A 576,716-nucleotide genomic window follows, 5' to 3' on the forward strand; every position below is an offset into this window, starting at 1 on the left:
TCCCAGTCGGACCCACTGGGGAAGGGGCATTTCATTGCCTGGAGGAAGACAGCAACAAAACCAATGTTTGCTTGATTAATCCAGTGCTATCGCCCTTGGCCATGGGTCACTCTCAACTTCTCATCTTTTCCAAGGCTTGGCTCCAAACCGAGAAAACAAGGTGCCACTATTCCTCAGAAGTTAAATGGGATAATGCATGCAAGGCACATGGTCAAGGGAGCAGCGGCCCAGGTAAGGGCTCAGTTCAAATTAGCTATGAATATTGAAAAGGTTGAAGGGAAGAGGCAAATGCCACCAAATTCAGATGTCCTCCTTATTCTCTAAATAAGTTTACAACAAAAGAATTAGCTGTAGCTTTTATTTGAAAGTCCTGACTGATTAAAAAAAAAATCTGTCCTTGCTGCCAAACGCCAGGACTTCTGGGAGTGAGGGCCTTATCTCTTCTTCCCCAAGGCCACTGGAAAGTTCTGGAAACCCCTGGTTGGGGCTTGTGATGGTAAAAATGCTCTGTGAAGCACACTGCAAACAGTTTGGGGAGAAGGCTTTCTGAAGGCTTTAGAAGCTCAGAATGAATAAGGCTTTGGGTGGCTATACAAGCTCTTTGAGTGGTTTAGATGTGACTCCAGAGCTGTGTGCGTGTGGTTTGATCATGGTTTTTATTGTAAGAACTCTAATGGAATTTGAAGACTAAAATATAGCTCTTCTATTCCCTCAGCTCTATGAAATGCATTCCATTTCATAAGCTGCCTTTTTGACCCTATTTGCACACAGGTGTGCAAGCACATACATATTCATACCTATGCACACAAACAATTTTACTTTTAGTTGACCTATAAAATATATCCTGGCTTAGAATATTAACATTCGAATATAACTTCTATGTTATATATTCTTTATAATTGTCATTTTAATAAACACAAGCTATTCCTTCAAAACAGTATATATAGTTTGTTTAACAGTTACTCTCACTTTTGATACTTTAGGGCATTTTCAATTTTTTCTGTTATATGCAAACCTGTAATAAATAGATATGTACATATAACCCCCACCCCCTTTTTTCCCAACTATTGCCTTAGGACAAATTTCTAGGAGTGAGGCTCTTGGGAGGTAATGATGTATAGAAACTTAGCTCTGGAGCTGGGCAGACATGAGCTTAAATTCCAGTTCTACTGTTCACTAGGAAAGTCATTCTGGCTGTGTTATTTACCCTCTGCCTCTTCATCTGACAGGACACATCAGTCAGAGATTGCTGCCTAACAAACAAGCACAAAATATCCATGGTGTGAAACAATAAGCATTTATTAGGGTTCACATATATAGATTGGCTGGGGTTCAGCCAGTCTCCATTGGACTCTCACTGTGGGCCTGTGGATTGGCTGGGATGGCTCTGCATCCTTGTCTTTCATCCTCTTCTGGGTAATGGCAGGTGAACCAGAAAGTGAGCCCAAATGCACACGCATTTTCCAAGTCTCTGGTCACATTACATCTGCTAACTTCCCTTGGTCAAAGCAGATCAAACAAAAATGAAGGGAGCAAGGAAATATACTCTGCCTCTATAGTTGGAAGAACTTCACAGTTACAGGTCAAAGTGAATGGATACAGTAGAGGAGTGGGGAGTCAGGGGACACTAAGGCACTGTACTGGAGTGGGTGATAATTGTACCTACCTCCGTGAGTTGCTAGGAGGACAAAAAGATAAAGTTTTCAGTGTTCAACAGATGTTATCTTCAGACTCCAGCACCTACAATCTGATTTATTGGACTTACCACACTCAGCTAAGATGGAGGTGAAGAAGGACAACCACCACACCATGGAGCCTAGAGTGATTACAACTGAAAATGGGAGGATTGCATCCAGCATCCAGGTGGAATCTGAGCCTCCTCTTGACATAAAGGTGCAATGGACACAACCAATCCAGTGTCCACATAGAAGAGGTGGCATTGGATTGGGAAAAGTGGACATAATGGACAAAGGGTATGGGGAAAGGCAGGAAGAGATGAGAGGTGGAGGCGTCTTCGGGACATGGAGCTGCCCTGGATGGTGCTTCAGAGGTAATCACCGGACATTGTAAATCCTCACAGGGCCTACATGATGGAATAGAGGAGAGTATGGGCCATGATGTGAACCAATGTATATGAGGTGCAGAGGTGCCCAAAGATGTACTTACCAAATCCAATGGATGTGTCATGATGATGGGAACGAGTGTTGTTGGGGGGGGGGAGAGGGGGGGTGGGGGGGTGGGGTTGAATGGGACCTCACATATATATTTTTAATGTAATATTATTACAAAGTCAATAAAAAAATTAAAAAATTAAAAAAAAAAAAAAACAGATGTTATCTTAAAAAATGAGGGTTCATTTCTGTTTATTTCTCCATTTCATTCCTAAGCTCCTAGCAGTTCTTGGCACATAATAAATATTCAATAACTCTTTTGCTGCATGACATTGCCTATTATTAATTATATAATGTCTTTGTCTTCTAATGCTATCATCTCTGTCATTTCTGGGTCTGTTTCTATTGACTGAATTTTCTTGTGGTTATGGGTCATATTTTCCTGCATGGTAACTTTTGGTTGGATGCAAGATGTTGTCAATTTTATGCTATTGACTGCTGGATTTTAATGTACTCCTTTAAATAGCATTGGATTTTGTTTTGGCATGTAACTAAATTACTGGGAATAAGATTGATCCATTTGAAGCTTGTTTATGTTTTTCCAGAGCAGCCTTTTAATCTAGGTTTAATTTAGGCCACTTACTAAGGCAAAGCATATCTGAGGATTTTATCCATTTCCCCATGTATTAAAAGGCTTTGCCATTCTGGCTGATGGGACCACAAACTGTCCCCAGCCCTTTTTGAGCCCTGGGAAAGGAATCCCTCCTTTCTGGGGTTCTTTCCCAAGTCTTAGGTAGTTTCCTCTCAAGCAATGCAGATCAGTACAGTCATACCTCACTTCATTGCACTTTAGCTTTATTGTGCTTTGTAGATATTGTGTCTTTACAAATTGAAGGTTTGTGGCAACCCTGCATTGAGCAAATCCATAGGTGCTCACTTTGTGTCTCTGTGACACATGCTAATTGCTTTTTTAGACACCATCCTATTGTGTCTACCATAGACTTAGTAGATTACAGTATAGTATAGACATAATTTGTATATGTACTGGAAAACCAACAAAATTGCAATGACTTGCTGTGTTCCCACAGTCTGGAGCTGAACCAGCAATATCTCTGGGGAATGCCTGTACTCAGCCAAAGACTCAAGGGGATCTCTCCTGTGTAGCTTCCTCCTGCCTCCCTGCAAATTCTGGTTGTCTTGTCCTCCACTTTGTCTCCTCACCTCAGGGAGATGTCCCAACTCTATTTGGAATCCTCCTTCCCATGCTGCCATCTGGAAAATGCTTCTAGACAGGAAGCTGGGGGCAGTTGTCGGGCTCACTTCAGCTGTTTCCTTCTCTTACTTATCACACTCCTGTGAAGCCTGTTGTCCAATCCCTGATGGTTTTAGACATATTCGCCTGATTTTCTAGGTGTGTAAGGCAGGAGAGTAAACCTGGTCCTGGTTACTCCATATTGACTGGAACTGGGTATAACTTTTGCTGTCGATTTGTGCCCGGGTGTTTTTAATCTTGCAGGAGAACGGTGCTCTGACCCCCAGAGGCCCTTGATACACACTCTGACACTCTAAGCGAGAGTTTCCAAGGTTGACATTACTGACATTTTGAGTAAGAAACTTCTGCTGAGAGGGCTGTGCTGTGCGTTTCGGACTGTTTTGCAATGTCTTTGAACTCTACGCCCAGATGCCAATGGCACTTGCTGCCCCCTATCCCCACAAGTTTTAGCAACCAGAAATGTCTCCATACAAATGTCCCCTGGGGACAAACTCACCCCCAGTGGAGAACATTGGTCTAGGCTGGTTAGTGGTGGCAAAGCCCTCCTCACACCTTTTCAAACTTTCAATTCGCTAGAATCCCTTACAGGACTGCATTCTTCCAAGCAAGGGTTCATCTTTCCGGGAAATGTCTTACCGGCCAGCATACTCAGTGATTTTACTGTGACATGAAATACCTTTTGTTCTGATGGTGTTGGCTGAGGATAAAGAAGGAAGGCTGCATTGGAAGAGTGAGGACTGTTACTTACACATCAATTGAAGCTGAAGGGAAGAAGATTGAAAAGGTTCATTTTCTCAGCAGACTGCTAGGAGCCTCATAATGGAAGCATCAACAAGTGTCATGGAAATGCCATTTTCAGTGCTTTTTACATGTTGTATAAAACAGCATTTATCTAGTACTGGCTCCTTCAATTTGCATCTGGAAATTATGCTGTTAATGCTAAGAAAACCAGATGGGACTGAGTATTCCAGGGACTGACCCTCTCTTAGCATGAATCAAGAGATGTAGTCATTGCTATTAACATGAAGACAAACAAGAATATTGCCACCAGTTGACAAAGCTTGAGTAAAGTCAAAAGGCAATTGGCTAGGGAAGCGGATTTGGCCCAACAGATAGGGTGTCCACCTACCACATGGGAGGTCCACGGCTCAAACCCAGGGCCTCCTGACCCGTGTGATGAGCTGGCCCATGCGCAGTGCTGATGCGTGCAAGGAATGCCCTGCCATGCAGGGGTGTCCCCCACGTAGGGGAGCCGCACGCACAAGGAGTGCACCCCGTAAGGAGAGCCGCCCAGCGCGACAGAAAGTGCAGCCTGCCCAGGAATGGAGCTGCACACACGGAGAGTTGACACAGCAAGATGATGCAACAAAAAGAGACACAGATTCCTGGAGCCACTGACAAGAATACAAGCGGACACGAGAAGAACACACAGTGAGTGAACACAGAGAGCAGACAGCTGGGGATGGGGCGGCGAAGGGGAGAGAAATAAAAAAAAAGGCAATTGGCTATTAAATAGTAACTGAAACCTTTCTTTTAAAAAGATGTTGCCTCGTGTATCTTCATGCCTTTAATCTATTGCATAGTTCACTTTTTTCTTTGCATTTTGTAAGTTGCATAACTAATCTATTTTCATTAAAGAGAAAATAGAAAATCCAAATGAACAAGAAGGAAATTACCATACTACAATCCTCTACTCTTATCATCTTGGGGTAAATCCTTACAGAATGTCCTTCTGTGTCCATCTCTTGACAAATAGCAGTAGAAATATCCCCATCTATCTTTTTAAAACAAATTGAGATCCTGCTTATATAATTCTTGTAAATTGTTCTTAATATACGACACTATATCATAAACATCTTTCTACAGTACTAGATATAGAAATTAATAATCATTTGAAATGGGTGAATAGTATTCCATTAATTGAATGGGCCATACTTTAGTCAATCTCCTATTACTAAACCCTTATGAATTTTCTGAATTTTATCTTTATAGGCAAGATGGTGACCGATATGTATTTATATTCATCCCCATAAGTGGTTCTAATTATTTCCTTAGGGCACTGAAGTCTGATTTCTCTGTTTATTCCCAGAGGAAGTTCCAATTATAAGGCATAATTCTTTTAACATAGGTTCTGAGTTAGGGATACACTATCTCACTTAGTGAGGGCCAGAAAGGGTCAGGGACAGGAGCTCAGGGGAATCTCACTCTGCTTTGAGGTGCCAATAATGATGTACCAGTTTTTTAAAATCCTGTATTCCAAATGGAGTCCTCAACTTTGTCCCCAGGTTGTCGGTTTGTCATAAAGGTAACACACAATTTTAAAGATAAATGGAAAACAGAAAGGAGAAGCCGCCCGTTGTGTTTGTTTTCTACTGCTGTGTGATCCCACAAGTGCAGCCACTTTCAACAAGACGTGCTTATCCTCTCTCAGTGTCTGCAAGTCAGGAGGCCAGGCACAGCTTAGCTGGCCCTCTGCTCTGTGTCTTACAAGGCTGCCATCAGGGTGTCGGCCACCCTGGAGCTCTCATCTGGAGCCCAGGGTCCTCCTCCAGCTTCATGCAGGTTGTTGTCAGAATCCAGTTCCTTGCAGCCGTAGGGCTGAGCCCCCCTTGCTTCCCAGCTGCCGGCCAGGGGCCTTTCTCAGCAACTAGAGGCCGGTCACCGCCCCTTGCCACGTGACCTGGAGGTGCGTTTCCTTCCAGGCTAGCAGGAGCTCTCTGACTTCTTCCATCTCTCAACTCTAGGCCCTCTTCTAAGAGAGCACCTGATTAGGTCGGGCCCACCCAAGATACTCTTCCATTTGAATAACTCAGTGCTTGGGATCTTAATAACATCTTCAAAAATTCCTTCTGACTTATAACATTGATAGCACAAAACATAACATATCTGTTTCTACTTCCCAGGGCTGCTGTAATAAAATAGCACCAGTGTGGTAGCTGACAACAGCAGGAATTTATTCTCCCACAGTCCGGGAGGGCAGATGTCTGAAACCAAGGAGTCGGCAGGGCCGGCCCCTTCTGGAGGTGCGAGGGAGACTGTCCCACGCCTCTTTCCCAGCTTCCGGTGGTGGCCAGCAGTCCTCGGGGTTCCTCGGCTTGTCGCACTTCACTCCAATCCCTGCCTCCATCTTTACGTGAACTTCTTCCCTCTAACTATGTCTCACTCTGTGTCTGCCCTCTTCTTAAAAGGACATTTCCTTTTAATACCCTTTTAAGGTTATTTCTAAATAGGGCCACATTCTGAGGTTTCCGGTGGACATGAATCTTGGAGGGGGGTCGTCGTTTAACCCACTCTGGTACCCTATTTGTGTCTAGTAACAGCTCATCCTCTTTAGAGTCCTCCCCAGTCTCCAGGGCAGGGAATTACGTGGGGCGTACACACTGGGGTGTGAATCACGGGGGTCATCTTAGAATCCTGCCAACCACCCCCATTTTTCTAATCCCTGTATGAAAACCACCTGGATATTTTCTTTACCTTATAGATATTTGTCTCACCTGTGTTTAGGTATTTCTTTAAAAAAAATGTGATTGCAGCATTAAATCACTGTTGTGTCCCTATTTCCTCGACACAATGTGCCAGCATGTTGAAAAATTTTGATAAGCTCATTTGAAAATTTTGGTAGATATTCTGAAGGAGATTTTTGTCATAGTTTCTAATTTATTTATTCCTGTTGACTGGATTGTAGGAGTTTTTCCTTTGATTTCTTTTTTTATTGATTCCTCATCACAGGTGTCAGGGAACATAGGGATGGTGGATCTCTATTCTTTTTTCTGTTCTGTTTAAAAAGGAGAGTAGAATACTAGAATAGATGAAGGATGGCTTCACAGAGATAGACTTTCTTTCCCTGATGAAATATTTATGATGGCACGTTGCTTAGCAATGACCACCAGACCTGCCTGCATATGCAAGAATGAAACTCAAGGGGGCATTTACCTTGGAGATGCAGCAAAGAGAAAAGCCAGCCTAAGCAATGCGGCTTCTGCTTTCTTGATGAAGTTCCTCCTAGTCTCAGGCAAAGAAAATGTTGGCTGGTGAAATGGTCACATTGGGTGGAAGAATTTAACAGCTGGGTGAGAGGAGAGCTGGAGGAAGACTTAAAAGAGATGAAAACAGACAGATTGTCAAGAAGCACTTAGCTGTCATGTTGCAATTAAAAAAAAAATCACTGCCCACTGATGTATATTCTGACAACACTGTCCCTGCTCATTTCCTCTTGCCCAGTCCTGCCTGTTAAACTGCTAAGGCTCATAAAGCTAAACCAGAGCTCTTGGGTTGGGGGTCCCATCTCAGCTTCCAGGTATTAGACCATTCCACAAAGAGTAGGGACTTGATATCTTGATATCTATTGTGCTAGAAAATAATTAATTGAAGGGAGGAGTTCAAAGGGTATATGCCTCCTCAGAAGTAATTTTTCTCTCCCAAGGTGTTATCATCAGACCACAGTACACTGTGACTGGGGAGCAGATGTAGCTTAAGGCGTTGAGCACTTGCTTCCTATGTACGAGGTCCCAGGTTTGATCCCTGGTACCTCCTAAAAACAAACAAACAAACAAGCAAAAATGCAAAAACTCCAGCTCTCACTGGGGAGCAGATGTAGCTCAGTGGTTGAGCACCTGCTTCCCATGTATTCAGTCCTGGGTTCAATCCCCCATACCTCCAAAATAGAAAAAATGCCAGAACTGTAAGAAAACTTTGAAATCATTGTGACAGCACCCCAATTTTCTTCTTTCTCTTTTTTTCCTTCTACCCATTTCTAATTACATATGATATTTTTCCCTCCCTCCACAAATGCCAAATTTGGAACCCACATTGCCTAAGAAAGTGATTCAATTCCTCCATTTTTACTAATCATGCACCTAGTCATCAAAATCCAAGCTTCTGATGTACTTGAAATACTAAAATAACCACAATAAGAAAATGTAATTCCAGGCAAAAGCAAAGAACTGATGACTTCCCCCTGACATGGGCAGCCTCAACACAGGTGAGTGTGCAACTTCTACTCGACACTTTGCCGTATGGAAAGCAGCTCAGTGACCTCTGAATTTCCTCTGTGGCTGCCAAGGATCAGAGGATTCCAGTCATTGATCTGCTCTAACTCCCTCACTTTGCCAATGAGGAAAGTGAGTCCCTGAAAGTAAAGAAAATCACCCTCGGAGGGTTCATGAGTAACCAGGTGGGAGGCTGGGTCAACAACCGTGGGCCAGCGATCAGAGGATGTTCTCTACCAGGTCTGCATAAGGGAGTCGTCAAAAAGACACCCAGCCTCCACGCAGAGGTCCCATTTCATTGGTCTGGGTGGGGTCTGGGCGGGGTATGGGCATCTGGTTCTAATGTGCAGCTGCAGGTGGAGAGCTCATGAGGTGAAAGCATCGAGAGCGACTGAAAAGGGATCTTCTGTTGAAGAACTCATTCTCTGCCATCTCCTCCCCATCCACTTTGCCTTGCTAATAGAGAAAGGACTTCAGTTCAGAAATGGAGAAATCAACCTGGTCTCTCAGAGCAAGGAAAAAAATCCTAGTGGCTTGTGAAAGCCACGCTGAAGACTTTTGCAGAAACCACGAAAAGAGTATGTAGTTGTGGGCAGAAGAACACCTGTGCCCAAGAGAGGTGAGGCAAGGACGCTATCAAGTTGTCTGACTTTGGACAAGTTGCTCAGACCCCCAGCGGATAGAAAATGGATGGCATTGCTACATGCTAAGCCTTAAATGCAGATGTGTACAAGGATTAATAGGTAATGTACAAAAGTGAAAGTGGATCCGTTGAAAGATAATAGGGAGTGCGGGAAACTGCGGCAACCTAGAGACTATGTGCATTTCCTAAAGGGGGGTAGCTTATTGCTGTCACACAAGAATAGGAGCCCACAGCTGGAAGATGCCCTACTTTTTTGAGATAAACCAGGAATCCAGATTCTTATACGAAATCTTGTGAGTTTTGAATTTTGGCCACAAATTCCCATGTCTTCACAACTCATCAGTGGATGATGTTTGGCCTGAAGGGCATCCGTTTGTGATTTCTGACCCACGTTATTTCTAAGATCTCTTCCAGCTCTAACTTGCTAGGAATCCTGGCCTGGGCTGAGTCTGTGAGGGAGCGGAACCGACCCTAAAAAGCACATCTGGTGGTTCCTGCTCTTTCACAGTTGAGAAGTTCATTCTGCGCTGGTCCTCGCCAGCTCCGCCTTCCCTGACACACCCGCGAGCCAGGGGCCAGGGTAGGCCGATGTACTGATCTTGAGTCTCTGCAGCTCCCAGTCTAAATAGCCAATGACAGCCCGAGCCAAGGCTCTGGAGCGGCTCGGCCGCGGTTTTACTCCGTGAGCCGTGACAGACGCTCCAGGGGGCCAGGGAGCCACCTGCAGTCGATGCCAGGTCGGCTCCCCAGAGGCAAGGTCAAAGGACAATCTCAATAGGTTAAACTGCTTGTCACCAAGCCCGAGGACCAAACGAGAATCCCCTCTGCCCTCTCCCATCTGGATTAGCCTCAAAATACCTCCAGCAGCAGTGGCCTCCAAATGACGGGCTTGACAAGGGCAGTCATCAAAGCCGGTTTCCTGCTGCTCAGCCCAGAGCTGCCCTTCCTTGGTCAAAACTTAGTTTTCTTGAAATCTGTCACCTTCTCCAGGTCAGCAGAGAGCTGATTTTAGAGTGAGTGCTCAGCCTTCCACCAACTTGAGGTCTAGGCCTTACTAGAGAGAGACCACCCGAAGGTTGGCCCCCAGTCAGCCCGCGGAGAGGATTCTGCTTTCCAGCTGTTGGGGCGGCCGGCAGGTGCCCTCCCACCCAGCCGCGGCAGCCACGGCCCACAGCGCTGCCAGGGGAGCTCGTGCGTAGAAGGATCATCCTGTAGGAGGCCTGTATCGTGTGATATTAACTGGGAAATTATACAAAATGAATTCAACAGTTTTATCTATTTATCCACCTGTCAAATCTATCTAGTAAGGAAAAGATATTTTGTAACGTCTATTAAAATTAGCCGTCTCTGGGTGGAAGCGGGATTATGGATGTCAGACTCTTCAGGCTTTTCTTTAACAGCCGGTACTGCTTGAACGCACTTTCAAGAAGCTGTTTTTTTAAAAAATAGTGTATATTAAGTGGGATTTTTAATTTTCTGGAAGTTTGGGGTGAAATGTTAGAATTTAAATCGCTTTAAATGCTGTTTTACTCTTAGCAGGGCAATACAGTTAGTAACTTGACAGTGATGGCTAGCATGTTCTTTAAACATGGTTGAGAGATAAATTGTTTTAAATCACAGCTACTGGTTCTGTAAATGACTGCATAAACCTTTAAAAATACTTATACCCATTTGATCTAGTAGTTTCACTTTTGCGAAAAATGATCTTAAAGAAATAATGCGAAAAAGCAAATACAACAAAAAAAAGAAAAAAGAAGAGAAATAATGTGGAATATAGAAACCATTTCTGCATGAAGATGTTCATCACAGCATTACTTGTAAAATGAAAAATTGGAAATAACCTAATTCTTTAACAATGCCATTTTAAGGTATATCTGATTAAAGTAAAAATATGAAACAACGAAAAAAGACAGCCATCAAACATTTAATAAAGTAAAAAAAGCTTAGGTTTTAATGTTAAATGAAAAAAAGGCAGCACACAAAATTGCATATACAGTCTAATCACACAATGGGGATTATAAATAGTATTTATTACGTACAGTTGTGATGAGAACGAAATGAAATAATGTATTTGAACCCTTAGCAAAGTACTGGATACAATGTAGCGTTCAATAAATGTTAGCTCTTAGTTTACTATCCACATGTAAATGTGCCTAATGAAAAGACTAAAGAAAGGGTTATTCAGTGATTTTTTTGGGGTGGAATTACAGTTGATTTATGGCAGGAGTTCTTTCTACTTTTCTGTATTTTCCAAATACTTCTTAATGAGCAAACATTCCTGTAATTATGTAAACTAAAATAAAGGTCATCTTACATTTAGATTCCCCATCAAACTGGCAAAGTAACAAAGAAGAGCTATTGCTATGCTCACGTGATCCAGCTGTTGGGTTGGAGTTATAGCATCTCCCTTAATGTGGTGGTGATATGTACAAGAATGCTAATGCTTAGCAAAGCAACTAAAAGGTGAAACACATGCAGACAGACATAGAATTCTCCTACGGGGGCCAAGGGAGGAAAAATCTGAAACCCCAAATAAGGATGGATTGGGGAGGTAGACCTCCACGGGCTTCCCTAGTCCTCTAGAAGTGGCTGGGCGCAGACGGGGGCATCCGCTCAGACAATCATAAGCTTCTCCACCCATTCCAGAGGACCTGGGGGATTCCTACGTGAGTCAGTCAATCAGCAAAAACCCAGTGAGTTCGGTTCGGTGTCCTGTACCATCTGCTCTAATCCAACAACTAGCAAATGGCCTGAGACAGAGCTGAGTGGGGAAAAGCGGTGGTGATCGTGGGCAGGGCCCTAACGCGCTTACTTGCGAAGATGGATTTTCCAGAAGAAACATCAATTTAGTATCGGGGGAGGAAGAGGTTTGTCTTCCTGCTGTGCCTTTTCAATCCCCCTCCCCCTTCCATTTACTACAGTGTTTCATTCCCGAGTCCCTGGGTGTATAAACCACTGACCTGTCTGGCAGTCTTGGTAAAAGGTAATTCTCAGTTTCATCATTTTGACAGGCATGTTCCATTAAATGATCTACTCCCACTGGGTGACAGAAGCCATCAAGGTGGAGTCCACTTAAAAACAGTCCGTGGTGCAGGCTTTGGACCAAGGAAACTCTTCATGCTGGAAGCTGTCTGCTATGCCCTGGCCCACGGCGGGGTCTTGCTTTACTCCGTTTTCTGCACCTGAGCTGGACATGGGCACTGGGGTGGGGACAGGTGGCCCCTCTGTTCCCTCGGCTCCTCTTGTGCCCTCTTGGAAGCTCCTGCTCTCTGGGGGAGATTGAGGGAGGATTTTTTTTGCTTTGGGGCAGCTGGATGCTTGTGCTTCTCTGTCCCCCACCCCCCACCAGCAGAACCCCTGGTGGGGTCATTTGAACCGGGGTAGAGTCAATTTCTCACTTTCCCATCTGTATTTCCACTTGGATTCAGGGCTGAGGAGCTAATTTCCTGCCTTGTCGAATGCAGAACCCAGAGGCAGTTTAACCTTTGATGGCTGAGTTAAACTGTCAAACAGGCTGCATAATCATTAGGATTTAAATTAAGGATTAAACACTCCGAGAGGCTCCCAGTGTGAGTACAGTGGCTTTCTAAGCTGTCAGGGTTGTGAAGGGTGTGAGCTCAGGCTCACACGGATTCTGTCCCTGAACTCATAATACAAAATCCTTGCTCCTCTTCTCATGAAATTTAGGTGCTTCTCCAGTAACCATGTGCCAATTAGCTCAAAGCAGGCTTGGAATATATTTGAAAAACCAAATCCCTGCTCCGAATGCATCCAAGGTTGGTCTGCTGTTAATAACTCTAAGTATTATACTACAGTCCTGGTTTCAACTTTGCTACGAAATTACTGTGAGATATCGTGCCGGTTACTCAGCTTTCCTGGACCTTGTAAGAGGACCTTGGAGGGGTGGTCCAGTTCAAACATTGATAATTATATTTTAGGCAGGGACTTCTTGTGTCTGTTCATGTGAAATAATCTTAACCTTCAAAGTCCCCATATGTCCAACTGTTATATAATAGATACAGATAAAATGTCAGAAGATCACATCTTTTTGATCCTTTGCCACATGGGCAAAACACTGGGGGAATTCGAATATATGCCACAATCTCTGCTCTTTGGCAACTGGATTCTGCAGGACATTAGTTCCATAATATTGACTAAATCTTTGGAGAAAAGATGTTTGGGGTTCAATAAATTTATTTAACACTGTCCTTTTAAAAATCTATAATGTACACGATTTATATCAGTTCTCAGAGAAGTCTTATTTAACTTGGTTAAACCAGCATTTCAATCAGCATCTTCCAAACTATTCAACCATGTTGATCGTCTTTGTCTGCTCAGCTCAGTGCATCCCCTTCCCCCATCACCATCCACTAAACTCCCTCCCTCTCCCACAGTAGAGGGTCTTTAGCTGCCATTTTGGATAATATGACTTAACTCCCAGCAACAGGTGATTAGACTGGACATGGGTAACTCATACAAACTGGGACAATCAGAAAGTAATTGCTCAGCAGTGCCTACTTTTACCCTCAATGTGGACTGAGAAAAAAAAGAATGCCATTCTGAAGAGAAAGCTGATGAGTAAAGAGGAATAGAGGTGAGAGACATCTGCAGGGCCTATCTGATTCCAGTTCATTCCTTCAGCCCAGTGGCCCATTGGTTTTCTGGAAGCCACTGTGAGTGAGTCTGTAACTTAGAATGGAAAAAAAAATCACTTTTTTTGGGTGGTATACTTAATATCATGTCTTTGAATCTGCAGAATAGAGAATGGACTACAACAGTTTCTCTGAAAATGCTTTGGAAGCTGGGGAAATGCTAAGCCAGGGAGTGCTCTAGTAAGACCAGCATTTTGGAAGAATTTCAGAATCCAGCTTGCTGGATTTTTGGTTAAGTAAGTTGGTTTGGGTGCCAGTAAGTCATCTCTCAGCACAAACAAGACAGCAGCTGCTTTGACTTGTAAATTGTTATGCTTTTAAAGGACAAAAGGGGCTCAAAGAATTAAGGACATAGGCCACCCATGCCTTATTTCATTCATCATTTCACAAAAACTTGGGGGAGGAGGGAAATATGCTCTTTAAAGCCAAAGAAGTCAAAGTGCAGAAGAGTTGGGTAACTTGCCTCAAGGTCAGATAGACAGTGTCTAAAGGAGGTAGACTTGAAATGGTGCCACCAGACGCTGAAGCCTACTCTCTTACCCAGGAGGGTCCCTAAGCCCCATTGTGCTAAAGGCTGAACACACAGGGGTAAATAAAAGGCCCTCTATCTTTAGGGAGTTTAAATTCATTCTCTTGGGAGATAGGCATGCATGCAAACTTTCAAATGAAGCAAGAGCAGAAAGTGTTAGTGGAACACTCTAGGATCTGATCTTCTCGGTTCTTGGCTAATGTCATATAAAAGAATTTAAGGACATGCCATAGGGTAGCAAGGGAGTGAAGAGTTTATTAAGAAAGAGGAAAAATATTCATGGTCCTAGATATGGACTACGGGCGTGCTGTAGGATGACTCATGCGTTGGGGCCCCAGGTTAGGCCTTTGAAAGACTTTTACTCCTCCCCCAGCTGGAGCCTCAGCTGTTTGCTCTTCTAATTTTTTGCCCTGCCTGTTAGCTCTCAGGGGGCCAATGGTGAGGCCGTTTGTTTGAAGGTTTCAAGGGCTTCCCCTTCACTCTGGAAAGAGTTCCAGATGGGATCACAGGGCCAGGGTCTCCCGGGATCTTTCCACCAGCCTTCCCCTCAGGAGGTTTCTGGGCAGAGTTTCTGGCCGTCATGTGGTCTACCACCCAGTTGTCTGCCGGCCATATTGTCTGTCAGCCATGTTGTCTGTTGGCCATGTTCTCTGCTGGTCTTCAGCTGTGACCCAAGTCTTCCCTTTCCCTATATGAACCTGTCTCAAAAGGAAAGGTACAAAGTGGCCAAGGAGAAAACAAGAGATTATTTTCAAGTGCAAAGAGTCTGAGGTTGGCTGAAGTGGTAAATTTTAGTCACTGCCTGGAGATGAGTGGGGCTGATTTTAAAAAGTAAAAAGAAACAGGTGAACTTAATGTTAATAATATATTTTATTTAATTCAATATATCCAAAATTGCATTTCAACATGTAATCAATATAAAAATATTACTAGCAAGATACTTTACATTCTTGGTTTCATAGTAAATCTTTGAAATCTAGTATATATTTTGTACGTACAGTGCTTCTCAGTTCAGACTGGCCAAATTTCAACTGCTCCATAGCCATATGTAACTAGTGACTGCCATATTGCATACTAAACAATATAGTGGTAGATTATCTAGGTTTAAAACTTTAGGTCGATAGAGTCAGCCTAAACATGGGACAAGTTTAAAACTGTTGTGGTAACTTAGAGTTATGTACCCCAGGAAATCTTAATCCATTCCTGTGGGTGTGAACCTATTGTAAACAGGACCTTTTGATGAAGTTACTTCAGTTAAGGTGTGACCTAACTGAATCAGGATGGGCTAATCTTATGACTGGGTCCTTTTAGGGAAAGTCACAGTATGAGGAGCCACAGGGTTGAGCCCAGCCAGAAGGTGGAGGTCAACAGAATTCGGAAGAGAAAGAAGAAGATGCCACCATGTGTGTTGCAATATGAAGGAAAAGCCAAGAAGCTAGGATGGCCAGAAGCCTGTCCCAGAATGCCACAGCCTTCAGGGAGAAAGCATTGCTGATGCCTTGATTTTGCACTTCTCCCAGCTTCAAAACCATGAGCCAGGGAAGCAGAGCTGTCTCAAGCAGTTGTGCCCCCACCTACCACACAGGAGGTCCCAGTTTCCATTCCTGGTGCCTCCTGGAGAGGATGAGCATGGCAAGCTGATACAGCAAGATGATGCAGCTGGGAGATGCAACAAGGAGACACAATGAGAGACATAGCAAGCGGGGAATGGATGTGCCTCAGGTATGGTATGCCTTTCTCCCACATGGGGGAGGTCCTGGATTCAGTTCCCAGTGCCTCCTAAAAGAGGAAGATGAGCAGACACAGAGAGCACACAACAAACAGATACAGAGAACAAATGGCAAGCACAAACAACAGGGGGTTGGGTGGGGAATAAATAAATAAAATAAATCTTAAAACAAAATGAAACTGTGAGCCAATAAATTCTCATTGTTTAAAACCTTTGTATAGTATTTGTTTTAGCAGCTAGGAACCTATTATAATCCTTTTTAAAATAATGCGTCTCCCCCATTATTTAATGTCTACTTCAAGAACTGGTATCAGATACATGTTTGGTCTTCTCATTCTATTCGCTATGTCTTTTAGCTGCTCTTTTAAAATTTCCATCTCTTTATTTTTCTCTACAGTACTTAGAGGATTTCTTTAGTGCTTACTTCTGGTTTATTCTCTCAACAGCTGTATCTTATCTGCTTACTAAATATGCATTGGGTTTTCAATTTCAGCGACTAAGTTTTTCATTTCTAAAAATTCTGATTTTTCTCTTTAAAATATGGCTATTTTTAAAAATTCTTACTTATTCTTTCATTATAGTTTCCATTGCTTCATCTGTCTCCTTAATTCTTTTATAGTCTTTTAAAAATTGTTCTATTAACTCTTTCTCTATTCATTGCATTTATAAACTCACCCATATTGTATTTCATTTCCTCACTGGATTTATGACTTTTTTTTTTGGTTTAAATATGCTTTATTTCTTTTTTGTCAATCTTGATTTAACATTTTTTGATATAGCAATTTGAATTCCTGATTCCAAATTCAGGTTAATTTGAAATAAGGCTTTCATGTCAGGCAGCTGTAGCTGAAGATTCCTCACAAAGATACTTCAACACATATGGAGAAAGTGATCTTTGAATGCTCTGTATTAATAAAGCATAGTACTTATTTTTCAATCCCCTTTACCAATCATGCAATTTTTTTTATTGACTTTGTAATAATATTACATTAAAAATATATATATATGAGGTCCCATTCAACCCCACCACCCCCACCCCACCTCTCCCCCCGCAGCAACACTCATTCCCATCATTTATGACTTTTTAATTGTGACTTCACTTCCAGTAGACGTTGTTTCATACAGGTGACATGCAGAAGCATTCCTGTAGTAAGATTTTGTCTTTGTTTTGTAAGGGTTCTAGGAGTTTTCACTGGGTTCAGGGCTAGTTAAGTATTACTTTTTTAGTCTGGGGAGTCTTCATCAAGTGGGTATTATAATTTTGGACCATACGTCCATAGTTGCTGAGTTTCCATTTCTTATTCTAAGAGTTTGCTTTTTTTTCATCCTTAACCCCAGGAGAACAAATTTCCTTGCTTTTTTCCCAAGCCCATGGGCAAGACTTTGGGGTCTCCATTTGGAGGATGGCGTAGTTCTTCATGGTTCCAGGCTTTATGCAGGGGATTCTAGCTAGCTCCCTAATACTAGAGTTTATATTTGGGCTCATTACCCATGGGAGGCATAGTCAATGAACTCCCACTTTCTGCAGTGACTTGGCCTTCACTTCCTTTTTTGTTTCTGGAAACTCAAGTTTTCCTTTTCCAAGTTCAGCTTTGATAACCCTTTCCCACAATTTCTGATTGTCATGGAAAAGTGGGGAGGGTTTTGTGTGTTAACTCAATCTACCATATTCCTAGACTTCCCTACCCTGCTTTTGTAATTAAAAAAAAAAAAGGTAAGAAAAGCCTTTCTTCCACTGTCTCCAGATATTTCATGTTCCCTGTGGTAGTTTAAACAGTCTTTTCAGTTTAAGCATTTTTGAGAGAAAACATTATTATAGCCATGTTATAATGTCACATTGTATAGAAATATTATACAGAAATATTATAATCTTTACACATTATAAAGAAAGCCATTTGTATGCATTCCTTGTTGGAGTATAAGAGAAAAGGAGGCTACATTTGGTAGATTTAGAATTAGACAAGGTTCAAATCATAGCTAGATGCTATATGATCATTTTTTTTTTTAAAGGTTTATTTATTTATTTAATGTCCCCCCCTCCCCTGGTTGTCTGTTCTTGGTGTCTTGTTTCTTTGTCCACTTCTGTTGTCGTCAGTGGTACAGGAAGTATGGGCGGCGCCATTCCTGGGCAGGCTGCACTTTCTTTTCACGCTGGGCGGCTTTCCTCACGGGCGCACTCCTTGCGCGTGGGGCTCCCCCACGCGGGGGACACCCTTGCGTGGCACGGCACTCCTTGCGCACATCAGCACTGTGCATGGCCAGCTCCACACGGGTCAAGGAGGCCCGGGGTTTGAACCACGGACCTCCCATGTGGTAGACGGACGCCCTAACCACTGGGCCAAAGTCCGTTTCCCTGCTATATGATCATGATCTTTGCAATATGAGAACAGGCACTTCCCCATTTTAATCCCCACTTAGTTCTCTCTACTTGCCACAAAGTAAGCCAACGGTAATACCTTTTGAATGGATGAATGAGCAAATAACTTCAATTCGCTGAGCCTTTAGTATCCTTACTGTAAAGTGAGAGGAACACTGCCAACATTATTAGGTTGTGCAGCTTAGAGGTTGTTGGGGTCAAGTGCCAGGCACACAGTAGGTGCTAAAAATACAGTGTGTAGCTCTAGAAAAGGGAAGAGCATGGTTTGATTCAGAGAGTAACCAACGTGGGTCATGAGCAATGCCAATATTGGGCTTTCTATGCACTCTTATATGCTTTGTGATGTTCCAAATCATTTAGATATTTTTACTCACCTCTTCCCGTCTTCCACTTTATTTACATCTTTTGGCCAAGAAAACTGTCAAACTGGAATGTAGTTCTCGTGGCTCTGGGCATGGAGCTCTTATCTCCCTGTCCTTCATGTCATGCCCTTTCACATATTCCCTCCCTCACAAATTCATGGTTGTTTTTCTTGTCACCCTTTCATATCATAAACCAGCACCTAGCCCACTGTCTGCTATCATCCTTAGCTTTCTCTCAACATGTTTTTTTTTTTTTTTTGGTTAATTTTCAACCAGCATTCTTGTTTTGCTTTGTTTCTTAAAAAATTAATTCTTTTTTTAAAAATTTTTAAAGAAGTTTTGGAGTACGTAAATGTTACATAAAAAATATAAGGGATTTCCATATGCCCCAATCCTTCTCCCTCCCACACTTTCCTACATTAACAACAGCCTTCATTAATGTGGTACATTTGCTGCAATTGATGAACACATATTGAAGCATTGCTACTAACCATGGACTATAGTTTTACAGTATAGTTTACATTCTGTCCTGCACAAATTTGTAGGTTATGACAAAATATATACTTGTCTGTGTCTGTCATTGCAATGTCATGCAATTCCAATGTCCCCAAAATGCCCCGATATTATATCTATTATTCCCTCTTCTTCCCCTCAGAACCTCTGGTGGCCACTGCCACCAGATAAAAGCTCTTCCATTGCTAGAATAATAAGTTATAATAGAATAATAATAATTCTACTCTTGCCCATTGTTCATTCTGCAAAGTTGACTATTTGGGGATGGTGATGCCCACTGTGCTTCTAATTGAGAGGGGGCTTAGATCCCATGGGGCAGATGGATAGAACTATCTTGCTTGTGGTTGCAGACAATCTCTGTTCCTTGGGATGGATGTTGTCCATCATCATCTCCTTGTTAGCTGTCCTAGGTGAGTCCAGTGAGCAGGAGAGTTGTGTTGCAACTCTGCTAAAATTCAGGGTTCAACTGGCACATGGATGGGCCAAAGATTTAAGTCTCTGGCACATATATTTATCAAGTATAGGGCTAATTATAGGTTCAGATAAAAGGGGCAGGAGAGCCATGCATACGGCAACTATAAATGAGTCTAACTCTGTTACATTGGGGAGCATAAATTCCAAAGTAAGGCCCACTGACAGGGTGCTGGATTCTTGAGTGGTCTGCCCTGCTTGTAGTGTCTGGATGTCTCTAGAGCCCTCAGGAGCCCCACTATTTGAGGCACTGTTTACTGTGGCAGTCAAAGAGCTGTTGAGATGTGCATAAGCATAACTTCTGGAATAACCTCCCAACTCATTTTGAAATCACTTAAACATAAAAACTCATTTGTATTTAATATTTTCCCATTTTGGTCAAGGTCTTTTTCCAGATACATTCCTATTTGGTGTTTGGTAATAATCCTTTGGTGCCAGGGAGGCCTGTCCCCAGGAGTCATGTCCCATGCCGGCAGGGGAAAGTGGTGCATTTACATGTTGAGTTTGGCTCAGAGAGAGGCCACATTTGAGCAAAAAAGAGACTTTCAGGAGGTAACACTTAGGCAATATATAATACTAGGTTAAGTTTCAATTTGAAAAGAAAAGGTTCATAAGTACAATCATCAATATCAAGAGCCTGGTGTAATAGTATGTCTTCCTTCACTAGGCACTGTGCTTGTACTGAGGGGATTCTTGCTGTCCTATTAGAGAATGTAGCAGAACTATCCAGAATAGGAATTCAATATTCTTTTTGTTATTGTGTGGCTCTCCACCCACTAAGACAATGCCCCCCAGTACACTTGAACTCTTTCATATGCCTTAGAGGCATGCCCCAGGTGAACCCCTTCCCATGTATTCCCTATCTCCCATACCCTGCACCAGTGATCCTCCCCTGCCACAATTGTGACTCTTCTGTGAGCCAAAACCTCTCCAAAAATGAAGTCAACCAAATAAAATTAATAAGAAAAGGAAATAATAGTAATAGCTTTAAAAATTACAAATAAAATACAGAAAAATTTTTAAATTTGAAATAAAATTTTATTTTAGACACTCTGTCTTTCATTACTGTAAGATCTGTTGTCTTGTATGTACAGTGACATTTTCTTCCATATATTCCCCCAGTGTCTTATTTTCTTTTTTCATTTTATCTTCAGAAAAGCTTTAGGATACAGAAAAGTCACATAGAGAATATAGGGGATTCTCATGTGCCCAATACCCTCCCCCTTACCCCCTCTCCCCTATGAATAACATTTTACATATGGATGGTACCTTTGTTACAATTTATGTAGAAATGTTGAAGCATTGCTACTAACCATGGTCAATGGTTTACATTATGGTTTACACTTTGCACCATATGATTTTATAGGTATTGGCGAAATTTAAAATGGCCTGTATCCATTATTGCAAGATCATGCAAAACAATTCTAATGCCCTAAAAATGTCCTGTGCTCCATCTGTTCTATTCTTCCCTTTCCCTCCCCTCAGAACCTATGGTAACCACTAAGTTTCAATTTTTGAAGAATAACATTCATATTTACTTGTAATAATATTGAGGGCTTGGCATATCCATCTGTTTTCTTTTATTAGGCATGGCCTATGCTCTTGAGGGCTTCTTGTCCCTCTAATTGAGAGCATAGGAGAACTCCCCAGAATGGGAGTTTAATATTTTCTTATTTATTGCTTGGGTCTCCACCCACTGATGTAACACACTATGATAAGATGAACACTTCATATTCCATAGAAGCCTGCCCTAGGTGCACCTTGTCCCGTGTACACCCACATCCGACATCCTATACCAGTAACCCTCCCCTGCCATATTTGCCAAAAGAACATTCCAAACATTGTAGTTTTAACCACAGACCTGCAAATCCCCAGAGTTCACCTGCTTCTTCCCCTAACCTCAATTCCCTTTCTGTCTCTTGTAACCCTATCTTCCAGACTCTAGCTGAGTCTGCTCAATTTGCTTAATTCATATCAGCGAGGTCATGTAATATTTGTCCTTCAGTGCCTGGCTTACTTCACTCAACATAAGGTCTTCAAGATTCATCTATGTTGTCACCTGTGTTAACCTTCTTACAGCTGAGTAATATTCCATTCTATGTATATACTACAGTTTGCTTATCCATTCATCTGTTGATGGACATTTGGGTCTCAACATCTTTTGAATGAATTACAAAGGTCAATTTGGCCTCACATCTAACCCTCCCTCTCTCACTTGTTCCTGTAACTTAATTGTCTCTGCAACTTGAGGCTACTGATGAAACAATTTTTATCCTCTAGTGCCTCCCCAATGGCTGGATACCTACGTCATCTGCCTTAGTTTTCTATAATTTTAGATCTACAGGTGATTTAGAAAACCTTGGTGAGAAGAGTTTATTTGGTTGAGCCTTTCTAATCTCTGGGCTAATTTTTTTTTCTTTACTTATTTATTTTAATGTTACATTAAAAAAATATGAGGTCCCCATATACCCCCCACCCCCCTCACCCCACTCCCCCCATAACAACAACCTCCTCCATCATCGTGAGACAGTCATTGCACTTGGTGAATACTTCCCTGAGCACTGCTGCACCACCTGGTCAATAGTCCACATTATAGTTTACACTCTCCCCCAGCCCACCCAGTGGGCCATGGGAGGACATACAATGTCCAGTAACTGTCCCTATAGTACCACCCAGGACAACCCCAAGTCCTGAAAATGCCCACACATTACATCTCTTCTTCCCACTCCCAACCCTCAGCAGCTACCATGGCCACTTTCTCCACATCAATGCTGCATTTTCTTCGATTACTAATCACAATAGTTCATGAATAGAATATCAGTAAGTCCACTCTAACCCATACTCTATTCCTCTATCCTGTGGACCCTGGAATAGTTATGTCCACTCCACATCTATATCAAGAGGGGGCTTAGATTCCACATGGATGATGAATGCAATTCTTCTGCTTTCAGTTGTAGGCACTCTTGACTCCCTGGTGTGGCAGTTGACCTTCTTCACCTCCCTGATATCTGGCTGGGGCAAGTCCAATAAAATGTTGAGGCTCAGGGCTTGGCTATCACATGGACAGTTCAGAGATTCAGGTCCCCTGAGTATACACTAAACCCCAGCACCAACTACAGGTCTGGTAAAAGTAACAGGAGAGGCTTGTGAACAAAGATCACATCTGAGTCGAACTTCATCACACTCAGGAACACAAACTCCAAAGTGGGGCTGACTGACATGGCACTGAACTCCATCTGCCATGACCATAGAACCTGTGGGTCTCTGCCACCCTTAGAAGAACCAATACCTGGGGTTGTATCTACTGTAGCTGTCTCTGGGACTCTGCTGAGTTGTGTGTAAGGGTGATCCCTCTGATGACCTCCCAACTCTTTTTTGGAGACTCATAGCCATATAAACTCATTTGTCCTTTCCATTTCCCCCTTTTATTCAAGGTCAAACAGCATTTTTACCTCCTGATATGGGCTAATTTTTAACTTGTGAACAATCCAACTACTCTTTATTGGTTGTCCACCATGTGTCCCTGACTCCACCAGGTTCTGTGGCACATACAACAATGTAGAAGTTGCTGTTTTTGGTCTTGAGAAGGGTACAGTTTTGTTGGGGAAGAAACAATAGGTGGCATTATAGGACAGTATCAAATAATGTGTAATCATGTGGGAAACTGTGTGACTCAGAATATGTGTGACATAGGAATTCAGAGAGGAGCGAAATCATTCTGGGGTAGGGTAATCTGTAGAGCTCCCTGAGGTAAAAAATTCTTCAACTTGGCCTTGAAAAAGAGGGAAGAGAAAAGGGAGGGGGGAATTACTCATGTAGGGCATAAGTACCTCAAGGATGGTCCCTGTAGGACAGGGATGAACCCCAATGTTCCACGGCAGAGTTTATTTGCTTTCTGAACCTGCTTAAGCCTGGCCTTATCTAAATCATTTCCACTTAACAATGAATGCTGGGTCCAACTTCATGATTTGGTGAATCAGTAAACATCCAGTTCATGACAGGCAGTTTGTCTCCCACATACAATCAGCACACTTTCATTGCTGTAATGGCTCAGCATGCTGTTCTGTGAGACATCAAGATGGTCAAGTTCCCTCCAGATTATATTATGACAGAGAAGCAGGACAGATAGCATGGCCTTGAGATATAATATGTAAGGGAAAGCCACTTCTGATTACTTTTACCAATAGAAATTAGGGAAGTGGCATTTGTAGCTCGATAACTGCATACCAGGGCCAGTGGTTGTGCTACTATTCAGTGAAAGTATTACATCTGAAACCAAAGCTGCATTTGGCATCACCACCTGATTGAGTTTACAATAATGCACAATTATGCTCCAGACCCATCTGGGTTTTGATTTGGCCAAATAAGCTACTAAATGGGGCTGTGGTAGCAATCACCACCCCTGTAGCTTTCAAGGGACCCTCTACATTCTGGGTCTGGATAAATAAGCCATGAATGAGTCCTGCTAAACCCAGTGAAATGTGGATTCAGTTCAAGGCTTCATCCATAATTCCCTACTCTGACTGGTCAACCATGGTGGCAATTCAGACTCCAGAGACTGACATTAGTTTAGAGGCTGAAGCACATAACTCCTGGAAGTTTTTGGAAGTTCTAGGTATTTTTTTCTCTAGTGCAGATTCACTCTGTAAATAGGTGCAGGTCCATCTGGGGAAAGTCTGGAAGGTGCACAGCAATACCTGTGACTACATCTTGGGGTCTGTGGTGGATTGCATTGTGGGCCCCGGTTTGGACATGTTCTTGCTTTTGGTCTGCATTCTGGTAGGCATGGACCTATTGCAAATAAGATCTCTCAAAATGTCACTTCCGTTAAGGTGCATCCCAACTGAGTCAGGTTGGGCTTTAATCTGGATTACTGGAGTCCTTTATAGGTAGAGTGAAAGTCAGAGAGAGAGAAACCATGGGGAGCAGCCAGAAGCTGGAAGTCAAGGGAAACCAGAAGAGAAAGGAGACGACGCTGCCATTTGTATTGCCACGTGATGGATATAGCCAATCATCACCAGCAGCCACCCCAGAATGCAACAGTCTTTAGGGAGAAAGCGTTGCCCTGTTGATGCCAGACTTTAGACTTCTTCTAGCCTCAAAACCATGTGCCAATACATTTCTTTTGTTCAAGCCAACTCATTATATGGCATTTACTTTAACAGTGGGAAACTAAAACAGGGTCCTTCCTCAAAAGGACCCAGCCTCCCCAGGTCTGTGAACCAGCTTATGTCTGGGAAGTGGAAAGAGGCCATGACATACCATTATAGTGACTTATATTAGGAATCTTCCCACCAAAATGAGAATGTTCTCTTCTCCATGAGCTAAGCACACCTGAATAAGCTGCCTATCTCTTTCATTTGTAGGCACTCCGTAATTCAATTAGACATTCGACAGAGCCTGCAGGTCAAAACACTACAATGTTCACAAAGCTCTGTTGCTAATTTTAAAAATTGTATTCACACTGTCCTTGTTAAGCAGGGATCCTCCAGCCCCTACCACGTCAGCATCCTAAAAGCAGAGCCCATCCTGAGTGTCTGTTTCCCGGAACTACTCCTGGTGCCCATCACTATGTCAGCCCCAGCCTGGCAGGAACAGATCAAACACCCAGAAGGGTGAGTGGAGAGTTTAAGGAAGGAGCTATTGAATCTGATGAGGAATGGTGAAGCACTCCACAACCAGTAAGAGTGGAAAGATGCTGCCTGTACATCCCCCACTCCCTCAGAGCTTGATGGGGAAGGGGAATAAGTAGTTTCTAGAATCCATGGGACCTGAAACTGGGAAGGGCTATCCAGCCAAAGTGTGGCCTTCAGTGGAGAAATGTAGGTACCGAGAAGTAGTAGCTGGTAGGGAGGAGACCAGAGGAATACATATACTGAGCTTCTCCCTCCCATGCCCCTTTGGAAATCCTAAATGTTCTGCCTATTGGATTAATTCAATCAATAGTCAGATGGTGATGGAGTTGTGTCAGCTCATGTGGCACGTTGAAAAGGTGGAGAGGGACTTAGAGGTCCACATGGAGAACATCCAGTACAAGCGCAGATAATGCAGTTGGTAAAAATACAGCACGCATTCAGGAGGAAACTATTAACTGTGCATAAAAGGAAAATTTCCCCAAATTGAGTAAGTTTATCTACCAGAAAGCAATAACAAAATTCATACTTATTGGTGAACGATTAGAAGAATTCTCACTTAAAAATATCACTTTTATAAACTCGTAAAAACTGCCAAAGGCTGTTTATGGGTCAAATTGTCTTCTAATGATTCATTCTAAAGAAATAATCAAATCCACAACCTTGATAGTACATTTATGTTCACTGCAAGGTTGCTTACAAATAACAAAATACTGGAATGGTCCATCAAAATTTAGAGGTTGATTAAATAAAGCATGGCTTAGCCATACATTAGAGTGTCATGCAAAGAAAAAAAATTTCATTTCGTTGTTTCTCAACTTCAGGTTTGATTTACCTTTCCTGTATATCCAACTAAAGATCAGGCACTATCAGACATTTTTTCAATGTTCCATTTATTCTTTGTTATTCTGTTTGGTTTAACATCAAGCGTTTGTTTTTCAATGAAAAAAAAAACATTTATGAAAGGCATACTTTTCAGAAGACATCATATTCTGGCATACAAGATGGGTGGTAAGACGATTAAGAGAGAATCTCTCTCTGCAAAGTACTCATGGCTGAAGAGGACAAATAAGACACATGGATTATAAGGCTCAATGTGAAACTGCTCTAAGGGAATGACAAGGAAAAGGACTCCAGGGGCACAAAGGAGGAAGAGCTGGACAACAAGAAAGGCTTCATGGAGGAGGAGGCACTTGGTGCCCATCTTGATATTAGGTAAGATTTCATCAAAGGACATAGGCAAGGGACACCCACTGGAAAGAGAAGTGGGAAAGCAGAGTGTATTGGAGAACAATGAGTGGAACCGCTTGCAGTGTTGTTCCTCAGAATAATTATGGATTAATAGAACTTTATTGACTAGTCTGAGGAGATAACCATCATTGCTTCCATGAAAAAAGTACTCTGACTTCTCATACAATGCCCTTTTAAATAAAAACCTCCTCTGAGACCAAGACATAAATAATACATCAGAAATGTAGGGGATTCCCATACACCCACCCCTACCCCTTCCCACACTTTTCCCGATTAACTTCTTTCATTAGTGTGGTATGTTTGTTACCATTGTTGAACTCTTACTGAAACATTGCTACTAACTACGGTCTATAGTTTACATTATACTTTACACTTTACATCACACATCTTTAGAGGTTTTGACAAAATGTATAATGGCCTGTATCCATCACTGCAATGCCATTCAGAACAATTCCATTGTCTCCAAAATGCCCCATATTACACCTGTTCTTCCCTTTCCCTCCCCTCAGAACCTCTGGTGACCACTGCCCTTATATCAATAATACAAGCTCTTCCATTGCTAGAATAATAATAAGTCTACCTTAACCCACAGTTGCAGTCCCCCCATGTGTTTGTTCATTCCTCAATCTTGAGGATGTTGGGATAGCGATGCCCACCCCATGCTCCCTGATTGAGAAGGAGCTTAGATCCCATGGGACAGATGAATGGAACTGTCTTGCTTGCAGATGCAGACTCTCTCCACTTCCTGGGGTAGGTGTTGTCCACCATCATCCTTTTTTTAGTTGTCTGATGAACTTGAGAGTAGGTGTCACAACTCTGCTGAGATTCAGGCCTTAACCGGCATATGAGCAGACCAAAGATTTAAGTCTCTGGGACATATATTTAACAAGAATAGTGCTAATTATAGGTTCAAATAAAAGGGGCAGAAGGACCATGTGTAAGGAAATTATAATGTGTCTAACCGATACACTGGAGAGATAGGTTGTCATATATTCCAAAGTAAGTCCCACTAACAGGGGGCCGAATTCCTGAGATTGTCAGCCTTGCCTACAGTGTCCAGATGTCTCTAGAGCCCTCAGGAGGCACTGTTTACTGTAGCAGTCAGTGAGATCCTCCTGAAGGTCTTATCGACTCCATATCATCTTTTAGTCTTTTGTGAGCACAATTTAAATCTGCCAGTTATAGGAACATTGAATTTATTCAACACTCTACTTGCTGTTAGATTTCATCAACTAATTTTTAAAGGGAGACGCATCCTTATTTCTGATTTTGGAGATTTCGTCAAGGAATGTGTTTTCTCCTGGTATAATCCCTTGGGGGCAACTGGTTCTATATCAGTAATATGTCATTTTATTTGGGTTTATTACATTTATCTATCAAGGCATTGGGTTGGAAACATATTTCATAATTTTAATTGTCTTTCGGCACCCTGGGGGGGAGGGCCTTGGTTTTCCTGTATGGAATAGAGAGGTAAAGTGGGCAACTACAGTGACCACCCACCAGGAATGTGCCGGGGGGGGGGGGGTACAGCGCCCCGGAGTGGTCCAAATGGATGGGAACCACAGCTGCTGGCCGCAGGCTAGTTAGGACTGAAGTGCAGAAAGAATTCGACGGTGGAAACATGCTGGAATGAAAGTCTTTGGGAAACACAATGTGTGGACCACGGCTTGTTTATGGGGGGCACACACTGGATGCTTTGCCCCCTTCTCGGTGGAAGGCTGCTTTGGGGGCTCTGAGATCAAGAAAGGAAGCAGGAGCTACTTTTCTGCAGCTGTTGACTGAATGCACCAAGCAGAGGCCAGAGGCCACTGCGACTCGTAATAAACCAGCCCAAGGCCTTCTCCGCTGCCAGTCTTTTTCTGTTTTTGGGTCATGATCTTGGCTGTATTCTTTGACCACATAGCCGGGCATGGTTCTGTTCTGGGGAGGGCAATGGCAGTTTTCTGGAACATGAGGGAAGAGAGGGTCAGGGGTGGGAAGAACGCAATTGCTCCTTAAGTGCCCTCCGTGGAGGTCTGCCCAGCACTCCTTCATCATGGCGCTCTAGAGTGTAGGCTGGTGCTCAGCCAGTGGGCATGAGTGCTCATTTTCAACCGTGTTGCTGTTTTGGCCACATCTTTTCTTTGGCTGAGTCCAGTCCTGGCCCAGTGCTTTTGGGAGACTCAGACCAGGGCAGGATGGAGTTGCTGAAGGAGGCATGGAGGCTGGCCCTCACTCCAGACCTGCCACGGCCCATGCTGTGGAACTTTCCAACCTGTTTTCCTACTGGGCATTTGGGGTGTCCAACCTGAATGATGTCTCTTTCCTATGTTTTCCTTTCTTTCTGCCTCGGCTCATCCCATTCCCTTTGCCTCAAAAGTGCTCCAAATCTTACTTCTCCTTCAATGACACACTCCTCCATGAGGCTGTCAAAGAAACATTTGCACCAGACAATGTTAAACAGGCAAGGATGCCTTTACTCAAGGGCTACTATAGTAGGGGAGAGAGAAACGAAATCAAGTCTGACCTCAAACCTGTCAAAACAAAGGGCAGCAGGGTTTCTAAGGGCCAGGGTGGGCTAGGGGAAAGCACTGGAGGATGTCAAGGGCTTTGACCACTGGGATGGGTGAGGTTGCAATTAAACCCTTTTGCTCAGAATGTCTTCCTTTGCTGTGATGAGGCCACCTGGGCCTTGCAAAGTCCAGGGGAGATAAGGAACTCTCTAGTAAAACACCTGTCCAGTTCTTGGGTAGTATAGGGTGAGATGAGAGGAAGGTCAGGGACCTGGAGTCAGAAGAAGCCTGTCTAAAGTTTGGTCAAGCTAAGGGGAAGTGAAGGCATTTCTTAGTGAAAGCCCTCCCAAGCTTCTCCAGCAGCAGGAAGGTGCCTCTTCAGGTCGCTCCATCGCTTGGCTCCCTGCGTGCTTGAATTTCTAGTACCCACCATGACCCTTCTGTGCCCCTCTCTCATCACAGGACTGACAGTGTCCCAAAGGCAAGGTGCTCCTCTGGTTTACCACCCTTAGCACAATGCCCAGCAAAAACATAGGTCCTCAAATGTGTGTTCAGGTTATGATGTTCTGCTTTTCCCTCTAAAATATTCCACGCCTGTTACTCTTTTTATAGCCCCGCCTACAGATTTGTAGCTAATGTTCACAGCTGACATGAATTTGATCAGGTTTTGGTGAACTTCAGCACTCAGAGAGCCAAACAGGGAGGAGAGGCAGGGTGCATGCATTTATTGAACACCTACTTAGAGCCAGGCCTTGATATTATCTCGTTGTCACAATCCCTCTTCAAGAGAGGTTCAAACAGACCTCCCACCTTCATACCTTTAGATTCCATGCTACCTGTACTTTCATATGTTGACATCCTTAGCTGCCTTTCATATGTCCAATTTTATACATTATCTGACAGATATTGGTACCCATGATGCGCGGTCACTGTCCCCCGGCAAAGGTCTTTGAGCAAAGACCAGGTAGATCTAGGAGCCTGGTGGTTGCCTCCTTTTCCCAGAGCTCCACTTCAGCTCCCAAGTGTCCTCCCCAGGACAAGAACCCTCCACCACAAGAGACAGCTCCAGACACTCCTTAGTCACCAGATGCTCTAAAGAAAGGGATCCAAAAGAATAGAGCAGATGCCAAAGAAGAAGCCAAAGAAAGGAACATAAAGAGTCAAGCCAAAGGGATGTGCCAAACAGGCTGAAATTTTCCAAGCTTGTGCATTTGCAGGAAAAGCACCACATCCATTAGGTTATCCTGTTTTGGTCCTAGGCCTTAACTCCAATCCGCTCCCGTCCTCTTCTCCCAGGGATTAGTAGGTGTGTGTGTTTGGGGGTTGGGGGGAGGCAGCTTTGAAGTGTACCACCTACATGCCTTTTAGGAGCCTTTTAGGATCTCCCAACCTCTCTGATTACTTCTCATCTCTTGACGCTTTGCTCTTGATCTCTGCTGAGATGCTGTACTACTTAAAATCCCATAAATGTATCATGCCCTCTTCCTTCTAGGTCTTTGACCCTGTCACTCTTCTTCCTAGAAAGTTCTTTCCCTCCCCACTCCCTTTCGCTTCCCCTTTACCGGAGAGGTGAAGTTCTACCCGTGCTTCACCTTTCAGCTTAGACATCATCTCAAGCAAGTCCTTTGTCCACCAAGCCCCCTGTGCTTCCCTAACTCCTTATGCTGACCACACTGAGGCACTTGTCCTACTTCGGTTAGCTGCTTTTTTGTCTGTGAATCTAGATCTTGAGCTCCTTGATGGCAGTGACTATCCTACTTCCCCACTTTATTCCTAGCCCCTGGCATGCTAATTACACACAGAAGGCACTCACGAAATATTTGTTGGATGAACGAACGAATGAATGAACAAACTTCGGGGTCTTCATGAAAACTTACCGCAAACGGGTTGTTGTGTGGCAACATGCACCGTTAGAGAGGTTATTTGGGGACTGGCACGAATTAGTTTTAAGGCTGCTCTAGGGCACACTTCTCCTAGGTCCCCTGGCAAACTTCCTAGGACCTCAGGACGCAGGGTGAAAGAAACTTTCATTTTTGGGTCAGGCCCCATGAAGAGCCACCAGATGCAATTGTGGTTGGTAAAGGCATGCGATCCTCATTTGGCACAATTGGTTAAAAACCCAGCAATGTTTTTGGCTCTCTGCATGCATGCTGAGCCCCAGGGACGTGGTCACTCGTGGGCCCATGAAGTGGGGATGTGACACAGCTGATGGGCACAGGCCATGTTAGCTGTTGGCCATGGGAGGGAGGCTGCCCCAGTGCCAGGACAGGGGTCTCATTCACAAGGATTGTGACCACTCCTAATGGTCTGAGGAGGGAGGAAGACTCCTTCCCTGCGCTGGACAAATGAGAAAAACAAAGAGCCCTGTCCCTGCTGCCCTCATGTGGGGGCGCAGGCTCTCACATCAGGGTGACCGAGAGAGGCTCAATGCCGTGGGGTGAAGGCCTCAAAGGGACTAACAAGCCATAGAGCGAGCTGTTGGCCATATTTTGATTTAAATAAATATTAATCCCCCCAATTTCAAGTGCTTCTCTGAGAAATCTCCTGTACATATGAACTGCAGATCTACTTAATCACAAAGGCATGCAATTCCCCACTGTATTTTGCATTTGTTTCATTCTAAAACCGGACCGAATACATTTGGCAAATAGAAACCCTAAGTTCCCAAATTACAAATTACAAAGCAATCAATATTAATGTTTTACTTTTATTTTTTAATGTGGAGATACTTTAGCATAACTGTAATTACAGAATGATAATTTCACATCTTCATTTTTACTCTTAATGTAAAATAATATATAATCAGCATTAACATATTCTTAAAAACCATAATTTTAAAAAATGGTTCATTTTGTTCACTACAAATTTAATGCATGCTCATTAGACAAAAATTTGGGGAAAAAGAGCAAAATTTGAAGGAGTACTAGCATGCAAACACAACAAATACCTACATTTTGCAATGATTTCTTTTAGGTGTTTCTTGGGCACAGTGGTTTTTAAAATACAGTTATAATCAAGCTTTACATCAATTTTGTATCCTATTTTTGTGTTTTTTTCCCCCCACTTAACCTAGAGAATGCTTGTTTTCATAATGCCATAATTATCACTTGGTCTTCACAAACAATTTTAAATGGCTTTCTATTGACTTAATTTTGGGTATTGCATCCTTGATAATCTGTCACTTTAGTAAGTAAAACTACAATGAATAAGCTCCCTTATTTCCTTATTTTCTTAGGTCAGATGCAATACATTGTATAAGTATGTTTTTTGATGATGATAACTATGATTATCATTTACTTTTGTTGGAGCCACCAATTCAGAAGAAGTAGTTTTTTTTTTTAAACTCTGTTGTATTAATTAATTAATTATTTAATTTAAAAAATTTTAAAGAAGTTTTAGATTACATAAATGTTACATAAAAAAATATGAGGGATCCCATATGCCCCACTCTCTCCCTCTCCCATACTTTCCCACATCAACAACATCCCTCATCAGTGTGGTACATTTGTTACAATTGATGAACACATATTGAAGCATTGCTACTAACCATGGATTACAGTTTACATTATAGTTTACTTTCTGTCCTGCACCATTTTGTAAGTTATGACAAAATATACAATGGCCTGTATTTGTGTTGCAGGACAACTCCAATGTCCTGAAAATGTCCCCATGTTATACCTATTCTTCCCTCTCCCACCCCTTAGAACCTCTGGTGCCCACTGCCTTAATATCAATGATAAGAGTTCTTTCTTTGCTAAAATAATAATAAGTCTTCTTATAAGTCTTTGGGATGGTGATGCCCACTCTGCTTCTAATTGAGAGGGCTTAGATCCCATGGGGCAGTTGTATGGGACTCTCTTGTTTGCAGTTGCAGACACTCTCTGTTCCTTGGGATGGACATTGTCCATCACCATCTCCTTGTTAGTTGTTCTGGGTGAGTCCCAGGAGCAGAAGAGTAGATGTTGCAACTCTGCTAAGGTTCAGGAAGTAGCTCTTTCTTCAGGGCCTGGAGTAGCTACTGTTTGAAGTTCCACAAACCTTTACTGAACATCTACTGGGTTCAGGTTATCTCTCATCTAGGAAGTTTGCATTGAAGTGCTGGGGCAAGTGGGAAAGCACCTGAGCTAAGCCATGTACAGTCTGTGCTCAGTGGTGACAGTTGCCTCTCAGCAAAGGACAGCGTCTGGCTCCAAGTTCCACAAAGGGCAATGATGGGGACTCTTGGTACTGCACATCCTGCACCATGGAAATCTGGTGTTCAAAAATTCACCACCTTGAAAGTAATGAAGGCACAATGCATTTTCAAAACTTTAAAAATATTTTAGGAACGTGATGAGAGATACGTAACAAAATAGTGAGCCCTGTGGAAATATTTACCTTGCTAAATCTGTGATTGTGCCCAGCCTTCAACATGCTCATCCATTTACTCATTTACTCAGTTAAGCTTCCTTTTTTTTGTTGTTGTTGATCTTTTAGTTTTTTTTAATTGTGGTAAAATTCACATAACAGCCACCATTTTAATCTTTTTAAAGGGTCCAATTCAGTGGCATTTAGGACTATATGTACATGGTTAAGCATTGCCTCTTCCTTGCTTCTTAATCTCCCTTTTGCTATTTGACTCTGTTTATCTTTAAAAGTCAATAACCTCTTTGTATAAGGAGGGAAGGTCAGGAGGTCAGGAGAGTTGATTTTTCTGGAACTGCAGTCTAGGAAGGAAGCAGTGGTTTGATAGGGGACATCTTTTACTGTCAAGCAAATTTGAACAAAAAGAGAAAACATCCTGAAATTCACCCATAGTCCCAATGCCCTAAGAACTATCTCTATGGTACATTTCCTTCTAGATATTTAAATACTAAATTATTTAAAACTAAATTTATTATCCTGCTTTTTCTTATCACATTATGATCTTCATTTCTTGTCTCCTGGCTCCAGTCTGTAGATTGGTACTTCTCCAAGTGTGATTCTTGACCAGCAATCCCACTATCACCTGGGAACTTGTTAGAAATGCACAATGTGCCTCCACCCCAGACCTGTTGAATCAGAAACTCTGGGGGTGGGGCCTGGTCATCTGTATTTTAAGAAGTCCTCCAGGTGATTCAGATGCACCAAGTTTGAGAAAACCACTTGGGTCGGCTCTTGTGCTAAACACCACCAAAGTGCTGGCCACTCTTTAAACCCTTGCTACTCAAAGTGTGGTCCTTAGACCAGCAGCAGCTGCAGCACCTGGGAGCTTGTTAGAAAGGCAGAACCCTAGACCTGTGGAATCAGAATCTACATTCTAAGAGCACTACTGATTACCTGGGTCCTGTTAAAATGCACCTTGTAAACAGGGAGGTTTGGAGAGAGGCTTGCGATTTTGCATTTCTAAAGAACTGTCAGGTGATACAGATACTGTTGGTTTGTGGGCCACGCTTTGATTACCAAGGTTCTACTGGGCATTTTTCTTAAACTTAAAAAAAAAAAAAACAACAAAAATCACAATGAACATTTTTAATATACCAGATGCTGTACATAAGTATCTTGTAAGTTATGCACTAATATTGTTTTATAGCTGAGAAAAAGGGGGCCCAGAGAAGTAAAACAACTTGCCCAACGTTGCACAGCTAGTTTTTGCAGGAGTCAAGTATACAGATAGTTGACTCTTTATCACTACACATCCTGATTTCTACTACATGGTTTTTGCATGTTGAATGAATCTAAAACACACTTAAAAGTAATAATAATAACAAAGTAAATCCAAATCCAATCTACTGGGGCAATCATCTTCTGTTCTCTTATTTAACATACTTAGCATTTGGATCTTTAGCTCTATTTTATGAGCTTTGCTAATATTTTATCATACAATTACCCCTTTGTTCTTAAATATGCGAATCTAAAACTATTAGCTGCCTTATGAGGTGTGACTTCATCTTAAAAGTGAATTTTTTCCAGAAGATTTCATTTCCAGCCTTGCCGGAGAGTGCCAATTCCACGTGCTACATCCCTCGAGGAGTAATAAACATACCTGAATCTGTTAATGTCTTAGGCATCTTTTGATCAGAATCAGCTGCTCTATTTCTCCTTCCTGGAAGTAAATCATGGTAAATCATATATCATTTTCTAAAGGGGAGGAGGAAAAGGCAAAGGAGTGCATTCCAGCCGCTTCTTAGCATCTCATTTCTGAGTTAGCGCAGTCAAGTAGCTTAATATGCGTGTATTTGGAGCCTCCTCTCTGCCCATCCTGGACCTGGCTTTGTGCAGGGTCCAAAGACATCTATTCGGATCCTGTTGGGAGGTGAGCTTCAGGCGCAGCTGAAGTCTTCAAAGACTGCTTCTCGCTGCTTTCTGTCCAGCTTTCCGGCGGCCACTCATTTTCTGAAAGGAATAGGTTTCATTCTGTATCTGTTACTGATATGTCAGTCAGCTGCCTGCGGAGTCTGCAGCTATTACCAGGGGAGTGGAAAGGAGAAAAGCCCCATTGCACTTTCAAATTACATTTCATGTTAAATGATCTCATTACTTCCAAAGTAAGATGAAATACAATATAATTTTAGCATATGTCTTGGCAGCCTCTTCCTTTTCAATAGGGTCTCCTGGCGCTTGGGGGGATGATGGATAATTGGAGAGGAAGAGAGACCCAGCCTGCTCCTGCCACGGAGAGCTCAGTCAATATTCAGTGATAAACATAAATAGATCACCTCACCGCCCCTGAGGCAGGCTGGTGCATTTATCCAGACCGATAAATGAGGGGTTTCACAATGCAGGCAATTTGAAGATCACACCCAGGGATGCGTAAGCGGATTCGGCTGGCACAGGCAGCATCAGTAACCGTGAACTTGTCCGGGGGAGAGGCTTTATGTTCCTTCCTCAGAACTCACTGCCCACGAAGGCAGATCCGGCCACTAATGGACATCACCCCATTTACACATCTCGTAGCCCCGCAAATCCTTGTGGTCTGTACTTTATAAATAGGGTTCTCGGGTGGGATGGGAAAATATACACCAGATATAAGATATGGGTTATCGTTACTAGTAATATTTTAGTGATGCTCTTGCACAGTTTGTAACTAACGTTTCACAGCAATGCGAGGCGTTGGTCGTGGGGTGATGTAAGGGAGCCCCGTATGATCATATGCATGTCTGTTTTGTAAGTTCACAACTTTCACTATACACTTGTTGTTTATGTGTGTTCATGTATGAATGATATGCTTTAATAAATTTTTAAAAAATAGGGTTTCTGTGACTTCTGGAAACAGACCTATTGTTATTGCTGTGAAAGTACTGTGCATTTCTTGAGAATCAGTAATGACCTGTCCCCTAACGTTATACCGCCTAATTACCATCCAGTTCGACTTACAGGCTGTTAAGCAAGGCAGAAAGTTACTATTTGCCCTTGTACTTTAATCTGAACACTGCTCTTTTGCTTATTCACACTGATTCCCACTAAATAAGGAAACCACACTTTTTTTAAGAGAAGCTGGAAAACAGTCCAGTTTCTTTACTGTAACTTTTTGCATATGTTCTTCAAGTCCAACTGGATTATGAGCCATGGGAGCAGGACTGATGTCTCAGGGTCTGTTGTCCCTTTTGTTTCTTTGTTTCGCACCCCATCCCCGGCCCGTGCACAACCCACGCAGGCGCAGTGCTTTGCACACAGTAAGTACTCAAGGGTAATTACGTCAAACTTCATGGAGAGATCTGGTCATGTCCTTATTGACTCAGAAACCCTAGTGGTGTCTCATGTTCTAAAAAAGACAGACCTAACTCCTTCACATGCCAACCCATCCCTTCTGTGATGTGACCTCATTCCAACTTTTGTCACCCACCTCTTTCCCTTATCCACGAGTCAAACCAAAAGACTCCATGTTCCAAAAGACTTGGGGTCTTTGCTTATACTTTCCTTCTGCCTGGAATGTTCCATCTCTCATCTACCAAACTCTCCCCTCCTTTTAAAGCCCAGTTCTGATGCTGCCTGAATCCTGAAGCCTTCCCTTAACCCCCATCAGAGTCCCCATCCCGCTTACTGGTGGGACTCTCCGTTCTCCAGTTACTAACCTAGAAGCTCACAGCTTCTCCTTGGTCCCTCCCCCAGGCCGTATTCGGGCTGTGCTGCATTAGCTGCTCTCCTTGCCACCACCCTAACCCTCTGTGAGGAAAGGAAGATCAAATCTGTGAAAGAAAGAAGAGGAACTACTTTCTCCAGCGGTGAAGGGGGTGGGGGCAGGGATTTGATGTGTTCTGAGCCCATTGTGCTGAAGCGTGGGGCAACAGAGAGAAGAAACCTGGGGCAGGAGGCAGTGGGGTCTCGCCTGAAGGGCAGGGAGTACTAATGCAGGTTCTCAGATGTCACAGGGCGCTCAAGGATACGGAACCTAGAATTTATCTTTGTTTTCAGTTTTTTTAATAGAGAGTTTGATATGCAAAAAATATCTTGTAAATTATGAAGCATAATCGTTAAATAGACACTCAGGACCCTACCTTTCAACTTGAGATTTAGAACATTACAAAAATGATTCAAACTCTCTATGTGGGCCTCTCTAGAGCCATAGTCCTACCTGCACAATGTCCACAACTACCCCACAGCCCTGCCAACTAGAGTAACCAGCATCTGAAATGTTTATCATTCCATTGCTTTCATTAAAGTTTTACATAAATATGTGTCTTTGAAGAATAGCTTACCTTGTTTTTTTGTTTTTTGTTTTTGTAAAAATGGTATCGCATGTGTAGAAAGGGCACATCTGAATCCAACTCCATCACACTCAGGAACACAAACTCCAAAGTAGGGCCCACTGACATGGCACTGAACTCCACAGCCATCTGCCATGACCACAGAACCTGTGGGTCTCTAGCCCTCAGAACAACCAGTACCTGGGCTTGTATCTACTTTGGCTGTCTCTGGATCCATCATCTATGTGGAATCTAAGCCCCCTCTCGATATAGAGGTGGAGTGGACATCACCATCCCAGAGTCCACAGGATGGAGGAATAGAGTATGGATTAGAGTGGACTTACTGATATTCTACTATGAAACTACTGTGATTAGTAACGGAAGAAATTGTAACATTGATGTGGAGAAAGTGGCCACGGTAGCTGCTGAGGGCAGGGAGAGGGAAGAAGAGGTATGATGTGGGGGAATTTTCAGGACTTGGAGTTGTCCTGGGTGGTACTGCAGGGACAGATGCTGGACGTTATATGTCCTGCCATGGCCCACTGGGTGGACTGGGGGGGAGTGTAAACTACAATGTAAACTATAATCCATGCAGTGTAGCAGTGCTCCAAAATGTATTCACCAAATGCAATGAATGTCCCACAATGATGAAAGAGGTTGTTGATGTGGGAGTGGGAGGAGTGGGGTGAGGGGGGTGGAGGGGTATTTGGGGACCTTATATTTTTTTAATGTAACATTTTAAAAAAAGTAAAGAGAAAAAAAATGGTATCGCACTGTTTGTACCTGTGACTTCCTCTTTCACTCAAGGTATACTTCAAAGAGCCATTTGTGTTGGTGAGTGCAGCTATGATTCATTTATTTGAATCACTGTCACAGTATAGCACTTCCTTCTGTGACCATAGCACAGTTTTCTGCCCACTCCCTTTTTGCTGGGCACTTGGGTTCTTTCCACTTAGCTATTAGGAACAATGCTGCTACTAATATTCTTGGACATATCTACCTGGCCAAGGGTCATTACTGTACCTGGATTTGATTTTGGTATATGGTACGAGGTAAGGGTGAATTTGATATTTTCCCCAGAGAGATGGTAAATCTTAACACTACTTATTAACATGCAATGCATGCCCTGTCAAATCTCCACATTTGTATAGGTCTGTTTCTGGATTTTTAATTTGTCTGTTGTCCATCCCACCACTAAAACCAGACTATTTTAATTACTATTAACTTATAATAGGTCTTGTAATTAGTAGGCAAGATATCTACTTGGTTCTTCTTCTTCAAGATTGTTTTGGTTACTCCTGGTCAAAATTTGGCATATGAGAGGACATCCACTTCTAGGAATGAAAGAACACCTGGGCCTAGATTTAGTCTCCCACCTTAACACCAGGAAATGGGACATAGTGAATGGTAGAATGATTTTCAGATATTGGGTAACAGACAGCATGGTTCAGTGAGCCTGAAAACAAGGAAAAAAACAAGAAGTGAGCCACAGCTACCGGCTGCAAGAGAGAATCTAGACACAAGGATTTCCCCCCACCCAGCTCAGCAGGCTTGCTCAGTTCAGAGTTCAGAAAGGATGAGGTAGCTGGATTTTTCATGGGGCAAAATGCTGGAAAGGAGACAACTGAAAAGAGAGAGAGCTCCAAAGATCTGCTGAGGGATCCCCTTGAGTCTTCAGTGGATTATTGATCTGTCCATACAAGTGAGGAGATGCCTGAGGTTGGGGAAAGAAGCACCAGAAAGGAGTAGGCAGAAAAATTTCCATCGCTCACAGAGCCAAGAAGAGCTTTTATTTCCATCAGCCAGAGTGGAAAAACTTCCTAATACACAAGGCATAAGGTAGAGTCCTAAAATGGATATTGTCGCAATTGGAGAGTCAAATTAGTCACAGACGAAAGACTGTTCTGGACTTGCCATTAAAATAAAAAAATCTTGTCAGAATATCATTGCATTTTTGATGAAGATTTTGCTTCAATTCCCATTTATTATGATGAAATATTTGCCTGTATTTATACCATTTAATTTTGCATTTTCCTTTTGCCAGGGCTTTTCTATTTCCTTTTCTGTGTCCTTTGCCTTATTTTTAATCTCATTAAATTCTTTGCTCATTCCATTTTTTACCTTGTATATTTACCCTTCTCCTTAGAAGAACCTTGGACCATTTTAACACCCACCATCCCCTTCCAGTTTAGGTTGTTATTTTTGTCCAGGTTTTTAGCTTCATTGTGTTAGTACTTCAACTCCATAAATTAGAAATTCTTATTCTTCTTTTATCCAGTCAATGTTTGTTTAGATTTATCCACATTAATAATTTTCTTTTTTCTCCATTCCTTTTTGTATCTTCTTGAAGATAATTCTTAAGAAGTTCCTTTAATGAAGGATTTTAGCCGACAAACTCATTCCTCATCTTTCAGATGTTTTCAACATCCTTATTTCATCCTCATTCTTCATATCTTCAACCTTTTAGGATGAAATTGTTCAAAATACAAGAGTTGCAAGAATAGAACAAAGAAAAAACTGTGTGCATGTGTGTATGCACATAATTTTTGCTGAAATGTTTCACTCTTAAATATTTCTGCATGCATCTTCTAAAAATAAGGACATCATCCTACATAACCATAACACAAATATCACACTGAAAAAAAATTAGCAATACTTCCATAATATCATCTAATATCTGGTCCATTTTCAAAATTTCCCAATTGCTCCCAAGATACCTTAATAGTGTTTTATTTTTTATTTTTGCTAAATTGATTACCTTATCATCAGGTTCACACATTGTATTTGGTTGTTAAATTTCTTTGATCTCTTTTACTTTAAAACTGTCCTCTCACTTTTTTATGATTTGACATTTTTCAATCAAGTAGGCTTTTTTAACAAATCAATTTTCTTGTACATATTAATAAAGCATAAATCCATCCAAAGTGTACAATCAAGAATATTTGCTATAACCACATAGTTGTGCATTCATTGCTTCATTTTTAGAACATTTTCATTATTCCACTAATAATAATGCTAAAAAACAAAAACCAACCAACTAAACGAACAAAACTCATCGCCTCTCTATCCTCTATGCTTCCCCTGCCATACATAGCTGCTTTTCTATTTCCATCTCTCTAGTTTATTTGTATTTATATTTTGTAAAAACAGCCTTATATATGCAATATCACCCACATTTGTATTTAGTAATATACATATCCTTAGGCTTTCCCTTTCAACCATTGCCATACCCACATAATAGCTCTGCTAGTCACAAACACCACAATGTGCTCTCACCATTTCCATTCATTTCCAAAGATTTGCAAACAACCTGTTAACCAATTCTGCACAGATCAGCTTGCCATTCTCTACCTTCATTCTATTTTCTGGTGACCTATATTCTAATTATTAATCCCATGAGTTTTTTTAATATAGTATGTTTAGTTCACAATAGCACAATTATACAGTATTTGTCCTTTTGCGTCTGGCTCGCTTCACTCAACATAATGTCCTCCAGTTTCATCCATGTTATCATATGCTTCATGACTTCATTTCTTTTTACTGCTGCATAATATTCCATCATGTGTATACACCACAATGTGTTTATCCGTTTGTCAGTTGATGGACACCTGGGTTGTTTCTAACTTTTGATAATCATGAATAATGCCACTGTGAACATTGGTGTGCAGGTGCCTATTCCTATCAGTACTCTCAGTTCTTCTGGGTATATACCTAGTAATGGTATTGCCAAGTCACATGGCAAGTCTATAGTCAACTTCCTTAGGAACTGTTAAACTGTCCTCCACAGTGGCTGTACCATTCTCCATTCCCACAGTGAACAAGCTTTCCTATCTCTCCACATCCCCTCCAACATTTACCTTTTTCTGACTTTTTAATGGTGGCCAGGCTGATAGGTGTGAAATGATATCTCACCATGGTTTTGATTTGCATTTCCCTAATTGCTGGTGATGTTGAGCATTTTTTTCATGTGTTTCTTCACCATTTGTATTTCTTCTTTGGACAATAGTCTTTTCAAGTCTTTTGCCCATTTATTAATCAGGTAGTTTGTCTTTTCATTGCTGAGTTGTATGATCTTTTTATATACTATGGATATTAAACCTTTATTGGATGTACGATTGCCAAATATTTTCTCCCATTGAGTCAGCTGCCTTTTCACACTTTTGATAAAGTCCTTTGAGGTACAAAAGTGTTGGATTTTGAGGAAGTCTCCCATTTATCTATTTTTTTCTTTTGTTGCTCATGATTTGTGTGTAAGGTTTAAGAAACCACTGCCTGCCACAAGATCTTGAAGGTGTTTCCCTGCATTTTCTTCTAGTAATTTTATGGTCCTTGCTCCATTTTGAGTTAATTGTTGTATAAAGTGTGAGATATAGGTCCTCGTTCTTTCTTTTGGAAATGGCTATCCAGTTCTCCTAGCACCATTTGTTGAATATATTATTCTGGCTCAGCTGGGTGGGCCTAAAAGCCTTGTCAAAATCACTTGACTGTAGATGTGAAGATCTATTTCTGAGTTCTCAATTCAGTTCCATTGGTCAATCTGTCTTTATGCCAGTACCATGCTGTTTTTTTTTGTTTGTTGTTGTTGTTTTTTACCTCTGTAGCTCAGTAATATGTTTTAAAGTCAGGAAGTGAGAGTCCTCTAACTTTGTTCTTTGTTATTAAGACATTTTTGGCTATTTGGGGCCCCTTACATTTCCAAATACATTTTATTATTAGCTGTTCCATTTCTGCAAAAAAGGCTGTTGGGATTTTTATTGAGATTGCATTGAATCTGCAAATCAGTTTTGGTAGAATTGACATTTTAACAATATTAAGTCTTCTTAGTTTCTTTTAGCAATAGTTTATAGTTTTCTGAATACAGGTCCTTTATTTGAGTAGTTTTTAAAAATACTTCCCATTTCTAGATTTATCTAATGGCTTTCTCACCGTGTTATTTAAATTGTTCCTCTACTCTGTGTATTTCCTGTAAATGAAACATTAGCTCTAAAGATCTGATTAGATTCCAGTAAAATATTTGGGCAGAAAAATTTTGCAGGCAATATATTCATATTGCATCACAGTAGGAGGTATAGGAAGTCAAGTTGTCGCACTGTTAGAGATGCTAAATATAATAATTTGGCAAAGGTTCTGCCTCATTCTTAAAAGATTTGTTTTGCACTTTCACAATTTTGGAAAATTATAATTTATTCCCTGCACTTTGAAAATACAATTCCAATGTTTTTATGCTTTCGTTGTAGCTGTTCAGACAGCTGATAAGTCCACTTCCTTTCCATTGTAAAGATTCTGTTTTTAAGAATGTCTAGCTCATTTTAAGAATGTCTCTTTTTCTTCAGTGTTCATCAATTTAATTATGTTGTATCTAGGTATGGAGTTTTTCTATTAATTTTGTTTGCCTTGGGTTTCCTGAATCAATTTATCTTTGTTCTACTCTGGAAAATCTAAACCATATCCCATCAAATATATTCATTCCTCGATTTTTTCTCTTAGCTTCCTCTGAAATATAATTGGATGTTTGTTAGACCCTTTAACTCAATAATCTCATATTTTCCAAATCAAACTTTTTAATATGAATCAGTGTGATTTTTTCATTTCTTTCAGTTCACAAATTCTCTCTTCTGACTTCATTATGCTCTTTAATGTCTCCACAGGATTTAAAAAATCTCAATTATTATTTTTTTCATCTACAGAAATTGTACTTTTTTCAAATTTGCTTGTTAATTTTTAATAAACTTACTATTTAGTCTTCTCTTAATTCTGTCTTTCAATTCCTTAGGAATATTTAACTTATTTATTTGTATTGGTATATCTGATAATTCTGATATTTAAAGTCTTTATAGATCTGCTTCTGTCATTTTAGGGTTTTTTTCCTACTTTCTTTTACTTAGGATGATTTCTTTTCTTATGTAATTTTGTTTGAAGGCTTCTACTTTGGGGACTCTTCCTATAAATTTTCTAAGACCTGGGACGAGGGTGCATTTCTCCAGAAAGTATTTATTTGTTTCTCCCAGGTACCTAGAGGCAGTATAGACCCAGGTTCATATTAAGTAGAATTTTTCTGGAGAGGTTTTGGGTCACAAATGGATTGCATAGCTATAAAAACCCAGGCTTAGCAAGTCAGTTATCCTCCTGAGCATGGCAATGACCATGCAAAACAGTGTTTGTTTATATATGTGCATGTGTATCTATCTATCTACCCACCTACCTATCTATCCACACTAATATATGTACACACTTGGCTGTGTACTATGCTCTTATGGAGCACATAATTAGAATTCTTTTGTGAATATATTGCTTTTAGTGTAATGCTACTCTGGAATTGCTGGAATTGAGCCTTTGTGTAGCATCACTAACCATGTGAATTATAGCCTGGTGTATACTCTCTTGTGTTCTACTTGTCTTACTTTCCAACTAGGAAGAAAGCTCCCAAAGACTCGGAATGTATTTTTTTCCTTTTTCCCCTTCCTTCCTTCCTCCCTCCCTCCCTCCCTCCCTCCCTCCCTCCCTCCCTCCCTCCCTCCCTTCCTTCCTTCCTTCCTTCCTTCCTTCCTTCCTTCCTTCCTTCCCGCATCTTATTCATGGCTACATTACCAGTGGTATGCTGATGAACTGCTCTTCAAACATAAAAAGCCCAGACACGTAATGTTCGCCAATTCTGCAGGGTGAACACTTGAGTCATGTTGAATTCCGTACAACCAATAGTCTAACATCTGGCTCAAAAAATCCCTGATATTTTAAGAATTGGTTATTGCTCTTGCCACAAATCACAACATGGCATGTAACAGAGAAGATTCTCAACAGATATTGTTTGAAACAACTTTTCGGAACCTTGTGCAATGCTGAAAATAGTCAGCAATTCCTCCCATTTTTCAGATTTTTTGAAGTGGCAACTCAAGTAAAATTGTCTTTCTGTGCCTTCTGGCCTTCTGATAGCTTTCCAAATTCAAGCAATGAGATGACTAAATGCCTTGTTCTTTAACGTTTTCTTTCAATTTCCTATAAGGCTACAAAATGAAATGATTCGAATAGGTATGATAACTTCTCCATGATGTTAAAAGCCAAGTTTGCCATGTGAAAGTTTTGTTATATTTAGTGCAGCTATAGGTAACAAGGCAATGAAGAGTTGGCTGCAATGCAAAAAGCAAAATTTCTGTTTTGCAAAAACGGAAGAAAAGAAAAATCCCAGATTAGAGTGAGTTTTTCCCAGGAATGTGATGACTGGTTTGTTGTTGCTGTTTTTAATATAATCAGCACAATATTCTATAAGTGATTTAATTGGCCAAGATACATTGACTATCAGACAAGGTATCCAATAAATTCTTAAAAGCATGCAAGTTTAAAAGAGGCAGAACTGCTTCCTGATTTAGTAATCAGAACAGGTTTCATGAAAGAGATAACATTTAAGTTGGGCCTCCAAGGATGGGCAGGATTTAGCCGTGCCAACTTGGGAACAGTTTCAGGAATAGAGGAAATATCTATAAAAACCATTCCCTGAGTTAACAGTCCTCCCTGGAGGACTGTTAGTGCTATAACAATTTATAGATTTATGTACATGAAAGATATCTTAACTGTTGAAGAATGGTTGACTTCCCCTGGAAGAGGGGGGAAAGAATTAAACTGCTAAAGTCTAAACTTCTCTCCTTTTTCCAGCTTTAAGCGATTAAGAATTCTGCAAAGAAATTCCACCATGGAATTTTCATAGCTCAGTCAATTTTAAGGGAAAATAACTAAAATAATTTCCCCTTGAAGTTAAAGGCTTTTAAACTTCAAAAGGTTTGGGGATGTGGCTGGATAAGATTGATTCAAAAGTTTGCTTAGAACCTCACTGAATTTATTTCATGTTTTGCTGGGGGAGGACACAGTTGAAAGTTGAGCACAAACTTGAGGGATTCTAGGCTTTTCATGTTGTCTAAGTTTCCATATTAAAAATGTTGAAAATTCGTTGTAAACAGATGATGATTTATTGCCCCCATTGTCTAAAAACCAGGAACTGTGGAACTCAAATTTTCCCTGATCACCTGCCTCCAGGCAATCACCAATCTTATTCAGTATACCTTGGTCTTATTTCTCAACTCTTTTCACTTTCCTCTAAACCCTTTACTACTGAGTTGAGGCCACCACAATTTACACCTTCAAGCAGAAACCTACGGGTACCCCTTCTTTGCTTCTAGTTTTGTTTCCCCTCCTTATCGGTTATGATTGATTTCTGCTGGCTATAATAGAAAACACAAACCATAGCCACTTAAACAAATAAAGGCATATTTTTCTCTCAAATAAAGATGGCTTGAAGCTAAACACACTTCCACGGCTGGTACTGTAGCTCCATAGACAGTAGGCCTCAGTCTCCCTCTATGTTTCTGCTTCGCCATGTCAGCGTATGGTTTCCATCCTCAGGGTTACCTCTTGCTAGCAGAATGGACACTGTTTATCCAGCCATCCCACCCACATTCTTGGTAGCAACAAGGAGGAAAACAAGGGCTAAAGAATATCCCTATCAGATCATCTGTCCCCTCAGAAGCTCTACCCAACAGCTTCCATGGACAGCTCCTGGGGCACCCCTGTTTGCAAGGGAAGCTAGCAAATGTACTTTTAAAATTGGAAATATTGCTGTTCCTAACAGGTTCTGTTAATAACGAAGAAGAAGAAAATGGATACTGAGAAGGTTACTGGTAGTGTCTGCCATATGCTGCCGTCTTTTCTTCAGACTGAATTCTTACTAAAATGCAAATTGGCCACACCAGCCATCTACACAAGAGCCTTCTACTGCTCTCTATTATTCTCTCCCTTTCCACATAGGCCCTGCATGATCTGCCTCCTCTGCTTTATCTCTTGTCCGTGCCCCACCTCACACTCTATGCTCCACACATGGACCAAACATGTCCCCCAGCCCCCCACACCCCTCCCCCCAAACTCCAGGGACTTGGCACAAGTTACTTCCTCCTCACCCTCTGAGTCTTCATGCCTGCTTACTTTCTGTTGTCTTTCAGATGCAGGTTACACTTTGTTGGAAGTCCACTGTGACCGCTCAAAGATGTGTCGGGTGCTCCATCTCTGTGCTCAAAAAGCACCCTTTCCTTACTCCACCCCTGCGTTTAGCCCATTGATCTGTATGCAGCCCTGGCTTGTCTCTCCCCAAATCGACTGTACACTCACATTCTCTGTGCATCCCCCACATGTAGCATAGTGATCGGCACGTCAGAGAGCTTAATGCATTTTGGAGGAATAAACAAATGAATGAATTGATTCGCATGGGTTGGTGAAGAAATCATTTGTCTTGAGGACTCCAGCAGTGGTTGCAGGCCCAGGAGTGGGAAGGGGAGCGTGGTGGAAGATGGCAGAAGGACAAAGGAGTCAAGGGTACAGTGAAGTCACTCATCAGAGAGGATTGCTTTTGGCTCCCAATTTCATGGTTTTATAAATGAAATTGATAGAAAACTATGAAGTGATGAGGAGGTCTGGATGATTTAAGTCGGTAATTATTTAACATCCAGGATAATTTAAGTAGAGTTTGAGATGAGTGGTGATTCATGAAAGCTGTCCAAGAGTCAAGGTCTCTTGATCTGAAAATACGTGTAATAAATAAATGATAATTTTACTAATGATGTTAGGCAAACCATTGAAGTTTCTTTAGGAGCATCTCAAAAGCAGCACCATTTTTTCCTATTATTTCTGCTCAATTATGCTCTTATAGAATCGGGCCTTTGCTCAGGTCTAAGGAGTTGGTGGAAGGTGAGTTTCTGCTTCCACCCCAAGATCCCCGGGCCTGTGTCTGGACCAAGGCCAGGGAAAGAAGAACATATAGCGCTCCATGTAGATGGTGCAGGCATCACACTCTGCAGAGCGTTGGGTTTATAAGGGGAAGCCTTGGAGGATCCTTGCCCAGAGCCATTGAATATTTAAATTTTAGGGATTTCTCCTGAAGGCTCTGCCATGAGACAGTGAAAGCAAAGAAATACGGGAATTTTTTTTTTTTTTAGGTCCCTGGGTCAGGGATGGAAACTTGGACCCCGTATGTGGGAAACCAGCGCTCATCCACTGAGCCACATCACCTTCCCTGAGTTGGTTTTTCGTTTGCTTGTTTATTTTTTGTATTTTGTTTTTTAGGGGACGCTGGGGACGAACCCAGGACCTCCCATGTGGGATGCAGGCACTCAGCCCCTGAACATCTTCCGGTGTGCAGGTGTTTACCAGCAGCCCTTAGCCTTCCTTGTTCTGTAGCTGCATCGCGCCAGTCTGTGTCCAACTTCATCTGGCCGCCCCCCTCTGTGTGCCTCTTCTCCTCTTACGAGGACCCAGTCATCTTGGGTTTGGGGCTCACTCTACTCCAGTATGATCTTGTCTTAGCTTATAACATCTATAAAGATCTCATTTTGGGGGGTAAGGGGCACAAGTCAACCAGTATAAGTACCCACTGAAAGTTTTAATGAATGAGTTGTAATCTCTTTCCTGCTCAAGAGTCCCCCCAAACAAGAAAGTTTGAGAATTCTGTGTTGTCTAACAATCAATGATTAGACCCAAAAGTGTTTGATTTGTATTTTGTTTTTAGCTAGCTTATGAGAAAGCTATGATTGAAATTGTAATTTTATTATAAAGCTCAAAAGCTTAACCTTAATTTCTTGTTCTTTTGTATCATTTCTGTGTCTAAGAGGTTAAATTGGGAGTTTCATACATGGCTTAATTGTACTTCTCCATTCCTAGTGGAAAGCCATTTTATTATGGGTGGCAGTTTCATGGCTAACGGCAAGCAAGAATGACAAGATAAAAGCAAACTAATGAACATATTCTCTAATTTATTTAGAAATATATCTATTTAATTGCCAAATACATACACTAGTAAAGAGAGGGGCTTGTACATTTAATACAATGTAAAAAATTAAAAAAAAAAATAAACCTGTTAAATTAGACTTCAACAATATGAAATTCCTGATCTTTCAGCCAGAGCTAATCAGAACTTTATATTCTCTATGAAAATTTTAAATATGCTTTTCCAAAAGGTCTTACACATTTATTAAAGCAGTTGTAGTTGGATCTCCCCTTGAAACCCTCTGTAGTTGTTGATAGATGTTGTAATTATACTTAAGCAAGCATAAAGCTCTATTTCTTGAAACATGATCTATAAGTCTGATGAAAAGCCTTTATAATTACTTTGAATTAGTAGGGGTTTCTGTTGCCTTAGAAAGCCTGATAGGATTTTCAAAAGTAACAGATTTATCATCCTGAATTTTCTTTGGCTTAGGCTAAATACTAAAATTATTTGACCTTCCTGGAAAATGCTGGGTGACCTAGGAAGGGGACTCTGATAACCTCTTCACGGGTAATTGTGATATTCGTGTTTTTTAATTGTTCTTGGGCCTTGTGTATGTACTAAGAGTAATACCACGTGGCAACGGTATGCACAGGAAGATCTATCATTTTAACTGGCAATCCCATGTAATTAAGGAAATATAATTTGGGTCTTCTTTTATGAGATCCTGAAATCCTATTAAGAGCCCTTCAGCAGTGCAGAGGAACCCTGCTTGATGTGACTGAAGTAGCCTGTGTTCAAAGCAGCTTTGTTCCCAGCGTCCCCTGGCTCAAGACATCCCGTCGCGTCAACCTGAACGCAGTTCCCTGCTCCTTAAACCCAGGGCCGTGAGTCACCGCTGAAAAAGGCCCTACATGCAGGACATGCACCATTAGCCGAGGTGAAAAAGCTATTAGTGGTGGAGCAAAGATTGGAACCCAGGATTCTGAATTCTAGGATGGTTCACTTTTCCTCAATTTGCCAACAGTTCTTTTCTCCACAGCAATATTTGGAGTCAGACAGGCTTGGCTTTGAATGGGGTAAATTGCTCAATCACGCTAAGCCCCTGCTTCACTACGGGGGTCAATTGTACTCCCCGGAGGACATTGGGCAATGCCTGGGGACATGACGAGCACCTCGTGGGTAGAGGCCAGGGATGCTGCTAAACACCCCAACGCACAGAACAGCCCCACAAGAAAAAAGTATCCAGCCCCAAATATCAACAGTGCACAAGTTGAGGAGTGGATGTAGCTCAGTAGCAGAACACCTGCTTCCCATGTACAAGGTCCTGGGTTCAATCCCTGATACCTCCTAAAAAAATAAACACGCAAAAAGCCTAAACATCACAGAGGCTGAGAAGCCCCGCTCTAAGCCTGGCACTGTGGAACTAAGAATGCCTCCTGAATAGGTTGTCAAGAGGATTAAATGCAGTGATGCTGAGGGCAGGGAGAGGGAAGAAGAGATGTGATGAGGGGGCATTTTTGGGACTTTGAGTTGTCCTAAATGATAGTGCAGGGTCAGATGCTGGACATTATATATCCTGCCATAATCCACTGAATGTACTGCAGGAGAGTGTGAACTACAGAGCAAACTATTATCCACGTGGTGCAGCAGTGCTCCTGAATGTGTTCACTGAGTGCGATGAGTGTGCCACAATGATGGGGGAGGTTGTTGGTGTGGGAGGAGTGGGGTGAAGGGATGGGGGGGGTATACGGGAACCTCTTATGTTTTTTATAATGTAACCTTTTTTGTGATGTATGTATCTAAAATATATATATATACACACACTACGGAAAAAATAATAAAAAATAGATAAATAAATGTAATGATGAATAAACAACTACTAGATGCCAGAGATGATACTTAGTTGGGGGGAGGGGTGTCAAGGACCAGATTGCCCGCTACCATTCAAAACTCTTTTGTAGGAGGACTGTGGGAAGATGGTGGAGTGCGAAGCTCCAGGGATCCGTCCCTCCACCATAGCAACTATTGAACTGGCAGGAACTGTCTGAATCAATTACTTTGAAACTCTGGAGTCTAGTGGAGCACTGTGCAGCATCCAGGGAGGAGGGGGAGGAAGAAGCTGGTAAATTGTAGTAAATCACTCTGCAGTGGCTACCATCCCCCCTACCCCAGCCCTTGTGGCAGGCAGCAGTGGGAACTAGAGCTCAGGTTCCTGGTGCAGATCCTAAAAACCTGGTCATCCGAACACCAGAGGTTAGTAGTGTGATCACAGGCCCCTACCTTTGACCAGCTACTTCACATGGATGAGGGCCCACTCTGAAGGCACCCATTGTTCCATGCCACCTTGGGCAAAGGTGGCCTAGGAATCTTAAAGCTAGTAACCTTCCTCAAAACTATAGAAAACAGTTGAAGGGCTGCATTAACCAGGCAGTGCTGAATTTAAAAAAACACAGCTTTAGGGAAGCGGATGTGGCTCAAGCAATTGGGCTCCCATCCACCGTAGAGGAGGTCCAGGGATCGACGGCCAGAGCCTCCTGGTAAAGGCAAGCTGGCCCATGTGGCCCATGTGGAGTGCTGGCCAGCACAGAATGCTGCCCCACGCAGGACTGCTGCCCCATGCAGGAGTGCTGCCCTGCATGGAGAGCTGGTCCACGTGGAGAGCTGGTCCACGCAGAGAGCTGGCGCAGCAAGATGACACAACAAAAAGAGACACAGTGGAGAGATAATAAGAGATGCAGCAGACCAGAGAGCTGAGGTGGCACAAGAGAACGATCGCCTCTCCCACTCCAGAAGGTCCCAGGATTGATTCCCGGAGCCGCCTAATGAGAAGACAAGCAGAAACAGAAGAACACACAGTGAGTGGACACAGAGCAGACAATGGAGGAAGGGAGGAGAAATAAATAAATCTTTAAAACAAACAAACACACACACAAAAAAACAAAAAACACACACAGCTTTAAAAGCCAAAGAAGCAGCTCCGGATGCCCTTGCTGGTCCCTCCCCTCCCCTCTCCACAGCACAGGGTGCAGCCAGCTTGCGTTCCTAATGTGGGTCCCTGGCCCTGCTCCAGAGGGAGCAGAGTGGCCCCTGTGTGCATACTGGGGTGCATGGATATGAGTGCCAATCTATCAGGTGGGAGTCTGAGAGACTGAGCTGAGAACTTGTCTCTGTTTTGTCCTGAGGGCAGAGAAGCTGCTGGCAGACAGCTGGGACCATATGAGAAATGATTAAGTTGACACGGCCTGGGGCAAAGGGCTACCTGCATTATGTCACTGGAAAGAGCACCCAGGAGGAGGAGGAGGTCTGTTCCAAACACTTAAACCCCAGTAAATGGTAAACAGGGAATTTCTAGCTTCTAGCCAACACAAGCCCAAGAAAAGAAGCAGCCCCCCTGGTTCTAGTTCCACTCAGGCTTGGATAAGAGACAGGGCCCTGCAATTACCACTTGCCTCCAGCTGGTCTTATTGATAGGAGGGTTAAGCTCTGAAGGAGATCACCAGCTAAAAGAGAACCAATTTGTAAAGACAGTGAAAGGTGCTTTTTGCTCTGGTTTGTTTGTTTTGATTAGCTCCTGCTTTCAAGAAAATCTCTGTCATATCACTAGCTGGATACAAATTTAAGGAAAAAAAATATCTCAGTTACTGAATTCCAAAGTTAACACTCTGAAATATTAAAATGTACAGTGTGCAACAGAAGGTTACAAGACAAAGAAACAGCAAATGATGGCATATCCAAACAAACAAGATAAAAATCCAGAAACCATTAATGAAAAGGATCAGATTTTGAACTTACCAAACAGAGACTATAAAAAATGATCCTCCATATGCTCAAGGAGATAAAGGAAAATACAGAGAAAGAACTAAAGGATATGAGGAAACAATGAATATGGGAATTTCTCCAAAGAAATACTGGAGTTGAAGAACACAATAACTGAAATATAAAACTTCCTTAAATGGTTTCAGCAGCAGATTGGAGGGGGCAGAAGAAAGAACTAGTAATCTCAAAAACAAGGTAACTGAAATGATTGAGGCTGAAAGTAGAAAGAAACAAGAATGAAAAAGAACAAACAGAGACAAAGAGACCAGTGGCATACCACCAAGCATACTGATATACACATTACAGTAGTCCCAGAAGGAAAAGAAAGTGAGAAAGGGACAGAAAGAATATTCAAAGAAATAGTGGCAGGAAATTTCCCAAATTTAACAAAAGTCATGAATATGCACATTCTTGAAGCCCAACAAACCCCAGAAAGGATAAACTCAAAGGGAACCATTCCCAGACACATAGTAATCAAATTGTCCAATGACAAGGACAAGGAGACTACACTGAAAGTTGCAAGAGAAAGGTAATAAGTTAGGTACAATGGAATCACAATAAAATTATACACCAATTTCTCATCAGAAATCATGAAGGCAAGAAGGCAACAGTACAAAATACTTAAATATTTAAAGAAAACAATTCCCAACCAAGAATATTATATCCAGCAAGACTTCTTTTTCAAAAAAGAAAGAGATTAAGAGAGACTAAGACATTGCCAGGTAAACAAAAGCTGAGGGACTTCTTTACTACTAGACCAGTCCTACAAGCAACACTAAAGGGAGTTCCTCACACTGAAAGGAAAGGATGCAATACAGTGGATCAAAGCAGAATAAAGCACTATAGACCTCTGATAAAGATAACAATATAGGTAATTATGAATGCCAATATTATTGCTTTGAATTTTTTGTTATGTAACTTTGATTCTTACTTCTTACAGATATTAAAATACAAATGCATAAAAAGTAATGATACGCCAGTGGTTTTAGACATGCTATGTACAAAGATATCATTTGTATCAAAAAAGGTGGTGGGGGGAGGGATAGAGGAACGGTATATTGGTATGCAATTGAAAATAGGTTGGTATCAATTAAATATGATTGTTATAGATTTAGGGTGTTAAATTTTATTCCCATGGTAAGCAAAAGAAAATACATGAAAATTATATTCAGAAAGGGATGAGAAGGGACTAAAAAAGGTACATTACAAAAAAGAAACACAAATAAATACTGAAATAGGCATTAGTGAGAAAATAGGGGGTCAAACATGGGATAAAACTTATACAGACAAAATAGCAAAATGGCAGAAGAAAGTACTGCATTATCCATAGTTACTTTAAGTGTAAAGGGATGAATCTCTCCAGTCAAAAGGCAGAGATTGACGGAGTGGATAAAAAGCATGACCCAACTATATTCTATTTACAAGAGATTCACCTTAAATTCAAAGACTTAAGTAGTTTGAAATTTAAAGGATGAAAAATATATACTATGTAAGTAGTAACCAAAAGAGAGCTTGGATAGCTATACTAATATCAGATAAAATAGACTTCAAGTGTAAAACTCTTATGAGGGACAAAGAATATCACTACTGCTAAAGGGGTCAATTCAGCAATAAGACCTAGCAATTATATTATAAATATATATGCACCTAACAGCAGATCCCCTAGAATATATGAAGCAAATATTGACAGATTGGAAGGGAGAAATAGTTGGTTCTACATTAATAGTAGGAGATTTTAATATACCACTTTTAATAACGGATGGGGCACTTAGACATAAAGTCAGTAAGGAAATAGAAGACATGAATGGTTCTCTAAACCAGCTAGACCAAACAGACATATATAGAACACTTCATCCAACAGCAGGAGAATACACATTCTTCTCTAGTGCACATGGGTCATTCACCAGGATAAACTATAGGTTAGGCCACAAAACAAATCTATACAAATCCAAAAATATTGAAATCATACATTGTATCTTTTCTGACCACAATTAAATGAAATCAAAAACAAAGAAGAAATGGAAAATTCATAAATATGTGGAAATTAAATAATGTAGCTTATATAACCAATGAGTCAAGGAAGATATCAATTATGCTCCCCAGTGTGACAGAGTTGGACTCAGTCGTGGTTTCCCTACACATGGCTCTTCTGACCCTTCTATTTAAACCTATAATTAATACTAGAGTTGATAGATGTACATCCAAGAGACTTAAATCCTTGGGCTATGTACCATCTGGGCCCTGAATCTCAACAGAGTTGAAACACCTCCTCTCCAGTTCATTGGACTCACCAAGTACAACTAACAAGTAGATAATGATTGACAATGACCATCCCAAGAAATTGAGAGAGTCTACAACTGCAAATGAGAGAGTCCCATCCATCTGCTCTATGAGATTAAAGCCTCCTCTCAATTAGAGGTGGAGTGGGTATCATCATCCCAGAATCCTCAGGATTGGGAAATGAACTATTGATCAAAGTAGACTTACTGTTATTCTACTATAGACTTATTGTGATTTGAGCAATGGAAGAACTTATATCATTAATGTGGAGGCAGTGGCAACTGGAGGTTCTAAGGGCAGGGAGAGGGAAAAACAGGTGTATATGGGGGCATTTTTTGGGACTTGGGAATTGTCCTGAATGACATTGCAATGACAGATACATGGCATTATATATCTTGCCATAAGCTACAAAATTGTGTAGGAGAGAGTGTAAACTACAATGTAGACTATAATCCATGCTTAGTGGCAATGCTCCAAAATGTGTTCATCAATTGTAATGAATATACCACACTAATGAAGGATGTTGTTAATATGGGAAAATGTGGGAGGTGTAGGGAGAAGGGCATATGGGAATCCCTGATTATTTTTTATGCAACATTTATATAATATAAGTATCTTTTTAAAAAATAAAAAAATATATTTTTAAAAAAGAAGAAATCAAAAGAAAAACTAGGAAATATCTTGAGGCAAATGAAAATGAAAGCACAACAAACCAAAACTCATGAAATGCAGCAAATGCAGTGTTGAGAGGGAAATTTGTAACTCTAAATTCTTTCTTTAAAAAGGAAGAAAGATTTGAAATCAGAGACCTAATGTCAAAACTGGAGGATTTAGAAAAAGAAGAAGAATCTAAACCCAAAGCAAGCAGAAAGAAGGTAATAACAAAGCAGATATACATAAAATAGAGAACAAAGAAAACAATAGAGAGAATCAACAAAATCAAAAGTTGGTCCTTTGAAATGATCAATAAAATTGACAAACCTTAACATTGAAAGAAAAAAAGAGAGAGGGGAAAAATAACTAAAATCAGAAATTAAGAAGGGACATTAATACTAACCCCAAAGAAATAAAACAGACTGTAATAAGGAAACCTTTTCTGATTTACAGATGACATGATCCTGTGTCTATAAAATCCTGAAAAATCCATAACAAAGTTACTGCAGCTAATAAACTAATTCAGCAAAGTGGCAGGGTACAAGATCAACCTTCAAAAATTAGTAGTGTTTCTAGCACTAGTATTAGACAGTCTGAAAAGGAAATTCTAAAAATTCCATTTATACTAGCAAATAAAAGAGTCAAATATCTAGGAATAAGAATATAGAAGAACCCAAGTGTCCATCCATCGATGAAAGGATAAATATTGTATGATCAGCCTTAAAAAGGAATGAAGTTCTGAGTCATGCCATAGCATGGATAAACCTTGAAGACATCATTTTGAGTGAGATAAGCCAGACACAAAAGGACAAATATTATATGATCTCACTGATATGAAATAAGCAAATTCATAGAGTCAGAAACTAGAATAGAAGTAAAGAATGGAGAGTTAATGCTTACATTGTGCAGATTTTCTATTTGGATTGATGAAAAAGTTTTAGTAATAGATGGTGATGATGGTAGCACAGTATTGTGATTGTGATTACCAAAACTGAATTACAGGGAAGCGGACTTGGCTCAATGGATAAAGTGCCCACCTACCACATGGGAGGTCCAGGGTTCAAACCCAGGGCCTCCTTGACTTGTGTGGGGCTGGCCCAGGCGCAGTGCTGATGCGTGCAAGGAGTGCCACGCGGGGGTGCCCCCGCATAGGGGAGCCCCACGCGCAAGGAGTGCACTCTGTAAGGAGAGCCGCCCAGTGTGAAAAGAAAAAGTGCAGCCTGCCCTGGAATGGTGCCACACACAGGGAGAGCTGACACAGCAAGATGATGCAACAAAAAAAGACAGATTCCTGCTGCCACTGACAAGAATAGAAGCAGATCCAGAAGAACACACAGCAAATGGACACAGAGAACAGACAACTGGGATGGTGAGGGGAGAGAAAAATTTTTTTTTAAGTTTAAAAAAAAAAAGCAAAAACTGAATTACATATTTCAATGTGGCCAAAAGGAGAAATTCTGGGTTGAATATATGCTAACAGAATAAATTAAAAAACATAGGTCTGTACAACACAATGAACCCTAATATATTAATAGATGATGGACTAAAATTAATTATACAATTATAAAAATGTTTTTGAAAGAAATGTAACAAATATACCAAACTAATGTAAGGTGTCAATAATGGGAGGTAAATGTAAACTCTGTATTTTATAAATGATTTTTCAGTAAACCTACAACTTCCCTAAAAGATAGAAAAACAAACAGACTAGCAAACAAAGAAAACCCTCCTTTTTCCATTGCTTGGCTTCAGCCCTGGCCTTTTTCTCCAGGTCTGAATCCATCCTGCTGTGCTATATGCTTTTTCTCATACACTGCATTTCCCCATGCCCTAGGATCTTTGCTTTTTAAGTATTTAATTTGGTAGCTAGAAGAGATTTTCCAATTATCGTTTTCAGCAGGCGTGTGTGGATGGATGCCTTCAGTGTCTACTTGTTTTTGGAAGGTTTCTCTGCTACCCTTATGTGTGCACAATAGCCCCAAACCCTGGAAACTTTTATGGCCTTCTCTTCGAATATTTAGAGTTAAGAAAGTGAAGCCTGATACAAACCTAATTCTTTTCGTTTGTAGCTTATATGGACTTTCCACTTGGACTGTTACTTTCTGCCTGAAATGTAAAACAATAATAATAGTTCACCAGAGTATTTTTACCTTCTTTTCTTTATCATTAATATTTTGGGGACTTGTTGGGAACTGAAAGCTTAAGATGTCATTTGGTAAAGGGAACCTTGAAAGATAATGACTTTATTGAGATATCATTTATATACCATAAAATTCACCTATTTAAAATGTACAATCCAATGCTTTTTAGTATATTTACAGAGTTGTGCAATCCTCCCCACAATCAATTTTAGAATATTTTCATTGTCCCCATGAAAATCAGACATCCATTTCCCCCCCAGCCCCTCCAGCCTCAAGTAATTACTAATCTACTTTCTTTCCTTGTTCTGGACCTTTCATATAAATGGAGCCATATAATATGTGGTCTTTTGTGAGTGGCTTCTTTCACTTAGATCATTCCATTGTGATGTTTTCAAGGTTCATCCATGTTGTAGCATGTACCAATATTTAATTTTCTTTTTATTTTCTAGTAAGAGTACATTGCCTAGATATAACACATTTGTTTATCTATTTACCAGTTGATGGACATTTGGGATGCTTCCATTCTTTGGCTGCTATGAATATATTTTCGTGTGGACATGTTTTCATTTCTCTTGGGTATATATACCTAGGACTAGAATTGCTGGATCGTATGGTAACTCTAGATTTGGCCTTCTGAGGCACTGCCAGACTGCATCATTTTACATTCCCACCAGTAGGTATGAGGGTTCCAGTTTCACCACATCTTTACCGACACTTTTTATTATTGCTATCCCAGTGGGTAAGAAAATGGCAAGAGAATTTTTAAAATTAGGTATTTTATTGTAGTTTCTCTTCCATTTGCTCTGTTCTTTCTTCCTGGATTGCAAAATCTCTTCTTTGTTCACTACCCATCTTTATTTGTTCTTTACCTCTAAATCCTGCCATTATTTCTCAACCTGAAACATTAAGTCATTTACTTGATTTTTGCAACATCTACTTAATTTCTTATTTTTTATTATATTCCTTACATCTCTTCTGTCCCCACCCAAACCCCTTAACCCTTCTTATTTTTCATTGGTAAGTAATCTATTAGGCTGAACCATAAAAACTACTGGTTTATACGTCAAAATGATCAAATATCAGCAATTGCATATCATTCAACTCAATGTCTTCATAACATATTGTTCTCTTTCCATGAATGCATTGTCTTTTTTAAAATTTTTTGAAAAAAAAATGATCTATTGATTTGCAAAAGTTTACTTCTGTTTTCTGAAGGAGGTTTTCTGTAGTGTAGTTTGCTTCAAATTGTGAGTTTATTGGGGTCTGGTGATTTTTCTTTTTCTTTCCTCATTCTTTAAGTGGTAGCTCTTTCTCTATTCAGTGTTACAATTTGTGATGGGTTTTCCCCAAGATTCTATGGGCTCATGTTCAAAGTTTTTAATCCTTGGCAAAGAAACAGGGAAGATTTTCTTTTTTGCTAGTTTTTGTTTGGTTTGGGTTTAGCCGTACCAGGGGTCATGCAATGAGGGATGAAACTGATAGGTGGCGCTCACAGCTTGGCTGAGGGCTTTCTTCTCCCAGAATCCAGCAGGTTTTTCTCCGGGCTGAGCTTGGCCACAGCCTTGGGAATTTATGGGAGCTTAAGTTTGGCCAGAGCTGTACTTTCAAAGGGAATTGTGAAGGAATCCTGTAGAAAAGGTCATGTGCTTAGGGGTCGCGGCTCCCTCCTTCCCACTTGTGTTTACTGTGGCTTCTTCCTGGTAGGGCATATAGTCCATCAAAATCCTCTGGGAAGAGGCTCTGGTCTTTTACAGTCATTGGAAGAGAGGATCTACGAGACAAGTAGAATCTCTTCTGCTAATATTGCTCCTCCATCCACTGCGTACCTTTGGAGACATTATTGTGCTAATAGGTCTTTCTAAATAGGGACTAGAGGGGAAGGTGAGCAAGGAGGCAGAGGACAGCTACCTCCCTCCTTCCAAGTGCCTTCGCGTGGCACCAAGCTGCGGTCTTTCTGGCCATCCTCAGCCATCCTTTACTAGGTGCCCTGTGCAGAGGGAGTAGCCGCAGCGCTGTGCGGGGCTCTGGTGAAGTTCTCAAAGTCCTCCCAACCATGTCCCAGTTTGTCTTTCTCATCCAGCCTTGCTGGTAGGATTAGGAGCATTTCTGTCCGGTCAGAGCTTTCATAGGCAGTAAGAGAAGTGAGGAATGTGGTGGGAGAATGTACGATTTGCTGACGCTCCATCTTTTCTTTTTTACCTGTCCACGCCACGCAAATCTTGGGAGCAGATGGCTCTGACACAGCTCATCAAGGCCTCCGTCTGGCCTCTGCCAACTGTCATTGCCCTCAGCACCGAAGCTGTGGACTTCTTTGTCCTTTTCTTTCTGGGGCCTCTGGGGGAGACACTTCCTCCCCACCCCCAACTTTAACTGTGGAATCATGTGCTGGGCTTCATAAATTAGCAGCTCTTTTTATGAGATCTCTTCAACTTCATATTGCCCAGGAGTTCCTCAAAGTTTCTTGTTCTTTAATATTTTTCCCTTCTTATTTATTAATGCTGCTATGGGTGTTTTTCTTACTCTAATATTTCCTTGGTCATTTTAATGAGTTCCTAGGAAGGAGGTAAGATAAACCCATGAGATCAAATCTCTGTCTTGAAACCAGAAGTCTATCCAAGTTTACAAATCAGTGGGGAAATCTCCTTTCCATTTTATCCTTATACACTCCTTCTCTTTCATGCCAATATACTTCCCACCTCCCATCCCACCCCGCTAACACTCTGGACCTTTCTTCCCAAATCATGACACATTTTTCTCTCCTTTACAGCCTGTACTCTGTGCCTCTTTAAAAATACCTCCATTTCTGAGCTCTTTGGTAGTTAAATGCCAGCCATGTGTCTCCTTAAAACCTTTCATTTTCCTTTTATTCCACTCACCGACCCTGTAAATGACATTTGATGCACAAGAGCTTGAATCATTACTTTAAAATGTTTTGGGGGGGGGGTGGGGAGGTGTGGGATAGGAAACTCAGTGCTCTGACTCATGTCTTTTTTTAAAAAAAAGGCACCCCATATGGCCATCTCTCAGCTGCTAGCCTGGCCCTGCTGGGTTTTGATTGCTCAGGAAAGCAGAGGCCCGTTGGTTAATGAGGCTATCTGCACAGCGTAAGAGAGTGGACCAAAAGTGCCTGCAACCCCATAAAGGAAGGCTCCTAGGAGTGCTTTTTCTTGCTCCTATAAAAATAATCTTAATTCTTCCTCTGAAATTTTACAAACAAAACTTCTCTTTCAGTTTAGGCAGAATCCTTGGAGGAATCCAGCCACAAGCCACATACCTGCTGAAGTGAGTTGGGTTGCATCTTGGAGAGAGGGCTGACTGAACACAGTAAGGAAGCTGGAGCCAGATATAGCTGTGTGAATGCCCATCTTACAGATGCACAAGAGGTTACAACAACATGACCAGATAATCCTATTCTGTGATAGGGCCCATGTGGGTTACTTCAGCTTGCATGTTATGTCAGGACATAGCTGCATTTGCAACTTGAAGTATTCTAAGTGGACCCCCCTCCCCGCCAATGGAACAGGGCCATCCAACCCCCTCTGTCCATACACAGAATGCACTAACCAATTAGGGTCCTTGAACCCCTCTCCCACCCTTCGAGATCCAGAGGTCCCTTAAGGCTTATGGGGTTTTGGGGTGTTGCTCTGAAGAGGGCTGACAAGACAACTAAACTGTGGTGAAGAAGCATAGTGACCCACACACTGGTGACCCCATGGTGTGCGTGATTGAGAAGAACTTAGGAGCAAGAAAGCCTAGAGCACACAGCATTCTCTAGTCCAACATTATTCTTTAGAGAGGCATCTTTGGGCAGCATAGCTGGATGAATAATTCAACTGAAGGAACATCTCCCCCATACCTCTTTATCTGTTTATAGACTGGATTAAAATGAGTTAGGGATATACCTAGTTTTCTATGAGACATAGGGACTTCCTGGCCCAGAAAATAATCCCGAGGAGACTTAGGGGCTCAGTTATGGAGTTTGAATAACACTGTGGCTGATAGGACTTGCTGTCCTTTCATAAGCAGGTTCAAACTAGCTGAACCAACTCATTCCCAAGCCCTTGGACAGGGTCATCCCACCCCATGGTCGTCAGAAACCAAAGATTTGTTTCTGTCGGCTGCCTGATCTTTATGTACTCATTAAATGCAAGCTTCTTTGTGGGGAAAATAATGAGTAAGACTTCAAATGGTGCCTTCAAAGATTGTTGACAACACCAGAGGAGTTTCTATATGATTTGAGAGAGGTCTTAAAACACACTGTAAAGCACATCACAAGGGTCTAAAGAGCTTTTCTGAGCCAGTTAACCAGAAAGAAAACTAAATCAAGAGAAGAAAAAGCACCAAGGTTCAGACTAAGAACTTGAAGCCACTCAGACTGCTCCTCCTGAGATGGTGCTTGGATTGCTAAACCTAGCCCAAGGTTGACAGCAGGAGATGTTTCCTGTTGCACATACTTCTTCCAGGGCTGTATGGTTATCCACATGACAGAGAAAGTGAGTTAAGGCTGTTCTTTTACAGATGTAAAGTTCTGGTTGACTCTGGGCAATGTACTTTACGGTAGACATTAAGTTGCAGATTATGCTCCTGGCTTATAATTGTTGATCAAAGGCAGGGCTGCTCATGCAAAGTGGGGAAAGTCTGTTTTCCTGACATCACTAAAGTGGCCCCAGTATTGGTCCCAGAGAATGTGATGACGTGTATCTTGGAGGGTTCTGAACACTATGAAAGGTTATAAGGCTATTCTCAGACTTGAAGGAAATGTTATATCTCAGAGAAAGCAGTGAACAGTTCACATAGAAAAACAAATCCTGAGATAGACATTAAGGGAGCCACACACTGTTTTATTTAAGGTAATGTTCCATATCTGCTTTGAAATGACAATTTCCACTGGAAGAACATGATGTGTAAAAAGTACTTGTGTATTTTTAGGGCATCAAGGTGGGGCAAAGAAGTCCTGGTTATAGTGCTGAGGTAGAGAAGAGCACCGAGTCCCCTGCAGATGTTTGCCAAGGCTTCTGAGACGCAAAATGGCAGAATGAGAGCATCACTCCATGCTTGAGAAGATAGAGAGCTGAACATGATGATAATGGCTAACAGGAAGAGCAATGAAGAGGACAGAGCAGAGGGACCTTGGATTCTGTCAGCCATGAGTGATTTCCTCAGAATTCTCTGGGAATAGGATGCCAATAAGGTCACTTTCAACTCAGTCAGGTTGGGAATGACAAATTTAACAGAGATAAGCTTGCACTGTGAGGCAGCTATCGAAGACTCTTCAAGGCTCTCTGTCTATATGAGCAATGCATCATTTGTCTTTTCCCTATTGCCTCTGTACACACCTTTGATTTTCACATGGGTCTTCCATTCTCCTTGTATATCTTTCATTATTTGCAGTTTGGCACCCATTCAATTTATAGTTCTATACCTTTTGGATGGCCCCCAATGATCCTCATCTCCTGGTATTCACACACTTGCATCGCACCCTCCTATATTGAGTCAATGCCACTTTAAGAGTAGAATTCAGAAGAAGTGGCCAGGTTGACTCAAGGCTAGGTCATAAAGTCATTATGACTTCTACCTTGCTCTGTTTTAAAATGCTTGCTCTGGGTGAAGCCAGCCATTCTGATGAAAGGACAGTAAAGTATCATTTAATATCAACTTGCTGACCATATGAATGAGACCTTGAAAGTGGATTCTCTAGCCTAGTCAAACCTTCAGATGAGTATAACCCTGACCAATATCTGACTGCAATCTTATGAGAGACCTTGAGCCATGACATATAGTCAAGCTGCTCCTGAATTCCTGCCAGGAATAGTGAAAGATAATTTTATTGTTTTAAGTCACAAAGTTTTCAAGTGATTTGTTATACAGAAATAGATAACTAAAGAAGAAAGAAGACAAGAGCATAGAAAGAAGGGCCAAAGTTTATGGTGAGTCATTTCAAGGAAGTAGAACTGAGCCTTAATCATGACAACATGTACTCAGCTAGATTTGAGAATTGCTAAGGACCAGTAACTCCTGTGTACCTCCCATTTTCCACCCTTAGTGGAAAAGTGGTTATTCTGTCACACCAATAAAGGCTGGATGATTTGGGGCAAAAAAAAAAAAAAAACTTGTCAATTTATTTTATAGGTCTTCAGATCATGAAGGTTGTACTTGAGGAGATATACTCCAGGAACCACACCTAGACCCGATGTAGATGGATGATGAACCTGATCATGATGCTATACTAAATGAAACTTGTGGAGGGTCTTCAGAGGGTTTGAGTGTATTTTGAATGTGGGAAGTGTACTGAAAATAATGTCCTCTCCCAGGTAGAAAATAATGTCTACCTGAAACCTCAGAATGTAACCTTACTTGGAAATGTCTTTGTAATGTACTTATTGAAGTTAAGCTGAGACCATAGTGGATTCAAGGTGGTCCTAATCAAATGAATGGTGTCCTTATAAGAAAAGTAACCAGAAACACAAGGACACAAAGACCCACAGGGGAAACACCACGTAAAGATGGAGGCAGTATAGGAGTGATGTGTCACCAAGCCAACGAACGCCATGGATGGCCAGCAAACCCTCGAAGCTAGGAGTAGGTAAATAAGGATTCTTCCCCAGAGGCTTCAGAGGGATCTTGGCCCTAAAAACACCTTGATTTCAGACTTTTAGCCTCCAGGCTATGGGAGAATAAATTTCTGTTGTTTTAAGCCACAGAGTTTGTGGTGCTTTGTTATGGGAGCCCTAGGAAACCTAATGCAGTAGGATTTCAATTTGTGATCAATAATTTGTGACAGAGGGCAAACAGTAGTGGTTTTAAAACATATACATAAAGTCCTTGACACTTGTCTCACAAAAAGTTGAGTCACATTCCCTGCCCTTTGAATATGTCAGCCTTTAGTATGTACTTCTAAGGAACACAAAACAGTGGATATGATGTTGTGTTACTTACAGTGTTAGGTTAGAAAAAATGAGAGTTTACACCTGGCTCTTATTCTGTACTTTTGGCCTGGGAACCTGATCATCATATTGTGAGGAAGTCCAAGCCACATGGACAAGCCACTGAGATTCTAACCAACAGGCAGAAACAACTGACAGACATATGGGAGATGGTTTTTTTTTTTTTTTTTAAGATTTATTTATTTATTTCTCCCCCTACTACCCATTGTCTGCTCTCTGTGTCCATTCACTGTGTGTTCTGTGTCTGCTTGTCTTCTCTTTAGCTGGTACCAGGAACTGATCCTAGGACCTTCCAGAGAGGGAGAGAGGTGTTCAATCTCTTGTGCCACCTCAGCTCCCTGGTCTGCTGCATCTCTTATTGTCTCTCCTCTGTGTCTCTTTTTGTTGTGTCATCTTACTGTGCCAGCTCTCCACTTGAGTCAGCTTGCTGCATGGGCCAGCACTCTGCATGGACCAGCTCTCTGCTTGGGCCAGCTTGCCATGCAGGTCAGCTTGCTTCCACCAGGAGGCCCTGGGAATCAAACCCTGTACCTCTCATATGGTAGACAGGAGCCCAATTGCTTGAGCCATGTCTGCTTCCTAAGAGATGGTTTTTTCAGATGAACTCCTGCATCCAGGTTTTGAGCCTTCCTAGCTGATGCCATGTGGAGCAGAGACTGAGCTATCTCTACCAAGCCTTGCTGAAATGTCAGATTTGTGAGCAAAATAAATGTTTTAAGCCAGTGGATTTAGGGATCCTTTGTTACGCAGCCACAATAACTATTACAGGGTCCTCTCTCCTTTTTTTTTGGTGCCCTCATTTTTTCCACCTTAAGTAGAAATCTGAGACATATTCTAGGGATTCTTTTTCATTGTTTTCTCCTTAGAGACAGGGTTATACCAGTTGCCCCCAGCCAAAGAAGCAAATGCAAGATCATTGCCCATTTGTTAAGGGCAAGCCCATATTAAATCATCTTGCATTATTTGTGTCAAGGGAATATAGTCTAGTATTCTCCCTGATGCTCCAAGTTCTCATATAACCCAGCTAACACAGCAACAACCACACAGTGGCAAGAACCTCAGTGAGGTAATTCAGTTTATATTTACAATCTCAAGGCTATCTCTCAATGGGGGTATGTATTCCCAAACCCACCAATATTTTTGATCAATAATTGGACAGCAATAGCTTTTGCTAGAATTTTTAATAAACCCAGACAATTAATTATTTAGCCAGAAATCATGTTATTTTTCCTACTGTGTGCCATGCATCTTCAATCAATAAAACTAGTGCCACCCCCTTTTTATGCAAAAGAACATTCCCAGCCTCTGAAAACCCCAGTGGATGCTGATGATAGCACTCCTGGAGGAACCTAGCTTTAATTCTTTGTGCTATGGTACCTCCTCATAGTGCTGGTCCCCTCAGGGCTCTATACATTGTGGTATGTGAAAACTGGTTTCATACTATCTGCAATAGTAGCCATTCTTCTTTTCCTTCTGGAAGATATTCCCCTATTTCCAAGGTGACCAAGTGACTGCCCTGTTGGCTACACTGGATGGGGTGGAAGGGGAAACTTGCCCTTCCCACCTCCAGTGCAAGTTATTGACTCGAGTAGCTCTCATTCTTGGTTCAATGAGAGGGTCCTTCCTGTTTTTCACTCCTTCATCTCCTTAAGGCTCAAAAATACCTCCAAATGCAGAGAAATTTATGAACCATGTTATCTCTCTTTGTAGCCCTCTCACAGCACTTTCACCCTTCTCTTGTGACCTTCAGGCACCATCCAGCTAATTAATCATGCAATTTCTGTCAGGTGATCCACCACTGCTCCCAGCAGGGATATCTCCCAGTCCTGACAAGTTAACTTTTTTCTCTGCTTGTAAAAGCCATAATAGGTCATTAATAGCTTGTGCCAAACACTGTGTAGGTTACACAGTGGTCTTCACCACAATACATACATTTTGTAAACAATGGTCATATTTATTAAGAACAACTTTATGAGCAGAGAAGAAGAACACAGAGTAATAGGTATGTTTGAGCCAGTACAAGTGCTGATAAGAGAATCCCCAGTAGAGAAAACCTGCTGCTTTGCTTATCAGCTGGCTATATAATTAAGGGGTTTTTGGTTAGGAGACTAGAGTTCAGCTATGGAGTATCCAGTACTACTGACAGCAGCTGGAGGCCTTGCTAGGGAGAGGAGAGATGGGAGGTTGCATGGATATTGGGGAACCAAAGGTTACTCTCTCCTTAGAGGCAGGTGATGGGACTCTCAAATCACTGACACCATTCATTTCAGAACTGAATGAGACAGGCATCACTCAAAGCCCAAGCCTGGTGAGAATTCTAATTACAAGGTGCAGGCTACCCAGGCAAATTAGCCCACGACATCCCTCAGGATCTTTCAAGTGATTCCTAAGAACTCACTTTTCTCTCTCAACTCACCAAGATGGGACTCTGTCCTAAACTCCACTCTGTCTCAGTTTGGGTGACTCCTATTGACCTATCTTCAAGTTCATTGATTCTTTCCTCAACTGTTCTGAGGCTACGAAAAGACATGCTTAATTTCTTACTGTGTTTTTCATTTCTAGCATGTCCATTTGATTCTTATAAGTTTCTGCCTCTCTGCTGAAATTATCCATCTGCTCATGCATGCTCTCTTTTCCACCAGATCATTTGAGATGTAAGTTATGGGTTATTTTTATTTTTTTAAGATTTATTTATTTATTTAATCCCCTCCCCCCCCCCCGGTTGTCTGTTCTCTGTGTCTATTTGCTGCGTCTTGTTTCTTTGTCCGCTTCTGTTGTCGTCAGTGGCACGGGAAGTGTGGGCAGTGCCATTCCTGGGCAGGCTGCACTTTCTTTCGCTCAGGGCAGCTCTCCTTATGGGCGCACTCCTTGCACGTGGGGCTCCCCTACGCAGGGACACCCCTGCGTGACAGGGCACTCCTTGCACGCATCAGCACTGTGCATGGGCCAGCTCCACACGGGTCAAGGAGGCCCGGGGTTTGAACTGCAGACCTCCCGTGTGGTAGACGGACGCCCTAACCACTGGGCCAAGTCCATTTCCCATGGGTTATTTTAATTCCCTGTCTGATATTTCCAATATCTGTGTCATGTATGAATCTACCCTTGACTGGTTTGTCTCTTGATAATGTGTTTTTTCTTACTTTTTTATATGCCTTATAATTTTTTCTTGAAGGTCAGTTATCTTGTGCAGGAATGTAGAGACTGAGGTAAATAGTTCTTATGCCTGTAAATGAGCATACCTCTCCTCTTGCTAGGCTTTAGCAGTTGAGGGTTGAGCCAATCTAGTTTGGAGTTAAGCTAGATCTGGGATTTGTTGCTATGGTGACCCTTAGTGCACCACAGGCTTCACATTCCTCCAGTATTAACTTACATTTATGGTGGGAGCTGGTTTGAACGAGCATTTTCTTTGATGTCTGCTCCACCCTCTGCTGTAAGTCTTCCCTTTGCACTGAGGCTCAGGGAGGGTCTCTCTCCACTCTCTTGCCTCCCTCCTAGTGGTAAACCACTAGAGTCTAGTAGTTTAGTAACTAGACACTTGCTAACCTGGTTGTGGACATGGTTGTAGGACAGGGGATCATATTCTGTGGTTCTGATTAAGCCAGAGTTTTAGAGTGGCATTGTATCCTGGGTCTTGAGGGTGAAGCCTTCTCAGGGATCCTGTCCTGCCCCCACCTGTAGGTCTGGGTCCTGCACATATTCCCCACAGTTATAAGTTTTGTTCTATTCCTGTCCCTCAGTAGCATGGGTTTTCATCAGGAATCCAAGGGCAACAGAGTTTCCAGCCCCTCCCATAGTCCCTTAAGCACTGTTAAGAAGGGCCTGAACGTTGTTACATATGCTTTCCCCCAGTGGCTGATGTTCCTACAAAGAATGCTTTTTCAGAACTCTTGTCCTTCCCCAGTCTTTTTTTGTGAGCACCCAATGAGATCTGTGGCAATAGGCTGCGAATGGGTATAAAATCCCAATATGTTTTTGTCTCACAGGGGCTCACGCTCTCTCTTTAGCCTGCATTCAGTTTTTGGCAATTGGTTTAAAATATTGATTGAGTTCTGGCAATGTCTATCCTACATAAGAAGTGTGCATGCTGTGTCTCCTTAAAGGCACCTGTTTCATTTAGAATTTTTGCCCAGAAACTTCAGCTTTCTGATGGGCTCAAGATGAATTGTGAATTTGACAACCATCTGGCATTTTGTTGCTCTTATTGTTGTAAGGGTTAGAATAATTCTCTTTCTAAGCTTTCTACATTCTAAGAGGAAACCAGAAGTCCCTTCTATTCCTCTTATTTTATTTTTTAAAGATTTATTTTTTATTTATTTCTCTCCCCTTCCTCCCCCCCCGCCCCAGTTGTCTGTTCTCTGTGTTCATTCACTGTGTGTCCTTCTGTGTCTGCTTGTATTCTTGTCAGCAGCATGGGAATCTGTGTCTCTTTGTTGCGTCATCTTGCTGCATCAGCTCTCTGTGCGTGCGGCGCCACCCTGGGCAGGCTGCACTTTTTTCACGCTGGGCGGCTCTCTTTATGCAGTGCACTCCTTGCGCATAGGGCTCTCCTATGCGGGGGACACCCCTGCATGGCACAGCAATCCTTGCGCATATCAGCACTGCATGTGGACCAGCTCATCACATGGGTCAGGAGACCCAGGGTTTGAACCCTGGACCTCCCATGTGGTAGGTGGATACTCAAACCAGCTTCCCTCTATTCCTTTTAAATGAACCAACACAAGCTCTACACCCCTCCCCAGTGAAAAAACAAAACAATTCCTCAAGAGTCACTTCATAACTTAAGCCTTTAGTAGTATATTCTGCCTCATATTGGAAATTTCAGAGATATAATATTCTTTTTCAAGGTCAAAACATTTTCAACTCTAGTTTTTACTCTCAATAGGCAATTGATTTGGTTATTCACCATTATCTCCTCAAGGTGAATTTGCCTGGAAGTACCCAATGTTAACATTATTTTTCCCTTGTCTTATTCTTTTTCCAGGTAATTGTTTATTCTTTTTATTTTTAGGTTTTTTTTGGTCCCAGTTAATTGCTTTAAAAAAAACCAACAAACACCTCTCCTAAATCTTGCATTTCCTTAATCTACCATTTTACATGACATTTAATGTCATTTTGTGACTTTCCTTTATAGGAATCTGATTAGTAAAATTTGGGTAATTTGGCAATACTAAAGCATAATATTTGAGGCACCAAGAAATCTAAAATTAGGACTTAATTGTACCAAGAGAAAGAGATAGCCTTCCTCTCCTGTCCATTTTGTTGTGCTCCTTATGGGATGTGAGTTTTATGGTAATGGGAATATTTAGAAGATATTGGAGAAAATATTTTAAAATTGTGTATCTTATAACAACTTGTGAAATTTTCCTTCTGAGTCAAGTTTGAATGGAACACAACCTATTCTTGTGACATTGATGGACATTTTGTGGTCAATAGAAATCTAAGATTCTGTGAGCTGAAATTATTGTGGCCACTAAGAGATCTAGGCTACATATGGAGTGTGGATTCTTTTATCACATAACCCTGAGGAAAATTACATTTCTGGTGTTTTCCCTTTCAACACAATTACATCATGAAACAGTGTATGTCTTCTGCTGAAGCAGACGTATAACCCAAGTCTCATAGTACCCTGTAAAGGAAAACATTATTTAAAAATAAATAAATATTTTTTCTGATGATAAAGGTAGTATAAATTATTTTTAAAAATTTAAAAATTCTAGAAGAGTTAAGGAAGAAAATGTCTAAATAATATTTTAAAAATATAACAACAAAACCTTGTTTGGCTATCTTAATGACTATGTCTTTTTAGTCACACACATACACACACATATCCACATATAAATAATCCCAATCTTCCTAAATCATATATATCTACACATATTCACATATATACATACACATACACACAGTTATATATACATTATCAGGGTAATACAATATATAGTTTTCCTCCTTTTTAAAAAAATTATCATTGCTCAGAAGTATTTTGCCAAGTCACCAAAAATTCTTCACAAGTATTTTTTAATGGCTAAATAGTATTCTGTTTTATGGTTGTGCCGTATTTGGATATAAACATGATGTGTATTCAGGTTGTTTCCAGTGTTCTGGTATTAAAAATAATGCCATGATGATCTTCTTTATAATAAATCTTTGTCTTCATTTTTTATTACTACTGTAGGATCTATTCATAGAAGTAAAATTACTGTGTTCAGAGAGAATGAATTTTTTTATAGCTAGTGACAGATATTTACAAATTATGTTCTGGAAGGCTTTAACAAATTACATTGCCACCAGTAGTTTATGAGAATTCCTGTCTTACTGAACCTTCACAAATATTGAGTACTGTTATTTTTAAAATCCTTGTCAGTGTTGGAGTGTGAAGAATAGTATCTCCCTGATATTTTACTTCTCTTCACTTAATACTGGGTCTAAACTTTGTCCCACATGTCTATGTGGTATTTGCATTCTGTTTTCTGCTTATTCATGCCATTTGTCCATTTTTCTTTTATACTGTTATGGTGTTGTCACTGAAGTCTAAGAATTCATAATGAGTAAGGAGTGATTTGGCTATTTATTTTTCTTCCTCTCTTCTTTCTACTTTTTCATAATTTTTGGTTTTACCTAGTGACTGTACCATTTTACATTTCCACTGGTAAGGTACGGGAACTCCAGTTTTTCAGTATCCTTGCCAGTCCTCAGTCTTATCAGATTTTTTGATTCTAGACATTCTAAAAGTTATATGGTGGTATCTCATGTAGTTTAATAAGCATTTCCCTGGTGATAATGATGTTGAGTAATTTTTCAGGTGTTTATTTTCTATCTGTATATCTTTGGTTGAGTGCCTGGTCAAATCTTCTGTCCTTTGTTTATCGGGTTGTTATTTGCTTACTACTGAGCTTTTAGTGTTTTGTTATATATTCTGAATAAAGGTCCTTCTGTAGATATGTGACACTTGCAAAGCTTTTCTCCTCATTTGTGGCTTGCCTTTTCATTCTCTCAAAATTGTGTTTTGCAAAGTAGTATAATAGTTTTTAATTTTGGAGAAGTGTGATTTATTGTGTGTTTCTCTCATGGACTATGCCTTTGGGGTTGTATCTAAGAACTCTATCCAATTGCTCCAAAACATTTGTTGAAAGCATTATCCTTTCTCCATTGGATTGTTTTTGTACCTTTGTCAAAAATCAATAGACTATATTTGTGTGTGCCTATTTCGATACTTTTCATTTCAGTTCTTTGATCTATTTATCTAGCCTTTCACCAATATTACACTGTCTTGATTACTATAGTTTTATAGTAGTCTTAAGATCTATAGGTGTGCGCTCTCCAGCTTTGTTCCTTTTAAAAACTGCTTTATCTCTTCTAGCTTCTTTGTTATCCATTTAATGATAGAATCAGCTTTAAATATCTACAAAACTACTGGGATTTTGATAGCAACTGTGTTGAATCTGTAGCTGAATTTGGGGACAATTGACATCTTCAATAACATCATGTCTTCTAATCCATGAACATGATGTATTTCTCTAATTATTTAGATCTTTAATTTCTTACATCGGCATTAGGTAGCTTTCCACATATTTTATTGGATTTTATTAGATTTAAACTTAAGTATTTCATGGATTGTGGTGCTATCATATATAATACTTTATTTATATTTTTATTTCCAAGTGTTCATTGCTAATATATAAAAATATGGTTGATTTTTTCTTGTTAATCATGTATCCTACAAACCCACTTGCTAGTTCTAGGAGGTTGTTTGTAGATTCCTTACTTTTCTACATAGACAAACATGTCTGTGAATAGAAACAATTGTATTTCTTCCTCACCAATGTATATTCCTTTCATATTTTTTTCTTGCTTTATTTCCCTAACTAGAAGTTCTAGTTAAATGTTTAATAGGGGTGCACGAGAGTGGCATCCTTGCTCTGTTCTTATTCTTGGGGGGAAACATAAGTCTTTCACCATATTTGCTATTTATACTTTGTAGATGAACTTTATCAGGTAAAGGAAATTCCCCTCTATTTCTTATTTGCTCAGAGTTTTAATCATAAATAGATTTTAAGTTTTGTGAAATCTCTTCACTGAATCTATTGATCTGGCCGTGTGGTTTTTATTCTTTGGCTTGTTAATATGGTGAATTACACTGACTGATTTCCAAAGGTACAATCAATCTTGCATTCCCAGAATAAACTACACTTGGTTATGAGGAATTCGCCTTTTGTTTATTGCTAGATTTGATTTGCTAATATTTTATTGAGGAGCCTTATATCTTCAAGGGAGATCTGTCTGAAGTTATTTTTCTTTCATGACTGTATCTCTTTGTTGTTTTTGCTTGTTTCTTTTGTTGTTGTTGTTGTTCAAAGGGAAACTATACACACACCAAACATTTCAAAGTTCACTTTACTACTCCAAGTAAAATGTGGAAACCTTACAAACATATAAACCTCTACATGTTAGTTTCCATATTAAAAAAATATATTAAGATGGTATTTTAATTTACCTAGATATTAACCATTTCATGGTATCATTTCATTTTAGCCTGAAAATCTTCCTTTAGCATTTGTTTAGAGCATCTCTAAGAGTTTTCTTAGTTTTCCTTCATTGATAATGTCTTCAATTTGTCTTTATTCTCAAAGGATATTTTTGCTGGATAGAGAATTCTGAAATGTCACTTCTTTTCTTCCAGCACTTTAAAGTTGTGGTGTTGATGGCTGTAGGATGACGAATACCTGAAAGTAACTTGTTTCTCTCCCTGCTGTTAGGAATCAAAGGAAACAATCATATGTAAATGAGAAGGTAATGAGATGCAACACTCTCTTGATGCCAAATTCTCTTTCTTGTAGTTAAGAATATCCTGTTGAAGCAACGAAGTATGAAAAACAGCTTTAACCAGTTGGTCGGACCTGCCCAGAAGAAGCCCCTTGCTGTCCTCACTTCAATTTGCTTAATTAACATAGTAAAATTCCCACCCAGGGGTAGAGTTATCCGCCCCTATTTTGATCATGCAATGTATGTGCAAGCGTGATTTCCTGAACATACGAATCATATAATTATATAACTAGCTACGTACATTCATCCATATGCATAAAAACTAATGCATAATCAAAGAAAACATTGAGTAGTAACTTAGGTATTTAAGCAAAAGTAAACCTGCAATGTGGATGTTTGGGTCTGAGTCATGTTAGATGGACCTTGGCTCCTGTCTGCAGACATAATAAATGTAAATGCCTAACTCTTGTGTTAGAGTTTTTTCTCTGGTTATCCCCAAAGGCCCAGCTTTGAGGCCTAACAGTTCCACTATCTTTTGGCCTCAATAGTATCTGATGAAAAATCAATAGTTTGAATGTTTTTTTCCCCTATCTGTAATGGATCATTTCTCTGGCTGTCTTCAAAACTTCTTTATATTTTTGTCATTAGTTTTATTATTAGCTGAAATGGAACAATTCTTCCCAAAACCATAACTACCATAACTCACCAAAATTGAATAGATAAATTAAATTGCTTTATAACTATTAAAGAAATTTAATTCATAACTTAAAAACTCCAGTCAAAGAAATCTCCAGGCCCAGAATGCTTTCACTGAACAATTCTATCAAATGTTTAAACTATTAACTCCAATTCTACACAGTCTCTTCCAGAAAATAGAAGATGAAGGAATGTCTCTCAATTTTTCAAATGAAGCTATCATTTACCTGATACCAAAACAAAGACATTACTAAAAAACAAACACTGCAGACAATACCCTAACAAATACATATGCAAAAATCCTTAGCAGTATGTTAGCAACAGAATTCAGCAATATGTGAAGAAATTATATAGCTCATAGTACATAATTTACACCAATGAATTATATATTCGAATGTAATTGAAAGAGGGAAATTTTAGGTTGTACATATTGTTGCTAGAATGAAAAAAACACATAGGACTGTAGAAACAAAAGTGAACACTAATGTAAACTGTGGACTATAGTTAATCATGCAATTATAATAATATTCTTCATCAAGTTTAATAAAGATACCACACTAATGCAAAGTGTTAATAATAGGGAAAATTGTGTGTGTGAGGGGGAGTGTATGGGAATTCTGTTTTCTGCATGATTTTTCTGTAAATGTACAACTTCTCTAATAAATAATACATTTAAAAATTATGTGCCATGACTAAGTGGGGTTTATTCCAGGAATGAAAGTTGATTTAATATCCAGAGTTTAATCAGTGAGATCTACCTTTTTACAGGCTAAAGAAGAAAACTAACATGATAAATCAATCATGATAAATAACACTCAGAAAACTAAAAATTGAGGGGGAAAGTCCTTAATTTGATAAACAGTCCCTACAAAAAACCTACAGCAACACTATGCGTAATGGTGAAAGACTAAATGCTTTCCTTAGGTTGGAAACAAAGCAAGAATATCCATTCTCATCACTCTTATTCAATATAGTACTGGAAATTCTGGCCAGTGCAATAAGACAAGAAAATAAAATAAAAAGCATGTGGATCAGAAAGGAAGAAATAAAATTTTCTATATTTGCAGATACATTATTGTCTACATAGAAAATCCCAAGGAATCAATAAATGAAACATTTAGAACTAATATATTAGCAAGCTCAGAGTATATATTACTAGATAAACATACAAAAATCAGTTGTGTTTCTATATATTAGTAATGAATATATTGACTGAAATTAAAAATAGAACATTATCTACAATTCCTCAAAAAATGAATGACTTTGGTGAAAATCTAACAAAACACAGGTCCTGTTTGCATTTCTGATGAAAGAAATCAAAGATCTAAATAAATACAGAAATATACCATGTTTGTGGAATGGAAATTGGAAGACTCGACCTAGAAAAGTTGTCAATTCTCCCATATTGTTATACAGGTTTAACCACTTTCCTATCAAAATCCCAGCAAGATGTATTGTATAGACTGAACTATTCCATAAAATTTGTATGGAAAGGCAAAGAAGCAAGAGTATCTAAAACAATTTTGGAAAAGGAAAAATAAGGTGGGAGGAAGCAGTCTATCTGATTTCAAGACTTATTATATAGGTACAACAATCAGGAGTGTGTGATATTGGCAGATAGATAGACACACATCACACACACACACACAAAAGAACATTCATCTAAGTCTCACACTATACAAAAATTAACACAAAATGGTTCATGGACATAAATGTAAAATGTAAAACTATAAAACTTTTAGAAAAAGTATGGGAGAATATCTTCATGATCTGGGGCAAGGCAGAAAGTTCTCAGATTTGACACCAAAGTATGATCTATATATGGAAAAATTGATAAATTGGACTTCATTAAAATTACAAACTTTGCTCTGTGAACAATCCTATTAAGAGAATAAAAAGACAAGGTAAAGACTGGGAAAATATTTGCAAATCATATATCTGACAAAGGATTCGTATCTATACTATGTAAGAACTCTTAAAATGCCACAGGAATAAATCAATCTAGTTAGAAAATGGGGAAAAATATGAATAGACATTTCTTCAAAGAGAATACACAGATGGCAATTAAGCACATGAAAAGATGTTCAAAATCATTAGCCATTAGGGAAATGCAAGTTAAAACCATAAGCTGTCACTATAAACCAATCAGAAAGGCTAACTTTAATAACAGTGAAAACACCAAATGCTGGTGAGCATGCAGAGAAACTATCATTTATCTATTGTTGCTGATGATATAAAATTGTACAATACTCCGGAAAAAATTTTGGCAGTTTCTTAAATACCTAAATATGCAACTACCATATGACTCAGTAATTGCACACCTGGGTATTTATCCCAGACAAGAGAAAACTTGTATTCTCACAAAAAGCCTGTATATGACTTTTGGGGGGGGCAGTTTTATTTGTAATAGCCAAATATTGGGAGGAACTCAGAAGTCCTTCAGTGATTGAATGGTTAAACAACCTGTGGCTCATCCATACCATGGGGTATTACTCAGCAATAAAAATGAACAAGCTATTGATACATGATGTATGCAGGGTCCTAGATGATTCTCTGGAGAGTCACCTGAGTGAGGAAAACAAAAACAAAAACAAACCCAAAAGGTTGCATAGTATATAATTCCATTTAAATGATGTCCTTGACATTGGAAAATTACAGAAATGAAGAACAGATGAATGTTTTCCAGGGAGTAAGGAAGGGCTGGAGGCAGGGGGGAAGTAGGTGTGGTTATAAAAGGACAATAGATGGGACCCTTGTGCTCAGTATCCTGGTTGTGATATTGTACTTTAGTTCTGCAAGACGTTACCATTGGGGAAAGTTATAAAGGATGCATGGGATCTTTGTATTACAACTGCTTGTGAACTTACAATTATTTCAAGATATAAAGCTTAATTTAGATATAAATGAAGGCATGAAAATATGTAATATCCTTTGAAAAGATTTCCATAAAATATGTTTAACATGAAAAGGAAACATAACACTATGTGGGAAACAGCTGGTTATGATCATTTACTTCTCAAGGTCTTTCGGGAATCTAGGCTTTTTTGTTTTTCTTTGTTTTAGTGATGCTCGGAATAAAAGTAGTTTGCAGCAGTCACAGCTCTGCATGGGTTAGGGACACTGTTGCTATTAGAAACTAATTGGCATTAAAGACAATATGGCGACTCTGTCTAGCAGAGGGTGTGAAATCCCTATCTGAATCTGCCTGAGCAGGTTGGGATTTGCCTATACTCACAGGAGAGTCTGCACGGAATGATCCTGAAAGTGATTTCCTCTGGTACAATGATAAAAAATATTCTTTCATGAATTGTAACTAATGTACCACATTAATGCAAGGTGTTAATAATAGGGTGGTGTATGGAACTCCTTATTTTAGTCATGATTTTTCTGTAAACCTACAACTTCTTTAATTAAAAAATAAACCCATTGCAAAAAGAATTTTTTTTTAGCCCTAGGCAACTCACCCACGCCATCCTGCTCCTAGCCCTGCCTACAGAACCTATATGACCTGAACAAATCAGTTTCTTCGCTGTAAATTGACTGAGTGATACAAGATTACCTCTAGTTCTAGTTTTCGGATTAATAGTAGTTACTAGGGTTTGGGCTTCTGTTTTAGCATTTGGCAATTTTACCAATCAGTTTATTCCTCACCACAGTCTGTCAGGGAGCATATTATTATCACTCTTATTCTACAAATAAGACAATGGAATATCAGTGAAGGAAATTTCCTAAGAGCACACAGCTGGAAGGTGAAGAAGCTGAAAAAGAGGGTGCACAGTCACCCCAGTTCGCCCAGGATTCAAGGATTTCTCGGGATGTGGGACTTTCAGTAAAATAGGAAAATCTTGGAAAAAATGGGATCGGTTGGTCACTCTTGCTGCCAATCCTAAATTCGTTTGGTTCCAGAGCCTGTACTGTCCCGGCTACACCACTCCCACTCCTCGGTTCCCGCAGGGAACTGTAACTGTTAAAGAAAGTGAGACAAACCATGGTTTTTTCAAAGGGAAGGGGAAATAAAGTTGCCACCTGGGGGAACAGGAGATCGGGGTAGGCAAGGAAACCTTTATTTGTATTCTGTGGCGTTTAGTTTGAGAACGAATTGGTGACTAGAAAGAAGGGCAGACAAGCAATTAAACTTGAAATGTATTAACGTGAGAAAATAAGAGAGAGGAGAACGGAATTTATATATATATATTTTACATTCCTTATAAAAGTTTTAATAAATAAGGGATGCCCTTCGGGGGGAAAAATGCTAATAAATCTGGGAGGATGGCTTGCAGGAGGATTTGAGATCAACAGATGCGGAACATTAATAGAAAGATCGGCAGAGTTAATGGCCCCGCACGCAGGAGACCTTGCCTGCTTGGAACTGCAGTTTGCACAGATTAACCTCCCTTCCCTGCACAGCCCCGCCTTCGGAGCCAGTGTTCCTTTGCGGCAGCAGCGTGATGGATTCCTCGGGCAGCAGAGGAGCGCGCCAGGCAAAACACAGCCCCGGCGACAGCTTGGGGGCTGCCAGCCCCGGTGACCGCCCGAGCAGAGCTGGGAAGCAGATGTTGCGTTACCATGGCGACGGGGGGGGGGCTCCCAATGAAGAAGGGCCTCCGTTTCCCAGGCCTGGGACCCCAGGGAGGCTTTGACCCTGCCTTTCTCTCTGGCTTTGGAAGGTAGGGGCCAAGGAGGAAGTAAAGGAGGGGGATATCAGTTTTCTTTTCTCACTGGCCTGGTACTCTCGGTAAAGAAGAAAGAAACGATTTTTTAAAAAATAGCCTTCCCCAGGAAGCAGCCCGCCAGCTGCGAAGCAACCGGGTGCTTTGCTCCCAGGAGACTCGAGGAGCCGCCTCCCAGTTGCGCGGGTGGCTCCGCCCACGGCCTCGTCCCGCGGCTCTGCTCGGGGACCCGCTGGCGAGGCCCGCCGCCCCGCAGCTCGAGCGCGCCGGCGAGGGTCCACGGCCGCTCCCCTGCCGCCGCCTCCGGCTCCCGGCTTCCGCCCTGGGGCCCCGGCAGCGCCCCCCTTCCCGGCCGTCGCGGCAGGGGCCCGAGGGGCCCTTTACCAAACGAGGCTGTGCGCTCCGTCGCCGAGGGACGCTGCCAGGAGTGATGGGAGACAGTCACACCCAGCCTCCCGGCTGTTCTCCAGTTCCGCACCTCACCGCCTCCCCGTGCTTCGAATTAATCGTTTCTAGAAAAGCTTTACTGGTCTTGGGATTGGCACAATGATAATTTGTCCTGGTTTTGTTTTTTTTTTTTTTTTTTTTTTTTTTTTTAACATTAAAAGCCTTAATTTTAAAAATGTAAACCAAGTAGTTCTCCACTTTACCCTTGTTTTGGCACTTCTTTTTCTTTTCTTTTTTTTAAAGGAATGGAATGAAGTTTTGTTTTTTTTTTTGAAGATTTGTTTTTTATTTATTTCTCTCCCCTTCCCTCCCCACCCATGCCCCCAGTTGTCTGCTCTCTGGGTCTATTCGGTGCCTGTTCTTCTGTGTCGGCTGGTATTCTTGTCAGCGGCACTGGGGATCTATGTTTCTTTTTGTTGCGTCATCTTGTTGTGTCAGCTCTCCGTGTGGGCGGCACGACTCCTGGGCAGGCTGCACTTTTTTTGCATGGGGCTGCTCTCCTTACGAGGAGCACTCCTTGCACGTGAGGCTCCCCTACGCAGGGGACACCCCTGCGTGGCCCAGCACTCCTTGCGCACATCAGCATTGTGCGTGGGCCAGCTTATCACACGGGTCAGGAGGCCCTGAGTTTGAACCTTTGCACCTCCAATGTGGTAGGCTGATGCCCTATCCATTGGGCCAAATCCGCTTCCCTCTTTGTTTTTCAATACATTGAAACCTCCGACAGGCCTGGGAATCTGCATGCTGAGGCAGAGAGAGCAAAGGCTCTGCCAGCAGACAGGGAGTGTGAGCCCTGAGCCTCAGCCTCTTCTGTGGCAGAGGTTTCCAAAAGCCTCTGGATTGTACGAAGAAAATATTAAGACTTCTATGTATTGTTCATCTCGCTCTTCAAAAATGAGTTTCTGAATTTGTTGTACATACTATTATGTTAATGAAATTTTATGTTAATGAAATGGTGTGTGCAGGTTTTTAAAATTAGTAATTTTATGGGGGTTGTGTCCCGCAGGCTTTAAAACAGCTTTATTGGGATATACTTTACTACCTGACAATTCACCCATTTAAAGAGTACAATTCAGTGGCTTTTAGTATGTTCACGTAGTTGTGCATCCACCACCAAAATCAACTTTAGAACATTATCATAACTCCCAAAAGACACTCTGTATCTCTTGGCTGTCACTGCCAGTCCACTTCCCCACTCCCCACCAACCCATTGCCCTCAGTCCTAGGCAACCACTAATCCAGTTTCCACCTTGTGACAGTGTGAAGTTCTTTCGGGAATCCTAAAAAGAGAAAGATTGTGTTTTTGAGCTAATCCATTCCTGTGGGTGTGCGACTCTTGACTTGGTCAGTGAGGCGTGACTCAGGCTGAGCTCTCTAACTGGAGCTGGTATAAATGGAGAGACAGACACGCAGGGAAAGGAAGCCACCATATTGATCCTGCCGTGGGAGAGAGAGGACTGCATTAAAAGAGAGACGCCCCAAGGGCTGACAGAGGTCCCCGAGTCTGGAAGCAGCAGAGGACAGAGGCACAGAAAGAACCCCCAAAGGGCCGGGCCCACGGAGTGGCTCAGGGCTCAGGAGGCCAGCCCGGCCACATGCCTGATGGCTCACAGCTGAACTCGGGGAGAAGGCAGAGCAGCCAAGACTGAGAGGACGCCGGGTAAGAGGCAGGCCCTAGGCTGGCGGCCCACAGCTGAGCTCCGGGAGACCGATGCTTCTGGAGGGGAAGGCAGGGACCTTGGCAGAGGCGGGCGGTCATCCTCACCACATGACAGGATCCCGGAATCACCGGTAGCTGACTTTGGTGAGAAAGCAACCCTGATGGTGCCTTGATAGGGACATTTCACGGCCTCAGAACTGTTAGCTTTTACCCTAATAAATTCACCACTGTAAAGGCCAATTCATTTCTGTTACTTTGCATTGGCAGCCCTGTGGCAAACTAAGACACACCTCTATAGATTTGCCTATTCTGGATATTTCATATCATTGGAATCCATGCAGAATGTCGCCTCTTGTGACTGCTTCCTTCCCCTAGCATAATGATTTTAAGGTTCATTCGTAGTGTAGCATGGATCACTACTTCATTCCTTTTTATAGCCAAATAATATTCCATTGCATGGGTATTCCACAGTTTATTTTTCCATGCAGCATTACTCTAAGGGGTGAGCAACCAAACACTGTAGAGCGTCATCTCTGTGATAGAGGTACTATGCAATGAGAATGATATTCAAAATATTCAACAACAGCAAGGCACTGAGCTGACAGAGTAGATGTTGTTAGCCCTGGAAGTGGATGGTGGAAGCCGTACTCCATGCCCCAGGTATACCCTTTTATTGGCTGGGTCCCAGGAAGTAGGGGGCAGGCACTCAGGGGGTTCAGGGCAGAGACTATTTACCAACTGTCATGGAATTATCTCACTATTTTATTTTATTATTAAAGATCCATTTGATTTATTTCTCCCTCCCAGGCCCCTCCACCCCCCACCTCCGTTGCCTGTACTTGCTGTGTCTGTTCATCTTCCCTGTTTCTTTAGGAGGCACCGGGAGCCGAGTCCGGGACCTCTGATGTGGGAGGGAGGTACCCAACTGCTTGAGCCACCTTGCGCCTTGCTTTGTTGTGTCTCTCATTATGTCTTTCCTCCCTTTGTCTCTTGTTGCATCATCTTGCTGCGTCATCAGCTTGCTATGCCTGCCCATTGTGTCTGCCCATCGTGTCAGCTCTCTGTCTTCTTTAGGAGGCACCAGGATTTGAACAGCAACCTTCCATGTGGTAGGCAGGAACCCAGTCACCTGAGCCACATCTCACTATTTTAACAACTAGTACGACATGCATAGGTGTCATGCAAACTGGATGTTTTGCACCCAACACCTTCCTGGCAGGTCTGCCATAAGGGTTAATGAGGTCTGGGGCATGAAAGGGCCTGGTAGTTCATGTTCAGTAACACACGGTACTTTGTCACAAGCAGGAAGCAGAACTGTCAGCCTGAAATCAGTGCTCCTCAATCCCTTCTATCTAGGACTGCTCCCCACAGCCAAGCAAGTGGCTCCCCTACAAGCCTGTTCTACTCTGCAGCTAAAGGAAGTCATAAGGTCTAGAGCTTGTGCAAGTGCACCCCACTGAGAATCCAAAGGGAACCTCTTACATGGTCCCCAAAGTCCCTTCCCTGGAAAAGAAGTTGCAAATCTGGCTGGAGTTAGAAGGACTATCCATGATGTGAGATCCCTGGGATATCTTCCCCTTTCAACTTACAGCTCACCTCGCCTGCCCCATCTCAATCTGTATCCCAGGAATATTCCCTGATTCAGTCTATGGTTTTTTATCATATCAACAATTTGGCTCTAGAATCACAAATTTGAGAGGACACTGAGGGCAGGTAGGGAAAGTTACTTGCCCAAGATCACAATAGTGGAAAAGCAGAAATGAGAACAGAGATCCCTGATTCAAAGGTTAGGGCTTCTTCCAAAACACTGGCTCTGCAAGAATGACCATGTCAAACAACTTTGGCTGAAATGCCCATTTAGTTCAGTAGAACAAATGGTGGGTTTAATTAAGCTCCTCCATTCCAAAGCAGCACCCTACACTTGTGCTGCACTTACCAGTATAAAATCAAAAAGTACTTCTTGTGGTCAGTCCCTTTCAGAACTCACTGTAAGCATGTGTAGAAGAAGAAGCTTTAATTATAGAGAACCTTGGCCACTGAGAAATATGGATTGGATCCACGTAAGATAAAGAGTTAGAAGATAATCCTATGAGAATGGACTAAAAGGATTTAGCCTGAAGAAGAGAAAGATGAAGGGGCAGACTAATGACCTTTTTGGGTGTGTAAGATAGATTTATTGCAAGGGAAGAGTGGGAAACTGCCCATTGCCTCAAGATGGTGGACCAAGAGAAACCAGAGGGTCCAGCCTGAACAAAAGTGAAGGTGTGACCATTGCAAATGATGTTTCCTGAACCTAGAGGTGGTATTGGTAAATTAGGACATACCTTCCCAGGAAGGTCTGTCACAATCCCGTTAGGTAGTTTGAATGTACCTACCTGTTTGACAATGTTCTCCTGAAGTGAAACCACAGAAATCTCTGCTGAGTAGTAGGCAGGAAGTCACGGATCAACTGAGCCACAGACAGCGTCCTCTGCTCTGCTCCCTCATCTCTGCACCATGAACTTGAATTGTGGCAGGGTATCTACAAGCCAACCCGAGTCCTTCTGAAACTGCTTAAAGAATTCAGGGTCAGCAGAGGCTTGGAGCTGAGGGTAACAGAAAGCCCTGGCTCATAAAGACTCAACTAAGAAGGAAAGGTATTATCTCCCATCACCGGAAGTAAAGGGGAAGGTCAGATTCCATACATGGGATCATGAACTGCTCATCAACATTCTCACGGCCCTGGGCTCTTCTCTCCATGCTGCTCTCCTCAGCCTTGTCCTAAGGTCCTGAAGACTCCCTCCTTGCATGATCTTAAGATGGCAGCCAGGAGCAGTGGGGGTGACACGCTTTCTTATTCATGGGAGATAGAGGAAACGGACATCTGCTTCCCCAGTCATGGAAAAAGTCCCTTCTTTTTCACCTGATTGGGCTAAAATAGGTCACATGATCACTTCTAGGCCAAAATCAACCACCAGGGAAATGCCATGAGCCAGCTGACTCTTAGCTCTGAGGCCACAGTGCTTTTGGGATGGAAATGCTCCCACACTTGGATCAACCCATCACACCCAGCCAGCCCTGCCTATGTGATGAACGAGGTAGAGGTTGCTAGAGGATGTAGGCATTTCCAAATCCAACTTCTGTCCTCTTTCTACCAACATTTCTGTCACTCAAGTAACACCTTCACATTCTTTTTCTTGCAACATCAGCACACCATCTGTGGCATTCCTTAATTACTATTTTTCTTTAAATAAGCTCACTTTTTTTTTTTCCTTTCCCTAGGACTAGACTTCCACTTATTTAGCCCCTTCTCTTATAAGGGAATATCCCTGATCTCTGATGTCCCATCACCAACAGCCAAAGAGGAGGAACAAAATAGGTCAACTAAGCATCCAATCCCATTATGTGAACATCAAAAATAATGACAACAGCATTAATAATAAAGGTTTGAGTTAAAAAAAATTTTTTATTTTTAGTTGGTACTGGAAATTGAACCTGGGGCCTTATACATGGGAAACAGGCTCTCAAATCACTGTATTACACCCACTCCCCATAAGGTTTGAGTTTTAAACTATATCTTTTGCTGAGGTCTGGGTTAAAGGAATTAACAGGCCCAAGGTCACAAAGTTGTTGACAGGATGTCCCTGCTTGCCTAGGATATACTGAAGCATCAGACTACTCTTTGCATTTGCCGGTTGGGATATGATGAGCTCACTTCTTCTTAATAAATTTGTTTAGAAATGAAACATTATCACCATTGAAAGTAGAAAACCTGTATCTCTTGCCAACATTATAAGGCTGTCATAAAAATAAAGACATGCCCATTAATTTGATCTAGACACTGTTGCCTGCAAAGATGCTGATCCTAAGGCAGGTGTTTTTTACTTAAAAAGGAGGATCATCAAGTACATGAGAAGTGTTAAAGCCACATCAACACCAAAGAGACTTTCTCTTAAACAGATGAATTGAAAGAATTTCGAAAATGGAATAGCTTTCCTACTGTATGACTCAATATTATTTAATGACATATCTGTGTGCTACAGGTTCAATAGCCAATATGACCAGCCAAGAACCACAGTAAATAACCAATGTTATTTGACTATTCTGTCTGGGTGATACTGGACCTAACCACATCTTGTGTACCATTAGTGATCCATGTCCTACACTGAGAAATGATCTAATATAGAATGCTGCCTTCCTTCAATTTTTGTAACTCCTCTTTAGTAGTAAGGCTGTGAAAACAATTGTGAGGGTGTTGACATTGCTTACTAGACATGTGCTCATTTATCAGGGATCAAAAAATATACTGTTTTGTATTTATGGAGCACTTACTATGAATCTAGAGAGTGTAAATCAGAATTTGTACCCTCAAGGTACTTGTAATGTACATGAAGAAGGAAACATACAGAGGAAAGGTTAACTAGCAAAAGAATGCAATAGGATTTTTAATGCCAAACTAAAAATGAATGCTGAGTTGGTCTTGGTTATACATATGTTTCATTTTTGAAAAATTCCTTGAGTCGTACACTTATGATATGGGCACTTTCCACTTGTCTGCTATACTTCAATAAAAACTTCTCCCCTCCCTCCCTCTTAAGCGAGTACTGTAAGAATTCAGAAGAGCAGCAGATTACTGGTTAGGGAAAGGTCTATGGAACAGGTGGGAACACACTTAGTCTTGAGGGTTTACCAGATCTACTTAGTGAAAAGGTGGAGTGAGAGCCATCCAGGAGGTGCTTGAGCTGAGGTGAGGAGGCAGGGGAGAGAGAGGGAGGGTAAGGGTGCAGACAGCAGACCACTTTGGGTAAGGAGGGATGTGGAATGGCCTGCTGAGGAACGAGACCCAGGAACTTGGCTCTTGCTCACTTTGCTGGTTTGGGAACTGGGAGCTTTAGAAGGTAAATCAGGCAGAGGTGGACAAAGGAGAAAGGGGGAGGAAGGGTCTGAGGCCTCCTGGGTAGTTGGAGGGAGGGTCTGCTCCCCTCCGCCTTTCTGTGGACAACCCTGAGCCCTGGTGGGCCTGGGTGTTGCCTCCCTGAGAGCCACGCTCACATTTCTCTGTAGCCTAGAAGCTGTGCACTGGGTGACTGTGCTCAGGAGAGGCAGGCTCAGTGCAGGGCAGGCCTTCACTCAGACAATTGGATTCCCTTGGGTTTAGAGGTAGCCATGCGGCTCACGCTTGGCCATTGAGCTATCAGGGAAGGTGTGCTGAATGAGCGGGGAGATGGAACCTTTATAAATGAGGAAAAGAAAGCTGCAGACACAAGAAAACAAGTGCAGAGACAGAGAGGCATCCGGAAGCTGGGATCAGTGGAGCCGAGAGTGAAAAGCCAGAGATGGAGCAGCCCACAGTGGAAAGCAATGAGGCCCAGAGGCGAGGGGAGAGACAGCCACCACCATGTAACTTATTACCCACAGCTGAGCTTGGGGAGAACATGCCTGGAGGAGAAGGCAGAGACTGGCAGAGCCACCATTGTTCCTTGCCATGAGGCAGGTTAAGATCGTCAGCAGGCAATCTTTGAGAAAGAGCTTGGCTTGATGTCTTGATTTGGACATTTTTCCCAGCTCCAGAATTGTAAGCCTTTAACTTAATAAATTCCCATTGTAAAAGCCAAAAAAAAATAGAAAGTGAGGAGAGAGTGTCCACCCTGCTAGATAAACAGCCGCCCAAGTACGGAAGCTTTGCCTCCTTTTAGTCCTTCCTGTGAAGGTGGTTTGGTTAAAGAGATGGTGCTCGGAGCTGCTGCATGACCACATTTGGGCCATGAGGAGAGGCATTGCCCTGCTGAAGATGGCAGAAAGGAAGGATGAAAGCGAGCCAAATTCTGGATATAAGAGTTGAGCCGCTGGGTCTGCAAACACCCTGCATGTGACTTCTTGATAGGAGAGATGATGTGGAGCCCCGATTGCTTGAACTACTTCTAGGTGATTTGCAGTTAACAGCATCTTAAGACTTGCCCTTCTCCCATATGCTTCCAAACCTAACTGTCACCGAGGAGCAAATGGAATCGTAGGCATTTCCTTAGATTCTGGAAGGTTTCCGAATGCAAATGGAATGCTCAAGGACCCCAGGAAGGGTTGTTTGCAGGCCTGGGATTCCCTCTGCCCTCTGGCTCTGTTTTTGTTTTCCTCCCAATATTTAGAGGGAGGAGAATGAGGAGTTCTTTTCAACGTAAAACATAATTGGCATTTTAAATAATTGCCAACAATAATAATTGGCATTTTAAAGCTAATATGAATTGCCTGCTACTCTACCAGGTGCTGTGCTTAATCTTTACTTTCAGTGTAATGTTAAATCTTCAAAATGGCATTGTGAGAGGGGAGCTATTAATATTTCCATGTTACAGATGAGAATGTCAAAGTTCAGAGAATATAAGTAACCTGCGCCAGGTTTTGTGGCAAGTAAATTCCTAATGACAAAAAGCATATTGTGAGGTCAATAGTGTTTTTAAGCAAATTTTAACTTTCTTAACCACAACTTCAACACACAGAAAATAATCTCATGGATGTGTGATGTTTTTCTTCTTTATAATATACACAATTGCCTGGGTTTCTTTCCTTCAAGCTGTGGTTCTCCTGGGAGCCAGAGCCTCTAAGTTAGGCATGAGCAGCTTAGGGGAGTTTGAGAAGCTAGATTCTCATCCTGTTCATCTGCATAAGCTGGAAGCCCAGAGAGGTTGTTTGAATTGCCCATGGTCACACAGCAAGGCTAGGGAGCTATATGTGAGGACTGGGGTATCCTAACTCTAGATAGAATACCAACAAGATGATGTCTATATCTTTTGTATTTTAATTGATTTTGGATACTCCAAGCCACTAGGCTAAATTTCCTCTTAAAAACAATTTTTTTTTTTTCCATATGAAGAGAGGAATGGAATAATGAACTTCTCTTAAGCACTTGTTATGTGCCAGGCACTGAGCTAAGTACTGGAAATGCATTATTTTATTTAAACCTCACAACAATCCTGTTTGCTAGCTTATAGATTGAAGAGAGCTTGGGGTTTTAAGTCAGACTTGGGATCAAGTCCCAGCTCCATCGGTTGTTAGCAGTGTGCCTTTGAGCTAGTTGATTAGCCTCTCTGAACCTTAACATCTTCATCTGTAGAGCGGTCGTAAGGATAATTGATATAAATCCTACAGGAGCAGAGTATGGGGGTTGCATACTCCCTTCTTTCTCTCATTTCTATGGTTTCCTTCAAGTTCTGCTAACTGGGAAAAAAAATTTTTAATGAGCATCTCTTCTGTAAGATGTTGTAGTAGACATACTTGAGAAGAATGAGAAAAGAAATGCTTGTGTCTGCCACTCAAAGTCCCACGCCTTGCCACATTGCCAGGGACCCTTCTCTGTGATCTTTGCTTAGGATAGAGGCAGAAACTATCTCTTTGGCCAAAATTTCAACAACAGTTAGAATGAAGAAGGGGAAACGCGAACGGGGCTGAACGAGCAGCGCTGCCCTCTGTCCTGAGGGTTGGAGGCAGCCCTGCGTGTCTGGGACTCTCCGGTCCCTGGTTGGTGACCAGAGGGTTAAGGAACGGGGACCTGGGCCACCGCCGGTTCCCTTGACCAGCAGCGGATTTTATTTTATTTACTTATTTTTTTAAAGATTTATTTTTTATTTCTTTCTCTCCCCCCCTCCCAGTTGTCTGCTCTCTGTGTCCATTCGCTGTGTGTTCTTTGTCCACTTCCATCCTTATCAGCAGCACCGGGAATCTGTGTCTCTTTTTGTTGCATCATCTTGCTGTGTCAGCTCTCCGTGTGGGCGGCGCCATTCCTGGGCAGGCTGAACTTTATTTCGCGCTGGGCGGCTCTCCTTACAGGGCGCACTCCTTGCGCGTGGGGCTTCCCTACGCGGGGGACACCCCTGCGTGGCACGGCACTCCTTGCATGCATCAGCACTGCACACTGGCCAGCTCCACACGGGTCAAGGAGGCCTGGGGTTTGAACCTTGGACCTCCCATGTGGTAGGCGGACACCCTATCCATTGGGCCAAGTCTGCTCTTGCCAGCAGCAGATTTTAGACGACAGTGAGGACAGAGCCAGGAGCCTCACACCATCTGCTCCTCACCTGGAGGCCAACTGAGTCAAGGAGAGAGAGGTTGTCTTGCTTTCTAAAAATAGCTGTGAAGACCAGCAGAGCTGGGGTCTTCAATCGGGTTGAAGTCTCCACCTGTGGCTCAGGGAGGCAGGGACTTCGGGGGTTACAGCCAGGCCCTGGAGGCAGAAGTAAAATGGAAGGATTGGGGCCCCACTTTGGCCAGCCTCCTGCTGAGCCCCGGCCTGAGGTGTCCTCCCTGTGTCATGGGAGATGCAGTCGTCCAGAAGAGGCTTCCCCCGGGCCGGCCCATTTGCTCGCTTCTAGCAGATTCCACCGGCCGGTGTCTGAGCCCTGCTCGGCGCCTGTGTCCTGGTGGTGGCTGAGAGCATGGCACTCGGTGCTGGTTGCAGGGGGCGGACGCCATGCCGGGGACCCAGCGCCTGCCTGTCCTCCCCTGAATGACTGGTCGCTATTCCAGGCTCTGCGCTGAGCTCCTCCCCTGTAACATCAGCGGGGACACTGTTGCCCTTTCATCCTGCCGTTCCGAGGCTCATCAAGCGTTGCCCCCAGGCACACTCATGGGTCACGACGCAGCCCAGGGCTCCGATCCCCAGGACGGTCCCTTCTTCAAATGTCTCCACGTTCCCCTCCGTCTGTCACTGCCTCCCGCCTTGACGCCCTCTGTCATCAATTAGTTGGAGAACCTAAGCTTCGGGGTGTCTTCTGGATTTGGGGAGGTTTCAACTCCTTTGTGGCTGCATCTCATTAAGCAACTGCCCTGAAAATCCATTCCAGCTGGTATTTCCCACGCCCCTAGCCCTGGCCTCAATCCCGGGGGCCCCGCACATGGTAGAAACAGCACAGACTGGGAGCAAGGCGGGCAGCACAAGATTCTGAGGTGAGGCCCCCCATCCAACCCTCATCTTCCTCACCAGTCAAATGAAATGCAGATCTCATTTCACAGGTCCAGGTCTGAAAGATATGGAACTAGTTTTCCCTAAGAATTCAATTTATATTTTGAGTCCCTATTTTGCATGGTGGCAGAAAAATACTCCAATAATTTGGTAATTAGGGATTTCTTGCCCATTCCCCAGGTTTGCATTTATGTTTGGGGGGGGACTCATCCAGAAACAACAGCAGGCCAGGGGCCCAGTCATTTGGTCACCAGCTGAGCATCCTCTGTAGGCCACTGTGGTTTATCCACACAGTGACCAGGAATAGTCTCCTGTCTGGAGGGCCCCTCCTTCTAGTGCTCTCTCTCCTCCTTCTCAGCCATTTTTGGGAGCACAGATTTCATTCTCTGACATGATCTAAGACTTTGTCTCCTGTTAGTGGTATTTTGAGAAATGTTTAACAGCTAGCACTAGGGCAGGAGTAGAGAAAAGGAAGTCCTTATTTGTAGCATTTGCCAATCTCCAGTATATATTTATACTCCTACCATGGCTGCTTTTAAGCTACTCCTGATTTAACAATCCTCATAAAATTCCTGAAAATGTAACCAGCTCTAGAAAGCTCTAGAAAGCTGGCTCCAGCATACCAGTTTCCCGGCAGATGCCAGGCTGCCCCGCAGCTCCACCTACCCGGTAGGACAAAGGTGTCCTTGCTCTCACATCCCAGACGTGTATCTGGGATTCTTCCACCTGCTCAGGCTTGGCCCACGGAGCAGGGCAGTGGGCTCCATCCTCAGGCCCCCCACCTCACCCCCCAGCTCCTACCCTGTCTCATTGCTTCTCTGACTCCTGACTGCTGCCTGGAGAACACTTTTAGTTGGCAGGATGGTTTTGAGTTGGAGACTGGTGACTTCTATTACTCAGCCCAACTCTCCAGCTTGAATGATTCCCATTGCCAAAGGGCTACGGCTTGGGAACTGGCTCTTTCCCCCGCTCTCTGGGGTCATGTTCCTCTCTTAAAACAGTTAATACAAAAAGACCTACCTGACGGAAAGGAGACAAGAGCCAAGGGAGAAAAGTAAACACCAAAGAAAAGATTCATTAATATTTCAGAAGCATTATATTTTCACAGAGATACCTTCCCAGGCTGTTGGGAGGAATGAAAGAGGAAAGATCTGTGAAGAGCTTAAGGTAGGGTATGGCACTGACAAGTCACTTCTTGACATCGGTCATCCTTCCCTTTTCCCTGTAGAGGAGGTTGGTTAACAATAGCCACTGGCTTGCATTGTTCTGAATCAAGCCTGGCTTCTGTGAGGCATCATCAACCCCGGTCTCCTTCCTCCCCCTTCCCCTACCCCCCCTTGAGAATGTGGCACAATCGTGGAATCAGAATGCGCTCAACTTAGTCAAGAAAGACGCACCCAACTTTGCAAAGATTTGCGGATCTTGCACACAGCAAATTTTAGTTAAAATAGTTAAGGAGTAAATAACAACATCTTGAAGGTATGAAAAACCTTTCCATTGTTGGAGACCTCAGTGTAGCGATCACCGAATCCCCAGGGTGAAAGGCCAATTGAAGTTGGTGTTATCCTACCTGCCCATTTTCAAGGACTTGCCATCATTTTGCATCCTGTTCTAGTTAGCTATGTTTTATTTTATTTCAGCCTCCCTGTTTGATGACCATCTCTTGAGGACAGGCTTAGCTTGTTTGCAGTCAGAAAATGGTTGTGGAATTTTTTTCTTGATGTGCTGGTTCCTTTATGGTTTTCTCTCTGTAAGAGACTACACACACAGGGAAGAGCTGGAAAATGTACATGTCCTCAATATTGTACTGTTGACTCTTGGCTCTAGACCTCTCTGGATTTATCATTTCTACTGGTTCTAAATGACCTCTGTAACTGGACAGTGAAAGGTCCTTCTCTGGGATGATACTGTATGGGAATGATACAACGTTCTGGATTCTCGCCAAGTCTTCTGCCATGCAGGTGCCATTCAACTACCATAGGGCATGGCAACCTGTAGAAACAGAAATGGCCCCTGCAAGCCAGTGGGGACTTATCTTCCCCTGGCACAGGAAAGAAGGGAAATTTCACTGTTTGTTTTCTCCCTTGAAGCACGTACACTCAACAAGGCTCCTTTTGATCTGGGGAAGATGGTAGTAAGGAGGAAAACTGAACAGAGGGAATTAGAGATGACTGGTTGGCAATGAACTCTGCCACATCAACATTCACATTGGATTGTGTGAGTGCCAGAGGACTGCAACCCTGGGTTGGTCCTTGAGCAAAATGAAACACCTAGGCTCCAGCCTGCAAATCAGATCAAATGCAAGGCTAGATTCTTGGCATTGGAAAATAACAAAAGGGACTTTCAATCAATACCTTTTTTTTTTCTTTCTTTCTTTCAAGAAAGGGTGAGCAGGTATTTTTTTAGTTGTGAGATACATGAAGGCTGAAATGGGAGAAGGAGGCTCATTTGTTTCTCTGCAGATTCCCTCTGATCTTTGCCATAACTGTGGTGACACAAAAATATTTTGTAGTATTAACAGTTATGTTTTGATTTCTAGCTATTCTTTTTTTTTCTTTAAGTCCTTTAGTCTTTTCCCATTCAGATTAGACTGTGAATCATCTATTGCTTCAGTAAGGGGCTTGCAAAACAGAAAATCAGAGAAAAGAGTTGAAAAGCTGTGCATTTGATTATCAAAATCTAAGTCCTTGAAGGATGGTAATTGGTCAGAAAGTCTACTCCCTCCTCCCACCCCTGCCATTTTGGATAAAAATCCAATGAGATAGGAGAAGGAAAGGAGAGAATCTGAGGGCAAGATATAGGGTAAATTCCAAGTGTTCTCAGAAGGTGCCCAAGTCCTACCCATCCTCCCAGGGGGGCGGGTCATGTAATGATGGAACTCCAAGGTAGGTTAGGGCATCACCTGTGTCTTACTGCTTCACTGGAGCCTGGGGAGTTGTCAGGCATTGTAGACTCTATCTGAAGCTAACATGGCACGGACAGGAATAGGTTAGAAATATCTGCTTGGCATAGCTTTAGCCAGAAAGATCCCAAGGCAGCCTTATGAGTTTCCTAGAGCCCACAGCAGTGGGAAAGACCAGATGAAATCCCTCTGACCAAGAAGAGAGCATGGAAATGACTGAGAAGGTGACAGGTCTGGAGATCCCCAGTGGTAGAGACATGGGGCATGCTGCAGTGACCTTATTCTTCTTTCTACTTCTTGCAGCAAATGTTTTTCCTACTAGAATAGAAAGGAGTTGCTGCAGTTTCTTGAGGAATCCAGACTAGTATTTGCCCAAGGGATGGTTTCTACTCTTTGACTTGGAGCCTTTGTAATAGGAGATTGTACTTTCTAGTCTCTTCATCCTCCAGTGGGGTGTAGCTTGCTGTCCCAGGTTTGCACTGTCCAGTATAGTACCACAAGACAGATGTAACTATTTAAATGGAAATTTAAGTCTATTAACATAAAATTGAATTAAAAAATCAGTTCCTCAGTTTTACTAACAACATTTCGAGTACTCAACCTCTCCTTGGGGCTCGTGGCTACCATATTGAATAGTATAGAGCACTTCCACCTCCATCATCACAGGGAGTTCTGTTGGACAGTACTGTGGTCTTTGCAGCTACGCCTGCTGGGACAATGACCACTTCCTCCTACTCTGACATACACATGCACACATGCGTGGGGGTTGGCTGAGTGCGGGGAATTCTGTCTCCAGTCTCTAAGCAGACATTTCCCTGGATGTGGCCACATTTGATTAGTGCTGCTTTGCTGACACTTCCTAGTCTCCATGCTGCTCTTACCACCACCACTTCTCATGCATTGGCACTGAGTATAAGGAAGTATCATGAAGTCTCAGGGAGGCCCGAGCCTCCTCCTCCAACACACTCTCAGATGTTGAAATCTCTGTGAAACCTGAATCACTTCATGAAATGGGCATCCAGGGATTAACAGAACCTTCTATGCCCAGCAGAATCCACAGAGGGTAAGCAACACAATGACGTGTCCGGCGATGGTAACAGACTCCCAGGGGTTGGTCGGCCCAGACATACTGGATCAGAAGGTTTGCCATGAAAAGTTGGAAGAGCTTTATGGGTCCTCAATACCCACCTTTCCCATCAGCACCATCAACTGATGTTATCTCCCAACTAAGATTAGGAAAGGAGAAGCCAGTGTCCTCTAGTGGAGATAGGAGCCAGAGAGATTTGGGCTTGCACCCCAGCTCCACCCATTCTTAGCAGGGACTTTGGAGGGGTGTGGGAGGGCTATACCCCTTGATGCATCTGTTTCCACTTCTGAAAAATGGATGCAATTCCATCCACCTTATAAAATTGTGGGGATAAATGCAAAACACCTAGAAAAGTGGCTGCCATATAATAGAGCCTCAATAAATAACAGCTGTTATTTTTATTTCTCAGCTGGCCTCTGGATACTCTGCATTTTTAGAGTAGAACAGCAGGAGTGAGAAAAAACAGTACCATAGGGTTGCTTGGCCTTGCCATCTGGTGTAATGAAAATTCATCCTGCTTAATTTGTAAAAACTACCTCATACCTCAGGCTGATCCTGGTTGGCTCTCGTGGATGCTGGGGCTTCTTTTCAGGTGGGGCTGTGATTTCCTGTGCCTGTTTGGGGTTGAATTCAGGATCAATTCTTGCAGTCTGTCTTGAGGGCCTTTGGGAGAAGGAAGCCCAAATCTCTTCTCAAAGAGTTGAAAATACAGTCAGGTTAGCGTACATTAGCCTAGATCTGCCTAACATGCAGTAAAGAGACTTCAACCCCACTGTGCTGGCCAATGACCAGAAGGACTGCTGGAGGAGAAGGGTGTGCAGTTTCCTACCTTTAAGGGTTCAAGGTAGGATGACCTTTATTCTGTAAATGGGCCAAGGTAGAGTCATTAGAGAACAAACTTTTAACCTCTCTCTTCCAAAAGAAGAGTGGCCCATTCTGCAAAGTTTGCACTGGACAGATTCAGAGGAATGTACAAATAACACAAATTTTACTCAGAGAGTCCTAGGAGAATGTAGACCTTAGAAAGCAGTAGCGAGGTTACTGGATCACGAGGCAGGATGGCCCACAGTGTCCCAACCTAAGTTCAGATTGTCCCTGGACTACAGGGAGTTTGGGAAAGAGTCCTGGATTGTTGCTGGAGTAGATGATGTTGGCCTTGCAGCCAGAAAACATTTATGTGCCACTCTGCTGAGTGAATACATTCTAGAGCTCAGAGAAGGTTAGATAACCCTGAAGGTCCCTCAGACCCTGCCTGCCACTGTGCCCCTAACATGAGACGGACAAGTCAGAGTTAACTCCTGGGAGGATGGACTGAGAAGTGATACTATGTCCACCATTAGGGCTATGGAATCCTGTGTGGCTCCCTGGACCACAGTTAGAAGCCACAGAATCTATCTACTTGAGAATCGAAACTTGATAGCCTCCAGAAGTGTTGGGTTCTGGTCCTGTCCCCCTTCCACCTGTACCCAATACAGCAGTTTGATATGGTTATGAATTCCAAAAATAGTTATTGGATTGTGTTTGTAATCTAGTCTGTACTGGGCATGATTATGTTGTGATTAAGGCTTTGATTGGGCCACATCATTAGGGCATTGAGTCCCCCACCCACAGATAAAAGGCATGGCAAAGGACAGAGTTGAGGGGTTTTGATGTTGGAGTCTGAGGCTGAAGCCTTTAGGTGGAGCCCCGGGAAGTAAGCACACAGAGGAAACAGAAGCCAGCACCAGGAAGAGAGAAACCCTGAGCCCAGGAAAAAGCAAGCCCTGAGAAGAGAGGAACCCTGAACCCAGAGAGAAGCAAGACCCTGGAAGGGAGGAATCCAGGAAGCCTGAACCCTGGCAGACGTCGGCAGCCATCTTGCTCCAAAATGTGAAAATAGACTCTGGTAAAGGAAGCAACTTATGATTTATGGCCTGGTATCTGTAAGCTCCTACCCCAAATAAATACCCTCTATAAATACCAACCAATTTCTGGTATTTTGCATCAGCACTCCTTTGTGACTAATACACCTTACATTAGGAATTGATTTCTGATTTAGCTCAAAGGTGGAGAGGGTAAAGCACTCAAATCTTGGAAGGAGGTACACCAGGCTCTTAATCGTGGCTCTGCCACTTACTAGGTGAGTATCCTAGTAGGGCAGTAAGTTAAGCCACTTAACCCCTGGAGCCCTCTGCGTTGTTGGAGTCAAGAAAGATGACAATTAATTGTAAAAATTTGAGGGAAATCTAAACTAATATGTAGGCTTAAAACTTATTCCAGATATTGCTGATTTGGGTTAGGCTAAAGGAAGACGGAGACTAAGAAGGCACTTTTAGCTCTGGCCTTCTCCCATGTAATCGTAGAAGAGATTTATCTGATCAGCCATGGAGTATGTCCATGGTTAGAATGGTTCTGGACTTTAAACTCTCCCCCTGGCATGTTATCTACCTTTTTAGGCTACTGGACAGAAAATTCATTTTATGCATTGAAGTGTTCAATGCGTTTTTATATGTATCAATTGTTATCATAAGCACTGTTGGAGTTAGAGATTTAAACAAGTTACAGATCTGGACTGTAAGGAATCTAAACTCAATAAGGGAAATATAAAGACATAAACATGATTAATACAAAGAATATAATAAGTGCTGAGAGAGTAAAGGATTGTAAGATATAGTGGGAAACGACCACCCCTAGTGAATGGGCAGTGGTGCGTGTGTATGTAATCAATGGAACCTTGACTTACTCACCATTGAGCTTACTAGATCATTTAAGAGCTTCCCAGTCCGACTTCTGCCCATGGGATGCCTGGAGAGGGGATGCATCTAGGATTGAAAGATGCTTCAATATGATCATCCTGGGGATAAGTGGGATGGGTAAGATATCATGCGGGAACTATTATGTGAACAAGTTATCGATCCATTGGTTAAAAAACCATGCTTCCTGGGAAGCAGATTTGGCTCAACTGATAGGGCCTCTGCCTACCACATGGGAGGTCCATGGTTCAAACCCAGGGCCTCCTGACCCATGTGGTGACCTGACCCACATGCAGTGCTGATGCACACAAGGAGTGCCATGCCATGCAGGGGTGTCCCCTGCATAGGGGAGCCCCACGCACAAGGATTGTACCCCTCCAGGAGAGCCGCCGCATGCAAAAAAAACACAGCCTGCCCAGAAGTGGCGCTGCACACATGGAGAGCTGACATAGCAAGATGACACAACAAAAAGGTACACAGGTTCCCAGTGCTGCTGACAAGAATGCAAGCGGACAAAGAAGAACACACAGTGAATGGACACAGAGAGCAGACAATGGGGGGAGGCAGGGAAGGGGAGAACAATAAATAAAAAATAAATCTTTAAAAATAACAACAACAACAAAAAAAACCGTGCTTCCTGAATGAATACTAGAATACTAGAGAGCATTGTGGTTTGTTATAACATTTGGGCTGGATGTTGAAGGATGGGTGAGGTTTAGACCAAGGCAGGCAGTGGCGTTATAACAGGGATATCAGGTAGAAGGAAATGAACCTGTGTTCCTAGTCCTGCTCTCTATGTAGGCCATGATGGGGAAAGAATTGGAGTGTCTCCAGGAACTGAATCCCTGCTCACCAAGGATCCCTGATGTCTCAAATCCTGTCATGACATGGTAACCCCTTCTCTCTGTCCCCATTCCTTTATTTAGAGCAGATACTGAGAAATGTAATTTCTGGGTTATAATGTATGAATATTAAAAATTCATTGCCAAATTGTCTTCTGGAATGACTGCACCAATTTATCCTCTGCAGCAGGGTATGAGTCCTGCAGTTGCCCTGTGCCCTAGCGGACATGAGATATTGTCAAACTGGAATTTTTGCCAATCTCATAGGTGAAAAACAGTCCCTAATTAAAAAAATAAAAATTGTATTTCCTTAATTACTCCTGAGTTTGAATATTTATCAGGCATTTAGTTTTCCTCTTTGCAAACTGCCCAATTGTGTTATTTGCTCAATTTTCTATTGATTTATAGGGATGATGATGTGAATGGCAGTCCCTAGATTTGTGTGATGCATCAGCTCTGATTGTCCTCCTTTTTTTCATTGATCTATAGGGATCATTTACAAATTCTGACAGTAATTCTTTGTCATTTATAGATATTTCAAATATTCCCTTCTATTGATTTTATATATGTTGTTTCAGATTGTACCGCTATTTTTACTTTGAACACATTTGTCCATTGTTTAATTGTGGGTTTTTGTATTTTGAATTTTTTTAGAAAACCAAAGACCATTAATGTAATTTCCTATTTCCCCCAAATCTTTATAGTTTTAGAAAAACTTTTAGCCATGTAAACCATGTAGAATTTATATTTTTCGATGGTGAGAGGTAATGAACCAAATTTGTTTCCAAATTGTCTATCAAAACTACCAGGTGAGAAGTTCGATGTCTTCTGAAGAAGTTGAAATATATGCAAAACATACTTCAAGAAGTTTAATACAGTCTAAGACCCCATATGTATGAGTTTCTGCCTATTCTGGCTGTTCTAAGCCTTTGATCTATTTGTACAGTCTGGTATGAGTGCCACATTTTTAAGTACTAGAGCTTTATTAACATGCTTGATTTTTGAAAAGGCTGTTCCTCACTCATTGCTGTTTTTTATCTTTCAGAATTAACATGGCTATTCTTGAGCATTAATTTCCACATAAATTTCATGATTAGCTTGAGAATTTCCATGGAAACCTTGTTGGGATTTTCTTGGGGAGTGCATTGAAATTACAGCTTTTCGGGGGGGAGATGTGGAATTTTTTCAGTATTTTGTCCTTTGATCTAGAAATATAGCACTGCTTTCCATTTTTCAAGTTATCACTTTTGCTCTTGATAGTTTCATAGCTTTTGTTATATAATGTACATTCCTTTTAGGTTTATTCCTAGGCTTCTTTTTTGTTTAATTTTTATTCTAGTAACATATTATTACCTAAAATTTCACCTTTTAACCACATTTATAGTATAAGTCAGTGCTGTTAATTACATTCACAATGTTGTACACCATCACCAAAATCCATTTCCAAAACTTTGCAATCAGCCTAAATAGAAATTCTATATAATTTAAATGTTAATTCTCCATTCTCTACCCCCAACCCAGCCCCTTGGTAACTTATATTCTAGATTTTAACTCTGTGCATTTGCTTATTCTAATTATTTCTTGTCAGTGAGATCATAAAATATTTGCCCTTTTGTATCTGGCTTATTTCACTCAATACAATGCCTTCAAGGTTCATCCATCCAGAATTTCATTCCTTTCTAATGTGAAATAATATTCCATTGTATGTATGTACCATATTTCATTTATTCATTCATTGGTTGGTGAGCCTTTGGGTTCCTCCCATCTTTTGCCAATTGTGAATAATACTATTATGAACGTCCATGTGCAAATATCTGTTTGAGTCCCTGCTTTCAACTCTTTTGGGTTTATACCTAGTAGAGGGATTGCTATATCATATGGTAATTCTATACTTAGCTTTCTGAGGAATTGCTAAACTGTCTTTCACAGTGGTGACACCATTTTACATTCCTACCAGCAATGAATGAGTTTTCCTATTTCTCTGCATTCTCTCCAACACTTGTAATTTTCTGTTTAAAATATATTTTTAAAATAGCAGCCTTATTAGTGGGTCCTAGGCATTTTTATAGGTTATGTATGGATCATAAATGAGGTAGTATCATCATCGTTGCTCTTGTTGTGATTTATATTATTTACGTAAGAAAAATGAAATCCTTTATAAGTGAACCAAAATGAGTTTGATCTTTTCTGAGGCTGTGACTTTGCGTTTAGGCATTTGAGAAATTCAAAAGCTAAACAGGTAGGAAATTCATATTCATCAGAACTCAAGCAACAAGATGATGTCTTTACAGTTAGGATGTACCAGGTATAAGATGTGTAGATTTGTACAAAGTAAGAGGTGACCATGAATCTGAGCCAATACAGACAGAGAAGTGGTGAGCATTGACTCCCCACATTACTAATTTATACACACAGTTACCAATGGTCTGATGACCGCGATGAGCCACCCTTTTACCCGAGTCTCCAGGCAAGATGACTTTATATTAAAAAAAAAAAAAAAAAAGACAATGCAAGAATCTTTCCAATACCAAAAGTTTCAGGTAAATATTTAGAAAGATCATTAACTGGTCTTCCGATGAGTTAAAGGTACTCCAATTAGGTTGTCTTTATTGGGTTTGGTAATTAATGAATGTGGTTTGGTCTGATGGTAAATTTAAGTGTCTGTGCAGTGGATATTAAATGTACCCATGGCATTTTGAGAAAATATCTTTTTCGTGTGTGAAATTGTGGAAGTGATTAAAATGCTCTCAGGTCAAGAATAAATGGCTTGTGGCCCACTCTGGCAGCCATCTTGGGACTCAGTAACCACATGGTTTTATTTTCTTCTGTGACAGGGGTGAAGCAAGTGCTATTGGGAAAGGTACCTTTCCTCTTCTGGATTTTTCCATTGGTAAAATGAAAGGTTTATGCCTTTCTTATCTCTACCTCACAGAAGTATTTCAAGCACATAAGAAGTATACCAATGTAGACTGCTGCTGAAACTCATAAATGAAGAGCTGCATAAAAATTCTTGTAAATAACAGATACCAATTAACTTGAGGCTTTTGGAATGATAAATAGTAGACAAAGATTTGGGGAATGAAAACTTAGACCTGTGTTCACAACTATAAAAACAATTAGAGTATTGAACACCACCGAAAGGAATGTGAAAATGCTTTATTGCTCAGAAGCCATAAATTTGGACTCCCACTAATCATTACTACTCTGTTGTGGAATTCATGAGAAATAAGAAAAGCATTTGTAAATTTAATTGTTAAAGATTTTTTTTAGCCAAATAGCCATATGACTGTGATATACTTGTGGCATTTAAGGGCAGAAAATTATTTAGATTTGTGAAGAGTGATCAGTTTATATTACAGTCTTTGCTCATTTTTAAAAATATAATTCTCAAACCAGCAAATATATCTGATTAAAATATTTGCTGAATTGTTTTCCCACTAAATACTATCTCTTTTATATGTCTATCTTTATACAAAGATCAAGAGGATTTGTGTGTGTGTGGTTTAAAAACCCATTGTAGTTTTAGCTTCTCAGAGAAAGGAATTAATACATAATTTGAATTCAGAGAATGAGCTTTTAAAAAATATGACCCACCTTGGAGAATCATTTCTGAAATACCTCTGGGGAATAAATTTCTTTTATTAATCCAATCAGCCATCAGCTGTCATTCTTTCAATTTAATAATGCTTATCTGCCAATGGGTGACTCTGCTTCTTATGCAGGTTATTTTAGTGGGTGCAAATGGCGATGGCAAATAATTGCCCTCAGGGAGATAATTGCTGTTATAATTATTTACCCATGCAAGTTAGCTCTATTGGAAATTTAACCCTCTGTCCAATGACCTGGAAATATGAGAGAACAGGTCTGTGCCCAAGAGGAGGAGGAGCCCTGATAATCTTGGGCATTTTCTAGATGCCACATAGAGTGCTGAGGTTGGAATCCTCCCAAACTCCCTATGAAATGGGCATGATGTCTTCATCTTATTGATGAAGAACACATGGTCATATAGGCAACAAGTATCAGAACCCAGGTTCAAATCCAGGCCCATAGACTGATATGAAATGATTTGTGCTCTCCAGGAGTTAAATGAGAGTTAAATGGGACAGTATTTGTAAAGACCTTAGCCCAGTTCTTGGTATATCATCATTGTTATCCTAGTGTCTGTGTATCAGTATTTTACTTTCCTAACCACTTCCTTCCCTCCTTTTGGAAACCCAGTCCGATGGACAGGACAAGGCATCATACCTGGAGCCTACTCGAGAGATTTTTCCTTTGAGACCTTTGTATGTCTCTCCTCCTTGGGAATGCTTTATCTGGCTACTCCAATTTGTAGGGCTTTCCTGCCTCTCTCTTTCTCTCATGTCTTTATCACTTAATGAGAGCAGTTGGATAAGTCTTGTATCATAAAGGTTGTATTATTATTATTACTATATGGAGGCTTTTATTCCATCTAGATTGTCATTTTATTGAGTACAGTGTTCCTGGGATCTCTCCACAGGGCTCCTGCCGTTCAGGGCTCCATAACAGACCGAGGATCAATATTCTTTGATTAAGTGTGAGACCTATAAATAATGAACTCCCCGCAGGCTAGAAGGTCTCTGTAGGTTATCATAAGGTGGTTCATTTGGAAACGTTGAGACTTCCCTCATAGACTCATAGAGTCCTCTATCTTTATCGCCACCTGCTGGCCAGCTTCCTCTTTTGATGATAATGGCAAAATGGGGTGGTGTGATATGCTGGGGGAATCTTTTGAGTTTTTCCCGTTCCCATAAAACTGGCACTACCAACTCCCTGCTCTGATCTCCACATTTCCTCCCATACATAAAGGGCTGGAGAAGAGTGTGGGAGGTCACCATTTGGGGGGCAGGAGGAGTGATGTTCATGAAGAGGAGCCCTGACTGATTTCTGTCCCCAAAATTGAGGGAAGTGGGTCCCCAAAGCAATTCTTGTAAAGGTCGGGGGTAGGTTAAGAAGGGGAGACTGGCAAACAGCACACTGGTTAGATGTCTGCCGAACCCAGGGGTTTGCCCACGGGCCCTGCTGTTATTAGAGTGGGATGGGCAGAGGGGAGTGAAGGACCATGCAGAGGTGGGGCTGTGGTATGGCCTTGAGGGAGGGAAGGGCAGCCCTCGGGAGTGACCTGTTACAAAGAGGTGGAGGTAATGATCCTGCTCACACCTCAAGCCCAGAGCTCAGGGGAGGGGGCTGTGGATTTTCCAGGGATTTGTCCAGCACCAGGGAACAGATGCTTACTGGGGGTGGGGTGGGGATGTGGGAGGACGCCCATGGCTGGCAACTGATGGTCTATGGGCAGTTGGAGCTGCCTCTTGAGTCCCAAGACCCAGGGGATCCCCTTGGGTTTGCATCCTTCAGCTGGACTCGTTGGGACTTACCTCCCTCCACACCAGTACTTTGCACAGGGGGTTAGATTAGCAGTGACGACCCACGATGAAAGCAAGCTTAGCCATAAATGGTCTTTCTTCAGTATCAATACCTCCAGCAGGAGCCAAGCTCTGGCAGTGAAAGGGGTGGGAGTGAGCAGATCATGCTTTCCCCCCCATCTGGGCCTCTAGAGTCATGGGTCTGGCCTGCCCTGGGAGGTGGTCATGATGGTGGGGATATTTGAATGGAATCTGAACCTAAAGTTCTCAAATGATCAAGATTATCTTAATAAGTGAGGCAACACTGTTTTAATAAGTAAAAATGATGCAAAAATTAAGGAAATGACTGAGAAGTCATTAAGGGAGTAGCTACCCAGCAGGAAAGAGGGTTTCCAAAGAGCACAGTGGTAGCAAATATTGAAAACCAGAAGCTGTTTTATATTTATACCTCTAAAGATGATACTTGTCAATGAAACTCATTACTTTTTGAGCTCCACCAGGGACTGATGCTAGGCTATACATGTAATGAATTCTCACAACATTTCTGCAAAGCAGGCAGTAATCTTCCCACTTTACATCCCTACAAAGACCGAGGTTCAAAGAGGTGACTTGACTTGCTAACCTGGCAGGGCTAGGAAGCAGCTGAGCTGCGATGCAAACCCAGCTGCCTGCCCTTTGCACGAAGAAATCCTGTCTCTCCTATCGATTCCAGTGAGGAAAGAACCTACTATGTGTCAAACACTCTGCAGAGTGCTTTGTGTACTAACTCACTAAAAGTCACAGGCCTGCTTTAAACCTGAGTGAAGTTAACCATCTTGCCCAGGATTCATCTTTCACAGGCACCGCAGAAAGCTATGAAACAGAGGGTGGATGCAAATCAGAAACAGGCGTTCACTAAGCCGCTTTCCACCTCAGCACGGGTTCTGAGTTCTGTACCTCTCCTCTCCAGTAGCTGTCTGGGTGTGTGTTTTTTGCATTTGTTTTGTTTTTTTTGTCTTTTATTTTTACTTTTTTGGAGTATTGGGGATTGAACCCAGGACCTTGTACATGGGAAGCAGGCACTCAGCCACTGAGCTACTTCTGCTCCCTTGTCTGGTGTTTTTGTCAGCACTGATCTGCTGACATTATCTAAGGAAATGACTGATGATGACATAATCCTTCGAGGCTCATGTTCTCAGGCACAATTGTGGTTTAAATAAAATCTTATTTTCAGTGCCCTGCTCAAGACATATATCTTGTTTTCTTGCACTGTGTCATAATGCCTAATGATTTGCATCCAACTTGAAGAGCTAGGCAACGACTACTTTAGAAACAACTGAGGGACTGCCAATTTCTTTGGGTTGTTTTCTTTTTTACCTTAGTCCAAGCACTAATTTTACTATGGAATTATAATTGTCTCAGTACAGATTCTTTCCCCCAAAAGAACTGAAGGAGTAGGAATGGGGGCAATTTAAGCATCCGGGTTAAGAAGGAGCCAGCTGCTAAGCTGGGGCGTGTGAAGCGTGGGGACAGAATGCTTCCCAGTTGCACAAGCTGATTGTGAAGAAGCTTTTCCATACTATGCGGTGCAGGGGAAGCCTCATAGAAGAGGTTTCCTTTTCAAGGGAGATCAGTGGCTTCTACCATCTCAAGTTAGAGTCCCTGAGGCAGTTTTCCATATTGTGGGTCAGATGAATGCATGCACTTGTCACCCTGCCTTTGTTTCCTGAATTAATTGTCGTCTTTATTTCACCCCTTAATTTGCTTATTAGGAACAGAAGTAGAATTGCCTGTTGAAACACTCTATAAGATCTGAAATAGTTCTCCTTGAGGGATCAGATAGGTACATGTTCATACATTTCATAGCTGGGAACACAAGAACTCAGAAAGAGTAAGATGATATTTAAAGAGCTTTCTGGAAAGCAAGCCAGTCTCTGCCCTATGCATTAACTACAGACATTTTTCTGCAGAGTTAGGGAAGCAGTTCTATAGCTGCTGTTCCTTAAGTAACAAAGATTTAAAAGAAGAGGAAGAAGAGGAAGAGGCTGAGGAGGAGGAAAAGAAGAAGGAGGAGAAAGAGCAGCAGCAGCTCTTCATGAAGTGGATGTGCTAGTGGTTCTGCATCCTTGTTCAAGACCACAGAAATAGGCTGCTTTTGGGGTTGAGTCAAACACTCGGGAGTATGATCCTTTCACAAAGCCTGAGAAAGGGGTCAAGTTAGATTTCTGGATCTGGATCAAGATGGACCAAATGTATATTTGGCTCAAGGTCCTGGAAACTCATAGTAGTTGATAAGACATTGGGAAGAGTTGGCATTTGTGGTTTAATCTAAGCCTTCTATTCTCGCTGGGTTGGCTGAACAACCTGTCTGAACAGAACTCTCATGGACCCACTTAAATAAATGTTGAAGGATGAATCTCTTGACTCCGCATAAGAAACAATATGTCTTTGTGGGGATAAGATAAAATGGCAAGTGAGTGACATTTGCATAAATTGACTACCTTTATGAAGAAAAACATAATAAGGAACTGGGCTATAGATAAGAAACAAATATGAAATTTTGGACTGAAAGTGCTGGTGTCTTCAACAATAGCTCTCTCCTGCTTTCTTCTGCCTCCAACTGAATTTCCAGTGCAAACAAAGCCCAGGTCCCAAGAGGAATCACTAACCACTTTTTCAGCCACTTCAGCATCTTTCCACATTAGGCAGAGAATGTTGAAATTGCATTTTCTTGGGATTTTTATGCCAGAGAGAATAAATCATGTTGCTTTTGCGAAAAACAAACAATCACATAAATAACAGGACCAAGTTAGGAAAGAGTCCCCAAGGCACTGACAGGTCGAGTATGCAGGCCTTAGAGAAGGTAACTCACCCAAGCATACTCTTTCCTACTTCATCAGACTCCAGGGAGAAAAGACAACTCAGGCCTGGGATGGGTGTAGAGTTGCCAAGTGATACTGGCTTAACAAACTTTGATTTCAGGTAAGCAGAACTTCAGAGAAACATGGGCTGTAGGCAGCAAGACCCAAGCTGGAGGAGGTTTGAAGAAAGCAGCTCTGTTTCCAGAAGACAACATTGTCCTAGGTCTTACCCAAAAGAAAAGTAAGTGCAGGAGTCTGGCAAGCATCTGTCTGGAGCTCTAGCCCGGTCAGTGGAGTAACGCAGTGGGCACTCTAAGATGCATGCCAGTGGCAGGTATCAGCCTGGATAACCAGTCTGTATGAGCTAAGAGTCAAGCCAGTGAACTAAGCATGTGGAGGAGAAGCTGGGTAATTGGGAAAAGGCCTGGTAAAAGGCGGTTAGGCTACCCAAGTTCCATGCACAGAGTGAAGCTTCTAGATGGATCTGTGGACCAAGAGAAGGCAAATGCTGTTGTGGCTGCTGAATTGGACAACAGGCTGATGGGTGTGAGGCTGATGGGTGTGAGGCTGTGTGCTCCTCATTCGTTCACTCATTGAGGACCCACCAAATGTCATGCACTGTGCTAGACAGTGTGGATGTCATGATGAACAAGAAATAATTCCCAGCTCTCCCAGGCCTTATAGACAGCAGGAAAATCAGAAAGGAAAACATTACAGGACCATTAAATGTGTCAATAAGAGCTGTATCCAGCCAAAGGTTGAGGTAGCAATGAACAATTAGTATTTAGTAAGTGTCCATTTTGTGCTAGACATTGTTTTTGGCTCCTTCACGCACAGACTCATTTAGATCTTATCACAGTTGTATAAAGTAAGTGTTAAGATTCCCATTTTACAGATGATGAGACTGGGGCTCAGGGAAGTCAGATCTCTTACTCAACCAGGAGTAAATGTGGGAGTGAGAATTTGAACCCTCTTGGCTCCAACGCCCGCACTCTTTTGAACATCTCAGAGCCTATACATATAGAACACACACAACCAGAAACACTCTCCTTATGAAGAGTGAAGACGCAAAAAAGATAACAGAGATTATAGCATGAGACAGAGGAAGAATTAAAATAGTGCTTTTAATATAATTTTTTCAGCAAACGTACAGTATGTACTTTACATCACATATTTCTAAACTGCTCATCTGGAAAATATAAGCTGCAAAAATACAGAATCCCATACTCAGAATCTATTGAGTATGTGCTTTTATCTCCATTCAGTGGAATAGGGTGATGTTTCATCCCCTCCTATCAAAATCGAGCCTTGGCTGATTTTGGGAGAGCTGTTGGGGCCCTCGGTCAGTGGAGCATTTCAGAGAGAGAGTATTCTAAAGCATGTCAGCAAGCCAACCCCAAAGGAGGGATGGGCAGAGGGGAATTGCTCATCATCAGGTCAACATTACTCTTTAGCAACCCAGCAAAAATGCCATTTCTGAGGGCTGTTTGGATGATCCCTGACCACAAGTCACCTGCTTGGTCCGCATCACAGGCCTGTGCTGGGGGCCTCAGAGGACCACACACTGGCCAGAAAATACACACAGAAGACTCTCGGATTCTTGGGCAGGGCAGGGCACACTAAGTCGGGCCAGCGAGGTCTGTGGGTGGTGGTGGGTTGTTCTCTGCAGGAGGAGGAAGAGGGCCAGGCTCTCAGCTTCTCACAAAGGAGTCTTCTGAAGGCGAATGTGACTCAGGGCAGGCTTTCTCAGTCTCAATGTCTTGATACTCTGTGCCTAAAGGGGGAGGAGGGAAGAAGAGCCAAGAGGAAAAAGAGATCGATCTTTTTCAGCTTTTCCTATTTTTTTTTTTAAGGCTTATCTAATAGCATCATGGATTGCCAGTGGAATGGGCAAGAGCAGGAGCTCATGCCCATAAAGTGCCAGTTTTCCATGTAACCCCAAGGGACCAGATTCCAAGCCCCAAATATGTCTTTCAAGGTGAAACTTTCCGAGAAGCATATTTATCTATGTGTCCATACCAGCACCCATGTGGATGTTTCTTCCATGGGGTGAATAAGATGTGTCCCAGCCATGAACTTATCCTTAGCCTACATAAATCCCCAGAGACAGACCTTGTTACTGGGAGATCTCTGTTGCAAGTGGTGGCTCAATGCCATCGAAAACCCCAGCATCCTCAACTCATGTTTTCTCTCCCAGCATCTGGATCCATTTGTTTTCCATTCAGCCACAAGATACACACCGCATGTTGAGACTGAAACAACCTCCTCCTGGAGCCAGGCTTTTAAGCCTGTGCCACACTTCCCAAATAGATGTTGGGGATTCATTAAAAACCCAAGTCTGTTCCTGCGTTATTCACAAGTGCAGCAGGTCCCACTGACCCTGGCAGGCAACTTTCCTGTGTAATGAGCAGCCCAGTGGGGCCATAAAGTTCCACTTTGTGTATTTTTCCTCTTTAGACTTTGTTTGGTGGTGCAAAAGGTGAGAGAGTTCGGAACGTCGCTCCTTTCCTCAGTATTTAGCAGCTGAGCTCTGGCCTGCGCAGGAAGAAGTCCCCATGTCCGGGGCAACGTGGAGCATCTTCGCTCGGCTTTTGTAAGGTTTGTGTTCTCCTCGCCTTCGGTTTCTGCCGGAAGCCTCGGGGGCAGGGACAAGCCGAGGTTGGTTCTTGCTGAGCAGAATGAAAATGATAGAAGATGAATGACTGGAAAACTTCTGTTTATCTGGCGGTGGTTGAGGCAGGAAGGAGGAGTGTTTTTAAAGGTCTCCGATGCTTAATTATTAAAGTGGAAGTAGTTGTTCTCATTTTAAATTCCTGTGCCTGCAGGCAACATTTTGCAGAAGCTCTTACCTTCAGCTCTTGGCTCATTTCTCGGTGAAACTAGAGACTCCTCTGTGGGGGGTCTTCCTGCTGGTGGATGCCCTCCTGGCTTTGGTGGGGGGGCTTCCCAGGTCGCCGGCCTGTGTCCTCACGCTGGTGGCAGTGCAGCGAAGTGGGAAGGGCACTGGGTTCCTGGGGCGGGAACCAGACAGAGCTGGCATCGGTTCCTAGTGACTTTTCTAATTACCTTGGTGTCCCAGGGAAGCTTGGATTTGCTGAGCCTTAGTTTTCTGTTCTGTAAAGTGGAAACAATGATAACCCCCCAGGGCTGATGTGAGAAGATGGCTGGGAGCATTCCCGGGATCACCTGTTTAGGGCACCTGTTATCCAGCAGGCCCGCAATTGGCATGAGCTCCCTGCCCCTTCCTTCCTGTAGAGGCTGGACCAGAGCACAATTTGTGTGTTCTGTTGGGTCCTCTCTTCTAACGAAAGTTCCTACAGAGCATACTTCCAATTCATCTTCGAGCCTTAGATGATCTAATCAAACACGGTTGACAAATATATCTTCTAGGAGGTCAGTGTGAATTTAAGAAAAACATTCTTCAGGGAGATTTAATTGGATGGCAAAATGGCAACCTACAGAATGCTAAGTCTCTAAACCTCCAGGAAATGGTACTATGGAGCTTCTTACATTTATTTATAGCATATAGCATTACCTTATGGAAAAATATTCAAAATTTATGATAACCACCAACTATTGATCGTTGGCCGGCATCATTGTTCCAAAAACAAATGTCAGGATCTGTTCCTAAAAGCCTAGAATCCAAGAATAGAGTTAAGATTTATATCCAACCAATAACCAGCATGGCAGTGCATTCGATGCCTCTGGCCCAGAGCTGGGCTCCTTCTGAGGTTGATGCTGCAGATGGCAGGGGCACTGGGGACAAAAGCCCTCTGGGGTCTCCCGTGAGCTAGCAGCTGACAATGAAAAGCCCCTCTGGCTTCTCGGCACTTTGAAAGTGCATTTCAGAATAGATTCGAGTGGGTAAATCTCCCATTACCTCTCGCCTCTCCACTTCTGGTAGAACCTTTTATGTAAGGGGTGGCTGGGCTGATGGTTCAGAGGCTTAGACCAGAAGATAATGGAGGACAGATGACCCCAGACTCCAGCTGCCTTGGTGTCCTGGTTGTCATAGGGGGCATGTGAGAGTGTCCAGGGCCCCAGAATCATCTGGGCCAGTCTTCCTGATGAGGCAGTCCCTACAGATGCGGGAGAAGGGTCCTTCACATCTTGCCCAGTAGGAAGGGAGAGCTTATAATGGCGAAGGATGCTGACTGTGGACTCATAGACCCAGGTTTGAATCCCAGCTCTGCCACTCTCTAGCTTTGGGACCTTGAGCCAATTGTTAGCCCCATTTTACAGAGAAAAAAAGATGAGGATGGGAAGGCGTCTATAACATTTCCTGCCCCACAGGGTTACCGCTGATTGTAAATAAACAAATACATATAATACGCAGCAGCTGGCTCATAGTAAGCGCTTTAGCATCGTCAGCTATTATTAGAGCTGGCACATCTATCAGCTTTTTCATGACAAATGCTTTGTGAGGACGGGACAGAAGGAAGGGAGGTGAAATACCAGTCCATGTCTGGCTTCATTCTTCTTTCTCTAGGCCCTACATATCCCCCTCTCACATTCATTTGCATCATTTAGGATAAAAAGGATGACTGGTAGCACTCCCGAGGGCCAGAACTGGAAGGATGCGTGGGGATCCTGTGGTTCAAGTTTCCCATGTTACTGAAGAGAAAAATAATGTTGCCTTCCATTACAAACCCTGACAACAAAGGGCTACTTACCTCATTCCTGGAAAATCAGGTCTCAGAATTAGATTCTCCCAAACAGGCACGTCAGGACTGACGGACTCATAGCCAAAGCCCTCTGTCCAACATGGCTCTGCCTGGGCTACGGCAGAGGTCTTTGGGCACCACAATTGGCCCTGCCTGTGTTCTGCCACCAGCAGCCCCTGAGCACTGCTTCAGGCCCCAGCCTGTGTCCCAGAACAGGGAGCAGCACACTGTGGCCCTTGGGCCAAATCCACCCCCTGCCTGGCCGAGTCAATGAAGCTTTACTGGCACACAGCCATTCCCATGCATTTCCACGTCGTCTAGGGCTGCTTTCCTGCTACAATGGCAGACTTGAGTAATTGCAACACAGACCATATGGCCCAGAAAGGCTAAGGTATTTATCTAGCCCTGTTGGAAAAGGTCTGCTGACCGAGGTTTAGGGGTCCTGTCTAGGAGAACTCTTCTCCCTTGGCTGCTCTGGCCTCTCCTGGCAGACACCTGGGCCCCTTCGATCTGGGCTCCTAGACCCCCTGCTCTCTGAAGCCTTCCCAATCCTTGCCACCCACCCAGGCAGAACTTAGCACCACGTGAAGTAGCGCTTGTCGCCCCCACAACACAGACCTTGGCTCCTGTTGTGTTCTGGTCTGCCCGTTTTGTTAACCTGTCAGCTCTTTGAGGGCAGGGACCGTGGTTCCTTCACCCTTGCATGAGGTGCCTGGCACAAAGCCACGTTTTAAAATAAAGGAATGAATGAATGAATACGTGCTTAGAAAATATCAAACTCACACAAGTCCCCAAGTTAAAACCGTGCCGAGAAGTATGAGTCTGTCCCCAGGTCCACTGCCTCCATGGATCTCTGAGCTTGGCTTTTCTGAATTTCCCACTTTAGGTGTCTTAACTCACATCCTCCCTGCTGTGAATGACCAAGCCCTTTGGGTTGCTGAGGTCACTTACAAATGTGAGTAGGGAGAGGCAGGGATGGGTGGCCGCGGGCAGTCAGTGTGGAATGTGTCACTGGAGGCAACCGGCCCCCATAAGAGGCTCCCCTGCATACACCACCAATCAGAGTCCTCTATCTTTCCAATTGACTCCTGAGCAATGGTAACACCCTGGGGTAGGGGTGGGGGGCCCACATCCTGTCATTTAGGGCCAGGTGCTCTAAGAGCTCAGGTCTCCACAGCTGTTCAGAGTCAAGGCATTTGGACGGAGCTGGGAGAGGTGGACCTTCTGAGCGAGGATGGCAGGGCAGAAAGAGGATGGCAGGGACTATATGTGGATCCCCAATTAATTATCTGGGGTGAATATAATTTCACCAGTCCCCTCTCTTGGAAAACCTGGGACCTCTTGGGTATTTGAACTGGATTCTCACCTAAAGGGAAACAGTTCCACAGAGCACGGCTGAGGGAAGGCCAACAAGGAGGCAAGGGCTCAAGCTCAGGGTGGGAGTCTAGTCCCTGCAGCATGTGTGATACTTTATTCTGGCTTCGGGCCAGACACCTGGTTCTCTCAGCCTTTGCAATAGCCAGGCTAGAATGTCACCAGACAACACATATTCTCCTTCTGTGGGACTGGAAAAACGCTTGCCTGGTTTTCTTCCCTCAACTAAATCAAACCAAATAGACAAATGGCAACAAAATACGGTGTAACTCCACCAAACTGGAACAGAAGCTCATCCTGCCCTTCTGACCTGCCTGTACGACCAGCTGCACTGGTTTCTACAGGTGGCCCTTTATCGTTTAATGCTGCTGAGGAGTTGGGTGGGTGGAGAAGAAACCATACTTTCCAGGACCTGAAGTAGCAGACAGCAAGAAAACCAGTGGGAAGGCCTGTGTGGAGGCAACTAATTTTCCTCAGAGGGTTTCCCTGAGGAAATATATATATATATATATATATCTCCCCTCTACTTTGTTCCTCAATGCATGGTCTCAACCAGTCAACCAGAAGGTATGGAAGAGCTCCATTAGCAACCGCTGCTGAGGATGGAGGATGCCATTTGGCTCTGATTTTGAGGAAAAGGACAAAGATGGTCTGTGTGTGTGAGAGTGTGCCTTTGTATCTCTCTTTCTGTGTTGTTGTTTTTAATCTTTTCTGAGAGAATTCCTCAGGAGCTGTGTGGCTACCATCCCAGGGACCCGCTGTTGGCCCTTGAATGGAATGTGGCTGTGGGCTACCTCAGGCTGTGGGCTGGGAAAGGTTGCCATGTCTGAGTGGAAGCTTTTGGTGACTACTGGAGACAGGGACGTGGACTTGGGATTTGTATATTCAGGCATCATTTCAACCAAACTGTCAAAATCATCATTAGGGTTAGCTATTCCATTGTAAGGTGATGAAGAATATATATATTTTTTCTTTTTTCTTTTTTTTTTTCATGGAGAAGCACACTACTTTCTTTTCAGAAGACACTAGAAACTCTTTCAAACCATTCCCTTAGTTTTTGGCTTCCCCTTATTATTTCGCCTGTTAAGTGCTACCAGCACACTCCTTAGGGGGACTGTGAGAGGAGGCTTCTCTTGCTCCTTCATTAGTTCGAGGAAAGCTCACATGCTGCAGCCTTCTGGAGTTTGTCCCAAGGGTGCCCCGGAGGCTCACGGCCTTCCTTCGGTAGGGAGCAAAGCTGCCGTCTTCCCTCCCAGCCTACAGCCACAGCTGGGGGAAGATGGCAAACCCTCTGAACCCTGGAGAGAGACGCTTTTACAAAGTGTGCTTATTTCTTAGGGAGAATATATAATATTGATAAAAACCTCTTGGTTTATACATGAGTAAAAAAAAATCTGTCAAAAGTTGCAACAAAAAGAATTTTTCATCCATTTCTGGGCATGTTTAACTAAGATGGTGGAGGAGTTTGCAGCACAAGAGAGAGAACTCTAGTATTCACTTTCTAGGTTTATTGTGTCCCTTACAATTGTGTAAGTCCAGGGGAGATCTTACTAGGGAATCTTATTCTAAAATACCACTCAAAACCAAATGAATCATCAAGGGGTTGGATCTAGCATTATGTGTACAATGGTTCTTTGCAGCACAAAAGGAAAATTAAAACTAGACTGTCTGTAGGATGAGACAGAGGTTCAAACTGGAAAATGTGACACAACACACTTGAGAGCCATCTTTCAATGGCAGACTTGAAATTTATATCCAATTGCCAATAAAACTTCACCTGGAGTTGTTTTCTTTTGTCATTCTAACATCTTATTCTTGTTCATCCTTTAATCTTAGCAACCATAAATCCAAAATGCAAAGGGTTTTACAAGCAGAATTTTTTAAAAAAGCAAATAGCCCTATGAAATACTAGGTTATACGGCCTCACTGCAGGTGCACTGAATTTGGAGAGGTATGTCGTAATAAATGAGGGCAGTGACCTATTAGCAGCACAGTTTCAAAACAAAACTAAACCAAAACCTGTACAGAATGTTCATCAAAGCCTTTGAAGTGAGAGCGCATACATATTTTATGAATTGGAGAGCCAACCCTCACCTCCATTCACTAGTTAATGTACTCATGAGTGCCCTCATTTTCAGAAACAAAGACAGACTAAAACTAAACAGATAAAAGGACCGTTCTGGATGTATCATGTCCCAGGCAGCTGATCATGGTGCCACCACACCATGACACCAGCTTTTTTTTGGGTCATCCTTGCTCAATGCTTTCTCTAGTTTTGGGCTATCACTCAAATCTCATTAAAAATGTGACACACCCTTACTCCCCCCCCCTTTTTTCTCGATTCTTTTATTGCTGGTCGGTGAACTGCAAATGCATGTGTGAAGTGAAGAAAAACCAACCCGTGAGGTCTTTTTCACACCGTGAGTGTGGCATGGATGACGTTCACTGAAGAAGCGTGAAGGGCAAGTCAACTGGACCGTGTATGTCTATGTGTTTTGTGTGTGTGTGTGCACGTAAGCCCTGACTCTTTATGGAAATAGCCTGATAAGGCTGAGTTTGCTGGCTGCAAGATGTTTCCCCAGGTAATTCTTATCCCAAACACTGAGAGGTTCATTCTCTAGCTGTTTAAGATTCAGCCACTTTCAAAACACAAAGGCCTCAGCTCAAAATGGACCCTGAAAACATTATTGATGTTTTCAAGCACTGGACATGCAGGAGCTTCCAGGAGCCTGTGGGTCAACAAATTCATTATCACTGATGCCACTGCCTGCTCCACAGCTTTTGGTAGGAAAACCTGTCTTTCTCGTCTTGCTTTGCACCTGTGCCTGGATGCCCGTTTCACCCCCCCCCCCACCCCTAAACCCTACATCTGTCCCTCCACAGGCAAAAAAAGAATGCCTCTTGGAAAGTGGAGCATAAAAGGCTTTCCCATGACAGTGATCACTGATTCATGGGGAATCAAGTGAGAAGGCAAATTTGCAATTCCTCACGTTCTCCTCTATTGTTTCGAATGCGATTCTTTTAAAAGGCTGGCTGCATATATATGCTCTCTTTTGGGAGCATTTTTTGCCCCCTTCTTCTCAGTACACATATATATCCTTACTGTTTTTGTAGAATATCTGAATGAAAATAAAATGATAAAAAACTACAATAGATGAATTGCATCCCTTGAATCACATTATATTTTTTGGTGCATTAAAAAAGGAGAAAAGCAACCAGCATCATAAATTCGGCCTAGAGAACTGTGTTAGTGACTGAAGGGTTAACACAGGCTTGAGATGGAGTTAAAAATAGTATTAGAGGATTATACATACAACAGTTGGAAATCCATATGCATTGTTTTTGTAAAAAAAACCAGCAAAATGTTTGGCAAATGTAAGCAAATGACTTGGACTAAGATGGGGCTCAACGGCTCTGAGCGGAGTCAGTCATAGCCTGCCGAGGCCCACTGCTTCCTGAGGTCATTCTGTGGGGCTGGGGGGCGGCAGGACCCCGCCACCTGGGGGGGCACCGCTGCCGAGGGAAGGTTCGGCGCTGGCCTCCCCCCCCCGCTCCCGGCTTCCCCCAGGCCCTCAGTCTTGAACATGGAAATGGAGCTGGTGAGAGGTGCCAGTTCCAGAGTCCAGCCCTGATCCCCCGTGAGCATCGCCCAGAGATCGCGGGGGGGGGGGGGGGCCCTGAACCATAGGCAGACGGGGCGGGGGGGACCCCTATTGCGAAAGTGAGAGAGGGGAATGGGGCTTCCACTCCTCCAACGGGCGCAACGTCCCACCCCATCCCCACGGAGGGAGAAGGTGGCTGGGGGCTGTCACTAGTGCTCCTCCTGGCAATGTTGTCAACGTGTGTTTGCTTTAGTAGACTTTTTGTTTCTTTCTTTTTTTTTTTTAATGTTGCCTTCTGTTTTGTATGTGTATGTATATCCAGAAACGTCCGTCCTCCAAGCTGGCCACCACTGTTCCCTGAATTTTGGCAGTGCCTCTTGCTTGCAGCTGTTGGCGTCCTGAAACCCGAGCGGCGCCTTCCGAGAGCAGACTCTGACCCCAGCAGAACTCGCGTCCTCCGGGACCCCCGCCGCGGGCCAAACGCGGGCTCCCACGCGCTCCTTATTTTGAATCCTGTCTGGCTCTGACTTTGAGAAAAAGGATAGAGGGGTGTGGACGTGCGTATGTGTCTCTGTGTGTGTTGAAAAATTTTTTTAAACCTTTTTTTTATTTTATTTTTGTAAGAAAAACGACTCTTGGATTACTAAGAGTCCAGCCCTCTTTAGTCACTATAAAACGGACTCCATGTTCTCACACCACTCATGATCTTCGAGGTTATAGATAAATTTTGTCCTATGTGTCTGGTGTGCGGGCACAGGGTCCCTCCCCAGATTGTCTAGGGTCAGAGTAGAGGCAAAGAACTCACTGGTGCTCAGCCCGCCCTCGTGGTTTTTGATGTAGCGTTTATAGTTTTTCCGCAGGCACTGCCACGTGGTGGTGTAGAGGAGGAAGGCGAAGGACTTGAGCGCGATGGCGATGCTGACGTACAGGTAGCGGTAGACCACGTTGTCGTAGAGCGCGCAGGCGCCTTGCTCCCCACAGAACGTGCTCCAGAACAGGCAGGTGGAGTCGATGCCGGCCCCGAAGATGAGGGGCGGGGGGATGAAACCTGTGAGAAGGGAAAGAACAGTGAGTCTGCTGGCTCTGGGGGCTGGTTCCAGGGGGGCACGGGCGCCCCTGTGCGCTTGGGGGTGGGTGCGTCTCGTGTGACAGCCCTGCCGCGCTGCCGGGTGATTCCCGGCAGGTGTACGGCAGGCACAGAGGTTCAAACCGGGTGGGTGTGAGTCCCAGCTCGGCCCTTCCCTCCCGCACAGTGCTCTACAGGGGGGCGAGAGCAGCACGGTCCTTGTGAGTTTCCTCTGAGGACTGAGTAGTTCAGTCAGTACAGGAGGAAGCATTTAGAACAGCGCCTGGCACACGATAACCACAAATTAACGGCAGCCATCATGGGGATAACGACTGTCATCCTCTCAGAGCTGAAGGGGAGGGGGGCATTCCTGGGGTCACTCAAAGAAGTGCCGCCTCGGAGAGGAAACTGGCACAGAGGTTTCCTACTCGCCCGAGGACTTTTGGGGCTGTGCGTGCTCTTGAGCCCAGGGAACCGGAACTCAGAAGGGACCAGAATTTGAACATGCAAATGTTATTTTAAGAATGCAATGTATTTCGTCCAAGGATGGAAACTACTTGCATGCTGATGACTCCCCTCCCCTGGACCTTAGCACTGCAAGTGGATGCATCTCACTGCGAGCTGGAACCTGCTTTAAAAACTTCACACAAGAGTGTTTAAGGCAGCTACCGCCAGGCACCAAAACGACCAAGGAGAGAAAAACCATCTGCCACACTGTGTTCGGTTCTGTGTTTACTTCCCTGCTGTTATCCTCTAGCTAACTGCCTCTCAATCCTGGCTGCACCTTGGAATCATCTGAGGGGGCTCAGACCAGACCAATTACATCAGAATGTCTAGGCCCCGGTCACCAGCACTGTAAACATGGGAAACTAAAACATCCCCAGGTCTTTCTGGACTGTGGGGAAAAAACAACATTGGTTTGCCCTGTGCTATGGGAGAAGCAATGGAGGCAAAGGAATTGTTCCAGAAAAAAAATGGGTCCCTGAGGCCAGAGCATGCTGACCCCCCCAGTGAGAGACCTCGGGAGCCCCAGGGGACCCTTCTCCATGCTCACTGCGGGCCTCTCTCCCCCCGGAGTGCCCCCTCCTGGCCAGCCCTGGGGCCTGAGTTTCATTTTCATTAGGAAAGCCTCTCTGAAAACTTGAGAGGATAAAGACCCCCAGCCCAGAGAAATGCACCTCCCCTCCCCATCACATGCACGGTTCTGGGGATTCAAACACCCCCAAGGCCCCTCCACGCTCGCCGGAATAGGTCGGCCTGCGCAATAGATGAGTATGAGCTTCGCGGAGCCTCAGAGGGCAGCCTGGGGAAGGAAAGGCTAAGGAAGGAAGCAGGTCTGCCCTCGGTTTTACTGGAAGGCCCGGGTTGGAGCGGGAGGGTGACTGCGTCATCCTCTCAGAGCTAATGAGGCTGGCAGTGCTCCCAGCTCCCCCAGGCCCAGGGCCCGCAGTGCTTCTCCTCAGCCCCCTCCTGCTGTCGCCTGTTACCCCAAAGCGAAACCCCTGAGAAGGAATTCTATTTGAAACCCCATTAAGCCTCCCGAGTTTGAATAAACCCCAAGCTCAAGAATCCCGCATGACCTGTGCCCTGCTCTCGTTTCCCTGGTCGGGTGGGTCCTGCCAGGTGGAGCAGCATATCCCCAGCCCCCTCTGCAGTCCAGACGGCTGCCCAGGGGCTCGAGACCTGCCCAGCAGCTGCTGTGTGTTCTCCCTGCTCAACAAACGCCTTTCTTCATTTAACTCGGACAGAACCAAGGGGAGGAAATGCCACGGCAACAAGCCATACTCCACATCGTTTAGGCAAAGAAATGGAGATCTGGAACCACTTGAAATGATGGATAGATTTGGAGATGAACGGGGCTATTTCAATTCAGTCACCTTTTTACTTTTCAGGGTTTTATTATGCTCTGATTAGCTCTCAAATGTTCCTCTTTTCCCTCCCTCTTGCCTCTTGTGAAATGTCATGTGGTCATTTCACTCTACCAGGCAATGGGGTGTGAAGAATAGAAATAACACCTCCAGTCAAAGCTTTGGCATCAGAAGAACCGAAGGGATAGGTGTCCCTTGCCTCACAATGCATAGTTACCTGAGGAGTTGTATGCAAATCCAAGTTTGGCAAACTACTTCGTATTTAAAATACATCAAAGGAGATGTGAAATATGAAGGAACCACTGACTGACACTCGATTAAACCAAAGTAACCCCCTAACACGCCAATGTGTGATGCCTTCATGTACCTGTTTTTGAGTTGTCAATTTTTACCATATTGGGCAGTCTTTAAAGTAGAGCATATCTCTATGAGCTAAAGATGTCCATTTTATCCTGCCTATTGCCATGCTCTGCTACCAGATGGCAATGCCCTGGTAAGAGTTAGAAAAAGCCTTCAAACAGTGATAAGTTAGATAGCTAAGTGTCTTGGAAATTTAAAAAATATCCTGGAGAACATCTATGGTAGAGAACAAAGAATCTTTAATGTAAGGAGCCGAAAGCTCTGGGGCAAGAGGTCACTTATCTCAGGAAGCCTTACCTTTGAAGATAAAGTTTCTTCATCTTTAACATGGAGCTAATACCCTCTGTGCCATCAGGGCTGAGGTGAGAATGGACACCAATGCAGTGTGAAAGCATTAGGCAAGCCTCTGGTCCCTCCATGTGGCTGAACTTTTGCTTCCTTATTCATGTTATACAGGGGATTTGGGGTGATGTTTCAGAATAAACTCTGGGTTGAGTATCTTCAGTATAACCCTTTATGAGACTCCTTTGGTTTTCTGAATAGAAAAAAACCTTGACCTGTTCTGCTCAATCCATCCTTTCCTTTTTATTGACTTAAGAAATCTTTCCCAAAGGGGAGCTCTAACTTTTAGGTCCTAAATTCCAGCTGTGCAAAGAATACAAGTGATGAAGAACTGGCTGAATTGTCTTCATTACAGGCCTTTGAGTTCATGTGATTGGTTACAGAGGAGAGTTCAACTCTAAGACTAATTTTCAAGCATGGCCACTCATCTTTATACTTTTAGCCCGCAGGTGGACCAAATTTATTTGGACAGCCCTTCAAGATGCTGGAAACCCAGAGACTAATGGGAGATCTCTACAGGATGAAAACTAAACCAATAACTGCCATTTATTAACCACCCAGCACAGTGTAGGCTGCTAGTTATACATTTTGAATCCCTTCCATAATCTCATAATGCCCCAATTTTACATAGAAAAAGCTGAGGCTGAGTGATGTTAAGTATTTGTTTCCAGGTATGTTATTTCAAAACCCAAACCCAATCATCACCTTCCTTCTAATTCAGAGTTTGTTGATTTGAAGAGAAGATTTTGGAGTTCTTATCAGGGATTTCCAGGGCTACAGAAATAATCTTATTTGCTCTTCAGTGAAGTGCCTGGTAACTCTCACTTGTGGGAGCCTGGTGGCCTGGTTTTGAAACATGCTGAGGGGGAGAGGGACAAGGATTCTGATCCTTGCGAAGTGCCAGAATCTTCCCTTCTTCTCAGGGGAGGTTAATATATGGGGAAAGCTGGATGACTGTTATTTTGTAAAGGAACATCTCCGTATTTGCCAGAGCATCTCAGGCAGTGCTGACAGACATTTGTCAGCAGGAAGAGAAACAGAGCAGCTGCCTTTTCTCAGAGAAGGAATGTGCATCTGGAAGTGGCTTGGTGGCAGGGAAGAAATACGAGTTTTGGAACCAGAGATAGCTGATCACTGGGGACTGAATCATGCCCCCCACAGAGACACGTTCAAGCCCCAACCCCTGGTCTTGTGGGTGTGAACCCATTTATAAAAAGGGCCTTTGAATCTATTTCTGGTTAACATGTGGTCAAACTGAATAATGTGGACCCTCGTCCAATATGGCTGAAGTCCTTATAAGCAAAGGAAACTGGACTCTGTAGAAGCCAGGGAAGGAGACAGATATTCCCATGTGCTGGAGGCAGAGATTAAGCCAGCACCAGAATGCTACAAACTTCTGGAGAAAGCATGGCTTGGCAATACTTTGAGATTGGGTTTCCAGCCTGCCAAACTGAGAGACAATAAATTCCAGTTGTTTAAGCCAACTCATTGTGTGGTATTTGTCATAGCAGCCCTGGCAAACTAAGGCACTGATTTTTGGATTCCAATTCTGCCCCTTGGGAACTGTGTAAGCCTAGGCAAGTCACTCAACTTCATGGAATCCCAGTTTCATTGTTTATAAAATGGGCATGATAATACTTTCTTGCAGATTTTTTTTGTAAGGATGAAATGAGATACTGTCTGTGACGGTCCTCCCATAGTGGGCTCTCAGCAAATCTGGCTCTCTTCCCTCTCCTTGGCTTTTGTCTTAAACCCCTTTGACTAAATGAAAATCTGTCCTCTTTTAAATCACTACCTCTAGAGAAAAAGTTGCAGAAAACCCTTCAAGCAAAGATCCAGTGAACAACCCCAATGGGCAAAAAACCTGTGTGTCACAAGGAAAGCCAGTTTTGGAAGATAATCAGGAGCTTCTGGAAGGGAGGCCACGTGGGTGAGGTGTACTTTAGTGTCTCTTTCTGCCCTGAGCATCTTCACTTCCGTTATGCCCTGAGTTCCCTAAGAAATAAGGAGGAGGGGCTGATGGCGGTGCAGTCTTGCTGAAACCTGTGTGTTTTGGAAGAACGCCTTCTCACTGAAGCTTCTGCAAGCAGTTCTCTGCCTTTTGCCTCTTTTTGCCCTCTGCTCCCTGGTTGGGACCTCAAGGGTGAAATGGGCATTGACTAGGGTTCCACATCAGGGCACTGCTGGAATCCCCCCGAGTTGGGAGCATATTTGGAGCCTCACTGCTGTTACATGCTATTAGTGAGAATATTAAAAAGATGAAATCTTACTTCCTATTCCACTCAGGCTGCCTCAACTGCAGCTATATATATGTCAACGTAGAAATTGCAGCACCGTTTAAGCAAACTCTTTTCTGGAAATCTATTAACAGAGATGAAACCTCAGGGCCTTATATTTTGGCGATTTAATTCACTCCCCTGTGGAAAAGTCTGGACCTATTTATGTTCTTTGGCTTAAACTTAAAGGTGAACTGAAAGTTTTTTGTAAGAAAAAGAAATTCACATTCTTTTATAGGATGAAATGGAAGCTGAAAGGTACTCGGTTATTTACATTTAAAAAGATGCCTGTTCCTCTCCAGCTTGCCTGCCAAGACTTGAAGTCACCATGGAATCTCTAGTCAACTTGCTGGCATTACTGTTACGTCCAGCCCAAGGTAGAGAGGGGGATGCTGAAAAGAATATTCTCCTGAAAGGATTAGTGGGTCTTTCTGCTTTGGCAATGCCAAGAAAGATACTGGACTGCTGACATCTGTAAACATCTTCTATGGACATTTGACATTCCCTTTTTTCAAGTCCAAGAAAAAATCTGGAGGAAATACTCTGTTCTTCTCTCATTTCTGGGCACCTTGAAAGTAACTGAGGCTCAAGGAGGTTAAGTAACCTGCCAAAGTCCTCCTGGTCAGTAACGGCAGAACCAAATTCGAACCCAGCTCTGTCTGACTGCAGAGGCGCTCATGGCAAATGTTTGCCATCAGGGAATTTAGCACAGATGGGGAAATAGAATCTGGGTGTTGTGGGATGAATTGTATCTCCCACAATATGTTCAAGCCCTAACCACCAAGACCTGCAGATGTGCCCTGATTTTGGAAATAGGGTCTTTGCAGACGTAATTAGTTACATTGTGTTCACACTGGACCCAGGGGGCCCTAATTCGATCCAGCCATTGGCGTCCTTGTAAGAAGAGAAAACACAGACACACAGGCACAGAGGGAAGGTGGCCACGTGGAGGCAGAGGCAGAGGTGGAGAGGGGCAGTCTCAAGCCATGGCCGGGCAAGGACACTAGGAAGAGGCAAGGGGGGGCTGTCTCCGGAGACGTCAGGATGCATGGCCCTGCCGACACCTTGATTTTGGACTTCTGGACTGAAGAACCATGAGCGAATAAACTTGTTGTTTTCAGTCACCGAATTTGCAGTACTTTATTACAGAGGCTTTGGGAGACTAACCCTGGGGGCGCAGGGACATCAGAAAGTCAGACACAGAGCCAGAAGAGCCTGGGGCTCCGCTGGTGCTTAAAACACATTTGCGGAATAAACAAATAGCTGCATTCCTGGGTGGAAGAGGTCTTCTGTGCAATGCAGTGTCCTGTTCTCTCCCCTCACAGCTGTGTCGCAGCCTCTGCCCTGGGGGCCAGGGCACCCTGCGCTGCCGTCCTCTAAGGTGCTTGCTCCATGTGGTTGTTTTTCCTCCTTGCCTATGAACATCTTCAGATTCAAGACTGCTCACAGCAGGAGCTCAATAAAGGTTCTCCGTGATGCCTTTTTCGTAAAGTCACAAGTCTCCCCGACGGACCGGAGGCCACGTGGGCTTAGGAATGACCCCTGTGTAGGGTGGTATACCCTGAGGGTGACAACCGCAGGGCTTTTGGCCTAGTAGGTGGTTCTAGAAAACAAAGAGCAGGCATTTGTGGCAGACAGTTTGTGGTGGGGAGACTAGCACAATATCCAAGACACCTTATTAATTTTTTCTCTCTTTCTAGTAAATGCTTCTCTGTAGGCCCAGGCCCATGGCTCTAAGCCTCAGCTTTGTCTTGAGTTTCAGCTGCTGCTCTTTTCCTTCCATCTAATTGGTTAGGGGGTTCAGGAGCTGGTACCTCCCCAGTATTGCTCCCATTTGTCCTTAACTTTCAATCATGCTGCTCTACCTGGGTGCAGGTTCTTCTTGCCACAACCCTTTTGGTGAGTAGCCCTGCACCTGGATAAACTAACTTGCATATTGCTCCCAGGCTAATCTTCCTAAATGAGAGTTCTGAACCTATGTTCACTCTCCTACCAAAGACCATCATTTGCTCCACATTGACAACTTAGCCAAGTAAAATCCTTCCCCCTGAAAGCTCAAGGTCTGCTATAAATACTTTCTAACCTTGTATGTTCGCCATGCTTGCTTCATTCTCCTACTGGAGGCCCTTGAAGGCAGGGTTCTGGCTCCTATTTAGTTTCTTATCCTTTGCAGCACCGAGAACAGTGCCCTGGACATAGCAGGGCCTCAGGTAATATCTGTTTCAATGAATTTCATTTGGTGTGACATCCAATGGGTTGCAACAGACCCCAGAAGGCCTGAGATTTTAGATCAGACCCGCAGGCACCTATGGAGAAAAGTGGCGACTGTGACTTTTGCAAAAGGATGCAAAATGATGGACTTGAGTGCACCAGGAACTCTGCTAACCCTTATCCAGCTCAGTGTCCAATTTCCCATCCCCTACTTCTGCCACTGTCTTGGGTGACTTCAACTTCTCCACCAAAATCCCATTCATCACGCTGACCTTCCAACAACTTGTTCTTCTCAATGACATGTTTTTCATGCCCGTTCCACTCTGGCCAATCATATTCTGGGCTTGGTCATCTCTCAGAACCATGCCACCTCTGTAATCCCAAATTCAGCAGCACCAGTCTGACCACAACTCTCCTTTTCTATTTTCCATTAGCTAATATGACTTACAGCCCCTTTATCTTTTTGTCCTCTCTAGTTTCTTCTACCTTGTCTTCCTTCCTTAGCCAGTCCAGGCACCATAGTCAATCAATCATTTTAGGTGCCTGCTGGCCATCCTCCTCAATTTCTGTCGCCCATCCTCTTCCATCACATCTGCCCACAGACCCCAGCACTCGACTGATACCAGCAGCCACACTGCTGCTTCTACTCCGGGGCTGCTGAGGGCTGCTGGGAAAGCTGTCTGCACCCTCTGGCTGATGCCACTGGTCCCCACCCGGTCCTTTCTACCAACTCCTTTCCACTGGCATTGAAAGTACGTTCACTGGTAGGTCCTGCCGACTTTCCTTACACCCCTCACAGCCAAGCATCTGGAGAGAGTGGTTTCCTATCTTGCCCCCACTCTGACCCACTGAGGGTAGCCATCATGCCACAGACCACCCCCCTCATGCATGTGCTCTCTAATATGACTTCCACTGCCCACGTGTGTCTATTTACATTAAAATTAGTGGGCATTAAATGCATTTGCAGAAGCCATATTTCAAGAGCTCAACAGCCACATCTGGTGCAGATACAGAACATTTCCATCATCCCAGAAAGTTCTGTTGGATGGTGTTGACCTATGCCACCAAACTGCTCTGCCACCTTGTCTTCCTGGCTCTGTAACCAACACCCTATTGACCACATGAGCCAAGTCTTTCTGAGGAGTTGTCATCATAGACCCTTCACTCAGATGCTCCAGTCCTTGTACGTCCAATCAGGGACGGATCCTTGGAAATTCTTCCCCCTTCACCCCTCTCCAGCCCGGAAGCCACAATCTCAGCACAGTCCTCCTCCATCACACCAGTGGCCTCTGACTATGTCCTGGCATTCTCTTTCTCCACCTGGAGATGCAGGCTTCTTCTAAAATGCATGGTGGCTCTTGTCACCTCCTGTATAAGATCCTTCAATGACGTCCATTTGCCTTAGATGTGAAGACCAGACTCTTCCATGGGCAGGCAGCCCTTCTCCATCACATTTCTGACACCGCCATCCTGGGCCCAGTCTCTCGCCAGCCCTGCTTGCAGCCTGCACTCCAGCCACATGGCACTTCCTTCAGGTTCCCAAACATGTGGCGTCCTTTCTTCACCCCCTATCCATCCCTCCATCTGAAACACTCTCTCCTTCCCTCTCATCGGGTGAACTCTTACTCATTCTTTAGGCCTTGGTGTGGATGTCATGTCGTTTCCCAAATCCACGCCCTTGTTCCCCATCCCAAGGTCAGGGCCACCCACACGTCTCCACTGCCCGTGTGCCAACCCCGTCACGGATCTCGCCACAGTCACCTGAGAGGTCCCAGACCTGGGACCTAGCACAAGGTGGAACAAAACAAAGTCATGGACCTGACTTCTGGGATGGTCCCTTATTAGCAACAATAGTGCTTATTATCACTGGGTGCTGCAGGAAATTGAATCAGGCCAAATCCAACAACTCCTTGATAAGCTGCTTTTAATTAAAAGATGGAACTGTGTAGTATTCCTCTAGATTGGGGGGTTTTTAAACTGTGATTTGTAACCTGTAATGGATGATAAAATCAATATAGTGGGTCATGGTAAGCTTTTTTTTTTTTTAAAAAAAGCATAAAACAACAGAACTGAATAGAACAGAACAGAACGAATTAGAATAGAACAGAACAGAAAAGGAAAGGAAATATCAGAGTGCACACCATTTATAAATCAAATTTTTGTTTCAGTTATATTACGCATATGCATTTTGTACTGGGCCATAACGTAAAGCTTCTCATTGTGGATTACAGTCACAGAAGTTTGGAAAACACTGTTCTGACAGTGACAGATTGATGGTTCCTGGGACAGACAGACAAATAGTAAAACCATTTTCGAGCAGCGTAAGATGACCTTAATGGTATTCCAATATGCATGCCTTATAATTTTCGGGTTTCCCTTTAATTGCTCTATAATTTTTTATTAACTTTTCAGAAATATCTTATGTTTGCAAAACTGCTTTGAAGGGGAAATGGTTTTCATCAGCCAGGTTGTGTCCTCAGTGTCTGTCTAAAGGTACACAGACCTCCTTAGCATCTCCGCAGGGGCTGGGGCTCTCCCGCCCTCCCCCCTCAGCCTGAGAGGACCCTTAGGACAGGGCTAAGTTCACTTACCTGAGTATGCTCCATGGAACTCTGAGCACAGCAGGTGCACGATCAATGCTAATTTGGTGAAGTGATGTGGGACGATTTCTCCATTTTCAGAGAAAGGCTTTCGAGCTCCTTAGCTGATAATTACACTTTCGTCTATCTACCCACCCACCCAACAGCCTGGAGTGAGAGTGGGGGCATGGTGACACAAGTAGAGCCTACCCTTCCAATGCTGAAACAAAACCAGCATAACTGCAACTGTGCGGTGAGGAGACTCCCGCGAGCTATTGCAGCCTCCCAGGAAGGTGTAAATGCTTTACTTTGAATTCGTGTTTTAGTGCTGGACTTGCTTAAGATGGGGCATCATCACAGCCCTAGAGTATTTGTTTCACATGCAGTAGAAATAGGACGGAGATGCCATTTAAATTTTCTTAAGTGTATACTGACATACATGGACTGATAGAGGTTAACAAGGATTCTGAGGCCTTGTCCCAGGCACAGCAGGAACAACCGCAGCAATCAAATGGAAATTATTTGTTATAGGCGCAGAAGGGCAGTGACGAGGCGTTCATGCCCCTATTGCCATTCTCCAAATAGGAGCTCTTATTAATGGATCCATGGGGGAAATTTTTTCTTTTTTCCTATATCAATTATATGAGTTAGTCTGGTCATTAAAGTAATACATATGTATTTATCTAAAAATTTAAAACAACTTTTAAAAATATCATTTACAACCTCATTATTCAAAGATAACCACTGTTAATTGATATCTAGTTTTCCTTTTCCATGTTTATGTATTTTAAAAAAACACTTGAGTAAACGTTCAATTATAGACCTCTTTTGTCCCCACCACATTATCACATGACTTTTCCAAATCTATAAATATATATCTATTTTAAATAGAAGTTTACAGAACATAAATTCCACAGGGATTATATGCCATGATTTATTTTACGAAGGCCCTGTGGCAGGACATTTGGGTTGTGGCCAAGTTTTCACTTTTATAAACACTTCTGTAGCTAAGTCTTTGTGCTCTTGGGAGTGATTATATACTTGTAAGGAGGAATTTTATTTTTACTCTGACATACAGGCCATGGTTATTCCCTTTCCACATTAATTTACCATTTAAAGTCCATTAAAGCAAACCACTGCCCTATTATTTAAAGGAAAATCTCACCTTGATCTTGGCCTTGACAGAGGACTGTTAATAACGCAACAATGTGGTCTTGAGGGAAAAGGATGAGGGGCAGCCGGGAGCTGGGTGACCTGGGTGGCCATTCCAGCTTGGATCCAGCCATCCCACATAGCCCTGCTCTCTGCCTCTGTTCCCCATTTTAAAATTGAGAGGGTGTACTCTCTTCCTTCTATGCATCCCGAACCTTTGGAACATGGACCTTCTAGTATGAAGGTCACATTCGCCTCAAACTGGAAACCCAATGTAAATAAATTAAATCCGTTTGGAAAATTTTAAAGGATGCAAAGTTTTCATTTGAAAGGCAATGCAAGAACTTCTCTCTATCTCCCAGCTGGCAGTCCAATAAATGAAGCATTTCACAAGCTGCTCATGGGTTGCTTAATGAGTATGCCAAATTACACCATCGTTTTTTTTTTCCCTTTGGTGCCATCATTTTTCCTCTTTATGCCATTGAGAATTCAGGGTGGCATGAAGGGAGAGTTGATATAAAGTGAAACTCTGCAATATGTAGAGAGTGCCTGTGTTTAGGAATAAGCCCTGAGCAAAATTTTCACTTAAAATCTCTCTTGTTTACTAATAACTAAACTTCATAGGAAAAAGGGACAAACCCAAGAAATGGGAGAATTTTACCAATGTTTATCACCTATTAAGAAGCATCTAATTTATTACTGAGGGAATAAAGACATAATACGTACCCAACAGACGAAGGAGGAGAAAAAGAACTCCTAGGGCGTAAGACTTGAGTTCAGGGCTGACTGTCCTATGTGAAAAAAGGTAAAGAGGGAAAAATGATTCTTATCATTCTACTCTAATTAATAGACCCCAGAGTCATGTCACTCATTGCTGCCTATCAGAGCCCTTCTTTACAAAATTACACATATACATATATATATATTGTTTTCTTGCCTAAAATAACTGCAACTACAGAGACAAGATCAAGAATTTAACTGTTTTACCAATGGTGGCGAATCTTGTCATTCAAAGGACAAAATGCAAATTTCATCCACAAAGTCTTCCTTTAAAAACTTCTTTTGTTGGGGGAAGGAAGCATCTTCTGTTTGTGGGGCATTTGTGTCAGGGAAACCTCAACTGGGGAAACCATTTGTGGGAAACAGGATAGAACCATTAACACTGTCATCCTCAGGTCATATAAGGACATCAACCAGACTGGCATGAGTGAACCTTGGATGGACCATGTGTGAAACCATTCATTCATATTAAGTTTCAGTACATTCTCAATTGGCAAGGTACCCTTGTAGCATCACGGTTCTTTGTTTAGAAGTGAATTCTATCTCTGTGGCCTTGGTTTTACCAGAACAGCCCCTCAGAATGATCTTCTCGCACTTTTAATGGCACTCTCAGAGCTTCCAAGAGAGGGGCTTGGAAAGGATGATGATTCCAGATAAATCAGTCCACATAAGCGAGCTCCTCTGTCATGCTTCTTGCTCTGGTCATTAGGATTTACTCAATGCTTGTCTTCTTTCTTTGAGGCCAGGGACCAGCCAAATCTTCTTCATCATCCTAACTTCAAAGCCCTCACATGGTCAGGTGTGTATGCTGAATGAATGCTTGAATGAAAAGGCCATGCCTCCCACACAGGACCCGGGGCAGCCCTATCTCTTGGGGGTGGAGGAGCGTGAAGGCAGGGAGAGCTGAATGACTTGGTGCACAAGCACTTCAGGACCTCCTGAGCTCAGGGGCCGTGAATCGTCCTTTTGTCCAATCCCATCAGAATCCCAGAAGAGAAGAAGCAGTAGGCACACAGCTGTGCCCCTCAGAACGACTTGGTTTGGCTTAGAGACAGTTCCAGGGATGCTGAGGCTTTAGAATCACCTAGGGGCCTTAGAGTGTGGCTGAAAGACAAGGAAGAGCCACACAGTGCAGAGAGGGCCTGGGCAATTAATGTTAGGAAAAACGTTACCAACAGGATTCTAGCACACAGATATATTTAACCTGCCTTGGGGACTTGGTGGCTAGAATAATATTTGTAAATGTAAATGACCCCAGCAGTCACCCAACCAGCCATTCAATGGCATCTATCCTATGACTATTACCTGGTTTGAGCTCCCAGGGGGCCTGTTTTTGGCTGCTGGGTATGGTTGGTCAAAAGCCACGTCAGACCAAAAGGACATGGATGCAATTTTGACAATCTTGCCCTTATTTCTGAGATTTCCAGGCAAAATTAAAACTGTATTATCCTTGGGGAAATAGGCATTTCTTCCCAATTATAAAGCCTATGGCGTAAGCAAGCAAGCCCAGGGCAGCAGATCGAGACGCTCCCTGAGTGATGTGGAAACTACCCCGCAGCTGATAAAACCAGATGGAGTACAGTATCAACGATGAGATCGGCGTTGCTGAGGAGAAATACCATCAGTGCTCTTCAGGATGTGCGTGTCACAAAATCCAAGCTCCTCCAAGTCATTATCGCTCCCCGGTCCTAGTTTTTTACACATTCATTTGAAGGTATTGACTTGAAACACACACAAATAAAGGCAAATTCTCTTTCTCGGGAAAACACCCTGGTATAATGAGCTAGAATATTTACCACCTGAAATTTGATTTCCTTTCAGCTATCACGTCACAAGAAACAAAGCGTGCAAGGTGCTAAGATCTGTTCTCATCCTCTCTTGGGAAACCAGTCCGCACAGAAGGAATACGCCCTCTTGGATCTAGTGATGAAGAAATGGAGCGCCTAGGTCTGAATGTTATTGAAAGCTCCAGGCCAGATCAATGGGGGAGGGGACCTCGGCTGCACAGCTTAACAGGGAAGGGACAGTGAGTAAACTGCTTCCTCTCTCTCCAAGCCTCGGGTTCTCCGTGGAAAAGGGCCTGCCAGTATAACGTAAATACGGTAAGTTAAACACTAGAGCCCAGGGCTGACACCTGCTAGGGCCTCTGGGACTGTCGGTGCCTGTCCTCCTGCTCTGGGCATCTGCAAACTGTTGTCAGCAGGGTGTCCCGTCTAGCCGAGGACAGGTTGGGGCCAGGGCTGGCACTCGCTGGCTGCGGCACAGACTGCCCTTGTGGCTGCCTGGAGCACGAGAGCTGGAAGGTGACTGAATGCTCTCCTGCCTCACCCCTCTCAGCACGCAGTGCACGGCCCATGAGCAGGGGCCATCGGCCCGCTTTGGTGGGGCGTGGTGCCAGGAGTTGGATGCCGCCCAGCCTCAGTCATTTGGGCCATCTGTTGCTTATTCATTTAAAGAGAATCAAATATTTCCTGAAAATCACTAAGAGCTGTTTGTCTCGCGGAGACTTGGAAGTGATTAAGATTTCAGCAGATTCTCTGTGTTTGGTCTGCCAGTCACGGCTGCTGATTTTCTGGAGGCTGGGGTTTTGCAAGGGAGTTACGGAGAGAGCAGAAAAAGGGGACTCGTCACTGCTAATGGCAGCGAGGGCCATTTTTCCTGCTTCTAGGTGCCTGCTGTGTGTGAATATCACAATATAACTTCATGGGAATTTCTAATAAGAAAAATAAACTCCCCATAAAGTACCACCTTGAACACATACCTGATTTCGATTGATTTTGTCCATATACAAATTACAGATCATCCTACATATACAGTTTTCAATTCAGTAGATCATTTCATAAACACTTATCATAGTCTTAAGAATTTCCATTATTGCATCATGCTGTGGTTCCATAATTTAACTCACTATTCCGATTCAGGTTTTTCTGCTGTTATAGTTAATGCTGTAATAAAAATCTGTCTGCACTGAACTTTTTTTTTTCCTTGTAGAGAAGTATTTTCTTAATACAAATGAAAAGGGGTGGGATTCTTGCATAAAAGGATCTAACATGTTTATGGCTCTTGATTCACATGGCCATGTTGTTTTTTGGAAATATGTAATTTTGCCAATTTTCCCATGGCCTTACAAGCACTGGGAGTTTTTGTTTTCTTTCTTAACTTACTTTTCAAATTTAGTGAGTTTAAAATAGCCACGTGCTACTGTAGCCTTCATGCATCTGCACATTAACAAGGCCTTGTAATGACCTTCTGGGTAACGCAAGGACTTCTTACAAATCCTATTCTGTGGTAATTCATAAGAAAGATCCGGAAATGTGGTAAGCAGGGCTGGGGGAAGAGAGTAGCTGGATGGAGCAGCTGATGGTGACAATTTACACAGGATACTTCCAAGCATTTTCTTCCTAGTGTTATTTTCAGCCTTTGGGGCTGGAGTGGTTTATTTAGAGCACTGCATCCTGGCAAGCTGGCTCTCCCCTTGCAGGGTGATGATACTTCCTCTTGTTCAGATGGATGCCCGGGTAGGGATCAGTTCATTTCTAGGTTCCTCTCACCAATTTAGACAACTGTGCAGGTAGTAAAAGTTACTCAGAATATTACTAAAATAATTCACCTTCGAGGGACCTCTCCTGCCCCCAGGATGGGTGTCAAGAAGGTTTGAGACTAGGGAGTCACGGTGGCATTCTCCGGCGTCTCTGTCCAAGGGCCACCCCTGCTGGCGTTCCACCCAGCTCAATACCCCCACATCTCTACGACGTTGGTGCACACGGGTCTCGCCCGTGCCCACTCCCCTCCAGGAGCCAGGCAGGGCCAAGAGCCTCGCCCCACTTATAGGGTCAGAAACGAGGTCAAAGGGTAAGTGATGTGCCCAAGATCACGTGGCTCAGCAGCAGCAGGGAAGGGGCTGCACGTGCAGACTTTCAATGGTAGTCCAGGGCCGTTTTCATTTTCCTTCAATAAGGCCACTCTCAGCCAAGATCCATGCAGGCCCACCGTCCCTTCAGAAGCACCTGCAGCGCTCCCTCCTGGGAGGAAATGCAAGTGTTGTCTTTCTCCAGGGGCTCTGTCATTCCTATCCGCCTCAGGAGGAGGCTGCGTTCCCTGCTGCGGCCCTACCTTGCCCCGGAAGCTCTGGTCTCTAGGAGAAGCGCAGCCGCGCACTGGGAGGAAGTGGGAGAGGCCACGCCGGCTCCAGGGGGGCTTGGCCGGGCAGTTACCTGATGAGGATGATGACGGAGGGCGTCTGTGCCATAGCACCGATCATGCTGCAGGCACACATCACGCAGAGGAAGGTGAGGAAGGCCTCTTGGCAGCCAGGGCTGGGGCATTTCCCGGGAACCACGGTGGCGTTCTCAGGGGGCACGCTAGTGAGGCACGCACAGCCGGTGAGGTTCTGGAAGGGAAGCGTCCAGCTCTTGTAACTGGTCTATCTCAGTCTCCCAATCAAAAGCCACCCCTCAGCTGAAGCTGTCACAGGCTAATTATGCATTCTGTGGCATTCCATTAATTAGGCCTGAACAGACGAGCTAGCTTTTAAGGAGGCGGCAAACCACATGCAAATAAAGGAACATTTACGGGGAGGAGCGCCCATTTCCCTCTCTCCGGTGTATTTCCTCTCCATTCTCCAGGGTCCCCCGATCTGCAGCACTGTAGTCAAATGTGTCCCCCTGCCCCTCCGCCCCCCGATAACAATTAAGGAGGAAACCGCGCTTCCACGATATGATAAAACATTGCCAAATTAACACCGTAATTACTTGCCAGTTTGCTCTGTCTTTTATGCAGTTCTAATTACACTGAAGTGTACTAAAAGGAGAAGATCAGGTAGCCTGCGTACAGTGGCGGGTTCACTGCCCACCGGGGTGCTGGGAACAAAGGGTGGGAGCTGTGTGCCTGAAGTCACTGCCCTTTGTGGAGCCGGGAAGAGCAGGGAGCCAAAGGGCAGGCGGTGGCATGGCTGAGAAAGCCCAAGGCTCAGGGGAGCCAGGCAGCTTGGGGGAGTGGTGGGAGCGGGGGCCCAGAGAGCCCAGCTTATTAATACATGATCAGAGAGCAGGAAGAAGCGCGCACATTCCATTTGATATTCCGTCCAAGACTCCAGCCAGCCGCCTGTGTCCAGGCATCGTCCTGCATGCACGCTGGGGGAACTTCTGGCGGCAGAAGGAGCAAGGACGGGGAGAGGCCAAGCCACGCTCAAGCCAATTAAGGTGTGATGATCATAGGGCAGAGGCCTTGAATGAATACGAAAGGAACACAATCATAAATGATTCATTGCTTTTCTTTCCAGAGCTGCTCGGCTGCGCAGCAGGCACTGAGGTAAATCCTCCTGAGGGTTAAGCAAATCTCCTCTGGCCTTTGCCACGCTCTTTCTCTGACTCTCTCCCCTCCCCGAGTTCCTCTTTTCCCCCTCCTCCCTCTCCCTTCTTGCCACTCCCCTCAGAAGGTATGGATGGGGGTTCCTTATCTCATAAAGCCACACAGGACAGCTCAGGGGTGTCTGGAAGCCTTCCTGTTTCCCCTATCACCCCTCAGCAGTCACACTGTACGCGAGTGACTGGCAGGGGGGAATGGGGGAACACCCAGCCCATGCGCCCCTCACCAAACTGGGAGCCAGGGGGCTGGGCCCCTTTCCTATACATCCCCCCACGGGCCTCTGGGGAATTGGCCCACAGCACATAGGGGTCCTCTGCTCTAATTCCTTAAAGAGACTGAGGCCCCGCACCCCAGGACTCCCCCTTCCACGGACCTCTGCCGGGTGACGTCAAAACCCAGAACAGATGAGCAGCCCCGCTGCCCGCAAGGCCTCCCCCAGCCGGACCAGCCCCAAGCTCCCTTCGTGGCCGCCCCTGAGCCCTGCGCCTCCCCGTACCAGCCCACCTTCCTGCATCCGCCTGAACTTTATCGAGCATCTTCTCCCAGCACAGCCAGGATGTAGTGGATGAAACGCAGCAAGACTTTAAGGGCATACGCGAATGACTCACTCTCTGCTTTTAGAAGGATGTAACTGAAGATGCCGCCCCTCCCTTTACCCAGGAGAGGAAACGCGCCCCCATACCCCAACTTCACAGCCAAACGTTTCTAGCTAACACTCACCACCCCCGTTTCCTCATCTCCGGTTTCTTCCTTTACTCACCCCAACTGGGCTTCTGCCCCCACGGGCATGACCGGGGTCTGGCTAAGCTCTCCAGTGGCCTCCAGAAGCTCCCACTTTCTCCCCCCACCTCTCCCTCACTGGCTTCCGGGGCGCCGCTCTCCTGGTTCCCTCCCCCCTCTGGTGGCTCCTTTTCCACCCTGGTGGTGGCACCTGCTCCCCTCTCCCTCCTGAAAATGCCGGCTCCGCAGGGCTCTGGACTGGACTATCCCCTCTCCTCACCCTGTCCCCTCTCCTGTGGACGGACAGACATGGGATGGACACACACAGAGATGGAGGGACATGGAGTGCCCGGGAGGCCCCAGTTTCTCCTGGCGCTGCCCACTTTGCTTCCTGCTTCTTTCCTGTGGGTCCTGCAGACCCACAGCGGCCCCACGGCCGCCTCTAGTGCCTCGCCAGCAGCCAGCTGAGTCTGCGCCCGTGGACTTCAGCAGCCAAGGGTGAGCAGCTTGTTGGGGTTTCCCCCAGGCTAACTTGTCTCTGTACCAGTGCTTCAGGGGGCTTCTCCTTGAATCCACATGACTCCCACCCCCAATCGTTAATTCCTAGATTAAAGCCTTTATGTATTCATGGGGGCTGGATTCCTGGTTGAACCCTGATAGCCCAGCCTCCTTTCCTGCCTTAGAAATAGCACCCTACTGTTTAACAAGCCAGAACCAGGCAGTAATTCTGAACACCCTCCACACCCTGCCGTTAAATCCATCTTCCTCATGGACAATGAGGCTAATGAGGACAGGAAATACAGCAGTTTTGTTCTATAATTTATCCCCAGCCCTAGAGGACAGGGCTTGGCTCATAGCAGATTCAATAACTACTTGTTAAGTGAATAAACACCCAAGACCTGTTCATCTTACCATACCCAAAGTATCTTTCAAACCTTCCTCTACTTCCCAACACTTCCTCTCTCTCTCTTAATCACTGCAGGAGACTGCGAGAGGAGAGGGATTTCTGATTGGGGTCCTTGAACCATATGGACTCAGAGGGCAGTGGGGTATAAATGGGGGCAGGTCCCCAAGGGGTCCCGGCATCTGAGTCCTGACTCATGGAACCTCAGGAACACTCACAGATGTGATGTGGATATTGGGACTGAAGTGAGGAGGGGCTGGAACCTTCTGATGAGCCGCATGACTGGTGAGCTTTGCTTGGATCAACAAAGATCTGCAGTTGGTACTTCCGTCCACTCTTAGACTTCTGCCCCATAGCTAGGCTAAGACTGGACTGCATTATCTTTACCACAACAGGAACTGCCTGGCCTCTCCCTGCTCAGTGGAAAACCGCTTCTGAAATGGACCTGGCCTGGATTAGCTCTATAACCCCTAAGGAAACAGGACTAAAGGAGCAGTCTCTACCTTGGACTATGGGTGACGCAGTGATTGTACAGCCCTGTCTGGGTGTGTCAGAAGCCAGCATCCTGGGATTGGAGGGAGCAGGGAGTGGGGTCACACCACCCTGGGGTTTGCAGCCAAGGCAAAGGGGAGGACGGGGGACAGAACCAAGCAATGGAGGGGGATGGGGCACCACTGGACCAGGGACAGCCCGGGGGACTGGGCAGTAAGGAGGTGTTTGTAGAGTTAATGCTGTAAGGGGCAAAGCCAGATGCAGGGGTCCAAATGAAGATGTTGACTTCTCTGTGCCCAAGAGGAAAAGTTGGGAGTGGAAGGGTCCCTCACAAAGGTCCTAGGCAAATCTCTCCATATTTATTCAGATGTAATTGATTTAAAAAGAACCATGAAAGAGTGTGGGGAGAAGACAAGCCAGAGTGATCCCAGCAAGGACTCGAATGAGTTTCCTTTTCCATCGACATGCTGTGCGGGAACCGCTGGGTCGTCTCACGGCACGGGGGGTGGGGGGCAGGCTGGGGCATCCTTGTGGCGCTTCCAGCAGGGACTCCAAGGGAAAATGCTGGGGTGGTAGTGCTATGGCAAGGGAGGGGAAGCACTCTGTTTTGGGGGGCGTATATGGTACAAGAGCACAGAGCAGAGCCCTACCTGGATGCTGTGCTGCAGGAGCTGTGGTGACTCTGGGTGCACAGGGTGATTAGGTTTTAAGGAGGAGTCCACCATCCAGATGTCTGAGTGTGGTGGGATGACCCTTAGATGTCATATCATCTTTCCTAGGGTGCATTAATTAGAAGAGATGACTTCCAGTCACTGGGCATCTAAGTGAGGGTCCCTAGACCTGCAAAATGCCCAAGGAGTAGTAAATTCTGAAGGACAGAGATTACCTGGGGGTGAAAGAGCTGTCGACTTTAAGGAGATGAGAGGGGCTGGGATCCTACTTCTTACCCCCTCTGTATACAATGGTCCTGTCCGAAAGAGTGGATGGACCTTGGAAACTGCCTACAGACTCTAATGAAAAGGTATGCCCCACATTGCTTTCTTTGGTGGTCCCCAGTGTGGTGGAAACTATTAAGAAAATGCACCAGGCTCCAGGAGATTAGTTTAAGACATCTAACCTGGCAAATGTCCTCTTTTCGATCCCCCTTTCAAAGGCGGTCTTCCCAGTTTGCCTGTCCTTGGGAAGGAATGCAGTCTCCACAGCCTCCAGAGGAGCCAAATTCTCTGCCTGGTATAGCAATTTGGAGTGGCAGGATCTAGCTTTACTGAAAATAAATGAACTGTGATACCTTATGTTGAGATCCAATGACCCTTATGCTCACAGAGGAGCCGCCTGAAGAGCTTTGGAACCAGAGTGAACTGGCCTGCAAATTCTACGAGAACTTATCCTACAGATACGATTAACCCTGGCATAAAATATTTGACAATAGGAGTCACAACCTTATTTGTAAGAGCTAAAGTTGTGAAGCAATCCAAATGACCATCAACGGGCAGTTTAAATAGATTCCAGCAGATCCACCCAATGGAATATTATGTAGCTGTAGAAAAGGTAGGAGGGCGTAATAATATGGAAAGAACTTCAAGATAAATGATTAACAAAAAACATATGTAAAGCAAAACAACAAGGTAAGAACAGGGTCTTACATAAACAGTAAAAAAATTCCAGAAGGATACACAAGAAGCTGATAATAGTGATTTGGCAAAGTGGGCAGGCTGAGAATAGAGGTGGAAGGGAGAGTTTCCACTCCCTATGCCATCTATTTTAAAAAAACCTTCCACACATTAAAAAATAAAGAAGAAATCAATGAAAAAAGACGGGCACAGTCATTGAAAATTGTTCCACATTCATTCATTTAAACTGAGAAATGTTTCTATTCACATACAGTGATGGGGATAAATAATTACAATAAAGCTGGAGACCATAAAAAGAGAAAAATTACTCTGTGGAAGCTTGGATTAGTTTTCTATTGATGGAGGAAATCATAAGCATGTTATTTTGACAGTTCCTATTATAAGAGGAAATGCTCTTTAATAGTGTTTCCAGAATGCTGGCAAATAAAGTTGCTTTTGTTTGGGTCTTTTCTTTACATTCAATAGTGATGGATCAATTCCTATTAATTGCACAAACAAAACAAATTTCTAGGATGGAAGATTACTTTTCTAAGGGGATGGGTATGGGTGATGTTGTTATTTTTATTGAAGAGCCTCTTGTGAAAACTTGAAAATTAGAGAGCCGTTTCCCTGATTTTATTTTATTATTTTATTTTTCCCTGTAAAGCATTCTGTTACTAAGGGAAAAAATCACAATTTCTATCAAATGCCAGGCCTTGGGTCTATAGTTCAGAACGGAGTTTCCTGACACTGTTCTGCTTTGCCCGTGAAATCTTCCATCTTTTGTAGCTGACATCCTAAAAACGGGGAAGGCAGAGGACTGGTGACACCACTACAATTAGCTGGGACATTTCCCTTTGAATGACAACATCCTGCTCTGTGTCCCAGCCATTTACAGCTTCGTTCATGACTCACTGAAGTTCCTCCGACATCCTCCTGTCGTTTATGACTGTCTTTTTGTGGCTTAGACTCCCTTCACCTGTCTAGTCCAATCCAAGCTCGTATTTCCAGGCACAGACCTCAGATCTTAGCACAAAGAGCCCTGTTGGCAACCCATGTGCCTCAAGGCAAAGGCGACATTGAAAACTGCGAGAAGAAACACTGTCTCTTCTTTCCTTGCAGGGTCACTGACTGAAGGATAACGGCCAGGGAGAAAATTCCTGAAATGAAAGCGAGACCTGGTCCGCCTTTCACCCCCGTAACCTGTAACGGGCGATCCAGAGAGTTGTCATTAGCTCCTGCTGGAGGGGAGGACGGAGGCTGCAGGCTGTGGAATGGCCGGGCTGACCATCCGCTCCAGCCAGTTCAGGGAGGGAAAGGCGGGCAGAAAGCTGAAGGACGTGCCCGCAACTCATGCAGAACGAACACAACGCCCCCCAAGCCTCGCTTTCTCCCCACCCCAAACCAAGTCCCTGACCAGACAGAACGTCCTGGGATGTTCAAGCCTCCACACCCACGGCTGGGACACCCTTCCATGCCTGTCCACCAGGCAAGCACCCACTCATCTTTCACGACGTCCACCCCCCTGCCAGTGCCTCCCACTCCAGGGGACAATGTCCATTCCCTCCTTCGAGCCCACCCACCTTGGACCAATTTCCACCCCTTTGCAAGTTCACTGATTCAAACTTTGCAAGTTCACTAATTCATCTCCAGATCTGCTTCCTTCTACCAGAATGGAACCACCTAACCTTTAATGTTGGAAATATATTTTTAAGAAAAAAAGATTTTACTTGTTGGGAAAGTGGTACATGTTCATGTTAGATAATTTAGAAATAAACAGAAAATCCCAAAGAAGTACATGACAATTAAATTTTCAGTCCCCAAACAGAGGCAACCTTCGATGAAGAGCTGGGTATACATCCTTGCAATCTTTTTTTCATGCAAAGATACACACATATTTTGATTTTTCTTTATTAAAGGGGGTCAGAATCTATATTCTTTATAATTTTCTCTTTTCACTTAACACTATGTTGGAAACAGTTACGAGCAGGTTAGGTACTGCTCTTTGACATTCCCTTGTGCGTAACTCCATTGACAGGTTACAGCTCACTTCATAGTAAACACGGCTCCTTATCGTATCCATCTCTATATTTGCAATGCCTAGTGAATCTCCAGTGTCCAAGCGGACAATGCCTCAGTGGGACTTGATTTCAGAATATTCACAAGTCCCTTCTGACCAGGGACACTATAGACTTTTAAATCAGTTCTGGCAAACAGGGCTTCACGTTCCTTCCAAATGGGAGGGCTTGCAAACTCAAAGCTTTTGGGGGCCAGACAGGAAACACAAATAAGAAAAATGGACCAGGTGTAAGGGGTGGTCAGGGGGGGAACCCTGGCTGGCTGGAGACCAGATGTCCCGTCTCAAGTGGCGGCCACTTCTCAGCCCCTGCCCACTGCTGCCCAACAGGGTGCTGGTTCCGTATTAGCCGACCTTTCAAAGAGGCCGGAAAACCAGATTTGTTTATGAAACAGCCAGGCTGGTAAGCCTTGGTTCAGGCCACGGTGAGTGTATCTTCAGGGCAGATATGCTACAAAAGCAGTGGTGTGTTCCTTCCACTGCAGTATAACACGGCACCACTAATGCTCCGGCTCAGTTTCTTTTGGGCCACAAGAAGTGAACAAAGCAATGGTGTGAAGGACAAGGAGACTGAGGATGAAAAATCAGTTTCAGCTCACGCACTGACCTGTTTCTAGAAAGATAAAAATTGTAAGAACATGCCTCATCCCTTCTACTGGAGCTATGGTTCTGCCCCGGGGGATGTACAGCAGTGTCTGGAGATACCTTTCGTTGTCACAACTGGTGAGTGGGGGGCTCCTGGTAACTAGTGAGTAGATGGACGCTGCTAACCACTCCCCTACAACGATGACTTAGAGGCCGCCGCTCAGTGGTGCTGGGCTGGAGAAACTGTTTTGTAACCGTGCTTCTCAACTGGGCTTACAAGTCAAAAACACTTGGCAGGCTTTAAAAAACACTGATGCCTGGGGCACTTTCCAGAATAAGGAGCTCAGAATCTTGGAGGATGGGGCTCAAGCATGATATTTTAAAAGCTCCCAAGCGACTCTAATGTGCAGCCGGGATTGAGGACCGTAGTCATAAGTGCTGAGTGCCCTGCATGCATCGTGGGCCCAAAGTTGGTGCTTCGTTCAAACAGCGCTCAATATGTATCTGTTGCCTGGATGGGGCCATAGATTAGTCACCTATCATTAGTTCCCTACAAACTGCTGTGCTAGACTTGGGTTGACTTTCGACATTCCACTGGTGGCTGATAGCAGCTTTTTTTTTTCTTTCAGTCAATTAGTAGTCAGTACATCAAGGATACAACTTCCAGCAGTGAGGTGGCTGTACACTAACACACTTCCTGATGAAATGATTACTTCTGAAAGTGAAAGGTACAGAAACAACCTGGACAATATAGTCATGCCAAAGGAGGCTTACAAAATTAACTTGCAATCTTTTTGTCACCCCTCCAGGTCATATGCAATGAGAAGATCTAGAAATCACATATTAAATGCAGTCCTGGAAACTTCCATTGCTGTCCCTCAAGGAGACAGGAAATAAGAAAATAAAATAAAACCCAAAGCAGTGCAGGAAGGAGAGTCTAAAATCAGGAGATTGGGAATGCTAGCCAGGTTTCCCTATAGACAGAATTTGATTGGTGATGGATTTATAGCTAATCAAGTTATTAGGAATTTTTCACAAGTCCTGATGGGTGCTATAAAGTGGTGAGAGATGAGCAAGGATAGGGTATTTCTTATCGGAATCTGTGCCATCCAACCGACCTACCTGCCAATTGCTATACAAGAGAAAGGAATTATCACCTGTGGCTACTAGAGCTCTTGGAAGTCAGGACAGGGGCTACTGCTAGGCACTGAGATAGCAGAGTCTTTATTCAGAACCACAAGGAACACAACGGTCAGCAGCAGGGCTCCCCTGCAGGACTCTGGAGTCTAGTGAGAGGTACGCAAGCGTAAATGAGTCATCAGCACCCAGGGTACGAGCCGTGCTGGGTGAGAGTGGTGCTGAGGGAAGTCAGGAGGGCTGATAATGCAGTCCCGCAGGAAGTGACCAGTTGGAGAAAGCTTCCTGGAGTAGTGACCCTGAAGCTGAGCTCCAAGGGGTAAGGAGGTGTTGGGCACGTGAAGGGGTTAGATGCAAAGACTACTCCAGATAAAAGCAATTGCACGTGCAAAGGCCCAGAGGCAAGCGAGAACCTGGTGTGTCCGGGGAACTGCAGAAGTTCAGCGTAGCAAGTAGTTCTTCAAGAGGTGGGAGGAGAGGTGAGACGGAGGCTGGAGGGGCAGGCGAGGTCAGAGCGTGCAGGCTTAAAGTCCCCACCATGGAGAGGATGTGTGAAGAGGTTCTTTCAGGTAGATGAAAGGAGAGGAGCTAAGTAGGAGTGTCATCCCAAAGAGGGGAGTCGCAGAGGGCAGATGAAAGGCACTAGCTTTGCCGTCCTTCAAACGCCAGCTCTACCACATTCTCCTGCACCACTCTGGGCAAATCACTAACCTCACCTGAAATCAGGGAATAAAACCAGCCCCCCTCGCAAGGCTGAGGCGAGGATTAAAGACCGCGTAGACACCGTAGAATCAACGGAACCAGGGCGAACAGCGGGGCTCACGTTGGGAAAAGTAGAGAGCACCAGGAGAGAGACTACCTTTGGTACAGGGAAGGAGGCAGGAGGGACAAGGACACAGTTAGCTGGTGGAAAGGTCTCCTTGTGCGCTAGAGGACCCAAAGGAAAGAGGGGAGAGGCAAGGGGTGGAGGGAGGGAAGGATGTACCAGGACTGCAGCCCACCACGTGGTGCTGCGGCAGATGCTGCGGCAGAGGTTTAAAAGACGCACATGGCGTCCTGCTATGCCTTGGAGGATGCATGCTTTTGGCCCTGGACCGAGCTGCCGTGGCCATGAGCGACCCGCTCCCTGGCCCACCCAGGCTCCAGACAACGTGGGCCGCTCTTGCGGGTTTATGATCACGTTGGTTTCTGAGGCTTGACCCTCTCAAGGGCCTCTTTGAGGATATGCGCACCGCTCTGTGTTCCAGAACCTCCCCTGCCCCCACCTGTTGGGACTGCGGCATCCAGACACCTGTCTCTATGGAGAAGTAAATGCTACTTCCCCACCACGCTCCAGCCCTGGAGGTTTCTCGCTCTCTGCCTTGTAATTGCAGGGGATAACCACCTCCTTCTCCTGCCTGCACCCCAGTAGGCAACATGAGTCCTCAAGGAACGAGAAGAAAAGGCAGGTGTCTGGGGAATAAACAATGCATTCTGAGGTAAACTGAAGAGCTTGCAATCTGATGATTGCATTCCACAGCTTTGCTGTTTCAGCAGCTGAAGCAACCGGGAGCCTGGTTAGAATCTTATTCAGTAAGACTCTTGTACACAGAAAATCAGGGGAAATGCAATGTTTAAGACTATTTTTTTGGTCAATGCATTCTCTGAAACAGAGACTCACTTGGTCTCAGGACACCGACCTACACCGAGTCGATTTAATTCTAACAGAACGACAACCCAGACTGATTTATAATACCACTTTTTGGATATTAAAATGTTAATGAAATTGTTGTCATGAAAAATAATAGCTTGTGTTTTTATTTTGACCATTCTTGGAGCCCCAGCCCTTTTTAAAAATCCATTTCCACTCACTTGAAGAAATTGCTTTATAATCCAATTTAAAAAATCAGTTTCTCCCCACCATACTCCCCCATGGTGATTTATTTTCTTTATAGAAAAATGTTAATTAATAACAGGGTAGGAATCTAAATGTTAAAAGCAAGGGAAAATGAAATCTTTGAAAATGAAAATAAATGACCCATTTTTCTTCTTTTCAGAGAAACCGCTATTCCCAAAAGCTATAGGATGTGGGAAAGGAAGGAAACTAATAAGTCCAAGTCTAAGATCCTTGAAAGCAGCCACTCTATTTATCTATGAAGAAGACACTGCCTTCTCCGTATCTTCCTTACCATCCCTGTGCAGCTTGGACATTTATGGCCACTTCCCAGGACCAGCCCTTGGCTGAGCATAGAGATTTCAAAAGATATGATCCCTGGTCCCTGTTCTCAGAGATGAGAGCAAGATGACAGACACTTTGAGAAGATCACTGCAGGGAAATGGGAGAAGTGCCTCCAGGAGAGAGAGATGCTAGAGGGCTGCAGAGGCAAGGGCTCCAAATAGAAGGAAAGGCGGGGAAGGCTGCACAGGGGCGGTGTCATTTCAGTTGGGTTCTGATGGGGGAGTAGGAGTTGCCCAGCTGGTAGGGAGAAGTATAACAAGACACATGTTGTATGGGGGAAAGTTGAATCCCACTAGCTGTCAGGAGGGAGAGCTGATGAGGAAGGCTGAGGACACACGGTGAAGGCACATATAGACCAAGCTAAGGGCAATGTCGAAAGGGTCATTTGCTGTGTCTCAGAAATCATTCTGGCTGCAGTGTAGAGACTGACCAGAAGGGGGCCACCCTGAGCCAAGAGGCCAGCTAGATGACTACTGCAATAGTCCAAGCAAGAGATGGGGAGGGCTGGAGCCAGGGTCTTGGTGGTGTGGATGGAGAAGGGCAGCTGTGATGGGCACCTGGAAAGGGGTGGGGGGAGTGTGGACATGACTTGGTGGCCTGGCACTCAGTGCCAGCTTTTCATGTAGGGGACACTGCAAGGCTGCAGACTGACAGTCAATTCTAAAATCCGCACTAAAAAGGGGGATGGGAGGATGGGAAAAGGTGGGAGGCATCTAGTTGGGAAGTAAAGGTAAAGGAAACTGAGCAGGGGAGAGGCTGAATCAGTGTCAGATAATTGCAGGCTTAGAAAAGATCTTCCCTGCTAAACAGTTTTCCAGGCTTTGTTTACATACCCCTGGTGACGGGGAACTCACTATCTCCGAGACAACCCATTCCACTGATATCCTTGGACTAAAATATTTTTCTCTGCTTCCATACATAGAGCTTCCTTTGAACTTTTACTTTCAATTGCTCTGGGAAGTTCCTTAGAAATTCACTTGATCTAGCAAGACAGCCAAAAAGGCCAGTCAGCCCTCCTGGGCCTCGCTGACAGAAGATTCTCCCTTAGAACCGAGGCTGAGAAAAAGTCGCAGGGCAGAACAACATGTGGAACATGTGTAGTGGCCCACTCTGACCGTGGCCGTGAGTCCCCGGCACCCAGGGGGAGTGCGCCCCGCCCGCCCCGTCCCAAGGTCATCTTACCGTGCTGTTGCAGCCAGCAAAGCAGGCAGACAGGTAGGTGACCCCGTCGGCCCCACACACTGGAGTGAAAGAATCCGTTTGGCATTCACAGTTTTTATTGCAGGGTGAGTAGGGGTCCAGGGCTGAGCTGGGCGCTGAGCTGCAAAAGAAAGGAAGAGTGGAAGAGGTCGTGAGAGTCAGCTCCCGACAGGACAGCCCATGGCCCTCTTTAGTGAGGAGTCACGTGGCGTCCTTGCTCGTGGAATTCTTACCTGGCGCCCCGTCCTTCTCCTCTTCCAGTCTTAATCCCCCCTGTCCTTCGAGGACCATCCCAGGACCACCCCTGAGCGCTGGGCGGGTTGTGTCCTGCACAAGGGGGCCAGGCTGAGCAAGCAGGAGCCGCGTCCAGCCCCACTCCTCTCATCAAGCACAGGGCCGCTTTTGACCTTTTGCACCGTCTGGCAGGTGGCAGCTGTGGCTCAGTGCATGCCCGCCCCCTCTGGGAGGCCCTGCCGCTGCACCCTCAGCTCACCCCCTCCCCACCGACCCCCTGGGACCAACAACTGTGCTTCGCACAGCTGAACACTTCTCCTGCTTCCGGCTGGTCCTTGTGTCTGGGTTTTACCCATCCCAGCAGACGGCAAGCCCCAATGGTGCTGAACAGATTGCTACAACTAGCCTGGCCTCAGCAACCACTGACTGCTTGGCTCATTTTCCCAAGAAAAATAACAATGTTTGAAAGTTTTCCTTTGCATCCTTCCAGGCACTGCTCCCTAGAGCAAGGAAATTGCAAAAGAGAAAAAGGGTGGAGCTTGTTTCTTTGAAAAGTCTAAGGGAAGAAATGGTTTTTTTTCACCCTATTATTTTCAGTGAAGCCTCCTAAGGCTCAGAGCACTTCCTAAGAGCAGCCGCTGATGCTGACGACACCTGGTGATGCATGCATCAAGGTGCTGCACCTGCTATTTCATTTACCCTTAGTATAATTGCAGCAGGGAGGTAAGTTATTGTCCCCCATGGTTGCAGATAAGGAAACTGAGGCACAGATAGGTCCCATAGCTTGTCCATGAGAGCTTAACTTGTAAACAGCAGAGGAAGGACTGGAACTCAGGCAGTTTGACTGTAGTTCCTGCAATTTCATTATCTTTTTCCTGAAGAATAATTTCATTATGGCAGGACCCTGTACTTTTAACCACTATAGTTATGGCTTGAGACCTGAGCAGTCCAGAGCAAAGACGGGTGATCTTTATCTCCAAGTCCTGCTCTTTATGGAATGTGTCATGTAGAAGACACCGTATCTGGAGAGGAAGGAACTGAGGATTGGCGGAGGCCAATTTGGAGAGGTGGTACAAGGGGGAGGAGGGGCAGATGGTACCTGGATCGCGCTAGAGGTAAACGGTGTCTCTGGCCTCACGTCTACCCTTCCACCTGCTTGTCCTTGCTGGTGGCTGCAGAGGAGCCACAAATCTGCTTGTGTCCTGCAGGGGCATGCACTGCTGCCTGGGGGCCCCGCATCTGCGCGCAGGTGAGGTCAGGCTGTGCGAACGAACTGGTACCTGTAGACCAGCCTCACCGCAGCCCTGAGCCCCATTCCCAAGGCAGCCTCATTAGAAAGGGGACAGCTGTGGCTGCCGGAGCCTCAGGACTCTACACCCTCCTCTAGAAGCCCTTGGGACTGGATGCCAAGGCTAGGAAATGAGAGAGGCGGCCCCCGGGGCCTCACTTCCCTCCCGCCTTTCCTCCGTGTGCTCCCCACCCCGCCTTCCCACGATCCTGGACACCCGCCAGGCCCAGCCCCTGCGGCCCCCATGCATTGAACGACATTTTTGATAGTTTAAGTGGTGGCTGAAATCTATTCTTTTGAGTGGAACGTTCAAATAAACTTTACTTGTATTTTCTCCATCCACGTCCTTCATCAATCACACGTCCAGAACAATGATTTGAAAGTCCTGGGGTGGTGAGTGAGTCGTCCCCTCCCCCGCGCTCCCCCGGCCACTCGGTGGGGACAGGCTGCCCTTTCATGCTTCGGCTGGGGTAATGAAGGCAGAGGCGTCACGGTCGGCTCCGCTCTTTGGGGAACCCACCGCGGGGGCAGCGGCCGGCGCTCCCGGGGCGGGCGGTGGTGCGATGGACCTTTCCGGTGCTTACTTGTTTCCATAGGGAACAGTAACGCCAGCCACGGGGCCTGTGTCGCAGCCCAGGAAGAGGAAGGAGACGTAGCAAGCTGTGGACACCAGGTTGACGAGCATGGCCATCCGGATGGCCCCCAGCGCGGACAGGCTGAGCTTTTTCACCAGGAGGCCGCCCAGGAAGATGCCCAGGCAGGCGCAGGGGATGGCGGTCATCCCTGGAATGAGAGCAGATGGGCAGAACCGTCACCGAGGAAGGAAGGGGCCGTCAGCACGGAGGCGGGGGCACGGCCTGAGGCTGCGCCCGGCAAGACGCAGTTCCCTGGACACGACCACGGTGACCCCCAGAGTTGTGACTAAAGGCCTCATCTCTGCCCTCAAAGGGCTCACAGCAGCTAGGGGAGCCCAGCTGCCAGCAGGCTAAGCGCACCCACCAGCTGTGCAGCAGGTGCCAGTCATGGAAAACCTGGCAGCCTGATGTGGGAGAACCAAGCGCCAAAGCCAGGCGTGCATTTTAGGGAAGCGCATTTCATTGAGCAACGATGCACTTTATGGCATTTTTGAGGTGATGAGGGAGGGGGCTTCAAGACTGTTTGGGGGTTTGTTCCTCCTCTTCCAATTAGGCAAGGAGGGCTTCACGGAAGGGTCTGGAGGCTGATGAACCCAAAGGTCCCAGAACTCACCAGCCCACGGGGACAGAGCTTGAAGCAGGAAAAGTAGCAGCAATCACATCATGGGTTTTTAGTGCTTGGCAACTAACTGGCATAAAATGTTTTCCCCTCTCTGCAGACACAGCAATCTGCAAGGCAGCAGGCCCATAAACCTGCTAGAGCTGCTTCCCAAAGATGTGTGGCATTTCAGGAGGACCAAAGCATGCTGGGGTTCCAATCTCCTGCTCGGTTTTGCTCTCTTCTGAACCATGCCATGTAAAGCCCAGCTTTGAGTTCCCACGTCTCATTTATCTACTGTGTAGATTATGCACGGCCAATTTTCCAGTCTGGGCTACCTCCTCCTTGCCAATCAACACGCTCTAGGGTCAGTCAACTTTATCAACCAGCCGGTAAGTGCAAAGGGAATGCAAATTAATTTTAATATGAGGGTAAGAAAAGTATAATCAGGGAGGCTGAGCTCTGCAAAAAAATAGCCCAAGTTAGTTTTAAAACAAACGTATAATAGCCATGTATGAGCTGCAGCTCTCGGACTTGCTGGTCTCGTGCCCCGGGCCCACCCCAGCCATGCCTTGGGAACAGGCCAAACCATTTGGGGCCCTGGGCCTGGGCACTGGCTGTCCCCTCTTCTTGGGACACTCTCTTCACTTGGTTGGCCCCCACCTCCCCGCTCAGTGGTTTTCCCAGACTGCCCCATCAAAAGTGGTCCATGCATCCCCCCGCCGGGAGTCCCCACCATCTATCTCTCTTCTGACTCTATTACCAGCCTCACTGACTTTGGTTTTCTTGTTTCTTGTACTTTCTTCCTCAGGAAGATGCATCTTCCCTGAGGACAAGAACTTTTTCCTTCCTGTTCAGTCCAGGAGGAATTCCCCAGGGCCCAGCATGGTGTCTGGCACAGAGTGAGTACTCAAGTATTATTGTCTGAATGAATGAAATGGTGAGCAGATTGAATCTGTGTGAATGAACGTTGGGGTGACAACATGTCCAGAGAAGACCTTCGTTTCGTTTAATTTCCTTCCCTGACGGAGGTGCCTCTGACAAGGACACACTTTTGGCAGCTCTTGGCCAAGCCATCACCAGCCTCTCCTCTTCCTCCCTGATGTGTGTGCCTTCTTAACCCTCTAGGAAGCTACTGGAACTTCCTGGAACGCCATCCTCATTACGTTAACCTATGCAGATTGAAGCTGCTTTATCTCCACTCACAAATCAGCACCACGGCCCTTTCCTCGTCTATGTTGCTATTTTGTGAACTCTGCCAGATTTGCTGCTGATTTCCTGGATTGCCCGGAGCCCTTCAAGGGTGCCTCAGGACAGGTGGGAGGACTCCATCTCCCTGGCCATGAGGGCTACAGAAGACATGAGCCTCACCTTATGCTCTGATGCCTTTTTGTCCCAAGCTTCCCATGGGGCCAGCCCCCTGTTGCAGCCAAGCCCTCTGAGTCCACGCTCATTGGAGTGATGTCATAGGCAGGGCCTTGGACGGGGCACATGCGCTGCTGTCCTCAGTAGGCGAGGGCCCCCTGTGCGTGCCAAGCACTCTCACAGATGAGATCACTGCGAAACAAACAGGCTCAAGCAGGCCAGCTTGTTTTCCTGACCTCCTGCTCTAAATGCAATCGATTTGTCAATAGGAAACATGGCTCTGAAGTACAGCTCCAAAGTTGAAGCAACTGTGCAAATGCAGTCAACATTTAAGGAATGGTAGTAAAACAATCAAGAGGTGAGCGATAAACTCTGGTGCTGGAAGACCATCACACTGGAGAAATTCTCAGAAGTTATAACTTTAGTTGAAAAAGGAAACTGTTATTCTGGCCTCTCTCCCCTTAATTCACTTTTGCTCTTTTAATTCATATAAATATGTACTCTCTTGTGTCTGGCACCTTCCTCTCAACATGGTGAGATTCATCCACACTGGGGAATGAATCAAAATTCTTTCTTTTTCATGCTGTGTAACAAACCATTGTATGAATGATCTAGCATTTATTTACCCACTCTCATGTTGATGGACAGGTGAGCGGTTTCCAGTTTGGGGCTATTGTGCATGAGTCTGCTATGAACATTCTTATGCCGTTGGGGGACATGACCACTCCTTTTGGTTGGGTTGACACTCAGGAGTGGGACTTACAGGTCACACGGTAGGCACATGCTGACTTTTAATAGGTACTGCCAAAGAGTTTCCCAATGAGGTTGTAAGATTTGACTTCCCAGCAGTACAGGAGAGTTCCAGTTACTCCACATCCTTACCAGCCCTTGCCACTATCAGTCTGCTGGGTGTGCAGTAGTCTATTTCACTGTATTTTTCTTTAACTTTCTATTTTTAAATACTTTAAAACTTACAGGGCAGTTACAAAAATAATACAAATCCCTTTCAGAGAACTCCACTATACCCCTTTATTCCCTACTCTGCCCTTACCCAAATTCACCAATTTTAATGTTTTTCTACATTTGCTCTATCATTCTACCTATTAATCTATTTATTAATCCATTTTCTGAACAACTAAGTGTAAGTTGTCTATATCATGCTCCTTGAACACTTAATACTGCCATGTACTTTTACTAAGAACAAGGATATTCCCTATGTAATCACCTTCAGACCTGTTAAATTCAAGAAATTTAACATTGGTATAAAGCTTACAGTATATATACTGATTTTTTCACATGTCCCATTAATGTCCTTTTGAGCCTTTTCTCATGCCTTGTTGGAGTTCATCCAGGATCATATACTACTTAATTGTAGTTAACTGTCTCTTCTGTTCATCTCTCTCTCTCTCTCTTTTTTTTTTAATTGTGGGCACGTACATAAAACATAAACTTTAACATCTCAATCACTCTGAAGTATACCATTCAGTGGAACTAATCACGTGTACGATACTGTGGTACCCTCACCACCTTCTATTACTAAAATTTTCTACTTTCCCAAATGATAACACTGTACTTATTATGCACTAACTCCCCCTTTTTGAGTCCCCCTTTCCCCCATCCTGGCAACCTGTACTCTAATTTCTGTCATTATAAGCTTACATATTCCTTGATATTTCCTTTGTAGTATGGTTACCATGGGGCTTACATTTAACAACCTAAATATATAACAAGCTCATTGGCTTTGATATCTACTTAATGTCAGTAGTATATACAAGCTATATTCCTACACACTTTCACCTCCTACCTTTATGTAGTCCTTGTCACGGATTATGTGTTTCTACATCATGAGCCCAAAGCCACTGACTTAACATTACAGTTTATGTATTACCTTTTATATTTTTAGAAGAAATAAAGAATGATGTTACAAACCAAAAATACAGTAGTATGGGCATTTACATTTATCCATTTAACACTCCTTACTAGAAATCTTCATTTCCTCATGTGATTTTGACCTATTGTCTATTGGTCTTTCCTTTCAGCCTGCAGAACCCTGTTTAGTATCTCTTGTAAGGCCAGGATACTGATGACAAACCCTGCCAGATTTTGTTTATTTGGGAATGTCATCAACTCTCCCTCATTTTTTGAGGGACAGTTTCACTGGATATAGAATTCTTGGTTGGCAATTTTTGAATTTTTGCTTTCAGCACTTTAAATATGTCATCCTATTTCCTTCTTGTTTCCATGGTTTCTGATGAGAAATCAGTACTGAATCTTACTGTAGTTCCTTTGTTCATGAGACATTGTTTTTGTCTTGTGGCTTTCAGAATTCTCTCTTTATCTTCAGCATTCTACTGTTTAATTATAATATGCCACAGTGTGGGCCTATTTGGGTCTATCCTGTTTGGAGTTTGTTGTGGATCTTGGATGTTTATATTCATGTCTTTTTTTATATTTGGGAAGTTTCCTCCTTCTGCAACTTCTACAATGCATATATTGATAGACTTGATGGTGTCTTACAGGTTCCACAGGCTCTGTTTACTTTTCTTCATTCTTTTCTTCTTTCTCCTCAGATTGGCTGCTTTTAATGAACTTATCTTCAAGTTAACTGATTCTCTCTTCTGCCATTCCAATCTGCTCTTGAATCTCTCTAGGCCATTTTTAATTTGTTACTGTCATCTTCAGGTCTGTTTGGTTCCTTTTCATCATTTCCATCTCTCAGTATTCTTTTTGTGTTCACCTATCATTCTCCTGATTTCCTTTAGTCCTTTGTCCTTGTTTTCCTTAGCTTTTTGAGCATATTTATGACCAATTTAAAAAAAATTCTTTGTCTCTTATATCCCAGGTCTGGTCATTCTCATTGATGGTTTCTAATGCTTTCCTTCTTCTTTGTGTGGGACATTGTTTTCTGTTTCTTTGTATTTTGCTGAAACCTAGGTATCTTGATATTTTAATGTGTTATTGCTAGAATTTATATTTTGAGGCATCTGTTCCTTAAGCTTTTATCTAGGTAGTGATAGGACAGAGCTCTCCTTGAATGTCAAGAATTAACAACAACAACAACAACAAAAAGGAAAAAAAATAAAACACCTTTCCCAGTCTTGCAGACTAACCTGTGCAAGCGCTTCTTCAAGGCTTAACCCTACACTGAGGTTAGAGAATATCTTGAGACCAAAGTGTAGGGGCTTCCCTGATCCTTTCTGCACAGGTCTATTGTCTTGGGCATGTGCATGGCCCTAGGAATTCCCATTTACACTGGTTCCAACATCCCCTCTTCCCTATGAACAGCTTCCTCGTGGTCCTGGGCACTGTACTCTATGGCCTGCAGTCAGAAACCTCTTGCCCCAGGCAGCCGTGACTTGACTGCTGTCCCATGGCATTCTGTAGGAGAGCTCTGTGAGTTGACTTCTACACACAGGGCAGATTCTGGAATGGAGAAGCTGCAACTAGGGTCCTGGTTCAGTTCCTTGGCCAATACCATAGAGAATGGGCCAGACGGCCATGCTCCTGTCATGTGCATTGGAGTTACCCTGCTCCCTCCAGAACTGGGGACCTGCAATGGGAGCACAGGCCTGCTTTGGGCTGAACTGGTGAGAAGATGGGGGAGAGCCAAGCATGGCATCATGAGATCCTACTGCTTTTAAGATGCCTTTTTCTTGATTCAGTGTTCTCCCTGTTACTGCAATCCTTTCATTGTTTTTTGGAGCTTTGAGAAAGATGTTCCTGCCAGTTCAGGCTGGTTCAAAGCTTCTGTGGGGTGACTCACCGCCGATGCCATCTTGATTGGGAAAGGACCCTCACTGTGGTTTTCAGGACTCATGGGGTTAACCCCTTTTCATTTGTTCATTGGCCATTTTGTGAGGCAACAGGAGGATTTAAATGGGAAAATAAGAAAATATCACCGTATCATCCATTCTGCTCAGCAGATGCTCTGACCTCTACTTAACAGAGACGATAAAATCTACATGCCTGGAGCTCCCTCAAGCTCCCAGCTGTACTGTGACAGTCTCAGGATCCATACTCATGTCTCTCTCCTTCTCTTCATTCTCAGGAGAACAGATGAGCTCTTTAATCAACAGCTGTCCAACCATATACCCTCTCTCTTCTGTAAATCACCTCTGCTAGCTCTTTTCCTTTTGCTTAGAAACCTGCTCAAGTCTTTCCTGTCCTAGCAACACCATAATTCTACCCCTGTACTTCGACTCTAGTGCACATCAATGGCTCCTCTACTTTCTTCCACAGTTGAGCTCCAGGAAAGCTTCCCATGGTCACTGACTATTCCTTTCCCCTCATCAACTGCTGCCCACAATGCAGTTTGGCCTCTGCCTCTGTCACTTCACTGACACAGACCTTTAGAGGTCGAAAGGTCTCCTTGTTGTCAAAGCTAACAGAGACCCATAGCCATCTTCTTGCTTGACTGCTCACATCACTGTCTTCTTTCTTGGAATCACCTTTTCTCCCAAGACCCTCACATGCTGGATTTCTTACCCATGCTGCTCTCAGACTTATTTGCAGACTCTTTGTCCTCTGTTTCCTCAGAGATGGTTGCTGAGCTCTCATTTTCTAATTCTACACCTTATCCTTTTGTAAATACCACTTTCACATCCTCAATCATCTTCCCAATACTGATGGAAATCAAATCTGTATTACTAACCCTGATCTCTGTCTTGAGCCTCAACTGAATGCAAGACACTGCGACTTAGCTGTTCCACAGGCATCTTCCTCCCTCCTCCCTTAAATGGCTCCCTTGTGTTTGCTCTTCTTGTCTGCTCGTTGCTTTTGCTCATTGTCTGCTTGTTGTCCGTTTTTTGTTTTTTCTTTAGGAGGTACCAGAAACTGAACTGGGACCTCCTGTGTGGGAGGTGGGTGCTCAACTACTTGAGCCACATCTGCTCCCTCCTTGTTTTTTGTTTTTTTTTTTGCTCATTGTTTCTGCTTGTTGTCTGCTTGTTTTCTTTAGGAGGCACCGGGGAACTGAACCTGGGACCTCCCATGTGGGAGGTTGGTGCTCAACTTCTTGAGTCACAATCGCTACCTCCACAGGTGTCTTACACTTAGCAAATTCAAAGTTGAACTCATAATCTTCTCCACAGGTTGAATTCTTTGTCATTTTCAGGTTTCTCAAAACCAAGTCATTGTCAACTCCTCCCTCTCCTGCTCTGAGACCATTTTCCTCACACCCCACATAAATAATGTTACTTCTAATGAGGGTAAACTGGTTTTCTTTAGCATACTGGCTTCAAACAACTGCACGTAGATGTGTGTAGCCTACTACTGAGGACTGAAAGACTATTCCTGAGCTCAGGGAGGAGTACCAGGACAAGTTAGTTATACCTGCCATGGGCCCAGGTAAAGGATGATGGGGGTAGGGGAGGCACATGGTTTCTGAGTTTGATATTTGCTGACTGTAGGCTTATTCTTATGAACCTAAAAAAAAATTTCTGCTCATCTTTCAAAATCTGTTCCCCTCTCCCTTCATTTTATCTTTCCCAATCGTCTAGTTCTCTCTAATCTATAAGTTTCCTAACCTCTTGCTATGCTTCCTTTGTGCTTTTTATATTTTAGCTCTTTATTAACAACCATGTACTTTTGGTAATTGCTTCAGGTGGGCAATTCTTAGAGGCACGCGATAGCCTCCCTCTGCCTGCTCAGGGGACTGAGGAGTGGACTCACCGAGCAGCTGGTTGGCAGAGGAGGTGGTGAGGTTAAACTGCTGCTCCAGGTACTTCCCCAGGAAGGCAGCAAAGCCAGCCACCACGGCAATCTCCATGCAGGCGGCCAGGATGATACAGGTGAACACAGGGTTTGAGAGCAGATGCTTGGTGACCTTCGGGATCACTGAGGAGAGAGAAGGCTGAAGGTCAAGGTCACACACACTGTACTCCCATCAGAATGACTCTTCCCCATCTCAGGAAACAGCACCAAGAGCCACTAGGTTGCTCAGGCCAAAGCCTATATCCTATGATTAAGCACTAATTTCTGAAAACTCTGGCTTCAAGATATATTCTGCATCCTTCTTAGCACCTCCGTGCCTACCTCCCTGGTGAATGCTTCCAGCACCTCTCCCTTAGGGACTTCCAGAGCAACTCAACTGGTGTCCCCATATTCACTCTTGACCCAATGTAATCGTTCCCTGACAAGTAGCCTATGGAATCAGCTCAAACCACTTTCTGGCCCCAAACCTACGGAGGGTCTACTGTTAGGACCCTGGCCTGCAGCCTGCCCCTCGGCCACCTGACCACTTCTGACCACACCCCATGCCCTCCAGTCCAACCCCCAGGCTTCTGGCTATTTCCTGAGTGCACCAAGGTCATTCTCACTTCAGCGTCTTTGTGTGTGGGGCGCCTACCTTGACTGCAAGGCTCTGCCCCCACAGCTATGCCAGTGCTTTCCCCTCCTCAGTGAGGCACTGACCACTCAATCAAACCTGAAAGAAACCCCTCACCCAGCCTGGGTGCTCAGGGCTTATGCAAGAGCTGACAGTGGGCAAAAGCCCTGCTGTGGCTTATGTACCACTTTAAATTCCCACAGGAATGGAAAACAAGTCTTTTTGAGGTCAGGTGTTTCAGTTTTATTTTATTTTGTTGTACTCTATTTTTCAAGTATGTAGTTTCATAAACCACTAACACTTCCTCTTACTTTGACACTTTTAAAAATGGAAGAGTAATGTTGTTGTTGCTTTTTCCAAATCCTTTTAAAACAATCACACTGTTTGGATATTTCCAGTGGTCAGGATCCCTGGCATCGCATCTTCATACAGACATGTGTAGTGCCTGAACCTGCCGGTAGGCACAGGGCTCTGGGGGCACAAGACAACCTCATCGCTTCAACAATTCTGCAATTGCGCTTACCAAAATAGTGAGTTGAAATACAAGTGACACATAAAACCTGTGTTTTCATGGTTGTGATGCTTCAGATGAGGCTAGGTTAAAACAAGTATGTAGATTTAAAGTTATCTAAAGAAAGGTCTTGTGTAAATAATGATACAGGTGGCAGGCAGATGAGGCAAAAATTATAAGGGTGGTTTGCCAGTGACTAAATATTTGACATATAGTGGTGTACTTGTTTCTGTGTAAGGAAAAAAGATAAAACACAGGGTCTCAGATGAAGCAGTTATTATAACAAGTTTAGGAAAAACTCATCAGTGCCCTTGGTCAAACAAAATAAACAGGTGGGAAGGGAGTACAATACCACGTTCCAAGGTGATGAATTAGCCAGCTAATTACACAAGCTCAGTCTCATCTCCCAGGAGACAAGACCTCTAAATGGCCTAACTAATTAGGATGAGATAATAATAGAGAATACATAAGTTCTTAATAACACTAACAGACAAGTTCAATAAATCAAAATGGCAGAAAAATGGGTTAGAAACTGGCAGATACACAAAACTTAAAATTTATCATTTCTGGGAAAGATATCAGTTTCAAAAGTGAAAATCTATTTTTAAAAAGTTAGCAACTTAAGAGTCCTTTGGCATAATAAAAAGAATTTAGTTATGAAAATGGACCAAGCCAGATAACTGCTGGCTTCAAATTACCATGGGCAGATTATTAAGATCCTATGTTCCAACCAACAGGCAACCAGACAACAACCAGACCTGGAACTGTGGCTGCTCTGCAATGGTTTCTTGTAAAGTTACTGAAACCTTAGGAAGGCAATTCTTGGAATAAGTAAATGTACAAATAAAACAAAAATAAAAACTTTAAAAAAGATAGCAATAAGAATAAATAAAGAAGAAACACCTTTAAATACCCTGTACCGATGGCTATATTTGTGTTGTGTTTATTTTTATTTGCTTGTATGTATGTTTATTTTTTACACAAGCATTTATAAGAATCTGATTTTTTTAGAGGTGTCATTTCAATGATGTGTTTAGAAGTGTTTGCATCTAAAAATTGATGTTTCAGTGCTGGGAAATCTTCGATTAAAGCCACATTACTTTTTAAGTACTGTACAAATATTTAGTGGAATGTTGACATGTGATGTTTAAAATGTTGATTGTTTAACAAATATATGCTGAATAAACTGGGCATGAGCAGAGGACAATGAGCAGTATTTGTCTTTGTGTACAAAACCCCTTGGATATTAAGTCTCCATCATCATAAATCACTGTGAATGAGGACAGGCCAGTTTGCTATAGTGTGTGGCACATTGTGGTGGTGTTATGTGCTTGTGACAAGTGACTGGTCAGTCACATCACACAACACCAAGACAAAGTGGCATAGAGACAGAATGGTACTGGTCACACTGGGTGACCTCAGTACCATCGTTGCTACCTTGTTGCCGTGGATGAATTTGGAAGTCCCTGGCTGTTTTTACATGTTTTGTCAGGTAATAACACTGTTACTCAATCACTGTGCTCTTTTGGAATTAAGACACTAAACTCCGGAATCATTGCCAATGAGGAAGAGGAGGTTGGAGACATTCCATGGAAAAGGATCCTCCACCTTACTTTTATTGTAGGCTTCATTTCCTTTTGTTAGGGGGTAGACTCTTTAAATTCTGGGTCTCTAGAAGAAAGCAGCACAGCTATACCTGCACGTGAATAAAACTACTGCTGAGCTGACGCCACTGGCATCCATCAATGAGTCCAATCAGGGTTTCAGTTTGATTTGCATTATCTGTGTGCATCCCCGAATCTTGTCCTTGATCAGAGCCTTCGTGATTTGTTCGGGAACGTGGAAGGCCCTTGTTCAACAAAGGCAACTCCAGCTAATGGAACCTTTTTATACTTCAGCAAGGATTTTAATTATTCCAGAGATAATTCTACTTCAGTGGGAAGGAATCCTTGTCGAGACAGGAGTCTGCCTGCTCTGTCTTAATGTCTAATGACAAATTTCTCCTTGAATTAGATGTGAAAATCATTAAGTGTGAGAATTAGCAGACTGCAGGCCTGGGGAAGCCTCAGTGGGTCTTATTTGCACAAACCATATTCGTTTTCCCTCTGCCACACCTATTTGCCTCCGGAGATGACCGCTTCTTCTTGGGTCCAACTATATTTCTTGAAGATTTTTCCTCCCATTCCCAGGTTTATTATGTGAACTTAAGAGTGCTCAGAAAAGAAGATTATTTTTCAAAGCTTTGGACTCTCCTGCAAAACCCCTATGAGAAAGGGGCATTAATTAGCTTGATCCTAGGGCTACCCCACTGTTTCAAGCTTTTACACTCAAACGGATTGTTAAAGACCATAAAATGTGACTTTCCAAGGAGGGAGCTAATGAGGTGGGCCAGTCAAACAGAAACTGATGGACCAAAGCCACAGCAGGCCACTGAGCACTTGCCTGCGCCCTTAGCCATTTACCTCCCACCTACAGATTTAGCTGCAGAAGCTGGTGGGGTGAGTTGGGAGATGGGAGGGAGGGGGCAAGGTTCTGCTTTCTCGCTGGTGGGGAAACCCTTCCGATCTCATCAGGAGTATGATGCAGTCACCGCAGGTTAGCACAAGACTGGGCATGGTGGGAGGAGAGTGGTTTCTATGGGAAATGAGGTTTTCCACAGCTGGTCTTCAGAAGCCACTCCATGGGGTGGAGATGCCTTGGGAATTTGTGGGTCCTTCAGGAAAGAGAAGGGCTAGCCTGGATAAGTGCTGAGTTCTATCATCGACAGAGCGCTTCCCGTGTGCCCCAAATATTCCAATCACGTACGTGCAAACACACGCAATCCCCACAGCAACACTGGGACCCTGGGACTATTAAAATTCCTGGGTTACAGATGAGGGAAGCGAGGCAGAGAACAGCCGCTGGTCCCTACTGCTTCAGCGCATGCACAAACCCAGCGTGCTATTCCGACCTGGACTCGGAGGGGGGCTGCTCTGGGTTTTGAGGTTATAAGCACGCAGGCCACTTCCTGGTAATCAAAGGGGCAGTTTCATTCTTGCTCGGAAATAAAAAAAAACTTCCCTATCAAGTTGGGGGAAAACGATAAATCAGGGGCTCAGTGCCTATTCCTCGAAAGAGCAGAGCTAGGAAAGGGGAACGGGGAGGGAGAAGGAAAAGAAAGCCAGGCATGGAGAGCCTAAAGATCTTTGTGAATGAGGTTGTAGCCAACCACAGCTAAGCACCTGGTCTAAGAAGGCAGGTAAGCTGGGTTTGAATTCTGCTCTCATGCTGTAGCAGGCCTGTGATCTGAGCCCACTGCCCCATCCCATAATTGCTGGAAAGATGAATGAGAATCATGTATAGAAAGCATTTGGCCCAGGGTCTCTGGCACACAGTTAGAGCTCAATAAGTCTAATACTAATTATTATGCATTGGGTACCCCAGGAAGAGTGCCCTCGGGCTCCTCATTCTTTCTACAGTGTTCTTTTTTTTTTAAAAAAAATTTTTTTTAAAGATGCTAGATCACATAAATATTATGTAAAAAGTATAGGGGTTTCCCATCTGCCGCACTCCCTAGAGCTGGGAGGACACAGGCCTGCTGTGAGAATGCTTACCTGTGAGCAGATACGGGGAGGAGCCAGGTGGGCAGGAGCGGGTGGGGGTGACCTCAGCGGTGGGGGGGGTGGGCTGAGCTCTCAGTGCCCCGGATGGAGCCATGGGCTTCCCAAGAAGCCCCGCCTCTCCCAGAGGCCACATCCTCAGGACTAATATCCTTCCTGGAAACTGGGGGTGCCCCAGGCAGTGATCACCCTGGGGATCAGCACAGGCTCCTCTAAACTCTCAGAATATCTCTGCCTTTAAACTCTATTGTATTAATACATGGCATTGATTTTCTTTTCTTTTAATAACATTGCTGCCAATAGATCCATTAATTCTCCCAAGAAGGGGAAACAGACCTACTCTATACAACTGCTCAGTAATAACGGGCTATTGCTTCTCAGTTCACTTTCTTAACCATCACAACAGTGGGGAGTCCCATCATCTCCGTTTTGTACATGAAGAAACCAAGGTTTCTTTGAGGGATGGTAATACCCACCCCTGTCCCCAGGAATGAAAAGCTGACAAGCGGAGGGTGGACTCCAACTCAGGTCTGCCAGAACTCATGAGACCATGTTCTTCAACTTCAGGTTTCTGGGTAGGGACCTGAATCTACAGCAAAGTGTTTGCCTGCAAGATGAGTTGCCATGAAGCCCTTCTCAACGCAGTGGTCCCTGAAAGAGGGACTCGCCAAAAGGAGCGAACAGGGAGGCAGAGGGAAGCCAGGATGAGACCACCATTGGCCTTCAAATTGTGCCTTGAAACAAAAGAAGGATGATGTATGCCATCTATTTGAGAATGTTTAGGAAGATGATTAATAAAAGAAAGACACATTAAAAGTTGGCAAACCTGGGTATCTGAAGAGAGGGTCTACTGGAGCTTTTTGTATTATTTTTATATTATTTTTGCAACTTTCTTGTAGGTCTGAAGTTAATTCAAGGTAATACATTTCAAAAATGAAAGAGGAAGGAAGAATAGAATGAAGTGGGGAAAAACCATAATAGAGACACAAGAATGAATATAAAGTGGAGTAAATCCCAGGAAAAATGAAGTTCCATGGCATGGTATGAATGGTCACCAGATACCAGGTCGGTTCCCAACTTGCCCAGCATGGCTGCCTTACCACACCCACGATCCACAGTGGGTGCCCTTGCCTGGGTCCTCATGACTCTACCACCAGTGGAGCTACCTGGAAGCAAGGATGGAGCAGCACATCCTAGATGGCAGCACTGTGCCACATATGAGCAGACACCACAAGTGGAAGATGGATCAAAGAATCCCATAAATACACACATGAAGGCATGAGCCACAGTCTTGAAAGGCACCTCTCACTGAGTCTCCTTAGAAACACTAACTGTGCAAAGAAGGACAAACTAAGGTCAAACCACTGAGGATGGTCCCTTGGTCATGGGCCGGGCTGGAAGCGGGGACAGTTAGCTTATAAGGTCAGGGGAGAGGATTCCTGGCTGGTGGGACCAGGAATTCAGAATGTGCTGCTCTTCCTCATTCCCATCTCCAATTCCAAAGGCACCTGGGTAGGTGTGGCCTCAGGGACCCGGAAGGCTTCTGGGAAGCCAGTGGCTGCCAGGCCAGGGCCTGCCTGGTGGCCTCCAGCTTCGGCTTCAGTCCTGCTCTGGCCTCATGTGCTATGATGAGCCAGGGAAGCTTCCTGGCACCCCTCATTGCTAGGTTTGAGAGAAATGTTAAGAGGTTTCCTTCCACCTGTCTTGGGTGAGGTGGCAGTCAGAGCACAACACTTCCCTTCCCTGTACAGAGGTGAAGGCCGTGGTCTGAGTGAACCAACAAGAAACCACCGGCACAGGAAACCCAGCTGGTGCAGATCCACCAGGACAGCCCACAGTGGATCGATTTCATTGATTTTTTTCCTTCAGACAACTCTTTATAACCCCACTCAGAAGGCCAAGAGAGGAAAGGGTGGTGTGGCCGCCCCTTACCAGTTTAAACAAGAACCAAGTATCCCTCAGAGGCGCACTTAGCTTCCTGAAAACCGCAGCTACAAACTGGGGCATTCCAGTCATTCCCTTTCCCAGGGTGTGAAGTCGGAACCACAGGGTCTCCACAGGCTGCAGAGCCCCTCACCCAGCCCCAAATATGATGTCTTTCCAAGCCAAGGCAGCAGGCAGAAACAACCATAGGAATAAACAGTCTTCTGTAAGCAAATAGCTTACTTTTACATAATTGCACTCCAGCCTCTAAGAAACTTCTCTGGGAGAATGAGTCCCGTCTTCTAGGTGGCACGGGTGAATGGATTTAGCATTTGTGAAAACTCTAACAGTATAAGAACTCACTCCTGGAAAGTCTAGAGAGAAAAATAGCAACTTTCAGAAGAGAAATGGTGTGGTAAAAGAGCCAAAGGCTTCTTGATTCTCAAGTTCCTGAAGTGCTGGGTTTACAGCAGGCCTTCTCAGAGGCTTTAATATGCTAATGATAACCTCTGGGAACCTCCAAGACGGTTTTGGAGTCCCAAGTTTATTTGGTGAGTGGGTCTCTTCAAGTAGCTTATGTACAACTCCGGAGGAACAGCTCTGATGTAGTGGCCCTTGGTGGTGAACCCTCAAAGGCTTCCCCACTGCCTTTCAACTGGGTACCCACATTAGAATCATCTGGGGAGCTCTAAAGACATCCAGATGCCTGGACCCATCCAAGACTCGGAATCAGAATTTTTGGGGGAAGGGTTGAGCCTGGAGGAGGTTAAAGAAACTCCACTGCTGATGCTGATTCAAAGTCCTGGTCAAGAAACAACAATGGCTCTTAAGATAAAGTCCAGCTACTTCAAAAGGTCCTCAATCATTCATTCATTATTTTACCAAAGACTTACTGAGCAGCCTCAGGTACCATGAACTCTGCTTTGCTTGGGGCCTGAGCTGACCCCAGCCTACCTTCTCATGACCTTTTCTAAATAATGTTACACCCCCAAGAAGGGGTCTATTTCCCGGCCATGCCTTGGACCTCCCTGTCCCCATGCCTTTGCTGATGACAGCATCTCGGCCTGGAAGCCCATCTCCTCCCTTGCTCCATGGGGACCCTGCTTATCCCTCCAGATGGTGCTGAAATGCTACTTCCTTCAAACATCTATATTCAAATCCTCCCTCACTGGAACTATGCACACCCCTTGATACCTTCTGTGATCCTTGCTACTTTTCATCTTTGTATTCTAGAATCATTTCCCAAGCGGCATAGCATTATGTGAAAAAAGAGTTTTGTAGTCATGTAAATCTGAGATATATGGAGTAAAACAAAGCCAGTTTTCTGTAGAGCTGGCCCTTCTCAGAGCCTTTAATAGGCCAATAGAACTTACACATCTCCAAGAGCGCTTCTCAAATGTTTTAGGCCATGGAACCACTCCCCTTTTTGTCGTGGAGGTTGACTGTTTTTCCCTGAGCCTCTCAGAAGACTCAGGCTCTGAGGACCCTCCACTGGGAAATGTGGATCCTACTTATTTCTTTCCTCCTTCATTCTACAACACTCGTGGGATATCCATGTTGTACCAGGAATCTCGCTAGGTGCCTTCGCCTGTGTTTATCTCAGTTGCTTTGCTGAAATAACCTGAGAAGAGGAGCCATGGCTTACTCATGCCCCTAAACCTCCTCCACTGGGCCCCCAGCAGGCCTCATCAGTGTAGACAAGAATATAACGGAGCTACAGACCAGTCCGGTTCCTGGGAAACCAAAGAAACACCTCTCCTGATATGGTGGCATGTCACCCCTTATGGTGGTTTGGAGCTGCATAGTCCCCAGAAAAACATGCTCTTAAACCTAATCATTGATGTGGGTGTGGACCCATTGTATGTAGGACCTCTTGATGAGGCTACTTCAGCTAAGGTGTGTTCCATCTCAATCAGGATGCATCGTAAACCTGTTACTGGAGTCCTTTATAAGTGGAAAGAAATTCAGACAGATAGAAAGTCACGGGAAGCAAAAGCTGAAGGTCAACGGAACCTGGAAAAGCCCCAGGGGGGTGGCCAGACAAGGGTGGATGAATTGTCATGGACAGAGGAGCCCAGGACCAAGGATCACCGGCAGCCTGCCCCAGGATGCCAGTCTTTGGAGAGGAAGCATTGCTCAATGACAACTTGCTGTGGACTTTCTCTTAGCCCTGAAACCATAAGCCATTTTAAGCCAGCCCTTTGCATGGTATTTTTTGAGCAGCCAAGGTAACAAAAACACCCTGGTACAGGATTCCAACCATTGGAGGAGAGCAGATGATTTTCTTTGCCATAGAATCAAGAAAGAAGATTCTCACAGGAAATCTACACAAGGGGCGAGCACATACTGAAGACATACTGCATCCCTGAAAAACCCTCAGCCACAGAGCCTGCAGGAGGATCCTCAGCCCAGCAGTTTCCTCACAATTACATTACGCCGGAAGGCGCAGGCCCCTAAATTAAAAGGGCAGCAGAAACCAACTGCTAACTGGTAGAGGATGGAAGAGGCCAGAAAGAGTCATATAAGCCAGAGACACGAGCTGGATCCTGCAGTGGGGCAGGCCCACAGCCCCTGTGGGACGGTGAGGGACACACAGTGGGCGATGAGCAAATAAAGCCACCGAGCTCCAAGTTGCCAGCGCCCACCTGCTTCGGCAACCAGGTGGATGGACCCTCTGCGCTTCAGAGATGCCTAACCCCTCCCTGGCACAGGTGGGCCACCTGTGGGCTGGCTGGGGTGTCAGCACCTGTGGAGTTCCTGGCAAGCCTGTGTCTGTGGATGGGTTGAGCGCAGGCCAAAATGATGGGGAGTGGGACTGGGGGTGAGTGTGGGTGGGCTCCAAGGAAAGCAGCAGACTGCGCTGGGTTTGGCAGGTGGTCATCTAGCGATCCGTATAGTCCTCAATTTATAGATATGGACTGAGCACGGGCTATGAACCAGGGGCCAGGAGCACAAATGGATTCAGGCTTTGCCCTTGAGGAGCTTATGGCATAATGGAATAATTAAGCACAGGGAGGTAAAATGATGACCCTGATCGTGGCTATCAAGGACAGAGAGCGACATACCTTGGAGGTGGTGCAGATGGGGTCAGGGAAAGCCTGCCTGATGGGATGCAAATGCCAGTGGGCGGGACAGGACATGCCAAATCCTGGGAGGAAGGGAGCCGGGGGGAATTGACGGACTTAGAGGAAGCTGGTTTGGCTGGGCCGGGAGGGCAAAGGAGCGAGAGGCTGAGGCTGGACATAACTGGGCTCGAGGTCACAGGACGCCTTTGGCTCCATCCCTTTATGCAGGAGATGCCAGGTGATCTGATGGGTTCTGAAAAGATCACAGTGTGGATAATGGCCTGGAGGGGTCAGGCAAGAAAGGGGGTGGTGTGTGGCGAGCCCAAGAGCAGCTGGAGAGATGTTGAGGTAGTGAAACCAACAGAACCTGGTGGCGGGGGCGGGGGTGGCTGGTTGATGGCATGGAGGAGTGCGAACAGGGAACCAGGGTGGGAAGGTAAGGATACAGGCAGATTTCAACTCCTCGGGGAGGGCAGCCCTCTGGAGCCAGCAGCTTTGCATTTCCTCTTTTGGGGTAGGGGGACGTGGAGCAGATAGAGCCCGCGTGGTTCACACTCAAGGAAGGGCTTTTATTACATTCATCCCAGACCCATTTTTCTCCTGCCTTAGTCCTTTCATTACCATCTGGGGAATCCTTGCAGGAAACAGTGGACAGAGCACGTGACCTGGAGTTGGGAGAGCTGGTTCCAGTCCTGCCTGTGGCATTCACAGCCGGGAGGGCCCTAACCCATGGTTTAACCTCCCCGAGCTTCAATGTCCTTGTCATGGCACCACATCGGCCAACTGTGCAGGCCCAGCAAGAGGTCCACGCGAGTGCTCGGGAGTCACGGATCACCCTCCAAATTTTGACAGAGGTTTTTGAGACTCTGTACCTGAAGCCCTGCCCCCACTCCACCAGCTGGGCCCCACCTGCCCGTCTCCCAGGGAGGCTGCCTTTTTTGGGACAGGCAGGCACCACTTGGCAGTCAGTGCGAAGGGCTTAGAGATGAGATGCTCACCTTTTGATGGCTCTGCTCTCCTGTCAATGATCAAAGGCCACACTCCCCCTTCATATTTCAACCTTGGGACAGTTGCTCTCATCCCAGCCAGGAAATTCAGAGCACGCTGACACCTGAGGGCTATAAGTGCCTGGAAGGCCCACTGTCTTAGGGTATATCTGTGCCAATGCAGAGGGCCACTGGAGTTTTAGTACATTGCTGGAAAGTCAGTGCACGCCTGCAGATGCCACTGCTTCCCTAAGAATCTGTATTGCCAGAAGAGGCAGCCCATTGTCATAGGTAAGCATAAAGACACTGGGGCTTCTGACTGGGCTCAAATGCCTTTCCATTGCTAAGCCTCGATTTCCTCATCCGTTAAATGGCACCAAGGCTGCAGAGGTGCGGGTGGATTAAATAGGCTAGTGCACAGAAAGCAGACATTAAGTGCTGTTGTGTGTGCGTGTGCACATGCTGGTGAAGTTAGCTGGCAAGAAGGTGCTCATTTGCTCATTCATTTATTTGACCAGTGTCACTGATACTGTGCCAGGCATTGTGCTATGCATTGGGAACGAAAAGATGGAGAGGGTCCTCCTGGAGAAAACACCATCTTTTTGGCAGATCAGACAAATAACCAGTCCACCACAATAGTGGAGGGACAAGGGCTTTGCAGGGGCCATGTGGATGATAGAGGAATTCACTCCCCTAGCACTGGGCGTTACGTGGGGTGTGTAGAGGGGCTGCTGGGAGGGCCTCCTGGAGGAGGTGAGGACTGAGTCCAGGCCAGAAGGAGATCAGAAGGAAGGGTGTTCTAGGCAGCAGCAGCAGCAAAGCGAGTGCCAGATGTACCCCAGGGACAGTAGAGCACATGAGGGGAAGGAAGACAGATGTACGGCTGCAGGGGTGGCCAGGAGCGTGCCCGGGAAGGACTTCCAGGACAAGGGACACCAGAGACACTTTCCCAACGAAACACAACAGTATGGACGTGAGACTTCATACACTTGCCGCTACTAACACCCCTCCCTCCCCGCTGGTCTAGCCTTTCAGAAACAATTCTACAAACTCTGAGCAGCTACTAGATTCAGGACGCCACCCGAGAGCAGGCACTGCCCTCACACAGCTGACCGCACAGAAATGGGGATGAGAGGACGTGAAGCCAGGGAGGGGAGGAGGAACGGGTGTGTGCGGTATGTTCAGAAGGACGGGTTGACAAGCTAGGGTGACTGACTAGCAAGAGCTTTAGAGCAGGACTTAAAGGAAAAGCTATTGGGAGGCACAGTTGAGATGCAGAACTGTGCATTGGCTTGGCAGGCTCCCACCTGGGGGACACTGGAATTTAACAAGCCTACGGGTTTGCTTCCCTGCTGTCTGCTTTGCAAAACAGTATGGGGCTATCACCCTAAGAGGAGAACTCCAGGCTTTGCTGACATGAAGGTGTAAGAAGTGACAGCTTCTCCACACAATTCCAGATGAGATTCTCTCATCCTCTCTAGGTTGCAAACCCAACTGATGGTCCTTGTGCCAATCAGACCTTCCAATCCCATTTTTTGGAGGAGTGCCCTGAAAAGTGATCCACAGCCCTAACTTCCCCTAACACTGAAGCTCAGCTTCCTTACCTAGAAATGGGAATAAATAATGAAACCAACCTTCTGCAGCTGCTGTATGGGGAGACCAGATGCCGTGGTTAAAGCTGAGGGGACTTAGGGAACACGACCAAGGTTCCATGTGTAGGAAGTGCTCCAGCTGGGATGTGAACACGGTGGGTCTGCTGCAAAGCAAGCAGCACCATGGCTCCCCTGGAGCAAATCCTCTGTGGGGAAGGATGCCTGGGCAGATGGAAGGGCTGAGCTTAGTGCAAGGTCAGCTCTGCTTGGGTCTTTGCAGAGCATGGCATGAGACACAGACTGATGGCCCAAGAAGAAATGCATGTGCAAGCCCAAATGAAAAGGATGAGAGATTGCAACGGATAGAGCTGTGTGTTGGTTCCTATGATATCTCCAGACCTGCTCAGCTTATTTGTACCTATAAATGTGTGACACACTGCATGGAGACCACCAGGACTTTCAAGGTGGCAAATGCGATAAAGAGTACGAGGACACCAAGTAGCACTGCACGGAGCTTTCTGTGTAAATGTCTGTGTTCTCACGTGGCAACAGAGAGGATGTAAATCTCTCCCCATACTTGCTTGCGTACTGTTTCTTGGCAGACTAGCCACTTCATTGTGTTCTGGCTCCTGGGGATTTTTCTAGGAACACTGCCTTCCTTTCCCGCCAGAGCATCCTTTCTGTCTGTTAATGTTCCTACTGCCTCTGGGAATTGCTCATTCTCAATTAAAAGCCGTTCTTTTTCAGAAGTGAAGCTCGTGTGCCTACTGGTTATGTCTATGGTCTAGCGTATCCCAGGCCCCCTCCACAACTGCATACTTGACATCTCAACCACTGCCCATGCAACACTTATCGCATTATTAATTCGATGTTGCATGTGGCATGCCTCCCCCTCCTGGAACATAAACTGCCTTAGTCACTGCTGTCTTCCCCGAGCCTGGTGGGATCTTAGGAAATACCGATCAAATTGGCCAAATGAGTTAATGAGTGGCTGAATCATAATCTGAGCACTGCGACACCACGGCATCCCCCAGGACTCAGCTCAGCTCCCTCTCTGAGGAGGCTTTTGCCGACCACGCCCCCTCGCCCCCGCCCGTGTCCCACAAGCTCTTCTGCACTGGTCTGTTTTCCTTTCATAACCTCTGTGCCTCCTCTTACTGCATATCCCATCTCAGGGGCTTGCCTTCTTTGGCTGGCTGGCCTATGCCTACATGGGATGGTGCTCTTTGATGGCAGAATTGTAGCTGTTTCATCTCTGCATCTCCGGAGATGAAAGGCGTGAGATGGATGGGGCAGCTCTTGCAGTCAGAGCCACAGGAAGATAGGGTCATCCATCCTGGGGGGACGAAACACCCACAGGCTGCCACCACCCAGGGCAGAGTGAGACCCATCCCCACACCATCCCATGGTCTTTGTGCGGGGCTGGCGGCTGGGTCACTCTCCAGGACAGGCTGTGCGACTGGGGGAGCAGCAGGACCAACGTCCAGCCACTGGGGGCTCCTGGAAGTGAGCCTGGATGGGAGGGAGACAGTGGGGAAAAGGAGATGGTGGTCTTCTGTTATTACAAACAGACTCCTGTGGATCCAAATCAAGGCCACCTCAGAGAACACAAACTGCCGGTCCTTCTCATCTGCCAATGCATTCTGGAATTTTGAGAGATGAATTTGGAGATTTTCTATGGACAATTTCAAATTATGACTTTAGCAGAAACCATAGCAGGTGATGGGGTTGGACATGACATGAAGTCATTAAATTAGTCTCTCTGGGGAAATAGCACCAATTGTTTCGATTACTCATACACGGTAACTGACAGTCTTCTTCATGGCTTTCATTCTCCTGACACCACTGTCAGGAAGTGTATTACAATTCCACAGTGGTGGAGATGGTGCCTGCAGGCAGCGAAGGAGAGAACAGGACCCGGCCACGACTGAAGCTCTCTCTATGATTCTCAAGCCCTTTCCGTGGAAGATGCACCTCAGTGTGCAGAAACTTGGGAGAGAGACATTGGCCGTGATCAAATTTCTAAACAGAGCACTAGCCTGGATTTGCACTGGCTGATGGCGGCTCGGCCAAGCCTGCAGGTTCCTGCAAAAAAAGTGACTGTTCACCTTTTGCTCATCTCTTAAAATCCAGCAGGTTCTTCAGAGAACCTGAGGAAAGAGTCCTGGGAATTAGGCAGGGAGGGGGCCTGCACATGCCTACTGTGGAAAGGTTGTAATAGCAACCTAGTGGCTTTCGAGGCCACGCGGATATTTTTCCTGCCCTAAATGGAAAGGACCTGGCTGGGGAGGTACCTGGCATTCTCATTCTGCCACTGCTTGTGTGTCACCTTCTGGTCAGAAAAGCTGCATTTTTTTCTTCTTTTGAAAGTGATAGTGAGAGCTCTGCTGCATTCTGAAGTGTGACTTTATTATTGGGACTGGGCTAAAATCTTTTTTTTCTGAGGACCACATCTTTTACCTTTAATGGAGAGGAACAGAGGGACAGAGTCAATCGAAAGAAATGCACTTTGGAGGTGGCTTTTGAGGCATGCCTGTGTCAGGTAAAGGGCGCCAACTTCAAAAGCCCTTTGCTGCTTCAGTTTCAATGCTTTAAAAGTCGCCAGAAAGAGGTTGTTTTTGTTTAAAAAAAAACACAAAAAACTCTTTCAGAACTCTTTTTAGAGTCCCCTGTAGTGTCTAACCCCCTCCTTTCCTCTTTTGTTCTTTCTTCTACAGGTACTTAATATTTCTTGCCTGCCAGGTCCTTTGCTAGCCACGGGGGGGTGGGGGGGGCTCTGCTGGGGGAGATGAGTTTGCTGCCCCTTCAGGAAGCAGTAGTTACCTTCCTTTTGTTTCTATTAATCAACTCGGGTCATTCACTTCTCCGGAATAAGTCAAGCACAGAAGTGGGGGGAGACACAGAAGTGGCTAAACCAATTACTATTCACCCTTTGCCTCATGACCCACCCCCCCCACCCCCACCCCCCGACACCCCAGCTTGCAGCCCCCACAAGGCGAGGCGGCCCTTACCTCGCAGCTGCTGGAAGCAGGAGGCGCTGCTGTCCGGCTCCAGCGGGTGCCGCAGGACCCCGTTGCTGGGCTGGGGCCGCTCGTACTCTCTTTCGGGGAGCATGGCCTGCTCGCTCTCCAGGGCGGGGTCTGAGTGCGGGGGCAGGGACTGTGGAAACCCGAACATCAAGAGGGAAGAGAAGAAGAGTAAGGCACCGCAGAGCAGAAAGCCACCCCACCAGGCTCCGATCCAGCGGGGGTCGTCAGGAGTGATGTCCAGGTTACCTGCCAAGGGAAAGAGCACAGTTTAGGGGGCAGGGCGGGGCTGAGCGGGGGGCCCTACTCGGGTGACTGATCCCGAGCACACTGACGGCGACGGTGCTTACCTTTTAGCGGTGCCGGGAAGACCGAGCGAGCCCACCAGACAGGAAGTGCTCGGGATAATGCTGGGCCGGTGACCGAGCACGTCAGTCCACGTTGGCTTGTTATCTAGGGCTAGGAGCCTCTGATTCCAAGCTGCTAGTGGACACACCAATTCGAACCTTGTGGCCTGCGGTATGGGGCCAGGCCTCTGTCGGGAAGCTGTGCGTAAAGGCAATAGGCACGTGGCTTGGCTGCCTTGCGCTGTGCTTACTTTGATTTGCCAGCTGATGTTGTGAGGTCATGAACTGCAGCTCTATCCCTTGATAGTGTTTTTTTTTTCTTTCTTTCCAACGGCCTTGCACAGCAGCATCCTCAGATGAGCTGCTTAGGGATGTCCTTTTGTTGAACACCCATGTCCTAGGAGCATGGAAGGAGATTCCTGGAGACATGGGCAATGGTGCATCAGCTAGGACTAACAGGGCTGAGGGCCTGGACCAGACAGACGGACAGGCCTGGGAAGAGCGTGCATTTATGAAATGCTCTCCCTGAAGACTCTTACTTAATCTTCAACTGACATTCGTGAAAACGCCAGTCATCATTACTGAGTGTTTACTCTGCAACAGGCCTTCATCAAAGCACTTCCTTAGCCTATCGTCCTGGTAAATCATCCCCTTAACCCTATAGGGGGGTGCACGAATCCTTATTGCATAGATGGGGAAACTGAGGCTTAGAAAGATTTAGAAACCTTGCTCAAGTATTCAGAGTTGAAGATTGCAACCTGAGCCTCCAGCCGCCCAAGTCCATGCTCTTGACCTCTCTGTTCTTCTACGTCTGATTGCCTGGACTTTGTTTTGGGCTACCTAGAAGGCCCGGGATGAATGCCTGATTCCTGTGCTCTGTGTAAAGGGTCTAAGACACCAACTCCACTGGTGGCTGACAACTCCGCTTTGGAACATTGGCGGTCTCTGTCGTAGGGACTTTGACATGAACCCCACAGCAATAAGCAGGCATTGCAATGGACCAGGTGCTTTCCCGTGGCTGCACCTCAGCTCTGCCACTTACTTGCATGTCCTAAGGGGCAAGTTACTGGACTTTGTTTTACCATTTGCAAAATAAAGATGATCTCCAGCTAGAGAGTAGAGACAATGAGCAAGAATCACCTGGCACCTAGCAGGCTCTTTGTATGTGGTATCTCTTGTTATTTACACGTTCATGCATGTATATATTTATGTTAATGGGAATTTCAATTTATGGATTTCTTAAAAGGGTATGGCCTGGGAAACGCATGCTGATCTTGAAAACATCTTTATGCAAATGAGGAAGGAGAAAAGGAAGTAAAATTGCCTCAGGTAGCTAAGCAGGGATGTTTCCACCTGTCACTCACTGGGTAGATTCTTCACCTGCTGCCAAGCAATCAATGAAAACAAAAGACGGTAAAAGGAAGCTACAGAATTCTCCTCCATTGTCTACCAGCTCCATGAAGGAGGAACTGAAAAGCTGGCAGCTGTGAGCGAGTAAAGAGAGAGAAATCTTGGCAGTTATTTGGGGACCAAAATTAGTAATGCGCAGAAGTCATATTTTAGTTAGGAAGTTACCGACACTGCTGTGTGTGTGAGAAAACATCCCTGGGAGAGGGGCTGCCGCGGGGGAGGTGGGTCTGCGTGAATGTGTCATCTTGCTCCCTGCAGGTACCTGTATGCGTGTGGAAAGCCAATATTTGCTTGCGATTTCTACAGCAGGGTAGAACACGCCAAAGTGCGTCGCCATTGCGGGTGAGGATGGGGAGAAGGGGGCTGCACCACGGCCTGCAGAGGGCAGGGCTCTGTAGATCCAGGACATCATAGCTGATGGCTTTGGGAAATATTGCTCTTTTAGTCTCCACTTCAATTTTCCAGAGCACCGGAGAGGGAGAGAAAGAACACGCTGAGGAAAAACCCCTGCTTTGAGCAGCTTTGGAGTGTGCTGCCCTCAGGGTTACAGGGGCTTAGTGAGTGGGGGGCTGGTGGTACCCTAGAAGGCTACATGCCAGTGACTCTATTCTGGGAAACTTCTAGTATTAGTGGTATTGAGGGGGATTTCTCTTTGTGGACCAGCAGAGAATGATGTGTGGACATTACCAGCATCTGCTTTCACATCTCCTCTTCTGGGGACAAGGAGGTCACACCTCCCTCATTCTGTGAAGTTAGGAGTGGCTGTGTGCCTAGTTTACCAGTGAAATGTGAGCAGAGTTAACTTGTCACTCTGCATGGAAGTACTTGGGAGCCGGTGGCTGACTCCCTGTGTTCTCTTTCCCTGCCTTGGGGACCTTGGGAGCATGTGAAATCTTTGTAAGGTGGCACGAATTTCAGCCACTGAGATTTGGGGGTTGTTTGTTATGGCAGCATAACCATGCTCATCCTGGCTAGTACAAAAGGCTTAGGAAATAAAAGTTCATGCTCTTTTAGAACAGAGGCTCTGGGAAGTGGATTTGGGTCAACAGACAGAGCATTTGCCTACCACATGGGAGGTCCAGGGTTCAAACCCAGGGCCTCCTGACCCATGTGGTGAGCTAGCCCACATGCAATGTTGATGTGTGCAAGGAGTGCAGTGCCACGCAGGGGTATCCCCTGCGTAGGGGAGCCCCATGTGCAAGGAGTGTGCAAGCCGCCCAGCGTGAAGAAAGTGCAGCCTGCCTAGGAGTGGGGCTGCACACACAGAGAGCTGGTGCAGCAAGATGACTCAACAAAAAGACACAGATTCCCGGTGCTGCTGACAAGAATACAAGCGGATGCAGGAGAACACACAGTGAATGGACAAAGAGAGCAGACAACAGGGGGGGGGGTGGGGTGGGGTGGAGAAATGAATGAAAAATAAATCTTAAAAAAAAAAGAACAGAGGCTCTGGGAAGATTTGGGATAGCATATTGTCCTAGGTACCGCTTGGGAGCAAGGCTTGAGATCTTCTTTGCATCTCTTTCTACCTGGTTCCAGTAAGTGTCTTCCACTTAAAAAAATGACTTCATTTTCAGCCTTGTGGGGAAAGCTGCTGTTAGTAAGATGCTCAGAACAAAACGTAAAAGCACCAGTCAGCCTTACTTATTCAGATGCATTGAAGTGCCAATGAAACTAGAACCATGGATGAAGGAAGTTGTGGAAAAGAATGGGGATGGGACAGTATCCCAGGCTGAGGGGACAGCCAGAGGAAAAGAACGATGTATCCAGGGGACTGGAGAGGACAGGCTAACCTCTCTCCAGCTGCTTGTCTATCCCTTCGCTGCTACAGACACCGAGGAAAGATGCTGCTTCATTCTCAGGGGAGTTAGGTGAAGGAGAAGGAGAAGAATGGGAGCGGAAGTGGCACAAGGAGAGCTATCCACTGGGTGCCCCGCACTGGCAATGCCTGCTGTTGTGAGGGCAGGCTCATCTGGGCATCTACAGGCTGAGAAGGTTCTCCTCCTTTACAATTTCTGTTTTTTTCCTAATCCCTCCACGCTTGGAATTTGACTTTTGGACTATTCAGTGGTTTTGCTGGGTAAGATGAGTATGCTCTTGGCAGCTATTTGCTCCCTCTGTTGAAGGTCAGATAAACATATGGGGCTCACTGAGATTTCCATCCATTTCCGAGGACTACTATCATGTGAGGGGGTCAAAAGAAAAATCCCTGCGAATAGTGTTACACCAGTTGCAAACTAACCAACCAACCAACCCATGAGGATGCCTGAGCCTGTGAGAGGGGCAGATCCAAGCATATCGGGGACATTTCCTTCTTAATCCTGGGCCATACTTTTGGGTAAGAGATGGCACAGTTCTCTGGGTATTTGCCTAAGCAGTTTTGTGAGACTTTTGCTATGGGACTCAAGAATTCCAAGAGTATCATTAAGTTGCAAACGTAATTAGAAACTGGAGACAAAGAGGGGCTGGGAGGGGGTGCTTTGGGAGGGCAGCGTGGAATATGCAAGATTCCAGCTGCTGGGCTAATTAGTCTAGCAGAAAGGATGCTGGCCCTGGTAAGAGCCCTCATGGTGGCAGAGCAGGAGGTTCTCAGCTTGTTGACCTTTTCTGTGAAGCAGAGATGGCCATATTTTGTTCCAGCTGCACACGTCATGCATCCAATTGCAGGGCCAGCTGGTTCATGCCTTAGGATGAGTCTGCAGGGAGATGGTGGTGAGGTCAGGACATCCCAGTGAGGCCTCTGTGTATGCAAGGAGGCAGCCTTCTGGCTAAGTTCCTGGAGATGATTCAGGGAAGCAGGCTGCTCAGTTTCGAGTAGGGCTCTGGAGTCGTACCTCTGTCCATTCTTTACTAGCTGTGGAGAGCCTCTAACATTTATTGTGTGCTTACTTTATACCAGGCACTATGTTAAGTGCATTTCATGGTAATTCATGTCCTCCAAACACAGACCTATGAGGAGTAAGGCACCCACGGTCACAATGTGGTACAGCCAAGACCGAAACCAAGGTCTGCCTCCTGTGCTGGAACTCTTAACCACTGCTTCTCCTGTAAGATGGGAATGCTCATAGGAGCCACCTTCCAATGGGAATGTTCTGAGGTTCAAATGAGGTAATCTTTGTAGAGCCTCAATAAGTGGTCAGTCCATGGTTGCAGCGGTCATCCCTATTTGTCTTCTAACAAATCAACGTGATAAAGTTGGCTGGTTCAATGCTTGGGGGCATACTCTGCTGCCAAGTCCTTCTTTTTCCAGGCCCTGCTCTTGACTGGGTCTTGGTTTAACAAGGATAATCTAAAAAAGAAATTCTGTAGGCACCATCATCCCTTTCCCTGACTGTCAGGGGAAGCATCTAGATCTCCTTAAGAAGATGGGCAAAGAGAGCTGCAGGGGATCAGACATTGATGAAAGGCCACAGTTGCACAGTTGACAGCTCCGCTGGTCAAGCCCTCCAGGCAAACTTCCCATGGGGTCTCCCCTCCCACAATGTGCCCATCCTAGAACCAAACACCACTTTGAACCCAAGCTATATCTACTCATAGACTTTGACCAGGTTTCCTCACTGGACTTTCCCCCTGAATCCTGTTCTCTCAGCTGCTGCCAGACTACCTGCAGCTACACTCTCTTCCATCTGCCCAGCAACATGGGCTGCCCATGGACCTCCTTTGTCCACCTCCCCATTGGCTTTTCCCAGTCCCCCCCGCCCCCGCATCTCTCAGTAGAGATTTCACAAACATGTCATTAGAGCCTGACACCTGTATGTTTGTGCATGAGGTCACGCTCCCATAGATCAGACAATCCTAAAGGAGTGCTCTGTTTTAGGTTAAGTGAGAAAAAAGTAGGTGAGGGTCATTAAAGCATTTAGAATCTCCTCCTCAAAATAGTCAAAATACACTCATAAACTAAAGGACAGGTTTCAATCACAAAATTAAGAAAAAAAATTAATTTTTCTGGAAACTGAAGAGTTCTGTGGCTGACTCCCTAATAGAATAAATTACATTCTTCTGCCCTCTACTGGCAGATAGCATGAACCTCACAGTGCCTTCAGCAACAATGCATCCCTCCATTCCTCAGAAAAGGCTGGGAAGTCCACCTGCAACCTGTTAAGGGGGAAGTCTGCCATGAGTAAGGTGCCCAGACTAGAATGGAGAAGCACCATCTGCCTCACATACTTGGATGCGTCAAATTGCCAGTGAGCCTAGAACCTTGGGTGAAGTCACTTCACATGGCGTCTTGAAGGCTGAAGACAGTGTTGGGAAGAATGGGGTGGAGGTGGCATTCCAAGCTGAGGAAAGAGCCATCAATGGCACGACATTTTTGGGGACCAGCTAAGTCCCCTCCAGCCACTTGCTTACCTGCTGGTCATTTCAGACCCTGAGAAAGTCACTATTTCACTCTCAGGAGAGAGTTTGAGGAGGGGGACTCAGGAGGTAGAAATACCCCTGCCCTGCTTGGTCAGGAGATTTGGGTTTAGTATATATATATATATATATATATATATATATATATATATATATATATATATATATATATAAGGCCCTTGTATCAGTCCTTTTCCTCTCTGGGCCTTAGTTTCCTCACCTGTAAAATGAGAAAGTTGGAAAAGAGTAGTGTCTGAAGTCCTTTCCAGTGCAGATAATCTGTAAATCTACAGGCCTTGATTTGATAGGGCCACTCTCTGATATGCTGAGAGGCAAAATCTCCTGCCCGGTCACCTTGGCGCCCTTTCAAAGAGGCTTTCCCCACAGCATGGGAAGCAAGCCCCCTCCCCTAACGGCCTTTTGCTCTTCTTGTGTTGTGCTGCTTTGGTGATGCAGTGGAAGCTGACTTTCCCATCCATAATAAGAGCGATGGAAGCTGACTCTGACTATGTGTCATTTTGCTTACCAGCCCACCCCGCATCCCACTCTCTATGAGTAGGGTGCAGAATGCCGGCCAACTGCCGGAAAAAAAAAAACAGCATCCAATCACCCCGGAACAGAGCCAGCACTTTAAAAGAATAAATAAATAAGGCTGTGTTTGACTTTTTTTCCTGCTTGGAAATTTGTAACATCATTAGCTACAAGTAAATATATCAGTGGATTAATGGAGTGCATCACAAAGGGACTTGATTGGATTTAAAACCACATTCTTTCTTTGGGTTGAATTAGTAGATTTAGCGCTGTCAAGAGATGATGGATTGAGAACCTGGGAAATGAGAGTTCTTATTGATCCTGAGAATAGATCGGCATGGGAAGGAGAGGCTGGAACGGCTTCCCACACTGTGTTCAGAGAATGGAAACATGGCTCGTCCACTTGCTGAGCTATTTAGAAATATACGGTAGACACAGACGTCTGACTGATACAGAAATACATGGTAGGCAGCACTGAAGATGGCCTCCGAGGATCCCTGCCCCTGCCTCTCAGGTCCTTGTGCAATCCCTTCGGCTTGAGTGTGTACGAAAACCAGTGACTCACTTCTTGCAACAAAATAGAGCAGAAGTATTGGGAGATCATTTCCGAGACTGGATTATAAAAAGACCGTGGCTTCTGTACCAGGTGCTCTCTCACCCTCTCTTGGGTGGCGTGCTCCAAGGGAGGCCGGTTGCCATGACGGGAGGCAGTTCTGTGGGGAGGACCATGGAATTGAGCTTGGAAGTAGATCTTCCACGGCTGCCAAGAGCCATATGTGTGACCTGGAAGTGGGTTCTACCCAAGATGATCCTTGCGATGACTGTAGGCCTGGCCAAAGCCTGGCTAAGCTGTATTCCAGAACCACAGAAAAAAACTGTGAGACAATAAATGTTTGCTGTTTTGGGGGTAATTTGTTATACAGCAACAGAAAACTAACACACCAAGTGACTTGCTTTGGTCACTGGAACATGAGTGGAAACAATGTGTGTCATTTCCGAGCAGAAGCTTCAAGAGCCAGTGTGCATCCTGCTACAATACAGTTTCCTGCTTTGGGAACTGTGCGAGCTGGAATCAGGATAAAACTTCCGTGAGCCTTCATTCCTGAATGACTACAATGAACAAAGTCCCCCATCCCCAATGCCACCTGCTCACGCCAGACATGTAGAAGCACCAAGAAATAAACTTCTGTTGTATATAGTCACTTAGATTTGGGGAATGTTTGTTACCACAGCCTAACCTAGACTCTTTTCACTAGCACATTGTTCAATCACAGAATCGAGACTGAGGAGCCCCAGAACAATTTGAGAAATACATGTGCTCTTCCTAAGAACATGAGAAGGTTTGCTTCAAATGGGTTTGAGATGTAGTACACCTCGTCATAAAGGCCATCACACATCTACGATAGAAAGGACTTTCAGATACTCTGTCTCATTTATCCCAGTCCAGACCATATGCTCCAATTTTGTTAAGAAAATAGGGTTCTCCTATACATTAATGGACCAATGAACTATTTTTCCACATCTCATGCTCACTCTCATTTATTTGTATAATACCCTGAGAGATGGATATAATTATCATTGTCCTTACTTTGCAGATGAGTAAAATAAAGATTTGAGAGGTAAAACCAAATCTAGAAGTTGATTCTGGTTTACCTGGACTTAGATCCAGGTCCTTTGAACCAAGACAAATGCTCTCTCCATCTAATGACACATGTCCACCAGCTGCAGAGGTGAACGCATTAAGATATCACTTAACAGGAAGATTTTAGAACCCAAAGGCTGAAGACTCTTTTATAAATGAGGGGAGGGGGACATTTGTGGGTGGCAGTTAGAAATTCGGATATATTCTTACTTGTGTCAATGAAGACTGCATCCACGTAGATTTTGGTACAGAAAGAGCCCAGGATAAATCCACAGGCTGGTCCAAATACCAGCATCGTGAACAGGATTCCTAAAAGAAGATGAAACAAAGATTAGACAAAAAGCAAGAACCATTCAATGAACAAAATCATCAAAGGTCAAGGAAATGATTTTACATTGATCGGGTGAGAGGTCTGATCATACAAATGGCTTTAGAGAAGTTAGTCTAAAAGTCCTACAGGGGGAAAGCTAGTATTTCTAATTTTTGGAAGCTCTACCAAAGCACTGTATGTTATGCAGGAATTCTACAGCTGCCTTGAAATACTTGTGTGCCATAAGCATACTTACTTTTAGAGACCTCCAATCCTATATCATATCAAACAAATCAAAATACATCCATCAAGTATTTTTTGTTATAAACATTTTAAAGAGATTTTAAAAATCATTTTACTTTTACTTTTATTTGGCTTTATATAATTCCTTTAATTTATGGTTGGCTAAGATTTCTCAGTACTTCTTGTACAAACTGAGGAATTCTGATGAAGTGAGAAAATCTAAGCCAGAAATTACTTTCAAATGTAATGAAATGTTTATGAGCACTAAATTTAGCAAATAACAAAGCTGACATAATGGTATGCTTTGAGAGCACTTAATTACACATTTATCAATTTCAATTTTGCAAACTTCCCCTCTGTTTTGGAGCCACTATTCGTTGTTACTGTTATTGCAACAGTTGCCCGGGTCTCAAGCACTTCCATGGCCTTGAGAGGATGGCAGGCCCTGGGAGCTGCTGAACACAGTCCCTGGAATTTTGTACAACCTTCTGAATCACGCTGGGAAAAGTACAGGGTGCGAAGTAAAACCTACAGACTATATCCATGTAGCTGAATTTCAAGGTGGTAGACATTTTCTAAGCATGGACACTGTCCAAGGCTCCAGGGATAAAAAAAATAAGAGCAAAACGTGGCCCTGCCCTCAAGAAGCTTGCCAAGTTATGGGGACAAACAACACGGGGTTATGTCAACTCGAGGAGAGAGCCAGAAGGAAGGGGGCTAACAGGCACAGGTGCATGAAGAACAGGTAGAGGTGGATTCAATCGCTGCGAATCTGAGATCTGCAAAGGCAACCCTTCCCACCTGGCCTGGTCACAGGGGCAGACTAGTTCAGCCTGAATTTCCTCGGCGAGGCCATCATGGAACCCAATATTCACCCATCCAATCGATATTTAACAAGTGCCTTCCACGTGCCAAGCACTAGTCTCAGGCACAAAGAATCAGCCATGAACTAAAGAGTCAAAAACCCAGTCCTCATAGAACTCATTGACTTGGAATGAAAAAAAAGAAAGAAAAAAAGAAAGTCTTAAGAAAGTATAGACAAAAAGGAAGGCAGGTCTTCCCATTTTACGGACAGGAACTCAGAGTCTCGAAGCAATCCTCTGAAAACTCCTTCCACCAAGCGTTATTTGATAAAGGAAGGAATGGAAAGAGGACATCTTACATCACAGATATGGGGCTGAATCCACTCCACGTGAAATCCTACTCCGTGATCAGAAGAAATCTATAAGTTCAAGTATCTCAAAATAGCCATTCTCAGAGACCCCCGAACTCAGTCATTCCTGTTTATAGGAGGGGTACATTTAAAAAAAAAATGATAATACATCACTTTGGAGGAGGGTGACATAAATATTATAATCACATTAGCTTCTCTATTTGTCACAACCTAGGTTCAGATAACTAAACAGAGAAAGTTGGGGAAGTTGGGGAGGTGGTATAACTGGAAAACTCCAGAACATGGGCTAGAATTAGAAGGGGCATCCCCGGCAGGGTGGGTTCAGAGCCTGGGGCAGAAGCAGCCTTGGCCTCCATTCCCTTTGTGGAGCAAAGAGAAGCAGGAAGGGACACTGAGCAAGAGGCAGGGGCGGTGGGATGCGGGAGTCCAAGGCGAGAGCAGCACTGAGGGCAGAGGAAACAGACTCCTGTCTCAGGGCAGGATTGTGAAAGCAGCCCTGCCCTCCTGCTCAGGCTGAGGTGAGCTGAGCGTAGGAGCAGCTGACCCTCTAGAGATGGCCCAGCAGGCAAACTGACTGCTCCATTCTTCCCAGATGGGACACAACTTCCTCGCCAAGGGCGCTGCAGCTTCCCTCCAGCCTCGCTGCAGATCCTCCCAGCATTCACTCGGACCCTCCCCAACTGCCCCGAGCCACCACAAGGCATTCGCCAGCAACGTCACGATCACCGATCCATCCCCACAGACTGCATAAAGAAAATTACTTAATAAGTCAGAGGAACAGGCTTGCAGCATCCTTGGGGGGAAAAGACACAACCAATGAGCTAAAGACGCTGTGCAGAGATTGTAACCCCACATTTGGGGACAATGGCGTCGAGCGAGGACCGGCCAGACTATAGCTGGGGACCCCCAAGCCCTGGGCCTCCTGCCCCAGGGCATGCTGGGACACAGGAAAAGGGAGGTCAACGCAAAGAAACCAGATAGCACTCAATGCCCCAAGTCACTGAAGCACGGGGGACACATGTATTTTGTGTGTAAAGGGCATTTTCCCCCTCCTCAGTCAAAAATCTGTGGAGCTGTTTTCTAAGTGGCTCCTCCTCAGAGAGAGGTCAGGGTTAGCTTCCAGCAGCAAACTGTCCTCAAATATCTTCCCAGGGACAACCCAGGGGCCTCGTGTGTCAGGACGAGTACTTTTTACTTCAGATGAGGACGCCAGCTGAACAGCATCCTAGGGTGCGCCCCTGAGGTGTGTGAGGCAGCTGTAACCTCCTAGAAAGGAACTTCTGAATGTGCTTCCTTGGCGCTCGATTCGGTTCTAACTTGTTTAGCAAATGCATCTTGAAGGTTCTGCCTACAAGGCAGAGAAATGCATTATCAGGATCCCTGTGGGGGGAAGCAAGCCCCTCTGGATCCCCCGAGAATGTTCCTCAGCGGCGCAGTGCTGCCCCCTGCTGTCTGCTGCTGGATGTGTGCGCGCCGGAGGCGGAAGAGCGCCAGGGACGGAAGAGCGCCAGGGACGCAGGCAGAGGCTGCGAAACGTGACGGGAGCGTTGGTGCTTTTGGCGTATGCCCCTCTGTGCCCCCAGCCCCTTACACACAGAGCCCCGCCCCTTCTCAGTAACCCTGACGGGGCAGCTTCCGGAGCCCACCTCACGGCGGAAGAGACGGGCTCTCAGAGAGGGCCAGCATCTCGTCCCCGACCAGACGAGCACCGCGAGGGGACAGCCCAGCCCGGACTCCTCCGAAGCCCTCCGGCGAAAACCACGCCCGAGGCAACCCCAGGCAGCGGGGCAGCACGCGGACGGCCTGGGTTCAAGTCCCGGGTCCATCACTTCCAGGCTCTGGGAAGCCCGGGGAAGGTATTTAACCCCCGTGCACCCGTTTCTTCACCCGTGGGAATAACAGTCGATCTAACTCACAGGGTCACGGTGAGGGTTTCGCGAGTTTGTGTTTGTAAAGCTCTCAGAAGAGCGCCGGGCGCCTAGAAAGAGCTCGCTTCACACGCACTCCCCCATGTCTTCATTTCCTCGGGCTACGAGGGGAGGCCGGCTGGAGGGCGGCTGCCCAGCCTCCCCAGGGCCCGCAGTTCGGCCGCGCAGAGACCCCCTCCCGCCCGCTCGACCCCCGCCCCGCTGCCTGCTTGGGACGCCGGGAAGCTCGGTAACCGGGCAGATGGCACGGGGGCATCTGAGACCCCGGGCTCGGCTAACCGGCATCCTGGCCTGTCCCTGGGCGTGAGGTGATAGGTCAGGGTCACCTGCGGTTTCGAAATTATGTGCCAGGGTGTCTGGGGCACAACCGCAGTGAATCCAGGGGGCCCTGCGGAGTCTTTTACGTTTTGGAGGGAAACACTGGGTGCCTGCCATCTACTGGGCACCGTGGAGCGACTTGCCCCAGGTAGCTGACAATTTCAACACTGGCTTGCACGCCATTCCTTTCAATCAGATCCTATCTTTGTGAGGCTGGGTTCTTGGCGGTTGCTGTGATAATAAGCAAGGGCGTGTGAAATCGATGTGGAAAAGGAAACGAGGGTGGCAGTACCCAACGGGATTCCAAGGTCTGCGGATCTGTGCAGGCCCCACAGGGACACATGCCATTAGGCAGTGATTGTGCTTATTTAAAATACAGTAAAAATACTTTCTCTTTCAACTTACCTGCTTTTTTCCCCCCCAAACAGCTACTGAGTTGTTAGGACATAAACACTTATTAGGTAGTTTGGTCCCAACTGACTGATATACAGAATTGTTAGGTTATTTCTTTTGGATTCAGGGCTCTGAGAAACTAAAGGCCTAATAAACCAAGAAAGTGTGGGAACCTCTGATGTAAATTTGCCTGAGAAGCTGATTACATTGGCTTATACTCAGAGGCTGAAGAGTTTCTGGTCATGCAGGCTAAGCTAGGTATGGCTATGGCAAATACGTCAAGGAAATGGCACATGGCAAGAGCCTGCCTTCCCCCACACTATCATCTTCCAAAATATAGCATCAGTCCCCTTGGGCTGCTGGAGGAGAAAGAGGAAGTGGATGAGGATGTTTCCCTCTCAAGGTTCGCTGTCTTACTGGAGAGACTTTTAACTACTTGCTCAGTTAGTCATTCAACAAACAAGTGTTCAGTACCTCCTATGGGCAAGGCTCTGTGCTGGGAGCTGTGATATGGCAGTGAACAAAACAGACAAAATTCCTGCCCTACTGGAGCTTGATTTCTGGAATAAGAATGGTGATAAACAATGATTCTGTCATATAACGTCAAGTGTCCAGAGGTGAGAGCATGATGGGGGCTAGAGAAAGACCCCACACTGTCCTGAGTTCTACCAAACACACTCCCAGCAAGGGGAGAGGTGCCGTGCAGCTGGGGCTGGTGGGCTTGGAGGTCAAGGGTCCCATTATTGTGGGAGGGAGAACATCAGAGCCCAAAATGTCCACATCCTAATACTTGAGCATGATATACCATGTGACAAGGGGGAATTAAGGTTGCAGGTGGAATAAAGGTGGCTGATCATTTGACTTGAAGAGAAGAGATTGGACTGGATTATCCCAGTGGGCCCAGTGTAATAACTAGGGTCTTTAAATGTGGAAGAAGGAGGCAGAAGAGACAGAGGAAGAGGAGACGTGATCGTGGAACTAGGAAGAAGGCATCGTGGGAAAGATTCATTTGTCCATTGCTGGCTTGGATGGGAGAAGGGGGCCAGTAGCCAAGGAATGCCAGGAGCCTCTAGAAACAAGAAAACAGATTCTCTCTGAGAGCCTCCAGAAAGGAGTGCAGCCCTGCTGGCACCCTCCTTTTAGTCTGGTGACCCCGTTCCTGACTTAGGACCTCCAGAACTCTAAGTTAAGAAATTGGGGTGTTTTAAGCCACTACCTTTGTGATCATTTGCTACATAGCAAAGAGGAACCAACGTGGTTGTTAAGCAAACTCGAAGCGCTGTGTTCAGCTGCAGGGCTTCCTAGAGTTTGTAAGTGCTGCTGTGCATGTGAATCTCCTAAAAACAGGATGCTGCATAAGGCTTTTGTGTTCATTATCCAACAGAACAGGCATTCACTGGGCACAGTCTGAGAGGCGCTAGAGTAGACTGGAAGCTCTCCTGAGGCAGAGAAGGGGCCTTATTCTTTATTTTCCTAGTTTGGCCCAGGGCTGTTAAAAGGATGTGTAAAGGAGAAAGGATCAACTTGCCATGGCAATAGCCTGCCCAACCTCACCAGCCAGTGAGGGGCAGAACTGGGACTGCTCTGGACCTGCTCTTTGCCTGCACAGGGCTCCTCCTGAGCCTCCCCGCAGCTCCCTCTCAGTCCTCTCTCAGGTCCTCGTCCCTGCAGCTGAGGACCTTCCTGCTCAGCGCGCCCCCTTCTCGATGCCATGCATCGACTGGCCCTACTGAGCTTACAGAGAGGGTCGGTCCGGACGCATAAAACCAGGAGAATTTGGAAAATCCAACCAGCAACTTCTATATGGAATTCATTGGTCCAGGAAAAATTATTCCACTTGGTTAATATTACTAATATGTGATGGCTAATTAAAAATGTTAGTGTTTCTTGTTTGTGGAATGGGATAAGTTCCACTAAATTGTAGAAATGCAAAGGGCCAAGAACAGACAAAACACTTCCAAAAATGAAGTTTTTTGTTTTCTCACTCTACTGCTATCAGCACTTTAAAAAATGCTGTAATAATGAAGGCAGCTTTGGGCAGAAGAAAAACAAACATACCAGTGAAGCAGAATAGAAAGCCTAGAAACAGCCCACATATACGTGGGCACCTGGTTTATGATAAAGGGTATATTATAAAGCACTGAGGAAAAGGATGAGCTCTTCCCACAAATGGTGCTGAAGCAACCTGAAATTATAGGGAAAAAGAAAAACACATGCACAAAAACAAAAACCCCCAAAACCCAAAAAAAACAAAAACAATTCCAGGCAGATTGATGCCATAAATTTAAAAGCAAAACAATAAAGTTTCTAGAAGATAATAGTGGAAAGTATCTTCATGATGTTGGGGAAAAGGAAAGATTTCGAGACTGGCCATAAAAAGCACTAACCAACTAACCATTAAAAGAAAAGATTGGTACATTGGTCTCCAATAAAATAAGAACTTCTATTCATCAGAAGACCCCATTTAAAAAGTGTAAATATAAGAAAAGGTGTGTGTAACGTGTCTTCTAATAACACACAAGAACCAGAGGGCTCACATCGAGACTATATAAAAGCTACTATAAATAAATGAGGAAAAGACAAACCAGTTGGCAAAGGGACAGAGCCTTTAACAGGCACTTCACAACAAAAGGAAATCCAAATGACTGGTAAAACGTGAAAAAATGCTCTATCTCATTAGAATTCAGGAAAATGTAAATTAAAAGCCCAATGAAACACCATTACAGTTTTAGCTGATGAAAGAGTTTGACAACACCAAGGTAGACCTAATTCCCAGGATTAAACAAGAAAATGAAATAACTGTCAAGGAAATAAAATACAAGTCAAGGAAATGAAGTATCTGTTTATTACTCTTGTACGCTGCTGGTGGGAATGCAAATTGGACGACCACTTTGGAAAACGTCTGGCAGAGCCTGAAAAGCTGAAGGTGAACTAAGCTTTTGACCCAGCATTCTAAGGCCTAGGTGAAAATACCACAGAAAGCGTGCTGATAACGCTCGGTGAGTACGGTCAGGAATGCCGGAACCAGGTTGTTCGCAAGACGCCACGCTGGAAATGTCCCAAGTGCCCATCAGGAGGAGGACAGGTACACAGAGCATGCAATCTCCAAATTCTGAAATGACTGCATCGCAAGGAAAACAAGTCGTCTACCGATCAGCCCGACGACATGGATGAAGATACCGAGGCGACCACGTGAACACAGACCAGCCCAGAATACAGGCTGGTCTGATTCCACTTGTACAGAATGCCAAAGAGCCAACTCCTCCTGGATTTGGTGATCTGTAGGCACGGAGTCCAACTACAAAGACAAGCAAGGAAATGAAGCTAATGAACGTCAGGATCATGGCTATAACTGGAAGAGGTTGGGAGCTATGGTCAAGAAGGAGTCCCCGGGGTGGGGGTGGGAAGGGGCAGGAAGGGTCTCACATACTGGTTTTGTACTCCAGCTGCTTACAGGCCACGGGTGCATTTATTTCACAATTTAAGGTGCATATCTGTTCCATGCACAACGTGATTGCTTTATTTCCAAATGCATACATGTGCATGTGTGGTATAGGTTCGCAGACATACAGGCTATTTATTGAGTACTTATATGTGATGCCGGGGGCTGGGTACATACAGTGACTTATACACATTACTATGATTCCTTCCAATGACACGAGTTAGGGGCCATTATCCCAGCTTTCCCGGACACTGGGTCCCCAGCTACCAAAGCACAACTAAGCAAAGTTAAACCAAACCAAACCAACCCCAAACCTTGCTGCTCAAAGGCAGCCCCCTGCTTCTCCCACCTAACACCTGGACGACGAAGCAGTCGACACGGATGAACAGCTGCCAGAAGCAGCACGGAGGCCCCTCCCCTGTCTTCGGGAGGCAGGTGGGGTGGAGGTGAGTAGTTGGGCTCAGATAGTCTGGATCCAAATTCAGCACTTACCTTGTCCAAGTCACCCACCCTCTCTCTTGGTTTCTGTATCTGAAAAGTGGGGGTGACGATAAGGCATATTTCATAGCACTGTTGTGAGGAGTTCATGAGAGGAAACGTATGAGGCTGAGTGTGAGCCTTGGTGCAGATGAAGCACCTGGCGAGCGTTCGTTTCCATGAGGCTGCAGGAGCACCAGCATGGAACAGGCACTGCGCGTGCCAGTGTTTCTCCAGAGCCTCCCGTAGCCGTGCTCCCGTGCTCGCTGCTCTCTGCTGCCTGCTCTTTATTGCTCCCCAATAGACAAGCCAAAGGAGGCCCAGTGGGCACCGTCTGAAGGAGAAAATGACCCTTCCCTCTGAGCGTTTCCATGTGAGCAGCCTGCCAGATGGGCAGAGGGGCTGAGCCAGAGGAGCTCAGGCACCTGCCACCTGGTGGCACCGACTCTGTAGTGTCGCTGAGTGCGAATGCAAACCGGCCATCCCAGAGCCCAGGGGCTCCTACCAGGGCCTCTACTCATTGGCAGTGTAGACAGATCTCTTGGTCTTTCTGACCCTCAGTCTCCCCATGAGAGGAAGGACAGGGAAAACCCTGCCTCGAGGTGGGGTCAGGACACTGCAGGAAGGGCAGTTGGGGGCTGTGTGAACGGCCAAGCCGCCCGTCGACAGGTGCATCTGTGACTAGGGAGCAAATGCTCTGTCTCCAGTGCCCTCCACTATCAGCTGAGACAACAACCCTGCCTCTTGGGGGCTCTGAGGAGCAGAGGAGTGAGTGTACGTCAGTTCCTCCCACAGATGGCCTCAAGAAATTTGAGCTGCTCATCCTCCTCATACTGGGATTTTCTTCTTTCTGCTTTATGACTTTTACTTCTTCTGATTATTTAGGTAATAGATGATTATTTTAGAGGATGTGGAAAATAAAGGATTGTAAAGGAAATTAAAATCTTTCCCATATTCCCCTTTAGGCATCCACTCATCAGAAATTCTGGTATTCCTTCCCATGCATTTTTTACACGGAGGGGACCATCAAGGTTAATTTCAAAACCAAAGTACTTGTCCTCATTTTAAAAGAAACATGTGCTCATTGCAGAATGATCTGAGGATGAATGGAGTATGGAGAGGCAGTGTGGCACTGCAACTAAGAACACAGATCCTGGAGCTGAAGGCCAGGCTTTGCAGCCCGTTCTGCATCTACTAATAGCTGTGTGACCTTGGGAAAGTTACTTACCTTTTCTGGGCCTCCCTGTTTGCACATGGGTGTGTGGATAATAATAGCACCTACACCTCACAGGCTTTTTAAATGATGTTTAAATGAGTATGTGAAAGGCTTCCAACAGTGCCTGGAATACAGTGAGTGCTCAATAAATTTTGTCCATTCTTATTACAAAGAAGACAGCACAAGTCTCCATCTCTCACCTCTCAGAGAGAAACACTGATATACATTTAGATATTCCCTTCCAGTCTGTTTCTAGGTACACAGTTTATTTTTTTGGAGTATTTTTTTTTTCAACACCCAGCCCAGCTCTCCTAATGACAGAAAGCCTGGGAACAAACGATAAGGTTTTCTAAAGAACAGACTTATCTATTGCATTACAATTTGCCATGCTGGTGGCACTGAATTTCAGAGACCAGGCATTTCTCACTGCCCTTAGAAGAGTGGGGAGGTAGCAGCTGAGTATTTCAGGAGACCCCTGCCCAGCACCCAGGCCCCTTCTCCCGATCCCCTAACTTGGGAAGGGCACCTGCAGACACGCTGATGTCACTCCAGGGCCCTGGCTTCTTAGCAGGGAGTGAGAGCACCGAGTGGACAGGGGAGGGGCAGAGCCGAGGCTTCTGAACTTGACAAAATGAACGATCACTTTAGGAAAAGTCTGCAGTTTTCTTTGGTGGAATCTTGACATTTCCTCGGTACAACTTGGAGGAAACGGTCTTTCCTGCAGTATCTCACCAGGCTGTTACACATGAGTGGGTGCTCTGACCTCTTCTGAAGAGAGTAGCACAATTGATCTTTCGTTTTTGTCTGATTATAAAGCTGATGCATTCAGAAGGGGGGCGCGAGTCCCTGTCACCTCATATACTAAGGCAATCAGTCATTTTCATCAAATCTTTTCTCCATCCCTTCTGAAACCCTCAAGATCAACAGTAATTCTCATGACCACCTGATAAGGTTATACATTATGATACACTCTTTGTAGCTGAGGACACAGAGGCTCAGAGAAGCTATTCAACTGCCTCAAGGCCACACAGTTTACAGGTGGGAGAGGTGGAACTCAGGTCTCTAGGACCCAGGTCCCTGGAAAAAGAACAGACAAGACGTCACCGTACAGTGTGAAGGCCATGGCTTTAGAATGAGCCAGATCTAGGGTGGAGTTCTGTTCCTCTTCTTAATTTGTGGATGACTCATTCCCCAACTCTGAGACTGGAAAAGGGGAGAATTAGATCTAATGCCGGCAAAGCCTCTGGTGCCAAGTAGGCTTTCTAGAATTATCTGGTGTCTTAGGGCTGATGAGCTCAGGAAAGAAGCTTGCAGGGCTGGCCTTCTAGGCACGTGCCTCTGTTCTTTAGCCAGGCCTGGGGTGATTTTTAAGCCTGGAGGGTTCCCTCCAGGGGGGAGAGTGAGGGGGACGCTCAGGTTGCCTGTGGCACTTCGCCAGTAGAGGGCAGTGTCGGCCTAGACGAGAGCGCCTGGCCGGGCCCCCTCTGCTTCCTAACTGAGGAAGAATCCTCGTCAAGGCACTGCTTTTCTCATCTCTACCCCTTGTGCCCTCAATGTACACAAATGCATTCTTCTGTCCTGAAACCGTCAGGCTGGAAGTTTTCCTCTAAGAAGGAGCATTCTGCATCATGTGTGCATGAATAAAACATCATCCACAAACAGCAGGAAGCCTGCAAAACATGCAGTACTTATTTACCCGGTGCCCACTGCCAAAGCCTGACAGCATCAAGCAACTGACCTTGCTTATGTCAGAGGCTCGTGCCGGGGGAAGCATTCACTGAGCACAGAGGACGTGCCAGCTTAGGATTTGAGGATTAGAATGCTCCCCCATTGCGAAGCTTAAAAACAAATCCAAATAACAAAACTAATGCTGCTAAGGCCATGGGGTGTAGGTGAGCTGGAGCTTATGCACTGTTCCCACAGTATCAGACCAGCTGCTTCTCTGGTCAGCTGGACTGCTGGTTCTCAAACTAGGCTGCACGTTGCCATCACCTGGGCGCTAACACCTAGGTCAGCCCCACAATCCTGATGTAGTTGGTCTGGGGCACAGCATGGGCTGGAGGGTTTTCCAAACTCCTGGTGATTCTGAGTGCAGCCAAGGTTGAGGAAGGCTAGAGAGAGCCTCTACCCTGGCTGACCTTGGCCGAGCTCTCTTTCCAGTTAGAAAGCAATATCAGGTTCCCTGCATTGACAGAGGAAACAGTTCTTAGTACCCAAAATACACGGGAGCGTGGGAATGGGGAAGGACGTGGCTGCTAGTTCATGTCAGCCCTGTCCGGTGAAGGGGCAGCTGGTCACTGAGCATGGCCAGACCGGGGTCCCAGGCTGCCAGAGTGGCCCCGTGTGCCGCCGAGAAGGTGCACGCAGTCGATGACGGGTGCCTGGTGTTCTCGGCGTGGCCCCTGCCCATCTGAGATTCAACCCAGATCCCCCCTCTCCTCCAGGTGCCGAGCACCACCAGAGTTCTACTTCCTGGTCAAAGTCTGTCTGAAATGCCACCTCCTAAAGGGGACTGGCCTCGATTCTACCATGTGGACTTCAGCCTTCCCTTCCTCTTCTCCCATTGCACCTGGCCTGAGACTAGTTTTACAGTCACTTATGGTCTTGCATGCTTGCACAAATAAAGTTCCATGTTTTAGGTAGGCCATAGTAATTGTGAGCTCAGGAAAGGTAGAGGGGCTTGCATTAAAAAAAAAGAATCCTCTTTTGGCCTTTGCCTGGAAGCCAGCAGGGCCCCAGCATTTGTCTGCTGGACTGATTCTCACTGGACCCAGGGAGTGCAGGAAGTCCCAGCTTTGGGGAGAGCTGTGCAGCTGATGACCGTCATCCCAAGGGGCTTGACTTCCCAAGGGCGCTCGGGGAGAAGCTGCACATTGGCCAAAACGGCAGCTGTTGCTGGTCTTCATTTCTCAACCCAGAAACCAGAAGACTCTCTTCCTCGCCTCTGGCCCTGGCAGGGCTTTACCTGGGTGAGGGCACATGCTTATCAGGCTGGCTGTCTGTGGGATGTCTGGATGGGATGCAGCTCTGTTGTTGGCAGAGGCAGACCCTGGCTCCATGGGCCAGCAGCCCTGCAGCACTCACATGTCAGGGATTAAGCCGCCATCTCCTTTCCTGTAGCTTTTTTCGAACATATCCAATATCAAAGGCACAGGGTTGGAACTGACTGTCTTCAAGGCAAGTGAGCGCATCCTCCACCTTCACGTACAGTCTCGGGTGAAATCTCCCAGGAGTGGAGACTGCACTGGCTGATAAATGGGAGCACACTGCTGACAGCAAGAGGGCCAGGAAGACTTGAGCCCTACACGCAGGAAACTCACCCAATTGAACAGGCTGGACCTTCCTGAGGCACCCGCATCTTGTTTGCAAGCCAAGCAGGCTCCTCCCAGAACTTCTCTCTGGCTATCCTCTGATATCACAGGGTGGCAGGTATTCTATGGCTTCCTGCTGCCCTACCAGCCTCCAGGAGGGGGCAGTGGAGAGCCCAGAGTGAGGGAGTCCAGCCTCCAGCAGAAGGCCATGCCCCAGTCACTCGGCCTCTCAGCCTTAGCAGTGCCGTCTATAAACAGGCAGTGACCTGTCCTGTCTACCCCCCACAATGGAGTGAGGACCACAAGTGAAAATACATGGAAGCTGGAGAGTGCTGCCCAAATGGCATGCACAATCAGATGCAGGAGCAAGCCCATAAACCTTTATGAAGCCAGCCCAGGACTCATGGATGCCAGGATGCAATCAACGTCCAGCGCAGCCTTTGTCGGTGTCACTCCCTGGTTAGGACCGGCAAGATGTAAACTAGCAGTTAGCTCTGTCATCGTGGGATTTTTGTCTTACTACTTCTGAACCCTTCACTGTGCCCAGGACATGCAGGTTTGCAATAATAGTTTGTTGAACTGAATTTTAAGCTCTTAGTGTGGCCAGCAAGTTCTGCTATGAGCTGGTCTGGCTAGCCTTTCCAGCTTAGCTCTTGCTCCAACTCTCCGTGCACCAACCATTCCCAACCGTTACCCAGCACCACCCAGGCTGGCCAGGCCCTGGGGTTCCTGCTATGTGGTTCTTCTGCCTGTTACTGACCCAACCACCCTCTTCCTCTCCCTTCAGCCTGCAGGTTGAATTCCAAGTAATTCTTTAGATGAAATCATTTTATTTTCCCCAAGAACTGTCACCTGTGTGTTCGATCAACCTCTTCTTTCTTGTAGAAAAGGATATTTAGTGACATCTTAATCCAGTAATTTTTCAGTCCTATTTCTTTCTTTTAAAAAGTTTGTTGAATGTTGTATACAAGAGAAGTGGTTTGTGAATAGGGTGTAAACCTGAGTGTGGTAGAATTGCAGAAAATCAGATGAGGGAAATATCCCATTCATAGAATAGTGCTGGAGATGAGTTTCAAAGCAGGTTTATTATTACTGAGATGATAACGGTGATGGTGCTGTGGTGGTGCTCATGGTACTGGTGGTGGAGGTGGTGGTGGAGGTGGTGGTGGAGGTGGTGGTGGAGGTGGCGGTGGCGGAGGTGGAGGTGGTGGTGGCGGAGGTGGAGGTGGAGGTGGCGGTGGCGGTGGTGGAGGTGGACGTGGCGGTGGCGGTGATGGTGGTGGCGGTGGTGGTGGCGGTGGTGGTGGTGGCGGTGGTGGTGATGGTGGTGGAGATGGTGATGGTGGTGGAGGTGGTGGTGGTGGTAGAGTTGGTGGAGGTGGTGGTGGAGGTGGAGGTGGAGGTGGTGGTGGTGGTGGCGGTGGTGGTGATGGTGGTGGAGGTGGTGATGGTGGTGGAGGTGGTGGTGGTGGTAGAGTTGGTGGAGGTGGTGGTGGAGGTGGAGGTGGAGGTGGTGGTGGTGGAGGTGGCGGTGGCGGTGGTGGAGGTGGAGGTGGCGGTGGCGGTGGTGGTGGTGGAGGTGGAGGTGGTGGTGGAGGTGGAGGTGGCGGTGATGGTGGTGGCGGTGGTGGTGGCGGTGGTGGAGGTGGTGGTGATGGTGGTGGAGGTGGTGGTGGCGGTGGTGGTGATGGTGGTGGAGGTGGTGATGGTGGTGGAGGTGGTGGTGGTGGTAGAGTTGGTGGAGGTGGTGGTGGAGGTGGAGGTGGAGGTGGTGGTGGTGGAGGTGGCGGTGGCGGTGGTGGAGGTGGAGGTGGCGGTGGCGGTGGTGGTGGTGGAGGTGGAGGTGGTGGTGGAGGTGGAGGTGGCGGTGATGGTGGTGGCGGTGGTGGTGGCGGTGGTGGAGGTGGTGGTGATGGTGGTGGAGGTGGTGGTGGCGGTGGTGGTGATGGTGGTGGAGGTGGTGGTGGTGGTAGAGTTGGTGGAGGTGGTGGTGGTGACAGTGGCAGTGGTAGTGATGGTGGAAAGGGTGATGAAGGTAGTGGTGATGGTGGTGGCATTATTTCATTTAATCCTCACTGCAATCCTACAAGCAGATATTCTCACTCCCATTTTATATGAAAGGAAACTGAGGAAAAAAAGAGATTAAGTAACTTGTCCAACGGTGTATGTGTGTATGTATGTGTGTGTATAGAGTAAGTGGGAAGTTAAATAAGAGTAAAGAAACAGGGTTGAAGAAGAGAGGAAAGTGGGGAAGTGGGCAGGCTGGAAGCTCACCTGGGCAAAGGCAGAGAGTGGGAGAAGGCCCAGGGGAACCTGACAGGTGCAAGCACAAGGCTCTTGCAAATGAAGGAAGCGTCTGAGGCGTGGCGTTGCAGAGATGAGTGGGTTGTGGCCGTAGATGGTCATGTTCCGAGGCCACGCCATGTGTGGTGTGCCTGCTGTGGGGAGGGGGACAGCTCCTGGGCAGCAACACGTCCTCATGAAGCTGTGAGCTAGAAAGACAAACCTAGAGGCAGGGTGTGGGGACAGTGGGCAGGAAACGAGCAGGCAGCAGGGAGGCCAGTTAAGATCCAGGACGGGTATTGGGTGGGGATGAGGGTTTGGATTACTGGCCTCCAGCTGAAGTCGCTGTTGCCGTCTGGCGAGACCGCAAGTGAGTAGATGCAAGCCCGGTTCCTTTCCAAGGGGTGCTGTATCCTGGGACCCATCCATGGGAAGTGGGTCACTGCCCAGCGGGCTTGCAGGACCTTGGTGTACCGGCCTGCCGTGGCTCTGGGCTGGCCTCTTCTCTCCGGAGAAGCTGCTCGTGAAGAGCTCCCATCTGTATGATTTTCACGGGCACAGCCCGAATCTTCCAAGAGCTCTAGAAGCCTTACTGAGTTTTCTTAGTAACTTTAGAGGCTCAGACAACTGCAGTGAAGGGCGCAGGCCTCGGGGAGTCACCAGGACCCAGGGTCGGGGCAAGCCCGCTCCAGGGTGCTTTGGGGACAGCCCCAGCCCCAGGGGGCGGAGTCCCCACCGGTCAGTGCTTAGTTCTTGGTAAGTATTTCCCGCTCTCACTGCCAAGTGCTCAGGTGTTGGCCTGAGGGGACACGGTCATCTTGTCTCAGCTGCCCACGTGCTCAAAGCCCGCGTCTACCTTCATCCAGCCGCATTTACCCCATCCCTGACAGCAACAACAAAACCGAGGCTTCAGAGTGCCCGCCATGTGCCAGGTGCCTTAGACGTGTCTACCTCAAGCCTCACAACGCCGAGACCTACGTGCTCCTCACCCAGTTTGCAGATGAAGAGACTGAGGCACAGAGAAGTTACGTAACCTGCTGTGGACACTCGGCTGGACACGAGCCCAGGCCGGAGGGCCTCTGACCCTGCACACTTCCTCCCGCTGACACTCAGCAGCAGAGGGGCTGAGTCCATGGAAATCCTTCTAGCAAGTTCTAGGGAACTGCTCCTGCAGCGGGTAGAGAAGGCCCTGGTCGGAGCCTTTGCCTGCCTAGCGCAGGGTAGCCGGGCAGCCTGAGGGCTCCTCCGACCGCGCGGGAGGACTCAGGGCCTCGCTTACCCATCCTGAACCCCACTGTGTGCCCAGGGTCGGGAGACGACCCTGAGGCGGAGGCTTGGGTATTTCACCTCTTGTCACCAGAGGGAGCCAGACGCCTTCTCATGCCAAGGACGCTGGGGAGCAGGAGGGAGCAAAGGGCCTCCCTTCACCAGGGCGGCAGGGAGGCTGCTTCCCGCTTGCTGAGGGCAGCTGCCTGGCCTGTGGAAGGAGGTGGTGGGCAAACAACTTTGGCAGCTCTGCAGTCATTAGAGAAGGGCAGAGGCCCTCGTTCGTTCTGTGCCTGTCAAGAAAACGGAGTCTCCAAAATGCCTGAGGAGGGAGGCAGGCCCTAACGGGTCGCTACCGCCGCAGTGCCTCCAGCTCCACAGGAGCCGCGAGTCTCACTCCTCCGACCTGCCAGAGTCTGTGCTCGACCAAATGAATCCAGACTGCTCCTCTGGCTTGAAACTGTCAGGCGCTCCCTGTGCTCTGCAGCCTGACGTCCACACCTCTGCCTCGCCTGCCACCAGGACGTGAGCTGTGGACTCTCCGCCTCATGCTGGGTGGGCGGCCGCTGGGAGCAGGCTGGGGACCCGCGGACGGGCAGGCCCCTGGCCCCGAGCACCCCGAGGGCACGCTGCAGGAGGGGCCAGCCCAGCTCCCGGCGCTGACAGTGCAGGTCGGCAGCGAGCACGGTGGCCAGGGGCCAGGGAGGGCCGGGCGGGGCCTTCTCCCCACATGCCTTTCCAGCCTCCTCTCAGCAGGGCCCTGCACTGGAGGTTTTGTTTGAAGAGCTGTGGCAAGCAGTGGTGGTGCCAGTGAAATGCCAGCCTCACCCTGAGGTATCACAAAGCACGCAGCGGCTTGCTGAGGTGACAGTTGGATGATTGTGGAGCCTGACAAAATTCGAGGACGGATTATTATTAAACGCCGGGTTTACGCGCTTGGGGAAGGAAGCCGTGGCTGTCAGAAGTGGACAGAGTTCACTGGGAACAAGTCGCACCAGGCCGGCTTCATTTCCTCTGTGGTTTCCTGATAGGGTCGGGAGGCTGATGAGATTGGGGGAAAGTCATAAACACATTGCACGGTGAGGACACAAGCTCACGATGCTGGGGAAGGAGAGGCACAGGGCTGGACCCAGAGCTGGCCAGGCAGCTGCACACCAGCGGCAGGTCACGCATGGAGCCTTGTCAAACAAGATGGGGAGCCTGGGGGGTGAGCCACTCAGGCAGTAGACGCACGGGCACTTCATACCAATTAGAGAGAAGGTTGACACACTGAGGTTTTAGATTAAGAAATCAATGAATTACACAGGCTGAAACAAGGGGCCCAAACACTCAGGATGAAACCTGACGAGGCTTGACGGACAGGAGACTAGGAGAGCCTGGGGAGGTGTGCAGGGTGGATTCGGCTGGCTGGAGGGAGTCCCCATCTGTGAAGGAGCTGGCCGGAATGCCAGTGCAAGCCCGGCAGCATTGAAGAGGATGGGGTACAGGGGGCGGCTCCCAGATCCTGGCCACATTTTGAAAGGGCCATGCCATCTTGGATCATCTCCTGGGAGGGCACCTGGGAAAGCGAAGGACCTCGAAGCCATGCCTTGAAATGATGAAAGGAACTGGCAAAGTTTAGCCTCAAAAAGAGAAATTAGTGGGGCATGATCACTAGCTTTGAATAACTGAAGCTCTGACATGGGGAAGAAGATGGCAGCCATTTTGGAGTCTCTCCAGAAGCCAGATTCCAGATGAGAGTTATAACAAAGCAGATGACAAGGTGAGCAGGGCACAGGTGCTGTCCCCTGGGGTAATGAGTGTCTCACCACTGTGGTTGTTCAAGGGGAGACCAAGAGGCCAAGCGCCAGGGTGGGAGGATAAGGCATTCCTGCTGGGTGGTAGGAATCAGGCAAGATGGCGCCCAACTCTAAGATGCTAAGATTTTAATGGGAACAAAACTGCCAGGAATTTCTTAAGCCTCTCCACCAACTCTGGCAGTCAGGAGACTGGGAATCCTCACTGCCTTCTCCACGACCATGGGTGTGATGTACCTTCCCACTCAGGCAGAAGTGCCTAGACTCAACCCACTGATTTGCAGGATGTGGGGGTGCTCACCAGAAAGCCACACCACCCCCCCCGACCCCGACTGTGCCTGTTGCTGTTTCCTCCAGGTTTTCAGGCTGAATCAGCACCACCCATTTCATCTCCCAAGGGCTCGGTCCTGGCAGTTCATCCATGTGGAAGGACACAGATTTTCCCTAGAGACATTTTTTTTAAAGATTTATTTTTATTTATTCCCCTCCCCTCGTTGTTGTGCTTACTGTCTCCTCTCTGTGTCCATTTGCTGTGCACTTGCTGTGTCTGCTCGTTCTCTTTAGGAGGCACTGGCCACCGAACCTGGGACCTCCCATGTAGGAGAGAGGCTCTCAATCGCTTAAGCTGCCTCTGCTCCCTGCTTTGTTGTGTCTCTTACTGTCTTTCCTCTTTGTGTCTCATTGTTGCATCATCTTGTTGTGAGAGAGGGAATTTCTACTCACAGGCTAGACAATGGAGAAGAGGAGTTGCTGAGGAATGTCTACTTTTAAAAAGGCACAGGAGAGACAGGCAGGTGGATAGCCAATTTTCTGAGTGCACTCTATGCTCCCCTGGGTGGGTCAGTAGGGTGTGGATGTCAAGGCGGACCTGAGAACAAGATTAGAGAAACCACCCAGGTAATTAGGCCCAATTACAGTTTACAAGGAGAACAAGTGTCTCAGTTCTGGTACTTGACAGCCTGGCTCAGGAAAGGACAGTTTCTCCAAAGTAAGTGGTTCTCAGCCTGGGGCATTTAGTTAAGACTGGAGACCTTTTTTGGTTATCACACCCGGGAGGGGCAGTGCTATTGGCACCTAGTAGGTGGAGGCCAGGGACACTGCTAAGCACCCTCAGTGCCCGGACAGCACCCCAGCCCCTCATCAAAGAAATACTCTGCATAAAACGTCAGTAACATCAAGGCTGAGAAACTGCTCAAAGCAACCACGCTGCATTTGATCTCAAAGCCCTGCTGGCCTGCATTCACCTTGTAATGCAAACAGAGAGAGGCGCGTGCAGGGGGTCCAGAGATTACTAGCATCTATCTAACACTTAGGATAGATCTTTTTCTCTTTTCTACTGGAGAAGGAAAAAAATGCCTGATCCCTACAACTCTAGCAGTTCTTGATAATCTTTGGTCATCAGCCCTGCCGTGAAGTTAGAAGCCTCCCCAGAATACCCACAGTCCCCCCTTTCCAAGGGGTGGCTGAGGTGGGGAAAGAGTAAACTAATGATCCTGAGCCCCAGTTATGGCCGGAGGACTGTGGGTCTCATGGAGACCTCACACCAACCCTGCAGCACGGCCTTGATGCTCTCGTTTTTCACAGATGATGAAGTTGAGATGCCCAAGTCCCCGGGCCAGTGAGGAGCACAGCCTGTTTCCGAGCCTTTGACTTGCAAGGCTCCCAGGCATTCTCCATGGAAGCCACAGTTCTCAAACTGGGCTTTTTAGGGCTGGGGGCTGCCTGGCAAAGCGTGGGGAGAAGGAGCTAAGCTGAACATGTGGAGGCTGAGGTCCTGAATCTGATACGACCATGGTCCCTCCTCCTCCTTTCTACTGGGTGGATCTCGGTGTAGGCTGTTTGTAGTGGGTTGAGTACTGGCTTTCCAAAAGATATGTCCATGTGGTAGAACCTGTGAACATGGGTTGGTCTTATTTGGGAAAAGGGACTTGGCAGATGTAATTAAAGATCTCAAGATGAGATCCTCCTGGATTACCAGGTTAGAGGGAGATGAAGAGAAGGCCATAGGAAGATGGAAGCAGGGACTGGAGGGATGCAGGCACAGCTGAAGCTAGAGGAGACAAAGAAGGATTCTGAGGTCCACTGCAGGGATTGTGGCACTGTCAACACCTTTTCGGACTTCTGACCTTCAGAACAGTGCGAGAAGGAAGTTCTGTTGTTCTAAGCCACCAAGTTTGTGGCTATCTATTATGGTGGTCCCAGGAAATGAATACAGGATTATTTAAAGCAAGGGTCCCAGGGTTAAAAATTTGAAGATCACTACTCTCTACTGGGCCATCTCTGCATCTCTATGGACTTGGGTCCACAGTAGGGCCTTAGAAAGCAATCGAATGAAGGTGGAGTGAACAATTGTTCAAGGTTAGGCTGGACCAAATCTCCTTCTAAACCTACGATTCAAAATTCAGGGACGGTGGGAAAAAAACGGGGTGGCAATGCCTGGTTGATTTGGAATTCCTCTTGCTTTTCAAAAGTTCTCCATTTTGTGCCATCCCAAATCCTTTGCAATCTATCAACTCAAAGAAAAGCTCCTGGATTCCATGATGAAAAAAGGAAAGTGCCAATACTGCCTCTGTTGTCCAGGTTTCGCACACAGGGTGCTTCGCAGGGGAAACTGATCATTGCCTCTAACTGCACCCATCAGGGGCAGCTGAAGGACAATGGGCTCCTGCTTAGACTTCCCTAGACGCGAGAGCACGTTGACCAGTAGAAGAGCTCATCACATGCAGGTCCCCCCAGTCATGACTGAGACGTAACCTGTGTGATCTGCCTACCAGGCAAGAAATTCCATGCAAAGACACAAATGGGCTGTCATAATAACCTCTTCTAGTCATGACCAGTGTGACAGTTAGGCTATTGTGTCAACTCGGCCAGGTAATTGTGCCCAGTTGTTTGGTCAAGCAAGCACTGGGCTAACTCTAATACAAGGGCATTTATGGACTTTAATCACCATTGACTTTACTGCAGTGGTAAATCATAGATAGCTGGTTATAAGTACATCAATCAGAGAGAGTGCCATCAGCAATGAGTGATGCTTAACCCAATCAGTTGAATGCCTTAAAAGGGAAAGTTGTTCCAGTCTTGGCAGAGAATTTCCCAGCTCATCTTTGGATAGCCAGCATCTCCCAGAACTTGTCAAAACCTTCATTGGACTTTCATTGCAGCCCCTGGTTGCAGGCTGCCTGTGGAACCTGGACTTGTGCATCCCCATGGCTGCGTGAGAGACTCTTATAGAACTGCATACTATTGACTGATACTGCTTGTTGACTCTGTTTCCCTAGAGAACCCTAACTGATACAACCAGTAAATCAGTCTCCAGCACTGGCTCAGTCACTCGTTTCACAGGTGGGGACATCGAGAGATGAAGTGACATGTCCTCAAATCTCACAGCTGAAGAATTGGAGCCAGAGAGAGGCCACAGCCCATCCAAGGAACTGCCCTTTGGTCATGGTGACAGTCACAGAAAACATGCTTCCAACACTGTCAGGCTAGGTATCATCCATCAGGACAGGGCTTGGTTCTGCCAATAATTTATAAAATCTAACGCTAGGGGAAGATTATTCCGAGATGGGGGACACTTAGCTTCGAGTGCCTCCATCCCTGACGTGTCTTTTTAAAAGGCGAGAAAAGGAGTGATGATAGCTCCTACTTCATCTGTTCCTAAGTCCAAATTGCTTGGCCCAGCACACAGAGCCCGCCACACAGTCTTGTCGGCCTTCCACCTGCCCTTGGACATGACCACCAAACGGGAGGACCCGGCATTCTCCAAACTGCGTCCCCTCCATGCTGCCCTCATCCTTAGACTCCCAGGGAGGACAGAGGCTTGGGGGTTCAACGGCTCCTCTGCCCCACCCCCCAAGTCCAGCTCAGGTCAGCTCTCCCATGACGGCTCATCTCTCACGCCGCCAACGCCTGCAGCCACTCCCCATCACAAGCTCCCTGCGCTTGTCATCTGCGCTTATAAATTCCCAGGACCTTTCGTCCTGGTGTTCTTTTTTCCCTGTTAGTACTCACTGACTTTCTGTGCTTTCTCTATCCCAAACATATTGTGGATCTGGATAACTGACTTGATATATATATTTTTAATTATGGAAACTTTCTAAGATATAAGTAGAGACTACAAAAGAATAATGAAGGCACAGGTATCCATCATCAGCCACTCCCATTATCAACCTACAGTCAATTTTTCCTTTATACCCCTCCACCTGCTTTTCCCAAATACCCTGACATTAGAACGTGTCTTGAAAAGATAATGACAAAACCACAATCCTTTCATCAAACCTCCAATGTTTAACTATAATTGTGAAAGGAATTTAACTTTCAAAACCTTTTTCTATGCCTGACCTCCTTTCGCTTTCTGTATAATAGTGTACACTGCCATTGGTAACTATTTTACAGACAAAGAATCTGGTGCCCAGAGAGACCGAGTGACTTCCTAAGGCCACTGATGCTCAGATTCAGACTTTCTGAATCAGGTGCTGGGCTCACTTTCCCCTCTGCCTCTGCAAGGACACCTGGCACTGAGCAGCCAGTCGTGAATGAGCCCGATGCCTGAGTAACACAAGAGAGTGTTCATCAAACTCTGACCTTTCTGAATTCTAATTTGGGTAGCCTCCCAGTTGGGCTCCTTTAAAGAATTTTTTTTTTTACTTTGTTTTCTTATTATAAAAGTTATTGCAGTAAGGCGTCTCAACGATCTCACGTATTATTTTTAGTCTTTTGCGTGGAGAGGCAAGAAAGGAATTGGGAAAGCGGATGTATGTCAACCGCGTGAGCTCTTAGCCACCACCTCTCCCGGGTAGGCTTTCCCCAGTGAGTCACGCGGTGATTCATTTATGATTCTGCCTCACAGAGCGCGTTGCAGGCTGGGAGCCCTGGACGAGAGAAGTGAATGCAAAGGAATACTCACTGCTAAATGCCAGCCTCCCTCCTGCAGGCCTGGGTCCCCATTCTGGGCTCCTGCACTGCTGGCCCTGATGACCTGCTGGTGCAGGTGGATTCTGACATAACTAGAACCAAAAGTCAGAAGAGGACTGGATCACACGAGGCAGGGCTGTGTCAACCCGAGGGACCCCCCCATGTGCAGCCACGCAAAGGCTGCTTTCTCTCTCTCGACATCTCCCACCAACATGAGTCCTTGCACACACAGCACTGAAGGAAGGAGTGCATTACTGAGTAGAAGGCCCTGGCACTGAGACTATTTCATTTTAATTCTCATAACTCCTACAACATGGAACTGGAATTACTTATTTACTAGCTAGGCTGGTCTGTTTAGACCAAGATTACTCAACTTTGACACTCCAGATGGGGCAGATGATTCCTTGTTGTGGGGGACTGTTCTGTGCACTGTAGGATATTTGGCAGCATCTGTGGCCTCTGTCTATTAGATGACAGTAGCATACCCGTTCCCCCCAGGTTGTGACAACTGTGTCTTCAGTCCTTGCTAAATGTCTCCTGGGCACTCCCCCAGCGGGCAACCGCTGATGGAGGGCATGGACTTATTGAGGGCAGGGGTCTTTCCCTTATGCCCCTCTATGTCCCAGAACAGTGCCTGGCACAGATGGATCTCTTAAGATTCACCCTGAGAAACAGGTGTGTGACCGGCCATATTACAGATGGGGTCACTGGTGCCCACGTGGTTTGGATTTGGGGCCACGCAGCCAGTGAGCGGCGGGTTGGGTGACTCCACAGCCTGCGCTCCCTTCAGGCCCTGCCGTGGTGGTGGGAGATAAGAGGGAGCTTGAAAGAAGAGCTTCATCTGGGATCCTTCTGCTTTCCAGCGCTGGCCACCAAACGAAGGCGCTGTTAACACAATTAGGACAGAACATTCCTAGAACCAACAGCTGTTCCTTAGTGAGGAGCCGTGTTCGGTGGCTCGTTTTAACGCGGAGCCTCCGTGCTAGCTGGAATCCAAGCGACAGGAGCTGTGCAGCCCTCCCACGCTCGAGAAGAGCAGGGTTCGTGTCTTTTTCATCTCTCTAGGAGCTTCAGCCTGCATACACAATGATTTGAGCCTGGCTCGCGGTATCTGGAGACCTGAGAAAGCTCCATGTCCCAGTGCGGCTGGGCTGTGAAGGCATTTAGTGACAGCCCTGAAGTGCTGTCTTAATCAGGCTTGGATTCTGCTTTCCTTTTTGAAGAAAAAAGTAGCGCAGAGTAAACCATCTGATTCATCTCTGAATGTGGGAGTGAGGCAGGAGAGGGGTGGGACGGGCCCATGGAGCTGGTGATCCAGAACCTGATTTGCTGAAGAGGAAAGTCTACTTCCTCACTCTGTCACTGAGGACCGACTGCTCAGTTTTCCTTTCAGTGCGTGCCTTTAAAAACTGTGAGAAACGTGAAAGCTTCCTGCGTCCGTGTGCCCACCACCGTCGCGCCTGCACCATCTGACTTCACCCGGCAGAGTCTTTGGCGCGTAGCCTGGGCCCAAGGTCATTGTTTCCAAGTGCTCTGTTGCACTGGTGCTGCTGGTTCTAGAAGGCCAGTCCCAAAAGGCGTGGCACGGCCCCTTGCAGTGAGGCAATGCCTAATGAGTCTCACTCATCAGCTGATGACATGACACCAGGCTAATACCTTAGCCATGTAACATCTGTACTCCTCCAGATTGCAAGGGTGTCAGCAGTCTACCGCATTTGTGTTAGGAGAGAAAAGAGTGACCTGGGAGAAAATGTTCCCAGTGTCGTATCTCAAAGCGCTCTCCCTCTTCTCTCTCCCAGGGACCTAGGGCAGTGGGCTCTGGTGGGCAGAGGAGAGGGGGCCTCAAAGGAAGCCGGGGCGGGGGGAGTCGGAGGTGAGGGACCCAGGGCTGAGAAGGCAGATAGAGGCTAGGTGCAAGGTCTGCAAATGGGTTGTGGGAAGACAGAGAGGTTTCCAGGTGGAGGAGTCATGACCCAGGATTAGAGAGAAATCTGGCTAAGATGCACCCCCCACGCCCTGGGAAGTAGTGAGGAAAATGCAGGTCACTCTACTGGGGGTGGGGGAGTGGGTGGCTACCCCAGGGCAGGGCGACTCCCCTGGCCACAATTCCTCCTACACTGCCTACAATGTATCAAGCATTTAAAGAAAAAAAAAAAGGTTTGTGGAAATGGATTCAGTAGGTGCTGAACTCCATTTTCATCTGATCACATTGGGTAAATCTGCTTGCAGAGGAAACCATGCTCCCAGGCTGCTGGCTGTCACACTGTCGGGAGCAGAGGTAGAGACCCAAGCAGGTTCTGAAGCCCCTCGAACACACAGGTTTCTGCGCCCCCAAGCTTCCATGGACGGGCAGGGCCCTCTCTATGGCTGCATCTAGAACTCTCAACGAGCAGCTATTTAAACTGCAGTTAGGAGGGCTGGAGCAAGTACCAACCCCAGGAGACACTGAAGAGAAGCCAAGTAAGAAGCAAGTAAGAGCTTTACCACTAGGGGGCTCATGGGCTGATTTTGAAATGATGGGGTGGAAGAGCTGGTGGAGAGGAGCTACCAAAGGGCAGGTGCAGTGGGGAAGGCCCTGGAAAGGACCTCCACCCCGTGCCCAAGGGGCTCAGTCTGCCTCCCACCATGGTTAGGGAGCATACAGGGAACGCTGACGGGGAGGGAAAAGCTCTCGTTTTTCTCCACAAATACCTCACAGGTGTTCTCCTAAAATGGGGTCTCCCTCCCTTTCCATGCCAAGCACAAAGCAAATAGTATTTGCTTGACTCTCAGGGTAAGATGCAAGGCTGCTCTGCCTGCAGTGACCAGCCAGGGGTCAACCCCCAGACCAACTTCTGGTAGTACCTGGAACCCCCATCTTGGGTGGGAAGCTCTGTCCTGGGGATTTATATCCAAATTTGTCGTTTTCCCCTTCTTGCACTGAAACCCTTTCCTCAAATGAAAGCTCACACCAATGGCCAATGGGTAAAATAGATGAACATAAAGATACTCGGACTGAGGGGTGTGGTACAGGCTGAGCCTGCCTGACCCTGCCTGCCTGCCCCCCACTCTCCCCAGGGCCCCTGCCCTTAGCTCCAGATGCACCCTGGTGAACCCTGGGGCTCCACAGAAAGTAATTTCAAAATCCTGGCTCCAGTCTAGTCCAACCCCTCTATTCAGTCAACAGAGAGGCAGGGCCTGAGCATCCCAGTCGAGTCATGGCCCTCCTCCTGCAAAGCTGCAGCAACCAGCCTTATTCTCCTCCATGGTACAGGGGGCTCTGCGGCCCCGACCCCTGCCTGCAGAGTGGGGATGGGCCTGGGTGGCCGGCTACAGTGGGATACACCACTGGGCATTACTGGCAAATGCACATACCCCTGGGTGCTGGCAGAGGGACTGGTTCTCATTCAGCCTATTTCAGCTCCCGCTTGCTCACTGGCTTGCTCTCTCCCTCAATGTTTAGGTACAAGGTGAAAAGAAGCGCACCAGAACTGCATGCAAATTCTCTGCAGGCCCCTCCACAGGCCTGTCTTTCAAGCTTTCTCACATTCATTCAGATGTTTGAGGTTAACCGAGGGATGGGAATTTTATCCGTGGAGAAGTTCAGCTATTGAGTGATGGTATCTGTTCTGGGTGGAATGCGACCTCATTTGGAAACAGAGACTTGGCAGGGGCAAGGAGTGAAGAGGAGATCATACCGGATTAGGGGGGCCCTAAATCTAGGGGCTGGTGTCCTTCTAAGAAGAGGGACATTTAGACACAGAGGCACAGAAGCAGAAGGCCCCGGGCAGATGGAGGCAGAGCCTGGAGTCAGGCTACCCCATGCCAAGGAGCTTCTGGCACCACCAGAAGCCAGGAGAAGGGCAAGGAACAGTCTCCCCCAGCCCCCAGGAGGACGCAATCCTGCGACACCTTGATGTGGGCTCCTCACCTCCTGAAGTGTGCAAGAAGACATTTCTGCTGTTTACGCCACCCATGTTATGGTAAGTTAAGACCAAGGCAATATCTAAAGGACTGGGCTGTAAGGTTCCCCTGAAAACATGGCCATGGCAAGTCCTCGCCATGGCTAACCATGAAGAGGTGGGCGGCGATGCTGCTGCTGCTCACCACAGCCCACCTTGACCGACACTGGTGGAGCCCTCTAGAGCGTTATCTCGTTGAATCCTCAAGGCAGGCACTGCTTTATGTCCACTTTACAGATAAGGAAACTGAGGTTTGGAGATGCCAAGTCACATGCCTGGAGCCACTTAAATAAATAGAGGAGCGTGGGTTTGAATCCACCAGTAAGAACCCACCAATTCCATTTCTCCCAAGGAACCAGATAGGTCTACACAGTTGTTTTAGTTTTCCATCTCCTGGAGCTGCTTTTTTCTCAGTAATTGTAATTGCAACTGTTCATATTTATTTACCCTTTATATGCAGTTGTCATTACCCAGGAGTAGTTATTTTATCCAATTTTGAGATGAGGGTGCAGAGGCTTAGAGGGGTAACTGGTAGAGCTGGGATTCGATCCTGACTTCGCCATTTCTTTCCACTGGCTCGCTGGCCCCTGAAGAGCCCGAGGGTACTGCGAGGGTGCTCGGCCTCTGGTACCAGCTCCTGTCTGGAAGTTGGACTGGGACCGGCCCTTTCCTTCCACCATCCTTCAAGAAGGGTCCATGAGGTCAACCTCCAGAGGCTGCTCATCTGCTCCCAGAAACGCTGCCACGGCGGACCAGCTGCCGTCAGGGCTCGGGGCTGGGCTCCACGGCCCGGCTCCTGCGGGCAGAACCAGGGCTGGCTCGTCCTTGCCCCTCCTGGGGTGGGTTTTCACCTCCCTGACCGTCACCCTAAGGCAGCTCAGTGATTTCAGCCTAAGAAGCGTTGCCGGGAAAAGCAGCGTTGCCGGGAAAAGCAGCCTCTGAGCGGCTGGCTTCCTTAGCAACCTTCGCTGACAGGCCGAGAACAAAACTGCCTTCTGACGCAGAGCTTCCCTGATTTGAACTTTCCAGTCACAGGCCTAACAGGACCAGCACGAAACATTTTATCTGCTTTTAAATAGAAATAATGGGGGTGTTAGAAATGTTCTTAATATGAGACTGAGGCGCGGGTCGCACAACTACATCGCACACATAAAACGAGTTGAGTTTTATGGCATATAAATTATACCTCCATAAAATTGCTTTAAAAAAAGAAAATAAATAAATAAGAAGGTTTTAGAAAAGAGCTATAAAGGGACTTGAGCACCTGGATCCTCTGTTATTACTGCAAAGAAGCAGAAGCCATACAGGAAAGGCAGCCAATGGGATTCTTTAACCCCCTCCTCTTTCCTCCTCGTAGAAAAACTGCAATTGAGGCTTCGGTTTGTCCAACTGACTCTTGGGATCAGCAAGGGGGACAGGGCAGTGGGGAGGAGGGGGGATTAAGGACCCTAAAGCAGAGTTGTGTGTAAGGCACCTCCATCTTAGCACGCATCCATGGGAGTCATTTCTGGAATCCCCAAGCAGGGCTCGGGGAATGGAGGGCCCACGAGGCAACAGCCACTTGGAGAGGTTATGAAAGCGAATTGCCTTGGGTCGAATAAACCCGCTACACGTCCCTAAGCCTCAGCCATCCTCTCTGTAAAATGGGGTAGTTCTAGTACTTATTTCATAGAGTTGTCCTAAGGGTCAAACAAGATAATCATTGAAAAAGCGAAAACCCAGAACAATGCCTGGCTCCATGATTTTTTAAAAAAATTACACTGCCTAAAGGGAATGTTTGCTTGCAGAGCCCCCAACCTTGCGCTGGCTGAGCTCCTATGATTTCAGTGTCTTCACCACAATCCTTCCCAATGGCTGGCGCTATTCCCCTTTTATAGGCAGGGGAAGAGAGGCTCCCTGCAGTTAAGACACCTGCCGGGTTGCCTGGCTAGTAGGGGACAGAGCTGGGACTTGAACCCAGGTCTGGCTGACTTGGAAGCAGCTGTCATTCCGCTGTGTCTTTAGGCCGAGGACTCCACTCGCGTTTCTGGGGTGGGTTGAACAGGTTCTTGCTCCACATGAGGGGATCCCATCCTCGTCTGTCGCCTTAACACAGCCCCCATCTCTTCTGAGGTCCACACCCTCGGAGCAGGCGCTGGTGAAGCCTCACAGCACAGCAGGCTCGCAGCTGGGCGCACTTCCAGCTAGCCTGGAGCTCGCACTTACAAGCAGAACCTGAGCTAGTCCTGAGGCCTAGCTCTAGCTGCCTGTCTTCATTACCCATTTTGGGTGATCCCTAAGCTCATCTTCTGACCCGTGTTTTCTGCTTACCCACCCGAAGAAATGCAGAGGTTTGGGAGGGATGGCCCAGGACTGAGCTGTGACTTCTGACTTGGTTGGAGGCACTTCCAACCTCCAGCGCTTTCCGATGTATGCACTTAGCGCAGCTTCCCATCCCCTCCATCCTACAGGACTCTGGATTTCTTATTCATATGAATACTAGTACTACTGAGTTTAGGGCTACCACTCATTGATATATACATTCAATCGAGCAGCATCTCACTTATACCCAGAGATTATTATCCCCATTTTGCAAAGGAGGAGGCTGAGATCCAGAGAGGTTAAGTGGCCTTCCTGACATCACACAGCTAGGTGTGGGGAAGGTGGCATCACCGCAGATACCCTCTCTGTACCTCTCAAGGGGGAACAGAGAACCCTGGCCACGCTGTCCTTGGCCACTGCCTATGGGGCTAGCCTTTTCCCGATTCAGCTCTTGTTGTGGAAGGCAGCAGAGCCCCCAACAACCCTAGAGAAAGGGGTCTGCGTGAGGCAGGCAGGCCCTGCTTTAGGAGCCCTCCCAGCACTGCTGCCCTGGTGGGAGGGAAGCTGGATGGAAGCTTCTGGCACTCTGGCTTGACTTCCAGGGCAAGCCTTAGTGAGGGCCCCAACCGCAACCCCGAAGGCCAGGCCTGGGGCCGTAGGCAGGCCAGGCAGGAACTGGCGAGGAAGGCCTGGCCTGTCAAGCCCACCTCTGGGCTAGGACCCTGGACCCCACCACTCCTAACTGACTCCCCTCCCAGCGAGCCGTGGCTAAACATCCACAGAAACTCATCCCTCAGGCCCGGGGTTCATAACCAGGAGTCTGTGAGCTTGAACTGAAGTTCATCTCGTGAGGACATGTTGGTGTGGGTGTGATGTGTTTATTAAATAACATACAGTAGAGAGTGGACTTCGTAAGGGGTCTCTGGTTTTCACCTGACTGGCAGAGGGGTCCATGGAACAAAAAAGGCTCAGAAGCCCTGCTATGGCCAACTGGCCCACAGGGCCGAGCCTTTCCCTTTCCAAGTCCTTGACCACGCTGCCAGCACAGCTGCCTTCTCCAGGGCACACGTTTGAGCACACGTCCCAGTAACTCATCAGGGCTTCCTCACTGCCTTCCAGATGAAATGCAAACTTCCCTGCCTGGTTCGCAAGGCACCCCAGCCCTCCGCGCGCCCTCCTTTCCCACTGCCACACTCTGGACGGTTTAGGCCATGCCATTCCTCTGGGTGGGTGGTCACTGCTTCGTCCACCTCTTGACTGGAGACAGTCAGGACCCACTGTCACGTACTGAGCACTCCCAGTCTGCTCGGCCGCATGCCAAGTACATCATCTTCTGTAATCTTCCCAACAACCCTCCCAGGGAGGGACCGGATTCCATGCCCATTTTCGAGAGGCCACCCAGGCTCTGAAGATTGGACTGATTCTCCCAGGTGGCGGGGCTGTAATGTTCCCGGGTCTGCCTGCCCCTTGAGGGGCAGCAAAATTCCATCTGAACTCATGTGTCACCTCCCCATAAAGCCTCTAACCGCCTGCACTGAGTTCTCAGAATTTTATTCCTTTGAGCGTAATAAATGCTTGACCCAAGTTTGCTGCACTGAATTAACATAAGGCATCTGTCTTCAATTAGAATATGCAAATTCCCCTGGAAAGGGAAACCCTACTTAGACCTCGGCACTTCTGTGCAGATGTGTAGACGTGCTCCCCGGCTGCTTGCGTCCTTGCGTGTGGAAGTTGATGGCGGTCGTGGAGGGGACTGAGGGCCGGACCCCTGGAGAAGGACACAGAGGCAGCTGTGGGAAGGCCTGGCCTCCACTGGGCCACGGAAGGAAGGAGAATTCCAGGGCAACCGGATGCAACAGCCTGCGGTGCCTCCGCTCCCCCACGGAGAACGGTTTTCTGAGTCTTGTTTTTCATAATGGTACGATGGCAATACCATTAACCAAACCATGACAAGACTTGGAAAAAGGGCTTTTGCTAAATGATGGCAGTTTGTCCTCTGATATTTGGTTGTCCCTCTGCTTCTGCTGAAACTGGAATCAAGGAGCTCACAGTCTGATGGGACAGACTGGCAAAGACGCCGATCCTTCTAGAACATGGAGTGCTCTGGTGCAGTGGGAGGCGAGCTCTCAACTCGCGGCCATGCTCCAGTGTTGTCAAAGCAATATAGAAACTGAGGCTCTGTGAATATGCAATTTGTCGCGATCCTACAGCTTGGAAGCAGGGAAACTGGGATCAGAACTGAGATCTCCTGATGCTGGGTCCAGCGCTTGTCTACCCACCACGCTGTGCCACATGACACAGGCGCTCTGTGGCTGACCCCTGAGCCAGGTTTGACATAATGCTCTGGCATATGCCAGGGGTCACTGGGTACAGGGGGATCGGGCTCCTACTTCCTTCTTGAGAGGGCTGGATGTTAAAGAAATTCCACCTCAGCCCTGGGGCTGACCCAAGTCACCTTCAGGACAATTTTCTATCCAAAAAAAGCATTCTTATACAGGAGGGGTGGAGACTGATTCTGGAATCCCTCTGATATGCAGGTCTGCGGCTGGGTGCAGTCATGGGCTAATAGAAGCTAGCAGCGTCTTCCTTTGGCTGCATCCAAGGAGGCTGTTACTTCTAGTTAACTGCAGCAGGTGTGCAGCTCTCTGGCTGTGCAAGGGACTTGGAACAGCTCCCCAGAGGCAACAGAGGGACTCACATCCAATAGCTTCCTGCTCCCCTATAATCTTTTAGGAACTACCATTTATCAAGCACTTAATAAATGCTAAGTGCTTTTTATCTTTTCTAAGATAAGAAGCAAAAACTGTCATCCTGAGTTCATCTTTATCCACATTTTATAGGTGAAGAAGCTGAGCATCAGGGAGGTTAAGGCACTTACCCAGGGACACACAGGAACAAGTGGTAGAGGCAGGTTTGAACCCAGGGAAGTCTGGCTCCAAAACCTAGGGAATTCTTAACCATAACACCACTCAAGATACAGGAAACTAGATTGTATGTGGCTTTCCATCTCCTTTTCTAGGGCTGGGACCCCAGTAAGTGAATATCTATGAATGCGTGATCAAATGAGCTCACGTTTGTGAACTCCATGATACACGTCTCCTTTGGGGAATGTCAAGGGGTCAGGATCGCCTTCTCTTACCCAGAATTCGCACAGCCCTGGAAGCCTGGGGGCCCCGAATGCCTTCAGTCACCCTCTTAGTAAATGCTCTCCCAATAAGCAGGTGGAACGCGAGGGGCTGTCCCCGCCCCGAGAGCCCTGCCCCGCTGCTGCTCAGTTCCCATGGGTTTTTCTCTGTTCTTCACCTCTGGCCGCTCACAGTTAGAGGCAGAAGGGCTGCCCTTTTCCCGAAGAGCAAGGTGGAGAAAAGGCGCACTTGCTACCTGAAGCGAGCAAATCACAGGAAAAGGTCAGGCAGGCAGGGATCCCTTTTTCTGCAGTCCTTGATAGAAAGTGAACGAAGAGGCTCGAGCCACCTCACAAAGAACATGCGAGGAGAAGGCACCTCTGGGCAGGCTTTGAAGAGACGGAAGTGTAGGAGTGGCGGCGGTATTTAAGGTGAAGGGGCTTCTCGAGGCCACCAGGGTCCACAGGATTGGGCTTCGGGGAGCCACCCTGTCACCTTGACTTCAGGAAAGATGGTTGACCTCCCCAGAAACTTCCATGGTTTCCACGGGCCAGTGGTGCATCCCCAGGGGCTCCTGCGGTTGAACAGAGGAAGTGCAGGATTTGCTGAACTTGGCCTCACTCTCTCCTCTGATCGCAGGGAGACCGAACTACAGTCATCCCAACCCCACCGGTCCAGGGCCTCTAAGCCTTCTTCACGGGTGAGGACAAGGACCTTGGCTCAGGATCCCGTGCAGGGCTCTGCAAGCCACCCACCTCGTACCCGTTCCAGGCATGCAGAGCTTAGTTTTGGCTGGACCGGAAGCCAGAAAACCTGGATTCTGACCCAAACCTGCCTCTCTGTCCCCTTACCTGCGCCTAACTTCTGGTAACTGAGTAGTTTTCCAAATTCAAATGCCCCCCTCCCTACTCCACAAAAACAAATTGTATTATTAAAAATATTCAAAATCCCATGAACCCCATAGCGTTCTGGAGAGAACCAAGGCCACAGACTACTGTGATGATCAGAGTTGACGAAGGCTGCTTTTTAGTGGTAAGAACATGAAATTCTACTTCTTTTATTTTTCACAGAGACGTTTTCACTGAAAACATCAACAGGTGTCTCCAAAATCCCCCCAGGGAAGTCTGCCTTTTCAAGCCCTCCCTCTGATCCCAGTTCAAAGGCGGTGATCTCAGAGACCCCTCCCCCACCAAAACCAGCCCCTCCCACCAGACTAGGAGAGTCTCACCCTAATTAGGCAGGTTTTGAGGGGCTAGGACTTCACTCACTCACCCACACATTACTTTAGAATTCTTGACTCCCTAAAAACTTTTTGGAACCGAGGATGTAAATTGTGCCTGTGTGTGCTTGAGAGAAAGAGAGCAGAAGGGAGAGAAAGAGGGGCAAGGGAGGGAGGAAGGAAGGGAGGGAGGGAAAGTGTCTGCCTTCCTTGCTTTCCTAGAGTTGGGTAGGACCCAGGGTTCTCTCCTGAGCGAACTTCCCTAATCATCTGGGTTTTCCCCTCCTGGTATTTTGACGGGGGCCTCCGGGAGCAGTGTGGGATAGGGTGCAGACACAGCAGAGGGTGGGAATTCCGGGCTGGCAGGTGTGTGTGCTGGACAAGTCTATCATAGCCTCTTTGCGGGGTGGGTGGTCCCCGACTGCTGCAGGCTTGCTGACACAGGGGCTCAGGCCTGCCCCGCCTTGCCGCCACCAAGTCCCCAGGGCCTTGGGACGCCAGAGGGGAGGAGGGCTGTGCAGGCAGGTGCAAGCACGCATGCAGGGGCAAGGCAGTGGGGGTGGCTGAAGGGCGACGAGGGTGCAGGGGGCACCCCGGCAGGCCCCTAGTCCTCCTGCCCCTTCTCACCTGCCTGCTGCCCGACTCACTCTCAGCTTCCCCGCAGCCAGCAGGACGCCCTCCAGCACTCTGCTTTCTCAGATCCTCCCAGCTGCTCTGTGGGCTCTTGGGGTAGGGATTTCCAGCTGATTATCCTCGAGGGGCAGCGACTCACGACCAGGTCCAATTGACCGCAATGTGAGTGGAAGGCTGGCCTGGGAAAGCGCTGCTCTCTTCCCCTTGGACTTGGGAGATGGAGCCCAGCCACGCTCTCCCTCTCATGCCGTCTACAGTAATTTCTGGCCGCCCTCAGTCAGGGTTAGCGGTTCTGATAATTCTGCTGGGGCAGAACGCGGGGCACGAGCCAGTCAACCTGCCAGCACTCCCAGGCCTGGCGAGGACGGGAGGTGCCCAGAAGACCAAGGCTCGCTTACTGGGTTCCCACCCTATACCAGACCCCACCCAAGGGCAGCAGAGAGGGGACGCGTTTTACCTTCGTTCACCAGCATCACTGCACTGACCGCGCACTGGGCCCGTGGTCGGGCAGTGGGGAGAACAAAATGTAGGCGCCTGGTGCCTGCCGGAGCTTATAAGGAAGCAGTTAAATGTGCACTCAGAGGCTCCTCTCGGCACAGACCCTGCCCTGCCTTGGAGCTGCCGAGCAGACCCCGGGGCTTGACATGAGCCTAGGGCCTGCTGTGCTACCAGGAGCCCGCCGGGGCCTTCCTCCTCCAATCGAGGCTCTGGTTTCCAGATCCAGGGAACCGGGCCACGAAGCTGACCTGCTGGCCGGGGGCCCGCAGGGATGAAGCTCCTTATGCACCATCTGCTCAGGGGCACATCGCCAGCCACTGCCCACAGGCTGGACAGCAAGGGAAGTGACAGGCTTCCCAGAAGCCAGCACGCTGGGAAGGCCCTGGGGAGAGGCGGCGGGCACGGGCGGGGGACGCGGGGTGGGGAGGGTTCCGCCCGGAGGAGGCACTCATGCTGCCAGGGTGAGCGATGGGTTCTCCAGCCTGGAAGGGGCTCTGGGAAGTCCCCGAGTCCAGCCCCCGGCCCCAGAGCGGAGGGCAGGCTAAACCTGCCCCGCTGCAGGGCACACATCTGCTTCCTGGGAAGGGGCAGATAAGGCTGCCCTTGTTGAAAGCTCATTCCAGGGCCTGGGCTTCAGCCTTTCCCTTCCGGTGGGACCCAGCCCTAAGACACGGTCGGCATCTTGCAGGCGAGGCTGGGGCAGGAGGGCGCCGATGTCACTTAACGCGAGACTCCTTGCTGCTTCCCGACCTGGTGATAAACCTGGCCGCGAGTGGGATGACGGGTGTCCTCACAGGAAGTATGTCCAAGACCTAACCTCCAGCACCTGCAAATATGACAGTCTGGGAATCTCTCATTTTGGACTTGCGGCCTCCAGAACTGAGAGAGTAAGTGTCGGTTGCTCCAAGCCACCGGATCCATGGCCACTGCTATGGCAGCCTGAGAAGCCGAAGACCACGGAAGCCCCTCGGCAGCCAGGAGCCTCCTCGTGGGACTCTTGGGGGTGTGGCTTGGAACAACCGTCTCCCAAAGAGCAACTGTCCCTACGTGGATGGCACACGAGTCGTGTCTGTCTGTTCTCCACTTCCAAGGGCTGCCTGGTGGGTCACCCAATAGGGGAGGGGGGCAGCCACACCCCAAGGGCCATCCAGCATCCTGCCTTCAAAGTCGTCTGAAGGTCAGTCCCAAGAGGAGCGAGGTGAAGTGCTGGTCTTGTTGCAACCTTCTGCCTGATTTTAATGCATAGAGTAAAAGGAGGGAAGTCATGGAATGAATTATGCTTATTCTTCCTGTGTGGCTTAGAGCACACAGACCTGTTACCCTAAACAGGAGAAGCACTGAACTTAGAATCGCAGGACTTGGTCTCAGTTTCCTACCCTGTGGAATATGAACCCTCTTGCCCCAGACTCCTGGGGATGCAGGGATGTCACATGGATCAGGCATGTGCGTGCATGTGTGTGGACATGTGCCCACTAGGGAAGTCAGGATCCAGCTGTGTGGCCTTGAGCAAGCCACACCCCTTCCCTGGGCCTTAGTTTCCCCACCTGTAGCAGTTTGGCATTACTCATGAATTCCAAAAATAGATATTGGATTATGTTTGTAAACCAGTCTGTCCCTCTGGGCATATTAAACTATCTTGGACTCAGAGGTTTCACTTTTACTTGATTAAATAATGATTAAGGCTTTGATGGGGCCACATTAGCAGGAGAAATCTACCCGGCAGGGCAGACGCGTTAGTTGCAGTTTTGATGCTGGGGTTTTGAACTGTAGCCTGGGAAGTAAACACACAAGAGAACACAGAGGAATAGTGACGGCTCCAGAGATATTGCGGAGGCCCCGGGAAGAGAGATGAGCTGTTCGCCTGATGGTCTACAGCTGACCTTGTATAGAGAGGCAAACCTGAGCCCAGAGAGAATTGAGCCCTGGGGGGAGAGAGACAAAGCCTAGCCAGCCTGATGGCCTACAGCTGATACTGCAAGAAGCTGGGACCACAGAGCCTTAAGAGGAAGAGGGAGGCTGAACCCTCGCAGAGGTCGGCAGTCATCTTGCTCCAACACGTGGCAACAGACTTCGGTGAGGGAAGTAACTTACACTTTATGGCCTGATAACTGTAAGCTCCTACCCCAAATAAATAGCCCTTATAAAAGCCAACAGATTTCTGGTATTTTGCATCGGCACCCCTTTGGCTAATACACCATCTGTAAACTGGGGACAGTGCTGTGTATCTTTCACAGGGACAATAAACGCAAGAGGTAACAAATGCCAGGAGCCTTGAATCCTTCATTTCACGTGAGCCGTTACTACCGATCGCCATCAGAGCTGGGTCCAAAATCAAGTCCTATTTTCCCGCTGTCACCTAGAGCAAGGGACTTCCCTCTTCTGCAACTCAGGGTCCTCACCTGAAAGAAAGGCTCAGGATGATGCTGAAGATTCAGCAATTTCTGACAGTTAGTGATTTTTGGTGGAAGATGGCCTGGGAGGCCTGCAGGATAATTTGCACCAAGAAGAAAAAGACAATTTGGATATTGCTCACCTGCCTTCCTTGTTGCTCTCTGAAGATCAAAGAGCCAGAGAGGCTCAAAAGCTTGAGCCGGGGTGGGCTCCCCACCCCCTCAGAAGTGGGCTGTAGGGAGACCCTCCTCTCCGGGACCCCTTCTCACAGACTGACTGGTTTTGAAGTCCATGGGCTGGCTCCATACGGACAGGCCCGTCGATCCTCGAGACTCCACCAGGGCTCAGATCAAACCCCCACTGTGTTTTGTGATTTCCCCTAAGCCCTGCATGTGATGTTTGGTGCTTGCCAACATTCTTGGTGCTAAACGTTTTTTTTCAGGAAAAAAGCAAGCCGCTCCAATGTAACAAGAAAACAAATACTCTAAACTCCTGCCTGAGAGCTAGCTTTGCCTGGGGTCCCTTGGCTCAGTGAAACGTGTGCGTGGGATCCACCCGGGCCCTCCGCAGCCTTGCTCGGCTGCGCTTTCCTCTCTGCAGTTGGGAGGCAGCGCCCATAGCTTCCAGGACAGGCAGCCCAGAACCGGCCCACGGGCCCGCCGGCTTCTCGAGGCAGGATGGGCAGAGCAGCTAGCCAGCCTAACAGATAAGAAGAGCTACTGCCAGGCTGGTGTCGCCTCCTGGAAGGGGAATGACAGGGAGACTCTGAGCCGTGGGGGAAGTGTCTTTTAGCCAGAGGGAGATGTGATGTTTTGTCCATCTGCTATGCCAGAATCAACTGGGTGACAAATTAAGGAACGCTGAAAAGCCAATACCTCCAGACGCAGAAGTGGTACGGGCTCGTTCCTTTCTCCAAGCAGCTCTGAGTGCTGGCGTCTACCCTGAGGATCATGAAACCAGGGGCTCCTCTAAACACAAGCCATGCTGCTGCCAGCAGAGCTTTCTAAGGCAGAGCACAGCCAGGCGAGCACCTACTCTGATCAGTGGGGAGAAGGGTCAGGTATACACATTCTCACAGGTCTTCCAAGCACTAGGAGCAAAGGGGGACAAATACACCGACTATCAGGAGAGTGATTTCAAGCAGTTTGAAAAGGAGATTTTAGGAAATATGGTTCTGGAGAAAAGGAGGCCCTAAGAAATAAATAGCCTCACCAACAGCATACAGGATAAAAGTGAGATGATCTAGGGCTTGAGTGGGGAGCCTTAGATCAACTTAGAATTTCTAATGACAAAAACATAGGAGGAATGAGCAGCTTTGAAGGATATCTATTGAAGAGTGGCAGAAACTTGTAAGCAAAGATAGATATTGCTATGGCCCAAAAGGGGCTAAAATTCTGTTAAGTCAAGACCTCAGAAAGGCATTTTTGGAGCAAGAAGTAGCAACAAGGGTTGGGTCTTGCGTTTAGATGGTCAAGTGAGAAACTGGAAACACTTAAGTACAATTTTGATTTTTTTTCCTTTTAGGATAAAGCTCTTCAATCCCCGAAAGTTGAACAAATGTGATTATGATGGAACCAGAACCCAGAAATAAAGAAAAGAAACAAAAGAAAAAATGACTTCTGAACATGTTTTCAAATGACTTCAAGTGCCTGCGCTGGCCCCAGGCACCGGATGCAGACAAAACTGCAGGATCGCACTGAGGCCGTGGGAAAAGTATGGATAAACAAAGTAAGCACCTCAAGACTGGCACTGGGCAAGGGCCCAGTGTTTAAAGATAGTTTTGAAGATTCTGGACATAACAAGGGCAAAATTATGGTATGAATTTAAACAATGGTTTGTAGACTCTTGGGGTGGGGGGGGGGAGGCAATAAATATCAGTGAGAATGGGTTTCCTGAAAATGAATTACATCCAACCAACCTCACTTCCTATTTTCATAAGGTCCCTAGACTGGATAAATCAGGAGAAAGCTTACAGTGACTCTTAAACGACGGTGTTGGCTCTGATCCCTTTTGCCTTGATTCAAGGCAGAACCTCTGGCTAAGGGAGAGCCCAGGCGGACTCCCACTGACTGCGGGTGCAGCACGCTGGGGGGCTGCATCTGGCACGGGTCTTGATGGACAGCATGCAGTGGGCTGCAGGACGCGAGCCTGCAGGGGACTGCAGAAAACACGATGCGAATGGGCAGGGCAAGGGAGTTCTGCATTTAGAGACAAAAAGTAAATTACACAAGTACAGCCTAGCAAGCTTTGACTTAAGAGGAGTTTGAATGAAAATAAGGCCTGGGATCTTTTTGCTTGACTGAAAAAGCTCAGGGTGGTGACACAGATTTAACTTTTTTCCTCTAAAGGTTACTTGTAGACGTTATACAAAGAAAAAAGCTTTCCTTAGAGTAATATTTAATCTTCAGAACAACTCCACAGGATAGGCGCAAAAATATCCCTCTTTTAATACAAGAAGGGCATGGAGCATCTTGTAGTGCCAGAAGTCAGGAAGGGCACATAAAAAGAAACACCCCACATGGATGGGGTGTCAAAGGGACACGGACACCGAAGGAAAGCACCCCCGGTGGCCAAGGCTGGAACAATTTGAGCAACAAGTTTCACTGCATTATAATTCAAAGCATAAGATAAATATCCATGAGTCTATACTAATATAAATAAATGATTAAACGAATGTGGAGAACACAGACAAAGCTCTAATGCAGAAGAATTCCAAATAATTTACGTAGATACTCCACCCTCAAGGAGGTAGACTAACGCTCCACCCCTTAAGTGTGAGCACAATGACTTCCTTCCAAAGAGCACAGTGTGGAAAGAGGGGGAAAGGGTAACTTGACAGTGGAGAAGTGTGACAAACACGACTTAGCCAGGAGATCAAGGTCAATATCATCCCGACAAGTCAAGGTGGGAGTATGTGCACTTCGCATGGCATGATCCATCCGCATGGCAGATCACCTCTGTCGTCTTCCTCCCCAAACCCATAACCCCGGTCTAATCGTGAGAAAAACCCCAAATTCGAGTTGAGGGACATATTATAAAATATCTGACGGTGCTGGTCACCAAAACAAGTCAAGTCTGAGACACAGTCACAGCTGAGAGGAGCCTAAGGAGACATGACGTCTCAGTGTGTGTCCTAGATGAGATCCTGTTCTTAGAGCAGAAAAAAGGACAGGGGCACCCAGGACCCCTAACAGCCGACTCGAGGGAAGGTTGGAGTTTGCGATGACGTATCAGTACCGGTTCATTCATTGTAAGAACCGAACCCACCCTGCTGATCTCAGATGGAAATGAGAGGGGAAGCTGGCAGCAGGGATTTGCAAACTCCCTGTGACACCTTCACAACTCTTCCAAGTCTATTCTAAAATAAAACGTTCATGAAAGGGGAGGAAAATGAGGTGCTGAGAGGCTGCACTAGGAGCCACAACCCCGTTATCCCCCCATCCTCGGTACCAGTCAGGCCACACCTGAAGCGTTGGCCTTCACCTTGGAAGCTCACCTTGAAGGGGAGGCTGGCCAAGCGGAGGGGCTGGGAACCATGGGATGTGAGGATATTGCAAAGGAAGGGAGTTGAATGGGGCCATCCCCTCCTCCCCTCCCTGACCCCACCCTGACACACACAACCGATTGGACCAGGACCAGACGACACCCAAGCTGAGCCCATCGCATGGCTTCTTCTGGGAATCTGGACTTGAGACACAGAGGCTGAGGCATTTTAAGGAGGCTGGGGGCACGGGTTGGTGCGGAAGCTATCGGGGAGCAGAAGACTGGGGGGGAGCTGTTTTGTGGAGAGGCACAGGCATGAGGGCAACCCTGGTGCACGGAGAGATGAGAACGCAAACGTGGCTTCTGACTTTTCAATTCCGTTTCTGTGTGGTCCAGTCGAACCTCATTTCCTGCTCTGAGTTACCTATAAAATATCCCGCTTAACATGCTTAAAATAAACCCTGCCTGTGAGTTTTTTCTCCTGCAAACACACCTCCCTAAAATAATGGGCTTTGATGTCAGGCCGGCCTGGATTCCAAGATCAGTCCTAGCACTTACCACGTAACCCAGTCCCCGGCCTCGGTTTCCTCACTGATAAAACAGGATGAATGGCATTCGTTTCGTGGGGTTATGGTGAGGTGTGCATGAGTCAGTGTAGCTGCAAGGACCCAATCAATGTCTGCTGCATGAAAATCCTGCTCAATATGTGTGTGGGAGGAGTGGGGGGGGGGGCGCAGTATTTTGCCCCCAAGGGGAGATTTGGCAAAGTCTGAAGACATTTTGGTTGTTACAACTGGGGGCAGGTTATGCTCCTGGCATCCACTGGGTAGAGGCTGGGGATGTTAGCATGCCACAGTGAACGCTACACTTCCTTTCCCACCCCAGCCCTCTCTTCCTTGAGGGGATCAAAGTGGAGGGGGATAAACCTGCAGGATGGTTTTAGATTTCTAGGTGAAAGGAGAAACTGTGATTACGATCAGAGTTGCTCTTGCCATGAGTGCCCGTGACACTTCACAAGGACGGCAGAGGAAGGGAAATGACCCAGGGGTGCCAGAGCCAGGGGGCTTCTGAGACTTCCCCAGGAGGGGACAGAGAAGGACAGCAGCCCAACTGCAGAGTCCAATGGGGGGTACAAACTCAACTCCGTCGGAACTGGCTGCCAGGCCCTGGGGTCCGATGCAGGGCAGGGTGGCAGCAGAAGCCCCAGGCAAAACGGGGACATTTGGGTGTCTGAGGGTGCTGGGTAACGGGGTGCTGGGGAAGTTTATGGCAGTTCAAACAGATCCCAGATACCATCTAGGGAAACAGTCCCCATGGAAAGGGACCTTCACAGGCCAGCAAGGCCCAGGCAAATGGCAGGGCTCTTCGAAAGCCCTGCAGCTCCGTGAGCATGTAAGTGTGTGAAGTCACCCCCAGCTCCAAGCAGCAAGGCTAATTCCAGATGGAGGCATCTGGGTCCTTGCCAGGTGTGGAGGGAACCAGCTGAGGCAGGGGCTGGATCTGCAAGTGCAGCTGGTGGCACAAGGGCCAGACGCTAGGCAGGAAGGCAAGGGGCTCCTGCCAACACGTGGGCCAGGGTTCTTTTTTGTTCCATGGACCCCTCTGCCAGTCAGGTGAAAACCAGGACCCCTTACTAAGTCCACCCTATACTGTGTATTATTTAATAAGTATATCACACCCACACTAACATGTCCCCACAAGAATAATGGTTTTTTTAAAATTTCAATTCAAGCTCACGTAACTCTTGCTAAGAGCTCCTGATCCTGGGCTAAAAGGACTTTTTTTTCCTTGATATGAGAGTTTAATAGAATGATCAGTGTAACCAACATTAATAAATACAACTGCAGTATTATGCATATATCTCTGCAATGTATCAGATTTTTAATGAAATCTGTCATATTCAGAAATATTAAACAATATCTTTAAGCATATGTGGAAATAAAGTAACTGTGGACTTTGGGAAGGTGGTAAAAATTATCAGAAAATAATTTTAAGCTACCTCAGGATAAAAGCTCATAAAATTTGGTAAACCTATGGTTCTGAAAACTGACTTTTAATGCACAGAAAAGCTATATGGAAGCAATCATTAAAAACTACACATAAAACAGAGACGTTTGCCTTCAAGCAATTTGGTGAGTCACAGGTAAATATGAAAGTATTGCATTTGCCAGGTGCCAAAGGCTTTGCTTTATGCATATCTGCAATATTATGTATATATAAATCCATTGACATGTTATTTTTCCTATGTAAACCCAGGTGCACTTGATTCATTGCCCTCATTAGAGGAGAAGTTGGCAAATCAACACTATAATGAAACTGTTCAGGTGACAAGACTATATTCAGAAATTCGTTCTCTGAAAAGTTCCAAAATGTTTTACAAATACATGATTTTCTGACTGATGTTCACCTCCACAAACCAGAGATATTGAGACATTTAATACCATATACCTCTTTGAAATGGCAAGCTGACTCTTTAGCAACTCTGTATAACTCAAAAACTTTAAATAATCATGTATCATTTGCCTGAAAGGATTTTGAATTTGAAATAATGTAAAGAAGTATTGAGCTGAATAAGGCCGGTTCCACTACTTTAAACAGAAAGGCTAAAATCACGAGAGCGAATGGCATGACCTGCGCTTACCAGCCTTCAGATGGCCTAAGGCAACCAGCTCCCTCAGCCTCATCTGGGGGCTTGCTGGTCCTGTCACAGGCCCCACCCCTTCCGAATGAGACACTCCGGCGTGGGGCGCAGTTCATGGCATTGGTGATTCTAAAGACTGAGCAATGATCATCTAAAGGAAAGAAAGAGACCCCGGTGACAGGAAATTAAAAACAGAGATTTTAATATTTGGGGAATGCAATGGGATGCTGGGGTCATATTCTTCCCGTGGCTCTGCCCTTCCTGGAGTAGAGCAAGGCACCTGCCGCTGGGGCGTGCAGGCCTCAGCATGCCTATCCCCACGTGTGGTGGAAGCGCTACAGAACTCGGTGCGTTGGATAAGGCAGCCTGAACTGCTTTTCCATATAGCCATGGATTCTGCTACATTAGCCTTAGGAAAGATAATTCTCTGTAACAGAGGAAATAATTTGTAAGAAATCGGTTTTGCTATGTCAACCCTAGGCTAGCCACATAATTCTCTGACCTTGCAGGTGGCCTCTCAAACCTCTGAGCCTCTTCATTTATAAAATGAAAAAGTCCCTTCCAGCTCTAAATTAGGTCGAAGATTAGCCCTAGAAGTGTGCATGAGTCATTTAAGAGGACCTTATAATCCAGTTGAGGAAATGATAGTTTAAAAAAACCACAAAACCCAGCAACCATCCATTTCCTCTTTAAGCACGGCCTGCAGATGCACATCACAATGTACTGCAACCACCATCACAGAGGACAGAGCAATGAACAAAGATGGTGCTGAGCGAGGAGGCTGGCACCCAGCGGTGGCTCAGTAAATGTAATTTGAATCTGCATTACACGAAAGGGCTAAATCAGACGATATGAAAAACTAGAGTGAGAGAACAAGGATATTTGTTATTCATAATCCTAAAAACCTGGAAGTCACAAAATGACCTATAAGAGGAGACAGGTTAAATAAATCAATTGCCAAGTCCATACGATAGGCTGTTATTCAGCTATTAAAAATGCTTTTCAAAGACAAGGCATGGAATGGGGAAATTCTCATAATATAGTAGGGTTAAGAGATTAAAGAAAGGAAATGTATAGTGAGCACGATACCAATTATGTAAAAATAACAGACACCTGTATACATGTATGTATATTTAATCCTTGAAAGATACATGCATATTGTCACCGTAATTTCTGGGTGGTGGAATTACATGTGACTTGTATCTCTTCTGTTTACCTTTCTGTACTTCAAAAGATTCTTTACTATGAGGGTGTGTTATGGTGAGATGGCACGTTTTATACGTATATTTTAGAAACAAGACACAGGATTTGGGCCAACGCTCAGGGGATGGCTAGGAAAAGGAGAGATGGAAAGAAAGCAGGAAGGGTGTTGAGACCAGGAGAGAGGGAGCCCGAGTATGGAGGCAGCTGGAACTCAGAGTGGGCGTGGGGAGGGCAGGGCGCGGGAGACCATCTGGACACCTGCTTGTCTGAAGCTGAAGAGCATGCTGGTAGGCAGGGGAAAGACGTCTCAACGGCAGACAGGGTGGCAGTTTAGGAAGATGCTGGAGCACTGGGGGGCCAGACTCGATGGCAATGGACCCTTGAAAAGCCACTGCAGGCTCTCGAGGAGGGAGCGATGCAGTGAAAAGCTGTGTTGTGGCAGCTGCACCAGCCCTCGAGCGCTGGGCCGTCTGAAGACTCAGGGAAAGTAACAGGATCCAGAAGACGAAGGTCTGGGGTTAGGGACGCCCCCGGCGGTGAGGAGCCAGCAGGCCCGGCTGTCTGATTGGGATGAAGGGAAGGGCTGGGTGGGGCCATTCTGGCATCCCTTTGGCTGGCCTGAGAGGACAAACACGTGGCAGGCCCATCCACAGAAACGGACAATGGGAGGTCTTCTCCAGTGGCTGAGCTGATGGAACATGCCAGGGACCGCAGCTCATCTGAACGGTGAGGGAGGAGTTGAGAGAGAAATGAGTTCCTTGAGAGAGGAAGGAATGGGGGTCCATGCAATTGGCCTAGGGAGGTGCTCCTAGTTAGGGGACTGGAGGAGTGTGAAGCGGTGGTCTGCCAAGGGGGAAGGGAGCTGGGCCATATCTTCCTAGGAAGGCCAGGGAGGAGAGGCTCCCAGTGGGGAGCAGTGGTGCTCAAAAAGACATCCACTAGGAGCTGGACTCTAGATCCAGGGGCTGGGAATGTGTATGCTGGGCCAGGAAGCTGCTGGGTTCCAAGAGGAGGAGAGAACCTGAGCTAAAGCTAGAAGGAGCCCCTGGGATGGGAATTCCTTTTAAGACAAAGGAGTGAGACGGAATAGCAGCTAGAAGCAAGCAGGAGTGGGCTTGAAGGCACAAAGTGAGCGGGCTCTCCCAAGGGATGGCAAAGACTACAGGTGAGAAAGAGGAGAAGGGAGGTGGAAAGGGATGCTCAAGTTTCTCTGAGCTTCTCTGGACTGATCTCTAGAGTGAGGGCTATAATTTCTACCTTTCAAGGTTCTGAGAAAGGACTAAATGAATTAATGCACGTAAAATGCTTGGCACAGTAAACATCCAATAGTTGGAAATGTGTTATCATGATGTGGAAATAATTAAAGAAAATGATGCACTGGAGTGAAAACTGTGAACGAGAAACCAGCTGGGAACTGCCCCTAGGGAAATAACACAAATGAAACCCAATTCCTCTATGCATGGATCCTATATACTATCTGGCATTCAAATTTGGGCAACTTTGAACAAAAAGCTACCAAGGGTCATATTTATGGGAACACGCAGTTCCCCATTTTGGGGTTGATCAGGGTGCCAAATAATGGGTCTCCCACAGTGGGCCCCATCGTGGTCAGGCAGGGGCCGGCGGCTCTGACCATTGGGGGCCTGCTGTCTTTGCTTTTGCAGGTGGAACAAGAGCCCTTTGTCAAAGCTAAAGGGAGGCATTTAAACCATCTTGTTAGCGTGGATTTGGTCAACAAACGACTCTCAACTTGGGCAGCGCCAAATGGAAAGTGGTAAGGAGCTCTGCGGAGGGAGTGGAAAGAGAAAGCCTAGTGGGGCAAACCTGGAAAGAAGCAAGGAAATGTTCTGATTGGCTGATGTTAAGTTTCCATTTTACATGGGGTGGGGGGGTCATACAAGGGTGGGGAGCACTTGATTAACAAGGTATGTTTTCCATTCTGACAGGCTACCTCTGCTGGACTGGAACTGGTGAATCACCAGGTGTTACTCATTGGCAATTCTTTAGGGTGCTTTCCACTTTCTAGGAAAACCCCTGCAATCAACCATTTTTGTTTTCTGGAAAGCCCTTTCTCAGAAAGGGGTCCCACCTGACAACACCCAGTGCAGGAGGCTATTTTATTTTGCTTCATACCCTGCAGCTGTGAGATGCTCAGTTCTCACTGGGTCCGTCTGAAAAGCAAAGTCTGATCTTCAAGAAATTGGCTTCCCACTCTCCCCCAAATGTATCAAAAGCCTCTTTTTGAGTTCAGATTCAAAACCAAACAACACTGACATGTAATGAATGCATGAAGGGCACTGGAGTATTTATACGAAGCCAGCTACTTGGCTGCTGTTTGTTTCCTGGCCTGGGCTGGGAAGACAAGAGAGCATCTATAATCCCATGGTGACACTCTCCCTCTTATTTACACTCTGCCTTCGTTTTGTAGCTGAAACAGGTCCTGGCACTTCCTCCCAGCCACTTGTCCTAAGGCCTCGCCAGGTTTAGGAGACTGGACCTGGCCCAAGAAACAAGGTCAAGTCAACTGATGCATCCCTAACACACAACCCAAACAACTCTCATCTGATCGAGCAACCAGGGCCATGAGATGGGTCACAAGGAAAGATCAAACTAACCCAGAGCAGATGAGCTTATCCCAGTCACCTTGTTTCTAGAATCTCCCTCACCTTGTAATCACTGTGGCCTCCTGAGCCATCTTCCTAAACTATACATCTGAAAACCTGCTGATGACTTCCCGTGGCCTAAAAGAGAATGCCTGAGCCCCATAAAATGACATCAGCTTCTCACTTCTCCTTGACCTGTCCTATGCTTGGTTTCTAAATGAGCCTTGCTCTTTCACATTTCTCTAGGTTTGCCTCTCTGCAACATCATCCCCTCTGCATGGATTGTCTGCCCTCCTCCTTTGTACCTCTGGTCAACTCCTAGTCACCCTTCACTGCTCAGCTGCAGGCACGCCCTGTCCATGAACACTTCTCTGTCCCCCACACACCGACACCCCTTGGGAAGTCAATGGCTGTGTTCTGCTGTGAGCTCCTCCGAAGCTGGAGGTGACTCCTGAATCTCCCCAGCCCTGTCCAGTGAGTGTCCCCAGGAAAGTGACCTTAGAAGCTAAGGCTGCCTGGGAGCCTCGCGCCTACATGACCCGGCCCCAGAGTCCAAGCACTCAAGGCATCATTTTGCGGGTGCCATACTAGAACAGTCAAAGCTAACCCCTTAAGCCACCTTCCACTTTTCCCTGCAATCATCAACATCTTTTCACTTTTAAAATTGATTTTAGGTTTACTAGGCAAGACGATCTCAGAAGGTTTTGCACAGCCTCTGCCGGGCACGTTTTTGACACTGTGCAAATGTTAAATGGCAACAATAAAAAGAGAAGTAAAGAGTGCTTTAAGGAAAGATGCCAGTAACCTGGTTTAGACGGGAAACTGGGTACTCCTGTAACTGTCTGGTGGTGAGCAAGGACCAGGCAAGGCTTGGGAAAAGCCACTGAAGAGACCCATGGAGACACGTGCAGCTGTCTGAGAGCTCAGCCCTCTTAGCTACTCCTACCCACTCCCTCCAGAAGAGGCATTTGGCTCACCACTGAGCCTCATGGCCATTAAGTGAAATAAATGCCCCTGCTCCTTCCTGCCAACCCTCCGATTAAATGACTAGAATGTCTTCAGCATCACTTAGTGAGGAATCTATAGTGCACAGATTTGCTCAAAAATTCAAATTAAATATTTAAATGTCATTTCACTTACCTTCTGTGTTGATACGATTAAATTCTGAATTCCTCTTTGTACTACAGATACTTCAGATCCTCGGGTCTCCATGGCTCCCATTTGGGAAATGCAGTATATGTGGGGAGGTTGTGAGGTACAGGGAGGGGTGCACTAAAAGAGTGTAAGGTCCTCTCAGATTCCACAACTCTGGAATTCTAATTACACAGATACACACACATATGCAGCCACAACTCACTGTGTCTCCACCTACTTTTACAGTGTACGGGTCAAAAGAACATACCACCCCTTCTGGGAGCCAATGGATAGAAGCAGAGCCTGCCATTGCTTTCCCCCTTCTCTGAAATCCTAGTGTATTAAACGACTGTACAGTTTAGAATTCTGCAAGAAATTAGCTCATTTCTTTACAGTTCTATTCTGTTCATTTAGAAAAAACATTATTTGATTCCTGTTACCTCTCCAAAAAGGTCTTCTAGTCCACTGTGCCAGCAATTCTCACCCATCCTTTGTGTGTCCCCTCCCTGCTCCTACCAATATTTAGCCACATGAAATCACCGAACACGTGCTGACAGAGGGAAACCTATCTGTACTGTACAAAAAGGTATGGCCCAAGAGCTGGCCTATGTCTTCGGAAATCTGAAATAGATCTGCTTCTATTCCTTGCCCAGGGCTGCTCTAAGGTAATGAACATTTACCGAGGCCCTCCGGAGGACACACACTTTCCACAAAGCCTCCTGTTGGATTTAACACTCCCAGGCAGGTCAGAGGCCAGCTGGGACACACATCCAGGAGTCTTGTTTTGCTCAAACCATTGACACCCAAATTGATCCTGGCATCCGTCAGAAATATGGATTCCCAGGTCCCATCCCAGAGTGAGGCCACTTAAATTTTGAAAAGTGGGATCTGGAAATGGACATTTTAAGCAGCTCCCCAGGTGCTGCTGATTCACCTGATGTTTGAGACCCCTGGTCAAAGGGTGGCAATTAAAGAGGGGTGACGCCTGCTCTGCTCACCTGAGGTACCACCTGGCCTGCCGTATCAGGTCCATAGAGTAGCATTAGTATCCTAATATCCTGAGGTGGCTTATCAAGGTACAGACAATGAAAGGTGCTGGCAGCACTGGGCAAACAAACGCCACTTCCTCTTTGGACTTAGGCAGAGCCCTAAGCAACTTCTTGGGAGAGGAGGACACTGGTGGGACAGCGCTCAAAGAATACAGATGGGTTGACTGTTCATTATTCTACCTCAACCACCCACTCCATGTCAAGATCTCAACAAGGAGGCTCTCAAGGGGAAAGAAGTTCCTGTGACTGACGTGGGGTGGGCCTTCTCTTTCTGGAATGTCCACCTTCAGCCACTAGCCATTTCCTTGGCCTGGAACTTGGAGACGAGATGCACTGGCTTTCATCTCACCTTGAAATATCTCCAGGTAGCATGGAGTCAAATACTCATTTAAAAATTGAGAGCATCAAAATTGGATCAGCGAAAACTGACCTTATGTGATAACCAACATCTGGATAGAACCTGAACTATTCAGTTAAAAAACTGACCCTTCTGGATGTCTCGCTGTGAAAATGGCTGCTTTGGAGACAGTACTATTAAGTTTTCTTGAAAAGATAAAGCCATATGAAGGTGTAACACTGGCGTCAGTGAGGTTAAGTGTCACAGTTGTGTCATTTATATGGTCAGTTTCTTCTGCATCCAAATGCATTATCCTCTGTCACTGATCACTTTTCTTGCTCAGAGAAGACTAACAGTGACCGCATATATGTACAGACCTTAATAATGTACTGTATAGTGTTACATACATTAGCTTATGCATTTCTTCCTGGCCACCAGTGAGGGTGTGCAGACTGGGGTCATCATTTCTGTTTTAGAGATGAGTACACAGGATCAGGGAGGGAAGGGGGCATGTCCCCATGCCCAGCTCTACTAGTTCCCATGGAGAAACCCGCCCTTGAACCTGAGTCTTCTGGCCCCAGTGTCCTCTGTTCTTCCATGTCTGACCCTTGGGGGAGGTGCCCGTTGATGTCCGAATAATTTCTTTTCAAGCAGAGGAGGTCTGCAGGACCCATGACAGTGTGTGAGGTCAACCCCTCTTCTCGTGACATGGGACACCAGTGGTCCAGAGGTTATGGCTAGGGATGGGTTGTCTTGTCATGAAATAGAGAAATGCTAAAGTTTTATGGAAACACAAGGACACATTCCTGAACTTATGGCTCCCTATCAAGATGAGTGAAAATGCTGGGTCAGTGAATGCCTCTGCCCAGTTGGGCCAGGTGCCCCACTGGCAGGTCTGAAGCCCAAGGGTGAAATGGGAGCTTCCTTGAGAGGACAAGAGAAACTCAGAGTCATCAAAAAACTCAGAAGGTTTCTCAGACACCAAACAGCTCTTCTTCAATAAGAGACAGGTAATGGAAGCATGCAGATTAGATTTCCCTGAACGGACTCTCAGACTGGCTTTAAAAATTGGAGGAGAATGTGCTCCAGGCAAGACCCACTTTGGGTTTTATGAAACCCAGCTGGCTAGAAGGATTGTCAGAGACGCAGGAGAAATCCAGAAAACAGATGGAGTGTCTTTCTCTAATTGCCACTCGCCCAGGGACGTTCTGCAGTTGGAGCAGAATGTGGTAGTGCTGATCCCAGCCCAGGGCAGTGGCTGTGCTCCAGTTACACTAGAGACAGCATTTCAGCGGGTAGTGTGGGCGCAGCAGGCTTCACACAGCCCTGAGTGGGATCCAGGTTCCAGAAACTTCTGTCCCACCCTATCCCACCCCTGCCCCATGGGCCCTGAGGTCCCGCAGGCTCTGCCATCAGCACTGAGCTGCACCTCATGGCAGGAGGGGGGTACTGGATGAGGGCAGGAACTCAGACTCAGGGACCTCACAGGGATGCACCTCCTCAAGTGAACTGTCCCCTGCTGGGGTCTGGGACTCCAGGAGCGTTTTTTTCTCTTTAATCACTGTCTCGGCACCTCTCCTGCTTCAATTTTTTATTCGATGTGTCCATACAGCTGCCCAAGCTTGAACGTGGTAACTGGTGACTTCTCCCCTAACAGGACAGGAGCGGAGGGGACGGTGGGAAGGGCAGTTACCCTGCTGCTCTGGCAGGAGGCAGGGAGACTCTCCTAAGGGTGGGGACAACTGGGAGGAGAAGAGTGTGAACATCAGTGCTTCCAGAAGCCGGGTCAGCTTGCTCAGAAATCTCCTTCAGCTCCTTTTTTTTCAGTTTCAGTTATGTGGGCATTGCCCCCAAAGTGGAGATGATAGTTCTGCTCCATCCATGGCACTTTTGCCTGTGAGATTCCTTTGTAAGTTCTAAAATTCTATGCAAATATAAGAGAACATTTCTAAGCCTCTTGTGCCTTTCTTGCTCCCACCCGTCTTCTCTGTTCCAACACCACACCCTGTGACACCTGCTGCATGTGCCGACGTGGCCCTTCCCCAACAACGCAAAGTCAAAGTGCCCAAACTTGCCTTGTTTTTGCTCGTATCACTCTCCCCCCTCCCCACTACAGGCTGCCAGCTGTGCAGACTTGACTCTCAGTAATTTTCTTCTCCTCCTTGTCCCTCATTAGCCCAACCCAAGCAGACCGCGTCTTTTTAGCGCTCCCTCTGGGGCAGTCCTCATCGCCGTCTCCTCACCACATCCCTGCCTTGGTCCACTTCCTCCTGACATCTTGCCAGGAGAATCGCACCCGCCTTCCAAGGGGCCTCCCCACCTGCAGCTGCGTCCCCCTCCAACCCGCCCACACTTGGCAGCCTGAGCTTTCTGCCAAAAACCCAGAGCAGCTCCACTATTCAAAAGCTCCCAACGCTTCCCCCCGTACATACAGAATGCACTCTGACATTCCATGGCTCAACCAAAGTCCCTCCCTGCCAGCTTCAGCTCCGCTGCCACCCTCGGGTCCCCATACAGGGTGGTGTAAGTGTCACACGGCTCTGAGACTCTAAACAGCACTGTGCTCTTGGCTGCTGAGCCATTACTAGCGCCTCCCTTCATGTGGAACCCCCAAAGCCCTCCTCTTCCCTGAGAACTGTCTGGGGTTCCACATCCTCCAGGGAGCACCCAGATGGTCCCAGTGGGAATGCAGTTCCCTGCCGTGCACCTCGCCCCCACAACTCCCCAAGACTCCCCTCACCACCGACTTGCACATGGTACGGTCTTCTGGGCTTGGGACAATACCGGCAAAGTTCAATGACAGCCCTTCTCTTAAGGAACCTGCATTCTGGTGCCGGGTGTTGGCCAAGACCACCACTCAGACGTCCCACGGGCTCCAAAGGCCACAGATAGAGCTTGTACCAGTGGCCGGAGGTCAAGGCAGGCTGACAGCTGCCAACAAGCTAAGAGGCCCACTGACGGACTAAATCGGCATTTAGTCCTCACACCAATCCCCTGAGTAGAGACTGCTGGCATCCCATGTACAGAGGGCCTATTGAGTCTCAGAGAGTCTCAGCCACTTGGCCAAGGTCACACAGCCAGTAAGTGGCAGAGCCCAGCTTTGAACCAGCTCAGTCTTGCTCCAAAGCATTTGTCTTGCCACATTCCTAAGGCTCTCCTGGGAGGGAAAGTGCCTAATGAGACTTAATACTGACCGCAGACAAACCAATTCCACATTTTGTGCAATAAAATTCTGAAGAGAACCACGGTTAGGGATCTATGAAATGACACACACAAGCCCTTTGCAGCCTTAAGGGAAATGAGGGTCTTTCAGCAGAACAACTGAGCAGCAGGCTCGGCCCCCTTCCTTGGAATTGGAGAAAGCGTTGATAGTGAGAAGGACGGTTTCAACTAAACAAAAGAGGCTCCAGTTACTGCTGTGTGGTGCACAAGTTCTAAAAGGTTAACATAATTACTCTTTCTTTCTTACGCTTTTCAAATTCTTTTTATACTGCTATTATTTCTCCACTGAGTCATCTCTTTGGAAAAAAAGACCTTGTGTTAGCTCCTTTAATTTTTTTCTCATTCAAGACACCACTGATTTCCATTGGCTTTTCTCTTCTTTGCTCCTGGCTCTCATTAGGGACCCTGACACAACTAAATAAAGCTCAAATGATATTCAGAATCCATGTGGAACAGTTCTTGAAAAGTGCAGGAGTCATTCACACCATTGATACAATGGCCTCCTCATGCCTCTCCCTTGCAGGGCACAGCCTTGCTCAGACAAGAGGCCAAACAGCTGAATACTGCAGCTAGTGGGGCATTTACGCTAGTCACATACTACGACACACTCATTTCAAATATTAACTAAGTGGGCGACTCCATAGGTTTGCATCTGTTTTTCAATCTTCAGACTGCTGAGCAAACAGCGTTCCTCGTTTCCACGGTATCCTCTGGACATATCTTTGGTGCCCTGAAAGGCACCAGAGGAGCATAGAAGAGGCACGGCTTGGGTCTCAGAGGATGGGGGTTCTAATCTTCACTCTTTGGGGGTGGACGTGACATAAAGTTTAGCCCTTTTGAGGGGCCTCAGTTTCATCACCTGTAAAATCAGGGTCTAGGAAAAGATGACTTCAAAGGCCCCCTTTAGATCTAAAATTTCTTTAAGTCTCTTATCCTTTCAGTGAGCTGGATGCATGGCAGAGCTCTAACAAGTTCCTGTCGGGTTTCCTTGGTTCAGTCAACACTAATTGCACCCCTAGGCTTTTATGTCTTTCTTAGGTGGGGTGGGAATGACTGTCCTGTTTATTGTGGTTCTGGCGTGAAGCTACTCAGAAGGGCTGGTGCTGATCACCTCGTCATCCCCCCTCACCTCCCCACCTCCCTCACCTCCCCCCACTCTCTCACTGCAGAGCTTCTGCCAGAGGGTCTCAGAAAGTGAGAAATCCTCTGTTGTGGATTCGCAGGATGAAGTTTTGTATTTTGCAAAGGTGTTTTCCATCTTCCATCTAAGAAAAGCATCAATTCATAAGTATCCAGCCCACAGAAGAAGAAGAAAAAAATTCTGTGTCTGTCTAACATGCAGCTTTTGAAAAACCAACTAAACCTTTGGGGCATTCTGCAGAAGAAAGCACACAAAGAGAATCAACAGGAGGATGCTGTTAAATTATTCAACGGAACATCATTAAAACAAAATTTGCTCTGCTGGCCTCGGCCTGGCCAGAGCCCGTGTTCAAGATAAATGTCCGATTCCCTTGGGATGCCCATTACCAACTGGTACGAAAATGCAGCCGAGAACATTTTTTATTGGAGCAATAACACCCCTCTAGAGGGATGACTGGGGGACCCAATTCTTAAAGGCTCCAAGGTAACTCACTTCAGCCAAGAAGGTGTCTGACTGAGTCACAGATCTTTTACCTTTCCTAACATGAGTCTGAAGTGTTCGGTTAAAATGTGGGAAGGCAATGGTAGGCGTCAGCTGGAAAGCGCTGCTCCTTGGGTGACGTAGTTTGCCTCTCCTTTACGCAAGGTATAGAAAAGTTTCATTTATACGGTGCCAACTCAGCTACCTCCATGTGCTTGGGGGAAAATGCCAGAAGAAAACAGACAAAATGTACTTCATCCCAAGACTGTGGGAAAATGGATGATTCGCATATTCCTTCTTAGCCTTTATTGTTGTACCAGAGTTTCTACTGGGAACATGTATTCATGGATCTTTGCCCAGATAGTGACTTCTTTTAAGTAGGTAAAAGATGCAAAATGGAGTGTTTGTATGTGGACACCTACCAAGCCCAGGAATAATCCCCTGCTTTGGCCCCACGCAAATATCTTTAATCACAGTGCAAAGAGATCCTGCTGCACATGCTCAGTGGCCCATGTGTGCCTGGCCGAGAAGGCACTGACAATCCTTCACAGCTGTTCCCACATCGGCAGGGACAAATCCTAAATTTGGCAATCCTCTGGGGGCAAACAAGTTTCCTTTCTTTCCCCCAGGGTCAGAGATCTGATGTGTAAATGCAACAGGCTGTAGAGATTTTTTTTCAAGTAAAGCTTCTCCTCCCAAAGAAAGCCATCCAGCAATTATAGCATAACTTTCCCAGAAGCGATTCCATTTACCGCCTCTTCTCTAAGAAATTACTTGGCAACAGGATGTAATTTAATTAAAGTATTTACTTAAATGTATACCTCTCTGGAGCTTGGAAGAAAAGGGGTATTTTATTAAGCAGCTGGCAGTTTTGGGGGGTTATCTGACCACATGGCAGGCTTTTTGGGGATGTTTATACACATGGGTGTGCATGCACACACACACACCGTGCTTCTGAAACAAGAAGTCAAGATCCCCTAACTAGATTCCAGCAAAAAGCACAACTCTCTCATTTCCAGATCCGAACAACAACAAAAAAATCTTAGGAATGACAAATTTCTGGCCTGAAGCGGCTGAAAAAGCTCCCGTTAACAGCATCTTCTCCATGCAGGCTGGAAGCAGCTACTCCACTGTGGAATAAAATCCACTTTAAAAAATATCTGAGTCTTGACCATTCTAGCCTAAAGCTTTCATGGTGGATTTGGGGCGACTGAATACCACCTCAGCCCCAACACCTGAATTGCCTTCTTCCTGGGGAAGTACTGAGGACTTGCACTGGTGGCTTGTCTCTCTCGTCTCCCCACCCCTCCTTTTAATGCATCCCTGGAGTCCGCCACATGGCCCGATGCTGCTGGTCTTCGATACGTGTTTACTGAACACATATACCTGCGAAGGCGAGCTCAGAAGGGAAGGTCCTGAGGGGGACGAGGAGGAGGGGCGTGCAGCTCTGTCTGGGGAAGTGGCAGCCCCAGGTCAGGTGAGACGCGGCAGGTGTCAGCTGTGAGGGTTCCCTGCGGCCTGAATGGGCTCAAAGCCTGGATTGTGTGCGGGGACCGCTCCGGGGTGGAGCCTGTGGGTGCCCCTCCCGCCGGCCCCGCCCTCAGCGACCGCATGACTACCCAGTTTCCCACACTTGTGCCTTCCCCGCTCCTTCCACCCGGCCTTCTCTCTCTTGGTTTCCTGAGTGGCTAAGCGGCGGGCGACACGCGGGGGCAGCCGCGACCCCGCAGACAGGGCGGGCCTTTGGCCTCCGCTAATCCTCCGCGCAAACTCCAGGCAGCCTCGTGGACAGGCAGCCTTGCCCCTGGAGAAGAGACCTGGAGCCTCCGAGCTCTTCTCCCGAGGGGGAGTGGGGGTGGGGGCGTGGGGGTGGGGGCGGGATTATTTCCCAGTGTCCCGGGCGCGTGTTTGAGCCACCTGGTAAAGCGAGCCTTTCAGGTTTTCACGAGGTCGCTGATGAAAAGGTTGACTAGAACAAAGCAAAGGGAAGACTCCTGGGACCCTTCATGCCAGAGAGCTTTCCAGGCCAATGCTGATGCGTTGGGGGTAAAGTGTGCTTTAGTAGCTCCTGGGAGGCGGGGAGAGGGGAGAGAAATCCACGTGAGAATCCTGAGAATCCTGCTCGTGGTGGCTGGCTGTGTGACCATGGGCAAGTCGCTTCATCTCTCTAACCCCCAATTTGCTCATCCATAAAACAGGAAAAATAATGGTTGATAGCACCTTCCTTAGATGGTTGATCTAAGGATTACGTGGGACAAAGTAGGTAATAGCCAGGCTAATACAACAACTCATTTCCTAATCAATGGAAGCAAGAAATTGTTTTTTAAAAACTAATTCACAAGGATAATGGGAGAAAACTTGTTATACATGGCCAGGAAATCACATAGTGGATATTAATTGACATAAAGGCAGCTCTATCAAAAATGCAAGGCATTGATTGGCTTTGTTTGTTTTTAGAAAGCTCCTGGCAACTCCCAGTAATCTTTTTTCAAACATGACCACCTGTTTAGTAATCCCCTCTGGACATTTGGTGGGGAACGGTGGTTGCTCTCTCTTGTGCATTGCCTATTTTTATCTCTTGGTTTCAGAATCCATCTTTTCCTGCTTAGCGAGACTCAGGACAACTTTTCCCACCTCCCTTCTACATCTTTGTTTTACTTTGCTAAAGGCTGTTGATGCAATACCCAAGGATGAGTTAAATTACAGGTTTACTATTTTGAGGCTGAGAAAAACGTCCATAGCAAAGCCTTCGGTGAAGCTCTCTCCTGAAGGTCGGCTGCTCCATGTGGCAGGCACAAAGGCGGCTGCACCAGTCCCTGCCTTCTCGTCCAGGCTGCGCTGTTTTGGCTTCTTGCGCTCGTGGCGTTCTCTCTGCTTAGTGGGTTCCTTTCTGCGGCCTTCTTGCTATGTCTGTGGCTTTTCATTCTTCTGTTTATTAAGGACCCCAGCGAGGAGATTAAGACCCACCCCAGGGAAGCGGATTTGGCTCAATGGATAGAGCATCGCCTACCACATGGGAGGTCTGTGGTTCAAACCCGGGTCTCCTTGACCTGTGTGGAGCTGGTCCATGCGTAGTGCTGATGCGCACAAGGAGTGCTGTGCCACGCAGTGGTGTCCCTGGTGTAGGGGAGCCCACGCACAAGGAGTGCGCCCTGTAAGGAGAGCCGCTCAGTGTGAAAAAAGTGCAGCCTGCCCAGGAATGGTGCCGCTCACATGGAGAGCTGACGCAGCAAGATGGCGCAACAAAAAGAGACATGGATTCTCGGTGCCACTGACAAGAATACAACTGGACACAGAAGAACACACAGTGTATTGACACAGAGAACAGACAACTGTGGGGGGGAGTGAAGGGGAGAGAAATAAAATAAAATAAAAAAAAGACCCACCCTGGTTCCCGCAATCTAACCAAAGGCCCTTGCCTGAAGGAATTTAATCTAAAGTTTTCACCTACAATAGGTTTACATGCACAGGAATGGATTTGCTTTAAGAACAGGATTTTCTGGGGTCCATGAAAACGTCAAACTGCTAGACTCTCCTTTTCCTCATTCCTCATGATTTTTTAAAAGAACCAGACAGCAAATCTACAAACTTACCTCCTCATGCTCTCTTCAGAAAATGGAAAGCAAACCTCAGAGACTCCTAGGCTCCTTACTATTATTTTTAATTACTACAAACTCCAGTGGAGTTGTAAACCTGTTTGTCCCACCCTTTCCATTTTAAAGCACTCTAATCAGTGGGGAAAATAAGAGAGAAACAGGAGCCGACTCTTACCCTTTCTGCCGTCTGTTGAATGTAGTGCCACCTGCTCTGGTCGTTCCTCTCCCCTTAGTGAGAAACTTCTCATGGACTTGGATGTGGATGTGGAAAATCCAACCTCCTGTCCCCGTCTCCCCCCATTTTGCAGATAAGAAAACCAAGGCTCTTGTCTGTTGCCAAATCAATTTAACCAATCAAGTTGGGAGGTCAGATTCCAGGCCTTTGCCTTCTGCTTGAGCTTCGTAATCCAATCAAGGTCCTGTCCTACATCTGGTGACTAGTGCTGGAGACTGACTTGGACACGTGCAGGACCAAGAAATGCACCAAAGCTTCCTGGGTGTACACACAGCAGGCTTTCCCGTCATGCCCTGACCCGGAGTAGAAGGAAACAGGTGGCTTGCGGAAGGACTGAGATATGTAAACAGTCAATGCCAATAACAGATTACCCTAGCTCAATAAAGTGCCTTTATGAGGTAATTAGCAGTTCATAAAATCTGTTAAGTAACTTAGAAACCTCTGTACTACTCCTCTCGCATTCCTTGCTGATTAAGGACCCTTGGGAAATGTTAGCTCTTACTCTGCGATGAATCATTCGCCATGCAGGAGGTAGATGACAGCTGCTCGCAGAAAGGGTATTTAAAAAAATATTCTTTCCGCCTTTGCTGAGACAAGTCTCAAGTCATCTCAGTTTAAGGCTAAACTGTTGCTGGAGACAGATGGGGAGATGGTCAGAGAAAGAAGAAAATCCTTCCTTCAGTGGCCTTAACGCAAGCCTTGTTTTCCTCACATGTGGAAGGGGATGGACCTGGCTTGCACAATCAATTAAGGATTAGGAGCAAGAATATCGAGTGCCTGGTCCAGTGCCTAGAACTACCCTCAAACCAGCAGTAGCTATCATCGATATATTTGCTCTAAGGAGTATCAGCAGTGTTGATGTTGTTTGCAATCAGCATTCATTGAGCACTGACTGAGTCCTTCATATGTTCCTTACAAAAGCCCTATGACGCATTGGCCACGGCCTTAAATTCAGAACCTAGGGCTTAATGGATGCCTGGTTCAGTTTATCTTTGAGTCCATATCCTTAAGTACTTCATGAATTTAAAAACCTTGTGTAAGTGAAAAAATACTTAAATACACAAAACAAATACAAAAAATACACAAAACAAAAGGAAAAGAAAAGAAAAATCTCTCTAAGTGAAAAAGCACAAAAGAAAAATAACTTTCACCAACCTGTCTCAATAGTTGTAGGATATCTAGTGCATTCAGGGTGCTTGCTATGTCTTGCCAAGAGGACTTGCCACTGGGATCATGGGGTGGGTGGATGGATGCATGCACGCATGAATGCATGGATGGATGGATGGTGCATAGATGTATGGATGAATGAATGGGTGGATTGGGGTGGATGCATGGATGGATGGATGGATGGACAGAAAGATGGATGCATGGATGGATGCATGAATGAATGGATGGATGGACAGAAGGATGAATGGGTGGATGGGTTGGTGGGTGGATGGATGGATGGTTGAATAGATTGATGAATGGGTGGATGGGTGAGTGGGTAGATGGATGGATGGGTGAGTAGGGCAGAAGGACAGATGGATGAATGGCAGGCAAGCCTTTGTACTTTTTGGGTCCCCAAGTGTTTTCAAGGTTACTCCTTTACATCAGGTCTCTGTTCAAATATCACTTCCTCAGAGAGGCCTCCCTTGACCTATCTATTTTAAAATAGTACCTTATTTTCCCCTATTCTCTAGTCTCTATACCCTGCTATGCTTTCTTTACACCAATTATGGCTATGTTATTTTATTATATTTATTTGTTCATTGCTTTACACTAGGAGAACACATTTGCTGGAGAGACTGATGGATGGGTGGAAAAATACATACACATATACATCAATCTGCACAAACAAACATCAATAAATGGTAGTATCAAATTCCACTTAAATACAGATTATCATCAATGCCAATAAAATTTAAACTCACAACAGCAAGTTGCACAGCATAATATTTCCATACAGTTCCCACTAACCTGACATTCAATTTCCTTTGAAGACCAAGGCCTGGTAGGAGGTGGGGGTGGGGGGTTGGCACTTTCCCCTGGTAACTTGCAACTAGTAATTTCTATTTATAAGACTGTAATTCAGACATGAATAGAAAGGAGAGATTCCACTAAAGCAAACATTGAGAGAATCAGTTCTTTCCACCCTGTGGACTCAGCCCACAATATGGATAGAAACAGGTCCCATCAGCTCCTTTCATTTGATTTTTCATTCATGTTGTCACGGGTCAGGGGACATACTGAGACCCTGACTATGTGCCAGGACTTGTGCTATGTCCTGGATCTTGCAGCCTGGTGGTCACACACCAGGGAAGGAAGGACATGAGCCAGGCATGAGTGTGAGGCTCGGGGAACACAAGAGGCAGTGGAACTAGGGACCAGACTGCCCACCCAATTCCCTGGCCCTGGCTCCAGGCAATGGCCCCGGCTCTGCAGAAACACATCCTCCCTGTCACCACTGAGAAGTCAAAGAATGGGGTTTTGGTCCAAGAAGAGAGAGCTCAAAAGCATAGTCACAAGATAAACGAATAAAGAAAAAGAAAACAAAAACAAACAAAAAGCATATTCAGTCTATGGACCCACAGGAGAAGAATCCAGCTCAGCAGTGTTCCCTGAAGGAGGAGGGTAAGGCCCGACTCAACTTTTAAAGTTATTTGCATGTTAAAAACCAAGCTCACTTCTTTGTATCATCTTTTCCGAAAGCTCCAGCTTTCTTCTCATATATATTACCAGGAAACATGAAAAATAAAAGGAGTTTTTTAAAAATTCAATGAATTTCAATCCCCCAGCCTAGGAAATCTGAGCAAGCTAGCCACTTGGCACAAATGGTAGGCAACTACATTTTCTTTGTATGTTCCATAAAGACAGCCATTTATTTAGATTTAGCTGTCTTGTCCTTGGAAGGCTGCAGAGATGCATCAAGGAACCCTTGAGGTGCCTTAGCACACTTTGCATCCAATCCCCCACGCATCACATGTGAAGAAACCAAGACCCAAAGGACAGATCAGGGTTCTGGTTCAGACTCTGCCTTGGAATTGTGTGACCCTGGACAAGTCATGTAATTTCTCCGAGTTTCATCTCCTGAAAAATGAGTAATGACCGACACTCAGTAATCCTGTGACTTCAGGCTATTTCCAGGAACTAGATCCTCCAGAGGCTTCTAATACCCAGAAGAGGGCACGCACTGCATGCGTTGTACTGTCCAGTGCCTTGTCTTCCTTGGCAATCACCTCTAACCTCTTGAGACCCTGGTGCAGATGTCACCACCTATTCAAAGAACCATTCCCTGACTGACTCTGGCAGCACATTTTTCAATTACCTGTTATACCACGTATCGAAGCATATTTTAATAAAGCATATTTTAAAGCATATTTAAAGCATATTTGCAGTGTCCCCAAGAGAGCAAGAGGCCTGGTTCTAGGAGAGATGAGATGCCTCATATACTTGATGAGTGAATGCACAAATAAAATAACAAATTCATCTAGCTTTATGTTTTCTTTCTAAGGCACTTAGTAATAAGGCAAAATAATGCATTTTGAGAAGACGACCACTTCTACAAGGCAAGAGCCTTTTCCTCCATCCCAGGAAATGCCCATACTTAAGAATGAGTATCCTAAGGCCAGAGATTCTCTTGCTACTTCTGCTGGGGTTCTCTTGACTATCACCATGGGTAGGCCTTGCTCTCCCCAAGGTATTGCTCTTACTGAGAATAACCACATGCATATGTTTTGTTTTGTTTTTAAACATCCTACTTCCTAACAGGAAGATGTAACTTGTTTTCTTTCCCAATGAGTCTAGTCCACATAATACACGTACATCAGCAAGAAAAATGATGTTGCTCAAGCTAAATATAATTTTGGGCAAAAAAAGTCAACTCTAAATGCCTAGCTTTCTTGGCTAAAATCTTATCCTTATAAAGTTAGGAAATTCTCAGTATCACTTGAATATTATAAGCTCACTCCACTTCCCCCAATTCCCCCCTTGCCTCCCCCATTGCCCCTGGCACCTGCCTCCCTCTGTGTCATCAACAGAAGGAAAATACTGTCACTGTTTATGTGAACATCTCTCCACCAGAGTGAGAGCTTCTGGAGGACAGGGCTCTGTCTGATTCATTTTTGTAGACTTAATGCCTGGCACATAATAAAAGCCAATAAATATCTGATGAGTGAGGGAATGAATGGAGACCACGTGTTTCATGCAGGACTCCTGCTGCACCGTGCATGGAGCATGGCTCACCCAGCAGGTGAGGAAGCAATGAGGACAACAGGCAACAGATGCACGTGGCCCAGGGTGGGAAGTGTGGCTGCCATTCACTGAGTACTTGCTCAGTGTCTGGGAAACCTGTGCAGGATCTCCTTAAGTCCTCACTGCCATCCTCTGGGGCAGGTTCTGTGATCAGCATCCTTTTTACAAGCAAGGTCTGTGGTTTAGAGAGGATATGCAATTTGCAAAGGTCACACAACAATGGGGTGATGGAGGAGAGCTGGTCATAATTCCACCCATCTCTAAGAATGTGCTCATAAAAAGAATTATTGAAAAATTAATGTCTTTACCAGGCAACTTGGCCTCCCACCCTTGGTCCTTTATTTTTTTTACTTTGGAAAATTTCAAATCCATAAAAAATTAACACCTGGCCACTACTCATTGAGCTTCACCAACTATTAACATCTGGCCATTCACTTCTCATGTACACACCTCCCTTTTGCCAACCCACCTGAAAGAAGGCTGTGGCATCACGGCCCTCCAGCAATAAAGAGTTTGCCATGCATCTTCTAATGAGAACATTCTCCTACACAATCACATCCCAAGACTACGCCTAAGGAAATCAACATTAATTCCAGAACATCAAATAACTTTCAGTCCACACCCAACCTTCCCAAATGCCCCCAGATCCAGGAAGCAGTTGAGATTCTGGCATTCTTTCCCCTAGCCTCGCATGGTCCCCTGCCACTCTCTGTTCTGTACGACACTGACTCCTTCAAAGAGTCCAGGTCAACTGTCCTGAAGAGTGACCCACGTTCCTGATTCCTCACACCTGGATTCAGGTTGAACATTTCTGTCAAGAACACTGCTCGGGTGAAGTTGTGTTCCTCTCTGCATCACATCAGGAGTTACATAACTGTCCAGCCATTCCACTGGCCATGATGTCAAGCGGGGCATACAAAGCCTGTGCTCTTTACCAGGGGTCAGTAAATTATGGCATGGGGACCAAATCTAATCACTACCCGTCTCTGTAAATAAAGTTTCATCAGCACACAGCCTTGTCCGTTCATTTACTTATTGTCTGTAGATGCTTTCGGCCACAATGGCAGAGTTGCATAGTTAAACCATGTGACCTGCAAAGCCTAAAATATTTACTATTTGGCCCTTTGCATAAAAAGTTTGCCAGCCCACATTCTTAACCACCAGCATTTCCTAACAGGCTCTAAGAAACCACTCTAGCTATTAAATTATGAAAACACAGTCCATGTCTTAATTCCTTTATTTTAAATCAATAAAAAAAAATTAATAGAGTTTGAGAACCTGGAAGGAAAGGGAGAGCCTGCTGTGTCTTCGCACACCTGGGATTTATCTCAGAGCCACACACCCTGGCTGCTGAGGGGTCTGATCATAAGCCTTGTGTAAAACGGTTTTAATCCTTGGTCATGTACTGTTTTCTTTACATGCATAGCGGAACACGGGTCAAAGAGAGGAAGCATGCGGCATATGGATGGTGCAATACTACAAGGTAAGCAGAGGATAAAAAGGACAAGAATTCTGCAAATTTGCCTCAAGATAATCCTCACCAGATCCAGAAGTTCCATTCTTAAGTTCCCAGAATTCCTAAACAGACCATTAAAGTGGCACAACTAATTTCACAATTTAAAAAGGAGATGATGGGGCAATTATGTCCAATTGGTGTTTTTCATTCTCTGGGAATAAAAAGTAGCCACCCCACCTAGTGGGATCTCCATAGCAAAGAGCAGCCTGCAACAACTTGCTTAACTCTTCATTTAGAAATAAAAATGAGAATTAAATAAACTGGGAGATTTTTATAAAACCTCAAATATAAGAATTCTAAATGTCAGGTCATGCTAGTGTTGTCTACCCTTTATTTTTTTTATTTTCAAGCTGCAGTTAAAAATGGACTTGGCTCTAAATCAAACGTATAATTTAAAATTTTGTTAGTAAATCATGCTTTTTCTTTGTAATTTTTGAGAAACATTAACTCACACATAATTCCCCGTTTATGGGAAAAACTCAAACTTGCCTTTCATATATCAAAAATGTTTCTAAACACTGTATTGGCTGCAATTTTATACTGACCTTTAATAACATTGTATCATTTGTTGTTATACAATTACTTCTTTATTGTATACTACAGGAAAGAATGAAATGATTAAAATATGTCTATGGGAGTATACATGAAAGAATATTTATTTTTGAAACATGCTATGTTGTGCACTCCCCCACTGCCCACGTTGGTAAGATGTGAAAATGGTCAGTAAGTCTCCTCCCAGCACGGATGTCTAAGAGGAGGCAGCGAGGCTCGGGTCTCAGGCTTGACTATCTTGGGGGCAGGGATTGCAGGGTGGGCACCAGCTGGCCATGCCCCCTTGCCCACTGCCCTTCTTCCTATCCATATCCATCCTCCTACTTCCTTGATCAGTATGATCCCACACAGAAGGCACGGGAGCTAAAGGCAGTGGCTGTAAACATGTAAGACAATGAAAGGACTCTCCAGTGCTGGCTGGCCCCCAAGCTGCAAAGGATTTTTCACTTTCCCAGGGCAGGGGTCAGGCAGGCCAGCCCACAAGGTTCAGGAACTTAACATTTCTGCCAAATAAATCTGCTGAGATTGGACTGGTAATTCATTTGAGCTGACAGGTGTTGCAACATTGCTTCAAACCAGAAGCTTCAGGACACAACAAAGATGAGTGCCACGGGAAAGAGAAAAGTACTGCTGGAAGTCTACCTGGCTAGTGAAAAACTTGATATAACCAAAGAGAAGCCCATGCACCCTCCACCTGACAGCTGGGGAAACCTGACCCTGCCTGAGGCTGGAATACAACCTGGGGAAGATGAATGGGCAGCAGCTCTCTGGGAGCGTGGCTCCCTCAGAGGCCCTGCATTAACATCTCTTCCCACAACGGTCCCCTGGACACAGCCCTCATAACCCTGATATAGGAGGACCACTATGACCACCTTCTTCTCTTCTACACGTGGGCAGGGCAGCACCCAAACCCTCAGGCCTGCCAGGAGACAGTGAAGCTTGAAATGAATTGAAGTTCCCCCAGTAAGAGTGAGGCTGCCCCCCAAGCAGCAGGACTGGATATCAGGGCTTGGAGTTTACCCTCATGAAAAGGGACAACAGCATCCCTTCCATGCTGCCCACGAAACTGCAAAATCTGGAACTCATTAGGTAGGTCTCAAGAGGAGGGTAATCTTGTAGGAAAAGCCTGGGGGTGGGGGTGGGCGTGGGGGACTAACATTTATTGAACTTACCATGAGCCTGGAATTAATGAAGAGCTGAACTGAAGCCTTGCCTTTCTCTGATCTGACTCTCCCAAGAACTTCATGGAGTCAGTACTCTCATTACCCCAAGTTCCAGATGAGCAAACTGAGGCCTACCGAGGTTAAATACATAGTTTGGTCTAGGTCACAGAGTTGAGAAGTGACGGCCGAGATTCAAAGCCAGGCCGCCTGACTGCACCATACATCTCCTGTGTTCTTGCAGACCCCAGAGACGCCTCCACAATTCCAGGGAGCTCAGGGTACCCCAGTCCTGGAGGACATGACCCTGTCACCCCCCCCCCCCCCCCCCGCATAGCACCTCACCTATCTAGTGATCTGGCTCACACCCAGGGACACAGCCTCTGCCTGCACAGGGGGACACCGGGCAAAGCCACCCAGGCAGAGCAGAAAGCACAGCTGGCTGAGACAGGCTGCCGAGAGGAGCTGTGCCACCCCCTCCAGGAAGCAGGCACCTGTCTCATTCAGGACGCAGATGCTCCTGGCAAGGGAGCTCCCAGCAGAGGGTCAGCTGGAGCACTCTAAAAATAGCCTCCAGCGGGGAGAGCCCCAGGCTGCACCTGCCCCAGGCCCCGCTCCGGGCCACGCCCACCGCAGTGCTGTGCCTGGGGGACCTGTACCCAACACTGCAGTGACAGCGCCTTCAGGCTCGCAAGCCTGGGGGTGGGAAGTGGGGTGCACCCAGTCAGGTGCAGCCCCCAGGTGAGAAGGGGTCACCCTTCCAGGTGACCAGAGCAATGCGTTTCCTCCCTCTGCCTCACTTTACTCGACTTGCCCAGGCAGCTCCTTGCTTACCAGCCAGGGCTGAGGTCAGGCTGCCAGGAGGCTGTGAGGGTACTGGTTGAACCCCTGGCTGGCTGGGAAATTCCGAGCTTCCGATTCTCGCAGCGGGGAGTGGCGGTGTCCCAGGGGCGGCTGCCTGCCCTCTGCCCCTCCTGGCCCTGTGAGCCAGGCTGGCAGGGGAGTCGCCAGCCCCTGACCCAAGGCCTGGAGGCTGAAGCACACAAGCTGCCCGCTCTGAGCCACCACCAGGGCCACCTGCTGTCCTGCTCGATCACCTCACATGGAGGGACGGAGCTGGCAGGAGCCCCTCGTCCAGGAAACCAAAGTGACTTGCCCAAGGCCACACAGCAGGTAGCAGCAGAGCTGTCAAAATCTAAGTAGCTTTTTATATCAAGTTTTTCACTAGCCAGGTAGACTTAGCTGTCATAGTTCAAGAGAGAATGTTCTCATATTTGTCCTGTTAACCACAGTCCATCTTCTACTGCTGGATTCCCTGTTATACACACCCATGCATTGAAGTGGACACTCAATGGCTCTCTTTTCATCACAGAGTAGTGCTGTCATCTCCTCAGTCAATTTTAGAATGTTTCCCTTACTCCAAAAGGAAAAATCCCATAATCCCTTATACCTCCCTATTGTTGAATTGATACAGCTTCTTTGCCATTGCTACAAAAATATTACAATATTACTGTTAACTATAACCCATTAATTATCTTACTTGTAATTTCCCCATGTATCACCATATTCTTAAAACTTTGTGAAAGAAGAAGATTCTTATACTATTAACCTCAGTCTTCAAGTATATAATACTAATACAGGGTGTTGGTAACCAGGTTGACTGGGAGAAATACACACCAAATGTAACATATTGGCTATAGTTAGTAGTCACGCTTTGAGGATGCGCTTTCATAGTTGGTAACAACTGTTCACAGCAGTGCAAGGTGGTGGTGTGGAGTGATGTATGGGAGCCCTGTATGGTGATATACGTGTTTGCTTTGTATGTAAATTACAACTTTTACTACACACTTTTTTATTTGTGGATATTCATATATGTATGATAAACTTCAATAAAAACATGAAAAAATTTAAGCACCCAACTCCCACCCAGTGCCCTCCCAACTACACCCAATGCACCCCGCTTCCCCAGGCCCTGCCTCATTTTTCTCTTCTTCAGCCCACCCCTCCCACCTGGCTCCGTGTGAGTCCAGCCTGGTCCACGTCCCTGCTGTGGTCTCAGTTTGGACCTCCTCTCCCACACCTGCCCAGCCTCCTCCACCCATCCCCTCCTCAGCTGCTCCTCCCTTCCTCAAGAAGCAGCCTTCCAACTCCTCCACACCCAGAAGGTGTGAGCCTCCCACCAGCTCAGCTACTTCATTGGATCCCTCTCGCAGCCCCCCAGGAGCCCCTGACCCTCCAGCCTGGTCTGCTGGGCCAACCTAGTCCAGGCTCTCCTGACCTTCTCACACAGCTACTAATTCCTGAGCCAACACTCTACAAAGGTCACTGTGGAATTCCTTGCCCTGCCTTCTCTAACCATCCTCCCCATCATAGCAGTTGCCCTCTCACTGCATGCTCCCTAGAAGCCTGAGGCACCCCCAAACATGTGCTTCCATACCCCTTCTCTTCTACTGACCCTGTAACAGAACAGGAGCTCCCTGCTTGTGACTGCCCCTCTCTCCCCTTTTCTGGAACATGTTTTGTGCAGTACCTCTTTTCTTTCCAGTGGGTTCCTTCCCATCAGACGACACAATTTGGTCTCACCTTTTTAAACACATTGACACTCCTGCTTCCTTTGGCTACGTAGACTTTTTCATCGTCACCCTTTCTTTCTCTGCCCTCTTAATCCAAGCTTCTCTCACTCTATGGAAATCACATTCTTGAAAATGTGTGGACCCCCAAGGGTTCCAGATTTCACCCTCATTCTCCCTGACCTCCTCGGCATCTGAAACTGCTGCTATCCTGCTTCTTTTGACTCTCTCCCTTTTGCAAATGGCGCATAATTGCTTTGGGTGGTTCCCTCCCAACCTGGGATTTCTCCTTAATTGATTCATTTCCCTTTATTCTGCCTCCCTCCCCCCATGAGTATCACATGTCTGACCCTCTCCATTCTTCCCGTGTACTCTCTTTGAAGGGAATGGTCACCACAATGACATCTATACTGATTCACTCTACAGGCAAAATCACCAAATACACAATTCAGCCCAAATCATGCCTGAAACTTAGCCCTACATAGCAAACTTGAAGGTGTCAATTCTCAGACATCCACTGCCACCCTCAAATGCACCTGCCCAAAGCTCATCTGCCATCCTCTCTGAATATTCCCTTCTCCTCCGTTGGTGTCTCATGCCGCTCACTCCCTCCCTCGTGGTCTTGGCTTCTTCCTTTCTCAAGTCCTGTCCAATCTTGCCTTGATGAATCTCTGGAATCTGTTCTCTCTCTTCCATTTCCACTGTCACCATCCTGGACCAGGATCTTGTCAATTCATCCTTCAGGTCGTGCAGCAGATGCTCCCACTTGTTTCTTGGCTTTCCACCTCTTTGCCCCATACAATGGCCTTGTCAACTGGCAAAGGCTACTGGAAAGCCCACTGCCTAATTCCCAGAGGATCAGGACAGAGTCCTTCTGTGGTAGGCTGCATTATGTATCCCAAGAAACACACGTTCTCAATCTTAACCTGCATTCCTGTGGGTACACCCACTGTGAAAAGGACCTTTGGGGATGTCATTTTTAGTTAAGGTGTGGCCAAGTGAGCCAGGTGGGCCTTAATTTGGATTACGGGAGGGCTTATAAAGAGAACCCTCATGTCACAGAAGTCAGAAAGGAGAGGATTTTGCCACAGGACAGGAGCCAAACCTACAATCCAAGGACCCCCAAGGGTGCTGACAAGCCAGCCTGATGCTGGCCAATAAAGTGAGCCAATAAAGGCTTGTTGTTAAAGGTGGTCTTTGTCAGAACAGACTGGCAAGCTAAGATGCCTTCCTTTGGTCTTCAAAGCCGTTCCCAGTCTCACCCGACAAACCTTCAACCTCAGGACCTGGTTTCCTGCCTCCCTGTCTTACACACCTCTGGGCCATTTTTTTTTTCCCGTCTTCCAATCCAGAATGTCCAACTCCTTCCATTCACCTAACAAAATCCTAAAAGCCTTATTAGCAAATGTTCCACCTCTCTTCAGAAATGCTCCAGCCTGAATTCATTTCTCCCTACACTTTAGTCCTATAACAATCAGTATCTTTATAATCACTTGGTAATTACTCAGCACCAACTTATGATAGTGCTTCTAGTACCAGCCTGTGCCTTTCTTGTTTTTCCATTTCTTACTCTTCTTCTGTCTTAATTCTCCAACTAAACTACCAGTTCCCGTCTTTGCTAGATCCGTGTGGCCGCTGTTTCTGAAGCCAGTCCCCTACAATGACAAGCTCAGGCTCCCCCATTCATGAGCAGAAGTGGTCAGGGCCCCCAGCCCCACCTGTGAGCAGGGACTGGACTCACTTTTAAGGTGCATGAATCGGGCCTGAGCCCCCGACCGTTACCCTCAGCACACTGCAGCCTGCCTCACTGCCAAGTCTGAGCTCTGGCTTCTGCCCCACTGTCCTGCTTGCCCAGTGCTCCAGCTCTCCCCCGGGACTGGACGCTGTCCTGAACCCGAGCGCCTGACTGGTTGTACGGAAAGCTCCTGGCATTGACTACACCTAAATGCTCACCCCCTTGCCTACCTCTTGCCTGCCCCAGCCCCCCTGAGAATAGACCTTGTCCTTAGAGGCTATGCTGAACAGCTCTCCCACCTGGAACCAGAAGCTACTGCCTTCGAGAACCGCCTGCTGCCCGGGGCTCTTGGCTGCCTGGTCTGCTCAGACAGTGAACCAAGTCCCAGAGCGGGGAGCGCTCTCCCCGCTAGAACCCACCCTGCAGCGAGGCTGGCTTCCTCCCTACCAGATCTGGCCAGCTCCTTTTCCCCAGCCCCTGTGGCTGAATTCCCAGAATGCCCAGAGGTGGAAAGGCCCCACCCTAAAGACTGGAAGCGGGAAGCCCTCCAAGCCAGAATAATGGCCCCACAGTTTCCATTTCCCTACCACTTCCAGCACCTGACCCAGCAAACCAGACACTCAATTTTTATAAATTTGATTTTTGAAGGAAAGCATCTTAGTGGGTAAATTGAGAAGGAAGGAGATTTTTTGGTGAGCAAGATGGAGGATAGAGGCAGGTTTGCTTTTTCTTTTTCTTTAACTATCCAGCCTCTGGCCCTTAGAGCTGTTTGAATGCAGCTTCTAATAGGCCTGGCTAATTTCCCGTGTTTGCAGAGCCTGGGGCAAGCACAGTTCAGTGCCCGTAATAGCAATAAATTATGATTGTAATTTAAAAATACAGGCCTGGAAGGAAACCCTAATTGTGGGCTATTCTCGCTCCTGCAGTCCTCCAGATAGGACCAGTTTCCTTTCCAGCTCTTTCCACCACATTTTATATCCATGCCCAGGTATTTGGCACAAACTAGAGCTGCAGTTCAAAAATGGGCAGGTGGCTAACTGCCAACGTGGCCCAGTGACCTGTGGGCGATGGAGAGAAGCTGCTGTAGTTGAGTGAAAAACAACTGAGCTTTGTCTTCAGTTCCCAGGGAAGCAAACCCCCGAATACCTGGAATGTCCTGTGCCAGGAGTGTCTTTTGCTCTTCATGATGGGCCCAGGAGCACACCTGACAGTTGCAGGGTGGGGCCAGCCACAGCTGCAGCCTTAGGTTGGGGACTGGCCACACCAGAAAGTCCAACCAGGTGATGGGGCTTGGGATTTGAGCTGCCCCATCCCATCAGCCCAGGGCAGCCCGCACCAGCCCACCTCCCTGTCCTCTGGGAGGCAAGAGGGACTGAAGATTAAGTCATGTCATATAAACTTGGGACACTCAAAGCTCAGGGAAGCTTCCATCTCTGGGCCGGCGGGGTGACAGATTCTGGCTCCAGCTGGAGAGGGCACAGAAGCTTGCGTTTGAGACCCTCCCAGGCTTGTCCTGTGTGTCTCTTCTTTTGCTTCTTCTTATTTGTATCTTTTTACATAATAAAGTGATAATCCTATGTATAGCGCTCTCAGGGAGTTCTGAGTCCTTCTAGCCAATTATTGAACTTGAGGAGGTGGTGGGAACCCCTGAATTTGTAGTCAGTTGGTCAGAAGTGCAGATGGTCTGGGCCCCTGACCTTGCAACTGGTAGAGTGGGAGCTGAGCTGACTCAGAAGCAATCTTTGCAGCTGCTAATTGAATTTTGATGACTACTGGGAAATGGGATGACACTGAAGCTTCAGCCCAGGCTAGGGGAAGTGACAAGGCCTCAGGCTTGCTCTCTGGAGGCAGGTCTTTGCATTCATGGTGCAGAAAAGATGGGAAGGGTGACCAAAAAAGTCTTCCCATCGCAGATTCTAAATTTCCTCAAAACCAAGAGGGATAGTCCTACGTTTTACTTTGATTTTTAAAATTTCAATTCTAGAAACATAGGCGTGGCACAAACAGTGGCCCCTAATGTGAACCACGGATGGCAGTTAACAATACAATTATATTAATAATATTGCAATAACAGTACACTCGAAGGCAAAGTGCTAACAATGGGGGGTATATGGGAACTCTGCATGGTTTTTCTGTAAACCTACAACTTGGCTAACTAAAAAAAAACAGGGGGGAGGGCAACTTATATTTGGTAAGCACCTACTATGTGCCTACCCTTTTATACATAGTATTCTGCTCTCATTTTGCTGCATGCCGGCCACCCAGGTGAGTGCTGTTCTTATGTCGTTTTAAGAGGTGAGCAAGTGGTGCTCAGAGAGCTCCAGCTTCTTGTCCCAGGTCACAGAGTGGTCTGGGCAGGTCTGGGAATGAAAGCCAGCGTGTCTGACTTAAACATCCAAACCCCTCCCCGACATCTTCCTGCTGACAGCGGAGATGGCCTCTGAAGGTCCTTTCTGACTCCACATTTTTTGGTGGGGACTATTTCAAGACTGGATTTAAAGCCAAGTAATGACCTGTGATTGTGTCATTTTTTATGTCACTACAAAATGACCTTTCGCATATGCTTGACAGTTGATGTTCTACTACTCAACTCAGGTGGCGGCTGGGGCATGCTCCCTGCACTGGGCTGCTGGGCCATTGCCAGGCCACAGGAACAAAGGGCACATCACTCAGCCTTTCACCTTTTGGGACTCTGCCTTAGAAAGCAAGTAGGGTTGGGACCAGACAGCACCTGGCACAGAATACAGGCAGGTATTGTGGAAATATAAGGGATATGGAATACACTTTCCCTCCAGCATTATTTGTGCAACCCAGGGCAAGCGTCAGTGAACTTCCATATTCCCACCTGAGAATGGGGAGAGTGATACCCACTTTGTGGCACTGTTGAGAGAACGGAGGAGTTCATGGAATCTGAGTTTAGAATCCCCACTCCTGCTGTGCTGAGAAGGGCCCGGGCCTGCCCCCCTGGGGAGCCAGCTGAGGCCGCCTGGAAAGGCCGTTCTCTTCTGTGGCTTGAGGGTCTGGCGAGCATAAACCCAATGGCCTGCACACAAGCTGCCTCCTTCCTTCCAGCCCAAACAAGACGTCAGTCCCTCTTTCTCATGAAGCCATGTTGACAGAACCGCTGGGCCATGGGTGGGCTTCTTGGCACCAGTGACTCTTGGTGTTCCGTTTACAGCCCGTGACTACTTTGATCAATAGGCTACTGCGGCAGTTGGACCTTTACCTTCAGCAAATGACCTTTTCTCTTCCACAAAGAGCTTCTCTGAAGTTTTTCAGCCCTCTATTCTTCTGTGATTGACTTGTATTTTCTCCAGATCCCTGGGGAATCTCCAAGGCTGGTGGCCCCTCAGTCCAGCGGACACCTATCCAATGTCTGAGCCTGGGCGAAGTCTACTCATTACAAGGAGAAACCTTCTCCCTAACCTGTATGAAGCTCTTTATTGCAATCAACCTTGTCTCTGAGGTTAACCATTTCTAGAGCCAAATGGTCAATGGCAATAAGGCAACACTCTTTCCACAAGGCAGCACCACCTTTGAGTGGAGTTTATTATTATTACTGGGAAAAACCACCTAACGTGAGTGTGGGTGCTCACCTTCCCGTCTGCAGCTCTGCAGTCTTTTGCCTTTTGCACCTTTTTCAGTTCGCTAAAGGTGCCAATGCAATATACCAGAGAAGGGTTGGCTTTTACAGTGGAGACTTATTAACTTCTAAGCTTACAGTCCTGAGGTTGTGAAAAACCAAGGCATCAGGCGAAGCTCTCTCACCAAGGGTCGGTAGCTGGTGATCCTGGACTTCTGTCACATGGCAGGCATAATGGCAGCTCTGCCATCCCTGCCTTCCCCTCACAGGCCACATTGCTTTCACCTTCTTGCTCCCATGGCATTCTCTCTGTTTCATAGGTTCTTCTCTGTCTCTGCTGCTTTTCCTCTGCCTGTGTCTTTTTATTCCTCCATTAATAAAGGACTCCATTAAGGGAACTAAGACCCACCCTGGGTCAGGCCCTACCGAAGTGATCTAATCAAAAAGGAAGGTCCTTTAACTGAATCTAATCAAAAGGGCCCACTTCCGATGTATTTACAGGCAGAGGAATGGGTTCACTTTAAGAACATGATTTTCTGGGGTCCATAAAAGACTCAAACAAACACAACCTCTTCCTGGCTTTGGAGTTTTTCTCCATCCCCTGCTCTTCTGCAGCTTCAGTCCCACCCACATGCTGATGATGCTCTGACTCTCACCTGCAGCTGTGAAAAGTTACTCAGAAGCAACCACTTCTGAAGTTGGGAAAAGCTGCCAGGCTGAGCAGGTCCAAACACAACCACAGCTTGGTGATGTCCATAATCTTTGACATATAACTCATTAAGAATGGATGGCTATGGTCCTGTCACTAAGAATGGGTGGCTCTGGCCCTTGTCATCCATTCAGCAATTAGATCCTGAGCTCTGCCTACATGGCCATGAGCAAAGCTGAGTCCCTGCCCTCACAGAGTGGCCATCTCCATGGAGAAAGGAGAGGGAGATGACTGGCTAGTAAAGACCTAATGTGCCAGGCATGGATGGGCACTGTGGGAAAAATAAAGCAGGGAAGTGGGTGGAAAATAATTTTGGGGGAGAAGGGTTAATGTTTTATATAGGGCAGTAGAGGCAGGCTTCTCTGGTAAGATGCATTTGACACTAGATGGAAGTGAGAAATGAGCCATTTGGATAACGGGCTGGTGGTAGGGGACACACAGAAAGGAGAGCAAATGCAAAAGCCCTGAGGTGGAGCATTCCAGGAAGAGCAGGGAGTCTGGGGTGGCTGCAGCAGGGTAAGGGTAAGGGGGCAGGGGTCCAGGCATAGAGGGCCATGAAGGGCCACTGTCGTGGCTTTGGCATGTCCTGGGCAGTAGACTGGCTTGATCCTACTTGTGGTTCAGCAGGATCCCTTGGGCTGTTGTATTGGAAATAGCCTGGTTAGGAGGCTACTATGATAATTCAAGTGAGATAGAATGGGAGCTTTGCCCAGAATGATCAGCGAAAGAGGCTGGGATACGTGGGGGTGGATTTGAAATAAATACCATGCCACGGCCTGGTTTAACTAACGGGAATTTATTGGCTCAAAGATTTGAGGCTAGGAGAAATCCAAAATTGAGGTATCAGTAAGGCGATGCTTTCTCCCAGAAAACAGGCATCCTGGGGCTGGCTGTCGGTGATCTTTGGTCCATGGCTTTTCCGTCACATGGCAATGCGCGTGGCAGCCTGTCCTGGCTTTTCTGGGTTCCACTGACTTCTGGCTTCTTCCTGTGTCTTTCTCTCTGCATATCTGAAATTTGCTCAGCTCATGAAGGACTCCAGGAATAGGTTTAAGACCCATCCTGATTGAACCAGGCCACTCCTTAGCTGAAGGAGCCTCCTCCCAGGAATGAATTAAGATGCAGCACATGCTCTTCTTCCGTACATAGCTCCAAGCCACCCCAGGGGGCAAAGCTGAGTGGGTGGTAGGGATACCTGCTAAAATAAGCAGGGCCTCCCTGGGACTGCCCAGTGGGGTCTCCTTCCATCCTTCACAACTGGACTAGAGCTTAAGTCCACAGTGTCAGGCAAAGATGCCAGCAAGGCTTCTGAAATAGGAAAGTAAGGGCCAGAGTCTCACCAAACAATACATTCCCTTTGACACATAAAAACAGAGTTAAGGAAGAAAGAGCTTTCGCCATCACGTAAGGACAATAGCGCTCTACAAGGAAGCAAATGCCCATGCTGACATTGAGTGACTACCTGGAAATGTATAAGGATTTATAATTATATACGAGCAACAAGAAATATGTCATTGATAGGTATTTCCCTATATGAGTGGGTGTTGGTAGTGTCCCACGAAGGAAAGAAAACTGTTTCCTAGACCCAACGAACCTGGGAAACACTGTGGTGTGTGAAATTAAACTGGTTTCTTTGCTACAGGACTCCTTGTGGTCTTTTATATGGGCATGTGCACTGCCATTCCCCAAAATGGATCCGGGGTACCTGGCTCCCTCCCTCCCTTCCCCTTTCTCCCTCTCCCCCTCTCTATTTATTTACTCAAATGTTTATTTATTTATCTGAATGGAGCCCCGTCCAAGAGTAACACCTTGTGAAACACTCTGGAGCAACCCTGCATAGACACATTTCTGCAGGCTGCCTGGGCAGCCACTTTGTGGACTAGCATCCTGTAATTCAACAAGTACTCTCTGGTGTCCTATGCTGGGTGCTGGAAAACACAGTGACAGGATGACAGGACAACGCATGGGGCTGACTGCCCTTGAGGGGCTCAGGGCACCCACTGCCCCTTCTGCCCCCTGCTTGACCCCCAGGAGCACAAGTTGGGTGAAGCTGTAGGTAAGAGCTCGGCAGAGCAGGCTGGCCACCTGGCCACACAAGCACGCCGCTCGGTGTGAAGTCTCTGCCCTGTGGTCTCTCTCCACAAGCTCTGGGATTCTGGAAAGGGTGTCTATGGAATGGGTGTGTTTTAAAAGCAGATTCTTCACTTCACATCGCCTTCCCCCAGGATAATCTGAAGGGAACAAGGAAAGTAATGCTTGTGGGCTCTGGGCCAAGCTTGTGTTGCCCCTTTCACACGCATCCTTCCTGGGCCCCGCGTTACAACTCCACAAGCACTGTCAAGCTCTCGGTAGGTGACAAGCCCCTTCCACGCACCAGGCCTTTGATGGAGGTGGCACTGTTACTCAACATGGAGGAAAGGAAGCCTGGGGATGCCTGGTCACACAGAGTACAAAGTGTGCTGTGAAAGCCTGATCAGCAGCTCCTGGTTTATTTATTAAAAGGGTTGTATAACAAGTAGCAGGCTGCACTGGCTGCGTAACAAACTGGCTAGGGCGCCCTGGGGGCTGAACAGGCTGGAGGGGCTCAGAGTCTGAGCCGGCTAATCAGGCCCCTTGGCCCCAAGTGGCAGAAAGATGGAGAACAAGGTAGTGCCCCGGGGTGGGGTGGAGGGCAATTGTTTTGTTTGCTGTGGCTGTTTTGAGAACCGTGACCTGCCCTGACTTCAATTCCAGGGCTGTTCCTCTAGAGAGCGTTCTGATGGTGCGGTCAAGGCTCACCGACTTCCCAGCCTTAATTCAGGGGGTGGCTCAGCAGAGCACAAAAATTGGGGCAACGTGCAGCTCTTGACCCGGACTTCGATGATGGCTGGGGTCACTGAGAAGGAAAACAAGTTGGTGCTAAGAAACGTCAGAGTGTACAAATGACACTTCAGAAAAAAAGAAAGATGTCAGACATAATATATTTTTTCATTCTTTCTACAAATGACTCCATCTATGATGTGGTACAAAATCATTTTACACATCAGAAATCCATAAAATCTCTTCAAATAGAGTCTCTCTTGCTGAAATATTGCTCTTCTTGGTAGACCGGGAATTTATCTGCCTTCTTTGACCATGACTGATGCTACCCAAAAAAGATTTGCTTTTTGAAAATACTCACTTTTAGTTTGTTTTACATATGCACCTGTCACATAAATTATCATAGTCTTAATTGCTTTTGCTATATAATTTTATTTTATTATTTTCGATATACAATCATGATATATAATCTCATTTGTCAGTATCACTGAAAAAATACATAGGACCAATGAGAAAACAACCTATATCTCTTATCTATCTATCTATCAAACTTGTACTTTTCAAGCTAGTGTTTGTGTGTGTGTGTGTGTGTATCTCCTTTGTGTCCTACCAGTTTGAACACAGAATTTTAAATCCAATTCATTATTTTGGTGACCTTGTTGATTCTTCAAAACCTGTAAAAATGCATCTAGATTATTTTAATAAAATACCTCCACAAAGAAGACATGAGTCAAGGAATTTAAAATTTGAAAAGTCATAAGTATAATTTTCTTAGCACATTGTATGTACCACTGAGCTAGATACTTTATAAGCATTACTTCGTCTTCACATAACCCATGCAGAACAAGTGCTACCATCCTGATTTATAGAAAAGCAAACTGGAGTTCAGAAAGGATACATGGTTTGCTCTAGGGGGACAGGGATGTGAATACCAGTCTGGGATTACTGTAAAGCGAGTGGCTGCAGGTGTTTTCAGTAGCAGGGCCCAGGTTTTGATCAGACCCATTTCAACCCAAGTGGAAGCAACTCCCAGGCATCCAGCCCTCTGCATAGTGAGTATGTGCTCATGTGTGTCCATGTTTGTGTGTTAACTAGGAGGGGAAAAATACTTCCTGATTTTGCCAGTGGGTCATTTGAGGACCAAGTATGGAGATAGTTCTTCTGATTTTCAAAAGAGCCTGCTGCTCCTGAAGCCTCTTAGAACAGCCTCCCCATATCCATCAATTAAAATAATCCACATCCCTTGTTCTCACTTGCTTTCTTAGGCCATTTCATTCTGTGACTTATCACAAGACAAGCCTCCCTCCTCATTCTTCCTTTTCAAAGACTCCTCCCTTTCCTTCTAGCCCTAAACCTCACCTGACACCCTCTCTTTTTCTCTTTCATGCCTCATTCTTGGGGTCTTCTTTGATCCAAATATGAGAGGCCCCCCTAGCCTCAATCCTCCCGTCATGTACCCATCTACTGTGTGTGCCAACTCCAGCGTGGGGTCTACACTGATTGACAGCTGCTGCCTCTCACTAGAGAACAATGCCTGCATGATTTGTGTCCATGTGCTATCCAACTAACTTTAACATTCCCCAGACAGATTTTAGAACAAACAGTATCTCGGCTATTCTTAGCAGTATTTACTTAGCTTTTACTCGGACAAGAATCTATGTTTAATTACATTATCCTGAATGTTTCACCATAGACATACTCCAGTTCTCTTGTGTGTCTGCTGGAATGCAGCTTGTTTCATATACAAGCTCTAGCACAATGCAACAAGTGCTTAGTCAGGATGATATGACGGTACAAGTTACTAAACTTGATGTAGCACAATTCCCAAACTACCATTTACTGGGCCTTTCTGCTACTTCCTTTAGACATTATTCTATCTAGGTAAAGAACTTTAGTCCTCCAAAATAGAGATCAAATAAAGTAGATATTGGTGCGAGGATAAACTTGGGGACATAAATAGGAGTCAAACTAGCCTCTCCCTAGAGGGGAACTCCATTTCTGGATCCAGTGGCTTGATGAAGCACATTTAGTCAATAATGCAGATAACTCTCTACACTGAATGTATCTATCGCTTGTATTGAGTTTATCACATTTTGTCTTTTGGGGCACTTAGAATCCAGCTTTGAATAAAGCCCACTTTATCAACCACTGTATACGCTTAAATGGATATGAAATTGTGTGATTTATTTTTTCTTCCCTGCTTCCTTTCTTTTTCACTCAGCACACCTTAAATCACTTGATCCCAAAGGAGTGTCAGGAACGGGAAAGACAGAATAGGACTGGGCAGAATTCTGCCTGATCTAAGCAGAAGATAGTACCGGCATGGACCCCGGAACCCACTGTCGGTGAAAAGGACGACTAGAGGAGACTTCCACTTGGGGGTTCTTTACCTAACGCGCCTCTATCAGAAGAGCATCTTTTCTCTTGAACTAACAGAACCTGCGCTAGCCCTGGTAAAACTCATTACACCTGCCAAAGGAACCACGCCATGTGGGTCACGTGGAGGTTTGGGCGCATATCACGGGTCTTTAGCTAATGCCTCTCAGTGGAGATCTTGGTCAGGCAAGGCCACCTACCCTTGGAACCAGGGTGACGAATAAGCCCTGGAACCTGGAATAGGCGCGACCTAACCAGCCTCGGAGTTTAGTATTTTCTGATTGCTGCTTTCTAGGCTTTATGAAAAAAACAAAGAAGAAAATCAGTCGGCAGCATGAGACCACAGAGGCAGCTTGGGGGCTCCTGAGTGGCTAATCGGGGCATGCGGAGCACACCTGGTGTGACTTACCAACTTTCATGGAGATTTTTTTTTTTTAAATTAATAGACTGTTTTGATTTTTTTTACAGCAGATTTAGGTTCATAGAAAAAAATGCACAGAAAGTATATAGTTCCCATATACCTCCTTCACCCCAGTTTCCCCATCTTGCATTTAGTGTGCACGTTTGTTACAACTGATACACCAACACTGGTACATTATTATTAACTAAAATCCGTGGTTTACATTAGGGCTCACTCTGCCTATACAGTTCTATGGATTTTGACAAATGCACGTGGCACCTACCACGACAGTATCATGTGCAATAGTTTCCTGCCCTAAAATGCCCCAGGCTCCATCTGTCCACACCCGCCACTCCTCCCTCTGAACCCCTGGCAACCACTGATCTTTCAACTGTCTCTATGGTTTTGCCTTTTCCAGAATGCCACAGAGTTGAATCACACACTATGTAGCCTTTTCCATCGGGCTTCTTTCAGCAGCAATAATGACATATCTTCTTCAATCCTCATTAGGTCCAATTAACCATTTATTTCTCATGCGACAGAAGGGCTATGGCTCAGAGGCATTCACTAGCCTCAATGTCATTTTGTAGCAGATTCAAGACTGGCATTTGGAGCCACCTGATTCTATGGCTTGTGTTCCATCCACCACAGGAAAAGATCATCCTTAGAAAAGCAAAGGTGGTTAAGAAGGCACAAGGATTATCCAGTGAATGGCGATGAGAACTCTCTCCTGGTAGCCTGGAAATGAGCTACCTGGGTCAGGCATCCCACTCCGCAGTGGGCAGGGCTGTGCCCAAACACCTTCCTACAGGGCTAGGAGACACCGATTTCCAATGGTGCACAGCTGGCATTTTTGCACTCCCTTACACAGGTAAGCAGCAGAGCTCACGCTGGGTGCTTGAACCTAATGTGTGTATTCCCCTGTCCAAGGTCACTTTCACGCTTGCCTTGAAACATGGAAAGCAATAACGAGGGAGCTCTCCTGCCTAGACCCCAGACCCACGGTGGGTCAAGCTGTACCTAGGTCAAATCACACAGGACACCAACACAACAGAGAACACGTGCCTGCCGAGTCAGGGACAGGTGGGACATCAACGCCCCTGTGCTGCACCTCCCTGCAAACTCTGAGTGCTGCAGGAGGGGATGCTCTGAGCCAAGAATGACCTGCAGGTGGTTTCCATAGGCAAACACTGAGTTTGCAGAGCTACCGGGGCCACCTGTGCACACGGATGTTTCACCATCTTCCGTTCTTTCTATCTTTCAAAAGCCAATCACATTTCTGGGTCTCACTTCCCCAAGTGAGTCCCTAGATCCAGCAAAGCCCTCCATAGTGTTTTAAATACCAATCCCTGAAACAGCTAGGAGAAGACTTAGCTCATTATTTCATTAGACTGTCTTCAAAACAAAGATAATGCAGGTAGGAACTTTCCCTTTACCTTACAGCTCTACTCTGGTTTTAGCAAATCAAGGCACAGGTATTTATTAGGATTTAATCAAAGAAATTTTCAGGGGTTTTAACAGATTTTTAAAAATATATTTTTTTACTAGTCCCATGAAGATATGACCATGATTTTGGGGATTAGAGTCTGTAGCAGTTTGACATTATTGATGAATTCCAAAAAGAAATATTGGATTATGTTTATAAACTGGTCTTTTCCTCTGGGCATGGTAGTTTATACTGAATTTAGAGGTTCACTTGATAAGGTAATCAAGTAAACTTCTTGTGCCAGTAGGGTGTTAAGTTCCTGCCCCTTGGTGGGTGGGGACTCAAAGATAAAGGGCATGACAAAGGACAGAGTTGAAGGTTTTTGATGTTGGAGTTTGATGTTGAAGTCTTAAGCTGGAGCCCCAGGAAGTCAGCACACAGAGGGAAGAGAAACAAGCCCCAGGAAGAGAGGAATCCTGATCCCAGGAAGAAGCAAGCCCTGGGAAGAGAGGAATCTTGAACTCAGAGAAAACCAAGGCCCTGGAAGGGAGGAACCCAGGAAGCCTGAACCCTCGCAGCTGTCGGGAGCCATCTTGCTCCAACACGTGAAAATAGACTTATGGTGTGGGAAATAACTTATGCTTTATGGCCTGGTATCTGTAAGCTCCTACCCCAAATAAATACCAATTAGTTTCTGGTATTTTGCATCAGCACCCCTTTGGCTAATACAGAGCCATATACCATACACTTCTGAGTGTTGTGTTGCTTACTGCCTGGTGGCACTACCTTGAATAGGTGCTAAAATTCAGGCATTAGAAACATCCAGAACTGGCCTTTCCCAGATGAAAAATAGAAAGAAAGAGGCTTTGAAAATAGAACAACCATCAGCATTCAGTTAAAACTAATGTACCTAAGGGGCGGTAGAGATTAAGTGCCAATGATTACTTCTGGGGATGTCTCTGCTTTATGTTCCCATGTCACTAAGAAGCATCTGTCCCCTGCTAAACTCAATTCAAACACCTCCCTGAAACGGGCTTTGGAGATGGGCTGGTGCACAGGCTGGGGTGGCATAGTCTAGGGAGCTAGCAACCTTGTTTCCAGGGTTCAGCTTGGAGATAAAATGTTCAATCATCCATCCATCCACTCAACACCGCTCCAGCACCTATTATGTGCTGGGCTCTGAGGGGATGGAATTAGGGGGATCTTACCCCAGGACCGCCACTGTCACTGTGACCACGATCAAGGAACACTCGTCAGTGCTCACTGTACACCCGACGCTGAGCGGGCCGTGCACGCATTACCCCGTGAAATCCTAAGAACCCCGTGAGACACACACCATCATCGTCACTCCCAGCCTCAGAGGAGGGATGCAGGCTTGCGGGGGCCACAGCTAGCAAGTGGCCGAACCTGGATGCACACCCACTCTGCCAGCTGCAAAAGCCAGATTCTACCCTCCCCGAGCACGGCCGTCAACCCTGCCTGGGAACTGCGTCAGCCGGGAGCCTGCCACAGTTCAGGGCCCACCCCCAGAAGCCTCTCTCAGCGGGTCTGAGTGGGATCCAGGCATGTGTGACAAGTGTCAGATGGGGGCCAAGTAGCCCCACACGCCTCTGTGCACTGGTCCCTCTCGCACATTTCAGATACTCTGGGCCAGCATCACAAGGACAGAGGCTGGCAGCCACCGCTCGGAGCAGGAGAAGACAGGGGCTCGTGGAAGCACATGGCTGGTCCAGAGCCGTGCAGTCCCGGAGGACAGAGCTGCTAGCACCCGCTAACCCAGGGTCCCCTCTGGCGAGCCAACTGCCCAGGGCTGTGACCCGACCCATGGGCAGCCCAGGCAGGCCCGGTGGGTGGTGTTCTCTGGCCGGTGACGGGGCTATGCGGGGCCCTGAAGCCATGACAACGGGGGGCTGGCTGTTGAGTGTGTGACTAGCTTGTTTCACTGTTGTCGCTTGGGGCATGAATTGTGTCAGGTGGAAAAGCTCCCGACCCCACAAGGAGAGCACCGCGTGTCACTGCTGAATCCCCCTCACGGCTTCCCCCGAGGCCCACCTCTCCTCATCACTACAGCAGGGAAATCACAGTGCTTCGGCCAAAAGGAATACTGATGAAGAGGCGGCAGAATGGCTAGGCTTGCGGGTGATGCTGAGGCCAGCGAATGACAGGTCAGTTGATACAAAACAGCACTAAAGACGGACAAGCCAAAGGAGGGTTTGTGCTTCAGTCTACACTCTCCGAAGTCATGGATATTGCTCAGTTATCAGACAGGACCTACTGGGGAGGAGAGTGGACATATGGAAATCGTTTCAGCGAGCCAGGATTCAACCATCAAGTGACATCAGTCAGGCGCACACTCATTCATTCCTTACACATTTGCACAGCACCTACCCTAGGCTAGACATCCTCCAGGCCCTGGGATCCAGCAGCACACACTGTCACAGGTTGTCCTTTCCCTGCGGCACATCACAGCACAGGGGAGGGGGCAGTATGTAAAGATGCAAAGGATGCATGTGCGACCACGTTGGTGCTCACAGGCCAGGGGGAGTCAGGCAATGGAGTTATAATGCAGGGACAAGTGATGTATCGACCTCATTGCATCTTCATGACACTGCTTGAGACAAGCAAGGGTCTTCACTCCTGTTTTACAGATTGGGGAGTTGAGGCTCAGGGCGTTTAAGAGGAACTGTTGCATCATACAGCTAAATAAGCACAGGAACTGGGACGTGGTAATTCAAACAATCCTGGGCAGAGTTAACACTTAGCATTTGCAATATCAGCACAGGTACCCCTTCTGCTCTACAACAAAAGATTTCTTTTATTAGCTAAGTTTATTTAATTAAAAAAGATATGCATTTGAGGATGTTTAATTCAAATGCTATAAGAATAGTCCATAAAAATTGGGCAATGGCGATGACCAATTTCTGGGAATGGCTTCACTGTGAAACTCAATCTACCACGTGTATGGCAAGTCAATAAAATTAATTGTTTGGAAATGTTAGAAGCAGTAAGAAGAAAAATTCTCATAACAAGAAGGAATGAATAGGCTTGCACTCCATGTTAGTAATGAGTCTTTCTTCATACAGAAGGGAAAAGGCACTAAACACGTCCATGCTATGTTGTTTTCATCATCTGGGGGTTATCAAATTATAAGAACTGTTGCCAAACCCTAGAAACCCAAGTTTTGTCCAGATAGGTCTTGAGCAAGTGCTCTGTTAAGGTGACTTTTTAGGGTGAAGCCCATCATCTGAGCTTTCTCCTCTCTTGTCCTGGGCAAAGGGCTGGTATCTAAACATCGCCTACCTGGGAACAGGGATAATAACACCTGCTGGTGCTCCGTACCCTATGAGTGAACATGTGGACTGAGGTGGAGGTAAAGACCACACATCTCTTCCACGGTCTAAGAATCTTCATGTCTTCAACGGACTCAGGCCCTGAGTTCCAGCCCCTAAGTAATGGACTCAGAAATGTGTTAGGGAAACAATGACCCTTACTACAGCAATGGATAGGCCTGTATCCAGTGCACTGCTCTACCTAGGAGAGATGCCAGCTTAGCTAATGGAAAACAAAAGTCACACAACCTTTGCGGACTTCACATTGCTAAAATGTCTAACAGAGGGTAAGAGCTTGATATTGGCTAGCTGGCTGGTTAGGTTAGACCAGAGATTCTTAACAAATGGCCAGCTTTAGAGTTCTGAGAATGCAAACCCTTCCGTGTTGATAAAATACATGTATACACGTTGATTTTGTGCTCTTTTATGCAGACTTTGCCTCATTAAGAAATTTCCTTGAGGGTATATGTGAGATTAAAAGCCTAACCAGAATTTAGGTGGCCTGATGACATCAGCTTCTGTCCTTCAGGTCCTGATGGGCTGCAGTGACCAGAGACAAGCATTTTTCCCAGGAGCACTGACTAAGCACTGTCCAGGGATGTGTGCTGGTGTCAAGTCGATAGCCAGGTGCTCTCACTGCTGTGGCTCTCCCACTCGTTGCTGGAGGGGTAAAAGATGCTCTACAAAGACTATGCCACTGCAACATTCTTTTTTTCAATTTTTTGGTCCTTAAAGCACATTAACTGCTTATTTAGAAAAAATGGTTCAAGGTGGTGCATTTTGTTTTAATAGCATTACCATTTTTGATTAGGCATTCATGGTTTCATCTTAGGAATGAATGGCTGAAAATGAGAGAGGTATGAGATGTGGAAAATGAGAGAGGTATGAGATGTGGAGAGTAGCTAGAGTCCTGACAAGGTGAATCTCATCTTCCGGAGACAGAGAAACTAAGACAGCCAGATGGATCCAGAGTGGGAAGGCTGGGCCTGGCTTCTGATTACAGTGCCAGGAAGGAAATGAAGAGCCAGTATGCAGAGCCGTCCACCTCGTTGGATTTGCAGAACACGGAGCATCCCCAGTTGCCATGGCAACACCAGCTGTTTATTAATCTGAGCATGAGACTGATACAAGCACATGCACACCTGGGCACAGGTGCTGTGCACAAACACCTTCCTCTCCATAGAGCTCAGACCTAGGGAGAAAGTTCCCCACTAGCAATGAACTGACTTCCCCAGAACTTTGGGCAAACCTGAAAGGTGCTGATGGCTGTTGCTTCAGTGAAGGATTTTAAACACACAGACAAGCATTGAGAATAATTTAATAATTGCCATCACTGTCCCTCAAATTTAACAAACATATATATATATATAACCATGAACAATTCAAAGTGCTGTTGTGATTTTTAGAAATTCTGCAGATGGAACACCACTGCAGTCTCTTTTCTGACTCAGCATTGTGTTATTCAGATTTATCTAATCCCTCCATTCTTTGCTCTGTAGTATTCTATCTTATGCATATAAAATATGGTACTTATCCATTCCCTTCCTGGTAGACACTTAGATTGGTGCCAGTTTTTATCTCTTACAATAATGCTACAGTGAACGTTTTTACAGATCCATGATATATGTATGTGTATATATATGTGTGTGTGTGTATGCATATACAAATGTGTATGTGTGTATTTCCTTGTGTATATACACAGGAGTTTTTTCCAGGGTTTATTTTATACGTGTAGAACTGCTGGCTTACAGTAGAAACTGCCACTTACTTTCTGAAGTGATTTTTACCACTTTTTTTTTTTTAATTGACTTTGTAATAATATTACATTAAAAATATGTATGTGAGGTCCCATTCAACCCCACCCCCCCACCCCACCTCTCCCCCCCCCCCCCAGCAACACTCCCTCCCATCATCATGACACATCCATTGGATTTGGTAAGTACATCTTTGGGCACCTCTGCACCTCATAGTCAATGGTCCACATCATGGCCCATACTCTCCCCCATTCCATCCAGTGGGCCCTGTGAGGATTTACAATGTCCGGTGATTGCCTCTGAAGCACCATCCAGGGCAGCTCCATGTCCCAAAGACGCCTCCACCTCTCATCTCTTCCTGCCTTTCCCCATACCCATCAGCCACCATGTCCACTTTTCCCAATCCAATGCCACCTCTTCTATGTGGACATTGGATTGGTTGTGTCCATTGCACCTCTATGTCAAGAGGAGGCTCAGATTCCACATGGATGCTGGATGCAATCCTCCCACTTTCAGTTGTAATCACTCTAGGCTCCATGGTGTGGTGGTTGTCCTTCTTCAACTCCATCTTAGCTGAGTGTGGTAAGTCCAATAAATCAGATTGTAGGTGCTGGAGTCTGTTGAGGCTCAGGACCTGGCTATCACATTGTCAGTCCAGAGATTCAAATCCCCTAAATATATTTTAAACCCCAACACTAACTGCACCTCCAGCACATTAGCATGAAAGTCTTATGAAGGGAGATCCCATCTGAGTCCAGATTCATCACACATAAACACCATTTCCAAAGAGGGGCCATCTGACCTGGTAGTTAACCCCATCGGCCATGACCATAACTCCCATGGGTCTCTTTAGCCCTCAAAGGAACCAATATCTTGGGGTTGTATCTGCTCTATCTGTCTCTCTGACTCTGCTCAGTTGTGCATAAGGGCAAACCTTCTGCCAGCCTCCAGACTCTTTTTTAGAAACTCGTAGCCATATAAACTCATTTCTCCTTTCCATTTCCCCCTTACTTTAGGTCAAACAGCATTTTAAAGTCATGTTATTTTATGTAGACAGGGATATTCTGCTGATCCGCATTGAACCTTCTGTATAAGGTCATTTTCCAGTTGCATCATCAGTTGGTAGTTGATAGTGGTCCCTCGGTGCCAGGGAGGCTCATCCCCGGGTGTCATGTCCCACGCTGGGGGGAAGGCATTGCATTTACATGCTGAGTTTGGCTTCGAGACTGGCCGCATTTGAGTAACATGAAGGCTGACAGGAATTTTTACCACTTTTTACTCTCAGTAGCATTGTATGAAAATCCCCATATTTTTACAACTCCTTGGTGCTGGCAGAATTTTTAATTTGTGCCAGTCTGAGCAGCGCTGGCTGGTATCTCACTGGATTTCTTTTTAATTTACATTCCCCTGATTACTAGTGAGAATGATACCCCTTCAGGTTTATTGTTCATACAGTTTCCTGTCTGATTTCTTCCTGTGCTCATTTTTCTGTGGTATAGATGGTCTTTTTCTTACTGATTTGCAGGATTTCAAACATTCTGGATATTAATCCTTGATTGGCTATATGCAGACATCTTCCCCCATTATGTGACTTGTCTTTTAATTTAGTTTATGGTGTCCTACTATCACGAAGGTCTTCATTTTGATGCAATCATGTTAGACAACGTTTTTCTTTTACGGTTTGTACTTTTCCCTTTAAGAGTTTGACTTTTTTTGCTTTTCGTGTTCAGGACTTTAATCATCTAGAACTTTTTTTAGTTGAGTAGGGACTCAACTTTCTTTTTGTTCCTTTCGATTTGCTGATAGTTTAAGCACCATTTACTGAATTTTTCCTCACTGACTGTAACCTCACAGCTACTTTGTTACACATTTCCATACATATGTGGAAGGTGTATGATTTACCATGTTTCCATATACCTGTAGACTTGTTTCTAGGCACACTTGACAGTTTAAATGGTATACACATAAATATATTTTAGGATTTATTTTATTTATTTATTTCTCCCCACCCCCTCATTGTTTGCATTTGCTGTGTCTTTTTGTTGCGTGCTGGTCTTCTTTTTGGGAGGGACCAGGAACCAAACCCAGGACCTCCCATGTGGTAGGCAGGAGCTCAATCGTTTGAGTCACATCCTCTTCCTAAATGGTAAATATTTTAATACCCCTATGACAATACCACATTTTTTTTTGTTTTTTGTTTTTCTTCTTAGTTTCTTTTATTTTTTTGTCTTTATTCATTTTTTTAATATTACATTAAAAAAATATGAGGTCCCCATATACCCTCCACCCCTGTCACCCCACTACTCCCCCCATAGCAACATTCTCCTCATTCTCCTCCATCATCATGAGACATTCATTGCATTTGGTGAATACATCTCTGAGCATCGCTGCACCTCGTGGTCAATGGTCCACATCATAGCCCACACTCTCCCACGTTCCATCCAGTGGGCCATGGGAGGACATACAATGTCCGGTAATTGTCCCTGCAGCACCACCCAGGACAACTCCAAGTCCCGAAAATGCCTCCACATCTCATCTCTTCCTCCCATTCCCCACACCCAGCAGCCACCATGGCCGCTTTCTCCACACCAATGCCACAATTTCTTCAATTACTAATCACAATAGTTCATGAATAGAATATCAATAAGTCCACTCTAATCCATATTCTATTCCTCCATCCTGTGGACCTTGGATTGGTTGTGTCCATTCCACATCTATGTCAAGAGGGGGCTTAGATTTCACATGGATACTGGATGCAATTTTCCTGCTTTCAGTTGTAGGCACTCTTGGCTCCCTGGTGTGGTGGTTAACCTTCTTCAACTCCATGTTAGCTGAGTGGGGTAAGTCCAATAAACCAGAGTGTAGGAGCTGAAGTCTATTGAGGCTCAGGGCCTGGCTATCATATGGTCAGTCCAGAGATTCAGATCCCCTAGGTATATATTAAACCCCAGCACCAACTACAATTCTGGTAAAGTAACAGGAAAGTCTTGTGAAAAGAGATCACACCTGAGTCCAGCTCCATCACACAGAAACACCAACTCCAAAGAAGGGCCAACTGACATGGCACTGAATTCCATCTGCCATGACCATAAAACCTGTGGGTCTCTGTAGCCCTCAGAAGAACCAATACATGGGGTTGTATCTACTTTATCTGTCTCTGGGACTCTGCTCAGGTGTGCATAAGGGTAACCCCTCTGATAACCTCCCAGCTCTTTTTTAGAGACTCATAGCCATATAAACTCATTTGTCCTTTCCATTTCCCCCTTGATTTAGGTCAAAAAGCATTTTTAACTCCTATTATTATATGGAGACAGAGATATTCTGCTGGTCCAAGTTGAACCTTTTATTTAAGGTCATTTTCTAGTTACATCAGCAGCTGGTACTTGGTAGTAATCCCTCGGCGCCAGGGAGGTTCATCCCTGGGAGTCATGTCCCATGCTGGGGGGAAGGCAATGAATTTACATGCTGAGTTCGGCTTCGAGACTGGCCACATTTGAGCAACACGGAGGCTCTCAGGAGGTAACTCTTAGGCACACTGCTGCTTTAGGCCTTGTTCTTATTCCAGGTGCATGGGCTCACAAGCATAGTCATTAGTATCAGGGGCTCATTGTTGGACCTTCATTCTTTTTTGATCTTTGCTGTTGCACTTGGGGGATTGTTTCTGTTCCTTTAGGGACTGCGATAGAGCTCCCCTGGCTAGGAACTCAGCACTCCCTCAGTTGTTGTTTTTAATTGTTTCCACTATGAAAATATCCAAACATTTTTATGTACCCTGTATATATGCCCTGCAGAACTCCCTGCCAACCATGTGTCCCCTGTCAATAACATCCCACACCAGTATTCCTCCGCTGCCATTGTTGAACCTTTCTGTGATCCAAAACTTCCTGAAAAGTGAAGCCCAATATATTGCCAGGCTCCCTTAATAGTAAAATGGAATATAGCAATGAGTTTAAAGGTTAGATATAGAATACATATTAATTTGGAAAAATTCTACAACCTATCTTTTTCTTTTCTTTTTTCTAATTATTAAGCTTATCTTCACAAGAGTTTTAGATCACAGTAATTCATATATACAATGTACAGTACTCCCACATATCCAACATAAAACCTTTTCCCTTCCACAGCAATAATCTTTTAACATATTCATACCATATTTACTGAAACTGATGTACAGATATTGAGACAATAGCTTTCAAACAAGGTAACATTTGTGTTTACACTGTGGTTTATATTTTAGACTTACAATTTTCTAAATTTTTAGTTATCTTATGTTTTACATTATGATTTACATTTTAGCCTATCAGCCCCTATATATTTTTGGTGTAATTTTACATATCTTATATCCATCCTTGGGTACTCTTGTGAAACACTTCTATTGCCCACACAGATACATTGGTTCCATCTATTCAATACCTATTTCCCCTCCCCTTAGGGCCCACAGTGACAGTCAATCTTCATTTCTTGAAGAGCCATGTTCAGACATACTTGCAACAGTATTGAGGGCCTGACATGCTCAACTGCCCTAATGCCCTGGGAGCCACCATTTCTCTTGAGAGATACAGTTCCCTCTATTTGATGGCATCAGTCCTCCCCAGGTTGTGGGTATACCTTCACTCTCATTATATGGGTCTCTACCCAATGATATAACCCACTCTGGCAAAATGAGCATTCACATATTACCTAGGAGTCTGTCCTGTGTCAGATTATCCCCTTTAAGTATCTTAAACAGGTAACTTTCCTTATTATATTTTTGAAAAAATTTTCTCAGCATTATACTCTCAACGAACACCTGATACCACATTTTAATTACTACAATTTAGAATCCTGATAACTGTTAGAGCAATTGCCTTCCCTCTATAATTTCTTCACCTAAAACTAGCTTATTGTTGATTATTTCATTTTCTGTATGAATTTAAAAATTATATGGGGAAGTGGATATAGGAGGTCCAGGGTTTGATATCCAGGGCCTCCTGGAGAAGACAAGCTGGACTGTATGGTGAGCTGAGCCATGGGGAATGCTGGCCCACACAGAGAGTTAGTGCAGCAAGATGACAAAAAAGAGACACAGAGAGACAATAAGAGACACAGCAGATCAGGGAGCTGAAGTGGCACAAGAGAACGGTTGCTCGCTTCTCTCCCACTCCAGAAGGTCCAGGCTCAGTTGCCGGGGCCACCTAATGAGAATAGAAGCAGACACAGAGGAACACACAGCGAATGGACACAGAGAGCAGAAAATGGGGGTGGGGGAATGGGGTGGAGATGGTTCCACATAAAAAAATCCCTGTTTACTTTTTCTTGCAATTGCACTGAAATTACAGATTAAATCTGAAAATAAATCTTTATGATACTGAGTCATTCCATCCATGAACAAGATATGTTTTATTCCTTGCTTAAAATCTTCTTTTATCACCTTCAATAGAGTTTAATAGTACTCTCCATAAATGTCTTGCTTATTTTTGTCAGATTTTTTCCTTGGGTCCCTTACAGTTTTTGTTATTAATGTAAATAGTTTATTTTGTTTAAATTTTCATTTTCTACTTTTTTTTCCTTCTCTATAGAAATGTTATTGACTTTTATGTATTGATTTTGTAACCATCAAACCTGAACTCTTACTAATAGTCTTGTGTTGTTTTTCACTTTGACAGGCATCTCTTCTGTAATTATGGACACTTCCTTTGTTATTTTGTAATCTTTTTTCTTTCCAGTCTTATTAAGTAGCTAGAACATCCAGTGTGATAGTGAATGGAAGCAGTGAAAGAGCATCCTTGAATTATTCCTACTTTAAATAGAAAGCTTCTGGCGTTTCACGGCTGGGTATCATGTTCTCCAATTTTTTAATAAACACTCTTTATCAGAACAAGGAAGTCCCTTGTATGATGAAACTGTTAAGGGTTTTGGCTTTTTCTTTCATGAATGCTTTGTTCTTTCATGAACACTTATTCCATTCCATGGACAACTTTTTTTTTTCTTTCTTGTGTTTGTGGAGATGTGCTGGGTGTTTAAAGAAAAACTTTTATGGTATGTGATAAATGTCCTCCTCTAGGGACCAGAAACATAGACTTAAAAAGACTAACTCTCCACGCAGCAACCTCCCAGCCAGGCTGGGTCTAAAGCCTCCAGGACACGTGGGTGCCCTCCCTCCTGGGGATCCCCAGGGCCCACGCAGGTCTGTAACTCCCCTCCGGTGGTCTACCTGAATGCCCAGGCACCATATGGCCAAAAACTATCTTTAACTTTCTTTTGAAAAAAATCCTTTCTGCCGTGAGCTTGAACTCCCAACCGTCAGTTGCCAATGGCACTGGCTGTCCATCCTGATCTTGATGAATGGAAAGAGAAATGATCCTGAGGGCCTATCACACAGCACACAGGGTCCTGCATCATCCCACACCATCCCACTATCCTCGCAGAGAGTGGACGAGATCAGCATTGTTAGCCTTCTTTCCCCTCGAGGAAACGAAACTCAGGGAGGTTAAAGAACTTGTCCAAATTGATGGGGCTGGGATTCGAACCCGCATCTGTGTGGCTTTGAAGACCTGATCTTTCCTGCTCGTGCTGACCCCTAAATGTCCATCTACCCCATGTGGAATCACCTCTAACTCCACAAGGCGGGCCGCAAAGAGCCTGCAGAGCCCCACTGCTGTCTTTGGTTTATCTTTGCCTTTCCAAGCACATTGTAAATTAGCAGTTGGGGTTCCAAACCGCCCACTCTGCCCAGAGCAGTGAACAATGTAATTATGCACAGGAAATGGCTTGCAGTCCTCAGCCTGCAGCCCAAGAAGGAAGGTCAGGGGAGGCTCAGGAAGTCAATTTTTCCCATGCGGGAATTCGGTGCAGGGCGCCAAATGGGAGTGAGCGCTGTGACGGCGTGGGCTGCGCTGCCAGCCCGCGCCTGGGCGGTTTCCAGCGCTGCCCATGACTGCAGGACAACAGCCTTCCAGGTGTCACAGTCCCCGTTCTGAAGGTGCTGACCCCAGACAGGCGGCTCTCATGCTTATTCCATTTTCTCCAGTTGTACAGACAAGTAGACGGATCCTCCAGGAGTGATTTATCCAAGGCCTCACGGTGGCAACAGAAGTGGAGTCACAACTCATTTCACTCCCCTTCTACGTCTAAACCCTACACTTCATCACTCTCCAGGTTTTCTACTGTAACTCTTCAAACGGGCTCCTCCCTTTAGGCCAACACAATGTAATGGTTGAAAACACGAACTCTGGAACTAGACTGCTTACTTCAAATCCCAGCTTGGCGTTTTACAAATTATGTGACTTTGGGCAAGTCATTTAAACATCTCTGTACCTCAGTTTCCACATTTGTAAAATGAGAGTAACAATAGGACCTACTTCAAAGTGTTACTAAGAGGATTAGTAAATATTTGTAATAGCCTTAAAATCATGCCTGGCAGGCAGTCCCTATTGCTGCATAACAAATAACCTCAAAACTTAGTGGCTTAAAACAAAGGTAAGCATTTATTATCTCATGCAGTTTTTATGGGTCAGAAACTCGAATGGTTCTGGCTCACCGTTTCTCATGGCGCTGCAACCAAGGCTCTCGTGGCTGGCCAGCTAGTGCTGGCTCTTGGCAGCCAGGCTCAATATTTCACCATGTGGCCCTTTCTACAGCTTGCTGGAGTATCCTCACAAAGTAGTGACCAGATTTCGCCCAGGGCAAATGAACAAGGTGGACAAAGCAATGCCTTTTAAGACCTAGTCTCAAAGTTATCAATATTTCTACCATCTCTTACTAGTTACACAGGTCAGCCTTGGTCACTGTGGGAGAGGACGAGACACAGGCAGGGACACCAGGAGGCTAGGATCTTGGGGACAACCATGGAGGCTGCCTACCACATGTAAGAGTCTGTTAAGTAAAGAACAGAACTGGCTCTTAGCCACGCTTACATTCTCAGTGGCCAGTACTTAATGAGATAATCAATAAGCATTTACCAGATGAACAGATGTATGGATGAAGATGAAGAGGATATATCGGTGTCATCCTGGCCAAGTTCCATTTTAGCTCTTCACCATTTTACTCTATTTTCTGAACCATTTCCAAGGAAGGAAATATTCGCTCTCTATTTCCACCCTAAATCATTATCCCTGTAAATTAGTTCTCAGATTTCACCTTAATACAGAAGTATTTGGAGTGGTAACCTCAAGCGAAAAGTACTAAGTAACTTTCACTTTCATCCAAGTATATCAATATGAAATACTTCCTCTGAATTCAGAAGACTCAAAACAAAGAAGACTGAAATTTTATGCCTGGGTTGAAACATTTGCACAATGTGATTATGCAGCCTGTAGCCCAAACAATCGTGGGAAAGTTCCTACTTACACAAAGGCAGACTGTCTGCTTCCTCCTCTCCCCACCAAACCTGCACAGACTGGTGGAAACCCAGCAGAGGTGCACTCACAGAAGCCAGTGGGGACAGAAACAATCCAGGAAGGCAATGGCTAAAGAACTCCTCCAAGGGCCGCATGAGGCCCTTCCAGGTCCCTCAGACTGCTGTTTCTCAAGAACCTCCTACTTGGCAACTTTCATGCAGTGTATCATGCCAGGCAGTGTATCATGCTAGGCATGGGGACATATCACAGCAACAGTGATCCCACTTAGTCCCAGCATGATTTTTACAACAGTGTTGGCAGTTCAATCCAGGATGATATTCATGATTGCACCATTGCCCTAACTTGCCAGAGGAGCAAACACTGGCTCCTGGACAGCACTGAGGGGGTGTGTCTTCCACAAAGGTAAAGTAGTCACTGAGGGCAACATCCAAGGTCAAGCAGGTATGGACAACTGTACTGATAAGCCATCACACTTGCCCGATTCCCTCCCATTGCAAAGGAGCAGCCAGGGCAGTATCAATGGCACGACGTTCCAATGAGTCTTGGCCTTTACTAGGCATATGGAGCCTGGTGAGAGCCAGCATATCCAGGGCATGTGTACTCAGTGCCATGTTGTTGAGATCTTACTCTTAGAAGATGCCAACATGGTTTCCATGATCATCAGCTTCACTTTGTCAGCTTTGACAGAGACTTGAATGTACCAAGGACAGATCCATGAGGAAACAATAAAAACCACATAGTTGGGATCAAGACAGAGGTCACTGATGATCATAATCTTCAGTAAACCCAAACTGACACTAACCTTAGGGCTCTGCTACCCAGAAAGAACATACATGGAAAGAGTAGGTAAATATTGGGTGGAAATACCCATCTTCACAGTGAGTCTCTTTGCTAAATCTCAATTGAACGACCTCAGAACATTCTTCCCCATTTCACATTGGCTTCTCTGATGTTCATTTTGTTTTAAATGCTTGAGGCAAATGCTCACCTTGACATGTGCCTTTCAGAAGGACAACAGCATGGTAAAATCCAAAGTGTTATCCCACTTCAAAGTGTAAATTAGAACTGCAACTGTGAACTCCTTTATGATGGGTAGAGCTCCAAATAGAAAAGTCCTTTAAAGAACTCATGGCAAGAAATGAGGGGCTTAAAAAAGTCTGTAATTTATCACTCTGTTCCCAACCCTGAAGTTCTTTCTATATAGTTCTTTGTGTTATATTTGGAGCCATCATTTTCAGAATTATCAACTACTTTGATTTATCCTAAATGCAAATAATTTATCACTCTATATAAGCAACATATGTGCATGTAATTAATCCTTGTTCTTCACCAGGTACAGCTGCATTGCCCAATACAATCAATACAGTGGCCCCCAGCCACATGAAGCTAGTCCAAATTGAAATGTGCTGTAAGGGTAAAGTACATACAGATTTCAAAGACTTTGTGTTTGTTGGAGACTGAATCGTGTCCCCCACAAAAGACATGTTTAGATCCCAAGCCCTGGTCCTGGGGGTGGGAGCCCATTTGTAAATAGGACCTTGAAGGCGTTATTAGTTAAGGTGTGCCCCCACTGAAGGAGGGTGGGCCTTCATCCAATATGGCTGAAGTCCTTACACGCAAAGGCAATGAGAACGGAAAGACAAGCAAGAAGCTGGAAGTCAACGGAATCCAGATGAGAAAGGAGAAGACGCTGAAGTGTGCAATGCCACGTGACAGAAAAGCCAAGGAACCACAAAGATTGCTGGTTAGTCAGAAGATACAGACCCCAGGAGGAAGCAAGCCTTTTAACCTCTGAAACTCTGTGCCAATAAATGCCTGTTTTTAAGTTAATCCATCATATGGTATTTGTTTTAGCAGCCAGGAAACCAAAAAAGTGTGTTAAAAAAAAAAAAGAATGTAAAATATCTCATTAATAATTTTTATATTCCGTACAAGTTTAAATTATTACATTTTATATTCAGTGCAAGTTTAAATTATTACATTTGGGAATACTGTGTTAAATTAAATGTTATTAAAATTAATTTCACCTATTTCTTTTTACTTTTAAAAATTTCACTACTAGAAAAATTGACATCACATACTAGAATGCATTAGATTAGAACCTCTAGATCAGAGATTGCAAACTGGCAGTTGAGGCCCACACATGACTAATAAGACACAGTTTGAATGATCTGCACAATGTAAGCCCATGGGGTGATTTTCATTTCAAGCAGTTGCTAACATTTTAAAAATTAGAAGATTAAAAACAAATAAACAGATTCTTCATTCTCTTTAAAAATAAAGAAAACTGATAATTCCGGGCCCAATTCCTGCACAGCCAGGAGGGCCTGAGTTTGAGCTGTCCCCCTTTGGACAGGACACCTGCTCTCCAGTTCTCCACAGTCCTCACCAGTCCCTGTTGCACCCCCACCCCACCCCCCAGCACTGAGGCGAAGGTCAGCTGCCATTTTCCATCCGCTTCTCAGCCATCTTCACACATTCAAATTCCCGTCCTCACATCTGTACGTGTTTGAGATTGAGAGGCACAGGGGAGGGCACCAAGGCGTGATGACAGCAGGTGCAGGCAGAGGAAGCATCTGGGAAGGGCGGTGGGCTTTAAGGGTTTCGAGCGGATCTGTTCAGTTTGAGGAGTTCTTCTTTGAGGCTGGACATCGAAGTGGAGATGTCCAGAGACATAAGGAAATACGTAAGTGAGTACATATAGTATTCTCACATTAGAAGTATATATAATATATATATATATATATATATATAATGTACTCATATGGGGGGAGAGAGAGAGCAGGCATGCTCTGGAGTGTTAAGGAAAGCAGTGACTTAGGGATTCTGAGAGGCAAGAAGAAGAAAGATGAAATGAAGCCACCTAAAGAGTCTAAGGAGGACGGTGAGAGAGGGTGAGGGCGAGGGTGGGAGCAGCGGGTTGAAAGCAAACTTGCCAACTGTGGACACCATGTTAAGTGCCACTGCTCCTTTGATAGAAGGCTGCCATAGCCACTTCTCCTCTTTTACTGAAAGCTATTGCTTAGCTCAAAGTTGGATGAGAAAGCAGGCAAAACCTGCATTAACAAAGCAATTTCACAAAATCCTAGTGCCCCATTCTGTCTTGCTGTAACTAGTGCCACTAGCCAGTGTTTGTTTCCGAAGGAAGAAACTGCCCGTTTCCTTCACCTGAAATTAATCACCCTCTTCCCATGTTAAGCCAATTGTATGTGCAGCACAGAATGCCATACATCGGGAACACACACAGGACTGAGGTCGTGGATCGTCTGGCAGTGGATTTTGAAATTTTCTAGACGGTTATGATTCTGCAGCTACTCTGTTTTAGGTAAACAGAAGTTTCATTCTCATCATCTTTCTACCATGTCGGCAAATATTTTCCCAAGTGATTATGTTCGAGCTGGAGATTCAGTCAGTGGTTCTCAGATTCATTTCATAACCCATCAGTGTGACCACAATATAAAGGAGATTACAGATGCTTTTGGATAACCATTTTGTGACATCCACCCCTGTCCCTGGGCTCATATCTGCAAATTGCTTTTCATTCGTAGATAAATAATACTTTGCTTCTTCCATGAAACAATTAATAGAAGCAGAGTTAGATTTGGACTTCACTGGGATGCAAGGCAATGAAACTGAAATCTCAGAACTACTGCAAATCTTTTAACTGCCATCTTATTTACACCATGACTCTGAACTCTTCCAAACATCAGTTATTTGAGTCCTCTTATCCCTTTTCCTGGTCATGATTTCATTCTATTCATTTCTCATTACCAACTGACAAATCTGGGATGCTTTCATGAAATCATTCAATCTTACAACCCACAAATATTTACTGTGCATCTTCTGTGCATGGGTTGGGTAGGAAGGTCACAAAATTGAAGATCTGGCTGATGCCCTTGAGGTGCTCACGCAAAAGTAAGGGGCCAATTATAACACAGCCTGGTAAGTGCTGAGGTGGAGCCAAGGCCAGACACAGAGTGTGGATGGGGAAGGATGGAAAAGCCTAGTAGGGAGGGAGTAGCCGAGCAGGGATTTTGAGGAAGAACAAATGTCTGCAGTGGGTTAAAGTAGCAGAAGAACATTCCAGGTAGAGAAGAGTTTATGCCAAGGCAGAGGGGTGAGTCTGGAGAACTGCAGGTGATGGTTCCGGGAGCTTCTCCAGGGGAAAAGCAGTGTCAGATGAGCCAACAAGAAAGGGCCAAATTGCAGAGAGCCCTAGTTTGATGTCCAACTGAAGACACAAAGAGGGGGGCTGACCCAGTCAAGGACACCAAAATAGGCATGAGGCAGAAGAACAGCTGACGTGCTTTCCCCTAATTTTTGGCACACCCGTGATCAGACTATATCCTACGTCTCTTTCTGCAGGATAAGATTTATGGTCCGGCCTTGCATGGGCCCTATAAGGCTCATGTAACGCAGCAGCCCAGTGGTTCTCAAAATGTGGTTCATCAGCTCATTAGAAATGCACGTTTCCATGCCCCACCCCTGACCGACTGAATCAGAAGCTCTGCAATCTGTCGTTTAACAAGCCCTCCAAGTGGTACTGATTCTCGCTCAAGCTCAAGAATCAATGAAATAGACTCAAAGGCGTTCTGATTCTTTTCCAACCTGGATCTCTAACTTTGACTCCTTCTGCTGAACCATCCCACATAACAAAGGTTTCCTTTAGCTCACTTGGTTTTTAATTTTTAAAATTTTAATAACTTGAGTTCATTGATTTATTTGTTCACTTGTTCTGTGACTGATGAGGCCAGACTTTCCATCGATGCCACTTGGAAAACCCCAGATCTGTAAGTGAGAAGCAATTACTGGCTGGGTCACAGACACCAGCCCAGACATGGGCTTGTGAGGCAAAATCAATCAGAGACAGGTATTCTTGAATGGATCCTTGTAATCCCTTACCACCAAATCCCAACTTCCCCAGGTGTGGCCAAGGGCCACTTAGTGAGGTGTTGAAATATCTAGTGTGCCTCCTGACTAATTATACCTTCTAAGGCGCATGTTAACTACTGATTTTTTTCCCCTGAGGGTGCTTTGAGAGTTAGTCATATGTCTGATTGCCATTGGAGCTGCGTCCATGACTGATTTTCATTAGTAGTAGTAGTAGTAACAAAGCAGGCTTCCCATCAATAACACCTAAGTTGCAGGAGAGCGGGAACTTTGTCTTGTTCACTGTTGTATTCCCAGAGTTTACAATAGCACCTGACACATAATAGGTGCTCAGTAAATACATGGTAGATAAATGAGTCAATATATTAGCACCTATTCTACACTGGGATCTAGGAATATGGGGAGAACAAGGCAGATCTATTCCCTTCCTTCATGCAGCACCTAACTACATATAAAGCAAAGAATTAGATGCCACAGGGCCCTGAGGATGAACAAAAAAAGGTGCCTGCCTGCCTCCCTGTGTGGACACACCGAGATGGACAGAGCCCAAGCTCTAAGCTGACCACGACCCCCCTCCAGCCTGCTTCGTTCGTTCACATTACCCGCTGACGTGCTGGCATCTGGGGGCAGAGTCTGAATATTCACATACTTCCCATGAGCATGAATGATAAAAGTTTAAAAATCAAGCTAACAAGCGGGCTTAGTTTGGCAGGGCTGCTCTGACAAGTGCCACAGGAGCTGGCTGAAACAACTGGAATTTACTTTCTAGAAGTCCAGCCTCAAGGTAATGGTGGGGCTTGCTTTCTCCCAGAGTCTGTAGCATTCCAGCCATTTCTCTCTCCCTGTGCCTGCTCCTCTGGTTTCCTCCGACTCCTGGTTTCTACTTCCACGTCCCATTTCCTTTGCTTATAAGGACTCCAATCATATGGATTAAGGCCTGCCCTGATTCAATTTGGCCTCATTTAAGTAGGAGCTTAGAAGGTCCTATTCACAAATGAGTCCACACCTTAACTAATGATAACATCTTTAAAGATCCTATTTACAAATTGGGTTCACAGCCACAGGAAAGTGAATTAAGACTTGAACATGTCTTTTGTGGGGGGCAGGATTCAATCCCCACCACAAACTATTGAATAAAATATGTTCTATCCTCTTCCCCTCCCAAAAACAAAATCAAAGCCTAAGTATAAAGCAGTACGGGATACAAAATAACCATAGACAGTACAAATGCAAACTAATTTTATTGCCACCAAAGGCCCTGATTCCTTCAGCACTGTCCTGCCCAGCACAGCAGCCAAAGCTCTGATGTGGACTGAGATGTGCTGTGAGCATAAATCCATGCTGGATTTTGAAGACTGAGTAGGAAAAAGTGAATGTAAATATCGCAAGAATATTTTTCATATTTATCATTTGTCAAATAATAATATTTGGGATATATTAGGTTAACTATAAAATATTAAAATCGCTTTCACATGTTTCTTTATGCTTTCTACATGACACTCGCAGTTCACATTATATTTTGACTGGACACTGCTAGGAAGACGGAGCCAGGAGGTTGCCATGGGGTGGGGGTAGGAAAGGAAAGGATCTTGATGCCAGGGCTGGACACTTAGGATTTCAGTTCTTTTCTTTATATATGATATTCTTTAATGTAAAAAAGAGAAATTTTCCTGCAAATAAAATGTGGATTGGAGATAATATCAATAATACAAAAGTAATTATACCCAAAGGTATAACCTCTCTTTCCCCTAGTAAGAGTTTTCATCAGTCATATCACAAGGTTTAAAACAACGACAAAAATTCAGCAAAAAAAGGTGAAATTATAGTGAAAATAATTTGAAAGACATACTCAAAATCATTAAAATTAAACATCGATCCAAGTGTATATTTTTGTGTATATTTAACTGCATGTTTCTGTAATATGTTATATTTTTGTGTGTTGAGATGATGTGATGGGTATGAAGTTATCACCTTTAAATACTGTTTAATTTACCTTTACCTCCCTTTTACATTCATTTTTGTTTTTTTTATAATTTGCATTCTACATTAAAGGAATACAAGCATATAATTTATATATAAACATAGTTTTTATTGGTACTTATCAAATTTTTCACTGACAGATTCTAAGCAAAAACCTTGGGAATCCCTTATGTAGACACAGGGGCATAAATACAAGGTCTTATCTCTCAGGAAAAAGGCTCAAAGTTTCCACACTTTAAGGATATTCTGGATTTCTAGAAATGACTTATAAATCTCCAAATAAGCAGAATGGTTGACTCTTGTAGGAAATTGCTTTAAGTTTCTATTTAACCCATCAGAAGAGGGGAGTTATCCAGTGAAACTTTATCTCCCTTTTTTTTTTTAAAGATACATAGATCACAAAAAATTTTACATTAAAAAATATAAGAGGTTCCCATATACCTCCCCTCCCCCACATTAACAATCTCTTTCATCATCGTGGCACATTCACTGCATTTGGTGAATACATTTTGGAGCACTGCTGCATCGCATGGATTATAGTTTACGTTGTAGTTTACACTCTCCCCCAGTCCATCCAGTTGGCTATGGCAGGATATATAATGTCCAGCATCTGTCCCTACAATATCATTTAGGACAACTCCAAGTCCTGGAAATGCCCCCACATCTCATCTCTTCTTCCCACTCCCTGCCCTCAGCCATTCCCATGGCCACTGTCTCCACATCAATAATGCAATTTCTTTCATTACTAGAGGCACAATAGTTCTATACCAGAATACCAGTAAGTCCACTCTAATCCATATTTTATTCCTCCATCCTGTGGACCCTGTGATGGTGATGTCCACTCCACCTTTAAATTGAGAGGGGGTTTATCTCCCTTTTAAGCTTGAAATAGTCTGGACAGAGGATTTATATCGTGGTGCCGAGTTCCTGCCACTTCATATCATCTGATCTTGACTGTCCACCTTGACTTTATCAGCCTAGTTAGAATTGGTGGATTCACCTGTAAAACACATGGCAGCATCTTGCAACTCCTACACTCTGGCTTTATTGGACTTACCCCACTCAGCTAACATGGAGGTGAAGAAGGTCAACCACCACACCAGGGAGCCAAGAGTGCCTACAGCTGAAAGCAGGAGGATTGCATCCAGCATCCATGTGGAATCTAAGCCCCCTCTTGATATAGATGTGGAGTGCACACAACCATTCTAAGGTCCACAGGATGGAGGAATAGAGTATGGATTAGAGTGGACTTATTGATATTCTATTCATGAACTATTGTGATTAGTAATCAAAGAAAATGTGGCATTGGTGTGGAGAAAGTGGCCATGGTGGCTGCTGGGGGTAGGGAGTGGGAGGAAGAGATGTGAGGTAGGGGCATTCGGGACTTGGAGCTGTCCTGGGTGGTGCTGCAGGGACAGTTACTGGACATTGTATGTCCTCCCAAGGACCGCTGGATGGACTGTGGGAGAGTGTGGGCTATGATGTGGACCATTGACCATGAGGTACAGCGGTGCTCAGAGATATATTCACCAAATGCAGTGAGTGTCTCATGATGATGAAAGAGGTTGTTGTTATGGGGGGAGGAGTGGGTGAGGGGGGTGGGGGGTATGTGGAGACCTCATATTTTTTTAATGTAACATTAAAAAAAATAAAGACAAAAAAACATTAAAAAAAAAATTACAGCTTTGCGACGGTTCAGGCATGTGACACTGGCTGAGTATCTTCTAAAACCATCTTCTAAAATCAACGCTCTGTGCCCGTGTCCATGAATTACATCTTTCCTCCACCCAGTCTTGGCTACCACACACGGCCAATTTCATGTTGCTCTTGTGTGGACGTCCACTGAGGTTTATTTTATTGCTTTTCATCACAAAAATTAAACCTCGATTTTCACGAAGTTGCAGTCCCCACGGCCTCTCCATGCCACAACCAAACAAATGTGTTTTCCCCGCCTCGAGACTAAAATAAGTAATTTACTTTTAAAAGTGTCCTGAGCACTCATGGGAAATTCAGGCTCATGCTTCCTTATGCTGGGTTTCAGCTTTCAATCCGTCCAGGAAAGATAATTACAGATTAAGTTGGAATTGGAGAGAAACCTTCCAGGCGGGCTGGGCTGGGCCAGCTTTTCCCATCAGACCAAACAAAGAATTTAGATGAAGAGTGCGGCCAGAGAGGATTTCTCCTGATATAAACAGTCCTCCCACTCAGTGGCTCCCGGGACCAGACTTCAAGAAAATTGTGCAAGAAATGCACTGGGCCTTGATATTAAAATTCTTTACTGGGGCAGCCATTTTAAAGTGAGAATGTTGCAAAAATTCAATGCCCCAATGTGGGCACTGCACACTGGGCTCTGCCTGGCCTGGACTGCATTCTCAGTTATTGATCGCTACAGCAAAAGTCAAGTACATCTTGTTAAAACACCACTTGTTAAAACAGGACTGCTATTTCTGACTGTCCCTATTCCCTCCTGACATGTGGCGAGGACATTCCCCTTGGATGAAGCCAGCCTTTTGCTGCTGCTCCCACAATCCCAAGCTGATGCTGTTCTGTGCAGGCACAGCACCCCTACATTTCTGGGGTAAGGTGGGGAGGTGGCAGTTCTTCAGAAATGTTGTAAAGGGGGCCAGATGGTGAGTACACACAACTTTAAACCCCATATCCCTTTCACCCAGAAGCAACTTCACCTACTTTACTGAATTTCATTTTAAATTTCCACCCAAGATATTGGTTGAACAAAGGATTTTCTGGCACAAAAATAAAAAAAAAGGAGTATGAAAAGCACAGCCTTGGGAAGAATGGTAGTTAATTTCATGAACATTTAAGGGAACTTCGACCAGTCTCTTAAAAGAAAACATGGAATTTTCTTTCCAGCAAACTACTTATATGGGCCCTCCTCAAAGCCAAGGCCAGACTGTGACTCTGCTACTTAAACATGCACTCCTGTGTAGGCTAAGTTACTTTAACTCTAGGGAAATTGCTCTGATTGCCAAGTGAACTACCTTCATGCATAAGAAGCAAGCACTCTAGGTATTCCCGTCTAGAGGATTGTGTGGTTGGCATCACCCAGAACTGAGCCTTTTCTCCCAACCATCAAATGCTCCAGCCACAATGCTGGCAGGAATTCTTTGGCAGCTGCCTGAAGTCCAGAGTTAAGTCTGCTGGCTGATACAGGGTGTGTGAAGACTATGCGGCTGCGTGTAGGCCCATCCTCTTGCATTGCAGGGACATAGCTTGAATGAGTGTGTACTGGGCATGCAGAGGAACATATGCAAAGCATACAGCACACTGCCTACCAGAGAGCCTCAAAAACATGCTCACCAAAAATTAGCTTATTCTAGTTTGCTAGTTTGCTTAAAGCAGATACCATGAAATGGGTTGGCTTTAAACTATGGGAATTCGTTAGCCATAGTTGAGGCTGTGAGAATATCCAAATCAAGGCATCATCAAGGCAATGATTTCTTCCCAAAGACTGGCTTTTGGTGATCCTTGTTCCTCTGCTACATGGCAGACACATGGCAGGATCTGCTGGTTTCTCCTTTTCTCCTGGGTTTCGTTGATTTCAACTTCTTGCTTCCTTGGCTTTCTCTTTCTTCTCTCTGTATTCATCCTGTTTATAAAGGACTCTAGTAAGAGGATTAAGATCCATCCTGAATGAGGCAGGTCACACCCTAACTGAAGTAGCCTCATCAAAAGATCCTACTTACAATTGGTTTACACCCACAGGAATTGATTAACTTTAAGGACATGCCTTTCTGGGGTACACACTGCTTCAAACCGCCATCTGATCTAACTACAAATGAGCACCATCCTTAGGCAAGTGGAGTTGTGCAGGGTGCTTAGGAGGAGAATTCAAGGAACTGAGAACCTTTGGCAGGATCTAAATGTTTCTCCAGGTGTTCATTCCCTGAAAGATCCACCATAGCATTTTTACCAAGAAAGAATTTAGGGGGCCAGAAAAGGGATGGGCCCAGTACTTTATGGAAAGGCTCTTTAGGTAGGGTGATCTCACGACCTGGTGTGCCCAGGCAGTTCTGGATTGTGAGTTTTGTTCCGAGAGTATCCTGGTATGGATGAGAAATTTCATGTCCTCTGTATAGATGAACATGGCATATGAACTGGTCCTTGAAGGGCCTATGGATATTCATAGGTAGCAAGCACTGCACAAGGAGAGGAACAGCCTGAGCAAAAAGCCTCCAGGTAGGAGAGGATGGGCAAGTTTGGGAAATCTCAAGGTCTGACTTGGCTGGAGCATAAGAGGCATGAGGTAGAGTCAAAGGAGAAGTGAGAAAAGATCTGGGCAGATGACAAAGGGCCTCACTCACGTGCCATGTTTACGCTTTCCTTGGTGAGCAATGGCATCCCACGGAGCTTTCTGAGCAGGAAGCAGTGTGCTCCTTTAGCAAGAAGGAGTGGGGCAGGACCAGAGGCCAGGACAAGGAGAGGAAGGAGGGCCTGGCAGGCTTGGCATCCAAATCATCCCATCCCAATCCAGCTGCACCCTGGTCCCTGCCCTCCCAGCATGCCTGTCACTCCTGGCAATGCTGACCCACTCTCCCTAGCTGGGAGCAACCTACTTGTACCACTTCCTGGACACATACTGGTCCCAGGGCTGTCTATTTTTGACCCTCCCAGGCCAGCATTTGACAAAAAAGGCACAGCTGCCGGCCCTCCTGCCCCAGCGAGACTCGCTGTTCTATCAGGGGTCATGTCACTTTTCTGTGCATGAGTTACAGTCACCTAGACCCAAGGGCAAAGGGGCACCTCCTTCTTTAGAGCTGCTGGGCGCCGTCATTTTTCCAGGAAGAGCAGGCCAACTGCCTTTGTTGAACACTTGTTGAAACAGACAAGCAGTAGTTCCTGGGACTGTGTTTGTACAAGGGTTGCCTGGGTACCAGAGAGAACTCCACTTGCATGTCAGTTAACCCTGCCTGCTCCATCTTCAACAACAGCTGCAGGGTGTGTGGAAGCAATCTGCCAAAGAAGCCAGGTCTGGACCTCTTGCTGAAGGTTCCCTGAAGTAAGAGGGACTTCTAGTTATGTTTAAAAAGAACCCATTCAAAACTGGAATGAGCTAGAAACTTCACACCCACCAAAGCTTCATCTCTGCCTGGCCCAGCCTCCCTCTCTCTACTCCATCACCCCATTAATCCATTCACCATCCTTTCCTTAGATTATTTAAAAGTTCTCAGGTTTCCCAGTCCCTAAGCTCTTGCTTCTCCAATACATTCATAAAACTAGGGTCCTAAGTGGCAAGCTCTATAATGCCACGGCCAGAAATTAATGTTCCTTGATAGCTCTGTGCCCATTATAAATGTTGAATGAATAAATGAATGACCCAACCAAAACGACTGAAAGAACTTCGGTCACTTGAGGCCCATGAGAGCAGCACGTCCTCTCCCCACAGCAGCTCTGAGAGCTGGAAATGGAACTCAAGCTGTGGCTGAGAGAACTGGCTGAGCAATCAGGGAGTCTAAAGGAAATCTCAAAGAAATGTGCATAGCCAGTTTCTCGCTTGCTTTTCCTTTGGGGATGCACTCAGGTAAAACTCTGAATTTAATTCCCCAGGAAGACACGTGTTTTCTTTGTTTGCAAAACTGGAGCTCAGTGGCAGAGGATTGGTCTCAAAAGTGGGGAGGGCCATCAAAGGCAAATGTGGATGGAACTGAGGGTTTCCTCCCCACCGAGAGCTTAGACCCCAAGTAGTAAAATAATAACAGTTACACTGACAGGGAAAATAAGACCTGCTGCCATTCAATTAGTATATGCTAAGACCAGAGCAAGAGGCTGAGCAATTTATGCCCATGACCACTGACTATCCATAATGAGCTAGGAACTAGTACTGTAGTATTTTTGGAGGAGGGTGCTGAGGATTAATGAGATTAAGGATCTTGCTCAAGTTCCCACAGCTAGTAAGTGGCAGAGCGGTGGTTTAAATCCAGGTAGTCTGGATTATCTCACCATCTAATTTCTTTTCAGGGATCACTGGTTATATTTTCAAAGAAAGAAATAAGAAGAAGGAATGGAAATATGGATTGAAGGTCTGCTATTTGCCAGGCATTCTGTTAGGTACTTTTTACAGGGAAATCCACTGGAGGCAACACAACACTAAAAAATAGATCCATTTTTGGCATATAAGGCACCTGTAGCTCCAAGAGGTTGAACAGCATGTCTCAAGTCATAAATGATCATTAGTCCAAGTGAAGGGAATTGGGAATGGCAGACTTACTTTGGTATCCAGTAACTGAGGACAAGTAGAACTGATGGGGTGGGTAGGGGTGATCTAAGAGTTGAACTACATCAGGGTCAGCCAACTTTTCCTATAATGAGCACAGAGTAAATATTTGAAGCTCTGTGGGCCATCTGGTCTCTGCTGCTACTCGACTTTACTGTTGTCGTGGGAAAGCAGCCATAGACCATACTTATATGAAGGGATGGACTTGTGTTCCCAAAAAACTTCATTTACAAAAACCAACATCTGACCTGTGGGCCAAAGTTTGCTGACTCCAGAAAAGATGATGATACAATATGGGGAAAGTCTGAATCTTTGTGAGACTTCTGTGCTTTAGAGTAGCTTAATATATGAATTCATTCATGATTTCTGAGAGTTTATTTTGTTCTAAAAATCCAGAATCACTAGCATATACTACCAAATGACAACCCCCTGGGTAATTATTAAATCGACTCTAATGGGAAATTTCTACACCACATCCAATTTTTAGAGTGGGGATAAAAAGGAAAATATTTTCCACTGAGGGGGCGGGAAATGAGTACATGTTCCCCTTCTAACCCTGAATGTAGAACAGATGCTAAGAGTTAAACTGGCATTCAAATCCTTCACGCCTCTTTAGAGCAGGGACCAGGGCTTAGATGAGTTTGTGGTTTGGGTAATTAGACACTCTAACGATCACCAGTTTTCATTCTAAAGAAAGCTCTCTCCTTGTGTGGATGCCAGAGACTTAATGCACAGCACTGTTTTCACTGAAGAATGAAAGCTATTATTTCATGGGGGAAAAGAAAGAATTCAAGGACTGGAAATGTCTGAGTCAGAAATAATCCATCTTCATAAACAGCAATGGGGCGGACAGGGGATCGCAGAACTGAGACGCTCATTCACAGGTGAGAAAAGCACTCAGGAATTGACTTATGGACTCTACTTTGACAAATCACCTCCAACAGACACGTGTCCTTATCCTGCTGCCTCAGAAATCTGAGCTGTGGGAGAAAAACAGCAGGAGGCATATGGCATTCCTTTTGTTAGGAGATTGTCTGATTCCATATCTGATTCAATAATCGTTATTTCTATATTCAATATCTGAGTCAATGTTCAATGTTTACTGAGCGTGTACTTTGTGCCTGGCCCCATGTGAGGTTCAAGGAGACAACAATATGCAAAAGAGTCCAGGTCCCTGTCCTCAAGGAGTTTAGAGTCCACTGGGGAGGATATCACTTTTAATTTTTAATGTCAATCATTAAAGAATTATGTCTAATAAGGTGTGTTTGGAAAAAGAAAGGATCCCTCTGATCCTTCTGACTGAGATGCCTGAGGACTCCACTTTCCTGGGGTACATGCTCAACGTTTTCTTCCTTCCTTGCTAACAATCCCAGACTTCCTGAGCTAACTTTCTCAGGAGCTGCTTTCTCAGGAGATGACGACTTTGAGTGTGTTACCTACAACATGAAATGGTCACCCTTGATGCCTTCACTTCTCTCGATGGCCATGAGGACATGGCCAGGGAAGTCAGCAACCTGAAGGCTAAAGGTCACTAAAGTAACAGAGGGGGTCCCAGGGGCATGTCACCTCCAGGGGCTGCAGCCAGGAATTGATCACTGGCCCCATTTCACTGGCAGAAAGCTCAGATAGTAACTGCTTTGCACATCTTCTCCCTCCCTTCCTTCCTTCCATCTGTCCGTCCTTCCTTTGTGGTAAAATATATATAACATAAAATTTACCATTAGTGACTTTTAGCATATTTAGCAACATGACTCCACAATGAAAACTCATTCCCATTAAGCAATCATGCCCCATTCCGCCTGGCCCCACCAGCTCATGGCAACCACTAACCTCCTTGGTGCCTCTATGAATTTGCCTCATTTGGATACTTCATATAAATGGACTCAAAGAACACAGGGTCTTTGTGTTTAGCTTCTTTCACTTAGCATAATGTTTTCACAGTTTATTCATGCTGTATCGTGTCAGAATTCCTTTTTTTTTTTGTGGCTAAATAATATTCCATTGTATGAATACTACATTTTGTTTACCCATTCATTAATTGATGCATTAATTTTTTTAGGAGATACCAGAAATTGAGACCTCATACATGTGAAGAAGGCACTCAACCACTGAGCTATACTTACTCCCCAACCATCCATTAATTTTTTTTAAGATTTATTTTTTATTTATTTCTCTCCCCTCCCCTCGCCCCAGTTGTCTGCTCTCTGTGTCCATTCGCTATGTGCTCTTCTGTGACCGCTTCTATACTTATCAGCGGCACTGGGAATCTATGTTTCTTTTTGTTGTGTCATCTTGTTCTGTCAGCTCTCCATGTGTGTGGCGCCATTCCTGGGCAGGCTGCACTTTCTTTCGCGCTGGGCAGCTCTCCTTACAGGGAGCACTCCTTGCGCATGGGACTCCCCTACGTGGGGGACACCCCTGCGTGGCACGGCACTCCTTGCACGCATCAGCACTGTGCATGGGTCAGCTCCACACGCTTCTATTATACCTCAGATACATGGTGACAGAGGTGGGGGTGAGGGGGTGTTAAAAGAGTAAAAAGATGTAGTTTGTGCCTCAAGAAGGGAAGTTTGGCAAGGCAGAAAGATATTAGTAATAATGCTACTAAGATTGGCATTATTAGCAGCCAGGTTTTATTGAGTGTTTACTATGTGCCATGCACTGTTTTCAACACTTATGTGCACTCTCGCAATTAATCATCACAACAAGCCTATAAGGCAGGCACTTTTAATGCCCCAGTTTTAGAATGAGGAAACTGAGGCTAGTGAGCCACTTGCCCAAGATCCCCTAGCTAGGAAGTGGCGGGCCCTGATACAGACGCAGGGAGCTATGAAAGCGTGTGGGAGAGGGGCCTGACCTCCGTTTTGGGGAGGGGAGGGGTCATGGAGGTTCATGAGGGAGGCCATGTTTAAGGAGGGCAGTGAAGGGAGGGGATAATGGAAGCCGAGGGAATTGAGGCGCTCACCCAACGGGAGAGTGGGCAAGCGATTAAAGATGAAACCCCAGGGGACCAGAAACTTCTGCGGGGCTGTCCAAGGAAGAACAGACCTTGAGTGAAACTTCAAAGAAACACTTGAGAGAAGCTAGAGAAAAACAGGAGACAATTAGGGTAGAAATATCAAGGGAGGAATTTCCAAAAGTGGGCGGCAGCAACCCCATGTACTGTTGTGACTAGTAGAGCTACAGAAGGGCCACCAAGAGTCACTGGATTTAGTGTCTAGGACATCGGAGACCGCGGCAGGCATTTTCCTACTGCAGTAAAGTGAGGCATAAATGGGCAAGGAGGAGCAGACCCAGAAAGTGCTCCTGGCTATTCAAGGAGTAACTGGGAAGGGAAAGAGAAGATTGTAGAAGGGGAGCAGGAAGTTTCTTGGATGAGGTGGCTGAACAGGAAAATTGGAAGATACAGGGGAGACAAATAAGAGGAGGACATCGAGAGAAGAGGTGGAAAGATCATCTTTGGGCACCTCCTCTTAACATGTCTCAGTTTGCGAGGGCTGCTATGACCAATACCACACAACGGGGACTTATTGTCTTGTGGTTTGGGAGGCTAGATGTGCAAAAATCAGGGTCTCGATAGGCCATGCCTTCCCCCAGCCTATAGGGACCTGGTGCTGGCTTGCCACAGTCCTCGGGGTTCCTTGGTTTGCATCTCAGCCTCCATCATGTGTTTTCTCCTTCTCTGGCTCCGTCTCTGTCTAGACTTCCTGTCCTGATAAGCCACATGGATTGAAACCCAGGCTGATTCAATCTGGCCTCATCCAAACAGGATCTGGGAAGAGCTGATTCACAGGTCAGTCTACACCTCAACTAACACCTTCTAGGGACCCATTTACAAATGGGTTCAAGCCCACAGCAACTCAGATTAGGACCAGCACGTGTCTTTCATGGGGGACACGAGTCAATCCCCAATACCAGGGACGAAAATACTCAATGCAAGTGAATCATCAATGTCCCAAGAAAACGAATGAACGAACACCCACTCCAGATGACCTCAAGGTTAAGGAAACTATCTGCACAAGCAAAAGCAGGTGAGTCAAACACGTCCCCTGCATACCAAAGACCAGAAGTCGGGCTGCTCCGCAGCTGCTCTCCCAATATATCAAACACAGTGAAATAATATCCGTACAATTCTAGGAGGCCATTCAATCCTCCTGACAACCTCAAGAGGTGGATAGTGTCCTGAAGAATTTCCATTTTAAAGGGTAAAGAACCTGAGGCAAATAGCTTGTGACCCCATCGTGGGAGGAGACACAGTGCAGAGATACAAACTTGGCTTCTTGGCTCAGGGCCTCCGTTCCTACGTGCATCAGAGGGAGGCAGGGACAAAGGAAGGTGGTGCAGCGCTTTCTCTCCTCGAGGTGGCACACAGTAGGTCATAGAGGATTCTAAGGCAAGGCAGCCCCCGACACCTCCACGAGGACAGAGTGATTCCATTTGGAGCTCAGACGGCAGCTCACAGCGATTCTGCGGACCTACCATCCTGGATCCGAAATCCAGAAATCCATGTAAGACAGCAGCCCTGAGGCATGACAGGACTCTGCACCCTGCTCTCCGGTAAAACTGAGCAGACTTAGCATAAACTCCTTCGTGGGAAGCCTTTGCACCTTCTGTCACCTCACTACCGCCTTCCTTCACCATCCCTGCGCAGCCGGGGACACCTCCCACCATCAGCATACCCATTCCTGCTTTCTGGACTGCCTGGCCACACTTGAGAACTAAGGCCATGCTGCTGACCCGACGATGTGTGATGCATTGTACCAGAAGCCCAGTGTTCCAGAAGGGGAACTGGACTATGTGGCGAAGTGACTTGCCCCAAGGTCACATGCCAGCCTCTGTCTTCTGCCCGGGGCCAGGAGACTTGACTTGCTCTACCACCCACGGCTCCTGCTCGTCGTGCTCCAGGGTGCGCCAGGGAAGGCAGGCTGCCCTCCTGCTTGCCGTCCCCAGTACTCAGCATTTGAAAACACCCAACTGCTTTACAAACAGGACTGACTGCTCCCAAGTATGCTGGCTGACTCCTCCTGTGGCTAACCCTGCAGGCAGCTCCTGCTCTCTCCTCCTCTCCGCTTAGCACAACTTCCTGTTGCTCCCCAAATATATGGCCTCAGTCCTTGGAGTTAGGGAGCTGGAGCGGGGACACACGTAGACAGGAGCGGAGCCCAGGCAGGCAAACCAAACATGCATTTTGAATGGCTTGGGGAATGGGTACTAGAGTACAATGCCAATGTCTTTTTCAGGGTTGTAAGACATCTTTTTCTGTTGGAGCTATGTGTTCTTCTGCCTTTTAGCAGTTAGCTGAGAGAGAAGAATAATGTTATCCTTCATTGGTCCCTACAGCAAACGTAATGCTTAGAGAATTTCAACACATTAAGAACTCGCTGGGAAGTTCGAATCCACACTGACTACTGCTCCCCTTTCAGCAATTCAAAGGGCTGACCCTGCCCAACTCCCCGCCCTTGCTCTGGGTCTGTGCCCCAGGCTCCTCCCCCAGGAGCCCCTGAGGTGCAGCTAAATCCCCTCCATGGGAGGATGGACGCTTCTCTTGGGAGAATCAAATGGGGAGTCTGGAGGATGCAAGGCCCAGTGTGGATCATCTTCACCAAAAAAGTAATTAGGTAGGTTGTCAGGTACCAGGTAAAGATGGATTTTGGAAATGCTCTTGCTGTAAAGACAATTATAAAAAAAGAAGGAAATTTTACTCCACAAGAACAATTAGTTCTTAGTTTCCACATACAGTGGCTATTTGTTCTAAAGCCAGAAAGAAAAAGAAAATGATTTATTCCCTCGTTCATTCATCTAACAAAGTCCTGCTAACTGCCCACATGCACCGGCTTTGTATTTGCTATATGCAGTGAACAGGTGTCTACCCTCCAGGTGTAGTGAGGAAAGAGGTGCACAGTGGCAGATGCAAGGCCACAGAACAATGACAAGGGTTGACATGTGCCAGTATGTGCCATGCAGAGGGGAGGTGGGGGCAGAGAAGACACCTCAGGAGAGGAAACCCTGGAGCCAATTCAACGGGGATTTTCCAGACCCTGGGCAGGGAGAGAGAGGGCATTCCACAGAGAGGACCAGCATAGAGGCTGGAACAGGTGTGGCCCAAAGGTAGCTGAAAGTAGTTCTGCACCTGCTGCTGGGGCAAAGGACTACAGCACACCTGCGAGTGCCTGCTGTAAACGCCGCGCACATGCGTGCCCGTGGGCGAGTGCTGTGCTTGTGTGTACCTGCGTGCACGTCATGTTGGGTCTGTGTGTGGGGAGTGGGCAGAAAGGGCTGGGAAAGGGCTTCCCAAGTCGGGTGGGGTCACTGGTCTCCATGCTAGTTCCTTCCTGCTAGTTGTGACTCCACAGTCTTTTTATGAGCACCAGAATCTGGGGCAATTGGTCCCCTGCTGGTTCACGGAGCCCTATTCTCACCCTGTGATGACTCAGATGCACTGTGCTGGCAGTGACACTTTCATGCCCCGTAATAAACACAGGCCGGGGACACCTGAGGGCCAGGCACACACTCCCGCGCTGCCCCCGACAATCCCAGCAGGACTGGGCAGAGAAAGCTCACAGTGGGCTCAGGGCACTCATGAGAATGATGCCAGTCAGCCTTCTCTCTTCTCTCTCCTCCTGCCCCCAAGCCCCCTGGTGAAGAAGTGAGAGGGGATGAGAGTGGAGAGAGGGACGGCAGGCAAACACCGTCCCCCGCTCTGATGCTGGAGTGGATCACAGGCATGCGCTCTTCTCTGCTGGTGTATGATTTATGACTCTGAGAAAGCAGACGTGCGCCGCACTGTGACGGACGGGACGTTAGCTGCTTGCCCGCTACCTTCCGAGGAACGCAGACGATGCTCAGAATGGAAGAACTAGGCCGTCAGAGGGCAAAGACCTGCACGTTTCACAGCCACTGTGCTGCTCTGCAGGGATGGGGAGGGGAGAGGAGAGGTGTAAGGCTTCCTCTTGTTTTAACCCCCTGGATGGGCCGTGTTCTCGTGGCATTTGGTCCTTGCTACCAAATTGTGTGAGGTAGACAGGAAGACAGCGTCCCGCCGGTGGGATTTGGGAGAGAGCTGAAGAGTTGGCCTTGACCTTGATTCCTGCCATTATGTCCTAGGCAGCCCCAAATGGTTGGCTGGTGGAAAGCCACACAGTCGAAAACTGTGCTTCAACAGTTCATATTTCATAAATACACACAAAATTTTATTGATAATAGAATCCAGAAGTCAGCAGGACAGGACCAGGGCCAAATGACTAGTCCATCTGTGAAATGGGTTGGGTTTACCTTGGATGGGATTATCTGTATAATATGTGACTCTTAGATAAAAAAGGTCCAAAGAAAAGCATAATCAGGATGGATCCTCTACTGTGGGTTACCATATAAAGCTTCAGGTGGGGAGGCGTTTCTACGCGAATGGATTAATCTATACCACCGTTCACTGCTGCGAAGAGCAATTAAATGAGAAAATTGTGCTCTCCACTTTATTATACCTCTTCCATAGGCTCTGCTAATTAAAAAACTCTTTTATCACTGGGCACTTTTATTTCCTATTTGAAATAAATATAAATGAAAGATTTATCTACACATAGACTTCAATCACCTAATCACTTCTGTGCATATTTAAAAAGGAAAGCATAAGAATGCATCTTAAGGTATTTCAAATTTCTTCAGAGTCCAGTTCTTCTAAGTCATTTACAAAGATCTAGTTTTAATGCCATTTATAAAGTTTATTTGGAAGAGGAATACGAAAGTGTTCATCTTGTCATTGTGTGTTCTATCAGTGGGTGGAGACCCACACAAAGGAAAATATTGAACTCCCATCCTGGGGAGTCATGTTATGTTCTAAAATAGAGGGACAAGAGGTAGTGCCAAATAAAAGAAAGACCAAAAAAAAAAAAAAAAAAAATCCAAATACCCAAATAATGTCTTGTCTAGCTTGCTGGAAAAAAAAGCAAAAGATGCACACAGTCTTTGTCTTCTCCATGACCAAAAAGCTGCCCAAGGGAAGTAAAATGCCATGGAAAATGTGATCTGTGGTGCAGCAGCCAAACTCGTTGCAAAAGCAAGGGCTCAACTCTTTCACATTTTACAAAGCACTACCTTATTGTTCAGCCCTGGGCAGATTCAACACCTTTCTGTCAGACATGCCTGCTGCCCGCTGCCCGGTTTGGGAAATGTCATCACGGCCGAGGCATGGACTCCTTCCACTGCTGAGACTTTCTCACTCTCGGAGGTTACTTGGGACCTGGGAATGGCTACTGCTCCTCTGGGCCCCATTCAAATAAATGTTCCTAAAATTTGCATTTGGAAAGCCTCACTCAGCCCAGAGTTTTAACGCAAACCACAGCCATTAGAATTTGGGTGCCAGTCCTCCACTCCGATGGGTCATATCCCAAACTGCTCAGAACTATAATTTTGTGCCTGGCTCCAGCAGGGGTTTTTCTGCCCCATGCACCCTGGGGACACGAACTCGCATTTTGTGCGGCGGGAAGAATATCTGGCTGAGAGATGCTGGGGGTCATGGTTAACGTTTCTCTCTCAGGGGTGATCAGAAGCATCCTCAGCTTAAACTCTGGCTGTCCTTCTCTCCACTCCCAGGCTATGAACCTCTCCATCTGCACTGGCGCCGGCCCTGGCCTCGGTCAGCGCAAGGCCTCAATTCCTTTTTCCTCTGTCATAAAACAAAAATGTCCTGACCTCATCCTGAGTCACGGGTGCAGCGGTGCTGTGGTGGGCGCAGCCAGCTGGAGCCCCTCTTTCTGCCTGTTTCTCCATCTATCTCGATTCAACCTTGTTACTTCTAATCAGAGCTGCCCATAATTAGCTGGGTCAAAGGCCCTGCGGCTGCCAAAAGGATGCCTTCTGGGTGACTCACTGAGCAAACCGGGCTGCGATGAAATGCAGAAAGGAATTGACGGATAGCCACTGAGCACAGCGAGCTTCAGAGAGCCCCTTCGGGACCCTACGTGGCTTCCCTCTCTCAAGAAGAGCTAGGGGTAGGAATCGCCGTCCTCAGGGCTGAGCAGCTCAAAGGACTACTTGGCTTAGTCCTTTCTGATACCCCCAGGAGTAGAAGCAATTTAGAGCCTTTTAGAGGCCCTGAGAATGTACCACCCTCCAATGTACTCATGACACACTCACACACACACACACGCTCCTTTGCTAACTCCCCATGTTCCAAGCGCACCCATGGGCAAAGCATTCTTCTCCAACTTTGTGCACCCCGATAAGGGTCTCCCGAAGGCAAGGCCTGCCGACAACGACTCCCCAGCGAAGGCCAGGCTGAGCAGAGGAGGAAGGCAAAGGCTGGCAACACAGCAAAAGAAAAGTGAAGGCAAGTTGGGCTCGAGAGCCGGTTCTTGACTAACACACGTTCAACATCAATGAAGGATACTTTTAGAGCTGAAACGGGGAAAGGCTCGGAAGCCCGAATGGGCTTGCTCCTTATGATGGAGGATATTTAGTTTGACCTGCCAGGTCTGGTGTTAAAAGTCCTCCTTCAGGACTGCGAGGATTCTGGGGATTTGATCAGGAGCTCAGGTTTCTAACTCATCAACAGGGAAGAGCATCTCCTTGAGGAGCCCTTTGTCAAGGGCGGCTTGGGGTTTCCAATCACTGGGGGACCCTCGCGAGCTTTGCCCTTTAGTCATGTGCCGACCTCTGGTCACCCTGTTCTTTGGGGCGCTGGGTTTCCATGTTACCACCTCTAACTCTTCCCAAAAGATTCTGGAGCCTCTCGCCGCCCACTCTCCCCGGGTCTGCGTGTTGTCATCGAGGAAAGGAGATCCCCAGAGTGTCGTCTTCCCCAAAGCCTGCCCAACACACACAGAAAGGCCTAAAGCCAGCACTTCTGGCCACACGCAAAACTCACGAGAATAAAGCCCAGGATGAGGTACAGGATAAGGCTCCGTGTGTCTGGATCCTAGATATGACTCTAGCATCCACTGCTCTGTGGACATGAACAACTTACTTAACTTTTCCAAGTCTTCATATCGCCATCTGCAAAATGGGAATCAAAACAACTTTCTTGTGAGGACAAAGGAAATAATTCTCAAGAACAGGTTCTGAAGCACACAAGGCACTTTATAATTTAAAGGCCTTATTATGCTGAAAATATTGAGTGTGGGAGAGGATGGCCAGCTGTTCCCTGAGCCTGCTCTGCTTCTTCCCAGGTGCATGGCTTGACTCCACTTCCCAGCCTCTTGGGTACAGTCCCAGGACTGCATTGTGGCCAGTGGAATGCGAGTAGAAGTGACATGAGTCCCTTCGGGGTCCAGCCGACCCACTGGACGCCCCACTCCCCTTCTGCCATGTTCAGTGCTCCTCTACCAGCTTCAGGCAGGTGAGCACAGCAGCCTGAAAGTGATATATTAAAAAAGGAAATGCCAAGAGGGAAAGAGCACCCCACCTACCAGGAAAACCTGTTCGGGACTTGACTCACACAGAGGTCATAGGATTTGTGGATCATTCCAGATAAATGTATAATCTTGAATGAGTTTTATGGTACTACCATAAATTCCCTTTTCCTGCTATTTTCACAAAACTGAAAAAAAAAGGTTTCCATCCCTACAATTCATATCTATTGCAACAAAATCATACATTGCATCGCACCATCAGATCCCATGTGATTCTCGGGGTGTTTTCCCTCATTATCTATGCCTTGTTCTCATGAGCACAACACTCAGCAGTTAATCAGCAGCTGCCTGCCCTCCCTCCTCCCTTTGCTTACAGAACCAGCTGGATATATGGGGGTGGGTAGGGGAGGGCTAGCCCACAGGGTCGCTTTTGCCAGGATTCATCACAAGACCCCCAAAACGTCAGTGCTGGGGCTCCCCTCCTTCCGTGGCTGACTCTCTCTTTCTGCAGCAAGCTTGTCTCATTGTGTTTTTCCAGGTTTCAGTTGTTTCCTGTTTCCACTCTCAGGTCACAGGAAATCCTTGCTCTGTAACTCTTAAAATTTCTGCACCAGACACTACCTCATGTCCATCTCCTACTGCATTTTCTGGAAATCTCCAAAAGACCTACAGAGGACTTTCTTGGGCCCTGCAAATCTGGGAGACAGCTATGCTAGGACACAGAAGAGTTGGGCTCAAATCAGCCAGGTACTACCCCGTGACATTGAATAATCACCTCCAATCATCTGAGTCTGGGTTTCTTCCCCCTACGGAGTGGGAATAATAATGTCTTTGCTCCAGGGTTTTCGTATAAGCCAAATGCACTGGTTCATTCACTCGGCAAAGATTAACTGAGTGTCTCCCATATTCTGGGAACTGGTTTAAGTTTTAGGGATGCAACAGGGAACAGAAGGCTCTCTGAGTGCTTACATTCCAGTGAGAAACAACAAGCAAAAAATGTATGCTATGCTAAGTGGAGATACGTGTTCTGAAGGAAAAGCACGTTGAGTAAGAGGGCAGAGATTGTAGATGGCTGGTGTGGGGGGAGGGGGTTCAGGGACTGTCTCTCTGATGGGATGACACCTGAGCAGAGGCCAGAAGGAAGTGGAAGAGCAAGTGCAAAGGCCCTGAGGTAGGATGTGTGATAGGACATTCAGGAAACACACTGAAAAGTGCTCTACGAATGGGAGGTAGGTTCATCGCCAGCATCCCACACATCTTGGACTGGAGTGTTTTTAACAATTTTCCATGCCTGGCCCCAAATGTTCCTACCAGTCTTCCTTTCCTCAGTAAAGCCAGAGAGCTGCTGCCCTGCACCAACACGGCATCCTTTGGGAAGATGCGCCACTGTGGCTTATGCCCTTCAGAACAGAACCGGGATAGCAGGTCTTCCTTCAGAAAAAGGGAAATGACGTTCTGAGAAGCTCAAACACTAGGACTTGGTATCACGATCCCGATGCTGCCTCTGTTATCACCGGCAAGACTTTGAATCTTCTAGAAATGGCTTGTATAACTTGACTGTGGTCGCAAATAGTGAAATTAGAAGATCAAGAAATTGAGTGGCAATGAAAGGAACTGCAGACTAGCAGATCATTTCGCTTTAAGTCAAGGATTCTCAGACAGATTCTCAAGTTCCTTTGAGAAAAGGGCCAGTCAAGGGAAAAAAGAACACAGTCCAGGTCCTGAGACAGGGTGAGATAAAGCCATGTGGCTAGCAGAGTATGTGCTAGGAGGGGTGCCAAGAAGATTAGATGCTTAGGAGCCTAGAAGGGGGATTACAGGTGGCAAAATCAAGTCAATAGAGCTAGTCGTATAAAGAGAGAAAAAATACAATAATGATAGAGAAAAAAAATCAATCCTATATCTAAAGAATGTCTCTGGGATTAGTAAAGTAGTTCTCTGAAAATACAACCCTAATTTGAATTAGATGCAACTAAAGCACAATCTACAAGAGGATTTGGCATCTGGCTCAAGCTGTGAACACCATTCCAAGAAGACATCCCTACACATCCTGAACTGGTCTGGAGGGACCCAACAGAAGCTCTCCTGGTCAACATAAAAACTGATACAAGAACATGCATAGCCACATTATTCACATTTGCCAAAAATGGGAAAAACCCAATCATCTATCAACGGATGAATGGCTACACTAACTGAGGCACAGCCACACAATGGAATATTATTCAGCTGTAAAAAGGAATGAAGCGTTGATAAATGCTGCAACACAGATGAACCTCAAACACATTATGCTAAGTGAAAGAAGTGGTCATGAAAGGCCACATATTGTATGATTCCATGTATATGAAATCTCCACAACAGGCAAGTCTAGAGAGACAGAGAGTAGGTTAGTGTTTGTCTAGGGCTGGAGAGAGGGAGGAATAGGGAGTGACTGCTCATGGGTACAGGGTTCTTTTTGGGGTGATGGAAAATATTCCAGAATGGGTTTTAATAATGATTGCATAACTCTATGCATGTATCAACCCATTTTATCATAAACTTTAAATGGGCAGATTTTATGGTCTGTGAATTATATCTCAATAGAGCTGTTAAAAAAAATCAGAACAGCTTTTTTCTGTTTATCTAAGACTGAATTCATAAGGGATAATGGTTAACAAATACTAAACACCAGGAATGCCAATCCTCCAACAGCTCTACAAGGTGAGACATGTTCTCTCTATTCTGCCAGCAAAGAAACGAAGGCTCAGGCAAGAAGTTAACCTGCCCAGCAATACCCAGCTAGGAAATGGCAGAGCCTAAATTCAAACCCACAGCTGCTGAAATCCAAAGCTCCTCTCTGCTCCAGGAAGCCACAATGGGATAGTGTTGAATGTGTGTGGTCCAGACACAGGGCAGGTGCAGATAAGATGGAGACTCAACCCTTCCCTTTCATTTATATCAAATGAAAATAGGCAAGCACCTACTATGTGCCAGGCACTATGGAATGTGCTAGAAATCAACAAAGTCCTTGTCTTTAGGATGCTTACATTTTGGTGTAGCAGAGCAGAAAGTAAATGTATAAGTAACAAAATATGGGGACAGGGAGTGCAGGGGAAAAGGTACTACTTTATATAAGGCCATCAGGGAAGGCCTTTCTGATGATGAAATATTTGAGTAGCACCCAGAACCAAAATAAGGAAGTGAGCCATGAGGATATCTGAGGAAAGCGGGTTCAAGGTAGTGGGACAGCAGATGCAAAGGCCCTGAGGCTGGGAATCAGCTTGATATGGGGAATAGCAAAGAGGCCAGTGTGGCTGCAGGTGGGAAGACAAGGAAGGGACTGGCAGGAAATGCAGTGATAAAGGCAGAATGACCCTGATCACAATGGCCATGGTAAGACCCTTCAAAGTGAGGGGGAAGGCACCAGAGGCTCTTGTGCACCGTGTGATCAGATTCGCTCTGTATTTTCAGAAGGTCACACTGGTGACTGCCGTCTGGGGGACAGAAGTAGACTAGATGGGAGATGACCTGTGCAAGAGTCCATGGGACAGAAACATGGTAACTTGGACAAGGAGGGCCACAGAAGTTGACTAGAGAAAGAAAATAACCCTCTAAAGCTCCAACTGCCCAGGGTTGGTTTTAGGCTCTTTCTCACCAGGGTCTAGCCTGGGCAAGGAGGCAGGAAGTTTCTTTCTGTAAGGATACAGAAGGCAAATTCCCCTCTGCTTGCTCAGACAAGGTTAAAGATCTCTCGATGCCAGAGGCTATTTCCCACTGCCAGTTGAGCTATTTATCCCCGGTTGTTTTCCCTTCACCTTATGCAAATGGCTTCCTTTGAAAAAATTCCCAGTACTCCACTGACAAGTAAATACAGACCTAATGGGAAAAACCCACAAAGCAGGCGGCAACTGGGGATGCCCAGAAGTGGCAAAAATTCTCACAACTGGGGTTCACGTGGCCCCTGGCATCTCCAGCATGAGGGGCCCACTTCGCATCAAGCCATCTCATCGGTGACTCATCAGTGCTGGGTCTCAGGCCACCTGCACAGAGGCCACCCGAGAAGCCAGCCAGCCCCAGCAGCAGCTCAGAGAAAAGGGAATCACAACAGCCGTGCAACCGCAGCCCGTTTCCATTCTCCTCAGCCCGGGGAAGGGCCTTCTGACCATCTGCCCTGGAACCCAGCTCTCTTCATCTCTTGTTCTTGCCTGAAACCCATATCCCCAGCCCAGGCCTTGAAAAGCACAAGCCCCGGTACTTTTCTTTTAATCCCAGTAAAAACGATACCTCCTGTTGGCAAGGGCCCTCCCCGCTTACACAGTCATTTCAGGAGAGCATCTGCCATGCCGAGGACGGCTTGGGCCTGTCTAGACTTTATGAACTCACAGCCCTGCTCTGTGAGATGGGACAAGTGCGGTGTTGGCCAAAGCCCTGGGAGCAGTGCCCCACTCCTTGGAAGCTCCCGTCATTCTTCGGGGAGAAGTATGACAGGAATCAGAAGTGGATGAGGTGACTGAGCTGAGGTGTGAGGGACAGAGCATCTGACAGGGGGCAGGGCAGGCCACAGACAGAGGGAAGAGCCTGCCCGGGAGCCTTAGAGGCTGAGAGGGCGACGGCCCCCCCCCCCAAGACGTGCAAGAGGGAGGTGCTCAGGTTCAGCCTCCTCCCCTCAGAGGGTGGCACGAGGCAGAGGGTGCTTTGCAGGTGGACCCTCTCCTCCTCCAGTAGCCCACCCCACTCCTCACGCACTGGGCTCCCACCACCCTGATAAAAACCATAGCTGTGGCTCTGCTGAGAACACTCTCCACCCCACAGACTTCCTCTTCCTCCTCAGCTCCCCGGGGTTCACCTCCTCAGGGGAGCCCGCCCCACCCCGCCAGGCTCGGCTTCCTGCCGCCCTCCTCACCCCAGAGCTGGGCAGAGTGGGGACGTGGATCTCTGCTTCCAAAGGCAGGGGTTTTGCCTGCCTTACCGGGTGCTGTCTCCCTGCCCTCGTCCCGCCCGGGCGGCTCCCAGCACCTGGCCTCAAGGTTTTCCAGCCCAGTGCATGGCTGATTTATGCTGGGAAATCCCCAGGAGGTTCAGTGAAAAACTAGAATGTGATCCAGAGGTCAAAACTATTTCACAGCAACACCGGGAGCTTACTGGCCCCTTCTTTCTCCTTCTCTTATGAGCTTTCAGGGGGGTCTCTCCACGACGTGTGACGTCCTCAAGGTTGGCTGAGGGCACCCGGGTCTGTGCGTCCTCATGGCTTTAAACTGCCTCAGTTTTCATTTCTAACAGTAAATATCAACAGATAGAACCCATGGAAACACAAGAGCTTAGGGGTCCTCAAAGAGCGAAGAGTCGAAGGGTCCTGAGAACAGGAGGTTTGCAGGCCATGTTCCAATCAGCCCATTCCTACCCCTGCCCCAGATAGGGGATGCAGTTCAAAAGACAAATCAGGGAAGCGGCTGTGGCTCAACTGACAGAGCGTCCGCCTACCATACAGGAGGTCCAGGGTTCCATACCCAGGGCCTCCTTGACTCATGTGGGCCTGGCCCACGCTGATGCATGCAAGGAGTGCCATGCCACGCAGGGGTGCCCCCGTGTAGGGGTGCCTACGTGCAAGGAATGTGCTCTGCAAGGATAGCTGCCCCTTGCGAAAAAAGCGCAGCCTGCCCAGGAGAGGCACCGCACACATGGAGAGCTAACACAGCAAGATGACGCAACAAAAAGAGACAGATTCCCGGTGCCGCCTGACAAGAATACAAGCGGACACAGAAGAACACACAGCGAATGGATACAGAGAGCAGACAACGGGGGAAATGGGAGAAAAATAAATAAAAAATAAATCTTTAAAAAAAATAAAGGCAAATCAGTCTCAGAGCTGGCTGATGAGGTCCCAGAGAAGAGAACAGATGACCCCAGACACCCACCACCCCACCCTGAGACCAGCCCTGCAAAATGGCTGGTCCCGGAACGCACCCTCTCCAAGCTCCACCCCTCCCCAAAATCGGAGCTACACACCGGGCAGCAGGTCCTGACGGCCAACTGACCTTCCCTTTTCCCACCCAACATGCCGCATCACAGCAGATTCCCTGTGCTTCTGCACCCCCCTGCAGTGCCCGTCTCTCTGATGACCACTCCTGCGGGCAGGCTCGGGCCAGCCTGACTCCGCCTACCCTGGCCTCGTGAGCCACCCCCACGCCTCCTTCCTTTGCCCCCTTGGCCCCAGCCCAGCCACTCCCATTTACCACCTCTAGCTCTTCTTCGGATTCGTTTGCCTCCCAACCTGGGATTCCCAGGAAACCACAAGCTCCTTGACAGGAGGAGCTGTTTATTACTCATTTCCCAGCCCTCGCACAGGCCCTTCCTGCAATGACACTGGAGCTCTGCGAGTGTTTTTCCAATGATTGAATGAGTGGATGAATGAATGAGTGGATGGATGGATGAGTCAGCCAGTGAGTTACTTTCGAAGGTAACTGTTTATCTTACAAGAGCCACTATAAATAGATGTCTTCCTCCTCAGACACAACCTGGGACCTCTAGGATTAAGGAAGCTTTCAGGTCTTATCTGCAGAATGAGAAAGGCTTTTCTATGCAGATTATTTTCCCAGGCAGCCTCACTGACTGTTGACTCCTATCTATTTCTTTTCATTCTTCTTCAATTCCATTTTTCAGGGTGATATTGTCCCATCTTGTCCCTAGATCTGAGACTCTCCCAGCTGCTTCCGCCCTGATGGTGAAGGCGAAGGAGGAGCCTCCCCCATCTGGATTACACTCTGTTGGGGACTGAATCATGTCTCCCCAAAAAGGCACGCTCAGGTCCCAGCCTCTGGTCTTGTGGGTGTGAACCCATTTGTAAATCAAAACTTTGGAAGCTGTTATTAGTTAAGGGGTGCCCTAACTGAAGGAGGGTGGGCCTTAACCCAATACAGCTGGAGTCTTTATAAGTAAAGGAAAATGCATGCAGAAAGTGGAAGCCCTGGGAGCAGCCCAGGCTGCTGGAGGTCAACAGAGCCTGGAAGAGAAAAGAGAAGATGCACGTGCATCGCCATGCGGTGGAGAAGCCCAGGACTGGGATCTCCATCAGCCAACCCCAAAACGCCACAGCCTTTGGGGAGAAAACGTTGCCTTGCTGACGCCTTCACTTTGGATTTCTAGCCTCAAAACTGTGAGCTGATAAATTTCTGTTGTTTAAGGAATTCTACAGGATTTGTTTTACCAGCTAGGAAACTAACCTGTAATTTTGGTGGGGACGGGAATTAAGTCTGTGGAGCTGAGCTGGAGTGTCATGGTGGCACAAAGAGGTGTGTGAATACTTGCTGAGAGGACAGAATCAATACCTGACAACTGTAATTCTCAGTGTGATAATTGCACCACGTCTATGGGGCTCTGCAGAGTCACCCTATCGATTCTGGAAAAGTGTACTCACTGCATCAGAAACACAGGTGCAAGCCCAGGTCTGTTCTCCAGTCTTTGCTTTCACTGATCTTGAAAACATGATTCACATACAAGATGCTTCAGTGGGCAATCGTGCATCTTTTGCCTGGGAGGTTTTGCTCAGCAATTTATTATCCATTTCTGCTCATCTTACTCAGATCCATTTTTCTTTTCAAAAGGTGACAAAACAGAATCATTCATTGTTCTTTGGTGGCGTTTCTAGGCACTAGCAGCAGCCCAATATTTGGGTGAAAAACACAAGTAAAAATATATAATTAAGGCAATTCTCAGAGTGGGAGAAAATATTTGCAAATCACATATCTGATAAGGGTCTGGTCTCCGAAACAGAAAAAGAACTCTTACAAGTCAACAATGAAATGAGTCAATTTAAAAATGGGCAATGGATTTGGACATTTAGCCAAAGAATATCTACAAAGGGCCAAAAGGCAGATGAAAAGATGTTCAATAACATAAGTCAGGGAAATGCTCAAAACCAGTTCACACCCAGTAGGATAGCTGCAATCTAAAAAGACAGACAATAGCAAGTACTGGGCAGGTGGTGGGTAAATTGGGACTCTTACACATAGCTAGTGGGAATATACAGTAGAGAAGCCACTTTGGAAAACAGCTTGGCAGCTCCTCAAAATGTTAAACATAGAGTTGCCACTTCGAAGTAGATGCCCATGAGAATGGAAACCACATGTTCATACAAAAACTTGCACATGAATATTCACGGCAGCATTATTAGTAATAGCCCAATAGTGGAAACAAACTAAATGTCCATCAGCTGAGGAATGGATAAATGAAATGTTATTATTCAACCATAAAAATGAATGACAGTCTGACACTTGCTTCAACCTGTACGACCCTGGATGTTTCAAGGACGAACCTTGAAAACATTATGCTAAATCAAAGCAGCCAGGAGCAAAAGGTCATAAACTGTATGGTTCCACTGACATGAAATGATCAGAATAGGCAAATCCATAGAGACAGAAAGTGGATTAGAGTTTTCAAGGGGCTGGAGATTTGGGGGAATGGGGTGCGACTGCTAATAGGTACGTGGTTCTTTTTGGAGTGATCAAAATATTCTGGAATTAAATAATGGTGATATGCACAACCTTGAGACTATGCTAAAAAAAAAAACCCACTGACATGGACACTTTAAAAAGGTGAAATTTATGTTACACGAATTCTATCTCAATATTATATTATATACTTGAAGATGTGAATAAATGAGGTGATTATCAGCAAAAAAACTTAACTCAAAGCCATGTCATACCCTGTGAACAGTAAGAATGGCTTAAGCCTGAGAATGTGCAAAACACATTAAGCTCACCTGTCAAATGACATGAAAGCCAGATGAATATTTATGTGTTTTCTTTCTCAGATTGGAAATGAGTTACATGTTGGAGTCATAGAGGGTGGCTCCCTGGCTGTATTTCCCAAGATGTATTTGTCATCAAATTACTGAAGGCAGAATCAGTGCTCCCCATCTCCTCAAACTCAGCCTTGTCAAAGACATTCAGCAACCCACTTGCCAGCACTCACTCCACAAAAGCAGGAAAGAGAGCCATCAGACAGTTGTGAGACACAGAAACAAATGAACTTACACACAATCTGAATTTGTTCCAAAGAGAGAAAAGGGGGGGACGATGCAGTGGATGGGAAGTGGAGAAGAAGGTAGTTAAACATTAGGAACCTCGGTTGCCCTTGATTAGGGCGCGCAAGGCATCCTAGGGGAATGGCCTGCTTTACTGCACAAGGCTCACCTGCTTCAGCTCACTGTCCTCCCTACAGCCCTGCCCGATGGCCAGGGCTTAAGACCCCCTTGGCGCAGTCCGGGTCAAGGGCCAGTGGCAGGGCTGGGCTTCCCCTGGCTGCCAGCTCAAGATTAAGGCACCACGTAGCAATCCTGACTTCTTCCACCACGGCTAGGCCCCATCACTTCCCCTTGCTGCCCCCTCCAGTAAACGCACGCCCTGAACTCTGGGCACAGAGGCGGGCTGGGCATTCCTGGTCGCCTCTGCCTGCTACCGCTTTCTTCCTCAAAGGCTGCCTCATGCTCACGTTCTCCTGAAAGCTTGCTAGTCAGAACTAATTTCTCTTCCTCTCCGTTTCCACAGTGCGGTGTTCATCTCCTCCGTAGAATTCACCTTCCCCTTCAGTAACAGCAACCACCGCCAACACTTTTATGGGGCGCTGTTTTGGCATTTCACGTACAGTTACTTTTTCCATTCTCACCCCAAGCCTATGAGTTGGGTTACAATATCCGCTCACAGATGAATAGCCTGGTGCAAGATCACACAATGGCAAATGGGGGAGCGAGGATTTGAACTCTGGCAGCTGGTCCTAGCAGCACCCACATCCTTCCCCATGGCTCTGTCATCCCTCACACATATGTGGGCATGTACATACATAGCATCTGCCTTCCCTGGAGGTAGATGCCCGTGAGAGGACCTAGCCTCTTGGGGCTCTTATAATATCCCCTTCTCCAGCTGCATGCCATTCAGATGCTGCATGCCACGGGTGAATGCTTGGGAAGTACAATGTGAGAACTGTGCCAAGATCTTTAGGGACAGGACGAGATCTGTGCTCGGCCAGGGAAGTATACGCCCTTGATAAAACCTGAGGGAGTTTATTCCCACAAAGGATGATGTTAAGTGAGATGCCAAAAGAGCTTTCCCAGGGTATTGATTGGTATGAATGACCGATTCCTTAGGTGATCAAAGGAAATGCAGACATGAGTCCCTGAGACTCTATGCAAGGAGGCTGGGCATGTGCCCCTGGGACAACTTTGGGACCATTAGTCAGGGGCACAGGACCTGGTCTTTGAACCTTTCCATTTCCATCTCCTTCACTCTCTTCTTTTCTCTTAGAGTACCTTCTGATACCAGTGCTGGAAAAGTCAGCCCTTGTGTCTGTAAACACAGGGCAAAGCAAGTCCCCCTACTGCTTTGAAAGATTTTCAATCTTGTGGGGAAAATACCTGCCTTGAAGCAAGTCAGAGCAAGCACATGTTTCCTGCACAGCCTTGTCTACAACCAGCTCTACTCTGGTGCACACATACTTCAGAAAGCTTTGGAGCTGGGACTGGGAAACACCACACTCCTACTAAAGGATTCCTGCTTTCCACTGTGGCCATGGTGGGCAAGCCAGCACAGGTACAGAGCCCGTACATTTATCTGCAGAAGGATGATGGGGTGGCCTCACCACACATGGTGCCTCTTCTTCTAAAATTGGCTTGAGATCTCACCCTTAAATCCCTGCACAGTTGACCTCATAGAAATAAAAAGGACTCTAAGAGTGGCTATAAACATCTGTATACCAATAAATTAGATAACCTAGACAAAATGAACAGATTCCTGGCAACACACAAACTATCTACAATGACTCAAGAAGACATAGAAAATCTCAACAGACCAATAACTAGTAAAGAGATTGAATCAGTCATCAAATACCTCCCAACAAAGCAAAGCCCAGGACCTGATGGCTTCACAGGGGAATTTTACCAAACATTCCAACAAAAATTAACACCAATCCTGCTCAAACACTTCCAAAAAAGTTGAAGAAGGGCAAACACTCCCTAACTCATTCTACAAGGCCAATATCACACTCATACCAAAACCAGATAAAGATACCATAAGAAAAGAATGCTACAGACCAATATCTCTGATGAACACAGATGCAAAAATCCTCAACAAAATAGGAATCCAACAGCACATTAAAAGAATTACACACCATGATCAAGTGGATTTATCCCAGGTATGTAAGGTGATTCAAAATAAGAAAATCAATTAATGTAATACACTACATTAACATAATGAAGAAAAAGGCAGACGATCATCTTAATTGATAGAGAACGCATTTAACAAAATCCAGCAACCCATCTTGATAGAAAACAGTTAGAAAACTAGGAATAGAAGAAAACATACTCAACACGATAAGAAGAATCAGTGAAAAACACTCAGCTATCATGTACTTAATGGTGAAAGACTGAAAGCTTTCCCTTTAAGATCAGGAACAAGACAACGATGTCCACTGTCACCACTGTTATTCAGCATTGTACTGGAAGTTCTAGCTGAGCAGTTAAGCAACAAAAAGAAATAAAAGGCATCTAAACAGGAAAGAGAAAAGTAAAACTCTCCCTACTTGCAGACAACATGATTCTATATACAGAAAATCCTGAAAAACCTACAACAAAGCTCCTAGAGTTTATAAATGAATTCAAAGTGATGGGGTATAAGATCCACACCCAAAAATCAGTTGTGGTTCTATTTGCTAGTAAGGAAAATTGGAAGAAGAGGTCAAGAAAAAAATTCCACTTACAATAGCACCTAAAAGAATCAAATATCTAGGAATAAATCAAACCAGGGGTGTATGGACTCATACACAGAAAACTACAAATATTGCTAAAAGAAATCAAAGAAGACCTAAATAAATGGAACAGCATTCTGTGTTCATGGATCAGAAGACTAAATATTGTTAAGATGTCAATTCTGCCTATGTGATTTACAGATTCAAAACAATCCTATAAAAATTCCAACATCCTTCTTTGCAGAAATGGAGAAGCTAAGCACAAATTTATATGGAATGGGAAGCAGCCCCAAATAGCCAAAGATATCTTGAAAAAGAAAAAAGTTATTTAGAGGACTCACACTTCACAATCTTAAAACTTATTACAAAGCCACAGTAATCCAAACAGTATGGCACTGGTACAAGGACCAAGGGAATTAATTTGAGAGTTTAGAAATCAACTCTCACATTTATGGCCAACTTATTTTTTTTTTTTTAGGTACTGGGGGCCAGGGAATGAACCCGCGATCTCACATGTGGGAAGCCAGTGTTCATCCACTGAGCCACATGGGCTCCTCTGGGCGTGTTTTTGTGTTTTTTGTTTCTGTTTTCCTTAGGAGGCCCTGGGAACCAAACCTGGGACCTCCCATATAGGAAGCAGGCACTCAAACACTTGAGCCACATCCACTCCCAGGCAACTGATTTTTGACAAGGGTGCCAAGTCCTCTCAGCTGGAGAAAACAGGCTCTTCAACAAAAGGTGCTGGAAAAAGAATACAGATATGCCAAAGAATGAAGATGGACCCCTTCCCCATACCACACACAAAAAAGTCAACTTGAAATGGATCAAAGGCCTAAATAAAAGAACTAGAACTATAAAACTCCCAGAAGAAAGCATCATCAGGATTTTGTGTTAGGCATTGGTTTCTTTGACTTTATACTCAAAAAATAAAAAAAACCCAGATGATTGAACTTTATCAAAATTTAAAAATTTTGAGCATCAAAAGACTTTATCATGAAAGTAAAAAAGACAACAAATATATTTGCAAACCACATATCCAACTAGGGTTTAATATCCAGAATATATAAAGAAATCCTAAAACTCAACAGCAAAAAGACAAACAACCCAATATAAAAATGGGCAAAAGACTTGAAAAGACATTTCTCCAAAGAAGATATACAAATGGCCAAAAAGCATATGAAAAGATGCTTGACAACGTCAGCCATTAGGGTAATGCAAATCAAAACCACACTGAGTGCTCGCTTCAGCAGCACATATACTAATTGCAATGATACAGAGAAGATTAGCATGGCCCCTGTGCAAGGATGACATGCAAATTCGTGAAGCGTTCCATATTAAAAAAAAAAAACACACACATTGAAATACCCATTTCATATCCATCAGAAAGGCATCTATGAAAAAAATGGAAAATTATAAGTGTTGGAGAAGATGTGGAGAAAATAAGAACACTCATTCACTGTTGGTAGGAATGTGAAATGGTGCAACTGCTATGGAAGATAGCTTGGAGGTTTCTCCTCAGAAAGTTGTAGAATTACCATGTGGCCTGCAATCCCACTTACATATATATACCTAAAAGAACTGAGAGTAGGGACTCAAACACATGTTTGCACACCAATGTGCATAGGGGCATTATTCACTATTGCCGAAAGATGGAAGCAACCCAAATGTCTATCAACCAAAGAATAAGATAATCAAAATATGGCATATATACACACAATGGGATATTATTCATTCATAAAAAGGAATGAAGTCCTGATATATGCAACGTGGCTGAGCCCTGAAGACATCATGATGAGGGAAACAGGTCAAATCACAAAAGGACAAATATTGTATGGTCTTACTGATATGAAATAATGAGAACAAGAAAATTCACATAGTTTGAAACTAGAGTATAGATTACCAGGGGCTGAGGTGGTAAGAGGGAACAGGGAGTTAATGCTTAAGTTGTACAGTTACTATTAGGGATGATGGAAAAGTTTTATTAACAGATGGTAGTGATGGTAATACAATATTGCGAATGTAATTAACCAGACTGAAATATGTATCTGAAGGTGGTTAAAAGGGGAATAACAACATACACATAGGTTGTATATATGTTACCAGGAAAAGATATTTTTAAAAATCCATAGGACTGTACAACATAAACACTGAAGCCTCAAGTAAGGACTACAGTTAACAGGACAGTTATAAAAGCATTCTTTCATTAATTGCAACAAATGTGTCATGTAAGGTATTAATAATAGGGTGATTTATGGGAACTCTGTATTTTATGCATGATTTTTCTGTAAACCTACAACTTCTCTAAAAAAAAAATTTAAAACAAAAACAGGGCACGCCAAGAAAGAATTCCTTTGCCTTGAGAACGCCTTGCAGGACCATTACACAGGGTTGCGTGTGGGCTTGCTGCAAAGGGACGGGCCAGCTGTGACTCTCACATGCCTGTCAGGAGCAGAACAAGTTTCCCAGGGCACGGCCCAGATCAGCAGCACGGCAGGTAAACAAAGGGTAGGTGATGGTCCGAGACCCAGGGCCTCACACCCACTTGCTGGCTCCTGCCTTTTTTAGGGTGTGGCAAGTTGAGAAATCCATCTCTATTTTATCTCCATTTGACATCTATCTCTGTCATCTGAGTTCTGCTTCTGCTCCCATGGCCCTACTGGAACACCTAGCTGGGAAAATAAACAAAACACACAGGTCAAACTGGAACAGCCCCTGACAACTGGGCGGTGGCTGCTTCCTGTCGACCGCATGGGGGGCAGAGGCGAGTTAGCAGCAGCTGTGCGTCAAGTAGAGCGCCGGCACCCAGGATGGCTCTGTGTCGTCCAGACCATCCAAGGGTCCTCCAGGCAGGAACTTCCTACCCTTGATGAGTACAAATAAGGAAAGCAGACTTGGGGTGGGGGGACTGGGGCAACTGGAGCAAGCACACCCTGCCTGGCTCCAGCCATTCCTGCTTCAAGAGATGCCTAAACCCCGATTCCACATTGGAGCTAACTCACATTTTTAATAAGCACTGAAGTGGGTTATTCAACAGTAACAAGTATCACCTGCTGGAGGTGGTCTGCTGGCCTCTGGTGACAAGCAAAAGGGGCCCCTGCACAGAGTCCATTTCCTGCTCTTAGTGTTACTGTCTCAAGACACTTGAGGGCTTGAACTGTCCCCCGAAGACCACCACAAAAACCCCCGGGGCAGAGAAGAGAGGGAAGAAGGCACCGAGGCAAGTCGTCTCCACGAGAAACTGGACGACAACTCTGCCGGTGGTCCCCAGACCGAGGCACATGCGGTTATCTGAGAAAGCCCAGGCCTCAGAGGCCTCCGAACTGCTCAGAAGGACCCAGCACAAGGTGCATTTCTGAGCTAAGGAGAAGCTGCTCTTCGACTGTTGGGTAAGAGTCACTTTCTACCATGGGGTGTTCTGGAAAGGCCTCAGTCAGCCAGGAGTCTTGGCCTTGCAGGAGCACACGGGGTGGGGGGGGGGCAGCCCCAGAAGTTTCCTGTGTCATGTCACTCTGCCCTCCAAAGCCCCCCGAGGCCCACGAAGAAAGTACTCAGGGCCCAAGGGCCAAAGCGCATGGTCCCTACCTCCTCATTGCATCTGTGGTCAGCCCATCTCTCAGGGGCTCGATCATGAGCTTCCTTTCTTGTTGCTTACGGGGTGCCATGCAGGGGATGGATGAGGATGCCGTGAGCACCTGCTGGGGCTTACAGACATGCCTGATGAAAGAGTTCTGCCAGGGCTGCACAGGCCAGGTTGTTCCGTTGCCATTCCATGTGGCACATTTCCACCGGCTGAATGTCCATGGAAGGACACACCCTGCCCTCCCTTGGAGGGGACTTTTGGCAACTCTGGTCGTTGTAGCCTTCTCCATGGCCTTTAAGCACTGCAATGACTAAAGAGGAGAAATGGGTTCTGGGGGCATTGTTTCTTTCTTTTTAATGTACTGAGACTACATTACAGACATTTGGAGGCAAAAATTAGGAATAATTCTTCCAAGTCCTTTACCTTAAGTGAATGTCACCCATATTACAGTTTGAAAACATTTTTTCCACTTGGTTTTCGACCATATGCATTCCAAAGTTACAGAATATTTTTACAACCACTGTCCTTTATAGTTGCAAAATACTCCATCATTAGGACATATCATAATTGACTGAACCATTCCCCTCTATCGGGGTCTTCTGAATATCCCAGTTCTTGATCATTTTGGTGGTTGGCATATCTTCTCAACCTTTGCTCTTTCATCTCAGGCCCATTTAAAGGGATTCTTCTGCAGCGAAGGAGCTCGGGATCCACCTAACGCACCTTCTCTCTCCATGTAAACACAGGCCACTCGTTTTCATTCTTAAAAGGACCTCCTGTGATTGCTCTTTTGAATAGGCTTACCAGGTCAAAAGTAATCTTATTTCCGAAGTTATTTACTGCTTGCAGGAGAAGCCTCCTCATTAAAGGAAGATAGCAGAGGGGAAACAAAGGCTGATGGAAGGCCTTGATTTTGCCTCCTGAAATGGCAGTTGTGCCTCAAAATTCCCATGTGTAAATATATCTTAAGATTCCTTTCCCTCAGATTTTGGTACAGAGAAACGTGCCTGGCGAATCAACCAGCACCCATTTGCCATGAACCCCAAAAAGCATTTCTGTCCACCACGGCCTTGAGCGGTCATCTACAGGTCTGTGGTGGCTGCCATGGAGCCCAGCAGGATCTGGGGGATGGAAATGTTTTGAAGCTAGAGCGAGATGGTAGTTGCACAACATTGTGAATGCACTAAAGCCACTGAATTGTATCCTTTAAAATGCTTAATTGCATGTTATGTGAATTTCACCTAAATTGAAAGGTAAAAATAGAAATATAAAGGACTGTAAGTAAAGTTCAAAGACTTGGAGGCTGGCTCCCTGCCACTAATTAGCTGTGTGCTGCAGCTCAGCTTCTCTGAACAGAAGGGGCTGAACCAGTGACCTCCAAGCCCTCAGAGAGGTCTGCCCACGTGGGCGAAGACAAGGTGACCAGGCACTTGCACCTGGATTAAGAAACCCACAGCAAACCTGGGATCATGAACCAGAGCAAAGCATCACCTTACACCTTCACTTTGTTATCAAGAAATAATATTTATATGTCCAAAGAAAATGTTAGTTGATTCTTAATCAAGATAAGAAAGGGAATGGGATGGGTATTTGAGAAAGCCAAAAACTCTAGGAGTTATCCTGGATTCTTCTATTTCTCTCTGTAACTCGTCCCCACCCCTGCAACCAGAATCCATCAGAAATTCCTAGCACCTACGTCAAAGTTCTCTCTCAGTTCCATTTATCTTCACTGCTAGCACTGTGGTCCAGGCAGCTATTATTCTTCATGCCAGCTGCCTCAAAGCCTCCTAATTGGTCATCCGTCACCCATTCACTCAACAGCGAAACATCATCACTCCTACCTAAACCTCAAAAACAGATCCTTAGGATACAAAGAAAAACCCTCCAATGCTCCATCATGACCTGCAGTGGCCACATCTTGGCTTCAGCTCTCCATCTCCCTTCTGCTCACTCTGCCTCCCAAGTGTGATTTTGGTTACTCAGATATACCAACTTCTCTCTCTGCCTAGTGGCTCTGGCGCATGCTGTCCCCCCTGCCTGCAGTGCGTGCACCCCTCTCGGGGGTTACTTCTTCTCAGCCTTCGGGCATCGGCGTGGAGGACATGCTCCACAAAGTCTCTCCTTGTCCAAATGAAGTCTCCCGCCCACAGTCACTCTTGATTTGAGCTCCAGCCTTACCCATTTCAGAGCATTCATTACAACTTGCCATGATGTTGCTTACTCATTCATTTTTTTGGCTGTCTTTCCCACTAAAATGTAAACACTGTGAGGCCAGGGTCCTTGTCTCTTGTTCATTAATATATCCCCAGAAACATAGCCCAGTGCTGGCTACCTAGACAATAATTAATAAATACTTGTTGAATCAAAAAAGGAATTACACAGTTAATGGCTCAGAATTGTGACCTGTCCAAAGACAATGCGACGAGGGCCCAAGTAATGTAAGTAACAGAGAAAATCAGAGAAAGACTGAAATCTTGGCATGGCAGACAGACCTGCGTGTGTGCGATAGAAAGCTTCAAGATAGTGAGATGTTTCTGCTGCGTGTGTGTGTGCACACCAATGTGTCCATGTGTGAGTGTGAGAGTAGGGTGTGTATATGTGTATGTGTTTGAGAGTGGGTGTGTAGGTGTGAGACTGAGAGCGTGTGTGTAGGTGTGTGTGTGTGTAGGTGAGTGTGTGTGTAGGTGAGCATGTGTGTAGGTGAGTGTGTGTCCTCACACCTCCCATCCTTGGATGGCTGTCATCAGATCTGCTTGCCAGGACCTGCCTTCTCGTTCCCCACGCTCCTGCCAGAGTGACAGGGTCTACAGTTCTCAAGGTCTGCTTCACATGTTTACTTTCTCGGGGGCAGGCTTCCTCTCCAAAAGGCATCCCGTGGGAAAGGGAGAGCGGTCGCCTTTCCTTTGGCTGTTCAAGCAGATCCCGCACAATGGATTGGGTTAAACAATGGGAATTTATTAGCTCACCGTGGGGAGGAGAAGAGAAAGCCCAAATCAACGCCTCAGCAAGGCCATGCTTTCTTCCCGAAGTCTGCCGTTCTGGGGCTGCTGACGAGGCTGGGTCCTTGGCTTGTCCCGTGGCAAGCACGGGGCAGCATCTCCTGGTCTCTCCTCCTCCAGGCTCCGCTGCAGTCCACCTTCTGGCTGCTCCCTCTGTGGCTCTCTCTCTATTTCTGCCTGCATTTCACTCTCTTAGAGAGGATCCAGTCACAGTGTTGAGACTCACCCTGACTGGGCTCGGTCACCCCTTCACCAAAGCAGCCTCGTCAAAAGGTCCTCCTTACGAGGGGCCACACCCTCAGCAACGGGCTAAGTTTAAGAGCATGTGTTTCTGGGGTACCTACAGCTTCAAACCACCACAGGGAACAACCCACTCTGACTCCCCCAAATCAGAGATCCCCCAGCCACCTGCTCACCAAGGGTTGAGCCGAGTAACAGCTCCACGGGGTCTGGCAGGACCTGCAAGGGACCAGCGCCCAGCAGGCACGGAAGCAGGTGCCAGCTGAGACCCGCCTTGCAGGGGCCGCCCGCTGTGCTAAGCTGGAAGTGAGCGGAGGCTTCGCCCACAAGTCAGGGCAGCCGTCTTGCCCAGCGCTCCCTGCTCTTTGTGCGTGGGCAGGCCTTAGCGTCCTCGGTAATTCTGCTCTCACGGGCCTCCTCCTCCTTGCCCCTCAGCCCAGAAACCAGGCAGTACTGACCCTGAGGAGTCACACTTTAATGGGAGTGCCCCGGAGACCAGCTTTATGGCCGTAAGAGGGGCCTAGCACAAAGGTGTGGACCACTGCCCACGTGGTGCAGTGGTGCTCCAGACGGTATTCGCCAGGTGCAGTGGATGTGCCGCGATGATGGAAGAGGTTGTTGATGTGGGAGGGGTGGGGTGGGAGAGGTGGGGGGTATATGGGGACCTCATATTTTTTGAATGTAACATTTAAAAGAAAATAAAGAAGGAAAAAAAAAAAAGAATAAAAGGAGAGCGGAGCAGATGTAGCTCAATGGTTGAACACCTGCTTCCCATGTTAAGGTTCTGGGTCCAATCCCCGGTTCCAGCTATAAAAGAATAAATAGAGAAGGACAAGGGGTATGTATACCTTTTGTGCAGTCTGAGACACATTTCAGGATTTCCAGGTTTCCATAGTCCATTTAGTTGAAATAAGTTAGGCTTCAACCTCCCTGGCATATATTTCAAAAAAAAAAAAAAGCATATTAACATTTCTTGGGATACTATTTTGCCAAAAAATCTACTTCCAAATAATCATTAAAATCTGATATTAAAATTAAAATAAAAAAATAAAATAAAGTATTCAGAAAATGAACAGCACAGCTTAGGCAGGACTTACTAACTAGGTACTAGAGGCTGATCTAAGCCCTTTACCTACATCAGCATGTATCAACCACCCTAGCGAGGCGTTTTACAGATAAGGGAAACTAAGGTACAGTGAATTCCTGCAAGGTGCCCCCCACACACACCAGTAAGAGGTTGTGCAGGAAGATGATTCACAGAGCTGAGGCACTCCAAGGCTCCCAGAGGGCGGCAAAAGGCAGCTGCCAGCCCCGAGCTCTGAGAGGCCTGAAGAGGGAACCGTGTCACTGGAACCCAGCAAGCACTGGCCATGGGCACTGCCAAGTCCACGACCCGGCAGGGATGGAAGGAGGGGTGGAATAAAGTTCCTGCTCTCCCTTATTCTGTGCTGATTTCCTACTGGACCCTCCTGATGGGTCTCGATCTCATCATCAATGAAACAGGACAATTCAACCTGACCCCAGTTTTCAGTGGGTTCTGTGGAGTCTGTAGATTCCAGGGATAGAAGAGCCGAGGAGAAGCTTTCAGGGGGAGGGAGGGATCGGGGTGGGAGAGTCCACAGCTGGGCCCTGGGCCCCAACCCCATTCAGGCAGAAGAGCTCTGCCTTATGCCCTAGGGCCCCACTTCAGATTTCTGAAGAGTTCTGTCACACATCAAGCCTGGAAACCAGCAAGTCTGATCATTTAAAATCTGTGAAGCCTGCCGATACCCAACTCCAGGGCCCATCCTTCAAACTGCAGTCCAGGTACGGCGCCCCCTGGAGTTGTGCAGCATGGCGGCACTGCTCAAAGGCACCTTTCCCCTGCACAGCCCTGGGACAATAAACTCTCAATGAAGGACTGACGTATTTTCTCAGCAGAGGCTTGGAAGTGCCTCCTAGGGACCAGGCATCATTGCAGCTGCTACACTTCTGATTTTCATGGATCAATCAGGAGAAAAAAATCATGAGGTAAATGACAGAGTTCCCATCTTTCCCTTTCTACAAGTAAAATCCAATAAAACAAAAGCTACTGTGAATGCAGATTCTCATTTGCTAAGTTCAGGTACACTGAAACTGCAAAACCGTAGGCAGGGACCTTAGCTCAGACTTAAAGAACAGGGATTTAAGTTGAATAAGTTTATGACCAACATCGCCATATTGCGCTTATCTTTCTCAGTTTTGTCATGAAAATGGGTGAGGACCAGATCCAAGCCAGGCAAGTCCCTGGCCCAACCAGCCTTTGGGGACCTTGGTGCAGACCCACGCTTTGCAGCTGAAAGCTGCCCTGCGCAGACCAGCCCTTGCACCCGCTCTGGACCTGCAGGTGCCTGGAAACCAGCTGACATGTGGACACTGCACTGTGGCAGGCTGAGAGCCTAGAGGAAGGGTCGAGCTCTCGGGGATGGAGTCTCCCTCCGGATAATGACTAGAAGATCATCTAGACTTAAAAAGATAACGGAAAAAAAATTTAAGAGAGAAAATGTGAGAAACCCCGAGCACTGAAAGGTACAAAACCCTTCAGAGATGAGAAGCTTTAAACTCTACAGGAGAAAGGAAGGGAAAGGCTGGTTGCCTGAGTTAAACAATTAAGCACGCCTCTCTTTCCCATCACCCCATTTTACGAGGAGGAAAGGGAGGCTGGGGGAGGCTAAGCTGGCCGAGGGCACTGAACTGCAGGCTCACAGGCCAGAGGAGCAGGTCCCCTCTTGCCCTGCCCCGCCTCCACCCCCAGGGTTCTCAGATCCCAGGCTCCCAACCTCGTTGCTCCCCTAGCACAAGCTCTCTGCCCTTTCCCAGGAGAACACGCCGCCTTCTCAGGAGGCCAGTGAAACCAGCGGCTTTCTCCCTGCCCTGGAGCACTTTCACTACGATGGCCAGGGGAGCAGCAGAGTGAATTTCACAGCCAGCTCGCTGCCTAACGACCTCTAATTGCACAGCCGGAGGCTCGCACACTAATGTGGTAGAGACTGGCCATAAATTTAAAAGAGCGATTTCCACCCCACACCCCCCTCCCACCACCTCCCTCTCAATCAATCACTCTCCTAAAATGGAGGGTGGCAAAACCCCGGGCTGAAGGTCAAGGGGGTGCTCCCCAGCTTGTTAACAGCTCGCCCCTCCTGCAGGAGTGCTCCCAAGGGCTTTGGGGAAGCTCCCCCCCCTCCCCGCGGGTCAGAAGGTGGCAAAAACAAGGCGTGCATGGAGACAAGGGTCAGGATGCATAATGTCTGTCCTTGGAAAGCGCGATTTACTCAGCCCCGCACGCAGCTGGCCCCTGTCCCCGTGGACGCTGCAGGCTCCCCAGGGTGGCCGAGGGGGACTGACTCGGGATCAACACCCACAGGCACATTTGATGGGGAGCACTTACAGCTCCGGGGGAGGGGGATGGGCTCACAGGAGCATGCCTGGGGTTCTTTTGGGGGGTAACAGACTAGTGATGCTCCTGATCACGCTGTTTAAGTTTCCTGGACCACAAAGGAAGCCTCAGCCCAAGCCCGTCCGGTCAATCTCCCTGAGTCTCACTCTCCTCTTCTGGAAAACAGGATTTTGGGGGACCCCAAGGAGATAGCAACCATGAGGTGCTCCGCCTGACACCAGCACAGCCTGGGGGCTTGGCAAATCTTACTGTCCATCACTTTCCATTTTTACTGAGAACAGGCAGGGTGTCCCGCCCTCTGGAAGGCACCAGAGGCAGAGAGGAGGCAGAGCTCAGCGCCAGCGGACAGGAACGCCGAGGACTGAATCATGCCGATGCCAGGAGGGGTGGCAGCCACTAGGCGCCACCGCTGCATCCAGACAGCCCAGACTGAGGAAGGGTCACCAAGGAAAGGCCGAAGGCAAAAGGTGTGCTGGGAAGAGCGGTGGGGGTACCTGGTGCAACAGGGGGAAGGGGAAGCAGAGGTTAGAAACGCTGGCCCAGAACCAGACGATTGGGGTGCAAAGCCGGCCTCGGTTTCTCTGCTGCTGCATGACCCTCAGCAAGTGGCTCGACCTCTCTGTGCTTCAAGCTGAGATGCTGGGAATAAAAAAGTCAACCCCTCCAAAAGGTACATTTAATATCTACAGAGTGCTTAAACCAGTGCCTGGCCCTTGGTAGGGCTCTGTCCTCACCAGCCCTGGTTATTCATGCCTCCAGAAGCAGGCTGGCAGAGTCTGGGTGACTCTGGGGCTGTGCATGACTTTATAGGAGGGGAGAGTGTCCTGGAAGAGGCATGAAGGTCAGTTGGAGAAAGCAGGAAGGAGTCCAAGGGGGTGGGGCCTAAAGCTCGGCACCAGTCGCAGAGGCGAGGCGGGAGCACGTGGCCTGGCGCCCCTCTGGCCCCTGCCTGCTCCCTGCCCGCAGACCCTCCATGAGACTCCAGCGAGAGGTGCCGAAGCGGCTGCAGGGCAGGAGGCCTGGCTGGGGCCAGGGAGCAGTGGGGGAACAGGAGGGATGTCCCCTCCGCAGGGCCGTGGGCAAACCACTGGCCCTGCAAGGGTAGAAGGTGGCAGTCCTGCGGCCGAGCTCATTCTCCTCCACGCTGCCCGGCTCAGGCCCAGGTCAAACCCAGAGGCGGGGACGGCACCCGGGTCCAAGTTTAGAAAACCTGGGGCCCGCCCTCGCCCGCCTCCTCTGGATAAGGCTAAAATCTCCTGGCAGCCTGTTCTCTGCCCAGTTTAATCCTCTCGTCTACACCTCCTTGGCTCCTCGTGGCACCATCTTCTATGCCATGTAAACGCTAAATGTAAAATGCAGTCCCTGCCATGTCTAGAATTTCAAAACTCAACCCACTGAGGTGAAGAGCATAGATCCTGGGGCCCGGGGCCCAGCTTCAAAGCCCTGCACCAGCATATACATACCAGCTGGGTGATGGTGAGCAAGTTACTTAAACTCTCAGTGCCTCAGTTTCCTCAAGTGCAACGTGGGAACAACAGTCCTACTTCTTAAGAATTGGCTTGAGGGTTTAAATCAGTAAATATATGTAAAATATTTGGAGCAGCTTGGCACACAGAGCTATTGCAAGGGCCAAAGAAACCTTTCTGTACCTATGACACAAATACCTAGATACAAAAAAGCAATGTTTTGAGTTTTCTATTTAAGTTGCAGTGGTGCACAGGGACTTATCCATCCTACACACAGATGCTGGTTTAATTTTCCTCAAATTCCATTTCATTCCATCACTTTTGGACTAAATGGGTGATGACCAGGAAGGTTGGCTGGGGGAGAAGGAGAGGAGGAAATGAAGTTTATTGAGCGCTTCCTATATGCCATGTATAGACCATGCCTCGTTGCACCTTCAAAGGCCCATGACCCAGGCAATCCTATCCCCACTTTAATGATGAGGAAACCAAGGCTCAGGAAGCTGAAGTTGCTTACCCAAGGTCAGTGGCAGAGCTGACATTTGAATTCAATTCCAGAGCCGACTTCTCTTTCGCCAATAATAAAAATAATAGGAGGAAGGAACACAATAATGATAGCAGCTAATCTTCACCAAGGGCTGCCTTTATACCAGGTGATATTCTGAACACTTCCCATGTCTTACCTCATTAATGCTCACAGCAGCCCTAGGAGACGGACAGCATTACTACTATCCCCATTTTACAGATGCGAAAACTGAGGTTCAATTCCTTAGCCAAGGTCACATCGCTAGGAAGTGGTGGAGTTGTGCTAACACACCCTTGAATTAAAAGTTGACATCAGCTCTTCTTCCTGGAATGCGCCTTGCCCTTCTCCCCTTTCCACTGATTTACCTGCCTCATAGCCTTCCCCCTTTAAATGCAGCTCAAGACCCCCTTCTCCCCACAGCAGGGAGCAGCCACGCTTCTGGCACCCACAGAGTCAAAGAAAAGGCTTTCCTGGCGTACAGCTCAACAGGTAAGGCAGAAAGACGATGGCCAAGCACGGGGGTTCTGAATCACGCCGTCCCTAATGAGCCCTCAAGAGCGGAAACGCGTTTTAATGCAAGTGGGTGGTTTCCTTTTACATCCTCACTGGGAAGACAGCCAGGTATTCGGCTGTAAAATGCACAGCTCACGCCCTTTTCCCACTTCGCAGGAAGACAAAACCCAAAGGAAAGGGAGACAAAGGTGTCCAGCCTCCGCCGCCCCTAACGGGACTGATTTCTCTTCTTTGCGGATGCGAGGAGCAGAGCCTCAACAATACTAATTCCCTATTATCAGCCATTGAAGGAAAGGCCGAACACACCCCTTGATCTGGGTGGCCATGTCTCTGGAACCCAGTGGGACCTGTGTGCCGATGGGGAAACGGAGCAATAGGAGAGCTCGGGAACATCTTGGGAACTGCAGTGAAGGAGGAAATGCAGCCTCTGTGACGGGAGGTGACTCCCAGCGACGGTGAAGGCCGGAGGCAGTCTGGCCAAGGAAGCTGGTCCCAGGGACTCTCCACGGCTTCTCAGGAGGGCTTGGCTTACACATTCCTGTTCCTGTCTGACTGAGGGAGACGGGAGCTCCCAGCTCCTCACCTTTATCTAGAGACCATCATCGTTATCATCGTTAACCCTGTAGTCGCTGGAACAGTCTATTCCCATAAGTAGCACCACATGCATTTTCTCTTTGCAGAAAAGGGACTCACAGCAGGGGCAGGTGGGGGGAGATCCAGAAATATGCACTCAGTCATTTTAATGCCATCAGATGCCTCAGGATTTAAACCCTCCAGACTGGAGTTGTCCCAAAGAACTTTCTACCATGACGGAACTGTTCTATTAATATAATCTGTACTCCCCAAAATGGTAGCCACAAGCTACAAGTGGTTACTGAGTTTTAAAATTTATCTAGTGCAACTGAGGAACTGCATTTGTTATTTCATTTGGTTTTAATTAATTTAATTTAAATAGCCATGTGTGGCTAGTAGTTGCCATATTGGACAGTGCAGCTCTGTAACATAGTGACACATATTTGGGAAGATAAATGCACTACAGCTTACAACCAGAAAACCGCGTAGGGTTAGTAGATGGGGCTTGCGTGGCCATTTCTCTCCTCTACTTAATAATAATGCACTGATCACTTAGTATGGGCCAATATTGGCACATGCTCATGGCACCTGGAATAACTTCACAATGCCTCTAATAAGAGAAATACTATTATCATCCCCTTTGTACAGGTGCAAAAACTGAGGAATTGAGCTAGTCTGTCTCCAGAGGCCCTCACCTTTAATCACTCATCCACTTGTGACTCCTTGCTCAGTGGTTTTCGAATTTAGCAAGGACTTTAAACAATACTCACTCCATTAGGAGCAGTGAAAATTGTAATAAGTAGGTCTTATGTTTTATCTGCTGTTCCCAAAGCTAATTGTGCTTTCCCCTCTAAGGTTTAAGATGCTAAAAGACCTCAATGAACCTGGTTCAACCAAAAGCCATTCCAAGAAGAGGTAAAGGATGGCAAGGACGGGCATGCTCTCTCTTCAGCAACACCTTCTGAACACTCATGTGTAACATTCTCTTAGAACTCACCAAGCAGGAAGTACAAAGCCCTTTCTTTCTCCCAAACACCAGCCACCCCTGGAAAATGCCCTCTTTCAGCCCCCAGAGTCTACCACCTTCCATGAAGCTTCAAAGAAGAGAAAGGGCTAATGCTTACTCTGTCTAGTAGATGATACTTTTAATAATCATCTGGTTGAATTAAACAGTCCTCATCTTAGGAGCTAAGAGGGGTGGGCTAGATTTTAAGTAAGTGGTAATGCATGGCAAGAACAACCTTGCCCTCATCGTCTTGAACTTTCCCTAGTTCAAGATTGGATCCATCCCCCTCTGATCCGCAGCTCCCAGTTTTCTTCAATGGAGCAGTTACACCACACCCACCTTTTCCTCCTCTCCACTCATAAGGCCACTTCACAGCATCAAATAGTTTGCCCCTTAATATTTCTTACTTAACATAAGAAATCCAATCAGGAAATTCACTGAGAATGCCAGGTCACTGGGGTCAGCTGCCTACCATGAAATGGTGAAGTTAAAAATTAAGATCTTAGGAAGGGCATTATTTTACAGACTTATGTAAATCATTGGCAAGGAAAACCGGGCTCAGTATTGAAAAGAAGTTCAATCCATGGAAAGAGAGAAGAAGGAAATATACAAGAATCCTTCTACTGCGTAATAACGAAAACTGATCATTGCTGGCCAACTTCATCCCTCTGGCTGGTTTCAAAATTCCCATCACAAATAAAAAAGAAAAGTTAGAGGTTTGTAATGTGCAGTGTTCAGAATTTGTTAAGGTGGTCTTCGAAAGAAATCTGATTGGATATTTCTGCAATAGCGCGAACCTGAGAACTATAAAACCTGGAGCAAACGTCAGGGAATACTGGTAAATGTCTTTAGAGCAGTAGTTTTGACAAAGGAGTGCCTGGGACACCCACTTGACTCTATTCTAAAACAAATAAGACAGATGCAGAGAAGTACTGGTTGAGACAGTTCTTGATGGGTCGCGATGCCCTGACAATTATCCAGCCATTTCTGGGGGTTTTGCTTGCAGTGAGCAATCTTAAGGGATGAGATGATGTCTCCTTCTGGGGCAAAAAGCAGGCTTGCTTATGGTTTGCTATAAAAGCAGTAGCTTCCCCAAGTTGAGTGGCCTTCTTTCCTGTAACATAACTTACTCAGGTGTGCAGGGCACTCTGCATCATCCCCATGGTACTTAGAAATGCAAAGGAAACCAACACCAACCAATTATTAGGCCCTGAGTAATAAAGTCCTTGGTCTCTGACCTAGGAGTCTCATGTCTTCTGACAGCATTCACAGGACATTAACCAGCTATGCCTTTAGCTTGTAGCAATGTAAAATCAAATCCAAGACCAACAAGAGACTGCACCGCAAGCTAGAGAACACTGGGAAAAGTAATAAACCTAGGGACATAGCCATTGCAGAAGGCAAGCTATGCCACCCATCCTTCCAACCTGACTTAACACTAAAAGTCACTTTGATGCTCATGGATTATTTGCATAACAGTCTACAGAAGCAGGGAAATGCATTCGTAAAAGCACAAACACACTGAGTTATATTTTTTTGAGAAGAACAGTAATTTTTGTTTTCCCCTTCATCTTCACACACACACATTTCCAAACTGAAAACACCACCCAACAAGACAAGCAGAGCAGACCCACAGAGAAGAGGGGACTGAGGGGAGCCCCTGGCAACACCCCCTCTCAGGCTGGCCCCACATGATTCACAGGAAGCCCACCTCACTCCTCCAGCTCTGAATGCTCATGAGTTCTGAAAATGTTCGTCCCAGATAACCAGAGGGCCAGGTCGCAGACACTGCCTTCTTTCTGAGGCACCGTAAGAGGTATTCTCATGTTATTTCTTTGCCCCAAGAATGCATCCTTTCAGGGACCATCATTTGATAGCTCTGAAAAGTGAGGCTTCACAATTCCTTGTTTGGAGACCATGCAGAATGCCTCTTTTCTCCAAGGGCAGCTAGGATTTGGAAGGCAGAGTATCTCTCTGCAAGAACCTGAGTCATTGCTCACACTTGTAAAATATTCCTAAGCACATTTGGCCAATATTTCCCAACTCCCCACATATAAATGCATATGCATGTTTCTATTAGCCTTGTGTCCCATTTTGTCCTTTCTGTGTTTCAAACTCTTGGCTTTTATGACAGTGGCTGATATAGTTTCTTTGGAAGCAAGAGAACACAGAAGTCAGGAATACATCCGTTGGAGAAAGAAATCCCCTGGGTTCAAATCCCAATGCTATCCCTTATTTGAAAAGTTACTTGATCTCTCTGGGTCCTGATTTCCTCCTCTCAAAGGGAGAAAAGAAAACTTCATCGAAAGGATTGTTTTCAGAATTACACAAATAATAATATATGTAAAGAACTTAGCACAGTTTCTGGCACATTCTAAGTGCTCGATAAGTGTTTACTGATATTATCCTCATTCAGACTGCCTGATGGGCAGATGCTGTGTCTGATTCATCTGTGTATTCCTAGCAACTTATACAGAGACTGGCATATGGCAATGAATGTCTGTTGAATCAATGAATGAATGAATGAAAAGCAGACAATTAAATTTAACATGTCCTTTAAAAAAGTGGTCAAGTTAAAGTCTCTTAACACAATATCATTATCTTAATATATTCACTATATGTGTATACATAATCATACTGCTATTATGCAATAAAATGAAATGCAATATTTTATGCAATAAAATGAAAAAAAAATGCAGATTTTTTGGAACGTTCATAACCAAGAATCCAGAACATTGTGCATCTCTCAGGATGGCAAACGTACAGAGCTGCTGTACAGCAGGAGCAATGTGGAGGACAGACATGAGAAAGGAGAGACTGGACATAAGGAGACTTGTCAAGGAAGCAGCAATTGTCCAGGTGAGAGGTGCTGAGAGCCCAGCCTGTGGCAGTGATGGCATGAGCAGAGGGACTGGAGATCCAGACAAAAGAGACCTTCAGGAGCCTTGCTCAGTAAGAGGCAATGGATAGTTAAATCCAGGGTTGGGAGAGAAAGCATGATGTGAATCAATAACAAAGCAAACTTGGGAGGAAATTAAAGAGCTGGATCTTGGACTTTCTGGGTTTCCCATGTCTAAGGACACCCAAGAGGAGACATTTTTTAAGAGACTAGATATATGGATCCAGCATCACAAGCATATAGGTAGTAGGTAGAGTAGAGGGGCTCAGTCTTCCAATTTTCCAACAATGTTGCTAAATTCAATACTATATCACTCACCGGTATTCACCCTCTGGCCCCTCTCCTTACTCCTCCAGGTAGACCAGTGGGAGATTGCCACTTGTCCAAAGTTCACCTAAAATCTGAGTGACCTCGGGAAAGTGTAGTTTGATGACGCATACTCAGAAGAACATTCAGCTACCTGGACCCAATATACTCTGCCCTTGGATCCATGGTGGGACCACCTCCACCTGCTAACCAAAGGTCATTGCCACAGGCACTCATGGAGATCTTTAGAATCCTACACGGATGAACAACTGAGGCTGCTGATTATTTTCCCAGGTTGAATGGTCTTGGGAATAACTATTTTATTTTATTTTATTTTATTTTTTTAAGATTTATTTTTATTTATTTCTCTCCCCTTCCTCCCCCCGCCTCAGTTGTCTGTTCTCTGTGTCCATTTGCTGCATGTTCTTTTTTGTCCACTGCTGTTGTTGTCAGCAGCACGGGAATCTGTGTCTCTTTTAGTTGCGTCATCTTGCTGTGTCAGTTCTCCGTGTGTGCGGTGCCATTCCTGGGCAGGGGCTGTACTTTCTTTCGCGCTGGGCGGGTCTCCTTATGGGGCACACCCCTTGCGCGTGGGGCTCCCTTATGCAGGGGACACCCCTGCGTGTCATGGCACTCCTTGCGCGCATCAGCACTGTGCATGGGCCAGCTCCACACGGGTCAAGGAGGCCCGGGGTTTGAACCGCGGATCTCCCATGTGGTAGACAGACGCTGTAACCACTGGGCCAAGTCCATTTCCCTGGGAATAACTATTTTAGTTTGTGCTCTCTTTAGTTTCTCTTTCTCATGTCCTCATCCATGATCGATGAAGTCTTTTTCAACCTATTTTCTTATCTTCTTGGTCCCAGCTGAGGTCTCATAGGTTATAAAGTTACTTCCTGGCTTGCACAAAAAGTAAGTCAATTAGCCAAGCCTGGGAGTGAGAAAACTCAAGCCTGAGTTGCCTAACAGCAATGAATGTGTACCAATTAAACGCTGCTGGGCCTGAAATGGAAACACAACCGTCTGGCGAGTGACTTCCTCTCACTTTACTACAGGGAGATTTTGAAAATAACTTACGTGGGTTTTGTAGGAGTAAACTTTTATCCGATGAGTTTCAAAAATCCCCAAGGGTGGGCCTGGCCCTCTGCACCCTACCATCCATCAGGTCTCTCCCTGACTACAGCACCTCTGCCATTTCATCCTTGACCTCTAAAATGACAAGCACCCCAGGATCTCCAGGATGCCAAAAAAAGATATGCGTAAGTAATTAGGTGGAGCAGGTTGTCCATTCGCACACTTAATGCAACATGCTTGTTGAGTAACTATCCTGTTGAGTAACTAATAGCAACCAGGGATGGGGTAAGGCGCAGCGTACGGCAGAAAAACATCCAGAGGGTAGAGCCTTTGGGACAATGGAGACTAGGACGCTAATCCAGGCTCGGCCACTCACTAGCTGTACGACCTTGGGCATGTTACTCAGCTTCCCTCAGCTGTATTTTCTTTATCTGTACAATGAGAACAATGACCCCTATCTCTCCGGGTTTTATAAGGGGGAGCAAGAAGGTACATGCAAAGCACCGTTCTCGGTGTCTGCCCTAGAACAGGGACTCCATAAATGGGAGCTAATCTATTCCATGTTATTATGGTCATTATTCAAGTCCGCATGTGCTTAGTGTACTTATCTAAATAAGCAGAGAGCTGTTAAATTCTCTTTGTGACAGTAATGACTCCTACCATTAAAGCCTTGCTCGCCATCAGTAACAAGGCCAATACTAAGAAATAAAATAAAACGAAATCACCAGTGTGGGAGAGGCATTCTGTTCTTTATTACACCGTTGACGGTCTTTGAATCTTGTCTTTAGTACCAGAATCACAGGTATTAAAGTGCACTTAAATAAATACGGTATATCCAGCTGGATTCCCCATGATGCAAATGTACAGCCTGAGGCCAGGGTAGGTGAAATGACTTCGATCTAATAATAGACACAACTAGGTTTCAAAAGGTTCCAAGTGTCCATACACGATTTTAGAATCTATTAGATCCTTGCTGAGTTAATGAGGCCTCTTGCTGAGAATCCAAATTTCCTCTGTAAACTCCATTAACAACCCACAAGGCAGGTGGGCAAATGTGAAGGTTCTCAGAGTGATAACGCCTCGCCCAGAAAAGGAGGCAGTTGGTCTTCAAATCTATTTGCACCCCATGCTTGGAACACTACAGAGAAAAGGGGAGAAAATCATCTCCCCTTGAAGAGAGACCAGGGTGAGCTCAACCCCAAGACCCCCTGCACCCCACACACCTGCAAGAGGAGGGAATAGAACCTGGTAAAGTCAGGGACTTTCCAAAAGGCTGCAATTACCCCCCACAGCAACTTGACCTGCAGTAAAACGTTTGCCGCGTTCGTGACCCGGTGGTTTTTTGGGTCCCTGTTTAATTGCCACAAGAGATTTCCTCTTGGTAAGAGCACATGGAAAGTTTTGACTTTGAGAGTTCAGATTCTATTAATGATCCAAGTGGATTTTTTTAATACTTCTGCTTTTGTAACAACAACAACAAAAATTTTTTTTAAATTTTCCTATCTGTGCATCACTTCAACCCAGCACAGAAAATTTGCTTACTATTTCCCAAAACATCCAGTTAGGCTGAAGGAAGGGATGGAAAAATTTAGCCCCAAATGAATTTTTGGGGGTTGGAGAAGGAGTCACACGGGAAGAGGAGGGCTGAGTGGCTGCCTCCAGTGCCGCTGAGAACGCGCTCTGACGTTTCCCCGCAGTTGCCTGAATGATGCCCAGACGTCTCCTGTTGTTAAGTCCAGGGGCTCTCCAGGGAGCAACTCAAGTTTTGAACTGAAGAGGAAACAACTTAACAGTCCCCAGATGCCATCTGTCACTTCTTACAGACCACCTCACCTCAGCTCTCTCGGCTGAGCTGGCTGCCATCAACGTCTGCTCAACATCAGGACTCTCTTAAGATCGTGTGGTTTTAACCTTTGATGGGTCATCCGCAAAAAATATACATAATTCTCATACGACTTCAGAAGGTTGGGGACTGTCCCCTACAGTACACCTAAGGACCCTCAGCTTCAAACTCCAGGTAAGCAGCCGGTAATGACTCCAGACATTCTCAAGCCAAATCCCCAAAAGCCAGCTCTAACGACGACACCTAAGATTTTATGAGTGTCCATTAGCTGCCTAATGCTCTGGTAGCTTCAGATTTCATCTGTATGTGGGCAAAAATAAATACACACACACACACACACGCACATTAGGCTTGGCAGGAATGAAATGGCAAAGCCGAGCTGGGAATGGAAGGTATTCATTTAGCTTGTTCGTTCCTGACAATATGAAGTCATTAGCAGGGAGTTAAGGTGGCCCTGGCAATTGCATTCACGTAAAGGAGCCAGGCTTGGTTGTGTTTTTTCCATTCACTAAAGCAGCTCCGTTGAATAAACTGAGCATGTCCAACACTCTCCCGCCCACACAAACGATCTGCTATTAAACACTTTACTGTTCTTGCACGAAGCTCACAACAGGTTATTGCCAAGTGCTTTTGTTTGGTTTTGGTGGGGAGGCAGAAAGGGGGGGCCTAGTTTTGGCCTCTGGGTTCCTGCTGAAATGAAAACGAATCTAGAACTTTCAACCCAACATCCCTTTTTATTATATTTATAGGGTCAGGGGTTCTTCAGAGTTTCATGGTCAACATCTTGGTATTGCAAAAGAACTGATCCCAAGACAAGTGCCTTACACGTGTTTCCTTGGATGGAACCCTCCCTCTATCCTTGTTTGAAGGTGCTTGGTCAAACCTGAAGAGAACCACCTGGTCCATCTCTTACATGACATGATAGAGCGTTCAAGACTGATGAGGCAGGATTCTGTCAGCTGCAAATGTTGGAAAGGAGACTTGATTTGCTCAAGTAACTGGGATGCTAAGGGATAGAGGGCAGCTTCAGGCATGGCTGGACCTAGGAAGTCCTCTCCCCCTCTCTTTCCCCTGGTTTACTTTTCTTTGGGCAGTCTTCATCCCAGGCAACTTGTCCGCATGTGACAGCAAAAGTAGACATTGGAATCCCTGGACTAGCAATTCTAGATGCAAAGGTGCCCTCTCTCTCAGTGTCCAGTTTTCACTCTTGGGCCAATCATTAGAGGTTGGAGCCTTTCCCTGCATCGTGCCTGGCCACGGCTGGATCCCACGAACATGCTGTAGCTGCCAGGAACTACCTGAGGCATGCTCCCGGTGCAAAACGAGGGGCTTGACAGACAAAAGCCAACCTCCACAGCAAAGACCCTCATAGGAGGCAGCTTCACAGTAAAGAATTCTCTAGCGATGAAGCACCTGCTTCCCACCGACGAGGAAGGACATAACCCAGTGCGAAGAGGGAGTGGTGGTAAATTTCGAACCTCTATGGAACCAACCCCTCCCCACCACCTGCCCTCACAGAAAGCTTCTCGTAGGTAAAATGGGAGGAGGGGGAGCGATCCAAGATTATTCTCTCTCAGAAAGAACTAAATAGCCCAGAAATAAACTCAAGAAAAATCTTCAGCATCCTGTTGGAGGAAAACCCCCTGCTGTCATCTTCCCCCTTCCCACCTAACTTCTCGAGGTCAGCCTGGGCCTTTCCAGTCCTACATCTTGTCTATAACACATCCTGATGGTGCGTTCTCAAGTCCCTTTGCAAAGACACTCTATCCCAGGCAGTGAGCATCTGCAGGGCCCAACCAACCCCAACTGGTATTGGCTTCTGCACTCCAGTGCTCCCTCCAGAAGTCACTGCTCCCTCCAGACAACAGGAAATGGCATTTATCTTCACCCAGCCATGCTTAACCTGATCACATCATTTTGTTGTTGTTTTTTTCCAAATATTTATTTATTTCTCCCCCCTCCCTCCATTGTCTGCTTTCTGTCCATTTGCTGTGTGCTCTTCTGTGTCCGCTTGTATTCTCATTAGGTGGCTCTGGGAACCGATCCTGAGACCTTCTGGAGTGGGAGAGAGGCAACCATTCTCTTGTGCCAACTCAGCACCCTGGTTTTGCTAAGTCTCTAACTGTCTCTCCTCCGTGTCTCTTTTTGTTGCATCATCTTGCTGCATCAGCTCTCTGTGTTGGCCGGCACTCCTGTGCAGGGCAGCACTCCTGTAAGGGGTGGCACCACACGTGGGCCGGCACTCTGTGTAGGCCAGCTCACCAAACAGGCCAGCGTGCCTTCACCAGGAGGCCCTGGGCATCAAACCTTGGACCTCCCATATGGTAGACGGGAGCCCAATTGCTTGAGCCACAGCCACTTCCCTCATTTTGTTTCTTTTCATTCCTACATTCCCATTCTTACAGAGCAATATGTGAGCAGTCAGTCAGAGGAGCTCCCCGAAGGGCCCATTTGGCCACAGGTGTCAACTCGTTCCCACTGTTCCCTGTGCTTATGCCCAAACCCACCCCCTTTCCTTGATCCCAACACCCACATCATTGGGAACCCCAGAGATGACTGCTGTCCTCACAGTGGCATTCACTATGTGCAACAGCTCTCCTTTCCTCCTTTCTCTCTTTCTTATCTGCTTTATTTATTTGCTACTCAAGAAAAGCAAGTATAATCTGAAATTGATGGTCCGGAGCAAAGAGCCCAAACCAGCAGCCCCCCAAGTTGTTGCAAGTGGCTACACACACTGACACACAGAGGGTCTGGAGAAGATTTGAATGAGTTGTCAATTCAGTCCACTTGAAAAATAGGGATTTCTAGTCCCACTTAAAAATCAGAAGATCCGGTCAGACTGACTTTGTATTCGCAAAGGGCAACAAATAGGTGAGGAGGCGACAAGGACCCTCGGTTCCCCGGTTTCCCCACCCAGTCTGCTCCTCTCGCTTGTTATCTGAGCACTTGCAGCACTGGTGAGGGCTACCTACCCGTCCCTAAGAGGCAGATGCGGGAGGCAGGTACCATTCAGGACAGGCACCACTCTCGGCCCGAAGCCTGCTTCGTGATGCTCTTGTGTCTCGCTCATTTATCTTCTGGAGAAAGTCACATTAAGGCCAATAGCTGGTTTCCAGCTCACACTAAAATCAATGTGAACTAACCTGAGTTTTAAAGTTTTCAGCAAACCTGGAAGAGGCTAAAGTTACGTAGAAGTTCGTCCCCATACTATCCAATGGACAGACTCCAACGTGCCTCAATTGATAAAATATTATGCAATTATCTAAAATGATATCTATCATGCATGACATAGAAAAAAATTTTACAATGCATTGATTGATAAAAGGCAGGTTTCCTTATGATATGATTTTCAGCAAGTAAAAATATATACCAAGAAAAATATCTGGAATGAAATAGACTTAAATATTGAGAGTGATTAGCTATAGGTACCTAGAATCCAGACTATTAATTTTTAATATAATTTTGGTTTTCCTAATTTTACTAACATGAGAGTATATCATTTTTTAAAAACTCACACAATACCCTCCCAAATTAAGAAGCACTGGCTGGAACTCAGAGAGCATCACATTGGGGCAATGGCCATATGCCGTGGTGCCTCCAAATTAACACAGAGCACTCGTTGGCTGCCTGGAGCAGCGCTAGCACTTTATGTACTTTGAGGGGGTCTGCAGGAAAAGAAGAGCCCTGCTGGTTTAATTCAGGACCGAAAGGGCTGTTATTCTCAGCTCTACCAGATGGATTACATCCCAGGCTGGAAATCAGGATCCAACTACTCTTGTCAAGAAACCTGCTAATATGTGGAACAAGTTTCTAGATGAACAAGCTCATCTAGAAACAGAGAAGCTATGACAAGAAAGATGAACAGGACAGTGTTTACTGAGCCCCACTCAGCACATGAGATCTAGTGCCCAGGGTTCAGCATTTTACCATGGAGGAAATAGGCTCAGGGAGGTTGGAACTAGGTCCAAGACCCCAGAGGCGGGTCCATGGAGGGGCCAGAATTTCCATCTCAAGTCTTGTCGGACTCCAAGCTGAGGCTGGGATTCTTGTCCAAGGTCACTCAGGCAGTGAGCACGGCAGTGATTCCGTGCACCACAGGGCATGAATTATGAGTGGCTGAAAATGAATGAGAAACACCAAGCAATATGGAAACACCAGATAAGAGCCACAGGCACGTTTCCTAGCGCGTTGCTAAACACACACTGGAAATGGCATGTGACCGGGCAGCTGGGGAGAAGGAATGGAATATGGCCAAAACAAATGGACCCGTTTTACAGTGTCATTTATTCTAGAAAAAGAAATTAATGAGGGAAACTTTAATATCAATGAAGTCGCAAGACTATAATGAGCTCTGCTTGCTCCCAGGAGGGATAGCTTTTTAATTATTTTTTCAGATGAACTGCAGTCACAGTGTATTTGATTCATTCCCACTCTTTGGAGAGTTATACCACATTTTACCCAATGCCAAGTTAAAAAAAAAAAAACAAAAACTCATCAGAAGCAAAATAACTCTTTCCTCCCAGGGCTCTAAAGAGAAATTTGGTTCTCGCCTGGTGGCTGGTATTATTCTGACCTTTGTGTTAAACAAACACTTGGCAGATGAAATCTGAGAATAATTCTCTTTGCATCATTAACTGGAACATGGAGGGCTCCAGTGGGTTTCAATATAAGTAATAAACAAAGGAAACATGACACATTCCTGTCTAGAATACGTGCTGCCGACTTGGAGCAATTGCTCGGCGTATCGAGGTATCGAGCCAAGCTGCAAGCGCCCTGACAACACAGGCGCCCGCCCGGAAGCCGTCCTCAAGCAACCGCTGTCCTCTCCCCAGTTCCCTTCTCGCATTCTCTGGAGAAACTGCCGACCTTCCCCATCTCTGTGTCCCTCCGTGTCTCCCTGTGTCTCCCTGGGTGTGCATCTCCTCCTCGCTCTCCTCCTCTGATTAAGTGTGTGTCTGCCTACTTGCGGGGGCGTGTATCGTGTGTGTATGTCAGCGTTGCATGCGTGCATGTGCCTGCCAAACCCACCTGCAGGGTGCAATACCCTCTGTTCTGACTCCCAATCTGCCTTTTTAAAACTACATCCGCCACACGTGATCCAACGCACAGAATTATACACAAATACAAACAAGTGCATGTAAAACTGGTGAAATGTGAATAAGCGCTGTGCAGAGCACTGATGCTAAATTCCTGGTTTTGATACTGTACTATAGCTGGGCAAGACACTCCCCTTGGGGGGAAATGGATGGAGGATATATAGGATTTCTTATATTTTGCATCATCTTGTGATACTATTCTTCTTCTAAAATAAAAAGATTTTTTAAAAAGCTACATCCTCAAAATTTTCTTCAGGGACCTTCAGAGAGGGAAAAAAACAGCCCAATGCAGCTCCATGTAGAAAAGGTAAGATGAATGAGGTAAGAGTCGGTACTGAGCCCTGGGGCTCGCACACCCCCAGTGCCCGGCACTCCCCTCTAAAGTGGAGACCACAGCTGAAGCATGGTGGGAAACCCCATCAAGGACGTTTCCAGGCAGAAACCCCATCAAGGAAGGTCCAGGCAGAAGAGCCGAGCTCCAGGCAGCGCCCCCCCCCCCCCCCAGGAGGCTGGGGCCACTGCGGGGAGCTGTCCACACATGGAGGAGGGGTCGGAACGCATCAAGGTGGGCCCAGAGAGGAGAACCAGAACCAGGGCGTAGAAAGTTCTCAAGAGGCAATTTCTAACACTTCCTAATGCCTATCACCATCCAAAAATGGAACGAACAGCCTTGAGAAGGTAGCTGGAGAGGGCTAAGGAGACGCGCGCCCCCTCCGCCCCCTAAGCCTCAGTTCTGGTCTGAACCCACCCTACTCCAGCAGCAGGAAACAGGAGAGGAGCCTCTTTCCAGAACCCTGACCTGAACTGCCGGCTGGGGCCCTCCGCTCTTCCCTTCTACACCCGCCTCTCCACTCGGGCGTGACCACTCTTTCTCCATTTACTGCAGCCCAGGGGATGGGAGACACCTGCTCTCTTTCCACCTTCCCAGCTCCTAAGATTTCCTCAAGGCCTCAGGCTGCCTTGTATGATGTCTCTGACCAGCATGTGACCCCCGGAACCATCTACCAGCCTTCTACCCCCATCCCAGCCTTGGGAGCCGATCCCAGAAAGGCCTAGAACGAGTTTCCCTCTGAGACTCAGACAGAGCTCCGTTCGAGCCCAACCCCATCCAGCCTAACGCCCTTGGGCAGGTTAACCTCTCAGAATCACAGTTACACCCGTCTGCTTTGTTTAGAAGAGAAAAAATTTTAAAAGTCTATGTCCAACGATAAAGGGCATGAAATATTACGGTATATATCCATTAGAAATATTATGTATTGTGTAGGCAGGGATAATGACACCATGGAAGAACAGTTAATGACATGGGCATATACTCATGAAGGATTAAGAGAAAAATGATCTTACAAGACACTGTTCATTACAAGCACATTTTGTAGAAAAACATACCAACACAGAGAAAGAAAACTAGAATTATATATATAGTAGAAGCTCAGAGTAACTATTCTTTAATTATTCTTTTCCTATGCTTCTAAAACTGTTGACAGTGAACAACCTTTTAAGTCAGAAAAAAGCTATTTTAAAAATCATTACTGCTCTCTTCTTGTTCCTACTCCTCCTCCTCAAAAGAAAGGTAATTAACCAAGTAGCAGTACCTAATAAAAGAGCATGGTGAGCCCATCCTATCATCCTACTTACACTTTCATAAAAAGCAAATATGGGGAAGCAGATGTGGCTCAAGCGATTGAGCTACCCCCTACCACATAGGAGGTTCTGGGTTCGGTTCACAGTGCCTCCTGGAGAAGATGAGCAAGACAGTGAGCTGACACAACAAGATGACACAACAAGGAGACACAAAGAGGAAAGACAAGGAGAGACACAACAAAGCAGAGAGATGTGGTGGCTCAAGCGATTGAGTGCCTCTCTTCCACATGGGGGGTCCCAGGTTTGGTTCCCAGTGTCTCTTAAAGAGAAGATAACAGACACAGAGAGCACACAGCAAATGGAACAGAGAACAGACAGTGAGCACAAACAATGGGAGGGGGAGGGAATAAATAAATAAAATAAATCTTTAAAATAAAAAGCAAATATGACCTGCAGTATTTGGGACTTGGAGAAACGGGACAGCTCGGACAAGTAGGCTAATGGAAGGTCATTACGCAGAGCCAAAGGCATGACTGGACTCTCAAAGATCAATTCTTGGACCAAGTCTTGCCGTCAAATCTAAGGGATTCCACTACCACCCTGCCCGTTCTGGCCTTTTAGGAAGAAAGGGTGCCGCGTGCCCTGAGGCACTGCTCCACACTGTGCTATCGTGAAATGCCTGACAGCAGAGCCATGTCCCCATTCATGCGCTTTTGTCCCCTGGTAATGAGCTCCCCTGGCTCCCTCCCCATGCTGGGAAGGAGTGGCCACAGAACAGCACCAGCCATTAAAGCCCCCCGGGGAGCGCTCTTAGAGGAATCCGAGAATTTGGCAGCAGCCGGAACACAAGAGACCAAAGCAAATAGTCATCACAGTGGAGAAACTCAGCTTGGCTCAAGCTGGAATGCTTCGCGGTCCCCCGGGTGTGCTGGAGTCTACACTGCAGACACGTGTAGGCAGCAGCCACGGGTGATGGTGACCCAAAGGCAGGTCTCAAAACCAAAAGCCACGATGCTGTATGCCATATCCCCTTCCCTCCTCCCACCTAAAGGAAAGGATCCAGGGCGAGCAACCTTGCAGCTGACACATGCAATATTCGCAACCCTTTCCATCTCCAATCCACACTCACACATTAGGCATATTTCCAGAATGTCTGGTGAGGGCCTCTCTAGAACAGCTTTGGTGGAGTATGGCATTCCACCCTGATGGCCACAGTCCCTCCGTACTGGCAGCCCCCAAGCCTCCAGCGTCAGTCCTTTGGATTTTCCTTCTCTCAAATGGAATTAAGAAGCCATAAATTCGCCTTGATCCCATTCGGTGGGCACCAGCATATACTTCCTGAAGCAAAGTTTAGTGGCTTTGGGGCCTAATGCCCTATTAGAGGGGATAAATGCTGAGTGCACATCATGATTATAAACACTTTAAGACCTATACCATAGCTGAATGGACCGTTATGCTCTGCATATGAACCATCTTCTTAAGCTGTTCCTGGAGAATTGAAACTATGCCTGGAATAAAAGGCCACCTGTTGAGGGTCAATCTGTGCAGAAAGCTTGGTCTGTGCTGCTCCCTATAAACAGAGACCCACAAGGCTAGTTCCGAGAGGCAGAGGTGGCACTGTGAGCCTTGGCATGGCCATCTCCACAGCCTTGACCCACCAAGCTTGGGAATTTGGCCAGATGGACCAGAACTGCCAAGACCTCCAGGCATCATGCAAACAGGCAGTGGCCCAAGCTCTCACACTACTTCTCTCCCACTACTGGAGAGGAAAACAAGGTATCCATGCAGAAATCTGCCACGCACTCTTCTTCCTACCAAAGACTAACTACATCATGATTGGAGAAGGCCCTTTGCCTGGAAAGGTCAGCCCTTCTGCTGATGCACCCACCTCCCACACACGAATCCAGGAGCCTCTGGCTCCTCCAGCTTCGTGCAAACCAGGCCCCATGTGGAGGGGGAAATACCCAGATCCCCAGGGAATACTTCGGAAGTGGGTACTGAGCCTGCCACTCTAGGCAGGGAGCCCCAGGCAGAGGCGCTTTAGCCCTGGGATGACTTCAGGAGGGATTTCAGCGGGAAATGATGCTAGCTCTTTCTATCATTAGAGACGAGAACCCAGCTTTTCATCCCCATTTCCTTCCCCCTGCTCTGGCTCTGTCACCTGATAGCAAGCTCCCTTGGCTTCCTCCCCATCTCTTTCAGGGCCCTTGGGGGGCAGCGGCCAAGTCGGGGGCCAGTTGTCTGGCTGTGCTTCAGGAGACCTGTCTGGCACACACTGTAACCCACGTCCTGGTCTGCAGCTTACTCACACAGAGGGGCTTTCACTCAAGCTTTGAAAGTCAAAGAATGTCAATAATTTCCTTACCCACCCCTCAGCCCTGCCCTCCCCTCCAGATATAATAATTGAAGGCCATCTCCGGCCTGAGCCATCCTCTCTATTTGCATCCTCTACACCATAGGTCGTGACCAGGCTCATGGGTCACCACCCTGGACAGGGAAGCATATCCTTCCCACCCAGAACCTTGATCACCAAGGGCTGAAACATAGGGCAGCACCGTATTTGTTCAACAGAGGCCTTCCGTTCCAGAGCCAGGAGAGAAAGGCACAAAGGAAAACCTGCGTTCAGGTGTCTAACCATTTAAATGCTTGACCAGCAGACGGTGGGAGCTGGGCAGGCAGGAAGTTTTATGTCAAATCCATCTCAAATTCTGTTTGAACCTAAACCGCGCTATTATAATTAACTTCATACCCCAAGGCACACAGCTTTCTGGAAACCTGGCACAGAGCTCCCCCAGGTAGAGGTTAACGTTTTTCAAACCTGAGCACTCGGTGACAGGGGAGGTGTCAAAATAATCTAACACCTTGTGGGAGGCAAATTATATTTGGTGAACAAGGGATGGAGATGCTCGGCAGGCCAGCCCAGCCCCTACAAATGACCGCCCAACGGTGCCTACAAGCAGAGATCCAGGATGCCGTATGCTGCGTGGGCCCCTCATCACTGAGATGCCGCAGCATCCAAGGCCACGAGTGGCCAACGTCCTTCCAGTGTAACACATCAGAAACACTTACAGCCCCCAATCATGCGTAAAATCACATGCATACCCTTTTTCTGTCTGAATATTCGGTTTCGTTGCATTCCCCCAATACAGAAAAAAATGACCACACATGACCAACTTCCAATGATACCGAATGCTGAGAATGCCGTAACCCAGCATCGGTACAATGACCAGGAGAGCGTTCTGATTATTAAAAGGAGGGTTTCCGAAAAATAAAAAAAATTAAAATAATAAATAAATGGCCAATAAAGAAAAAACAAAGTTAGGGGTTCCCATATGTCAACCCAAAAGGCCTCTCCACACAACACACACACACACAGCAGGTAAACATCAACCTCCTCCTGACCATGTCGTCCCACTCCAGACTTGTAAATGCTCAAGCACCCTGGATCTCACATTTTGCTGCCCATTGGAGCCATCTGGGGGGCGCTGTTAAAAAGCTCCATGGCCAGGGTGGCATCCCAGACAGTGACACCAGAATGCTCTGAGGGTGCAACCTCGGCAAGCCTCATTTTCTGGGACCAGGAGAGGTGCCGGCCAAAAGGAAAGTGCACAGGTCCACCTGCCCTTCACCAACGCCCCGCGCTGCACCCCACAACGAGCGCCACATCAGGACTGGGCTAGCCTCCCTCCCCCAGCCCCGCCCTGAGACGCCCCCTACCTATGTAGAGCGAGGAGTCCTTCTTGCGCACGTGGTCGTCGATGTAGGAGACCCCCAGGGGCTGCACGGGGGTAGCACCGATGCCCAGGAGCACCTGGGCGCCAATGAGCAGCAAGTACATCATGTTGGTGGCCGTGCGGTTCCGGCAGATGAGATCGGGGTCCGGCCCCTCGTCACCGCCCGAGCCGTTGGCGGCGCACACGTCGCGGCCCTCGGCCGCCCACCGGATCTCGCCCGCCTCGTACTTGTACTGGTGGGTGAGGAACTCGGGCAGCGCCGAGAGCAGCGCGCCCAGCGCCATGACGATGCCGCCGCAGCCGATGAGGCGCGGCCGGTGCCCGCGCGCCCCGAAGTAGCTCACGAAGAGGATGAGCGCCAGGTTCCCGATCTCAAAGCTGCTGGCGATGACGCCCACGTCGGCGCTCTGCAGGTTGAACCTCCGCTCCAGCGTGGTCAGGACGCTGACCTGCGGGGAGCGGAACAAAAGCTCTGAGCAAATTCAGGTGGCCGTGGAGGAAGCCGCCCTCCTGCCTCCCCGGTCACCCTGCCCTTTCCCTGATCCACCCACTCTCACTTTTACAAGATGCAACGGGGCACTTGTGTAACCACAGTGTGATGCCACTTCACAACCACTAGGTGGGCTAATATTTATTTTAAAAACTGGAAATAAGTGTTGGCAAGGATGTGGAGAAATTGGAACTCTCCTCCATGGCTAGTGGGAACCTAAAATGGTTCAGCCCCTGTGGAAAGGGGTTTGGTGGTTTCTCAAAAAGTTAACCAGAGAGCGACCTTATGACTTGACAATCCCAGTCCTAGGTACCTAAAAGACCTGAAAGCAGGGACACGAACAGATATTTCTACAACAATGTTCACAGCAGCATTTTTTCAAAATAGCCATAAGGTGGAAGCAGCCCAAGTGTCCATCCACAGATGAATAAACAAAACGTAGCATATACACACAGTGGAATACTCCTCTCGAAAAGGAATGCTACATACCACCATATGGATGAATCGTGAGGACATTATGTTGCCTGAAACAAGTTCGACACAAAAGGACAAATATTGTATGATTCCACTTATATGAAATAGCTAGAGTAAGCAAATCCATAGAGGCAGAAAGGAGATTAGAGTTTAGAGAATTATTGCTTAATGGATACAAAGTTTCCATTTTAGGTGATGAAAAAATTTTGGTAATGGATGGTGCTGATGATAGCACACTGTAAATATAATTAATGCCACTGAAGGGTACACTTAAAATGATTTAAATGGCAAAATTTATGTTTCCTATGTTATGATAATTTTAAAAAGGCCTTTGTGCAAATTGATTTAAACCCAAAGATTCAGATAACTCTTTCTTTGATATTATAACCCTATTTCAACTGTTGAAAGAATTAAATTTCCTCATACCAAGGGAGTTTTTCTTGGCATCTGTTTTCATCCTTCAGGAAACACTATTTCCCCCACCCCACACACCACTCCTATTCAGGGCACAGGAAACTGTGTAAAAGTCCTCAAGTCCATAGGTTGCCCACACTCCCCACTCACCGTACCTATCAAATCAATGCTGGAAGGAAAAAAGAGCCAGGGATTTCTTAATTAGATGGTTAGCAAAGTATACTTAGAAGTGGATGTGGTCTAAGCATTTGGGCACCTGCCTACTACATGGAAGGTCCTGAGTTCAATTCCCTGTGCCTCCTAAAGAAGACGAGCAAGGCTACAAGCTGACGTGACAGGCCAGCACGGTGAGGTGATGCAACAAGATGACACAATAAGGAAACACAGAGAAGAAACACAACAAGAGACAAAGCAACAGGGAGCAGATATGGCTCAAGCAATTGGGCACCTCCCTCCCACATGGGAGGTCCTGGGTTCAGTTCTTGGTGCCTCCTAAGAAAGAAGATAAGCAGACAGAAAGCATACAACGAACAGACACAGTGAGCAGACAGTGAGTACAAACGGGGTGGGGGTGGGGAATAAATGAAATGAATCTTTAAAAGAAAAAAGTATACCTAAAGAAAATAAGTGAAAACAAAACAAAACTCTGAGCGGCAAAATGGACCAGCTGGATTAGCACATTAGGCTGGCTTGGTTGCTCTTTTCCCTTCTTTTGGATATTTTCAAACAATATGGGTATCCTTGGAGGGTATCAGGCAAATAAACCTGATTGTTCTATGCACTGTTGCCCTGCCAAGGCCCCTTGGATAGAATATTTTTATGATTTTTCTCCACCATTTTATTCTTGTCTGCCTTCCATTTGCTTAACAAATATTCATTGAACACCTGCTATTTGCCTGGCAATGCCCCAGACACAAAAGATACAGAAATGGGGACGAGACCAGCACCTGGCCTCCATCTAGCAGGGAAGGTGGACACATACCCAACTCTAAGGCAAAGCAAGCTGCTGCTATGGTCACAATGCAAACCTCACACTTAGGAGGCCAAGAGGAGGCAGCACTCTTAGAGGGTTACCAAGGGCAGGGAGAAGGGGAGAACAGCTTCTACCTCCTGCTGTTTGCAGGTTCCCTGCAGTGTGCCTCTGAGCAAGGCAAGTGGCCCTGTCATGGGAGAGCCGACACTGCACTAGACCGTGAGCCGGGCTGGGTCAGGCACCCCAGACCAAGCGAACAGCATGAGCAAAAGTAGGCTGGGACGATTCATGACGGCATGGAAAATAGCTAGAAAGGTAGGTTGGCTACAGATTATCAGGAGCTACGACTGCCACCCCAAGGAACGTAGACAACCCAGCGCGGTGTGGGGGAAAGAATACAGATTATGGAGTGCAGAAAACCTGCTACTATTCCCTCAATTAGCTGTGCCAACTTACTTAACCTCTCCAACCTTCGGTTTCTATGAAATAGGAATAAAACACCAACCTGGCAGGATGGATGTGAAGAGTGGAAATAATGCATGGAAAGTCCTCTGGCACAGAGTGGCCTTTGTCTAAATAGCGTAGTGATGGGCAGCAGAGCAGAGGGGCAGGGTGAGGGCTCCATGCAACCTGGGCAACTCACACATTGCTTTACCTTCCCCATCTCTAAAATGGGACTAAGAGTGCTGCCTACAGAGCTGGTTCCAGGAGTAAAGGCCATCGATGTGCAAATGCCAGGGAAGGGCTGCCATAACCATCACCATCATCGTTTGTCTAGGGACACCAGAGAACATGGGGGGTGGAAAAGCACAAGAGTGATGCCAGGGGACAGAAATGTGATAAACGGACGGTGGGAAAGGGAAGGGATGGGGAGAAGAGCCTGAAGGTTCTTCTCAAGAGAAAGGCCCAACCACTGGCCAGAAAGAGGTCTGAGAAGCAATTCAGAGGCAGACTTAGACCTTAGGGAGACGCGCTGGGTCTGCCGTGGGCGAGTGCCTGGAGGCAGGGGGCATGAAGGAGAGTCACGGGGAGCTGGCCACCCTCCAGATGCATGAATAAATAGGTGCACTGTGGGAAATGCCCAGGCCTGCACCGCAGCTCTGCAAGGTCCACCCACGTCCTGTGCAGACCTGGGCTGCCCAGCCAGCAGGCCTCGATTCTATTCCCCTTTGTAGAGTAACAGCAGAGTAGCCAGTGGCTCCCTTTCAGGCACTTTCAGTCCCATATGTTTAAAGAGACTTCTTTAGCCCAGGGGTTCTTGACCCGCCTACACCCCAAAAGCACTTGGGGAGCAATGATGCTTCACACTCCCAGAGTTTCTGCCTTAACTGGCCTGGGGAGTGGCCTGCACCCTGGGAGGTTCTAAAGCACCCTGGGAATTTCTACAGCTCCCTGGGAGACCGAGGAGGGTGAGACGCCCAGCTCTAGGGAATGGCATACTGATGGGGTCACTCCCTTAGCACTGGCGCTGCGGCAAAGTCAGCCAAGCAGTGTTCTAGAACTGGCACAAAGCCCTGCCCGCCGGACGCCGTGTCTGCACACAGCCTTCTCCCACCGGCGTCCCCCTTCCCCATCCCTATCGTGCTTCTAAGTCAAGGCCGGCTCCCTCCTCATTCAGATCTGCTTAGGTGATCAGATCGTGCTTTTCCAACCGCAAAGTATTTGGAGTCATCAGGAAAGAAGTTGAGAGAGGCCTGGCTCATCACAGTGGCATTCAGATACTGCCAAAGAAGTTCTTTTGGAAAGGTCTGGGCAAGTAAAAACACTGTCTTCATTTACTCACTTCTTTCCACCATAACACAAACACGATGAACAAATACTCTACAAAGGTTTGTACTACTTAAGGAGGTGAGGAAGCATAAAAGGCGGCCAGCTAACTGCCCGGGAGGTGGGGGGGGCATTGGGAGGGGGTCACCAGGGCCTTTGTGCTGAGTCCTGAGAGAACCCAGAAGAGGCCAGAGGAAGAAGTGGGGCAGAGGGGCATGCAGGGGAGTCACCGCGCATCACTGCAAGCCACAGCTTGGGGACCGCCCCACAGGGTGGAGTGCAAGGGGAGTGGGAGGCAAGCCGGTGGGGTGGGAAGCAGCCAGAAGCTGCCTCTCCTTCCTGCTCTAAGGCCTAACAACATAAACACCCAGCAGCGCTTCTGCAATGGGACAGCAGCGTCATTTCAACAGGTGTGGTTCATCATCAAATATCAGGCAGGTGCATGCATTTATGATAACAGATAAGGGTGGTGGAGACAGACAGCTGTGGGCAAAACAAAGCACAACCAGCTTACAATGAGCAAGAACGCCTGCGCCTGCAGGTCTCGTCCTAGTTCAAACTTGCTTTTTTTTCCCGTTTTTTTTTTTAAACGTTACATTCAAAAAATATAAGAGGTCCCCGTATACCCCCCACCCCCCTCACCCGACTCCTCCCACATCAACAACCTCTTTCATCTTTGTGGGACATTCATTGCATTTGGTGAATACATTTTGGAGCACTGCTACACCACATGGCTAGTGATTTACATTGTAGTTTACACTCTCTCCCAGTCCACCCAGTGAGCCATGCTTTTTGCCCAGCAACCCACTGGGGCAACTGGAAGTGAAAGGGTCTCCCCTTCCCTCCCTTGACCTGTGGCCTCTCACAGGCCTTGGGGATACCCCTTTGCCTGGCTGTGTCAACAGTTAAACTACACAAACATTCTGAAAAGATGCTTTGTGGGGAAACGGACTTTGGCCCAGTGGTTAGGGCGTCCGTCTACCACATGGGAGGTCCGCGGTTCAAGCCCCGGGCCTCCTCGACCCGTGTGGAGCTGGCCCATGTGCAGTGCTGATGCGCGCAAGGAGTGCTGTGCTACACAGGGGTGTCCCCCGCGTAGGGGAGCCCCACGCGCAAGGAGGGCACCCATAAGGAGAGCCGCCCAGCGCGAAGGAGGGAGCAGCCTGCCGAGGAATGGCGCCGCCCAAGCTTCCCGTGCCGCTGACGACAACAGAAGCGGACAAAGAAACAAGACACAGCAAAAAGACACAGAAAACAGACAACCAGGGGATGGGAGGGGAATTAAATAAATAAAAATAAATCTTTAAAAAAAAAAAAAAAAGATGCTTTGTGGATCATTTAGATCAGGGACTAATGTCTTCATTCACTTCAAACACACTTTTGAGAAGATGGACTAATTAAGTATACAGGAGACCATAAAGCCCACTGTGGCCTTGCTGTGGCAGGGACGAATCCAGCCATGGGGCAGACGTGTGCCAATGGGAATGGCTGTCTTTACTTAATGGGTAACAGGACTGGTGGAAATGGCCTGACAATGAGAGCCGAAGGAGCAGCAATGCCAGGAGGAAAAGAAAGGCAGATGTGACTTTACCCTGAGCCAAGTGATTCAAAGATACCCGCCTGCATTTGAGAGGCTCCTGGAGCTCTTACTAGAAGTATAGCTCCTACAGCCCTGAGGGGAGGCCTAGCATTCTAAGGTTTTATCCAGCTCCCGGGCTGAACGCCGCTGGCAGTCCAGGCACCCAGTCACCCACTAAAAGTCGATTGAGAGCCGAGGACCTGAAACCTCAGGGGGCACCAGAATCTTCCAGAAGACGTCAGATTGATGGGCCCCATCCTAGAGTTTCTGATCCAGTAGGGCCGTGGTGGGGCCTGAGAATGTGCATTTCTAGCAAGCTCACAGACGGCACGGCTGCTGCTGGGACCCGGCTCTGAGAACCCCTGTGTAGGGGATGACCTATCCTCTCCAAGCCTACCCCGCTGCAAACGATTAAAGAGCCTGCTGTTTACATTAGGTACAAACCGAAAGCACCTCCTCCTCATTTCCACAGAGTACCCCAGAAACCCTCTGCTCATCGACACTAGCTGGTTGCATTTGGGGGAGGCTTGCACCTTAGGTACCTGTGTCACGCTAGGCCAGCTGCAGCTCTGGGGGACCTAGCCTAAAAGTGGGAACTAAAACCCACATCATCAGAAAATCCATCAGACAAGAGGCACCGAGAGGCCACGGCCAGGTACAGGGGAGCCCTTCATCACCTTCCGAAGCTGCCAGCCAGAGGCAAGTTTTCAGGGGTTCACTTAACACAGAGCAGCAGCTCCAGCTCCAGCTCCAGGCTACTCTCCAAAGCCCTCCCGAGGAGAGCTTGACCCATGGGACTGGACTGGGAATCACTGGGGAGCTCTCAAATGCACCCTGCCCCTCTCCCACTGTGAACTCAGATGCCGCGCACACAAGGTGGGCATTTCCAAGGGTCTCTCCATCAGTGAGATGCACCGGCAGGTAGGTGACCGCCAGCCTGTTCACCTGAGGGTGGCTTTGGAGTTCAAATCTGACTTTAATGAGCACTCAGTCAAGTCACGGGGTCATTCAGAGTCTCTTTCCACATCTGTGAAGTGGGGCCATCAATATTGCTTCTTTGGGAATCAGACGAGATAACACATCGGAGCAGCCGGCACAGAGCAGGGGCCCCCTGAGAGGCAGCCTCATCTCTGAGTGCATGCTATCTGTGACTTCTACAACTTCAAACTCAATTCCACAGCCTGAAGCCAGGGTGAGGGTCTGTCCTTGATCTGGAGGTCAACGGGGAACCACAGCAAGTTCGTGAGGAGGAGCCATCCTTCAAAAATAACATCCTGGCAGTGCTTTATAGCATGCAGGGAGGAGGGAATGAGGAGAGACCCCAGAGGCGGCTGCTTGGACAGGACTGGTGAAAAAAGGACGCCTCGAGCAAGGTAATGCTGGCGGAAAGTGAAAGGAGGACACGCGGGGGAGTGACGCCTCAGCAAAGCTGGCAGCTGACTGGAGCAGAGGTCCAAAGACTGGAGCTGGAAGGGCCTTGGGGGAGTCTCACCTGGACACCTGGCCCAGTCCCCAGCTCGGAGCTCGGAGCCCTTGTGATGGCTGAGAGAGCAGAACGCCCTGTGAGGCTGTCCATCGGGCTGCGGGAGCCTGGAGGGCAGAAACCCTGAGGACATGCAGGCATGACCGAGCCCAGCAGGACCCCAGGAAGGCTGCACCCTCAAAGGGCACACTCCACAGCAGGGCCCATGTCAAGGAAGAGGTGCTACCTACAGTGCAGGAGAGGTCACCCTCAGTCAGCTGCAGCCACCCGAAGACCCGGGGACCTCTGGCAGGGCTTTCTGAACAGGGATTGACACACTCTTTCTACAGAGAACCAGAAAGTAAATATTTGAGGCTTCTGGTCCTTATAAACTCTGTCGCATCAACTCAACTCTATCGTTACAGCACAAAAACAGCATCCACGCACAATAAGTAAACCAATAGACAGAGCTGTGTTCTAATAAAATTTTATTTACAAAAATGGGTGGCCCATGGGCAGTAGTTTGCTGACCTGTGCTCCATACTTCTCCATCAATCTAGTGTGGGAAATTACATCATCCCTATATCTGGTCGTATAAACACTGGCCAAGTTTCTTGCTAACACATAAACTTTAATGCACGGTTTTTTGGTATTTTTTTTTAATTCCACTCCAGTAATTTGCAAGACTATTTCAATTTCTTACCTAATGTTCCAAGGATATGTCTTTGTATTAGTCAGCCAAAGGGGTGCTGATGCAAAATACCAGAAATCTGTTGGCTTTTATAAAGAGTATTTATTTGGGGTAGGATCTTATCAGGCCATAAAACATAAGTTACTTCCCTCCCCAAAGTCTATTTTCACGTGTTGGAGCAAGATGACTGCTGACAGCTGTGAGGGTTCAGGCTTCCTGGGATCCTCTCTTGCCAGGGCTTGCTGCTGTCTGGGCTATGGGCTTAGGATTCCTCTATTCCCAGGGCTTGCTTCTTTCTGAGCTCAGGGTTCCACTCTTCCCGGGGCTGGCTTCTCTTTCCTCTGTGCTTACTTCCGGGGGCTCCAGCTTAAGATAAGACTTCAGCATCAAACTCCATCAAAAACCCCCAGCATCAAAAAGCTTCAACTCTGTCCTTTGCCATGTCTTTTATCTGTGAGTCCTCACCCACTAAGGGGCGGAGACTCAACACCCTACTGAAGTGGCCCAGTCAAAGCCCAAATCATAACTTAATCATGCCCAGGTACAGACCAGTTTACAAACATAATCCAGTATCTATTTTGGGGATTCATAAGCATACCAAACTGCTACAGTCTTCTTGTACTAAACGGGGAAAGGGGCTCGCCATCTAAACCCTGAAACCATTTCCATGATGACGCGGCAGTAGCAATTCCATCATTTTCATGAGGTGCATGGTGTGGGTTTGTACCTCATCTAAACAGCAGCTCCTTGGAGTTGAGTAATTTAGAGCACTGTTAAAAAGCAGAGTGTGAATGACGTGGAGAATCTCTGAGAATCTTCATCCTGTGTGAGGAGGCACAGGAGTGACGGGGCATGTGGGGCTGTGAGGGCCACACCTTGGGCAATGCTCTTACCATCCCTTGACTCACCCGTAACTGCAGGTGACAGTCCCACCTTGTCACAAGGCTCATTATTTGTATCTTTCTCAGACTATTTTTCCTATTTCTTAGTTTCTCCCATCCCTCTCTTTTCCTGCTAACTTCCTTCCCCATATGGCCCTAAAGAACAACAGAGACGCCGTTTTTATGGTTCCTTATATGTAGTACATTATATGTTCATCAGTTAATTCTAAAAGAAGGCATAACCTTTTATGATTCTTCTGAAAAAAGATCTCTAAATGTAATTGTTTTGACTCCTAATCTCATTCATTTTTCAACTGTATAACAGCAGCTATGCCTAGGGTTGCAAATATGCAACATAGCTTGCTTTGCACTTCCTGACAGCAGAATCCTGCAGGCCCACCAGCTCTCCCTCTGGGTCACACCCTGGGTGGTTCTCTCTGTACCTGAACACTATCCTTTTCTCTGATCAACAGGTGACTTTTGTCTGAGAGGGTGAGGCTTGGCCTGACTTTCTCTACCTAGAAAACCCCATCCATCTCCCTGTCTCTAAGATGCATCTCTGGCATCTCCTGCTTCCTTCTCTACTTCATTATGTGCATCTTTCCCTCTATAGCCCACTTATTAGTTTCTCTCATCTCTCTCTTCTCTGATTAAATCTCCTCTCTAAATGGCCCTAATGAACAACGGAGGAATATTTTTAATTACTCTTTATACTTAGTGAATTTTTATGTTCATCAGTTAGTTCAAAGAAAATATTTAACATTTTATGATTCACTTCCAAAAACATCTCTAAATTGAATTGCTTCCCACTTAATAAATCTCATCATTGATTTTCCTCTATAGTTCAGTGGTCCATCATAGGAAAATGAAGATTTTATAGTCAACTAATAGACTTTCTTCACACAGTTACTTAAAGTCATTACCAAGTATTTTTCCATTATGCTATTATCAATAGGATGGATTTCGCACCTTCCATGTAACAATGTGAAGCCCTGGTTCACTTGCAATGTGTGTGGGGTCAGGCCTCTTTTATTAAAGAAATTTTAACAGTATGAGTTAAATGGTCTCCTCAGCATTCAACAAAAATGTATAAGTTGTCAAGAGGACCAGACATAAGTCCTAAGAAGGCGGTCTCAGCCTAACACAGTAAAAATGCATACACGCACGTACACACGCACATTTTCCCTGGGTAGAACTCTTCTCACTGGATCCAGCTGCCTCACTAAGCCACAGGGCCCATTGACCATCAGGGGAACCTAATGGCCCTTTTTGTCTACTTGTACCATGGCAGGGACTAATCCAGGAGATGCAAAGTTTCATGACTTGATCCCTGACCTCAGCCAGCTCCCAGTACAACAGCGATGACACTATGAAAACGGGCAATTACCAGAGAGAAAACAAAGTTTCTTTCTGCCAGAATAAAGAGAGTCACTCTGTTAGGGCTGTGGCTGCCCAAAGAAATAGCAGTGGGGGAGTACCAGAGAAGACTCCCAAATGGGGGTTGTCTTAGTCTGCCAGGGCTGCTATAACAAAATACGACAGCCTGGCCGGCTTACACAACAGGAATTTACTGGCTCACAGTCTAGAGGCTGGAAGTCCAGAACTAAGGTATGGGGAGGTGGTGCTTTTGCCAAAATCTGTACATTCTGGTGGTGGCTTGCTGGCAATCCATCTCTGCCTCCATCACGTGGTGATCTGTCTCTTTCGTCTCCTCCTCTGGCTTGTACTTCCAGATTCCCTTTGCTTATAAGGATCCCAATCGTGTGGATTAAGGCCCAGCCTGATGCAGTTACAAATAAATGGCTTCACAGCCACAGGGCCTGGGGTTAAGACCTGAACACACGGGGGAGAGAATTCAACCTACCAAAGGGGCAATATCATCAATGATGACCTTAATGAACATCAATTAATTACTTACATGACAGACACAAAGTGCTTTATATATATTAGCACAATTGCTTCACGCCAGTATGTCATGAGATAGGTAATATGATGATCCCAAGTTTGCTGATAAGGCAGATAACTGGCCAGCCGACAGCCAGGCAGCCAGTGCGTGGAAACCCAGCCTGCCACCTGGCTCCCGAGGGCAGAGCACCCCACTTCACGCCGCAGAGATGAGCCCCCTCCTGGTGGTAAAGGCTAATGAGGAGTTATCAGGTAAGCAGAGGCAGCCACATAGAACTGGAAACCAAACTGGCAGTAAAAATACTTTTAGTTATTGTTAAAAGTGGTGTAGGAACAATAGTGGGAGACTTTGATACACCACTGGCATACACAGATAAGACATCTGGAAGGCAGATCAATAAGGAAATAGAGACCTTGAATAACATGATAAATGAATGAGATCTAACACATATGTACAGAAGTACGCACCCCAAAACATCAGGATATACATTCTTCTCAAGTGCACATGGATAATTCTCCAAATCAGACCACATGTAGAGTCACAAAACAAGTCTCAATAAATTTAAAAAGAGTGAAATTACACAAAGCATCTTCTCTGACCATACTGGAATGAAGCTGTAAATCAATCACAGGTAGAGAACTGGAAAATCCACAAGTACATGGAAGTTCAATGACATACGCCTAAGTAATCAGTGGGCTAGAAAAGAGGTTGAAGGGAGATCAGTAAATATCTTGAGACAAATGAAAAGGAGAGCACAACTTATCAAAGCTTTATGGGATGCAATGAAGGCAGGTCTCAGAGAGAAATTTACTGCCCTCACTACTTACGTTAAAAAAGAAGACCTAAAATCAAAGATCTAACTGCACACGTGGAGGAACTAGGAAAAGAACTGCAAACTAATCCCAAAGCAAGCAGAAAGAGAAAAATAAGAAAGAATAAAGCAGAAATAAACAAGATTGAGAATTTAAAAAACAATGGAAAAAATTAACAAAACCAAAATGTGGCTGTTTGAAAACATAAAAAAAAATTGACAAGCTTTTAGTAAGACTGACCAAAAAAAAGAGAGAAGATACAAATATAGAAAATCAGAAACGAGAGGGCATGCATTACTGCTGACCACACAAATAAAAAAGATTATAAGAGGATACTAGGAACAACCTAGATGAAATGGGCAAATTCCTGGAAAATCGCAAACAGCCTACATTGACAGTGAATGAAATAGAAGACCTTAACAGAGCAATTACATATAAAGAAATTGAATTGTCATCAAAAACCTCCAAAGAAAGAAAAGCCAAGGGCCAGATGGCTTCACAGGTGAATTCTACCAATCATTGTAAGAATTAATACCAATGTTGCTCAAACTCCTTCATGCAATTGAAGAGTTAGAGAACACTCCCTAACTCATTCTATGAGGCCAACAACACAATAATACTGAAGCCAATAAAGATACTACAAGAAAAGAAAATAAGACTTATTTCTCTTATGAATATAGGTTCAAAAATCCTCAACAAAACATTTGCAAATCGAATCCAACAGCACATCAAAACACCATTGTCAAGTGGGTTTTATCCCAGGTATGCAAGGGTGGTTCAACATAAGAAAATCAATTAATGTAATACACCATATTAGCAAAATGAAGGGGAAAAAAAACATATGATCATCTTGATTGATGTGATTAACAAAATATCCAGCATGGTTTCTTGATAAAAACATGTAGAAAAATAGGAATAGAAGAAACCTTCCTCAACATGGTAAAGAGCATATATGATAAATCCACAGTTAACATCATACTTAATGGTGAAAAACTAAAAGCTTTCCCTCTAAGTTCAGGAACAGGACAAGGATGCCTACTGCTACCACTGTGATTCAACACTCTCCTGGACGTTCTAGCCAGAGTAGTTAGGCAAAAAAAGAAACAAAAACCACCCAAACTGGGAAGGAAGAAGTAAAACTTTCAAAACTTGCAGATGACATGATCCTAAATATACAAAGTCCCGAAAAGTCTACAACAAAGCTGTTAGAGCTAATAAAGGAATTCAGCAAAGTGGCAGTGCATAAGATCAACATGCAAAAAGCAGTAATGTTTCTATACACTAGTAATGAGCAATCTGAGGAGGAAATCAAGAAAAAATTCCATTTACAATTGCAACCAAGAGAATCAAATATCTAGGAATAAATTTAACCAAGAATGTAAAGGACTTGTGCACAGAAAACTATAAAACATCGCTAAAAGAAATCAAAGAACAATATATATGGGAGGACATTCCGTGTTCATGGATTGGAAGATTAAATATCCTTAAAATGTCATTCTACACAAAATTATTTACAGCTTCAATGCAATCCCTATTAAGAGCCCAGCAGCTTACCTTGCAGAAATGGAAAAGTCAATTATAAAATTTATTTTGAAGAGTTAAGGGATCCCAAAAAGCTAAAAAAAAAATCTTGAAAAAGAAGAACAAAGTTGGAGGACTCATACTTCCTGACTTTAAAGCATATTACAAAGCTTCAGTGGTCAAAACACCATGGTCCTGGCAAAAGAATAGATATATTGACCAATGGAATCAAATTGGCAGTTTAGAAATAGACCCTCACCATCTATGGCCAATTGATTTTTGACCAGGCTGCCAAGTCTACTCAATCAGGAAAGAACAGTCTTTTCAACAAATGGTGCTGGGAGAACCGAATCACCATATGCAAAAAGTAAAAGAGGACTCCTACTATCTCACACCATACACAAAAATTAACTTAAAATGGATCAAAGTCCTAAATATAAGAATCGGGACTATAAAACTGCTAGAAGAAAGGGAAGCATCTTCAGATGCTATTCCCACTGTGGTGAGAAGGAAGAGTAGACATTATCACTTCTGGTGTCACTGCCTCAGGAATAAAACTGTCCACCCCTTGTGGGATGCTGTTACTCTGCTCAAAGGGCTAAAGATGCTACACAGACAGGTACCAAAATAAGTCCCAAAGCTTATAACTGAGCTAAGTAGGAACATTAGCTTAGTGCAAGATGTGACTGCATCACCTCTTCGTGCTGGAGCCAGAGGTGGGGTCCCTGATATTCAAAGTGGAGGGTCAGGTCGGGAGTGGGCCGTGGGGCACCAGCCTTTCCTGGCCACAGAGGGAGCAGCCCTTCCACTCATCCAACACGGAGCTCTCTGCCCAAACCACCCCCCCCATCTCCTGAAGACCTGGTCCTCTTTTCTTGCTGGATGCACATTACCCCATTGAAGGGGCTAACAATGATTTACCAGTAGGTACTAGCTTAACTCCCAAAGATCTACCTATAATTGAACAAAGAAGTGGAGACAGTGACAGAGAACAATAACCTAAATCCTCACCCTCCCTACTTCCTTTGCCACCCTATCCAAAACCTTGTCCAATTGTCATCCATGTAAAAACAACTTAAAACCAACTTGAAACAACTTAAAACCAATATAGAATTATAGAATACCAGTAAGTCACTCTAATCCATATTTTTTGCCTCCATCCTGAACTATTGTGACTAGTAATGGAAGAACTTGTAGCACTGATGTGGAGAAAGTGGACACGGTAGTTGCTGAGGGCAGAGAGGGAAGAAGAGATGTGACGTGGGGGCACTTAGTTGTCCTCAATGATATTGCAAGGACAGATGATGGACATTGTATATCCTGCCGTAGCCTGCTGGATGGACTGGGGGAGAGTGTAAACTACAATGTAAACTCTAATCTATGCATGTGGTGCAGCAGTGCTCCAAAGTGTATTCACCAAATGCAATGAATGTGCCACAATGATGAAAGAGGTTGTTGATGAGGGGGGGGGGGTGGGGGGTGGAGTATGGGGGAACCGCTTATATTTTTTAATGTAATGTTTTTCTGATCTATGTATTTTCAAAAAAAGACAATTAAAAAATTAAATTAAAAAAGAAAAAAAATATCCCCTATCACGGCCATCCTCCTTCTTTCCTTCCTTCAAGCACCTTGAAGGAACGTCCACATCTGCTGGACACACTTCGCTGACTGCTATGCTCGTGTCAACCCAGTGCAATGGGGCTGCTCTCACCTAAGGTCCCCAGTGACCTCCTACTATTTAAATCTAATTGTTACTACTTTCCCGCTCTTACCCTACTGGGTTTCTCTGTCATCTCTGTCATAGCTGGCCACTTTGCCTTGGGACACTCGCAACTCAGCTGTCCTGGAATCTCTTCCAACCTCACCGCCTGCTCTCCTCCTCCTCTCCTTCACCAGGGGATCCTCACATTCTCCTGTCACTCACATGCTGAGGACACTCAGTCCCTCCCTCTAGTCCACCGCACACCTCATGCCCCCAACCCCCCGACTTCAACTGGCCCTGGCCACTCAGATGGCCACAAGCTCCCAGAGTCCACAGGTCCCAAAGTGGAGTTCTGCTCTCCACTCCCTGCTCAGCACACACTGTTCTCCTGGTTGCTCTCTCCAAGATCCTCAGCATTTCACTGACATCTTCCTGCTCCCAGCTCCCAGGATCCCCACCCAGCTCATCACCCAGTTCCGTCACTGCTCCTCCTCTCCCTCTCTCCCTCCTCCAGATTCCCAGCGGCTCAGTTCAGTCCCTTATCATTCTTCCCTGAATTCTCCCAAGGGCTTCTTCACTGGCTGTCTCCTCCCTATCTCACCCCATCCAACCCACTCCCTCATCCTTAACCCTCATCAGTTTGTTCTCCTTAAAACTCCTCAGTGGCACAAAAGCTCCAGCTCCTCATCTGGCTGTGTCCCACCTCTCCAGCTTCCTCTGCTGCCACAATCCCTGTTTGCACTTTCCTACAGAGGCCTGAATCTTTCACATCCCCCAGCTTCTACCAAAACCCTTCCCATCCCACTACCATGCTCACCCAGAGAATCCCTACTTATGTAGCAGCATGAAGTTCAAACACCACCTCCTCCATGAAACCTTCTCTGCCTTCACCTTCTCCCATGCCATCACGATACTTCTCATGGATTTGCACGCCGTGGTCATGATGTCCACACATCCATCTTCCCTCATGAAAGCTGAAAGCTCCTTGAGGGTAGGATGTCTTATCACGGCCATAGCCCTACTCCTGAGCACAGAACCAGGCATGCGGTGGCCAAGCTAGAGCCACTATGGAGAGGAGTGCAGGACGTACAACTTACTGCATGAAGGCGTCTGGCCAAGGTGGTGAGTTGGCACTGAATCTAGCACGCACTCTACTTGCCCATGCTGCAGGCATAGGTAGAGGGCTCTGTCTGCTGGAAGAAATACTGCCAATTTCTGATTTGCACTGTGCAAGGTAAGTAGCTCTACAGGTGAGTAGCAGCCCAGGTAGGGCCTCCACAATTTGGTGAATCCAAGTTCCCATTTCTGCAGCATCCCCTTTGGGCGGGTACCTAAAAATCACTTTGGCCAAGCTTCTCTGTCCACTCCCATAGGTGCCCCACCTAGAGAAACATCTGAAATGGTGAAGGGAATGCTAATGAACTACTTGGAAGCACAAGTGTGCAGGAACTGGTCTCAAGCCCATTAGGTGTGGGAGCAGCACCAGGCATTATAGGCAATTCCCGGAGCTGGGAGGAGAAAGACACATGGGCCCGAGACAAAAACTGACCAACCTTGGGCCTCAACAATGCACAAAGCCATCTTTTCCTCAGGTCCTCTACAGTCCTGCCCCTTTGTGCCTGCAGTTACTCTGTGAGCTGCCCTCATTTTCTTTGAATGTCAAGCACTGCTTAGGGTCTGCTGAACTGACTATGTGCAAGGCAGCAGGCCAGCGGTATGGGGGCTAAAAGGCTAAAAAGGATACAACGTGGTACAGCATTTACAGTGTGCCAACACTGTTCCTGTCTCTCATGTACGTTAATCCATTTATTCTTATAATAACACTATAGAGTAGATACTACTGTCATCTCCATTTAACAAATGAGAAAATGAGGGCATAGAAAGGTTAAGTAAATTTCACAAGTTCTCACAGGTAGTAAATAGCAGAGTCAGGATGCAAACCCAGGCCATCTGGTGCCAGAGGCCATACTCTTAAAGGATACACTATTTTGCCTCTCCAGAAGATGGGAAAAGAAAATGGGGCTGGAATGGCAATGTGAAAAGCTTGGCAAATCCTCTACTCAAATGATAAAACTGGACAAAATTGTCAAAAAACAATCATTTCAGGGCTCTGGAAATAAAAAATCACAAACAGCATTCAACAACTTAAAAAGCATTTATTCACAAAAAACTGCAGAACCTGGGGTAGGAACAGCAGAAATCTGTGGTTACTCACTCCCATCCTCCCACTGCCCTCCCACTCAGGTTGGCAGAGTTTAACCAGGGTGGGAGTGGCAATGAAAGCCAGCTGCTTTGCTGTTGAGGGAGCTCTCTTGGTTTGGAGTGGAAGGAGAAAAACCCACACCCAGTTTGTGTGGTCAGTAAGAGAAGCAATCTTGATCAGAAATGACTGGGAAAGGCCCCCAGGTCAGCTACCCTGAGGCTGTAGTCCTGAGTGGGACAAGGAACAGATCCACTGACTAGGAAGAAAGTTAAGAGGAAGATCTGCCGAAGCCTTGATAAGCTGCCCATATAGCTCTCTGACCAGGGTGGCTGTGCACACACAAGGGGCACTAAGGAGGGTCCGCACTAGCCATGCTTCCCCGGCTGATGTGAAGCTGGGTGTACAAGCAGAAGAGATGCAGAGGGACCCAGAGGAAAGGAAAAGCTGGGGAAGACTAAAAAACGACCTTAACTTTGAGGCCACTCTCAGGGCTCTAGCTATTTGAGCACAATTCTGACCAATCCTTGGCTGAGGAGACACAGAGGCCACTCTGAGGAAGTCAGGCTTAAAAATAAAAATGAAATTAAAAACAATGATAAAAAAAAGAAAAATTAATAACAAAAGTCTTATCCAGGCAAGTGATTAAACAAACAGAAACAACAAACTTAAGCGGAAAGGAAGGCAGAGGAGGCAACAAACACAATCTGGATTTTCTAGAGTATATTATCTAAAATGTCCAGTTTTCAACAAAAATTGAGAAATGCAAAAATAAACCAAATAAAACCCAAAAACAGGAGAATATAATTCTTAGGGGAAAAAAGCAGTTAGAGACTCAAAGCGGCCATTATAAATAATCTTCAGAGAACTAAATAAACCTATGTTAAAAGAATTAAAGAAAGGTATAAAAATGACACAACAAATAGGGGGTCTCAATAAAGGCAGAGAAATTACCAAGAAAGAGAAACAATTGCAAATTCTGAAGTTGAAAAGTATAATAACTGAAATGAAAGCTTCACTCTAGGGGCTCAACAGCAGATATGAAATGTCAGAAGAATAAATAAACCAGAATATAAGTCAATTAATATTATTCAATTTGAAGAACAAAGAATGAAGAAAATTGGGCAGAGCCTCAGAAACCTGTGGCACGACATTAAGTATACAAAGATACATGTGACGGGAATGGAGGAATGCCATATGGGAATGAGAGATGAAAAGAAGCAGAAAAATATTTGAAGAAATAATGGCTGAAAACATCCAAGATGTAGTGAAAATACAATTCTACAGAATCAAGATGTTCAACAAACCCCAAGTAAGACAAACACTAAGACAGCACACCTAGATACATCATAGTCCATCTACTCAAACGCAAACACCAAAAGAAAATTTCCAAAACAGCAAGAAATAAAGACTCATCAGGTACAAGGGCTCCTCAAAAAGATTAACAGCAGACCCTTCACTAGAAATAATGCAGGAAAGAAAGAAATGGAATGATATATTTAAAGTGAAAAAAGAAAAAAAAAAAACTGTCAACCAAAATACTATATTCTGCAAAAGAGTCATTTGAAAAGTAAGGCAAAATTAAGATACTCTCAAATAAATAAAGACTGAGAGAATTCATTGCTAGCAGATCTTCCTCGTAAGGGAGACTAAAGGAGGTCCTTAGGGCTGAGGAACTGACATCATAAGTAATACAAATACACACCCAAACCTATACACTAAGAAATAGGGAATATCAGAAAAGGTGAACATGAGAGTAAATATGAAAGGCTATATAAGCATTGAATGCATGGAATTGCATAAAATAACACTGTACTGTTGGATTTATAACACATATGTGTGACAATAATTGTACAAATGAGGGGGAGGAAATAGAGCTAGATTAGAGCAACATTTTCACATTTTATAGGAATCAAGTTAGTACTGATCTGAAGTAGACTATGGTAAATTAAGATGCATAATATAGGTGCAATACTAAGAAAATAATTTTTAAAATAGTAAAAAAAAAAGGGTTAAAATGAAACATTAGAAAATATCTAAATAACAAAAAAGGCAATAAAAGGGAAACAAAGGAACAAGAAAAGACATGAGACATAAAACAAACCACAAAATGGCAAATATAAATCCAATACATCTGTTCTTACATTAAATGTTAATGGACTAACATTTCAACCAAAGGTAGAGATTGTCAGACTGTATTAAAAATAAATTAATTAAAAGATACAATGATATACTATAAACAAAGGACACAATTTAGATTCAAAGACATAAAAACATGTAAATAAAAGGATGGAAGTAATATACCATGCAAATAGTAACCATAAAAAAGCTGGAGTGGTTATATTCATATCTGACAAAACTAGACTTCAAAACAAGAAATATTAGTAGAGACAAGGGGGTATATTTCATAATAAAAGGGTCAGTTTATCAGGTATATATAATTTATAAAAGTATACACATCTAATAATATAGCCCCAAAATATATGAAGCAAAAATTGACAAAATGGGAGAGAGAAGCAATTCCATAATAATAGCTCGAGACATTAACACTACACCCTCAGTAACTGAGAAAATAACTAGACAGAAAATCAGCAAGGATTAAGATAACTTGAAAAACACTATCAGCCAACTCTTATAACTCATTATGAAGACACCTGATTTTGTTTAAAAAAGGCAAGTCATTTGACTAGACATTTCATCAAAGAAGACATACGAATACCTAGTCAAAGTAGGAGAAAAAGTTCACCTTGTGGTGGGAATTTAACAGATAAAACTGTATAGCCACTTTGGAGGACAGTTTGGCCATTTCTTAAAAAGCTAAACATAAATTTACCATGTGTCCCAGCAATTATACTCCCAGATATCTACCTACCCAAGAGAAATGAAATCATACATCTATTAAAAGATGTGTACACAAATAGCATTAATCAAAAAAACCCCAAACTGGAAACAACCCAGATGTCCATCATATGGTCAATGGAAAATCAAAATATGGTATATTCATACAATGGTAGTATTCATCAGTAAAAAGGAACTAATTACTCATATAGGCTATAACATGGATGAACCTAGAAAAGATTATGGTAAGTGACAGAAGGCAGATATAAAAAACTATCTCTTGTATGATTCCATGTATATGAAATGTCCAGAAAAGGCAAATTTAGAGAGAATGCAGATCACTGGTTGCCTGAGGCTGGTGGTGAGGGCAGAGATTGACTGCAGAGCAAACTTTTTGGAGTGATGGAAATGTTGTAAAACTGGACTGTGATGACAGCACAGCTTCAACAAATCTAAAATTCACTTAATTATTCACTTACAATGGATGAATTTTATGGCATATAAGTTAGAGACTAAAAAGCTGGGAAAAAAGACAAGAGGTACAAATGGTCATAATGTAAAACAAAATGTGACAAGTGCAGTAAGAAAATGAGAGAAGTTTGGGAAGATTCATAGAAGGTCTCTTACAAGAAAAGTCACTGGAGCTGGGCTTTGTAGAATAGGTGGAATGTCAAACAGGTTATGATGAAGAAAGGGAGCCTCATAAGGAAATGCATCCAACGGACAAAGGCTGGGGTATGCGCCGTCCAGTTTGCCAAAGCACAGGTAAGGAAATGTCATGGGAGAAAGACCTGCAGAATACTACCACCTTCTGGCAATGGGCCAGCCTCTAATCTAAGCCATTTTCCTCTCTTGTTCTGGACCAGTGGTTGTGGACTGCACGGTGGTCTGGCTGCTTAGTAACCACCCAAGCCTCTGTCCAGAACTCCAGATGATTCTGGGCCCGTGGGTTAGTATTTTGAAACCTCTCTGAGGGACCCAGATGCTGTCCAAAGCCTTATGGATGGCTTTCTCCAAAGAGTTCTGAATGGCTCCTCAGCTATGAACATACCAGCCTCTGCCTCCTTCCAGAACCAGCACATGGGCAACCTCACCTCAACGGGAGAGCACAGGCTTCCTTTGGGTATTACTATTTGTGAATGGAGAATATGAAGCGTTAAGAGTAAAACTCTGTTCAGTGTTCTCAATTTTTATTTCATTATCCCCCAAGGGACAGTTTTTCCTAATGGTACCCTCCCTCACCATGAAATTTTAATACCACAGACATAACATATATTTGTTTAAATATTCTATGTCTATCTGTGCTTTATACATAAATAGTAAAATATTTTGCCCCACCCCAAGAACCAATTTTCCTCCATTAGGGAAAATCCATGCTCTGGGGTCAGGCAGGAAAAGACATCCCCACCAAACATAACACTAATATCTTACGCGTCTAAACATTAAATTCCATTAGCTGAATTTTTCCAGATCAACTGGAGATGAGGGAGTGAATGTAACCTTCCTGGCCCATCCAGAAAAGATCCAAATGGCTCTGTAGACCACAGAATAATGGAGTCAAGCCAGACAAGGAGAACAGTGACAGAAATGAGATGCTCTGTGGCTAGAAAACAGGAGAGATCTGCTGTTTGGGGAAACTACATAGGCAAGCAGGTCTAAGATGGCATTAGAAATATTATCAAGTGTAAAAGAAAATGCACACTCTAACAGGGCTGTGGTCTCCAGCTTTTTGAAAGGTGGCGTGTATCTCTCCAGCTGGATATACAGGGCAGTGTGTTCTTAACCTCTTTAAGAAAGTGGCTACTGCTTAACTCGGGATCGGTGAGCTAACAGCAGGCTGCTAGGTGCACTGGCAAGGTGGGGTGGCAGCTCTGTTCTTGGGCAAAGCCATGGGCACAACTAGGAGGTGCCAACCCTGAGCTGGAACCAAGCAGGGAGCTCAACGTGTGATGGATGCTCATTGGATGCAGTCCCTAGGAATGCTAGAGCCCTGTAATGTTAACTGGGCTATACTGTGTCTCCCAGGTTTCTTCATGCTTAGAAAACAATGTTTTGAAAGACCAGTAACAAACCACAGGCTTGCACCTTCTGCACCTCATTAAATTTCTCATGGGAAAACCATGTGTGACTAGATTAAAGATACCCTCTCACACTCAAGAGTACCTGGCTTGGCCCCCTCCGGTGATGGCTCCCTTCCCCCTCCCCCCCACCCACCCCACCCCCGTATCCTCCTCGTGCTGACATGCCACCCACTGCCGAATGCCTCCATGGGTCAGAAAAGAGAGGGGTGGCCCTCACATTGCAGGTCTTGGATACCTAGTCCCAAGACAGCCCTTAGTACACGGTGCGTGGTTGCTGGGATGCAGCAGTAGGCTAAGCTTAATACACGGGAACAAACCGATCCGCTCAGTCGCAGCATCCAGGGAGACCAACTCCACTGAGATGACAGCCCCAGCATTTGTGTAAGCAACATCTGTAGATATTCTTAGGGCAGCCAAAAAGCCAGGCTGAAGGAAACGGTCAGAAATCACCAGCAGGCTGTTGCTTTTGGGTCTTGATCCAATGAATGTGAAAACTGTGTGAAAGATTAGTTGTCACATCCAACTTCCTAATATTTTGTTAATGTTTTTATTTTGTTTTAAACAATTTGAGTCCCAATGGTGATGTGGTAGGAACTCAGCATGCATTATTGCTAAAGCTTACAACCCTCCGGCTACCAGGGATGCATTCTTAGCTCCATTTCCCAGAGGAAACTAATGATCAGCCAAGTTACATAACTTTCCTAAAGTCAAGTGGCTAAGGAAGCAGCAGAGACAGGGCTATCTGGCCCCTAAGCCCATGATACATCACCTCTTTGCATAATTATAGCTGGTATTTTCTAAGACTGAATTAACCGAGTACAAATCAGACCATTCTCTCCTGAGATATGTCATGTCCTGCTGGCAATCATCTTGCCTAAGACTCACCTTTATTCACACTGGGAAGTGTGTCGATCCAGGAGAAACCCCTCCACATCCCATTTCTGCCTGCGTTTCCACCTCTGAGAAGCAACTGTCACTGCGCCATGGATCTGACTTTTATTCTCTTGGCAGATAAAGAAAAGGTTTTTTAGCCTTGTTGCTGGGACCAGCACTCTGAACCCTCATCTAAGATCCTCATCTGGTTTCCCTGCCAGGTCTAAGCCAACAGAATACAGAATACAGACCCGCATGCCCACGCTTAACCTGGAAGCACTTCTAGAAATGCACAAGACGTTTCTGCCTTCATTTTAAGATAGTATGATGAAGTAAAGATATTTCATTAAGGGCTATCTCAGACCATGCCTGGTTCTTCCTGTCAAGCAGTTATCCCTGGAGTGTGCTACAATTCCATAAATGGAAGAGAACCAAATGGGAAACACGAACATTGGAAATCAGAGGAATTAGGCTTCTTTAGATGAGCAAAATGACAAACAAGTCAAATGGTTTTATTGAATAACTTCCTACTCAGAAACAAGAAGATACTGGTGGTTTAGGATGAGGGTATGTTGAGACCATTCAGGATCCCTCACACTATCTAGCTAGGAAATCAGTATGAGCTCTGAAGGGAAGATTTACATTTATTAGAAGTGAAGAGCATAATAAAAATGCAAAACACCACAGGATAATTTAATAACCTGTAATGATAAACTCCACAGCACTCGGGAGCTCTTCAGACTAGACAGGAGAAAGCTGGAGTAACTGCTTGGTGCAATAACCCTAAATGTTAAACCCTAAATGACTGGAAGAGTCAAGAAAACATTTTCAATATCTCATATAATTTGAAATGGGACAGATTATTAAGAACTAGAACTACTCTAAGGGGATATTATGAAACAATGGTATTGGTTGGTAAACCAGATGACAAGTCACAGCAATTTTCTCCCAGTAATCAAATGTTAGTTTCATTTACACAAAGTTTCCATGTGGAATCTAGCCTCAATAAAACCTTCTGTGCCGGCCCTGAAGGATCAATATGTTTGAGCTACCCCCTTCTACATGGGAGGACACTCATTTCAAAACAGCCTTAAATCCTAGGGCCTGGGAATAGGCTTTACTTACAGTAATAATCTCCAGCAAAATACATATTAAATAAACTTCTTGATACTTCCTCTGCCATTTCATTAAGGAATAGACCCACAATGAGAGATGTCATCAAGATGGCAGCATAAGACATCCCCAGAAATATTTCCTCTAAAGGACAGCTAAATAAAAGGGCAGATTCAACACACTTGGAACGCTAGAACAAGAAAGATTGGAGAAAGACTTATAAATGCTGAATGAAAGGAAAAGCAACAACAAAAAGAGGTAGGACAATGGCATCCATCTGTCAATCCAGACCCCCACCACACACACACCAGTCTTACAAAGTTCTGGACACATAGCAACTAAGAGTCCCAGGCACATTCAGGCTTGAGGACCCAAGACCTCAGAGTTCCCACAGGCCCTAGGTGTTCATGTCCACAAACATACAAGCAGCACCTGGGAAATCAGAGTGACCCACAGAGGAGCTACTGACAGACTGGACTCTCAGCCCAGTCCTTAATTGCTAGTACATCTAAACAACAACAACAAAAAAAAACCGGGTATTGGGAAGCAGACTTGGCTCAGTGGACAGAGCATCCGCCTATGATATGGGAGGTCCCCGGTTCAAACCCAGGACCTCTTGACCCGTGTGATGAGCTGGCCCATGAGCAGTGCTGATATGTGCAAGGAGTGCCATGCCATGCAGGGGTGTCCCCCGCATAGGAGAGCCCCACGTGCAAGTAGTGCACCCCGTGAGGAGAGCTGCCCAGTGCAAAAAAAGTGCAGCCTGCTCAGGAGAGTTGCTACACACACGGAGAGCTAATGCAGCAAGATGACTAACAAAAAGAGACACAAATTCCCATGCTGCTGACAAGGATAGAAGCAGACACAGAAGAACACAGAGCGAATGGACGCTGAGAGCAGACAACTGGGGCGGGGGGGTGGGCAGAGAAAAAGAAAAAAAAAATGGGGTATTTTTTAACACTGTCCCCATCTGGCTCCATGGGTCAGGATCTCCTAGTGCAGAAGCTCCTGGAGACAGAAAAGCTTCACGAAAAAAGGAAACTGAACTGCTGTAAGGCAGGGCAAACCAGGTCTGAAAACTGAGGTGAAAAGGTGGCCCAAAGCATGGGAGAAAGTGGAGCAAGTCACAGCAACTGCAGAAGAAAATTTGCTCAAAACAAAGAGAACAGCCAAATGTGTTCCCCACTCCAGTGGGGTTTTATTTCGTGAGAAATGAATATGATGAAGCCTTTTTTTCTCCATTTTTTTCATTAATAAAGGAGACCTCCTTGACTATGTCGTTTAACTAATCTGTACTCATCTGTGTATCTTTCTGAACACTAGAGGAGCAGCTGAGTTAGTTGGAATTAAATGAGACAAAAGTGACTGGACAGAACTTTTTAGGAGTAATGCTTACATAACCTGGTGAGCTGCCTTTTTCTGTTTTTGTTTTTTTTTTTAATTTCAAATAAAGTTATTTAAATAAAAAACACTGTTGTACATCAAATAATTTTATCAGGAAGGTAAAAAAAATAAGCCCACAGAATGGGAGAAAATATTTAGCACTCTTACATTTTATAAGGGTTTAATATCCAGAATATATAAAGAACTCCTACAACTCAACAACTAAAAGACAAACAACCCAATTTAAAAATGAGAAAAAGACTTGAATAGGTATTTCTCCAAAGAAGGTATACAAAAAGCCAATAAACACATGAAAAGATGTTCAACATCATGAGCCATCATGGAAATGCAAATTAAAACCACAAGGAGATATCATCTCACACCGTCTAGAATGGTTATTATTTTAAAAAAGGAAAATAAGTGTTGAAGAGAAAGAGGGACACGCATACATTGACGGTAGGAATGTAAAATGGCACAGCTAATGTGGGAAACAGCACGGCAATTCCTCAGAAAGTTGTGTATAGAATTACAATATGACCTGGCAATTCCACTTCTTTATATATAACCCCAAAAATTAAAAGAAGGGACTCAGACAGATATTTGCACACCAATGGTCATAGCAGCATTATTCACAATTGCCAAATGGTAGAAGCAACCCAAGAGTCCATCAACAGATGAACGGATAAACCAAATGTGTTATATACATTCAATGGAATATTATTCAGCCACAAAAAGGAATGAAGTTCTGATGCATGCTACAGCATGGATGAACAAATAAGACATCATGTTGAGTGGAATAAGCTGGATAGAAAAGGTGAAATAAAGCATGATCTCACTTACATGAAATAAGCAGAATTTGCAAATTCATAAAATCGGAAAGTAGAGTACAGGTTCCCAGGGGCCGAGTAGGAGAGGGAAATGGGGAGTTAATGCTTCATTGGTATGGAATTTCTATTAGGAGTGATGGAAAAGTTTTGGCAATGGATAATGGTGATGGAGGCATAACTTTGTGGATGTAATTAACACCACTCAATTGTATATTTGAAAAGGGAAAGTTTTAGGTTGTATATAAATTGCCACAAAAAATAAATATCAAAACTGTACTATGCAAAGAGTGAACCGTAAAGTAAACAGTGGGCTAATGTTAATAGAACAGTCAATTGCAACAAAAGTACCGTACTAATGCAAAATGGTAAAAAATAGGCAAAACTGTGTGTGTGAGAAGCGGGTGTGTATATGGGAACACTGTACTTTCTGTATGGTTTTTCTGTAAACTTCTCTAATAAATAAATAGGAAATGGATCCATTGCCAGAGGCATTGCTTTGGAGTGGAAGTTCCTCTCTGCTGAAACTGATCATCATAGTGTTACTATCTCTGGTAATCAAACCTCATTTCTCTCTGCCAGACACCAAGTCAATTCATTGCATTAGTAACACAGAGCTTGTTCCGTCCAGGAGCCAAGCTGTCTTCATGCCTACAGGTCATTTTGCTTCCAAGCCTTCTTTTTCATGTAAAATACATCTCCTCAAAAGTAGTTCTGGAGATTGGACTTGAAAAAACATGCCTACACTGCTACAGGCTATGAAATAATTGCCAAGCAAATCAGTTCCCAAAGGAAAAACATAGGAGCAGGGACCTCTGTCTTCACAGAGCAAATTCTTCGCATCTCTAGGGAGGGCTCAAAGCCACAGGTCCAAGAACAATGGACTTAACCCTGAATCTTGAGAGCTTTTTCAGGTGGGCTACAACCTGCTCCTGTGCCTTCCCTGAATCCAGGGAATCTGCAGGGTCATTGTTTCATGTCTCTGTGTAGCAGGAAAATACATGGGATAAGTAAGCCTTGCTAGGTCAAGTGTGGTTGGAGGACCTGTAGCCCTGGCGTCAACTGTAAGCCTTTTAGAAATGCAGAATCTCAGACCTGGCCCCAGACCAACCGAGTCATAGTCTGCAATTTAACAAGCTCCCCAGGTGATATGTATGCACCCTGCAGTCTGAGAGATACTGCCTCAGGCTCCATGGGGTAAGAACCGCCACCTCCCTCCCATGGTTTCCCAATGCTTCTTAGGAGCTTCCTAAAGCACTGATGAAAGGAAGCTAAACTTATGTAGTGGAAACTCCATGTCCAGTCTTACAGTCTAGGTCTACTTGGAGAAAAGGACGGAGAAAAACCTAGGAAGCCTCCTCAACTCCTCTCTCTGCTCCCTTCCCATATGCCATCCACCCTCTTGTTCTATCTTGGTAGATGTCCACCTGTCCTCTTCTCTCTGTCTCTGTGTGGCCAAGCCACCAGCATCCCCTCACCTGGGCTCCCATGATGGGCTCTGACTGGGCCTCCTGCCATCATGTCTGCCATGCCTGTCCCCATCATCCATGCATGGCATCGCAGTCGAGGAGATGTTCTCAACACCCAAGTCAGACCACGGCACAGCAAGGCTCAGTATCTTCCAATGGTCCTCCAAACGGAAGGAAGGGCTCCTGGAATAAAACCTTACCTCTGGTCCCTGGAAGGCAAGGTCCTGTAAAATTTGACCACCACCCTCCTCTCCAACTTCCTCCCCTACCATTGTCCTCTGTGCTCACCTTGGAACCACACTGGCCTTCATCCTATTCCTCAACAGGCCAAACGTGTTCCCAACTCCAGAAAACAGGCTGTTTTCTACCTAGAACACTCTTATCCCAGGTCCTCATGAGGCTGGTTCCTTCTCACCAAGCAGGTCTTGGCTCAAACGCCCCTTCCTAAAAGAGACTTTCCTTGAAGGAGCCCCTGCCAAGCCAATTACCACCAAAACACCCTCTTTTATCTTCATAGCATTGCAAATACGTTATCTGGAATGTCATGTCCATGATAACATACATTAATTATTATCTATTTCCCCCACTACCATACAGGTAGATCGGTTCTTTGAAAGTCAAGACCTTGCATGTCTTTGCTCACTGCTAGTGCCGAGAAGAGTAACTGGCATAAAACAGGAACTTAATTCATATTCGTTGAATGGATGGATGGATGGATGGATGGATGGATGGATGGATGGATGGATGGATGAAAAAGTACTGGTCTGAAAGTTCTATTTTGGCTGCATGTTAATCATCTGCGGATGTGTGAAAAAATTGTCAACACCAGACCAACTGAATCACAATCTGAATTCTCTAGACTGCGCTGTCCAACACAGTAGCCACCTGCCACATAAGGCCAATTAAATTTAAAGTAACTAAAATCAAATACAATTTAAAATGCACCCTGCACTATCCACATTTCAAGTACTCCATAGCCACAGGCAGATAGTGGCAAATGTACTGGACAACACAGATACATCATGTTTCTGTCTATTGGGCAGCACGGTCTAGAACTTAATCTATGTGGACCTCATTTATGCATCAAACATAAACATACTGACCACCAATACTATCCAGGTACCACAGACAGTGCTAGAGATAATGCTAACAATAATAACAATACCTTCATGGCCCCCACTTTGTACTAGGTGTTGTTCTAGGAGCGTCATACACATTAATTCATTTCATTTTCATATTAGCCATATGAAAGGAATATTATTATTCCCATTTTACACCTATAGAAACTGAGACACAGAGACTCAATAAACTTGCCCATGATCATGCAGTTGGCAAGATAAGGTCAGAATTCAAATCCAGGCCCTGGGTTAAGTGGATATTTACAAAGGGACAGCGGGAAAAGACGGCAGAAGTTCTCTCCATGTTTTAGCACTGATAACGGCATCTCAGACTGGCCAAGCAGCCTGCTTGGAGGGCACAGCTGTGCATGGTCTTCTGAGGTCAGAACTACCCACAGCAGGGTGCCTCCCTCAGTGGTGTCAGGCCACCCCAACCTGCTCATTATCGCAGAGGATGGCAGCCCAGGGAATTGAGCAGCAGGCTGGGAAATCCCTCCAAAGCCTTCCAGGGTAAGGCCTCCGTGTGGGCAAATGACCTTGCTCCCAGGCAAATCCACAAGTCCAAGGGACATGCCAGGAGAGGGTGGCGCTAGGTGTGGCCTCTTCAGGTAGTCCGAGTCCATTCTCTGAAGAGCGACTAAAAACACTGCCTCAGTGGTTCCCAGGACTCAGTGAGGGAGAGTGGGAAAGACGGAGCTTCAGGCTTAGATGAGATATAAGGTTTGATTCCAGGCGCCACCATCCTCTTACGTAGTAAAACCAGGGAAAAACCTCACCAAGCCTGTTTCCCCATTTGGGAAACGCTGATATTTGCACCTACCCCGTGGAATGTTTGAGATTTAGAAATTATATCCAACAAGCATGAAAAGGACAGGGGGTGTGAGGGTGGGGTGTGCCAGTCCTTTCAGTGTCACATGGGGGCATTGTTTCATAGACCCACCCAAGGATTATTTAATTATCTACAGGGGTCAGGTCAGCAAACTATGGCTTTCTGGCCTCGAGCCAAATCTGACCCTCTCTCTTCTTTTGTAAATAAAATTTTATTGGGACACAGCCACACCCCTTTTCTTAGTCATCATGGCTGCTTCCATGCTACCACAACAGAACGGAATGGTGGTGAGACAGCAACAAAAACCACGTGGTGCGCAAAGCCCAAAACATTTGCCTTCTGGCTCTTTACAAAGTTCACCAAAGCCCGATCTATATCTGGGTTTGATTTTACCATTGGCTCTACAGTGAGGTCTCCAACGCTGTGGAGACACGTTAGCACATAGATTTCTGTACAGCAGAAAAGATAACCCCAAGAGTTATAGGAATACTGCCCTGTGGGACATTCACCCATTTTGTATCTGTCACTCACTGGGTTTCCCAGGAAGCCGACACTGAGATGGACACTGTTAAGGGGTGCCTGGGGGTCAGTCCCTGCAGAGGGAGAGGGAAGTAGCCCTGGAGGGCAAGAGGTGGGCTGTGCTGTGTGGCTGGGGCAGGAGCCTCGGGTGACACGAGGGGGAGGTCTGAAATGGCCCTCCAGAAGCTCCTGGAGTAGGGGGTGAGAGGATGGGAGTGTAGACCCCACATGTTGGTCAGGATGGGTGCAGGCTGCCCAGGAAGGGCATCCCTAACGGGAGGTCCAGCACCACTCGCAGCTGGGTCATCTGAAGAGCAAGGTGAACGGGCATCGCCATTCCCACACCACTGCATTCCAACATCCTGCTTCCAAAATACCTGTAAACGCCCGGGTCCTTGAACGCTCTTTGAACTAGCTTTGCCAACGTAACTGGTTCCCTTACTAATAAGTTAAATAAAAATTTGACTCAGGTTCATTCTTTAATTACATGAGAGGCACCCTTTTCAAGTGTTTGCAAGTACTTTTTGACAGAGCACATGCATTGAATGGAAATTATTGTGACATTGTGACAAGGGAGAAAGCCTCTTTGTGAAATGAAGGGGAAGTTCCCACCCCAGAGAGGCCTCCCTTGCTTCTGAGTCATGTGACCCCACCAGGGCAGTATTAAGGAACCAGTGAGTCGATTTGGCAGCAGACCTGTTTGCCTCAAAGGTCGACCTAAATGGTTAGCTGGGGAGTGAGCGGAGGCTGCTCAGACCACAGAATTCTTGAAAATAGCCAAAAGGGAAACTGGAATCTAACTCAATCTGCCTTTAGAGTTGGTGTTGGTCAGAGTCTTAAAAGAGCAAGAGTCTTAGTTTGGCTTGTGCTAAAGGATGGTGACCCAGCAGAATTTTCTGGAGAGTTAGCTAAGTCTCCTTGTGTGAGGAAATAAAAGACTAGATAGAGCATCTTGAACTGCCTTGCTTTAAAGGGCACAGTGAGGCTCAGAATTGCAGAGGCCAGCAGAGAGGGACAGAAGCATGGGTAAGCCTGGGGAGGGCGCTGTGCCTGCTGGGAGGCTTGGTGCCAGGTGACGAACAGGTGTCAGATGTGTCTGCAAGAGCGAGGCCGAGGGAAGACCCAGGAGGTAACATATGCTCCCTGCTAACAGGGTACGGAGAGTCTGACAGCATGCTGTGTACTTGGAAACAAAAAGAAACAGATAGGCAAATGGATTTGGCTTAACTGATAGAGCATCCGCCTACCATATGGGAGGTCCACAGTTCAAGCTCAGGGCCTCCTGACCCATGTGGTGAGCTAGCCCATGTGCAGTGCTGATGTGCGCAAGGAGTGCAGTGTCACACAAGGGTGTCCCCCACATTGGGGAGCCCATGCACAAAGGAGTGCACCCTGCAAGGAGAGCCAACCACACGAAAAAAAGTACAGCCTGTGCAGGAGTGGCATCGCACACACGGAGAGCTGACACAGCAAGATGATGCAACAAAGAGACACAGATTCCAGGTGCCGCTGACAAGAATGGAGGTGGACATAGAACACACAGAGAATGGACACAGAGAGCAGACAACGGGGGGGGGGAGGAGGAGAGGGGAGAAAAATAAAAAATAAAGATAGAGTCATTTAAAAAAAAAAAGAAACAGACACAGGGATGGAGAGATGGACAGCTTACACACTAAAGCAAATATAGAAAAATCTTCATTGCACAATAATGGCATGGGTATGTGGGTGTTTACTGTATAATTTCACTTTCTACATGTTTGAAAATTTTCATTAACATATTGGGGGAAATGATCAATAATCCTTCTATATTCCACATGTGTACATACTTTAAAATATACATATTTATATGCATACTCATCGATAAATACATATAATACAGCCATATATGAAATATATATTATGTATAGCATTGGACATATAACAATAGGAAACACTCAGTCTGGGTTTTGGTTTTGTTTCTAGCAAGAAATTTATTCCACAATACTTTTCAGACTGCATAGTTCAGAAAACTGAACTATCATTCTCTTAAAGTATGTTATTCTTAACTATAACAGAAAGTTGCTCAAGGCATGTAAGGTTTGGGAACTACATGTCATCGAATAACAACAACTCTGAACGACTCAAAATGAAGTCATTCGAACAACCTCAAAAGGAAAAATAACAAAATTCAAATATCATGCTTGCCCCTTAACTGCCTGGTTGATTTGTCTGGGCAAAGGGCCTAAAGGAACACGTAGAAAACAAGGCCCATCCCTTTTCTCATGTGAGAGCAAGAGAAAAGAATCTGATAAACAACAATTCTGGGTGTAAATAATTATGTTGTAGTTGCCACTAAGTGAAGACAGCAGTCTCAGTTGAAATGAGGTGCCTTACAGAGTCTCTAGGCCCCAGATTCAGCAGGGCCACCCCCAGTCACCTTAGAACCAGAAGAGTCTGTTCAGTAGGAATCCTTTTGCCCTGTAATCATCAGTGCTCAAGTGCTAGCTCTCACACTACTAGTCTCAGAAAGCATTTCCACAGCCTTCGTTATGGAGCAGGTCCTGCGTCCAGCACGTCTACGATTCCAGCTAATCCTCACGCAACCCTATGAGGTAAGTGCCATTCCTTCGGCACCTTGCAGAGAAACTGAGATTTGGTAGGTTGCCCAAGGCCACCAGGTATGAGCTCCAGCAGGAACTGGAACCCAGTGCGACTCCAGAATCACACTAAATACTCTGCCACAGATACCCGCTTGGTAAAATTCCCACACTTGGGCACACACCATCTGTACAACTGGGACAGCAGCGCTGAAATGAAACGAGTGAAAAGCAAAGAGCGACAGCAGGCACTCGGGATGTAATGAGGGTGCGGCGGCCCACGAGGATTCAGCAGGCCTGCGCTCCGAACCCACACCCCAATCACAGGGCACTGCCACCCCTGCCTGCCAGGAGGGCATGGGGAGCCCTACTGCAGGGCCTGTGCCAGAAAGCGGGCAAGTATTGACTTCCCACTCCTGACTCCCGAGTGCCCCTCTCTCGCAGCAGTGAGAGGGAGGCAGTATCCTCCAATCGGTTAGTGATGCCATCACACCAGACCACAAACACGGGCTTAATTAAAGCTCTTTTACTTCTGTTTTAAAAATACCTGAACTCTGCCAAGCACACATCACTGGATAGAGCAAAACAGCGAAGCAATTGGACTTGGCATCTATTTGACTTTTTTTTCTCTTGCCAGGGATTCTACCCAAGAAGGGGGAGAAAGCTAATTATCTATTTAGTGCATATAGTGTGCTAAGTTCTGGACTAGGTGCTTTCCGTAAACATTACCTTATTAAATCTTGGCTTGAACTGTGTGGCACAGGTATAATTAACTGCAATTGAGAGACGCAGAAAGAGAGCTTCAGAGAGGCTAAGTAACTCGTCCATGGATGCACAGCTAGCGTGTCACGACATTTAGACCTAGGCGGTCTGCATCCAGCCTGATTCCATGAAAGCGCGCTGCCTGCCTTGATCATCTTTCATCACAAAGACATTCTGAAGCTGAGCCAAGAGCAGCAGGCCCTTGGAAGTTTCTAGGATTGCAATTTGTTTATCTGTACGAAGTGGCAAATCACCTCTGCAGGGCAGCCCAGCGACCCCAGCTGGGCTCTTAACGGCCATGACTGCCAGGCCATTTTGAGCTGTCACGATGAGAAAGAGTATTGTTTGGCCCCCGCTGCTGCAGGGCTTCCATGCAAACAGGCAGTGCCACGCCACTCGAGGGGTCGAGGGCCACGGGGCTGGCCGCCGCAGTGCGCATTCTTTTTCTTTTTCTCCCCCTCCCTCCCCTCCCTGCTGTTTCTGCTGTCTGTGTCCACTTGCTGTGTGATCTTCCGTGTCTCTTTCTCTTTGTCTTCTCTTCTTGTTTTCTCCATTAGTCTTCCCTGGGATTTGATCCCAGGGACCTCCAGTGTGGGAGAGAGGGTCCCTGCCACTTGCGCCACCTCAGTTCCTGGTTTCCGCTACGTCTCGCCTTTACTCTCCCCTGAGTCTTTCTTTCGTTGTGTCATCGTCTTGCTGTGTCGCTCGCCACATGGGCCTGCCTCACTGCACCAGCACTCCTTCACCAGGAGACCCCGGGGATCAAACCTGGGTCCCCCCACATGGTAGACGGAAGCCCAATCACTTGAGCCACAGCCACTTCTCGAGAGATTCTTAAACAAAGCTTCACTCAAACTGAGGCCCGAAGTCACACCTTTCTGTCAACATTAACCCGTCTGTGCTTTTCTACTGCCTCTATGACTATTTCTTCACTCTTCTGAGACTGTCCTGCCCAAGCAAATGGTTTGATTGATCATTATAGGAACTTCCCAAAAGTTACCACGAGCAATTCATTGGAAGGCATCAACAGTTAGGGCCTGATGATTCTTCGGAGCCTGTGGTATCAAAAGCCAGGCCTCGGTGATTCCACCAGTCCTGGACCGTTGAATTGTGATCCTAATCAAGTGCCCGCATTGAAAGACCCGCACCACACCAGAATTCCAATTCTTAGCAAATATTAACCTGACCTCCCCTCCTCTAAGACACTGCCAAAGCTTCCTGACGTGGTGTTCGCCCTTCACGTGGCAAGCAATAAACTCTGCTTAGTCTTATCAAAGAACAGTAGTTGGAGTCAAAATTTCTATACCCAAACCAGTAAAATGCATGAAATGATCATGAAAGTATGGTGCACAAGGACTGCTTTAATAATTATTAAGGGTTATAAAGCAAAACTTGGTCATAGCACCTCTCAGGGTGTATGAGCACATAAAATAAGGTTACTGCAAAGCGCTGAGTGAGAAAACGTCCTACAGACATGACTGCCACACGAACGGAAAGGCAAGAGAACAGAACAGTGAAGATGTGGAGCTTTCTAGAAGCCCCAGCAAGCCAAAGTGAGGCAGCTGCCTGTGAGAGATCCTAGCACCAGAGCAAGAGGACCAGGATCAGAGGTTGCGATTCCAAACAGGCACTTTTTCACCCACGAAGCCTCGGGTCTCTGGCGTTCCCTTCGGCACCTCAGCTAAGGGAGCCAAGAGGCGACCCAGGTAAAGGCATCCTGAGGTCTCGGTGCCAAGATCCTCTCTTCACTCTCAGGACAAAGCGAGCATGCTCGCCACCTGGTGAAAGTGAAACCCGGACCATTTACGGCCAGCTGTCGGAAAAAAGGGTTGATTTTATTATCAGCCGGCCGCAAAGCTTCTTGGCAACCTGGAGATGAAGACGAGCTAATAGAAGGGCCTGGAAGCCGAGCGGCTGGAAGCACGTGGCTCCTTTCCAAGTCCTTGCTGCTCACCTCTCAGTTTACAGCAGAAGGCACCTCCCTGGTCCAAGCCATGGCTGGCAGCCCACCTGTTCGTCCCGAACTCACCAAGCACTAAGTTACAGCCCAAACAACTTCCTATAGAATAAGATGCTATTACAGCCCCCCGGGACACCAGGGGAGCCCTAACTGCAGAGGCACCCCTGGTTCTCTCCTGTCCATAACAATTTACTGGCTTTGATAAAGTTGTTGTTCTTGCACATAGTCAGTAATAATGTAATAAGATCCGAATGGGAATGAGATATCCCGTAGGGTGGGAGATGGATGCAAACACCCAAATCCATCACTTATTAGCAAATTTCATGTCTCTCTGCCTGATCATTCATTCATTTATTTAGCAAATATTTGTCAAACACTACCCCATGCCCTACAGTGAACTGAGCACAGAGCTATGCACACGCACCGCTGCCACGACATGTCCTTCAGAGTGTGAGTGGTCTGATGGCTCTCTCTCCCAGTCAGTCCACGTCCAGGGTGAGCTTGAGAAGGGAGACGTGAACTGCCTGTGCTCCCCTCTCGCGTGCGTCCTCCCGTGCCTCTCCTTGTGTGCAATCTCTCCGTGCGAAGCATGACTGTCACCTTCAGCAGTCAGCATTTTTAGTACAGCATGATACCTGAATGCACTAATTACCTTGCAGGCTACTGAGGAGAGTTTAGGGGTAATCTCTCACCCACCCACAACGTTGGCATCAGAGGCTGCTTTAGAACTGAACTTCCCAGTAAGAGGCGACAACACTGCAAGACGCTGCTCTCCAGGGTTTTGTGTTACAATAGGGTCAAAGCACCCAGGAGGCCCTGACCCAGCTTGCGGGAGCAGCGGAGAAAGGGGAAGCAGGAGAGCGGAGATAGGAGAGGGCAAGAGATTTTTCCTGCATAAGCACAGCATTCAAGCAAACGCTGAAAGATGACAGGAGTTGGCCAGGCAAAGAAGTCATGTCCCCTGTGCTAAGGAAAGCACCTCCTCAAGTCTGGACCAAAGGCACATACATGTCCCTGTATCCCCTCCCAGACATCCCTGCATGCTGGATATTCACCACAGGGCCACCTCTCCGACTCACAGACCCTGGTATTAAAAACTTCCGATCAAATACACCAGGTTGCCCTGAGTGGCTTTTAAGCCTCCAGCCTGACTGCTAAAAGCCCCAGAAAAAAAAATCTTTCCTCTCTGCAGGTCAATAGCTCAAATAGCAGAGAACAAGGAGTGGAAGGAAGCGGGATTCTGCCTGTAGAATAATACAGGGTAAAGAAAAGTCTTCCTAAATGAGAGAGCAATGTCAAATCACTGGGTCTGTCAGCTTAGACCACTTCCGATTAACCTCAAACCAGAAATACAGACCCGTGTTTGATGCTCTGAGAAAGATTTGGGTGTTTAAATTCCATCATGTGACCAGTTAGAATTCCTACTACATCTTTTTCTAAAAGACCAAGGGGAACATTTTTCAAAAGGAAAATAAATCAGTGAAACCAAGAACAAGATTCTCTCTGCTGTCTGCCCCAGAATAGGAACTTGGGTTTTGATCCTCCCCAAAAGGGTTTTGGGAGACAGGCAGGCTGAGCAGCAGGTTTACATCTCCTCTTATCATCAGCTCTTCAGGAAAAGTACCTTCTTCCATCATCTCTTAAAAGGGACAGGCAGATGCTTTACCGCTGGTTTCAGAACACAGAGGACTTCAGCTCACCTCTGCAAGGAAGCTTAGTGTACCAGTCACCAAGGGCAACAGCACCTTGCTAGCGAGCTCTTCAGAGTCAAGTGTGCTGTCTTCACCACCATCAAACCTCACCGCTTCTGGAGGAAGCCCTGCTGGAAACGTCGGCAGGTCGAGATTGGCTCCCTTTAAAGAGTTTAGTGATTCTGTGGTCTTAAGACCCCATTGGACCTCCCCCAATTACTTCTAATCAGAAAGATAAGCACCACCCAAATGTCCTTCACCAGGTGAATGGTTAAACTCACTCTGGTACGTCCATATCAAGGAACACTACTCAATAAAAAGGAACACACAAAAACCTGGATGGATGGATGGCAAGGGATTGGTGCCAAATGAAAGAGCCAAGCACGGAAGGTTGCAGGATGCATGATTCTGCTTACATACCATTCTTGAAATGACAACATTATAGAGAGGGGAAGTAGATTAGCAGGTGCCAGAGGTTAGGAGGTGGATATGGGTATAAAAGGGCAACATGAGGGATTCTTGTGCTGAATTGTTCTGTTCCTGAACTGTGGTGGTGATCACACAAATCGACACATGGGATAAAATCACAAAGAACTAAATACACACACACACAATGAGTGCATGTGAAACTGGGAAAATCTCTTGGTGGATTGTATTCATGTGAGTTTCCTGGTTGCAGCTTCATAAGATAATTATGCAAGATGTTACCGTTACCACTGGGGGGAAAAGGGGGTGGGGGGTGGGAGAAGGGTATGCAGTATCTCTCTTCATTATTTATTTTCATTTTTTTCATTTTAAAAACTATTAAAGTATATCATTCATACATGAACATACATAAACTAAGTATATAGTAAAAGTTATGAACTTACAAAACAAGCTTTCATAACATCATACAGGGCACCCAAACTTCACCCCACCAGCAACACCTTGCATTATTGCAAAACTTTTGTAACAAAAATTATGAAAGAGCATTGACAAAGTACTAATACTACAAATCTTACATTGGTGTGTTTTCTCCCAACCCACCCAATTATTTATTTTTGCTCATAAACCATATATTTTATCTAAAGCATACAATAGCATCTGATATAATCACCAAGTTGCACTTTCATCACTTCAATCAACATTAGAGCATTTCCATTACTCCAAAAAAAGCCAACAAAAACCAATCCAATATCATACCCATATGTTAGCACTACTCATTACAAATCCTTTCACCATTTCTATTCATTTCCAAACATGTGCAAATAACTTTTTCCCAATTCTGCTCAGATTAAACTTCAGCTCTCCATTCTCTAACCACATTCTATTCTCTGGTGACTTATATTCTATTAACTCTATGAGTTTGCTCAGTATATTTAACTCATAATAGCAAAATCATTCCAATATTTGTCCTTTTGTACCTGGCTTGCTTTACATAATGTCCTCCAGGTTCATCCACGTTGTCATATGCTTCACAACTTCATTTCTTCTTACAGGTGAATAATATTCCATCATGTGAATATACCACAGTTTGTTCATCCATTCATCAGTTGATGGACACCCAGGTTGTTTCCATCTTTTGGCAATCATGAATAACTGCTGTGTACATCGGTATGCAGATGTCTGTTCGCATCATTGATCTCAGTTCTTCTGGGTATAAACCTAGTAGTGGTATTACTGGGTCACACAGTAGATCTATAACTAATGCCCTTAGGAACCACCAGACAGACTTCACAGTGGTTGTACCATTCTATCTCTTCCCACCAAGCTGAGTGTTCCTATCTCTCCACATCCTCTCCAACACTTCAAGTTTTCTCGTTAATAGTGGCCATTCTAGTAGGTATGAAATGCTATCTTATTGCACCATTGATTTGCATTTCCCTAATAGCGCTCTATTACTTCTTACAGATGTATGTGAGTCTACAATGATCTCAAAAGGAAAAGTTGGTTTTTTTTAAAAAAAAAGGAAGGAAAGATAAGCAGAAACATATCCACAGATCCTGAGCACATTTTCCAAGGAGACAAATGGAATGAGGATACCGGCCGGCTGCATTCAGCACCCTGAGCCTCTTATTAAAGAGAACTCACAGTGCCCTGGAAGGGACTCACAGTGCCATCTCTGTCACCACATGAACAGCTGAGGTCACATAAAATCTCCATCCAAAGCCTCTGAGACCATCGGCTCCTCCTCAGGGATCTTGTTAAAAGTTGGGTAATGCATCAGAATCATTCAGCCTGGGACACAAGTTTCACTCAGGAAGCTAAAGATCGTTCTTGTAACAGCATCTTTATGGGGCAGAATGGACCATTAGCTTCTATAAACTACACTGATGTAGGGAACTCCATGCCTTTGGACTAACCATGAGCCCAGCTGAAAAACATTACGTGCTTGGGCAGTTAGAACAATTACATGAGTCCCCCAACCTTTTCTTAATTTTCCTTCCTACTTTGTAAAATGTTCATGCACATTTTTGTTTGTGACCTCAAAATCCCAAAAAGGCTGACTTATGTTAAATGCACACACATCAGCCTAGCTGTAATTGTATAAGCATAGCATTCACTCAAACATACTCATAATTTTCCCCAAGTGTAATATGAATTTCAAACCATTAAATAAAATGATTTTATACTGTCCTTGTGGATGTTACTAACCCTCACCCCATCAATGACATCACTGTTTCCATAGTAACTAATGTACTTCAAAGTAGAAAATGCAGATGGTAGCTAAAAAAAGGGGTGGCGGGGGGGGGGGGCAGACAAAATAAGTGATAGAAACCAGGCATATCATAATATAAGTGTTGGTGCAAAATGTACCTGCATTATGGGGCGCTAGCCCAGGGACCAACAAGCAATAAATATTTTAGTAGAACACTTACGCTAACATAGTCTCTAAAACGGTAGCCTATCCAATTACACTATTGCCTTTGGAAACATGGCTACCCAATTCTGGCTAAGCCCTCAGAATTTGCATGTGGGTAAAAGTGTGTGTTCACAAGTACAGGTGCAGATTGCAAACTGATTTTTAATAGTCACACACTTTATTTTACAGCTGTGTTGTACCTGTATCTGAGAATAGCTATTTCAAAAACATTTGAATGTCAGAAAGAAAGAATGCAACCGCTCATAAGAGAGAAATGGAGAAAACTAGTGGAGAGAAAATAACCTCAATGCCTATTTCCAAACTATAGGAAAAATTTATAAAATCTCCCTGAAATGTAGCATTTCTCTCTTTAAGCCTAGGGCCCTTTTGATTAAGCATAGGTACTTTCTCATTTACCTTAAGCATTTCATTGTTTAGATGTCTATGAATGAAGATTTTCTGGGCCATGAAATCCAAGCTCTGAGTTGTAAGGTAGATGGCTCAGAGGTGATGATTCTGGATGGTTTGATACAAAACTAGAATCTGGTTTGAAAACATAACAGAATGTATTAGGAATATTGATCTTTCCCTGTCAAAATGTTCTGAACACTGTCTGCATACTGAGCGGAAGCTTCAACGGTTCCATCATCTGGTTTCTGTGATGTTAGGCCAATGAGTAGAAGACCATGAGATGACAGCATGTCCTGCAAACAGTCAATGCATATAATTACTTATGATGGCACTTAGCGGCCATGGGCTAGGAATGCGATCTGGGGCTCGGGAGATCATTGAAAATGTCTTTCTCCATTCATCAAGGTTGCACATGATGATGGTTTTGTTTCTAGGACTCTAGATATTACCTTCTTATAAATTAATCTTTATTGTTTACAAATAACTTTGATATCACTCACATCAACTGTTTTTATTAACTTTATTTTTTTGCACTAAAACAGCACTTTTATGGTAGAGTTACATATGCTTATTCAACAATAAGAGCCATTTCAACTCCTAAAACCTTAATAAAAGCAATATTTGGAGACAAGTCATAAAACTCCAACTCAAACCATCTTAGGCACAAGGAGGCTTTATCAGGAGGCTCCCAGAGCATTTCATGTAGCTAAAGGGCAGCAAGGCCTGGGCTTCTGTGCAGCTCAATCCCACTGGATTTTACCTTCTTTGGAGTTTTCTTTGCTTCCCCATCCTCACCTGCATTAAAGTCCCTGGAATAGAAGACCTGTCTCTGTGTGGCCCCGTGTTATAGGTTGAATTGTGTCCCCCAAAAGACACGTTCAAGTCCTAACCACAGCCCCGTGAATATGAACTGATTTGTAAATGGGGTCTTTGACGATATCGTTAGTTAAGATGAGGACAACCTGGATTAGTGTGGGGCTTAATCCAGTATGACTGGGGTCCTTACAAGGACAGGAAATTTGGACATGGAGAGACAGCCGTGTGACAGAAGCAGAGATTGAGTGATGCTGCCGCAAGCCAAGGGATGCCACGGACTGCTGGCCCCACCACAAGCAGGGGAGAGGCACAGATCCCCGTCAAAGGCCCTCCTGGCACCTTGATCTCAGACTCCCAGGCTCCAGGATCATGAGATGATAGATTTCTGTTGTTTCAGCCAATTAGCCTGGGGTGCTTTGTTATAGCAGCCCCAGCAAACTCAGACACCCCATCCCGTGGTGAGCGGATGACTGGAGAGGTAACGCCACCGTACGCCTTTCCCCCTGACTTCTGCATGGGTGCTCAGGTCAGGCTCTGCTTCTCAAACTGCTTTGGGGCTCATGGGGCCACTACCTTCCTGAAGGACCCATTTCAATAGGTCAGAACACTTTTTCCAAAACCTAAAATGACGCCTTTTTGCCTGTCACTAGAGCCTATAGATAGGCCTTCCATTACCTGATTGGCACTGCCGTCCAGCGAGGCAGAGTTCCTTCCTTTCCCCAATGTGGGGGCTGATGTGCCACGGGGAAGACCTGCCCTTGGATCTCATCACCGCCTCTTCTCAGACAACACCTGCCTTCTGCTGTTGATCCTGCTTTTCCTGCAGAAGCTGCTTGAGTTTTCTGCTCTGTACCTTCGGTACCCTCCAGACTCCAAAACTCAGTCACTCACACTCTTTCAAGAATATCAGCCATCGTTCTGTCTTTAGCAAAGATTTTGAGAAAAGCACAAGATAAAGTCCTTTAGAGCAGTCATTTCTGTCTGTTTTGATAGTGCTGGTACTTCCAAAATCTAGAAGAGTACCTGCCAAATCAGAGCAGCTCAACAAATAAGTCTCCAATGAAGAAGGTAGCTTTACATGATACAAACATCTTAATTTTTTGTCAAGGCAAGAGAGAAAAAGAGAAGGGGACCTGGTGTCAGAATAAAAATATCTCTAAGGAGAACTGTCTTCTTCACTTTTAGGGGCTTTACACCAAACTAGTTAAAAGATTAAATAGTTATTTAGATGGGTAGGAGACAACATGAGCTAAATGAGAAAAGATTCCTCCAGATCAGAATTGAATTTAATACCTGAAATCAATAAAACTACCTTAATGACCAGGAAATAAATCATGTCATGTAAGCCACACATAACAGAACACAAGTTTAGGAAAGTGGTCTGTCTCCATCTGAATGGAGAAGTAAGTTATGGAAATGAGGTTCACATTCCATGGATTCGGGTCCATTTGGGTCAAACAGCAGGGCCCCAAACATATGGGCAAAAATAAAGTATCTACGATTAGCTAGTCCAGCGTTCTTGAGGCAGTGATGGGAAGAGGAGACGTGTGTGATAGCAACAGCTCTCTGTCCGCTGGACAGCCAAGAGCAACACAAAGGAGATCCCTGCAGAAGGCTCTGTGCAAAACACAAACAGGCCCATTCAGCCAACTGGCTGGGAAGAGAGGCCACACATCCCGGGAACACTCCCAGTTTAGGGGCCTTCAGAAACCCCCTATACCCAACCAAAGGAACGCATGTGAGCACCCACGTCTTTTGCTTGGCTGACCAGCCAAAGGTCAGTACGCCCTTCCTCCTCTGGGAAGGCTGGGAAGTGCCCCCTCTGGAAGGAAAAGCCAAAGCCAGGAGCTCAACGAGAGGCAGTACCTTATCAGGGGAGCGGGACCCATGGATCAGAGACCACAACTCTAAGAATTCTTTAGGACCCTCGGGCAGGCGTCAATGATTTTTTTTTTCTCTGAAAGGCCAGAGAGTAAATATTTGAGACTCTGTAGGCCGCAGGTTATCTGTCTCATCTACTAAGCTCCACCCCTGCAATGCAAAAGCAGCCTTAGATAATATGTAAATAAATGAACCAGGCTGTGTTCTAAGGAAACTTGAATTACCAATGGGTCAGCCTACCGGCCGGCCTCAGTTTATCACCCTTTGCACTAGAACCACTGTCCCTGCTCCTCGTTTGCTACTGATTCTCATCTACCCCCTTGTCTCTCTGCAGTGGGTGTCAACAAAACCCTCAAGGCAGAAAGGGCCTGAGGAAATGTCTGCAGGGGCTGCTGGGGTGACAGTAACGATGACACCGACATCTATGGAGCACATGTGCCAGGCACTGTACTGAGGGCTTCTTACGGGGCAGCTCACTCCACACGCACAAGACCCTCTGGGGCAGGCACTTTGGGCATCCCCTGGTGGCAGATAAAGAAACTGAAGTCCAGGGGGTGAGAAGCCAGTCCCGAGGCAGGGGTGAGGGGGAGAACTGGGGTGGGAATCCAGGAGGTCTAGCTCCACAGCCCAGTTAACCACCTGTATCTCGCAAAGCTGGGAAGTCGGAGCCCACTGCCGGCCATCAAGCTTGTGGGGAAAGGCTCCCCGCCATCAAGAGTGAGTGGGGAACCCTAAGAGGAAAAGGCAGCAGAGGAGCTGAGCCTGAGATGTGGCTTCCTAGTGGACGAAGGCTGGGCTCCCAACAGGGACTTAGAGAACGGGGATAATGCTGCTGCCCCTGTAGGACTAAGTGAGATAAAGTGCATCAAGTACTTGATTCAGGGCTGGCACACAGCACACACTTAATAAATGGTAGAGATCACTGTTATTGATAATCAAGGTATTGCCCACTCAGGACTTCAGCAACTGCCTAAGTGTGAAAAGGGACACAAGCGCAGCTTGCTTGCTAACTCTGAGTGTGCAAATGTCCCTTTGATAGGGGAGGTCTGGCTGTCAACACCCATCTCGATCCCATGGCTAATCTTAGCATCATGAATAGGGGATCAACAAGCCATCACAATATTAAGTGGCAGACAGAATCCTTCACCAGGTAGCTAATTCAATCAAGGAAAATGTAAAGCTAATCAAGCACAAAAACTAACTTCCAATGTATAGCAAGTACAAGGAAGAAAGGACAAGTTAAATCAGACCACGAGGAAATAATCATATAAATTCAGAACATGGAACATATTCCACTGGACAACTGGCCTGACCTCCTCAAGGAGGCCACATAGTGGGAGAAAGAGGAGGACTTATTCTCGATTGAAAGAGACTGAAAATCATATAACAAATGACAGGCATGAGCATTAGTTGGTTTCTGGTTGCTTCAAAGAACAGCTAACACTAGAGATAGAGCTAAGGATACAGCTAGTGATAGAAGATAACAACAGCAAGAGAGATATTTTGGGAACATTTTGAAAAATGTGATTATGTATGGGGTATCAGTGAAATGAGGAAATAGTTAATTTTTTAAAGACTGGTTTTATAGGGACGTGACCAGATTTTATGGAGCTCATACTGAAGTATTTAGGGGTGAAGTGCTATCATTTCTGTTACTGATTACTTGAATGTGATTCAGCACAAAGATGGTTTACGTACATATATGCATGTGAAAAGTACATACAGCACAGACATGACACAAATATGCCAAATCTTAACCATTGTTCAAACCAAGGGGTGAGTACATGGATATTCATTGTACTGGAATTTCTACATTTTATGTTTTGTTTTGGCTCCTGGGTTGTCGCCTAGAATTGTAAGGCTCACATGAGATAATCCATGAAAAACACTTATGAAACCCATTCAACATTCCACACATATAAGATGGCATTGGACTCATTTTTGGTTTTGGTGAGAAAACTGAGACCCACACTAAACAAATGACTCTCCAGCCAGCAGTCTTGTCACAGATACCAAAATGGTTGTTCTTGGTAACCCCAGTAGAATGCCTTTTGAACAACGTAAATGTCATTTTGTGGCAAGATTTAAAAAATGACCATCATCATCTTCTCAAGAAATGAACATTAATTAGAGTGTTGTGTTCACAACGGCATGGAGCAGTGTGCGATTCCATGGTAGGTTGTTAGAGCAGAATGATTACGTAAAGGCCCCTGTTTCTGACGGGCTGGCGGTTAAGAGCGCAAATGCAGTCGAGAGCTGAGCACGCAGGTAGCAACGTGCTGGCACTGGGGGCCCAGTGACCAGCCGTGGAAGCACTGACCCTTGTGCCTAAAGAGGAAAGGAGGGACAGATAACACCGGGTGGCTCTCTGGTACCAATGAAGTCACTGACAAATGACAAATTAATGTCACTCATAATGTTCATTACCTTCTTCAGGAAGGAAGGAAGGGCGCCAGGGAGGGAGGGACCGTGGTTTGCTCACAGGTAGTAGCATGCTAAAACGATATCAAAACACCAAACATGCTTAAGCATTTGATTCTGCCGTGATGCCTTGGTGAGGTGTGGCCTGAGGAAAGGGAATGAATTTTAGAGCAAGACAGAACTGAGAGACACAGGATCACACCCTAATTGTGTCAACTTAGGCAAGTTTGAGCAAACTGCTCTGAAATTTGGTTCCCTTATCTATGAAACAGAAATACTGGCAGTGACCCCATAGGGCTGTTGTGAGAGCTAAATCAGACCATATATGTACTTCCTGGCTTCTGTCAGACTCTTGAAAAATGTCAATTCCCCTTTCCACAGAGGGCTCTGTCTTCACTCCTCTCATATTTGTGGCTGTCCCGTTCATTTCATCATCCCATTTTATAAGTCTGAAAAGCAAAACAGTGAAAAGTAATGCAAACTCTGAATTCTTATCGGCAAAACAAAACTGTAAACAACCTACCATGTACAAGTAGAAGGAAGGAATATAAGGAATGACATACTCCTTTTAAACAACGCTAGACACTTTACCACTTAAAATGAGAGAGTGAAACTTCTGCGCAGGTTCCCAGTCTTTCAATACCTCACAAAAATTTTTAAAAGCAGAAATAAAATAAAATAATCTCCAGCCAAAAACAAACAAGGAATTGAGCACATCCAGTGTTACAAAATTTAAGAAGTGCCTGCCAAGGAAAGTAAAGGGGGATTCTAGAGCAGAACAGAATGGTACACGGTGGCACAGCTCATAGCCCTACATCCCACAGCCTGAGGAAGAGCAATAAGCCAGTGAGCAAATAAAAATCCTGAGAGTTAGGAGCACCAAATCTGGAGAAAAAAGACCATCTGGGGAGGCATCCATATATTCCCCTCTTCTGTTTGGGGAATCATGGAAACATCCATTAAGGGAAAAAGGAGGAAATGGGGGCCATGAACCATGGGGCTAATTCCTTCTGCTGGGAGGAAGCAAAGGCTCCAGGAGAACAGAATGAAATCCAGGGCTGACCTGAGGTCAGAAAACACTGCTCAAGAGTATGCATGTGTCCCACACAGGATGGCTGAACCCCCTTACAGGACCTTAAATCCCAGAAGCTGAAGTCACCCAGTGCACACATCGCAGCTGAGGCTTCTAAGCACCTGCATACCTCCTACTGTAGCTTTGCTAGCCCTGGCCTCTTTAAATATCTTCAGACTATAGAAAGCATTCACAGAAAGTACAAATCAGCCTTTAAACATCAGCCTGGTGGTGAAGGGGGGAAACAAAGATGCTCTAAGTCAAGAAATCACCCATTCCCTGAATAACAAAGATCAGGTCAGTCCTACTTAGGCAAGAACAGAGTGGAAAAACAAGCAAACAAAAAGTCATGGCATCTATATACACAAACTCCAAGAGGAAAGGAAAGAAGTCCTAGAGGAAAGGAAAAAAGGCATCCTGTATTCTGATTCTTGTGATCAGAGAAAAAAAATGATCAAAAGGTCTTCAAGGCGGTGGACGTCCGTCTACCACATGGGAGGTCTGCGGTTCAAACCCCGGGTCTCCTTGACCTGTGTGGAGCTGGTCCATGCGCAGTGCTGATGCGCACAAGGAGTGCCGTGCCATGCATGGGTGTCCCCCGCGTAGGAGAACCCCACATGCAAGGAGTGCGCCCCATAAGGAGAGCCACCCAGCATGAAAGAAAGCGCAGCCTGCCCAGGAATGGCACCACACACACGGAGAGCTGACACAGCAAGATGACGCAACAAGAAGAAACACAGATTACCGTGCCACTGACAACAGAAGAGGACCAAGAAGACACAGCAAATAGACACAAAGAACAGAAAACCGGGGTGGGGGGGAAGGGGAGAGAAATAAATAAATAAATCTTAAAAAAAAAAAGGTCTTCAAGTCATAGAACTTAATAAAAATATAAATTCAGTGAATTGAGAACTCAATGGCAATACAAAAAAAACAAATAAATTTGGGCCTAAAAACATTAGAGGGAAACGGATACGGCTCAAGCGATTGGGTTCCCATCTACCATATAGGGGTCCCTGGTTCAGTTCCCGGGCCTCCTGATGAAAGTGAGTTGGCCGACACAGAGAACTGGCCCACCCAGAGAGCTGGCCCATGCAGCAAGTTGACACAAGATGACACAACAAAAAAAGAGACACAGAGGAAAAGGTAGGGAGCTGAGGTGGCTCTTCTCTTTCATATGTCAGAAGGTCCCAGGATTGGTTCCTGGTGCCTCCCAAAGAGAAGATGAAAAGAGAGGCCAAAGAGACATCGATGAACATGCAACAAATGGACACAGAGAACAGTAGCAAGGGGGGGAATAAATAAATAAAATAAATCTTAAAAAAAAAACACGTTAGTGAACTAACATAAAATAGAATCTACAGAGAACTAAAGAAAGATGCCTTAAAATTGAATTACTGACTAGATAAATCTAAAGATACAGTGAAAGAAAATGAAAACGAGAGATTGAAGTAACGAAAGAAAAATAAATAACTATGGAGTACAAAGACAACCCAACATACATGTAAGTGATGTCCTTGTAAGAGAGAACTCACTATGCAGAACTAAAAGTCTCCAAAGGGACAGAAAAAGAAATTTCTCTGAAATGAATAAAGAATTAAATCTGTTGATTTAAAGAACACTTCAAGTTCCAAAAAGTATGGCAATAGCATGCAGCAGTCATGTATATTATGGTTAAGTTATGTATCAAATGTTAAGAAAGGATTCCTTGGGTATCCTGGCAAAAAAAAAGCAAATCATTTATAAGGGGAGAAAAGTTCAGACTGGACTCAGACTCTTCTACAGCACCATTCAATGGCAGAAGACAGTGAATTCTCACTAGTTTTACTTCACTCTCTTTTTCTTTTGTGAAATTTGAAGGAAATTAAATTTAGTAATTTGTATTTTGGGAACATATATTTTTTAAAGTGTATCTAGCTAGCCAGCCATTTGTCTACATACAAGAATGATCCTTATAAGGGGGAATTATTTTTCCCTCCCCCCAACATTCATGCCTCCATCCATACTATAGAATGGGTACCTTCTGGAAGTAAGAATAAGAGCACATGCACCTCCTGACGTCCTCATCCCGTCCTCCCCAAAGAGAGAAGGAGTGACTTATCGGGTTGGTAACATTGCAAAGAAGAATCTAGCAGCCTTGCCCATCTCTTCCTTGTCCTCTTTTTCAGGGAATAATCCTCTGGATGCACACAAATTCTCTGCTCCTCTCTGAGGTCAGCTCACCTGGACAAAAAGCGATCAGTTCTGAAAGGGTGACTTTTATTCTGGGGGCAAAGTAGTGGGAAGGCTGATTCTGGCCACAGACTGAGTTGAATTTTCCAATCCACACTCCAGCTGATATTTGTATGCCCCTGTGGCTGGCTGGCAGGGCCACTTCCCAACTGATTCTTAATCTGAAAGGGGAGGGGGTGCAGAAAGGAAGGTGTAATTATCACTCCTGAAACCCCCATCAATCATGATTATTTGCAGATGGTAGGATTTGGAATGGTTTTACAATAGTTTTTCATCTGAACTTTTCTTCATTTTAAAATGCTGTAGAGTAGACAATTTTACAGTTTTAAAAAATTGGATTTTTAATAAAAGCAATAAGGTCATTTCTGACACTAGGAAAGAATATCTGAAGTAACAGAAAAATGATCACAATGTTTTAGTGGAAAAAGCAGGTTCCTAAACAGAGAATGTATACTGTGAGGCAATTTTATCATTTAAAATAGTAACATTTACTGCCGAGACACTGGAGAGGCACTGGCTAAGCACTTTGGATGGATTATCTCCTTTAGTATTCAAAAGAATCACTGGAAGTTGGTATAAATGTCAGCCACAATTTAGAGATGAGGAAATTGAGAAGTAGAAAGGTGTAAAGTCACCTGTGCCAAGCCAGACAACTCATAAGCAGCGGACATGGACTTCAAAGACACTAAAGCCCTTAACCTTGACCACGTCAGGGTCTAAGCAGTCCTGCATGGATGCAGGTGAAGAGAGAAAGAGATCAAAAGGACACACCCCAAAATGCTGACCGTGAACCTCCAGTCCTTAGAATTATAGATGATTTTTATTCTTTTTTCTAACCTAGCTAGGTTTATGTGTGTTTTCCAAATTTTCAACACGTAAGTGCTATAAGAAGTAAAACAGTAGTGTCTTCATATTAAGAAAAAAATGCCACTAGCCTGACCCTGAATCAATTTAGTGGCAGAGTCAAGGGATGTGGCCCCACGGGGCTCAGGACGGGGCTCAGCCAGGCTCCCACCAGCGCCCCCGTGTGCAGACAATCAGGCGTGGGCACTAGAAATGCCCATGGCTTTGAAGCTGAAGGGAAACATCAGCAGTCCACCCCCACCTGCCCTCCCAGTGCCTTCGTCACCTGGGGCCTCATCACAACCGCTCACAGGCAAGTTCATTCTGGGGACCCCTGAATTCCTACCCATTCCAGGGAGCAGTGCCCCTCTCCCGGCCACTTGCCAAGTTCTCAAGGAGAACAGGAGGGGAAGTTTGAATGGCCTCCATCCGATTTTTTAAAACTGTAAACTGCACGCCCACTTTTTGTTTGGAGACATTTCCTGCGTGTGAACACAGTTTGTTCTGCTACGAGCTTTCAAGTTATCCAGAACTGATATATCCAAGGCCAACCTAAAGTGTTCTGCAAAAGAACAAAAGTCAAATACAGAATGACTTTTCCTCATTTTAGCCCATCGTGCAGAAATCTGATTTATGGGTAGTTCAAAAGAGGCGTCCTGTGTCCTCAGGCCAGCAGCTGCCTCTCCCCGCCTCCTCTGCCTCCCCCATCCCAGTGGGCACAGCCAGCGTTCCGGGGCCACCAGCAGCTTTCTGCCCCTTGGCCATAGCATGCAACGAAGCCAGGCTCGCTTCTAGCCAAGTCTCAGGATGCTCCTGGATGCCACTTCCAGCCACATGCTGGCACCTTGGCTCTGAGTGGCATTTTAATGAACCCCTTCAAAGGTGGGGGGACAGAGATATAGAAGCCTTGCCAAGGGACGTGCCAAGAGCCCCCACGCAGTGTGCTCAGGCGGAGAAGTGATGGCACTAGCCCCAACATGCCCATGCTTGTGGCCCTGGCCTGCCTCTCCAGGGGTGGCTTCCCCATCCCATCCCACCTCCCAGTGCTCCCTCTCCAGCCAGCCTCTTCCCAAGACAATCCCTGACATCCTGCTATCCCGGGATCCACCCTGAACAAATTTGCAGAAGCACTCTGATTTTACAACCCCCACCATAAATATTTCCCCCATCCTCCCAGGCTTTCCCCATCACCCCTCCCTCCTCCGAGGCTAAACACTTTCCTTCTGTTACCTACCAGAAGCACAGAGACCCGGGCACTACAAATGGACTAGATGTGCAGCTTCAAGAGGACCCAAAACTTTCTGATGAATGAATAAGTCACTAAAAATGAGAAGCACTGCCCTTTCCCCCAACGGGACACCGAAGCCCCATGAGGGTCAAGAAGATACCTTAGCCAACTCTATATTGCTCACAGCACTTAAGGAAGGTGGTGAAGTTAATTAGTTTGGCAGAGACAGAGCAGAAGTTTTATAAAAGGAGCCTGGACTGAGAAATTCCAAAAAGCATATAACTCCCGCACCCACTGAAAAAAAAAAAAAAAGCCAGGGAGATGAATGAGATTAGCACGCAGATATCTGGTGCTACAACAATGCATACCTGGCCAAATCTGAGACGGGCTGGCACAGCACACTGTGCAAAACTCTCTTTCAGTCTCAAGGAATAGGATAGGGCTTCAGAGAGGAGACAGAGTCAGCTGGAAATTTTACTGGGTTTAGTTCCTGCTAAGGAATCTGCGGCAGGAGGGGTGAGGGAAATGCGTGAGTGTACACACACACACACACATACACACACGCACACACACACACAAGAGCACGTGTTCCTAGGCTATTTTATGCGACATTTCCCTTAATCAAGATGACATGATCATTCGTCAATCCCTGAATTCAGTTAGGCCCGGAAAGGAGAAAGGATTTGTTCAAAGATACTCAAAATCCATTCGGGCTCCCTGGTCTAACACCATCTTCCCACAGAAAGGAAACAAGGATGGCCATGGGGAGCGGCCCTTCTGCAAAGGCAGGGCTGCCCAGCTGACTCTACATCTCACCACGACCCTCCTACAAATCTCCCATAATCCTCCTGCCCAACCCAAAACCCTTCAGAGGGCAAGGGTGCTGTCCGTGGCACAAGCCCGGCACCATGGTCCATCCAAATTGGGAGTGATTTGGGTTTCGACTCGCAGGACTGCGCCATGGCGAAGGTCCGCCTTACCTGCCTGTGGCGTCCTGCCTGGGCTGGCAAAGCAAGAGCCAGCAGATGGAGGTAAGAATAAAATTAAGGAACGCCCAGAGGCAATAGACCTGAGCTGACCACCCATGACCACTGCAGCTCAGGTGACCACCACGGCTCAGCTCACTCGGAGCAGAGAGGAAAGTGGCCACAGAGGCAACAGCCCCAAACATGAGAACACCACGTTTCCTTTCTGGGGATTGAAAATGCTTCACGTGTCACCCTGAATAGTCTCCCTGACACGTGGGTGCAGCCACCAGTCCTTAAGTTATTTTTAATGCCAGCCTTGTAACTGTTATTTTTAAAAGACAAAAGAATTTCCCAATGAAAGGCAAAGTAGCAGACAACAAATAATTATCAAAGCATGTATTTTTACCTGTTCACTAGATTAAGGATAGGTATGGTGCCCTATTAAGAAAGATGGAGGCTATTTTAAAAAAAAAAAAGGAGGAATGTTTTTAAAGAGAGAAATAAATGTTTTTTTCCCCCCAGCAATCACCAAAGTACTATTTATATGTTTATATTTTTAATCATTACCTCCAAAAATAAACTATATGCTGTCTCGTCTTCCCAACTACCTGCATGCTAACACTTACTAGTTAATATGGTCTGGCTCTGGAGATGCAGGTACATCTCTGCCCTGATTGCACCTAAGTTGAAAGCAACCAATGACAAGCTTCAGCGCTGTTTGAAAAGACAGGAAGGAGTCTTTATTCAGGTCAAGACCAGCCTTGGGACACGGGGATGAGAAGCCTAGTGGATATTCCATTGCACCTGTGTGCCTTGAGAAGGTTAAACACTTGGATTTAGCCAGGGCTGCTGGCTCCATGTCACTCTGAGCCCAAGCGCTGCACTATAGCCCTCCCATCTGCTCCCATGAACTGCAAGCTGCAAGCTGCAGAATTGCTTGCTGACTTTCTGATCTATTTATATGCAACTCCATGGCTTGGCAAAAGTAAAGGGAAGGTGCTAATTTATGTTTGTTTGTTTGTTTGTTTCCAAATGATGCGCTTCTTTGGACAGGCTGAGAAACATGGTTTTGGCATGTTAAAGCCTCCCCATTTACACATTTACAGCATTTACCAGCACTGGGGAGGCAACGCAAGATGCTGCATCATCAATCAGGAGCCTTGCCCCCAAACCTTTTGCATAAAGACAGGAGAGACCTGTCTGAAGTTCCTCTTCTATTTCAACTAGTCATTTATTTAGCTTCCTTTAAGCCTTCTCTCTCCAAATCTACCCTGGCAAAAAAAAAAAAAAAAAAAGGAACTCCTTCTTGCCTACACTTCAGGAGGCTGGAAATTCAAAATGATCATGAAGTGTGCTGCTGGGCTGTGCGGCCCACATATGTTGTGGCTCTGAGAAGAGGATGGTGTGATGTGCCATGTTGGGACACATTCAGATTATGCAAAACATCCCATAAGACATAGTAAATTTTCAAATGCCATCATAGCAGTGCTTCGGGAAATGAAATGGCTGAAGGATGGGGTCTACCCCAATCAACTGTGGTTTTGCTAACTGCTACTTACTCACAGGCAAGTTCCTGGATGTCCCCCTAAATCACATGAGCAATCTCTGCAGGTGACCTTAACCGAGACCTACCCTCCCTAACCTTGAGAATGGCAGTAACCACAGAGGCCCAAAACCAGCCTCACGCACGCTGGAGACAGGAGATGCCAGCAGCTGAGTTCCAGGGTGCTATCTCTAGGTGGCTCTGTGGGTCTACTGCAAACAATTCTCTGACCTAAAAAGCCAGCAGAGAGATTAACTAATCAACACCATTCTTTATTTTACAGGTTGGATCACAATAATTAAACCTTACATAATAAAAACATATGGGTCCATGCTGCTTACAAATTTTCACCTTCATTAAGGGACTTCTTCACAGAGTAAACACAAGATTTCAGGTCCAGTACTTGAAAGCTTATATAATCAGTCAGAGGGCAGATTTCCAGTTTAAACTTGCTTATATTCAAGGTGACTATTTCTCATTCTAATCAGCTGAAGTTAGGAGAGCAAAGTCAGGATAGGAGAGCAAATTCAACAATTAGTGAAGGAACACAACCCTTTTTGGCAAAACAAAAAGACAACGGCCTTTCCCATGAATATTTTACAACAGTCTTTAAGTGAAAAACACTGAGATGACATAGTGCTCCCTACACCAACCCGGCAAGCACAGAAATGGAGGTAAACATAATCATTTCTACCTTTCTCAAGTCCCTATAGCTGTGCGTGCAGTGATTTAGTGTAGCTTGCCCACAATAACTCTTCCCCAGCACTAGGCATTGAATCTATTTCCCCAGCTTGACACAACCTGAAGGCTGGGAAGCTAAGGAGTAAGTGCCCCAAAAGGTTTCAGAGCTACCAAGAAAATAGTTCAAGCACTACTTGGACAACCAAGTTCATTATCCAGAAACCCATTCCAAAATGCAACTTACCAGACAAATAAAAAATCTGCCCCATAGCAAAGAACTCAACAAGTGTGTATATAAGGATGGATGGATAGATGGATGGATGGATGGATGCACAGATGGACAGATGGAAGAACAAACAGCATACTCCAGGGTTTTGATAGACTTGCACTATTTCACAATAACAAGTTGCTGGAATTTGTACCTTCTGCCTCATCCTAGAGATAAATACTTAATACCTCTCTGTCTGCTTGGATGGATTTGTGGCCATAGCCAGCTGCCCAGAATTTTCAGAGGGCTCAGAGCAAAGGTTTTAACAAACACCAATGTTCCCTCACATCTATGCCCAACTGATTTTGACAAGGGCGCCAAGTCTATTTAATGGGGAAAGAATAGTCTCTTCAATAAATGATGCTGGGAAAACTGTATCACTTATATGCAAAAGAATGAAATTGGATCCCTATCTCACGCCATATATAAAATTAACTCAAAATTGATCAAAAATCTACATAAGAGCTAAGTGCCTTGGAAGAAAACAAGGATAAATCTTTAGGCCCTCGTATTAGGCAATGGATTCTTTGCTCCAAAAGCACTAGCAACAGAAGAAAAATTTGATAAAATGGACCTCGTCACAAAAACTTGTGCAAAAAAAGGACATTATCAAGAAAGTGAAAAGAAAACCTACAAAATGAGAGAAAATATTTGGGAACCAAATATCTGATAAGGGTTCAACATCCAAGATTTATAAACAATTCCTACAACTTATCAACAAAAAGACAAACAACCCAATTTTAAATGGGCAAAGAATTTGAATAGACATCTCTCCAAAGAAAATATACAAGTGATCAAGAAACACATGAAAAGATGCTCAACATCGTTCGTCATCAGAGAAATGCAAATCAAAACCACAATAAGATATCACTTCATAATCACTAGGCTGGCTATTAGAAAAATGGAATGTAAGTGTTGGTGAGGAAGAGGAGAAGTTGGAATACTTGTGTATTGCTGATGGGAATGTGAAATGGTACAGCCACTGTGAACCTCAGACGGTAAAACATAGAATTATCATATGACCCAGAAATCCCACCTCTAGGACAATGTCCAAAAGAATTTAAAGCAGAGACTCAAACAGATAGTTGTAAACCAATATTCATAGCAGCATTTTTCACAATAGCCAAAAGGTGGGAGCAACCCATGTCTACCAAGAGATGAATGGATAAACGAAATGTGGAAAATCCCTTTAATGGAATATTCAGCCGTAGAAAGGAATGAAGTTCTTAAACATGCCACAACATAGATGAACCTTGAAGACATCAAGCTAAGTGAAATAAGGCCAGACACAAAAAGACAAAGATTTTATGGTTCTACTTATATGACATACCTGGAATAAACAAACTCAATAGTGATAGAAATAGATTCACGGGTTACCAGGGTTTGGCGGGGGAAGGGTTAGGGACTGGGGAATTACTGCATAATGGATATTGAGTTCCTGTTTGGGATGACAATTTTTGGTCAGGAATGTTGGTGATGGTGGCCAACAATGAGAATGTAATCAATAGCACCGAATTGTACCCATGAAAAGTGGCTAAAAAGAAGAAATGTTGTGGTCTATATGTTACCACACTAAAAAAAAAAATTTTTTTTAAACCAATGGTAAGGAAATAAGACATCCTCACTGCAGTGAGTGCCCTCTTTGAATTCATTCCCAGGTAACTCGAAATGCCACCAGGATATTACAGCTCAGAAGAGGATAGTTTTGGAGAGGTATTACTAGCTATTTATGAAGGAAATGATGAATGGAATCTCTTAAAATTGTTTTCTCCTTTCCAAAAGTAGAGCATGTAGCAGCCTCTGCTGCCTTTTGCTTTTAAATATTTGCATTGTATGTTGACTAGAAGGAATGTATGAAGCTTTTGCTTAAGTCCAGGAAAACTCTAATGGCCAAATTAAATGCTAGTGAAGAGGGATGTCCAGCCATTTGAGAGACACCTAGGTTGAATAGCACGACTAAATCCTCTTTTCAGAGGGGCTCGACTTAAAACCACAAAAGAAGAACTGAAATAAGGAAGTTGGGAAGTTAGGACTTCAACCCCTACTAGCTTAGCCAACTGCTGAGAGTCTAACTGCATCCAACAGAATGTTTCTGTTCTCTACATTGTCACTGGACTGCCCAGAATGAAGGCGTTCCAAGTTTGCTCACCTCACCAGCATAGCTGCAGAAGGCTCAGTGCTTTCGGAAGCTGAAGCTGACCTGGTTCCTTCCTCAGTGATGCCGTCACACAGAGCCACCAGGTTTTTGGGGCTCAGTAGTCTCCAGGTCACACATCCGTTCTTGCAAAACTTGTAGCATTTGAAGGTGAATCTAAGAAATCCCGCCAAAATACATGCCACAGACTGACTCACTGAGCCAACCCCAGCTCATTCTCTAGCCTCCCCAAGGTCAGGTTTAACCATTCTGGGGGCAGGTAAGCTACCCCTAAAACAAATGATGGAAGGTGAGAGGTGTGGGGTAGAATTCAGTCTCATAAACAATCACCATACGCTGAGATGGACAAATCCCTGGACTGGAAAACAGGACCACAATCCTGCTCTGCACGAGAAACTGAGATCACGGAAACGCCAAGAAATATGCCTGCTGAGGCCTGCTTCACACTGCAGGTGGAGTCAAGACGAAGGCAGCCGGCGCAGCGGGCCAGGGCGAAGCGAGGGCAGGACCCGAACCCTTCCAGGCAACCATGGCTGAGCCCTGAGGCTGCACGTCTTAAACACGGCTCCTGGGGGACAGCCTGTGTCCACGACCTACACCCCTTGGAGCCTCTTATCCAGTGAGACAGAGCAAGAGGCTGTAAAATTACCAGCCATGTGGGAGTAGAAGGTACAGGAATGGTTACACTGATCCCACTGGAGGTGGGGCGAGCAGACAGGTGCGGGCTGGCGGGGAGGGTCAGGAGCCCTGAACGCTTCGCTTTGGAGGCCTCATGTCTGTTTTTCTGCTCTGTGGCCGCAGGGCCCAGATCTCCACTTTAGAAACAGAAGCACAGGCAGGCCTCCTGGATAGCCCAGATCCTCAGCTCCCCAGGAGGGACTTCTGTGGGTGCCAAGGTCAAGGAGCAGGGGAGTGTCATTATTGTGAAAGCAGTGGCTGAATAGTACTCCCTGTGCTGAGCACTCTCTCACAAGTCTACTTCTTTCACTGTCTTACCCATCTGTAAGACAGGATTGTCATTATTCCCATTTTTCAGAAGAGGACATGGAGGATCAGGTAAGTCAAATCACCAGGAGCTAGGAAGTGGCACGGCCAGGTTCAAGGCCAGATCTTCTGCCTCCAGGTCTGATGCTCTTTGTACTGACCTACCCTACCTTCCCTCAGCCTTTTCCCCTGTTCCAGCACTACCGGGGCCTCCAAAGTGAGGAAGGCAGGGCACCTGCCCCTCCAGCCAGACGGACGCCCATTCCTGCTGTGCCCACCCCCGAGCGCCCACTAACGATACAATCGACAGAGCCATTACTGTAATGGGCTCCTCTCCCACATGACTACTCATTTTTGTAGCCTCTTGAAGACCAAATGGATTGCTGTATTTATATAATAAAAAGGGAAGAAAAAGAATAAGCAGCTAGTACGTACTTACTTCTTGCTTTTGGAATCTTTTAACTTCCCAGACAGAATGTTCATACAGAAGAGGAGACAACCAGAGGGTACAACTCATAAAGGCCAAACCAAAGCTGGACTGTAATTTTATTTCTCATTGGTTGGGGCTGCACAGTTATTAAGTTTGCAGCAAATATGTGTACCAACATTATTATTAATAATCACTAGCATTTACTAAGCACTCACTATGTGCAGATAGTTTATAAGGGCTTCTCAGGTACTGGTTCAGTCTCTCCTCACAGCATTGCCGTGAAGATAGGCACTATTATATTTCCATTTTTAAAATGAAAACGAAGGCACAGAGAGGTTAAGTAACCAGTCCAAGGTCACAGAGCTGGTAAGGGGAGAACATAGGAATGGATCTCAGGTCTTCTCATGTTCATTTAAAGAGCCACAGGTGCTGTAGACACTTGCCATTCTCCACCTGGAGTTTTAACCAGTAAGCAAAACTACCTCTCAGGACAACAGGTGAACAGATTATATTAAATACAGGTATCTTCAGGCCATATCAATTCACTTATCCTGTGAACCAAGGCCAATGATTCTACTTTTTTTCCTGCTTATTATCTACATTATAGATGTAAATAGAAACAGAAAACAAAAATAAAAGAGTTTATTATCTACATTAGAGATGTAATCATAAAAACAGAAAACAAAAATAAAAGAGCTAACTTTCTGACCTATTGATTAACAAAGGCATTTCTGAGTCAGAATAAAATATAGCCAAGACTTATCTTAGGAGGAGATTGGGTTCTTAATCTGTGTAATCCACGCAATCCAAGTCATCATGGAAAGGTCCCTTAACACCTTCAAAAGTACAGAATAGAATATGCAATTTATGCAAACCTGCACAAGAGCATGTTATGTAGCTACCTAATGAATATACTAAGGTAAAGAATATAATAGAATACATATGTAAAATGTAAGGGAACAGTACTTTTATGCTACTTCATAGCAACATGTGTGTAATTACACATGTGCAAATTGAATATGTTCAGGATATGATACCACGGTTCAGGCAAATTGGAAGGTGCTTAGAGAAATACTGCCAGCTAGGGGTTTTACTCTCAATCCACAAGGGGCGAGCACCTCCCATACACCTGCCTGCCCATGGTGACCTGGCGGACAACACTCTTCTTGTCTGCCACCACAGAGAACCCTCCATAATCCATAATCCAAGAAGCATGGAACCTGAAACCAAGGCTGATGGCTGCTCTCTGCCATTAACCAGCAAACTGCATGAACAGAATTTGGTCTTTATTCAAGACACTAAACGCAGCTCTAACGTCTTTTTTTGCAGCAGGAAATGTACTCATCCCCAGGCCAATGTGAGTGAGCTTGGGCCCTAAACCCGGCAACACTGGAAAGGTCATTTTCTGATTCGCAAAACAAATTCAGAGACCCTCTTGCTGAAGCTGACTCTGCCCAGGGGCTCACCAGTGACGTTGGGCAAGAGGAAACCTATCAAGCGTAATACAGAACACTGCCATTCCGCCAGCACAGAGGAAGATGAGCTGTAAATGCCGAGCAAATTGATTAGCAAGCCACTGCCGCTGCCAAGAGGCCTCTGGGCCATCCTTTCTCGAAGGTATCTAAAATTGAAATAGGGGGAGAGATACCAAATTCAGGAGATCTCGCTCGCTTTACTCATTCTCTTTCTTTTATTGTTAAACATGCAAAGGAAATTCCCTGCCCTCAAGAGCAAAGTGTACCCTTAGCTGACTGAAAGCAGTTTTCAAAAATATACTTCTTTTCCTAAATAATTATTAAACATGTTACACCACGCAGTAAGGAAAAACAGAAACCAAACAGGGTGATTTATTTTCATACTACCTGAGGCTATACAGTAATTATGCAAATAGCAGGGAATTTGTCCCTTTGAGTTACCATAAGTGTGTAAAAACAATGTGATTAAGTAAAATACAGTTGCCTTAGTCATCACACTAATTTGACAAGGACTTCAAAGATGTCTCTCAGCTGTCCGCTGCTGGGCTAGAGATGAAAAAACCTATCTTCAAAATGATGCTTCTCTAGGAAATAAATAAATAAATCCAGAGGTGTCTCACCTCACCCATCAATTGCGAGCCCACTGAATGCTTTCAAGCTTAAAAAAATAAAGTGACTATAAAACAGTGAAATGGAGCTCTGTTAACCCTGCCTGGTCCTCTGTCCCATTACTTTTTCACCATAACCTCAGACTTCCTTTTGCCTAACCCAGTAGGGAAATGTCCACCCTGGGTTCATAGGAATTGCCTGTAAAAAGCCCCACCCAGGAGTCTAGGTGGGCCTTTGTAAGTTTTCATCTGGAGAAAATTCAAATGCATATATATGTGAGCCGGAATCATAATTGCCCAGAAGTTTCCGAGGTTTTAATTTCCTGTACACATCCTTATCTACTTCAGCGCCGAGTAATTTGATAGCAGGTGTGAACCACTATACGCAGGGCTACCCTCAATCAATGGCTTAAACCATCTCAGTGAGTCTCCATCAAACACCGGCTAAATGCAGACAAAATTACTCTCTCTGCATGCAGTGCCCATCTGCCCATCCGCTTTTCCAAACAGTCCAAGACTTAAGCAGATGTTACATTCTTGCAAGTAGGTCATTCAGACTAGAGCCACTGAAAGCAAAGACCCAGGTAGAGGTAAATTAAACTGCTCTCCCTGTTGGGCACACAATGACTACCAAACTGAGTGGATCTCTCTTGCGCTGAAAAAATTATACGTTAGTCAGTCAGGCAATTTAAGTGACTGCCATAGAAAATCCCTGAGTTTCTTGGTTTATTTGAAGCACGATTTCCAGTTAAAACATCTGCAGCTCTAACAGATTTCAAGCACCAAACCCTGCCCCCGTTGTAGGTGGACTACTTTATTTATATCATCACGAGTGTGGCCATCAAGTTCAAGGGCCTTCCTTCTTCACTGCCCTGGAAGGCCGTGATACCCAGGCTGAAAGTTGCCGGTTCCCAGCCTAGCCTAAAAATTTGTGGCCTTACCACCTCAGTTTCTACCTTGGCTGTCCTCTCTGGGCAGGTGTTTGAAGGAATGAACACATACACACACGCACGCACGCATGCACACATACCCCAAGTCCTGCTTTTCAAAGTTGCTTCTCAAATCACAAGCAACTTCCTGCTTCACGCAGTCCTGCAGTTGGGAAACCTGCACCAGTGTCATTGAGGTACAGAAGCAAGCTGCTCCTTTTCAGAAAGAAATGGAGCCTTCAAAAAAAAATTGGCACCTGGGGAGACTACATAAGAAGGTGGCTGCATGGACTTTGGGGATCAAGTAGAAAATAATGTCATTTGCATCGAATGTGCGATCATCCTTCTCTGCGTGAAACTGTGCATTGCTGAAAGCGTCCCAAGTCATGACCTTCAGGAGGCATGTGAAAATTCAGAGGGCAGGCTAATGGCGAATGTAAAGGTCATGTATAACACACATACACCTTGCACGTGGACCCCATGCATGTGAGCACCTACACACAGAGGTGCTCAGGTTTCCTACGAAGCAAGCCCTGATGAATGAAAGGGAGGAAATGTGCCTTTACTGCAAATATCCTGCAACATTTTACTCTCTGATTAGCCACAGAAAAGTCTCACAGAGCTGAAGGAACAACAAATGTCCTTGGTCTATCTCCCAAGTAACAGATGAAGGGAAAACGCTGAAGTGGCCTGGAAGAGCACACTATACTGGTTTAGCCCACCTGGCCAGCACACTACTTATTTTCATGAGCAAGGGAAAGTGGAGGGCAGCCGGGCAAGTAGAGCCCTAGCGCCTTACAACTCCACTCTGAGTCATCAAAATGAACTACATTTCCCAAGCCTCCATCTGCTTTCTGCAAGTTACCTGTTGACTCCAGGTACCCAACCCCACAGAAACAGGTTTCTCATCAGCCACAGCTGGAAGTGCCAGGTGCCACCACCAGGTGGACCAAACTCCTTCTCTGCCTGCCACTCACTTCCTGGACTCAAGGCCACCTCTTGTCCCCTGCCTCCATCCACTACTCCACGGAGCCCTCTGCTTCCTAACTTTCGAAAGAGCTGGGCCATTCATGGGCCAGCATCATTTCTTTCTAAAACCCTTAGATCATGGCAAGCTAACAACAAGCCTACGCTTTTATCATTCGTTGCATGAAAAGTTCTGTTAGTGTTTGCCATACATGAATAATGCACTCTACTGAGCGAAATCAGTTTGAGGCAACCAGACTGTTAAACAGAAGGAAGCTGTAAATATAATAATTACCTCCTTTGACAAACAAAACCTGGTTAGGTACTATGTATGCTTGCTTATGCTAGAGAAGAAACCCACATATATTTTATTAACATGCATTTGCATCTTAATAATACATGTACCTATTCAATATTTTAAATATTTAAATTTCCTCTAAGGACGCTTTGACAACTAAAGCCCCAGACAGCTGTTCCCTAACCTCAAAACTCCAAAGGCCACAGGTACTACCTGCAACTGCACACTGCAACTACAGACAAAATGAGTGAGTGCTTTTTATGAAACAAAAACCTAAACAGAAAACAAAATGTGATTTCAGCCAAAGGGTTTACCTGCAACATAATGTCACAGATGTGCCCGACAGGGATACGGATTTAAATACCTTTCATCTCAGAAGGAGCAAGGGAATGCATTTGATTTTCTGAAGCCCTGCAGTTCTGTCCCCCCAGGAACCGAGCTGAGTTTGAAGAAGGCTCCCTAATAACCAAATGACTGACTTTACTCAACACAGGAGACCAAGCGCTGCTTGTACTTCCCTCTGACAGCAAGCCCCAAGTTTAGGCGATAGTTTATGAATGAGAATCGGGCACCCAGCCTCTGGCCCTCACTAACCTGAACCCAAGGCCAGGAATGAGGGATTATTGGTACCCTCAGGAAGAGCATAGTTCTATCTCTGGATGTGGTTATCCAACAGCTGAAATTGCGTCCAAGTCCACCTTCCTCAAAGTTGCTCACAAACCCTCAAAGTCTCTGACACTGGATTCCAGTTGCAGGTCAATAGCTAAGAAATGATTGAGCATCGCAAACTGAAAAACCTTTTCCTGTTTACACCGGACCGTACTCGGATCTGGCAGAGCACTCTCCGGAATTCCAGTTGGGACCACCTGAGCAAGGCAGGAGAAAGCGGCAAAGTAGCTACTTGACAGTGCTGAGTCATTACCAGCTGTTTCCTCCGATATGCCACGCACCCACGGGCCATCTGAACATTACAATCACCTTTCTGGAGGCCAATAAAATACATGCACATTGTGCAAAATGTGGCAACCCCTTCGTGGGCAAGAGCCCACTGAGGGGAATTTAGCTTCAAGAGTGGCTAGCAGAAACTACCTAAACTCGCAGCTGCTCTTCAGGTACTGTAACTTTATCCCAGACGCTTAAAGATGGCTATTGGGGTACTGGGTGGGAATGTTGGCCCTGCAGCCCTGGCTGGGATCAGGGCCACATTTGGGAGCCTTTCACTCTAAATCCCCCCTTAATTGGCGGATGCAAAAAGCGCTTAGAGAAAATGATGCATAATGGATTTGCTCTCCAGGCGGATGGAATGGGGAGGACGCAGGATGCTAACTGGCTCTTCTTGCCATGTGCAGGTCACCTGAAAACAGCGATGCCGTCCCCGCCGAGGGGGCTCCTAAACTCACCATCTGGCCTTCGAGCGGGGAGAGGAAAGGATTTCACGCCCACCTGCCCACCGCTTCTCCTCGAGGGCACCCCCAGTCCCCGGCGGCCGCCCGAGCTGCTGCCGGCATCCGCGGTCCCCGCCCGCTCCCGGCTGGCTCGGCAGCCCCGGCCGGCAGCTCCCCCGGCGGCCGCCTCTGCACCACTCGTCAACCTCGTCGCCGGGCCGAGGTCATGCCCGCCTGCCCCCGGCGCCCGGGCGGCCCCCTCCTCGTGCCAGCTGGCCGCTCGGGCGCGGGCTGGGGAAGGGGCCCCGCGGCAGAGTTGGCACAGGGACTCACCAGGTAGGCGCCCACGGTGCCCTGCGCCAGCATCAGGGCGCACTCGGACACCAAGAAGATCTTGATGTTGGAGAAGCAGGACACCTTCTTTTTCTTCTTCTTGTTCCTCTGCGCCTCGTCCCCCTGCAGCTCGCCGCTCCGGCCGCCGCCCGACGAACCGCCCTGCTTCTTGCCCTGCATCCTTCCCCCGCCGCCGCCGCCGCCGCCGCCGCTTTCCCGCTCGCCCGGGGAGCCCTGGCCGCTGCCAGGCGCGGGTGCGCGCCGCGAGGCTGCGTGCTGTCCCCGCCCAGGGCCCGCCGCGGCCGCCCCCGTCCTGCCGGGGTTGAGAGGTGGAGAGCACAGCGCCTCGCCGCCGCCGCCGCCGCCGCCGCGTTTGTCCCTTCCTCCTCCTCCTCCTCCGCCCTCCCCTCGCCGCCTCCTCCGGCTCGAGCTGTGCCAATCACAGGGGCTCCTCGCGCCGCCCGCCGCCGCCGCCGCCTCGCCGCCCGCGGCCGCCCGCCGCTGCCATCGCCCGCTCCTCCTCGCCCGCGGCAGCGCCTGCCCGCGCCTCCCCCGGCCCTGCCCCGCGGCCGGGCCTCCCTCGCCGCTCGCCGCTGCCCGGGCGCCCCCCGGGGACGCGCGAGGGAACCCGTGGAGGGCGCGGAGAGCGGCGCCGCTCCAGCGGTAGAGAGGGGCTGGCTGCTGGGAGGAAGGAGAGCCCTGGTGGGGACAGGGCGGGGGTGCCCCAGAATGGGGAGGGCCGTACCCAGCCCCTAGGTGGCGCTGTGGGGCCCGGGGCGCCGCGGCGGGGAGGGATGCGGGCTGCGGGCAGAAACCCGCGCGTGGAGATGCGGGTGCAAAGGCGCCCCGGTGAGGCCGGGACCCAATGTCTAGGCATCGGGGTGCTAGAGGAGGGAAAGGGGTGTTTCTAGGAGGAAAGGGAATACCGAGGACCCAGGAAGGGGTGAGTGAGCGCTCTTCCTCTCCGCCTGGATATTTCTGGGGACAGATGTTTCACTCTGTGGCTTGGGGAGATGCCAGGGGTCAGAGCTGCTTGAGGCTTCTGCCCCACCCTGCTACTGGGCGTGCGGAAGCCACCAGAAAAAGGAACACACAGCCAGGAGGAAGTTCGATTAATCCGTTGGAAGCCACGCAGAGTATCAGTCGCCCCCAGCCACAGTGTCCCGGTGGCTGCATGATCGCAGCGACCCCAGCAGAGGGCCTTGTCCCGCCCTCCAGCCGCCTGGACCCCACACTGGGGAATGATGCAGCGTAGGCTAGGGGCAGACAGGAGGTGGGTAGCCACAGCCTACCGTGGTCCCTACCCCTGTCCCTTCCACGTGGCTGGGGTAGGTGCCTGATGCGCCTGTCCGGTGGCAGCCACTCTTTAATCGGCCCCCACACTCAAGCGTCTCCAAGGAGTTTGGGCCACCAGGAGTTTGGGCCTGATAGTCTCTGCTAGTCCTCAACCACAGTTTTTGGAAGCTCAGTGAAAACTGAACCGGAGAAATACCAGGAAGCACTCAGCAACTTCCTACCTGGGTAATTGGGGAGAACAGAGGGCCCCGGCTGGAGTGGAGGGCGCAGAGAAGGGAGTGCTCAGCCAATCACTCGAAAAGCCTTTCCTACACTATCATATCAAAGTTCAAGGAAATGATCCACTCCCATCTGCGCCTGTGTCCCACAGCAGGCTTAAATTCCAAACCAAATAGTAGTTAACACCGCCGTAATTTTTACTTTTCTCCCAGAGCACTTGAATGTGAATAGTCTGTGTAATGGTTGGGTGTTTTTATTTTGCCGTGCCATTTAAACATAAAACGCTTCACCCTTCTGTGTTTCCAGACATGATCTCACCGGGGTTCAGTATCTCTGAGATGTTGACCTTCCCTCCCAGTCCTCCTTGTCTGGGTGGTTCCTCTTCTGAATTACCCCACCCCCAGGTCTTTTTCCATTTCCCCCAGTTTCTGAGGTCACTGGCTACACCATTGCCCCGGAAACCTATCATTAAAATCCTTCCTTTACCGCAGCCCCCACACTGCTCTCCTTGCTCATATGCCGACTTGTCCATCATATTTTTCAATATCCACATCTCTAGTATCTTTTTATCTTCTATAGCATCTTCAGTCTCATGCCTTTATCTCTCTCCACCACTCATGCTTCATGGGAGACCCTCCACTTCTTCCTGAAACCCTGATGAGCTAGCTATCTTCCCTGCCTTTGTGCCTGACCACTGCAAAGCTGAGTGGGGACTTTTTGCTCATCTCTAAACAGTGATCCTCTTGCTGTTGAAGTGGCATTTAGAGTGCATTGTAGTCTTCATATCCTATTTGCATACTTTCTAATGACAGGAGTTAATGTTTATTGAGCACTTATTCTGGCCAGACACCTTTCTAAGTGCTTCACCCTCGTTAACTATTTAATCCTCACTACAATCCTCCAAACTAGGTACCATTATTAGCCCTGTTTTACAGATGGAAAAACTGAGCCTGCCCAATTTCACTGGCCCAGTAAATGGCAGAGCTAGCTTTTGCAACAGGGTGTCTGCAGTCACCGCCTGGATAGTTAATGAGTACCTATGAATTATCTCATTTGTCACCCAGTGGTCTTGTGGGGAGGGCAGCACTTAAATTGCTCCTATTTTATAAATGGAGACTCATGTGTCATGGCTTTCCCAATGTCACACAGCTAGAAAGGGACAGAACTTGAATCCAGCTCTCTCGTGGCTCTCTGCCACAGGCAAAGAGGGGCATAGGCTTTTTTTCTATTTTGAGCACTGATTTTATATAAAAAATTGTCTTTAGAGAAATCACATTTGCTGCCAGAAAGGGGGTTTCGGATTTTAGGTTTCGCAGATTCTTTCTATAATTAGCAATAAACAGTCATGAAAATAATCCTGTGCCTGAAGCCTCAAGAATAATCAAAGTGAGCCTGAAGGAAATCAGGCCATAACCTAGCAAAGTCAGAAGGAAGGTATTGAACATGTCCAACGCTTCCCTCCTCACTTGTTCTTTATCTACTTATTCATGTCCCTTCAGGGATGTCAGGGTGGGTTTAGGAGCAGCAGGTGCTTCTGCCTGGCAGTCACCTAGCCCGATAGCAAACAAAGGAAGCAACCAAAAAACAGTAACCTCCTCATCTCTGTACAGGACATGTTTTTAAAGTACTTTTATGTCCCATACCCCAGTCGATTCTCACAACAGGGAGAGCTGGTCTTAGGATCCCCCTTGTACTCATAAGGAACAGCAGTAAATGATTTGTCAGAGCTCACAGCTGGCAAGTGGCAGGAATAGAATCCGCATTTTCCACCCCAAATCAGTGGGAGCACCAAAGAGGAGAAGGGAGATGAGAGAGGACTTGGTCCCCCTCCAGCCAGCTTCTGAAATGGGCAATCTGCAAGCAGTTAGAGAGTGAGACACACCCCCCGCAGCACACCTCACCTCTGGGGGCCTTAAATGCTGCCTTGGAGAAATGTGCTGGGCGCCACTTGCAGGCCACAGCTTTTTCATTCATCTGTCCCCCTAGTGGTGGATGGAGAATTTAGGAAAGGGTCAACACTATGAATGACTGTAGAATCCTCGTCATTATTCTGGCCTCTCAACTACTTTTCTAGGCTAGATGACTTTCCTAAGCTAGGAGAACATTTTACTAGCCAGGCTGCGGTTCCATGAGTCCTTACCCGATTGGCTTCCAGAGGTATTTCAAACATTCAGAAACCACATACTCTTGAAATCAAACCTGGGGAAGGAGAAGTAGAAGGAAGATTGGCTGATGTGGGGAAGGAAAACTGACTTTTGATTCTTCAAATATTGATAAATTGTATGTAACAGCTTAGTGATTAGGATTTGGAGAGCTTTTCTCCCCCACTTTAGAAAAGATCATCAGCTCATTCATGGAGGAGAAAAGTGGGTTAATTTCAGAGGCAGGGAAAAAAGTGACAATATCTTCCACTGTTACTGGGCTGTGGCAAGATTTCACAGCAAGCAGCCCTGATGTAATCCAACACAATGAGAAACTGTTGTTCAAGTAATTCACATGAACCGTGCTTTGCCAGCTTCAATTTTGTTCACAGGCAAATACAAAGTTGAAAAATAAATGCAAAGAATGATTTCTGATTGTCACCGAGATGGAAAATAGATGCTTAGATTCTCATCCTATGTGTGGAATTTTTTTTTTTTTGACTGAAAATGCACCAATCATTTATTGTATTCATTCAAGGAAAGAACTGGGGCCAGGCCAGCTTCTTTGGCTTGAAACTAATATTTGGGCTGAGTTGAAGCTCATTTTCTTTTTCTCCAAGCTTTTCTCTCCCCACCCCCATTTTCCAATTAGCCTGGTCCATATGACTTTCTATAGGAAAGCCTGTTTGCAACTTACTATATTCATCGTTCCATGTTTTAAATTATACCTCTTAATTGGAATATATCTTAAATCTCAGTCCAGGAAAGGATAAACATCAGTGTAGATGCAATTTTAAAAAATAATCCAAAATCCAAGCAGAGAAACAGAAGAAAAAGAGCATTCATGGACATTGGAAAATAGATATGACAGAGGTAGGGTTTTAGGAATGTGGTATATTTATGGAAAATGAGTATTGAGGTAAAAGAGAAGGAATAAAAATAAACATTTACCAATATTAGTGCATTTGGGGAGCTTATGAATCACTGCTTTCTGTAATTATGTATATAGGGCTTTTTTAATCCAAATAGACTGCAAACTTCTTGAGGGTAAAGAGTGTTTTACATTCCATTTGTTCTTCTGAGTGCCTAGCAGTTAGCCTACCAGGAAGCCTACTACTTGTGGATTAGGACAAGAGCATGACCCAGAAGGTGTCAGGGTCTATAGAACAACTTCCTTGCAGGTAGTCTTCCCCCCAGGGACCCACTTCGCCATCCCACTGGTACCTGAACACGCCCTCCTCTTTCAGCAGTACTTGTCCTGTTGCTGTATTTCACTGGCATAACACCTTTCCTCCCCGCTCTCAGAGGACACTGGGTACGGTTTCCCAGCTTTTCTCCCTGTCTCTGATACAAGCAGGCCCACCTCTTGTATTTTAGGGATGCTTGCTAAGAATGAGGCAGATAAATGAAATTAGCCAGCCCTGGAAATACTTCCAAGGGCCAATGGCATCTCCAACAAAGTAAGTACAAGGCTCACAGGTTAATACCATGTGAAGAGTTTCGTGGGTTCCAAGCCCAGCAGAAAGCAGGCTGTTTGTCCTCCTGTGGGGCTGTGAGCTCCAGTTCTGAGTACCCCAAAGGGGCATGGGCCAGTGAAGTCCATTAATCCACAGGCTGATCAGAGAGAATGAAATTTTACCAGAGAGCATACAAGAAACCATGAAAACAAACAAAAGATGTAGAATGCCAATCAAGGGAATCAAAAGGAAATCAAGGGTACAGGCAATCGATTAATTTGAGACCAAAGAAGAAGAAGAGAAAAAAGCTCTGCTCAGGTTAGGGTCCTCCCCTGACTCCAGACACCCCCCGGGATGGGAGGATGGACAGTTCTAACAATAAATCTAAATGAGTTGATCTCCTAATTAAAGTATGAGGACTTCAGGATTTGGCTAAGAAAATCCAGCTATAACTTGCTCACAAGAAATATATCAAAACAAAAAGACACATGTAGACTAAAAAAAAGGAATGAATTAGGCAAATGCCAACAAAGAAGAAATGAAGGTAGTAGTGTTAAATTCAGACAAGACAAAATGCAAGGCAAAATAATATTACAAAGGTCAATGTGTGCACAAAAATGTACAATCTTCAATGGAGAGGTAAAGGACATATACATTTATGTATCAAATATATAAAAACAAAGATGTACAAAAAGAAAGAGATAAAAACAGAATTGTTTCATGTAGTCTTTTATAGAACTATAAGTCTTTGACAAAACAAGTACACAAAATATAAGTTTTAAAGGATTTGAACAATGTATAACTAAAATGTATTTTCAAAACAAATCCAAAGAAAACAGGAAAAAGTTTTCTAAAGATAAGCATAGAAAAATGAATGAATTATTTAAAATAGTAACAGGAAAACTGATCCATAAATACATGAGAACTGGAGTAATTAGATTAAAGAGGCAAATCCTACAGGTATTAAAATATGTTACTAGCAACAACAAACAAAAGAGTTTGGTACTAGCTCAAGAATTGGCAGATAGATTAACAGAAAAGACAGATCAGCTCTGAGATAAACTCCAGTATATATCCCAATTTAATAAAGTAAGCACAACAAGAAATGGGAAACCATTCATCAAATATTTAGTGATATTTATTAACTCAAATTATAGCCTCGCCATTAAGCAGCCCAAAACAAAAACAACAACAAAAACAGAAGGATTAAAGGCTACACCCAGATAAAAATATAAGTGGATCATATCTGTCAAGGTAAAGAAATCCTAAACAAATAGATTTTACTACTAAACAATTAAAATTCTTTTATAACAAGAAACACCATTCACGGCAATAAAATGACAAATTAGGAAAAGTAATTGCAACAAAATGGCAGAAGGATAATTCCATTAAAACATGAAGAGCTGTTACAAAGCAGTAAGTAAAACCCTAATATGGAAAAGAAAAAAAATAAAAAGTAGGCAGAGGATCCACATAGAGACTTTAAAGAAATACAAAATCCAGTAAGCATCCGAAAATGTTCACATTCACAACTAATCAAACACTTACTAAAACAATTAATAGATACATTTTTTATTCATCCATTAAAATGACAAAACATTTTTTGAAGAAAATTTTCAGTGGTTATGAAAGTTTGATGAAAAGACTTCTTAAAATTTTTCTGGCAGTACAGATTTGCACAACCTCTGTTGAAAGTGATTTGGTGATTTCTACCTAAGTGCTAAAGGCTAAATTGTTCATTTCTTTTGGCTCAGGGATTCGCTTCCAGTGAATCTATTCTAAGAAAATAATCAAAGATGTGAACAAAAATATAAATAAACTGCTTTATGGTATTACTTAATGTTTACTGAATAATAATAGCACTGGAAAATTGGAAAGTATATATATATTCATTAATGGGGGCTGGCAAAATTATGTTAACATTTGCAAGAAAAGATAGTATTCAGTCATTTTTTAATAATCTTTCTAAAACATTTTAAGATGGGGAAATGTTCTTAATAAAATAACAAACAGATAAAAGGAGGATTCCAAAGCGTGTGTGCAGTGTGATCCAGTTTTTGCTATAGGTGTTACAGATACACATAAAGACATACACATAATTAAAGCTATAGGTCAGGCTACAGAGTCAAAGTCAGACTACGGGGATTTGAATCACAAATTATTACTACTACTTTGTAGCTTATGACCACGGGTAATTTTCCTAACCTCCCTATGCCTTGGTTCACCCATTTATAAAATAAAAACAGCAATAATACAGATCTCAGCAAGCTATTTAAGGATTGATGGAGTTATTCCATGTCAAACACCTAGCATAGGGCATAAAAGGCAGATTTTACCTTCATGTGCATTTCTGAGTTACCATTTCAAAAAAAAAAACATGTATTAGGATTAAGATATTTCAATTTCATTAATATAAAAAATGTATACACTCTCCATAATTTCTGGACCCAACTCACCTAGGTTAATGTGCAGCTTCCAGCAAACTGATATTTCTCATGCACTTTGCCCCAGCTCAGTGGGATAAAATGAATCCTTGGCTACAGTCCAATCAAAATCCACCCTAGCAAGTTTACGTTGAATGAGAGATCAGATATGTGTCCTGTTGTGTTCTCTACTTTCTAGCTCTTCTCTCTGAGCAAGTGTTCTCGTGTTTCCTTGTCCAGACCCCTCTTCCTAGGTGTAAAGGTGACAGGGTATATCTTTGACACATCCTCCAAGGTTGCAGGAATCCCCTTCCCCTACCATCCATGGAGAGAAGTTAAACTAGCTGCAGCCAATGCAAACTCTTGTGAAGTTTCAGATCCCTTGGGAAAAGTTCAGCAAGTCTGGAGTTAACAGTTAAGAAGGTATATGCTCAAAAAAAATGTAAGAAAGCCGGGATGCCTAGGAGGAAATATATTAGCCAGACTGAGACAGGGAAAGGAGGTGCTCTCTGTGCTTTCAATGTTCTCATCAAAGGGAATGTCCAGAGGCCATAGCTTTCTTCCTGTCTTCATATGTGTTGGAAGTCAATGCCTGAATATTGTAGAGAGACAGATACTGAACTGGAGGTGGAGGAAATATGAACAAAGGAAAATATAGGGTCCTCCAAAATTGAATTACAAATAGAGGGGATAGTCTTGGAGATGTGTGACACCAAGCAATTTTGGAAGGGCTTGCCCCCAGCCATAACAAATATTCATCAGAGACAAAAAAAAAAAAAAAAAAAAAAACACTTAGGAACATTTCCCAGGGGCCAAGAAATCATCAGAGATGAGAGTCAAGCATGGAAATCAGAGTGGGAGAGTCAGAAGGAGACGGTAGAACAAAGACCAAAATAAATATTGGTGCAACATAAAGACAAGCACACAAGCATACTAATATTAGGAGTAGAACTATGAAAGAGACAAGGTTCAAGCTAAGGTCATTTGTTGTATTAATATTTTAGAAAGTCTTGGAGATCGATAAAACCTCATGCTATAAGGTGCCGTAATTTAATTATATTGACAATATTAGAAAAAATCGATGCAAACTCATGATGTTAAAAGCAATTTTTTTTTCAGTGAAAAGTGTCTCGAACAGCAGCATTCCGTTCACTATCTACACTCACATGATGCCCTGATGTGGATCTCTAACACTCACCTTCACTTGAAGGAAGCAGTACATCTGGCTGAGTCAATGTTTGGGGCAGAGGCAAATGCATACACAGACTGACACACAGACACACAAACACTAGAATGGACCTGGAATTCTCTCCTGTCATCAGAAAGCAGAGTTATCTTCAAAGATGCCAGGGACCTATCCCTGGCAGGAAAGCTCCTGTCAGCTAATCTGTAATCTAGGCATCAAAAAGGGCATAATAATTGTGGTTAATTGAAATATGCTAAGTTAGTGAAAGGTCATCATTTCTTAATGATATTCAGGAAAAGATTAATATAAAGTTTACCGAAGGTAACTAAGATGAACATAGAAGATCAGCTATAAAGCAATATGTTCAATTTTTATTTATTTTAATGAGAAGTTAATATAAATTGGTATTTTATTCCTTCTATTAATTAACTGTTTGATTTTAAAAGACACACATGTGGCGGCAGACTTGGCCCAGTGGTTAGGGTGTCCGTCTACCACATGGGAGGTCTGTGGTTCAAACCCCGGGCCTCCTTGACCCGTGTGGAGCTGGCCCATGCACAGTGCTGATGCATTCAAGGAGTGCCCTGCCACACAGGGGTGTCCGTGCGTAGGGGAGCCCCACGCACAAGGAGTGCGCCCCATAAGGAGAGCCACCCAGGGCGAAGGAAGTGCAGCCTGCCCAGGAATGGTGCTGCACTCACGGAGAGCTGACACAACAAGATGAAACAACGAAAAGAAATACAGATTCCCATGCCGCTGACAACAACAGAAGTGGACAAAGACGACACAGCGAATAGACACAGAAAACAGACAACCGGAGTTGGGGGGAAGGGGAGAGAAATAAATAAAAATAAATAAATCTCTAAAAAAAAAGACACACATGAAACTAATGTCTTTCTAAGTAGAGAAGTATAAACACAGAGAAGTATGAATTAGCCAAATTGCCCTTGAAAAACATACAGTAATTCTACCAAGAAAGGAGGAATTTATTTATTGTCACATACAATAACCAGGCAGAAAGGAAGATTTAAAACTGTGTCCCAAGATGATGAATTAGCCAAATGTCTTAAAAAGGTGTGCTCTTTGGGCAACCTCAGTATTACCTCTGCTGGGACGTGAAACCTCTAGATGGAAACACTAATCCAAAATATTTTTTAAAAATATGAAAAGATCTGATTGTCAGAATGACAGGACAATGGGTTATTTCATGCTGACCAAGAAAAACTTCAACATTTATAGGGAAATTCCAGGCTACCAAAAACACAAATCTTCTAGAAAAGCATAGACTTATGTTTTAAAAATTGACCTGAAAAGTGATGATTATCTTAAAAAAGAAGATTTCAGCCTGATTCTCATGGATTGAATTTGAATTGCCTTGAGAGAAAGAACTTGTGCTCCCACTGTTACCAAAAATCAATTGGACAACCACATCCTTTAAGCCTGGGCTGTGTGAGTTGATGTTGCTTTTCTCTTTTTATGCTCTGGGTAAGAATACTATAACCTCAGGAAGATTTTCTTTTTTTCCCCCTCCCCCTCCCCCCATCCCTGCTGTTTTGCTGTGTGATCTTCCATGTCTGTTTTTATTGTTTTTTGTTTGGTCTTGTCTTCTCGTCTTCTCCTCCAGGCTCCACCAGAATTCGCTCCTATGGACTTCCAATGTGGGAGAAAGGTTCCCAGTCACTTACGCCACCTCAGTGCCTGGTTTCTGTTGCGTCTCACCTTGACTCTCCCCTGCATCTCTCTTTAGTTGCATCATCATCTTGCTGCATCACTCGCCATGCAGGCCTGGCTCACCTTTACTGGGAGGCCCTGGGGATGGAAGCCGGCTCCTCCCATATGGTAGACAGGAGCCAAATCGCTTGAGCCACATCTGCTTCCCTCAGGAAGGATTTTAATTAAGTATTGCTTTCATCTTTTTTTTTTTTTTAACAGCTTTGGTAGGGGGTAGGGGTAGGGGGCTGGGTTAGTAAATGAGCCTCCAGGAAAGAGTGAGACCTTGAGTTGGCATGCTGGCATTCTGTTCCTCCTGGTCCGCTGACTCCTGAGTCTTAAGTCTATTTTTTTTCCTAGCATCTGAGTGATAAGGGGCTATGAATGCTAAGATTTCTAGAGAGCCGGTGAGATGCCAGGTCTCTTAGTACTATAAAAATAGTATTAAGATAATAAAGAAATGGGGAAGAAAATCAGTTGTTGGCATCTTAGGAATCAATTTTTGTATAATTATGGTAACATTTTTATCATGTATATGTGTGGTTTTTGTTTGTATGATGTGTTTGAATTGCTCAAAAGAATGTCAGATAAAACAGGAACTAAAAACTGTCCTTAAAGAAATGACAACCAGAGGATTCTTTGTGAGAATTTCAAGGTTAGTTTCCATTGCAGTTTTGGAAGCAGAGCTTGGATCTCAGGGGGTTGAGGAGTCAATGGAAGAGGGCTTGGACTGGGGTAAGGAGAGTGAGGCATCTCCTCGGGCGCAAAATTTAAGGAAGTGCAAAAATCCTAAGGAATCAAGATTAACATACTAAGGCAGTATTTTTTTTTAAGAGTCCATGATGAAAAAAGCATCAACATTTTAAGTACAGACAGGATGGAAATTAGGAAAGTGTGGCCAGTAGGCCATCGTGGGTTCTTGTGAAGAAGCTGTGTGGCAGGCAAGAAGAGCGGCTGTGCTAGCAGGAGAGCCAGGGTCGGTGGGGTGGAGGAGAGGGGAGCGTGCTTGCTTTAAAGACCAGAACACCTTGACCTTGGACAAACTTATTGCCAAGGAAGTGGCCTTGACATCACCCTTCCTCGCCCAGCAGGGTAGTTACAGGGAATTTGGACTTACCGTAAGAATGTACCAGCAAAAGAATTCTTCCTGTGTGCTGGAGGTGGGGTAGAAAGGGAAGCCACCGTGGGACAGCAGACTTCCTGCCTGAAAGAACAAGCAGCTCCATCCAGGGGGCACACAGATTTTCATCTCCTCCTGACAGCCTCACTCACACCTTGCTGCCCACCTTTACCTAACTACCTGGAATTTCTCCCCGGAGACCGACTTCCTATTTCTTCAGCTTCTCTCACTTTGCCAGGGCAGCTGTGTGGGGTGTGGATGGGGAGATAAATTTACACCTTGCTGCTTGAATGCATGGCGGGGACCCTGCGAGCTTGGTAGAAATGCTGACTCGCAGATCCCACCCTAATCCAGAAGCCCTGCGAATAGCACCGGCTCGTTGGAGCCACGTGGAGACGTTCTACAAACAGGAATGCTTCCTTCTCACAACAAGAGATCTTTGTCTCCCTCCCCAGCAAAACCTGGGCATCAAGGGTTTTTATTTTAAAAAACTACTCGCAGATGCTTCCAATGTGCAGCAAAGTTGCCAAGTCTGAGTATGACTTCTATGGTGCCACCTTCCAAGCCCCTTTCCTAGCTTCTGTGTGTACTTCTAGGGAACTAGAAGAGGGCGAGAGGAGAAAGGAAACAATGATTTCTTTTGCCTTTGACTCAGGATCATAGGCCGACAATAACAATGATTTTCTCTCACTTTTTAAAACTTTTGTTTTTTATTACATTGTCTTTTTTATAAGGTATATAGATCACATAGAATGTTACATTAAAAAATATGAGGTTCCCACAAAAACCCCACCACCCCACCCCCACTCCTCCCATATCAATAACCTTTCATCTTTGTGGCACTTTCATTGCATTTGGTGAATACATTTTGGAGCACTGCTACAAAGCATGGATTATAGTTTACATTATAGTTTACAGTCTCCCCCAGTTCATTCAGTGGGTTATGGCAGGCTATATAATATCCAGCATCTGTCCCCGAAATATCATTTAGGACAACTCCAATTCCCAAAAATGCCCCCATATTTCATCTCATCTTCCCTCTCCCTGCCCTCAGCAACAACTGTGGCCACTCCACCTCTACATCAAGAGGGTGCTTGGATCCCACGTGGCTGATGGATGTGAGTCTCCTGCTTGGAGTTGTAGGCACTCTCAGTTCCCAGATGTGGTGGTTAACCATCTTCACCTCCCTATTAGCTGACCTGTGGAAGTCCAACAAGCTGTAGAGTAGGAGCTGCAACTCTGCTGAGGCTCAGGGCACAGCTGGCACATGACCAGTCCAGAGATTGAAGTCTTCTGGATATACACCAACCCCAGTGCCAACCACAGGTTCAGTAAAAGTGACAGAAGAGGCATATGAAGAAAGTTCATATCTGAGTCCAACTCCATCCCACTCAGGAACACAAATTCCAAATAGGGCCCACTGACAAGGCATTGAACTCCAGAGCCAACTGCCATGATTGTAGAAACTGTGTGTCTCTGTAGCCCTCAGGAGCACCAGTACCCGGGGTATCTACTTTGGCTGTCTCTGGGATCCTGCTGAGGCATGCATAAGCATAACCCCCCTAATGACCTCGTAACTCTTTTTTGAAGACTGTTAGCCATATATACTCATTTGTCTTTACCACTTCCCCCTTTTATTCAAGGTCTTTTTCTAGTTGTATCACCAGTTAGTGATTGGTAGTAATCCCTTGGCACCAGGAGGCTCATCCCTAGGAGTCATGTCCCATGGTGGGGGAAGGTAATGTGTATTAAATGCTGAGTTTGGCTTAGAGACTGGCCACATTTGAGCAACTTGGAGGCTTTCAGGAGGTAACTCTTAGGCATCCTGCAGCTCTAGACCTAGTTCAAATTTCAGGCACACGGGCTCATAAGCATTGCCATTAGTATCAAGGGCTCATTACTGGACCATCCTTCTTCACTGGACTTTGCCTTTGCAGTTGGGGGATTGTTGCTGTTCCATTGGGGAAATGTGACAGAGCTCCCCTGGCTAGGAAATCAGCACTCCCTCAGTTTTCATTTGTAACTGTAACTACTATGAAAATACCCAACAGTTGCAAACATTTTTTATATACCCTATATACATGCCCTGGAGAACTCTCTCCCAACCATGTGTCCCCCATTAATAGCACCCCACACCAGCATTCCTCCCTTGCTATAGTTGAACCTCTCTGTGGTCCATAACGTCTTCCAAATTCAATTAATAGTATATTGCCAAATTCAATTAATAGGAAAATGAAATAGTAGTGATAGGCTTAAAGATTTGAAATATAATACATACTAATTTAGAAAAAATAAAATAAAATAAAAATAAATTGGGGTATTAAAAAATGAAAAATATCATGAAACTTTGTTTTTGACATTTTGCCTTTCATCACTGTAATAGGGGTTGTCCTGTATGTACAATGGCAAGGCAATTTCTTTCATTTCTTTCTCAGTGTCTACAGCCTTTCTTTTTTTTTTTTTTTCCTAATTTTAAATTTTGTCTTCAAAAAAGTTTTAGATCACAGTAAAGTCACATAAACAATATAGTGGACTCCCATATATCCAACATCAAACCCTTTTTCCCCTTCCCCAGCAATGATCTTTTTACATGTTCATGTTATATTTGCTGCAACTGATGTACAGATATTGAAACATAGCTATCAAACATGGTTTCATTTGGGTTTACATTATGGTTTATATTTTAGACTGAAGACTACAAGTATTGGAGAGGATGTGGAGGAATGGGAACCCTCATCCACTGCTGGTGGGGATGCAGAAGTATTCAGGCATTCTGGAGAAGAGTTTGGCAGTTTCTCAAAAAACTATCTATAGATTTGCCATATGGCTCAGCAATTCCACTGCTGGGTATATACCAGAAGAACTAAAAACAAGGACACAAACTGATATATGTACACCAATATTCATAGCAGCATTATTCACTATTGCCAAAAGTTGGAATCAACCCAAATGCCCATCAACAGATGAGTGGATAAACAAAATGTGGTATATACATACAATGGAATACTACTCAGCTATAAGAAGGAAAATAGTGCAAACCCATGGGATAACATGGATGAATCTTGAGGACCTTATATTGACTGAAGCAAGCCAGGCATTGAAGGACAAATACTACATGACCTCTCTGATATGATATTCTCTTCAAAGGACCCGTGCCTTAAACTTTTTCACATTAAGGTCAGCCAGTTATTTGGACAGTCTATGGATTGGCATGCACAAAATCCGTGCATTCAGGAGTGCTTCCCCACCCATTTCTGCTTCCCTTTGAAATTCTGAGAATCTCTCCAGGTGGAACAGTCCTTATGTATGACAGGGGCACAGCTCTAGAGCTTGGATTTTCAAACCTCAAAGTTTAGTTTTGAAATAAAGGTTTATGTCTCCATATTAGCCCTCAGTCTTTCCCTGGTGAAAAAGATTTAGTTTTAATCAAATTTTTTGGAACTTTATTGATGTCCATCAGTTCGCTACCTATACTGTGAAAGTGCTTCATAACTGTAAAAGCTGAAGGCTTGTCTTATTTTTGATCTTTGAGATAGTAGAGCAACTTCATCCCCTAAGTTCTGATTTTAACAATGAAGATCAGAATTTAATCATTTTGAGGCCTCCGTTTTTCCCCCAAACCAAATACAATCATTTGACTTAATAATTAGCCAAAAGTATAAATTGTAAAACAAAAGGGAGGAGGAAGAGTTGAAGAGCAGAGGAGAAGGAAAAAAAGGAATAAGGAGATGAAGATATACAACACACACAAAAAAAACAGCCTCAAAGAAAGAGCTTTGGGGGCAACAGGGTTTGTCTCCTATATAGACCGAGACCAAGCAGCTAGTAGGGGCTTGTTAATTACTATTTGAATGAATGAAGGATCAGTTAATCTGCCACCCACTGCTCTCTATCAAAGCCAAAGTCTCTTTTCTGAATTAAATCATCACAGTAGCATGAAGTAGGTAAGAGAGGAGGGAGATTTCTTTTTTTCTGGCGTGTAATCAGCTCCCTGGGGTCCAGGTGAGATAAAATTTAGGGCCACCTGGGTGAGAAGTTCTCCACCCCTTCCACCCAATAGAGGATCAGCCTGCAGGAATGGCAGCTGTCTATTCAGATCTCCTACCTGGTGACCACCCCTCCTTGTTCTGTTTGAGGACAGTAGGCAACTGACAAAGAGCAACCCTCTGTCAGTCTCAGCTCCCTGCAGTGAATGTGCCCTTGCTCTCAGGAAGAGACCACAAAGGGACCTCCAGAAGCTCCTCATTCCACCTTAGGAAACACAAATTGACATTTAGACCTGCTTGTCTCACAACTCAGGCACAGAATAGGGCAAAAGCTGAAGTGCTCCTAGAAATTCACGTCAATGTTTTGGTCACAGGATCAGTGAGCTTGGTTGGAAAAGAAGATCTAGGATTTCTTCTGGATAAACTGTGCCCTAGCTGAGTGTTTCTACAAGGTAGAAAACCTGACAGCTCTTTATAACCTACTTTTACCAAGAAACTCCTATAGCAGAACTCTGGAAAAACTAGTAAAAGTATTGTTTAATCTTACAACAAGCTGGGATTTCAAATCTCTGAGGTTTAATATGGCCCAAAAAGACAGGGAAGTCTCCAGGTCCTGTTTGCAGCAGAACCACACATGTGAAAAAGATATAAATCGCACTTATTTTGACTGTCAATTTTTGAAGTCCCAGGAAGCACCTTTGAAGGAGTGTTGGAATGGGCATAGCTTTTGCACTGATTTAGAAAAGATCAGCTAAGTGCTGAGAGGAAAGACATTTTCCATACACCGGGTGGAAAGCCTCCATACGTGATCTGTCGCAAGTCATACTTTATTATCTGATCCCACAACCTGGGGATGAGGCTTTTCTAGAAAAGCAGCAAGAGGGAATGGTTTTAATGCCTCCCTATGCAAAAGGCATATTCAATGGTTATAATTTATCTTGTATGAAACTGTATGTCAGTTCATAGAGCAGCTATCACAGCAATGGGGAAAAAGTCAACTTCAGATTGAGGCAATTGTGAGTGATTATTATAATCAGTGAGTATAAACCTATTTAATGTTTAAAATATGATTAAAAAATAATTTGTAAATAGGAATCCATCAAATTTCAATTTCAGGTTCCAAGGAAAACTCTGATTCATTGTGTCGACCAAGAAATTACAGCCAGAGTTGTAAGGCAGCAAAAGAGTTTATTTGGGATTTTAGAATTGCAGTTCGGGGAGCGCAGATTCACACAGCAATCCAAGCTTTGTTCCATCTTGGGATTTCCAAAAAAGGGTTTTTGTAGAAAAAAAAAGATTAATTAAGTTGTTTGTAAAGAATTATGATTGGTGGCTATTCGGGGCTTTCCAGATGACCTTCAAGTTAGACAGATTACTGATTTCTTTATCTTGTGGTTGTTCCATGTCATCCAGATGTCCTCAGAAACAATGTAGCTTTTGGTTTTGTGTACCTTGGCAGTTTATGGTATCTGACAGAGACCTGCGTAAGAATAACTTCCTGAATGGCCTCCCGACTCCATTTTAAATCTCTTAGTCATGGTAACTCCATTTTGGTTTTCTCTTTTGTCATTTGAAAAGACATTCTTTTCCTTTGGATAATAATACTTTTGGAAACCTTCACATTAAAAAACTTTAACACTAACTCTGGCCTCTGCCTTAATGGCTTTTTCACGGGCTGTTCCCCCTTGCCGGGAGTGCTCAGCCCCTGGGTCATTTGTCCCACTTTCCAGGCCTCAGCTGAGATGTCACTTATTCACAGAGGCCTGCCCTCTTTTCCAACCTAGAATAGTTCACCCTGGCATGCCTCCTGGGGGCGCTCTGCTCTGCTCTTTCACAAATTTTGTCACAATGCATTTTATAGCACCTAAGATGCCGTTGGTTATGAAATGCATCATTATTGTACATACCTCTGAGAAAGATAAAAAAAAAACTACTTCAAGATGGAGTATTTTATTATGAGAGTCCTCACACAAAGCTGATCCCCAAAGTAAAAGCTCATGAGAAGCAAACCCAGCACACAGAAAGGGCCAGCAAGGAAACTTGCCAGCCTTGAGCTTGCTACCAGGTGGAAGGACAAAAAAAAAAATGTCTCCTGGTGATTTGAAGCAGTAGGTGATAACCATGTAGGTTTGTGAACTGAAGTCAAACCCCAAGTGTGATCCACACAACCTCAAACAGAGTGTGATTTCCAGTGGGTCCCATGTTGGGAGTAGCCCCCAGTGAAAGAAGGAAATGCAAATCCTTTCCAGAAGAACATGATTGCCTTCCAAGCCAAAGATGATCTTATATCATAACAGTTAAATAGTGAGTTTCCTTATTGGATATACTGCGATGTCTTTTTTAAAAACCGCATCTTAAAATCAATGAAACATGCTATAATTTATATGCATGGATATCTGTTTAATGTTTATGGTTGATAGTGACATATCTGTTTGCTCACAACTTTATCTCCTTTATCCAAGAGAATACCTGCCTATAATGGACATTTGATAACTAGAAGGAATGGAATGGAATGGGATGGGAAGGGATAGGGCACTGTATTAGTCAGGGTTCTCTAGGGAAACAGAATCAACATGAGATATCTGTAGTCTCTCACATGACCGTGGGGATGCACAAGTCCACAATCTGCAGGCAGGCTGCAAACCAGGGGCTCTGATGAAAGTTCAATGAAGGTCCTTGATGAGTTTCTGGGAGATGTTGGCTGTCCAAAGAGGAACTGAGAAATTCTCTCTGAATGCTGAAATCACTTCCCCTTTTAAGGCATTCAACTGATTGGATAAAGCATCACTCATTGGTGATGGCAATCTCCCTGATTGATGTGGATGTAATCTGCTATCTGTGCAGTAAACTCACTGGTGACTAAAGCCCATAAATGTCCTTGTATTACAGTTAGCCCATTGCTTGCTTGTCCAAACTACTGGGTACAATTGCCTGGCTGAATAGACACATTAGCTTAACCATCACAGATAGGAAATGAATAGAATGAATAAGTGAATAAAGCAAATTCTTCTTAAACTTGGCTTTTAAAAAATTCTAATTCTATTCACTTATGTGTATTGAATAACATTTTAATGTAGTCAAAAGAGCATTGGGCATGGAAATCTGGAAATGTGATTCTGGCCATAGTTTCATCAATAATTAGCCCTATGACTTTGGGCAAAGGCTTTCAACTTTCTGGGCCATGTGAATAGTAAGGTTGTATCATGTAATCTCCACAATCTCTTCCAATTCTAATAATTTATACTTCAACTGTAAGAAAATGAAGTACACAATTGTGGAATATTCATCATCATGATTGCCTAATCTCTCCTGATAATCAGATAGGCAGTTGGCTTGGTTCTAAGAACCTGATCATAGGTGAAATCCTGATATAACTCTTCATCATCTTTTCGTACACCTCACCACACAGGAATGACAACTTTCATGATTGTTTCAAATATTTTCATGCAGTGATGACAATGGCAGTCCATTGTAGAAAAAGGGTAAGAAAGTAAGCCTAAGAAAACTAAAATATGATTAGAAGGACCAGGTATTTGTCATGGATAACAGGAAGTCCAAGCCTTTGAATCAGGGCAGAGACAAATAGCTGGAGTCAAGGTAAATTGTGTGTAAAGAGCAAGATAGATTTATAAGAAATAGACCAATATAAACTCCGAGGCTTTAAGCCAAGCAGAAAATTTACGTGCAATCAGATGGCAAGGGATTGATAGGAGTTAAAGAAAGATGGAAAAGAGCAAGGGGAAGGCAAGTATAAAAGGGGTAGAATGTCCACTGATGCCTGAACTCAAGACAATTTCCTGTCTGTTCTCCCCAGTCCCCCTTGGCCACAGGGCAGGGACCAAGGTTTCCCCTTCCCTCCTTAAAGGACCAATCCTCTGTTGTACTGTAAATGAGTGCTTAGGTCACAACAGTGGGTTGTCCTAAAGTAGTGTCTGCCACAGAGAGGGAGCCCAGCAGAGTGTCGGGGCACTGAATGATTAATGGCTGGTAGACTAGTGGCTGTGGCTGTGAACTTTGCTCAGTGATAAAAGTGAAAGAAGTCCCTTCTCTCATGCTTTGAACATTAAGATTTAGTCACACCTTCTCTACTGATCAAGTCACCGTGGGGGGCTCTGCCTAGGGATAACCCAATCTCTGACTGCCTTGCACACAAACAGGACTTGCTGTGAGTCTTCCTTTGCCCTGGCTGTAGCTTCCAGTCTTCTCCTCTATGGCGTGGCCACTTCAAACGTCTCAGTTTCCTAGGGCTGCCATAACAAAGTACCATAACAGGGTGGCATTAAACAACAGAAATGTATTGTCTCATAGCTGTAGGGCTCTGAAGTTCAAAATCAAGGTGTTGGCAGGGTCTTGCTCCCTCTTAAACCTTAAACCAGTTAAAGATATTACAAAAAAAGAAAATTACAGACCCATTTCCCTAATGAATATAGATGCAAAAATCCTCAACAAAATACTTGCTAATAGAATCCAGCAACACATTAAAAGAATTATTCATCATGATCAAGTGGGTTTTAATACCAGGCATTCAAGGGTGGTTCAAACAAAAAAAATCAATCATCATAATAAACCACATTAATAAATCAAAGAAAAAAATTCACATGATCCTATTGATTGACACAGAAAAGGCATTTGACAAAATACAGCATCCTTTCTTTATAAAAATACTATAAAAGGTAGGAATTGAAGGAAATTTTCTCAATTGAAATCAGGAATAAGACAAGGATGCCTATATTGTTGTTCAATATAGTGCTAGGTTCTAGCTAGATCAATCAGGCAAGAAAAAGAAATAAAGGTGTCCAAATTGGAAAGGAAGAAGTAAAACTTTATTCACAGATAATATGATCCTATATCAAGAAAGTAATGAAAAATCTACAATAAAACTACTAGAGTTAATAAATGATATCAGTAGAGTGTCAGTATAAAAGATCAAAATGCAAAAATCAGTGGTGTTTCTATACAATTGTAATGCACAATCTGAGGAGGAAGTCAGAAAAAAAGAATTCTATTTATATTAGCGATTAAAAGAATCAAATATTTAGGAATAAACTTAACCAAAGATGTAAAACAATAGTATTCAGAAAACTACAATGCATTGCTAAAGGAGTTTTTTATAAGACCTAAATAATTGGAAAAACATTCTATGCTCATGGATTGAAAGTCTAAATATCATTAATATGTCAATTCTACCCAAATTGATATTCAGATTCAATGCAATCTTGATAAAAATTCCACTGGTATTTTTTAAACAAATGGAAAGCACAATTATCAAATTTATTTGGAAGGGTAATAGGCCCCCCAAATATCCAGAAACATCTTAAAAAGGAAAAGCAAAGTTGAAGGGCTTTCACTTCCTAGCTTCTGGTGGTTGCAGGCAATCCTTGGTGTTCCCTAGGGTGTAGACACATCACTCCACTTTCTGCCTCCACCATCACATGGCAATCTCCCCTCTTGAATCTATCTCTTATGAGAAGGAATCTTCTCTCCTTCTCATAAGGACACCAGTCATATCAGATTAAGGGTCCACCCTACTCTAGTATGACCTTATCTTAATTTAACTTAGTCCTTCTGCAACATGGAATCAGGTAAGATCACATTCTGAGGTATTTAGGGTTAGGACTTCTTTAGAGGGACACAATTCAACCTATGATACCAAATTTGTCCTAGGACCTCTATTGTTGACCTGAGCTTATTCAGGGGAGTTGGGTTTTCTTTTAGAGGAAGGGGATGTCTTCTTTCAAAGACAGAATAGATCAAGATTCCCAGAAAAGGAACAGAGGAAAGGAAACTTTCTCCTGGAGGTGAAACAATTATACAACAAGTGCAATTTTAAGAATATTACACCATTTATCCATGGCAAGAATCAGATGAAGAAAAGATGAGAAAATCTGAACAGCAAAATGTAGGCTATACTAAAGGTCTAGAATAAGTTAGACCAAGTATAAAAGAAGAGCCTTAACACAAAGCCAATCAAAAATAAAACCATAGACAAAAGGGAGAAACCGGTTTTCAGAGTTAGTTCATCAAGATAATCAAATGCCTAGACATCAGCAAAAAGTTACAAGTCATACTAAGAAACAGAAAGATACGGGTCAATCAAGGGAGCAAAGGAACACTTCAGATGAGGCTCAGATGTTAGAATAACTGATCTAAGATGTTCAAACAAATCTCCTAAATCAATTAAGGAGAGGAAGGAAAATATGCATAAATAGATAAAGGATATTAAGACCATATATGGGCATAAAGAAGAATTTGAAAGTATAAAAAGAAACATAACAGAAGCTCTGAGGATGAAAGGAGTAATTGTAGAGATTAAAAATATACTAGAGAATGTAATAAATACTGCTGATTTAAAAACATAATTGTGGCTGAGAGAGATAGTCTAGGGAGGTAAATGACAATTGAATGAAAATTAGAAGATAATCTACAGAGTGTATAAAATAGTGATTTCAGTGGTGGATGATGGCTGTGGTTAATAATACGAATTCGAGATGGTTCCTCTATTATAAGGTGTTAATAATCTGGAGATACATAGGAAAAATACAACTAACGTAACAAATAGACCATAGTTAACAGTAATATTTTAGTTTTACAGCTATGGCAAAGAAGGTACCCTACCAATGCTAAGTTTCAATAATGGGAGAGGCATAAGGAGTTATATGAGATTTTAACTTTTGGAGTAATGACAAGTTAGGAAATGGACTAAGCTGATGATAACACAACTCTGTGATGAAACTTAGAATCACTGAGTATACACTTTGGATGAAATGAACAAGGCAGGGGACTGTATAACATGATGAACCCTGTGGTGAATGATGGACTATAGTTGACAGTACAAGTATGAAAATGTCCTCTTATGAACTATAAAAAATATATAATACTAATACATGGTGTTTATAATGGGATGGCTTGTGGAAAAAACACACCAAACATAAGCTATGGACTATAGATAGCAGTAATATTATGACAGTGTTCTTTCATCATTTGTAACAAATGTGTCACAACAACGTAAGGTGTTGGTGGTGGGATAATGTATGGGAATCCTGTATGGTATGCATGATTTTTTATTAATTCACAACTTCTCAAATTTAAAAAAAAATTAAAAACAAAACTACATTAGAGGCATGCAGCAGTAGATTTGAATAGGCAGAAGAAAGAATCAGCAAACTAGAAGACAGGAAAACCAAAATCATACAATCAGAGGAAAAGATGGTGAAAAGAATAGAAAAAAAATTGAGCAATGTCTCATGGATTTGGTGACAGCACAAAGCACCCAAACATATGCATCATGGGTGTCCCAGAAGGAGAAGAGAAGGAAGAGGGGGCAGACAGAATATTTGAAAAAAATAATGGCTGAAAAATGCCCAACTCTTATGAAAGGCATAAATATACATGCCCAAGAAGCACAATGTACTACAAACAGAATAAATCCTAATAGACCTACACTGAGATATATACTAATCAGAATGTCAAATGCCAAAAATAAGGAGAGAATTTTGAATGCAGCAAGAAAAAATTGATTCATTACATACAAGGAATCCTAAATAAGATTGTGCCAATTTCTCATCAGAAACCATGGAAGCGTGACAGCAGTGGTACAGTATATTTAAGGTACTGAAAGAGAAAAACTGCCAGCCAAAATTTCTTTATCCAGAAAAACTTCCCTTTAAAAATAAGGGAGAGTTTAAAACATTCGCTGATAAACAGAAACAGGGAGTTTTTCAACTAGAGATCTGTCCAACCAAAATTACTAAAGGGAGTTCTTCAGGTTAAAAGGAAAAAATGAGAGAGTGGCTTGGAGTAGTGTGAAGAAATGAAGATTATCAGTAAGGGTAACTAAAAGGGTAAATGCAAAACCCAATAGTTCAGTATCCTCAACATACAATTTTATTCTTTAATTTATATAAGAATCAGAATACAATTGAGCAAGAAAAAGGCATGTTTCCTGATAATGGATGTGAAAAATATAAAGCAGTAAAGGGGGACAAAAACAACATAAAGTGAGGAAACAAGAATATATGAGCAGAGACTATGTGCGCTATTAAAACTAAGTATCTTTTCAAATTAGTAAGTTATAGATGTAGAGCTATAAACCCCCGAATAACCACAAAGAAAGTATTTTTAAAAATACACAGAAATAGAAATATAAGAAAAGAATCAGTCATATATATTACAAAAGGCCAACTATACAGAAAAGGATGCTGCAATAAAGGAAAACAGAGACAAAATAAAGATATGACATATAAAAACCAAAGGACAAAATGGCTGAAATAAGTACTGACTTTATAGTAATGACACTGAATGCTCATGGATTACAATCCACAATCAAAAGACACAGGTTCGGGATGCGGACTTGGCCCAGTGGTTAGGGCATCCGTCTACCACATGGGAGGTCCGTGGTTCAAACCCCAGGCCTCCTTGACCTGTGTGGAGCTGGCCCATGCGCAGTGCTGATGCGCGCAAGGAGTGCTGTACCACGCAGGGGTGTCCCTGCGTAGGGGAGCCCCATGTGCAAGGAGTGCGCCCCGTAAGGAGAGCTGCCCAGCAACAAAGAAAGTTCAGCCTGCCCAGGAATGGCACCACATACACAGAGCTGACACAACAAGATGACGCAACAAAAAGAAACACAGATTCCCATGCCTCTGTCCAACAGAAGCGGACAAAGAAGAACATGCAGCAAATAGACACAGAGAACAGACTGGGGCGGGGGGGGGGGCGGGGAAGGAGAGAAATTTTTTTAAAAAATGAATAATTCTGTTAAAAAAAAAAAGGACACAGGTTGGCAGAATGGGTAAAAAAATCATGATGCAACTGTATGTTGTTTCCAAGAGACTCACCTTTGACCCAAAGACACAAATAGGTTGAAAGTGAAAAGATGGAAAAAGGTATTTCATGCAAATAGCAGCCAGGAAAGAGCTGGGATAGCTATATTGGACAAAATAGAATTTAAATCAAAGCTGTTAAAAGAGACAAAGGATACTATATATTAATGAAAGGAGCAATCCTCTGAGAAGAAATAACATAAATATTTATATAGCTAGCCATGGTGACCCAAAATAAATGAGACATAACTGGCAAAACTGAAGGGAGAAATGAATACCTCTACAAAAATAATTGGAGATTTCAATACACCACTCTCATCAATAGATAGAACAACTAGATGGAAGATGAATAAGGAAACAGAGAACTCGAATAATGATAAATTAACTAGACCTAACAGACATATACAGATGCACTGCACCCCAAAACAGCAGGATATACATTCTTCTCAAGTGCTCATGGATTTTTCTCCAGGATAGACCATGGTTGGGTCACAAAACAAGTCTCAATAAATCTAGAAAGAGTGAAATCATCCAAAGCATCTTCTCTGACCATAATGGAATGAAGCTGAAAATCAGTAACAGATGGAGAATTGGAAAATCCACAAATATATGGAAGTTAGATAACAATCTCTTAAGTAACTAGTGGGTCAAAGAAATTGCAAGGGAAATTGGTAAACATCTTGAGATGAATGAAAATGAAAACACAACCTATCAAACTTATGGGATGCAGTGAAGGCAGGGCTGAGAGGGAAATTGTACTGCTCTGAATACTTATATTAAAAAAGGAGAAAGAGCTAAAATCAAGGACCTAACTGCATACCTGGAGAAACTAGGAGAAGAACAGCTAAATAATCCCAATGCAAGCAGACGGAAAAGATTAGAACAGAAATAAATGAAATTGAGAATTAAAAAATAACAGAGAAAATTAACAAAACCGAAAGACGGTTCTTTGGAAATATCAATAAAATTGACAAACATTTAACTAGACTAACAAAGAAAAGAAGAGAAGTCCAAATAAACAAAATCAGAATTGGAGAGGGTACATTGCTACTGACTCCACAGAAATCAAAAGGATCACAAGAGGATACTAGAGACAAATGTATGCCAACAAACTAGACAACCTAGATGAAATAGACATATTCCCAGAAACACACAAACAAACTGCAATGACTCTAGAGAATTTATGAGACTTCAAAAGGCCAATTGTAAGTAAAGAGATTAAATCATTCAGTGGTAACAAAGGTACCACACTAATGCACGTGTTAATAGTGGGGGTGGGGGTGGGGGTGGTATATGGGAATGCTGTATTTTTACATGGCTTTTTATAAACCTGCAATATCTCTAATTTTAAAAATGTTAACAATAATTGAAAAAACATTACTCTAAGTGAAAGAAACGAGGCACAAAGTATTACATAATGTATAAATCCATTTATATAAAATGTGAAGATAAATAAATCTATACAGACAGAAATAGATTAGTGATTATGTAGGGTTGTGGAAAGATAGAGGGATTGAGAGGTGACTGCTAAGGGTTATGGGGTTTTTCTTTTCAGAGTAATGAAAATGTTTTAAAATTTATTGTGGTGATGAATGCACAACTCTGAATATACTAAAAGTCATTGATTTTACACTTTGGATGGATCGTATGGGTATGTGAATATATCTCAATGAAAAAAATAATAATTTTTTTTTTAAAATCCATGACAAGGATTTGGAGATCAAGGCCCATGGCCCTCCATTTCCTCCTCCTGCTGACACTCCCACCTTGGCACCTGCCCATGCTTTTATAGGATTTGACCCAGGCTGCAAGGTGATCTGGCTTTGTAATTTTTATCACGTTAACCCTGTGAAATATAGCCATCTGTGTCATACAGTATGTTAAATATCCTAATAAATACCCTCCTTCCTCCCCAAAGGTTCCTGGGAGCTGGTATGAGAGCTCCTGGGAAGCCAGGGGTGGGAGCAATGTTCAGCCAACATCCATTTCTTTCTAGAGCCAGACTGGAGGCCAAAGACTGATGTGGCAAGAGGCATTAGCTGGAGGGCTAATCCACACCTCCGCTGCTTTGAGGGAAGAGACCCCCATTTCCCACCTCACGGGAAAGGCAGGGCTCAACCCAGGCTCACCCCCATTCGAGGAAAGCTTTGCCTGATTGTGTGGCAGGATTCTGTAAAGTTGACTTTCCTTGGAAAATGAGAAGGAAGCCTCATTGACAGGCAGTGAGGCTTTCAACTAATAGTGAGGTTCCTCTGGACCAACTCTGGGGGTCCTAGACAGTGGATAAAGAGAAAGTTTCAGAATGAGACCTAGTTCCCACATTCTTGAAAAGGATTAGATTTCTAAACAAGAATAAATGTCCTTGGGGGCAGAGGGATTGGTCACAGCAGTTTACAAGGAAAAAATTTGCTGTTTCTTAAAATATTAAACAAAAGTGTCAAATATTCCTCCCCTAACAAATTAAGCAACAATTCCAATATAATCCAAAGGAAGACAGGGAAGCATATGGATACAATAAAGGCTGACAGCAGACAGGTAAAAACCTGCCTGTCTACCTGGTAGGTTATTGGAAGGAAAAAAGAAAGGGGGGTGGGCAGGAAGTTAGTCCTGTATGTCTTCATGTCCTTGCTCCCAGGCAATGGTTGTGCTGCACATTATGAGACACCCGCCTGGGAAATCAGCCTTCCTGGCTTCATCCCTATTTGATCCTTATTTTTTCTTGTGTGTATTTAATTTAATTTATTTTTTAATTTTACTGTGCATATGTTTGTGATCCATTGCCAATACCTTTGGAATGAAGAACAATATACATTCATTACAGAAATACATAAAAATAGAGAAATAACCAGCATCTAGGCCTGCTCCAGGTAATTGAAGGGTTTTCCATTTTAGAAAAAAATTGAAGACTTTGAGGAATTTAGTTGGGAATTTATAAAGTACAATAGAATCCAACTTTTCCTTTTTTTCCCCTGAAAAATGTGTGGTGTGCATATGCAAGTAAATGTGTGTACATTTGGGTGAACTCATGTTTGTGGTTGGGGAACAGCAACTGCAGAATTGGTGCTAAGGGTGATGAATATAAAGTTTAACTGAAAATGACAATTAAATATTCCTTTTATGTATCTAAGAAATCAGAATACATCATTCATTCACACACACATACACATACCATATGTCAGTTTTCAGAGAATTAGAACACGATCAAATACACTTAACACTAAAATCTACTGAATATAATTTTAATCTTTCTTTGATGATTCAGAAGATATTTTAGGCTCCTTATGCCTCTGGGTTATTACTATGAACATGATTTATTATCATACAATTCTGCACAATCTGGGTGTTCACATTTTTCTGATAATTTTTGTCCTGAATGAATGGGAGATTTCATAGATTTCATTACTATACAGAACAAATAATGAATGTACCAGATAATTTTAGGTTATGATTAGGTCAACTTACAGGAAAACTATAAAACTCATCCCAGATGGAAATGGATATGGAGTCTTTGTTAGTTGTACCTTTTGAGTGATTGGTTTTCCAAATCAAACACAAAGACATTCCAAGATGAAAGAGCTCATATTCAGTTCAGGAGATAGGAGAACATATTAGGGAGGAGGATGTATTTGAAGTTGGCTTTGAAGGATTAATTAATTAACTAATGGAGAGCAGAAGCCATTCTTGGTAAAAGTACTAACAAGGACAAAAGGTCTCAGGCGGTTTGGAATTGAGTCCATCCCTACGTAAAGTTGTGGTGTGTGGGCTGCCAGCAGTATCCACCTCCCTTGGAGTTTGTTATAAGTGACCCTTGTACCAGCCCTACTGAATCAGAATCTACATTTTAAACAAGACTCACAATTGATTCATATGGATATTAAGTTTTGAGATCTATTGTTTTAGGATGTCATTTGAATTATTAGTGAATGAGGCTGAAATTGGTCTCCATTTATGAAGAGTCTAGATGCCATGCCAAGGAATTTAGGCTTTACTTAGTAGAACATATGGAATATGGTGTTTTTGAGCAGATACAGGTGGACAGGGTGCTTTTGAAAATGCTTCACAAGCAGTACAGCCTGGGCACCAACAAATCTGTGCTGGCCTTACTACAGGAGAGAGGTCACGGTGACCCTGTGAGGTTTCAAGTTCCTGGGACTTGAAGTAGGAGAGGGGAAGGAAGTATAGGGGCTGAGCTGGCAGGGTACCCGTGGGGGGACTTGGTGAGCAGCTCTTCATTAACTGCTGATGGGAAAATACTACTTTGGAAATGTTAATCTGGCTTCTGTTTTTTGAATGGGGAGTAGTGAGGAGACAGACTACAGGGGAGACTATTTGAAAAGCTTTGCAGTAGTCTAACTAAGACTTTATAAGGGAATTGGAGAGGCCACAGAGAGAATGGAAATGAGGATAAAGATAGTGGAGATTGCCGAGGTAAATCAACAGACTGTGGTTTATTCAACAAAGTTCGATTTTGTTCCTAGGGTGTGCCAGGCCTTGTGCTAGGACTTGGGGGTGCAAGAGAAATATATTCTCCTTATAAAGTAACTAAAGTCTTGAGACAGAATTGTACAGCCTACACTGACAATAAGTTTATCAGGGGATAGAGTGGCAAAGGTGAAGACATTGAGGCCAGGAGTTTTCAGGAAGTAAAAACTCCCCAACTAAGCTAGCCCGTATGAACTCAGAAACTCTTGGAGGCTTAGCAACACATGATCAAGTTGAATAAAATCATTAAGTGTTGCTGCTACGTGAAGTTTCTGAGGAGAATAGTACAGGTTGAGGTTGGATGAGCAGGCAGCAGCAAAAGTAGAAGGGCTCTTTACACACTATTAGGGCAATTGTACTTTATCTCATAAGCCAAGGAAAATGCTGAAGGTGTCCAAACAGGGGAGTAATATGGGTCGAATTGCATTTTTACGTAAGAACATCGCCAATAATGGGGATGATGAATCGAAGGGAAGAGCTCTTTTAAAAGCCTCCCTTCTTAGTCCAGGGAAGCTCGAGTAAGGGCCTGCACTGGAGCAACGTGAACAGGGATATTTCTGAGATAGTTAAAAAGGAGGACGGTAGAGCTTGGTGACTAACTGCCTGTGAAGGGTGACGGAAAAGGTCAAGGTGATGTGTGTGGGCCGCAGTGACCCCATTTAACAGCAGAAGGAAGTACAAGAAGATGTGCATTTGGGGAGGAGACTTTTTTCTCTTTGAACACGTGACCTGGAGGTGCCCTGAAGCGTTTTGTTAGAGGCGTTCAAAGCGCGGATCTGAAGCCTGAGAGAGCAGGTGGAAAAAGAGATAAAAATTTGTGAGTCAGGGGAGCAGAAAAGTGTGTGGGGTGAAAGAAGAGAGGGAAAGGGGGATAAGAGGTGGGAGAAGCATTTAAAGAAAGACCTCTGGATAGCATTAAAAGGTGGGTATTAGAAAAGGAGCTGAGACCGGAATTTTAAAAGAACCATAAACAAACAAATCAGGAGGGAAATCAAAGCAAAGGAGAAAATTGTGAGAAAACTATTCTGCTAGAAACCACTAAGATATCAAGTCAAGCAACAACTGGGGAAAAGTCCATTGTTTTGACAATTAAGGGGTTATCAGTACCCTTTGAGAAAATGAATTCAGTAGATTGGCAAAGGAAGTGAGGGAATAGAAAAAGCTCAGTGAGGGTTATTTATAGCTGATGGAATATGGAGTCCTGTGAAGAGAGAAGAGATCCAATAGTATGTTTATTTTACCTATCAAGTCGTCCTTTCTAGAAACAAAGGATATTGCCTGACATTTTGTTCTGTATCTACTTTTCTCCTAGGATAGTGCTACAACTATATCTGATCATTGCCTAATGAGTGATTGTCTACATTAATAAATGAACAAAACATTTGGTCAGTTTGCTTTAACCCTTCACTGCATAATTGTTATATGATTTTAATGAGAATACCACAATTTCGCTGAACCGATTTTCCCCCCCACTTAGACTGTCAGAAAATAGCAATTAATGCAGCTCAATCCATTTGGCTAATGTTTTCATTTTTCCTCTTGTCAGTATTATCTGATTATGCTAAAAATGACTGATAGATGTGCATTCATCTCTCAAAATGCACTTAATTAGTTTCAGCTGGGCATCAACTTTACAAACATCTGAAAGACTTAAATACTCTGTCCCTGACTATTTTTACCATTGAGGTAATATATGGTCTCACACTAAGAAAGAATTGTGGGAACACTGGCATCAAGTAGCAGTCATAAAAGACTAAGCGTAAATCAAGTCAACATATCACTCGTGTTAAGCAAGAAAAAACAACACTACCTTTTATAATTTGTTCTTTTTCAAATGTTTGCTTCACTGACTTTCTCACTAGGCTCTCTTGAGGGCAGATCTGAATCTTATTTCTGGGTCCCTAGAGGCTAGGACAGTGCCTGGCACACAGCAGAAACTCAAGAGACATTTGAAGGAGGGAAGGTGGGAAGCCGAGGGGAGGGCAAACTGTTCTAGTATTTCATGTCTATCCTAGTCTTTTCTATATGTAAATATACTTTTTCTCTTTATATATTTAAAGTGAGAGCATCAAACTATATATACTATTTCTGCAACCTGCCTTTGTCATTTGATGGTATATAGTGTGTTTCTTTCTGTCATGAAGTAGTCTTCTAAAATTTGCTCTGACTTACAAAATAATATTCGTTCCTTATTTCCCTCTCTTCCTACAAGGAAAAAAAAAACACCTTCATGTTGGGGAAATATATCAAAATACATTACCTTTAGATTCTCTCATAAGACATAAGTTTCTAGAATTCTATTCAACCCATACTTTTCACACAGAAAAATTTAGCCATTATAATGGTAAGACCAGATAGAGGTACAGGGATGAAATTGGTGTGACTATTTCCAGCTTCAATTTTAATTCCTCCCAGAGCCACCACATTTCACAAAATGAAGCAAAAGCCCAAAACAGCACAAAGAAAAATTTCTTAATAGTTACATTGGCAGTCCAGGTTTTTCTGTTTTCAAAAGATAAAGCAGGTTCAAAACACAAAGGAACTGTGTGTTTAAGAATGCACGTGGGAGACTAGTATTTATGACTTGTTGATGGTTGATTGGATTTGGAGGGTTAGTCTCTCTTAACCTTTTCCATCAGGGTTGAGTGAGGGGCCAGGGAAGCGATTCAGGTGCTTGGAGCCCAAGAACGTAATCCCCAGAGGGTACTGTGTTTGAAGAATCAAGGTGGAGTCTTGTTGTAGACCTTGACCACACACCAGATCTGGACCACCTAGAGTTTTGCTGCCAACACGGCAGATCTGGCTTATGACAACCACTGGGGTGGGGGGCTGTGGAGAGGGGTGATGTCTTATTCCTATCTAGCTGTACGACTCCTGCCATCCATCTGGAAGCAGAATTGGGTCTTCGAGTTCTTGTGCTTTCTCACAGGAGCATATGGCAGTTGCCCTTCACAAGACCTTTGGCACATTTTGGCCCTGTTGTCAGAGTCCTAAGAGGAGATGGGGAAAGAAAGTGTCTCTAGCTGTGAGTACAGCAAGTGCAAAAACATATGTCAGCTTGGCTACAACCTAAGCCCAGAGGACTGGTATGGGCTCTCAGAGAAAGAAGTCTCACACCCTGGAATCACAGAGATTCAAAAATCTAGTTAACACAGTCTCTCTGAGCTTCAAATGGCTTATCTGTAAAATAAAGAAAATAAATGCTTTCTATAGAATATTTGTGAAAATGAAATGCAGAAATATGTGTGGAAAGTGAATAACACAATACCAGTCACATAACTAATGTCTCATTCATTCAATTTATCAACAAATATGTATTGAGTGCCAACTTCATGCCAGACATGGGGCTCTAATGGTGAGACAGACATGGTTCCTTTCTGCAAGGAGATTATATTTTAGTAAACTCAGCAAATGTTAGTAATTTTTGTTACTATTATTAACAATATAATAGTTACCTATTGCTGTGTAAGAAATTACCCCTCTAAGGGTAATTGCCTCAAGAAAAACTTAGACGCTTAAAACAATCAAGCTTTATTATCGTTTTTATAGGTCAGGAATTTGGGACCCACTTAGCTGAGTGGATCTGGCTCAGGGTTTTTCAAGATGGTGGCCAGGACTGCATCTGAAGGTATGACTGGAATTGAAAGATCCACTTTCAAGATGGCTCCCTCACATGGTTGTTCTCAAGAGGCCTCCATTGCTTGCCATATGGGCCTCTCCATAGGGCTGCTAGAGTGTCCTCTTCATACAGCAGCTAAGTTCCAAAAGAGTGCATGTTCTAAGAAAGAAAGTAAGGAGGAAGCGGTGATACCTTCTACAACCAGTTGGAAACACATCTTGTCACTTCTACCACATTCTATTTGTTAGAAGCAAGTCAAGAAGTCTAGCCCCACATCAAGGGGAGGGAAAGTAGGCTCTGCAATTTGGAGGAAGGAATGTGGAAGAATTTGTAGGCATATTTTTAAACCACTACAGAAGGTATGAGAGAGATCAGAGAGAACACGGAGAAGTTGCTGGAGGTCAGATTCTGAAGAGTCAAGCTGGGCTTGCTAAAAAGTGGGGTCTTCCAGCTGGAGGCAAAGGGACAGGCTTGCTACTTTTGTATAATGTGAATATCAAAGCTGTGAACAGAACATGCTGGTACCACAGGGGTGGCCCCATCTGGGGGTTCCTTCTGCTGTACAAGTTTCAGAAAAGAAAGAACCGTTTTCTAGAATGTTCCTGGTTTCCCTTCCATTCCTCCTTCTCTTAAGATCTGTTAGGAGAGCCTTGTCCTTTCAGAAGTACTTGAGATTCTTTTTCTAAAATCTGTAAAGAAAATTCTTCGAGTTTGAAAACTTATTAATATTTATAAAACTAGAATAGTCTGTTCAGTCACCATAAGTAAGCACAATAATCCTAGAGATGTTTGAAAACCTTAGATGCTCAAGACTTTCCCCTATGCCTCAGTTCTCTCTCAGAACTCATGAACATATGCTCATGTCAATGAAAGAAGTGATACATAACTTTGTTTTACCTCATTTTATTTATTTTTCTTCTAGGAGGATACTTGCATAAATAAAAGGGCCTGGAATCCTTTATTAGACAGAAAAAATTTCTCCCATATCACACAAAACAACAGCAAAAACGTCGAACAGAGGAGTTCATTAGTTAGATATTTACATGTTTGATTTTGATGTGTGTTTAGTTTTATTCCTTACTAACCACTACACTGAGTGAAGAGGCACCTTACATCTGTTGTTTTATAGACAAAGCAAATAAAACTCATGTTCTTCATGCTTTAAGAATGACTGGAAAAATGGCAATGCATTTTAGGAGTCAGGGTGGACCATTAGCGGATTTTTCACAGAACATTTGTTGTTGTAGTCTATGACCCTGTCATTAATGATCTGTGGTTAATACCTTCAGGAAATAAGAGCAGACAAAACTGTCCCTCTTTCTTCTGTTTTCTTTATCTCATTTCACTGACTAAGGAGGAGAATTTTCACCTAATTCTGTAGCCCAATGTTTTCCTGCTCAGAACTTTTCAATAGGGTCCCTTGCTCTTTGTAGAAAGACAAAACTTCTGGTGGTAGCCCACAAAGCTCTGCATGGCCTTCTCCTGTGTCTCTCTCCAGCTGCATTTTACACCACGCTTTTCTTTGCTCCCACTTAGTTCCCATGATCCCTCCTGCCACAGGACTTTGGCACATGCTGCTTATTCTGCTCCCTCTGTCTGTAATGATTTTCCTTCCCAATCTCACTTTCAAATCTCAGCTTAAGGCTCATTAAGGAAGGCTTTCCCATCCTCCCAGTCTATCAAATCCCCTTCCCAGTGCATGTAACTCTTATTTTTAGCTCTTGTGTTAGTTGTTATTCTCTCACATGTTGGTTTGTATAACTAAATCCTAATCATTTTCCTTGAGAGATGGAGGTTAAATTCCACGTCTGCTTTTAGTCACCCTGGCTCCTAGGTATAGTGCCTGGAACATAACAGGTGCTCAATCAATATTTGCTGAGTAAATGTGTGAGTGCTCTGGGGTTTGATTTCTAACACTGTCATTTTCTTGCTATGTGAATCTGGGTGAGTTATTTAACTTTTTTAACTTTAAGATTGTCCTCTGTAAATTGGAATTGATAAATACATACTCCCTTCTGGGTTTTTTGTGAAGATTAAATGAGATAAGAATGTGAAGATACTTAACATGGTGCTAGACCACATAGCAGAAAATAAATGTTTGAACACTTGTATTAACCTTCAACCTTCACATATTCCTTCAAAAAGCCTGGTGCCTTTCTTTTACTTAGAAGTCAATATGATTTTTAAAATTGATTCTAGACTAGTGCTTTCTCATTTTATAGTTGAAGAAAGAACAGAGTTTAATTTCATGCCCAAAGTCAGCGGCTACCTAAAGTCCATTCTTCATTTTTATAAAAGGAACATTACTTTTTTGACCCCCAAATTCACTGATAAGTACTGAATGTAAGAAATTGGTAAACAACTTTTCCTTCTCCTTCTCCTTCTCTTTCACCTTCTCCTCTTTCTCCCCCTCCTGCCTCCTCCTTGTCCTCTTCTTCTTCTCTTCTCTTCTTCTCCCAGATTCTCTCTTCGTATCATATTAACACCTGAATGACTGAAGCAACACTAACCCTCCTTCCAAAGAAATGAGTTTGGGGCTGTTGCTGATAGGACCTGTTTTCATTGTCTCTTTTTCATCCATTTCCACAGAAGCACAATTCCACGGAGGGGAGAGAAAGCCGGCATGTCCATGGGTGGATGGTGCCCAGGAATGCCCATCAAACAAGCTGAAGGCTGGGTTTGGGGAAGTGAGATGACCTCCAAACCCCTCTCATCCTCTACCTTTAAAAAAGCCTAATGTACTCCCAAACTACAAAACTTGAGGCCAGTATAAACAGATCACAGGCATCCCAACTTTGACTTCATGTGGACAAGAGAACCCTTCATGCTCCTTGAATTCCATCCTATCCTGTGGACTTGACAATTGAGCTTGCTCTCTTTAGCTTGATCTTCAGGCATGATGCTTATGATGATCAAATTATCATACCAATTTACAAACACATTCCTGTGCCAAATACAATATATATTATTTGTAATCTTTATAATAAGCCCTTTATTACACTCATTTTGTGGGCAAGGAAATTGAAAGTCATAGATATGAAATGACTTTCCCAAGTCCACACACAATTTATAAGTGGCTGAGTAGAAATTTGTACCCAGGCCTTGCTCAAGATGGTAATTATTTTCTAATGCGTCTGTGCAGGCCACCTGCATACCTTTTTCACCATGAACTACTTTGAATATCTTGAAAAGACATTGGCTGCTTTAGTTTTAGATACGTCTCCATGGACACAAAGATGAGACCCCCAGAGTTGGACTCCCTGCTCATAGGATCACCCTGATATGCTGAGGCAGACTAAAGTAACTGAACCTTTCAATCCAACAAACATTGATCCAACTCTAATTCCTTTAAATATATATATATATATATATATGATTTTTAAACTTTCTTTTTTTAATTAAATTTTTTTTTTAAAAAAGGATATTTAGATTACATAAATGTTACGTAAAAATACAGGGGATTCCCATATGTCCTGCTCCCTATACCTCCCACTTTTCCCTACAGTAACAACATCCTTCATTAGAGTGGTACAATCATTGTAATTGAGAAAAACATTTTGGAGCTTTGCCACTAAGCATGGGTTATCGTATATGTTGTAGTTTACACTCTCTCCTGCACATTTTTGTAGGTTATTGTAAGATATGTAATGGCCTATATCTGTCATTATGATGTCATTCAGGACAATTCCCAAGTTCTGAAAATGCCCCATATTGTACCTGTTTTCCCTCTCCCTAACCTCAGAACCTCCAGTGGCCACTGCTTCCACATCAATGATATAAGTTCTTCCATTTCTAGAATCACAATAAGTTTATAGTAGAATACCAGTAAGTCTACTTTAGTCCATAGTTATTCTCTAATCCTGAGGATACTAGGATGGTGATGCCCACTCCACCTTTAATTGAGAGGTGGCTTCAATCCCATAGGGCAGATGGATGGAACTCTCATGTTTGCAGTTGTAGACTCTCTTGGTTCCTATTGTATTTGGCTATTTTGTTGGCTTCATTTTTGAAGAAGTTTTGGATCATAGAAGGGTTACAACTATGACAGGGGAGAATCGTTTTGGATCATAGAAGGGTTACAACTATGACAGGGGAGAATCATTTGTGTGGGGTGTCAGTGATGGGGGATACATGGAATGAGGGTAACCTGGTGTAACTATAAGGCATATAAATGTGCTCAGTTGTTCATGGGGCATTGTCACTTTGGAGATTCACACAATAACTGAAAGGACATCGAATTCCCATCTTGTGAATCTCTGCCACATTCTCTAATGGAACAGCAAGAAACCTCTGAGTACAGGGGCAATGACTAATAAAGAGGATGGTCCATTGATGGACCCTTAATATGACTGTACTTATGAACCTTTACTCTTGAAATTGAAACTTAGCCTAATATTATAGGGTGCCTAACAGTTAACTCCTGAGATCCTCCTTGTTCCTCAAACATGGCCTCTCTTTGAGCCAAACTCAGCATATAAATGCATTATCTTCCCCCCAGTGTGGGACAAGACTCCTGGGTATGAGCCTCTGTGGCACTGAGCGATTCCAAGCACCAGCTGGCAATGCAATTGGAAAAAGACCTTGACCAAAAGGGGGAAAAGGTAAAGACAAATGGATTTATATGGCTAAGAGACTTCAAAGTGAGTTGGGAGGTCATTCTGGAGGTTACGCTTATGCATGTTTCAGCAGGATCTCATTGACTGTCAAAGTAAATACTATCTCAAATAGTGGGAGTTGTGAGGGCCCTGGAAACATCCAGACACTATAGTCAGGGCAGATAACTCAGAAGTTTGGTGCCTTGCCAGTGGGCCCTACTTTGGAACTTATGCTCCCCTGTGTGACAGAGTTGGACTCAGTTGTGATTTCCCTAAACATGGCTCTTCTGACCCATCTATTTGAACCTATAATTAGTACTAGGATTGATAGGTGTACATACAAAAGACTAAAATCTTTGAGCTGTCCATGTGCCAGCTGGGCCCTGAATCTTAACAGAGTTGTTAACACCTACTCTCCAGTTCATTTGGCTCACCCAGAACAACTAACAACTACTAACAAGGAGCTGATAATGGACAACTCTAACTTCTTAATGTCCTAAATGTCCTTGACTAGATCCATTTTAAGTCACCATGCTCATGTAGAACTCAACAGTAAATTCTTGATAATGTTTTAGGAAATGGAAATTTTTCTCCACCTGGACAAGGCCTGAGATGATGTTAATGCCCCTCTGGCCACAGAGAAATCTACCTTGTGTCTGTTCTGAATTAGCAATGTGAGGAGGAAGTAATTCTGATGCTGATGATAAAGACCTTGAGATTTCCAACATAATTCCTGCTTTCTAATTAGATTTTAGTGATAGGAAACTCCTAGCAACAGCAAAAAGCCAGAGTAATTGCTAAGATGTGGTCTTCTCACTGCTTTTTAAAATTACACCTTTTTGTAATAAGAACAAAACAGTGTAAATTTTGATGCATTTCATTGTGTAGCCCTTGACTTTTATTTAATAATTACTTAAGAATCTCACAAATCTGCTAACTCTGAAATCCATGTCTCATTGTTATTCATACTAGCTATATAGTCTTAAATGACAGTTCTCTAACTAATGGTACTATTATCTAGCATACCATTCCCACTTCCATGATTCTGGACACAGCTTTGTCAGCTTTCTATTTGCTCTCCCCATGGTCTGTTTCATAGGGTAGACTCTAATGATTCTTCAAAATCCAATCAAACAAAAAGGGGGTGGTGGTTTTGGTAAAAAAGGTCTGGAACTCTCAATTTGAAAATGAGGGTAAAAACTAGAGGAGGAACAATTTTCAACAATCACTTCAGTTGTAAGAGATCAATAAATATTTGTTGATTTAAATAAACCAATTCAGACATCACTTCCTTTGAGAATCTTCAGGTCTCTTTAAAACGCATACAAATGGGGACACAAGAAAGCTTGGTATTAAGGGAGTGAATGGCTCTCATAGTAAGCAGGGTTCTTGTAAACAGTAAAAAAAGAGCCCTGGTTCTTAGTCTGAGGAAATTTGGTGCAGAGGAATTTGAGGAGAGCTAAAAAGGCTAGAGGTAATATTTTTGTCCTCTTAACACCCCAGTTGTGTGCCCACTCGTGTTTCCAATATATGCTATAGTGGTCACAACCAAGAACAACCCATAGCTGCTTGCGCTACCCTTGTCCCTGCCTGCTAGCAACTGGAGGAGCATCTGTGTGACACACTTGAACTGGCTTACGAACACCTTCCCAGAGGCCATTTGGGGGACACTTCCATATCCGCAGAAAGCATAAAATTAAATCAAATACATGTAAATAGAATCATTCCATATTGCCCTAAAGCCAATCTCTGTATATTATAACATCCAAAAGACATACATCTGACTCAAAAGAGCCTCAAAAAAGCAATGTGTTTGCAGAAATTCTGAGGAGGCCAAGATGAGGGAAAACATAACAAAACACAAGAATATTTCCTGAAACTACTCTTGACCCCTATCTCTTCCCCAAGACTTGAGGCTAAGGCCAGCTGCTCACCCTTTTTCTTCCTTCTTGGCTCTCTTTCTTCTCTCCCTCTTTCTTTCTCTCCCTCTTCAAACTCCCACTGGCTTCCCCCCTCCCACTATTATAACCTCCTCCTCCAACTCTCTGGATCACTCCTCTCTCCCCTTCTCTGAGTGAGCAGCGTCTCACCTTTGCAGAGGGAGTATGATCTAGCTCTTTATTTGGCTTTTAAATCCCATATATGGATATGCTGATGGCAGCACATCACATCAGCACAACAAAGTCCTTGTGACACTTTCCTCATCTGAAAACACAAGCCACAACTTCTCTTTCACAAAGTTTGGGAGATTATAAATAATATATAAAAGTGAAAAACATATAGGATGTATCATCATTTTTATTACATTAGGAAACTCCAGGATGAATTCAGGATTTTTATATTAAATTGGCTAATTTTTTTGTCCAGAAGAGTGTGTGATTCCTCTCCAGGTCTCACGTAACCACAACCTACTTGTCTGTTTCTGTTAGCAGTGACTTAAAAGTGGCTTCCCACAAGAGAGGGTCCTTCCTGGACCACTTGTTTCCCTTGTTCCTTTTCTCCCTTTGAGATGAGACCTATTTCAGTCATTTCAGGTAATAGATAACCCTCATCTCTAGTCCAGACTTCCCTCCTCCCTTTCAGATCTGCATTTCCAGTGCTGTGTGGGACACCTTGAACCAGACAAGTCCAAAAGCTAACACAACATCTTCCCTTGTAAACATCCTTCCCTCCAGCTTCCCACGCCTCTGGAAATGACATCACGTTCTCCTCACTCTCCCTTCCTCCAGGACTCTGCCATCCTTGCTTCTTGCCTCCCTTCCCTGCTTCTCCTGAATCCAGTCTGAAGGCTGATTTTCCTCTGCATTGCCTAGCCTCCTTTCCACTTCCCCCACCATCCTGCTGCCACCAACCTCCCCCCTCCCCAGGTTCAAGACTCTTAGCACATCATGCCTGAACTATTTATTGCCTGCAAGAATATTCACACCAGCATTTCAAAAAAAAGCTCAAAACTGGAGACACAAAACAACCAAACACCCATCAAGAGTAGAAGGGATAAAGGAGTCGTGGTCTTTTCATATACCAGAATACTAGCTAGCGATGAATTTGGAAGAATTCCGAGATGCCAAACATGGATGCATCTTGCAATATATGGGGCAAAGGAAGACAGACATGAAAGAACACACAATTTATGGTTTCTTTTATAAAAACTTAGGACCAGGCAAAAAAAAAAAAAAATCAGTGGTGATAGGGGCCAGGGAGTGGTTACCTTGAAGAGTTTTGGGGTGATACCACCGTCCTGCTTCCTCATCTGGGCGGTGGTTACACAGGTGGGCTCGCTTTTTGAAGATTCATGTTTACTGAGGATTTGTACACTTTTATGGTATAATTCTTGAGTTTATAGAGTTCATTTTTAAAAGAAAGCCACCCAAGTAAGTGCCCTGCCTTCAGCCTTCCACTATACTCATTGATCCTTCACATGAGCCGTCTTCCTGCCTATATCAGAAATAAACAGCAAAAGATCATCTATAGCTTCTCTGTACCAAAATGGCCTTTCAAGTCCTGCACAATCTGCCCTCAACTTTGGGGGATGCCTCCACCTACATGGTTCCCTTTACCTGGAACGTCACTTCCCACACCCATCTCCCACTAGTCAAAATTGATGCTTGTGCAGTCCACATGTCCCACCTCCTCATGATATCTCAAAATGGAAGTTATTGTCCCTTCTCTCTATTCCTCTCCCTCATCTATCAATGATGTCTTGCCTGTTGTTTTTGGACCATATGCCTATGTCACCAAAGCAGACATTTGGTCCTGGTTATTTTCTATTGGTCACTCCCATCCTTACCTTTGATCCATTTTCTGCTCATCTAGCTCTGTGTCCTGGTGTGGACTGCACACCTATGCTCCTTTATCCTCTGGCTTCCTTTTGGATTTAGCTAGAGAAGGAAAGGTAGGTAAGAGAGAGGTTGAGTGTTTCTTCCTCTTTCCCTCTCCCAATTTCAGCGCCGTGGTTCTGGCAGTAGCTGTGCCCTTCTGAGACCACAGCTCCTCTCAGATGACCCTCCATCCATCAGTCCAGCTTTCATGATGCCCCATTACACAACTTCCTCATCCTGGTATATTGCATATACCAGAAATGTGTTGACTTTTAAAATGGGAATTTATTAGGTTAAAAGCATGTAGTTCTGAGGGCATGAAAGTGTTTAAATCAAGGCATTATCAGCAGATGCTGTTGCACCAAGTTGCAGCTGTAGGCAGCCAGGAATATGGTAGCAGCATCTCACAATGCCTTCTCTCAGAACTCAGTTGTGGCAATCAAACACATGGCAGGCACAATGCCAGTCTGCTTGTCTCAGTCCTGTCTGAAGGCCTTGTCTTTTCGGCCTCAAACTGCACTGTGGGCCTCGCCTCTTGGGGGCCTCTTTCCATACCTCTGTGCTCTGCTGATTCTAGGGGGCCTTCTTTCAGTGTCTGCCACTTTTTTTCCTATGTGTCTCTGATTTCAGTCCTCTGCTTATAAAGGACTCCAGCAAGAGGAGAAAGACCCACCCTGGGTCACACCTCACTGAAACAATTCAATCAAAGACCCCCTAACTGAATCCATTCTGATTGAGGTAGGAGAATAGGGAAGCTGGGGCATGTGGAGAACCAGGCGTTTAGAAACCTGGGGCAAGTGAAGAGTCACTTATCTAGAGACCTGAGGCAGGTAGAGAGTAACTTATTAGTCAGCCAAAGGGATGTTGATGCAAAGTTCCAGAAATCTATTGGCTTTTATAAAGCATATTTATTTTGGGTAAAAAGCTTACAGTTACAAGGTCCTAAAGAGTCTAACTCAAGGTTGATTTCTCACCCTAAGTAAATTGCCACGTGTTGAAACAAGATGGTGGACAATGAATGCGAGGGTTCAGCCTTCCTCTTCCTCTTAAGGCTCTGTGATCCCAGCTTCTTCTGATCTCAGCTGCAGGCTGGCAAAAGGCTCGTCACTCTTCCCAGGGCTCATTTCTTTCTGGGGTCAGCTGCTTTGGTCTCTTCACCAGGTCAGCTGTAAACTGTCATCTCTATTCCTGGGGCTGCAGGATCAAAGTTGACAAAGTTCTCTCCTCTGGCATTTATGGAGCGCTCACTAATCCTGTGTATCTTCTCCTGTATGTCTTCTTGAGTGAGTGTCTGTTTATATAGCCCACCAAGGGGGTGGGGACTCAACCCTGGGTCACTCTAATGATGTGGTTGAATCTAAGCCCTAATATTGACTTAATTGAGTAAATGTAAAACCTTTGAATTTAAATCAATCAAAGGGCATCATGTCCAGAGGAACAGACCAGTTTACAAACATAATTTCTATCTTTTTTTGGAATTCATAAATAATATCAAACTGCCAACTTACCTAGAAATCTGAGGCAGGCGGAGAGTCAGAGACCCCTACAATACAGAAAAAATAGCAGCCAACAATAGGTAAAGAGACTGAGATTTCTGGGGAAAGACACCCGATTGAAAGAGATAGAAGCGTAAGGTTATACAAACAATGGCTCAACTTATCCAGAAACCCACCCACTGCCCAAGATGTCAACTAACAACCCCTCAAGTAGCTCTCTAATTGGAGGCTACCGAGTGCTTCTCAGCACATGCCCCACCTACTTGCTCCAGCTTTCTTTCCTTTAACATTGTTCAATACTTTAACATGTTCAATAAACCATCTTGTTGCCTAGTTCGGTCCTTGAATTCCTTCCTGCAATCAAACAAGAACACTCTCCAAAGGGGGCAGCTCTGATCACCCCAAAAACAGTAACAATGAGGATTGTCTTGAACTAGACAGTCCTCCCCCTCCCCACTCATCTTTGCACCGAGCTCTCTGGACTCCTCGAACCTAAGTGAGAGAACCTTTCCCCTTCAGCCCCTCCTCCGTACCTTCCTGAGCTCCCTCCTAAGCCTGTAGAGGATGATTGCTTAACCTTTCCTCCTCACACCTGAAGCGGCACTTCTTACACCCCTTCTGCTCCACTGTGTCCACTCTGGAAGGTAGCAAATGGGGAAAGGAAACCATTAGGGGTCACATCTCCTTTACCTTGGCAGACTTGGCCCAGTGTAAATGCCAAATACGTAGGTTTTCAGAGGACCCCACCAAGTTTGTGGAGGAATTTGTTACTCTGACCCTCTTGTATGACTTCTCTTGGAAATATATTGAGGTAATTCTCTCTGCATGTTGTACCCCTGAGGAAAAGACCCAAATCTGGGCAGAAGGCAGAAAACATGCTGACAGTATGGCTAGAGACCAATGCCAAACTCACACAACAGGGAATATTGTCATCCCTACCCAGGACCCTAGCTGGGACTATCAGACAAGGGGAGGCCTCAGAGAACAAGGCCGTATGTTAACCTGTTTAATTGAAGGGCTAAAAAAGTGCATAGTCATGAAATTGATGACTGTCCTTATGAAACTTTTCTTGTGAAATTGAAACCTAGCCTAGTATTTTATGTTTCCTAAGAGTTACCTCCTGAAAGCCTCCTTGTGGCTCAAATGTGGCCCTACCTTGTTGCTCAAATAAATGCCCTACCTTCCCCCTGGCATGGGACATGACTCCTGGGGATAAGCTTCCCTCACACTGAGATATTATTACCAAGCACCAATTAGTAATGCACCCGGAAAAAGACCTTGACTGAAAGAGGGGAAGGGTATATACAAATGAATTTTTATGGCTAAGAGATTTCAAAGTGAAGTCTGGAGGTCATTACAGAGGATACACTTATGTACATCTCGGCAGGACCTCATTGACTGCCACAGTAAATACTGCCTCAAATACTGGGATCCTGAGGGCCTTAGAGACATCTGGAACCTATACACAGGTCAGAGAACTCAGGAGTTTCGTACCCTTCCAGTGGGCCAGACTTTGGAATTTATGTTCCCCAGTGTGACAAAGTTGGACTCATTTGTGGTTTCCCTACACATGGCTCTTATGCCTCTTCTATCTGAACCTAAAGTAAGTACTAGACTTGATAGTTGCAATACCTACTCTCTAGTTCATTATACTCACTCAGGATGACTAACAAGGAGATCATGATGGACAATGCACATCCCAAGGAACAGAGAGAGTCCTCAACTGCAAACAAGTTAGTGCCATCCATCAGCCCCATGGGATCTAAGCCCCCTCTCAATTAGAGGCAGAGTGGACATCACCATCCCAGCATCCTCAGAATTGGGGAATGAAAGAATGGAGGACTAGAGTAGACTTATGGTTATTCTGCTATAGATTTATTTTTATTCTAGCAATGAAAGAACTTTTATCATTGATGAGAGGCAGTGGCCACTGGAGGTTCCAAGGGGAGGGAGAGGGGAAAACAGGGGTAATATGGGGGAATTTTTGGGACATTGAAATTGTCATTAATGACATTGCAATGATGGATACAGACCATTATATATTTTATTATAACTTACAAAACTGTGCAGGACTGAGTGTAAACCATAATGTAAACTATAATCCACACTTAGTGGCAATGCTCCAATGTGTATTCATCAATTGTAATGAACGTACCACACTAATGAAGGATGTTATTAATGTGCAAAGGTATAAGGGGAGAGAGTGGGGCATATGAAATCCCTTATATTTTTTATGTGACTATTATATAATCTAAACTATTTTAAAAATAATAAAAATGTATTAATTTTTTAAAGGGGAAAGTAAAAAAAAAAAAAACTTAAAGAAATTACCCAAGAAGTAAAAGGAAGTCCAGCACTGTTTCAAAGCAGGTTAGCAGAGGCCCTCAAGAAGTTCACCAACCTGGACCCTGAGTTTCCAGTGTGGGCAACCAGGACACTGATGGAGGGACTGTTCTGGCTACCCTCAAATGATGGGAGCAGGGGGAACTGCCCCATCAACCCCTTGTCCCAGATGTCCTCACATGGGACACTGGGCACACAATTGCCCATGGCCAACTCGAGATCAGGAGACTGCCCAGAGAGGCAGGATCATGGTCCCTCAAGCCATGGCCCTAGTGAACATGGAAAACATGGGCACCAATGAATGAGGATAACCCAGGAACTCCCCCTTCCAGTCTAGCCCATCCATTTATTACTAGAGGAACTGAGGGTGAAACTTGAGGTGGCAGGCAAGATTCTTTCTTATTAGAAACTAGAGCAACTTACTCTGTCTTAACTGAGTTTAACGGGGACATTTTTGGGAAATTCATGCAGAACCATAGGCGTTAAAGGGTGGCCAAGAATCTGGTATTTCACCCCCAAACTGCTCTTCATTTTTCGGGGGCAAATATTCTGCCATAAGTTCCTATTGGAGCCAAATTTCCCCACACCACTGTTAGGAAGGGACATTATGTGGCGGTTTACCTGGTCAATACAACTAGTCCCAGGATCTCACCAACTTTTGTCATGGTGAGTTGCCCAGCAGCTCCCCGCAAAACCCTTTTACCAGAAGCAGAAGTCAATCCTGCAGTTTGAGACACCTTCCAACCACAGTTAACAGATCATAGACCCCCAATTCAAATAAACTATCTATTACAGGGACCATTCCCTCAGATAAAACAATATTTTCCTTGTGCAGCAAGGGCTAAACTGTCTGAAACACCTTTGAACTCACCCCAAATGAGTGTTTACAGTTGGAAGTAGCTTTATTAACACATTTGGAGCTAGAGTTGCAGGATGCTCCAGTCTCCTTCTAGGGAACCATAGAAGCTAAATCTCTACCCATAGGAACATCAGTCCAAGAGGCCAAGCTCACAGTCCTCTCCAGGGCCCTGGAGCTCACACATACAAAAGTCAGTCAATATCTATACTGACTCTAAGCATGCTCTCCTGGTAGTGCATGTTCATGCAGGCATATGGAGGGAAAGAGGATTGCTTACTTCAGACAGATTCCCCATTAAATGTAGCAAAGAAATAAAGCATCTCACAGAAGCCTTAGCCCTACCCTCTAAAGTAGCTCTCATCATTGTAAGGGGCATCAGAAAGGAAACAGCACTATAGTGCCTGGCAACAGAAGAGCAGATCAAGCTGCACAGGAAGAAACTACACCTGCCCACTTGTTCAGTGGAAGTGGAAGGAAAACACACAGGCATGGGTAACTGCTAACCCATTTACATAGTCTTATTCCAGAAATTCCCTCTATACCTGAAAATCCCCAATACAGCCCAGAGGACCATGAGTCAGCCTGTAACTGGGGATTTGAGCTCTAGCCATCAAGACGGTATGTCAAAGAGCTCAAGATTTGGTTACCCCAGGCCCTTAATTTGGGAATTTCTAAGCTAGTATCACTCAACAAATCTTTGGGTGACCTACAGGGTAAGCTATTATCTATGTGGTGCAGCAGTGCTCCAAAATGTGTTCACCGAATGCGATGAGTGTGCCACAATGGTGGAGGAGATTGTTGGTGTGGGAGGAGTGGAGTGGGGAGGTGGGGGGTATATGGGAACCTCTTAATTTTTTAATGTAACTTTTTTTTGTGATCTATATATCTTAAAAAATTACAATTTACAAAAATGTGGAGTGGGTGGTGGGGAGCAGGGTATATGGGAACCTCTTATGTTTTTTTATTTTTTTTATGTTTTTTAATGTAACGTTCTTTGTGATCTGTTAACTTTAATTAAAAAAATGTAAAATTATTTTTTTAAATCATTGGGTGGGGGTGGGGGGACAGGAGGCCTTTCTGGCAGAACTGGAAACTGTGGTTGCCTCATCAAACCTTTCACAAACTCTTTAGCAAGTAATTCAGTCTTGTCCAACATGCCTAGTAAATTATCCACACCAGGGAGTCATGCAAAAGAAGCCCACCTTCCTTAACTAAACCGATTCAACAGCAAGGAAGGTAGCCAGGGAGGACTGGCAAATTGACTTTACACAAATGCCACTGTGCCAGTGGCATAAGCTCCTTCTAGTCATGGTGGACACCTTCACTGGATGGGTAGAAGCACTCCCAACCAGGAGAGGAAGACCTCAAGAATTAGTGAAGGCTCTATTAAGAGAAATTATCCCCAGGTTTGGCCTCCCAAAATCACCACAGAGTGACAATGGCCTAGCTTTCACCTCACAGATCATGCAAGCTGTGAGTAAAGACCTGGATATCAAATACTTTTTGCATAGTGCTTGGTGACCTCAGCCATCAGACAAAGTTGAGAAAGCCAATCAAACAATTAGGAGAATGTTACTGAAAATGGCCCAGGAAACTCATTTAACTTGGTGGACTTTATTGCCCTTTGCCCTACTTAGATTCCGAACTGCCCCTCAGGCTAAACTTCAGCTTTTACCCTATAAAGCTCCTATATGACCATCTATTCCTCACTCATGATCTATTGCTTGATTCTGAAACTAATGCTATATTTAATTACCACCAGGAGCTCAAACATGTCCAAAATGCACTCAGTGGGCATGTAAATAAACTTCCTCCTGCCCCAGCCTCGCAAGATCTAGAAGCAGGCAAGATCTCTCCCGGAGATCAGTCTATGGTTCAGTATGCATCCACAACCTTAAACCTTAGTAACTGGTGATGGTGCACGCACGAGTACCTCAAAACCTCTGCTTGGGCAGCTGAGAATAAAAATTGGGGACTCACCAATCTAATACTACACCCCATAGTTGAATACCAAGCCCCATGGAGGTATTACCAGTGGGATGTCCTAAATAACTTCCCTGAGGTACTCCCATTTCTTCTAAACCAAATGCCTAAAGACAAAACCCCACCCATCAACCCGGCTATCCCTCATAATGTTTCCCTTGCAAGCAACCAATCTTTTATGTTTTGTATCTTCTCCAATGTCACCAAGGGCAAGTCCATAGGACAATTAAATAAAACCCTTTGTAGATCCATCATTCATATTGGGCTCAGGTATCATCACTGGAACATCAAGGTGTCACACAATGGGATCAACAAAAATAAATCCCAAGCCCAACCCTGATGGCCCTGCTGCAACAGCCATGTGCACAGCTGAAGTTCTCTTCGTGGAAACAGCCCTTGATGATGCTGAGGCCTTCTTTCTAAACCTATCTCATATAAACTGTTCTGCAGGAACTCAGTACTGCCAGGATAGACCCAACCCCAAGTTCTTCTTTAAAAACCACCACCTTAAACGGCCAGTGTTGCCTCATCAACATTTTCATCAGCGGAAACAGTAGATTCATTTAGGAGCAAAAGAATGCAGGGGAGGGGAGACCAGAGACTCTCCTATTCAAGAAAGAGGGAAACAAATACTAACTTGGAAATACCCTCTCTGGACCCCGTCATTGCAGTTAGAATAGCCCAGTCTAGAATTCCACTTCTAGCTCCAAACAAACAAAAACAAACAAACAAACAAGAAATCCACTTGTGAACAGGGACAGTAAACCATATAGTCACAGTAAACCATATGGCCTTCTTTGCTACTCTGGAGGCAAGAGAGGGCCTGTTCTTTCTCTGTGGGACCTTTGCGTATCTACCCCTTCCAGCTAATTGGACAGGGCTGTGCTCCTTAGTCTTCCTAAATCCAGAAAGATACTTCATCAGTGGTTCAGAGTCTGTCCCTCTCCCTTCCATTCCCATTAAAAGAGCATTCCTCTCCCAGTCCTTATCCCTATCTTCACCTCATTAGTGGGAGCCAGATTGGGAGCAGGGGAGCTTGCAACCAGCCATGCATTCCATCATAACTTCTCAAGGAAACTAGCACAAGGGCTGGAAACCACAGCCAAGAGCATCTTACAGCTAAATCAGCGGGTAGGTTCCCTAGCTGCTGTAGTCCAAAATCGATGAGCCCTAGATATTCTAACCACATCTCAGGGAGGGACATAAATGTTCCTCAAGGAAGAATGTTGTTTTTATATTAACCAGTCATCAGAAATCCTAAATGACATCTGAAGCCTAACAGACCAAGTCATCTGTCTCAAGGAGGTGGCTAAAAACCTGGGGTCCTTCTTTGGCTTTTCCTGGCAACTTTTTGGTCATTTCTTTTGCCACTCTTAATTCCCCTGGGCTTAATTCTCCTAGCATTGACCTTTGTCCCTTGCATCCTACAGTGCCTCCAGACATTTGTCCAGAGGCAGATCCAAGCAGTACAGGATCATTTCCTGCTAGTCCAGGGATACACCCCTCTTCTATCCCACACCTCCAGAAATCCCTATAGCCCCATGCCTCAATGACCCAGTAGCAGGACACCTCTGAGTGCAACTCAAAGTAAGTAGTACTACAGTTCCAGTCAGTAGGAACCAGTTACAGAAGATGAGACCTCAGTCCACTTCTTCCCCAAAAGATTTTGGGTTGCACATCGGAGAAGTAGGGATTGAGGTAGGAAAACAGGAAGCCTGGGGCGTGTGGAGAATCAGGTATTTAGAAACTTGGGGCAGGCAGTCCCTTATCTAGAAATCTGGGGCAGGTGGATTATCACTTATCTAAAGACATGAGGCAGGTATCCACAGGCCTGAAGCATGTGGAGTGTCACTTATCTAGAAATCTGAGGCAGGTGGAGAGTCAGAGACCAGCGGCTGACAACAAGTTATAAGATTGAGTTTTCAGGAGAAAGATGCTTGCTTGCAAGGGATAGAGGCCTAAGGGTACACAAACAATGGCTTAAATTTATCCAGTGACAGATCATTGCCCAAGATGTCAACTAACAGCCCCTCATGGTAGCTCTCCTGGAGGCTACCCAAGTGCTTCTCAGCACATACCCCCAACCCCCCAAGTTCTCCCATTTTCCTTCAACACTGTTCAATACTTTAACACTTCAAAACTTTAACACTGTTCGATACTTTAATGCTGTTCAATAAACTATCTTGTTGCTTAGTTTACTCCTTGAATTCTTTCCTGTAATCGAACAAGAGAACAAGAACTTTCTCCATAAACACACACAAAAGGCCTCACACACAGGAATGGATTAGCTCCAAGAACATGATCCTTTCTCGGATTCACAAAAAGTCCCAAACGTCCCATGTCCCTACAGGTCTTCGGCTGGAAAGCCATCTCCTTTTTGCTAGTCTCAAATCCCTTGTTAATTATCTTGGATATTCAATCAGAATCCTAGAGAGAAAGAGAGGGCAGAAGAGGATGGGATTCTTCATCCAGCAGGGTTCTGATTATCAACAAGGAATCTGAGCGTAAAGAGTGGGGAGATTTCCTCAGAACATGAAGAGGGCCCTTTGATTGGATTGGATACAGTTGGGGGTCTTTGATTGGATTGTTTCTGTGGGCTGTGGCCTAGGGTGGATCTTGTTCCTCTTGCTGGAGTCCTTTATTAACCAGAGACTCACAGAGATCCCAATCAAAATGGCCTCCTTCTTCTTGGCTCTGGTCACATTGTGCCTGAGGTATCTCCTCATTTCTCTGTGTGATTGACTGACAACTGGAATGAACTCCAAGGACTGGAGCTGAAGGAAGATCATATGAGGCCCATGAAGGTATTGAGATGCTTTAATCCACAGAAGAAAAAATGGAAGTAGGACAAGATAGACCCTCTGCAAATGTATAAAGGGGTGATTAGATTATGCCCGTATTTCTCCCGTGGAGTAGAAATGAAATCAGTGGTGGATGAACTATATGAATTTTGATATTACTTGAAATATGGGCAGAGTGTTCCATTATTAAAATGGTCTATTGAAGCTCCTTCACTACCTGTTGGAGATCCACTTGTGTTTTGAATAAGTTAAGTTGGATTTTAAATTTGGGTCTGCCGTGTGGAGCTGGCCCACGCGCAGTGCTGATGCGCGCAAGGAGTGCCGTGCTGCACAGGGGTGTCCCCCGCGTAGGGGAGCCCCACGCGCAAGGAGTGCACCCATAAGGAGAGCCGCCCAGCGCGAAGGAGGGAGCAGCCTGCCGAGGAATGGCGCCGCCCACACTTCCCGTGCCGCTGACCACAACAGAAGCAGACAAAGAAACAAGACGCAGCAAAAAGACACAGAAAACAGACAACCGGGGGAGGGGAATTAAATAAAAAAAAAAAAAAAAAAAAAAAAAAAAAAAAAAAAATTTGGGTCTGAGTGGAGGTCAGGTGTGACACAATGGGAAACTGAAGCCATCAGGCCTAAGAATAGATATTGTGTTGCTCACAGGCTCAAGAGAGAAGGAGGTGCCATGAAGGGTTGACAGGAAGAATGATTGGCTTGGGTGGCTTAACGAGCAGGTGGGGAGCACACAAGCAGAGTGAGAGGGACCCATGGGCTAGTAACTTCGTTGTGTTCCAGAGTAGAGGTGAATAGATTTCCAGTGGGAGTTAGGGATTTGTTAGTTTAAAGCAAATGTGTACATAATGGGAAAGGGACTGGAGGTCCAAAGGTGGTGGAGATGGTGAGTTTATCATTTGGGACCAGCTGTGAGTTTGGGGTAAGGTGTTGGGTGGTATGGGTGGTAGCCACAGATATGAGTTTGGTCTCTGGGGGAGTTTCTTCTCCAGAGCTGGAAAGCTGCTTATTAACTAAGCCAAAGCTCAGTGTTGAGGCAAATGGCTTAGCCAAAGTAAGATGGATGCCAAGGTAGCACACAAAAATTTTTGTTACAATAACTTGGCAGCACCATTGAAAATGAGTAGAGATCAGATGGGTGACTTCAGTGATACAATCCATCCCTAAATAATAAGTGTGTTTGGGTCCTCTGCTATCACACTCAAATTCCAGTCAGATGCCAAATCTTATTTTTCTTTATGTCTCCCATTGTTTGTGAAGCAGAGCACAATATGTATTTGATTGAATTAAACACAGAACCACAATATTCTTAAACCTCAAGCATTAACCCACTAAATTCAAAACATATGTAAAATTAATTCTTCCAAATGCATAAATTTGTTTCCAATTCCTTAAATTCAAAACTGCATATTTAGATTATAAACAAACATCTCTGACCAGTAAGAGAGAGATTCAAGTTCAAGGAGCCACGTTGGCCTCAAGGTACTTGGAGGCTGCATATTACATGAATTGACATTCCCAGAGCAGTCTATTTTCTACCATGTACCACCAAGACATCCAACAAATAAAATTCATATTTATGACATTCTAACTCTAAATTGGGGACTTTAGCTTGTGAGAAGATAGCATTCAGGGAAAAAACACACAATGAAAAACCTTGTATGGTATTGGCCTTTCTCACTACCCAAAAAATGGCTCTGTAATTTTTTTTTTTAATCTCTTCTAGAGACATTAATTTGGACTCCTGTGTAGGGAAAAAAGAACAAAAAAACCCCACAAAAACACAACAGTGTCTCCTTCTGCTATCTCCCTACTGAAAAACCAAGCCCATATTAGGAATTCCATTACTGACCTCATCTTATCAGTAGCTGTGATACTGAATGTCATTCAACTAATGTATTATTTTAATTTGGATTTCACATCAGTAAAGCAAATGACTCATATTACCACTGATTTATTATAGATAGATAGATAGATAGATAGATAGATAGATAGATAGATAGATAGATATTTACCACTGATTAAATATTGCCTGGTAATAAGATGATGTTACAGCCCTTAAAATTTGATTTAAAATTGATTTTTAATAAACAATGGTTAATAGTCATCTTTCTCAGTATTTGCGGATTTTCCCTTCAAGATTTTTAAAGATGTCATTTTCTTAATGTAATGGATCAAAATGGAATCATGTCTGTGCTTCAAACATTCCAGTGTTCCCTTGAATGTGGCAAATCTGTGATAAGCATTCAATGTAAGTCTTGGATGGAAGACCCAACTAAATAGATCATCTGGGTTGATGGTCTTAGGAGCCAGGTCAGCCCGAAAGCTCTCAACCTTAGTCCAGGAGTATGTTGCCAGAACGTGTTGTTATGAACCTAGCTGAAAGGATCCAGGATTGTAATAGGGAAAGATAAGGCAAGAGGACAAAAAGGAAAGGAAGACTGAGGATTGAGATGGGTGGTCAGAGAGACCACAAATGGATAGGGAGTGGGTGTAGGGCAGTAAAGGCGAACAATTCTGGATTTTGTCCAAGAGAGAACTAGTGGTTAGAACCCTTTATATAGTGTTGCAGAAGGTGTCAAGAGCAGAAGATAGTATAAATCTCTCTGTACCAATTAATGACATGGCAAAAACTTTCACTTCTCCACCAACTTCTCTTCACCCTTCCTTCCTAAGTAAAAACATTGCCAATATGAGCTGGATACTTGGATGCCAAAAATAAGACTACATTTCCCAGACTCCCTTGCACCTAGGTACAACCACAACAGTACTCTGTCTAACAGAATATAAGCAGATGTGGTGAGTACAATTTCCATGAAGTGTCCCAAAAAGTAGAATGCTTGCTGATGTCCTATACTTTTTTCTTTGGAATCTGGGCATGAAGGCTGGAGTAGACCACCTGACTTGGGCATGCTGAAAGATGCAAGTAGACAACTGATCAATAAAATAGAAGGATCCATCTCTTTACTGCCTAAATCTTTATGAGAAGAAATTATGCTTATTTTTCTTTTTTTTTTGGACTTTGTTTTTCTGTGGTTTGCAGCCAAATTTAAGTAATGCAGGTTGAGAGGGAGGCGTAGGAGAGAGCAGGAATGGGGCCAGTGCTGTGCCCAGATAAATGATTGTCACCTTCCTTCCACTTTTGCTTTCTCTCTTCTCAAAGGGTCAGGAGTAGAAGCATGATGGGAATGCTTGGATTGACCTGGAGAGATCAGGGCTGAAACAGAGTGTCTGGCAGTTTGCAGACTAAGAAGTTATTTCTGACATCCTAATTTGCATTTTAACAGCTATGGTATTAAAGGACCATCAGATTTAATGGAAAGATTATCTTTCCTGGCACATCAGGGTCACCTCAGTCCTTGGCTAAATTGTAAGTGACAGAATTTTTTCCCCATGTTTCCTCCACGTTTCCTCAAACCCACTTCCCAGGTACCTATAACACTTCTGCTACCTCCAAAACAGGGAAAGTAGGTGCAGTTGGTCAGGGGTTGTCAAACTAGCCACTGGCCAAATTCAGCACACTGCCCATATTTGTACAATCCACAGCTAAGAATGGGTTTTACATTTTTAATGGTTGGGAGAAAAAATCAAAAGAATATTTGTGACATGTGAAAATTAGATAAAATTCAAATTTCAAAGTGAATAAAAAAACTTTCATTGGTACACAGCCATACTCATTTGCTTACATATTGTCTATGGCGGTTTTCACATTCCATAGTTAGAATCAGGCCACAGACTATACAGCCTGCAAATCCTCATGTATTTACTAATAACCCTTTATAGAAAAATTTTGCCTACCTCTTTAGTAGTTAAGAGCACCAGACTTCATTTGAATCTAGATCCTATCAACAGTTAGCATTCATTGACCTTGGATAAGTCTTTTAACCTCTCATCTTCATTTTCCTCATGTATAAAACTTGAATAATACTGTTTTTGATAGAATTTTGTGAGAAGAAAATAAACAGGAGTTTGCCTAGCATAAAGCTATGAACCTAAATATGATAGCTATCATTATCTCAAATTCCATAGTCCACTAAAAGCTAAGTCTTTTATTAAGATAACCTTTCTCCATGCACACTTGAAAAAACTGTATTTCAGATGTAGATTGAGTAGTTATGATTGGTTTTGAAATTAAATCAGATGGCACTCGGGTATGATGACCAATTTCAGCAAGAGCTCTTGACCCTAATAGATTTCCATTTCATGAACTGCGTTGGTGACAAATGTGTTGAGCTGTGGATTCTTGGGTATTCCTTGTATATTCTGTAAGCTATGAATCCACTGGCCCTCAATCATACATGTGGAGTCTGAACTTTTTGATTTTGATGTTCATACAGCCACAATCACATAACACTGATAACATTATTTATTCCTTCAGCAAGTATTTATTGGTTTCTTTCTCTGTGGGTGGGAAGCACCATAAAAAGTTTTGGGGATAAACTATGAAAGTGAGCCTCATGATCCCTGTCTTTATGGAGTTTGCTTTCTAGAGGAAATCACAGTCAAAACCTTTAGAGAATGGTCAGCTAGATCCTTGGGGCATTCAAGGGTCTCCTGATAGTTTAGTTAACAGTGGAGCTGGGTGAAATCACTGAACTGAAAGGAAATTTAAGAGGCTCTGTTCATATTGCTTTTGCATATTTCTGTTATTTCTAAGTTATCACATTGATGACCATCATAGAATATCATGTTTTACTAAATTGTTGTATCTTTTCCATAAGGAATTAGTCTAGCTAGATTATAGGATTGTTCTACTGTACTTGGAGACAGAAATTTAAAAAAGAGCAAAAGAGTTATTGTTCTAATTAATTGTAGAAAATACGAGAGCTTGGTAAGAAATTCTATGTTTCATTTAACTCAACAAAGCCGTTCTTTGAGTATATACCATGCAGTAAGAATTATTTTCTTCAAGCCATTGAACTTGGTCTTCCTATTGAATACAACGCTTTGCCATCGGAGGACCGTGGTTCCCAATCTCATAAAAGCATCATACTAACATGGTATTCCCGTATTTTATGCCTCAAAATTCAAGATACTTAAAAAAATTGCATTTTAAAAATCTCTTACATATTTCAAATTCCATTCTAATTTATGGTAGTGAAGTAAAATGAGGCTTTAAAAAATATGCATCTACCTGCAGCTCTTTAAACAATTCCTCTTCCTTTTTTATGTATCTTTCAGTGATAAAGATAATCGAAAGGGCCAGAATCCCAATTGTAATCTCATTTGCATCAGGATAAAAGAAAACTCTTTGTTGGGTGTCTTGACTTTATTTTCCTAAAGAGGATTTTTTTTTTAGTGTGTGCTCTATCTCTCTTTCCTACGCTCTTTTCCCATTATTTGCCTTGAAAATCCTACCCTCCTTCAGGACTCAGACCAAACATTAGCTGCTCTACAAAATCTTCTCATTCCCACTTCTTCCGGGGGTAGAGCTGGCTCTCCAAGTACTGTGATTTTCTCATACTTCCTTACAGCACTTCTCACACTGCACTGTAATTATTTGTCTACCCATCTGTCTCTCCCATTAGACCCTGCAATTCCCCAAAGGTATGTGCTGTATCTTGTTCATCTTTGTATCCTCTGCTTCTGAAACATTGCCTGAGACTTATCCCGGGCTCAATAAGTGTTGGAAGAACAAAGTAGTAAGGCAAAGACCTGATAGGGAACCAGCTCTGAGCAGAGTTTGTCTTCACTTGTCAAGATAACGGTCCAGCTCTCCACAGCTGCTCCTCAGATGAGGCTGGTTCCAAAATTCCCTTTTGTGCATCTACCAAAAATGAAATCTGTGGCTGGTATGTTTTAATTCTGGCTTCTACTTTCTTCATACAATTTCATTCATCAAAATGCTCCAGCCGACTTTTGCCTTCCAGGAAGTATTTGGAAATTTCTCACCAGTTGATCATCTTGTTGCTCTTGTCCCCTGACCCTCTGTTAGCTTCACTATTAGTGGCTGAATCTTTTTAAAACTTTGCTCCTATTTTAGTGGACTCATGAGAATGAAAGGTGATCAAAAAAAAAAAAAAAGAGGTGCTCTGTAAATCAGAAACTCTTCTGATAAAATAAATAAATAAGTAAAGGGAGAGTAAAGAATGAGAAGTCTCTTTTGGCCTCATTTTACTTGAAAATGAAAGTGTGAAGTAACCCTTTGCATCATATATGCATATCACATAACACAAAAGCTTTTAAAAAAGATTAATATAAGTTTCATTTTGTTAGTAGAACTCCAGGGTCTGTATAAAGGAGACGGGGTCAATAGAAATAAGGAAGATGGAAAGTTCAGGGATAATGCCATGTAATGAAAAGCTGAAGAAAGAGGTATTTTCTTTGGAGAAAATATGACTTTAACAGGCTCAAGATAATCCTTTCCTAAAATGTGAGGAGTAAGCATGTGACTTGGAAAATGCTTTGGGGTCCAAGTTTTGATCTTCTACCACTCAAGAACTCTGGGAATTTAGCTTAATGAGTTAATCATTGTGAGAATCAATTACCCTATTATACACCGAGAAAGGTAAACTTTCACCCCAGGGTTACTGTGGGTATCTGATGAGATCAACTGTGTCAGTCTGTAGTTCAGTGCCTGGACACACAAGCATTGCCTAAAGTAACCCTCTCCCACACTCAGTGAGGCAGGAGGCACTCTTACCCCTCATCTACAAGTGAGGAAACCATGCTTGCAGAGGTTAAGGAAGTTGCCCGTATTTGTAAAATGTAACCAAGATAGAGAGTAGGTGGTTAATGAACAACAGCTATTATTATTATTAGCACATAGAAGAGGAAGGGGCCTTAAACCTGAATGAGTATCAGTAGATGGAGATTCTTGATTTTAGCTCAAGGAAAATTCTTACTACATTTCAGAGCTGGTCAGCAGTGAAATGGTTTCCTCCAGAACCCAGAAAACTCTCTGCCCCTTGACATGTTCATGCTGAGGATGAGGAGTGTGCTTCAGGGAATTTGGAAGGCGAGACTCCATGGTATTCAACTTGTCTCTAGCTGTGGGCTGATTATTTGTTCTAGATGGATGTAGCTAAAAGATGCACATCCACTGTGATGGTTAAGTTCATGTGTCTACTTGGACAGGTTATGGTGTCCAGATGTTTGACCAAGCAAGCACTGGCCTGATTTTTACTGTAAGGGTACTGCATGGATTTAAATCTTTAGTCAGTAGATTGCATCTATGGCTGATTATATCTCCAATTAACAAAGGAGATTGCCTTCAGCAATGAGAGAAGTATCATCTAATCACTTGAAGGCCTCAGAGGAAGACCTGATGATTTCAGCTGTCAGAGAGAATTTCTATCTTTACTGTAGCCAGCCAGCTTCTCCTGGAGAATTCATCAAAACTGTCATCAGAGTTCTTCATTCCTTCATCCAACTTTATCTTCCTTCATAGTGTGTACCACTACGTGCAATAATATTATGTTTTATTTATTACCTTGTGTTTTCTTCCATCTGTACCAGAATGAAAGCTCCATGTCAGCAAGATAGGATTCTATTCACTGCTGAATCCCCAGAGCAGGATCTGGCTTCTCAGGCACTTAACAATGTCCTGCTGTGGAGGTTTGACCCTGTAGGTACCCCAGAGAACATGCTCTTAAACTGAATCCATTCCTGTGGGTGTGAACCCATTCCAAGTAGGACTTTTTGATGAGGTTGTTTCGGATAAGGTGTGGCCCAGACCAGTGAGGATGGGTCTTAATCCTATTACTGGAGACTTTTATGAGCGGAATGAAATTCAGGCAGAGAGAGAGAGAAAGAGGGACGGAGAGAGAGAGATAAAGCACTACAGGAATCAAGAAGCTGAACATGAACAGAACCTGGAAGAGAAAGGAGAGATCGGGAAATACCACCTTGTGCCTTGCCATGTGACAAGATAAGGACCAAGAAATGTCAGCAGCTGTATGCCACAGGAACACATTTCCTTGACAGGTAGACCTTTTTTCTCTGAGCCTTCTCTGAAAGTACATGTGAAGAACTTTGCATGAGAAGCAAGGCAAGCACATAATTTTTGTTCTACCTGTCAATTAACATAATCCTGGTAAGAAGGTAAAGATGGGATATCATCAAGTGTCCCGACAGGCAGGGTCTTTTGAACATCTCCTGAAGTCTTCATCCTCTATTGTCTCTAATGCTATGGAAGTTTGGAGACTCTGGGACACAAATTAACCTGCTTTAGTCCATTTGCCTCTTGTCTATTTCTGTTTACCTGAGCCCCCAGCTTCTGATCACTTCTGTCTGCCACATGCCTCTTTCCTCCTTGTGCCAGAATCACACCCTTAGACATGCAGGTGAAATCTATAGGTAGATAATTAATTATTGCTGACCCACAAGTGTAGGGATAAATGCTGGAGGCAGTAGTCTCAATATGAGATGGGGATAAAATGCATCCAGCTGTGTGCTTATAATTGGTGCGTTTTTGTATACCTTAATCAGTAAATTATGTTCATTTGTTTTCAAGGCAGAGGTACATACAATTACAAACAAAACTGAGTGCTGGGATAGGAGGTGATGTTTCATGAGAAAGGGAAAAAACTAAGTGATTATGTGAATGCTAAAGACTTGTGAAGAGGTACAAGAGAGGAGTTTTTCTTAATTACTAATTTGAGCCTGAATAAAACGATAAAGGCAGGAGTCCTGACAATCCCCAGGGAGATGAGCAGGTCGGGCCCTGGCAGCTCCCGGCCTGGGGAGCAATCCCTTCCTCCAGAGACGGGTCTGGGGCCAAGGCACTCCATGCATGATAACGTGGGTGATCCTCAGAGCACCCTGTGAAGGAGATATTCGTCTTCTCATTTACAGAGGAGGAAACTGAGGCAGAGACCGCGCATATTCATTTTCTAGGCCTGCTGAAACAAAGCATCACAAACCGGGGGGCTTTAAACAGGAGACGTTACCTTCTCACAGTTCTGGAAGCCGGAAGTCTGAATTCAAGGGGACCAGAGGATCCCCTGAAACCTAGAGGGGAGGATCCTCCGTCCTCTTCTCTATGGCCTTGTCCCTTGTGTGTCTTGTCTCCCCTTTCTAGGGTCTGCCCTACTCCAGTATGCCTTCATCTTAATTTAACTAATTCCACCTGCAAAGACTCTATTGCCCAATAAGGCCACAGTTTCAGGTGTAGAGGGCTAGGACTTCAACCTATCTTTTGAGGGGACAAACCCATAACAGAGGGTAAATAGTTTATAAAGGCTGAGCAGCTTGTGAGTAGTGGGTTGGATTCGAATGAGGTCTATCACGTCCAAGCCCAGAAGCTCCCACCCCTCTTCAATTGGATTCCCATTGCTTCCTGGGGCTCCTCCATCTTTGATCCATTGACTCAACTGCTATATGCTCCTTGCCCTCTAGAAGGTCACAATCTGATTTCTTTTAAGAGGGAGCAGAGCAGCAGGCTCTTTGGGAGTGCTCTCTGCCTGGCTGCAGTTGGCAGCACCCAGCACTGACCCATGAAGTATTATTGTTCCCAGAAGGAAGGGAGAGAATCTAGGAAGTGCCAAGGATGCTTCTTCATCCCAAAGGGAAAAAAATCCCTTCGCCTTGCAGAGGGCAGAATCTGCACACCTATGGATGAAGATGACAACAAGGCCCAGAAATTGAGTCCTACTGAGGCTCGCAGCCTGCTGACCAACACAGAAGCCTGTCACGCTCCTCTCCCTCCTTCCTAAGCCTTCACATGAGACATTTCACATTCCAGTCCCTTCATAGGCACCCATGCTTATGTCAGAAAAACAAGGAGATGAGATTTGCTTCCAGTTGTGCCTTTCTTTATGAAACCTCACCCTTTACGAATGAGATGCACACATTTGTGTGGATATTTGCATAGGGAAACAGCTCTTTATTTTGAGCAATTATTATGATCCCATAAGGCATGATTTGGGTTACAGAAATTCAGTGGGAATTGAGCTTTATACAAAAGCATAATTACTATAAAATAAGAGATAAGCCCAACTTTGCTCAGTGGGTTGGAAACTTGTGGCGAGAAACCACAACATACTATTGGAAATAAAGGCAGCCAAGTTGCAAAGATTCAAACACATGGTATTTACTCTCCTGTGCAAGGGGGTTAGTGCGGCTTCGAAATCTGCCTTGCCTTCCTCTACTGGCCAAGAACAGTGACATTTTCACCTCTGGCCATCTCTCCCACCAACATATGGGGCAGCCAGCAACACTATCCACGTTTCGGGCAGTTGGAGAAGCAAGCCCTGGCCAAGGGGCAGAACTGGCTTATCTCCTCAGAACCGTGTCAGATAGCTGCTTAATTTTTTAAATCCACACTTAAACCCTGGGCCCCAGGCCTGCACTGGTTCAAAGCGAGGGCACGAAGAAGCCATCTGAGCCGCTGACAGAGCTGGCGCTGTGGGCAGGTCATATGAGCAGGTCACACCGGGCAGCACGCCGGTCAGACAATCTCAGCAGGAATTTATTCTGGGCTGTTTCACAGATATGGAGACTCCCGACTTGGTTTCAGAACTGGAAATACCCTGCACTTTTTAAAACCTTCGGCGGCTCCCAAGAACTTCACCTCAAATTAAACCACGGGCCTCGTTTTGAGGATTGGCCAGGGTCTGACCTACAGACCTGCTCGTCCATCTTAATAATGTTTTCATCCCATTGCCCGCTTGCATGTTTGCTCCTCAGACTGACAATACGTCACCCGCGCTTTCTCCTTTGCAGTTAAGCATTCCTTCCTCCGCAAGCCTGATAGGATTCGACCCTCATGAAGACAATGACACCACCTATCTATTTTTACTTACTGTTGTATTTCCATTACCGAGGCCACTGCTTGAATTATATCTCCTCTGTATCACCAAATTCAAGATAAACTCTAAAGTCACAGTAATTAAATCACTGTGGTAGTACTGCCCGAATAAACAACTAGATTCCTGGGACAGAAAAGATAGCCCCGATACCAAATAAAGTAAGTGTATGTTTATTCGACAAATACTCTCCGAGCAATATATGCACCATGCACCTAGAGGTTGCATGCAAAAAAAATGATGAATAAGGCAGATGTGATCCCTGCTCTAATGCAACCAACAGAGTAGGGGGGAAATGGACTTTGAGCAAGTGGTTTTATTTGTGATAAGTGCTCCTGAGGGAGGGACTGCTGAGCTCCCACCTTTGCACTGTGCACGCATGGCCAAACTGCATTGGTTTCCCAGGGCTGCCATAACAAGGCATCACAAACTGGGTGGCGTGAAAAAACAGATGTTTACTGTCTCACAGTTCTGGAAGCCAGAAGACAAAGTCAAGGTGTCAGCAAGGCCGTGCTTCTTCCGAAACCCTAACCTGTCGTGGAGAACCCCTCCCTGCCTCTTCCAGCCTCTGGTAGCTCCCGGCAATCCTTGGCATTCCTTGGTTTGCAGATGCTTCACACCAAGCCCTGCCTCCATCCTGACACCGCCCTCTCCCTTTCCCCCCCGGCGTACTCGCATGGCTTGTTCTCTCACTTCACTCAGCTCTTTACTGGGCTGTCACCTCCATAGAGAAGCCTTCCCTGACCAGCCTTTCCTAAGTCTTTGTCACTCTTGGTCACACATATCACTACCTCGTAGCATGTTATGTAATATTGCTTATTTGTCTATTGCCTGTCCTTGCCACTAAAATGCAAGCTCCTGGAGAATGTGAGCATTCTTCTCGTGAATTCCCAGCCCCTGGGACAGCAACTAGCTGGGAGGAGGCACTGAAAAAATAAATGGTGAAGGAATAAGAGTCAGATAAATGATGAGGAGCTTCCCAATCAATGGGAAAAACACACATTAATCAAGAAATGATTCGGGTATAATTGGTTTTCCAGGTACCCCTACATTATCCTTCATCAATAAAGCATCAATAAATGCTCAATAGGTTGAACAATTAATAAATATATTTAATGAAGCACATATGAAAAAAGAAAAGAGGATAAATCATGACTCTATAGCTGAATGGTTCATCACAACGTGCCATCTGTATAACCACCCAATAGATGTGGAACGAGAATATCACCAGCCTATAGAGGCAACTCTTGCTGCTCTATCAGTTAGGGGGACTGTGGTAGATTGAATTATGTACTCCAGTTTAGACATGGTCTTAACCTTAATCTGCATTCCTGTGGGTTTGGGTAAATTATATATAGGACCTCTTGTAGATGTTATTTTTAGTTAATGTGTGGCCCAACTGAATGAGGGTGGGTCTTTATCCAATTAGCAGAGGCTTTATAAAGAGCCAGAAGCTGAAAGTCAGCAGAAAACTGGAAGAGCAGAAGAAAGGAGAGGACATGACCATGTGACAGGAAAGCCAAGGAACCCCAAAGATTGCCAGCGCCCAGCACCGGAAAGCTACTGTCTTTGGGTAAAAGTAAGTCTGCTGATATCTTGATGTTGGCCTCTAAAACCATGATCTGGTAAATGCTTGCTGTCTAAGCCAACCCATTGCGTGCATTTGTGACACTTGCTCAGGCAAACTAAGAAAGTAACCAACTGTCCTTGCTTTCCCAGGACTATCCCAGTTAATCCCTCAGTCCTGGGCAAACTAGGATGGTTAGTCACCATACTTCCACTAAGTACCACACTGTTTCTACCAAGGTTGCCTCTCTCCTGATTTCTAATACCATAGGTTAGTTTTGCCTATTTTTTTTAAACTGTAAATGTAACCATGCAGTTCTTTTGCTCAACATTATATTTTCATGAGATTCATTCATATTTTGCATGCAGGGGTTCATTCATTTCATTGGTCTACAGTACTCCATTTATTTATCTATTCTACTAATGATAAATGAGAAGCATTTGGACTATTTCTAATTTTCAGGTATTATAAATAAAGCTGCTGTGAATATTCTTGAAAATGTTTATTGGTGAACATAATTGTACCTTTTTGCTGAATATATCTACTCATAGGAATGGGAACATTGAATATGAATATGTTTGGCTTTATTAGATACTGCCAAATAATTTTCCAAAATAGTTGCCCAATTTACATTCTTACCAGGAATGTATGAAGATTCTGGGTTCTTTACACTTGACCAATATTAGGCATGGCCAATCTAATTTTAGCAAGTGTGTAGTGGTATCTTATTGTGGTTTTAATTTTAATTTTTTTGATGATTATTGTATGTTTTTTACAGTGTCCATTCAAGTTTTTTCTTTCTATTGAATTTTCTATATTTTTCATATTCATATATTTTTCCTATATTCTGTATATGAGACTTTTGTTGGTAATGCATATTGAAATATATTCTCCAAATCTGTGGCTTGTCTTTCCATTTTCTTAATAATGATCAATGTACAGATGTTTTCCTTTATAGATCCAATATAACAATTTTTCCTTTATGGGTTCCTTTATAGGTTGTGTTTATCTTATCCTGTTTAAGAAATCATTGCCAAGCTGAAAGTCCTAAAGTTGTTATCTTTGCACTTCCATATAAATTCAAAAATTCAAAAGTAACCTGCTAGAATCTAGAACAATGTGGGAAAATCAACAAATTTACAACATTAAAGCATCCCATCTATGCACATGGTATATCCCTACACTTAATTAAGTCTTTTAAATTGTCTCCTCATTGTTTTCTTGTAGAAGTCTTGCATATTAATTTTTTAGGTGTTTGTAGTTTTTTGGATACTATTCTAAATGGGATCATTTGGTTAATTAAAAATTTTTTGTTGCTGCTTTATAGAAATACAATTTATTTTTGATGTTGACCTTATATCTAAGAACCTTATTAAATTCACTATTTCTAATAGTTTGTAGTTTTTGTTTTTGGACTTTCTATGTATACTATCATGACATGTGGGATTTATTTATTTGATGTCTTGCATTGGTCATAGCCCCTACTACAATGATGAATAGGTATAGAGAGAGCAAACATTATTAATTATCTTGTTTCTGGTAGCCGGTAAAAATTTCAAGTTTATCATTAAGTAAAATATTTGCTGTTGGCATTCTGTAGACACCCTTTATCATATTAGGGAGGTTCACTTTTATACTTTGGTATAAGATTTGGTTATATATACCTTGAATTCTTAGAAAAAGCTTAAAATTCATCCTACTGTATTATCTTTTTATAGATCCTTAATCTCATTTTGCAATTTAAGATTTCTTCAGTTTTATGCTCATGAGGGAAGTTTACCTGTACTTTTCCTTTCTTGTGATGTCTTATCAGTTTGTGGAATAAAAGTTATGATGAGACCTCATAACACTAATTGTAAGTGTTCCTTCTCTTTTTTAGTTTCTGGAACATTCTGTTTAAGATTGTTGTCATCTTTTCTTTAATTTGTGGATTAATTTTTCTGGAGCTATCTGGTTTTGGAATTTTCTGTGTGAGTATGTGTGTGCATTTGTAAAACAGCAGCCATTTTATTATTCTTATAATTTTGTGGGTTAAGATTTTATGCAGGAATTTTTAAAAAAGAATTCATGTGGGGCACAGCATAAAATCTATGTATGATAACTCCATTATCTGGATCATCTGTGGATCTGTTTTCTCTCTTGATTTTGGTCATTTGTCCTAACTCATAACATACCTGGTCATCTTTTTAATTGAGAGTCAAATATTATATATGGAAAATTATTGAGATCACATGAGGTTCTGGGTGATATCTTCACGGGGAATTTATTTTTCTTTCTGGCAGGCAGAGAGTATAGGGTCAGAGCTCTTTAATTCAGTTTGGGATTAAAAGGTTTAAATCTGGGTTTCGGGTTGTTTCTGTTTCCTGTTTACCTTTATCCCTAGGCCCTTGTGGTCCTAACTGGAAGTCTGGGGTGTTTATCGGGGCTCCTGCTTTTTGGTGGGTTCTGATGGGCAATTTGTCTCATCTGCCATGGGAGATTGCCAAAATCTCTGTTGAGCCTCAGCCTCCTAGATACTCACATGCTACTTCTTAGTCTCTTGGCCTGAGCTACTTTGGACTTGGCAAATGCCTTGAGGGGAAAAATGTCTAGAATGCCAGGCTCACATCAATGCACTTCTCTTCTCTGATGCTTTGATAGCTCTCCAGTGCTTTCGGCTGGAATTTTTTGAATTTGTGACCAGATTTTCTAGTTGCTTTTGGTGGAAAGATTGGTCTGCAACAAGCTCTACCAGAAATGGAAAAAATCTTGTCTTCTATATTTTATTCAGTGAAATCACAGAGGGATTCACCACTAGATGATATTCCCTCAATGACAATGACAAACATTTCAATAAGAAGTTTGGAAAATCTAGAGTTTCTTAGAAGCTGTGCATTTCATTAAAGTAATCAAAGAAAGACTATCATTAATATTCATGAATTTTTAAATTAGCCTTTAATCATTTAAACTAACCTTAATGCAAACACCATTCCTATATTCAGAAATGAATGCAGTTCTATCCTGAGCTACTACCTCCCTTTTTAAAAAAAATCAATTTGGAAGCAATTCTTAGAAGTAAAGCTAACAATGAATGACAAGATCTGAAAAGTCTACGGCGTTTATGTGAATGGAACAGCAGGTAGAAAATTCTGTTGTTACAGAATTCAGCACAGTCAGGACAGTTATTGAAAAATTAATCTAGTGGCAAGAACTTAGGTTCTTGGACTGAATGCAATAAGCAGTCAAAGTAGTAACCAAGATAAAAGCTTAGTAGATGCTGTGCTGAAGTTTAAATCCACCAGTTAGGTCCATAGACTAGATGACATATTTGTTTCCTTTTATGTGCCAGTCACGTTAACTGTCAGTGAAATACTGGAGGGCTGTGTTGAGAAGAATTTCCCAGGGGAAAAGAGAACTGTGATCAACTAGGGATGTCTGCCATTGATAGCACCTAAGTCAAGTATCTGCTACCTGCAATGTGGATGCTGCAAAAAGATGTGTTTATAGGCACAAATAAATGAAACTTTAAGATAATCCTATAGGAAATATTTGATTCTTATAGTGCATGACAAGGCTCTATAGTAACAGAATCCATTATGTCTTGTGCTATCTAAGTTGTAAGGCTTATCCCTGTCCTGCAAACCTGGTGTCTTGGCCACTTGGGTGTTCCTGACTTCACCTTGTTCATGGTTTGGTCCTGAACTGCTTGCCCTTGTCAAGTGTGCGTGCTGCCCCTTATCCATTACCATTACGTGGTCAGTGCCCCAAAATTCTCCTTCTCACAGACTCAGATTAATCCTTGTATTTCCCAGCCAAGTTTTTGCTCTTTCATTTTTTGTCCTCTACTTCCTTCAAAGGGTACTTAAAGGAAACTGCCATTTGTAGTTCATCTCTGATTATCTTTGTACCTTATCTTTGTACATGTAGTTTTGATTCTTGTGTGTTGGTAGCATGTCGTAAAAAGACAGCCAAGAATGATGCACCCAAGGTCCAATCCTAATGGTGACTTCCGTTCTACTGGTCTGAGCCCTAATATTTCTTGTTCTCACTTCATTGTAGGGGTCTCAAAAACATAGAACTTTGATGGAATTTTATGCTAGCACCTTACTTATCTTTAATTAATTGATCAAGACGTGTTCTACTAAATCCATAATGTTTGAATATCATATTTCTATACTATACTGTGTCAAATATTTCCAAGGAAACTTTACCAGATAAATTTACCTTGGAGACCTTCTAACCAAATATACATTATGTACTTAATTCTTAACCTATTAAATATCCCTTCTCCAGTACAACGAATTCCCTTCTCTTAATACCAAAAAGGGGCAATGACATTGAAAGAACATATCCTCCAAAACCCAAATCCTTGTGTTTTTATTCCAGTTGAATGCTGCTGCTCTGCAACTGTCCTGCCTTCCATCCTGCTAAGTCAGGGGTTGACAAACTACAACCTGCAGGCCAAATCCGGCACTCTTCCTGATTTTGAATGGGTTTATGAGCTGAGAATAGTTTTCTATTTTAGCAGTACCTTTGATTTTTGCCCCTTGACTTGCACAACCTAAAATATTTATTCTCCGGTCCTTTATGAAGGAGTTTGCCAACACCTGACACAAGTGAAAGGAAAGAGTCCTGTTCTCTTAAGGAATTAAGTAAGGCATGAAAGTGGGGTAGTCTAAGGCAGTGGTTCCCTAGGTGCAATTGAATGGCCACCCTTTGTCTGCGTCAGGGGGTCACCAGATTGGGTCTGTTCATTTGAATGTTCAAATAGAATGTTGTCACTGACTTTGTGAGGGGAACGCATGTGGGTTATAGTCATGCTGTCAAAATTGACTGTGATCCTGGTTTGGTGAGAAGACTTTCCTTATGTCACATTCTATCAAGAGGTGAGGGCTAGTGAGCAGATCTGGGGCAGGGGGAGCAGATCAGTGGCTCATTTCCAGCATTACATGCCCTTCTATGGGGTTCCCTTCACCTGAGCGACCTGAAAATCAATATCTCTCTTATTCTGCATTGTTTTATTCTTCTGAGGACTAAGGCAGTTAGTTAAAGAACTGCAATAGTTGGAGCAAAGTCTGCAGAGGCTTAGGTCACCACACCAAGACTGAGGGATTATCTTTGGGTATCCTTCCTATCTGGGAAAACCTTCAGGAGAAATATTTGACATAAAGGCCGCCTGCTCATTTTGAAACAAGGAGCAGATGATTTTCTGGAATATCCAAACTAAAAATGCACCTAAATTTCATGTAAATGTGTGTCCTTTATCAGGGTGATAGTCTCTATTTCCTTCTTCTTAGCTGTATGTCAGATCTCCACTGAAAACGGAACTCCACAATTGTTTTGGTTTCCATAATTTATACTGTGCCCATCTGGCTGACTTTTCCAGGCTGAGTCTTGGGGGAAAGTAGTGGGTCAGGGAAGGCAGAACTTAGAGAGATGTGATATTTTGGAATCTGGTCCTTAGGTTTGAACATGATTTTTTTCTTTTACACATCCCTGATTACACTCTTGGGCAATGACTCACAGTAAGGCAATTCTGATTTATAAACCAGATGCCTGTTTGTTAATTTTCAATGGGAGAAGGACTTGTCATGAGACCCAGGGCTGGCTGATTCTGCTGTTGGAAGAGCACTCTTCTGGTTGGTTGATTGGCACAGGAAGCCAACTTAAGGCTTAACAAGCTCTGCAATGGAGGTAGAGACATGGCCAGTTTTAAAGGCTATTTGCATCACACTTATAATTCTTTAGTGCATTTCTACATAAAGAAATAAAGTCAATCTAGACTAGGGCTCAGCAAACTGCTTTCTGCAGCAGAGACAATATGGGCCCCAGAGCCCAAAATATTTACTGCCTGGTCCTTTACAAAAAACATTTGCTGACCCCTTATCTAAGTAAGTTTTTTCAGGTTGTAGTTGTGGCCTTGTAGTGTTGTTTAAATCAATTTAAAGAGTTCGGACCAGCATTTTATTTTAAGTGGAATAAAAAAGAATGGAAAATATCAAGAGACCATTTTATTTGCAAGGTAAGTATTATTTTTGTGATACTTTCATTTCTGTTTGTATATGTATAGAGAGGCGTATGCATATAAATACTGGGTCACAATGTAAAATGCTTTTTCTTATGGAGAGTCATGTTAAATAAAAAGTTTCAAAAACTGACCTAGAAAAAGTCCTCCTTTCCTCAGTTCTGAGAAACAATGAAGAAATCTAACTTTTAGACTCACCTTTATGCTAATATAATTCATCATTTTAAATCATAATATTGTACAGTACATCATTTTCCCATGCCTTCTGTATAAATTTCCCAAGTAATCTTCACTACACAATTGTGAAAAATAAACTATTGCTCCTATTTTAGAGTTGAAAAATTGAGAAATATATGACCCCAGAATTTAATTACCTCCATCAAGGCCATGATTCCCAAGGACAGGGCTTATCTTAAACCTATGACTTCTGACTCATTGTTTCAGATCTTTCTCACCATGTACTCTGTCTCCCTATTGGCTAAGACAATGAATCCTCCAAACTATTTTAGGATTTCCAGGGTTATCTCTGGGATAAAATGATCTGGAGATGTTTCTCTCCAAAATTGCCCTTATAAGTCTCCCCAGAAGATCAGGTAGTGATAGCTTCATCCTTCCCTGGTGGGGTCACCAAGGACTTACACAGATGAATCCTCCAATAAAGAGCAAGACTGGGAAGTGGAGTAACAGTGATCCACCGACACACTGTTTTGCCTCTTCTGTCTCCTTCCTTCCCAGAGGGAAGGGAGAAGAATTATGACATTATCAGGCATAGAGAAGCCACGCATTCCCAAGGCATCGAGGTGGGTAACATCACTTGGGAGCTTCACTTTCAGGACTGGAAAACACCTTCTGTCTTGAACTCCCCTGGGGAATGAAGGGGGCCTGAGGAGAAGCCACTGCCATTGAGGGCTCCTTCTGCCCTGGATACCTTGTTAGGATGTGGCCCAGAAGAACTCAGCTCAGCTCCCCACTGCTCTCTGGAAAGACGAGGGCTTAGAAAAGCTGGGTGGCCCTCACCAAGACTCACAGATGGCAAGGGCAGAGCTGGGCCTCAGCCTCAGGCGATCTGACTCCAGAACCCATATTTTTACTGCCTCCTTTTGAATGAAGGGAGTAAAAATGCTCTTGAGGCTCTTTCCTTCTAGATTGTGCGGTACAATTCGCCCAACTAGGGAGCTTGGGGTAGAGCCTGTCAAGGAATCTAGCCCACAGTTGACTATAACCCCCTCCGAGCATAAGTGTTTGGACTCAACCATAAAAGATGATATGCATCAAAGGCCGCAGGAGGGAGGGAACCCCGGCATTTGCCAGGGACGGTCAGACAAGTAGATGGAAGAGTAACAGCGTGGAGACAAAAGCGCCTCTCCAGCTTTTTTGTTGTCAATGTTAAACCCTTCCAATTGTCACTTTCAAACTCAGAGGAGACACTGGTTTGAAGGCCATAGTGTCATTTTCTCCCTTTCTCCCTTTTCTTCTTGTCCTGTAACTAACAGAAATAAGGACAAGAATGAGGATTAAAGGCACCAACTCCATTTTCAGACCAGGGCCTATCTACCAAGCTGGGAGGCTTGGGAACGCAAAGATCTGTGAGAAATAGATTCTGCCCCAAGCTTCCCGGGTTCTCTGTGGCCCCTGGCTGCTGCTGAGATGGAGGAAAGGCAGAGGCTGCCAGTTGTCACCTGTGTCCTTTGGTGACCCCAGAAGAAGAAGTTTTCAGAGGCTGCCCCAAGGCATGGCAGGGGGCTGATTCTAGTCCTAATGGGGGTGACTCCCTAGGCCTTGATTTCACATGCTGGAAAGTTCCCTAAGGAAAAGGCGAGTCAAAGGATGTAACTTTTAGCAACCACTCTCCTTTGGAAGGCCTGAGTGGTTAAGTAAGCTAAATCAGGACTGTTGACTTTAAGGAGGAAATCCACCCGGGCTAGTGGGTTTTTTCAAACAACCTATTACCACATCTGAGAGTCCTATCTTAGGCCCCTAGAGGAACCCTTAGGAATGAGAAGAAAAAGAGGGGAGGAGGAAGAAACCAACGGAGCTGCAACCACTCAGGGAGCAGGGAAGGCAAGGAGAGAAGCAAGAAAGAGATGCGCATTTTCCTCAAGGACCATGAACTGGCAGTTATCAAGTGCAATTCAGAGTGCCAGAGAAGTGTTTTATAGTGGCTGAACCCTCCATATGTTTCTATATTGATTTGATAAGGTGCTTGCTTGCCAGCCATCCAGAGCCTTCTGGGGATAACCATGCCACTAGTTACTTTGAGCTCTGATAGTCCAAAATAAGACCAGGAGAGAAACAAAGAAGGGGGAATGACTAGGCATGATAATGGTGCTGGGGTGAGGGATGGGAAGAAGCAGAAGGTAGGATGAGGCCAAGCCTTGAAATAGAAGCTGATGAATATAGAGATGTGGTACAGGTCCTCATAACAACTCACGGTTGATTATCAAAAGACACAGCATCTAGTCCTGGAGGAAATGATACTTGACCATCTTTAAGAATAGGGTAAATCTTATTTAAAAAATTCTCCCGTGACTCTTGATCAAGGCTGATACAGGTACCCATCACACCATCCATCCATCCCCCATCCATCCATTCATCCCCTCCATCCATCAGATCAAAAGTCTGCCAGGAGCTATAGGGGACATAGAAATGAATACAGCATATACCATGTACACAAGAAAAACTTATGGTCCTGTATAGGATAGAGAGAGGTGCATGAATAATTATGATGAAACTCAATTAGTGATATGATCTAATTAACAACCAAATGTGTCAGAGCTGGGTGTGGGTGTTATCCCCGAGGCATGGCAGATATTTCTTAACCTCCACTGAGGGCATAAAGCCATGCAGAGCATTCCTTCTCTCTTTTGAGGACTGGAGCAAATCCTAAAGGGACTTGTTAGCTCTGTCGAAGGACTGTGCTGTGTTTCTTTCTCATGGCAACCAGATAAACTGGCGCTGCTGGTCCAGCCCAGCCAGTTTTAGGGCTGGTAACTAAGGAACCCTGTGGAAACCTTACCAGTAGGCATGTTTACAGTAACGAAGCATAGTGACGTTAATTCATTTAGCAGTGTAATTCCTTAGTGAGGAGGGAAATTAATTCTGGAACCAAACACTAACCACACCTGCAATTAATTTATACATAAACATATTATATGGAGATGTGACTAAGTTTAAATCAGCTTTTTAGCCAATCAAATGTAATTTTGTACATCTGATCTAGATCAATAAAAAAACATGGGTTCTGTTCTCATTAAAAATCATTTCATTAAAATTTTGAAATTCCAAGAAGGAATGTTATATGTAGCTATCATTTACTAAGGGCCTACTATAATCCAGATATGATTTTCTGAAATAGGTACTGTTGCTCTTGCTATAAAGATAAACAGAACCTTAAAAGAGGGTAAGTTCAAGAATTCACTTGCACAGCTATTAATGAAACAGGAGGTATTTGAGTTTGGTCTGTTTGATTTGGGGGCCATTTCTCTTTCTATCAGATTATGCTGCTTCATCCTCGAGAGGGGAGAAAACAAAGGCTTCAACTCCCCAGGATTTAGGATTCTGGGAATGGGTAGAACACGGAGCCTTTGCCGAATGGATCTGAAGGTGGCACCCATTGAAGGGATGGCTTACCTCAGCCAGAGAACGACCTCCACTAAGAAGAAGACACCAGTCTACCCCCATATGAGACCATCACAAGAGCCAGCCAGGCCAGCAGTCAAGCCTTAATGAGTGGTCACAGTCAAAGACCATGTGGGAAGATGAATTTTAGAAATGTCTTCCCTGCTCTCAAAGAGGTTCTCCTACATTTAAAGAAAGGTGTAGTTTCTGGATAAACACCCCTGAAAATACATACCCAAGTATCTACAGATACACAGGGAAGAAGGAGACTTGCCTGCTCCATCATATGATCTTAGAAAATGGATGAAGAGGTTGGGATTATTTGTATTCCAAATGACAATCATGGCTTCAAAGGATTTCCTACAAGATAATAGCAAGCTTCTCTAGTATTCTTCAGATATTATTAGAAGTACAAGATAGACTGTATACTCATCCTTTTAAGAGTATTGCCATTTGATCATGCAAGGTGCACTTTGATAAAGGGTTAAAGGAAAGGGATTAAACAATTAAGCCAAGCAGGAAGGATCTGATCTTGGAAAGCTTTATGGTAAAGGTTTGTCTTTAGGAGATCACATTCACTGTAAAAGCAGAGAGAGTGGGGAATGGCATTTTGTGGTCAGATTTGGGCATGAAGAGTTACAAGAAGCTTTGCCTGCCTGACCAGAATGGACCAAATGGAGAGTGACAGAAGGGCAGACGTTGTGTGGAGGAAAGTCACCCCAGACCTGAAGCTCAGTTCTCCAGCCAGCACCTCCTGGCCCTGTACCTCTTCATGCCCCTTTATAGCAAAGCTCCCGCATCCCCGGAAATTTCATCAAATGAACCCAGATGTCCCCTCCATCTTCATCCCTCCCCACCAGAAGTTCTCTTCCCTTGCTGTGATTATGTAGAGCTGCTTCTTTCTTCCTCCACTGGGTCCTAATCAGATGTGACCTAATACCATAACGCATCCACCTTGTGTCCTATCTTCTCTGCTAGATTATTATTACTGTTTTTAATATTTTATTTTATTTATTTCTCTCCCCTGCCCCCCCATTGCCTGCTCTCCGTGTCCATTCACCGTGTGTTCTTCTGTGTCCGCTTGCATTATGTGGAGGCACTGGGAAAGTGTGGCTCTTTTTTGTTGCGTCATCTTACTGTGTCAGCTCTCCGTGAGTGCAGTGCCACTCCTGGGCGGGCTGCACTTTTTTTCACGTGGGGCAGCTCTCCTTGCGGGGTACACTCCTTGTGCGTGGGGCACCCCTATGCAGGGGCGCCCCTGCGTGGCGCGGCACTCCTTGTGTGCGACAGCACTGCATGTGGGCCAGCTTACCACACGGATCAGGAGGCCCTGGAGATTGAACCCTGGACCCTCCATATGGTAGGCAGATACTCTATCATTTGAACCACGTCCACTTCCCTCTGCTAGATTATTAACTCCTTGAGGAAGAGCCTGTATCTTTCTCGTCATCTTCTCTCCCTTAATTCCTAGCGTAGAACCTGGCTTTTGTCTTCATGTCTACACGACCCAGTGCACAGCAAGGTGGCACCAACACTTAAAGGAATGGAAGAATTGTAGGTGCCCACCCAAAAGCATCCGGTGACTGAATGAGTGCTGTGCTGACTGACTGCCCATGGAAAGCAGGTGGCCGTCCTGTGGGTTTCTGCCAGATCTGACAGTAACCAGACCTGCCCAGGCTTTGACAACCTCTCCGGCTCCCACATCTCTACAACTTTGCCACTCCCTCAACCTAACTTAGAGCCTCCTGCAGGATCAGCTGTATCCTGAACCTAGACAGGGGTCCTGGGATATATGCTTAGTACTGCAGCATCAAGCCAGGCTTGGGGCTCTGATCCAGAGACTGAGATCCAGTCATCTACCCAGGTATTCATTATGTTGTCTGGTTTCCAAATGGACTGAGGCTCTGGCCCTGAGCACCAGTCTCTTTGGACCAGCTACAGACCTCCCTGGAACCCTCTCCCACCCCCATGTGCCTTCCCATGTGCATCTTGTGTATCTGCTGGCCTCTTTGCCCATCACTCCCTGGTGGTTGTCTTTCACTTGTTTGGGCACAAACCCTAACCTAGGCATTGGATTTGGATGATATGGCCACACACCCTTCTCTAGAAGAGCAACTCTTGTCCTGGCTCCATGTACAAATTTGTGCCGTCAGCTGACCCAAGCAAACACTTAACTCCTCACCTCCTCAGTGTGGGGTCAATGGGACTTTGCTGATACCCTAACCAGGATTCCAATTTCCATTCTGTATGTGATCTCAGAAGAGTTATTTGATCTCCTTCAACCTTAGTTTCCTGAACTCTAAAAATGTGGCTGTTTATATCTACTTCAAAAAGTGATGGTAAGAATTAAATGAGATATTTTAAGAATCTAGCAAAGTGTTGGACACATGGAAAGGTCTAAACCAATGTTCCTCTCACCACTTGACTGCTCAGCTAATTATTTCTCTGAGCTCCAGTTATGATATGGTCAGATCCAAGATTTTCCAGAAAACTGACAACTGCCTAAACAATATATATTTTTTAACTATTCTGGGATTCTGCTATTAAGGAAACTTTTATATTGGATCCACAAGCAGGGGTATGATCAATAAAAGTCAACTATTTAAATTGGAATTACAATTTAAAGGCATTCTCTTATCAGCCACATCGTTTCAGGATTTAATTTATCAAGTTAGCTGATCAGTAATTTCCATCCCTAAATTGTGAGCAGGTAAGATGCAGGATGAGGAAGGTGGCAGTGGGAGAGATAGCTGGGGTTCCAAAGCGGGAGGCAGGCAGAGAGGGGCGGGTGAACAGCGTCACTCACCTTGACATGATGGATAAGGGGGAAAATGAAACCTTCCCGCAAATGCCAACCTGGCAGCCGCTGAGACCCAGCCGGGCAATGGGAAGCTCCTTGGCATGCTCTCGAGGCAAGAGGGATGTTGTCAGCACTCGGCATTAATAATAAAAGGCTAGAATCTTCCATGAGCTCGAGAAGTGAGAGTCAGGAACTTTGCTCTATTTTTAATGCCAATTTTCTCCCAGCCTTGCTCCCTTCTCATATATAAAGATGACCTCAAGTGCAAAAATATGATTCCACTAAAGTGGGAGAGAGCCAGAGAATTTCTAGCTGATTAGACCTGGGATTTTTTCCTGTTACCGCAACTGTTAAATAGATATTGGCAAATCGTCTAACCTGCAGGGAACCAAATAGAGGGTGGAAGAGCCTGTTTGGTTATAATTAGAAATATACATCATTCCCCTTTCCCCAAAGAGCAAGAGAGTGGTATTTAAAGGGACAGTGAGCAACGGCCCGCGGACAGCCTTGACTCAGCAACAGTTGAGAGCCACTTTATAAATTACTGCACATTTTGCAAGTGTAGTTAAAGCTCTTTCTCCTTGATGTTAGTCCTGGCTGCAGTGAGTCTCAAAGCTTGAGGCGTGTAGGCACAAGACGATTGCATTTTAACCACAAATTACATTTGCGAATTTATAGCAGGTTTACCTGCAATGTGTATTTCACGTGTGTGCATCCATGAGAAAGATAGTTATCCTGTGACTTAGGAACAAATGAGAAATTTATGTAAAATACATACATATCGAAAGACCTGTTCATAGCCCCTGACTCTGGTGAAGGCAGTAGGAATATAATTCCCTTATCGGTCAACACCTGGGGTCGGTTCAGTCCTACAGCCCCACAGTGATGGAGCTCTACCCACGTGCCAGGCCCTGGGGAGGGCAGAGGGCTGAGGGCTGGGTGGGAAGATGAAGGAGGAAGTCTGGCCCAATGGTTAAGTCCATGGACTGTGAGACCCGACAGATTGAATCTGAAACTTTCCTCTGCTCCTTTTCCACCAAATGACCTTGAACAAGGGACTTAGCCTTTTTGAATCTTTGTTATCTTATTTGTAAACTGGAAATAAACATAACGCCTCGGTTTTTATGTAGCTGATATAAGAATGGTATAAGAAAATGAAAATGGTGGTGGGCCTCTCTCCCTTCTGAAGCTTGGCAATGAATTTCTTGTAAGGACCCCGTATCTAATTTTTAGCAATTGCCTCTGTGGTGGCTCACGTCCATCCTCTTTGTGGTTCATCCTCAGGAACTAGAAACCTGGGGGCTCAGAAGAAACAGTTCTACGAAGCTAGGCCACTTATTCCTAACTTTCTCTGGAATAGAGACCTTTTTAAAAATCAAAAAAGCTGTAAACCCCCACACACAAACAAATCATTTTGCATAAAATTTAGGAAGGCTCTTTGATTCCTGAAACAAAACTGTGGATCTCAGGTTAATCTTGTACTGAACTCCGTTGAGACATTTAGAAAAGAGTTGAAATATGTCTAAACTTAGGAGCACTGGGCAAATACCCCAATGCCTTAAAGGTTTATACGAATTTTGGTGGAATTAATATTCTTTTTGGGAAACGGACTTTGGCGCAGTGGTTAGGGCGTCCGTCTACCACATGGGAGGTCCACGGTTCAAGCCCCGGGCCTCCTTGACCCATGTGGAGCTGGCCCATGCGCAGTGCTGATGCGCGCAAGGAGTGCCCTGCCATGCAGGGGTGTTCCCCGCGTAGGGGAGCCCCACGCGCAAGGAGTGCACCCATAAGGAGAGCCGCCCAGTGCGAAGGAGGGAGCAGCCTGCCGAGGAATGGCGCCGCCCACACCTCCCGTGCCGCTGACGACAACAGAAGCAGACAAAGAAACAAGACGCAGCAAAAAGACACAGAAAACAGACAACCGGGGGAGGGGAAGGGAATTAAATAAATAAAAAATAAATAAATCTTTAAAAAAAAAAAATTCTTTTAGGATTGTTAATATTGGTTTATCTTTTTTAACAAATCAATTTTATTGATACATATTAATAAAGCGTAAAAGAACTGTATATCCAAAGTTTACAAGCAATGGTATAATGACATAATTGTGTATCCATGACTTCAATTATTATTAGAGGATTTTCATTATTCCAATAATAATAATAAAAACAAAAACAGACAAACAAATCCATCACCTCTCAATATCTCTATGCCTCCCGTGCCATATATAGCTGCTCTTTTGTTTCCATCTCTCTAGTTTATTTGTATTTATATTTTGTAAAAACAATCTTATATTCGAGGTTCACTATGTTATACAGTCCCATGTTATGTTTTTTAGCTTTCTTTCTCGTAATGTACATGTCCTTAGACTTTCCCTTTCACCACTGTCATACCCATATAATAGCTCCGCTTGTTACAAACAGTATGATGTACTCTCATCATTTCTATTCATTTCCAAAGATTTACACACAACTTTTTACCAATTCTGCACAGATTAATGCTCAGCTTTCCATTCTACAAATTTTGGTGTAACACATGATGAAATATTATGCAGCTGTAAGAAGAAATGAAGTTGTGAAGCATATGACAACATGGATGAACCTGGAGGATATTATGTTGAGATAGGTAAGCCAGACACAAAAGGACAGATACTGCATTATTGTGCTACTATGAATTAAATATATTGTGTATACTCAGGGAGTTAATAATTAGAATATAGGTCAGAGAAAATAGAGTGATGGTTAATATTGTTTTAATATCAATATCAAACTCCAACTACATTCCATGATTCTGCAGGGTGGAATGGACAAAGTTTCAATTCAGGAGTCAACAAAGCTAAATTTAATTCTGCCACTTCTTGCTTGGATGCGTTAAAAAGCATGACCACTGCTTGCCTCAGTTTCCTTATCTGCCAAATGAACTCATATCTCAAAGGATTCTTTTGAGAATTATTCAAATCTATCACAATATTTTGGAATATTGTAAGTATTTAATGAATCCTGGTCAAACTTGCTGTGTAGATCTATACAAAGCTGCTAAGGTTAGGATTTCCCTGGGTGGCTGTGGGCTTTAGTGAGATTGATATATAACATTTCCTGTGCAGAGTAGACCATCAACACCTGTTAATTTTCCTAGAAGGCAATTTTCTGAGGCCGTGTTTTGGGGAGAAAGTAAGAATTCAGTTGTGCCTATTTTCTGCACTTGCTCACCATTGAGCTTCTCTGCTAATGAGCCCTTCCAGCTCCTCCTCACCACTGGCCCCTTGCCATCTCACTAGGATCCTTTCTCTTCCCTCCCCAGCAGGGCTGCAGCTGCCTCTGACCATCACAGAAGGATGTTCAGCATTGGCCAGTCGGGTCACATTGCAGGCAGAAGAGTTATTATACAGGGATCTCACTGGAGGTGCAGGCAAGTGCCTGCTTCCCCTCCTGTCTCGCAAAGGCATTTATTATTTTAGACACCTGTGAAAATAATTGCCATGGATTATTTGTAGATAAATATTAATGCTGCATCCATATTGAACAAAGCACAAATTAAATGGCTCTATCTGTATAAAGCCCCAAATAGATTTAATGGAAATTTCCTTCCAAGTCATATATTATTTACTCTTGATATTCAATAAAAATCCACACCAGTGAATGTAATGCTTTTGACATCATTCACTTACAAACATTAGAGGAAAGGTTTTGAGAGAGATTTTTACTTGATCATTAAACTTGTTCCAGGTCTGTCTCTGCCAATTCTGAAATTCCTAGCAAGAACTGCTGTTGTCAAGAGAATTCCCATTTTGAAAACATCTATCGATGAGAACCCCTCCTGTCCCCAACCACCACCAAAGCATCCCAGAATGTCCACGCAGGCGGGACCCCAGAGCTTAGCCATCCCTGGATCCTCCTCTATTTCCAGGTGCCTAGTGAGGCGAAGTGATTGAACCAAGATCACCCAGGGAGTTAATGATAATTAAGGAGCAGGGTGCCAAGTCAACAGGCGCTAAGACTACCCGTGTGACAGAGAGAAAGAGGAAGTCTCACCTGTTTTCTACACCACAATATCAAACAAGATTTACCTGTAATGGAAACTGAAAACTGTGTCAAGTCAAATGGAGAATTAGGGCTCAAGAAACACACCTGACTCTTTCTCTGTTTTGAATTCAGCCAAGCCACTCTGTGCTCAAGAGAATAGACATATATGCACACACACGTGTGTGTGTGTGATGAGGCACAGCCACCATCAAAGATAAAGAAAGAAGGCTGGTAGCAACATGGGATAAATTGTTGATTTTTCAGTGTCTCCTGATATTTTTTTTTATAAAATTGTAATGGAAATAAGAGTATTTCATTATAGTACTCTACTAAGCCATTTTAATGGAAAGCATTATGATTTTCTTTTCTTTTCTTTTTTTTTGGCCTTCAGTTACTCTAAGGGAAATATGTCATGCAAATAGATATGCCAGTGACATCAGTAATAAAACCACCACTATTTATTCAGCCAGCCAGGATGTATATCTGGAGGAGGCCAATGTTGTTATGAGCACCATTGAGTCACAGTCTAAATCCCAGGAGAAGCAGGGTACAATTCCTGCCCTAGAGGTGCTAAACATTCAATTTGCAAATGATATGAACCTGGAAGGGAAACAAATGCAATCTATGACATAATCAAGAATCTATATGATTTTTGATGGATTAGATTCTGAAATAAAAGTAAACAGAGACACAAAAAAATGTGAAGTCCTGTCCTTGGATATAAAAAAAATGGGGAGGGGTGTCACAATACAGGATTGGGGGAATTGGACTTGTAGAAAAGACCTTGGGGGACTTTCAAGGACTTAATAATTGCTTTGGTGATATTTCTAGTCTAATTAATGTAGACTAAGTATAGCATGATCTTAGACCATAGTTATAAAAGTATCATTTTCAAATCTGAGGAGGAATGGTCCCACTGGAAACTGTACCCAGAACATGGGGTGGAGTTTGTCTGTTGGCTTCAGAATGTCAGAAGGATTTTGACAAATTAGATATGGTCAGGCAAGGGTGTGCCACGTAGACGCTGGATGGTGTCAGAAAGAACTGGAGGTGTTTTTACCCAAAAAGAGGAGACAAAGGAGGGAGAACAGAGTGGGGACGGGGCAGAGAACTCACACAGAGCAACCGTAAAGTGATCACTTGGAAATGAGATTAATTTTAGAAAAGGAAACATGAAGAATGGGATTCAAGACAGTAGAGTTGTAGAGTTTAAGGACCTAGGCCTTTGAAGTATTCTCCCTGGGTTTGAAAACTAACTGCCAGCTCCTAGCTCTGTGAGCAAATTACGTAATCCCTCTGTGCTTTGGTTTTCTCATCTGTAAAATGGGGATAGTCATAGCACCAACTTTACAGCATCATTTTGAAGGTTCCATGAACTAACACGTGTAAGGAGTTTAGAACAGTGCTTGGCACATGGAATGCTGGTGCTGGCGGTGACCTGCAGAAACAAGACAGCTGAGAAAAAGAGTCCAGGAAAAGACATGGAGTTGGAGAGGGGACTTCTCCCAATTCTCTCCAGGAGCAGAGGACCTAAGCATGGCCATTGGGTGGTGGCCTCTATGGTGGAGTCTGGCTGGACCCTCAGTCACTCAGTTTCCTTTTGTTATGACTCTGTTCTCACCAAGCAAACCACCAACTCTTCATTCTGCCTCCTGGTTGCCATAAAACTTGCCTGACTGTGCCAGTGGACAGAATGGAGTTTTCTGGTGACTGAAAATGGAAAAGGAGCCAGAGTTCATTTTAACCCGGTTTTCCTAGAAAGCAGAGCATGGGGGAAAGGTTTATGTGTTATTATTAGGTAGAGGGTGAGGGTCTTGGGGAGTAAGACAGCGAGGAAGGTAGATTGATAAGGGTGTCTTATCCAGGGATGCAGGGGCAGTCCTCTGAGAAGCCTTATAAATGAGTCTTTGGGCAGTGGAGGGGAGAGAGAGGGCAGCATTTATCTTGGGTCCTGCCAACCATCCATCAAAATTTCATCCCATGGTGGTGGTCACTCCCCCATACTTCAAGACTGTGTACAGGTGGACACCGAGGAGGGGCCAGCTGCCTCCCCCACCTTAGTGTCAACAAGGATGGCCCAGGATGGAAAGGAACAGGATCAGGCAGGAGAAAGCCATTGCCAGATTGTGTCTGTGTGAAATTAGTCAGAGTCCATGCAGAGCTGGTTGTGGCAGTAGCTGGAACAAGAGACAGGAGAGACCAAGAGCATCTGAAGAGGTTCAGGAGAGGAACCTGGTTCATAAGGGCAGGGAAGGCAGCTAGTGTGTGCTGGGTACCCCCGATGCTCCAGGCAACCTTCACGCCAACCACAAGCATTACCAAGGCCCAGAGAAGTTGATTGACTTGCACAGAATTCCACAGTTAAGAAATGCACAGGCCAGGTTTGGATGCTGGAATCTGATTCTAACCTTGTACTTTGGATTGAGAAACTGGAACCCTGTTCTAGCCATCAGTGTTTTGTGAAATTGTTTGAAAGAATCCTAATCAATTCCAAGTCTCTGGGCTGTGTTGAGCTACTAGGCATACAAAGATGAGGACTAGAATCTGGGATATAATTACATTATCAAAAACTCGCTTCTGAATAGTTTCTCTCTCTCTGGTGTTTTCTACCTTGTCTCTCTCAGTAAATCCTAAAATATTTACAAGGCTGTCCAGAGACCTGTTTTGAGCTGGTTCAGAGGGTATAGCTTACTGGAATTAAATTCCAACTCTACATAAGCTTTCATAATCATGGCTGCCTAAGGATGTGAAACTTTCTGGTATTAAAAGACCTAGATGGACCAGAGAAGCACTAGTTTCTGTGAGTAGAGATCTCACTGAGCTTAACTCTGCATGTGAAGCATTCAGAGACAACCGTATTGTCTTCTCTGATGGAGAACTCGGGTGGAGGCTCTAAACTTTGGGCATGGAGAGGATTTCAGTCAAGGAAGATCCGAATTGCTATACCTTTGATTCTTTCATCCTTCCTATTTCTCTTCCTTCCCTTCCTTCTATCCATCCTTCACTCCTTCCTTTCACTTTTCTATCTTTCTATTCTTTCATTCTTCCCCCTTCCATCCTTTCCTTCTCTCTTGCAAACTTCCTTCTGTTCATCCTTCTATGCTTCCTTACAGTTACAGCTTTTTGGTTGCAAGTAACAGACATAAAACTCTGAATAGTTTAAGCAAAAGATAATTGGGGGAAAGGATACCAGGAAGCAATAAGAATAAGCAAGAAGGTCAAAAGACCAGACTTGGAGCAGGGCATTATGAAATATTGGACCATTCTGCAGATGTCATGAGTAAAACCTCACCATCTTTGCATCACTTTTATAGGAAATAAAGTCTCAGGAGAGTGTGCTCTTCTCCCTCTGCCTCTACCTTTGATGCACAAGAGTTAGTAAAAGGAAGGCTCCAGCAGAAGGCTTTGCAGGGAACTTTCAATTTCTCTGGTGGGAAGGCAGGGCACTCTCACAGCACCCAGTGTAGGGGGCGTTGTGGGGGTAAATCAAAGAAAATCAAGGTATGGTTATGGAGGAGAACAGATTCCCAAGTGGACAAAACACTTTAAAAGGAGTTCTATGTGCTTTTCACTCCTTTTCTCCCTTTTTTCACTTTACGTTATTCCAGGAAGGCTCTAAGGTGGTTTCTATGAGCCAGTGGCTCCAGGTGGAGGGCTGGGGCAGCATGTTCTGACATTTCCTTCCACATGATAGACTTATATCATACAACATCTTGCAATTGACATGTACTTGAATATCCATTTCTCACTGCATACTTTTTAACTTTCTCAGTAATGATTGCTTGTGCTCATGTAAGGAAAACAAGGCCCAAGGAAGTCAGGCTATTTGAGTAAATGGCAGAGAAACCAGATAATCTGCTCCCAATCCAATTTTCTCTCTGCTAAACCACCTTGTCTACTTACTCCAGTCTTCTGCCTGAGATCCACCCTGCCCCATTCAGTCTCTGTTCTTCCCCGTCAAGCTCTAAGCTGAAAAGAGGAGTGGCAAAAGGCTGTGTCCTTTTAGTGGGCTGTACACTGTTGAAGACATCGCCTCCCTCAATTGTCAACTTAGCACTTTCCTTCTGAAAGGCATTTCCTCCTCTGTCCCTCAAGTGATGTTGAAATTAGAAGAACCTTTAACTCAGTGATTGATAGTGCCAATCAGCTGAACAGTCAATGCTGTAGTCACCCTCAAGTACTGATTTCCTCATCAAGTATGCAATATGGAGCTTTAAGTGAATTTAATTTCTGATTGACATAATCAAGGAATTGTCTTTCAGTAACGATTAACTATCTTGTTGAAAAAAGTTAGTGAATTTGGTGATGCCACCACCAATATTATATACAACAAATAGTAATCTTATGTTTAAAGGGAACTTCCCTCTGTCCAAAGGTTATTGGGTTTATATTTCAAGTCATATTACATTTCATAATCTATCCTTCCTAGTTTACCCTTTTGTTCCCATCTACAAATGTGTATTTTTAACTAGGGTGGGGCCTGTGTATCTATCAAGAACTCAGCTGGAAGGATCTTTGAGATACCAGCTAGTGGAACAAACCCTCTTTTGTCACCTCATTATCTACTAGTGTATTGAACCTCTCAATGTTTCTTTGGTTTTGACCTGCACTGAAGCCAATTCTTCTTCCTAACAAGCTGCCTCAAAGAATAAATGTGCATTTCACCCAATTCCAAAGACTTCTATCTCAGAATATAAAGTCAATCCAGATGGATGTTCCTCAGTTTTGACATGATGTGTGATAACACATCCAGCAGGGGAATTTGTCACTTGCACATTCATGGTCCTGAAATAGCCAGGGTGCACCTGGTCTCACAGGGCTCCATGTTGTGTGCCTTCCTTGGGACTGTGACTTCACCAGAGCACAAACCAGGGGAGATGTTCTGTGGAATGTGCTGGAAAATTCTTGGCACTGTCATATTTTTCTTTCTTCCAGTACAATGCTTAGCACTTACTGCTTAAAGATCAATAAAGAATGCTCATTGATTCTGACATGATGGAGGGCAAATTGCCCCATCATACACAGATGCAATAATGTCCCCAAATGAAAGACGTATCTGAATAGCACAAATCATTTAAAAAAAAAAAAAAACAGACTTATCTAAAGCAAGGGTAGGGATTTGTTTCCAAGTAAATAAAATTGCATCCTCGTTTCTCCATTTGCACCTCCCGCATAAATAATGCTTATTGGTGAAATACTTAGCATGAATTTAACAAAAAGAAATTTTAGAGAGGACATTCATATACTATGACATTGGGTCACACAAGTGTGTTTGCAAAGTTTTATCAAACTACCTATTGGCCAAATACCCATGAAATATCTTTGCAAAACATATAAAGATATTTGAAACCTTTAAAATAGTTTGTTGGGTCTCAGATATCAGGATAAACAAGCCCTTATCTAGCATTGTGTTTGATTGTCTTCCTCTGTCTTTGTCAGTTTTCAACATTAAATTCTCAATGTGAGTTTCAAAAGTGTCAAAGGTTTGCATGATCTTTATGTTTATACAAATATAAACATTTTTGCTTTTGTATTTAATCTCCTTCCCATGACGGAGGGCTGGGGGTGTGGCGAGGGATTAAAATTAGTTCTGCTGGTGTGATAGGAATAGATAATATCTTTTGAGATATGGACTCTGAAGGATAGGCCAGGTAGGCTGGAAGAAGTCTCTTACACATAGTTCTTGAAACCATGGAACCAGTGTGGAATCATGTTCAAGAGAGGAGGAGTTCAAGCTCCAAGTATTGGGAGAAGAGTTGGGAGGGAGGTTTTGTGGGTATTCATGTTCAGATAATCAGAGAACGAGATTACTGAAAGCAGGAACCCTGGGTTTAAACTAACAAGCATGAGGGTGTTTGCTAAGTGAATATAAGATGAAAGAACAGAGAGCTTTAACTAAGATTCATGGGATCTGTCCAATGGGGATTTCGGCATGGGAGGAGTGCTGCATAGATGGATAAAATTCATTTATAGGGACTGAGACAGAGGGAAGCATTTTGTACACCAATAGCTCTCCTTCAAAGTGCAACATTTTAAGTATTTTCAAAATGTTATTTTTATACACGTTTCCCAGATACAAGTATATTTCAGGCAAATTAAATGAAAGGATGAAAATCAACAGAGTTGACTCCTATAGGTATTTTGATATAATTCTTCCACACTTTATTCAAAGGTAAAAAGTATGTGTGTATGTATGTAATTATTGTTGAAATGGGAACATTCTGAATGGGCTCCATCTTTCTCATTTGGTTAGTAACTTATGAACAACTTTTCATTATAATAAATATCTTTCCTTAGTATAATTTTAAATTGTTGGTTAGTATCTAATAACAAGACATGGTTTATTTAACCAGCTCCCTATTGTTGCATATCCAGGATATTTCAAGCCTAAATAAATAATGCTTTGATGAACAATTTTACAAGTAAATCTTTGTGCTTATCCTGAGGGAAAAAATTGAAAATGGAAATTTTGTCATACCTGTTCTCAGGTTTGTGTGTGTGTGTGTGTGTGTGTTTGTGTGTGTGACTTATATGGAGGTTCAGTGGGGGAAGGCAAGAGCTGGGACAGAGTTTTCAATGACAAAAATTCAAGAAGAGTGTCCAGGAAGTCATGAAAACCAGAGGGAGGTTGGAAGAAAGTTGCAAGTCAGAAGTCTGGGGTGAAGGAGAAAAGAGAGAATTTCTGGTAGACATCACCAGTGGTGATCAATATCCCATTCTTCTCTATTTCCTGAGCCTGGAGTTCTTCACTTCTCTTTCTGTTAGCTGGGACCTTGTGACCTTTCTGGCCAATGGGCTATTTGAGTTCCAGGCTCTAGATTTTGAATGGCCAGAACTCCATCTTAAGTCTCTTTTTTGACCTGCCATGCTATATGGAGGACCTTGTATTGAGATAGTGGGGCCTCAGTTAGCCTGGTTCCCTGGGTGCCTAGTGAATCAGCACTCTCTGCCAACTTCTGTTGGTAATTTAAGTTGTGATGAATAAGAAATAAATCATTACTGTGGTAAGACACTGAGATTTTGGGGTTGACTTATTATTGCAATCTAACCTAACCTAGTTTATTAATATGGAAGCATTGGCTAGTTAGTTGCAAACATAGGTCATGAAAAGTAAGGAGGAGAAGGTTCTGAAATCATTGCCTGGAAATTTTCTTTAATCATGACTCCTTCTGTTCAATAATCTTCCTTGGGTGCCCATATGTAAAACAGAAGCTGAGCTGCTTTGGGGAGCCTTCCTCCCTCTTGGAGAAGCCCTGGAGGATCTCTTCAGAATGCCCTAATACTGTGGTTTGGAAACAGTAGCCTGAGGATAAACAATGAGCATTTGTACACTGGCAGGAGTAGTATAATACAGTTTAGAGTAGGACTGCTTAAAGTAGGGCAAGTGTTCCAGCTCAGAGTAGGGCAAATAAATCAGAAGCTGCTTGGCTTCTGGACTCAAGGGTTCCACAGTTAGCCAAGAATATATGGAGGAGGTGATGTCAAAATGAACCCCATATTCTTAAGGCAATGAGTGAGTTGCAAAATGGATACTTCAAGGGGAGAAAAAATCTTGAGTCTTGACTCTCTTCCTATTTCAGAGAAAGAGCTTTGTGTGAGTATATTTGCGGTGGAAGTTTCACTTTTCCTTTAAGTGAAACTCCCTCCGGGATTACAAACAGCAGGAAGCCTGGTGGAAAGCTCAAAATTAACCAATTAATGTGATCGATGTGCAAAGCAAAAACTGGTAAAGCAGGCCAAAAGAAAAAAAGCACCCAGGTCCTGAATTACCAGGTTTGACTGTTTAAACCAGGCCGATTAGAGATGTGATTGCCGAAACTGTTTTAGTTTGTGCTATTGGGCAGCTGTCAAGGTTTGCTCTAAGAGCAGGGTTTAATGACAAATACTTTATAAAGACTGGCCAATTGCTGCCTTGGAAACTTAGCAAAGTCGAGTCCTCTGATGTCAGACTGTTCCTCATTATGGGAATACTCAGAGCTTCTTGTTCTATATTACAAACATTCGAATCTCTCCTAATAATCCTCTGTCACACTGCAGTTGACTGCAGAATCATGAGAAATTTGGGAGGTTACGGGAATGCAAATCAGGTCTCCTGAACTCTGAAGATCCAAAGGTGCCTTTCCTGATTTTAAATCTTGTGCATCCAATTTAGGGTATATTAATAATCTTTGATATTGTAATTAACGAAGCCTCAGAAAGAAATCCACCATACTGAGTGTAACTGCTAAAGTCAGACCAGTTAAAAGATGGCATCCCGTTGCTTGAGGGCCGTGGTTTTCTCTAGTTACTGGCAACCAAGATTCTTAAAATTAAAAAAGTTTCCTGGACTTCAGACCTTAAATTGAACATTGGTGGCTCTAAGTGTGACTACCTTGTTTTTTCCCCCGCTATCTTATATCGTTTACTTAATGCTAGAGAATGCATTTTGTGTTAATTCTTTGCCCTGGAACTAAAGAACAACTGAGGGGCAGAAACATCTAATGATTTCCTTTACACAGGAAGCCTGCTGTTTTGAGTAGCCTCTCCCCATAGGTAAGAAGTGCAAATAGGTTTTTGTCTGCCTGAGTTTTCAAATTTCTGGCACTTTAAAAAAATCACTCTGCTAATTTATTTTGTATTTGACTTATAATGAGGTACTTTAGAGTACAGAATCTGAAGTGTTTGAAATTCCCCCACATTCATCGTTCTCTCAGGCCTGTGTGTCTATGCACATTCTATTTCCTTTTCCTGGAAAAGAAAACATCCTACAACTTGTCTATTGGGGAAAAAAATCCCTGTTCTTCATCCTTGATATTCTATCTCAAATACCACCTTCTCTGGGAAATCTTTCCTTATTCCCCAGAAGACTGAGGGGGAAATCTTCTAGCTTCCCAAAGGTACTTGCGCTCAGCTTCATTACAGGAATTATACTATTTATTTCATCTTTTTCTTTTAACCCCTGTCTTCCCACTGGATAGCAAATTTTTGGAGACAGACTTTGTGTCTTTTCCGTATTTTGTTGCTATAACGGGAATGCTAGCATTTATTGGACACTTACATGTCAGCGATTGTTCTAAAAAACTCTATGCAAATTGATCAATCTTCATGACAACACTATGGGTTAGATTTTATTAGTATCTCTATTTTAAGCTGAGGAAACTGAATTATAGAGAGGTTAAGAAACTTCCTTACTCACACATAGATCATTCTATTTTTCTAATTGGTCTATCTATAGAACCATTAGTGTGGGCATTTTCTTGGTGGGACAACTCTTCTGGAGTCTGCTGCCAGCAGTTCTAGAATTTCCTTATTCCCAAAGAACCTGGCTTTCCTTAGCTGGAGGTCAGCAACCGATCCACATGAATGCAGTGTCTACCACCAAATTCCCAAGGAAGGACAATTCAAGTTCAAGTGGCCTGGTACAGGAGCTCAGGTAACCAGAGCCAGACAGAGGTGGAGATGGGTGGGGGTGGAGTCTTAGGGATGAGAGACAATCACTTGCAGTAACTTTCCTGCCTGACTTCCTCTCTAATGTACCTGAAGCACTCACTAGACCCCGAACCATCCTCTCCTTTCTGGGAATGCCACCCTGCCTTCAACCTCTCTAAAACTGACCCACCCCAAGGGACCCCAGTCAAGCCTCACCTACTGTAAAACCTCCCTCACCACACCTGTCTGAGTGACTTGTCCATGTTTTGAATCTTTGGAACAAATAGTTGTGGAAGTGATCACTATCGGCTGAGGGTATATTATTTGCAGCTGCTTTGAATTTTATTTTCCTTTTTATAGGTAGAGACATCAGGTTTTCCTGCCTTGTCACTGTAACTAGATTGTAAGCTTCTTGAGGACAGGAAGAGGCACCTCTTGGAACTTCATACCCTGGCTCCTTATTTATAGCCAGTACTCGAGAATCTGTTACCTTCTCTCTTTTTTCGCTTCTTTTCTCTCTCTCATGCACATTTATGCACACACGCACATATATACAATGCAAATTTCATAATTAACGATCATTTTGAGGGAAGTAGCTGAGAGGAGAGGCACAGAGAGAACTCTTTTCTCTGGTGAAGGGGGAACGGGGGGAGCCAAGGACATCCCATTCTCAGGGCTGCATTTCTTACCACCTGCCTTACTGTCACCTTTCCTGCAGCATTTCCCTGCACGTAACATGACACCCTGTGCACTGCAAGGCATAGGGCTCCCCTCTGAACCAGAACTGAATGTCTCAGGGACATGGGGTGCCTCCTGAAAGCATCTTGATTCTGATTGGGGGATCAGGTGATGAAGAGACGGCTGTGTTCTTAACTGTGAGGATGGCTGACCTGGTCAAAGTCCTCAAGGAAAGATGTAGGTGATAACATAGGGTGCCCAAACTTGCAGGTGGCCTGGGAAAGACTACATACACATTTTAGCTCATTTTCCAGAAAAGCCACATTTCTGTGGGGAGTCCCTCATCTTGGACTGCCAGGCTCAGTTTGGAAGATTCTAGTTTTGAGATTGTTAACAGAAAGAATTGGAACTATATGTCTGTAACAAGGGGCATTTATACCTATTAGTATTTCCCCCCTGGAGTATCACCCTGTGATCCTTAGCTTTCTATTATGCAGCTTATCATTTTTCAATCTGTATGTGTGGGACTGCATCTTTGACAAAACCTTCTGACTAAAACAGCTTAGAGGGGAACTGGTGGCCCAGAAACAGGATCTTCAAGTCTCCAGAAAATCTCTGAGGCAACTTTGTGATGCTCTCCTTCAATAAACATGCAGACGACATTTGGTGTGGCTTCTCAGGAGATGCCTCCTTTGGGAGTGGATAGAAAGTTGAATCCAGGCTCTTAAGAAAAGCGGTAATAAATACCTCTTTCAAAGAGGCTTTGTGCCAAATGTTCATATTGTTTTACAGTCCTTCTTCTGCCTGAGGAAATAGATAAGAAGGCTTGCAAGTTGTTGGCTTAACAGTTAAGCTGTAGAGTTTTAAGAGATTGCCTTTTAAAAAATTGTGGTAACATATATACAACACAAAATTTGCCTTTTAACCATTTTTAGGTGTTCAACTTAGTGGTGGTAAATACATTTACAGTGTGGTTTCTACCATCACCACCATCTATTACCAAAATGTTTTCATCACTCCCAACAGAAATTGGTACCCATTAAGAATTGGTACCCGTTAAGCATCTCCCTCTCCCTATTCTAAAGTAATTATTGACTTTCTGACTCTATGAATTTGCATATTCTAGATATTTCATATAAGAACAAATATAATGTTTGTTCTTTTATGCCTGGCTCTTTTCACTCAGCATAATGTTTTTAAGGTTCATCCATATTACAGCATGCATCAGAACTTCATTCTTTTTATGGCTGACATTTTGCTTATCCATTCATCTGTGGATGAACACTTGGTTTGCTTCTACCTTCTGGTTACTGTGAATAATGCTGCTATGCACACTAATGTACAAATACCTGTTTGAGTTTCTGCTTTCAGCTTTTGGGGGTAAGCACCCAAGAGTGGAATTGCTAGGTCATGAATTACCTTTTTAATAGCAATATGGGTCCACTGTAGTTAATGCCATTCACACAACACCTGAATAATCACTCAATGGTATCAGTGGTTAGAAATTTTATGGAAACCAAAAACATGAACTCAGAAAATGAAAATTTGGATTCATTCAGTATTTTATCCTTCTGTGCCCACCTGCAGGCATGCCCAATCCCTCCCTTAAGTGAACATCACTGCTCTAGGAGTTAAAAGGACAGCAAGGAGCTCCTCCTGCGGGGACCAGCTCTGCATTCACAGATGCTTTTTAAGTCATGGTGCTTATACTTCCTTGCCTAATAATTTTCACTTGGCAGGGCCTTTCATGCCTGTGAAGAGATATTCTTGTTGACTTTTTACATACATTTTTTTTTAAGCAAGATAAAGGAAACTGAGCTAAGAGACTATTTGCATTTGGTGCTTTCTGGTTGAAGGCACCCATTCTCCAGAAACTCTGCAGTGGTGTTCAAGTTCTAAATAATCAGGCACAGGTGTTTAGGCCACAGACTTGGGGAGCTCCATTTAAGGCTCCCCTTGAGGAGCAAGGTCTTTCTGCAGGGAGCGTGGAAGCCATAGCCTCCAGACAGATCGTATTCTAATCTGAGCCTTTGTTCTGCGAGCCAATCTAGGCCACCGTGTCCCCAAGATGGGGATCCAGAGGTATCAGTAACTCCCTTACCTAATTAGAAGGGTCACAGCCTCACCAAATGACCTCATCACACTTAAACTTGATATTCAGCACAGACTTGAGAATATCCCCCTATTATAATTTCATGCACAGCTATCACTGTGACCAGTATAAAATGAGAATTTGTGACAGGGGTTTATTTGAAATGTCCTTACCAGTCAATGCAGATTGTGGGCCATGGAAGACATGGGACTGCTATTTTCTTGTAAGATGTAGATAATAAATATGTAAATCAGACTATCTTTATTCATAACTTGACAGGGATAAGACATGAGATAACAGCCAAAAAACACTATGTTATCTATAATTGTAAGTGATTTAGTATCTCAAACCCTCAAAGACTGGAAAAATAGCATGAACAAAATGTTTTCTCCTGGTCATCTTCTTGGTAAGCAATATTTAACATGCCTGTCAGTCCTTTCTGGGCACGAGCTTGGAACTTGAAATGATATATATTTTTTTCCTTTCCAAGTCACCTTGTACTTTCAATTGTGCATGCAGTGCTCTGTTCTTTAAAGGAAGAAACCTGGGTGGCTCCTTTCTGATAATTACTTTGCTGTCAGAAGCAGCTTTCTCAACTCTGGCCCATCCTTCTTATTTTGTTAATAGGATGCTTGGACGTTCCCCTGTGCTTTTATTTTCTTGAGTTCCAGGTTCCACAATGTGGAGGAAGCCCCTTGAGTCAAAGCTTTAGCCACTGTCTCATCCATCCTTACTCACAGCCTGCTGTTGTCTGTTTCCCCCAGTGACCTGGGTCTGGACAGCTGAGAAATGACCTTCCGGCTTGGAATGAAGGAACTTATTTCCTTTGGAGACATGTTTTTCTTGAGGTCATCCAATTATTGTCATTCGTAAGAGTCATCACTGAGAACGCATGCAGTCTTGGAATTGGAAGGGATTTTCAAGGTCACTCAGCCTAGCTTACTCATTGGATCCCCTGAGGTTCCTCAGCCCAGCGCTGTCATTCCCCAGCTCTGTGACCTGACCTTGAGGCAGCTGCTTCACTTCTGAGCCTTGCTTTTCTCATCCTCAACACTGGGATGATGACACCCTTTCTGGTAGATGAGGGGAGGTCCCTGAGGTGAAGCAGCATGAGGTGTGTACGCGACAAATGTGAATTTCTGTCTCTTATCATTTGCCTCTGTAAATGAGTTTATTTTAACTCTTGGGTCATATGGATGCAAAAATTGTTCTTCAAACAGTAAACATTCATCTCATGGTTTATGATGTATGCAGCCCTTTCATGAGCTTCCTTTCATTTCACCCTTGCAAGAAGGGCTGGTAGGCTTCATCCATGTCTGAGCACATGGAGTCTTAGAAAAGTTAAGCCAATGGGAGTCTTCCCTCACTCTGCTGTATTCCATCCCCTGATCCTTTTCCAACTTATTTAATTACTATGCTTACTATTTTTGTCTGTCTATGTCTGCTGGAATGTGGGCTTCCTGATGGCAGCAATCTGTTCTGTTTTAGTCCCTGATGTAGCCCAAGTGCCCAGAATGGTGTCTGGCACCTAGTGGGCACTCAGTCAATATCTGATGAAGGGGTTGACCAGGTTTATACAATAGTGGGTGACAAAGAAGGACTCCAACCCAAGACACCTGTCTCTACATTTCACTTAACCAACTGGCATATTGATCAGCACTAAGTAGTGTCTGAGTGGCCCAAGATGGAGAAATGACAGGGAGAAAGACAACAGAAGGAAGTAGGAAGGAGGAAGGAAAGAGATGAGGAAAGGAAAGAGGAAGAGAAAGTTAGAGAATAGAGAGGTATTGCACAGGACAGGTGACCATGCTCTCTGTGGCAGTTTGAGATTATTTATGAATTCCAAAAAAAGCAAAAAAAACCACCACATTTTGTTTGTAAACTGGTCTATTCCTTTAGGTGTGATGCCCTTTGATTGTATTAAGTTCAAAGGTTTTAACTTTACTTAATAAAATCAATTTAGGGCCTTTGATTTGACCACACCAGTAGGGTGTGACTCAGGGTTGAGACCCCATCCCTTTGGTGGGCTGATTTAAACAGACACTCACTCAAGAAGACACGTAGCAGGAGACATGGAAGAGGAGATAGCTCCATCATGTTTGATCCTGGGGCCCCAAAGAAAGATGAGCCACTTGCCTAACAGTTACAGTTGACCTTGTGAAGAGAACAGAGCAGCCGAGCAGCTGAGAAACCCTGAGAGACAAGCCATGTGCCAGCTTATAGCTGAGGTCAGGAAGAAATTGGGCCTACAGAGCCTCAACAGGAAGGGGAAATCCCAGAAGGAGAGACCCGGTAGAGATCAGCAATCATCTTGCTTCAGCAAGTGGCAAATGACTTTGGTGAGAAAGCAAACTTGAGTTGGAATTTTTAGGGCCTTGTAACTGTAAGCTTTTAACCCAAATAAATACCCTTTATGAAAGCCAACAGATTTCTGGTACCTTGCATCAGCACCCCCTTTGGCTGACTAATACACTCTCCGATTTAGTAACGCATAAGGTAGCTATCATTATCCCCATGCCATGCCTGCAGAACTGCTTTGTGGATGAGCCTGGGATTTGTTTATGAGGAACAAGGTGTCTGTTTCCAGCAGCCTCCTTGATGTAGGTATAAATCCAGCAGGCATTCAAGCTCATGGTGCACCCTTCAGAAGTTTACTGTAATACCATAGGAGGCATCCTATTGAGCTCAAGACTCATAGGAGCAAGGAAGGTGGGCATGCGTGTCTAACTGTGCAAGCCCAGGCAGTGCTCAGGACTGGACAGAGATGGGTATCCTCATGGGCCAGGATAGATACAAAGCTGTGATTTTCAGGGACATTTTAGAACCTTCCACGTGGGTAAGAGAAGAAAATGCACTGGGAATTTTGGCTAGCAAGGGGAAAGAATTGTTTCCCAGAAGCTATACCAATGTTCCAAAAGAAAAAATTAAGTAGGAATTTAACCTATTTTTGAGTCCTTACACAGGCAACTCTCTGGAAAAAAGATCCCATATGCTGCAAACCCAAACCCAAGATTCAGTTCCCAGAAACCTTTTCTTTATCAGTTTTGGAGACTTCCTCTAATCAAGCTTTGTGGAATTTCCTATCTTCCTTGAGTCAGCAGATGTGAGAGCAGGAGACCTTCCTCCCCCACCAGAACATGGCACCTGATTATTTCTTTGCTCGCCGAAGGCCTCCTCAGGTCCTCAGGTCTCTGTCAATGTGATTTACACACCATGGTCCTCTCTTGGCCATTTCCATCCTTCTACTTGCTTGGAGTAGTTGCCAGATTTCTGGGAGAAGAGATTTGGATCAATATGCCAATGAGCTCTTACTAGCTGTTCAGCACCTGCCCTAATCTTGGCCAGTTATTGGATAGGTTATAGAGGTAGTAGCATGTGGGAGAAATCTGGATATGATGTAGGGAAGAACTGGCAAACTCTTTCTGTAAAGGGTTAGATAGTAAATATTTTAAACTTTGCCAGCCAAAAGGTCTTTGTCACAACTACTTAACTCTGTCATTGTAGCATAAAAGCAACCAAAGAGAATAGAAAATGAATGAATATGGCTGAGTGTCAACAAAATTTTATTTGCAAAAACAGGTGTCCATGTTTGTGGGGAATGGAGATTTGGACCAGGGACTGTAGTTTGCTGACCCCTGGTCTAAAACATCAGTGCCTGTGCAGTAAGTGCAGTCACCTTGTTGAGAGACTCAAATATCTCAGACAAAATGCTCTTCCCACTGAAGCCCACAAGATGCCAAGCAAAACATTCTTTGGTGAAACATCTGTAGGGTAAGCAATAAGTCATACTTTCATCTCTTAATTAAATTATCCCATATTCATTTGTTTCTGGAGGCCCAGATGGGGCACTTTGGGGCAAGGCCAAAAGTGAAAATCATCACCATCACCATCATCATCACCAACAATTAAACCTTTTTAAAGCATTTTTTATGTGCCAACACTCTTCTAAGAACCCTGCATGGCTAAACCTCACAACAACCCAATGATGTAGACTCTATTAGTTGCTTTTTGGTCAGAATGAAATTTCTGCTGATCTGTTTAAAATAATGCTTATGTGATCACATAAGGAACTAGGTCGAGAATATCAAATGAAGGCTAAAATTGTCATCCTGAGTTAGGACCATGTTCTTTTCTAGACCAGAGATTTATTTGAAAGTGGCAATTGCTTTTTATTATCAGGAAGGCCTCATTGTCCTCTGGGATGTCAATTTGAAAATCATCTAGGGATGTCATCCATGAAATTACCTAACCTGTTCTATAATAAAATTGCTATCTTATGAAATTTTCATTTTACCCCAAAATTTCACATACATCACTTTATTTCTCCTTCAAACAGGGACAGGAAAGAAGTCTGAAGTGGTGTCAAGAACCATCAGACTAAAAGGCTGGAGACCTGAGTTCCAGTTCCAACACTGCCACTGTCTAGCTCTGTGTTTATGAATGGGGACTTAAATGCTCTGGTTCCAAGTTTGCCTCTCTGTAACACAGGGCTAATATTCCCCCCTTTGCCTTATTTACAGGATTGTCCCAAGCATCAACTGAGATAGGATACGTTAAATGTATTTGGAATTAGTAAAGTATTTTGAAAATAGAAGGTGTTTTATTCTGCTAAAGGCTGCCAAGGCGATATCCCAGAAATGAGTTGACTTTTACAATGGGAATTTATTAACTTATAAGCTTACAAATCTGAGACTGTGAAAATGTTCAAATCAAGGCTCTATCAGGTGATGCTTTTCTCCCCAAGACCAGCTGCTGGTGATCCTGAGCTGATATTTCACATGGCAAGACACATGGTGACATCTCACTTCTCCTCTGGGTCTCGTTGCTTACAGCTTCTGGCTTCCTCCAGTTTCTCTCCTGGGTTCCATTGATTTCAGTTTCTGGGTTCTGGGGCCTTCTCTTTCAGTTTCTGGGAGTTTTCCTCCGTCTCTACATCTTTTTCTCTTCTGTTTATATAGAGGATTCCAGTAAGATCCACCCTGGGCCATGCCCCCACTGAAGCAATCCAATCAAAAGCCTTTAACTGAATTGATCCAATCAAAATTTCTCACCCTTAACAGGGTCACACCCACAGGGATGGATTAGCTCTAAGGATAAGTCTTCTGGGGTTCATCCAGCTTCAAACTGTCACAGAAGGTGTTCCAGCCACCAGGTTTATTAGTGTGACATCCACCTTCCTTTTCCCTATAGATGTCTCTTTCCAAGATATGTGTCCTACTGTACAGTAATAAGGTAACATTTGGATTGTGTGCCAAAGTTTACAAACTCTCCATGAGAGTTTGAGAACAAATGAAATGGTCTATATCCTGCTTAGTGAAACAAGTCTATTGATCACACACTTGGATGTCAAGACAACATTAAAATGCCATAAAAGTTACTAAATGCTTATTTTTAATTTCCACACATGGACTATATTTTGAATAGCACTGCTCTAGACAGATCCCAACTGATATGGGTTGGCTTCTGAAATAAACTCCTTTGCTCCCCAATCCTGGTTCATCATCTGTAAAATGAGATGCATGACACCAACTTTGCAGACTTCTGAGAATGAAATGAGAGAATGTGTAAGAAAGCGCTTTGTAAACTTTGCCACACAATCCAAATGTTACCTTATTACTGTGATCCCCATATCCATTTCCTAGTACTTGAAAATTATTCAACAATACATGTAAAAGCTTTGTTCAACAAATCCGTGGTATTTTCTCATTATTGTGGTCTTTTCTTTGTGTTTGCTTTCCTAGACCAAAGTATGTTCGTATATTTTTAAATTCTATTTGTACCCACCAGCACTTCAACCCTGTTGTAAAAAGGATGTGAAAATGTCACACATTCTGGAGCTTTTAGTGGGGTCCCAATGCCTTAGAACAGGGCAAATAGGTACCAAGTGCCCCCACATCCTTAGCCAGGCATGCAGAGAGATTGAAAAACCAGTTGTGCAAGTACTAGCCATTTACCCTCTTCCAGGCTTTTGGGAGGATGGAAAGGCTGGTAGAAGGAAGATTTCTTTCAACAGAGTTGTCAGGGTGCTCTGTCTACCCCCTGCCCCTGCCATGTGGGGGATGGGTGCAGTAAGCTTCTGCCTCATTTTTTGTCAAGAGAGACTGCAGAGGACAATTCAGAGTCCAGCATGTGTGCCCACTGGCACCTGGGGCACATAGGAGCATTTATCTTATGGCCAAGAGAATCCAAAGGGGATCAGCTGTGGGTTATGGTGTCTCTCTCTGATTATAAAGAGCAAAGGTGAGTGTTTTCCAGGGACCAGATATGGACCACTCAGTGAAAAGGAGCAGAGAAGACATCCTGGGGGGACAATATGATAGGAAGAGAGGTTGAGTATTCAGAAGTCCAGAGAACAAAGAGGGAGATTTTGCCTATTAAGGGAAACTGCTCTCAGAGTGGAGTGTGAGTGTGTGTATGTGTGTAATTGTGTATGTGTGTGTTTATGGTGAGCCATCAAGGACCCGACAAATGTGCCCACGAGAGCAAATATGTATCTTCCACCCAGAGAGACCAGAGGAAGATGACAAAAGTATCAGCCCAGTGTCTACCTTTTTCTCCCAATTCTCTCACTACCTTCATCCTACCTGGAGGAATGAGCAATAGCAGCTCAGGAAAGGGAAGACTAGGCTTCCACCCTGAAGCAAGCTTGTGTTGGTAAGAAGAGTTCACAATGATTTTATTGTTGTATTTTACTCCCCTAGGCTTATGTAATAGATTAAGCTCAACATTTTGATGCCTATACAAGGGGTCATTTGTTTATTATCTAAAAATGATTAAAAAGCAATGGGTCCTGACAGCAACTTCATCCAGCAATGGGAGAAAAATTGGATTTGAAGGGAGGGAGAGAAAAAGAATTAAGTTCATTCTTCTAACAACCTCATTCAATGCACAGGTTTTATCATCAACTATTTTAGTTCCCATCAATTACTTTAGTTCCCATTCCTGGGCTTTCTTCAGCTACAGGAGTTGTCATGAGCTGAGGACGTAATGATGCATGGAGTAGAACTAGAAAACTAGAAAAGTCCTACAAGAAGATATGGCTTTCAACTCTTCTCATGAATGCTTTCAAAAGATCTGGTCAAATCTAATGATGAAGCTATTCAACTTTGTATTGCCTCCAAGAAAACAACCCTGGTTTTAAGAAGTAAACAAAGTGCAGCCACCACCACTGCTGCCACCACTGCTACCACTTTTGTCACCACCAGCACCACCACAACTGCTACCACTACCATCAACAATACCACCACCATCACCATAGTCTTCACCACCACTACCACCCACACCACCATCACCACCACCATCTCTGCCACTGCCACCACCACCACTATCACTGTCTCCGCTGGTACTGTTACATATTAGTGAGTGCTAAGTGCAGTTCTAAATATATTATTTAATACAACTGCCCTTGGAGGTAAGTTCTGTTACTAACCTTATTTTGAGATGAGGGAACAGAGGCACAGGGAGGTTAAATAATTTGCCCAAGGATGCAGAGCTGCATTTGAACCCTACTGTTATTTGGTAAAAAGAAATAAAACAATGGAAGAGTTGTCCTTTGAAGAACCCTCATTTCATCAGCATCTTTCATTAAGTCCCCAAGATGAAAACATTTCCCCTTCTCATGGATTATCCACTTGAAGATATTCCTAAGGAGGTTTAATTAAGACAGAAAATATATAGCAAATATGCACACAAAATTCTAAAAAATATTTCAAGGCTAATACCCCCAAATCCAAAACTCAAAATGTGCATGAGTGTTTTCAAACACTTAGTGGTGGTTGAAAGGGGAATTGATGGAGGGAGAATGGAGAGCAGAAACTCCACTCTTCTGGAGGTGGGCCTCTGTGCCTCCTGGTAGCTGTTCCATCATTAATTTCCTGAGCCATATACTTGTTCCCTAATGACAATGGTTTTGTACCTCTTGGCTAAATCCTACATCAAATAGGATAAGTGAGTTTTTGTAGACCTTTATGATTATTTAATGAGGAAGAAAATTATCCCCAGTCCCAGTACCATTTTGAAACCTCCCTAGTAGGCTCTTACTCTGATTGCTTCCTCTGTTGTACCAGCATTATCCTCCCCTATCCCCACTGGCAGCCCTGCAGGTGATGGTTTAACATTCTTCTGTCAACTTCTATGGGCTTTTGTTTAATATGGAAAGACTCAGCCCACCCTTCAGCAAGATAATCTGGAATTTGAGTTGGTTTTGTTTTGTTTTTTCCTTAACTGGTATCTGTATTCTCTTGACCAGTCCACCTTGTGGACAATAGGACATGTCGATAATGATAACAAGTGTTGACAATACAATTGGCTGGAAACTCAGCATATAAATGCATTATCTGCCACCCAGCGTGGGACATGACTCCCAGGGATAAGCCTCCCTGACACTGAGGGATTACTACCAAACAACAAACAATGCAACTGGAAAAAGACCTTGAATAAAAGTGGGAAAAGGTGGGGACAAACGAGTTTATATGGCTAAGAGACTTCAAAATGAGTTGGTAGTTCTTCCCAGAGGTGACACTTATGTTTGTCTCAGCAGTATCTCATAGACTGCCAGAGTAGATACTACCCCAAGTAGTGGGGCTACTGAGGGCTCTGGAGAAACCCAAGTCCTACAGTCATGGCAGATAGGTCCAGAGGTTGGTGCCTTGCCAATGGGCCTTACTTTGGAGTTTATGCTCCTGAGTGTGCCAGATATGACTTCTTTACACATGCCTCCTCTGTCCCTTTTATTTGAACCTATAGTTGGTGCTAGAGTTGGTAGGTGTATGCCCAAGAGACTTGAATCTGTGGGCTGTCCCTGTGCCAGCTGGGACCTGAGCCACAGCAGAGTTGCAACACCTATTCTCCGGTTCACTGGACTCACCCAGGAAAACTAACAAGAAGGTGAGGATGGATAACCATCATACCAAGGAACTGAGAAAGTCTACAACTGTCAGCCAGAGAGTTCCATCCATTAGCTGAATGGGATTGAAACCCACTCTCAATTAGAAGTGGAGTAGGCACCACCATCCCAGATTCTTAGGATTGGGGAATAAAATATGGACTAGAGTGGACTTACTGGTATACTACTGTAGACTTATTGTGATTCTAGCAATGGAAGAAATTATATCAATAACGTGGAGACAATGGCAATGGAGGTGCTGAAGTCAGGGAGAGGTACAAAGAAGTGCAATACAGGGGCATTTTAAGGACATGGAATTGTCCTCAGTGACATTGCAATGACAGATATGGGTCATTATATATAGGGCCATAACCTACAGAATTGAGTAGGAAAGTGTGTAAACTACAATGTAAACTATAATCCATGTTTTGTGGCAATGTTCCAAAATGTGTTAATCAATTGCAATAAATGGGGAAACGGACTTTGGCCCAGTGGTTAGGGCGTCCGTCTACCACATGGGAGGCCCGCGGTTCAAACCCCGGGCCTCCTTGACCCGTGTGGAGCTGGCCCATGCGCAGTGCTGATGCGCGCAAGGAGTGCCCTGCCACACAGGGGTGTCCCCCGCGTAGGGGAGCCCCACGCGCAAGGAGTGCACCCATAAGGAGAGCCGCCCAGTGCGAAGGAGGGAGCAGCCTGCCGAGGAATGGTGCCGCCCACACTTCCCGTGCCACTGATGACAACAGAAGCAGACAAAGAAACAAGACGCAGCAAAAAAGACACAGAAAACAGACAACCGGGGGAGGGGAGGGGAATTAAATAAATAAAAAAATAAATCTTTAAAAAAAAAAAATTGCAATAAATGTACCACACTAATAAAAGAAGTTGTTAATGTGGGGAAGGGTGGGAGGCATGGGGAGAGGGGCATATGGGAATCCCTTTTATTTTTTTATGTAACATTTTATGTAATCTAAGTACCTTTTAAAAATAAATAAAAATATATTTTAAAAAAACAGTACAATTGGCTAGGTTTAGAGATACAATTTGTAGATGTAGAATGGGATGACACTTTTTGGGAGACAAAGGTCCTGGAACCATGATATTTTTCTTTGAGTTGAAAGAGACAGAATGTTGAACTCTATGGTGGAATCAAATGGATGTCCCTTGAAATGATCTGGCTATTTAATACCATCTATTGGCTGCTAGCTTGAAATTCTCACTGCTTTCTCTTGGGTTATGTATTGATTAATTTCATCTGGATTTCACAGTCTAAGTACTTTACCCAGGCAAGGGAAAGTGGGAGGCTATTAAAACAGTTTTGAGGATGCCAAGAAAAGAGTAGCATTAGGTTATTTTGATTCAAATAGATTAAATTGGCTCTGTCTACTAACTTGCTTATGATCTGATTCCATCCTCCAGAAATGACATTACCTGTTCATAATATCCCCCTCTCTCCTTCTTTAGTAATAATTAATTGTCTGGCACAACATAAAGCAGAGGTCACAACAGATGTATTATATCTGACTCTCTTGAATTAAAAAAATTGATATTGTTGACTACCTTTAAAGATTCATATTTCACACAAAAATCTGAATTTTTGTGTTCTCTGAGAAAATTAAACGATCTAATAGGTGAAGCTGCAAATTTTCTCTTCCCTTTTAGAAAGGACATGTGAGGCCCAGGTCAACCCTCTAATGCCTCCCCAAAATTAGTGTTCAATATCAGTTGTGATTTATCATTACTCTTGTGTGGGTTTTTTAATTCCCAAGGTGCTTCACTCATTTACATTATCTGCTTAGATTTTGTAGAAATTTGATTTTGCAATCTTAGGGTTTAAAGTTTTAGCCTCTTCCCATGGCTGACCTGATTATTCTCCATTCCTGAAGTCACCCAACAAGTTAATACAACAAACACATGAATATATAGAAATGTTCCAGTGGACACAAATGATAACCAATTTAGCACCTTTCACTCAGGAATCAGTACTCAGTTCTGATATCCTCCATTCTGTTAGACCTCAACAAAAGGGCACAGTGAAAGCTCTTTCCTGCTGCTGTCTTGAGGAACTGCAAATAATTTCAGCACCATCAGACAATGTCAGGGTGCTATCAGTGAACAACAGAAGTACTTCATCCAGTCCAACAAATTAGCAGTTATTGATGTTCTTCTTCTGAGAAAAATCATAATACCCAATCTTTACTTTTTAATAGAAAAGTTCTTAATCCATATTCTTGCTGCTGAGTTATGGTGATACAATCTCATGCTAATATTCAAAATGTATCCGCAAATAGTTCTTGAAACAGTTCTAGAATCTAGAAACTGGATTGCCATTCTAGAAACAAGGGATTGGTGCTAAAGGTCATCTCTCTGATGTACTTAGCCAAGTAAACAAAGCCACAGGTAAATCAGAGGATGGAGTCAGAATTTCATCTGATGTCAGTACAAGGCTCTTTTCACTCTTATATACCCTGAGTTTAATTAATCTGAAAATGGAAAGAAAAAAAAAACGATGTGTAGGTTCTCTAACACAGCAGTTCTCAAAGCCTGGTCCACAGACCCCTGGAGGTCCCAAGATGCTTTCAGGGGGTCAGCAAGAGATGTTATTTTCCTCTTTCACTGTGTTGACATTTGCATAGGTGGTACAAAATCATTGGTGAAGAAAATTGCCTTAGAAGTGATCGAGGCAATGACACCAAACTGTACTACCAGTTAGTATATTCTTTTCCATCAGACAAGTACATATAAAGCACTTCTGCCGCATACTGTAGCACCATGGCTTTGTAAGGAACACACTTGTATAATCATCTGAGTTGCAAGCTGAAGCAGCTGCTTATTATTTTTTTAATTATACCCCATTTTACTTGCAAATATGACCAGTGGACAAATTCTGGTTATTCAGTTTTAGGTATCTGGAAGATATTTTCTTAAAAATATATGAAGTCAGTCTGTCACTTCAAGGTAAAGAGCTAACAATATTTGTTGCCAGTGATAAAATTCATGGCTTCAGGTGAAAATTAGAATTTTGGAATGTTTGTTTTTGCCATTGTAAACTTGACAGTTTTTTAATAATTAGATTTTTTATGATATTTGTGGTGCTATAATTACTAAATGTGATTTTTTTGATATTGTATAATAAAACGTGAGTTAGATGATTTGCATAAACTCAGTATATTGATTTTTTCCAAATAATCAATGTATGATGATGCAAAATCATGCATAAGTTAGAAATCTATTAAAAGTGCAAAATGAACCAGTGTAACAGTGTATGAAAAAAAAAGTTCATTGATAATTTTTCAAATTCCATATTGCACCTAACCATTAAGAAACTACTACTTGAATTTTGGTGAAGTAGTAAAGAAGAATACCCAAATTATTAAAAACCAGTTATTAAAATCTCTTCCATTTTCTACCTACCTATCTGTGTGAGGCCACATTTTCTTCATGTACTTCAACTAAACTAATATGTTGCATCAACTTGAAACCAGAAACAAGTTTGAGAAGTCAGTTATGTTTTTTAAACCAGATATGAAAGATATTTTTAGAAATGCAAAAGAATGTCATTCATCTAACAAAGTATTTCCTTTGGTTTCAAAAACACATAATAACTTTTCATTAAAAGCCATTTTAGTTAACATAGAATGTGCTTATTATTGTTATTTTAATATTTAAGCAGATATTTTTAATCTTTCAGTTTAAACTCTTAATTGATAACTATGGATAGGTATAACCCTTATAAACAAAAGCTCTTTGGGTTCATAAGTAAATTTTAAGAATGTACAAAATCAGAAATTTAAGATTGCTGCTATACCTTGTAGGGAAATCAGAAAGAGAAAGTACTCTGTATTATTTGTTTCTCTATTAATTTATTTTGGTATTATGAAAACATTATTGGATGCTTACCGTGGGTAAAGCACTACCTTAAATCATGTGGGAGTTATAGAGAGGAATAAGACAAAGTCCCTGTCATGAAGGGACTTATAGTTTAGTTGGATAGGTGAACAAATATTAATTAATAAAAAGGAATCGATTGATTCTTTCAACAATATTTTCAAACTGTGCAAGATCCTGTACTGGGTGTGGAGGCTACAAAGGTGAATCAGATTGTCAGGTTCTGGAGCTCAGATCCTAACATGGACTTAGTCAGTTAATTATGAAATTACATTTCTGGTAAATGATTCAAAGATGGGGATTTCTGCAGTAGTTAATCAGGGAAGCTGTTAATCAGTTAACAGGTCAGTTAATCAGAGAAGCCCCACAGGAAGTACAGCTAAACTGAGATTTCCTGGAACAATAGGAGTTATCCTGGCAGTTAGGGGGAGGAGGAAAAGAGGGGTAGAGTGTTTCAAGTTGAACAGTGGTGTGGCATAGATTTAGGAAGGCACTTAATGAAGGTCACAGTGGTTGGCCTTGAGAAAATCAGCCCCTCCGTGATCAACAGAGGTTGTTGATGTGTTCTCTAAAAATCTCAGCCAAAGAGATCCTTGATGCTTTACTCCTCTGGGCAAACTCTGTGACTCTTTTATAGAGCTTCAATGTTTTACTCTCCTGGAAGCATGCTAAAACCTGTTAAGATCATCCATTCTTTATTGGAAAAATACCTCCTTCAAATGTATGTTCTCAGGGCCTCTATAAATAGCCTTTTTGAAGTTTGATGACTAAGGACAGGTCCACCTTTCCTCCCCGATGGGCATCACAGTAGCTCATCTTCCCTGCCCAGTGTCATGAGGCTCTCTCTTCCTCTGCTAACTACAGACTGATTCTTAAAGAGGGTCTTTGTTGTGCTCATATCTAAAAGAAAACCTGTAATATTGATGTGTTAAGAAACTGAGTTGAGGTGATCCGCAGCCATCGACTGGTATGGAGTCTCTGCCTTCCTTTCTGCAATGTAGTTCTTATAAAAGGCATAACCTTGTTTTCAACTTCTGAGTTTGTGGTCTTTTTATTTCTGCTACAACATCAAACCATAGAAAGCTAGAGGAAGGGTAGAACAAGTTGATGAGGATGGAAAAGGAAGTGGGCTCTGTAGATCTTGTCAAAGATTTTTGATTTTATTTTAAAAAGCAGAGGGAGGAGAGTAGATGTAGCTCAAGTGGTTGAGTGTCTGCTTCCCATGTAGGAAGTCCCACGTTTAATCCCCCATACTCCTAAAAACAAAACAAACAAACTAACTGTAGCAGTTTGATATAGTTATAAATTCCAAAGTAGATACTAGATTATGTTTGTAAACTGGTCTGTCTAAAGTTTCACATTTACTTAATTAAATTACAATTAGGGCTTTGATTGGGCTGTGTCAGTAGGGTGTTGAGTCCCCACTCCTTGGTGGGTGGGGACTCACAGATAAAAGACATGGCAAACAAAGAGAGTTAAAGTTTTAATGTTGGAGTTTTGATGCTGGAGTCTTGAGCTGGAGCCCTGAAAGTAAGCACACAGAGGATCTTAGTTGTGAGGAAAGAGAAGCAAGTCCTGGAAAGAGAGTAACCCTAAGCCTGGAGAGAAGCAAGCCCCAGAAAGAGAGGAATCCAGGAAGCCTGAACCCTGGCAGACATCAGCAGCCATCTTGCTCCAACACATAGGAAAAGACTTTGGTGAGGGAAGTAACTTATGCTTTATGGCCTGGTAATTGTAAGCTTCTACCCCAGATAAATACCATTTATAAAAACCATCCAATTTCTGGTATTTTGCATCAGAAAAATACCAAAATACCTTTGGCTGACTGATAACACAAACAAAAAACAACTCTCATTGGGGAGCAGATGTAGCTCAGTGGTTGAGAGCCAGCTTCCCTTGTACAAGGTCCTGGGTCCAATTCCTGACACCTCCTAAAAAAAGGGGAGAGGGGTTGGAAACCATTGAAGGATTTAAAGGTTGGGCAATACATGATCAGATTAATGTTTTTAAAATGAAAAGTTTTGCTGTAGGGAGAAGATGCCTGGAAGAAGGCAAGAGTGGATGCAGAAAGCCCAACTGGAGCCTATTGCAGTAATCCAGGTGAGGGATTAAGGCTTCACCTAGTGGGCTGGTAACAAAGATGAAGCAACATGACAGATTTAAGAGATATTTCATAAGGAGACGCAAGAAGACTTGATAATGCTTGGATATGTGTAGTACATTGGATAGAGAGTGTCAAACCAGGTCCCTTGCTTAGGGAATGTCATGAATGCTGGTGCCACTCACTGGCATAGGAAACACTGGAAGAGGACTGGGTTTGGAGTCAGAGTCCCTAGTTCAGATTTGGAAATCAAATTTGAGTTTAAGTTTCATGGTGAATAACTGGGCATATAGATTTAGAAGTCAGAGGAGAGGGCTGGGATATGGAATATGTATTCAGGAGCTGTCGATGTATAGCTTGTAATTGAAGCCACGGAATAGACAAGCTTGCCTAGGTAGAGTGCATAGCGTGAGAAAGGAAGAGGGCTGAGGTAGTCTCCAGTGTACCCAGGGAGTGTATGGAATAAACCCTCAGTAACAGCGTGAGTTGAACCTGGAAGTTGTCAGCTATCAGAGTACAAATTGAAACATTAGTGCTATAATTGCTAAATAACATTATTGCTATAAAATGTTATTGTAGCACTAGGATATTGCTGTCTAAAGGAAAAATAAATTTTAAAAGAAGCAATACATGATGTCGTACAAACCTGGGAGAATGAAGAGAAACAAAAAAAGAAAACAAAGTCAACCATCATTTTATAGATCAGAGATCATTATTATGAACATTTTGGATGTACTTCTTTCCAGCTATTTAAAATATATTTTATATTAGATATTAATATTTTATGTTGAGGGGATCATAGAATGTAGATCATTTAATGTTTTGTTTTATTTGCTTTCCATGACAGTATAAATGATTTGGAAACATCTTTTGAACATGTGCATAATACTCAAATGTGTGGGAAAGGACTGCTTTTTAATCTTATCCTTCTAGCATGATTCATGGGTAGAAGTTAGCCCTCTGTCTCTGGGTAGGAGAGCAGACTAGATTTAGGTTCAATTGGGAATGGAGAGGAGGGCCCATTTTTGTGAAGCATTTGTGCATAAAACATTTTGAGACTTCTGTGAAGTTATTACTTTAGATGAGTTCAGCACAAAATTTACCCCGTGAAATTGAAGTTGTTCACTCAATTTACAAAATCTGCCAAATGCATCAGGAAACTAGGGGTTTGAGTTCCAGAGACATTATTACAATTATACAAGGATTGCCTAAGTTGAGGGGTGAAATAAGCCATCTTCTGCCATTTTTAAAATTTCTAATGAGAAAATTCCAGGAACAAATGCACTGAAGACTGGCATACATTTCCAGTTTCTTCCTGAAGCAGATGTAGTTACATGGTATGTTCCATACGTGATGAGTGTCTCCTGCATTTATATTCACAATAGTCATAGAATGCTAGACTGAAGTAGATTTATTAAGACTATTTGGAAGGGAGTGAATGCAAAACCACAGCACTGAAAGAGGAGGATGTGGGGAAGATTAGAGAGCCAACATTATTTCCAGGGAAATTTAGAAAATTGGGCATCCATTCATCCTGGATTAGAGATGGAATTTGAGAAGCCAATGTCCTAATAGTCTAGTTGTTCTGTCAGAACCTTGAAAGTTGCTATCCCAAGAAAATAGAAACCAAGCAGATGTTCCTCTTTTTTTGTAGCTCAGAACAGGACATTATTAGCGGCTAAATTTGGTTCCTCACACATTGTGACTGAATAGCTATCCCTTTTCAAATCTGAACCTGGATAACCCACTTACAGTCCTGAATCTCAATTTCCTCACTGTAATCCCCTGCATAAGAAAGTTTACTCAAGAGTTTCCACAAGATAATATATGTGTTAAGGTGTATTGTAATGTAAAGTACTATATGACTGAGAGTGATAACTTTTTTCTAGCAATTTTGCAGATATGATAACAGGATTTTATAGACAATTATTTCTACAAATGATTTTGTCTCTGACAACTTTAAGATAGGTCACAATGACACGAGGACATTCTTATCTTCCCCCATCATCATCTTTTGCCTTTGACCTATATCATCTCTTTGGTATGATCATTTTCACTCGCCTTTGAAGAAAATGAAATGATCACCTCCTGTGCTCTGACTTTCTGGGATGATTTGTCTCCCTTGGAGGTTTAATTGTTGGTGACAAGGGCAGAGCCCCTTGGATGACTCTTTGCTAAGTAAATTCTGGGAAATGTTGAGAGATGAATGTTAGCCTGGGCCTAAGTTTCCTAGGACCCCAGTCTTTCTCACAGTGGTTTACTCAGTGATGGCAATGGACAGTGTGGGCACCCAAGGGACTCTGTCTAGTGTTTAATGTGAACAGACCCTTCCCTTTTTTATTTTTCTTGCTTAAATTCAGTTGTGAACTTCAATATCGCTATCTTAGTGGCTTAAATAGTTCTCAGGACAAAATCTAGGAGCATCCAACGAATGTCTAAACCTTCAATGTACCAACAAATGTATGATCCTGGCCTACGAAAACTGGAGCTTGGGAAGCTTCCTAGTGACTCTGAGCTCTGGCCTTAGTTTTTGCTAATAAATATTCGTATTTTTTTCCTGCCTAGAATGACTATTTTTTTTTTAAAGATTTATTTATTTATTTAATTCCGCCCCGCTCCCCCGGTTGTCTGTTCTCTGTGTCTATTTGCTGCGTCTTGTTTCTTTGTCCGCTTCTGTTGTCAACAGCGGCAGGGGAAGTGTGGGCGGCGCCATTCCTGGGCAGGCTGCACTTTCTTTCTCACTGGGCGGCTCTCCTTACGGGTGCACTCCTTGCGCGTGGGGCTCCCCTACGCGGGGGACACCCCTGTGTGGCACGGCACTCCTTGCGCGCATCAGCACTGCGCATGGGCCAGCTCCACACCGGTCAAGGAGACCTGGGGTTAGAACCGCGGACCTCCCATGTGGTAGACGGACGCCCTAACCACTGGGCCAAGTCCGTTTCCCCTAGAATGACTATTGTATGGACCATTTCTATGAGGGGGAGAATCACTCCCTAAACCTCTTCTTCTACCAAAGAACATATCCAAGCTTTTTAATATTTCTGTCTTTTGCAGTTTGTCTCACAAGTTTGTCTCCTTCTTCTCTGGTCAATGTTGCTCAGTGACCCTAGTCCCCCAATCCTCTTTGCCTTCCTTGTATACCCACTTGTTTGAAACGCTGAGCTTGCTTCCTTATCAGTGGCTGAGGAATCCTTAGAAACTCGTACATGTTCTTGCTTTTCCCATAAGCATTGTCCAGGATGGCAACTCCCTTTTGAAATGTTCTCAGTAGAATTGCCTCACAGCCTGCACTATTTAAAATACTCACTCTTAATCTCACTCTTCCTTATGCTCTTTTGTTTTCCATTTCCTAGCTTATGCAGTTAAAATAATGAAAGTGGAAAGTGCATATGATGCCACTCCACTATGTTATTAGGGTTCAGCCCACATATTTGGCCTGTTGCTCCCATTACTTCAGTTCCAACACTATGGCTCACCAGTTTTCATTCTACCCCTGGTACAAACTAGAGGGGGCCAGAGTGATGTGCTGGCTCCCTTAGCCATGCTTCTTTGACCTTCCAGGTCTGGTCGGTACTCACCAGATTCTAAGCATTGGGGGAGTCTGCTAATGTGCCAAAGTTTGAAACCCAGTGCTTGGCTTCACACCCACTAGAATAGCTATTACTGAGAAAATGGAAAATACCAAGTGTTGACAAGGATGCAGAGAAATAGGAATTCTCATACGTTGATGGTGGAAGTGTATAATGGTGCAGCTGCTGTGGAAAGCAGTTTGGCAGTTCCTCAAAAAGTTTAATTAAGCCTACTATATGACCTGGTCATATAGTACATAGATACAGTATATATACTTGTAGGTATATACGCAAAAGAATTGAAAACAGGGATTCGGACAGATATTTTTACATCATTGTGCATAGAAGCATTATTCATGATAGCCAAAAGTGGAAGCAACCCAAAGTTCATCAGTAAGTGAATGGATAAACAAAGTGTGGTATATTCCAACTTACAATGGAATTTTATCCGGACATAAAAGGAATGAAGTTCTAATACATGCCACGACGTGGATGAACCTTGAAGACATCACATTGGATGAAATAAGCCAGACACAAAGGAACAGATACTATATGATTCCACATCTATGAAATAGAATAGTCAAATACATAGAGACAGAAAGTGGATTACAGGCTACCAGGGACAGGAGGGAGAGGGAATGGCGATTTAATGCAAAGGATTTATGTTTGAGGGGGTGGGAAAATTCTAGTAATGGATGGTGATGAGGGTAGTACACCACTGAATGTGATTAATTCCACTGAATAGTATGCTTGGGTGTGGGTAAGTTAGGAAAGTATATTGTATATATGTTTCCACAACTTTTTAAAAGAGCAAGTGAAGAGATAGTGACAATTAAATGCAATACATGATCTTGGACTGGATCTAATTATGGAGGAGAAAAGGTCCAAAGGGATGTTATTGGGATATATGCAAAAAATTGTAATATAGTCTGAAAGCTTTATATCCATTCTTGAACTTGATAACTGTACTTAATGTGGTTATATAAGTAAATATCTTTGTTCGTAGGAAATGTACATGGAAATATTCAGTGTTCAAAGAACATGATGTAAACAACCTACTCTCAAATGTTTACAAAATTGATAAATGGACGGATGGCGATAGATAGATAGATAGACAGACAGACAGACATCTAGGTAGATAAAGTGATACAGCAAATGTGGCAAAATGTTAAAATTGATGGCGCTGGGTCTCTGAGGAGTTGAAGTTCACTCTATGGATGTTACATTATTTTTGCAACTGTCCTGTAAATTTGAAATTATTTTAAAATAAAAAGATTAAGGAAAACAAATAACAACAACAACAACAAAACTAACACCTGGTCTTCTGTTCTGTTTTTTTATTGTCTGTTTGACTTCAATTATTTTGAAGCATGTGTGTCTGGAACATTACCTAGAAATTTGAAGACTCAGAAATCAACTCTACATGTGCAAGGAGATTAAATTCAAAGCTCTTTTAAAAAAGAATTTATAAGCTACTCTTTAGAAACCCTGATGACTTGTGAACTCCTTTCTCTATGTCTGAGGAATGAACATGGTGGAAATCTTGGAAGGTACCTTTGGCCTCCAAAGGGATGGTCACCAGGGGCCATGGGCCTCCCAGACAGAAAACTTGGGTGATGTCTAAATGTTCATTTTCATGGAAGATAATCTATAGCTTTCATCAGATTCTCAGAGGAGTCAGAAAATCCAATTATAAGCCATTTTTCTAAGGAAATTTTCTTATTTAGCTTGGGGATGCCCCCTCACCTGATTAGCTCCCTGGTTAAAAAAGAAAAGTGGGCCTGTTGCTTCATTCTAAAATAAAAATTATTTCAAAATGATATGTCTTATTTTGTGTGTTGAATATCTATATCTACCTACCTACCTATCTATCTATCTATCTATCTATCTATCTATCTATCTATCTATCTATCTATCTATCTATCTATATTATCCATCTCATCTGTCCACCATCTATCTATCTAATGGAGTTGAAGTTTGGTCATTCACCATCCTCTGCCTGTTTGAGCTATGTTTTCACTTCTGGGGTTTATTTCATTTGGCTGTGACTCTGATGCTTTCTGCTGTGTAGTTCTATTTACCAAACCTCTCTCTGTATCTTTGTTTGTTTAATGTTCCCCTTGGGGAAAGCTGCTGTAGATTTGCATTGAACATGATGATTGTGCCTTTGTGCCTGAAACTTTTTTCTCTTATTACATTTAAATTTTGGTTTCTGTTTTGGAAAAAAAAAAACCAACAGCTTCTTGCCTTCAAGGTGGGGGGTGGGGAGAAATAAAAAGGTTATTTTCTGGATTATATCGTGAACTGGTGGTTTAATAATCAAGAACTCTTACTTCTTCTGATGTTTATGTATAACATACAGAATATCTTTTTTTAAAAAAAAGTTTATTGACGTATATCACTCTTACATAAATAATAAGTGTATAGTAGAAGTTGTGGACTTACGAAACAATCATGCACATGTGTAGAATTCCCATATAACACCCCTCCATCAACACAACACACTGTGGTGAAATATTTGTTACAGATTATGAGGTAATATCATCAAATTATTACCACCAACCATGGTCCATAGCATACATTTGGCATACTTTTTTGATACTCCCCCATTATCCACACAGTATATCTTTGGCATAGATGCATGGATATTACAGTATTGCTGTAAACCACAGTCCATAGGTCACTCCACTTGTATTTTTCCTATGCTTCTCCATATTCACACCACCCTACAATAGTGACATACATCTGCTCTAGCTCACAGAAGGACATTCTTGCATCCATACCATCAACCACAATTCTCATCCACCTCTGTGTTACTGTTATTCAGTTTCTAGATTACTCTCTAGCCTTCCTTCTTTCTTTTTTTTTTTTTAAGATTTATTTATTTATCCCCCCCACCCCCTGCCGTTTGTGCTCACTGTCTGCTCTCTGTGTCCATTTTCTGCACATTCTTTTGTGTCTGTTTGTCTGCTCTTCTCATCTTCTCTTTAGGAGGCTCCAGGAACTGATCCCAGGACCTTCTAAGGTGGGAGAGAGGCACTCAATCACTTGAGCCACCTTAGCTCCCTGGTTTGTTGTGTCTCTCACTGTCTCTCCTCTGTGTCTCTTTTTATTGTGTCATCTTGTTGCACCAGCTCTCTGTGCTGCATAGGCCAGCTTACTTTTCACCAGGAGGCCCAGGAATCTAATCTGGGACTCTCCATTTGGTAGATGGGAGCCCAATCGCTTGAGCCACATCTGCTTCCCACCTTCGTTCAATTGACAATTATATCCCCAGTCTACCCCTTTCAGCCACATTATCATTTATAAACCAGCTGTTACTCACTATTTTGTGTCACCATCAGCTCTATACATTTCCACACTTTTACAGTAAGTTAATTAAAGCTTCTACATACATTTAACATCGGTAGCCCTTCTCAGCCCTCTCTTATCTCCTTTAAGAATGCAGCACCTGCCACCAGGTCTTGAAGATGTTTTCCTACATTTTCTTCTAGAAGCTTTATGGTTCTTGCTTTTATATTTAGGTCTTTGATCCATTTCAGTTAATTTTTGTATAAGGTGTGAGATAGAGGTCCTCTGCCTTTCTTTTGGTTATGGATGTCTAGTTCCCCCAGCATCATTTGTTGAATGAACTGTTCTGCCTGAGCTGGGTGGGTTTGACAGGCATGTCAGAAATCACTTGGCCATAGATGTGAGGGTCTGTTTCTGAATCATCAGTTTGGTTCCATTGGTCTGTGTGTCTATCTTTAAACTGGTACCATGCTGTACCACTGTAGCTAGGTAATATGATTTAAAGTCCAGAGGTGAGTCTTCCAACTTCACTCTTTCTTTTTAAGATATTTCTGGCTATTCAGGACCACTTACTTTTCCAAATAAATTTGGTAATGGATATGTTTTCCATTCGTTTAAAAAATGCTGGTGGAGTTCTTATCAAAATTGCATTGAGTCTATATATCAATTTGGATAGAATTGACATCTTAATGATATTTAATCTTGCAATCCATGAGCATGTAATGCTCTTCCAGTTATTTAGATCTTTTTAAATTTCTTTTTAACAATGCATTGTAGATTTCTGAATACAAGGGTTTTATACACTTGGTTAAGTTTATTCCTAAATAGTTTATTCTGTTGGTTGGTATCGTAAATGGAATTTTTTCCCTTTCTCCTCAGATTGCACATTACTAATGTCTTTTAAAGTCTATTTTACCTGATATTAGTATAGCTACTTCAGATTTTTGTTTGTTGCATGTGAGGAATATCTTTTTCCAGCCTTTCACTTTCTAAGGTGAGCCTCTTGCAGACAACATACAGATGGCTCATATTTTCTTATTCATGCCATCACTCTGTGTCTTTTGAATGGGGAGTTTAATCCATTAATATTCAAGGTTATTACTGTAAAGGCAGTTCTTATTTCACCCATTTTGACCTTTAGGGCTTATCTGTCATTTTATTTTCACTGCTCTTTTGAGACTTTTAGTTACTTTTACTGATATAATCTTCATTTCTAGACTCTCTTCCAGGCCTCTCTTTCCTGTATTTTCTTTTCAGACTGTAGCATACTTTAGTATTTCCTGCAAGGCTGGTTTCTTTTTTATGAACTCTCTCAGTTTCTGTTTATCTGTGAATATTCCACACTTGCCCTCATTTTTCAAAAGACAATCTTGTTGGATATAAGATTCTTGGCTGACAGTTTTTCTCTTGCAGTATCTTAAATATATCATACCACTGCCTTCTTGCCTCCATGCTTTCTGATGAGAAATCAGGACTTAATCTTATTGAGTATTCCTTATGTGTTTTGCATTGCTTTTCTCTTGCTGCTCTCAGAATTCTCTTTTTGTCTTTGGCATTTGACAAACTGATTAGTATGTGTCTCAGGGTTGATCTGTTTGGATTTATTTGGATGGGAGTATGTTGTGCTTCTTGGACACGGATATCTATGTCCTTCAATAGGGCTGGCAAATTTTCTACCATTATTTCTTCAATTATTCCTTCTGCCCCTTTTCCCTTCTCTTCTTCTTCTAGGACACCCACGACACATATATTTTCATGTCTCTTGCTGTTTAGTTCCCTGAGACCTTGTTCAACTTTTTCCATGTTTTCAAGCTCACTAATCCTTTCTTCTGCATCTTCAAATCTGCTGTTCTATGATTCCAGTGTATTTTTTATTTCACTTATTGCACCTGTCATTCCCATAAGATCTGCTATTTTTCTATATACAGTTTCAAATTCTTCTTTGTGCTCATCCAATGTCTTCTTAATATTCTTAATCTCTTTAGCCATCTCATTGAATTTATTAATGAGATTTGTTTGAACATCTATGATTAGTATTCTCAACTCCTTTATGTCATCTGAAGGCGTATCTTTTTCCTTTATTTGGGCCATATCTTCCTGTTTCTTGGTATGGATTGAAATTTTGTGTTGGTGTCTGGCATCCTGCTTATAGATGTATTTATTCTAGATGCATTTTCTCTCTTTAGTTTAGGGCCTTCTTGCCCTTTCTCCCTTGTTGGTTGTGTAGTAGGAGCCTAGGATGTAGTTGGTGCTATAAGCTAAAAGTTGTGGAGGCTGAAGCTGCCTGCATTGCCCTAGGGACTAATGAAGCCTCTCCCACCTTTTTCCTTTGCCAGCGGTAGGGACAGAGCCACAGCCGTGTGTAATAATCCAAGTCGATCAGGCCAAGACCATCTGTAGTTGCCCAGAGAAACTGATGAAGCTTCATGCCTCTTCTTCCTCTGCCTGCGGTGGGGATGGAGCTGCAGGTGTGCGCAGAAATGTATGCCATGCAGGTCTGAAATGACTGCAGTTGCCCAGATAGACTTCTGACTATTCAGTCTTTGCCAGCCAAATGCATCTGCAGTTAACCAGAGAAGTTGGTGCAGGTTTTGCCAGCTTCCTCCCTGCCAGAGGTGGGGCTGAAACTTAGGTTAGGGCTGCAGTCCCGATCAGGGTGGAAAGGAGCTGGTCCCTTCCATCACTGTAATTTTCAGTCAGCCAGGCTTCCCCTCATGCTGGGGATAGAGTCAAAACGGTGGCTGTTGGCCTCTTTTTGACTTGGACAGGTTCAAAGTCTAGCTGTTCTTAGGGTTATACTTTAGCCAGTAGAATTTACCGATCAGTAGCTGAAATCGGTGCTCAACCATCTCTTCCTCCCCTGTATTTGGGAAATAGAGCTTCCAATTCCAGCCACAGAATACCTCCTGAGGCAGCTTGTGCCACCAGTGGAGGATGGGCACTGGAGCGTGGAGTGCTCTATTTTTGAATCTTTTCTGCAGATGGGCAGTCTCCTCCTACCATTCTTTCAAGGATGTTGCAGGATGCTCTTCTGGTCTCCCAAAGCCCCAGATAGGTGCTTTAGATAGCTCTGGGTGATTACTAGCTGCCCTGTGGCACGAGCTGACTATTGGAGCTCCTCACTCTGCTGCCATCTTGTTGGTTGTTTCACAGCATACCTTTTAAAGAAAACCTAGAAGCACTGTGTGTTTACTGACAATCAAGTGTTTTTTCACAGATCATCCACACCTTAAAAACAATGAATTATTTAAGCAATGACCTTTGTGTTCATCTTTGCTTTGCTGGGGCCATTGGTTATGTGCTATGTTGTCCCTGTTGATAAGGATCTGTTAGCTGTGAATAAGCCATGCTGTGTCTGGGGAAATGCTTGATGCTTGCAGACAGGGAAATCTAGATTTGATGTCCAACTAACAATGAGACAGTGCTTCTGAGTTTCATTCTCTTCACCTGTAACACTGGGGATAATGATGCCTATGGTGAATCAGGCCAGGTTGGTAAAAATAATGGTCCTATAGCCCTGGCACATGGTGGTGGTGATTTCTATGTGTTCTGGAGGTAGGTGTTCAATAGATATGTAGTTATTAAATGGCAAATATTTTGAAGAAGTGTGGGTCCTACTGCAAACTCTGACCAGAGAAAACCCAGCTGCTCTTTGAGCAGACAGCAACTATGGTTTTGCTTCTCGGTAATTACATTTCATCTTTTTCATTTGCTGTGTCCATTCCTGTCCATACTGATTCGCAGGCATAATGTGTTGCAGTGGAAATAGACTTGAGAAATACATTAAAAACATCCAGCCAAGAGGCCAGGCAAATGCATAATGAAACATCTGACAGTCTCAAATAATTTGTGTCAGTCAAGCCTGGTACACTGTTTTTCTGGTGAAGTTGGAGATTTGCCAAAGATGTAAGATCAGTGGTTTTAATGGTTATTTAGAGAATATGTCAACTATTGAATGGGTAGCTGAGGGTAGAGTCACTGAATTTATTAAATTTTGTGTTTGATAATAGTGTAGTCTTTTGGGGAGTAATTTTTATAAGCTGTAGGATTAATCAACTCTTTGTTTTTCCTTTTATTTGTTTTTTCTCTTTTCTCTTTTAATTGGGCAGAGAGGCAAATTTCCCCTGGCCTCTGAGTGAATACTCCAAATGGAAAGTATCTGTCAAATACTATGACTCATTCCTGATGTAGGGCAGTGTGTTTTATGTGTATTTTTCTTTTTATAATTATTTATTTTTTAAAAATCATAAATAATTTATTCCCATTAATGGACATTTTATGTTTCCAATATCTCAATCAATATAGGCAATACCTCAATGAACATCTTTACGTATCTCCTGCTGTGTGAGTTTCTCCAGGGTATAAAAATGGCAGCGGAATTACTGAACACAGGGTTTGTGCATTTTCAATTTTACTGGATATTACCAAATTGACACCCCTCCTGGACTCCTGATAAGTAGTTCTACAAACTTACACTCTTGGCAGCAATAGCATTAAATTTTTTTTTGATGTAAAATATTTTACTTTGGAATAATTTTACAGTTACAGAAAAGTTGCTCAGTCCATCCAGAGAGTTCCCATATGCCTTTCACTCAGCTTTCGCTAACGTTAGCATCATATGTAACCATGGTCCATATGTCATAACTGAGACACTCATGTAGGTGCAATACTGCTGACTAAAGCACAGGCTTCATTTCCCCAGGTTTTCTACTATTGTTCTGTTTCTGTTCCAGGATCCAAGCAAGGCTTCCACATTGCCTTTAATGATTTTTGTCTCCTTAGTCTCCTGCAATCTGTGACGCTTTCTCAGTCTTTCATTGTTTCTCAGGACCTTGACAGTTTTGAGAAGACTGGTCTGGTATTTTGTAGACTGTCCCTCAATTTTGGTTTGGCTAATGCTTTTTTCATGATTAGACTGAGGTTAAGGGTTCTGTGCCCCTCTCACCACATCATGTCAAGGAGCACATGATATCAACATGGCTTATTCCTGGGGATATGAACCTGGAACATGAGGGTAAGGTGGCATCTGTTAGGTTTCTCCACTGTGAAATGGCTATTTTGCTTTTCTATGCTCTGTTTTTCTGATGAAGAAAAATAAATTAAATCCAGCCCACACTAAAGGCTGGAGAAATAAGTCTCAGCTCTTAGAGGAAGGAGAATCTACAGATGTGATTTGGAATTCTTCTGTAAGAAAGAGTTATACTTTCTCCTCAAGTATTTATTTATTCAACCATTTATATATACCAGTACAGATTCGTGGAAATTTGTTACAATCCAATGCTATCGCTATTTATTTTGTTGCTCAAATTTTCTAGCTTTGGCCAGTGCGAGCTCTTTTAGGTTGGCTTATGTGGCCTTTTCTCCTTCCCTCCTTCCCTCCCTTCTTCCCTTCCTCCCCTCCTTCTTCCCTTCATTCATTACCTTTCTTATCTTTTTGTATGTGTGTTGGTTGGGTGGTGGGGGCACTTCCTTACTTTCTGGCACCATAAGATGCTTCTGGCTTACCTGGCTGTTTTCTTATTTTTGTTTTTTCTCTCCTTCCCCAGTCCTGAAATCAGCAATTTCTCCTAGAAAATAGAGATTTTTGTTGTTGTTTTGTTTTGTTTTTGTTTTTGCCAAAAAATCTGGCTATCAGTCCGAGTTATTCTATAAGCTAGCTGATTACTTCAGGCAAGTTTCTTAAACTCCCTTAAGTCTCAATGTCTGCAGCTACAAAAAGTGGATACTAATAATCCCTATATCATTGTGTTGTGATATGGATTAATCCATGTAAAGGACCAAGCACAACCTCTTGGGTAAGTTCACATTGCCCCACCTTTGCTGCCAGAGGCAATGTGAGGGATGCCATTAAGAGGGGAAAAGAATTCTATAGCGCGCTGAATGGCCACGCTGGTAGAATTGTTGCAAGAAGGAAAGGCAAAGCTATATCTGGAATGTGTATCTATTCCTGTGAAAAAATATTGTTGAATTTTCCATAATGGAAAGGGCCCCAGTGTAATGAATGTAAGGCAAAACTCTATCTGGAATGCATATCTATTACTGTGAAAAAAATTTGTTGAACTTTCCATCATGAAAAGGGCCCCAGTGTGATGAATCCTCTGCCAGTTGAAAGGCTGGTCCTGTGGGGGAATAGTGCCATAGCCTGGACTCTGCAGATTTTTTATTGAGAATTCGGGCACTCAGCAGGGGACCAGCCAGGTTAGCCTAGGTTAGGGAAGTCCAGGTTTTTGAAACCATGTATTTCTTCCATCTCTACCATCAGGGTCACTTTATTCATGGGCACAGATGAGAAAAGAGGCTGCCTATTATTTCCAGGGCAGATAATCTTCTTTGTCTACTTATTGAGAGACCACCACTGCAAGTGCCCTCTGGGGGTCATTTATGTGGTATTTGAACATCCTCACACTCTGCTGCTAGCTGACTGTAGTTTGTCCCCAAGAGAAGGGTACTGTATTAGTCAGCCAAAGGGGTACTGATGTAAAATACCAGAAATTGGTTGGCTTTTATAAAGGGTATTTATTTGGAGTAGGCGCTTACATGTACCAGGCCATAAAGCATAAGTTACTTCCCTCACCAAAGTCTATTTCCACATGTTGGCATAAGATGGATGCTGATGTCTGGCAGGGCTCAGGTTTCCTGGGTTCCTCTCTTCCCAGGGCTTGCTTCTTCCTGGGCTCAGCGTTCCTTTCTTCCTGGGGCTTGCTTTTTTTTCTTCTGTGAGCTTACTTCCCAGGGCTCTAGCTTAAGGCTTCAGCATCAAACATCAACATCAAAACTCCAACATTAAGAACCCTTAGCTCTGTCCTTTGCCATGGCTTTCATCTGTGAGTCCCCACCCACCAAAGGGTGGGGACTCAAAGCCCTACTGGCACAAGAAGTTTACATAATTACTTAAACAAGTAAATCTATGAATCTGATATAATCTAATATGCCCGGAGGAAAAGATCAGTTTACAAACATAATCTATTATTTCTTTTTGGAATTCATCAATAATATCAAACTGCTACAGGTACCATGTTAATGGACTCACTCAAAAACTCAGTGGGTCTGCAGAGTGATTTTCCTGCTGGGACTAATGGTGTTTCATCATGTATCTTTCTTTGCCACAGACACTTTGGATGTCATTGGATCTACTGGATCTTAAGAACCAAGTAAAGATCAGCCTCATGGGGCACAGAGTTGGTGGGGAAGAGTGGCCAGTGGATCCATTGTGCAAACAGAGAATCGTTTGCACATGGGGCTTTTCTTGATCACCACCTCTCAAAAAAACTTCCCTGTTACTCATAGTGACTCTCTGCCATACACTCTGCTTATTTCCATCATAGCACTTGCAACTATCAGAAATTATCTTATTCATTTACTTGTTAATTGTCTTCCTTCCTTAATAGAATATAAACTCCCTGAGGACAGATTTCTGTTTCTCATCCATTGCTATATCCCCAGTATGCGAAATAAGGCAAGACATGTAATATGCATTCAGTAAATAGTAGGTGAAAGCATGATCTGTTGTTAAGGTCTCTTCTAGCTCTATTATTCTACCATTCTCTTGGGGTCAGAAACTTTCACTAATTGTTACAGTTCTTATGATGGTGTATTTTATTTGCATTCTTCACATAATCTGCATAGCTCAGTGATTCTAGAACACAGCTATTTTCTGCTAGTCTAGGGAATCTTTTTAAATGTGACAGCAGCTGTGGTGTAGAATAGCTATGTCCTTTGGAATCAGGCAGGAGGGTGCATCTAGGTAACTATGACCACGTATGAGACCATAAGACATTTTTAAAAATGTTTGACATGTATATGAAAACACATCTACATTCACACACACCAGCTTGGCATTTGCTTTCATAGATTTCCAGGAAGGCACATCCATGCCGCCTTTTGCCCCAGTGAGAATGGGCTTTTGTAATCAGGGAAAGGACCTGGTCTCAGTCCAATGCAGCATAGGAAAATTCCTCAGCCAGAGATAAAGAACAGGGATGCATTGTTCTGCTAAAACCCTGCTCCTGGGTCATCTTAACTCCTCAGTTCCCACGTCCACTTGTGAGTCCAATCAGAGTAATAGGACACAGGCAACATTAATCTACCATGCAGTCTGGAATGCATCAATATCCTCAACCCTCCATGCTTGTTAGATTGAGTTGGCCAAAGAACCACTGGCCAGAGGCCATTTTGAGGCAGTAGTCTTTGATTTCTGTTTTAACCATAAAAGTGACCCAAACAAAGTAATCAGGGGAATTGTACAGGCCAGAGGCTACAGCTCCATTTTTTTTCTCCTTGCCGGCTTGCCTCAAGCTATGAGTTCCTTGTTTTGATTACACTATGAGGGCCAAATGGCAGACCCAGAGCAATTGGGCAGGGGTGTGTGAAGGGAACTCTTGAAGATATACTTATTATCTCTCAAAGCCACTACATCCTTGGAACCTAGCTTTGCACAGAAATGTGACCCACCTATGCCTTCTATGGAACCCTCTTCGAGTAGCCAAGGCGATTTCTCTAAAGTTGGTCACTAATGATATGCTGTAGTTCTTCTGATGGCCTGAAGCTCCTTCTCCCCTGGAGTCTGGGAACCAAGAGGGAGAGAAAAATCCCCCATCCTCTTCCTACCCTATCCCCTTAGTCTCCACAAGACTAGCTCATGGGCCCATGTACAGTTCTTTATTATATAATGGAGGAAATTTTCAGAAGGGAAATACAAAGTAAGAAAGACAAATATAAAGTCCTAGCTAATTTAGGGTTTCATGCAAGGGGGACTTATGACTTGAAATAGGCAAAGATACTGATGTCCTACCAAGGTGCATTTGCCGAAAGTTAATGAAGCTTTAGCTGCAAGGCCCCTCACTTGCATGGGCTCTTTCAAGGCCCTGTGAGGAGGCCTAATAATGTGTTCAAGTGCTTGTAAGTTTTTGTAACATTTTCAGAAATAAGATATTTTCATTGCAAATGATTAGGAACACTCTCTCTTGCCATTCCGTCTTGTTCTTTGTCACACATCTCCTCTAACTAGTTGGCATTGGAGCGACATTGGCATTCATGAGATGTAGGTAGGAGAAGTTGAGCTGAGAATGCATTTAGTTTGTCTCTATATAAAATACTTACGTGGTTGCTGTCATATATGATATATGGTTACAACTAGATGTCCTATTGTAGAAATGGCTTATAGGAATACCCATCCCTCCCCATGTGCTAATGTACCCAGTACCATCACACAAAGGAGCATGACCTGAGGTTGTAAGAATGTGTCTCATGGTGCCTGTGATACGAAATGCACAGAGCCAGATACAGCCTGGAAATTTCTTCCAAATCTAACAGCTTATACAAGATTATTGGTTTTCTGGTATTGATAACGATTCCCCTTCACATCCTCACAGCACAACAGCCCTGTCCGCTGCCTAGGAAAGCTCTGCTCTTCCCACAGGAGGAGATGTCATCCCCTTCCTTAACAAGAACACAGTTTCAGTCTTCAGGTTCAGAGACAGACCTAGGACTCTGTATTCATTTTCTTAGGGCTGCTTAAAAATTACCACAAATTTAGTGACTTAAAATCATAGAACTTTATTCTCTCACAGTTCTAGAGGCCAGAAGTCTGAAATCAAGGTAGTGGTAAGCTCTGAAGGAGAATCTGACCCAGACTCTTCCCCTAGCTCTGGTGGTTGCTGGCCATCCTTGGTGTTCCTTGGCCTCTAGATGCACCATTCCCTTCTCTTCCTCTGTTATCACAAGTTCTTCTCCCTGTGCATGTCTCTCTCTGTGTCCAAATTCCCTTCTTCTTGTTAGGACAACTGTCATTGGGTTAGGGCCCACCCTGAGAGTAGGACCTCATCTTAACTAATTATGTGTTCAAAAACCCCATTTCCAAGTAAGTTTCCTGGTGGGTGTGATTTTGAGTGTATACTATTCAATTCAGTAGCAGCTCCTAGGAGGTGGGTGGCAATGCTGGCCACCACACAACTTCACTTCATGAGGGTAGGTTTAGTTGGGTGGGCAAGAGTAAAACTAGAACCTTCCATTGGAATGCCCTTTGCAATACTCCCACCTAAATAAAAAAAAAGATCTAAGAGTCCCATATCTGTGGATCCTTTTGTTAGACTATCTAAAAATCTCATCTTTCTAGTACAAACATTTGTTTTCCTTAAGACTATACAATGCTCAATCACAATAAGTAAAATATTTCTCTTTTTAAAGGAGCTATGTTTCTGCCCTTGGAGAACATGGGATCTGGTCATTTTCCAGAGAAATATTAGGTTTATTTCTTGGCTCTACTTGGGAGGGAGGTGGGCATTGCTGATGACATCTCAAAATGGTTACACTGATCAAGATTGCTCTGCAGGAGAAAATGAAAGTTCAAGATAAACTCAGAATGTTCCATTAAAAGTTGTGCCCTGATTAAAGGAAAAATTGCTAATTAATGCATGATTTATATTGCTGACAGAAATCACCATTATATTTTGGAATCAATGGAAATGAAGGATAGGTCCTTGCCTTCTGTAAGCTAAACCCAATGGATAGGAGGTAGGCAGATTTTATTCCATTTGACTTTTTGTGTATTGTCCCAGAAAAGGGTGGGTGATCTAATTTCTCATCTTTCTATGAGCTGGTTTGTTTTATATGTATATTGGCAAGCTCAATATTCAATCAGATTTTTATAAGATCTTGATGAGATTTTCTATACTAGTTAGATTTTAGCAATAATGCCTGGAAGGGAAAGACAGAATGTGCTGGTGTGTAGAGTGGGTACTTGACCCAGGGGATTTATGCTCTGTATCCACGTGTATTTCTCTTTGTGATCTTGGGCATAATTATGTCATATATTGGTCTCTACTTCTACAAAGTGAGTCTCAATGTGCCCCTACTTATCTTTGTGAGTCCTCTGTGAACTGAAGAAGCATCCATAAAGCATGGGGAACCCTCTGGATGAAAACATTGTATCATCTACATGTTATTTACTGATAGACAATGATTTCTCCATCAGAACTCAGGTACACACTATGACCAGCTTTTCACTTGACATAATTTATGACCCTCTGCCTCCCAGACCAGATTACCTTTCCTGCTTTGAAAATTCTGTCTTCAAAACAGCCTTTCTTATTATTTAAAAAAAAAAAAGATTGGAAAAATGACAGACACTGGTAATGGAGCATCAACCAAAGTGGGACAAGATTGGCATTGGGAGATTGAAAAAGCATATGTTACTCCTTACCAATAGTCTACTACAGTTTTATTCCCTCATAATCTAAAGGAGAGGCATAAATAAAATGCTCTTGATTATCAGTCAGTCTATTTTAAACTTTAGAAGGGCAATCACATGGGTGCTAAATTTGGTCCATTTATTAATCTAGCATTTGGAGGCTAGTGTTGACTTTGTCACTGATATTTTGGTCATCAGAGGTGTCCCCTAGAGTTCATGATAGGGATTGCTTTTTCAGATGGCAGAAAATAGGGTTTTAAAACTTGATGGAAAGTGTTCCCTTGCTCTTTCTATTGCCCAGGAGTTTTCAAATTCAGGGGTATTAAATGTGTTCAGAGCTGAAAGCATTTCTTTTGAATATCCTTCATGGTGGTAAATCTTTGTCCTTTAAGTTTGACTTCTTTTTGGGGAGCAGCCTGAAGTCATTTAGAGCAAATATGGTATGAAATAAGGAGGGCAGTCATCCTAGTGGTGAATTCCATTTTCTGGTCAAACACAAAGCAAAAATCAAATACTGCCAGTGGCTTCTCATCTCCAAATCACCTTCTATCTTTTCAGCTGCTGGTTTCCTTGCAGACTAGGAAATGGGTTCGATAAATATTTAGGGCAGGCCAATCAAGTAGATGTCTATCCAGCAGGTGGATTGTTAAGTACATGACAAAACCCAGCCTCGCTGGGGAGAACAATCGCCCACTGTGGTAGAAAGAGCATCTGTGTTAGAGTCAGAAAAACCCAACTTTAAACAGCCACAATTAATTGTGTGGCCCCAGATAAACTGTTAACACCTGTCTCAAAAGGTATTGTGAGTATTATGTGTAATGATATGTTTATGGGACCTGATACAGGGCCCGCCCACATTTCAGATATTTGTTCATTGATAGTGATTATTAGTCAACATCCGAGTATTAATCTGTCAATTCTGTCCTTTAAGAACAATTCCTAAGTCATGTCAGTTTCTTATCCTCAGTGTGCTGGGATTCAGTAGCACTTAGCACCCTGGGTTATAATTTTCTGTATATTTGTCAGTCTCTTCTAGTAGGCAGTGATCTTGAGAATAGGAACTTGTCTAGTTCGTACTTTTATTACTGATATTTATTTAAGTGCCTAGGTCATAGTAGCGTACAGTAGCATTGTAGTAATCTAGCATAATTGTTGCTTAACTACTGATTGAGTCAATGAATGAGAAACTGAAAATATCCGTATTAGTTAGGATAAAAACTTAAGTGTGTGATAGCGAAGAAACCCAACAATAAAGTGGCTTGAAGAATATAGTTTCTTTCTTTTGTACCTGTTTCTAGGTGAGACATCCATGTTAGCGGGGCAGCTCAGCTAGACACAGTCATTCGGGGACCTTGCTCCACTTCCCCTTTGAATTGTCATCCTCTGCTTGGTGAATGCTGAATCCCCTCCTGTGCCAGCCACTGAGTAGGAGAAAGAGCATGCGCCCACTCACGTAAGGCCTAGGCAGTCAAAGTTTCCATGTCGTTTCTGCTCACATCCCAAAGGATAGCCATCATCAAAATAAGGAGGAGAGGAATGTGAATAACCAATATGGCAGGTCTGAGAAAATGTCTAGGGAAGAACTTGAATGTGGTTGCTGGCCTAGGGAATAGACTGGAATGAAATGGAATTGGGTTGCTGTTGGAGAAAAATGGTGTTCCCTGGGACACGGAGACTGACCACAGGCAGAAAATGTATTTGAGAAGCTCTCCCAACAGAGGGGACCTGAAGAACAGGCGTCAGCTCCCCCACCAGCACAGTGGGGGTCTGAAGGGAGGCTTGAGCCCACTCCTGGAAGGGGGGATTTGAATTTACACAGAACTTTCCTAGGTGGGGAAATGATAGTGGGAAGGAGGTTGAGGGTCCAAGTGAGGTGCGGGGCCAATAGGAAGCCCTAGAGGTAAAAATTTTCCCTGATAATGGGTTAGGGAGTTTATGGTTTCTTGGAATGCTGCAGAAGCAGATGTTTCTTCTGATCTGTAAGGATTAAAGGGTTTCTTTATTTCCCTCTGATATGTAAACAGTGAAGGTTTCTGTCCCTCTCTGATATGCAGGTAGAGGTATTAAAGATCTCCATCTCCCTCTAATATGCAGATGGTGAAGATCTCTATCTCCCTTTACTCCTTTGTTTAACCTGCGGGAAAGTGCTGTGCCCTCAGACACGGGAGAGAGGGTTTACCCTTTTTCCAGTGCATATCAGGGGAAACTGAGATACAGCTTATTAATTATTGCAAACCTCTAACAGTTGCCAAAGAAATGATGAACTTGATGTGCAAAAGCTGGGAACTGTTCAGGGCTTAAGGCAACTCCCAGGTTCCCCAAATTTTCATGAGCAGAGAGTAAGCTGCAAAAGCTGTGCCACTCCTGAGAAGGTCTTCCCAGTGCCACTGCGGATATGGCCACAGAGAATAATGGGTGACAAGGAGCAACTTCCCTTGGACAAGGTCAACAGACACAGAGAAAGATAGATAAGGGAATTTCTCCAAAAGAAAAGAACAAAGGAGCTCCCCCACTGCCAGGGGCAACAAATCTTCACAATGTCTGCCCTGCAGGATTTCCATTGTTTTGTACCAGTGACTGATGTGTCCTCTAATCTTCCCTTTTTATTTGGAAGTTTTTACAGCAGTTGACCTGCTCTTGCTTCATTGTCATATATTGCAGGGGGAGGAATGCAGATATATTGTCTTGACACAACAGGTTGGATTAAAAGGCAATACTTTTAACTCATCCTTGGTTAGGGCTGGATACCATTCTTTGACTTAATGTTTGGCTAAGAAGTCTTCACAGGTCTTTGAGAAAGGTTTTCAATGATAATCCTCTCTCCAGCTATTTGGATCAAAGATAGGGTGACCATGTCATTTATCATCCAAACTAAGACAATTTTAAATGTGTAAAGAAGGACTTTTTCAACAACTATCTCCAGGAAACCAGGTATAGAAGCAGTTGCCTTGTTCAACACTGAAGCCCTTAATCTCTGGACTCTAGTCTCTACAGGAGAGTCTTCAGATTCCACTGCAGATCAGATACCTGTACAAGGAGACAGGGAAGGAAAGATTGAGTAGGACAAGCCTTGGACAGCAGTGAAGCTCTAAACCTTGGCCAGACCAATGGGGAGTTCTTCAGTAAAAATCACCCCTTAGAGGAACCCCAGGTTGGTCAGGAATGGGTTGACCACCCATTCATGGAATTAGTGCCACCATGTTTAGACACTGGCTGTGAACAGCATGGGGAAAGCGTGTTCTTGGAGCAAATGTGGTGGAGCCAATGGGAAGGCAGCTGGAGATCTCAGTCCATTATTTTCATTCCAGCAGGTTCTCTTGGAGATGAGAGGCACATATTCATGGCCAAAACATGGAGGATGCAGAAGAGGGTGGAAAAGGTGCTGAGCCAACTGGCATACCTAGCATAGTGTTCCTTCCATTCTTGGTGGGTGTCCCTTCAATCACCCCTCCCCATTAGTCCATCTGGAATAATTTCAGTGTAGCAAAAAGCAGAAGTCAACCATTTTGCTCTTGTTTTTGTCTTATCAGAACTTTCAAGGGAAAAATTCCTCAGGAGTATTATGTGAAAATAAAATAAAACTATTTTAATGAAAAGTGCTTTAATCTGATTAAAGAAAGAACAAAAGGTCAGCTAGATTAATATACTGGGAAACCTTTCTATTCACTGTAAAACTCATGGAATTCTAATGCAAGTTGGGCTGTCTTGTTTTCTGAGTTGTGCTGTCAGGCTGTGCCTCTTATAAAAGGGGAATTTTCCTATACGTGTGAAAATGCAATAATTATGATAATAACTAACACTTGTTGGTACTTATGTACCAGGCAATTTACCAAGTGCTTTTCATATGTTAAGTGGTGAATCCTTATAGCAAGGGAGGTATGTATCACGATCTTCATCCTCATTTCACAGTTGGGGAAGCTGGGAAAGGCTGGAGAGCTCACTCGAGGTGATGCAGCAGGCTAAGTGGAAGAGGATTCAGCAAGTGGTGGTTTGGTTGAAAGCCTGTGCCTGTTGCCCTGGCTAATTCTCCTTGGGCCTTTCCATGTGCTGAGCCCTGTTCTACATACATCACCCCATTAAACCTTCGAGCCCAGGGAAGTGGGGTCTACATGCCGGTGCACAGTCCCTTATCTAAAACCCTTTTGACCCAATAGATTTCAGAATTCAGAAGTTCTCAAATTTTGGGAAGGTAATGGGGCTTATAAACCACTATAATGTAACACCTCCCAATGAGGTCTGGGGAAGCAATCCACAGTCTTGTGAATATTTAGACTACATGTCATTGCAAATATTTCTACCAAGTGGGAAAAGTACCAAATGCAAATAGCCTCCTGTCACTTGAGGTCAAGTTTTGTCAACAATGGAGTTAGGAAGAGTGTTTTAGTTTTCCGAAGTTTGGGGCTTTTGAAATTGTGCATCATGGGTGTGGATATATACTATAATATCTGTTTTATACCTGAATAAATGAGGCACAAAGATGTTAACAACTTGCCCAGGATCCTGCAGAGATTCATGAACTGAGCCAGGATTTGAGTCCTGGCTGTGTCTCAATGACAAGGTCTGGAGCCCCTACCCCTATTTCATTCTGCCTCTAACATGCCAGTGGCACTGACTACCTGTTATTGGGTGTTTACGCTTTTCTAAACAACCAACGTACATGTTGAACACCTGGTCTCCTAAATCCTCTCAACTGCCTAAGGAAATAGAAATCTCCTCTACTTTGCCATTGAAGAAAATTTGAAATAACTGAGATTTCCCCATGGCCACATGTCTAAGACATGGTATAGCCAAGATTTAAATCTGTTAACTCCAAAGCCTATTCAAAATGCCACATTATCTTATTTACACAAGAAAATCTAATACCTCAAAGAAACTGACTAGGGAGCCATCACAAAACTGCCAGTACTTTGGGCACTAGAGGACTCAACTGCTCTGACCATGGCCTCGAGCTCCCTGCCGGTCACGGAAGTGGGTCCTAACACTCTCCACATCTCAGGCAGTACCTTAGTTCAATCCAATTGCAAAGAGCAATGTGCGATCTGCCCCAAAACGCTCAGCAGGTTTGTTTTCATCTACTTGCCCCTATGCTCCTGGAATGAAACCCCAAAGCATCAAATGTGGTAATTTAGTTGCATCTACCCCGAGAGACACAGGACATGGGTTTGTCCCTTAACCAGGTTTACACCCTTTCCTGGGTGTCTGCTGAGAGCAAAGAGGGCAGTCACACAGGAAGCCTGCGGGAACCCACGAGGCTTCCTATGTGACTTCCCTTTGCTGAGCTGGCTTAGCTGGAGAGGCTGCTGAGGGCCAGCTAGACCTGTTGCAGACAAACCCACCCTTCATTTCTTCCCATTTTGCCACATAGTTATGGCAACTGATGTCCTGTATTTTTAGCACAGTCCAATTATATATCACAGTTTAGCTTACATAGTCTACCGTTTAGTGAACGGTTATTATGTACTAAACAATGAACTTAGCACATACAAAAATGACTTCATTGCTTTCTACTACCATAGAATATAGGGATTTAATCTCACTTTAAGAAACTATGACTCAGGGAAACTAAATTCTCATAGCCCAATTTAGCCACAGACTCAGAATTCGAACCCAGGTCTGTCTGACCCTAATAACCCCAGTGCCACACTGCTCCTGAGAGTCCCTTCCACAACCCTGAAAGTACATTGTGCTCGTCATACTGTATGCCCTGATTTGGGGGTGTGGAAATTCTCAGTTCTGTGTATCATGCAACTTCTGCTCTCCTGATACCTGGACCTGACTGATTTCACCTAAGATTCAGTCTAATTACATTTAAAATATCCCCAAACATGTTGATCAGTCAAATCAAATATACTGTTGGGCAGAAGAATGATAGATTCTATTACCATTAATTTCACTCAACTTAAAAATATGTTTCTTGGACACTAAACAGGTATTATTATGATGTGGCAAATGAGGAACATCATAGCACAAGAAGGTTGAAAGATTTGTCCAAGCACGTTTATTTACTCCTCCAGTCACTGTTTATGAATGTCCATTTTGTACCAGGCACTGTACTAAATTAGAGACAGAATAAAGAGCAAGACGTGGAATTTACAATCCAGCACTGATAGCAGATATTTAATCAACAGTTACCCAACTAACTATTCATGACTGCCTACTTTGAAGGAAAAGAGGTTACTGGCCTATTCAAAGGGAAATGGGGTACTGACCTATTCTGGGGATCGGCAGAAGTTTCTGTGAAAGCAATGACTAAAAGGGTGTATAAAAACTGGGAAGGGGATTCCATGGGCATGACAGACTCTTCCAGGCAGAGGAAACAGCTCGATTGTGGCTTCATGAATATAATGACGAAAGGAAGGGGGCATGGGACCAGGCTGAGGGGAGAGCCAGGGACCTGGCTGATCATGCTTATGAATGTCAGTAGTGCGCTCATCTTCTGATTCCAAGATCCCTGTCACAGATTGCACCTCCCACCTCATACAAGTATTGACCCTGAAGGGTCTGTAAGATGAGGCATCCATTTTATTTATTAATAGAAGAGCTGAGAACTTGTACCACAGCGTCTGGTTTGCACTTGGCTGTCCGAGGACATCAACACCCCACCCCGTCTAAGCTTCAGTCACAGAGACACCAGCTGGGATGACCGTATGCTGCTTGCTTTCAGCTTAGCTACCATTTTACCCAAATTCAAGGGTCTTAAGATTTGCTCAGTTACAGTCAAATGGCCTATAATTTCAGTGTATTGCTGTAGGAATTCTTTTTCAGTTTCTTAGATTTCATGTCTCTTAGCTCTCCTGGATGAATACAAGAATATGCTGGTACAATATGAAAAAATAATAATTTATTATTCCCATTGGAGGCTAAGGTAACATCAAGGCTTAGTTCCTGGGCCCTGGGACTGCATACACCTGGATTCAAGTTTTCAGCTATTTCACTTTCAAACTAACCTTCCCCTAGGACTTTTCATGGACAAGTTAGGAAAGCATAACAGTATCTTTTTCATATTAAAGCCCTTGTGAAGATTAAATAAATAACACTTAGTAGTGTACCTGGCCCTTAGTAAGCCTAACTTGATATTAAATAGTTTTAATATTATTATTATTCTATTATCATTATTATTACCATTAATTAAAGTCTGCTACAGTGGAGGAACCCTTTTAGACTTTCAGGGGACAGAATACATTCACATGTTCTTTGTAATCAAAGCTAAGCATGGGTAAGTGATTAGTGGCTGTGTTGTTAATTAACTCTCTCTAGTAAAAAGGGACCACAGAGAACTCTGCACTTAAGCAGCTGATTGCAGTACAATAAGCTCTATTATGCAAAGGCTCTGGTTGGGAACCTTTTGCCTTGCACTCAGGGAAAACAGGAGTTAGAGTGCAGAAAGATCACCAGTCCCTTCCTTTCTAATTAGACAGCACTAAGAAGATGAAAATGCATAATAAGGCTCGGCAGTAGTTAGGTGTAATTCGAGGAATGTGTGCCCAGGGACTCACTCCATCAATATTCTGGATGCAGAGTGATTTAGTTGAGTGCTAGCATGCAGAGTTGGGCAGTGACCTGTTCAGATGTCCACTCTGCCATTTACTAGCTATGGGTGTGGCACACTGTGCGGGCACTTTTCACCTTTACTGAGTCACAATTTCCTCACTGGTAAAAATGTCTGTAATGAAAACCACATCTCTGCAGAGTTGTGAGAGTGTAAGGGGATAATGTGACAAATGATGGTACTGACCACCATGAGCTGAGCATTTCACACATCCTGGCACATCAGTAAGCACCCCATAGATGTTAAACCTTTGAATTATTTTGGAAACTCGAAGCATCAGTATGGATTCTCTCTTTTGTGAAATCATGAGTCAGAAGAGAATTGGAAGGCAGTGGTTAAATAAAGGACACCATCCTTATTTTCTGAATTGAAGATCAAATCTTCAAAATCAAATAGGCTTTCAGAGCAGCATTGTTCACAATTGCTTAAAGGTGGAGGCAACCCAAGTGTCCATTAACAGATGAACGGGTAAACAAAATATGGTACATCCGTACAACAGAATATTACTCAACCTTGGAAAGGAATGAAGTTCTGATTCATGCTACAATGTGGATGAACCTTGAAGACCTGGTGTTGAGTGAAGTAAGCCAGACACGAAGGGGCAAACATTGTATAATGCAACCTATATGAAACACCTAGAATAAGAAATTAATAGAGACAAAGTAGACGGATGGTGGTGATGGTAGCACAATGTTGAGGTTGTAATCAAAGTCCATTCAAATGGACACTTAAAAATGATTACATTGGGAAATTTATGTATATGTTATCACAATAAATAAAAATAAAAATAGGTTGTATAAAATCAGAAGTAAGACTATGTGGGGAGAGTGGATAGAAGAGGAAGGTGGGATGTAGGGTAGTTCTCAAGATTCTTTGTTACAGCTTTCAGACTCTAAAAAATTCTTAGAAGCATGGGTAAGACTAAAGGAGTCAGCATTGCACAATGGTGAAGGAAACAGGCTGTAATCTCAAATGGGTGGGTTCAAAACATGTCTCTACTATTACTAACTGTGACTTTGGGCAGTTTAAACTCAGTGCCTGTATATTCTCATCTGAAAAGAGGGCATAAAATAGTATCTACCTCATCAAGTAGTTGGCATTCAGTCCTAGCATGTGGCAAGCATTTAAAAAATATTCGCTGTTTTAATAGACTTGAACTGACTTGCTAAATCCATAACTAATTTGTTTCTGGGATTAATTCAAGGTTACAACATGATATCTTATTATTCAAATATTAAGTCTGGTCAAAGTTTTCCCATTTTTATTTTGATCAAGCCAAGTATTTGATCCAAGAGATGCCTTAGATAAAATGAGTGTACGTTAAAAAAGACATTTGAAGCAGTGCAAGGACTTTTGTTATATACTCACCAGGAATTTAAAAAAAGATTTCACATTACAATGATAATATTCAATATTTCTCATATTTGAGGCTCACAGAAGCAATCATAGAAATAGTAACTGTTTTTTCTTTATGTACACCCCCTTTGCTCTTCGAGAGTTGGGTCTTCATTGTCTATAGACTCAGGGAAGGCAGGCAGAAAGCCAAAGAGGAGATTGCTAGGCTTTTATTTCCCAAACTCCCACCCTTATGGAAAATGGAGATGATTTTAAGCTGAGAGGAGGTAGAGGAGGGTGTAGGGATGAGTGGGAAATGAGGGAAACAGAGACTACAGTGGGTCCTGGAGAGGGAAATGAACTTGAACCTGAATTCTACTTCCTGGATTTGAGTTCTTGTTGGGGTCAAGCCCTCCAGAAGTTTTGAGGGACCAAACTTTGCTTAAAACACTAGTTGACCTTCATGAGACCTGAGGAAAACTGTGGATGTCCCAAATCCTGATTGCATCTCTAAGGTAGGAGATTCAGTAGGTTTTATTCAAGACTGGCCCAGGTGGAAGACTCAGTTCCAAGAATAAAACATTCCATGGCTCCATATCCTCCCCTGTATGTGCTCTTTGACTTATCCTCTTCTACATTTTCTTCCTCAAGTTGGCAGATGACTTTTCACAAAAGGAAAACTCTCAAGCAGTTCTGAGAAAAAGGTGAGAGGTGCCCTGTGATCCCTTTCTAATGGCAAGAGGCTGGGATCTCTGGACTTCTGGGGTATGGACAATCATACGCCTTGCAGGCTGCTCCTTGAAAACTTTGTCTTACATTGGAGATGTGTAACTGGGGTGATGGGATGATGTAGAGTAACAGGCTAGATCCCCTGATGGTGGGTTTCATATTGTGAATTGTTTCATATTCATACTGTACTTGCTTGCATGGACATACAGGGGTGTGGGGGCACATTGTGGGTACAGTTCTGACCAGTGCTTTACTGGTGCTAGCTCATCACTACTGGCAAGGGCTAATTATTATATCATCAGAAGTTCTGTGAGCTGGTTGTTAAACAGAGCCATTAAAAATTATAGTAAGGGGAAATGGATGTGGCTCAACCAATTGGGTTTCTCCTCTACCATACAGGAGGTGCAAAGTTCGATGCCCAGAGCCTCCTGGTGAGGGCAAGCTGGGCCACGCAGTGAGCTGGCCCATGTGGAGTGCTGGCCCATGCAGGAATGCCGCCCCATGCAGGAGTGCTACCCTGCATGGGAATGCTGCCCAGTACAGGAAAGCTGCCCTGCACAGGAGTGCCAGCCGACACAGAGAGCTGGCCCAGCAAGATGACACAACAAGAGACACAGAGGAGAACAAATAAGAAGACAAAGCAGAACAGGGAGATGAGGTGGTGCAAGAGAGTAATCACTTCTCTCCTACTCCAGAAGTTCCCAGGATTGGTTCCCGGAGCTGCCTAATGAGAACACAAGCAGACACAGAAGAATACACAGTGAATAGACACAGAGAACAGACAACAGGGGGAATGGGATGGGGGGGGGGGGAGATAAATAAATAAATAAATAAATAAATAAATAAATATATAATAAAATAAATTACATTCAAAAAAAGGAAAGAAATACTCAAAACTCATCACTTTCTATTATCTTACTACAGTTTTCCATTATCTATGCTCTTGAGATTTTGTAGATCTAATTTACCTATGTGGTGAAAAGGCTACAGAACGGTGTGCTATGGTGCATCTCTCTCCAAGTCCGTGTTCAGTGAAATTGGCCATGATTATGGGAATATTTACACACTATAGAAATCCATAAACGCTGCAGAACTGGAGAGCCAGTGGTTAACAACCAAGGGCCTGAACTAACGTAGGCTTGGGGCTTTGAAAAGTCTCAGGGAAGACCAAATCCAAAGCCCAAGGTGTGAACTACGGTACCAGGGTGGGCACTGGGGACGTCGGCATGGGAAGCCCATGATCAAATGGGTGAGGAGTGTGAAATACCATGGGAAAAGTGAGGCAGAGCCACAAAGGCAAATCCAGGAGTGAGCACAAGGCCAGCCCATCAGAGCACCAGAACGTGCTCATCAGCCCCTTAGAAGCAGGGGAGGGAACAAGGCTGCCGAAATAGCCGCAGACGCCAGACAGCATCAGCCGGGGAGCAGCCAGGAGACAGAAACCACACTATTGTTTGAACAGAGAATAGAATATCAAGAATCCCTAGCTAGGTATAAAATTGTTGCCTAGGTAAGTGAGGGAATAAAAGGTAAGTCTAAGATTTCAAGGTGGAACAACTGCAGAAGTAGCAACTACCTCCAGGACTGGAGGGGCAAGGGGAAGCGATTGGAATCTTTTTAAACTTAGAAACTCAGAGGAGAGGTCCTGTAGAATGGAAATTCAGACTCCTTAGAAGGGTTGTGGCTTGGCCGTGGCGATGGCCTGTGGGGATGGCAGGGCCCCAATCAAGCCATTTTCTGCAGAGGTTGAAAACACTGTATTCAGCTGCTGTCACGGGAAGGAACTGTTGTGGCTGAGTGAAGAAGCCAAGCTAGGGTGAGCAGGAAAGGAACAGGAAAAAACAAAGGAGCAAGTCCCTTCTCGCGCCTGCAGCCCCACAGTCTCCCTCTAGCATCCTCTCCTGGCAGTGCCCAACAGGAAGCAGTTGGCAAAGAGGAGCTGGGGTTTGCAGAGGCGTTGAGGGTACAGAGGGGTGGGTTTGGAGCTGGTACATCTTGATGTGATGAAGGGCCGCCCTTAGACATGGGATGATTAGGCCCAGCTGTGGGCTAAGAGCATGAAGTTCAATGACAGACACTTCCCTTCTGCTAAATCTGAAACTGAAAAGAAGAGGCAATGTCACTGTTACCCTGTCAAAGCATTGCTTCAGGTTTTTCAGGGGTTGAAAACCGAAGTTGGGTTTGGGAAATGAGACAGCATTCTGGAAAAAGAAAAAAATGTTTGGGAGAGAAGGATCTGAAAATGAGTGAAGGTCTTGATAATATGGGGGCCATCAGCATTTATTTAAGTGGCCCATTTTAAATAGGTTTCTTTTGAACTCTTTTGCATTAGACAGGAATTTTGTCATCTTAGACTTTTGAGATTTTTGGTATATTTTAAGTTTCAGGCTCTTTCCTTAATCTCAGCTGACCTCCTTTCTAAGAAGAATTGAGAGAGCAGATGTGGCTCAGGCAGTTGAGTGCCTGCCTCCTACACAGGAGGTCCTGGGTTGGTTTCCGAAGCCTCCTGTAAAAACAGAAACAAGCAAATAAATGAAAAAACCAGCTCAGGGAACCTGATGTGGCTCAGTGATTGAGTTCCAGCTTCCCACATATGAGGTCCCAGGTTCAATCCCTGGCCCCCGTACCTAAAAAAAAAAAAAAAAGAATTGAAATATCTCTACCTTTGTCTTAGCATCAGTGGTAAGCAACAAAAACTCTAGGAGGTCACCTTTTTCTGATAATAATACCTGCTTCAGTAGAAAAAAACTTTTGTCCTCTTAAAAAGTATCTTAGCAACAGAATCTCAATAGCTCAAATCTATTGATGGCCTCATATGGGCCAGAGTCCAGGTCAAATGCTGAAGGATATGTTGGTGAGGGGAGACAGTCTCCACCCACAAGGAAGTCCTAATTTAATGGAAGAGGCAGCAAGCACAAATACCCAAGGAGGAGCAATAATTCCTCCTGACAGTGGAGTATGTGGGTAGGAGTAGGGTAAGAGTGAGAAATCTCCAAAGAACATGGAGCATTTGTAGTAGCCTCTGAAGAATGCATAGGAGCTTGCTGGGTAGAGAAGAGAGAGTATTCCAGGCAATGGGGAGTTCAGGTGTGAGAGAAGTGGTATAATAGGGAAAAGCTAGAGAGAGGCCTCTGAAGGTAAGAAAAGCATCCTACCTGCCCCATCAAGGGAGTTGATATTTATCCTGGGTATGTTGGAGAACCATCACAAGAAGCTATTTGTGCAGCAGCTATGCAGTAGCAGTTTCTCAGCTGCCCATCTGCTCAATCACAGCTAAAAATAAAATCAACTTCTAAGTCCTACCAAATCCTGACCTCCACTGTGGACTCCTTATCTTTAGCGTCATCTAATTTGCAGGCTCTGGGTAGTGATTAATCAGTCTCCCTTTTGTACCATGGCTGGCTGGAGATAGTCCATGCTAGAGATGCATTCTTTTATCTAAGAGTTGCACGTCCTCTTTCACATGGCTCATTGCACAAAAACAGCTGTAAAGGCCTAGACACAATACTGGCTTGTAACTGGAGAACTGCATGGCTATCACTGATACCCATGCGAACGCTGAATATTTCTGATCAGAGTGATCAGGGGGCCTCTAATTGGCCCTCTCCTCTGTCTGCTTTGGGTTGTATCAGTTTCCTATTGTGTAACAAACAAACTCCAACAACAGAGTAAAAACAACCCTGTATTGTCATCACTCATGCATCTGCAATGAGTCCAGGGGCTCCATGTGCCTCTGATATTCCTCCTGGGATCAATGGGCTAGCATGGGAAGGTTCTTCTAACAGAGATGCAAAAGAACAAGGGATCAAGTAGAAATATGTGTGGTCTCTTGAGGCCTAGGTTTGCAACTGCCTCACCTTCAATTTTACACACATATTATTGGCCAAGATAAGTTAGATAGCCAAGCCCAAAGTCAAGGGGCAGGTAAAATCTGCTCCAGATGTGGGGTACAGGGAGGGATGAGGAATTGGAGCCAATAATGCAATCTACCACACCCCCCTTGGTGATCCCATTTTCTAGCTCTTCTGATTGTATCCTCATGGAACCCAGCTGGGATAGACACTCAAATTTCATAGTTGGGGCTCAGGTCTCACTTTGGGCAAGCTAGTAACAGTGCACCTATTGTGGTAGCTTTGAACTATGTCAAATTGCCTACGCTGGAGCCATGTTTCCCAGAAGTCCCTTCCCTGTACTGTTGCTGGTTAGGATGAGCCGTGAGAGAATGTGTATAAGATTTGGAAGAAGGGAGTGAAGCAGCAGCAGCATTTGCACTTGGAAGGTCAGTGTAGATATTGTCAAGTTTCGTTGTACCTCTGAATCTGCTGCCTTACCTCGTTGGCATGTAGTGGCAGCCAAGCCTGCAGTTCCTTCAGCTTGTGCCTGATCTCCTCTGTCACCTTCTCTGATTCTTGGTCAAGGTATGCCAGCATGACCTGAATCGTTGAGGTTGGAGGCGGTCTTGGGTTCTAATCATGCTCATGGGTTGCATTTTGTCCTAGCTTCCTATTTCCTGTCCATCTTTCCTTCCTGATTGCCCACACTATTGACTTCAGCCCTAACACCAGATGTAGAAGACATTCTTTTCCACAGATTGTTTACTCAGCTTTCACAGTTGTGAAAGCTTTATATTAAATCTTTATATTAAATCTCTTGTTCTCCATCACTCATTGTGATTCTATTTTTCTGATTAAACCCTGGTACACCTATTAGAATAGATAAGTTAAAACAGTTGAAAGGTAGATTGAACATTGATCCCATTTATCTGTTCATCTATGTTTTCATTCAACCATCTATTATACATTTACTGAAATTCTAGTACATGATAATCCAGTTGGTCTAATTATCAGGGTCTATAATAAAGATTCTATATGATAGGACTCCTGCACTGGAAGACACTCATAGCCTACCAACAGCCATGCAATAAAAAAAGAATTAGAATGTAATGTAGTAGCTGCTATTAAAAAAAAAAAATCCCAAAGTACCATTGGGATATAGAAAAAGATGTATCTCATGCTGATTGGGGAAATTAAAGAACGATTTTCCTAAGAGGTATTGGGTGAACTAAAGCTTGAAGACTGAATAGGACTTCACCAGTTAAAAAACATGGGAAAGTCTACAGGAACCACAGTCATTTTGCCCATGGATGGGAAATTGCCACTGAAAAGCTCACGTATTTTTGAGTAATAACAGCCAAATGACAACGAGTTTCCTTGCAGAAATCCTCGGTCATGACTTTCAGTGCTTTTGGAGAATGTTCAGGATGCTTTAACAACCAAGGTGTGTTTTTATACATTCCTTTGTGAAAATCAATTCCTTTCCCGCTCCATTCCCTACTTACAATATTATGTGTTCTGTGGAAAGAGAAAGAAATGTCAGGTAATGAAATCTCAATCGAGTTGTTAGCACAGGCTCAGTCACTGTGGAAGGTAGAGCCACAATTGGGAATCCACATCCAGGTGTGCATTTGGTCAACACTTTGGAATGGTAACTACCATCTGATAGAAGTTCTTCCATCAGAAAGTGTTACTGTGACACTATCATGGCACATACTTTTCTTGTAAGAAACCCTAAACTTTGATCTTCATACAGCTGCTCATGCCCCATGTTTTCTCTCTTTCATTTAGCAGTTCTTGTGCATTGGTGTATTCTCCACCTGCACTTACAGCTACACTCCACATTGAATATTATCATCACGCTGTTCAGAAACCACCCTCACGGGTATGTTCTGCAAGATGGCTTGAGCCCCCTGACATGAGCAGAGCAACCTCTTGAAGACACAGCTGTGAATTTAATTTTGCTTTTATTCCCCCTGTATTAGACAGCCAAAGGGGGTGCTGATGCAAAATAACAGAAATCTGTTGGCTTTTATGAAGAGTATTTATTTTGGGTAGAAGCTTGCAGTCACAAGTTTCTAAATACTCCAATTCAAAGTTACTTTGTCATCCGAAGTCTGTTGCCACGTGTTGATGCAAGATGGTGGGCGATGTCTGTGAGAATTCAGTCGCCTTCTTTCTCCTAAGTCTCCATGGTCCCAGCTTCTGATTTCAGCTGTAGGCTGGCATAAGGCTCATCACTCTCCCAGGGGCTCGTTTCTTTCTGGGCTCAGCTGCTCTGCTCTTTCCACAAGGTCAGCTGTAGACTATCAGGCTCATCTCTCTTCCCAGGGCTGTGTCTATGGCTCACCCTCTCTTCCTGTGTATGTTTGTGTTCTCTTTCTTGATGTATTTTACTTCTGTGTGAGAGTCTGTTTTATCCCCACCAAGAGGGTAGGGACTCAGTCCTGCATACCCTAATGACATGAAAATAAAAGCCCTAATTTTGATTTAATAAAGTAAAAGTGAAACCTCCGAATCTGAATCAATCTAGTAAGCCCAAAGAAACAGACGGGTTTACAAACACAATCCAATATCTATTTTTGGAATTCATAAACAATACCAAACTGCCACACCTCCCTTTTAAAATGTTCCATTTTTTACTAACAGTGCAACTTGACAAGTTATTTAAACTTTGCATGCATCCATTTACTAATGTATAATGTTATTATAAGAATTATATTCACATCAAATGATTGTTGGGAGGATGGAATGAGTTAATCCACACAAAGTGTTTAGAATAGTGCCTGGCTTATCTGGGTGAAGGCTCTAAAATGTTAGTTGTTACTATGATACTATCCTTATCATCATCTCTTTTTGTCTTCTAGTTTACTGTGCTCATCCACATCATTGGCCCAGAGCAGTGGAATAAGACAAAGCAAAGCAATGAGCAACCAGAAGAAAGATATGAAAGCACACAAACACCCACAGTCCTGAAATACAGTCATCTAGTGAGACAAAGACCTAATTAACACTCCAGAGAGTAGATTGTTCCACCGTTTGAGTTTCCTATGGAAGCACCAATTGTGCTTTTGATATGGTGGCCTGTCTTATCTTTTGCCCTTTCCAGGATACATTGTACTTGTACAAGGTCTTAGAGACCAAATACACCGTGATCATAAAATATTGTCACATCAATAATGACTCTAACCCAGAAGGAAACAGTCAATGTGAAACCTAGTATTAAACAAAAGCTAATTGACTGAGGGTAAGAAAGGAAGTAGGCTATAAACTGTGTCAAAATAATGGGTTTAACCAAAAGGGAAACCACGTGATGAGAAAGATTATAGTGATGCAGAGGTTGAAATGTAGGAAAACAGAAAAAGAAAGAGAGAGCGAGCATTTTCCTGGCACTGAGGCAAAGTATTTGCTGATAAGGCGGGGAAAGAAGCAGGAGAAAACAGCAGAAGTATTCAGTGGGAGCTGAAGTTTTCAAAGTCATGTGTGGGAGTATAAGAGAAAAGGGAGGCCACGGATTTCCTAGATCACCAATTGGGAAGAACGAGAAAGTTCAGGCAAACAGAGAACAAGGTAGATGATACCAAATTTGAGAAGGAGAGGGGCTGGAAGTAAAATTAGCACGAAAGCTAACCCTGAAAAATAAGAGGCTAAGGTGTCCTGGAGACAGTGGAAGATGGCTTTAAGAATTTATAAGAGATAAAGTGTATGGATGGGAGAAGGAGCTCACAAAACTATGTCATGAGAATAACATCCTAGGAAATAATGGCTCTATTCCACAATATTTATTGCATGCCCATCATGGACCATATGCTTAGGTCTGTGCTGGAGTTAAATTAAATATCAGCGACACTGACCACCATAATGATTATTGTCCTCACAAATTCTCCATGTTGAGGGATGCACAGCCCAAAGTGTCTACTTTTCAATTGGTTTTGCGGAAGATATTTTATTGATCCTCACAACAGCCCTATGAGGCATAGAGGGCAGATATTATTTTCATTCCACACTTTAATTTTGCGCTTAGAAATGCAAGCCCAGGGCAATGAAGTGAATGGCCCATTTGGCATAGATGGGCAGATGCACGGCAGGACTGGAGACCCAGCCCCACACCCTGTCCACACCGTTGCCCTACAACTCGCTGTCATATGAGTGTTTTAAACACAGGGCATTTACTGTGATGCCTATAAATCTCTATTTCTAATTTTTACGTCTAGAGCATTATTTTTCTAAGATGCCTGAAGCATTTTAGGTTCTGATTCATTCAATCCTTGGGAAACAGAGGACATCCAATTCCCAAGTGATAGGTGCTTAATGGAAAAACAGGGATGCAACAATTGACATTTCCTTATTAAAAACCGCTGGCCTCTGTAGAAAAGTAAATGTAAATTAGTAATGGAATGAAAGTGGAACCAATAATAAAGTCACGACAGAGTGAGAACATCCCAGAGAAAAACTGAAATATTTGTATGCAAAACCCTTTGCCTAAAGAGTCCCAAGGCCAAGATCAAAGTGAGGCCTGGTCTCAGGAAGCAGTCAAACAGGATCAGAATAATGTCAAGGTTGGATGTAATCCCGGAAAATCTGTCTTCTCAACATGACCAGTTTTTCCTTCTTCTTGTAATTGCATTTTTCATGCCACAGGGTATAAATTAATTGATTTGGTTTGTCAGAAGCTTATAGTTTCAGGGTTCATTGGGTGTATGCCTTGTCTTCCTAAATTTATGTGTTTGTTTTCACAGGATTGGTCTGTACTTTCTAAAAGGAAGTAAATCTTTTTTCAGAAAAGGAAGTAACATAACATAAATATAAAATTCCATCTTTTTCTGAAAATTTCTATTTATGACTGACTTCACTTTACCATATCAGCAGTAATCTAGATTACTGATTCCCTTTCTCTCCTCCTTCACTGTCCATTCCTTCCTTCAGGGGCTCCTCACTGGTCCCCCGAGTTTCAGCCTCGCTCTCTGATACACGTGGGGGAGGGTCTCCAGCGTCACCACTCCAACCCACTCTCCATAGAGCCACCAGAGAGATAGATTTAAAGTGCAGAGCTGACCGTGTAATTTATTTCCTTAAGCACCTCAGTGGCTCCTCATTGACTTTAGGATAAGGCTCGAGTCCCTGAATTTGGCACACAAGATCTTTCCGTTTCTGACCCTGCCTATATCACCAGTTCCACTTTTAAAATTCTAAATCATTTTCTTTCTTGATACAGGAGGCACATATGAGATTCCACCTCTCTGCCTAGGTTCAGAAACTAAAACCCCTTTCTCCCTTTTCTGCTTTCTTAGATGTCTGAGCTCTTATGCATTCCCTATATGATATACCCCATTTATTTATCCCTTGATGCTCACAGTTATCACACTAAATTTTAGCTTTCTATTTCCTTATCTATTTCTTCTTCTAGACCACTGCTACCCAGAGAAATATAACATGACACACATATATAATCTTTAATTTTCTAATAGCCACGTAAAAAGTGAAATAAAAACAAAACAAAAAACTTAGGTGATTAATTTTAACAATATATTTTATTTAACCCATTATATCCTCAATATGATCATTTCAGCATACAAATAAAGTACAAATTATTAATGAGACATTTTATTTCTTATTTTCATACTGTCTTGGAACTCCAGTGTGGCCTGGGTGGGGATTATTTCAGAATAACGCCGAGGCAGGTGGCAAAACTACACCGACCTGATCTTCCCGTCCCTTGCAGGGAAACAGGTCTTCCCCTCATGTCAATTCTAGCACCACTGCAATCAGGAGATACTAAATTTTCATCAGAAATGTTGAGATATATCTATAGATTGTATAAATTGGGTGTTCAGGAAGGAAACTCACCCTTCTAAACTGTTCTAAGCATACCTAAATATTTTCCAATAATTGATGCAAGGGTTACTTTTTAAATGAAAATTAAACAAAATTACCTATTCAGTTCCTCAGTTGCATTAATGACATTTCAAGTGCTCAATTGCTGCATGTGACCAATGGCTACAAATTGCATAGAACAGTTCTAGGCATAAGGCCCTTGAGGCAGGTGGTCCTTCCAGTTGCACACCTCCAGGGGGTACCACACCATTATGGTCTGTTGTGTAAAGAGATGGCCCTGTTCATGGACCATCTCTCTCACCTCTGTGCCACCAGAACCCAAGACACAGCCTGGCAGACAGCAGGCGCTCAATATATGTTTGAATAAAGGAATAATGGGGAATGTGGGCCAATAGTGCGGGCAAAGGAAAAGAAGCTGGGGTTTCTGTTTTCAATTTTCAAAGAAGACGTGTGAGCATTTGAAAAAATCAGCTTCCCAGATTCTTCTGAGTGACAAGAGGTTTCACAGAGTGAGATTAAAAAGAAGAAAAATTCCTTAGCTAACTTTATTTCCAGAAAGTTTGCCCAGTTTTTAAGTGCCTCCGTGATTCTGGATTCCGTCCAGATCCCAATGTGGCAGGCTTAAAAAAAAAATGAGATTTCAGTGGCAGCCTGGTCCCAACGGGAAAGGGAGTTCCAGAAATGTGACAAGGCTTTTACAGTTTCTTTGGGAAGATGTAGGAACTTTGAACACTTCTGTAAGAAGCTTTAAAAGGAAGGGTTTAAACATTTAATTAATTGCTTTTGGCCTACCTAAGGGTTAAGTTAGATCGATGCAAAGGCAGGTGGCAAAACCAGTCTTCTTCACCTTCGCATCCCTTATAGGAAAGAGGTCCTCCTTGCAATCCACTGCAATCAGGAAACAAAGCAGGGATAAAGAGGATTACCATGGGTCGAGAGACCTGGAAAACAAGAGCACATTATCTGACTGAGAGGGCTATGGTTTCAGTGACCGTTTATTCAGAGAGAAATGTTTATAAATAACTGCCCTTTGCTTAGCACTTATAATTGCTGGACAAAGATGGAGAGCTGTCACTGCTAGAAGCACTGCCATTAGGTGAGTAGTTTGAACTTGACTTAAGGAGCCACTGGATTCTTGAAAGAGGCACGGGAGCAGCCTTGCTTCTTGGTCAAGTCCTTCCCTCCATCAACCCAGCTACGACGCTATGTGGCTTGGGGAAAAAAATCTCACTGACTGCTTGAACCTGTGGGAGCCTCCCTGGCAGTCAGTCCCCAACTTCAGTGGAGGACAAAGAGCTCCTTCTAAAATGGGAAGCGTCCAAAGGGAACAAGGAGGAGCTTTGGCCCAAAGCACTGCCCGGGGCCGTAAAACTCTCTGACATTCATTTCACTTATCCCTCTCTGTTTCTAAGGGAAAATATCCACATATCCTCATCCACAGGAAACATATTAAATTCCTTCTTTGCGGACCACAACATTTTAGCTAGCCTTTTTTCGCATAGTCAGCACCCATTGAAGATGGCAGAGTGAAGTTATGTGAAGTAAGCAGCGCCTAAAATCTTTGCTCCCCCATTTCCCCCCAGACCAGTAAATGCTGGTTAGCCAGTTGAGCTGGAGAAGCAGTGAAGGAGAAACCACTTCAAGTAAGCAGAAAGAAACAATCTGGGGATGGGCAGGGAGAGACAAGCAAGGAAAAATGACCAAATCCTGTGCTTCTCTCTATGGCATGGAGGCTGGGAGGTGCCACCCAGGTCCCACCTCCCGGACTGAGGCACTCGTTTCCCCAGCTCCCCGAGAGTTGCCTGTTCACCCCAGGAATTGTCCTCAGCCTAAAACGGCTGCCTTGCCCAAGGTTAGACCCATTCTTACAGCCATCATTTCCAGTGACTCCTCAGTTCGGGGGTTCAAAGGGCCCCATTGCTTCAATTCAGGGCAATGCCAAGGGCTCTTCTGGCCCCAGAGCTCCCTGGGGAGCCATTGGATTGAATTAAGGGCCATCATATAAGAAAAATACCCATCTTAGAGTACTAGAATCTGCTTCAGTGGGGAACGATGCTTGCAGGAACTCAGGCCGATTAAGGGGATGTGTTACTTAGATTTTCCAAATCATGCCGACCCCGCAGGACATGAGGCATGGCATGCTTTTTGGGAGGGTGGGGTCAAGTACTTCGTGGTAGATTGAACCAGGTACCCCAAGGAAAGACATGTTCTTAATCTTGATCTGGATTCTGTGGATGTGAGCCCATTGGAAGTAGGACCCTTTGCAGATGTGTTATCAGTTAAAGGGTGGATTTATTTATGAATAGGATCTTCCAAGATCTTATTTAGGTATGGCCAAACTGAAACAGAGTGGACTTCATTCAATGTTCCTGGAGACCTTCTAGAGAGAAGTCAGAAAAAAACCACAGGAGGAGATCAAGGACGTCCCCAGGTAATGGGAGCAGATGCAAACCAAGGAATCCCAAGGATTGCAGCAAGCCAGTACCAGAATGCTACGAACTCTGGGGAGAAAGCATTGCCTGGCTGATGCCTTGATTTGGATTTCTTGCCTCTAAAACTGTAAGCCAATAAATTCTTATTGTTTAAGCCAACCCATTGTGTGGTGTTTGCCATAGCAGCCTGCCAAACTAAGACACATATAACTGAATTCATTTAACATAGAAGTATGTTGGATGTGACTCTACTAACTTACATTTACACTTATGTGTATGTTACCCACATTAAACTGAGAACTCCTTGAGAGAAGTATCTGCAATTTGTTTATTTTTGCATCTCCTGCTCCATAGTAGGTCCTTAGGGTCTAGCACATGCAAATGCTTAATAACTGAACTGAACCCAATGGGTTCCCTTCTTTGCTGTCCATTCTTGAATACAGTAACTTTCCAACAACCTCCCTCTGACTGCCTGGCCTGAGCCTCTTTGATGCCTTCTAGTTAGCCACTGGCATTTATTCATTCTTTCATCAACTACTTTTTAGACATCTTATCTATGCCAGGCACTTGGGAGACCAACAAGCACAAAATGAATAGTCTCTCCCCTCATGGAACTTATATTCTAGAAGAGACCACAGATAAGGTACACATTGTTATATGGTTGTCGTTGCCATAAATTCCTCTAAATACATATACGCCCTGCAAGGAGAGCTTGCAAGAGTGAGACCCAAGCTAATGTGAGAGCTTAGGAAAGGTTTATTTGGGGAAATGACCTTTCAGTCTAGGTGAAGGGCTGAGTAGAAGTTAGCCCGAATTAGGGGCTGGAGGGAGAAGGGGTCCAGGCAGGCCTGCATTTGGTGGCCTGGGTATGTGGCTGGGGCATGGAAAATGCAGAGAAAGCACACTCTCGGACTGCAGGCAAGATGGTGGCTGAGTGAACTTGCCTGAAAGTATCTCCTGCAGGGAAGCGGCTGGGTGGCGTTGGAGGCTCTTCGGGACCAGGCTGTTTCGGGATTTTTGCGAGTCGGGAGGTATCTGGACATCAATTTGGTAAGAAGGTAACAGAGAAAATGCATCTATAAAATATACACGGAGGTCCTGGCTGAGCACGGAAAGTTCCCTCCTTGGGTGGGCGGAGCCACGGCATTGGGTGCTGCTGCGGCACGGGGTGCTGCCTCCACGGTTTTTTTTTTTTTTTGGAGGCTCTGCAGTACTGGGGAATTCATAAGCCCTAAGCGGCCTATTGGGGGGTTAATAGGACAGGAGACGCTTGCAGACCGATTTGGGGAGACAAACGGGAGTTTTATGGCAAAGCGGGGGGGAATTTTTGATTGCGGACACAAACAACAGCGCTTCTGCCTAGAGCCACCCCCCCCCCCAAAGCCAGCTGCCTCTCTACAGTGGACTTAAAGTGATAGCAATAAAGAGACGCCACCAGGGTCTGGTAGGGTGGGAGACGTTTGGAAGCTGATTAGGGGAATATTTTGCGAAGCGTGAGAATTTTGGGTTTGGACTCTGTTATTAGCGTTTCCGGGTGGAGCCCCTTCCCCGGACCTGGCTATTGATCTGAGTCATTAAATTGGCTGCAGCCTAGAGGTGCCCCCAGGTGGCCGTTCCGGGGGATCACAGGGTGGGAGGGGTCCTGAAGTCAATTGGTGATATATCCACAGAATAGACCCCAGTGAGTGAGTGAATTGTGGGGTACAGAACACACGATAGAGCTTGTGGATGTGACCTCACCCATAGGGCTGGCACCCAGCTGTGGGGATCCCTGAAGGCTGTGATGCACTGTGGTGCTCCCAGGCTTCCTGTTAACCAGACTTGAGGTTGCCAGGTCTGAGTCTCCTAAACCCTGGTGGCCCACACCCCAGAGACTCACACCTCTTGAGTCCTCAATATCTCAGACTTTCCATCCCTGAATCCATCATGCCCTGAGGTCCTTCTGAGGTCCTTGAATGTCCTAGCCCTCAACGTTTGCGTTTTTTCTTTTTTGTTTTGTTTTTATTTTTATTCTATTTTTATTTTTTATTTTATTTTTTTAATGTTCTGATTGCTAACATTGCATTATCCCCTAGTCTTTTGTCCCAGCATATCCCCCAAAGTCTTTTTTTTTTCCTCTCTCTCTCTCATCCCTCATCTTCTTCTTATTCTATTTTATCTTAACTATACATAGGTGCTGCAGGAAACACCTCACATTTGCTGGGTTTCCTCATCCTCCACTGCCTCATTTCTGTGTGAATAGATTTTGGCTATCTACACTACCCCCTTTCCCCTACATCTTGATATCCACCATCATCTACTGTCTCTCCTATATTCCACCTCCCTTTCTTTGATCCACAAAGTGTCTAACTCTTAATTTCTAATACCTTTGTTTTGTTTTCTGTCTGTTATCCACTCTTGAAACTATTACCTTTCTTTTCTCTTTCCCTCTCTCAAGAAAACAATAGCTTTTTAGTTCATACGATATTCCTCCCATATTCAGTCATCTACCTCATTATAGGTACTCTACCTACTGCTATAACTCTACACAATTTACATGAATCTAACCTCCATTCTCCCAGATCTCATATTGTTGCTTTGTTAACATATAACACCAATACTACTTTACACTTTTTCCTTGCTCACACAATTGCCTTTCCCCAGCACTAATACTTTCCTTTAAAGTGAACTTAACCAGCAATAAGAAATTAGAATAAGAAGAACAAAGTGACAAAGAGAAGATATAACACTTACACAAAAACAGCTAATTAATCTCCAAGACTAGACAAAGAAGCTAAGGAACTGATTAAACCCGTCAAGAAAAAATGATAACCAGACAGCAACAAAAATCTACAAACCAAACCAGTAATCAGGAAAACATGGCTGAATCCAATCAACAAACTAAAAATCAGGAAGGGGAGCAGAACTTCACACAAGCAATGAAAGATCTCAGAACATTTATCACCGACAAATTTGATGAAGTAAAGGAAGAGGTCAACAACATGAAGACAACACTTGGAGGGGAAATTGCAGACATATGCAAAAAGATAACAGATATGATGGAAATGAACACCATAGTTCAAGAAATCAAAAATATACTTGAGGCAAATATCAGCAGACTAGAAGAGGCAGAGCAGAGAATTAGTGATGTGGAAGACAGTACATCAGAAATCAAACAGATAGTAGAAGTGGTTGATAAAAAGTTAGAAAAAATCTAGCTAGGACTTAGGGACCTGAATGATAATGCAAAACGCTCAAACATATGTATTATAGGCATTCCAGAAGGAGAAGAGAAGGGAAAGGGGTCAGAAGGAGTGTTGCAGGAAATAATGGCTGAAAACTTCCCAAATCTACTGAAAGAGACAGATGTACATATCCAAGAAGCACAGCGCACTCCACTGGTCATAAACCCCAACAGGCCCACCCCAAGACATATACTTGTCAAATTATCCAATGCTCAAGACAAAGAGAAAATTATAAAAGCAGCAAGAGAAAAGAAAACCATTACATACAAGGGAAGCTCCATAAGATTAAGTGCTGATTTCTCATCTGAAACCATGGAGGCAAGAAGGCAGTGGTATGATATAGTCAAGGTACTAAAGGAAAAAAATTTCCAACCAAGAATACTCTATCCAGCTAAACTAGCATTCAAAAATGATGGAGGGTTCAAAATATTTGCAGATAAACAGAAACTGAAAGAGTATACCAACAAGAAACCTCCCCTTCAAGAAATTCTAAAGGGAGTTCTGCAGGAAGAAAGGAAAAAACAGGACACACAGAGTTGGAGGAGAGTGTAAGAGCAACAAAAAATACAAAAATAGAAGGGGAAAAAAATACAAACAAAATATGATAAACACAAATCCAATCAAAATATGGCTAACATAAATAATTCCTTGAAAGTAATAACACTGTGTCAACAGATTAAACTCACCTATCAAAAGATTCAGACTGGGACATTGGATAAGGAAATATGACCCATCTATATGCTGTCTAGACACATCTTAGACCCAGAGACTCATGGAGGTTGAAAGTGAATGGCTGGAAAACAATCATACAAGCCAACAATAACCAAAAAAAGGCAGGAGTAGCTATATTAATATCAGACAAAATAGACTTTAAATGCGAAACAATTGTGAGAGACAAAGAAGGATACTACATTTTAGTGAAAGGGACAATCTGTCAAGAAGATCGAACAATCATAAATGTTTATGCTCCTAACAAGGGTGCCTCTAAATACGTGAGGCAAATGCTGGAAAAACTAAGTGAAAAAATAGATGCATCTACAATTATAGTGGGGGATTTTAATACACCACTATCAACTCTGGACAGAATATCTCAAAAGAGAATCACTAAAGAAACAAAACATTTGAACAGTATATTAGAGGAGCTGGATCTAATAGACATATATAGATCATTACACCCAAACACAGCAGGATATACATTTTTCTCAAGCGCACATGGATCATTCTCCAAGATAGACCATATGCTAGGCCACAAAGAAAGGCTTAATGAATTCAGAAAGATCGAAATCATACAAAACAATATCTCTGACCACAGTGGAGTGAAGCTGGAAATTTGCAAGGGACAGAGGCCCAGATTTCACACCACGATTTGGAAATTAAATAGCACACTCTTAGAAAAACAGTGGGTCAAAGAGGAAATCTCAAAAGAAATCAATGACTACCTTGAAACAAATGATAATGATAACACAACATACCAAAATTTATGGGATGCAGCAAAAGCAGTACTGAGAGGGAAATTTATAGCCATAAATTCATATATCAAAAAAGAAGAAAGAGCAAAAATTGAAGAACTAACTGCACATTTGAAGGAATTAGAAAAACAACAACAAAGTAACCCAACAGGAAGGAAGGAAATAACGAAGATAAGAGCAGAACTAAATGAAATAGAAAATAAGAAAGCACTTGAAAAGATAAACACGACCAAGAGCTGTTTTTTTGAGAAGATCCACAAAATTGACAAACCTTTAGCGAGACTAACAAAGAGAAAAAGAGAGAAGATGCAAATACACAAAATAAGAAATGAGAAAGGCGATATCACCACTGAACCCACAGAAATAAAGACTATCATAAGAGGATACTTTGAAAAACTATATTCCAACAAAAATGACAATTTAGAGGAAATGGACAAATTCCTAGAAACACATAAGCAGCCCATATTGACAAAAGAAGAAACTGATGATCTTAACAAACCAATCACAAGCAAAGAGATAGAATCAGTCATTAAAAATCTCCCAACTAAGAAGAGCCCAGGGCCAGATGGCTTCGCAGGTGAATTCTACAAAACACTCCGGAAAGAACTAACACCAATCCTGCTGAAACTCTTCCAAAAAATCGAAACAGAAGGAACATTGCCGACCTCCTTCTATGATGCCAACATTACCTTAGTACCAAAGCCAAACAAAGACACCACAAGAAAGGAAAATTACAGACCAATTTCTCTAATGAACCTAGACACAAAAATACTTAACAAAATACTTGCTAATCGTATTCAACAATACATTAAACGAATTATACACCACGACCAAGTGGGATTCATTCCAGGTATGCAAGGATGGTTCAACATAAGAAAATCAATCAATGTAATACACCATATAAACAGATTGAAGGAAAAAAATCACATGATTATATCTATAGATGCAGAAAAAGCATTTGACAAAATACAGCACCCTTTCTTGATAAAAACACTCCAAAAGATCGGGATATAAGGAAATTTTTTGAACATGATAAAGAGTATATATGAAAAACCTACAGCCAACATTGTTTACAATGGAGAAATCCTAAAATCCTTCCCTCTAAACTCAGGAACAAGACAAGAATGCCCATTGTCTCCGCTCCTATTTAACATTGTCTTAGAAGTACTTGCTTGAGCACTGAGGCAAGAACCGGATAAAAAAGGCATTCAAATTGGAAAGGAAGAAGTCAAAATTTCATTATTTCCAGATGACATGATCCTGTATATAGAAAACCCTGATAGATCTACAACAAAGCTTCTAGAACTCATAAATGAGTTTAGTAAAGTCGCAGGTTATAAGATCAATGTGCAAAAATCAGTAGCATTTCTGTACACCAATAATGAGCAAGATCAGGAGGAAATCAAGAAACAAATACCATTCACAATAGTAAATAAAAAAATCAAATTCTTAGGAATAAATTTAACTAAAGGGGTAAAAAACTTATACACCGAGAACTATACAAGACTGTTCAAGGAAATCAAAGAAGACCTAAATAAATGGATTTCCTTGTTCATGGATAGGAAGACTGAATATTATTAAGATGTCTATCCTACCAAAACTGATATATGCATTCAATGCAATCCCAATAAAAATCAACACAGCCTTCTTTAAGGAACTAGAAAAACTAACTATGAAATTTATTTGGAAAGGAAAGAGGCCCCGAATAGCCAAAGACATATTGAAAAAGAAAAACGAAATTGGAGGAATCACACTTCCTGACTTCAAAACATACTACAAAGCTACAGCAGTGAAAACAGCATGGTATTGGCATAAGGAGAGACACACAGACCAATGGAATCAAATTGAAAGTTCTGATATAGAATCTCATATATATAGCCATATAATATTCGATAAAGCCACCAAACCCTCTCAACTGGGAGAGAATGGCCTATTTGACAAATGGTGCCTGGAGAACTGGATAGCCATATGTAGAAGAATGAAAGAGGATTACCATCTCACACCTTATACAAAGATCAACTCAAGATGGATCAAAGACCTAAATAGAAGAGCCAAGACCATAAAGATCTTGGAAAGCAGTGTAGGGAAACATCTACAGGACCTTGTAATAGGAAATGGCTTCATGAATATCACACCAAAAGCACGAGCAGCAAAAGAACAAATAGATAAATGGGACTTCCTCAAAATTAAAGTCTTCTGCACCTCAAAGGAGTTTGTCAAGAAAGTAAAAAGGGAACCCATACAATGGGAGAAAATATTTGGCAACCATATATCTGATAAGAGACTTATACCTTGCATATATAAAGAACTCCTATATCTTGAAAATAAAAAGATAAACAACCCATTTTAAAAATGGGAAAAAGATTTAAACAGACACTTCTCCAAAGAAGAAATACAAATGGCTAAAAAGCACATGAAAAAATGCTCCAAGTCTCTAGCTATCAGGGAAATACAAATCAAACCTACAATGAGATACCATCTTACTCATAAGATTGGCAGCTATGAAAAAAACAGAAGAATACAAATGCTGGAGAGGATGTGAAGAAAGGGGAACACTTATCCACTGCTGGTGGGAATGCAGAAGGATCCAACCATTCTGGAGGACAGTTTGGTGGTTTCTCAAAAAACTAATCATAGGTTTGCCATATGACCCAGCAATACCACTGCTGGGTATATACCCATCAGAACTGAAAACAAGGACACAAACTGATATATGTACACCAATGTTCATAGCAGCATTGTTCTCTATTGCCAAAAGTTGGAATCAACCCAAATGCCCATCAACAGACAAGTGGATCAATAAAATATGGTATATACACACAATGGAATACTACTCGGCTGTAAGAACAAATACACTACAAACACACGTGATAACATGGATGAATCTTGAGAACCTTATGTTGAGTGAAGCAACCCAGGCACTGAAGGACAAATACTACATGACCTCAATAATATGAAATAAGCAACCTGCCTCAGAGAGCTAGAGACTGGAAAACAGGCTTACAGGAAATCAGGGGGTGGAGGAAAGATGTGAGCCGATGTCTGCAGGGGTGGAATCTATGATGAGCTGGCGGTAAGTATGAGCACAAAGAAGAGATAAATGGGGGCAAGGGGTTGCCTTTGGGTGGGGCTTTGCGGGTTTGAGGGGGGCTGGGGATGGGCGGATGGGTAATATTGCCCACAAAATTGGGGGGAGGGAGGGGCAACATACGAACATAGGAGAGTGTCAGGTGTTGGTTGAGAGTAAAATGCCGAGAAAATCGTATCAAAATATAATTAGGAGGGTTACCTGTTTAGGATGCTCGGAGGGGATGGTCTGATGCAGGACGGACTCCTGGGGAATGTCTGAAGGCTCATTTTGCCAGGGTGGGTTGTACCATTGGGTAGAGACCCAAGAAGTGATAGTTGGGGTGGACCCACATCCTGGGGAGGACTAATGCCATCAAATAGAGGGAACTGTATCTCTCGAGAGAAAGGGTGGCTCCCAGGGCATTAGGGCAGTTGAGCAAGTCAGGCCCTGAACACTGTTGCAAGTATCTCTGGACGTGGCTCCTCAGGAAATGGAGATTGGCTGTCACTATGGGCCCCAGGGGGAGGGGAAAATAGATGTTGAATGGATGGAACCAAGGTAAATGTGGGGGCAAGAGAGGAGTTTCGCTAGAGTACACGAGGATGAATATAAAACATGTAATATTACACCAAAAACATATAGGGGACGACAGACTAATAATGTAAACCATAATGTAAAACATAGGATAACTAAAAAATTTAGAAAACTGTATATCCTAAAGTATGGACCACATTGTAAGCACAGATGTCACTTTGTTTGAAAGCTATTGTTTCAGAGTCTGTACATCAGTCTCAGTAAATATGATATGAATAAGTTAAAAGATTATCGCTGTGGAAGGGAAAAGGTTTTATGGTGGATGTGTGGGAGTACTGTATATTGTATATATGAATTACTGTGATCTAAGACTCTTGTGAAGAGAAGCTCAATAATTAGGAAAAAAGAAAAGAAAAAGATAGGATGTAGAAATTTTTCAAATCAATATGTACTCTAGATCTAACATTTAAACTCATCGCTATATTCCATTTTACTAGTAAGGGAACCTGACATTATATTGGGATTCACTTTACAGGAAGTTTTGGATCACAGAGTGGTTCAACAATGGCGGCAGAGGAATACTGGTATGGGATGTTATTAACAGGCTATATATGGTTGACAGGGAGTTATACAGGGCATATGTCCAGGGTGCATGGTAATGTTTAGATATACTCATAGTGGAAACAATTAAAAACAACAGCTGGGGGGTACTGGGTTCCTGGCCGGGGGGGCTCTGTCATAGTCCCTAGGGGAGCAGCGGCAGTCCCCCAGGTGCAATGGTAAGAACCAGGAAGGAATGAGGGTCCAACAGTGGGCTCCTGATACTAATGACTATGCTTGTGAGCCTATACGCCTGCAATAAGAACAAGGCCTAGAGCAGCACTGTGCCTGGGAGTTTCCTCCTGACAACCTTCATGTTACTCAATTGTGGCCAGTCTCGAAGCCAAACTCAGCATGTAGATGCAGTGCATTCCCCCCAGCCTGGGACATGACACCCGGGGATGAGCCTCCCTGGCACCGAGGGATCACTACCAAATACCAGCTGATGATGCAACTAGAAAATGACCTTGAATTAAAGGTTCAATGCGGATCAGCAGAATATCCCTGTCTACATATAATAACAGGACTTTAAAATGCTGTTTGACCTAATGTAAGGGGGAAATGGAAAGGAGAAATGAGTTTATATGGCTACGAGTCTCTAAAAAAGAGTCTGGAGGTTGTCAGAAGGATTGCCCTTATGCACAACTGAGCAGAGTCTAAGAGACAGATAAAGTAGATACAACCCCAGGTATTGGTTCTTTTGAGGGATAAAGAGACCCATGGGTTCTATGGTCATGGCAGATGGGGATCACTGCCATGTCAGATGGCCCTTCTTTGGAGCTGGTGTTTCTGCGTGATGGAACTGGACTCAGATGGGATCTCTTTTCACAAGATATTCATGCTACTTTACTGGAATTGTAGTTGATGTTGGGGTTTAAGATATATTTAAGGGATTTGAATCTCTGGACTGACAATATGATAGCCAGGCCCTGAGCCTCAACAGACTTCAGCTCCTACACTCTGATTTATTGGACTTACCCCACTCAGCTAACATGGAGTTGAAGAAGGTCAACCACCACACCATGGAGCCTAGAGTGCCTACAACTGAAAGCAAGAGGATTGCATCCAGTATCCATGTGGAATCTAAGCCCCCACTTGACATAGAAGTGCAATGGACACAACCAATCCAATGTCCACAGAGAAAATGTGGCATTGGTATGGGAAGGGTGGCCATGGTGGCTGCTGGGTGCGGGGAATGGGAAGAAGAGATGGGGAGGCATTTTCGGGACTTGGAGTTGTCCTGGGTGGTGCTTCATGGACAACTACGGGACATTGCAGATCCCCCCAGGGCCCACTGGATGGAACGTGGGAGAGTGTGGGCTATGATGTGCACCATTGACTATGGGGTGCAGCGATGCCCAGAGATGTACTTACCAGGTGCAATGGATGTGTCATGATGATGGGAGAGAGTGTTGCTGTGGGGGGAGTGGGGGGTGGGGCGGTGGGGTTGAATGGGACCTCATATTTTTTGAATGTAATATTTAAAAAATAAATAAATTAAAAAAAAAAAAAAAAAAAAAGAAAGCACACTCTCAGGCAGAGCCTTGCTAAGGGTTTTGGATTTTACTTTAAGGTTAAAGGGGAGTGGTTGAAAGGATTTTAAAGAGACAGGCATGATCAAATGTAGATTTTGAAGAACATAGCTCTGGCTCCTGTATAGATGGGGCTACGAAGGAATCTGGGAGACCGTTTAGCAAGCTTTTGATTGTCTTAGTAGAGAGATGACAGTGGCTGAGAAGGAGGTGAATTTTAGAGTTGCCTAGAGGGTCATTAACCAGGATTTGGAGCCTGCTTAAATATGGAGAGGGAGAGTTTCAAGAAGAACATTTGGCATGTCCATGGCTGGGATAATTTTCCCCCAAGTAACGGTGAACTTCCAACTCAGAACTTCTCAGGGGTGGCCACCCATGTGCTTGTGGAAGTGATTCGATGCCACCATAGTAACAATTGCACATTCTTTCACATGCAGACAGACCTCAGCTTCAGGAGGACAGGGTGTCTGCAAAACTTGAATTAATATAAAGAGTAGAACAATGATCAGATTGTCACATGGGGTCCAGGGATGCTGTCTGCATTGCTCATTTTCTATTTAGGCACACATTTGAGGCTATGTAGATACATTTTTGCTGCCTAAAAGAGAATACAGCCTCTTAGTACTGGGTAGAGGCATAGAAATCAGCTAAAGAATGGCAAGCTTTCCATTCTATTTTTCATTTTGTTTCACTTAAGAAATGACCCAGCTCTTGTCTCTCTTCAGATCACTTACGATTATGAAAGCTGAGGTGAGAATAGCAAGAATGAAATTCTACTTCAAGTCTTTGAAAAGCATAATCTTTACCACTTAAAATATACAACTTCTTCAGAATGTGCTATGTAAAAGCAGGTTCTAAAAGTTGCCACTGGATTGCTTTGTAACCATGGTGAGAAGAGTAATATAGAACAAGACAAATATTAGCAGTTTGATAGGATTTTCCTACTCTAAATACTCTGTCCTCCATGCCTCAAATCATGTAATACGTTCATTCAACAGGTGTTTGTTGAACCATTAATTTGCATGTGAAAATTTATGAAACAATGCATGGCTTAAAAAGGAATAGTCAAGAAGCACTTCACTGCAGGAATTTGGTTGGAGCAGCCCAGGACAAGGAATATGAAAATAAAGGTGGCTTTAACTCTAGGATCTTATGTTAAAACTGTGGCAGCCTGGGAAGTCTCCAGACTGAAATGTTTTGAGTCTTGAGCTGTGAGGCATGGGGATCTGGTCCTCAGGTTCTTCATTTAAAAATTGTTCAGAGTGGTTGATTAGACAGAGACCTGGAAGGTCCCTTCAGGTCTGGGATTCTGCATTTTCACTATGAGATTTTTTCTTTTTCTTGTATCACTCCCTGGAGTTCACATATTATCAGGAATCTACCTCAGAGAAAGGCAGAATTACCTGAGGGGCTGGCTTAACCATCATGCCCTCTTCTATCAGTCTCTCACTCCCCTCCTTCTAGCAAAGACTTTATAACATAGAAAACACAATGTTCAGAGTAAAAAGACAAGATATTGCGTCTTTCAGTTTTGAACCCAACAGAACTTCATGGGACTATTGTTTTAGAAACAGTAATTTAAATTTTTGGAAAATGCCCACGGTAAGAGAATGTTGATGAAGTGCAGAAAAATTCTATCGCTCTTTTAAGGATCTTGCTGATACAGACAGAGTGAGTTTGGAGGCACACTATAAACTCCCATCAACCATGGAAACAGAAACTTCTCTTGAACAATGAGAATGAACTACCATCCTCTCTGCTGACAAAGCCCGAGTTGCTGCCCGGGGTGACCTCCAGTCCCTGAGGGTGGGGACAAAGCTTATGGGATGCAGACATACCCCAGATGTCTTAGAGCAAGCTAAAGAGAGTTAAAAACTGGTCAAAGCAAGATTCGGGATTCTTCCATTTCCTCAGCAACATTTGGAATTGACTTTTCTTCATTTGCTCCAAATGCCCAAAACCTGAGACTGATTTGCATGACATTGTGGATAAATTAACCTCTCAGCTGGGGCAGCTGGTCTCTGTGATTCAAAGATTGGGAGAAAACAAAACAAAACAAAACAAAACCTAATATTTCAGTGTCTTTGTATGTAGGCCAGGATTTAGCTTCTACCATAGGCCCATCTGCCTCCAGGACTGAATCTTATCTGATCATTTCCATGGCAACAGCTGTGGGATTAGAATAGGATGAAGGGTTAGGAAGAGTTGCTGGAATTCAGTTTTAGGCGAGTGAGGATTATTTAACTACACACTTGTGTTGCCATGGAAACGCAAATTTACAAATCAGGCAGGATTTTTGTAGCTCAGTAGCACAGTATTATATTCTTAGGGCTGCGTCAAATCCCTCAGTTCCATCTCCTCTCCCATCAGGGGGGAAATATATCCCATCAGACACAATTTAATCATTCCCCAGATACTCTATTTTAATTTTTAAGGCAAAATTATGGCTAGACTAATGCCAGGACCAAATTAATTGTTCTTAAAGTGCTTTTCTATTTTATTTTTTTAGAGAAAATTCTGCTTAGTCTAAAGAAAAAGAATCTTAAACATATGAGGTGGCGCATACTCATACAAAGATTAGCTAAGTATCAGATAAATCCAAACCAAAATTATACCAATTAAAAAAAAAAAGCATTTGCTTCTTGTAGAACTTGTTAGGACCAGACATCCAATTTATTAAGCATCAAGTTAATTTCAGGAAGAAAGCAGTATTTCATCTTTGTCCACCGTTTTAGAATTTAAAAACCACTTTCACCAGCAGTAACTTATCTGAGTTCACAACATGCCCGGGCAGGCGAAAAAACAGGAATCAAGATCTGTACTGATAGACAAACTGTGGCCTCGGGTGGTCTCGTGGCTTGCCCAAAGCCAGGCAGTCCTGGGCTCATTTCCCTTGATTTTTTCAGTTCTTTAGCCTGACCATGGGAATATCCAGAAGGAATCTAGTGTGGACTTTATTTAACGCTTTAAAATATTCCTCAGAAGTGTATTCATTTTATCTTTTCTTACTGTCCTTCCTTCCCCAAATCTCTTGTCACTTGGGGGAGTGAAAGCTTGCAACATATTGTTTGGGCTGTGAAGATCGATGGCCACATGTCTCCTATTTCAGGAAGAGGGCCATCGGAATCTGTATTTCAGCATGTCTCAGAACATGCTTGTACACGAAACACTTAAGCGTGGCAAAATGGGGCAAACAGAAGAGCTGGAGCTTAGAATCTGTCCAACCCCAGGCATGAAGCAGGTATTAGGGATTAGAGCCAACTTTTAGAAACTAAGAGAAAGTCTAGTTTAGTAGCCAGGATGGGTAACAGAGAGCTGGAGAGGGGCATCTGACAGGAGGTGGGGGGTTCTAAGATGGAGTGCATCTCACCATCTAAGAATTCACACTCAACATATTCAGAGTCCTGCAGATAGACTTGCAAGGTCAGGAGAAGCTGGTGATGAGTGAAGTAGATAACGTGAAGGTGCTTAATGTGTTACTGAGACTAAAACTCAGGTAGAGGTTGAGGGACAAGAGGAAGGAAATGATCCTTGAGGCCCTTGCTGGATGGAGCTCAAGGTCAGCTGGACCAGCCAGTAGGAGGAATTTTTGCTGAGTCACTGTGCTTTGGGCTGGAACTATTAGGACTGGACTCAGAGGCTGGACAGGGAAAGGTGGGGGATGATTAAGCTCTGGAAAGAAGACAACAGTAGGAGTGTGGGCTGAGGAATGGCCATGTTAGGGGACCACTCATCCAGTGGTTTGGAGCTTGGACATAAATCAGACTCCAAGTTTGCCTTCAAGTTCCACCACTTGCTGAAATGTAACATCAGGGCTGCTACCTCATTTCTCTAAGCTTGTTTCCTCCTCTGTAAAATGGTGATAATTGTAGTCTCTGTATCATTGGGTTGTTTTGAGAATCAAGTAAGTTAATTCATATTAAGCACTTGGCACAGTGCCTAGACCTAGTGAGTATATAAAAAACATGTAGATGCTAAGATTCTATCTACTTCCTACTACTCAGAATAGCAAAATGTCAGAGCTGGAGCAGGCTGACAGAGAAAACATCCCAATAAGAGATGACCATCTGTGGGCTGCACCAGTCTTGCGGACCTGTTGTTTTGTTTGGTCCACAGAATGTTTTAATACTTTTGTAATTAGTCACTAACATTTTAAAATTGGAAGTGGGATTGGTGGCAAGAATCAGTTGTAAGTGAAAAATGGCTATCCCCACCCCCTGCTCTGTAGGCTTCGAGTCTCCCTGGCCTGCTGCGCTCATCCAGGTACCTGCCTGGCCCCTGTAGGCATCTGAGGCTGTGACCCTAGTCTATAGTGAGGAAATGCACATTCAGAAAAATTAAGTGCTGCCCATCCTCCCACTCAAGGACCCCTGCTTGTCAGCATCAGAGCTGAGCCCCAAACCTGCACATTGAGAATGGAGGTGGGAGCTTAACCAGATCAAAAACTTACAAACAATTTACTAGTTAGGGTTCTCCAGGGAAACAGAATTGACAGGATATATGAGTTAAATAATCTCAGAAAGTTATTATAGGAATCGGCTCAGGCAACTGTGGGGATGGGCAAGTTTGAATTCCATAGATGGGCGGCCACAAGCTGGGTACTCTGATGAAGCTGGCTGGTTGAAGTAGAGATTGAAATTCTTCCCTCTGACTGCTGAAATCATCAGTTCTCCCTTTTAAGGCCTTCAACTAATTGGATAAGACTTCTCTTTTTCTGACAGCAGTCTCCTTAGTTAATTGTCTATGTAATCAGCCAGAGCGGATTCATTGCAGAGTCAATTTACTGATGATTTAAATCCATGAAATAGTCTCACAGAAACAATCAGGCCAGTTCTTGTTTCACCAAACAACTGGACACCATAACTTAGTCAAGTTGACACATGAACTTAACTATCACAAAGAGTATTTTTTCTTCATCTAATGCCATTTCTGGGCCATTTTTGATGTTAACAAAGTATCAACACTCCATTCCAGCAAGCGCTGGAAATTTGACCATGAAGAAGGTAACATGGTGATGGGGGTTGGAATCAGGGTCATTTCAATAGCTTAAGACTGCAAAACCCACAACTCGGCTCAATTCTGACAGTGCCAACGCTGCAGCCTCAGGCAAGCTTGGAGGGTTTTTGTTTTGTTTTGAACCACAGGACCTCCTTTCTTAAGAGTAACAACCCTACATCTTATCAGAAATCACTTCCCTTTTAGTATTATCAGAGCCTCTGCAGGAAAACTAAAGATGCTCTCAATATTCTTCTAGTCATCTTTTCATTGTTTCCCTGCAAACTCAAAAGTAGTCATCTCTTATCATCCCCATCTCCATGTCCCCTCCTACCCTTTCACACATTCAAATACTGCAAAGCCTCACACACAGCAAACACCATCCACTACCATCGTTATCCCACCAGCTGCTTAGGTTGATGGAGAACTGGAACTTGTGAGAAGTTAAGTGACGTCCCTTGAGGATAAGCAGGAACTACAAAAGGAGGACTAGGATCATCAGCCAGATAATCATGAAGTCAGAACAAAAGCTGGCAAGGCCCTTTCTTGGAGAGCACAGGTATAGACCATTTGCTTGTTGATTGTATCTCTGATGCAAGTCTTGGTGGCCTGGCTGTTAGGAAGAAAAGCTGTGGAGCACAGAGTAGAGCAAGCATCTTTCTGTGAAAGGGTGCAATGCTGAATATGAAACACATCATTACATGTTAGCACAGGACTTCAGACTGGGCAGTGCTTGGGTATGGCCAGGGCTATGGGCTGAAAGAAAGTAGAAATTGTCCAAGGTCAAGGGATATCCCCTGGAAATGGGATGGCATGGGGAAGGCACTAATTTGCAGGATAACCTGCTCACATGTATCAACACCTGAAACACTTGGCTTTTAATTCATGGATACTTCCCACTAATTATCCTACACCAATACACAAGGATAAATGTTCAATTTATCTATTCCCATGGTATTATTTTAGCATTGAGTGTACAGGAAAACATTAAAAAAAAAAAAACCCACACTGGGAGACAACTTATAAATCTCTTCATAGGAACTGACTACATAAGTATGGCACAAATATTCAAGGAACACTATGCTGCTGTTAAATCCGGCACCATATGAAACAAACAAGATTAGAAAAGAGTGTGATCCAAATTGTGTACAGCATTTATTTATCATTTTATACTTTCCAGGACTCATTCCAATTTTTATATTGTGCACACATATTCCCTATTAGTTAAAATTATTTTATTTGAAAAAAAGTGGAAGGGATTGAATTCATGCAACAGGCCAATAAAAAGTTGGGAGGGATAAAGAAAAAAGAAGAAGGAATAATGAGAGAAACAAAGAACCACTTTAATTGGCAGGAGTGAGAGGAAATTTATAGATCTTTTTTTAAAAAAAACTAATTTTAATAGCTTTGCTGACATAATTTACATACCATGAATTTCACCCATCATCATACTCTAGTTTTAGAGTATTTTCATCCTCTCAAAAGGAATCCCCAACCCATTTTCTCCCAATCATCACCTCAGCCCTAGGCAACCACTAATCTTTCTGTCCCTATAGATGTGCCTGTTCTAGAGGTTTCATAAGAGATTTCACACAATATGTGGTCTCTTGTGACTGGCTCTGTTCACTTAACAATGTTTCCAAGGTTTAACCACATTATAACATGTATCAGTATTTTATTCCTTTTTTTCCCTGATTTTTTAAAATTGAGGAGCAATTCACATAACATAAAGTTAATAATTTTAAAGTGAAAATTTCAGTGTCATTTAGTACATTCTCAGTGTTGTATAACCATTATCTCTATTTCCAGAACCTTTTCGTCATCCCAAAATAAAACCCTCAAACCCATTACACAGTTACTCACAATTCCTCCCTCCCTGCAACACCTACCAATCACCAATCTGCTTTCTGTCTTTATGGATTTGTATATCCTGGATATTTCCCTGATGACTAATTATGCTGAGCATCTTTTCATGTGCTTTCTGGCTTTTTGTATGTCTTCTTTGGAGAGAGGTCTATTAAAGACTTTTGCCCATTTTTAAATTGGGTTATTTTTTGTTGGTTAGTTGAAAGATTTCTTTATATATTCTGGATATTAAAGCCTTACCAGGTAGGTAGTTTCCAAATACTTTCTCTCATTGTGTAGGTTGTTATATTACTTTCATGATAAAGTCCTTTGATGCACAAGTTTTAAATTTATCTTTCTATCCATTGTTGCTTGTGATTTGGGTATTAAACTCTAAGAAACCATTGCCTAACACAAGGTCCTGAAGATGCTTCCATATGCTTTCTTCTAGGAGTTTCATAGTCCTAGCACTTATATTTGGGTCTTTGGTTCATTTGGATTTAATTTTTGCATGTGGTGTGAGGTAGGGGACATCCTTTTTGGCAAATGGAGATCCAGTTTTCCCAGCACCATTTGTTGAAGAGACTGTTCTTTACCATTTGACTGTTCTTCACCCCTTAGCAAAAATTTGTTGCCATAAATGTGAGGATTGATTTCTCAGCCCTCAATTTGATTCCATTGGTCTATATGTCTCTTCTTATGCCAGTACCATAGTGTTTTGATTACTGTGTCTTTGTTACAAGTTTTAAGACCAGGAAGTGTGAGTCTTCCAACTTCATTCTTCTCTTTCAAGATGGCTTTAGCTATTCAGCGTTCCTTTCCCTTCCATATAAATGTGTTAATGGACTTTTCCATTTCTGCAAAGAAAGTTATTGGAATTTTGATTGGGATTACATTGAATCTATAAATTGCTCCAGGTAGAATTTAAAGCTTAATGATATTTAGTCTTCTAATTCACAAATGTAGAATGTCTGTCCATTTATTTAGGTCTTCTTTGATTTTTCTTTTCTTTTTTTTTTTTTTTTTTTAGCAATGTTTTGTAAGTTTTCAGTATACAAGTGCTTTACAGCCTTGGTTAGATTTACTTCTAGGTATTTGATTTTTAAAATTACTGTGTGAGTGTAATTTTTTTCTTGATTTCTTCTTCCAATTGTTCAGCCCTTGTGTATAGAAACAATACCAATTTTGGGGTATTGAGTTACCCTGACACTTTGCTGAATGTATTTATTAGTTCTAGAAGCTTTATTGGAATTTTCAGGATTTTCTGTGTATATGATCATATCATCAATAAATAGAGAAAGTTTTAGGTCTCCCTTTCCAATTTAGATGCCTCTTATTTGGTTTTCTTGCCTAATTGCTTGGCATGAACTTCCTGTACAGTGTTGAATAACAGTAGCGACAGTGGCCATCCTTGTCTTTTTCCTGATCTTAGAAAGAAAGCTTTCAGTCTTTCACCAGTAAGTAAGATGTTAGTTGTAAGCTTTACATATATACCCTTTAGAGTGTTGAGGAAGTTACCTTCTATTCCTAGCATTCTAAGTGTTTATCAAGAAGCAAGTTTTGTTTTATCCATAGCACTAACAGCCAGGTATATAAGCCTTACTCTGGAAGAAGTCACTTAGGAATGAGGGTAGTATTTAGGCTAGGTTTAATTTTCCTTTTAAAAGCCAGGGCAATTTATAAAAATATCTACTCCAGGAAGGCAGAGAAGAGACCATCTTATTATAGTTGTTTAACAAAGCAATTCCTAATGAGAGCTATGGACCCTAAAGTTTGTGCATTTTTGCACAGTCTTGTGAAGTAGCCTGACAGAACACACAAAGCTATAGATAAATAAAAGTATTTTTGATGAAACTCTGTTCTCATGAACAGATGAAGTTTTTGCTTTTGCTGAGATAGATCCTGAGAACACTTTTTAAGTAGCACATAAGTGCTGATTCAAAGAAAATGATCTAATGTGGTCAGTTTCAAATATGGAATTTTATGGCATATTGAATAGGATCTGAAGGCAGCTTGCAACTAGGTGTTAAAAGAGAACATTGAGATCCACACATGATCAGAGCCGAGACATTTCATTTGTACTTCCTGACCAAATACCTACCTGTGCCCTAATGAGGGTGCATTGGTAATTAACTGAGATCCAGGTTACAGTGATGTCTAGTTGTAGTTTTCTGTGGGTGTGTAACACTGTGTAATTGGAAAGACCTCATTCATCTTACAGTGACCTACAATTTTTCTCAACTAGACATTTTGAATATCATTATAAAGCCCCTAGAAGTACTCTTCAAGTGAATTCTGCAGTCAATATTCCAGTGTCCAGATTCTGTAGTCTGGATTAACAACTGTACTTAAATCCTGACCATACAGGTACAGAGGCTGATTCCACGGCAGCCAGCAATAACAGGGAGGCACCTCCACAAGATCCAGCCTAGGGAGATTCTTCCTGAATGATCTTGTGCTTGGAGCTACTAGGGGAAAACAATAACTGGTTTTTCTTTTCTTCATGGATTCCCTAGTTTATTTTCCTTGATGTGTCTCCACTGATTTCCCCTGTAAGTAAAAAAAAAATTCTGAGTGTGTTGATGAGAAAAGCTTGTTGAACTTCCTGTGTTTGGGGTTTAGTTTGGTACAATATCTTTGGTGATTGTTTTTGAAGACATCGATGGCTGCTAGTTTGAGTGCTCTCCAATTCCCTGAGGGGGGCTCAGAAGGATACTGCATGTTCTTCAGGCAACAACCTTCCTCAGAGAACCAAGAAGTGGTTTTGCAGTGTAGGCCAGTGATTACTCTTACTTTAATTGTTAGAGAGATGGAAAGGATTATTGACAGCTTTAGCTAGGTCACTAATGAATCCTCAGTAAATATTCCTGCTTTTTCCTATATCAAACCCTTGTTCCTTTTTCTGTGTTCTGCCTCTCTCTCTCTAGCTCAGAAAACAGAGTGATGAGATTAGCATCTTTGTGCTTTACATTCTTGATGCTTTTCTCCCTCATCTCCCTTGAGGTGTGAGGAAGGAAAGAATTCAAGATGCCAGCTCTCCTGAAAGGAGCTTTTCTTGTGGGAAAGTGGTCATTTGAATGCCAGCCACCATTTTCCCTGCGAAGTGAAGTTTTCATGTCTATTGTCCCACAGTGGATGAGGACTGAAGTTTTGTTTTTTAAGCATGAATTCTAGTTTCTAAGTCATCTTTGCAGTGACAATTCCTAGAAAAATGTGGAAAAAATTTTGGAACCCAGGCCAACCTTTCTGCATCCCTTGGTTGCTTGAACATGCCACTATTAGGTTCTCTTTGGCAATCCTGTTGCAGAGAAATCCATTAAAATGCCAGTCAGCTTATCCCTTGGCTGAAGTGGTCTGATATGGTGTGTCTGAGTTCCAGGGGAGGAATTATTTTGTCTAGACCTAAAATAATTAAAGCACTGAGTTTGGAGTTTTGCCTGCAGGATGGCCAAAGGAATTTCTTTCCTTATATGCAGCAATGCATCAACAACTGCTAGAGATTAAGGCCAGGGAAAAAGACAGACTATAGTCTGCTGACCCCATCTTTTTTTATCATTTCCCTGATGTAGATTAGTTGAGGAACCACTTCTTATACCTCTTCTTTGCCTGATTATGCATTACATGTTGTTATAGCCATTGTTTGTGCTCAAAAATTATAAACCATTGGCTAGAAAGGTGATATTTGAGAGCGTCCAATGGGGGAACTGACAAAGATCTCAGACTTTTGAAATAGTTAGGAGGCTTCCTTCCTCTGTGACCAGTTATGCTATGATGTGTGTCATCTCGGCCCTGTGAGTTCAGCTCAGTTCTTTAGCAGTCATGCTCCAGGAATTAAATGAGGTGCTGTTCATTGTCAAGATGGATGAGGTACAGTCCTGTCCCTCATGAAGCTTCTGCTTTAAGGAAAGAGAAAAATGAGCAAGGAGAACATTCTACTACATTGTTGTAAATACAGGATCCCTGGGCAGAGAAATAGATAACTGAGACTTAGCAGGTCAAGGAGGTCCATTTAGAGGAAGTGACCCAACATCCAAGCAGTGTTTCAGAGAACACACTGGAGTTCCCGAAGCCAAGAAGAATGGGAAAGACATTGCAGGAAGAGAGAACTAGGGGAGGTGAGGGGGTGGGCGTAGAGGCGTGAAACCACATGGGTAACTGAGTGCCTCTGTCATCAAGCACTGCTGGAGAGAGTTGTAGGTGGCTAACAGGTTTCACAGGGACCATTTCCTCAAAGGCAACTGGATAAAACATGAGTTTAACCTTTAGCTGCTCATGGGAATGCTGAAGGGTTTGAACCTAAAGCACAATAACCTTTCTTTAAGTGTTTGTCACTATTATTAGTATTCATTTTAGAGCTGGTATTAGTGGATTATGTTAGTAACTTCAAGAAATAGGACTTCTGAACCAGTCTGCCTTGATAGTATTTTACAAAAGTAGCATTTTTGCCAAAATAAGTTGATTCTAAATATCAGCTTTTGGGTTCTTCTTTTAAAAGGTGTGTAAGCATCTAAGCAGAGTAAACATTTAATCAGAACTGCCCTTCAACCAAATATTTTTATTTAGTTTTTTTTTTTTTTCCAGGCAGAAGGGAGATCTGGATAAAGCATCTCTCTGATCAGTTGTTTGCCTTCTGGGCTTGCACAAAAATCTGTCTTTTAAGAAGAGAAGAGGAGAAGTCAGGATACCACATGGTGTCAGCTAATGCTGACTCTAGTGAGTGGTGGTAAAGTCCAAGCTTTGAAGTCAACCCCAAGTTCAATCCTAGCTCTGCACAGACCAGCCAAGAGAGCTTGGACAAGTTATCTGAGATCTCTGAGCCTCAGATTCTCCTTGATAAAATGGAACGAAAGCTGAGAGGATTGTTCCGAGGATTAAATAAGATAATGCATATAAGAGCACATAATTTTCAATAAGTAGTTCTTATTGTTAGTCGTAGTATTCAACCAGTCCCTCTTGACCCTGAGTAAACCTTAGCAGAACCGGGAACTTAACATCCCTGAAGGCTTATCTTTGGGAGACACAACCACCGAGGTCAGGAAGAGAGTATACATTGGTCAAGACCTGTCAGCCACGTGTTCCTTCATCCAGGGAGCATTTAGGAAGCATCTGCTACATGCCAGGTGTTTTTTTAAACATGGGGGAGGGAGCAGTGAACAAAACAGACAAAAATCCTTGCTCTCATAAAGCTGGCATTGTAGTGGAGAAAGAAAAGATTAAAAACGTGAATAAGTAAAGTATGTAGCATGCCAGATGGCGATAAATACTATGCTGCAAAATAAAGCCGAAAGGAGGAGCAGGCATGCTGCGGTGAGGAGGAGGGTTGTGATTTTAAACAGGATGGTCGATGCCAAAAAGCTTGCTGTGGAGGTGATTCAGGATTTGTACTCATTCACAGAATATTCTGCCTGGGACCTAAAATGGCGCCTGCTGCTCAAAGCAGAAAATCGGAGCCAGAAGGTACATGGGGGTGGGCCCCCCGCCCCCCGCCGGCAGTTTCCTTATCACCTACCTGTTCAGCTGATGTTACTGAGTAGAGTCTTTTGCTGTGCATTGTGGGTCAGCCCCTTTGGAAAAGGCCATTCTGCCCAGCATCCTTAAGTCCCAGAGAGATCCCCAGTGCCGGCCTGGACTTCACTTGGAGATGGGACTCCAAATAATTGCGCCTGCACCACATGGTGGAGAAGCGGCCCAGCTCAGCGCACCGTGCTATGGAGTCTACTCCTCCACAGAAATCGCCGTTCTTTTGTTTCACAAAGTCCTGGCAAAGCAAGAGGTGATGGGGGATCCTGACAGCAGGAATGGGAGAGCAACAGGACTTGCCTCTGGTGTGACTTGTTTAAAGGTGGGACACTTATGCCCAGGGGCTTTCCCTTAATGCACCGTGTAAGGCAAATGGTAAAGGCATTTTGGGCTTTCTGGGCTCACATACACCAGTGACTTCACCCAGCAAAGATATGCTCTTGTAATTCAGAACTGCTTTCTGTGCCCAAGGTATTCAGAAACAGAATGCTACTCAAGGCTGTCATCTCCACAGGGAAGAAAATGCTTCGCAGACACCACTGCTGCTCCAGAAGTGAGTTAAATGCACAGGCAAATTTTTTTTTCTCTGACTTCACCAAAGGAAACCATCACTTATTGATTTCCTACTACGTACCAGGTATAAATTTGACACAGGTATCAGTCAGGAACCCATTTAGCTATCGGTGGCAGAATACCCAGTTAGCAATGAACTGAATGATAAATCCATTTAATTGTGTCAAACTAGACAGTCTTGAGCTGGTGCAAAGCACGGTAACCCCGACTCCTGTACCTCTGCCCTGCCATCCTTAGCATGCTAGAGGTTTCTGTCTTCAAGCCTTTTGCTTCTTGATCACAGTCTGGCACCGATGCTACAATGTCTTTTATCAATCAACATTCAAGAAAAGGAAACGGAAAGTGCCAGCCTCTGTTTATCAGGAAAGCAAAAGTTTTCCTTTTAGTCCCCCAACTGGACTTCCCCTATGTTTCATTGGCGAGAACTGGTGCCACAAGTTCATCTCTAGCTGAGAGGCAGGCTGAATTATGATTTTTTAAAAAGATTTATTTATTTATTTATTTCTCCGCCCCCCCCCCCCCCCAGTTGTCTGCTCTCTGTGTCCATTAGCTGTGTGTTCTTCTGTGACCGCTTCTATCCTTATCAGCAGCACCAGGAATCTGTGTTTCTTTTTGTTGCGTCATCTTGTTGTGTCAGCTCTCTGTATGTGCGGCGCCATTCTTGGGCAGGCTGCATTTTTTTTCACACTGGGCTGCTCTCCTTATGAGGCTTACTCCTTGCGCGTGGGGCTCCCCTACACGGGGGACACCCCTGCGTGGCGTGGCACTCCTTGCACGCATCAGCACTGCGCATGGGTCAGCTCCACATGGGTCAAGGAGGCCCGGGGTTTGAACAGCAGACCTCTCATGTGGTAGACGGACACCCTATCCACTGGGCCAAGTCTGCTTCCCTGAATTATGATTTAAAACATAGGTTCTCAAACCTGAGCATGCCCCATCACCGCCTGCAGGGCTTGTTAAAGCACAGCTTGCTGGACCCCACTTCAGAGTTTCTGATTCAGTAGGTCTGAGGCAGGACTGAGAATTTTCATTTCTTACAAGTTCCCAGGTTTTACTGCTGCTGCAGCTCCAGGATAACTTTGAGAACCATTAGTTTAAAGAAGTATTTTATATTTGTATTGACAACGATCCTAAGCAGACCCTTAGTTGCTTTTATCTGCAATAATTTTCTTTCTAATAACTTCTTCCACGTTCTTCTTGCCTTTATGTTTCTCCCTTCAAGTCATACAGTGTTGGCATATTTACTTCTCAAAGACGCAGCTCTGATCATATTACCATTCTATTCAAAAAGTGTCAGGGAATCCTCATGGCCTATCGTGACTGAATACCTTTTATGTTTCCAAGCATGCATTGTTCATAATTATGCTTCATTTACACTTGGCCCTTAAAAAATGAGCTTGTAATGACTCATAAGTATCAGACCAGTCATCTTGCTAAGAACAGTTATAAAAGCTGGACAAATTCAAACAACAGCTATGTGGCAGCATCATAAAGTAACCAAAACAGTCAGGACTTTAGCAGTCAAGAGCCAAGAAAAAAGAGAAATGTCTAGATAAATTCTTCCAAACATTTAAGAAAGAAAGGGCCTCAATCTTACATATGCTATTCCAGGGAAGAGAAAAAGAGTGAGGACTTTGCAAGATGTTAATGAAACCTGTAGAGCTGAGATTTAAAAAACTTGATGAGGCCATTATCAGAGAGGATCATTATTTGCCAACATCTCTTGTGAACATAGATGCAAAATCCTAAGCAGAACAATAACAAATTGAATCTGGCAATATATAGAAAGGGCAATATATCATTCCCAAGTTGGAATTGAGGAATGCAAGTTCAGTTTAAAACGAACAGAAAAAGGAGAAAAGTCATATGATCATGTCAATAGATGAAGAAAAAGCATTGACAAAATTCAATTCTCATTCATGGAAAAACAAAAACAAGTTTTATCAAATTAGGGATAGAAGGAAACTTCCTTAATCTGATGAAAATTATCTACAGAAATCTTCCATAAGCATCATATTTAAAGGTGAAGTGGTGAAAGCGAAGATTCGGAATGAGATTAGGATGCTCTCTATAACCATTGCTATTTACCATTATACTGGAGGACCTGGTTAGCACAAAAGGCGAGAAAAAGAAATAAAAGGTACAAGGGACTAGAAAAGGAGAAATAAAACAGTAACTTTTCAGGGATGACCTGATTGTCAAAATTATGGTAGGACTAAATATCTGCCATACCTATTTCTAGCAAAGGATTCGCATCCAGAATATATGGAGAACATCTAAAAATCAATATGGAAAAGACAGACATCCCATTTAAACACTGAGCAAAAGACTTGTTGTCAGGTGTCGGCAAGGTCTTGAAATGACTGGAAATTTTACAACTAGCTGCATGGAGTGTCAATTTTTGCATAGTCACCTTGGATACCTGAATACAGGTGTATCTGATGATTCAGAAATTCTACCCCCAGATATGCCCAATGGAAATTTTTTCATGTTAACTGTTTCCAGATGCTCAGAAGCAGACCCTGAGATGAGTATTTGTGTACAAGCAATTTTCTGAGGACTTGCTTTCAGGAGAGACTTACAAGGAAGTGAGGCAGAAGAACAGAGATAACATTGTTATGATAGCCAATGACTGTATACAACCTAAGAGTCCATCAATAGTAAAATGAACAAATAAATGTAAATGACTCCTATGATGGAATACTATACAGCAATGAAAATGAATCAACAGGGTTCCACCACACTGACATAATGTTGATCCAAAGAAACAAGATACAAAAGAAACATAATGCATGAGTTTGTTTGTATAAAGTTTTCAAACAGGCAAAACTAATCTTTAGTGCCAGAGGTCAGGACAGAGGTTACTTTCACCAGGAGGAGGCAGAAGGGTGCTTCCAGGGCCTGGAAACATGCCATTTCTGGTGTGGGTTGTGGTAAAAAGGGTATGTTCATGTCATAAATGTTCTTCGGCAGTACATTTTGGCATTTGTGTGCTTTCCTGCTTGGGTGTTAGTTACACTTTGATAAAATGTTCACTTAACAAAAGCAAAATAAAACAAGAGAAACAAACCAGCCTCTGGCTTATGTTCATAGCGTTCTCTTTTGCCTAGCACACCCTTCTCCTTTCATGTAGCTGGTTTACATCCACCCAACACTAAAGGCCCAAGGGGAAAGCCTAATTTCAGTATTCAAGCCAGAGTCCACGTGTCTTCTGCGATCCTCTGGCATTTCTTTGTGGTCTTCATCGTAGTTTTTCCACCTTGCATAATTCTGTATGCCTGACTCTTGTCTCCCAAGGAAGACTGGCAAGTCCTGAAGGCAAGGATGATCCTGAGCACCTGCTCTGGTCCTTGAACTGTATGGAAAACATCAGTTCCTGACAGCGCTTATGGTCTCATAAAGAGAAAATATTTATAAATATGAAAAAAAGAGAAATGAAACAATAAAAGAGACTGCTAAATTAAGGTATAATGAAGTAACAATACAAGTGATACAGAATATATATGCTAAGGGTTGTAATAAATAACAAGACAGAAGAGCCTGGAAAGAAACAGCAAGTACAAAGACACTGAGATAGGGGCAACAAAGGCTCGTCTTGCTCTAGAAACTGTTGAAAGGCCAGTGCAGTTGGACAGGGTCATCCAGTCGCAGAAAAGGGGAGAGACAAGGAAGGGCCAGATCAGCAGGGACTTCATGGACCATGATTTGGGGGTTAGTTTATATTCTAATTCAGCGGGAAGCCACAGAAGAATTTGAAGCCATGATTTCTTGCCTCTTGCCTCTCCCTAGTTCTCAGACCTTTGCTAATTAACATAGTTTTCCCAAAGAGATTGGCACTATATTTCATTTCAAATGAATGATCTTGGTAAGAGCTGAGTAAGTAGTGAAATAGACATGCCAATTCATGATTAACATGATCAATGGTTATGAGTTATGCTGATTGCTGTTTTATTACTACACAAATAGATTGCCTTTCAGTCCATCAATCAGCAAGTCCCAATCTACTGGAAAAACAGCATAGTTGAGTGGCTAAGAACACAAACTTATTCTAGACCCACCTGAGTCAAAGTCAGGTCCCCAGACCAGCAGACTCAGCATCCCTGGACCTTGTTAGAAATGGAGCATCTCAAGCCACACCCTCCCCGCCCCCGCCCCCCTGCTGAAACAGGAACTCTGGGGGCGGGGCCCCGCGATCTGGGCTTTAACAAGCTGTCCAGGTGACTGTCAAGCGTGTTAACATTGAGAACCATCATTCTAAACTGGATGGACTTGAACCTCGGGCACATCACACATCACCTACATGACCTAGAACAAGTTTCTCAAACTCTCTGTGCCCCAGTTTCCTCATCTGAAAATGCAAGATAATAATAGTCCATCAGGTTTTTGTGAAATGTTTGGCACTCAATAAATGTCATCACACCAAGTGTTTGCTGTAAGCTCAGTGCTATGAAGGTCGATAGAGATGTAGTAAAGTAATAGCCATCGTCTCTGCCCTCCTGGAGTCTGTCTTCTGGTTTCTTCTGATTAGGGAGGAGATATACAACCCACACCTGAATTTGTTCCTTACTCTGAAGTCTACTTACTAGCTCTATGATGCTGGGTATATTAAGACTCTAAGCCTCAGTTTCCTCATTTGCAAAATAGAGGTAAAAACACTACTTTCTGCAAAAGAGTGCTGTGTGAATGTTTGTGACAAAATATATTAAGCTCTTAGAACAGTGCCTGGGATAATTTAAGTTCTAAAAATTATTAGCAGTGATTATTAGTGTGGACACAAATAACTGAAATAAAAGCCTGGATGGTAACATTATGTGGAAAGCTCAAAAGGGAGTTTAAAAAAGAACACATATTCTTGAAGGGCATGTGTTAGTCCTTAAAGGGCCTATTGCACAATATTTTTCTTGGCCAAAAACCCTGAATATGGATGGCAACCACCAGCTAAATAAATTCAGCATTAGGTTAAAAATAGCTTTCTTCATAGCACTGGTTGTTATGTGTAATGCTATGATTTCTTTACTTGTTCATGATCTTTACTTGACTATAAAACCCATGGGAGTAGGGACAGATTCAGGTCTGTCCATTACTCTGTCCCTAGTGTTTGTCCAAAACAGGTGGCCCCTATTAGTATGTGATTAATCCCATAAATGCTATGCTCCGTTTGATTTTTGTTGTTGTTTTTAATAGTAGCCACTCTGGTAGGTAGGAAATGGTATCTCATTGTGTAATTTTTTTGTGTTTATCCTGCTTGGGGGTTATTGAGCTTCTTGGATCTATGAGTGTGTGTGTGTGTGTGTATAAACTTCTTTCCACCATTATTTCTTAAGTATTTTTCTGCCCTATTCTCTTTCTTTCCTCCTTCCAAGTACAAATATTTTGGAGGACTTGATATTGTCCACAAGTTGCTCATTTTTAAAAAAGCTTTTATTCTCTCCTTGATTCTTTCTGAACAGTTTCTATTTTGTATCCTCAAGTTCACTGATCTTTTTTTCTGTTATATCTGAACCAGTGTTAAGACAATCCAGTGTTTTCATTGCCAGTGTTGTATTTTTGTGTCCAGATTTCCATTTGGTTCTTCTTTTTTATAGTTAACATTTCTCTATGGAGATTTTCTATTTGTTCCATTTCCTCATTATATCCATGTTTTCCTTCAGGTTCTTAAACATGTTTATAATATCTATTCTAAAGTCCTTGTTTGGTCATTCTATTTTCTATTGAAATAGGTCTGTTTCTATTCACTGATTTTTTTCCTGTGAATA

The 576,716-nt window shown here is 44.4% G+C and overlaps 1 protein-coding gene, 2 long non-coding RNA genes and 1 other non-coding gene across 5 annotated transcripts; 3 read left to right on the forward strand and 1 right to left on the reverse strand.

Annotated features, from left to right (window-relative positions):
- Positions 1 to 62,901: 62,901 nt before the first annotated feature.
- On the forward strand, positions 62,902 to 63,998 carry LOC131278047 (uncharacterized). Its single transcript, XR_009185179.2, has 2 exons — positions 62,902 to 63,231; positions 63,434 to 63,998. It is a non-coding gene; the product is annotated as an uncharacterized lncRNA (long non-coding RNA).
- Positions 63,999 to 106,302: 42,304 nt separating this feature from the next.
- SLCO3A1 (solute carrier organic anion transporter family member 3A1) lies at positions 106,303 to 401,983 on the reverse strand. Of its 2 annotated transcripts, XM_004468091.5 has the most exons (11): positions 401,678 to 401,982; positions 337,984 to 338,449; positions 177,425 to 177,523; positions 168,914 to 169,177; positions 153,572 to 153,736; positions 145,888 to 146,086; positions 143,764 to 143,902; positions 131,686 to 131,861; positions 127,418 to 127,482; positions 115,643 to 115,885; positions 106,303 to 106,971 (listed from the first exon to the last, which is right to left on the reverse strand). In XM_004468091.5, exons 1-11 carry the CDS (start codon positions 401,855 to 401,857, stop codon positions 106,889 to 106,891), a joined length of 2,079 nt encoding a protein of 692 aa, XP_004468148.2. In that variant the 5' UTR covers positions 401,858 to 401,982; the 3' UTR covers positions 106,303 to 106,888. The 2 variants fall into 2 exon arrangements, with proteins under 2 accessions (XP_004468148.2, XP_004468147.2); XM_004468090.5 differs by lacking the exon at positions 106,303 to 106,971 and having other exon boundaries at positions 112,244 to 115,885; positions 401,678 to 401,983.
- Positions 107,672 to 115,294, forward strand: LOC131278048 (uncharacterized). The gene is made up of 3 exons (XR_009185180.1): positions 107,672 to 107,795; positions 113,620 to 113,715; positions 115,160 to 115,294. It is a non-coding gene; the product is annotated as an uncharacterized lncRNA (long non-coding RNA).
- On the forward strand, positions 308,387 to 308,491 carry LOC111766461 (U6 spliceosomal RNA). The gene has a single exon (XR_002798507.2). It is a non-coding gene; the product is annotated as a U6 spliceosomal RNA (small nuclear RNA).
- Positions 401,984 to 576,716: the final 174,733 nt, after the last annotated feature.

Source organism: Dasypus novemcinctus, chromosome 3 (assembly GCF_030445035.2).
Source record: "Dasypus novemcinctus isolate mDasNov1 chromosome 3, mDasNov1.1.hap2, whole genome shotgun sequence".
NCBI lineage: Eukaryota > Metazoa > Chordata > Mammalia > Cingulata > Dasypodidae > Dasypus > Dasypus novemcinctus.

Bases quoted from the DNA above. Each gene is read 5' to 3' on its own strand.
- SLCO3A1 (XM_004468090.5), bottom strand. From the start codon at position 401,857: ATGCAGGGCAAGAAGCAGGGCGGTTCGTCGGGCGGCGGCCGGAGCGGC. The intron at 177,524-337,983 runs GTAGGGGGCGTC...ATCTTCTTTTAG, and splicing joins GGACTCCTCGCTCTACATAG to GAATCCTGTTCACGATGCTG. The intron at 127,483-131,685 runs GTAACTGCCCGG...TTTTTCACATAG, and splicing joins TCCGTCATCATCCTCATCAG to GACAGTCAGCCCTGAACTCA.